Source organism: Myodes glareolus, chromosome 16 (genome assembly GCF_982192425.1).
Source record: "Myodes glareolus chromosome 16, mMyoGla1.1, whole genome shotgun sequence".
Lineage (NCBI taxonomy): Eukaryota > Metazoa > Chordata > Mammalia > Rodentia > Cricetidae > Myodes > Myodes glareolus.
The window spans coordinates 26,715,116-27,291,831 of NC_142041.1; the positions used below are offsets into that span (position 1 = coordinate 26,715,116).

The following is a 576,716-nucleotide window of genomic DNA, read 5'->3' on the forward strand; positions in this document are numbered from 1 at the left end:
AACCCTTCCCAGTGCTGGGAAGACAAACGTGCAGGGCATGGTCACGCACGGCTTTTCACATGGGTGCTGGAGATTCGAACTTGGGTCCTTGGGATTGTACAGCAAGTACTCTGCCCCCATCCTGAATTCAAAGCCAGCCTGATCTACAGAGTGAGTTCCAGTACAGCCAAGGCTACACAAAGAAAGAACAAGCAAAACTTAAAAAAAAAAAAAAGATAAGAAAGAATTTCAGCGGGCTTATGGGCCATCACAGTAGGGACATGGAAGACAGTGGTGCTGAGCATGGTTTGAACAGTGGGGGTCTGACTTAAGAGGTTTCAGAGGAGAATATTAGTATGTGGTCTGGAGATTGCTTTTGTGATATTTTGGTAAAGAATGTGGCGGCTCTCTGCCCTTGTCCAAAAAAAACTGTCTGAGGTTAAATTGAAGAGTTTTGTATTAATTGCATCAGCAGAGGAAATTTCAAAGCAGCCTAGTATTAACTCTGTAGTGATATATTTTTTTAATCTAACAAATTAAGCTTTCCTGAAGATCAGAGTGCAGAACTAAGCCGCTAGTTAGCCATAGAGCCCAGGCAGTGGTGGCGCACACCTTTAATCCCAGCACTCAGGAGGCAGAGGCAGACAGATCTCTGTGAGTTCAAGTCCACCCTGGGCTACAAGTGGATAATATATTAATAGATATACAAAATGCCTTAAATTCTGCTAATGGCAGAGGCTGAAGACAAAAACATTTAACACAGATATCATAATAGGCCACTATTAAACCTTAAAATTGTGAGGAGAAAAACCAAATCCATAAAGCAAACTTTATTTAATACTGGCTATGTCCATATCCTGGGTTCCCAGAGAATGGTGCCAAATTAAGTTAGCTGAGCGCTTGTAAGGGCAGAACAAACAGGGACAGAGTAATGTACCTCCCATCTTTGTCCAGCTGAGAGCAAGTGTACATCTTGATGTACTTCCTGTCTGCATATCTCCCGCCTATATGTGGTCAGCTACACCCTGTGCAGTTGGGGCAACCAACCTTGTTTGCAGAAGTGAGAACAGGCAACTTGTGACTTGTTATCCTCTAAGAACAACAACCCCCAGCATTCCAGGAAGTTAGCTGTCCTCGGGCAAGTGGGACTTATAGGTTAACTTTACACCTCACACCATCTGGGTCTCCTCTAAATACTAACGTCCAGCCCTTCCTGCTGTGTCAGTACTAGTATGTCAAGCAATATGCACAAATTACCTGACTTAATAAAACACTCTTACAAAATGGATTTTAGAAACTAAACACAGAGAATGTAACTTGCCCAAGTTCTTGGAGTTAGTAAATGGCTGGGACTTGAAGCTGAGCATCCAACTGCAAAGTAGAAACCGAAAAAAGTACAAACACCTGAATGGTCAAACACATGTAAGCTCCAAAGAGTTAAGGGCTGAGAGGCAACAAACCTGTAAGCAACTATCACGATGCCCACTAGGTGTCAGGCTTGAGTTGCAATGGCATTTCCTGGGACGCAGGGGAAGCCCAAACTCTTAACTGGAAACATTTGAAGTCTGGCTTTTTTCCTCGAAAATAAAAAAAGTATGGCAGTTCCTTTCGGTATAAAGCAGAGTGCTTTGTTTTCTCACTAAACTAACAAGAGTTAGTCACCGCTCTGCACTACATGCTCCAACCGATTCCCTCATTCAGGAAGAAAACCCAAGTCCCTGAGAAAGCCTAGAACCCCCAGCTCCCGGAACCTCAGTCTTCACTCACTCCAGCCGCCTGTCTTTGAGACGTTTGAAACTTTTCACAGAACCTTGCACGGTTGACACAGACCTACGACAGTGTAGCCACGGTGTCAACAAAAACCCTCCAGACACCATAAAGCAGATGTAGCCGGTCCTTTCTGCCCTAACACTCTACTCCTTTAACCTCTCGGTAACACTTGGAAATTCAGATACCCTTAGGTTACATTAGCTTCCTGTTGCCCTCTGGAATTGTTATCTGGAAAGTATTGTGTTGAGTGACAGGGTTATGGGTGTTTGTCCTGGTTTTCTTTCTGTTGCCAAGACAGCAACTCTCACCAAAAGAGACTGCAGAGTGGGAGCAGTGTTGGTGTCCCCTTACGCTTCCAGGTCACAGTCCCTCAACGACAAAGTCCAGACAGGAACTGCGGTGGGAACCTGAAGGCTACTGCAAGCAGCGTTTCCCAGCTGATCCAGGCAACCTCGGGACTGAAACTCTATTTTCAGGTTGAATTGGTAAAGCTAACTAGGCAGAACCCAACAGATAGATAGATAGATAGACAGACAGATAGATAGATGGATGGATGGATGGATGGATGAATAAATAAATAAATAAATAAATAATACTAACTTTAACTCAAGATACTTACATAAGAAACTAGAACTCAGAGGCATTTTTATTCGAAATATTTATACTAATAATATAAATATAAAGACATTGAATGCTGGGAAGTAGGGGACATCATCTGTGATAAACAATGCCCCATTGCACTTAACCCCAGCTGTGTGACCACGGGAGCCACCGCAGCCTACTGAGAAACACTGAACAGAAAGCGCGGGCAGCGTTCATTCACCTGAGCCCTACACTCACTCCAAACCCAGCCACCAGAAGAGTGGTGTTCCACCACAACTGGAGTGGTGTTCACTCCAGTTCCCCCACCAGAAGAGCCCCTAAACTGCAGTGCCTGGGGGAGCCTTTCGGTTCCCCTCCCTCCTCCTGAACCCGAGACCCATTTACTTTTCTTTTGTCCTCAGCGATAGTTGAGCACCGTACAGCCTTCTCCGCAGAGACATGGCATCGGAAGTGCCCCAGCTCTGGCTCCCTGATCCTCAGCTGATCCACACTGTTTTGCTGTATGTAAACTCAGTCATATGACGACGATCCGCGGTTTCCTTTTCCATTCTCCCCATGTCTGCACCCCATAGGACTCATTGCTTTTTTTATGTAATAATTATTAGCCCTTTTAGACAAAATTTTGGCAAGTCGGAAAAAATAATCTACTGATCACACTATGGCTACCATCAGTTGATAGAAGTGCATGGCAGGTTCCCGTGGACCCGAGTCATTTTCCAGGCCCTCCACCCTCCCTGCCTGGAGAGCAAAGCAAAGCCTAAGCAGAGTTGCACTGAAAATTATTTTTTAAACATTTCTTACAGTTTATTTAACTTTATTTTATGTGCATTGGTATGAAGGTGTCAGATTCCCTGGAACTGGATCTTCAGACAGTTGTGAGCTGCCATGTGGGTACTGGGAATTGAACCCAGGTCCTCTGGAAGAGCAGTCAGTGCTCTTAACCGCTGAGCCATCTCCCTAGCCCCTGAAAATTATTTTTTAAGATTGTGATATAAAGACATAATTTCCCCCTTCCCTTTCCTCCCTCGAAACCTTCCCAGGTTCCCCTCCTTGCTCGTTCGTGGCCTCTTTTTTCATGTTACTGTTGCATGCACATAATGAGGTAAGGTCTTCTAACGCACATTAGAAGTACAATGTGAGTTGGGGTTTTGACTTTTTACTTTTTAAATAATATTTTTGCCTGCACGTATATACATAGCTGCATTCCTAATGCCGAAGATTTCAAGAGGAGGGTGTCGGATTCCCTGAAACTGAATTTACAGGTGGTTGTGAGTCACTACAGCGGGTGCTAGAAACTGAACTCAGGCTCCCTGTAGGAGCAGCAAGCTGAGCCATTTCTCCACCCCGTGGTTTCATGTCTGTGTCTGAGTGAGCAGAGATGCGTGTGTGCCGCGGCATCCATGTGGTAGTCAGAAGGTGTTTCATCCGAATCTGTGCCTCCCTCTCCTGGTACGGTTTGTGCGCCTTTTGTACCTACCATGAGCTAGGGCGAAGGCCTGGGGATTGAACAGAGACATACATACAAAGAAACCTGGGTCATTCGTCAAGAGATAGCCAAATGCCAATTTTATTTAGCTTTCTGCAAGGTTAATACACTTTTGCCCCAGTAAAGGAGATCCCCTCCCAGCCAGATGGGGAAGCCAGGCCCGAAGAACCTGGCGCTGTGTGAGAAATTCCTCCCAGGCAGGGGGTGGTGGGTGAAGGGCAGTGACAGACAGTTGAGAGGGGATTAGGCGCCATGGGAACTCTTCTGGGCAGGTGGGAAATTACCATTCCAAACGTTTAACAAAGCCTACAGCTAGATCACCAGGCTAAAAACGGAGCTAGCACAGAAATTAGCAGGTAGCTTGGCTGGCTAACATAAACAGTCCTTGTATTTTGTGCCTCAAGGAGCAGGGGGGAAACCCAGGATCCTACAAGAGGGTACCAGCAGAGTTCTTGCCTTCCACCTTGTTGAGGCAGTGGGTCTCTGGTTTTGCTACTGCTGCTGCTGCTGTTGCTGCGACTGCTGCGGCTGCTGCATTGCACACTCCAGGCTACGGGGCCATGCTCCTGCCTCTGTCTCCCAGCTTCCCACAGGAGTGCTGTGGTTCCGGAGGCACACCAATACACCTGCCTTTGTGTGTAGGTCGTAAAGGTTGAAATTATCAGGCTATCAGGCTGGTGCGGTGTTTTTACCCAGCAATAGCTCCTGGCCGCAGATGACGGTTCTTTGTTTTGTTTTTAAATATGGGAGAGTAACCTTGGGTAATTTACCCTCAGAAACCAATTTTCCTGAACTACTGGTGGTTTCTTTATGTAAAAAAGATGAATTTCAAGTAGAGAATATTCTGATGCATTCTTCTCATGAATTTACAATCTGCGGTTTTATTTGGGTATTTCCTATTTAAGAAGATTTAGTCCTATGCTTTGACAATTGACAGGAGTATCAGTGTTCCCTTAAAACCCTTCCCTTTCACTTTGAACTAGAACCAGGAATATGCTAAGCCAATTCCATTAATTTATTTCTTCTCCTTATGGAAATGTTTCAGATAAATGTAGCTACTTCAAAAGGCGTTAACACAGAATAGCCACTCATTTCAGCGGATTTGATTTTTACCCTAAAACGGTGTATCTGTGCAACCACGGCTTGACAGCTGAAGGCTTGCTCGGATGAAAGGTCTGGCGGAGACCCTAACAAATGGTGAAAGGGCCCACAATATTATTAGGAACCTGGCTGTCTTACAATAGAACATAGTGGGCAAACCAGCCAGGAGTTGTACAAATGCATCTTAAATCCCTAATACATTCTGATGCATTATGCTGTGATTCAGATCCAAGGTGACAAGCACCAAAGGACCACGGCGAGACGAGACCCTTGTGCAACCAAGGCTGAACAGCTGCGCACCTGAGCAACCGGCCTTGGCCTGTGTAGCGGGTTACAGCAGTTTCTATTGCAGTCTCAATTAAACAAAGCCCTGCTTTAGCTGAAATTTTCAGGTGTCCAACAATACACACGAAAGGCATCCATGGTAAGAATCAGGAGTTGCTTTTCTTTGGAACACACAAGAAGCAAGCAGGACTCTGGCCTTGAACAAAGAATAGAATCGAGAGGCCCAGGGGATGTAACCCCACAAGACTGTTCTGCTTCTCAAGGACATGGGTGTACTGAAGGGAGGACAGCGCAGTCCTAAGAGACTTAGAACCAGGCAGCTGCGGTTCTAGATCTCCCAGCACTGTCGATGCTGATCTGGGGGGAGCAGCTGCAGTGCTGGGAGAGGCAGCTGCGGTGCTGGACGGGGCAGCTGGGTGCTAGGAGGGGCAGCTGAAATGTTGGGGGGGAGCAGCTGCAGTACTGGGCGGGGTAGCTGCGGTGCTGCGAGGGGCAGCTGCGGTGTTGGGAGGGGCAGCTGCGGTGTTGGGGGAGCAGCTGCGGTGTTGGGAGGGGCAGCTGCGGTGCTGGGGGAGCAGCTGCGGTGTTGCGAGGGGCAGCTGCGGTGTTGGGAGGGGCAGCTGTGGTGCTGCATCACCGACACAAAGGAATCACAAGGGTGACCCAAACCTGAGCAGGAAACTCCTTCACTGCGGACCTGGCAGTGGCACACCAAAGTGAAAGAACTGAGGATGAAAACATGATGATCCTTCCCCTTATTTGGATACCAAGGACTAAATTTTCTTGCTAGAGTTCAAAACCAGAAGCTATAGAAAATCTGTGCCAGAATAAAAATAAAAGGGAATAAAAGTGATTTCGTTCCATCCAAACACACAGTCAACATGGCTCTGAGCAATTGGCAGAACATGACCTTTAGCAGGTAAGAATCACAGTGAGGGGTTGGAGAGATGGCTCAGCAGTTACTTGTTCTGCAACTGTGAGGGCCAGAGTTCGAATCCCAGCACTCACAAAAGCAGTTCACCTGTAAAGGGCGAGCGGAGATAGGAATATCGCTGGAACCTGCTAGCTTCTGGCCCAGATGAGAAAGTGGGAACACTACCTTCAGGGAGAGACCCCGCCTCTAAAGAGCAGGTGACTGGAGGACAAATCAGGTGCCAGAGGACACCTGATGGCCTCTACTGACCGACACACATATAAGTGTGCATTCACACGCAGACATGAACAAGTAAATCTTTAATTTTAAAAAAAAAACTCACCATGACCAAAGCAACCCCTTTAATGTGTATGAAAGGCAAAGAATGAAGTCAAAATGGTTGTATTTTTATTTTGGCTTCTACTTTTCATTCATGAAAATTTGCTTTTGGGGAACGCGTCCACTCTCGGCAAGCTGAACGTCCAAGCACACTGATGTTCTGCATCAGCACTTTCTCTAACCTGCTCACCGGGGACACCCGGATCACCACGTGCAGGAGACAGGCTTGCACTTCCCCTGTCACCCCTAAAAAAGTTTCCACACCAGCTCCCCAACCCTGGCATCTGAGGCTGCTCTTCTCCTTTGTTGCATTATGAGACAGGTGGTAAGTCCTGCTAAGGGTTTGACTTGAGTAAATTATTTAAAGCCTGCTATGTGTGACTCTGCATCACAGATGAGTACATAATCTGGTGTTTACGGAAACGCTAAAAATAATGAATGCTGGCTAGAAAGCTCCTTATGTTAAATGAATATATGGATTTCTCAGCCCGTTATCTCTGCACCGATAAAACAGAGCGAAGGTACAATAAATTATGAATGTGGAATTTAGGAATTTCCTAGGCATGGAAAGGCGCTGACACATACTTATGGCATGGAGAAACGATACTGGTGACGATATGAAGCAGAGGATTATGATGAGCCTCCAGCAACATGAAGCACTCAGTGTTCTGGTGTCACACAAACCCTATCTCTAACTTCTCTATACTCCTCCTACTCTCGACTTACTTCCTCATTCTTCATTTGCATATTGCTGCTTCCATTCACCAATGGTTAAAAGATTTAGAACCACAACACTGGCCTCACACTTTGTACTCACAATCATTTGACATTCAAATATATTGTTGGGCACCCAACCTCCTTCTAAGCTATTATAAAACATGGTGTATTTTTTTTAATTATTCTTTCCAAGTTTTATTCAAGGCAGCTCATGCTTTAGTTTGCAATATAAAAAGATATCAAGATTCCTGGCAGTGGTGGGAGAGGCAGGCAGAGGCAGGCAGATCTCTGAGTTTAAGGCCAGCCTGGTCTACAGAGTGAGTTCCAGGACAGCCAGGGCTACACAGAGAAACCTGTCTCGAAACAAAACAAAACAAACAAAAAAAAGTAAGGTGAGAATTCAGGCCGAGTGAAAAGAAAATTATTCTGAACCATGTGTATGTATGTATATATAAAATCCAGGCTCACTCAACTTCACTCGCGATCCTCCTGTCTCAGCGTGGTCAGTGCTGGGCAGCAGACATATGTTCCCATGCCTGCATATTTCTAACTACTACACAATTATTCAAAATTAAACTGGATGTCAATAAAAAGTTTATCAAATATCCTACCATCTCTTCCATATCAAAAAACGATCCGAAGCATTCAGTGTGCCGGAAATGTGGAACTGGTGTGATTTTCTCTTGGTGGTGGGATGTACTTCCTGACTGCACAGACCTAGAGCTAAGTGGAACCTGATGTCCTCCAAAGTGGTTGCAAGGAACGCTCAAGGGCATTGTTTGGGACATGCTAACCTTAAAGGGTTCACTCTGGAAAATAGGAAGTATTGGAGGTCATGTCTATACCCACATCAGGGCACTTCACAACTGAGCCCCAGATTTCCGCCCCATGCTGTGCACACAGAACTTGCACTAGTCTACCCCACGTCCAAATCTAAAGGCAGTTCGGAGGAATATGTTAGGACCCCGTTAAAAGTCCAAGATTGGTTTCAGCCTTTCACGAAAAAGTGCCCATCCAAACATTTATTTTTCACTCTCCAAGCTATGAAAAGTCTTGCAAAGTACAACATCGGTTCCTGCCCAGTTTGGGCCCCAGTGCCTGGTACCGAGGGCTTCTTCATAGATGTACCTGTTAAGTCCTGTTAGAAGCAGCGGTGTGGTTCATGCTTCTCCACTGAATGTGTGTCTTGCTCTCACACACTCTGGGACAGCCCCTCAGATCCCGAGTCCTCCGAGAAGATCCAAAAGGCGCGGGGCCAGCAAGCCCTCCCCATTTCCATCATTGGAAGTAAATGACAAACGGCTGAGCGGCTCACCAGCAAGAAAGTTACGATGCCACAGCTAAATGCTCAAACCCCAAACCTCAATTGTTTTTATTCCCTCACAGAAGAGCTTCATGAGGTGTATGGCTACTGATCCACTAATGAATCTCCAGATGTGAACATCTGGATAGCACAATATGCTCATTAGCTACTCCCCTTTGAGACTGGACTTGTTAATCCTGACCCAAAGCTAAAGTTTGCTTGTGAATGATGAGCACAGATTTGCCCCTCCTGTGTTCCTGGATAACCAAGCATCTAAATGACCTGAGCCATGCAACTACGTTCTAATGAGCCAAGAACTGCCACAAAAAGGTGTGACACAAGGGGGAAAAAAGGCTATCGGAGTCATATATATTATCAGGGGAAATAGAATTATAAGTTCTATTATAAGAAAGCTGTGTATATAATGTCTTTATAATCTTTAGAACCTTAAAGGTAAGAAGTTTTTGTGCCATTTGCCTTTCTACTGTGCGTGACTGAAAATGACTACTCGATTCCAACTATGGCCACGTGACTTGAGATTGATGCTCACACTTCATTCCTCTCTACGAGGACGGCTTTAAATCCAATAGGAGTGATTCATCATCTACTCTCACCTGAGGTTTAAAAGTCACCTTCAAAGGCTCAGGAGGTGGGGGGTCCCCTCCTTCTTGGGGAATGTACCCTACCTTGGCCACCTCCTTTTCTGTCTCACTGAACTCATCAGGGTGGAACTCGTGGATGGGCCCCAGCGCCAGGCTACCTGCAATGATGTCCACACCCATCCCTCTGTCTCCCTCCTGGCTCTCCGCCTTGGGATCCTTTGGTTTCCTAAGGCTGCGTATCTTGAAAGCCTCCTTTGAGGGGGCAGCATTTGAAATTGATTTCTTAAATCTTTCTCCTGACTGTCTGAGCCGCTCCCCTGACTGTCTGAGCCGCTCCCCTGACTGCCGCAGCCTCTCTCTCCTCTCGGGTGTGACGATTCTAGTTCTAATTCCACTCACTTTCTTGTCAAAATTCTGCCGCGTCTTCTGCATGTTTTCTTTGGAAAATGCCTTCTTGATATGATCAATGTGCTCCTTGCCTGACTTTTTAAACCTGGCGGATCTGCTTTCTTCAACGTAATATTCTTCATCCGAGGAGAGATCTATCGGGGGATCAAAGACTTCCTCGTCCTCCTCCTGGTTCTCAGGCAGGCTTCTGTCTTTAACAACAGACAGGGATGAGGGGCACCGAATATTCTCCTGAAGGGCAGAAGAAGAAGAAATGTGTGATTCCTGCATGGCGGGCATCAGCTGTCACCTCTGACCACACCTTACGACCCTCCTCCATACTGTTTGACCCCAGGCTGCATTTCTCAGGGTCTCTTTCTGTTGGCTTTTGTCTCACTAATATTGTTCCTTTGCTTCCCCACTCCTGAGATGACAGTCTTCTCCATCAGCACAGGCATCTTTCAGTGAGAGGTGCAAACCTCAAGGCCACCCATCACCTCTCCACTTGAATTTCCTTCCCTTTCTCTCTCAGCACCAGTGACCACTTGGGTATCACACAAGGCAGGGACCTCAGAAACATCACCCCCAAATACTCCTCGCCCTCTTGTCCCATGGGCAACTAGTCACCACCAATAACACTGCAAAATAATGTCTGCTTCTCGCTTCTCCACCCACGTCTTAATTCAGCTCCTGGGAACCTCAGGTCTCACCTTGGGCATCAATCCCCTCCAGTCCCTCTCCTTCCAGACCATTATCTGAGAATTTTCCGAGAACTGTTTTTACCACACAGTCTGATTATAACCCATTGAAGACTTCTAAGAGTCCGTCAGTGCTCAAGTAGAGAACGTGAACCTTTGCAGGATGCTTAGAAAGTTCTGACCTGATCCTACTTTCTCTCTTCTCCAGCCCAGACACATGCTCCATTCTTGAGGGACTCAAACAGACAAGGTTTTGAACCCTCTGTAGAAGAGGAGTCCACCCTATGGCACCCTGGATGTAAATCCCAGGGTAAGTATGGATGTGGCCCAAATACATGTGCAGAGAGCAATGCTGTATCTCAGTATCAAATAGACACTTGCACCCTCCACCTTCGTATATGTGCCTGCTTCTGTCTCCAACACCCCTTTACCTTTTTTAGCTTCACAAATGACAGCTTTCCTCAAGAATCAATCCAACTTCCCCCCAAGTACAGAGTTAAGAAGGCCAGGTCAAGAGAGGCCCTGTTGGCCAATAGTAAGGGCAGGAATTACTATTCTGACAGGAAGACTTCTCAAGGTTTTGAGGACAGCAAAGACATGATTTGATCCATGCTAGATGTTGCACAGGGTCACCTTGCTGAAAGCAAGCCACAGGGTAAGACAAGCAAGAACAATGACAGGACAGTACTGAGCTTAAACAAAGGGAAGGTAGATCGGAGAGGGTGTGTGGGGGCAGGGAAAGGGGTGAGGTGTCTTCTGGCTGCAGAGGTGCTCTGAAGGTCAAACCCATAGGACCTGTTGCTAGATCACCATTAACTGAGACAGGCACAGAAGCCAGAGAAGGAACCAGGAAGGAAGGGTGGGACACTGTCTTTGGAATGGGCACTGAGTATGCAGACAGAGAGGCTGAGTAACTGGGACTCAGGAGGGAGAAAAAGGGTCAGAAACAGGCACTCAAGAACGATTAATACGGCCATGAAATGAAGAGTCATGGAACTCTTGCACTAGAGAGAGCTCAGTTGAAGTGTTTGCCACATGAGAGAACCTAAGTTCAGCCTCCAAAGCCCACATAAAAAAGCAAGGCAGAGGGGAAGTGTTTGGGCTCAGTAGGTAAAAAGTACATCAAGCAAACCTGACGGCCCGAGTTCAGATCCCTTGGAAGGAGAAAATCAGTTCCCAAAAGTTGTTCTCCAGATTCCATACACATGCCATAGAGCACACTTGTGCCCCCCGCCCCCCCCCACACACTCCAAAGTCAAATGATCAGAAGACAGAGTGGTGTTTCATTCAAAACTCCTCGGAGAAAAAGGGGTTTCTCAAAACTCAGAATTAAATTGACTTTGGGGAACTCCAATAGATAATATACTAGTCCCAGAATGGCTTCAGGACAAGACAAGGCTCCTGCCAAATGAGTCATTTTAAAAGTTTTATTTTGCTGCCATGGTGGTCCATAACTACATCCCCAGTTCTCAGGAGGCTGAAGCAGGATTACAAGTTCAATACCTGGACTATACAGTAAAATCCTGTTAGAAGAGAGAAATGAAGAAGGAAGGAAGGAAATGTTTAGGCTTTGATTTTAGAATGTTGGGGGATTTTGAACCTATACGTGAGTAAGGAAACAAAAAAGGGAACCACCAGCCAGTAAAGAAGACAGAACAGCAGGAGTGCAGGACCCCAGAGGCTGAGGACAAACTGGCTTAGGAGAAAAACCAAGTCTGCCAAGTGTGTCCGAAGAAAACTGGCTAAAGACAAGCCAGCACAGGGTACAGGTAAAAGAAGCCTGATATGCTATTTAGAGATTATTTCTAAACCATAACTGGCAAAACTTTGGGAAATGTGAGAGTTCTTAAAAACTGGACCATGAGTTGTAATTTCAAAAAACAAACAAAACAACAACCAAAAAAAATCAAAACAAAAAAAAAAAACGAACAAAAACAGCTAGCATTGAGATCCATGTTTATTCTATTCAACAGATTCAGTAAATACACAAAGGAAGATGTTTGCACACACCCTAAAATATAACCAGCCTGATAGTCAGGAAGGCATCCTTAGAATCTTTTTCCTTAATTTAAATTACATTTTTGGCTACAAGATTCAAGTGCCCATGAGCCTCCCTCTCCCCAATGAGAGAGGCAGAAGTGGGCGTCTCATAACTCCCTGATGAATCAGAGGCGGTGAAGTTATTCCTCTCCTTCCTGGCACCTGCTGTGGGGAGCAGCCCCAGCAACAGTGTGGGTTGGGCGAGCCTGAGAAGGTATAATTAGACAAGGAAAGAGTCAAAGGGTATCTCTTGGTAGGTAGACATCCTCACAATCCTGCAGGGAAGGCACCAGACATAGGGAAACGGGAATCACTAGCCCTTTTCTTCAAACGCACCGCAGACAGTACAAAATCAGGCTTACAAACAAAGGTGAACACAGAGAGGCAAGGCTAGAAAAAGACCTTGCCTGGAAATCTCTCCCAGTCCCTATGAATCCTTGCCACTGTGCGCTAAGGGTAAACACTCTGTACTGATAATGGAAGGTCGTAGGGGTGAATTAGAGTTGGCATATGAATACAGCCACATTTGGATACGAAAATCCAGGTAACTTCTTGTTTTTGAGACAGGGTCTCACATAGCTCAGACAGGCCTCAAATTCTGTGTATTTGAATTCCTAGTCCCCCTGCCTCCTCCTCACGAGTGCAGGGGCTGTAGGTGTGCACCAGCACACCTGATCTAAAGAATCATTTTTGCAACAGAATGAAAACTGTGGCTCAGAGTAAAGTGAAATTTATTAAAACGAATTAATAGAAAAGTAACACAGATAGACATTTTAGACACACAGAACTCTGGGACTTAGCATTTGAGGATGTTTCGAAACTTACTAGGTCACCACAGACTTGTGCTTTAAAAAAGTAACTGAAACTATGAGAAGATACGTTGTGTTTCATGCCGCGCATGAGAGAGGTCACCAGGGTGAACAAGTGTTCAAAGAGAAACGACTTGGGTATGAATGTCACACCATTTTCAATGCCAACATCCAGAATTTGGCAAAAGCTTAGCCATATACAACTGCAAAAGGTAGGATACCAATATTTTGTTTATCTGATATTGTTTTTATTATTATCCCTTGTTACCAAGTTTATCTTTGTCACCAATATAAAGGATTATCAACAAGGAAAATCTCAAATGAAAATGAAGATATACTTTAGCTGACCAGCTTGGTTTTGAAATAATTTTAGAAGGGAAAAAATCTTCAAAAACTATGGGAATTGATTAAAGCTAATTTTGACAGCTAAAAATAACCATGTAAATATCATACACACCTATATATATTCTAACATCTAACAAGCATATGAATCTGAGTCCTATGCCCATAATATGAGACTTCATATTTTCCCTGTACACATATAAAAGATAGCAACCGTTTTTTTCTAACAAATTCTTGTGTAATTTGAACAACTAAATTTCACAGATTCTTCAAGATATTCTACCTTAAAAGAAGAGGTTTGTCACTAACTAGTGCCGCTCAGTTCCTTCATGGAACTATAGGATCCAAAGACAGAGAAAATAGCAGTAAGTTACAGAGAGTAGAGACCAATAGAAAAACAGCTTTTAAACGGGAGTCAGAGAAAGAACTGCATCATTTGGATGGCTCCAACTGGAATTTTTGTTTCCTTGCTGGGGCTTCTGTCAATCCTGTGGGAAAACCTGGTCCACAGACCCAGGGACTACCAAGTGTACTTCCTGACATAACACATGCCAGCGAAGGGTAAAAACCCAGGCAGGGGCTAATGCCCCTGTTATGTGAGTGGGTTTATTCCGCAGTTCCATTCCCAGCTCACCACTGTCTGCTCTGATACTGGAATTGATACCTGAAGTATATGACATTTTTAAGCCCAGAGAAAGGCCTCCGGAGGCCTGGAAGGGTGACAGAAAAGGACACTGGCCCACTCTTCTACCTTTGAAATAAGCACCTCCTCTCTCCCCTCCCTATTATCCTCAATAACCTGTGAACTCTCAAAAACAGGTCCCAAATACCGCTCTCCCTTTCCAGTGTAACTCGACCACTCAGCAGCGCACTCTGGAGCCCTGACTAGGGCACAGAGAACGGGAAGGTTATGGGCCCTGTTCCCACCAACTGTGTCTGCACTTCATTTCATGTTTTACTATTCTAGGGGTCTATGCCACGGAATTCTGCTTTTAAAAGCATATCGCTGTGCACATGTACTGACGGACATTCCCACTAATGATTTTAATTAATGACTTAATGATTTCATGCTTAGAACCAACTCCCCGGCACGAAATTTGGGGGCCCGAAGACTTGGGAATTTGTAAAGTTCTTAACATACACTATCAAAACTGTCTTCTAGAATGTGGTGCCAGCTACTTCTCCCAATAGCGGGGCAGGGAAAGCCGTCCGTTCTAACGTTCACGCTCTGGATTTCGGTTCTGTGACGACCACTGTTTAGACGGCTGAGAAAGGAGCCCTGCTCTCTTCTACTCTGTAGACTAGAAACTCTTCTCTCATCATTATTCTTCCCTAACGAGGGGGAAAGAGTTTAACGCGTCCCTTTTCACTTACAAGAGCTCAAAAAATACTGCAGACATTGCATGTTGCCACAGGGACGCTCCATTTTTTTTAAAGTATTGAGCAGTGATAGGAACTTAGCAAAAAAAAAAAAAAATCCAACGATGCACACAATTACTCTACAAAATCAGCTAAGTAACAGCTTTTTGACTGAGTAAGGAATTGCCTATGGAACGTATATATCTGTGTTACTATAAGAATATAAAAAAATAAAACTTAAGACGGAGTGCTGGCTCACATCCATAATCCTAGCGCTTGGGAGGCTGAGGCAGGAGGATTGTCGTAGTTTGAGGTCAGCCTAGATTAATACATGGTGAGGATTAGATCAGCATGGGCTAGAGGCTGGACTGTCTCAAAAAACAAACAAACAAACAAAAAACAGTAAAAACTTTAAAAATAAATCATGGCTGTGTGAGTGTGGACTCCTAACTTGTTTTCTTTTAGGGGGATGTTGTATAGCAAACGCAAGCCTCAGTCGTGTGGGCGAGTTCTGCCAGTGACCTACATCCTCTGCCCTTCCCAGCTGCTTCTTTTAGGTAACAAAGATGGCTTTTTAACTTGAGATTTCTTAGGACCCTTTCAGCTCCAGCATTCTAAAGTCTACTGGGTCACTGTGTTTAATAGGACTCAAATGCTGAAAAAAAAAAAAAAAAAAACCCTAACAGAATTAGGTTTCAAAGGCAAGAAATAGCTTGAGTCGCAAGCCACAGTTCACATTACATGACCAGTAAGAAGCTCGGGCCACGGATGGCAGAGTGTCGGTTAGCAGGAATGGTTCTACCCTGAGGAGGCCACGCAGCGAGCTCCACTACATACCACAGACCGTGGCTGAGACGTGACACTAGAAACCTCTGTGACCGAGACTACAGTCATCAAGCTGAACACAAGCGAAAGCTTACCTGGAATATTACCACACGGAATTTGTTTTTCTTCATTATTTCTTCTTGCTTGGTTTCAACTTTGGTTACGTGAACCTGCTGCTTCTCCACCCTGGCCTTCACATCTCTGACGTGAGCGCTGACTTTCCGGGTCTTCTCAAACAGCTTGTTGACGATGTAGCCCGTGTTGCTGTGCGACTGTGAGAGCTTCAGCAGGTCGATCTGGACAGACTTTATAGCGTTCTCCATCTCCCGGTGCCTCTCTTCTATCCTCTTCTGGCTGGCCTGCACACTGTCCACAACAGTGGCCACCCTGTCCAGCACAGTCACAATCGTAAGAGCGGCGTCTTGGTCTTCGTCTTCAGTCACACTTGACAATCGATTCTGGTGGATTTTACCAGCATTGGAAGCGGACCCGTTGTGCTCCATTTTCCTTCTTCCTCAGCAGAAGATGTCCTATAGCAATCGATTCCTATACTCGAAGCCAAAAGTCGGCTCGGTAGCAGGCTAAACGAAGCTGCTTTAAGGGCTGAAAACCGCACCCTGGAGAGTGGTCAAGTATTTATAACTACAAATGCCCATCCGTGACCGTCCTGCAACACGAGCCCCTGCAAAGCACCGGGGCCAGTTCCAAACATGCTTGCCGACTGACTAAGGGCCTCAAATAAGACCGTGTGGGTGGAAAGGGAAAGCTGCCTGAAGTTCACTAAAGTCACTGTGTTACTCATAAGAAGCCTGCAAGCCAAGCAGCTTGGAACATTGAGCAAAGTTTTTCTCTTTGGATCATTTCAAGCAATAGTTTGTACAACTATTGTGGACTACAATCTTCCTTTCCTGTTAACTTCACCTATTACCAGTACTAATAGATCAATGCCAAAGAATACAAGAAATAAACACACAAAACAGACCATATAGTGAAAACATTATATTATAACATGCTTTTCCAAATCAAATTATTAAAATTATTATTTAAGTTTGAACATAGTCTTTAAATCCTACATGCATAATTTTGACTAGCCAAGCTACACATTAGACACCTTGACACATTCTACCCACATTTCAGACCCTTGAACACCAACAATCTATTAATAGAGCTACTACAGGACAAATTTGAATCAGAGGTCTTGGGTCATTTTGAAGCTCCCTTTCAGAGCACCAATCATTAACAATTATTTCTGCATTGTATTCACAAACACTGATACAATTTGTATATTTATATTAAAACAAATGCCATGTTTAAAAATGAATGTGGATTAAAGTAGTTTAACTGATAAGTAGGTTTTATGCCAATCTGCTCGTTAAACAGCCTATCTTGACAATATCTAAATCTATTTTCAATGAGCTGCTCCATCATTAATTCCCAGTTATCTTTTCAAATTATCAGAACTATATCTTCGAAGAGAGAAATCATCGACTCAGTTCGTACAGCTTATAAATATGTTACATCTAACACACACAGCTTTGCAGCTCATGCAATAGGGGCAGTGTCTTAAAAAAAGCAGGTACTAAATCTCAAAAACATTTAGATATCTATTTAAACACAGTGTCTTCTAGATTTTGTTTTTCCGTAAGAAAAGTGATCTGTAAACATCTTTACTTTCAGTTCATGCTTTGCCGTTTGCTGTGGTCCTTGGAGAAGTCTGACGTGACAGCCACTGTGAAGCGAGTTCGTCGTCTTTGCAAAAATATTACATTCCACGGGGAAAGAACAATTCTTAGTATTACCATGTGGTACAAATTCGTGAAACCCATTTCTGTATTTAAAAACATAAAACGGAGACTACTAAACAGTCCAAAACTGCTGTAGCTAAATAGTCTAAATACGAGCCAACAGTACTACACTAAAAATGTCCAAAAATAAGGCCTCTGAAATAAATATTTCCATTCTTTAAAAAAAGACGTAATAAATGCACATCACATGGTCAGTGTGCATATAAAAGTCAGCAGTTCACACCATTCGGGATGAAGTGTCTGAAGTAAAATGACCTAGGTTTTGCTTCTGTCGCCGTCCTCTATTGTTCTTGGGGCATTTCCTGTTGCACGAAAACACAGAAAGAAAAAAAAATTATTTAGCTAGGAATGTTTAAACTATGTCAAAGTAATACCCGGTTCACACACTGCGCCGAGTTAGGAAACAAAACAAGACACTGTTTATTTCAAGGCAAGATGAGGACAGACATAACGGCTGTTTGTTCTTTGCTAAATGGCTGGGCGTTGGGAGGGATCACACTGGTGAATTAGGAACGGTGCCCATGCTGCTGATACACGTTTCTGAGAAGGACGCCTGCCTCTCTGGCCTGGCAGCTGCTCGGTTCCGGTGATGAATCACTGTGACGGTAGAAAAGATGCTGACCTGGCCATTTTCCCTGAGCATTATCACGGCACCAAAATGGCATGAAATGCTTCGCTGGAGATGGAGTAGCATTGCGCTGAACATCTCTGACAGTGTGCGCTCAAGTCCTCTAATGCAAGAAAACAAGAGGAGCTGGTGTACACCCAGCTACAGCAGGCCACAACACTGCACTGGAAACAGGGACCCTCAGGTGAGAGATTCCAGAGAGATTTCAGGACAGGTCCTCTAGCTCAGTAAATGTGGCCCTAATGTAGAACAAATCTCAGGACAGGGAATGAGTTTGTTTCATGCTTTTATTCAATTTCAAAGAGGACTGCTTTGCCTTAACTTAAAAGGCTTAATGACAACGTTTATGATGGTTTCAAAGGATTTTCTCTCACTAATCCTTATAAAAATAGTCTGGTGGAGACAAGGCTGGGATCGCATCCATTTCATAATGAAGAAGCTGAACGACAGGCCAAGCAACCGGCTCTAACTGCCACTAAACCACCACGGACAGGAGGAGCTCCAAGTTCCAGGTACCAAGGTTTTCCCTTCTATACAGTAAAGAGTTTGGCTGAGACACATTCCAAGTCCTGCCAATCTGTCATTCTAGGAGTCTCAAAGCATAAAAGAATATTCCAAGCATAAAAGAAGAATCTACGACTCACAGATAAGTGGGCCAGTAGGAACATCCCTTTAAAGGAAGATTCCTCATAAGCAACAGCCATTGTGGATGAACAGCTGTCTCCTAATGGACTACATAGGAGAGGCGTGCCTTAAGAATTCAGTGGTGTGGCCCAAGAATGGAATCACAATATTCCACACAAGATAGCAGGCCATTCGGGAGCAGGGTGGGAAAAAGCTGTGCTCCTTTTATTACAGGAAATGTTGCCCTGATAGGGAACAAACGTCAGGGCAGGGTTACCCCTCTCCCTACCGCACTGTGCGTTCCTCTACTGACGCACTAAATGCTCTCCCCTTATTACCCATCTTCCCCAGGCCAATCAGTTCTGCACGTGGCCTTTACTATGGTTCAAACGCACAAAACCTCAACAAAGGCAAGTTTGGTTCCTGCCCCCATGCAGCGGTCATATCTGGTTGATCTATTCCCAGCAGGACTCACCAAGGTCCTGCCTTCTAGAGGGCTTCCGTTGAAAGATGAATGGCCCAAGAATCACCCGCACGGGCACACACAGCACACGCACGGAATCCAAACCCAATCACTTCCCTGTGCTAGCCCTTGAATGGCCACAGGCAAAGTAGTTAACCTCTGAGCCTGTATTAAATGGCCACAGCTGGCTAGGCTGTTAAATGTTTTTTCCCCATCTTCTTTTCCTGTTGTCATTGTTTGTTAGGCCATTATGTCCCCACTTTGATCTACTGCCCAATTTTATGCTCAGTAGTCTTGCCTAAAGGCAGATCATCTGTTCTGTGGAATAAAGCACGCCGACTTTGGTGCCTAAACTTCATGAAAAATATCAGCTACTCAGAGAACACTTTTCCATCACTTCTAGATTTATCATTTTGGCTCCAGGGTGCTGGGACTACTTGAAGATCTTTTTCCAGGCCTTGGATAGAAGGCCAATACATCCAACCAGCTTGTCAGTATCTACCGGATGTGCTATGGCTCCCTGTCCATTGTAAGTTCCAGTTTGGCCGGACACATTCCTACTCACTGGGAAAACACCCATTTACTGTTAACTGTGCTGCAGGGAAATCTTTTAACATAGAATAAATGCTTTTAATTTTTTACATTTAGTGTGTGTGTGTGTGTGTGTGTACATCAGAGGACAACTTTGAGAGGTTCTCTCCTACCATGTGGGTCCTAGAGATCAAACTCAGATTATCAGGGTTGGTGGCCAGAGCTTTAATCCACTACTAGCCCTCTCGCTGGCTCCTGTGCTTTATTTTTAACACATTTTTTTTTTTTTGAAACAGTGTTTCTTTGTAGCTTTGGAGCCTGTCCTAGAGCACAGTGTTTCAAAGCCTTTTACTTACCACTGTAATCCGGATATAGTTGAGAAGGTTATCTCTAAAGTTGATGGCTGATTTCTTTCTTCCTATACTTACTACAGGTAAAGTATATTCTCAGGCCATAAAACACAATTCTGCAAGACTTGAAGCATTGCTGCATGGCTCCTCTGTGGATGCATTCCAGAAACTCTGACTCAACCACTGTCCCTGAATTCAGCGCTCCTAGTCCACAGCTCTAAGCTCCCGAGCCTCCTTGACTTCATGGACTGTTCTCACACCTCCTCTGCCTAGAACCCACGTATGTCCCTAGCTCTGGAAATGAGTTCCTACACATATTCTAAAGAAGCAAGACAGAGAGAAGTTAGACCCACGGAGAAATCCTGTCCAGTGGACTAGACACCAGAACTGTGGCTGATGAATTGGCCAGCTTAAGGCTCCTTACATGGGGAATGGTTTCAGGGTTTGCTCTGATTTACAACTTTCAGGGCATCATTTGAAGTCACCACTCGACGGCCATTACCTACCTGGTTATGCACATGACAATCGCTACTATAATGGCGATCTGGACGGCTCCAATGATGGCTGCGATGAGGACGTGCGTGAGCTTCTGCCTACTTGGTACTACGTAGAGAATACTGAAGTCCGTCTTCTCACAGTGCTGACCAGTGTAGCCAGATTCGCATCTGCAAGGGGGGAAGTAATCCCTGTGAGAATTACATTTTCAATACAGCATTTATTATTCATTGAGAACGTCACACATGCATACGATGTGGTTGGATCAGGTTCATCTTCCGCAGTTAACTTCTAGATCTACCCCCACCCCGTCCCATCTTCATGTCCCTTTTTTCCCTCCTTTTTCTCTCTTTTATTAATAGAACACTGGGTTCAATCTGTGCCGCCCATGTACAAATGGGTGTGAGACATCACCAGAACATAACTGATTTGTCAGGGACCATACACCCCTAAAGAAAACTGACTCCCCTCTCCTGGCAGCCTCAATGTCAACAGTGCTCAGGTAGGGGTGGCGGTTCAGGTGTCCCTCCACTCTGCATGCTGGAATGCTGACGGGACTGATCTCGTACAGGTCTTGTGCAGATGACCACAGCTGCTGAGTTCACAAGTGTAGTGGACCTGCCATGTGTAGAAGACGCTGTTTCACCCCTAACCTGACTCTACGATCTGCCCACCCTCTCTTCCACAGCATTTCCTGAGCCTTGGGGAAAGCGGTGTGATGACGTACATGTCTCATTTATGGCTGAACACATCACAGACACAGGAGAATTTCTTTCTCTTTCTCTCTTTCTTTCTTTCTTTCTTTCTTTCTTTCTTTCTTTCTTTCTCTCTCTGTCTCTGTCTCTGTCTCTCTCTCTTTCTTTCTTGAGACCAGGTCTCAGGAAATGCCCTAAACTAACCTAGAACTCTATTTTCCTGCTTCCACATCCCAGGAGCAGGGATATTAGTGTGTACCGTCATCCCCAGAAGAAGTCACAAAATTTATTATTTTCCATGTAGTTATTCTTTAGGATAGACACCTGGGAATAAGATTACTGAATTAAGAGGAAGAACCATTCACAATTCTATGGACATAGATCAAATTATATTCAAGACGCTTCTCAGTGTGAACAGCATAAACACTTAACATGCAGGGGAGAGGAAAATAAGTTATTAAACAAACAGAGCAAAGCAGTCAAGTGGATGCTAATCTTAGAAACTTTCTAATTCTAATTAAAGGTAAATATAAAGGTGCCGTCACCAGCTGGTGATAATAATTTGATAGGGAAAGATGTAGGATACTTAACAGAAGATTCCTATTTTGAGCTGACAAGCAAACGTGTAAGTTTAGCAAGACTTCAACTGGAAGCCACGAATAAAGCACAGGGCATGGAGGGGCACCACTGTGAACTCACGGGGCATGAGTGGCATATTCACTGCTGTCCCACACTTTGTGACGAAAGGATGTGAAGCAGTATCGTGGTAAAATGCAAACAACAACAGAAAGGAAACCTGGGTGCTGGGCAACAGGGGAGCGGGTGTGATGTGGGCTTGCTCACTCTCCCTAGGTGGGCAGCCAGTGTGCTGTGACCCTGCTCACTCTAGGTGGGCAGCCAGTGTGGTGTGGGCTTGCTCACTCACTCTCTAGATGGGAAGCCAGTGTGGTGTGGGCTAGCTCACTCACTCTCTAGGTGGGTCTAGGAGGTAAAGAGAGGTAGCTGAAAGCAAGTCTGTGCGCAGTCTTCCCCTTGGCTTCTGCTCCAGTTCCTGCCTTAGCTCCGGCCTTGGTGTCCCTCAAGAAGGGACTGTGACATTTAGAGGCCGAAGAGGAGATAACCCTTTCCTCCCCGAGTTGCTTCTTGTGGTGCTACTTTTATCACAGCAAAGGAAGAGAAGAGGCCACAGGTCTGAATGTAGGAACTAAAGCTACAAAGCAAGTTCTTAGAAACACACGCACACAAGGTTTCATGATCCCAGATTGCAGATCGGGCGATAATCTTAGACATGACACGAAAACAGTAACTTCAGTATCAATGACAAACTGGGCTAAATCAAACCGAAGACCTTTACATTATCAAGAAAGAGCAAAGGCAGCCTACACAAAGGAAAATCACACCTGCAAATTATGTATTTGACAAGACAGTACACGGAACGTGTAGAAAGCAAACAAGCAGCTGAGGAGATGGTCACCAGCTGCAGCTCCACGGCCTGACGATCCAAGTTTGGTCCCTGGGAAAGTGTCACATCTATAACCTGTAATCCAGGGAGATGAGGAGACGGGCAGCTGACAGGTGCTGGAGACAGACGTCCTGAAGCTGGCCAGGAATACGCAGCACAGCAGCAGCAGGTGGACAGCAAGAACTGACTCCCTCCCACAAGTTGTCGTCCACAGGCGAGCAAATGTGCACGTGCACAACACAACACACACACATACACGCACTCGCATGTGTACACACAGACACACACACAATAACTGTTTTTAAAATAAAGAAAATATAATTTAAAACATACATTCTAAAAAAAATCCACTAATTAAGAAAGGGGCAAAGGATCTGAACTCCATTTTCTACAGAAGATATATAATTGGCCAAAAGGAGTCAAATATGAGTTCAAGGACTACCTGTGAAACCCAAGACTGTCTCAAAAACAAAACAAAACCCAGTAGACACAGTGGGCTAAACACCACACCCACAGTGCTGCCTGAATAGAAAGCAAGGAGACTACAAAAGCCAGCGGAGGTCTGGCACAGGACGGGAAATGGGCAAGATGCTTTCAAAACAGACTGGCCATCCTCGAAAAGTTAAACAGAGTCAGCATCTGACCAAGTAATCCCACTCTTAAGCATTTACCCAAGTAAATCAAAGTTTACGTCCACATAAAAACCCAAGTGCTCAGGGCAGCGTCACTCAAAACAGCCAAAATGTGTGTAACATCCAGCGCTCACCGGCTGGCAGCTGAGTTCAAACAGGTGATCCAATCCTCACAGCAGACCGTCCCTCAGCCACAGGACGGAACCTGGACACTGACTGGTGAGGCTTAGAAACAGCTTTCCCGGTTGTCAGGAGCCACGAGAGGCACAGCAGGTGGTAACTAGTGTTCAGATGTCAACCCACCAGAGGACTGGTTCTCTGATGGAGGGTAATCCTGTCCAGACAAGGCCTGCAGGACTGTCAACTGGAAACTGTGCTCACTTTTGCTAAAGCAGTTTGGTGTCTCCCCAATACCTGCATTGTAGTGTGTAATCTTATGTGATGTGTATATGTGATCTCATGATTGCATCTCCATCTTATGGGCACATGTATCTGTAGATGGTCAGGAAGATAACTTTTCAATTTATACATGCACATACACACACACAAAATTCTGATATATAAAATATATACTGGGACATGCTTCATAACTGGATCTATTTGTCCCACGAGGACTGTGGACATTTAACAGCCTGTCTTGTTCTTTTTGCCAGACTAACTGCACACAAAGGGCTCACAATTAGTTCACCTTAAAGCAAGTTCAAACTAGACTAAAAGGCCTCTTTGTAAATAGATCATAAGTTTGAAACCTTACAGTTATGCACAAGGTCAGAGTCACAGATGTCCAACCAAGGTTACTAAGAAAAGCATGCCAATTTTTCACTTGCCAGTCTACTAACAATGGATCTGTGTCTCAACTTTGTCATTGGGCACTGTGCCCCCCACCCCCACCCCCAGTCTCGCCACAGTCTTGTTCCTATGGCCTTGGGACCTTCTGTTGCCAGGGCTCAGCTCCCTAATCACTTATCCTAGGAACGTGCTCTTGACCAATGAGAAGGTAACTCTTGTAATTTCCTTATCGTTTCAAGGTTCCTTTAGGAGAAGAGTTTTTAGAATAGAAGCAGCAGCTAGGAGGAATTAGAAGTAGGGTAGGATTAATTAGAGTAGAAACAGAACAATAAAGAGAATGAAGGGGGAAGTACATAGTAGTGAATTCATTTTGCCCTCAGATCATTTTCTAATTCCCATGCTTGTTGAAAGCATTCTCTCTGAACCCTGAGAGATCTGAGGGGCTGGTACCCCAAAACCTCTACATGCGGTGAAACAAGTCAGGCATGGAAGACTATAGTTTACCATCCCAGTTCCATGAAATATGCAGAACAGGGCTGAGAATGTGGCTCAGTTGGTAGAGCACTTGGCTAACATCCATAAGGCCAAGTTTGATTCCTAGTACACCTATACCAGGCGCAGTGGAGTGCACCTATCTCCCCAGCACTCAGAAGGTAGAGGCGGGAAGATCAGAGGTTCAAGGCCAGCCTCTGCTACAGAGTGCCTTTAAGACCCGTCTGGGATACATAAGACCTTGACTCAAGAAAGAATGTCTAAAATAAATTACTTACAATGACAGAAAATAGATTTCTAGTTACCTAGTGCTTGGGTCATTAAGATTTGGGAACACAGGGTAAAGGGCATAGGATTTCAAAAATGTGTTAAAATTGATTGTGGTGGTGCTATATTAAAACCACTGGATTGGAAAGGAGGGCTGGGGAGAAAGAAGAAGCGAAGGGGACAGGGAAGGGAAGAGAAAGGAGAGGAGGAGAGAGGAGAGGAAGGGGGGAACAGAGAAGAGGGAAAGAGTACTGACACAAAAGCAATCTCCATAAAGCAAAATCAAACAAGTCATTTCAGAGGAGCAGTTGCTACCGCTATTAAACTCAAGGGAACTTCCCTTCACAGGTCCTCATGCAAAGAGGGTAGCTTCTAATATAGAGAGTATAGTTCTCAACAGCACAGCAGCAGTAAATCCAATACTATAATGAGGACCCATGGGACTTTTAAAACAATGTCCTTCATGGTAGGCTAATGGCTCAAAGTCAAAGCTCAGTAAAATCACAACAGCTCCGCAGAGAGCTATAACAATACCCTAGATGTGCGGCTCTCAGACAGTCCAGTTTAACTCAAATATGAAAATCAGAATATCAGAAAGGACCTTCAGCCCACACACCTCATTCACATCATCCCCCTGGATAATACTTTCCACAACTGACTTTTACACTCTCCAAACATCTAGAGTGTGAAGTTCTAAGTTGCCATTGCTTCTTCTGCTACTGAAGGTGGACCCAGGGATTCAGCCCCACTGGTAACCTCATTCCGTCCCTTGGCTTCACACACTGATTCATCTGCTCAGCCATTTAGCACATTTACTGAGTAACTGCCAGGTTTCAGGTACTACAGCTTTACATTCAGGGAAACACGGCCACAAAGGAGCAGAACCCCAGGTTACAGAGACAGGTCAAGGAATGAACCATTTCACTGCAAATGTGACAACCTGAGTTCAGATCCCCAGAACCACATAAAGCCAGATACAATAAGAACTATGTTTCTCAGAGATTCCATGGGACTGTGGGAGGCAGAGACAGGAAAAGCCCCAGAAGTTGCAGGCCAGCAAACCTGATCTACCTTGTCTCAAAGGAAATAAAAGTAGAGACTTGAGATGGTCCTCTGACTTCGACATGCGGGCCTGTACCTCCATACACATACATATGCATTTTTGAAAATAGTATTTTTTGAAAAAAAAGTTTATCCTCTAGTGGAAGTCCAAAGACATAATAAGTAAACTAAATGGTTATATAAAAAGTGTGTGTGTGTGTATGTGTGTGTGTGTGTGTGTGTGTGTGTACACACATATGCATAAGGGTCTGGTGCCTGGACTGAAAGGAACAGTGAAATTCTATTTAAGATATATTCTGAAACAGAATAGCTAAGAGTTCTTTCTACCCAGCCAATAAGACGGGGAACTTGAGAGGAAGAGACATCAAAGGTGTGTTTGTAGTAGTCTGTCTGAACAACTGAAGAGATAGAGTTGGCATCCACTAGGATGAAAGAACTTGCAGATGGATCCAGGGCGGTGGTGCGGGGGCAGGAGTACAGATCAGGGTTAGCTCAGCTGAGACAGAGCCAGATATCCACCGGAAATGTAAAGAAATCACAGATAAGAATCTCAGATTCAAGAGGAAGGACTGGCAGTTATGTAAATTAGATGACGTCTACAAAAGACCCAAAGACTGGATGCAATCATTTAGAAAGAGTACAAAACGGAATCAAGGTGCACTACAACATGGTGAGGTCAGGGGGCAAAGCGGAAACCAACCAAGAGTAGAATATCCACTGAGACAGGAGAAAAACAAGGGAGTTTCACCTTAGAAGCCAAGAGAATAACACACGACACACGGGAAATGCTGTCAACCACTTGAATGTGAATTTAACACCAGGACTTGACCACTGACTTCAGCCGTAAGAACAGGCTCTGTAGGATGCTGGAGACAAACGCTTACGGGAGTGAGTTCAAGAGAGACCAGAAATGACAACTGGAGACAGACCACAGACAACTCAAGTTCTTCTGTGAAAGAAAGGAGTGTGATGGGTTTCTTTGTGGAAGAAAAAAAAAGTACTCACAATCTATTTATAGACACATAAAATACATTTACACTGGGATATGAAGGAAAGAAAACTGCTTGGGCAACACTGACAGCCTGTGGAAGCCTGGACACAAGACCATCTGCTGCGGGCAAGTAGGAGAGACGTGTCAACAGTATTCTAAGTGACTGCAGCCATGCTTGGCCACGCAGTCCAGAGGAAACCGGAATGAACTAGACTGTTTTGAACTGAACAGTTTTGTCAATACAATAAAGCAAGAGAGGAACAGAGGTGATACAGGAGATCAACTACAGGAGATGGTAGATGCAGAAGGCCTATTGGGTAAAGGGAATATGCTAGAGACAGAATTATTCTTAAGCCTACATCTCCACTTGTCTTTCCCATGAGTTTTCAAATCAATTATCATAAGCCGTATAAATGGATACACCAGCATGTGAAACTAAATCCATCATTTCCCCCACACCTCAAGGCTCTGAAATCTTCCTCTTCAGTTTTGCCACAGCCAGAAGCCTAGAAGACTCTGTACCCTTCCTCCCTCTTCCTGCATCTATCTCTGTATTTGTTTTGTGGTCCCAAACTGTCCCAAGCACACGTACAGATTACAGCACTGTTTACTGAGTTTTGATTACTACACATCTTCTGAAGAAACCCCATCTTAAGCCATCAGGACCTGAGCTTCTCTGAAGATTTCTATGCCACTGTGGGACACACATAAAGAATTCATGTGTGCTTTACACCGTGTCGTCCGTTCTCTCTTATACAGCTGTTGTTTGGAAATGTTTGGGGCAGGGGGCATACAGAGAAGTCAGCTCCTTCAAAGACAACAAGAACGGTCAGTTGGGAAAAGACCAAGGGTTTTACCCAGAGCTGTTCAACCGTGGACAGTGAAAGCACTTGCTCTGCCTTTCATCTTTATGCAGGAGGAAAGGGGAAGGGAGCTAAAGAAGAGGGGCCCAGGGGGCCTCAGGACCAATAGCTTCCTATTACATCCAGGCAAGCAAAGAGTCACTAGCCTGTCCGATAAGACAAAGTAAAATGTAACAACCCCCATGTTTTGATGCTCTGTCTAAGAGACGCAGAAACTCCTAGGAGCATACATGAATAGACGAGACAGCAATGCTCCACCCCCTTGTCTATGGAAACCTGGCCCGCCTAATCAGACAGCGCACAATTCCTGACAGCGACAGGGACACACGCAGGGAGCAGCAAGCAGCACCGAAGTCCTGAGGCCGCGTGTCAGGGTGTCTGAGGTCTAGTTTTTTCTCAGCTCTGTTTCCAACTTCTGGTTTGGTGTAGGAGGGTCTTCTTTCTATGTGTTGCTTACAGTGGTCAAATAAAGAAACTGCCTTGGCATTTTGATAGGGCAGAATTTAGATAGGTGGAGTAGACTGAACAGAATGCTGGGAGAAAGAAGCAGAGTCAGACAGACGCCATGGCTCTCCTCTCCGAGATGGACACTAATTAGACTCATGCCGTTAAGCCACAGTCAAGTGGCGATACACATTAATGGAGATGGGCTAAACTAATATGTGTGAGTTAGCCAATAAGAGGCTAGATATAATGGGCCAGGCAGTGTTTAAATAAATACAATTTGTGTGTTGTTATTTTGGGGTATAAGCTAGCCAGATGGCCGGGAGCCAGGCAGCAGAAAGTGGCCCACCACTCCTTTTACAACAGCAGTTGACCTCAAACAGTTGAGGTCACATCTCTGGGATGCAGGAGCCGAACACTCACTCTCTTTCCACTTCCCGCTCACACTCACACCTGGCTCTTCAGCCCACTCCTTTATTTTTAGGAATCTATTTTAGTGCGTGTTTTATCTGAGTTATTTCTTCTCCATTCGGTATATATTCTTCAGTCGTTCAACCACCTTGCTAACAGATTGCTGAAAGATCAAAATCGTGTTGGGATGCGGCATATTAATATTAAAAAGCCATCAGAAAGACGTGAAAGCTCACACCCTCCAAAGCCTAATACAGTCTGTTCCTTATCTTTGCATATTTCTTGCCAGGGTTTTCATGATATATGGATGATTGCTTGGTTTATTTTAAACTCATCTATTGCAGATAACACTGCTTCTTTAGTGTTACTTAGTCTACAAGAAGCAGCAGCTGCTGACGGTGGGAAGCGGGAACTCTCCTTCCTGATCACGAGGGGCCAACTTACCTACAAGAAGCCTTCTGAGTAGAATAGATGAATTCACACTTCCCGTGGATGCAGTACCCATTGAGGTTTTCTGGACAAGGCATGTGGCTTCCAATATAAACATCTTCCCTTTGATCGCCAGCATCTTAAGAGAACACAAAATGGGTCACTGAATACTGAGAAGAAAAATGGAAAATACAGACCTTTCCAAAGGCTCAGAAACAGATTAATTCACCCTGTCAATCACCAGACTGGGCAATTTAGAAAGGAGGCTTATCAGTAAGGGTAAGCGAAATCTAAGGTCCCTTGCAACACACACTATGTACAAGCACAGCAAGCAAGCAGACAACTTAGATCGAAGGCACACAAAAACAGTTGCCGAGCATGATCACCATGAACTACTGCTATATTAAAAACAATCTGAAAAAGACAAGCATCTTTGTTAAACTGCAAGCGCCAGGTCTAGAAGGAAGCTCACCCTGGGACAGAGATGATGTACACCATATTGACTTTAAAGGGGTGAAGCTACTCGTTTACCCGGTGCATACGAGACTCCTATGAGAACAATGGTGTCGGCAGAGAACAAGTTAAGGGATTCCAAAATTTTAGGGCAAAAGATTTACTTTGAATGAAAACCATCGAGCACATGTATTTTCAAATGAGAACAGTTTTAGCCAGGCACAGTAGTCCACACCTGTAATCCCAGCACTCAAGGCTGATGCAGAATTAATCCTAATCCCTTTGAGGTCAGTCTGGGCTGCATGTTAATTCTTGATCTCCGAAACAAAAGAGGGAAGGAGAGAGGAAGGAACAACTGAGAGGGGAAGGGAGGGGAGGATACCTCTGCCGGCTTTTTCATATAGTATTTTTAAAGTCAATACTCACTGTAGAACACTTTAAGTAACAGAATGTAAGAGAAATGCCTTACAGATTCTGCATGTGTTAGCTGTGTGACCTTTACCACTCCTTCTACTCTCGAACCTCAGAATTCATAACTGTAAAATCGGGATAACAGCCTACACTTCATGCAGGTTTGAAGGAATTACATAAGGTAATTAATGCCTGACAACGCCAATAAAATAACCAGCAATCTATAAGACACATCATGTAACAGGAAGGGGCTTATCTCCACAAAGCACAATAAAATCTGAAGAATGCTAATGGAAACAGATTAGAAAGGATCAAAAGGGGGGGACTGTAGGAGCCGTCACCCCTATATTTTAGTGTCTTTGGATGTGGGAAAGTTCTCTACCAAAAGAGAAATGCAAACACCAACGCATCCACAAAGTCTTTGACCTACAATCTGTCCTGTCTGTAAAATATGATAGTGCAACGGTAGCACAGAAGCATGTGGGAGTAGCCACCAATGTCTGCTTTGACTTAGGCCCGTCCCATGAGAGGGAACCTGTATCCGACACTGTCAGAGTAACCAGGAGCCAGGAACTAGATGGTCCAGAGACTTAGGGCAAAACCAAACACTACTGGTCTCCAGAAAAAAAGAACGCATCAATAAAACGACTCTTAGTGATGCTATTCACTTATCCAGTCACCATCAGAGAAGTTTCCTCCAGCAGCAGGTGGGAGTAGATGCAGAGACCCCCAGCCTGACATTATGTGGAAAGAGTCTCAATGGGATGCCGCCTTCAAATCACCTCCCTCCCCGAGAACCCCATGACAGAAGAGGGGACAATAAATTTTGGGTGGGGGCTAGAGAGGATGGAGGACACCAGGGGAATAAGGCCCTCCAAATCAACTAAGCAAGGAGCCTAAGAGCTGACAGACTGAAACAAGAAGTGGAGCAGGCCTTCTGTGTATATATTACAGCTTTCAGTTTAGCTGTTTATGGAACTCCCGAGTCTCTGCTTCTTGTGCTTTGTTCTTGGGACTCTTTTTCCCTTGTTGGGTTGCTTTATCTTTTGTGTTTTATTTTGTCAGGTCATCAGTTCTGTTCCATGTGTAGAAGATCTAGCATTCTCTCTCACAGCATGCTGGGCACCAGCCCATTGATTATCCTGAAGCTCCTTGAATATACTTTCACAAATAAAGCTGAATAGCTGGGATGGAGGGGAGGGGGGAGGCAGGGGGCTATACATGTGTGGACAAAAAGATGAGGTTATACATGTGTGGACACTAGAAAACGGGGATTAGACATGTGTGAACACAGGAAGATGGGGGTTATACATGTGTGGACACTAGAAAACAGAGGGGGATTAGACATGTGTGAACACAGGAAGATAGAGGGGGAACTGCCGAGTGGGTAAACTAAGTTCAGAATATAGATTTTTGGGGAAGGGGAAAATTCTACATTATATTAATTTAATTCCTGCTAGAAATAAAAATGAACTGGAATCCAAGCCACAAATCCACAATCTTAAACTCATCTCTATTGCTTTGTGACCTTGGTCACACCGTTTAATTATCCAACAGACACACAATGAGACCCAGATACAACTTTCTATTTTCTATTGGCCATATTCTAAATTTTAAAAAAATCTTAATTATACAGTTTAATAAATATTAGCATTTCAATATATCAGTATGAAAATTGAAACACTCTACAGCTGTTTCCAAGAGATGAATTGTCCAGCCCAATTCAGTTAATAGCAGTCACATGAGGCTGGTAAGTGCCACACTGAACAGTCGAGAACTGATGACTAAACTTGATGAAATTCTCTACTGATCATCTTCCACTGGCCAAACATGATGCTACGTTTTGGAAACACAAAAAACAAGACATATCTCAACCGACAAGGGGTCCCAGGGCCTCCTTCAGCTCCCAGATGACAGTTCTGTTGTGGCAGAAGCAAGCATCTCTCTCAGGATGCTACACCTGAGCGCCCCTCCCCACTCTATCTGTGCCACAGAGTGGAACACCTGTTTGGATTTTAAAATCAGCCCGTAAGACTGAGCTCCTTGGGAATCTAGATATCCCTGCTGTTTGTCCCTGCAGGATTTCCGGTTCTAAGAAGCAGTCTGTACAACATGTAAGGACATCTCAGGCATTAGACTGTTTGGATCTGAATCTGGGGACAGCACTCCCTAACCGTGACCTAGAGGTCCAGCCTTTCACTTCTTCATCTGAGGAATGAAGACAATTACTGTGTCCAGTTTTCATAGGGTTGATCTGAGGGTTAAGTGAGGTCAGAGCTAACACGTCAATAGTAGGGGAATTTGTACAGCACTTTCAACTTTCTTTGGAGTCATTTATGAGTTTTTCGCATCATAAATCCACGTGCATCAAATGTGTACTCTGGTGCTGGCAGAGGAGGGCGCTGGGTCCCCTGGAACTGGAGCTCCTTGGATGACTGTGAGCCACGGACCCTGGGTCCTCTACAACAGCAACAAGTATTCCTAACCACTGAGCCGACGCTCCAGCCCCTTGTACAGAACTTAAAAAACAGTCCTTGGCAAACAGTAAGTGCTTAATAAATATTACCAGCTGCTAATCTACGCCTAACAAATGCCGCAGGAAGGAACGATAGCTTTCACTTGTTGACATGCGTAGTATGAACATCTGGCTTTGTGCGATGGGAGTGCACATCAGTAGCAGAGCCTCGGCCCACAGGCTTGACGTCCAAGGTTCAATTCCAGTGACAGGAAAAGAAAAATATTTATGGATTGAATCATCTTTGGTTTCCATCTAAAAACAAAACAAAACTATCCCAACAACAAAACAAAAGGTTTTCACTTTGAAATTCCCATTCAGAAAGAGGCTGCTTTTAGCAGCCCGGCCCTGGGTCTCACAACACAGGCTGGAACTTAATTAACAGACTGCTTGTTTACGAACACGTGTGATCAGAGCAGAAGGCATGCCTCAAGCAATCAGCACTGACTAGAAGTAGCTGTACAGAAACCAACTCAACCAAAACAAACGTGCTTGGCTTGCTTCAGGTTTAAGCCAAAAGTGCGGGTGGAAGGAACAAGGCAGGTGGACACTCCCCCGACTTCACCGTACTCCTCCCAACGTGGGACTCGACAGTGCGACATTATCAAAGCGGATAATCATGAGACCACGGAGCGAGACTGTGAGCCCAACTACCTAGTAAAATGCTGGAACATGTATAACAATAGGACTGAGTGACTGTGCAGAGGTCAGGTAGTGTCCTAACAGACCATAAGAAAGCTCTATAAGCAGCTGGAAATTAAGGCAGAAAAGCTAATGGACAAAGTGTGACACCAATAACGATTTATTAAATGAATTCATGAGAGAAAGTGGCCCTATGCTAACATGAAGTGACGCTGTAGAAAACAAGGCATATCTAACAAAGCTGAGAGTCTGGCTGGCAGCGTCCAAACTCAGCACTCCACTCAGGCCAAAGCATTCACTACACTACACTCCTATGCTATTCTGTACACAGGCTCTGCTACCTAGATGATGTAAAGGGAACTCTACACGGCCCTAGCCCAAGGGCTTATCATCGACTTAAGGAATAAGTATGAGCATGGAAAGATGACCAGCGGCACCCAGTATGGTGGCTTATGATTAAGAGGAAATTCACAACCAAAGCCACTGAGAAGGACCTACAAGTTGACTGGGCAGGACTGAACACAGGGCCTCAAGGTCTGGAGGACTGTGGGTGGCGGGTAAGGTAGACACAGGGGAAGGTGCCCTGTGCACAGCCTCTCCAGACTGGAGTCTAGAGCAAGGACTGCAGAAAAGTATAAATCAAAGCTGGGGAAAACGGCTGAAACCAGATTATGTAAGGTACGTTTCTTAATCACACACTGATGGGGAAAATGCCCAAGGCCTCTTAATTGGAGGGCAGCTCAATGGGTATAAATCAAAGCTGGGGTTTGTGTAAAATAAAATTCACCTGAGGGTGGTTGCCTAACGGCTAGTAGTGAGGAGGAATACCCAGTAACCAACTGCTAATGGGTGTGGTTTCCCTTAGGGCATTGATTCTCAACATGTGGGTCTCAATGCCTTTAAGGGTCAAACGGCCCTGTAACAGAGGCCATGTAAGACCACTGGGAAACACAGATATTTACGTTATGATTCATAACAGTAGCAAAATTACTGTATTAAAGAGTTGAAGCATGAGGAAGGTTGAGAACCAGCACCTTAGAGGGTAATGTAAATATTGTCAAGTTAGATTATGGAAATATTTGTGTAGCAGCATGAAAATTAAATTACTAAATTCTATGCCTCAAAGGGGTGAATTTAATGTTGTATGTGAATTATGTTTCAACAAAGCAATCTCAATAATTAGACAGCAACAAACAAGGGGCCAAAGAACTAGAAGACAAGCAACCACTTAGAACAGCGGTTCTCAATCTGTGGGTCGCAACCCCCTTTGGCAAACGTCTATCTCCCCAAATATTTACCTTACACATCATAACTGTAGAAAACTTACAGTAAAGAAGTAGCAATGAAAATAATTTTATGGTTGGGGGGGTTACCGCAACATGGGGAGCTATATTAGGGTCGCAGAGTTAGGAAGGTTGAGAACCACTGAGTTACAAGTTAGTAAAAGTGAGTTGTAATAAATGCCTGTAACTCAGCACCTATAAGATGAAGGCGGCATGGGTTACACTGCAAGACCCTGCAAGGTAAGTCACTGCTCTTACTTCACATACACAGGCCTTAGATTCAATCTCTAGCAACACACACACATACACACACACACACACACAGAGAGAGAGGGGGGGGGTAGTGCAGGAGGAATAAACAGTAGGACACACCCCATATGCATACTTACAAAAGCACGCTCAATTAAGTAAATAGTAAATAAATTTATCTTGAAGGTGTTCAGAACATATGAGCACAGACTCCCTGACCTGAAGAGTCCATGGAAGACATTTGGCTGGGTGCAGAGCCCTTTAGTTCAACCCCGAGAGTCTATTTCTAGGGCACACTTCCAGAGAAACACATCACGGTGCAGTAAGTTCCGATACTCTCGACTATTTCTCGTGCTGATGAAATCTCTAGTTCTCGACAAATGTCCTGGTGCCAGCTCACTCACTGCCTACTGCCTACCAGTATCTATTCTAAGGTCAAACTTTCCATCTCTATTTGAACACATCCAGTTTACAACTATCTTTAAGAGTCGTTTGTACCCAGGAGCTGGAGAGATGGCTCAGGGATTAGGAGCTCTTGCTGTTCTTACAGAGGCATTGAACCTGGGTTCAATTCCCAGCCTCCCATGCATGGCTCAGAACTGTCTAACTCCAATTCCAGGGGACTCTGTGCCCTCTTCTGAACTCCACAAGTACGGTACCCATGAGGCACATGACATACGTTCAGACACTATAAAATATGAATATTTTTTAAAAAATGTACCCAGTACATTTAGCAGAACAGAACCATCCTCTTTACTAAATGTGTTCTTAATAGTGTGTCATGTAAATGTCTCTAAATCGGAGCCCAATGATGGGGAGCCCAGCAGAGAGAGCTTAGTAAACTGAACTAAAACTTAGATCTATCTGAAAAGTACCATGTTCCGAGCACCACAGTCGATTCCTGGAGTTTGAGACAATGGCAGAATAAACAGAAAATAAGGACAAAGTCTCACTAAGCCACGGAGTGTGTGAAAGAGCTCTCAGAAAGAGCAGGCTGGACAGCAAGTTTCCCTGGGTCACAGCTGAGAGTAGAGCGAGGGCTCTGAGGGAGATTCAGGAGAGAGAGCAGCTGGATAGCACAGGGTCCTGAGCAGCCCTAGTGCAGGCACTCCACGTGAACCAAACACTCAGCTTCATCTCTATCATATGCAAAACGAGAACAGCATGGCTGTCGTGAGGACGCGGTGATAACTCAGAGGCACAGGAGCACACAGTACGACACTTGCTTTAAAACGGCGAAGTGGCTCCCGGCGCTCCTCATGAGCCCCAACACGGCTCAGTAAAGCAGGTGAGCTCACAGGCTGGGAACTTAAGCACAGAGAAACTGCAAACTGCCCTGACAACCACGCATCAACACTGACCCCGGGAATCCAGTGGTTGACTTTTCAGACTGACCCCAACGTCTGTCTCCCCGGATGTGATCACCGAGGCTCAGAGAAATCGGGTCTCACAAGTCTGACTGCGCAGCACAAGCTCTGGGCTATTAAACTACGACTTCAGCTCGTTCCCTGGGAGATGCGCAGGGGACGGACAAAAGCATCATGTGCACGCACCTGCTCTCTAGGACTAAATAAACGGGGCCGCTCCAAGAGGGGGCAGATAAAAAAGCTTTGAGGACACGATAAAGCATGCCTTCAGAAACCAAAGCAGAGAGGCAGCCTTGGCACAGAGAAGTGGACACAGAAGGGCCCTGTGTGAACAATGCCCTTAGGCAAGTGGTGACAGGCTCCAACAACCACAGTGACAACTGCTGGTGTCTGAACAATGCCTGAAGTGTGCGCAGCACACACAGTACATCTGGCCCCCCAGTGACTCGTTCCATACAGAGCCTTCAAAAACAAACCTGCCAGCAGCAGCCATATTTTCACACACAAAGAACAGTGCATTCGAAGTCATGATGTCATAAGAAACAGTACCCAGTGGCCTATCTACAGAGGACTTGTCCTACCAGTCATCCAGCCTGGTCCACAGTGGGCAACCCAGACAATGCATGAGGAACTGATCTTAGCAACTGAGGCAGGGACCTGCAGGGCAAGCTAGTGCGGCTACACCTCCACCTGCACTTCACCAGTAACTCTGAGTTCCCTCGCTCTACAGAGTTTAAAACTTTAAATACCAAGTGCTGCTTCCCAAACTGTGCCTCCCTACATCCCAGCCTTTACAACACTAACATATCCTTCCACGGACTTCCCTATCCCAGGCTTCTCCAGTTCCAAATTAAGGACGCTTGTCTACTTGTAAATGCATTCCCAACCTTCTCTCTGCAACCTCCCCCAAGGCTATAAATCCACTGCTCTCCAACCCATCCCTGACCCTCCCCTCCCAACTATGCCAGGGAAGCAACTCCTCTAATTACATAAACTCACCCACCTCCTCAGCTGATCCCTTGGGAAAACACCCTTCTGTCTTCCTACCATACCATACCCACTCTACCCAGATCCCCTTCCTGCCCTCTCCCCTCCTCCACTTTCCCTGACAGGCTGGTGACAGTTGCTTCCCAGTAGGGCTTCCACTCTAACCCCACAACAAACGGCCCCTTCTGGGAGTCCTTGAGCAGCCCCAGCAAGACTCTCCACCTGCTCAGGACACACACTCAGGCTCCTTTCAGGGAATCCAGCACCTGTATCGCTGTATCACCTGTTATCTTTTAAAGGACACATCAAAAGAAGCTAGATTGAAATACATAAACAGTCATCAGGCAAATGAGACTCATGGTCAAGGCATCTTTTTATCTCTGGTGCTCCTGGCCAGCACAATCAAGACTAATGCGGCTCAAGAACAAGTTCAAAGATGAGGTGAGGGAAGGGATGAGAAGAGTGGGTGGCTTTCTAATTAAAGTGCCACAGTTCAATTTCAGCTACATGAAGCTTTCTTTGGATAACAAGGTCTGTATCATGAGGGAACTTCCTGGGCAGCTGGAAATACTGCCCGTCACAGTAGGGTGTGATGTCGACGGGAGTATCCTCATTTCAGGTTGAAACTGTGTCTCAAAAACTGTAAAATTGGAATCATGCTGACACTGTGTACTGAAGGTAAACAGAATCAAGACGCCAATAAAAACAAAGTAGGGATGGCGTGATGGCTCGGGGGTTAAGAACAAGCACTTCCCTTGTAGAAGACCTGAATTTGGTTGCCAGCACCCACACTGGGGAGCTCACAACTGGAGTTCCGGTGGACATCTGCACTCAAGTGTACATACTCCCACACAAATATGTATACACATAAAGAAAGTTAAATCTTTTTTTAAAAAGAAAAAACTCCAAAGATTTGTATTAGGTATATGTGAGTTTGTTACATTACTCTCCTGACATTATCTTTGAATTTTTTTATATATATTTATTTTATTTATTATGTATACAATATTCTGTCTGCATGTATGCCTGAAGGCCAGAAGAGGGCACCAGACCTCATTACAGATGGTTGTGAGCCACCATGTGGTTGTTGGGTATTGAACTCAGAACTTTTGGAAGAGCAGGCAATGCTCTTAACCTCTGAGCCATCTCTCTAGCCCTATCTTTGAATTTTCTATAATAAAGTTTGTATCTATCACCCCATATTCCTCATACTCAATTGTTGTGGAATATTACTTTAACAGTATAAAGAAGTGTTACATTTGTTTATGCTACAATTGTTTAACTATGTAAAGATGTGTTGCTGTTTCACCTTGCCTGCCTAAGGCACCTGACTGGTCTAATAAAAAGCTGAATGGCCTATAGCTAGGCAGTAGAGGGATAGGCAGGGCTGGCAGGTGGAGAGACTAAGTAGGTGGAAGAGAGAATGAGGGAAAAAGAGACAGAGATGCCCAGGGTCAGCCAGCCAGCCAGCCAGCCAGCCAGCCAGAAATGGAAGCGGGAAAAGTATGACATGGGGGGGGGGGCTAAAAACATAGATGAAGAGAAGTATGTAAAATTAAGAGCTAACATAAGATAAGGTCAAGCATTCAAAACTAATATTAAGTCTCTGTGTCTTTATTTGGGAGCTGGTTGGTGGCCTAAAGAGAAAGCCTGTAACAATCATCAGACCAATTAAACTCATTGAGTTGTCCCCCTCCAAAAAAAAAAAAAAAACTTTCCACTGGGCATTTCCCTCTAAGCTCTATGCTCCTGCTTTCTATAGCACTCTGGAGAAGTACCTCCTACCTACACAGTCTTGGCTATGGACTGCAGACACAAGTATTTACCAAGGACTCCTATCAATGCACCTTTTAACATGTTTCCTTACTGTTAGAGTACTAAACTCTCAAAGCCTGGCTTCCATCTTAACTCTATAGAAACTGGTCCAATGACCTTACTCTCTTCAATTAGAGGTGGTTGAGTTCTCATCCTGGAATGTCTTTCTGTACTATGTTAAACTACTGGCGTTCTGTCCAGTTTATCAACTCTGAACCAGAGGTTTTTCTCTAGATTTATGCTGAAGGGTCTCCTGGATGAATTCTACATCACACCGAATTCCAAAATGCAGCTGATCACCTTCACCAACTCCTCCTTCACCATACTTCAAACACCTCCCTTCTTCCTCCCAGCATATCATTTGTATAAAAAGAACCAATCGTCTAAGTCTTTGTTCTTAAGTCTCGGTATTTTTAACTCTCAATGTCCCACATCTAAGCAGACATCTGTCCCTTTGAGGTGCCAAATTCACCTCTCTGCCTTTGCCTGTGTATACAATAAGCACGATGCCCCCGCAGATATCACTCATTCAAGTGGTTAATATTGGAGCCTTGTCTTTCATTTATATTATGCTGATGATCCCTGTCTTAGTTTTATTGCTATGAAGAGATGCCATGACCACAATTCTTATGTAAGATAGCATTTTATTGGGGCTGGCTTACAGTTTGAGTTTTAGAACATTTTCATCACGACAAAGAGCCTGGTAGCTTGCAGTCAGACATAAAGTTGGGAAAGCAGCCAAGAATTTAACATCTGGATCCACAGGCAGCAGGAAGAGAGACCCACTGGGTCTGGATTGGGTTTTTTGACCTCAAAGCCCACCCATAGTGACACACTTCCTCCGACAAGGCCACATCTCCTCCAACAGGTCACACTTCCTAATCCTTCTCAAGTAGTGCCACCCCTGATGACTAATCATCTAAATATTTGTGCCTATGGGAACCATTCTTATTCAAACTACCACATCCCTAAGGTTCAAAATGAAGTCTCAGTTCTCCAACTGGACAAATCTGGCCCCAAGCTACTTTTCCCACCAGCTCCCCCTCCTTCCTCTAAATCCCTCAGCACTCCCCAATACATCCTGCCACAACATTTGAGAGTCCACACCTCTTATGATAATCTTTTATTTAGCTTCCCTGACTATCCTCTAACTGCAGGTTCAAATTCTTTCTTCTCCACGCCTTTTCTCTCATCTTCATGGTTCCCACCAAAGAGCATTCTATCTTTTCTAAACATCACTAACACTTTCCACGTCTAGAATAATCATGACAATAGTTGATGCCTATACTGTCAGATACTGGCTTAGCACATGTCATACTATGGCTCACACCCTAAAGATACAACACTAAGCTTTTTACAGCACTGAACCCACTTGAGATAAAAATGCTGGCTCTTTCCTTTTTTCTTTTTCTTTCTTTTTTTTTTTTGTGTGTGTATGCTTTTGGAAGTTCATTGACTTTAAAAAAAATAAAATTTATATCAAGTAGGGGAAAAGTACTAAATTATCTTTCCTTCCACAAGTAATGTTGCTAAAAGGACTGACATAAATTAAACCTATAATAAATAATATCTTCTAATTTCATTTAAGTTATATGGTAATTCTTATGTGTACAGAATTTTTAGTACCTCCAAAGTGGAACAGAAAAGATTAACAATATGTAGTAATATTATTATGTGATTTTTATGAACATTACACAAGTGTTTGGGGTATACACAATTCCCCAAATTGTCTTCAAAATGAGTTGCTAACTACTGAAAAATGGGGGGCACATATCAGTATAGAGAATAAAACTAGAGCTGGTCTGCTACGCTCTGGCGGGAACACAGCTGAGTTCCTACTTTAAACACAACACTTTTTATCAGCAGAGAAAATGATTTTTCAGGGCCTCACGGCCTATAAGAAATTCAGGTTTAATACAATTCAAGTAAAGGAAGTAACATATTATTCAATTACATTAGTTGCTATTTACTGAGCACTTACAAAAATGTTAGATTTTGTTCTAAGCATTGATGAATAGTCTTATTCAACTTTGATGAAATTCTATGCAACAGGGATACTTTAAAAAATTAGACATATTACAAAGATCACATTATTTTTCCCCCTATGGTGGTTTGTAAATCCAGTCAGGTTCCAAGGCTGCCAGGTAAGTGAACTACTGCTAAGCTAATCTTCAGCCCTTGGTGTGTTGAGTCAGGGTCTCACTACATAGCTCAGGCTAGCCTTGAACTTGCTACACAGGCCAATTTGGACCTAACCTCATGATTCCCCTCCCTCAGTTTTCCAAATATCACACATCTTTACATTCATTTTGTTAGTATATTTTAGAATTTTATACATGAGTGCTGTGCTGTACCCCTCCGTTTGTCCCCTCCATCTCCTTCCAGGCTCCTCACTCCCTCTCAAATTCATGATCTTTCCTTCTTCAATTACAACTTAGTTGAAGATGTACTTATGATGGGGCAATAGCACACAAATGGTGACCTACAAGTCCAGTGATGCAACTCGTCTTTGGTTAACCAGATTAACATCACCAAGTTTCTCACCTGCCATTGGTTGAGTGCTCTTCATACTATTACGTGTAACAAACTATAAAAATGATCCCTGAAAATATGGTCTTTGTACTACTATTTGTAAGATTCAAATACAATAATATATGTGACCTGGAGGAGGAGGAGCGACCCATGTACCGCCGCCCGGCTAGCTTACATGTGAAATAACCACACAGAAATTGTATTAATTAAATTACTGTTTGGTCCATTATATCTAGTCAACTCTCTTAGTCAACTCTCTTAGTCCTCCTCTTAGACAACTCTCACATCCTGATCTAACCCATTTCTACCAATCTGTGTAACACCACGAGGTTGTGGCTTACCGTTAAAGATTCTAACCAGCGTCAGTCTCAGGCAGGAGCTCCATGGTATCTGCCACACTGCCTTTTGCCTTCTTCCTCCCAGAATTCAGTTCTCTTTTCCCCGCCTATCTAAGTTCTGCCCTATCAAAAGGCCAAGACAGTTTCTTTATTCAACCAATGAAAGCAACACATAAACAGAAGGGCCTCCTACACCCGTGACCATAAGACAGGAAAGCTCAAGCATCATGGATTCCAGTCTCTGCTTTGATCTTTAATCAACAAGACTTTGTGCAAATAAATCATATGGCTTCTTTGAGTCATACCCATTCTCTTGATGAGTATGGAGTAGCTGCTAATTTGCCAGACATTCTACTAGGGTTAGCAACATAAAGTAAAGATGGCTTATTTACAATCCACATAGAACTCAGGATCTGAGATACAGATGGAGGGGGCAGAATTACAATGGAGTGGTACAAGTGCTCAGACAGGGGAAGGTGTAAAGCCATCTGATCCAGATTTAGGGGCAAGGGGTGATTCCCACACTGAGACTGGAGAAGATGAACAGGGTTTAGTCAGACAAAGAAGTGGAGACTTCCAGATAGAAGGAATGAGGTTCAAAGACCAGGGCACAGAGGGAAAATGTTAATAGTAGATTCTAGAGAACTCCCACATTGTAAGGAAAAAGTTAAATCAATAAAAAGCATACATGGGAGCATTCTCTAGTGAGGAACCTTAGCAGTTTCAATAAATACCATTAATCAATTTTATCGAGTGTATTGCCACAGAGAGCCACGCTAAAAGCTGCCACGATGAAAGCAGAACCACTAGAGACAGCTAATGGCCATATTTCAAAATTCGATTCAAATCTACAAAATCATAATTCAGTACCTTTCACATCTGGTCGATATTGCAGCCCATCATCTTTCTTTCCCAATAAACTTGTATCATCTGTATCTGCAAGAAAAACGGTTGTCAAGTTAGCAAATCCATGGTGCTGAAGTCATACCACAGGACTCACAACTATCCCAGCTGCTCTGGTTCCTTTTTAACTGTATACCTACCCTGTTCATGCATACTATTTTTTTTTAAAACATTCTACTCTTCTACCTAGCAGGACTGCATTTATCATGTACAAGAATAATATTTTGACACCTGTAACACTGTGTGAAAGCCTCCGCCATTCCCATCTCAGTGGCCTTTTCTGTCTCAGATCTCAAATGAGCCCAGGTAGATCTCTGCATGATGAACAACTTTCATTTGGATCTCTGCTCAAATGTCACCGACTTTAAAAGCCATTCCTGAGTAATCTGAAATAACATACACCCCTTGGAGACTCTCTCTCTCTCTCCAGGGAACCACTGAGCTCAAGATTTATCTTTTCCTACCATGTTTATCTGAAAACATGAGATTAAAATCGATATGAGATCTCTGCTATATTGTCAAACGACATTAAGACCCTTTCCATGTGACCTGCATTGGACTTTGAGGACCAGAGGGGACCATAAACACCTGCTGAGAAACACAGACTTCCACCTCCAATACCCAGTGAGAGAGGCAATGGGGAGGCAAAATGAGGTGTGGGTAGAAAATTATTGAGAGGAATAAAATACAAGTTAAGACTCCACTATTCCAAAGTCGTATAAATTTCAGTTAAAGTTCTCTGGCTTGCCCATTGCTCTAAACCGGATATTCCAGGAAAGAATTCAAGCAGTCGAGCATCCTGTTTAAGCTCTAAATGTAATGCATGAAATGAACTAAACTGTGTTCCAAGACACAAGCCAAGAGGAATGGCTTCCTAAGGGAGCTCTCTGCCAGGAAACGGCTTTCTCCATCATGCCCATGCCTACCTGGAAACCCTGAGGACCTTCTTAGATCTGCAAGCTGCTCACAAGAGATATGGGAAGTGTTTCACAAACAATCCATTACTAAGATGTAATAAACTCACCTTTACAACCTTTTTGCATTGACTCAGATAAGAGCACATTTTATTAAATGTCCCATGACCTAGAACGAGGGTAAGGGGAACTGAACAGAGCAAAGCAGAAGGGCTATCACTCAAGTCCATGAGCATGGGCCTGGCCTGAGGTCATTACTAGAACTGATCCACTACCCCGCCCCATAGGGTATGAGGATAGAAGCCTCACTATCACTGCTTCTGTTAACATTCACAATAGAAGAAGAAAACTCATTCTTGTATGGTTTGTGTTTCCTAAACCATAATAAACAGGAAGAAGGCAAGTGGAATTGTTTACATTCTATAACTTTGCACTAAAACCATAAACTATATATAATGTGTGTGGAAAGAAACAAAGGAACTATGTGAAAATAAAGGTTTTGGGTTTTTTTTTTCCCCCTTTGGATTTTGGAGACAGGGTTTCTCTGTAGCTTTTGGAGCCTGTCCTGGAACTAGCTCTTACAGCCCAGGCTGGCCTTGAACTCATAGAGATTCTCCCGCCTCTGCCTCCTGAGTGCTGGGATTAAAGGCATGCGCCGCCACCACCCGGCCAGAAAGGTGGTTATTATGCTATGAAAAAAGGGAGAATATACACAGCCAATGTAAAGGTTACTGCCATTAAAATAGTCTAACTTCTAGTTCTAATTGAATTTGAGATCACCTTAGAACTATAAAAAACATCTCAACTAATTCAGATATACTCACATCAGGCAAGGGTAAGCTTAGTAACCCACCAAGACACACGGTTTATGTCTGGAGAGGGTAAAAACAAATGAGTATCTACACTATAACAGAAGGAGCTTTAAAATACATAGTAATGAAAAGACCAAGTTTGAAGAAGTACTCGTTTCATGAGGTTGAGACACTACCAAGCAAAAGTACCAAAGTGTGACATTGAGATTTTACCTGTGCAGTGGCCAAGATGCCTTATGTCGATCTGTTCTTGCTTTATACAAGATGCTTCTCGAACGAAACAGGGATTGTTATAGGAACTCCCATCGGAAGCGCACACAGGGTTAAAACTGTACCCACTGCAGTCTATGTTGCATACACACCTGTTGGGAAAGACAACAATCACCGGCATTGGACAAAGAAAGGATTCACAGTACGGCAAACAGCAAAAAGCAATTCCCGTCTTTCTCACCGCCTTCTGCAACACAAGGCAGATCGATGCTACATCATGGAAAATTCTTCAGTGACCTGGATGCTCCACTAAAAATGTCACTCAGGTATGGATCTGGAGATGTTTATGTTACCCCATTCAGGAGTCTTCTAGAATTTTCATGTTTAGATCAAATGTCAGCAACATTTGTTAAAAAAAAAAAAAGGAAGGAAGGAAGGAAGGAAGGAAGGAAGGAAGGAAGGAAGGAAGGAAGGAAGGAAACCGGCACCATGGAAAGCGTCCAGGAAAGTGTTCTAAACCAAAGGGCACAGGTTGTACCAGCATTGTCTCAAAGTCTTATTTTACCCACCTGTATAACAGATAATAATAGGCCTATACCAAACAGTTGGGATATGAACTATACAGAAAGTGCTTCCTAGCAACACATCTACCCGGGCAACTGAACGTTTACTGTACCCAGATCCCACAGCACAGGAGCATCAGGCCAAGGAATGCCCCCCCACAACAACAAAGAAGCCAACAGTGGGAATAATACAGGGTCTCCAGCAATACTCTGGTCCAGCAAACTCCACTGCCCTCACACAGAAAACAAACACTGGATAATGCACTTTAAAACTTCCTCTTGGGCCACACAGCGGTAGTGCACGCCTTTAATCCCAGTACTCTGGACACAAATCTCTGTGAGTTTGAGCCAAGCCTGGTCTACAGAGCAAGTTCCAGGACAGCCAGAGCTATACAGAGAAACCTTGTCTCAAAACAAACAAAAAATAAACAAACAAACACTTTCTCTTGGATATACCCCTAAGTGGGTAGGAAAGCCAGGAATGTTCAGAACACTGGTGACATGCAGACAGACAGAAGTCCTGCCTCTCTAAAGATGGTTTTTGCCTTAAAGGTGTTTGGCCAAATAGGCAGATCCAATTAACCAGCTCTGGGACCCTACGAATGGGAGACACATAATAATGACCCACCTCAGGGAGGGAATTCAGAGACCTCCATAAAGCTACAAATCTTGGCATGAGTTTCTACATGCCACAGGAAATGTTCTTCAAACAGGACTGCCTGAGTCGTGGCAGTGCACACTGGGAGAAAATAATGGAGTAAGGACTGGATGGGGCCCTGGGCAAGTAACAGAAGCAAACAGGATCTCCTCTAGAGAAGCCCAACTTCATCCTAGGTCTTTGTGATTCTCCACAGTGCAAAAGTGAGCAGAGAAGCACCCCTCCAAACACGTATGTGCCTGTAGCACGTGTGTGCACATGCACACAGAGAGAGAGAGAGAAAGAGAGAGAGTTTTTCAGAAGAACTAAACACAACTTCTATGAATAAACCATGTATTAGTAAAAACAAAAGCTCAATAGCCAGAGTTAACAGAGCACAAGCTAAAGGAGAAGAACTGGGGGAACACAGGACAGGACACCGCGCAGAACGCAGCAGTGGCTCATGTGAAAGCCAGGTTAAAGACACAGACAAGAGTCAAAAGAGCTCCTGGGAACTCAGGGCTCTAAAGAGTGGAAGTGAAGCATGGCGATATACCCAGAAACTTAGCTTTAAACTTTCTAAAACTAAAAACAGGAATTTATCTAAGTACCTACAAAATCCCAAACAGAATCTTAAAGTGGAAACTCTATACACTAAATAGTAAAACTTCGGTCACAAAGAAAAGACTACTACCAAAAAAAAAAAAATACTACAAATGAAAAAAGATTTTTGAAAAGTCAAGAATAAAAAGAATAATTGATTGAAGCCAAAAGAACATGAAATAGAACTTGCAATGTGTTGAAATTAAACAGAATTCCAGACAGAAATTATTTTTTTTAAAGGTAGCTGAGAATGGACTTAAACTCCTGATCCTCCTGCCTCCACCTCTAAAGTACTGATGTCACAGGCATGTGCCCCCACCCCCAGCTCATGCAGTGCTGGGAATCAATCCCAAGGACAGCTTCATGCATGCCAGGCAAACATGCCACAACCAGAGCTACATTGCCAGTGCCCAGAAAAATACATAAAAGAATAAAAGAAAACAGAAGTGCTTAAGAGGGGGCTGGGGAGATGGTTCAGGTTAAGGGCACTGGCTGCTCTTCCAAAGGTCCTGAGTTCAATTCCCAGCAACCACATAGTAGCTCACAACCCCAGAGAACATAGACAACAAAGACGATCCTAAGAGAAAAATACATAGATCCACCTAGGAAGGTTAAAAAGAAAAGATCTCCTGAGTAAATTGGAAGCAAGGGGAGGGGAGAGCACCGAGGGGAGGGGAGAGGAAAAATGTATAGCTCAATTAAAATCAATTATTAAAAGTACCTTAGAAAAAACGAACTCTCAAGTGTGTCTCTGTTGGCTACTGAAAGGATTCTAAATAAAGGAAAAAGGGTCCCAAAAGGAAGGTTGAGATGCAAATACAAATGAGGACCCAAGGTATAGACTTATGCAAGTAATAACAAAAGGCTGAAGGTGGAAGGTAACAGCAGTGTGTTCCAAAGCCACTTCAAAAAGAATTCAAAACAGGAACATGGCAGAAAGAAAGACCATACTAAAGTGAAGGCAATGGGGACATACACACACACACACACACACACACACACACACACACTTAGAGAAAATTCAAGAGGACTAAACTTTGCAATTAAATAGCAAAGACAGGCTGGATAAAATCACAAAAGCGAGCTATGCTGCCGACTTGCTAAGGGTCTGGAAAGCACGTGCTGCTCTTGCAGAGGATCCTGGTTCAGTTCCCAGCACCCACATCAGGAGGCTCTCAACTGCCGGTCACTCTGCAGGGGCCTGATGCCCTCTTCTGAACGCCACAGGCACCTGCGCTCACACAGCCACACAGCCACACCGACACCACATACACAGATGCGAAAAGTAAAACTGAAGGCTGAAACGGATAAACCTGACTCTGAAACAAAAAAAAGAGATAATTATAGCCCATATAACCAACAAAAAATTAGTATCCAGAACACAAATACAAAGGTAGATAAGACGCAATGACATGAAAATTGAGAAAAGAAAATGAACAGCAAAGGAGATACATATGGTGTGGGTAGAGTTGGCATCACATCTAAAAGACTTCAGGACAAAAAAAAAGGATCATAATACAGAAATTAAAAGGTTCCATTGTAATACTAAAACATTTTATTATCAGGAAGACTGTCTTAAGGGTTTAAAATAATCTCAAAATCTACAAAGCAAATATTGACAAGACTACTGTGAAGAATACATAACTCAGTAACTCATAATGCAAATATAAAATAACAGTGGAAATGAAATCTTTCTCTCTCTCTCTCTCTCTCTCTCTCTCTCTCTCTCTCTCTCTCTCTCCCTCTCATGCTAAGATTTGCTTAAATTAGCTCCCCAAAAAGCTGAGAAGAAAAGATGAAACAAACTTGGCCTTTTGAAGACCAGTGCGGGAATATGGAGAAGGTCCTCTTTAGTAGTTTTTCCTTTCCTGTGTGTGTGAAGACTCCTTTAATTCCTGATACTCTACAGACCAGTAAAACTAAAGCCTAAAAGACTTAAAAGATTAAAGGGGAAAAAAACACTGATAAATCTGACTTTGAAACAAAAAAAATTATAACCCATATAAACAACAAAAAATTAGTATCCAGAACACATAAATATAAACCAGCTTCTTAGAGTATATATAGTTGATGGGGAGAAAAAAAACAGAGGAAGAATGGAAGACACATATATACACAAGATTATAAAGTTGTGCAACCTAACAAGGTTTATTATTAATAATCATGAAAGTTGGGTAGTAAGACCACAATCACAGTATCAAAGTCATAAGTTAATAAAAATTGAAACAGTGTCACGCAGAGTAGCTGAGGATGAGGAGCAGGTACTGGTGTGAGTGCCTATGGGAGCTACTAATTTCCATGAACACCTAGACTTTCTTTGTTCAACAATGTCACTACTCAGTGGACTTCAAAGTCTCTTACAGGTGTGCACCAGGAGACATTAAGTACACAGTGTTCCTCATGAGAATGATCCAAATGGCTACCATCAATCAAATTCAATCCACAATGAAGATGAATGGACTCTAGCTATGGAGCGTGCCCTAAATGAATCTCAAAAGCACTACTATCACATACAAAAGGTCAAGAATATTTGTGGGTTTTTGGGTTTTTTTTTGTCAACTTGATACAAGTCTCTGGGTCATTTGAAAAGAAAGAGCATCAGTTGAGAAAATAGTTCCAGCAGACTGGCCGATAGGCAAGAGTGTGGAGCATTCTGTTGGCTAATGATTGATGTGGGAGGGCTCTGGGAAAGCTCAGCAGCCATAGCAAGTACCACCCATGAGCAGGTCTGGGGTGTATAAAAAAGCAAGCTAAGCAAACTACGAGGAGTAAGCCAGTAAGCAGCATTCCTCCATGGTCTCAGTTTCAGTTCATGCCTCAGCTTCCCTCAATGATACGCTGTGGTAAGGACATGTAAGCTAATTAAACCCTTTTTTCCCCAACGTACTTCTGGTCATGGTATTTATCACAGCAATGGAAAGCAATCTAGGACAGTGCACACCGTGTAATTCCATCATATAAAACCAAAGTTTAAAAAATTAAATCAAAGGGTGGGAAAGATGGCTCAAGGGCTAAGAGCACTGTCTGACTTTCCAGAGAACCTGGGTTCTATTCCCAGCACCTACATGGTAGCTCACAACCATCTGTAACTCCTGTCCCTGGGGATCTGATGCCCTCTTCTGCCCTCTGTAGACACTGCATGCACATGGAGCATAGACACACATGCTGGTAAAACATCAATACACATAAAATAAAAATTTAAAAAGTAAATAAATCAACGTCAAAATAACATATATTTTAAGAGATATATCACATAGAATAAAACTATAAAGAAATCAAGGAAATATTTACACAAAAAGAAGACTTTTAGGTAATGGGAGAGTTAAAGGGAACCCTGCAGTACTAGCAAATGCTATGGCTTGACTAGAAGGGCCCCCAAAGACTTGGGTTTAAAGCCTCGGTTCCCAGTACAGTGGAATTCAGAGGCAGGACTTTGGGGAATGACTAGATCAGATGGGCTGTTTTCATCAATGGATTCACCCACTGATGGATTCATAATCTGACAGCATTACATGGAGAGAGCACTAAAGATATATCTTGTCGGGCTGGAGAGATGGCTCAGTGGTTAAGAGCATTGCCTGCTCTTCCAAAGGTTCTGAGTTCAATTCCCGGCAACCACATGGTGGCTCACAACCATCTGTAATAAGGTCTGGCCTGTAGACATACACACAAACAGAATATTGTATACATAATAAATAAATTTTAAAAAAAAAGATATATCTTGTCCCTAGCCCTTCCTGTCTCTCTATTCTCACCCGCTGTAAGATGAACTTGCTCAGCTCTATTAGACCCTATCTGCCGGCACTCATGTTCCCATAGCAACAGGGCCAAGTGACCATGAACTCCAACCTCTGAAACAGAGACAAAACAAAGCTTTCTAAGGTTACTTTTCTCTGGTGTCTTATCAGCCGTGACAGCAACACTATAAAGCTCCACTCCTCGGCTGGGAGGGGAGATTCACAAGGGCTTGTTTTACTTTTGTGCTATTCCAAGTATACAAGCTTTCTTGAGAGAAAAGGGAAAAGAAACTAAACTCATAAGAACAATATTCATTAACAAGTAAAATAATAATAACAGTAATTGGTTTTTTATTCTTTCGGCTCTTTACTCTTTTAGAGGGCCACCCAGCTCCCAAATAAACCACACAAAGGTTTATTCTTTCTTATAAATTCCCGGCCTTAGTGTGGCTCGTTTCTAGCCACTTGTTCTTAAATTATCCCACTGATTTTTGGTCTCTATTTCTATATCTCTTTTCTCTTCTTTCCTTCTTACTCTGTGTCTTGCTGTGTAACTGGATGGCTGGCCCCACAAGCTGTCCTCTCCTTTTCCTTCTTGGGCTCCTAGATCCTCTCAAAGGTCTCCTCCCATTTATTCTCAATGCCTAGCAGCCCTGCCTACCCTTTCCTGCCAAGCTATTGGCCATTCAGCTCTTTATTAGACCAATCAGGTGTTTCAGACAGGCAAAGTAACAGCTTCACAGAGTTAAACAAATGGAGCATAAAAGAATGCAATGCATCTCTGCATCATTAAAACAAATGTTCCACAGCATGAATAAATGTGGCATATCTTAACAACAAATAACAGCATTGTGCCATTATGTAATTTCTAGAAGAGTTGGGAGAACAACCAGAGGCTGTGCCTACAAGGTTAGCTAATCAGAAAAGATTGAGTTGAGATGAGAAGAGACACAGAAAAACCCAGAGAACCACCACCAACTACAAGAGAGTGAAAATATTTGCACAGACATTTGGTTCTCTTTCTCCTCCCTCTACCCCTGCCCCCGCAATGGACAGTGTAGAATACCAGAGAAGCAAAGGGCTTTAGGTAGTCATCTCCTCCAAACCTTGCATCCAAGGCAGGGTTCCCCGAGTGAGATCCGATGTGCTCTCACAGCCTGCTAGCACACTGCAGTAGTGGTCATCTTGTATCCACCCAACATACATTTCACAATTGATGAGTTTCTCCCCCAGAATGGGCCCCAAACCTGCATCCCAATGTCTTCTACACCAGCTGATTCATGGGTATGGTTTGGTTATGAAGTATCCTCCACAGGCTCCTGTGTTAAATGCTTGATTCCCAGATGGTGGCACTATTTTAGATTTGGGGAATCGTTTTAACTTTGGGTGTGTGTGACCTTGCTGGAGGAAGTGGGACACTGGAGGCATGTATGTGATTACTATTCTCTCTCCCCCGTCTCTCACTCTCTCTCTCTCACCCCTTCCTGAATGCCATGAAGGGAATATGCTCCTCCTCCACACAACTCCTGACACCCAAGAACAGGAGGCTAAGCAACTGTGGGCTAAAATCTCCAGAACCGTAAGCGACGCCAGCCTTTCCTTCTCTAAACTCATCTCCGGTGCTTGTGTCACAGCTACACAAAAGCAATGGATGTGATGCTAAGTCTACATGTAATAATGTCAAAACATCTCCCGAGAACGCTCTTTACAAATTCAGAAATAAGCATCATACGTTCTCATTTCTAAAAACTGGATCTTAGGATGATTCGTCACACACAATTGTGATGGTTTTTAATTTGCAACACCTTTATGAAGCTTAAATTTTTTAAAAGATTGTTCAATGATCATTCATTATTGCAGTATCTAACATCCCATCCCCCTGCCCAGATTCAGTATCTTATATGAGGCCACAAATAAAGCATGCATACAGTATAGAAATCATTACCTTAATTATTCTAGATAATGCAAATAAATACAGAAAAGATGGAATCAATATTTCTTATGATTACCTCTAACTGTGATCCATATCAAGGTTCTTAAATGTATTCATTTCTACATGTAACTGTTATCTTCTGGAACCCAGGACTCCAAGGATCTCGATCAAATTTTAGGTTATCTCAAAATGCTAAAGTAGTTAGGGCTCTAATTCTACCATTAAATATCTTCTAGACTGACAGTCATAAAATAGGCAAGTATATTATATATTTCTACTAAGTCATCAAGAAAACACTGATAAAAATAGAACCACATAGCCTATCATCAGAAAACTACCTTTAGGACTTACAGAAAAACCAATCCACCACTGTGAGGTATGGATGTGGGTCAGTTACTAGAGTGCTTGCCTGACATCCGCAAAGCCCTTGGTTAGAGCCCCAGGACTGCCTCAGCTAGGGTAATGGCACACACCTGAAATCCCAGGAGGAAAAGGCAGCAGGAACTCAAGCTCAATGAATCCTCAGCTACACGGAAAGCTGGAGGTCAGCCTAAACTACGTGAGACCCTGCCTCAAAAAGAGGAGGAGTGGAGCGCTAGGACTGACCTACCATCAGCCTTTCTACTTGTGTGTTTCTCAGGCTGGCAAACACCTCCTGCTAAGATCTTTAGATACCGCGACTAAGGCTCCGCTCAGCCCTGGTACAGGAAATCTTACCGTACACCACCACCACCCGAGAAAAGAGAGAAAATGAGGTTAGCTTTAGCCTGACTTGTTCCTGGTAAGCCCATGCTGTTACTAGAAACCTCAATGTATGCTCGGAAACAAAGTTAATGAAACAGAGGACTTAAAAGAAATCCAATGCTAAGAGTCCTGGGGCTCAAAGATCATGACTTGACCAGAACCAAGCTTTTCCATTAAACAAATACTCAAAGACCTTTCCCAGAATTCGGACAAAACCTGGGGTAGTAAACTAATTGTGAAGCTATTTATCAAGAAAAAGGTCTTTGTTCTTGTCGCCTTCTCCTCCAGGCTTGGCATAAAGAGGAGGGTGGTGGGGAATATCTCATCAGATGCCTCGCTGTCAGCACAAATGCAGAGCCTGATCTGCTAACACTGCGTTCTACCGCAGCCCATGCTCCCTGCCATAGAAAGGACGTATTCTTCTATATGACAATAAGACAAGCTTTTTGTTTAAATACTCACTAAATTCAAAAACTCTTGTACATGTGTGTATCCTTCAAGGCCAAGTAACATTTGAGAATGACGATTCTGGGGCCAAGGGCGGTTGCTGCACATTGGCATGTAAAGGAGAGACCGGCAGAAGACAGGAGGCCAAGCCAACAAGAGAGCAGATGAAACTAATTTCAAAAAGCAATCTGGCAAAGTTAATGGACTTTCTGGTAGAGTCTTAGGAAAGGAAACTGAGTTAAAGGTAATAAAATGACTGATCCAAAAAAGGGGAACTCTCTCCCTTCAGTCTGCCCCAGGAATAAGAAAAATTACGGTAGAAACAAAGCAACAGAGGGAAGGGGTGAAGTGGGGTAGACGTGAAACAACAGAGGGAAGGGATAGAGTAGGCAGACGTGACAGCTCCACTAGGCAGACAGTTCTTCTACCTGTAGTCCAGATCAATGGAGAATAAGGACAGAAGACAGACAGTGACAGGGAAAAAAAGACAATGAAAACTAAGAGGGCTGGGGGCACACAGCAACAGCAGAAACTGATATACTAGTCACCATCACCTGCATCATACAGAAGAGTAGTCTTACAGGGCTGGGAGGGTAACTCAGTAGGTAGAGTTCTTGCCTAGCATGCACAAGGTCCTGGGTTAAATAGCCAATACCACAAAAAATGTGCATGCCCGTAATCCCACCACTAGGAGGTAGATTTTAAAAAGATCAGAAGTTCAAGGCTATCCGCAACTACGTAGGGAGTTCACGATCAGTTTGAACATATGAGAGTCTGTTGAAAGAAAGAAAGAAAGAAAGAAAGAAAGAAAGAAAGAAAGAAAGAAAGGAAGAAAGAAAGAAAGGTAGATGATAGATAGATAGATAGTTGATAGATAGATGATAGATAGTAGATAGATAGATAGTTGATAAATAGATGATAGATAGATAGATGATGGATAGATAGTTGATAGATAGATAGATAGATAAATGATAGATAGATAGATAGATAGATAGATAGATGATAGATAGATAGATAGATAGACAGACAGACAGACAGATCAAAACAAGAGTTGCCATACTACAGCAGCGCACACATGTGTTTTATGTGGGTGTCTATAGGAACCAGAATTGGGTCTCCCCTGCAGCTGGAGTTACAGGCAGTTGTGAGCCACCAGACATGGGTACTGGGAACCAGGCTCATCCTCGGGAAGAGCAGCAACCACTGAGCCATCTCTCCAGCCCCTAAGAAGGCTTTTAATATTTTTATTTGTAAAAGGGTAACGATAACAAACTACATGTACCCTGCAAAGCCTGAAGGATTTACCATCTAGCTCTTTGCAGAAAACGTATGCCCACCATTGGTTTACAAGACAAAAATAAGGCAAAACAGAAGTAGCAATAAAATAGAAACGACAGCAAGTAGAGAGCTGAAGACCTCTTCAGAACTGTGAAGAGGGTTGGCAAAAAACGACAAGCCACTGTGCTAATCCTGTCAGAAACCACTCATCTGAGAAGTGTCATTGTTTATGGTGGGCATGGGGATCAACCAGGAACCGCCCAGAACAAATGTCTGGCAGAGACAAGAACTCATCAGTGGGCTGGAACCACCACATCTACTTCCAAGAACTATGAACAAACCATTGCCCCTGATTTCTACAGCAGCTAAGAAATGAAATGAAATTAGCATCTGAGGCAGGGAGCAGGAGAGGAATGCCCAAAATTGCAAAGGCTACAGCCACAACCGGTTACAATAATTAGAGACGTTCCCAGAGTGCCAACAGTAGTGGAGAGGCACGGTGCCCACAGACTAGAAGGTGAGGGCATGAGAGACCACTGTGGGAGAAAACTCCACAGCATCTGTCAACCGTTGACTGTACTCACTGACTGTGCTGGTACATCAGTAGCTTCATTCCATCCTGACAAAAACAAACGTCAAAAGAAACCAAGAACAAGATGTGTGAAAGCCCAAGAAGAGCATGTGAGATGACCTTTTCCTGCTCATTGGTCACCTGAAGTGGATTTTAGAGCACGCACACTGTCACATGGTCACATTAGGAAATATCTTTCCACCAAACTGCCTCCTTTTTTCTCAGCTCACCAGGGGCACTCCTGCCTAGAGGCTTTCTCCCCTCCCAGGACGCTTAAATCCCCCTGCTCAGTTAGTCCCCAGCCCCTATGTCCTTTCCTAAGTCATGAAATGGCTGAAAAGGAAATTACAGTTATAAAAAAAAAATAAGTTGGGACTGAGGAGAGGGCCCAATGGATAAGAGCACTAGCTACACAAGGATGAGGGCCTGAGATCGGATATCCAGTATCCATAAGCTGGGATATCCTTGAACAGCTGTGACCCTACCATTGGCAGTAGGGGCATTACCAGGGCTTGCCAACCAGTCAACCCAAAACAGGGCAAACTGGGTACAGAGAAAGAGCCTGTCTCAAGAGAATTAAATGGAGACTTATAAAGGAAAACACCCTAATGTCATCCTCCAGCCTGCACATGTTGGTGATCACACTCACTCTCACACACAAAACACATGTACAAATGCACACAAATACCACACAAGCAAGGAAGGAAGGGAGGAAAAAACATAGGTCACCCAACAGAGCACAGGCCCTGCAGAGCCAAGGAATGCATATAGGTGCCCATGGGCAAGTCAGGTTCCAAACAGTTAGTAACAAGGTTCTGAAGGCCCACAATGAGAACCAGGCTCAGCACAGTGTGCCCCCACTGAAGTTTTGCAAGACGTTCAACCAGGAAATTCGCAGAATTCAGAGACTCTGACTAGCACAAGAATTCTGAAGGACAGCCCAGAGTCCAGTTGTGGCCAGTGTGGGGACAATCTTGCATAGATATCCTACTATCAGACAGGAAAGGAAGTGGCTGATCAGTGATCAAGAACTACGACTCCCAGCAGCCTGGCTTCACCTCAGAGACTGGACACTTCACAGCCATGGTATGGAAGAATACAAAAAAGATAGGTATGGGGAAGTCATCCCTAAGTAGCGGGTCCTCCTTTGCGGTGGCCAGATACTTTCTGGCAGGGAATGTCGTCAATCAGGGCTTCTTCAAAGAAAATGTCCCATCTCCAAGGAAGTAATTCACCAGATGTCATGAGAAACTGGAGACACACGTATAAAGTGCCTATAGACAAACAAAGAGCCAGCCGAGGGTCTGCCCCTGTGGGCGCACTGTACACACACAGGCAGCTGGCCATGAGCTCATCCCGGTTAATGGATGGACATCCAAAACGTTTATCCCGAAGGTTGCCTAGACCACAGTTACTTAGATTTGGGTGAGATCAATCCTGACATCTTTTTGCTGTTAGTTTTTAAGCAGACATTTTTTGCATCCTTCTTACCTCTAATATCCATCTTAGGACTCTGTGTATTCTGAATGTTTGCCAGGCTGAGAAGCGAGGTCATTTTATGTGATCATCCTGCACAGTAATCTCCTTTTGGTAGATTCTGAAGAGTATTAAACCTCCCTTTGAAATGTGAAGAGCGAGAGAAATAAAAATACGATGCCAGGAAAACAGTGAGCACTGGGTGCCTGGTACAAAGTGAGGCATGTGTATTTTCATTTCTCCAGATATGAGAAATAAAAGCAAAGTTACAACAGAAGAGATCAATACAGTCAAAAGTTGGTTCTCCGCAAAGACTCGAGTCAGGAAAACAGGCTGAATGGAGAACGAGCGACACAGGAAGACGGAAACGAAAGGGGAAAAGCTGAGGGCTGGAGAGAAGGCTCGGCCCTGAGGAAAGGTTACTGTTCTTCCTTAGGACCAGAGTTGGGTGCCCAGTACCCACATCACCCTTTTTATATCCTCACTGGCATACACACAGACACACATACATAAATAAAACATCCTTTTTAATCCATCAAAAGAGGCTGGAGCAGGGATGAGGACAGAGCACTTGCCGCTCTTACAGAGAGACCCAGGTTTGGTTCTTATCACCTGCATCGGGGCTCACAACTATCTAACTCCAGTTCCATGAGATCCAACATCCTTCTAGCCTTCACAGACACCTGGTACATCATTACACATACAAAAAATAAAAATAATAATAAATTTTTTAAAGGGTCTGAAGAGATGGCCCAGTGGTTAAGAGCACTTGCCGAAGAAAACCAGAGTTGGTTCCTAGCACGTACACAGAGGCTCACAATCACCTGAAACTCCAGCTTCGGGGGGGGGAGGTCCAAAACCCTCGTCAGGCCTCTGCAAGTACCTGTGCATACAGACATATAAATACATATACCTAAATGAAAAGAATCTTTAAAAGAAATCAAAAGAAAATATAGTGGGGCCAAAAAAATTATTAAATAGGTAAAAGTGCATGACGAAAAGCTTGAGAACCTGAGCTCAATCCCAGGGCTCACACAGTCAAAGTTGTCCACATCCGCCCAATGGGGTGTGTGTGTGTGTGTGTGTGTGTGTGTGAGAGAGAGAGAGAGAGAGAGAGAGAGAGAGAGAGAATGCTATCCATCCACACATTAGAATTCTGTCAGAGGGCCTAGAGAAGTGCTTAGCAGCAGTTAAGAGCAGGGTTTGCTCTTTAAGAGCATCCAGGTTTGGTTCCCATCACTTACATGGTGGCTCACAACTGTCTGTAACTCTAATCCCAGGGCATCTGATGCCCCTTTTTTCTGGCATGAGGCACACACACAGTACACATACATATATGAAGCAAACACTTATTACATGAAGTTAAATAAATTTTTAATAATTTATTTTCATGTTATGTACACTGCTTTTTCTGCCTGCATGAATGTCTGTATGAGGGCATCAGATTCCCTGGAACAGGAGTTAGAGAAAGGTGTGAGCTGCCATGTGCTGGGAATTGAACCCAGGTCCTCTGGAAGAGCAGTCAGTGCTCTTAACTGCTGAGTCATCTCTCCAACCCCAACAAATCTTTTTTTCAAATTGTTTTAAATTTGAATACTTTCAGACATCTCAGCTGAAGAGAGCTTTAACAATATACTCCACTTCCTTAATGTCATAAGAAGCAAAGTCATAAACTCCACAAAGCCAAAAACCAGGCTCTGATTCAGAGGCTCTCAGAGATTCTTGTTTTGCAAACTTTACAGGTAACACGACTGACCATTTATTCCCTGGTGATTGACATGACAACGCTGGCAACATTTTATTTTATACACAGGTACATAGGAGTTCCCTAAAGGGGCATGCTGTAGATATTACAATAACATTTTTGAGTGAAATACAGAATGCGCTATAGCACACTGCAATGACTTTATGAAAGAAAATGAATGTGTACGGATCTGCCCGCACACGCATAAAACACCCCTGGAAGATTAAACAAAAACCAATCACAATGATTGAAGACAACTGAGTGACTGGGAACACGAGAAGGGAAGAGATCTTATTCTGTGCAGCCCTTCAAAGCTTTTCAATTTTTAACACTATGAATTTCAAAGGCATAAATGCATGCATACATAAGTAAATAAATGACTAAATAAAATGACTTCTAGGATTTAGGGCTAAGATTTTGGCAAATTGCAGCTTCCAGTCTTTAAAATTGGAACAATACCTCCTTACACTGCTGACAGAATCAAATAAGATGTGAAGGGGGGACCCTCTGAAATATTTCAAATGGTATGCATGCTTGAAAGGCATCATTGTTACTATCACTCAAACACATCTAACCCTTTTCATTCTTCCTTCTAACTCTGCACAGAAAGTACCATTTCATCTCAATATAGTTTAGTTAGCAGTTAGGAAAACACTGACTTCAACTAGTTCAGGTGAGCTGATTTGGATTTAACAAACACCTAATCAATCCTGCCACAAGCTCAATACATTAAATCCTCACAGGCAGCTCTAAGTGAATAACCGCTCCAAACCACTAAGCACTGCTATCAACTTAACAAACAATGAAGGACCACCCTTAAGTTCCCAACCTGTGGTGCTGTGAATGAGAATGGCCCCCATGGGCTCATTTGTTTGAATGCTTGGTCCCTAGTTGGTGGAACTGTTTGGTAAGATTAGGAGGCGTGGCCTTGTCAGAGGAGGGGTGTCACTGGGGGGTAGGCAGATCTATCCAGAGAAACCTTCAATGGCAACTGTTAGGAGTTATTTCTAGAAAAGAACCTGTCCTTGTTAGCATCCGGATTACACTTTGCATAAACTGCCACCGAATAGTATCTGTTTCCTACTACCAGCAGAGAAAGAAGTTAAAATTATTGTTCTATTGTAATCTAAGGGATAACAGTACAAATTCAACTAACTGACATTTATTCTCTGACCATTTCATTCGCCTATACAATGCATTTATCATACCCGTCTCCTTGTCCTCTCTTATGCTCCCTCTCATTCCCTCTGGAGCCCTTCTTCCGAAGAAGAATCCACCCCACTTCGTGTCTTTTTCTTAATGACCCACTGAGTGTAGTCAGGGCTGCTTGCATTAGCACAGGTCTGGGGTCATTGCTGCATCATAGGCAACTTACCAAAGGCTACACCTCTGAAGAAAACTCACTTCTCCCTCTCCCCCCACAGCCATCAACTGCCAGACGCTGCTCAGCTACATTGGGGGCGGGGGTGGAGGCCTTGTGAATTCCCTTAAATTACTTTTAAGTCTACTATTCTGTATGTCCAGAATTAGGCAATGCCAAATGACAGTACTCACTGTCATTTCTTTGTGGAAAATCGAATAGAAAAGAAGAAAACTATGAAAAATACATAAAGCTTTCAAAAAGGAAGGAACTGCATAGCATCACTCTCTTTTAGCCCAGGGGAAGATTTCACTGTACCTGGAAGGGGAGCATTCACACTGTAACGTTGCCTCAAAATCCGCCACAACAGAAACTGACAGCACGCCAAGATGTCCAGCAGGTGGGTTAAGCTGCTATCTATCGATGCTGTCTGGCACGCCACACCTGGACAGTTCTCTACGCGGCTCTCAGATACTGATGTCACACAGGGGAAAGGAATCAGCAGCCCCAGAGCAGGCTGCATGAAACAGGCAGAAGAGCAGAGACCATTTCCATAAAGCGCAGCACACGAAGCTCAAAGAGAGCATGTGGGGACTTTTACAGCTCGCCTGTATTGGTTTCATGCATGGGGAGTCTATGAATGCCTCAGACCGTTCCTGGGCAGAGATTTGGGCCAGGCACATAAAGACACTGAAGGGAAGGAGTCCTATCGTTAGTAACCACACTGTTCAGAGAAACGGCCAGTAGCTGTCTTGCAGCAGTAACTGAAGCCTTGGACAAATTAGATAAGCCACCGAGGAAAGGGAGACGGGTGGGGAATAAAACTAAGAACACACAGTTTAGAAACAAGATGCTGCAACAAGCATGCTGACTGCAAACTTTAAGACTGAGGTGGCCGTCTAAGAAGTCCCCACACTTCACCGCTGTCTCACTGTGTACTAAACCTCACAAGGGAGCTGCTGTTCTTGGGACCTTACCCATAGACCTCCACATACAAATTCAAAAGTTAAGTGACGATGAACACAGCCACCAAAACCCAGGCAAAGCTCACTGCACCCCAGGAAAACCAGTCCGCCTCAGGAAGAGGGGAAAGGACCTCAAAAGTCATTTAATTTGGATAATTTTTATTTTTAAGTTACCCATACTTGTGTGTGTGCCTGTGTGGGGGTACGTGCAGATGAGGGCAGATTCCTACAGATGCCAGAAGAGGGAGTCGGATTTCCCTAGCACTGGAACTATAGGTGGTTGGGAAGGACCCAACCTGGGTGCCAGGAACGGTACTGGGGTGCCATGCAAGATCAGCAAGTGTTCTTAATTGCTGAGGCCGAGCCATCTCTTGCCCCAGTAACTTCAATTCTAAATGACCGAAAATAGCCAACAAGCAAGCAAGAAAGGGGGGGGGGCACCAAGAGAGATCACAAAGGCTGCTGGGAAGCAACAGCAGGAGCTCATTTGGCAGGAAGTTATTCCTACACTAGCTGCTGCTCACACGCGTGTTTTGTTTCCTGTCGGAGGGGGCAGCGATGCAAACATCAAACATCAGTGGAGTTTACCGACAAGACGCACCGGCGGTACCCAGAAGCAGCACTTAGCAACCCGACAGAAGAGAAAACTTTCTGCTTTGCTTTTTGGGTTGGTGTGGTTGGTTGGCTGTTTTGTTTGTAAGACAGAGTTTCATGTTACCCAGGCTGGCCTCAAATTCACTGTGTGACGGAGAAGGACCCTGAACTTCAGGTCCTTATGACTCCATTTCTTCTCGAGTGCTGGGAATGCAGACACGTTCCTCCAAACTCTGTTTATGAAATGCAGGGGACTGGAGGACTGAACCCTGGTTTAGGCAAGCACTCTACCAATTGAGCTACCCCCAGATCCAGGAATTCTGTGTGTGTGTGTGTGTGTGTGTGTGTTCATGTGTGAAGGTGCATCTGTTTACAGGTGCACAGACACATGTGTGCTTGTGCATGTGGAGGCCATAGTTCAACTTCAGGCGTTGTTCCTCAGGAACCATCCACCTTGTTGAGACAGTCTCTTCCTGGGAACTAGAGCTCACAGATAAATCTAGAATGGCTGACCAGTGAGGCCAGGGATCTATCTGCACATCTCCAAATCTGCAGGGAAGGATTACAAGTATGCACCACCATACCCATATTTTCAAGTGTTGGGATCGAACTCAGGATCACACACCAATACATCAAGTACTTTACCAACTGAGCTATCTCCCCATTTCCCTCCAAAAAAATTACTTTAGAAACAAAAGATAAGAACACAAAACACAGAGCAGAATGGCATTTCAAGTATAACAGTGAAACTGCCTACCAGAACCCTCTAAGAACACGCCGGTGTTACAGACACAGCACACAGGGTACGTTCTTTGTCACAGGCCTGTGCTCTGTTTCCGCTGCTTCTGGGCTCACCCTCCCCTGTAAAATCAGGAAACTACTTCCTTGACTTCCCACCAACTTCCAGAGAAGCTTGTGGGAAGATTAGGCAAGAAACTTCAAGAATGTGTAAAAATGTATATATTGTGCTCGAGAAAGCAAGGAAAGTCAGACATGGCAGTACGTGCCTGTAATCCTAACACTCGGGAGTTTGAAGTGGGAAGGAGGAGGCTGGGTCATGATTCAGTGGGTAAAGTGCTTGACAAGCAAGCATGAGGACCTGAGTTCTAATCCCCAAAACCTCAGAAAGACAAGCAGAGGACTGCAATCTCAGTATTCCATGAGATGAGAGGCAGAGACAGGGGAATTCTAGAAGTTCAAAGGCCAGGTAGCTGGCACATGCAGTCACAGAGAAACAACAGACCCACAGGAGCCCCTGTCCCAAACAAGGTGGAGGTGACACCCAGAGCTGTCCTCTCTCTGACCTCCACATGGGTCATGGCATGCAAACATCCAAACACGTATCTCACACAAACACAGACTTTAAAAGGAGCGGGGCGTGGCGGGAAAATGACGATGTGGTTAAGAGCGTTGCTGCTCTGTCACAGGACAAAACTACCCATATCAGGCAACATCCAACACCCTCGTGTCCTCAGAAGGTATCCACACATACACACATACATAAGCAAAAATAAAAAATGTAATTTTAAAGGAAGAAAATGAAAAGGGAGGGTGGTGCGGGAGAATTATCTGTATTCTATCAATCATATTTTAATAAAACGCTGATTGGCCAGGCAGGCAGTATAGGCAGAAAAGCCAGACAGGAAGTAGAGGTGGAGCAAAGAGACTCGGAGTATTCTAGGAAGCTCCCTCTGCCACTCCTGCGCAGACCACCAAAGAGGCAGGATGTAATTTGCCCAGCTGAGAAAGGTACTGAGCCGTGTGGCTAACGTAGATAAGGATAATGGGGTAACATAAGTTATAAGAACTAATAAGTAGCCTGACCTAATGAGCCAATCAGTTTATAATCTTATGGAGTCCTGTGTGTGATTTTCTTTGGGGTTTGCCGGCTGTGGGGTACCGGGCGGGACAGAAACCCCAACAAGCCGACCCCTCATGCTACAGGAGGGAGGAACCTATACAGTGTAATTAACTAAATATCCATTGAAGTAGCTGGTTAAAAACATAGATATTTCTCTTAAGAAACAGAAGAATAATTTCCATGGTACCACTATTCCTTCTTACCAGTCTTGTTTCTTGCTCTTAAAAAAAAAAAAAAAGTATCTATTAACAATAGAAAGAACCTTAAGTGTAAGAAACTAGATAGATTATGCAGCATTTCTTCTGGCAGGAAAGATATTAAATGAGAAAAGATAAAACATTTTAATGGATACCCATATCTAAAACTATGCAAGATCTCTTGCTATGATAGTTATGTTTGAGAACATTATCTTTCTAACCGCACGTCAGAGAAGCCCTGGATTATGAAGTCAGTTTGAGGACCACTACAGGATCGGTTACTTTGCCCACTGCTACGGCAAATGCCTGACAAAAGCATCTTAAGCAAGGAGGGTGTGGTGGTCTGAATGGAAATGGCTCCCATAGGCCATGTATTTGTATGCTTGGTCCCCAGTTTAGGGTTATTTAGGAAGAACTAGGAAGTGTGGCCTTGTTGGAGGGGGTGTGTCTCTGCGGGTGGGCTTTGAAAGCCAGGCCCAGTCTCTCTCCTCCACTCTCTCTGCCTCCTGCATGAGGACCAGGATGTAAGTAAACCTCCAGTTACTACTTAGTTGCTCCAGGGCCATACCCGACTGCCTGATGCTGTGCTCTCCACCACCCTCTGAACCCAGAAGAAAGCCCCCAGTTCAACGCTTTGGTCTATAAACTGCCTTCATCATGGAGTCCTTTCACAGCAACAGAACAGTAACTAAGACAGAGCGTTTCTTTGGATCACAGCTAAAGAGCAGACCACCGTGATGGGAAACTGGTCACACTGCATCCTAAGGCAGGAAGCAGGGCAACATGGCTGCTGGACATCTTACCCTATTCATCCAGCCCTGATAATGGTGTCACCACATCTAGGCCATCCCATCTCAGTTCACTCCGACTAGAAACACCTTCACAGGTGTGCTGGAGCTCTGGAGCACAGTAGGACCACTATCATCCCATAACCTGTTAGATATTTTATGAAAAGAAAAGCATAAAACCTAGGTTCTTAATACGAAGAAAAGACAAGGTGATGGAAATGCCAATCACCCTGGTTTAAAAGTGCACAGTGTACTAAAGCAGCATACTTTATACCCCTAAATATATGGAACTATGTGTAAACAATAATTTGTATGTAGATGGCATATATGTGTACATATGCATACCTGAGAAGCAAGAAGAGGATGTGGGGTGTTTTCTTTTTTTGGTTCTTTTTATTTGATTGATTGTTTTTAGCTTTTTTCCTGTTTGTTTGAGACAGGGTTTCACGGTGTAGACCTGGCTGGCCTGGAACTTGCTACATAGACCAGACTAGCCTCGAATTCACAAAGATATGATTGGCTCTGCCTCCCAGATGCTGGGATCAAAAGCATATGCCACCATATCTGAGGGTATTTTTATCTATCAATCTGCACCTTCTTCCCTTGAGATAGAGTTTCTCAGCGAGCCTGAAGCTCACTGTTTCTGGCTAAGGCTGCTAGCCAGGGAGATGCTGGGATCTGCCCTGTCTCCATCTGCCGTGCTGAGGTTACAGGAACATGCAGCCATGCCCAGGAGTTTACATGGGTGCTGGGGATTCAAACTCATGTCCTTGCGCTTGCAGAGCAAGCGATCTTACCCACTGAGCCTTTCCTACCTCCCAAGTAAATTAAGAGTGGTAAATAACAGAGGGAGAGGAGATGGCTTCTGCAGGAACCTGCTCTCATCACACCAACACAGACACACCCATATACACATAATTTAAAGGAATATATTTTTTAATGCAAAGCTATTAACTACTGTCATATTTCTGCATGTTGTAGTGTCCTGTACCAGAAGTTGTCTGTAGCTGCCCTGAAGGACCTATAAAACCTCCACAGATAGCTTTTTTAGAATCAAAGCCCATTTAAAAGAAAATTAGGAAAATTCCACCACATTGTTACACCCGCAATTGGTGGTAGTTTATAGATAAAAGACCAGCCTATAAATAAAATTCCCTTTTGTTGCATATCTATAGTAGCATCAAGTACTTTAGCTTCACCACCCATTTTCTAGACAGAGGTGCCAATCATTTCCTCGATGTTTCCCTATGGTCCCATCATTTCCTCGCCTGGTCTTGGCTATTCATCTCAGTCCATGTGCTCCTCTGCCTGCGGGTAAGCCTGTCCCTGATTGGTGCCCACTTCCCGTTACACAGAGCTGGTCTCTGCCAAAAAAAAACAGTGGCTACAAAACTTGCAGATAAAAAGACACACACAAAACTAATTCTCTCAAATGGGGAACGTGCTGCACCTTCGGGGGAGGCAGTCACACAAAGGTGGGTATTCAGATGTCTTATTTGGAGCCACTTTTGAGACTAAATGGAATCTGTTTCAGTTTCAAATCTTCTATCTCTTTCTATTTAAGCATGGAAAAAAAATGACAGCTGAGAAATGTATAAAACAGGGCTGAATAGAGAGGTATTGTTAAAGGAATAAAAACAGACCAATACACCAGCCAATCAATCATGGGAAGCTATGTAGTCTATGAACACTACTATAAAAATGTCATAAGGACAAGTGATGAAAGGAGTAATTACACATGCGCACATGCACACACGCGTGCACACACACACACATACACATGCACACACACTGCTGTGTCATCAGGCCTTATCATTAGTAACATCAGAGGAAAGACAGTGCATTATTTATAGTCTGGAAGTATATATCATCTCTCTCTTGTCCTATGGTTTACTGTCTGCTTTGAATTAAAATAAAAAAGGTTTTCCTATATCAAATCACTGTGATGGACACAGACACAGGCCACTCCTGTAAACAGTGTGCAAAAACATGACATTAGGATTTATGAAGTCGCTTTCCTCAATCTGCTTATCGTATACATATTAGGTAAACTATCAAGCATTTAATTTTACTAAATGCCACCCAAACAGCCAACAGTATGCCACAAACACTGAAAATGGAATGGTCTTGACTCATAAACTCACTCTGGGCATTAATGCTAATTAATACACTGTTCTGATGAAATACATTTCAGCACTGAATAAAACATAGGACCTGAAACCAAAAATGTGTACAAAAGAGATAATCTCTGTAAAAGTGGGTGTTGTTGGATACACACTGGAGCGCACAGAGGAAATGAAGAAGGTACACCTCGCTGTCGAGCCCTGCAGCCAACAGCAAAGCTCTGAAAATCTGATCTGCACAAATTAAGCACCATAGGAAAACCAAAGAGAGAGACTTCCCAGACATTGATGACAGGAACTCAAACTCCACCCTGATAAAAGCCAGTGTTATTACTAGTCTAGCCACGAACACTCCTTACAGGGAAGGGGAGGGAACTGGGTGAGTTTGTGAGCCACTAAACTCACCTTGGTGAGGGCTGAAAATGGATAAGAAAAACATGAACTGTAAAACTGAGATTTGTAAGAGTACGCTTCAATGATACAAAATAGTTAATAATACAACTAAATTTTTGCAATTTTTCTTATTCTCGATGCATTGAAACAGATGATTAAGTTTTTGCATAAAAACTGCAAGAGACCAAACAGAAGCTGTTCGGTACAGATACTAACGAGAGTGGGATGGGACGATTCAAAACAAGTTTTGATGACTGCATCGATATTAATATAAACAAAATTACTTTTAAAGAACACAAACAAAACTCAATAAAGTGTAAATGAATTCTCATTCCGATATGTAACTTATTTAAACAGTCACTGTATTACATCAACTTAAAAGAAAGAGTCAGACTCGCATTAACAGGCTGAAATGCAAGGACGCATGCGCGGAACCTCCAGACCGGCAGCATCACGCCAAGGAGTACTCTGAAAAGCACTTTGTCCCATTCGCTACGACTCACCCAACGTTTTCCGCATCCTCGTCACACTCAGCTTTGTACTTGCACGGTCCACACTTGGAATGTTTCCTGGGAGCCTCTGCTCCGGAGCCTTCTTCCTCTGTTTAAACAGAAAAGTTAAACTCTCAACCCAAAGTTGGGATGGATCCTTTGCAGATCGGCTTTAAGTTTTCAGGAGTCATTATCTTGTTCCGAAGAAAAACGCACCCAAGCTTCTGGAGAGGATCACTTCTAAAAAGTCCTTCAAGTGGGAGCCCCAAACTGCTGCTACTACTGAACGACATATTCCATGCCGCAGCGCTGTTTGTAAAATAACCTCTTGGGCTGTGTGTGCGGAACAATACAGGAGGTTTAATAAACTACATTTCTAAAGAATTACTATTTAACACTGAGTAGGAGAAAACAAAACAAGCAAAAATCCAGCTTGGGCTACCATTCCTAAAGAAGCCTGTATAAGCTGAGGTCCAGACATGCTGGACCACACTTAGAACTTAACAGTCACCTTTCCCTCACGTCCGCTCCATGCCCAATGTTCTAAACACGTAAAAACTAACTCCAGGGTTAACAGAAATATTTGTCTCCAACTTTGAACGAGAAAAGGGGCGCCCTTACGAAGCCCCTCCCCCCCATCTCTACTTGGCCCACCTGGCACAAATACTCAGGTGCAGAAATCTGTGAATCTCTTTCCCAGCAACAAAAGGAGCATATGTCGCTAACCCCCAATGGACTCACATCCCCCAAACAAGAGCATCCTGTACGTGTGGGCCTCAACTAGAGTGGATCTTTGCAGCTCTCTGATCAGGAGTCAGCAGTGAGGAAGGATTTCAGCCTCACGAGACTTGGAATGTAACAGAATTCTAAAGCAGGGCACCAGTCAGTGAAGAACTGATCAAAACCCAAGTCCACAGGTAACTCCTAATCTTCCCATGTATGCCATCTGCCTGCTCTCTGATTGGAAGCACACCTCAAACGTAAATGAATACCCAAACAGATTGCAATGATCACCATAGTTAATAACTTTAAGGCCTCAGAACCATCAAGACATTGGGAATGGCTGAGCAAACCACTAAGCCTTTCCTCACCGCTCCCTTGCGGGCTGAGAACCTCTGTTCTCAGCAAGACAGCCAGGACCGTAAGATATTAGTAAATCTTGGGAGCATCTGAGTTTCTTAATGGAACAATGACCACAGGGAGCAGGCCACATGATCTCTTAAAAATCCTTTCTCGCTCTCAGATCTAAAATTCATGAAGTTAGCTTTCACACATGATTACAAAGCTCCTGCTTAAACACATCCATTTAAATCAAATCCTATTGTTCGTTGCTTTTATCATTTTCTTTCTGGCTGCAACTCCCATCCTTGAATTCCTCCCCATAAATGTTCCATTCTCTACAGTCCTTCAAAGTTCCTTCCAACTCGGAAACTTTAGGATCCTATCAAAGACAGAGGAAGGAGGGGCCCAGCACAAGTTTCATAGGGTTAGGATCATAACCATGGTTTATATTTGGACTGAATTTTTCCAATGAGTGTTCTTTTAACATATCCTCAGGGTACCTCAAATATTACTTTGCACAGAATAGATAGTAATATTTACAGCCTCATTAAACAATGATGATGACGAGTCACCCTCAGTTCTGGGCCTTCAATGCTATTACCAAATATGACATTTTTAAACACCAGAGATTCTTTTATTTGAAATACAGAACGTTTTAAAGGTTTAAATTTAATTCTTAATTCCACCAGAGTTGTTCTGCAAGCTTTCCCTTACCAGGCACAACTTACTCTGCAATTTTTGACCCTGTTATTCTAAACACCACACACACACACACACACACACACACACACACACACATCCCTATGAATAACAATTGGAAGCAAAGAATAAAAAGATTTGAACAATGTTTCATGATAAAAACCACCTGTGTGGACAATTCTGTACAAACGTTAGCTTGTGTCACCTCAGTTTAACAGGAGCTACTAGTCTGACAACAATCCTTCAGTGGAAATTGCACAGAGCCAAGACTGTCTATGGTTAAGAGAGAGAGAGCCAAGGCAGGCATGGTGGCCAGGGAGCAGGGCTTCCTGCAAGGCTGTTGGTGGCAAAGAGTCCCTAACTCGACGCACACTAAAAGCCCTTGAGCTTCAAACCTCAAATGAGTGAGTCTTATATATGTGAATCGTATCTTAGAGTTAAGAAAAATCAAAGGAAAACAAAGACCGTTAAGAAGTATCTGCGCTGAGCTTAGAGGATCACACCCGGGGTGCTAGCACTTCAGAGGCCGAGACAGGAGGATCAGTGTGAGTTCAAGGTGAAACTTGCACTACAAAGTGATTTCCAAACCAGCCTGAGCTACAAAATGAAACCGTCTCCAATAGCAAAGCATGTGAAACTCACCTCCTTCTCCAGATCCAGAGCCGTTATCTGAAGGGGGGAAAAAAAACAGCAAATGTAAACATCTCTCCCAGAAATTTCATCTTTTCAGATAGTAACATTTCTTATCAAAAATAAAACCACAGCACTCATGATATTCCTTTTCTCAAATTTCTAAGAGTTAAGTTTATTTTCATGTCTACTTTAGGCTCTACCGAGTAGGTAACCTAGACACACAACCGTCAGTGTTCCTTATAGACTAAGTACATTTCTTCTATCTCTGAAGCCAGCACAGCCAGGAACTACTCAGATCCCAAGCACCATGGCTAACAAACACTAGGAACAACTAAAGAGAAATGACTAACACACTCATTTAAAAGGAAAGGGAGATTTTAATTTTGTTAGGGCTGGAGAGGAATACTGAACAAACTGCTTTTATTAGAAAGATAAAAGCTGAGCCTGGCTCCAAAAGTCTTCTTGAATCAAATTTGTGGATGCAGACAAGAGGCCAAAAGGCTTTAAAGAAAAATCCCTAAGGTTTAGCGAGGAGAACCTCAGGGTTGAATCTGCATAGGACTGATAAAATTAGCTTCCTCCAGGAAATCTATTCAGGATAAATCTCAGAGAGAAATCCATCTAAAATGTAATTAATGCACAAATTTAAATTATTTTTGTAGTGCTGGGTCTTGTACACACTAGGCAATCACTCTACCAATGAGTCATATTCCAAACCCTAAAATTTTACTTTATAGTGCTCAAAGAACTAATACATGACACATGGTGAAAATAGGGGGTTCGGTCATATCAGCATGGAGCTGTAAAGGTTAAAAATAAAACAGAGATGGCAGATGAAGATTTTGACACTTCAGCCAGAACTCTACAGGGGAAATGATGTCTTGACCCAGGGAATTAATTCTATTCTTCAAATGGCCTCTAGAAGCTGGAAGATAATATTGAATAACAGAACAGTATGGGTCCGTTCCCTCCAGACTCTGTCAAGCAGTAGACAAGCCCTAAGCTATACAGCAACGGAGGAACTAGAAAGCAACGGGGGAACTAGAAAGCACATGTCATAGTGCATAAATTCTGTGCATTTTGGAGAGTTTTCAAATGTGTTCAGTTTTGATCTAATCAATCATTTAAGGATGTCTCCTGAAAGGAAAGGGGGGAAAAGTGAGGGCACAGAAAAGGAGGAGGAAGATGAGAAGTGAATTTGTAAAAACTTACAACCATATTTCCTTAGGAAAACTGACCCATCTCCCTTGCATTTAATATATATTAAAAGGATACATGTTAAGTGCTGAGCACTGTGACGGGATTACAGAGATAAATAAGGCGCATGCCTAGTACACAAGACACTCACCCTAAACTGTTGTGCAAGCCATGGCCAATTTGAGAAAATATTAAGTCTCACAACTTGTGTGGCCATTAAGCATTCCTAGATACATTAAACACTATGACTACTCTGTTAACACAGTGGAGTTTTCCTTGTAGAATCTTATCAGTAGGAACACACAGTCATGAGTTCATCCCAGCCCTTAGATGGTATCAGGCTTCCCTGGACAGGACACATCACCTTCTGGTTAAGAAGCACTTGTGTGGCTGTAAGCTGTCAGAGAAATGAAATGTTGCATATTCCATGCATAAGTACATAGAAGGTATAACACACTTCCCAGAGATGTAATAGGAGAAAGACTTCAGAGGAGAAATCATAAAGCCGAAGAAAAGGTTTTTCTGAGGAATTAAAAGAGGAAATATTTCTAACTCACAGAAGAGGACACTTTCCAAGCCCAAATGACATGAAAACATGGCCCAGCCAGCAAACCACATCAACACGGCACCTCATGGCCTTGGTGTTCCCAAGCCTAACAAGCCCAGAAAACTAACACCCATGTAATGATGCAGGAAATGTAGTTAAGAGAGTCTAAGTGACCAGCACAAGGTTACACGGTAAATAAAGGCTGGGATATCTTTAAAGTGGGGCCTTCTCCTCCTGGCTCAGTGTTCTTTGCAACCTACCCTCTACCTCTTGTTTAACATTCACTGCCTATCAAATACGTGGCGTCTTAAGCACATGCTCCTCATAATTGATTAATATGGCATCAGGAAGATTCCCAAAAATGTCTAGAGCAAGCCTGTGAAGCGCAATGTACTTAGTGAAGTATATGAGGAGATCACATGACAGCCTAACAGCAACATCACATGACTGCCCAAGAACACAGTACTTTCTCTCAGCACCTAATTATTCTGTGTATAGTAAAAAATTTCTCCTTGTCCAAAGAAGTCTGATATTTGAGCTATGTCTCTGGGCAGTACTTTGTAGTACATCTGATAGGAGTGTCTGTTAGGAACAAGTTCTACATCAGAACTGAAGAGGGGGGCAAGTCATATCTCACAGTATGAGGGTCAGCTGCACTACCAAGATCAAGCCCGAGGATGTGAGTTTGGACTCCCAACATCTGCATTTAAAAAACCTGATGTGGCACCATGTTCCAGGAACACCAGTACTGGGGAGGCAGAGCTCTTGGGAGCCTCCTGGCCAGCCAGTCTAACTATACAACAGTGGTTTCCAATGCAGTGTGACCGTATCTCCAAGAAATAAGATGAAGGAGCTGGAAGAACACTCAACGGTCAAGAGCATTTACTGCCATTACAGAGGACCTGAGTTTACTTCCCAGGACCCTCAACCCTGGTTCTAAAAGCGTCAGCACCATCTTCTGACATTCTAGGGCCCTGCACGGACATGGTCCACTTACAGACAAGCAGGTGAAACGCTCATACCCATAAATAAAATAGAAACAAAGGAAGATAGCAGATGTCTCCCTCTGGTTTCCACACATCCACACATGGAGGAGTGTACCTGCACACGTATATGCATATATCACACACTGAGGAGTGTACCTGCACACATATGTGCATATATCACACACTCATGCACACAAAAGAAAGGAAAAGAAAAAGAAAGCTCAGCTGGGTAATTCAGAACGGGAGCTTTGGGTCGGACAGTGTTAGAGGGTGCAGAGCAGTGGTTCTCAGTCTTCCCCATGCTGTGTCCCCCTTTAATGAAGTCCCATTTTCATTTGCTTCGTAACTGCAGTTTTGCTACTGCTATAATTGTAATGCAAATATGTTTAGAGGCAGAGGTTTGCCAGAGGGGTCCCGACCCACAGGATGAGAAGCACTGATCTAGTGTCTAAGCTCAACAACACAAATAATCCACCAATTAACCCATTTATGGAATGAGGCCCCTATAAAACTCAGCACCAAACCTCAGCTTTCCCGGTAGACAGCACTCCATGAGGAAGTAAGGCTGTCCATGAATCCTGGATCTAACCCAGAATCTACTCTTTGGCCAATTTTAAGTATATCTTTTTCTGTGAAATAAATCATAACTATAATAATTTTTAGTGTGTGTTATGAGTCCTTCTAGAAAATTATACCAGAGGACAGATTGGGGAACTGCTTGAACATCACTGGTAACCTCAGTGAGAGCAGTGTTAGGGACTCTGCCTACTAAGTTACAGTTGGTCCTAAAGCCTTCACATTTACTAAAAGGGAGAACTTTAAACACTGTAGCATAATCGGAAAAGGAAGGAAATGGAGACAGGATCAGTCCCCATCTTTACCTCTGGCCTCTACACAGTACCTAACCTGCACCTCCACCTCCACCTCAAACACCAGAAAGCAATGCAAAGGAAGGCCTCCTGGAACCAACTACCACCAATTCAGAAAGGTGAAAGGAGGGAGTAATAAGGAGGATTGGTGTGCTGGGTGGAAAGGAGAAAATAATCTGGAAAGAAATACAATTTGAAATGCTCATAGAGGTTTTCTAGAGACAATCATCTCAAAAATATAAATAAATAAAAACAAAAACCTATCCCATGCCAGTTCCCAGCTTCAAATTACATTTGTTCAATGCCTGGGTTATCAAACAAAGAATATGTGACATCCTCATACAAAACAGGCATACAGTCAATATAAAAATCACCCCCCTTAAGCAGCAGTAACATAAAATATGAATAAAACTCCCTCAATTAGCATCAATCCCTGTGGCAATGTGAGCCAAACAATGCTGGCTAAAGTCTCCGCTTGGAAAATATGGTGGACCCCATTTCTAACAGTCTACATACCGGAGTAACAAGGTCCACGCGCCACCACTGTTATGTCTTTCTGGTGCTTACATGCAGCCCTCCTGAGAAAACATTCATTCTGGTAAGTATCCCCATTTGATCCACAGACAGGAATGTAATTTGTATGGCACTGCAAAAGAACAAAAAACAGAAACAGACTCTCAGAACTCGGCATAAATATTAATGGCACAGGTCACACTCATGAACACAGAAGCAGAGTTGTTGGCGTTCTTCTGCTATTAGCACAGGTTGCCCTGTATTTGATTTTTAACAGAGGACTTGCCTTTGTCTCACAGATTTCTCTCGTTCCTAATGAAAATAATTTCCAGGTACCCTTATGAAACTGGACATCCCTGAGCCATATACTTTATTTGTTTGCTAAGAAACCCACAGAAAAATTAAGAGGAAAGTCACAGTGAGAGTGTCCATAGAGAGCTGCCTGGGCGATCTCACCTCATCATTAAAATTCCTTTACTCAATACGTCTAGTAGTAGAGCCCCAGGGAAGGAACAGGAAGACACAGGAAATACACCGGCATCTCTGTTCTCAGGGATCCTATAATCTTGCTAGAATGGGGGGGGGGGGGATGCAAAGCTAAATCGTGTTTGGAATCACGTGATCTGGAATCAATAGATCAGACAGGAGGTACGGTGCCCCACCTCCAGAACTAAAAGCTAGGGTGTTTAAGGAAAACCTCCACAGAGAGTAGAATTCAAACTGAGCACGGAAGGATAAAGCAGGAATGAGGTGGCAGATGAGGATCAACGGTGATGAGATTTGGAAAAGGACACTGACTCTATTTGTCAATAACAGCACAAAAGGGAGGCCTGGAGAAATGGCTCAGTAGTTAAGAGCATGTTCTGCCCTTACAGAGAACCGGAGTTCAGCTCCCAGGGCCCACATGGGCAGCTGGCAACTCTAACTCCAGCTACAAGCAATCCAGTACCTTCTGGATTCCATGGACACTGCACATGCCCACTCAGAGACCCATATGCATACACATAGATTAAAAAAATTACTTTTGGTTTTTGAATACAGGATTTTTCTGTGTAATAGTCCTGGCCACCCTGGAACTTGCTTTGTAGACAAGGCTGGCCTCAAACTCAATGAGACCCGACTGCCTCTGCTTCCCAAGTGCTGGTATTAAAGGTGTGCTCCACCACTGCCCAGCTAAAAGTTATTTTAATATTTTTTAAATAGCATAAATGAATTTTTGAAATTTGGAGAAAGTATCACAAAATGATACAAGCTATCACTGTTACTTAAATAACAGTAGTGCAAATGTTCTTTTAAAATGAGCCAAAACATTTACAGAAAAATTATAAACAGCCAATTAATATATAAAAGTAATTGACATTCATTAGCAATCAGGGTTGTATACTGAAAACAAGAATTGGGAGATGGGGGTTCTTGAGACAGGGACTCATTACAGAGTCCCTTCTATTCAGAGATCACAGGCATGCGCCATCGTGTACAACTTGTCCTTTTTTTTTTTTTTTTTTTGAGACAGGGTTTCTCTGTAGCCTTGGAGCCTGTCCTGGAACTAGCTCTTGCAGACCAGGCTGGTCTCAAACTCACAGAGATCCGCCTACCTCTACCTCCCGAGTGCTGGGATTAAAGGTGTGCACCACCACTGCCCGGCACAACTTGTCCTTTTTAAAAAAGGATCCATGAAACTGAGTGAAAACTTTTAAAACAATGTAAAATAAATATAACAAGAAAATACATTATATTCAGCAAAATTTAGAAAAATATGCATAAATTCTAGAAGAAAATGTTGATAAGTTTTCATATTATGTCTTTTAATTTTCTGTATGTTTCAATTTTTTGCAAATAAACGAACTTACTAATTTTTAAGTGGTTGGTCTCAGTGTATAAAACACAAATATGGCATATTAGTACAATTCAGCAACTGCTAACTAACACAATATCTTATCACCAGTTGATTTTACTATATGTTCAATATCAGCAAAATCTTACATGAACTTTTATTAAAATTAAATTTTCATTTGGAGGGCTTTGTGTATGAAACTGCTTATGAATATTTTTAATTCAACTTCATTATAAGTAGACATAAGTGCCTGAGTACTATATTGTCTTCTAACATTCTAAAGCATGTAAATTATGAAATATTCATATCATAAATGACCTTTATTTTTCTTTTATATTAAAATTTTGCACTGTATTCATTTCTTTAATCATATGTTTATGTGGGTTACATTATGAATTTCATTTAAAGGTAATAAAGAAAGAGTTCTGAGTTTGATAGGACTGGAAACCTTAACATTTATAGAACAGTAACCCAGTAAGCACTGGACAGCTGCTTTAAACGTCCTACCAATGAAGCCCATGACGTCAGAGCCAGGGCTCTGAAGTCGCAAATCCTAGGCCCATGTGAAACCATACCACATTCCCCATCTGTCTGAAGGCAACACTATAGATCCTCTCAAATAATCTTATGGGGATTAAACAAGGGAAAGCTACCTGTGGCGTTTATATCCAGCAGGGTAAATTCTCAGTAACTATTAGCCGGGATTGTTGCTGTCATTGTCATTTTGAAGCCTTGAGTGTGTGCATAAAAGGACAGCTGATAAGTGGAAGAGTCACACCTGCCCCAGAGGGATCCAACATTAGACACAAACTACTCAGTCTCACCCAAGTCACTTGGTGATGATGGTGAACAAGGACCCTAGCATCCCTGCCACCAGTCTCAAGCACCTACCGTGAGTGACAGACGGGAAAGCACATGCTGCTCCTTCGTCATTCTTGGCTTCTAGGGTCTCTCTTGGGAACCCCCGCAGAAAACTTGGACAAATAAGGGATCCAGGCAATGTTACAACATTCAGACTGATCCTACTTCTGACCCCTAATCTGCCACCTTTGCTGAGGAAAGAAACTTCCTTATTAAGATGATGATGATGATATGCCAGCTTTTTGCAGCTGTCTGGAAGATAATGCACCAGTCGGCTCCGGAACTCCATCCTTTCAAGCATTTGTCGTATACCTACTGTGTTCCAGGGATTGTTTGGATCACAATAAAGTAAAGAAAATGTTGATGGCAGAGTTCACTTTGATCATCAACTCGACTGATGGATAGATGCTGTGAAGCTTAGCAAAGCCCGTGTCCTTAGGGAGAAAGGTCATCCCTGAATACTGTAGCACCACCCAACAGACTGGGAAGACTGGGACCTGGACAGAGAAGCCCACGAGCACTAATTCCTCCTCTCTATTTCCTGGACACCACGATGTGACCACCCACTCCACTCCGCCACACCACGATGGACTGAGCCTCTGACAATGTGCACCAAAACGAGCCTTTCCAAAAACTAACTAACTAAATAAGACTTTTTCCCATGTGGTTCTGCTTGAGTATTCTGTCACCGTGAGGAAAAGGACTAACAATGCTGTGGTGGTTAATTTCATGTGGCAATCTGACTAGGCCCTGGGGTGCCCGGATTTAAAGTTATTTCTGGATGTCTCTGTGAGGGCATTTACAAATGAAATTAGCACTGGCGTCAGTGAACCAAGTAGAGCAGGCTGTGCGCCTGCAGGTGATATGCATTATCCAATATGGTGAGAAGTCAAACAGAGCAACATGGTGGAGGGTAAACTTTTCCCTCTGGCTGAACTGGGGGATGGTCTTCAGTCTTCACACAGGGACTTATATCACTCCATTTCCCAGTCTTCAGCCCTTAACACTGTGGGATCTCAGCCTCTATATCAAATAAGCTAATTGCTCACGAGTTTCTTTCTCCAACTCCATAAAAATTCATGTGCATGTATCCTGCTGTTTCTATTTCTATGGAAAACTCCAACACAAAGGTCTAGCAAGAGAACATGGATGGTAGTAAAAACAGACACAGGTCGGGCGGTGGTGGCACACGCCTTTAATTCCAGCACTCAGGAGGCAGAAACAGGAGGATCTCTATGAGTTCAAGACCAGCCTGGTCTACAACAGCTAGTTCCAGGACAGCCAAGGCTGTGACACAGAGAAACACTATCTCAAAAAAGACAAAAAACAACAACAACCAAAAAAAAAAGCCCAGACACAAACACAGGATGGTAGCCGACAGAACTCTAATACAATGAGGAAGAAAGAAAACTAAGGGGAAACTAGAGACGCTAAGTTTTAAGGAAACGATGTACTATTAATAATTGTTCTATGCATATAATTAGTAGGTGGCTTTGTTTATAAGTAGCAAGATAATGGCTTTTATTAGTCAACTAACAAAATTCGCAGCTATGTACAATTCTACATTCTGTGAAAGGAACTTATTAAATCATGCCCCAGAAGCTTGCATTAGCACTGAAAGCATGCAGAACTATAAGCAATCTTTCAAACAATTTGATTAGCACTGTTAATATTTACAAAGCAGAGAGATATGCCTAACATACATGTCAAGCCATTGTTTTTAAGCTGCCTGTAATTTGGGTTTTATGAACAGATCAATAATCTTATAGAAAGATAGCAGAACAGAGCAAAGGAAGGATTCCTCAGCGGGAGGAAAAAAAAAAAATCATGCTTTAAGTCCTTAGGCGGTTTGCCCCTACAAGGCAAGAAAACTGTCTTTAAAACGTCTTTAGCATCCAGCCTAAAACACAGCATACAGCACGCCTGAAAAAGCATCTAGTGATCTCTCTTTCTCACTTATATTTCTCTTCCTGCTTTGCCACAGGTTAAGGACCAAAGGATTTAAGACAGATCATGGAAAGATAGGTTTTTAGCTGTTCAAGGACATTGAAAAGGCTACTTTTTTATATAATCTTAAAAAAAAAATCTCAAGGGCTTTCAGAAACTGAAGGAAAGCAGAATAAAAGACAAGCTCCATGGAACTGAAAGAGCCCCATGGAAAGGCAGGCACAGAAGGAACTGATGTCCCTAGCCAACGGGCAGCAAGGGTATGAAGCCAGCCAGAGCAGGCTAAGCAAGCTTGGAAGAAAGTGGTCATTGTGGGGCTGCCCACAGAAACATCACTCTGTGTCAGTGAATGAACAGTCTCTCTGACCCTGAGAACCAGACTGGGTAGTCAATAGCAGCAAACACAGCTACCAGCCTCGCTATGTCCATTCTCTACTCCTTTGAATGGACATACGCGCTGTGATGCTTTATAGCATTCAGAGACGTTTCAAACAAGTGCCCTTCCCTGTGTGTTCTTACCACATCTTGCAGGTGGGAAATGCGCCTTCTCTGTCCAGGTGGAATACTGCTGAGGGAAGGAGGCCATGCAGTTGCGGAGGTCACTGGGTTTACCAGAAACACTAATCTACTAGGCTCGATGCCTGCTTTCTGAAGGCCTTCCTCTCCTCAAAATTCAAAATGGCAGGCTTAGTTAGACCAAGACTGTAAGTGAAAACCAACCAAGCTCCTTCTATACCTTGTCTCCAATTCTGAATGGGGGTGGGGGGTCTCTGAGAAAACACCTACAGCTACATTATAATTTAATCAAAGAAAACCAGCAATCAGGAGCGATCAAGAGTCATACTCTCGGGACTGGAGAGATGGCTCAGTGGTTAAGAGCACTGGCTTTTCTTCCGGAAGACTTGAACCCAGGACCCACAAGGCAGCTCATAACTGTAACTCTAGTTCCAGAGGATCCAGACACACATGCAAGCAAAACACCAATGCACATGAAATAAAATAATAGTAATAATGATAGGAAGAAGGAGGAAGAGAAAGAAGAGAAGGGGAAGGGGGGAGGGAAGGGGAAGAGGAAGAAGAAGAAGGAGGAGGAGGAGGTGGAGGTCACTCTCCTCTTCTTTACTTTTCACACAGTAACAGCACAACTAAAATCCAGAAGGAAAAGCGAAGGCACCATACTCTTGGGTTATGGCTCCAATTTCTCCCATCTCTAACCCCGACTCTCCCCGAGGCTCTACTCCATCCTGGTTCTAAAGAGCCGCTACAGCAATGGGAGAGAAGGGGAGGGAAGCCAGGCTAACAGAAAGAGGAAACGGTGCGAACCTGTGCACTAAGAGGCGCTGCTGTGGTACCTGCTCTCTCCCTACTGTGGCAAAGCTCACACTTGGCTATGACAACGTCTTTCCTGTGTGTGTTCACATCTAGTACAGTCACCTGACCTCCTTCATTTCTGGAATAAAGCACAGAAAGCACAAATATCAGGACTTCACCTGGCAAGAAAGAACTAGTGGGCTGTGAGTCGAATTTCCTGTGGGGCTCAAGGTGATGTGTGCTTTTTATTTGAAGAACGCAGTATTATTATAAAATCGGGAGAAAAAAGTTAAAATAGCTGATTTCGGTTTTCTCACCTGAAACTGGCATGCACATTTCAAACCATCTCCATCTTCTTTGCAGACACCTCCATATTTACAGGATGACCCATCACACACCCTGATATCAGATTCTCTCACACTTAACTCTGCAAGAGAGGAAAACATTGTTTCAAGTATCTACAAACATACGTACACATACAACACACACACAACACGCATATACACACATAATGTATAATTATGTGTATTACACACATATTAATTAATTAATAAAAGAACAAATGTATTGAGTATCTCATTCACTGGTATAATAGCAAGACAATACTTTTAAAAAAATGTACGCCAGAGAGATGGCCCTGAAGTTAAGAGCACCTGCTACAGAACATGAGGACCCAAGTTCAGATCCCAGCACCGACACAATGAGCCAGGCACTTAACTACACCTGTAACCCCAGCACCAAGTGGGACACAGACACAGACAGGAGGATCTCTGGGGCTGGCTGGCCAGACTGTAAAGCCTAGGTTTAGGGAAAGACCTGCAGAGACAGGTAGAAAGGGCTGAGTCACCCCAAGTCCTCTTGCAGCTTCGGCATGAAGGCACAGACAAATATATATACGCTACACTACATTACACTACACACACATACACATACACACACACACAATACATATACATGCATATATATATATATATATATATATATAAATCCTTAAAAAATAAAAATGGAAAAGCAAGTTCTTCTAAGACTCAAAATGTTCAGTATATCCCTAAGACAATCTAAAAGGAACTCGCCCCCAAAAGGAACCTCAAAATGCTAGTTTTTAACATAATTTCCAAAGATAAATCTACAGAATTCTTCTATTTTGGTTTGCTAAACACAAAATAATTTTGCTATTGTCTTGATAGTTTAGATTCTTTGTCTGAATTATAAAATTAACTTGAACTTCATACAACATTTATGAACACAAAATTAAGGAAATCGAAAACTTCTCTCTCATTAAAACTTTTAAATGCCTGAGTTAATTTTACCATAGGAAGCTCAGTCAATCACTGAATTTGTTTCTGCTCCGAGATTGTCACCCTTGACTGGAAGCCGTGCTTAAAGGTCCTCAGAAACCCATGCGTGGCTTCCAGGTAAGTGCTGAGTCAAGTGGAGCTGGGTAAGAATCATCGGGATGCATTTCCCTACCTCCCCATTGGGAACCGGAGCCACAACGACAAATGTGCACAGACACACAGTAAATGACTGCCTTAAAAACCACCTCCGTACAGCCATGGTCATGTGCATGTAAGCCAGAGGAGCCAGAGACCAAAGCTAACTCCCGGCTGGCTGCAGCTGGGACTCCGGAAAAAGTACAAGAGGTCTCTTGCACTCTAAGTCATGATGAGGTAGGCCCCAGTAAACAGACCCCCTTCCCCAGCAACCCACTATCCCTGCATACTCTCTTTTCCTCGTTTTCAAAACAGGGCTTGTGGAGAGAGTGAAGGAGAGTCCGATGTCGAGGGACAGCTACACTAGTGACATCTCACTAGCCTCTTCTCACCATCTGTTTGGACCTCCCTGAAAGGGGACCGGCAGTGCGTTGCTCCTAAGGGAACTGAGTCACCAGTACGTACCTGAGCTGACACTCTGAAGCACCACGCACTGCACTGGTGTAGGAACCGTCTACACCCTTGTGGGTTGCAGCTACTTTCCCTTTTGCTTAAATAGGCTGCCAGGTCACAGAAACAGATTAAAGTTCAACATTTTTGCACTTAAAAGAAGACAACTGATACAACTGTTTGTTCTGGTCTACAAATTATTCCACATACAGAAGATGGGTTCTAAGTTCCTTCTACCTGGGGCTGTGAAAGCCTTGGGTTCTTGGCTCTCTTCTCACAATTTTTGCTTGCCCTTCCTTCCCTCTTTAATAACATATTTAGCTTTCAAGACTCCTTGATATGGGCTTTTTTTCCCTCTATATCTAGTCAATAAAAACTTACAGCAGGCCCAGTTCCAAATACTACCAAAGACACAGCTTCAGCCCAAAAGGTCCTGTTATCTATAGTTAAAGCTGCCGCCATCCACACATAAAGATGCAGAAAGAAAGATGGGTGACAAGAATCCTGAGGTCACTGTACCACAGCGGTCCACTCCTCTAGATTATTGTTGAAGGAAGTAAGCAAATGAATACATTAAAATAAAAACAAGCCCTCTTCTTAGAAGCTAAGTCACAGGTGAAAACCATTAAATATGATAGCAATAACAACAGTTACAGGCAAACTTAATTAAGACAAACATTTCTCAGCAAAAGCCTTACGTCTTTTTGCTTCCTCACACATTTATGAATGTGTCCAAAGCACCATTACTTCCTGGGGCTCTCCCCCCTAACCCGCATAAGCCTTAGCTCGAACTCAATACAGGACTCTCTGAGGGCCCTTGTTAGGCATTTACACAGTACCAGGGGAAGAGGGCACTCTGCTACTGTCAGTGATGACGATGATCACACACCTGCCTTCTTGAGCCCAAAACGGAAATTCAGCAAAATGGATGTGCTGTTATGAAGGCCGTCAAAACTCAGCTCTCCAAATAAAAATAGTTTGCACAAAAAAGCACTCAGAAGAGTGGCTCAGAACAAAACTACTTTGCCCTGGTTACCAATCTGCCCATCATCCACTTCTCAAAATGTAAAACCTGTCTCCAGTCTCATTAACGTTTCAAGGCTGGGAAACAATGCACAGGAGGGGCAGGAACCCTGCTTAGCAGGAGCAAGCGCTGCCAGATGCTCCTGTTGTTGGCACCACTCACTAGAGGTTCAGCACGCAGTTCAAAGCAGGGCCCCCGCAGGCCTTCGGGATGATATGGCTTTGTTACCACCTTTCAGGCACACAGGAAAAAAGTCTGCTTGGCTAACAGTCATAAAGAACCAAAAGGGAGTAAACTCAGTGTGACCACAGAGTTTCGGTCTTCTCAATCTGGGCTAGATAGCTGAGAAAAATTATTAAGAGTTACTGAGCTATCCTGAGCATTGGTGGAGTGTTGAGTGACATTTCTGGCCTCTACTTACGAGGTGCCAGGGGTCACTCCAGCTGTGACAAGTCAAATGCCTTCAGACTTTACCACACACGTCACCTGGGGAGACAAGATCACTCCCAACTGAAAAGTACTGTGAAAATGAAATCAAATGCACTTTGTTCTTCTCTAGCAAGGGTGCCCAGCCCTTTGGCACTGTGACATGATGTCTTCTATAGACCACACTAGGCCACCTTTGTAGCTATCCTGGGGATACATGCATCCCCTGCGTTGCAAGTAAGACATAACCTTCAACACCAATCACGATAAGCAGCAGCCTCCAAGATCTTAGCATATTACTAGAAACATTTGCCATTTCATAAAAGCGACCTACATATAACTCTAGAGCAAGCTAAGGTTCAAAGTAGAAGTCCCAGACGTAATAACACCTTAACTACAGCAAAAGTGGCTTCCTCGGCCACTCAGGAACTGGCCTTCCTCTCTCTTCCTATCAAAGCATTTTCTTCAAAGTCAACAAAATCTCACTCTAACAATATGGCAGCTTTTTTTCTTAAGTCTTCTATTTTTTTTAATTTATTTATTGGGGGTAGGGGTACCACAGTACACACGAGGAAGTCAGAGAACAACCACCACATGGGTTCCAGTGTCATAGGCTGGTCAGGAAGCACCATTACCTACTGGGCCATCTCAGTGACCCTCCAGCCCTTTTCTTGATCCTTCTCTAGCAGATGACACTATTTCCCTCCCATTCTAGCATAATCTTTATTGTCCTCCAGTTCTGGCCACTTCTTATTGGATCAGTCCTTTATCACAGACTGTCAAGCCCAGAGCAATGCATTCTTAACTACCCAGATTAATCAAAGTATGCATCCTTTAGAGTAGGTCTGCGGCACAAGGAATTCTCCAGGCTACAGACACGCTGCAGAATGCCAAGAACACGTTAACTCCCATCACGGGAGGATGTCTTTATGTTTCAGAGCCACCCAACCTAGTTAAGCCCACATGGACGTCATTATAATTATGTGCGCCAACATTTCACAGGAGTGAAAACCAATTGTTCCCATGAAAGGTAAACTAGGAGACGTGGAAAAGGTGAGCTGCTTCAAAAACAAATGGATTCCCATTTACAATTCTGCATCTAGAAATCTTATGAAAAATGGAATCTGTAATTAATTATGAATATGCTTTAGTCAAGGAGGAAGAAACTATTCTCAGGGGAAAATTCTATACCTGTTTTCAAAATTATCATCTAATAAACTATATATGTTCAAGTTACAATAAAATATTCCGTGCATTCATGAATCATTTTAAATTCATGAATCATTTACTTAAAGTAAATTTCTCAAAAAAACTAAATATCAGAGCCCTACTGGACCGTACGACAAGAGGGCTCTTACCACATCCAAACACTTTGTCTTCGGCCGTCGATCATGCCATCCTCTCTGGATTGCGCCCTGGCAGCGTTCTCCATCAACTAGCTTCAAACCCTGCTCAGCTTTCACAGCCTTATTAATGCCAAATTCACTCGTTTCATCTAGTTCGAGCTCCAGGCTGCACAACTAGGGAAAGCCCTTTCTGTGGCTGCTTCCTGGGGCCTCATTAACAACAAAAACGTCCCTTCCTCTCTGGTGGAGTCCCAGCTGATTCCTCACAAGGCATATTTGAAGATGTTATCTTGTCTTCAGAAACACACTTTCAACGGCTTTATAATCACTGTCTACATGTTCCTTGTATTTGGGGGAAAACAACCCCTTTTAGAAAAGCACAGCCACCCAAACAACAGCCCCTCATGGGTGGTTTTAGTCCCCAAATGATGTTCTGGAACATGTGTACACATGTGTACCCAGCTGCCAGTTAAGCAATCCCATGATGGCCCCTATGTAGGCTGAAAACTAAAAATACGGAAAGGTTAAACATTTACAAGATCCCCTGCCTGAAACAGTGTGGTACAGTCATGACTATTACATACCAATTTAAAGATTCATTTTATATAATCCACAAATATTTCATAATGACTATGTGAACGTTTAATTGAAAAAAGAACATAAAACTATACATATATGTCGTTATATTTTTATATCCCTACAGGAAAACCCAGTTGGGAAAAATAAAGAATGGTAACAGCAACTGTCTTCCCACCAGTTCTACAACGAGCAACTGCTCCCCTTTTCAGGCTTCTATATCAGTTACTATTTAATTGGGGGTGGGGGAGGACCTCAAGGTGATTTCAAGTCAAACCAGAAGCAGTTTGCTACACCACGGACAAACTAGGGATTATAGGGCTCAATGAGGGCCGAGTTCCCATGCTTGGCCTTTTTGATTCAATGACATAACGTGTTCAAAACATCAGTGTCTCGAATAAGTAGACCCAGTACACGGCAAAGATCTGCCCCCTCCCGAGATGTGACTTCAACTCCTAACCCATCGGAGAGGCCCCTCTAGTGACGGCAGCTGAAACTCTAAGTCAGGGCAAGTCAAGGAACATATGTAACTTGTTAACTTCAAGTTCCAGCAAATCGTTAAGAATTACAAATCAGGGCTGGAGAGATGACTCAGTGGTTAAGAGCATTGCCTGCTCTTCCAAAGGTCCTGAGTTCAATTCCCAGCAACCACATGGTGGCTCACAACCATCTGTAATGAGGTCTGGTGCCCTCTTCTGGCCTGCAGGCATACACACAGACAGAATATTGTATACATAATAAATAAATAAATATAAAAAAAAAGAATTACAAATCAAATTTTCTTTAACTTGTTGGCTAAATTAACATTATTATTACAGTCTCTATCTTCTCTCAGGACATGGTGGCAGAGAAAATGAACTTAGTATTCCATAATGCAAACGCGGTCTACAATGATATTAAAATGCATTAATGGCAGAGACAGACTACAACTTCTCTAAGCGACATGTGAATGAAAGAAACTGCACACGTGCCTGACGCACAACTACATCTCCAGTACCTTTCATGCGTTCTGCAGGCTCCTGCCAAAATACCTTGGCTAAACAACACTCCCATCCTACCAACCCTGCACCTCCACACACACACACATCTTTCCCTGCTGCCTCCTTCGGTTCTAAACGTGTGTGTCAGGATGTTCCAGGCAAGGTGACAGAGAGGACACGGCTGCAGGTTCAGATGGGAGAACAGACCTGAATGGCAAGCAGAGGAGTAAAAACACCCAGTCCTGACCAGAGATGCTGGACAGCAGTGCTCCCTCGCTCTCTCACACCCTCCCTCGCTCCCTCCCTCCTGGTTCTGATCTCCAGGATACTGACACTAGCTTGGCAACCCTGTGTGTTTTCCTATCACAGATGCATAAAGTGAATCTATTATGATGCTTATTAGAAATAATGATGACAAAATCTCTACAGTTCCTGACACAATACATTCAGCTTTTTTAAAGGCTTTTTTTAAACGGGCAAGGTGCAGACTAGAGACGCAGCTCAATGGTGGTGTGGTTACCGAGCAGGCACACAGCCCTGGGTTCAAGTTCCCAGGGCACAAAAAAAGTGCAATAACTAATTTTTTAAATCCAACCTTTTGTAATGCCTATAGAAGAATTTTCAGGGATGGGGAGATGGCTCCCTATGTAAAGGACCGGCCATGCAAGTGAGGACCTGAGTTGGACATCTTGAAAACTATAAAAACTAGACACATCGTGCAAGTCTCTATAATCCCAGCACTTGTACCCCGAGATAGGAGACGGAAACAGAACTGCAAGCTCACAGGCCAACTAACCTGGCACACATCGTGGAAGAAAAACAGCAAGGAGACCAGGTCTCCAAAGGGTGGCTGCGAGGGCTGACACTGAGGTCCTCTGATCTCTACAAAGGAACCACACCACACATGAATGAGTGTGCGCTCACACACCCATCTGTGAAGTACAGTTCTCTCCTGCAGAGATGTGCAGTTTCTTTATTAGTCTGTCTTTCTGAAATATTATTTTTAGCTTTATGATTATCTCATATTACCTTCCAAATCAAAAAGACTGTATGCTGCGGTATGACGAGCCTTGAAAAGACAGCGAGAGAAAGAAGCCAGGCACACAAAGGCCGTACAGTACAAGATTCTGCTCATATAAAATGCCCAGAATACAGAAAGTCACAGACACCAGTCCTCTGTAGCTGTGAGGGAGAGGCGAGGGTTAATGGGACTGGTGGTTCATACCTAACAGTCTGATTCAGCTCTCTCTCCCAAGTGATGGACATGCTCTTGGATAGGCGGGTAACGATGACATTAGGCATATGAAACCCACTGAACTGCAGGTTTTAAATGGCAAGAGAGATATCACCCCTTCTGTAAATCAGATTAAACCATCATGGTACTGAAATTGGGAATCTGACACAACCAAGGGACATGTACAATAATGCGGCATTTAAGGTATTGTCTGGCACAACCTCCAGCAGTCTCCTGGCTTTTCCACTTATCAGTCATGTGATCGTAGTAATTAACCACTCTGTAGAAGAAAGATAGGACCGCTCTTAAGATGCTAAAGATAGAGAAGCACCTTAGAGCAAGCAGCATGTAACATGCAAATGCCATGGTCTCTCTCCCCTACCCCCCATGTGTTTCTCCTCTGGGAACTCACTTAAACACCCTGTGGGAGTGGTCCTGACACCCCCCACCCAGGGAGGGGTCAGGACCTGGCATGCTGGGATTTGGAGTCCAGACCAATACAACTCCCAGGCCTGGGGACTGGGATGGATGCCAGGGATGAGGGGCTACGCTCCCAACTCAACAGTTATACTCTCGTTTTTTACTTTGCGCACACATTTGTTTACATACATGTTTCAGGATTTTCTAAGTGTAGTTAACAGACTGCCTCCATAGACCATTTTCCAAAAGTTAATAAATCTGAACATATAAATACTGGCTTCTGATTCTATCCCTAACCTCTGGCCCTTGGTGTCTGTAACTAAGTAGACTAGAAGGAGGCCAGAATCCAAGAACTCACCCACAGAGACAAAAAAAAATCTATATAAAAACAGACTGAAAATTGGCACTGGAGAACTGGGTATTAACTGCTTTAAAGGAGGGAGAAAACTTTTTTTTTGAAAGCTCTTACTACGCAGTTTTGACTAACCTGGAATTTTCTCTATTGACCAAGCTGTCCTCAAACTCAGAGGTCCGCCTGTCTCTGGGTCTCTGGGTGCTGGGATTAACCACTGCCCCTCCCCACAAAAATCTGAACAGATATAAGGTTTAACAATAAATTAAGTCGCCTAATAAACAAAATGTATAGACTGAAAAAAAGCTCACGACTTAAACATATAGTTCTAAAATACAAGAACTATGCCAAGTTCATAAACCCCTGATCTCTCTCTAGAGAGAAGCTAATAACAGAATTAATAGTAACGCATAAAAATAGTTCTGTTACATATTTAAAGATGCCTAAATGGGTTGAAGTCACCACCTCACCAAACTTAAAAAGAAATTTAATTTTTTTAATCCATTAAAGAATCTACGTATGTAGGAAAAACTTAACGAATATCAAATTAAATGAAGATGACTGGCTGTAAGAGAAAAAAGGGAAATGATGTTGAAGAAATGGAAGGTGGGTCCCACACCCATCACTGTATGCTAACACAACCCTACTGTCTGGTCACACACCCATCACTGTATGCTAACACAACCCTACCTTCCGGTCACACACCCATCACTGTATACTAACACAACCCTACCTTCTGGTCACACACCCATCACTGTATGCTGACACAACCCTACCTTCCAGTCACACACCCATCACTGTATGCTAACACAACCCTACTGTCTGGTCACACACCCATCACTGTATGCTAACACAACCCTACCTTCCGGTCACACACCCATCACTGTATGCTGACACAACCCTACATCTGGTCACACACCCATCACCACTATGCTTGACCCAACCCTACATCTGGTCCCACACCCATCACTGTATGCTGACACAACCCTACCTTCCGGTCACACACCCATCACTGTATGCTAATACAACCCTACTGTCTGGTCACACACCCATCACTGTATACTAATACAACACTACTGTCTGGTCACACACCCATCACTGTATGCTGACACAACCCTACCGTCTGGTTGCCTTTTCTATAAAACAGGAAAGTTCCCGCTGTGCCCCACAGCCATCCCCAGGTCACTGAACGTCTCTCTACATTCTCCAGCATCACCAAGCTAATTAATGGCACTGTGCCCATCATCTCCTCACTAGAACAGGGCTTTAGTCCTAAAATTCTAATAAAGAAAAAAGATAGCTCAGGATAGCGACACAACATCATGTTCCCAGGACCAGGGAGGTGAAATCGGTCCAGCCTTGGCTACATAGAGAGACCACACCTCATGAACGTAAGTCGGAATCAGAGCACCTTGCCTGCAGGGTGCTCCTTCCCATCAGCCCCACGAAAACACACGTGGTAAAGAGCAGAACACACATCATACGTGTGTCATTTGTGAATGGGCCTATGACAGCAGAAGGAGCCCCGTCCTACTGGGGGAAATCCCAACTCAGAAAAACTAAAAGGTAAATCCAGAGATGGCTGAATATGGTAGCCTGAGAAAAGGCTTTAAAATGCCCTGCAAGAAGGTCTAAGTTATACACAAAGGCAAAAAGTGCGACAAATTATGAGACAGTTTAATGTACATTTCCTAAACAAAATAACAAAAATCCCTGTAGAAAAACCTATGTCATATTTGGGGGTTTTAATATTTTATTAACAGATGACAAAATAAAAATTAAATTTTCAGGGAAGCTAGGGAGCTGTTCCAGTCAGTAAAACGTTAGGAAACTTAAAGACCTGGGTTCAGACCCACAACGCCCCTGTAATGGTCAGGTATGGAAGTGGGTATCTGTAATCCCGGCACTGGAGAGGCAGAGTGGGCGGATCCCTGGCTCTCACTGGCCTAGCCAGCATAGCCTCATCAGTGATCTCCAGGATCAGTGGAAGGGTCTGTCTCAAAAATTCAGCAGAAAGAGACTCAGAAGACACCTTACATCTACCTCTGGCCTCCACACAGACTATCCCTATGAACATGGACACATTCATATTATACACACACCAAAAAAAAAAATGTGCAGACTAATACAGAGAATGAAGTAGAAGCAAACGGCTCAGTGGTCAAGAGAACAGACTGTTCTTCCAGAAGACCGGGGTTCAGTTCTCAGCACCCACATCCAGAGGCTGGTGGCTGACTCTAATCCCAGCCCCAGGGGATATTCCGCCCTCTCCTGGCTTCTGTGGGCACCTGCATGCATGTGCACACATACACACAAAAATAAGATAGATCTTCAAACACTAAATTAAATCTTTCCCATTATGGGAAGCCAGTTTAGCAGAGGTAGGCTCATAAAGAAAAAAGAGACAGACAGACAGACAAATGGAGACTAAGTGAGAAAACAGCAGACCCATGAAGTGAGAACGACTGTGGAAAGACATTGTGAGACCTCAGCTAGACAACGTGGATACACTCCTGTGACTCACTCTTCCGAAACTGAGAATTTTTATAAGTTTAGTAAAGTAAGAATTAACATGGAAACTGAGAAAACAAGGAACTTCTTTTCCTAGAGTGTAAATCTCTCATAAAACTGATTCTCAAAACACAATGTCAATATTCACCCACTTTTAATCTAGAAGATCTATACAGCACATTCTCAGATCATCATACAAAACCATTAAGCAAACTAGCACACCTAAGTTCGCGTACTGTATAACCGCAAGTGGGGTGGAACCGTATTTTAAGAGTAGAATGTAACACATTCAGAAAGGGGAAAGAAAAGGCAAAGTGTAAAAAGAGGAAGTGCCGAGGCAAAAATGAAGAAAATTCAGGGAAAATAAATATGATAAAAAATATCATTAGGGAATTTTAAGAAAAATATTATAACCAGATAGTAGAGTAAGTTTCAAAGACAAAGAAGAGGTGGATTCAAGAATAGGATGAAGTCAGGAAGAAAAGCCATCCTGAGTGAAGCTACTACTTCCCTGAAAATCCTTTGGCCACTGATGACCAACCATGGAAGAGTGAGGAGAGGATGTTCGCGGGGGTAAAGGGAGCGGGGCACAGCACAGGGAAGGCCACACTCAGGCAGGAGGGTGTGCAGGCAGAGAATGTGCAGAACGGAGCTCCAGCCAACGTAGTGACGGTGAGGAGAAGGAAGGCCCGAGATCTCGCCTCCTCCGGGCCCTCCACCCCACACTATGCAGCACAAGCCTTTCGTAGGACGAGAGATCTGGGGGCGATGCAGAGGATACAGGAAGCAGGCTAGCTGCTGGAGGACCCAGGAGTAACGATGCCACGCCTGACTCCTCGCTGACCCACTGTGGCCATGGGAAAATGGGGGCCCAAAGTTGCCAGTATCCCCAAGCCTTGAAAAGTCTGAAACCCAGATTTTGAGTGAAGCCTTCAGATTTCATTGGTACAAAACCAATGCAACTCTTTGAAAACACCCCATAGGCTGAACAAGCGTCTCGATCTCTTTGGTCATCATACTGCCCGTTTTTTCCTGGCCAGTTCCAGGCTCTGCTTTCTAAAACCGCAAGGCCAGGTGAACTTTCTAGAGAGACTCCCTGTCTTCAGAACAAGTGCTGACCTTTCAGATGGGCCTTGAATGCCTGCAAAGAGAGGGTGGCAACCTGTGCGTACCTCCTACCTGCCCCACCACAGCCTAGGGCAGTGTATTAGTTCCTGTCCTTCCGTCCTTCTGGCTGCAGCAAAACCCCTGACAGAGCAGCTTAACCAAGAACTTATTCTGGCTGATAGCCTGAGGGTTCCGTCCATCCTGGGATGGACGTCCAGGCAGCAAAGGTTCAAGAGAGCTGCTCACAGGCGTCCAGTCAGGAGCTGGAGATCCATGACTACTGGTGCTCAGCTTCCTTCTCCTCTAGGAAATGGTGCCTCCGTCCTTCAGAACAGGGTCTTCCCACCTCAAGGACCCTAACCAAGAGAATCCCTCCCGGGTGCCCAGGAGCCTCCCTAACCCCTCACAGCTGCCCAGATGTGCCTCCCAAATTGGAGATACACAGGCAATACTCCTGAAATGCCACCTCCATCTTCCCAGCCCAGTGCCTTTTCTAAAGCCACACTGTCAACCTAGCGACACCCCTCCCAACTCTCTTCAGTTTTTGTGGTCACTCTGTAAATAAATCTGCAGTGGGCAGCTAAACTCTGCCGGGTGCCATTCTAGGGACAGTGCAATCTAAGTGAATAAAACAGGCAAAAATGCCTTGGTATGGAACTTATAAAGGAAGAACAGAAGCTCAATGGACAACAGGGTGGGAGAAGAGGGGTTCCACAGAAGGTGCTGAAAGCAGCCGTTTCGGGAGGCCAATACTTGAAGGAGGTGAGGGGCTACATGACTGGGGCCAGAAGGCTCCGGGGGAAGGTGACCTTCCACTACCCCCCAAGGTCTGACCCAAGTGCCCCTTACCCTAATTCCCACAAACCAGGACTGTTGATCCTCAGCTCCCTGTGCAAACCTTCCTCCAGGCATTCTGTGGGTGTGAACACAGGCAGGAGAGACTGGTGAGGAGCAACTGGGAGGTGGAGGGGGAAGAGGAACCATCATCAGAACATACTGTTTGAAAAAAATCTATCTTCAGTAAAAGGAAAAAGAATGGTAAAGTTGTTTACAAATGATACAGTTTTGTGTTGACCATTTTAAGTATATAAACACTTCCCAACATCTCGCCCAGACCTCCTCCTTTTCTCTGGGGAAAACAGCCCCCTGTTTTCTTAAATAGACCACACTAGCAATCCAGCGGCTTATGAAGTCTGTGCTCCTTTCAGAAAAGCAGAAGGTCTGGAAAATACTTGTAATGCTTTCTGCGGAATCCAAAACTGTTTCTGTTGTCTTGATCTCAAATCTAATTCAAAGGCAATTCTTTCCATCGCTTCCCTTTATCAAGCCTTTCTAAGCATTGCACAAAATAGCTTTTCCTATCTATACTTCTTAACCTGAGGAACATTCATTAAATTACACTCACAAGTACTGTTGGCATAAACAAGTCTGAGAACAAACAGACCTGATTCCTGGTAGGCAGGGAAAGTAAACGGCACCCAGGTAAAATGCAGCTAGGGAGGAGTTTTATTACCTGAATGTGTGCTGTGAACCATCCTGAGTACGGTGATTGGCTAACTAGAGATGTCAAAATTAAAACCAGGGGCTGGGTGGTGGTGGTGCCTTTAATCCTACCACTAGGGAGGCAGAGGCAGGCGGATCTCTGTGAATTTGAGGCCAGCCTGGTCTACAGAGATCATTCCAAGACAGGCTCCAAAGCTACACAGAGAAACCCTGTCTCAAAAAACCAAAGGAAAAAAAATTAAGGCCAGAAGAAGATTTAAGTAGATATTTCCATTCACCAAATAAGATTTACAAGTCACCAATAAGTACATAAGAATGTTTAACCTCATTAGGTCATTAGGAAAATGCAAATCAAAACCACACTCGCACACAATCCCACACCCGCCAGGATGGTTGTAATCAGAAAGAAACACAAATGCTAGGGAGCATGTGGAGAAACTGGAACCCTCACACGTTACCAGTGAGTGTAGAGAGCACAGAAACTTCAGAGCATAGTCTCACAGCTCCTCGATAAGTAAAAGGTATGAGTTACCACGTGAGCCGCCGACTCCGTTGAGTGTACAGCCAAGAGACAGAAACAGCAGGAGTGGATGCACAAATGTTACCACATCCACACAACAGAACAGCACTCGGCCCTAAGAGGGAATGTAGTGCTAATGCATGGGCGAATGTCAAAAATGCCATATTAAGTAAAAGAAGTCAGATACAGAGGATATCCTAAGGTGTGATTCCACGTCCCTGCATGTTCAGAGTAAGGGACTCCATGGACACCACACAGACTAGTCAGTGGCTCAGGAGAGGTGGCCGTCAACAATAGAAGGTCTGTTTTCAGGGTGAAGCAATGCTCAAGGATTGTGATATTTATTTAGTTACTGTACTATTCTTACTGTACTGGTTTTTTTTTTATTCTGATTAGTGTTAGTGGTTGATAAATGCTAATTAGGGGGAGAGGGAGATCCAGATGTGCCAGGCAGGAGTTTCCACTGTATATGCTTTGTAAGAGAATGAGCACCCCTACTCTGACTGGCATGTCTCCGAGGGCAGAGGTGGCCTCTCATATATTTCCCTTGATATCTGGTATGTTAGAGAAAACCACCCACACTCATTCAGAGTTCACTAATTAATTAATAACCATATTTTACATATCAGAAACCTCAAACAGTACACTAACTAGAAAACTCCTTGTTTATTCCCCAGAATTCCGAATGAGCACTGACAGGCTCTTTTCTTAACCTGATATTTATGTCATCTATCTGTAAGATTCTTACCATCACATAACATCTAGAGGACCCACTTCTAACCTTCCTGACATTTCCTAAACCCAGTTAACATTCTCTGTCATATGTCTATCACTGAATGCCACTGGCTGGTCTGTATTTTTCTACCTTTTAAACTACATTCCCTGTTCTAGAAATGTTTTATATATATATATATATATATATATATATATATATATATCATTAGCCTCATTTGTTCTTCCAAATACTTCTAAAGCCCCCAAGCCAAAAGGGACTCCTATTACAAGTGCGGGAAATGCCATCTCCAGCTATCTAGTCTCTTGAGCTTAAGTTTAAGTTCATCTTCACAAATGTCACATAATAGCCACATTTTTTTCCCTTTGGATAAACAGAGAGCTTCCTCATAAATTAGATTTTTAAAGCGTAACTGGAAATAAAAAGATGTAAAATCAAAGGAAAACAAAACAAAATACTGAAGCCTAAAGTCCAGAATGTACAGCGTACTGTGCAAAGAGATTAATAGAAAGAGCTCACACAGATGAGAGAAGAAATGGGCCTACTGCTTAGGGAAGATGCTGCTCCAGCCAGAGACGAAAGGGCGGCACAGGCTGCCTTAGAGAAGGAGCATGCTCTCCAAGCTGAGGCTAGGACTCTAAGTAAGGGGAGGACACCTGAACTAAGTGACATGCACCCTGAAGAGCCACAGAACATGGAGCCCACTCCAAAGGACATTTCCTGGGCAAACCAATTGTGCTCAGTGATACTGAGGAAAACTTTCAGAACATACTTAAAAAAACTACTGCTAAATAGTTACACTATATTGATAAGGAGCCAGTAGACCTCTGTTTTAAAAAGGGGGGAACACAGATAAAGAAAATCACAGAAATTAAATAACATGACCTCCATTTAAAAAAGAAAGGGGGGCACACAGATACAGAAAATCATCTATGGGTAAACTTGTGACCTAAATGTTGAAACTTTCTAGAATAGGTAAAAGTGTGTGTGTGTGTGTGTGTGTGTGTGTAAAGAGAGGAGAGAGAGAGGAAGCACCAGACTCCTTATGAAAGCAGGCTCTCTATATAGGGCATATGCTCTTCCACTAGAATGGAAAAAGGAGAAAGGCACGGTCTACCAAGATGCTCCGACCGTATCGTTTAAGGATAGTCTGGTGAATAAGATGGAAAGTGTCGAACACCAAAAGCTTGAAATCCACCAAACTCAACTAAGAAGATGCACTGCTCGAGCGTCAGGTTAACTACCACTCAACAAACTTCCAGTACAATGCTGCGGGATCCCACCCTTCCTATATAACTTCTGTTGATAAAAAAACCTAAGACTCATCTTCATACTTACAGATGCCAAAGCTCTGAGTAACCCAGCACCCACAGCCTGACAGGATCAGACTCCATTAAAGATTACAGAAGTCTGAAACAGCAGACCAAAGAATATACCAACAGCGAGTCAAAGCCAGTGTGCAGCTCCGAAAGCTCAATCACATCCTGGGTTCACTTCAGTTTACACGGCAACGCCGGGGTGTGCCATCCCAAGCGGTGTTCACACATGGATAGTGTGCCCATACTGGACTGTTACAGTACTCAAATTCATCAACTAAAATGTGCATTTCCCTTGTGAATCGTTTCTTCAACTGGAGAGTTGTAAGAAAAATCTGCCAATATGCACTGGAGAGATGGCCCAGCCACTGGGAGAACTTGCTGCTCTCACAGGGGACCTGACCAGCACCCAGCACCCACATGGTGGACAGCTCAGTTCGAGGGAAATCTTCTCCTGCCTTCTTCTGGCATCTGCAGGCTCTACATGCATGTAATGGACATACATGCCGGTAAAACACATAAAATAAAAATAAAATATTGGTTCATTTTAAAAAGTCTGCATTTACTATTTAGTTAAAACTATTTTAGATCTAGAATTATTATACTTCACCTCCAGAAAACATTTAAACGGTCTAATTTATTTGCATTTCTATCAGTGACAAATATTCCTAAAGGAAGGCTGAGATATTAAATCCAAGTCTGTTTTAATTGATGAAACTAGGAGAAATCAAGCAATCTGCCCCAAGGTAGAGCTATGCAGCAATGACCATGGCCTTCAGATGGATCCCTTCCTCCCACACCCTATGAGTCTCCTTTCTAAACACATATCCTATGCTCTAGCTCTAAAGAATCAGAGTACCCAAAAGCATCCATCAGCAAATACTATGCTTTGCTGAGGACAAATGACACACACACACACACGCGCGCGCACACACACACACACACACACACACCAATAACCATAACACACAAGAAAAATATTTTGACATAGTGTGATCACCTACAAATGATAACCTTTATCTGCCACCTCAAAAGAGCTACTGGGATATACAAACAGCTTACATTCTAAAAGACTGACTGCTTACTATAAAGCATTAGCTCATTCCAATCACTATTAGAAAAACAGAAGAGGTTTTAGGGGTGGAAATGCTTTTAATGGATATGCCATTGTTAACAGTCCTCAAACCCCTCCCCCCTCATAAAACATACCACGTGAAAATTACTAAAAAGGTATTCGGTGTTTGGGCTTAACCCCTCCCCCAACCCGCCCCCAGGTCAGCATAAACCTTCTTGTCCTTAAACCACTGCCCCATAAAGAAACCCCTTCAAGAAGCCCCAGGTACAAGGTTATCTGGCAGGCAGGCCAGCAGACTCATGGTGGCTCTCAGGTGCACCCTCCTCCCCTCTTCAACCCTAGTTAAAAGGACGAGTGCTGGGCTGGGGAGAGATAAAAAGCCCAAGTGAGCAAGGGCTGGCTTACTAGGTCTGCTGGGTCAGCTGCAGGAGGACCTCCCCTCCCCTCCCCCCAAAGAGAACCTGGAAGTCGCTCCTTGCCCCAGGGCCCGAAATCTCCTGGCTCCTAAGGGACTCCTTCCCGAAAGGCAGGGGCAACTTCACTGCCCGGCCCCCTCCTCCCCTGTGTCTTCCATTAAAACCCCAGCAAGCTCTTTGTTTCCAACAGCTGAGGGAGGGCAGGCAGCCTTAGAGAGAGGGGAGAGGTCACTCACTCCCTGGCTCCCCTGGCTGCCAATCTCCAGATCCTCCCCCAACACACACACACACACAGCACCAATTCCCTCTCTTTCTACAGTACTTTAATTAACCCGGGGTTACACTAGCTACACGGGGCACTCTCTGAGACCTAATTACCTTTCATTCCCAAATCCCACACAAGCTGACTCCCTTGCTCCCTCCCTCTGTCAAACTGGGTTCACTACTGGACTCTCTTCCTTCTAAATCCATACCCCAGAGCGGTTACCTGAGCCCCAAGCTTGGTACATACACAACATACAAAACACTTCCTGGGCTCTCCTGGGACTCCCTCCTGTCCTGATTGACAGACATGTGGACTATACAACCCCCGACACACACACTGCACCCCTGAACCCAAACAACAAACATTCCACTCTTTCCTTTTACCCACATGACCTCTCTGAGACTCTGGGTGCCCTACGGAAGAACCCCCACCCAACACACGGTCAGTCCTCAGGCCCTTATCCTCAGTCCCCCTGATCCTCACCATCACACACACACGCACACGCACACACACACTCCCCTTGAAGACTGGCCGTCCTCCCTCTCTTGAGGCTTCATAACACTTAGCACGCGCTTCCACGAGCACACCCACGATCGCTGCTCCGCCTGGCGGAGCCTCACCTGCTCACCACGCCGCAGGGCCGCCCTCGCCCGGCCACTCGACACCCACGGACTCACGCACGGCCACTCCCCATCCCCAACGCAGGGCAGGTCCCCAAGCTCGCACCACCAACTCGCGTCCTGCCCTCAGCCCGGCTCCCGGGACTCCCCAGCACGCAGGTCCACACCGGGTCCTCCCGCGGCGGCCCTGAGCGGCGGAAGGGAGGAGCCCCAGGGGCGGGCGCCCGCCGCTCTTACCTGAGCAGTTGATGCTCTTGCCTCTGCCTCCGGGACAGTCCCCGCTACCGCCCGTGGGTTGGTTGGACGCGCGGCTCCCCGGCAGGCAGAAGGCGAAGAGCAGAAGCACCGACGTGTAGCCGCAGACGGCGAGCGGGGGCGCGGCCGGCAGCCGGAGCGGCGCCTGGGCGCCCATGCTGTCGCGGCCGCACGGCGGGGAGCGCAGGGAGCGGCAGGCCGGGCGCACCGGCCCCGCGCCGCCTCCTAGCAGCCGCGCCGCCGCCCGGGGCAGCCCCGCAGCATCCCCGCCAGGCCCCGTCCCTCCGCGCTCCGGACGGCCTCGCTGAGGGACCCCGGCGCGGGCGAGGGGCGCGGGCGCGCGAGGGCAGGGAGCGCGCCGCGTGGGGGACACGGAGCTGGGGCGCGCGCGGGGGGCGCGGGGCGGGGACGGGCGCAGCCTCTCGCTCGCAGGCTAGCCTTCCCTTTGTGTCCGCGCGGCCGTCGCCGCCGCGTCACAAAGACCCCGGCCCGCCCGGTGAGGGGCGCGTGACGGAGCCGCGGGCGGGGAGGGAGCGGCGACCCCGCCCCGCGCACACCCCCGGCGCCGAGCTCCGCCCCTCCCGGGGAGCCATTGTTCCTGAGGCGGGCGGGGGCGCGGGCCGGGGTCGCTGATCCCTCCGGCTGGCCGGGCGGTGCCGAGGATGCCCGAGAGCGCTCCGGACCCGAGTCTCGGAAGCCCTTTGTGAGCCTTTCCCACGCGCCTTCTAACCCTACGCGAGCCCAGGTGGTCTTTCGCGTGTTTTCCAGGTGGAGGGAAAGGCAAAGGTGACTTGTCCAAGGTCAGTCGCAGCCCAAGAAATGGGCAGGATCTGGATTGGTACCGGAGTTCTCGCTCCAGCTGTGCACTTCTCCAGGGGGATGGCTTAATCCCCAAGACTCTCCGGACCACCGGGTTCCTGGATAACTATATCCCTCGGCTGAATCCTAAAAGTGCCTTACCCTTTCCACGCCTAATAGCAAAGATTTAGAGTGGATTTGCTATATCCGAGGCCTAGAGGAAGCTCTTAGCCTGCATTCTCTCCAGTTCTTTTTCACAGCCCTACAAAGGACTTTTCTTTCTGATGTTTCCCAAATGAGGAAGTTGGGACCAAGAGTCTCCCAGCGCTCTGACGCCCAGGCCCACTGCCTGTTCTGCAGACCTACCTCCCCTTGCTAGGTGGTAACTTTACTGGGACACAGGCAATACGATGACAGGTCGAGTTCTTGCAAGTTTTCTGCTTTTTTCAGTCTATTATGTTGCTCACTTCAGAAGGGATTTTAGAATCTCGTTGTAAAATTAAGAAACACGCAAAAAGCCACTCTAAGAAAGCTACAATCTAACTATAAGACAAATACTGACGATAAAAGTCAAAAAGAGAAAGCTGACCAAAAGGAAAAATGCAGGCAATGAAAATATGAGAAAGGTTTGAAGACAGCTGAGAGATGGCTCCGCATTGAGGGCATTGACGGCTCTTTCAGGGGCTCCAGGTTGGATTCCCAGAATCTACACAGCAGCTCACAACTATAGCTCCAGGGGATCCCTGGGCCCTCTTCTGGCCTCAAAGGGCAGTGTGTAGGCAGTTGGTGCAGGCATATGTGCAAGCAAAACACACATATACATTGCAAATAGGTTTACTTTTCAAAATAATTTAAAGCCCGCCATGGTGGCGCATGCCTTTAATCCCAGCACTCAGGAGGCAGAGGCAGGTGTGTCTCTGTGAGTTAGAGGTCAGCCTAGTCAGCGAGGGCTGTTACGCCGAGAAACCCTGTCTCAAAAAAACAAAAGATTTAAATCCACTACAAATAAAGGGAAAGAGTTAAGCCATAAAAAAATTCCCTTTGGATGAATATTAACAAGAGTTAAAAGGATTGACAAGCTTAACGTTATTCATTTATACATTTTGGAAGTAGGTCAACCATTTGGGGAAAAAACTTTCAGTGTGTTTTCCTAACGATACCAATATTGGAATCTATGCTTTAAAGATGGTTTGACAGGACACCACAATGAAGAAAGGAAGCTGCTCATCACAGCCTTGTGTAACAATAACACCAAGCCCCCGTGAGCATCTGTGAGGCCTGAAGAATGATTGTCTCTGTGGGTCTCTGTGTACAGTGCTTGATGGCTGGGTTAATGTTTGATGGTATAGAAAAGGGGATAGTAGTAAGTGTGCATAAGAAATCCCTGGGGACTGGAGACGTGGTTCAGAGGTTGAGTGCTTAGTGCTCTTGCAGGGGACCTGGGTTTGGTTCCCTGCACCCACATCAGGTGACTCCCAACTGTCTGTGACTCCAGTCGCAGGGAATCTGAAGCTCATAAACTCATGCAGGCACGCATTAATGGATAATCTTTAAAACAAAAACAAAAACCTTGTTTTTCTAAAACACGCATGTGTACCAGCCAGCCCAGAGGAAGGTCAAGACTGCTGCACTAGATTACATCACCACTGACTTTGGAAAAGAGGATTGTGGGTAATAGGTACTTGTCCTTCATGCTTTTCTGAATTTTTTTCAGTAAAAGAAACTTGGTTGTCATAGTTTTAAAAACTATTTGCTTTGGAGTTATACTTCTGTCGTGCTTTTTAGTTAAATAAATCTGCATTTCTATCGTTCTTCTATGGCTTGCCTAAAGCCTCTAACTGTTGCCTGGTACTTCCTAGTGTCCTGAATCAAGAGTGATCCCAGCCCTTCCTGCTCAGTCCAGCCAAGGCCTCCTTTTGAGTCTAGTCTCCCAGCAGCTTCTTTGCTAAGCTTGACTTCATGGATGCTTCTTCCACGAGCAGTGTCTTCATGCTCCCAACCCCCGTATTCTGCCTTAAATTTCCATTTGCCTGCTGATCATAGCCAAAAAAAAACAACCTTAGTTTAAATTGAAAGCAAAGCAAATAACCTTAGGTCATACTTCACTATCCCATCCAGATGAGGTAAGAAAAAATCAGCACGGATTTTTCCAAAGTGTTCACATTGAAAAAGATTCTGAGGACTCTACTCCGGGGACGAAGGATTTCTCTGACAGAAATCATACAGTATACCGAAAGGATTTCTCATTTTATTCTGTGGTCAAAGAAGGAAAAGGATCTTAGAGGTTTCATAGAAACTCCATCATACATGTGAGTATTTGTGATTCTCAAAGAACATATAACGAAAGGATGTGGGACCACTCTGGAAAAATCCACCCAGAGAGCTTAAAGGGGGTGTGGATTTCTGAAGAGCACTCCAGACCGTCTGAAGGAAGCTTTAGTATCTATTTCTCTAAAAATACTCAAATACCTCAGATGTTCTGCCAAGGTTAGAAACCCCTGACCTAACCTTGATCAATCAGCCATTACTCCTTAACAAACAACCATGTAATTTCAGCATCCTGAGACAAGAAGCTTTTCTCCTAAGTCTTAGATGGTTTGGACTAAGACTGGAGCAGCCCTGCTCCACTTCAACTGCAGATTTAGTAGGGCTTGAAGGGAGCAGCGGCTCAAGGAGGGCGTCTCAGGGCTGGGGCTGTGCAAACCGTTCTCTCCTGCCGCTTGTCCACATCTGACATCCCACCAGCTAAAGCCAATCTCGAACAGAAACCCAAAACCTAGGTGGCTCAGTAGGTAAAAAGTGCTCACCATATTAGCATGAGGTCCTGCATTCAGATACACACATACACGCACGCGCGTGCGCACACACACACACACACACACAGAGAGAGAGAGAGAGAGAAGCAGGGTGGCAGTGTGTCCTTGTACAGCCCCAGGGCTGGGGGTGGGTGCAGGCAGGAGGATTCCCAGGGCTTGCAGCCTAAAGGACAAGCTGTAGGTTCAGTGAACAACGACCCTGTCTGAAAAACTAAAGGGAAAGACTAGGAAGATGGCTCAGGGTGGAAGAGCTCCTGCAGCACAAGCAAGATGAGGACCGAAGTTCAGAACCCCAGCACCCGGGGAAAGCCAGGAGTAGTGACAGGTACCTCTAACACCAGCAGTAAGGGCAGAAACAGATGCATTTCTGTAAGCCCAGGCCAAGCCGACTTGCCATTTAGGGGTTCGGTGAGAGACCCTGTCTCTAGGAAATAAGACACAGGGTGATTAGAGCTGGACTTACATCCTCTACCCGCCATGGGTACATGCCTCAGGCATACACAAACACACACACACACACACACACACACACACGCGCGCGCACACACACGTACACAAAAAGAAAGAAGTACAGAAGTGAGTCCAGACAAATGTGGAGTGGATATTTTTGAACAAATACCTATTGTGGATCCTGTGCTTGAATACCATTTGTTTTGGTATTTTGAAAGAATGTTTTCACCCCCAACTAATAGAAAACTCTAACTTAAACAAAAAGATTGGGAGCAGGGGCTCAGGACTTTGTTGTTGTTGTTTAAGCCAGAGGCAGTGCCTTCTCCATGAGGTGTTTTTTGTCCTCAGTAATGAAGCTTGACTGGGGAGAACAGTCATTTCTTTAGGAACCCTTTGTGAGCAAGCACTCCTTGCGTGCTCGGCACCACGTCAGCCTCTGGGGGCAAAAGATAATCCTGTCCTTGCTGTGTGAGGGCGGGGAGAGGGCTGGAAATTAACAGTTACGGCACAATGTGATAAATACTAAATATAAACGTGGTTAGGGTGAGGACCGAGGAAATGACAAATCCTATTCCGGACTCCCAGCCCTGCCAAAATCCCGGCTTTGCAGGACCTCCTGCTGGCTGGTCTAGCTGTATAATGAAGTCCTGATAAACCTAATGAGACACCTTGGGGCTAACTAATTGGCCCTGGAAGGAGCCAGTCACAGTGCCTGAGCCAGAAACAGGGAGAGGGATAATTTATGGTGGAGCATGGGAACAGCCTGAGATTGGCATCTAACCCAATTTGGGAGTCTAGACCCCACTTCCTAGAGAAAGGCTGAGGGAATCGTTAAAAAGTGGACTGGGGAAAAATACTCATTTAGCAAATCAAGACTGAAAGTCTCCCAATCTCGGGGAATCCAGTGACCCTGTCCTGAGGAAATTTAGGGCCAAATATTGATAATATAGTTAACACAATATAAAGGAATAAAATTTCAGCATTGCTAACAAATGCTATGAAGAAAGGGGGGGGCAGACAAGAAATCACGAGGAGCGTCGAGGAGCCAGCTTAAGAGGAAAGTTCTAGAAAAGCAAAGGGCCTGTTAGGATGCCAGCCAGTGTTGAAAAGACCGGAGAGAGCAACTTGGCTGCCTCAACGGGTATCTCCTGAGAATTGACTACAGCTTAGGTGCTACTCAGGGCACAGAGAAACAGCAGTGAGAAAACAGCCACTGCTGTGGTGGGCCTTACAGTCAAGTGGGGAGACGCAGATTATAATAAAAACAGAAGGCGAAACTCTTGGGTGACGGAATGGTGATAACTCCCGTTCCACTGAGGACTCTACATCCCAGATCACATCAGGGCCAGTGTGTGTGTTGTCACCGAGCCTCCTACCAGCTTGTTAGTGCTATTTTCTTTTAATAGATAAGGAATAAAATCCTAATGAGGTTAAGTACCTGAGATCACCAACAATCAGAGTCATCTGGTTCTTCTAGCCCTAAAGTCCCACCGTACCACCAACTAGGAGGGGGAGCGCATCATTGTCTGGCAAGATGGAGTAAAGATTGGCACTATCAAAATGGCAGCCAGACTCCTAGCGATAACTAAGAGATGTGATTAGCTTTGGTGACCATCAGGTGAATGGTCTAAAGAAAACATATATATGTTCAAAACAAATGCGTGTTATTATCATGAAATTATGATAACAATATAGCCTTAAAAAACAAATGAAACACTTGCAACGAATAGTTGGAATTGGAGGACACATGGTGAGGGAAATAAGTCAGACACAGAAAAAGTGCCTCAGGTGCTCTCCCATATTTGGATGCTTAAACACATGAACTTCTAAGTAGAATAGTGATAATTAGAGATGGAGAAGGGAGCAAAGGTCAGGGGAGGGTAAAAAGGTTGGTGGGCTATGACTAATGCACTCTGTATGCTTGGAAATATTAAGCGGAGCGCCATTGATATGTACAATTAAAATCGCTTTTCTAAAATTAGACTACAGTGAGGAGCTGGATGTGTAGCTCTCTGTAGAACACATGCCTAACTTGGTCAAGGCCCTGACATGGAGCCCCAGAATCAATTGATTCTCAAAATTTTAAATGATAGCCACCAAAGGGTGTGCACAAACCCTCCTTGGCACACTGCAAATATGCTGGATAATTTTGTTCGGATTCTTTGATTGCACGATGCCGAGAATCTTCTGAATGCTCCAGTGGAAGGTGCTATTATTGTTACCCACATCTCTCTAATGATCCTCAATTATCTAAGTGGAGGACGGGAGCCAAGGAGGCTTTTGCAGACATCTAGTCTAGCTCTGCCTGAAGGAGATGAGCCTCCCTGCCGTAACTCTGCCAGTCTGAAAGCCTTGTCAACCAAATAGCCCCCCAAATAGTAGGTAGAGGGAGGAGCTGTCCCTCGACTCTCCACCAGGCCTACTTGTCGTTCATTGGTTCAGCACCTCTCTAAAGACAGAATTGAGGTTTGTTATTTCTAGATATTTCAGCAAACAGAACAATTTCAGATGTGATTCAAACATTTCTCTAGTGGTTTTAGCTTATGAAGGATTTTGCCAAAAAAAAAAAAAGGCCTCTTTAGAAAAGGCAAGCATACAGAAGGGGAAGTAGAAGTTCTAATGTGGCAATTAAGAGTGTACACTCTGGATCCACGCCATCTGGGGTTGTTCTGCTAGTTCTCTGACCCTGGAGAGGTTACTTAGCTGTTCTGAGTCAGTTCCACGGTCTACTCGGTTCTATGGCTGTCTGTTTCACAGGGTGGCGCTAAGGATAAGACGAGCTGCTATGTACAAAGTGCCTGGAATCACGCTTTGTGCGTCACATGTACTCAAAAGGTAACTGTCTTAAAGTAGAAGTGGTACAGCAACTGTGTGACGTACGTTGGTCACTCTCAGTGGCAGTTGTCATTAGCTGCTACAACCTAAGCTAAGAGCTTTGTGTGCGCTGTCTTATGTAGTACTACACAAGGCCCAAGCAAAGCCTGGTATCATCCATCATCTATTCCAAAGATGAGGAAACTGCTTGAGAAGAGGTGACTAGTTCGCCCAAGTTTACACAGCGTGAGGACCTGGTCTGTCTTACCCCATAGCCCATGCTCTGAATCAAACCCCAAAGAGTTAACAGTCCAGAGAGCTCTTCTGGGCTGCTCGCCTGCTAGAGAGGTATGGTGACCAGCAGAGGCAGCCAAGATTTAGGAAATAAAGTCGAGACAAGTAGCCAGGTGGGTCAGGGAGGAAGACAAGAGCTGAGCAGTATGGTACACACTTCTAAAGCCAGTGAGCGGGAGACGAAAGCTGGGGGACAGAGAGAGATCCAAGCCAGTCTGGGCTACTTGTTAAATTCAAGGTAAACTCAGGATACATAGCGAGAGAGAGAGAGAGAGAGAGAGAGAGAGAGAGAGAGAGAGAGAGAGGAAGAAAGGGAGAGGGAGAGGGAGAGAGAGAGAACACATGGGGGAGGGAGAGGGATAGGAGGGGAAGGAGACAGACAAACAGAGTTTAATGTCTGTCCAGAGTCTAGGAATAAATGGGAACAGCATCCATTGAGCTCAAAAATCCCGAAAGAGTCATCAAGGAGCTAGAAATTAGAATGTGTTTAAGCATGTCAGCTTGCCTCTGTATGTATACATATGTATTGAGCATATGTCATTTGCCTGTGTGCATACATATGTAAAGAAGCTTATCAGCCTGCTTCTGTACATCCGCATACGTGCCAAGCATATGCCATCTTACTCTGTATGTACATATGTAAGGAATGAGTGTATATAAGGTTGCCGCTGAGAAGAGGATGCACACATACTTGAGTGCTTCAACTGGGCTCCTTGCTTGTACATGTACACGTGCACTTATGCACACATAAACATATAAACCTCGTCTTGTATTGCACATGTGAGTGTAAATGTAATCAGAAGAACTAAAATTCCTCTTGGCGCCTAGTTGAAAATTACCACCTAAAATCTAATGACCTAGGGAGTTGGCAGCAAGGTCAACAGAGCTGGGCTTAACAGCCTGGGTTCCCAATTAAGAGAGACGCAAAGGTGAAAAAGCAAGACCACGTTCTGGACTGTTCCTCTCAGGACAGAAAAGCAGTGGTAGGGTATAGGGCAACTTCAGCAGTGGTGAATTCAGCAATGATGAGAGCAGGGTCAGGGCAGAGAGCCTGGTGACAGAAGCTGCATTCATCGTTAGAGTTGGCCCATTCTATGTCAGGCAGTTGTGTGAGGCTGGGAAGACACAGAGAGTGGGCAAGACAGACACAGTGCCTGTCCTGTAGCCCAGCAGAGAGACAGACACAGTGCCTGTCCTGTAGCCCAGCAGAGAGACAGACACAGTGCCTGTCCTGTAGCCCAGCAGAGAGACAGACACAGTGCCTGTCCTGTAGCCCAGCAGAGAGACGGACACAGTCCCTGTCCTGTAGCCCAGCAAAGACAGACACAGTGCCTGTCCTGTAACCCAGCAGAGAGATGGACACGGCCCCTGTCCTGTGGCCCAGCAGAGAGACGGACACAGTCCCTGTCCTGTAGCCCAGCAGAGACAGACACAGTGCCTGTCCTGTAGCCCAGCAGAGAGACAGACACGGCCCCTGTCCTGTGGCCCAGCAGGAGTCAAGCTTTAAATCATCACAAGTACAAAGAACAGAAAAACAAGTCATCCGACCCCTTAGGTACCAGAGTTAGAGGCATGATGGAAACCTTCCCCAAAGTGGCATTTCAACTGAGACTGTGAGACAGATGAAGAGTTAGAAAGAAGGAGAGAAGAAAAACTATCCTATGAAGAAAATTCAAATTGTGGAAATGAAGTCTAGACTGTGGCAAATTCAAGAGACAGAGGAAATCAAATGTATTAGCTCATGCATATGTGAAGTAAAAAATGTCGGGCTCATAGAAATAGCAAGGAGAATGGTAATTACAGAGACTAGAGTGACTCAAGGGTGGGGCATGTTGTCTAAGAATGTACAGGTATAGTCAGATAGGAAGAATAAACTCAAGAGATCTGATGCATACTATGGTCACTATAGTTAATGATTCTCTCTGTGTCTCTCTGTGTGTCTGTCCCCACCTCTCTGTCTCTTTGTCTCTGTGTGTGTCTGTGTGTGTGTGTGTGTGTGTGTGTGTGTGTGGTGTTGGGGATTGAACAATGGGCAATGCCTAAGGCATATCACTGTATTGTGTTCTTGAAATAAAAAATGCAAAGAATGCTAAATGTTCTTGTCCCCCAAATGGTAATCTTATGCTAGTACGTGTATTAACTACCTAGATCTGACTATTTTACAGCACGCGTTTTGTGAGACATGTAGTTTTCAGATAGCATATGCAATAAACTCATGACTTTACCTGAGCCTTTAAAAGAAGGAACAAAAGGCAGCTGCACCACAAAGTCTGGAGAGTGGATGGCACAGAATGAAGGCAGAGACTCCAAAAAGCAAGTGACAGACCCTACAGGCCTCCTAAGTCAATGTGAGCATTTAGGCTCGATTTTAAGATTCTAAGCAGGCATTGGGGATGACTTATGCCTGTTATTCCAGTATATGGGAGAATGAGACAGGATGATCATTGAGGCCATCCTAGACTATATAGTGATTAGAGTAGCTTGGATTACATAGCAAAGCTTTAACACACACACACACACACACACACACACACACACGCACACACACACGGGGAGAGAGAATCACCTGCTCACACTCATGTTTGGAAAAGACCACTTGGTTAAAGGCGTTAACCGTGAGTTGTGTGACTGTCAATGGATCTGAAAAGTAACACAGCAGCAGGTGCTTTCCTGCCACAGGTGAGGTCCGACATTCAAGGTTCAGCACCACCCAAACTTCCGGGACGCTGTGAAAGCCATCATTTGTTCTGCGGTGTGTGGAACAGATTAGGAAAGGAAACACATGCAGAAAAATCGTACGATGGCGACAGTAATGGCCCAGGGGTGACAATAGCTTGGAGTAGGGAAGACGGGACGAGTAAGTGAGCTAAACAGATGTGGCAGAGAGACACAATAGGATTTGGTGACAGACTATATGTAGGAGGAGGAGAGAGGGGAAGTGTCAAGCGATTGTTCAGTAGGATTTATGAAACAGCCAGCCCTGGAGGAGAAGCAGATTTGGAGAGGGGATAGTGGGCTTAATCCTAGGCGTACATTGAATGTGAGGGACCAATGATGCAGAACTCAAGTAGCCATTAGATGGATAGGTCTTCAGGCAAGTGAGATTTGCACTGGGCATGTACAAGTGAGTCGTGAACATGGATATGACAACTTCATACAAATTAAGAAGGTTTGTGCTACTACTGAGAGACTCAAGAAGAGGGGACCATACAGGAACTGTCAGAAACTTAAGAGAAGAATCAGAAAAGAACAGTGTTATGGTGACCACGGAGCCAATGTGTGTCAAGAAGTAGGAGGTAGCCAACTGGTCAAATTCTGCTGAGAGGTCAAGCAAATATGAATACTGAATAGTTCCCAACTGATGTGGTCACTTGAAGTCACCAGGGATCACAGCAAGAACCACTTGGTAAAGTTGTGTGGGCAGAATCTAGATGAGAGTTCAATGTCGCATGAATAGGAAGTGGGAGTAGGAAATGGAGACAGAACATTTAGACAGTTTGACCGTGGCAGGAGGAAATCCAAGCATGGGATGGCCGTAGGCAGGGGAAGAGCTGTGAAATATCCACCTGACGGTGATAGGGACTCACTGAGAGGAGGAGTGGCAGCTATGCAGCAAAGCAAAAGGGACCATCGATTGCGGGAGATGCTTAAGAGAAAAGTGGATTTCAAAGTGCATATGGGTGTAGGGCGCCAAGGCGCCACAACCCTGCCGTCATTTCCTGCCTCTCAAGCAGCTTCGGCCCCGCCCCGAGGCGCTTGGCTCGCCTTCCCGAATGGCGCGATCCAGCCGCCAATCGTGAGCTGACTCGTAAGATCAGGAGCGGCCAGAGCCATTCAGACATAGACACGTCTCAGGCTTTGTTCTGCACGTTTTATAAGCCGTGCCTGCCAGGGTCCAGGGGGTCCTTCGCCATCAACCTCAAGTTGTGCGTTCCCAATGAAAGTACGTTCTAAGAAGAATCCTGTTGTGGTCGTCTCTTCTGCTGGCGGACGCGGCGTGCCACATATGGGTACCTTCTTCTTTGTCATAAGTTGGAAGGTGGGTAGAATGGGGGCGCTGGTTCAGTCTGTCTTATAGACAGGGTGTTTAGATGCCAGGGACGTTTCGGGATTCGGACTTCTGTGCTTTCCCACGAGGAAAGGGAGTAGGGCAGAGTAGGGGTAAAGACTGCGGAGGAGAGGGGTAGTCACACGACTTGAACCCCACTGTGATCTCCATCCACCCTCAGCCTCCATCTCTCAGTCTTCATCAGTGCCTTTAGTGTGAGCAATCGAATTTCTCCATCTTATATGAACATGCTACTTTTAAAAACTGATCTATAATATGCATTTTATATAACCGCTAGCACTTCAAGACAAACATTCTGGCACCTCCCTCCCTGCCAGATTGCTCCCTACCCTACTCCTCTGCTACACGGAAATTCTGAGTCAGATTTGACAAGCAGAGACACAGTGCAGTGGTCATTGCTGGTAATGGGTGAGAAAGCATATAATATCCCAACAGCACTCAGGGACAATCAATGGCGTCCAGAGATGCAGTCTAGGGCGAGATGCTAAAGAGAAGGTAATTGGGAGTCGTCTTCTCTCAGGTGGGCATTTCTTAGCACAGTGTGGGGCAGAGGGACTCTACCCCTGTGCTCCTCACCTCCAGCAGAGACATGAAGCAAGCCAGCCATGGTGGCACATGCCTGGAATCCCAGCATTTGGTAGATAAAGGCAGGAAATCAGGAATTCAATTCATTTTCAGTTACATAGTGACTTTGAGTTCAGCGTGAGCCACATGAGCTTAAAAAAAAATAGGGGAGGGAGAGAGAGACTGAGGCAGGAAGATCTTTTGTTTTCTGTCTGAATAGTCAACGGTACTAGGTCCCTTAATTTAGAGTTTTATCAAATCTAGCACAACTCCATTCTACATGAATGCTGAAAAATGATCAGGGCTGACTGACTCAATGATCATGTTTTAATTCTCAGTGAAATACCTGATTTGGGTAAGATCTTCTCAAAACAGATTAAATTCCAGCATGGAGTGGGGAGGCAGGCACATGCCCCATCCCTAGCTAAGAAGCTATTTGATAGCTTCGGTGAGTGGGAGAGTCAGTTTTCTTGCAGTAAACCCCCATCCAGTAGGTCGCCCACATCCAGGGCAGGCCCCCCGCAGGAGTAGTTGGCCCACACACACAGAACTCAGTGGAAAGAGAAACGAAAAAGAAAACTCACAGCTGAGCAGATATGGGAGGAATGGGGGAAGGAGTCGATATGATAAAAATTCACTGCATGAAACTCGAAGAACTGATAAAATATTAACTCAAAAGAGAAACTTTCAAGAAGCTAAAAACCATTAGGCAAAAGGTTATGAGGAAAAAGAATATTCGGAGTCTTAAAGGATCATCCAACAGGTAACATTAACCACGAGCGAAGAAATAAAATTCTACAATTGGTCTGGCAGACACTGACTTCACTGAGTGATCAAATTAGCATTACCAATGGTGGGACCATCTGCCAATACACCTCTCCCGGAGATGCAGTGAGAAGGGCATGGCATTTATCTGTGTGGTCCTCTTGCCCAAGAATTTTGACCCAAATCTAATAAGGATGATGTAATCAAATAGACCCAGAATGTGGAGTGCTTTACAAAACCAGGGCTGGAAAAGAAAGCTTTGTCAGTGAAACCAAGAGAAAGAGGAAAGCTTGTTCCAGATTATATAAAACAAAGAGGGTGATGAGCAAAGCGCAATCAACCTTGATTGGACCTGAGAAAATAAACAACAGCAGGAAACATTAGGATAGCTGGAGGAATTTGGATGTAGGTTACATAGTAAGTGATTTGTCGATTTAATGTTAACTTTTCAAGGCGTGATAATAGGATTGCAGTCATGTGGGTTGGGATTGCCGTCATACGGAACGGGACTGTAGTCATGGGATAGCGTTCTTACGCTGAGTGCATACTGCTGAAGTACTGTTGGGTAGAGTGTCATAGTGTCTCAAACACTCCAGCTATAGAGAACAAAAAGAGGAGGAAGGGGAGGAACAATTACTATCCAAAGCAGGCTATTTCTTAATTATTCCACCAAAGATTTTCTTTTGGCTCTGACTTTGGATAGCTTTATGCTTATTAAGCATAAATCCCGCAGCTTAGTGTGCTAAATTAGATTGAAATCTCCTAAGGCATTGTGGCAAGACAGCTACTCTGCAGAGCTTTTTCGACCTAAAAGGTATTCTAATTTGTATAGGAGTACACGTAAAGCTTTGGTGAAGAGGAGTCAGGCGCACGCCTTTAATCCCAGCACTTGGGAGGCAGAGGCAGGCAGATCTCTGTGAGTTCAAGGCCGGCCTGGTCTACAAGAGCTTTTTCCAGGACAGGCTCCAAAGCTACAGTGAAATCCTGTCTTGGAAAAAACAAAAACAAACAAAAAAATAAAAACCAAAAATAAAAAAAAAACTTAAAAGAATGCTTCTTGAAATTGGAAAACTTTGAGGTCCAACACGTCAAGATTGGAGAGGTCCGCTTCCTCATCTGCCAAGTGCACAGAGGTTATAAAAAGCCCTTCTGAGCTGGAATTGTGCAGCCTGTGCAACACATGGAGTGACGGAGCCTGCACAGCATGGTCATGACCTGCTAGCGGCAGTTCTCAAACGTTACCACAACAACACGAAAGCTGGTTAAACTTCCTGATTCCAGTGTGGTCCTCAGAAGTCCTGATTCAGCAGACCTGGGATGGAGCACACATCTAGAGTCTTTGAAGCCTCTCAACCCCCAGGTTCTAGGGCCGTGCGAGTGGTCTGAAACCCACATGGAGAGGGAAGTTACGCTTGCCTAAGTCCGTGCTACTCAACACTTGCTCCATGGCCAGCATCATCACCCGGGAGTTTATTAGGAATGCAAAATCTGACTCGCTCAATCAAACATGCTTTTATAATAAGATGTCCAGGGGTTTCTCGTGCACATTAGTGGCGAACACAGATCTAAAGGCAAAGCTAATTGGCCACTTTTTTGACTTGGTCACTGTCCTCAGCTTGCCACCTTTGCTGCCGCTGACACTTTTCACCTCACTTGACTCTTTGCTCCTCTGTGCTTCTGACTCCTGTGTCATGGCAGATGTCTTAAATGCAGGTTAATAAACAGAGCTAAGCAGTTGTGTGGGTTTTTTCCCCTGAACCATACACACAGCACACAAAGCATTCTGGTTTGAGCTGTACTTTGAGTTGAGCTGTTTACTAGGTATGTGATTTTTTTTTCTTCTTTTCTTTTCTCTTTCTATTTTTTTTATTGTGTTGAAACATGACATTTGCCTTAAGTTTATAGTTCAATGACACAAACTATAGTTCATTCACACCCATCAGCACTACCCACCACCGGAGCTTTTGATACATGGTTTTGGACAAATCACTTGCTCTCTCCAAGCTTCATTTACTTACCTACAAAATATGGATGAAATTATGTATGCCTGCAGGTTATTTGAGGCAGGAAATGGAATCATATAGAACATGGCCATCACCTGCAAAAGGTGTTCCTTAAATGCTAACACTCTTCTTTCTTTCCTAGTTTTATAGAAAATGTCAGCTACCAAAGTCAACTAGTGGGAACTGTATGCGACTATGTGCTTGTGTTTGCATATGTAGCATGTGTATGTGTGTGTGTGTACGTGTATGGTGTATTCATTCATGTGTGTGCTTGTGTGTGTGGGTAGTATATGCATATGTGTGTATACACATATATCCTAGTCTGCTTTCTTTCGCTGTGATAAAACACAGTGACCAAAAGCACCTTGAGGAGGAAAGAGTTAATTTGGCTTACACATACCAACCATGATTCATCAGGAACAAAAGCTGATGCAGGAATCAAGGACAGGAAGAAACTGAGGTGGGGGGGGCTTAGGACGGATGCTGCTTACTGACTTGTTCTTCCTGGCTGCTGACTCTGATTTTCTATGCAACCCAAGACCACCTGCCTATCAATCATTAATGAAGAAAATGTCCCACAGGCTTGCCTACAGGCCAGCCTGGGAAGGGTATCTTCTCAGCTGAGAATTCCCCTTCCCAGATGACTCTAGCTTTTGTTAAGCTGACAAAAACTCGCCCAGCAAGTGGGAGATGGTACCCATGCCCACATAAGCGTTTATGGAGGCGATCCTGTGTGTCTTTCTCTACTGCATTCAGCTTTTTAAAATAGTGTGTGTATGCATGTATGTACATGTGTGTGTGTGTGTGTGTGTGTGTGTGTGTGAGAGAGAGAGAGAGAGAGAGAGAGAGAGAGAGAGAGAGAGAGAGAGGAGTAACTGAAACTGGCATGTTCAGGTCAGCTAGACTGCCAGTGAGCTCCAGGAACCGGCCTCCACCCCTTAAGTACTGGCAAAGTGGTTGAATGAGAAATGCACCTCCCCCCCCCATAGCTTTGGCCATTTGAATGCTTGGTCACTAGTTAGTGGTGCTGTTTGGGGAGACTTAGGGGTGTGACTTTATCGAAGGAAGCATGTCACAGAGGCAGCCTTTGAAAACTTAAAGACATGTTGCCATCTCTCTCTGCGTCCTGCCTGTGGTTCAAGATGTGAGACTTCAGTTTCCGCTCTAGCGACCACGCCCGCTGCTTGCTGCCTCCACTCTGCCACCGTGGGCTCTAACCCCCGGAACCACAAACCCAAATAAACTCTTCTATAAGCTGCCTTGTTTGTGGTGTTTTATCACAGCAATTAAAAAAGTAACTAACGGAAGTGGGGTTTCAGATGTGTGTGGCCACACCCAGCTTTTGTGTGGATTCTAGAAAGACACACTAAGGTCCTCATGCTTTTGTGTGCATTCTGGAGAGATACACTCACTTCTTCATGCTTTTGTGTGGGTTCTGGAGAGACATATTCGGTTCCTCGTGCTTTTACGTGGATTCTGGAGATTCACACTCAGTTCCTCATGCTTTTGTGTGGATTCTGGAGATTCACACTCAGTTCCTCATGCTTTTGTGCCGATTCTGGAGAGTCACACTTGGTTCCTCATGCTATTGTGCAGATTCTGGAGAGACACACTCAGTTCCTCATGCTTTTGTGTGGATTCTGGAGAGACACACTCAGTTCCTCGTGCTTTTGGGTGGATTCTGGAGAGACACACTCGGTTCCTCATGCTTTTCTGCGGATTCTGGAGATTCACACTCAGTTCCTCGTGCTTTTTGTCACAAACATGTTACCAGCCGAATCATCTCCTAGCCCTCAGGAATCTTTTTAGATATACAAAAATCTACAATTCTTGGCCTATCATTGCCTGAGAATAGAGTTTATAAATAGAAGAACTCTATAAAATCTAGAGTTAGGTCTTTAAAACAAAGAGTAATTATTCAGATTTCATTGAGAAAGTTACATTTGGGGAAGCAACAAGTCCTTTGATCCTATTACACAGAAATGTGCTATGTAGTTGAATATTTGTGTGACTGTGTAAAGATGTGTTGCGTTTACTTATGTTGCATTTGTTTAACCATGTAAAGGTGTGTGTTGCTGGTTCAGCTTTGTCTGTCTAAGGCACCTGACAGGCCTAACAAAAAGCTGAGTATCCAATAGACAGGCAGAGGAGGGATAGGCGGGACCGGAAGACAGAGAGGAAAGGGGAGCCAGTTGGTCAACTGGGAACTAGTCCTCCAGGGGCCAACCAGCTGGTGGCCAGCCAGTCAGACACAGAAACAGAATGAATAGTACATAGATGTGGTAAATGAACCTCGGGGCAGCATACAGATTAATAAAAATGGGTTAAGTTTTAAAAAACGGGTGAAAAACTCAGCTAAGGCTGAGCACTCATAATTAGTAATAACTCTGTCATGATTTGGGGACTGGCGGGCCAAGAAATGCTTATATTGAATATTTAGGTTGTGTTATAAACAGTTTAAGAACAATCATTATCCCAACATCGGAACATTAACAAATGATACTTTCAGTCTTGAGACTGAGTCGCCTGGATGCAATATTTAAATTCCATTTATGTGTACGCTGTCTTTTAAGGAGAACGCTAAAGTGAAAATGTGGGTTGCATGCATTAAATTGAAAAGATTCGTTAAACTTCAGAATTAAGCTAATCAGAGCACAGGACTGAGAGTCAGACATCCTCTTCTCGATACTCTCTATTTTACCAACAAGGACCTTGGTAAGAGGAAAGAGACACTTAGTCTCCCTCCTGCTCACAGTCACAAGATGAGCTGTCAGCGAAGGTGAGACAGGAGCCCAGGTTCCAGGAGGGGGTCCTGGTGTTCAGTTGACCTTGAAGAGCTGGCAACCTTTTAGCAGCACAGGTGATAGGGGGTGCAGGGAGGCTGGGAGCACTTTAGGGAGAGGGGTCACCAGGAGTGATGTCACCAAGCCCGGCTGTGAAACAGAATGATAATTATGTTCAGTGTGTGTCCCTGGGTGAGGAGGCTGGGAAGAATCAAGATGAGGTGTCACTGTGGGTGAGAACAGTCCTGTTGTCTCTTGAAACGCACACAATCAAAACTGTGGTGTAGGGTTTTGGTTTGTTTGTTTTTAGTTTTGATTTTATAGTCTGCAGGGCTGTTCCATTCAAGTGTCTTCTATACCGCTACTGCAATCATGAGTAGGAATTTATAGGTGATTACCGAATACCCAGGAGGTAAATGCTCTTTGGAAAGCTAAATATTTGAACTGAAGCACAAAGTAGGAATTCTGGGTATTAGGATTCTTAAAAGTGTGACGCCTAGACCCAGAACCCTTGGGTTCAAATCTTTGAATCTCCATGTAAAAACCATCCGCCTTGGGAAACATATACTTAAGTTTATAGTTTACTATGTGTCAGGTACCTTTTTAAATATACAGACAGTACAGGACAATACTTCAACTCCTTTTCTTCTAATTTTACTTTTAAAATGATACTGTGTGTATGCGTCTGTGGTTGGGTATGCGGATGGAAATCAACGTACCCGAGGAAGTCAGAAGAGGGTGGAGTTAGAGGGGGTGGTAAGCCACCATCAGGGTTGTGCTGAGAACTGATGTAGGCTCTCAGGACAAGGACACGCACTTAACCACTGAGCCATTTCTTCAGCCTCCAATTACGGTCGCTTTTACTTTGTGGTGCAAAGGCGGCTGTCACTCTACAGGAGCTATACTGCAGATCTCTTTCTAGGCCAGCAATGTTGAGCAGCAGCCCTGCGCCTGTGGCACTTTGAACTTGGGACAGCTTCTACTTTCCTTGAGTCCTTCTGAAAAGGATCCCACTATCAGCAAAGGGGTCTGTGTCGTACGTGAAATACACAGTATTGTTACAGTGTCAGTCCCTTTGCTCTAAAAAACCGAAAGACAGAGGAGAGAGGTGCTTCCATACAGGTGGGTGGGAAATGCAGTTTCCAACTAGATCTTCTGTTCCTTGGTTTATGACATAATCCCGACTGCTTGGCGTCTAGCTAGCACCCCTCCTCGTTGTAATACTATGATAGGTTGAACTATTGTTCAAAAATATTCATCTTCTTAGAGACGGAGACCCACATTGGAGCACTGGACTGAGCCCCCAAGGTCCAAATGAAGAGCAGAAGGAAGGAGAACATGAAAAAGGAAGTCAGGACCGCAAAGGGTGCATTCACCCACTGATACAAGGGGACTGATCGAATCGGAGAGCTCACCAAGGCCAGCTGGACTGGGACTGAATGAGCCTGTGATCAAACCGGATTCTCTGAATGTGGCTGACATGGGGGCTGACTGAGAAGCCATTGACAATGGCACTGGGTCTTGTTTCATCTGCATGGACTGGCTTTTTGGGATCCTGGCCTGTTTGGATGCTCACCTTCCTGGACCTGGAGGGAGGGGGGAGGAACTTGGATTTCCCACAGGGCAGGAAACCCTGACTGCTCTTGGGAATGGTGAGGGAGGAGGAGAGGGAGAGGGGGGAGCGGGAGGGTATTGGGAGGAGGGGAGGAAGTGGAAATTCTTTAAATAAATAAATAAGGAAAAAAATATTCATCTCCTCCCTTCACCTTCTGAGGAGGGATCTACTTCTCCCTCTTGGCTGTGGGCTCAGCCATGTCAACTGCACAGGCCACGGGCAGCAGAAGGTACAAACAGAACGTGGACTGTTGTGCAGTTGTGTGTGGCTTCTTGTACTTCTGCCCTGGAAAGAGCATCCCCTGGATAGCTACAAGCACTTCAGCCTGAGATCCGGGAGGCCACAGGACAGCAGACCCACATGTCCCTGTAGGGCTGGGATGTGGGTCGGCAGTAGAGTACTTGCCTAGCATGTGTGAGGCTCCAGGTTTGATCTCTGGTGCCACACAAACATTTCCCATCTAATGGCAGGAGACTACACTGTTAGGGTAATAACCAGATTGTAAGCCTGTAATTGTACTGAGTAATGGAGAGTCAACAGCTGTGTTCTTTAAAAGTATGCATAAATCACATTTCTATAAATTGACTCTCACTCTAAATGTACCAAAGGACTATTTAAAGAAATGCAATCTTGAAATTTTTTCATAAGAAAATAATCATGGGGCTGCGAATGTACCTCAGTTGGTAGAGTACTTGTCTGTGAGGTAAGAAGGCTTGAGTTTTCTTCTTAGTTCTGCCTAAGCGGGGCATGGCGGCACAAGTCTGGAACCCCAGCACTCTGGCTTCCACCATGAGGCAGCCCAGCCTCTCAACAGTAGAGCATCCATGACAACAGTAATGTCAAATGCTTGTCATCATTCTTTATTTCAAAAGTGCTTTACCAACACATACTAATCTTCACAACATCCAAGGGAGGTAGATAAGTATTACATCACTTTCACGGATGGAGAAACTGAGGCAGAGATTAGTAAACTCTGTTGAAGAGCATAATAATATGGCACAATTGGGAAAGCATTTGCTGCTGTCACAGGTTCCTGGTCACCTTTCCCATGACTTTTGAGTCCCACGAACACAAAGGTAGCAACTGCAGCATAGAAGCAAGTCACAGAAACATGGACCAAGACTCCCTCAGGTGCTGAACGAGCCATCCTCCAAGCATCCCAGGGACAAGCATCCTTATACCTTCCACCTGAAGCTTGGGAGAGTGGAAGCTGTGGTGGGGGCAGAAGGGGCTGGAGAACCGGGGTTGGGGAGGGGACAGGAGAAAATCCAAACAGATGAGGAAGCAAGGGCAGGGAGGAGTAGGAGGACCGCCTGGGAAGGAGCCCAGCAGGAAGGATGGCACGGCAGAGACGAAGTGCCATCCCTCTGAAAAGCTCAGGCGTCCAGAAATGCTACTAAAAGGGTAATTCTCAGCAATGACATTACAGAGCCACTCCTCATAGCTTCGCCAAATATAATTATCAGGTCCTTGTGACATTCCCAGGAGGCACAATCATTCCTTTCCTCTGGCCTAAACCAAGTGCTGATGTAATTGACCTGACACGGCAGAGACTGTTGACAACTCAAATGCACTCTCCTACTGTGTCATCTCTGCCTCCCAGTCTCTTCGGAAGAGAAACAAAAGAAAACGCACTTAAAGATTGTCCTGGCGAAACCCTTGAAACAGTCCTAAATAGTGGACCCACTGGGTAGGATGCCATCTTTGATTTTTTTTTTTTCAGAAAAGGGTTGTGGTATTAATACATGGAAGTCATCAACCCTTTTCCAGCCAGGATTTCTCTATTCGACATGGGACATAAACAAAACAAAACAAACAAACAAAACACCTCAAATTGGTGGGTGCCAAGTATCTAGAGAAAAACTGGAGGCCACCACAAAAAACAAACAGAAAACCCGCTGTAAGAGATATCAAATGAGGGGCCTCTAGTGGCAGTGGTGATATTGGTGACAAAGGCAGGGCCAAAAGAGTCAGGTGGCCAAGGACCAGGTGGAAAAAACAACAAGGTTAAGTAAAGAGGAGAAAAGTCATGGCAGAGATCTGACAGCCAAAGACCTGAGAACAAGTGCCAGTGTCTGTGCCTAGGCTCCTCTATGACAAGTCATATGTCCGAGAGGACATCCGCACCGTCCCTTCCTGTCACGCACCAGTCACCTCATGAGTCTAGCTCTGATCACCTACTCCTCTTTAACAAAAACAATCACCAAGTCTGCCTCGACCCTTCACACTGGTCTCCGTTTCCCTGCCTCCTCCTGGTCCTGACACCTCACCCAACCAAAGCCAAGCCCTCCTACTTGTAAGTCCCAGCTTCAGTCTCCTCTCCCCTCAGTTCCATCTTCTAATTCTCCTTGTGCACAGCTCTGATCCAATCTGAAAATTCCCCTCTACCTCACTCTTCTCTCTCCCATCTATGTGTTACTGAGTGATGTGCTATGCATTCCAAATCACCTGCCAAAATGTCAGCTCTAAAGCCTCGATTCAAATACCACCCTTCTATGACTCCTTTCCTCGCTTTCCTTGGTTTTCTATTATCTGAAAAAGCATTTGACGATGTGTACCAGTTAAGTCCACAGCCTGCCAGGTACCAGTCCTCCCTCCCACCTGGGCAACGTCCATGATGTTCAACCATGTCTTAATATTTTCTCATATGTATCTGTCCCACAATTCCTGTCTAGAAATGATTATTGCATTTCCACCTCAGGTAATAACAGGCTTAAAAGCAAAATGAATTGGGATGTGCTGTGTTTGCTCATGAATGAAGATGCTTCAGCAAGCACTCTGTAACATTATCCAAGTCTCGACATAAAGCAAATCCTTGATACAGCTGCGAGAGAAAGGGCAAAGACAGCAGGTGGGGCTGTGTGTTTCAGAATCAAAAGGTCCTGCCTGAAGTTCTCTTTCGCTATTTACGAGTTACAGGCCTGGTGCCTGATGGGTTCTTCTCTGGGCATCAATTCCTAACTTCATCATGGCTTTCTGGAATTAAGAATCAACAGAAATATACTCGTGAATTTTGCACAAAGTGGTTCTCAATCTCAACTATGCATCATAATCATCTATAAAGATTCCAAAACTACTGAATATCAGGCCCCACCCATTGTCAACTGACTCAGAACCTCTGGAAGGGAGACCAAGTGGGACTAATTATAAAATATTGTTTCTAACACATAGTCAAATATTGCAGACCACTGTTGCAAACTCATAAATACCATTAGCAGTACAGCAAGGGGCTTCAGGCTCTGGCTTAATTATCCTGTATTTGTTCAGTCAGGAATTAGTTCAGTGGTTTTATAGTCCAATTAAAATGCACTACGGTGTGGGGAAGGTTTTTGTTAATCTATGTTGCTTTTTGTGAGTTTAAGTCATAAATTCTTAGGAAAGCATAACCACCACATCACTGTATGCAAAAGATGCAAAATTTCCAGAGATCCCTTTAAGTCTGGTCATTCAGAGACATGTTGAGCAGACCATCAGATCAGGCATAACCTGGGACTTACACAAAACGCAGAAAGAATCTCACGCCTTAACTCTGGGATGTGCATCTTAATAAGATGTTTTGATAGATCAGTAGGTGAAGCAAAGGCAACCCTCTTCATCTTACATTTGTGTTTAGACCTTTCCATCCCTGTTCTGATCCTGAAGGGAGACACAGGGAGTCGATTTCTGTCCTCCACACACCATCTGAACTTGAGACTTTAAAACCCTTCTTTCTCTGAAGGATCCATTTAATCAAAACTAAGAACAAAAACCTCTCATGAAAGGACCCTACTTCTAGTCCCTCGTTTCAGGATATATCTAAAATAATGGACTAATTCCTCTAAAATATTTAAAATAGATTCAATGTACAAAATTGATACCTGCTTACGTTATATGCAGTGCACAAAATTGTGAATCTGTGAGAACCTCACAAAACTTTACAGGCCCCAGGACCTAAACTCCAAAGCTTGGCCACGTCTGGAGACAACCCTGTGTAGACCCACGCCCTCCAGGCTGCCATGATGTCAGCCATTGCCTACAGAGTGGCACAAACCACACCAGGGCTAAAGAGCTGAAACCGGCTCCACACACGATGTAGCTAAACTCCCTTGTTCTGTGGACAGGAAGCACCAGGTCAAGGTTTCAGGGAGTTGGCCGGAGCCACACAGCACCCTCACGCAGAGCCACACTTTGCACACCAGTCCTGACCGCTACCACCCCCACCCAACACAGAATCTCATCCCAAGAGAACGCTCTCCTGCCCGGGCACTGAAGCGTCACTCTGTGGCTTCCAGCTACCACTGCTCCAAACTCTAAAGGATCTTTCTGGCTTTGTTTTTTTTTTTTTTTTAAACATTAGGCTACTACAGCAGAAACCTCACAGCTCAATCAAAATACCATTTATCCATTCATATCTCCAAATGTGTCAGTAGCAGATCCTTACAAAGCCTAATCCTGGCTGATGTGCAACCCCAGCAACACAGCATTACCGTGAGCTAATGCCTTGATGAGCACAGTAAGAGCAGGGCCTTTCCTAAGGAGGCCAGAGACTGAAGTCAGGGCAACGGCTCCAGCACAACCATTCACTCAGTAGTAAAAAGTTGGGAGGGATCTGGGCTGGGATGGCAGCACCTTGAAAAACATACACAGTGTTACTGTAACATTTTAAGACGTTTTTAATAAAACAATAAAACAAACAGGATGTAGGAACCTAACTGAACATTAAACCCTCAAAGTTGTTATAGCCCTACTTCTACTAAAACCACCACTGTGGGAGACACTCCTCGGAAAGCCTCTTTGGGAAAAGCCTTCAAAGGCGGTTGTGAGCCCTGTTAGGAAATGCCCTTCCAAACGCTGGGCTTCCTGGACATCCTCACTCAGAGAATGACACCCAAAAGGTGGAGAAACAGCCACACAGGGCAGCTTCAACAGTGGGGTTGGGGGGGGGGATGCCCAGCAATCTGGCCGCAAAAGCTCCACTGTCAGCTGAAAAAAACAAACTAAAAAATAAAGTAAAAATCATCAGCCAAACTCCTTTTTCATCACACTTGCGTTTCGTTAAAAAAAAAAAAAAAAAGAAGAAGAAGAAAGAAAGAAAAGAGAAAATACAACACTCACACATGGTTCTTCTACGAATTCTAACTAAGAAACATGACGTTCAGTGAGTTCTAGCACGCATAGTGGTGATCTTCAGAGACTGGACCAGCTTCTTGGCCATGTGAGGGGTACATGGGACGCAGCTGTTTACCTGAATGATTTCTTAAATAAGTGACTACTACCACTCTAATTCTCCTAGGCATAGCTCCGTTACAGGCTACCGACCGCCAAAGTCCCATCCCAGACTTGCCTTGCCAACACACATTAACTACAAGGGAGCCATCCCCCAGTCTTAGGGTGAATTGGGAAAGGGCCGGTTAAATGAAGAAACAGGCCACTCCTTGGTAAAAGTTTGTAGTTTTCTTTCCCAGTACATCTTCTTCTTGTTGAGGACTTCCATCTTGATCCTGTGCTCCTCCTCCGCCATCTCACACTCGCGCTCTATCTGCTGGATTTTGGCCACGTGCACCTCGTTCATTTGGATCAGCTGCAGCTGTAGGATGGACATTTGCTGGTGGTGCTCCTCCTCATGCATCTTCTTTAAAGCACCTTCCTGAGTTGTTTTGCTCCTGTAGTTCTTATTGGCTGTTATTCTGACGGCTGAACACGAAGGTTCCGGTTGTGAGGTCCCCTCACACACTGGGAAATGGACGAACTCTTTCTCTTCGTCGCACAGTTCTCTATTTGAAGCAGCAAAGGATTCTGGAAACAACAACGGCAAAAAAACAGTAGCGGGAAACATGTTACAAGACTTTACAGACAGAATTAAAACGTCAGTCCAATTCCAGACAACCGCGGCCCTCACTGCAGGGTCTGCACTCGGCCCTCTGACCTCACCTGACTCACTTTGTCACTGGGGCATCTCCAGGGCATGGTCAGAGAACACGCCTATCAGGAGTCAGAGATCCTGCTTTCATCTGGATGTCAACCCCAGCCCTGTGGGGAGAAGGCAGTGTTCGGCTCCCTTACCTTCTCCTCAGCACCTGACAAACCTGAAAATCCCCTTCCTCCATTAGCTCTTGACTCATTACCCTCCCCTATGCACTTTTCCCAGCCACCTTCCTCCCTGATTGCTCCTCTCCAGTCTCCTTGGAGTACGGAAGCTCCTGTTCCACTCACCTGTCCCCCTTTCGGAATTCTGCTCCCCCCCCCAGGGTCCCCATCTCTGGCTCTATTGTCAATTTAACTTCATAATCTGGTCCCAGCCTTGTTTCTTCCTTGTTTCACTCTTCTGTGTGCACGTGGGTCCCACCCCAAACACTCACTCTCTGAAGTCAGGCTTCGGTGTCTCACTAGTCCCACAACTTGGCGTTAGACTCAGTACTTATCACTCCCACACACCAGTTTCTCTTTTTCAACCTCCTCTGCGATCCCTACTGGTTCAGGGCCAACACTGGTTGTTCTGAAGCCTCAGACCTCTCCTTCGTAAGTGTTCTCCTTAACAGCACTCAGCACACACTGTTCTATTTTGGCACCAGGCCTTGCTCATTTCATTTACCCGTGGATACTAATTACCTTCCTTGGTACCCAGTGGATGGCTAGTGATGCTTATTGGCCTGAATACACAAAGAAAAGAGCACATGAATATAAAAAGGTTCCTTTTGTAGATGCGGTGTGTACATTGATATTTTTATAGGGTTATAATATTAGTCTTAGAGAATGTCAATAAGAAAACCACTAACTCCAATAGCTCGTGGATCTTTTTGTTTGTTTGCTTGTTTGAGATAGGGCCTCCATTCCCGGCCGTGCACAGACTTGCCGTGCAGCTGAGGATGACCTTTAACTTTTCATCCTCCTGCCTCTACTCCCCACCCCATTGCCTGCGGCTGGGATTACAGGCATGCAAACCACCACATCTGGTTTCCTGTGAAGCTAGGGACTGCACCCAGGGCTTTCTCACAGTGGGCGAGCACTCTCTACACCGCCAGCATCCCCGCGGAGATTTCTAGCTGTGCCGCCAAGACTGCCTTGAGAAGCTCTACATTTTCAGTAATGAGAATCTTCTCCTTAGAGAAAATACTAATTTATTAACAAAATTGATTACATGATATGTCCAGTACATGATTCTGGAAGAGGGGATGCTGGGAATGTTAACAGCTGCTGGGGGAACCTAATTCGTAACATTCTGCTAATGGAAGGAGAATGGCTCCTGTCGGGATGACTCCACTCCGAAGGGCGAGGTAACAACTATAAGGAGTCTCTAACTGAGGCTAAAGAAAAATGCAGAAATCTGAAATACAGAAATTTTTGGTAAAGAAGGAAAAAACCTTTTTGAAAATAATTTATTTAACTATGTGTGATGGGTGTGAAGGTGCCAGATCCCCTGGAACTGGAGCTACAGATAGCTGTGAGCTGCCATGTGAGTGCTGGGAATTGAACTCAGGTCCCCTGGAAGCAGCCAATGTTCCCAAGCGCTTACGCGCTGAGCCATCTCTCCAGCCGGAAAAAAAACAAAACCAAAACCACTTTAGTACCATCTAGATAATGAGAATGTTTCCCTAGTACTCCTACCAAGTCCAACAGCTCTCACCGGGACTCAGTGTCCTTCCTGCAAATTCTCTGTCTTCCTGGCACTAGCTGAAGCTAGGTATTATACATGCCTGTCTCCTAGCACATTGAAGACTGAGGTAGGAGGTTCACCAGTGTAATGTCAGCTTGGACTACTATAGAGATATTTTATTTGTATTTTAACAAATAAAGCTTGCCTGAAGATCAGAGTGCGGAGCTAAGCCACTAGAGGCCAGGGAGTGGTGGCACACACCTTTAATCCCAGTACTTGGGAGACAGAGACAGAGGGATCTCTGTGAGTTCAAGGCCACCCTGGGTTACGTGAGACTGAATCTGTCTGAAAAGAGAACTAGAACCCACACAAAGGCGATCCCTGCACTCAGGAGTCAGAGGCCTTTAAGGCCAGCACTAGGGAGGCTGGGACAGGAGTGATACGGCTGGGCAGAGAGAGGTGTATAAGGCAGGAGAAGACAAGAGTTCACTGCAGTCTGAGGTTTGGTGGAGAGCACTGCAGTCTGCAAATACCTGTGGTTCCTCTGGAGCTCCCAGGTTTGATTCCCAGCACCCTGATTACAGGGGAATCTGGTGCCCTCCTCTGGCCTCTGTGGGCACTGCGTGCATATAGTACACGTGCAAGCAAAATGTGTATACACATAAATAAAAATAAATCTTTAAAAATAAATATAGCCCCCCCCCCAAAAAAAAACAAAGAAAAAGAAAGAAGAAAAAAGTCTCTGACCATTCCCTCCCCTCAGGTCTCCAGCTCTCTGGAGGGAGAAAAGGCCTCTCACTTCACTCTCGTGTGGAGAGAGCCCGGCGCAGAGCTTGGGACAGCAGGGAGCACTGGATAAATGCATGTGGACGGAGCTGGTGACAGTGGGGCACATCTCTCCCCACCTGACACAGGAGACAAATGGGAAGGGCGACACCGGGGCAGAAGCCCTTGGATGCGAGGCTCAACCACCTTACCTCCCGTTTCCTTTCCCATCTCAGATCTGAAAATGGTTTTGATTTTGAAGACTGAAAACAGACACTTCTACCCTCACAGCTCGAGTTCACACCGATGAGCCTTTAAAGTTCGTCCATTCACAGTGTAAAACTTCCTTCCAATTCTCAGATATTCCCCTTCACCTGAACAATTCTAGGCTTCAGGGACATGGTGGTGACAGTGTCTGCGGTGGCTGTCCCATGCATCACACAGCCACCGGTGCTCTACAATCTCTCAGTCAGTGTCTACAACCTCTACAGCCTCTGGGGACACGATGACTCCAGGAAACCAAATCTAGCATCCACAGCCATCTGGCAACATGAAAATCCAGGATTCTGATCCAGGCCCGCGTAACAACAAAATCATAGCATCGTAATGTCTGTAAGCAAAGAAATGAATCCTTTTAAGGTGTGTGCCGCTACACGCACTCCAAGGAAAACAGCCAGACCTCTTAGGAAGACTGGAGGAAGACAGGGCTTAACGCCAGACAGACCAGTAAAGCAATTTTCAAACAAATCGCAGCACCTATCCATAGATGCTGGTACTCAGGCTGAGCGATCCCTTCATGGGAAAAAGACTAGCCTGGGAATAGCAGCCTGCAGCAATGTATACCCTGCCATCTCTCTCCCAGGTGAAACAATGCCACCCGAAATAGAAAACAGCCCAATTCTATGCAAAAAGAGTGGGAAGACTTTCCTGGGACTGAGGACTCAGCCAAGAGGGTGTTCTATCACTTGGGTAATTTGAGTAAATTTAACATTCTCAGGCGAAGCCTACGACAGCAACGAACAGACGAGAAGAAAACTGTGCGGGACAGTCTCCGGTTAGCTCGTCAGAACGAAGGAAAGAGGCCTGAGAAAATGAGTGCGATGCAGTGGCTGTACGAACAGATCTTACATCTTAACTAAAATGAAAAGGCTGGGCTTACACACAACAACAGAACTGAGTCTTAAACATGCTCTTCCAGGTGAGGAAAGCGAAGAAAGACCCACTCTAGCACGGGTGTAACGTGTGGACTAATGAGTACAGGTGAGAGAATACTAAAGCATGGCAGAGCCATCAGGATGCAATACAAGAGAACCAAAGGGGAACACACACCGCTAACACACTAGAGGAGCTTTGCACAGACCGAGGATGCAAGTGTGCCGCGACTGGAAATCCATCGCAGTCCTCTGTACCTGAGCTCACACCCTAGAAGAGCACTGGGTTCAACAGCGAAAAGGGGACTCGGAAGGAAACGTTCACATGATTTAATGAAAGCTTCATAAAGAGATATAATGCAAAAATTTAACTTCTCAAAAACTGTGTGGCTGCTATTAAAAATGCCCAGGTCTCTTAAATGTATTCAAGGCACTGCTGAGCTACCTCAATGGGTAAAGGTGTTTGCTGCCAACTCTGATGGCCTGAGTTGGATCCCCAGGATCCATGTGGTAAATAAGAGAGCCCACTCCTCCAAGTTGTCCTCTGACCTCACACAATGCTGTGACATGCACAAACACAACTAAACAAACAAGTCATCTTAATGTATTCAAACTGTCGTCTTACCAACTAGGCCACCCTCTCCACACCTGTTCTTCTAAAAGGATAATTATCACAGATCGCAAAGTCTGCACACTGGAAACTGTGATAAGGAGCCAGTGCCTACAGGACAAACGCTGGTTTTCTTATGAATAAGTTCCTAAGTTTATTTCTTAAATGGTAAGGCCACTGTGTTCAAACACTGCTGAACATGTTAAGAAAGTCTTTGACGAAGCCATGAACATCCACGGGTTAGTGACACGGTTATGCCATCTCCCATATAAACATAGCTAGAGGGAGGCCTCTAGTGGAATCTGTTAAACTCCATCCTGCTTACCATTTTATAATAAACTCCAGCACATATCTGGAAACCGAGCACTGATCACCAGAGTAGACTATAAACTGCATGTGTAATTCTGAATTACACCCACATTACAAAAGCTACGCTGATTTTGTGATACATTTTATCCAGTGTTATCTAAAAACTTATTTAAACATGTAATTAACATAAAATTATTGATGAGATTCTTTTGTGATATTAAGGCTTCAAAATGTGGTGCGTGTGGTTACAGATCATCTCAGTTTTGTCTACTCATATTTCAACAGCTTATTAGCCTCCTGCCACATGGCTTTTGTATTAGATACTACAGTGTTACAGATACAAAAGCAACACACACAGAGTCATGTGTCAAAACCTTGATATTTATATTTTCTACCTTTTTCTGAACCAATTTGCAGAAACTATCATTAATAATGTTAGCCTTCCCTACCCTTCCCATTTTTGTTCATTTAACTTTATTACCATTTGTGTGTGTGAGAGAGAGAGAGAGGAAGGAGTGAGGGAAGGAGGAAGGGAGCTGGGGGATGTGATGTGGGATGCCGAGATGTCCCTCTGTATGCTGTGAATATGTTTTATTACCATTGGTTAATAAAGAAGTTGTTTTGGCCTATGGCAGGGCTGAGCCGGAAATCTAAGCAGAGATAGAGGGAGAAAGAAGGAAGAGTCAGGGGAGATGTCAGCAGCCACTGGGGAAGCAAGATGTGAGGTAACAAGCTACGAGCCTCATAGTACAATATAGACTAATAGAAATGGGTTAAATTGTAAGCACTAGTTAATAATAAGCCTAAGCTAATAGGTCAAACAGTTAATATTAAGCCTCTGAGTGGTTATTTTAAAAGCAGCTGTGGGACCTAGTGGGACGAGAAACCTCCAGCTACAGAGATGAGCATGTGCACATCTCCTCTAGGACAGAGGAAGACACCAGATGCCCTGCTCCATCACTCTGCCTCATACCCTTGGCACAGGGTGTCTCCCTGAACCTGAGCTGGATTTGTGACTCCAGAGGCCTCCTGTCCCCACTCCCTACAGAACTGGGATTACAGCTGGCCTGTTGTGGAGCTGTTGGACTCTGAACAGCAAGCACTGTACCCGCTGAGCCATCTCTGCAGGACCTTCTCCCTGACTTCTCCAAAGTAAATAGAAAATGGGTAAAAACCTCAAAGCCACTTTGAACTGCAGAAAGAGTTCCAGTGCCTCAACTATTAGTGTTAGCATCACTTTGGGCATGCCAAGGCTCGCTGCTCTCAGGTCTGTCATGGAAGCAGGAGCCTTGGTTGTGTTTTAACAAACACCAGCAAACAGGGACACCTCCAGTGTGACCTATGTACAAGTATCTAAGTTAAAATAACTTGCAGAGATGTCTCAGTAATAAGAATGCTCGCTGTTCTTGCAAAGCACCAGGGTTTGGTTCCCAGAACCAACATGAGGTAGCTCACAATTGTCTGTAACTCCAGTTCCAGGGGACACCCTCTGGCCTCCATAGGTACCCTAGAGGTGTGTGGTGCGTATATAAACATACATACACTGTCACACACATATGTGTAAAATCAAACAAATCTTAATAAATGTCTTACAAATGAGTCCCTAGCAAACGCCTCTACAGAAAGGGCATCAAGGATCCATATTTTGGCCAAGTGTAGTGGTGTATGCTTTTAGTTCCAGTAATTGGGAGGCAGAGGCAATTAGACCTCTATTAGCTCAATGCCAGCCTGGCCTATATAAAGAGTTCCAGACCATCCAGGGCTACATAATGAGACTAAATCTGAAATTCAAAAAAAGTCACAAGATGAAATCTCTAGATCCTACCTCAGATTTTAAAAGTGTGTGTGTGTGTGTGGGGGGGGTTGTTCCACAAATACAACCCTATAAGGGCTTATGAGATGGCTCATGGATAAAGCTACTTGCCACCAAGCCTGAGATCAGTCCCCAGGAGTCACATGATAGAAGGAGAACTAAAAACATAAAAAGAATAGCTACAAAACTGACACATAACAATCCAGAACACACATTTGCTAAAAAAGTGGAACTCACAGGAGCGTCTTCCTCAGCACAGCCCAGGACCCGGGGAAAGTCAGCCCTGCTAACCCACCTCTTCCATTCCCAGAGCCAGGACCCGGGGAAAGTCAGCCCTGCTAACCCATCTCCTCCATTCCCATAGCCAGGACCCGGGGAAAGTCAGCCCTGCTAACCCACCTCCTCCATTCCCAGAGCCAGGACCCGGGGAAAGTCAGCCCTGCTAACCCACCTCCACCGTTCCCAGAACCAGGACCTGGGGAAAGTCAGCCCTGCTAACCCATCTCCTCCATTCCCATAGCCAGCCCAGGACCCGGGGAAAGTCATCCCTGCTAACCCATCTCCTCCATTCCCATAGCCAGGACCTGGGGAAAGTCAGCACTGCTAGGACCTGGGGAAAGTCAGCCCGGTTAACCCACCACTTCCGTTCCCAGAGCCACGCCTTCAGACCACTGCACTGTCCGAATGCTCTGCAGCCAACAAGGCAGCAAAGTGATGGGAACCTCAAAGCCCAGCAAAGGAGGCACATGCCCAACAGAAGCAGCACAGAGGGAGAAGAGAGCCGGCGGTGCCCACATAAACTGTCTCTGCCAAGAGTTAGCTTGGTATGGGACCCCAAGAATCAAAACCCAGACATCAGTTTCCTATGTCATGAAATGATACATAAGGTTCATGACAACTGACCACTGTGGTCACCCAGCCCACTAGCCTGGACTTAATCAACTGATTAGCAAGCAAAGTTTGGGCTGTAATTTAGCTTCCTAGGATGATCCCACCCACAGGGGGAAAAGTGTTAATCAAAAGCACGTATTTGGCTCACATGGTAACTATCTTTCTCACTCTACACAGCATTCTTGGTTTCTAACAGTTTCTTACAACTTTTAATTAACAGGAGCCAGGCCCTCGGAGATCTGTCTACTCTGGGGACACTGAATTCAGTGTTCTGCAAGGTAAGACCCAGATTTCCCAGGCAAGTGCTTGCTGGGTCCTTGGAGCACCTCTGTGCAGCCCCGTAGCAAGCCCACCAACCTTCTTCTGCTCCGTGGCGTACCTTCTGCAAACTGCAATGACCTTTTATAGAAAGGTGCCACTTCCTGTCTTAAACGAGGTGAGAGTTGTTGACCGTTTATCTGTCTGCATATCCACCCTTTGCCTGCCTGCAGACAGGGGTACCCCTTCATGCCCACCTTCAGAAGCCATGGGTAACCAATCATACATCTTTGATTGCAGACAGTCTCTTCCTTCCCTGAGAATTAAATGTGGCATGTTTTGCTCTTTTCAAGAGGAGTATGTTAAAATTTAACTTTCGTTCCTAGAATTTCTCTAACTCCCCAGAACGACACAAATAAGAAAACTGGGTCACAGTACTCCAGGGAGTGAGAATACTGGGAGGCACTGGAGTGAATGCTGACACGGCATCTTGCTTATTTAGTCTCTGTACTTTGCATGCATTTTTTTTAAATTATATTTCTAGTCAGGCATGGTGGTGCACGTCTTTAATCCCAGCACTCTCGAGACACAGGCAGGTCTCTGTGAGTGAGGTCAGCCTGGTCTACAGAGTGAGTTTCAGGACAGCCAAGACTACACAGAAAAACCATGTGTATATATACTTAATATATATGTATATTAAAGAAATATGTGTCTATGTACACATGTTTATTTAATTCTTCTTTGTGTGTATATGACTGTATGTGGCCCTGCATATGAGCATGGGGATGCCTGCACAAACCAGAATACGGTATTGATTCCCAGGGGCTGGAGTTACCAGTAAGTGTCCACTGCCAAACATGGGTGCTGAGAACTGAACTCTGGTCCTCCGTAAGAGCAGCAAGTGCTCTGAATCACTGGGCCGTCTCTTGAGTTGCTAAATTGTGCTTCTGTTTCTAAATTGGAACTAGTTTACTCATTTAACACGGCCTTTTGCTTGACTTAAAGCAAGACCTACCACAGTAGCTTCTCAAAAACAGCTTTTTAAAAGACCGAGTGAACGCACAGAAATTTCCATCAAATTTCCTTTAATAAAACAGACATGGTTTGAGCTAAGCAATCAGAATACCTCATTAATGGGCTGGAGAGATGGCTCAGAGGTTAAGAGCACTGACTGCTCTTCCAGAGGTCCCGAGTTCAATTCCCAGCAACCACATGGTGACTCACAACTATGTGTAATGAGATCTGGTGCCCTCTTCTGGCCTGCAGGCATACATGCAGGCAGAATGTTGTGTACATAATAAATAAATAAATCTAAAAAAATAAATTTAAAAAAAACCTCTTTTAAAAAAAGAATACTACATTAATGAGCATGATACTGATGTGCTCCTTATGGTTGAGTTATGATCATCTCTGCATAAAAATAAAAATATCAGGACTTCTGAAGTCCTGTGTAACGACCCAGTCTGATACCAACATTTCTTACATATTTGAAGCATTTTACAGTTGCAGTGGTAAGGGGCTGGAGAGTTGGCTCAGCAGTTAAGAGCACTGTCTCCTCTTTGCTCTTCTAGAGGTCCTGAATTCATCCCAGCAACCTCATGGTGGCTCACAACCATCTATAGTGGGATCTGATGCCCTCTTCTGGTACGAGGCCGTACATGCAGATAGAGCACCCATATACATCTTTTTTTAAAAAAATCCAGTGTTAAGCTGTTCCAGCCAGGGGAGCCCCACTGCCCGGGGAGTACCTTGAACAGCTGCATCCTGGTGGTATTCGGGCTCCTCCTCAGGCGGACTCTGCAGGAAGTACAGCTGCTCGGGCAGCATGCTGCTGATCTTCTCCTTGCCCAGGACGTGGTTACTCAGCAGGGGGCTCCCGCTGCGCTTCACTTTCTCCCTTCTCTCGTGGGCCATAATTTTTTTGGTCCGAGCCTTGATGTTCTCCCAGCACTTCTTGAGCTGTTTGAAATCCCGCAGCGACACGCTGGGCTGGGAGTTGTACTCGTGGGCCAGCGCCTGCCAGGTGCGCTGCTTGAGGGCGATAGTTCGCGCATCGCTTTTCTTACACTCCAGCACATACTTGTACTTCTCTACTAAAGCAAGCAAGATGCTCTTCTCCAGCTCTGAGAAGTATTTGGCCGGTTTAATAATTTCGTTGTTTTGCATTTTCCGCTCTGTTTCTCCTGGTCGTCAGCTAGCCTGCAAAGGGGGGAAGTTTGAAGAAAGAATTACCAATTCTAGCGATAAAAACGGCACAAATCACCGAGGCTTATAGTCCCTAAATTGGTTCCCTTCTTTATAATGAGGCAAGTAACTCATTTTTCATTAATGGCGAAGCACAGGAAGATGTCCAGAACTTTCCTGAGAATGGGATCTCACATTCTCCAAGTCAACTTCCCAGGAGTCTTTGGACACCCACTTATCACTCTGTTCTCTAATTTAGCTCTGCTTAATGCAAGGAGTTGGTCCAAATGTTAGGCCGCTTGGGAAATAAACAGCCTACTCTTCTTTCTTTATGCATTTATTTATTTTGGCACAGATGGAGGTAGAGATCACTGTCTAATCAAACAGATTATATATATAATATATATAACATATATATATATATATTATATACGCACTACCAAGATTTCAGACTCATAAAGACATTGCTCCTGGATATCTGATATTTTTATTTTAATTATTGTTTAGATTTATTTTTGTGTACATTTTGCCTATATGTATGTCTATGTACCACTCACAAGCCTGGTGCCCAGGGAGGTCAGAAAAGGATGCTGGATCTCCTGGCACTGGAATGACAGACAACAGTGAGCTGCCACGTGGGTGCTGAGAATCAAACCCAGGTCCTTTGTAAGAACAAGTGTTCTTAACCATTGAGCCAGCTCTCCAGCCCTGGTATCTGCTGGTTTCAGTTTTGTATCCGTGACCTAGGTGATGAACTGGGGCAACCTCGGGTCCTTCTTCAAAACGAGAGGAGAAGCCCAGCACGGTAGCTTACACCTGTCACTCCACTACCACTCCAGGCAAGGGAGCATTGTGAGCTGGAGCCCACAGTGAGTTCTAGACCAGTCTAAGCTACAGTGTGAGGTTATGTCTCAAAAAGAAAAGAAATAAATTAAAAATGAGAGAAGTCTGTGACCCATTGGGTCTAAGCCACTATTTTTATTTATTCTATTTGGTGCTTTGGGACAGGGTTTCTCTGTGCAGTCCTGGATGATCTGGAACTCTCTATGCAGACCTGGCTGGCCTCCAAGTTAGAGATCCGCCTGTCCCTGCCTCCTGTGCACCACCACAGCCTGGCAACTGAAAGTCACTCTTAAGAGTCTACAGTCTTAAGCAAACAATTTCTGTAATTTCAGTACAGTGCTCCTCTCCACAACTGAGGGAGGCACGAGCCAGAAAGCTGAAGTGAACTGCCCGGGGCCCAAAGACAGCAGGGGAGTCTGAGATCTTGTCCCAGAAGCCTAGTGTTCCTGGTGTCAATCTATGATTATTCTTTGGACTTTGGGCAGTTTCAAATTATTCAACCAGGACTCCTTAAGTCATCCTGCCCTCCTCTACAGTGCTGAGCACTTTATAAATGCCTTACTGTGCTGATGTGTACGAAACACCCCCACCCCAATATCGCCGCCATCTTCTGCTCACAAGAGTTTTCCTGTGAGATGAATCCCTCACATGAGTGATGGCAAACACGGCAGAGGCACTGCTGCTGCAGAACAAAGTGAGCACTGGAACATTCCCTGCCGCAAAGGACCAACACAGCCCAGACCCTTTGATGTTCTCTAAGCCTCTGATCTTTCAGAGTAGTGGGCAAACATCAAGATACTGATGGTGGAATCCATTTAAAACTGACCACTTCTTAACAAAAGAATTGGGAACCACCTTGAAAGGAGTTGACTGATAGCTAAAAGTGAGGTCACCCAAACACCAAGAGTGACAGATATACCAAGTTCACTATGTTGTTTTCTCAATCATTTTGTGCATTTGAATTTTTCCGTTAAAAAAAAATAGGGGAAAAGGCTGTGGCTTTCTTTTCTTTTTTCCTTTTTTTTTTTTTTTTTGGATACAGGATCTCTTTGTAGCCTGTGACTTTAAGAAAAATATACCACCTTATGGGGGCTATGTAAGAGTGCCTGATGCTCTTCCAGAGGACCAGAGCTCAGTTACTGGGCAGCTCACAACCAACTACAGTTTGAGCTTTAGGTGATCCAGCACCTTCTTGTGCCCTCTACAGGTGCACGCGCACACACGCACTTATGTACACACATGTGTGCTCACACACAAATATATATATATATATATATATATATATATATATATATATATTAATCTTAAAACCACCCTATAAAAGCCAAACTATAAGCCAGCTACTCACACCCACAATACCTGCTGAGGGGGTATCCTGTTGTATCAGACTGAGGCTGGAGCAGACCAGACCAGCAGAAAGTCTTGAACCTGCCCTTAAGTGAGGGTGACAGAATCTGAGGAGGGCCTCCACAATGCTCTACACCTCATCTCGAGTCGGGGAGGGATAGCCCCCCTCCACAAGACTTCTCTCTTCGCAGTCACACTGGGCACATGGTATCAGCGTTACAAAGACAACTAAATATGTGTCAAAAGTAGGTTTGCCTCAGACCTTATGCAAAGTTAAATAAGGGGCCATTTTTCTTCAAGGCCATGACCCTGGTTCCTTTAAACTTTCAAACCCATGCTTTGTATTACTCCAGTAGTCCCACAGTGACACCCAATCAGGGCTCCTTTTCCTCCACAGGTCAAAATTAACTCTTTCCTTTCATCAATATGTCTACTCCCTATAATCCATTGTTCCCCAAACTAAAATTTTCGAACACAGGTCCTGCACAGCTGCCCTCTCCCGTATCATCTCTATCTTATGGCACACCCATGTCCAACTTTCTGTGGCTTTTACTACAGAGTCACTGGGCACAATGGGAGTTATCAAACATGAATAGTTCCCTGAGCCAATTCTGACTTGCCCACACCCACACCTCTGCCTCAGGAGACATGCTATGTCTACTGCCCCCGTGTGTTCCCTGTTCTTTTAAAAAGGGCTGCTCTAAGGACTCAGGTTTCTAATTCACAAATGAAAAGGGTTTCACTCTACTTTTCCTGTTAGGTATAAAGCTATTTTAAATATTTGTATATATTTGCATATGCTTACTTTCTAAATCAATATTCCTCTTACTTTGACTATTTTTTCAAAACCCATCTAGACAAGGAACTGTCACCTCAAAAGATGAAAGCATCCTAATTGTCTTTGTAAACCGTGTAGCTGACTACATCCCACTTACAGCACACAAGTCCATCTGTCTGTCTACTTCTCTGCTCTTGTCACAAACATTCTAATTCTACCCAACTGTGGAGGTGAAAAACGTCTTTTCATTGCTTAATGTTCTATGATCTTGGCTCTCAGGCAAACAAACCATACTCTGAGGTCCAGTCTCTGTGACACTTGGTAGAGCTGAGTTTGTCAAACAATTTAGGAAGACTTCCTGGCCATGTGTGCAGTACCCCTGGCTGTCATCAGGTGGTGATGGAAAGAAAGGTCAGGGTTGGGGGCAGGAGTGCTGAAATTTCAGAGTTCTCTCTGCCTTAAGGGTGGCCAGGCTGAGCCCCAATAAGAGCAGACAAGTTTTACTGGGCTCTTACTGTGAGTTAGGCTGTATACCGGATGCTTTAGGTGCAGGATCTCATTTCATCCTTCCCTAAATCGCTCTTGATAGCATCATCCATTACCCTTCAATTTTTCTGTTAAAGAAAAATCTAAGTACCAGAAGAAATTATACAACTGCTCTCAAAAGCAAATACCCAGAATTACCAACACCTGGGAACCATTAACAGCCTATTAACTAAACTGTTATTTAATCACTAGCTAAGTACAACCAGAGTTGCTAATTTACTTGGCTTAATTTCGTAGAACACCAGGCCTCTCTGGGCCATGTGGTTGTGTTCAACAGAAAGTTAAAAGGGATTGTGATGTAAGCCCAAGCTTTTGCACCCCATAGTTTCCTTGTGGATTCCCAAGAGTCTTCTGAGGGGAGCTGTTAACTCTACAAACTAATGATTATGTCTATTTCCAATATAAGGAACTGAGGCCCAGGAACCTGCCACACAGTCACAGAGACAGTGAGTGGCAGAACCAGGAGTCATAGCCAGCACATGTATGCAAAGCCTACACTCCTCTCCTCGGCCTGGTTCTCTCATTTCAGCTCTGGAGATGGTCTCTACTTCCTGCTAAAATGATGTCAATTACTGGGCAATCCAGTGATCTGCTGGCAAATGTCCAATGACAGGGCAGCCTAGGGAACGGTGTCTGCTCTGCCCATCCCCACTTGCTGGTTCTGTCTTCTTGCCTCTCCATCCCCTTACCTCCATTACCTCCTTGCTCTCTCTTAAACTGAGGGCCCATACATTCCCCCACGAAAACACCCCTCACTCAGTCTAATGGGAACTCTGAAATCATTTCCCCAGCCTGTCTGATAAAAACTGGAAGCAACTACAGAGTTTTAAAGCAGTGCTTTAAAGAGGGCCACACCCCAGGGGTAGGGTGGCATCCCACAGGACACCTGACTGACAGTTCTCGTCAAACAAACAACTTCCCAAGTAAGAGATCTCTCCAGCAAAGCGTGTCATTGGAAATACCAAGGCCAAAAAGCATAATCTAGCTTAAAACTAATCCACGATGTCCATAATAGGTTACAGATGGCAACACAGCAAGCCTTCCCGTTTGTGTGAGCTTTCACTAGCGTTGGCTGCCTTCTCCGCCCCCTACTCTGCTCAGCAGCAACTCCTTATGGGTGCTGTTCTGCTAGTATACTACCTGCGAGTATATTACCATGGTTGTAACCCAACAGCAGCCCAGTGACCCTCCCAAGTGGGTCCCAGTAGACAGTGAATACACATGTACATTTTATATAGGTATAAAACCACCAGCCACACACAGAATATCATATAAAACAAAGCTGTGTTAAAGTATACTAAAAAGCTGCATTAAAGTAAAAATGGTCAATAAAACAGCAAAATCCAAATGCAGTGAAAGTTCCCCTGGGGCTTGGCAAAGATCTGAAGACAGGTCTAAATAAAAGAGCACAGTAATTCTAATACCATAAAAGAACAAAGAGAAAGCGATTAGCACAATTCCCAAAACACTAACATTGATTAAACCACCAGAAGTTGATGACCAGGTACTAGTTTATTTAATATTCACCTTAAAAGGGAAAGCCAGCTGTTTTGTGAACTGAATGACTGTATGTTACCAACTCCCAATGCGAAATCATTAGTCTCCAGTGGGCTGCATTTGGGATTAATTTAGAGAAGTAATTAGGATTAAATGAGACCCTAAGTATGGGCCTTTGGTCCAACAGGAATAGTGCCCTAACAGAGACATCTGAGACCTTGCACACACCCCCTCCCACAATGGACAAAGGAGGGGGGCAGGTGAGCATACTACAAAGTGGCCACGACTGGCACACCAAGACGAGAGCCTCGCAATGAAGCCTTTCTTGCCAACACACTGATCTAGGACTTCTCAGGCACTGAAACCACAAGGGAAAAGTCTGTGTTGAAGCCACGCAATCTGCAGTATTTTGTCATGGCGAGCAAAGAAGACTGATATGACAATTTGTGGTGTTAAAAGTCCACCAAGGGTGAAAGCAAAGTCTTCGAGCAAAGTCTAGAGAAACAGCAAAAATTTTGTTTCTTTTATAGGAAAAAAAAAATCAGACTTGGAAGTTAATCCTGGTAACTGAAGAGCTGGGTTGGAGACCTTAGACGGGTCAGACAGTAATAAGCCGGGCTCCCATAGTGAGGTGAAATGAAGCAAGACACAGGGTACCAAGACCCGGCACTCAAATTCTGGCCAACATTTGAGCTGTGCATCTCTGGGCAGGTCAGTGCATCACCTGTGAGATGGATTAGTAAGCCTGACCCCGCACCAAGCCCAGCAGTGAGTAAGAAGCAAGATCAGCTCATCAGTGCACTGTGGTTCTTTCTGTTTAACCCCATTTCAAACTGCTTCCAAAGTATCGTGATCTGTATAATGTATACTCACACATATACTTACCAATCTTTTTTTTTTCAGACACATAAAATTTAACCAATATAGAATGTACTCCTTTAAAAGGCTAAGCACTGTTCTAAAATATATGGCGGACACAAAGGTAAGTGGAACTCCACATCTTGGGAAGAGCACACTCACAAGCTGATGCCTGAAAGGAATGGCATTCAGGAACAGACACCATAACAAAGGACCACGTGCCCTGGCTGCTCAGGGAAGGGAAGAGGGGGTCTGCCTTCTTGTGAACAAGAGACCACATGGGTTAGACTTCTAAGGATGTGACTAGAAAGAACCAAAGGAGATAATCCAGAGTTTTTTTTTTTTAAAGGGAGGGGGTGGGGTAAGAAAGGCTCTGCACCCAGAGTGAGGCAACGTTCATAGGGAGAAAGAAATGTGTTAAAGGACATCATGACCAGGATGTGTCTGTGCATACACAGGAAGATGGGAGGAAGAGAATGCAGAGGCACTGAGATGCACAGGGCCCGCAAGAGCAACAGTCCTGAGCTGGCATCAAAGAGAACGGTGCTCCCTAAGGTGGCGAGATTGCAGTCAGAACTGTAAATCAGCACAGAGATTTACAGCACTCTGTAGCACTGAGTGGCAATGTGGGCACAGCAGCAGAGATGTGCCCAGGACTTTATTCCAGGACAGAGCTGTTCCTAAGAATAAGAACCTTACTGCCCACTAGAAACAAATTAGCAGTGGAACAAAACAGGCTCACAGCCTGGGAGACATAAAGGAGTAACATATGACATATGGATGTCATGGGTGGGCTGAGGGACCTGTCAGCTACCTCCCATGGAGGCCCGCCAACAGGTTACAGTCTGTCCTAAGAAAGCAAAGGCTAGTTCCTACTTTCTGTTACCATTCTGTATCCTGATTCAACATCTTGAAATGATCATTCTTTGAAATAACCCAAATCCTAGCTTATTAAAACTTTAAAAAGAAAAAATAAAAGACCTCACCTAACCTCTCCTCCATCACAGATGAAAAATCTACAGCTTGGCACACATAAGGGCTTCCTGGGGACCTGGTAACGGAGGGGACAGCCTGCTCCTGAAGCTTCATGGTTTTATTTCCAAGCTCCGTCCTCACATCGTCCCGTTAAGGTGCCCTTTTCCGTGAGGTATTTTCAAGTCATCCCCCGCCATCCCATCTGCTGTGATTTGGATCATAAGGCCCCTTGTGTTAGAGCCGAGTGCCCAGCTTGACATTCTCGGGAAAAACTGGAACCGTCAGAGGTGGCTCTAGTGAGGTGACTTCAGGACACAGACTGAGCACCTGAAGGAGACAGCAGAACTCCAGCCCCTTCCTCATCTTCTCTTTGCTCCCTGGCCTAAGGTAAGGAATCTTTCTCTACCACGTACTCCCACCGTGCCACACTGCCCTGCCATAGACCCAAATCAACGGGGCCGACTGAAGACCTCAAGGAGTATGAGCCTCCACAGACGTCTGGCACACACCTTTAACCCCAGCTCTTGAAGCAGAGCAGACGAACCTTTAGTTCAAAGCTAGTTTCATCTAAATAGCGAGTCCCAGGTCACCCAAGGCTGCATAGGCCTTATCTCAAACAAACAAAAAGTATGGGCCCAAATAATCATCCAATCCCCAAATGCAGTGCAAGGGCTAAGCCAGGGCTTTGTGCATGCTGGGCAAGTGTGCACTACTCAGCTACACCCCCAACCCAGGCCTCTTCTTTTTATAAACTGATTAACTCAGAGTTCGGCACAGTGACAGGAAGCTGACTGACACGTCATCTGAAAACTTAAGGGCACTCTGTCACTTATTTTGTGACATGCAGCAAGCTCTCGCTCCTCCCTGCCAGTTCCTCATCTCTGCATTACAACCAAAGCAGGTGCTCTCTAAGTCCCGTCCAGGGCTGGCGGTCCATGTTCACAGTCACTTTTCCGCATTCCACCGCAAGACAGGGCTGGCATCTTCTGGTTATTCACAAAGCTAGTAGGGGTTTAGACCACTGAAATACAATACCGCCCAAAACGATGGAATGGTCCTGGAACTTCAAATGGTCTTCTGGCTTTAAGGCCGTAGACAGCTTTGATTTTTTATAAATGAAGCAATTTCAGGTAAAGCAGCCAAGGCCAGTGATCAGTTCTCCAGTGTCTCGAAGACTGTCCACCACGCAGCAGACACTTGACAAATACCTGCTGAATGCATGCTGTCACACACCTGCCTGCCATTTGTATGTTTTTATTAATTACAGTCACACGTTCTACTATCCAAAGTATCTATTTTGATAAAGGATTAATAGGGAAATTGTAGTTTTCTGGTTTCTTGAGAAAACCATGAAGATCGTGAAGGAAGTATAAATGGCAGTCTCTCGGAGTCTTGGGATAACTATGGTTGCCTCTTTCTATTTGCACGCTCAGACCTACCTGCCCAGGACAGCTGCTCACTTACGCCCTTTCCTCCCTCCCACCTCCTCCCATTTCTGAAGGCTTTGCATCAGCACTGACCCCTTTCTTCTAACGTGTTATCCCCTTACCCACTCTCTCCGAGCAGCCAGAGAACGTGGAAGTGTTTATCTTTGCCATCTGTATCCGAGTGGGACTCAGACTGGAACCAGCTTTGTGTTTAAGGCAAGCCCCCACTCCTCACCCTCTTCTTCTCTGTCCTCCAACTTACACAAACCCTTCTTTAAACTAGATGAGTGTTCTTAAAAGTCCTGACCCCTTCCTTCACCTCCTCCACAGCTTCATCCTAAATCAGCTCCCCGCCCCGGCACCTGAAATGCCTTTAGATTTATTATTAAAGCCTCCCTGGCAGGAAGTGCTTCTGACATGCCCTTCTGGGGGTTACACGCCATCCCGCCTCTTGTCTTAGCTGGTACACTCTCCTCCACTCCCACTTCAGAAGACTGGGTCCCAGGGCTCTAGCCCAGGGCTAGCGTGCTCAGCTCTTAGCACAGGTCTCTTACAGCCGTTTCTCCACACTGCTAACGTGCGCATCCTCCACACAGGAGATGCTCAGGGCTTGTTCAGACACACTGTCATCCCTCTACCAACCTCCTCTATCACTGTCCCATATGGACCAATCCTCCAGAGAGCTGAAGCCATACTAATGATTCCCCCACCATCTGTAACTCTCATGTCATCTGGTGACTTTAACCATACCCATGGGGCTTCCCCAAGCCAAACACCTCAGCGTGTTCTCCAACATGAGCGAGCAGTTACTAAAACGCATTCCGCGATTACCGCAGTATCTACTTCTGTCTCCCCTATTCTCACTGCTTGTCTCTTCTGTCAGACCTCGGTCTGCAACTGGTCTCCTAAATGCCTAATGCATCTTCCACACAGCCACAGGAGAGGTCACACTAAATACAGCCCTGCTGTACTCAGCCCTGTGACATCTTTTCCATTTCCTAAGTCATAAAACAAGTCCAAACTCCTCATAAGACACCCAGGGCGTTTCTAGATCCCACCAGAGTATCAGCACCTCCTCCATCTGCCCCTCCTCACGTATCTTTCAACCTAATCACACCAAACTCACCTTCAAGCCCTTTAATTTGCTATCTTCTCATGGCTCGGTTTATTTCAGACTTCCTCTGCCTGTAATCTTTGCTCCAAGGTCCATTCAGTACCCATTTCTATCCTAACAGACCCAGCTCTCATGGAATTGTTCTAAAACCTGCCTAAACTACAGCCCACACACCTGCTTCTGTGTAACAACTTTCCTCCCAAAGTGAGTTCACACAGTGTAACGTACATTATGTTGGTTAACTGTCCTCTGCTCTTACTTGGTGCGAGCTGGCTCTGGGAGGGGGGAGGTCCTGCACTGTCTCCTCCAAGACTCCCTCTCCTTGGAAAAGCGGGCTCCTGACTTCTGTAAGGAGGAAAGCAGCAAGCAACAGTGGGTATTAAGAACAACTTGTCCTTGAGAACAGATTAGGAGATCAACTATCTACAACCAACTTAGCTGAAGATGAAGCTGGAAGTTCACCCATGGAGAAGACAGAGGACACTCTTGCCTACAATTCTCTCGGTTGGGAACTCCAGCAGACTGTCTCAGTTTCCGCAGCTAGTCTCTGTTGGAGAGCTGTAAACGCCCTGTTTATTATGTTCTCAACCTGCTGCTGTTTGTTCTTTGACCTGAGAAGACGGTCCCACTCTACCTGGGGCTCTTGACTGGAAACTCCAGCTGACTACCCTAAGTCCTAGATTTGATCTAGTCTTGTGGTCGCTCTCTCATGCGATCTATACCCAGTCATCTCTGCTGGATGGTGCGGTTTGATGTTTTGCCATTCAGCTCTGTCTATCTGCTACTCACTATTTATTCTTTACTTTTGCTATCTTCCCATTCAATAATCCACCCATCCGACACTGAACGCAAGAGCATTGCAGAAGAGTCTCCGGACTCTACCAAACGAATAGCCTACATGCTATATGCACAATGCCACTGCCTTTTTAAGAGAGAGAATGTCACAGCTGAGACTCGATAGCATGAATCAGATAAAAGTTGGTGGTCATAGCACATTCAGAATCTCTGCCATAGGGCTCAAACTCATCTCATTGAAGCACACTGCCCCCGAGTCTCTAGCAAATGAGGTAACCCCCCTCTTCTACAAGCCCACTGTCAATCATAAATGTCAACCAGTAGCACATCCCACATTTTTTATAATTTGCCCTTTGGGCCCATCTCCCTCTCTGAAATGGGAAACTCCTAAGGAAATATATAATTTCTGACTCATCTCTGCACCTCAACATGTAGCATATGACTCAGCAAAGGACTGGTGCTCAGGAAACAAAGTTTTTTGAATGAATTTCCTAATGGCCAGGAAATATAGTGAATCACTGTTGAGTTTCCCGCCAACTACTTGAGAAAAGAAAACCATCTTCTCTGTGTGTGTGTGTCTTCTCTCTCTCTCTCTCTCTCTCTCTCTCTCTCTCTCTCTCTCTCTCTCTCACACACACACACACACACACACACACACACACACACACACCATAATCACAAAGGTAAGGGACAGCAGGGAAACAGATGAGCTCTCAAGTTGTCCCTCTCCCGAAGCACTTGCTCTTTCCGCAATGCATAGTATTTGTTGCCCGTACCATCACTGTGTACCCCCAAATCCCCTTTTGCGTCCTAGTTTAAAACAAAACACCTTTATCCAAGGAATCACTCATGGAAAAGGGTAAGAAATTGGGAGCGTGCAGAGTGCCTTGCTAGTGGCTTCCAGCCATACTGAAGTGGCCAGCTCCATGCCTCGCTGCTGGTCCAAGTACTGCAGCAGACCCTGGCAGCGTTCCTGGTTTGTTTTGTTTTGTTTTGTTTTTTCCTTATAGTGCCTTACTATTAGTGTCATTCCAAACTGACACTCTTAAGTTTCTTCAGTCAAACTGTCACTTAAGCAAGTGAAGACAGGTCCCAACGCCCCTTCTTCACATCAGTTAGGATTGATATTTTAAGCATCTTATCAACCTTGAGGGCTGTCCGGTATCTACTTCTCCCGAAACACGCTACCAGGAACACTGCATCCTAAGACGCGCACCGCTTGGCCAGGCCTGGTGTCAGTGCCCGCGTTTCATCTCAACACTTCCGCCCAGCCGCGGGAACAAGGAGAGACAACTTTGATCTCTCTTCGGGACTCCTCCCACTCCCCCTCAGGAAAGACCTGTCTCAAGATGCAGTCGTGGGGAGAGGAAATGGATGACCCCATCTTTCTCCGGGTTTCTGAATTCTTTTTCTCCATTCCTTATCGCCCTCTCTGGCCTCAAACTCTCATAGCTGTCCTCAGTCCTAACTCAGGAACTATTTTATTAACATGCAGCAATTTCCTGAGAAATCACACACTCGTGGTCTCTTCTGACATGCTAAACCTCCCCCCCCCACACACACATACACACAGCTCAGGCCCTAATACCCCAGCTCCAGTTTTAAATGTGTGAAAAGATCTGTCTTCACCCTAAAGCGATTCTCCTAAGTACCGCAAAACATTTAAACTGTTAAATGTTATTGAAGTGATAAAACATCCATTCTCTATCATCAGAATAGGGAGACTAAATTCTTGTTTCTTACTCCAACATAAAAATTCTCCCAGCAATTTACAGAACTACCTCAGTACTAGTGCGATGATTTAATAATTCATGCCAACTGTTTAGGACCCGGGGCCTGGGACATGAAGTACTTAAATTTAGCTATCAGCGGATACACATTATCTCCCACAATAGTACCTGGGGGTGGTTATTACATCACACCCTACTCCCCCATAATAGAAATATCAACCCAGCAGCCTCGGAGTAAAAGAGCTTCCCCAAGGTCAGTCGGGCCGGGACGTGAGGCGCTGTTTCCTCCTCAGATCCTCGGAGGGACCCAGCCCATTATCCATCAGGCTGGGACCCGAGGCAGGGGTCTCAATGGAGACAAGTACGGAAAAGCAGCGAGCGCAGTTCCCTGCACACAGTGGGGATGTGAGGACAGCGGCACCGCGGGCTCTGCTGGATTTTTCCTCCAGCGCCTCCGGTGCCCGGAGCTCGGAGCCCCCCCTCCTCCCGGGGGAGCTCCAGCGCGTCTGTGAGGCCCGCGCGCCGGCGCTTTGTACGCGGGCGGGCGGGCAGGCCGGGTTCCCGGGGCACCGCGGCGCGCGCGGGCGGCCGTCGGCCTGCGGGGAGGAGGGCGCGGCGGCTCGGCCCGAGAGCCCGCCAGACCCCCCGCCCCGCCTCGCGCTCCCGCTCCGCCCGCTTTCCCCGGCCGGCCGCGGCCCTCCCGGCCTCAGCCTCCTACCTGCAGCGGCGGCGCGGCGGCCGCGGGTCCCGGGGAGTTGCGCGGAGGCGCGAGCGCGGCGGCCTGGGCGGCTCTGGCGGGCTGGGCGGCCGGCAGGGCCGCGGGCTCCAGGCGCCGGGCGGCCGCGCGCCCCCGGCCGGCCAGGCCCCGCCGCGCGCGCCGCGGCCACAAAGCCCCGCTTTGCCGCCGCCCCCTCGCGGGCCGCCGCCGCCGCCTCCTACCGCTCCGGTGGGCGCCGCCGAGGGCGGGAGCGCGGCCCCGCGCAGTGCCCCCACCCCCGCCACTCCCGGAGCTGCGGTCCCACTGCGCTACCCACCTTGGCCCGGGAGCTGCGGAAGGGGACCGTCTCCGCCAACAACAAAAGAATGCATTTTCCTGCGCCGGGAATGTGGCAGTCACCCGCACGAGTTAGCGCGAGCCTCTTGACTGACGTGGGCCCTTTTCTTCGGAGACTCCGCGGGGCTAGGAATGGCACCCCCTTCTACTCTTGAGTTCATCGCCAACTTTTGTGTTTTTTTTTTAAAAAAAAATCGGCCGGATGTATCTCCTAAGAGAGTGTGCGCTCTCCCTCCCCCAAGGACCCCGGCTGTGCCCACCGACCTCAGGACCCGCCCTGTGTGCCGACCCAGTGGGACCCAGCGCACGCGGCTTAAACAACTGGGCGCCAAGGGGCCCTTCGTCGGACAAGGCCTTTGCCCCTCCCCCAAGGATGAAGACTCTTTCTTTTGCTCTGTACCGGTAAAAAAGATTCCAAGCCCAGGGAAGGGCAAAAGAGGGTGGTTAAACTTTTACTTTTTACTCGAGATGAAACTTAACATAGCATAAAAATAACCATTTAACAATTAACAATTCAGTGGCGTTTATTACACTTAGAGCAATCAGCAGTGATCACTTTACCTCCTAATTCTGAACGGTTTTATCAGAAGGAAACCCCCACACAAATCAAGTAGCCACTCCATTGCTTAGTCCCTGAAAACCATTAATCTGTTTTCTTTCTCTATAGATTTATCTTTTCTGCATATTTCATATAAATGGAGTTGAGTGCCTTTTTTGGTGGTGTGTGTGTGTGTGTGTGTGTGTATCCAAACTTCCCAAGTTGGCCTCGAACTCACTCTGGTCCGGGCAAGTCCTTGAACAACCTCCTGCCTAAGCCTCCCTAGTAGCTGAGATCACAGGCCTGCTCCACCAGGTGTTGTGTGGCTAGGTCAAAAGAATCCAGACAAGGTTCATCCAGGCTATAGCATGAATCATGCACTTCACTGCTTTTTAAAAAAAAAAACAAAACAAAAACAAAAAACAGAAAAACCCAACTTCCTGCTCATTGGTGTTTTACCTGTTTGTATGTCTGTGTGAGGATGCTGGGTCCCCTGGAACCAGAGTTACAGACAGTTGATAGTTTACAGATAGTTGGGTGCTGGGAATTGAACCCAGGTTCTCTGGAAGAGCATTCAATGATCTTAACCGCTGAGCCATCTCTCCAGCCCCACATTTTATGGTAATGTAGGATGGTATTGTATGTATATATAATCTACAGTTTGTAGGATGGTATTGTATGTATACATAACCTACAGTTTGCTTTTCTGTTCTTACATCTGTTGGTGGCTATGTGGGTTATTTCCACCTCTTGGCTAACGTGAACTGGATCTCTGAAAATACCTACACATTTGTCTAAATAACCTGTTTCTAGTTCTTTGGGAAACATACTTAGGAGTAGAAGTTCCAGGCCATATATGTTATTATAGTCATATGCATGACTTTTTTGTTTCGTTGCTTTTTGAAGCAGGGTCTCCTGTTAGCACAGGCTGGTCTCAAACTTGCTTTGTAGCAGAAGATGACCTCGAACTTCGGATCCTCCTGCCTCGACCTCTGGAATGCAGGTGTGAGTCACACATCCAGTCACCCACCATCTTTAAATAGGTGGTTTGGGTTTTTGACTGTAGAAAAAAATAGACACTCTCTGGTTGGGCACAGACATACCTATAGAATACTCTAGACTAAGAATTACAGCTGCTTTTTGTTCCTTAGTTTAACAATAACTTGTCTAATGTCCCAGGAGCTTTGAAATTGCCCCGAGAGCCAGGAAGCAGACTGGGGAAGGAGGGGATCCATTCTATTGGCAAACAAACTTTATGGCACGCCATTCCAGAAGCCAAAACGGTGCACCATTTGCACTTAAGCTTTCTACGTAGTGCCGTGCGAGAAGTCCTTAAAGACGGCATTCTTAAATGAGGCTCCAATCAAAGGAAAACTACTTGGCTGTGAAATTAGAAGACCAATTCAGATCAGAAATGTGAGTGATAGGTAGTGAAGCGTGGGAAAGCAGGAGATGTGTCAGGGGGCCTGGTCTACTTAATTCCACATGAAGTCTTTTATCTACCTTGAATCTGTTTTCTCATTGTTTAAGGGAGCATTAATGCTGCCTGCCTCGTAGGATAGGCAAAAGCTTCCAGCCTCGCTGGTCGCTGGTCGTGGTGACACACCTTTAATCCCAGCTCTCCGGAGGCGGAGGCAGGTGCATCTCTGTGAGTTTGAGCCCAGCCTAGTTTGCAAAGCAAGTTCCAGGACAGCCAGGACCACAGAGAAACCCTGTCTGAAAACAACAACAAAACAAAACAAAACCCTTCTAGTCTCAACCTCAATAAATGATCAGTGCTTTTGATCTAAAATGCTGAAGATTGGGATGGGCCACACGAAGACATACTTGACCATGTTTGACCATGCGTTTCCCCTCAAGTCAAGAAAGAAGGCTATCTTTAAAACTAACCAAGCCAGGCGAACAACTCAGATCCCTAACACAGTTTCTGTATCTCGTCTCACTGTTTCCTGGCTTAGGAAGGCAAATTACCCTGGTCAGGGTTTGTAATGTGGCTCAGTTTTATCTGTAAAGTAGAATAACACCTACTTAAGAGGATTTGACAAGGTGGTGCATACGGAGGACTTAGCACAAAGCTGGTAAATAGGAAGTACTATTATTACATGTATCGATAGCAAAGCTATTATAAATTCTCCAAGGAAAGTATTAGCAGGAGAGCAAGATCAGCAGAAAGGCGAGTAGATAGAGCGATAGGGGAAAAGCGGTCCCTTGGAATGACTTGTTCCTTCCTGAAGACAGCCCAGTCCACTCCCATAGTGGGTATGACCACTGCACTCAACTCCGACAGCTGGTTGAGAATAACTTTAAGCACAGGCTTTTTCTGCTCTGGCCCAGGCTTACCAAGCAGTCTTGATGTAGCAGCTGGCTTCCACAAAAGCTCTCCGAAGGAAAGAATATGAACTGTGCGTCTACCCTGAATGCTGCAGCGTTCTTTGCAAATTGACATTTCACGTATCTCTCTGCCTCTTGCTATTTTGAGTGGACAATGTCCCTGAAATCTAACTGGGAATGGCTATTAGATGCTATTTTAAGCTTTCCTAGCAAGTAACAGTCTCCTCCAAATTTTCCAAAGGAGGATATCTATTTAAACTGAGGAGAATTGGAACAACAAAACCAGCCTGAGCAGGACATGCAGTTATCTAAAAGCCACTAGGGACTGATCTCCATCTATTTAGTTTCAAGTTGCTAATCCTTCCTTCTCTCTAATTAAGCAAGATTTCTGAAACCCAAATATTCCTGGAAAATCTGATTGACTACAATGTATGATAGTATAAAGAAGAATACCTTCATCATGAAAATTAAATGATTTTTAAGTATGTAAATCAATGAAAAATTTCTACATACTGGGGCTGGAGAGATGACTCAGCAGTTACAAGCACTGGTTGCTCTTCCAGAGGTCCTGAGTTCACTTCCCAGCAACCACATGGGGTCTGATGCCCTTTTCTGGCAAACAGGCACATATACAGAAAGAACACTCACATAAAACACATACATAAATAAAAAATTTTAAAGAGTTTCTACATAAGCCAGGTGGTGGCGGTGCACACCTTTAATCCCAGCACTCGGGAGGCAGAGGCAGGCAGGTCTCTTTAAGTTCGAGGCCAGCCTAGTCTACAGAGTGAGTTCCAGGATAGGCTCCAAAGCTATACAGGGAAACCCTGTATCAAGAAAAAAGTTTCTATATAAATGTTAGCTATTATTAGACTGTGGAGGATGAGATAGTTGCTGATCTGCTGCAAGTACTTAAATCTGCTATACGTTTGCTACCCTGACTATAACCGGAGACTGTTCATTTGCTCGTTTCCCAGCCACCCAGCCCCCAAAAATTACAAAGAAACTATATTAATTACAATACTGTTTGACCAATAGCTCAGACTTCTTATTAAGCAGCTCTTACATCTTAAATCCATTTCTATTAATCTGTGTATCACCACTAAGCTGTGGCCTACCAGTAAGGTTCTGGCATGTCCTCCTTCAGTAGCTACATGACGTCTCTCTGACTCTGCCTACTCTCTCTATATATTTCTGTTCAGTTTTCCCACCTGGATATATTCTGCCCTGCCTTAGGCCAAAGTAACTTTATTTTTTTAAAGATTTATTTATTTATTATGTATACAACATTCCTTCCATGTATGCATGCATGCCTGAAGAGGGCACCAGGTCTCATTATAGATGGCCGTGAGCCACCATGCGGTTGCTGGGAATTGAACTCAGGACCTCTGGAAGAACAGTCGTTGCTCTTAACCTTTGAGTCATCTCTCCAGACCACCCAAAGTAACTTTATTCATCAACCAATAAAGCAGCACATATACAAAAGGACATCCCACATCATTTGACTGTATTCAAAGGCTGTGGAATGAATGGGAAAATCAAGAAGGTCCTATAGAATAGTGATTCTCAAGAGATGATGCTAGATCAGCTGTCTCCCCTCCCAGTTGTTGGAAACAAAGGTTAAACTCATGAATCTGTCCCAAACAGAACCTTGAAGGTTGGGCCCCACAAACCTTCTAGGTAGATCATTTTGCATACTAAATTTGAGAGCTAGTTGAATTAGGAATAACTGGTATATATCAACCAAAATACTAAAAGCATTTTTGTGGAGTTGGACTAGATGACTAATATTTGTTTAAAAAAAAAGATGATCAAGAATAGTGAAAAAATTTTTTCAAAAGACGATGGCATTTACCCTACCAGGCAGTAAAATACTCTATTATTTATAGAAATTCAGTCTACAAAATACAATAAAATAAGGCCTGCAATAGATTTCTGAACATGTTTGAACATTTAAACCATAAAGCAGTGGTTCTCAACTTTTCTAATGCAGCTCCTCGTGTTGCAATGACCCCCCACTATAAAATTATTTTCATTGCTACTTCCTAACTGTAATTTTGTTACTGTTATGAATCATCATGTAAATATCTGTTTCTGATGATCTTAGTGGACCCTGTGAAAGGGTCATTCAACACCCCCCAAAGGGGTCACGACTCACAGATTGAAAACCTCTGCAAAGGAAAGAATTGATAAATCTACAAATGGGATTAATTATCCATTAATAAAGAAATAACATTTCTGCTCTGTATCATGTAAAATAAATGACTCCATCTGGGTTTTAAAGTCACATGTAAAAGATATGCAAGTAATACAGAGCATGTTTACATGATCTAGAACAGCAGTGCTTTCTCATGTAAGATGTAGGAAGCAGGGCAATGGAAGTGTGGTGCAATGACAGAGCTCTCACCTAGCATGTGTGAACTTTTAAGTTCACAGCACTCCCCCCACACACACACACACACAAAGAAAGATAGATGAAGTAAAACCACATAGGACAAGATTGGAATTTTAACTATGTGAAAATTGACTTCACACAAATAACACCAATGTCTTCGTGTCTAATAAAAAAGGATCCACTGAAGAAATAGCTGCTTCTAGAACTGTGTAGGAAACAAGGACTAATTTATAGCATGAGAAAGTAAGCAATAACTAAAACGCATACCATAACGACAACCAAATATGATAATAAAGAAAGACAAGCAAACAAAGTGAGGTTCTAGTTAAGACATCGGGTTCAGCAAAACTTAAGCTGATTGGGAAAATGGGTTCCTTTACATTCTGGAGAAGCGTAAACTGGTCAGGCCATTCTGGGGGACTGTAGCTGTGGGAATTTTAGAATTCAGAGTCCTGTTTATTTACAGAAATGCTACTTGGACAGATGTTTTTAAAAGGAACACGAGAAGCTAGAAAGACGGCTCGTTGAGAAGCACGCATGCTCTGCAAACATAAGGACTTGACTTTGGAACTCTAGACCCATGGAAAAAGCTGTGCCTGGCTGTGCTTACTGTGAGACCGGAGTTTGGGGTACAGAAACAGGAGGGCCACAAAGAACTGGGTAGCTCATTAGCCTAGTCAGTGAGCTTCCTCTTCAGGAAGAGGCCCTGTTTCAAACTAATGAGGCAGATGGTGGCAGAGGAAGGTTCCCAACATCCAGCTCTTGCCTGTGCATGCATGCGCATAGGGATATCAAGTGCATACACTACACACACACACACACACACACACGCATGAAGTACAATAGAAAATTAAAATCCTCATCTCCAAATCAGACTCTCCTAAAGAGTGTATGGACTCAGAACCATCAGTCCCAGCTGCTAACCTCCATTCTGTGAGCTCTGATGCATACCCAGTAGTCAATGACAATGACATCTTTTCTGCAGCAGCAACTGTAGAAGGCATACCAATTTTCCAGGCTCTAAAGTGTGAATGAGAAAGTGTACCTTAGAATAATAAAGATCATATGTAGTGACTAAAGGAACCAAGGGCATTCACAGGCGCCACCACTGGATGCTTTCATTCCTATTGCTAAGAAAAAGCAACACTTTGTAAAAAAGCGAATGTGCAGTACTAGATTATTTAGGGAAAAGGCAAACAAACCTCGAGATTTCTATGGCAGACCCTGGAAACGCGGCCGCCGGTAGACTTGCAGCTTTCCTTACTGTGCCCTGTTACACTTTACACAGTGGACTGCCAGTTTTCCCAGGCTCTGTGCTGAGACACGATGTGATCAAGTTCTGGAGAGAGAACTGTAAGCAGACAGTCCCCTGGGTTTCCTTGCGTGAATGAGAACAGCTTGGCGAGCAGATGCTGTTTGGCCTTTCCTGTCCAGTACGTGGACACAGCAACTAGAGAGGCTGCAATCATCTCCAGATCAAACAAGGACAAGAGCTATCTGGGGTACAGGGTCAACTGAAAGAGCCTGGGATCCTGGTGACGTCACTGAGCCTCCTGGCTGAGCCTCTCTGTCTGCAGCAAGCCGCCTGTCTCTGGGTAAAATGTACTTCCGCGAACAGTTCCGTAGCCTGACACACAGCCACACTGTGAAGTAGCTATTATCACCATCCATTAGAACACTTCATCCTCCCAAACTCCGCTCCCATTAAATGCCAGCTCCGTGTTCCTGCCCCACCCCTCATCTCTGGCAACCATTCTTTCTGTCTTCATACATTGACAAGCTCAAGGAGCGCGGATAAGTAGAATCCTAAGTGCTTTGGTGCCCGGCTTTTTAAAAGTTTTATTCTATTATTTTTAAATAAGTGAGTCTGTGCGTCTACACAAGGGTTTGTGCACAAGAGTGTAGGTGCCTGCGGGAGCCAAAGGCGTTAGATTTCCCTGGAGCTGGGGCTGCAGGCAGTTGTAAACCATCTGATGGGTGAACTGGGAGCCACACTCGGGTGGGTCCTCTGGAAGTAGAGCAGGCATTCTTGAACACTGGTCCATCCCTCCAACCCATTTGCCTTTCAAGCTTTTCACTGCATACATTCATGGTACCCAGTACTCGTTACATAAGGGCATTTTCTCACAAGCATAGTTCCCCCCCCCATAACTCTACTCTATCCTTTGTCGATCTCCCCCACTAATAATCCCCTTTGCCTCAGCTTTCCTATCATACACACAAGTCTTTAGATATCTATATAAGATCTAAGAACTACAAATGAACGAGAACATAGCAGTTGTCTTTATGACAAGCTTAATATGATTATCTCCAGGTACGTCCATTTTCCTGCAAACCTTGTTCCTCAGTAATAAAAAAAATCCATTGCGTAAATGTGCTTGTTAGTTATTTGTTTTTGTCAACTTGACAAGCTAGAGCCATCTGGGAAGAGAGAAACTCGGTGGAAAAAAATGCCTCCATTAGACTGCCTGTGGACAAGTCTGTGGGGTATTTTCTTGATTAGTAATTAACCTGGGAGGGCCTAGTGTATTAGGAGCAATGCCACCCTGGGCCGGTGGTCCAGGATAGTATAAGAAAGCAAGCTGCTCAAGTCATGGGGAGCAAGCCACTATGGAGTGCTCACCAATTCCAGGTTCCAGGTTTCTGCCTTCAGTTCTTACCGACACCCATGCACAATGGACTATAAACTGTGAACAGAAATAAACCCTTTCCTCCCCAAGCTGTTTTAATCATGGTGTTTTAACACAGCAATAGAAAGCTAGGACATTACGCAATGCCACATTTTCACTATTCCTTCCTCCACTGTGAAGCATGTCCATTTGTCCCATAACTTAGCTATTGTGGACAGTACTATGATAAATATTAATGGGCAAGCGTCTCTGTGATATGATGACGTGAGTCCTTTGGTAACACTGCATAGCTGGGTCTTGTGGTAGATCTACGTGAGTCTTTTGAGAAACCTCCACCCCTCCTTTCCACAGTGTCTGGATTAGCTTGCACTCCCATCAGCAGTGAATAAAGGTTCCCTTTTGTTCATACCCCCCACAACATCCATTATTGTTCGTTTCCTTATGACTCCCATTCTCACTGGGCTAAGATCAAATGACTGGTGACTTTGGACAATTTTTATATGTTTATTAACCTTTTTTTAGTTCTTTGTATAATCAAGATATTAACTCTGTCAGGTGCAAAATATGTTTCTCCCGTTCTGTAGGCCGTGTCATTTCTTGTTTCCATTGCTACTTTGTAGTCGTATAAAATCCAGTTTGTCCTTTGTTCAGAAAGTCCTTGCCTAGATCTTGAAGCTTTCCCTGCTTTTGTCTCTACCAATTTCAGAGTCTCAGGTCTTACATTAAGGTCATTGACCCATCTGGGGTTAACTCTTGCGCAGGGTGAGAGGTAGGAATCTCGTTTCATCCTTCTACATGCGGATACCTGATTTTCGCAGCATCATTTATTAGAAATGCTGCATTTTCATCCATGTATTTTTTTTGTCATCTTTGTAAAAAAGTTGTGACGTGCTTCCTGACCAGCAGGAATGGACGATCACAAAATCAAGAATCCTTCTCAATCACAATTTATTAGAGCTCCTTGATTGAAAGGGGGAATAGGGAACAGGGATGAGAGAGAGAGAGCGAAAAATCCAAAGACAGCCGCTTTTCTAGGGTGAGAGGCTCGAATGCTGATTGGTTGATGCCATTCTACTAGGACCCAAGGCCACGGGACAGGTCAGGAGACCGAGTCTCTTGAAATGCAAAACAAGGCTCCGAGCATACCGGCCTAAGGCGGCAACATCAAAGGATATGTATACCTCCAGGCTGTAGGACTGCTGGCACTATCTGACCAAGGCCACATCCTGGCGGCTCCCTACAGCTCCTCCTTTTATTGTCTTTAAGAGCAATAAGACAAAACTATTTTCCAATCTGGTCCCCACCTCATGATGTGTGGACTGATTAAAGAAAAGAAAAGCAAGACACACCCTTCCCGTGCAATGGGACAACTACTTCCCTGGGAGTGCTAGGGCTGTGTCTGCACACCCTCCGCCTATGCATACCTTCCTCTGTGCCGTGGGACTATCTGGTCCCTAGAGGGTGCAAAGGCTATGCATGGCTAATTGCCTATGAGCTCTTTTGAGGCTGAGAGCCAAACCTGGGGTGAGGATACACATTCCAAGGCTGCCAAGGCCTGTGCCACAAGGACCTTGTCCCTCCTCACTTGGGCTAGCAGGTAGCACACCAATCAAAGACATACAGCACTTCCACCTAGACACAGCATGCCAAGAATATTTCTGCTCCCACCCATTCCCAAGGAAGGAAAAGGCAGAATAGAGTCAGTCAGAAAATTGTTAAGAGATAAGAGGTTGCACAGGGTGCTGCTCAAGGTGATAACGTGAGACAGTTGCTCTTGACACCGCCCAGGGTGTCATCTCTGCTGTCTCCGCACGAATCTTCCACAGCAGGACACTCAGCATCCACTGGATCATCTTTCTTCTTTATTTCTCTTGTCAGTCTCGCTGGCACCCAGATTGGATCTTCACGATTCTGAGGGAAAATGCAAATTGCTCCCCTGGATCTGGTAATTACCGGATCCGGTCCACACCATTTATTAATCAATACATCCTTCCACATGACCAAATCTCGCTCTGTAGAGCTTTCAAACAGGGCATGCCTGTCTGCTGCTGTTTTTCCAGCAATATTTTGAATTAAAAAATTAAGTGTAAAGAGTGCAAGAGAAATCCTTTCTCTAGGGGAAGCTGCTACAGCTATTCCCCCTTTTTGCTTTCGCAAAATTTTCTTTAAATTTCTATTTGCTCTTTCTACGATACCCTGGCTTTGAGGATTGTATGGTAGGCCAGTGGTATGTTCAACTTGTAATTGCTTACAAAAGGCTTTAAAGCCCTGTGAGGCATATGTCGGACCATTGTCGGTTTTTAAATGACTTGGCTTTCCCCAAGCTGCCCAGGCCTCTAAGCAATGCATTTTTACATGAGTTACCTTTTCCCCTGCCAGTGGGGTGGCATGAATTATTCCAGAGCATGTGTCCACTGACACATGAACATACTTTTGTCTGCCAAACTCCGAGATGTGAGTCACATCCATTTGCCAGAGTGAGTTTGGCTTTAACCCCCTGGGATTTACCCCAATATGTGGGGGATGTAACATGGTCACGCAAGAGGGACAGGCTTTTACTATCCTCCTGGCATTTTCCCTAGAGATCTTAAACTTTAAGCGAAGTGTATTCGCTGGAACATGATAGAGCTGATGGAAATCTCTAGCTAGCTGGAGTGAATCTGTAGCCACAAGGGCGAGTGCTCGAGTAGCACCATCAGCTTGAGCATTGGCCTCTGCCATAGGTCCTGGCAAGAGAGAATGGGCTCGAATATGAGCAACATAAAAGGGGTTTTCTCTTTTTAAAATATGTTTTTGTATTTGTAAAAGAATATTAGACACTGTATTTGAGCTGCGAATTGAGGCTGCAACCTCAAGAGAGGCCACAGCATTGACCACATATTGTGAATCTGAAATTAAATTAAATGGCTCAAGAAATCTCTGAAACACCTCCAAAACCACCAAGCACTCAGTGACTTGGGGGGAATCAGGCCGAAATTGAAAGACCACAGGTTTAGCATTTCCTGCCACCAGAGCCCCTTTTCCGGTCTTTGAGCCATCTGTATAGATAGTTAAGGCTCCTTCTAATGGGTGGGGCGAGGTAATCCTGGGAAAATACACCAAATTTTTCTCCACAAAATTTATTAAGGGGTGCCTTGGCACATGATTGTCAATAACATTAGGGAATGCACAAAGCAGGATAGCCCAGCCATCTACTGTGGCTGTCAAAACTTCTACCTGTTCCCTCGTATAGGGAATTATCAGCTTGTCAGGCATTCTCGCAAAGTGGGCTAAGCAAAGCTTTATTCCCATTAATGCTTGGCCAGCCACCAATTCTGGATAATATTGAACAGATCTTGCTCCTATGGAATTTCCATGCATCCACCAGAGGGGTCCATCTTGCCATAACACTCCAGTGGGATAATTCTTTGTTTTGAGAATGCATAGCAAAATTGGTAAGGATGGATTCAGTCGCTGTAATTGAGCTATAGTAATAGCAGATTCTACCCTCTTAAGGGCCTGCATTGCAGCCGGGGTCATGGCTCTAGGTGAACAGATATCAGGATTGCCTTCTAAGATGGAAAACAAAGGCAAGAGCTCAGATCGAGGTACATTTAAATATCCTCTAATACAATTTATATTTCCCAGCAACTGCTGGAAATCATTAAGAGTTTTAAGGTGATGGGTGCGAATAAGCACTTTCTGAGGCCTGATGCTTTTAGGGGTGATTATAGTCCCCAAAAATTTCACCATTGAAGATGTTTGTACTTTATTTGAGGCTATGTGGAGTCCTTGCTCCTCCAAAAGGGATGTAACCTTTTGGAAAACTTCCTTCAGGGTTTCCTGATGGGATTGGCCATTCCCTGAGGCAAAGTTTTCCATTGAAACCGAGCATTGGGTTGCTCATTGTTAACAGATGGAAGAGTAAATGCAAACCTTTCCCGGTCCTGAGGGCACACGGGAATTGAAAAGAAACAGTCCTTGATGTCCAAGGAAATTACAGGCCAATTCTTTGGTATTGCTGAAAGCAATGGGAGGCCCTGCTGGGCTGGGCCCATGACCTGCATCTGAGCATTGACTGCCCTAAGGTCATGCAGTAACCTCCAACCTCCAGAAGCCTTTTTAATCACAAAAATAGGCGTATTCCAACGCGATACAGAATGTTCTAAATGTCCTAGTTCTAACTGTTCTTGTACTAATTGTCTTGCAGCTTCCAGCTTTTCCAAGGAAAGGGGCCACTGAGGGACCCATACCGGCTTATCTACTAGCCAAGGGATGGGCATTGTCTTTTGTGTGGAAGCTACAGCTTCAGTGGCCCCTATGAAAAACCCAAGCCTTTTCTATCTAACTTGGAGACAGTCTCAATAGGATTTTGTCTACCTTGGAGACATTTGCCAAGTCCCTTATTGGGAACATAGCCCTGACGTGCCATCATTTGCTTACTGGTATCAGAATAATCATTTGTAAGTCTCAATCTCATTTGAGACTGCACATCCCTGCCCCATAGGTTGATGGGCAAATCAACCACAAAAGGCTGAAAAGTCCCTCTCTGATCTTCTGTTCTCCAGACTAACTCCTTAGCACTTATATGCGGTGTTTGTGCATACCCCAGCCCTTGAAGGGACTGGGAGGCCTGTTGTAAGGGCCAGCGTTTTGGCCATGCTTGGGATCTGATGATACTTTTATCTGCTCCAGTATCCATCAGGCCTGAAAAAATCTTTTCTTCTATTTCTAAATTTAAGATTGGTCGCTGATCAAGCTCCAAGGATAAACAAGCCAAATCTACTCCCATGGGAGCAAGGCTTTTGTCCTTTAAGACAAGCCCCTCAGCTGGAAGCTTATTACGCCCTGAAGGCAGAACTAAGAGTTGAGCTATTCTGTCTCCTGGGGTGATGGAAACTACCCCGTATGGAGAATGGCAAAGAATTTTAATGCAGCCTTCATAGGCAGGGTCTATGACTCCAGGATGGACTATCAGGCCTTTCATAATTGAGGATGAATGTCCCAAGACTATGCCAACAGTATCTTTTTCTAATGGCCCAGACATGTCTGTTTCTATGACCTGAACTCCCATATCCTGAGTTAATAGCAGTTCGGAGGTGGCACAGAGGTCCAGCCCTCCGGAGCCTTTGGCTGCCCTTCTTGTTGGGACGATGGAGTCATCTCGGGGACTGCCATCGTGTTCTGAATTGCCCCAAATATTTTTGGGCCCTGGGTGCATGGGCCCCTCAATCCGTTTTTTGACAATGACTGAACAGGCATAGGAATAAGTTGTCCATTTATATCCCTAACTGATCTGCACTCATTAGCCCAATGTTTCCCTTTCTTGCATCTGGGACAAATGTCTGGCTGCCTCTGCGATGTTGCAGCTGAGAGCCCTGAAGAATCTGAGGCATTATGACTATTGGAACATTGTTTTTTGAAATGCCCCAACTGTCCACATTTAAAGCATGCCTTTCCCTTATCTCCTCTGACATCTCTGGCAGCAGCAAGCACAGCAGCCGCCAGCCCTGCATTGGTTAGAGGCCCCCCAACTTCACGGCAGGCTTTGATCCAGGCTTCTAATCCCTTTCCCTTTACTGGACCTATTGCTCTCTGACATTCCTTGGTGCTCTGCTCAAATATTATTTGCTGGACAAAAGGCAATGAAATATCTAAATTCCCAAACATTCTTTCAGTTGCCTCTGTCATCCTAGCCACATAATCAGAGAATGGCTCTGCAGCACCTTGAATAATCTTGGTTAAGTTACCAGCTGTTTCACCTTTATTAGGGAGTGATTTCCATGCTCTATAATGAATCTCACTAACCTGCCTATAAACCTCCCAAGGATAATGATTCTGATTTCCAGCAAATGCCCCCTGTCCAAGAAGCATATCAGCCGTCCACTCTGGGTGGCCGCCTTGTATGTTAATGCGCTCTTGGGTCTGAGCCTTGTCCTGGACTATAGATTTAAAATCCAGGAACTGCCCTGCTGGAAGAGCTGCTCTTGCAATCTCCTGCCAGTCTGTAGGAGTCAGCGCTACTGTAACAATCCTTCTCAATAATGCGATTGTATAACTGGCATTTGCTCCATAATTTCTCGCAGCTTCAACCAAGTCCTTCAGCTGTCTGTATGGGATTGGTTCATACCATCTATTATAATTCTGTGGCTCCTCAAAAACAGGAAAGGCAGCAGCCAGTTGCGACCAAGTTTGCCTTCCTATGAAGCTGTGACCTTCTGTAGCTACCTGCTGGTACATGGGTGGAGGGGCGGATGGGGGAAGGACAGAAGGTATTGGCGCCTCGTCTCTTTTGCCCTTTGTAGTAAACACATCAACATCGCCCCGCCTTAGGCTACCTCGCTGCTCTTTCTCAGATTTAGCAGCCGCTCCCTCTAGTTTCTCTTCCTCCTCTGATAAATCTAAATCTACAAATTCTTTCACTACTAAAGCTATGGGGCTTCTCTTCCCCTTTTCTCCTTTTTCTATTTCCGGATCCTTATCTTTTAATTTTTCCTTTTTCTTTCTAGGCCTACACTCTTGTTCTTCCTTCTGATCTGATTCTGAAAAGCTGTCCTGATGTTTCTGTAATGCCTTGTGACCCTGTTTTAATATCTCTATATTACGTTCTTCCTTTAAGCAGTCCCGCACCATCCTCCAAAAAGGAAGTGTGCCTCTCCCAATATTTCTTTCTGCTTGTTCCAAATCCCTGCCTAGCTTATTTCAAGATGGTAAAGTTAGGTCACCTGAAGCTGCAAACCAAGGTGAGACATCAACAATGTCTTTTATGATGTTAGCGACAGTGCTAGAAGAGATCTTTAAATCATGCTGTCGCAAAAATGCCTGGATTGAGCGATAAATCTCCCTGGGGTTCGAGCTGGCTCCATAAGAATTGCCCATGATGTGCATTTACCCCCTGGGCTAAAGAAAAAGCCTCCTTTTTACTTACACGGAAGTCCTTTTAGAAAAATGCCGCTTGATCTATTGCGGACTTAGTTTTACTTTTGACTAGAGCTGCAGTCACAGCAGCAAAGGCACTCACCACCTGGTTAATCATAGCGCAACCCAAAGCAACAGAGAAGAAGGAATGCAAACATTACCATTCTGGACCAGCCTTAGCAATCAGCATACATCTGGAGGATTTCCTGACGTCAGTCATCGCTCTTTTGTGATGAGTTCTGAATTCTGCTCCCTCCTTGGCTTGTTCAAATCCGGCGTCCCGGGTTTCGGCACCAAAATGTGACGCGCTTCCTGACCAGCAGGAATGGACGATCACAAAATCAAGAATCCTTCTCAATCACAATTTATTAGAGCTCCTTGATTGAAAGGGGGAATGGGGAACAGGGATGAGAGAGAGAGAGCGAAAAATCCAAAGACAGCCGCTTTTCTAGGGTGAGAGGCTCGAATGCTGATTGGTTGATGCCATTCTACTAGGACCCAAGGCCACAGGACAGGTCAGGAGACCGAGTCTCTTGAAATGCAAAACAAGGCTCCGAGCATACCGGCCTAAGGCGGCAACATCAAAGGATATGTATACCTCCAGGCTGTAGGACTGCTGGCACTATCTGGCCAAGGCCACATCCTGGCGGCTCCCTACAAAAAGTCAAGTTACTGTAGCTGCGTGGGTTTCTACCTGAGTCCTATGCTCTGTTCGGTTGAACTACATGTCTGCTTTAAGGCTAGCGTAACACTGTTTTTTGCTACTATTCATCTGTAAAATAACTTGAAAGCAGGTATAGTGAGACTTCTTGTTTCATTCTTTTTTATCAGGGTTGCTTTGGCTATCCTGGGTCTTTTGTGTTTTGTTTCTAGCTTATTTAATTAGTATAATGTTGTCGCTGAGCATCCACAGTGTAATATAAATAATAATTTTACTATTTTAACAGCTGGATCAACTTTCACTGTCTGTATGTATATGTTGCATTTTACCATTGATGCAGGGGCATTTGAATTATTTCCTCTGGGCTTTTTTTTGAATGAGACTAATACACTGGCTTCCTTTATTTGGTTTTTGCTTCCTAATTAAACAGATTCCTAACTACTACAATGTATATGTGTAGAGTTGTAGGCATAAAAACATGGGGAAAGGCACTGGATAGTTATACAAGTGGGAGCAGGACAGGGAGGATACATTTAAAACCTGTCCATTTGGTGGGGAATCTTTGTCAACCAAATATCTTTAAGAAGTGGGACCCAGTTAAGGTGTGGCTTTCTGGGACCCAGAAAAAAGGGGTATGTGGCTCAAGTGCGCTCTCTCTGTGTGGTTCCCTTGCAGCACAGCTGAGCTTGGACTTCTTGTTCCTGTTTTGTGAGTTTGCCCCTTATAATAAATAAACATATAATTGTTTTATATTTTAGATAACCTGGTTATTTCTTGAATCGAGATAATTCAACAGTTGGCACCCAATGTGGAGCTCGAGGCTCCCGCACCTCTAGCCAGCCACCTTCAGGATCTGCATGGTGCATTTGAGTATAGGATCCCTGCGCAGCGGCCCTGAGTAGCCACTAGCCTTGGTAACTCTTAGAGCTGCTCCTGGTCCTCAGACAACTGCACCGTCAGCGATTGCACGGCTGGACTGTGGGTCCAGTTTTCCCAACAGACCGCATTAGCTCAGGCAGGACACAGGTTTCTGTCAGCATTGCTGCTTTGCTGTCCTTGTGAGGCTGCTGACCAGTCAGGGACCTCCACAGAGTGCACAGTCTGTGATTTACATGGAATAACTGTTTTTTATTTGAGCACATTTTTCAGTATTTAACACGAAACCAAGTTCAAGCTAGCTACGCTGCTAAAACTGCCCCGGGATACCTACTGGCCAATAACGGTTAGTGCACCTACCCCAACACATTACAGGTAAGATTTATAGCTTAAAATATAAATTATAAATTTATAATTTAAAAGGGTAAGAAGATGGGAAATTTAATAATACAAGAATTCAAAAGCTTTTTTACTTATACCATGTATAATATTATGCAAGGTTTATGTGATTTCCCTTCTACATCCCTCTATTTGATTCTGGAGATTAACTTTGTTCTTCATATTTTCTCCGTAAAAATATGGTTTGATAATAGGGCCAAGAATGGGGCACTTTTAGAATATGGTCTTTACAGAATGATAATGACCAACTAAAAGGGAAATTCAGCACTCTGGAGAAGGATATGACCAATATGACGAACAAAACCCAGTTAATTAAAGAGGGTACTGAAACATTGTCTGAGAGAATTTGTACTGTTGAATGTATTCATCGGAACCTGTCAAATGGAATCTGTTGAATGGTTATGAGAGATTGATAGATAGAATGTTTCTCCAAGAAGGTAATATGCATGCTATAAAAATTATATCCATGATTGAGACCTAATCTTCACTGCAGAGACTTCACACCTTGGAATCCTCAATGAGGGCATTATAAAAGAACACCAGACAGGAGATCCATACTTTACAAAAGGCAGTGGTAAAAAGATTTGAAAAGACTGAGGAATTTATTGAATTTGATGACCAGGGACAAAAGGTACAAAGATAGAATTTAGCCTCATTGTGGAGGGCTGGACCACATTCTCCATTGCTTCTAGGAACAAAGGTAGAGATTGACCTCTGTGACCCCAAGGTGTGGCGGCACACGCCTTTAATCTCAGCGCACGTGCTTTGTAACTCTCTACCGCTGCGTCCCTGCCTACTCCCGAGGTTTCACCTGGGACTGGGAGCAGTCAGCCAATCCGGGAATGACACGTCCAGGGCAGGGTCTGTTTCCTTTATAAGGGATGGGTTCCATCTTATCTGGGTCCCCACGGCCGTGTTGGCTTATGCTCTGCTCCCAAGAGACATAAAGCTATTCTGCAGAAGGATCCTAGTGTTCCGTGTGGTTCTTGCTGGCGAGACGGTAGCGCGGGACATCTGGTGCCGAAGCCCTCGGGACGCCGAGGAATCTTGACCACCGCACCGACGGGGATCTCTTGGATTCACTTTGGATTCAGGAAGGATTCAGAACTGCGGGGTCTGCATGTCAGAGAGGTAATGTCTGTTCCTGGATTTTTCGGTTTTGAGCTCGACTTGTCTCCGCATTGGGAAGGTTTCATACAGGCCTTGATGCTTATCTTAGCAATTCTCTTATTTTCCATCAAAAATTGCTTAAAAGATGAATCTTGCCAAGCGGTTGTTGCAAGGGCGGAGGAAATTCAGGACAGAATATCAGAAACTGAATGCAGTGGGAGGTTAGACGCGCGCGTGAGAGAAAAAAATTAAGGAAAAAGGACCCTCCAGGAATTCTAAGGAAGTAGAAATGGGGGAGAATATTGGCCCACAAGGCCAAAAGTTTTCTGCAGGAGAAGAGGAAGGAGAAATGGATACAGAGGAGGAAGTAGAATTAGCCAACGGCAGGGCCATGAGGTTATCCCAAACGGTCCATCCGCCTCATTATAGGCTACACCTTCCCTCAATTGCCCCTTCGGCGCCTCCTTATGAGGAAAGCCTTGGGCTAAAGACCTTTTCATTTATCCCTGATAAGGTCAAGAGAAAGCTACACTTGGCTTTCCCCGTTTATGAAGGGGAAAACGGGCGATTACATGCACCTGTGGAGTACAATCAAATCAAAGAGTTAGCAGAGTCAGTCAGAAAGTATGGAGTGACTGCTAATTTTACCTTAGCCCAGTTGGATAGATTGGCCTTGTCTGCCATGACTCCAGCGGACTGGGAAACAGTTGCAAAAGCATCGCTCATCAGCATGGGTCAATATTTGGAATGGAAAGCGCTGTGGCACGAGGCAGCCCAGGAACAGGCCAGAGCTAACGCTCAGGCCTTAATTCCAGAACAACAGCAATGGACATTTGACCTCCTGACTGGGCGAGGGCACTATGCCGCTGCTCAGACAAACTACCCTTACGGCGCCTACCGCCAGATAGCCGATACAGCTGATCCGCAGCGGCCCAAAGATTTGGTTAAGTGGAAAGATGTGCTTTCTAATGAATGGAAAGGCCCGGATCCCATCTTATTGAGATCCAGGGGAGCTGTTTGTGTTTTCCCACAGGATCAAGAAAGCCCATTCTGGCTGCCAGAGCGATTGACCCGAACAGTGAAGAGTGATCCACAACACACGGATTCGCCTGAGGACCTGGCTGCTGTTCCTCCTGCCATTTTGCGGATGGATGACAGAGCACCGATGGAGGACACTCTCAGCCTTCCTGAAGTTGTTACCAGTCAACCATAGGATGGCTGTGTCTCCCCGATTTTTTACAACCAATAAGACTCTGGGCCCCCTCCCTACTGTCCTAGAGATGATTTATAAGCTTGGCCGTAGGACTTCAGTCCTGGGCCGTGTCTCTCATTCCTCTACTTCAAAGAATGGGTGGGGGTGGAAATGTTTTGGAACAGTCCTATGCTATGGATTAGTGTTTTTCCTATGGATGGTCTGCTGACTCAAATCCTAAAATTGTAGGGACAAAGTGGTTATTGCACAAGCGCTGGCTGCCCTGAAACAGGGGGCCTCTACTGATGTGTGGTTATCTAAAGCAGTAGGGTTTAAGCCAACCAGCTCCTGCACCCCTAGGACTGTGGTCCATTGCACAGGGTGGAGTGCTTGGCTTAGCTAGCCCTGAAGGTTGTCGAGCTGAAGAGCATCGCACAGAGAATGGCCCTCTCTGAGAGATAAGTCGCTCTGCTTAAGGGTTTTCTGCTGTATATTCCCTTTCCCAGAAAAATGGCAGAGGGCAGGCCGGATAGATTCCAGGTGTCATGAGCCTAGGGACAGATTCCGTGTAAGCCCATTTTTATGTTTTCATTTTGGGAAGTGCGACCTCTATCTTTACCTTCCTAGGGAGTTGCCTTTCTGCAAAGAAGTAAAAAAAGGGGGATATGTGGAGGGCCGGACCACATTCTCCATTGCTTCTAGGAACAAAGGTAGAGATTGACCTCTGTGACCCCAAGGTGTGGCGGCACACGCCTTTAATCTCAGCGCACGTGCTTTGTAACTCTCTACCGCTGCGTCCCTGCCTACTCCCGAGGTTTCACCTGGGACTGGGAGCAGTCAGCCAATCCGGGAATGACACGTCCAGGGCAGGGTCTGTTTCCTTTATAAGGGATGGGTTCCATCTTATCTGGGTCCCCACGGCCGTGTTGGCTTATGCTCTGCTCCCAAGAGACATAAAGCTATTCTGCAGAAGGATCCTAGTGTTCCGTGTGGTTCTTGCTGGCGAGACGGTAGCGCGGGACACCTCATCAGTACGTACCAAACGCTGTGATGGCTTACCCAGAGTTCTATCTGCCTATCCAGTGATATCATCTTAAAGAGCATCTGGCACCAAATACTCTAAGGTAGTCAAAGATATACACAGGAGCCCACATGACTGATCTAAAGGAAATTAAACAAGCAATAGTTTCTAATGGAATACATTCATCCTTCATTAGGGAAATGGTCAAAACATGGTCTTCAAGCACTAACACAATGCCACAAGATTAGCTTCAGTTAATGTCAGCTGTTTTAGAAAATGGACCACAACTTCTTTGGAAGTGTTATTGGAGGGAAGAAGAAAAAAATTTTAGAACAACAGGGAAAAGCAAAAGGACTTTGGATTTCCCAAGATCAAATTCTGGGCAAGGACTTTATTCTGATCCTCAGGATCAATTCTTTACGATGAACACACCTTGTCTTTATGCCACAAAGCATCCTTAAATACTTGGGACAGGATTCAGAAACCAGGAAAGAGAAATGAATCATATATTAGAGTTAAACAAGGTCAGAGATAACCCTTTAGTGACTTTTTACAAAGATTAACTAAGGCTGTACAAATAGGAGTAACAGACCCAGAAGCTAGATGTGTGCTAATTGAATCTTTGGCTTTTGAGAATGCCAATTTAGAATGCAAAAAGATCCTTGGTCCTTTACAGATCAGATCAGCACCCATGGATGAATGGATCTTGCATACAATGAATTTTGAGACATTTGACTATAGTACTGAAGCTTGGGTAGGAGAAGCAATATCCAATGGTATGAAGAGACACCAAAATACCAAATGTTTTAATTGTGGTAGAATAGGACATCTGAGGAGGGATTGTAGACAAGGAATTCCTAGGAATAATATCTCGTCTGAGAATGGCAAAAATATAAGAAATCAGCCTTTAGGTGTATGTAGGAGGTGTGGCAAAGCCTGACAAAAGGCAACTTGATACCATCAGGAAACTCCTTGGGGGGCCTCTCACAGGCCCCCATGATGATTGTGGTCCAATCATTCCCAGTTACAGTGGAGAACATGCCTCACCAGGAAAATTTAAAAAAATCCAGTGCCTACTGTAAAAAGCATATGTAAAAAGCATACTAGTCTAAATGATGGAGTAGATGTGGAAGATGAATCAAAAATTCTAGTAGAATATAGGAAACATATATTCTGGAAGACTTCTATAAATGATCAAAGACCAAAGCTAAGAGTGTATATAAATGCCATTGTTATTGAAGGCTTGATAGACACAGGTGCAGATGTAAGTATCGTTATTCCAGAATCTTGGCATCTAAATTGGCCTCTTCAAGAGGCAGATATTCAGTTCCTAGGAATTGGAGCCCTATCTCAAGTGAAACAAAGCACAAGATGGGTTGATTGCATAGGGTCAGAAGGACAGAGAGAAAGGCTGAGGTCATATATAGCCAATATTGCAGTGAATTTGTGGGGTCATGACCTATTGTAGCAATGGAATACCCAGATTAACATTCTTGCAACCCCAAAAACTTATGTTTCTGGGGAAGATATTAGAAGATATTATAGTCAAAGGTCACTAGCCATTCAGGGTGTATAAGAACACAAAGCAATTGACAAACCTTCAAAGGTACTAATGGCCCTGTCTTTAAAATGGTTAATGGAGAAACCAACAGTGACCTTTAACAGAAGAAAAGCTGCAGGCTTTAGAACAGCTGGTACAAGAGCAACTAGATGCTCGCCATATTGAAGTATCTATCAGCCCTTGGAGTTCTCCTGTATTTGTTGTTAAAAAAAAAAAATTCTGGTAAATGGAGAATGGTGATAGATCTTAGAGCTATCAACAAGCTTTTTCAACCTATGGGCCCTCTACAATTGAAATTCCTCTGCCTTCTCTGTTACCAAAAGAATGGACTCTCATAGTTATTGATTTAAAGGATTGTTTCTTCACTATACCTTTATAAGAAAAGAATAGAAAAAAAATTTCCATCACAGTGCCTACTTATATTATTTCTCAGCCTATTAGGAGATATCAATGGACTATCCTCCCACAGGGAATGCCCCATAGAGCAACCCAATATTTTGTCAGTCAGTCATTTGGAAATAATATGTAAGCCATTTCCTAAATCTATAATCTACCATCACATGAATGACATTTTGTTATCTGACTCAAATGCAGATACTTTAGAAAAAATGTTTGAGGAAGTAAAGAAAGTTATGCCTAAATGGGAATTGCAAATTGCTCCTGAAAAAATTCAAAGACAAAATTCTGTTAATTACCTAGGTTACAGAATAGGCTTACAGAAAATTAGAACACAAAAGGCACAAATTAGGAGAGACCAGTTGCAGACTCTTAATGACTTTCAAATATTGTTAGGAGATATTTCCAGTCTATGACCAGATGTTGGGATAACACCTGATCTAATAATTCAGTTAAACAAAACCTTAGATGTTGACAAAGACTTGAATAGTCCCAGAGAATTAACAGCTGAAGTGGAAAATGAATTGATAATTGTTGAGGAGAAATTACAGGAGGCACATGTGGATAGGGTGAATCCAAATCTGAATTGTATTCCAGTCATATTGCCTTCCAGAATTTCTCCTACAGGAATTTTAATGCAGAGGGATTTTATTACCTTAGAGTGGATCCTTTTACCACATAAACCAAGTAAAAAATTAAAAACTTATGTGGAAAAAGTCTTTGAATTAATTATAAAAGGTATATTGCATTATATACTATTCTTACCTCTGATCAAGATACTTATACATTGTTTACATTTTGAGGTCATTGTACTCATTTGCTGCACATTTGTTTACAGATTATTTAATATTCTGATATGAAGTCTTAGTCTTTAAGTTATACAGGTATTAAGTATCATAGGTCAATAGTTATTCACATTTGTTATACATATGTCAGATTAATTAGGTTCTTAAGATACACAGAGATTGTATTCTACTTAGATAGGTAATCTTCAACCACTGTAGAACATGGCATTTAAATAGCTTATGGTTTTGTTTACATGAATGAGACTTGATTGCTCCTGACAGCGTCAATCTATTCCCAAGAGAATGTTGAGCACCGAAGACACTCCACTTGGAGTTTGTTTTCTTCTTTACACAATTGGCCTTTGGGCAAGGAACTGCCCATGCCTAAACCACTGACAAAGTACATGGTATCTGGACTGGATAAGCAGGACACAAGGAAAAGGACTGCCAAATTTTGCCAACACGGGGTAAGATGGTTCTGAAAATTTTCCTGCCTCTGAAAATGGTCTGTCAGTTACTCTAGGCCTTAGCCAAAGTTGGTTGCTTCAACATTGCAAATGAGACTTTGGGCGATTGATTGCTCAGGTGGCCAATGTCTCTGTCATCTACTGCATATTTTGGAAGCTGCTTGATTGCACTTCCTGCCTTCAAGTAATATTATCTCCTTTCTCAGGCCTTCAATGGGGTTGAAGATTAGATAGTCTTAGTTACCTTCCTCTTATGATTTAGCCAAGTCAATTTCTGATGCAAGACTTAGGGTCTTTAGAATAGAATGTTTATTAAAATATTTATCATGTGTTCATTGCTCAATATTATTTATGTTGGTTGTAATTTTATACTTGATATCTGTTCTTATTGTATATAGTTTTGTATTGGGTTTGGATCACTCTTATTTAGCCAAAACGGAAAGGTGATGGTGAATCTTTGTCAGCCAATTATTTTTAGGAGGTGGAAACAAGTTAAGGTGTGGCTTTCTGGGACCAGGAGAAAAAGAGTGCACGACCCAGGTGCACTCTGTCTGTGTGGTTCCCTCATGGCACTGCTGAGCTTGGACTTCTCGTTTCTGTTTTGTGAGTTTGCCCCTTATAATAAATACAATATAATTGTTTTATTTTTTAACTGGCTTGGTTATTTCTCAAATCGAGATAATTCAACATCCATTTAAAATCTGAGCATTTCTAGTTTCATTCTCTTCTAGCAAAGGAAGCTAAAGAGTAGTTAGATCTTTGTATAATAGTGCAAAAAAAGTGGCTAGCAAAATTTGTGTAGGCTTGTGTATATGAAATCTGGCTGATTCCACATATGTGCGTGTGTATTCCTGGTTGATAGCCAAAGCTAAGCATTTGCCTTTAGATATCAGCAAAAGTTTACTATTGACAGGCTGTGAGGAGCAGGGGGAACAAGGGACAGGAGAAACCAAGCTTTGCCCATTGATGCCAACACTGGGAATTCAGCATCAAAATCTTTATTTGTTTTGTCCAATGCTGGGACTCAAACTCAGGGTCTTGCACATGCTAGGCAAGTGCTCTACCGTGGAAATATATCCCCAGTGCCCCAAATAGACTCTAAACAAAGTATAAATGGAAAAGAGTTTTTTTTTGTGTGTGCTAGTATTGTAGATTATTACTATTCCCAATGTTTAGGGTGCAATTTAATTTCTAACCATCTGGCTAAACAACAAAAACAAGCTATTATGTGACCTAAAGGTGGCAAGAGTTGGTGGAACAATTGGCTGGGGAAACCCTAGAGCCCGTACCACATACAATGCTGACGCTGTCTTAAAACAGTATGATACAAGACTTAATAAATCGGGGTGGAGAGAGGAATCAAGCTGGAATTCTCGGAAGCCTCCAAGAGTGTAGAAAGCTGCACCCAGATGCCAAAGTCACATTTGGGTTTAGCTAGCACCCAGTAATGGAACTGGAGCATGGCAGGTGGGTTACACCTGCTTCGACATAGGCAGGTGTTGGCCTGGCACCGCTCTGTTTGAGTGAGTTCTCAGCTTTGAGTAGAAAAGGCTGCACATTGTTGGTAGCTGGCAGAAAGGTTGGGAGGAAAAGCTGGGTCAAGGGGTAAAAGAGGGAGCCAGCAGCTTTAGTATTCTCCGGGAAGTCTTGCATTACAGTTATAGAAGAGTAAAGCATCTAATAAATGCCAATCATTCTCCCTGTCAGACTTCTTAATGTGAAGAATGTTATCTAAAACTCTGAGTTTACTGACTATGTTACTGATAGCAGAAACAAATCTAAAACATTCATTGGTGGACTTAAATCTATTAGTATTGACTTTTTTTTAAGCAGGTAAAAAAATGTCATTGCTTTTAAGTCTAATTGCAATACATTTGAGAAGGAATGACTTTTCTTTATTTGTATCCAGCACACGTGAGATTTGTGTCTGTAATTTGCTGTAAGCTATCCTTACTTTATATCATGGGGTATGTGGTTGTAGGGCCAGAATGCAGACTTTTGTGCATGTTAAGCAAACATTCTACCAAGTGAACTACTTCCCCGTCTGAGTGTATTCATCTGCCTGTGAAGTGAGTAAATTGACCTGACTCTGTTAATAAAGGGTTTTCATAACAACCAACCCATATTTTTGGTGTCTTAATTGTAGATTGCGGGTGGTTTTCCTTAAAAGCATATGATGCTCTTAATTCTAGCTGCAGCACTCAGGCAAGCCTTATTCACTCATGAAGGGAGAGACCCTGTACAGTGCTTTTATAATCTGAAATGGACTAAGCTGAATTAAATGAGTTAAGTGTAGTTAGCAAAGACTCACAGCGTCTTCAGTTTGGCATCTTGAGTTGATGTAGATATGGAAATAGAATAAAGAAAATGTTTTCAGTAATATGAATCTTTGTGCCAGGAATTCTTGCCTGGACACTATGCTTATGCAATCACATTGTGATTCTGTAAGTTGGCATTATTAGAACATCCTGAATGTTGATGTTACATGTATGATGTATTCCAGCATTGTGTCTGTGTGCGTGTGTGTGTGTGTGTGTGTGTGTGTGTGTGTGTGTGTGTGTTATAGTCAGCAGGGAGAGATGGAAGAGTGGAATGAAGGCCATGACTGAGAAACCAAAATAGAAACAAGTCCCTACCAGGGACTTTCCACCGTATAAACCTGATTCCAGAAGCACTGATCCCAATAACACTGCAAAAGAAAACATTGCTTCTTTTCTGGCCAAGTGCAGCACTGGCCAACCAAATTAGCCACCATCAGAGTGGCACCTTGTACACCCACCTTCACCCAGAGTCACACAAAGACCAGTCAGGACTGCCCTCATTTCCATGGCAGTACCCCCACGGTAGAAACCCAAACTGGGAAGAGGTTAGCTCCCAAATATAGACCGGCAAGTTCTGTTCAGTTTTGCCTGTTGCTCTTTTGCAATATGCGCAGTAAACTTGTCTTTTTCCACTCAGATCAGTCTGGGGTGAGTTTTTTTCACCACCCACCAATCACCTACAACAAGGGCATAAAGTTTCTGATAAAGTTTCACATAACATGCCAAGCGTAGCGAGAGTTCCTATCCCAAGTTCTCACATGCGTCATGCTTTTAATTTAACAAAAATACCAACTCTAGACCCAATACGTCATCTAGCACATTCTAACATTCAGACTTGAATCTCATTTACTTTGCATGATCTCTAATAGCTGCTGGTTCCCAAGTGCTGTCAGTATAACAGCTGCATACAAAAGACCCTGACACATCACCTACTCCGAACAGCGAAATGATAGTGATCAAAATTGAACCTGGCTTTTCCAGCAAAGTGGAGCACATTACACTAACACTCTCATTTAACTGCTCCAGAGCCCTGTGAAATACAATTATTATCAATTCCATTTTATACAGGCAGAAGTGTGGACAGGTCATTTGTCCAAGACGTAGGCTCAGAACAAAAAGAACTTGAACCTGTCGCGCGCGGTAAAGCACGGGTTTCTAAGAACTAATCTTCACTGAAATAAAAAGTCAATGGACAGAACGTGAGCTGGGAAAGGCACGCGGCGTGGAAACTCGGGTGAGTTCCTCGTGGGATCTCTGGTCCCTCCCGACACCCAGAAAAGGTCCAGTCAAGAAAGAACCACCGGAAGACCACCTCAATCGCCTTTTGGAGCTTTTCTGTTATAATAGGACGCGAACTCCAGGAGGACCTCCCCTTCTCTAAACACAGGCCCCGCCTGCGCAAGCGCAGTAGGACCCGGAACTAACTCTAGAGAATCCCGCAGACCGCGCCGAGGCAGAGGGGCCCCGCCTACAGGACAGCGCGCGGTGGGCGGGGCCTTTGCGTGAGGCAAGAAACAAGAACTGGACCAAACTTTTCACGTGGTAGGTTTTCCAAGAAGTTTAATTACCGGGGGTAGTGGCACTTGTTACATCCCTTGAAAGTTCATCCTCAGCCGCAGCATCTCTACTTGAGATTGTAATGCAGCAGGAGGAAAACTCCGGCCTATACAAGGGTTCAAGTCTGCACTTAGCAGATGAATGGCGCCCATGCTTGTTGTGTTGGGAGGGACACTCCACCACTGAAATGAAATGAAGGAGACATTTCAACAAAAGAGGAAATAGCAAGGGATAATCCGGTCTGGAAAAGACAGACCACTACTGTGGTCTGTGGTTCCCATGAGAAACCAAAAGAGAGAGGGATAGTGATGTTTTTAAATATACAAATTAAGGCTGCCGACAGATCCTCTGCTGTTTCTCTGTCCCCACAGACCCAATCAATCCCCCAGTCTCATCGCCAGTGCTGCAACAGATCACCCATGGCACCTTTTCCTGCCCCTGCTCCCATCTCCTGTGGAGCCCACAGATATTCCCTTTTGAGTTTTCCTCCACCCACTTGTTGTTTGGTCCTTGCCCCCAACTCCACCAGGTACCCGCTGCTAACCCAGGGTCACTGATCCCAGAGCAGCTAGTAGGCTGAAGGAGGACGCACATCCCTCCTACTCTCCTGAGATCCAGCCCCCTTGTCTCATCCCCAACTTTGTAGCAGGAAACCTGCCATGGTCTCCCTTTCCTCTCTGACCCCATCCCTAAGGAATCACAATGGCCTTCTCTCCAACCTTCCTTCCCCCAACTCATCCCACTATCCCAGTCTCCAAGCACTAGCTGAGCAGGCCAGAAAAACAGGCAAAACACAGCCATCACATGCTCTGAAAATCCAGAGAGGAAACAGAAACCAAGGAGCAAAACACTAACCCAACAAAGACAAATCCAGAAATAAGCACCTAGAACTTTAATCATGCCAAACACAGATGCCGAGATGCTAGCAAAAAAACCACAATCAACAACAGCCAGGGCAATATGTCTCAATTAGAGCCCAGTAAATCCTACCACAGCAGGCCCTGAATATTCCAACATAGCTGAAGCACAAGAAAAACACCTTAAAACACTTTTTATGAATATGATAGAGGTCCTCAAAATGGGAATAAAGAAATCTCCTTAAGAAATCCAGGAAGGGCTGGAGCGATGGCTTAGTGGTTGAGGGCACTGGCTACTCATCCAGAGGTACTGAGTTCAATTCCCAGCAACCACATGGGGGCTCCCAACCATCTGTAATGAGATCTGGCGCCCTCTTCTGTCCTGCAGGCATACATGCAGACAGAACACTGTATACATAATAAACAAAATTTTAAAAGAAGAAAAAAAAGAAAAAGAAAAAAAATCCAGGTAAGCACAAATAGTGGAAGGAAATGAACGAGACTGTTCAAGTCCTGAAATTGGAAATACAGCCAATAAAGAAAACCCAAGCTGAGGGAATTCTGGAAATGGAAAAATTTAGGAATTCAAACAAGAGCTACAGAGGCAAGCTTCACCAACAGAATACAAGAGATGGAAGAATCTCAGGTGTTAAAGATACAATAAAAGAAATGGATACTTTGGTCAAAGAAAATGTTAAATCTATAAAACTTCCGACATAAAACATCCAGGGAATGTGGAACACTAGGAAAAGGCAACCTGAGAACAATAGGTATAGAGGAAGTAGAAGCAGAAACACAGCTCAAAGGCTCAGAAAATGTTTTCAACAAAATCATAGGAGAAAAGTTTTCTAACCTGAAATGCCTATTAAGGTACAAGAAGCTTATATATGTGCCCGGGGTCTGTGTTGATGTCCCTAGACCATGTTGCCACCAGGGATCACATGGATGTCCGGGGTCTGGGTCACAACCTATGATCCTGTTGGTGTCCAAGGGCTGTGCCACTATTGGGACCAGACCGATTTAGGTGGCCAGAACTGTCACCTGGGGCCATGGTATTGTCCAGACCTGGGATGCAATCGAGGGCCATGTCTGGGTCTGTGGCCATGTTGCAATCAGGGTCTGTGTTGATGTCTGTGGCCCCTGAGACTATTCAAAGACTGTACCAATGCCAGAGGTCTGGGCCACCACTTGAGGGCATGTTGGTGTCTGAGGGCCATGCCAGTCCAGATGGCCTGCACTGCCACCTAGGACCGTGGTGACATCTGAGCCCTGGACTGAAGCCTAGGACCATGTCTGGGTACATGGTCCTATCACAGATATGATCTGTATTGATGTTCATGGGCCATGTTGCCACCAAAGGCCACGTAGATGCCTGAGGTCTGGGACATGAGGATGTGGCTTGTGCTATCACCTGGGGCCATGGTGTCATCTGGGTCAGGGTAGCTGCCAAAGGCCATATCTGGGTGGCCCTGCAGTGACCCGAGTATGAGGTGGTGTCCATGGCTCCTGTTGCCACCAAGGGCTCTGTGGATTCCCGAGGACTAGTCAGTTACCTGAGACCATGTTGGTGTTTAGGGACCATGCTGTTGCTGAAGCTATGGTGGTGTCCCAGACAAAGCTACTGCCGAGGGCCATGACTAGGTCCATGGTTCTGTTGCAGATGGGGTCTGTGGTCATGTCCATGACCCCTGTCCATGGCTGTGCTGAGCAAGCCCCTCCTTTCACCGGCCCTAGGATGGCTGGCCATACCCCTCTCTAGATGCTGCAGCAGGAGAGCTGACCCTACCCCTCAGGGGAGAGTTGTCCCCCACCTCTGCACTAGGGAAAGATGGCGCCACCCCTCACCACAGGTTTGCACCTTCCTGGGCAGCACACTAGTGCTGACCCTGTTGTTGGGGACGCAGGTGAGTTGACCCTGACTCCACCCCGTCCCCTCATCTGCCCTGTGGTGGCATGGGTGAGAGTAAGAAGCCCTCCCCCCACCCACCCATTACCACCTGAAGCAGGCGAGAGCTGGCACTGACCCTCACGGGCTGCGGTGCACAAGAGAACAGGTTCTACTTCCTGTCTCGGCAGCAGAGTAGAGCTGACTCTGTTGTGGGGATGCAGGTTAGCCAGCCCTGAGGGTGGGAGAGCAACAGAGTCAACCCCATCTCACCCCCATCTGCCATGCGGTGGTATGGATGAGGGAAAGATGTCCTCCCAACTCCACCCCTTGCTACCTGTGGCAGGTGAAAGAACTGGCCCCAGGGTCATGAGAGTTGAGAGAACCAGCCCTGCCAGCCCTGTCAGCCCTGCCAGCCCTGCCAGCCCTGCCCCACACCAGCTGCAGCACACAGGAGAATGGGCCCTGTGCCCCACCTGAACAGCAGCACACTAGAATTGACTCTGTTGTTGGGGCACAAGTGAGCCAGCCCTGCGTGCGTGAGAGCAGGAGAGTTGCTCATATTCCCCCTACAACAATCAGGAGAGTGAGCCCTACACCCTGCCTGGACAAAACAGAAGAGCTGGCCCTGGTGATGTGAGTGTGGGGATCCGGATCTGAGGACCTGAGAACAGGCAGACTCTTCCATGAAGCAGGAACCCAGAAGGACTGTCTTACCTTTAGGCAAGTTCAGCAATCATTTTTGTGGGTCCTGCATGTCCAGATAATATAGTATACTTTCAAGCAGTCCAGGCAAGAGCAGCTTCTTGTCCAAATGGCTAGCAAACTTCAAAAGGAGACTCTCCAATACACATCTTCTTCTTGAAGTAATTGGTGCTGCCGGGAGCAGATATGTCTCACTGTTGAGAAATGTCTAGGTTCTTAAAACATTTTAAATGCCATATTCCGTAGGTCTTTGAAAGATTTGAAGAATACCTATCAATTTGAAATATGTCTCTGTATATCAAGAAAACCTAACTATCATGACTAGAAGTTTGACTGTTATAAATGACTACCTATTAATCTGCAATTTTTAATTATACATCACATGAATGAGCTATTTAAACATAATGCCTTAAATAAGAGCAGAAATACGTGTAACAAAGTTGACCTTAAATGTGTGTCAATAGACCAAGAGTCATACCAGTGCAAAGTATTCATCTCTATATCGTATCCCCCCAATTTTTTAGAAATTGACTGTGATCATTAATCACTTACAATCAACCCTTTTAAAATGAAAACAAACTTTTATAACAACCATTTTGGGAATTTGGGCATAGTTTTCTCCAAATTGCTTCCTGCTTTTTGTTGGGTGAAATATTTTTAGGATTCACAGAGATCTTTTAGGGGATCTTGTTCCATCAAACCACATTAGCCTGAAGGAATCCACAGGTTCTCATCTTCTGTAAAAACAAAAGCAGAACCTCTTTTCCATAGTAACATATTCTTAAACCCAAATTTTGAAGTCAAAATACCTTTATGTTGGTTTAACTTAGCAGCTCCCAGAATCAAATGTCTCTCTGTAGTCAAAAAATTCAAAGAAAATCTAATAATATACATAATCCAGAATCTCTGCGCATATTCCATATTTACATGGCTTATTTTTCTTTACTCCTTTAGTCTATGACTGTCTGTACTCTTATATTACTTTTACTGTCTTTTTAAAGACTCTTTTAGGGTTGGAGAGACGGCTCAGTTGTTAAGAGCATTGCCTGCTCTTCCAAAGGTCTTGAGTTCAATTCCTGGCAACCACATAGTAGCTCACAACCATCTGTAATGAGGTCCGGTGCCCTCCTCTGGCTTGCAGGCATACACACAGACAGAATATTGTATACATAATAAATAAATAAATATTTTTTAAAGACTTTTATTTTTTAAACCTATTTTTTACAACTCTCTATATTTTTTTCTTCTCTTTCCCAAGCCTACGCACATTTATCCAACACTGTGACCCGTTCAGAGGTCGTTTTCATCTGAGTCTATCATTTTCTGACAAGGAGCACTTTTTAAAATGACTAGGACTAAGGTTGCTTTGCCTTTTGACCTCACCCAGTCCAACATGGCAGAGGTAAGTTCACTGCCAGCTCCACAATCCATGCTCACAGCCCCAGCTCCCGGGATGCAGTGGATCTATGTCACCGTTAAGCAACTAGCAGCACACTGCTCACAAAATCCATTTAAGTGCAGGACCTCCCAAAGAGCCAGAGTTCATGTTGCCAGCATGAACCAGGAAGCCTTCCCTTAAAGAAGTTGAGCAGGTTTTGCCACTAAAGCTGAGTCAGGAAACCTCTTAAAGGAGCTGTGCCTTTGCTTGCTGCCAGCAAACAGAACCTATCTGAAAATATGCTGCTACCAAGAATCTGTGCTTAACTCTGTTCTTTCCTTCCCAAACTTTTCCAGGTTTTTTAAAAATTTTTTTATGGTTTATTTAACTTTATTTTATATGCATTGGTGTGAAGGTGTTAGATCACCTGGAACTGGATCTTCAGACAGTTGTGAGCTGCCATGTGGGTGCTGGGAATTGAACTCAGGACCTCTGGAAGAGCAGTCAGTGCTCTTAACCACTGAGCCATCTCTCTAGCCCCCTTTTCCAGGTTTTATGTGGACTTTGTTGCACGCCATTTTGTAGGCAGAAACCACTCTTTTGTTTCCCAGCTGCCCAGACCCGAAAACTCACACAAAAACTTTATTAACACTGTTCGGCCAATGATTCAGGCATATTTCTAGCTAGCTCTTACATCTTGAATTAACCCATTTCTATTAATCAATGTAGCAGCATGAGTCTGTGGCTTGCTGGTAAGGATCCCAGTATTTGTCTCCTTCGGCAGCTAAATGGTGTTGTACCTGCATCTTGAGACCCCCAACAAGACCACCAAGGAGCCAACTTTCCAATGCAAGAACAAAGGTTTCTATATTTGAGCCCAGGCAAGGACCTCATCCGTCACTCCAATACAATAAGTGAGGGATGAAGGTCCCAAGCCTCCAGTACAAAGGATTTTTATAGGAAAAAGCTGCAGGCAGGGAACTATATGTCTTAGCGCTTTGGGGTTGGGTGAGGGGATACAGAGTGTGGTAATTCTTTAAAGTCATTGGTCAAGCTATAGGCGCGAGGCTATTAATGACTGGCAGGATGTCTACAGAGAAAGGCAGGATGTCTGCAGAAGCCCACAGAGTGTTGATGGAATATAGAATATCTGTAGGAACATCTGGTCTTTGTTAAATCTTATAGCTCTGCCTCTTAGATTTATAGTTCTGTCTGTAGGATGACTGCATCTGGGATGTATGTTCTAAATTCTGCTGCCACATTTCAGAGCCTGAGTTTAGCCCCTGGTCACCAGATGTCTCAGGATTGGGGCTTATTCATAAGATAATGTCATTTTTGTTCCTTCATTGTCTCTTTGACTCTACTTGTGCGCTCTCTCTCTCTCTCTCTCTCTCTCTCTCTCTCTCTCTCTCTATCTATCTATCTCAGTTCTGATTTCCCACCTGGCTTTACTCTGATAAGCCATTAGCTGAAACAGCTTTTTTATTAACCAATGGTAATAAAGCATATTCATAGCATACAGAGGGGAAACTCACATCAGACTAGAGTGGTTAGCTTTGCACTCTGAATCTTCAGGCAAGCTTTATTTATTAAATCACAAATAAAATATCACTATACGCCACATAATAATCAACACAGTAACCATATAGGACAGAGAAAGAATATTAAAAGTTGCAAGGGAAGAAGAACAAGTAACATACAAAGACAGACCTATTCAAATTACACTTGACTGCTCAGTGGAGACTCTAAAAGTCAGAAGGGCCTGGACAGATGTTCTGCAGACTTTAGGAGAGCACAGATTCCAGCCCAGATTACTTTACTAGCAAAACTTTCAATCATCACAGATAGAAAAAATAAATTACTCCATAATAAAATAAAATTTAAAGACATATATGTACAAATCCAGTCCTACAGTAGAGATACTTTCAACAGTGCTGTCTGACACAGCACTTGTTACTTGGGGTTCCCCCGAGTGTCCACCCACTCCTTCACAAATGGTTCTTCTGTTTAACACCCTCAAAATACCCTCTGGAAGGACACCCTCTGTTTCCTCTAGGGAGGGAGCAGTAGAGACACTTCCCCAGGGAGTTTTCCCTGTAACTAAAATTTACATCATCACTGTCAAACATTGTCTTTATGGGTGACAATAAGGGACTACTGACGTCTTTGTGCTTACAACAAGAATGTTTTGGTCATTGAAACATTATGTTTTGAAAACAGAACACAAGGTATGGTAGATTTTATTTCAATTTTTTTGTTTGTTTGCTTTTTGTTTTTTTGAGACAGGGTTTCTCTGTAGCTTTGGAGCCTGTCCTGGAACCAGTTCTGTAGACAAGGTTGGCCTCGAACTCACAGAGATCCACCTACCTCTGCCTCCTGAGTGCTGGGATTAAAGGTGTGTGCCACCACCACCTGGCTCAATATTTTTTAAAACTCAAAACAGGTGTGCATGTGTTATAAAAGATCCAACAGATATGTTCTAAAACATTAAACATTTGGTTGTGACAGGGTTTTCTTTTGTAATTTTCTCCATTTTCCTACTTTTCTACAATAGTGTCACATTACTATTATGAATGATGCATAATGTTATTTTTAAATGTTTTTATTTAACCTAAAAATGGAAATTTAAAAATCGCTCATTAATTAAAGTACATTAAGACCATGAAAATATTTTTGCATTACTTGGTATGTGTGACAGTTAATCTGGATTGTCAGTGTCTCTGGCCCTGGAATCAGCTGAAAGGCAAGACCGTGAGCACTGTGTGAGAGAGTTACCTGCTCAGACTGTTTGAAGCAGGAGCACCCACACTAAATGTAGGTGTAACCGTCCAGTGACGACTCAGAGGAGGAGAGGAAAGAGGGAAGCAGGGCTGGCTGTTTGAATATTGGTTCCTGAGTTGGTGTAAGTGTTTGGGATGGACTAGGAGGTGTGGCCTTATTGAAGCAGGTACGTCACTGGAGGGTGGGCGTTGAGGTTTCAAAGCTCTCTCTGCCTCATGGTTATGGATCAAGATGTCAGCTCCCAGCTCCTGTTCCGGCGCCATGCCCGTCTCCTGCCATGCTTCCCGCAATCATGGTCATGGACTCTAATCCTCTGAAATGGTAAGCCCCAAATAAACTCTTTGGCACGTTGCCTGGGTCAGGGTGTCTTATCACAACAATAGAAAATTAACTAAGACGTTAAGCAAACTATAGAGAATACAAATCTGCCTTTTCTAGGTGATTCAGGAATATAATTACATTGTGTTTTAATAGAATAATGTTCTGAAGTCATTTAGTTCAATTCTATTATTTAACATACAAGGAAATCTGTACAATGAGTTCATCTCCAGGGAGGTTAAGTGACTTCTCTGACGTCATATGTGGCTAATTAGAGTTCTCCCTTCACCTTTTCTCTCTAAAGAGTTCCTCCAAGGTCTGCTTCCTTCTCTCTGGAGAAATACTTCTTCTCTGTATTTGCCATTACCCACAATTCACTTAATTCTATGATGATTTTTTTCTTTAAGTAATTAAGCCCATTTTTTATCTTTGTATGTCATATAACACACACCATACCACCACCATCCCTTACTCCTGGTTTTGGCTGTTTCAAGCCCAGAAGACGTCTTTGTCGGGGGGAAATAAATACCAGTGAGAGAAATGGTGAGAAGACTTTTAAGGAGCACACAGGGCTTGGTCCCCAGCACTCCCATTGGAACCCACAATCACCCACACCTCCAGCACCTGAAAATTCAATATCCTCTTCTGGTCTCCACGGGCAACTATACTCATATGTACAAGCCCCCAGACACAGATGGGTACCCATAATTAAAAGTTAAAATTCACTTTCTCATCAGATTTAAGGTCCACTCCACAAGACAGAAACCACATACGGCACTGTTATCAGATCCAGGGACTTGTGTCTAGACAGGTCATAGACTACTATTATTCTGCTAATGGATATAATATGAAATTGCCTCCTAGTAACAACACCAAACTCACAGAATTGTGCATCTCCTAATCATCATCATCAGACTATGATTGAAGTCAAATTCTCTCTTAATTTTTTAAAGTTTTTGTGAGCCTATAGTAACTACACAATAATGGTTTGCATTTTATTTTCACACATGTATGTAATGTATTTTAATGATATTCACCTCTACTACCATCTCTGTTGTTACTATCATTGCTATCATGCATATGATGTGTGTATAAGTGTGGCATGTGCACCGTGGTGAGTGTGGAGGGCAGAGGGCAGCGCTCAGGAATCCGTTCTCTCCTTCCACACTGGCAAAATGAACTCGGCTTGTTAAGCTTGTGTGGCAAACACTTTACCCACCGAGCCATCTCGCCAGTCCTCCCATTGTCACCTCTCCTCCCCCTCCTACTCTCCACCTATTCTGGGCTTCCACAGTCATGGTGGCTCATGGTGACTGACAGTCCTGGAGAGGGAAGGCTCAAGAAAGAGCAATGCTGTTTAGATTAGATCAGAGGACAGAAGTCTCAGCTCAGGAAGAAAGGAAATTCACCCTCCAACCTCTTCGTAGTGCTTGGCGGCTGTTGAATTGTGAGAAACTCACTTCTGTTGGCGAGGACGGGTCTTTACTCAATCCAGTGACAAAAATGATAAACTCCTCTTACAACGTTCTTGGAACGCACCCAGAAGCCATACTCCCCTATGGCCTGACATCTCTTATCCCAATCCAGTTGACACAGGAAACTGAACATCACAAATTATGTCCCCAAATCTCTTCTACTGAACTTTCCTTTCATAGCTACCTCTTACGGTTCCCCTCTAAGAACATGACTTGGTACTCCAGCTCTATAATTTCTTATTTTTTGTGGGAATGTACTATGAGTGGCATCATATAGTATCCGTTAGAGACTGCATCCAATCATTATTCCCTAGAGAGTCATCATTTTCTTCATGTGTCAATGTTACACTTTCTCTCTCTTGTTGAGTAGTATTCCACGACTTTAATGTGCCACAGTTTGTTTAACATTTTGGTTATTTTTTCCAGTTTAGGGCAACGATGAATAAAACTCTGATGATTATTATCCTTGTATAGTCTTTTGAATGTACATAAGATAACATTTCTCTGGGAATTATTTTTACTTACATTAAACTACTTTATAATCAGAGCAACGTAAGTATGAAGGCTACTAAAACTTTTTAGAGGTGTTTTAAGTTTTAAAAATTTGTTCCTCAAAACCCCTCGTAGCAATAATAAATAATAAATGTCTAGGAAAACATTTGCTGAGACCTCGAGCACCTCTCTCATGACCAATGCTCTGGTCAGATGCAGGCATTTGCTTTTCTGGATGTAGCCCAGTAGACAAAATTAGCAGGAGGGCTTTGGTGTGCACTGAATTCCTGCACTGAGCTAAACAGACCAAACAGAAATGGAGTTAAGTGTGCTGATATTTTATCCCACCTTCCAGTTACTAAACTGTTTATCTCACCTTCCAAGAAATCAGAAAAGAAAACATGAAAACAACTCTCCAGACAGAGCCAGTTCATCCAGCATGACGCCACCATTTCTGCTTTTACTGCTATATGAAAGATAACTTTGAAATGGCCATTCCACTTTTTGATTTCCATCACTGCTTTCTTTCCTCTGGGTGTTTGTGTCTAGAAAGTCTGCCCTCTCTCTACAACTCACTGAAGCCTATTTTGAGTCTATTTTGAGCGATCAAAGCATTGCCCAATCCTGAAATCATGAGAGCCACTTCAGATCCTTCGATGGTACTTTTTGTCTTTTCCCAGTTCTCGCAACCAACACAGGGACATGAATGACATTGCCTAGGACTTCCTTGGGGAAAGCAGGGAAGCGACCATTCCCTTTTGGAATCCCCAGCCTTCATCATAGGGCCTCCAGGTTTGTAAGTCCCTTGTATGAGTTTATTCCTAAATACTTTTATATTTCAATTAAGTGAAAAACACCGAAGCCAAAAGTGTGCCTCATGAATCTAAGGGGTCCAAACCTCAGCAGCGTTCAAGCTGTGGCTATGAAGCATCACGTGTTCCACCAGGTGGTCACATGGCTGCCTAGAAAAGATCCACCGTCTGTGTTTTAACCACGGCTTCTACAGATAATTATTGATCAATACTATTGTCAAGTTAAGAAGCAGTAAGCAAAATCACTATAGTTGGAGACCATATCATGATAGCAGTTAGGAACAGGCTGAAAACCAAGTGAACTGGGATGAAATTCTCACTCCCCTACTTAAAAATTATATAACTTTGGACAAATTATTTAACTGCTGTTTCCAAGCCCACGGAGTTATAGTAAGAGTAGTGTCCACAGTCTTTCTGAGAATCAAATAACTTGAGCTGGGTACAGTGGTGCTGGCCTATAATCCCAGGATCTGTGAGGTTGCGTCAGGAGAATTGTGAGTTAGAGGGTGGCCTGGGCCACGTAGGAGACCTTGTCTCAACAAAACAGCAAAATATTGATTTTATATAAAAAACTTAAATGGTGTTGGGGTGATTTGAATGAAAATGGCTCCCACAGGCTCATGTATTTGAAGGGTTGGCCCTGAGTTGGCATAACTATTGTGAAAGGATGAGGAGATGTGATTTTGTTGGAGAAGGTGTCCCTGGCTGTGAGCGTCAAGGTTTCAAAGCATGCCATTTCCTGTTAGAGGCCTTTTGTCTCTGTGTCTGTCTGTCTGTCTGTCTGTCCGTCCGTCCCCCGCCTCTGTGTGTGTGTTTGTGTAATGTGTTTCCCTGCCTCCACTAGTAGATCAGATGGAAGCTCCCAGCTACTGCTCCAGCACCATGTCCGCCTGCTGCAATGCTCTCTGCTCTGATGGCCATGGAGTAACCCTCTGGAACCATGAGCCTCCAAATTAAATGTTTTCTTTTATAAGTGGCCTTCTTCATGGTGTTTTGTCACAGCAATAGAACAATAACTAAGACAAGTGCCTAGTACCGATTAAGCGATGGGGGTGGTGGCTGGTGAGCTTTTCTGATTTTCATTTAAGGATCGCAAAGCAGTAGCCTTCATCAGTGTGGGTCCTGGTTTGCTTTCTGCCAGTGTGGTAAAACACTAGAGAAAAGCTACCTGGGGAGGAAAGGGCTTATTACATATTACAGATTAGGGTCCCTCATCAAGGGAAGTCAGGGCAGGAACTCAAGCAGAGACCACGGAGGAATGCTGCTTATTGGCTTGCTCCCTCTGGCTTGCTCAACTACCTTTCTTCTACAAGCCAGCATGGTAGGACCACCCCTACCATGGACTGGGCTCTCCTACTTCAACTAGCAATTAAGAAAAGGTCCCACACATATATCCACAGGCCATTCCAACTTCTAAGAGAATCAAGTATTTAATAAGGCTGGGGATTGACCTTGCTAACTGTGATTCATCATCTGGCTGGGGCTAAAATTCTGTTGCCAAATGTTCATCACCTTAGAGAAAGCAGCCAAGGAGCAAGATGTAATCAGGCAGAAAGACAAAATTAGATGCTGACTCTCTTAAAAATATTGATGAGAATAGGGACCTTGGAAACAGTTCAATTAATGAAGTACTTGCCTAGCATGAATGAAGCCTTGGGTTCAGTTCCCAATATCATATAAACCATATATCAAGAATCATGCCTGTAATCCCAGTAATGTATAGATATAGGCAGGAGGATAAGAAGCTTAAGGTCATTCCTGGTTACATAGCAAATTCAAGTCTAGCCTGAGATATAAAAGACCTACCTGATGTGGGATGTCCTTCTGTATATGTGTTGCTCTTATTGGTTAATGAATAAAATTGTTTTGACCTATGGCAGGGCATAGCCAGGCTAAAAGAGATATAGAAAGAGAGTAGGCGGAGTTGAAGAGACACCATGTAGCTGCCAAAGGAGAAAGATGCCCAGAATCTTTACCAGTAGGCCACAACCTCGTGACAATACACAGATTAGTAGGAATGGGTTAATTTAAGATATAAGCATTAGTCAGGAATATGCCTAAGCTATTGGCCAAGCAGTGTTGTAATTAATATAGTTTCTGTTAATAATTTGGGCCTGGGTGGCCAGGAATGAAAGAGCAGTCTCCATTTACAACTATCTCAAACACACACACACACACAGAGTAATTTAAAAATTAAAAAAGAAAAGTATTAATTAGAAAAAGAATTTATTGATGAATATTCTTTTCAATTTTGGAAAATTTTTTTAACCTTTTTTTAAAAAGATTTATCTATTAATTATGTATACAGCATTCTATTTGCATGTGTCCCTGCAGGCCAGAAGAGGGCACCAGATCTCATTACAGATGGTTATAAGCCACCATGTGGTTGCTGGGACTTGAACTCAGAACCTCTGGAAGAACAGTCAGTGCTCTTAACCTCTGAGCCATCTCTCAAGCCCTGGAAATTATTTTAAAGTGGTTTTAACTCACTAATTATGATGACCATTGGAATAAGAGCATTAAAATATTTGCCATGCAAGAATATCAGGTATTGTAAATATGCCACATATTCCTGCTTTGTGAAGATCAAAAGCGTATAAATTAAAGATAGATGGAGTCAGTCCATCTTGTACGTGTTTATTCAAAATGCAAGGGGACAATGTAAAATAGTGGGGACAATGTAAAACCACTATAAAGTAATCGGGTTAATGGAGATTCTAAGTGAAAAGCTCTATTGTGTGCTTCCCAAGAGAAACCAGAGGGAACCCAGGCTATTGGAATCTTAGAACGTGCTAATGTAGCTATTAACAGCCTACAGGAGACACTGTGAAATTATTGTCACGAATAGCCTACACTTAGCAGCGGTGCTTTTGTCAAGCTAGATTTTAAATTCCATTATGGTAAATATTTCATTATGCAAAAAAGGCAACACATACATTAGGGTACCCCAGATACCACCTCAGTGACACATCAGTTTCAAAGAAAGGCAACCATATTACTCATTAACACACTCACTACAAGAATCCTGTGAGGAAAGAGTTAAATAATTTTCAAATACAAGTAAACAGAACCACACACAATTGTGTGCGATGATGTATTGGTGCTTTTGGTCATCTTAATTATTTTATCATGTATATGGATATCAGAACACTGTGTTTGATATCTTTATACACAATTGATAGATCCCTTACGTATGATGTTTGAAAGAATTACTAGGTTATGATGTTAGGGAGGACTATGAATTCAGAAAACAAGAATAGCAAAAGTATAAGTGTATGATGTCTGTTTGAACTATTTCTGCCAGAATCACCATTTATTTTCCTATGATCCTTAATTTATTCAAAAAGGAGTACGGTGAGCTGGGTGTGGTGGAAAACAATAATTCTAGCATGTAGAAGGGGATTGTGAATTTGGAGTCTGGCTGAGCCCTGACTGATCTTCACTGTGTCTCAAGAATAAGAGGTGATGGTGGAGGATTATTTTCCTAATGGGGGTAGTCTGAATAGCCTCGTGGATTGCTGGAGTTTCTTACACAATCTATAAAGTTAGAGTAGCTACTAACATATTGCAAGATTGTTAAGTAAATGTCACCTGTAATCCCCAGACAATGAATAAATAAATGTTCCCACACCAAGAAAGCAAGGACTATAATAAAAATAGTTAAAAATTACTTAGGAGGGCTAGAGAGGTGGCTCAGTGGTTAAGAGCACTGACTACTCTTTCAGAGGACCAGGGTTCAATTCCCAATACGCACATGGCAGTTCACAACTATCTGTAACTCTGGTTCTAGGGGACCCAACACCCATGGCAAAACATCAATGTGCATAAAATAAAATTTAAAAAAAGAATTATATAGGAAACAATCATTGAAATTAGACACGCCCACAGAGGCTGACACAAAGTAAGCTCTTGGCCAAATGCCAATTTCCTCTGTCTTTTTGTTTTATGTGATATTTTATTGCTCTAATTAATTTATATAAATATACTTTTATGTGTATGAGTGTTCTACATGTACATATCAGTGTAACACGTGCATGCAGTGCCTTTGGAGGCCAGAGAGGGCATCAGATCCCCTGTAACTAGAGTTACAGATAGCTGTGAGCCCTCCCTCATGCGGGTACTGGGAATTGAACCTGGGTCCTCTGGAAAGCAGTGGATGCTGAGCCTGTCTCCAGTCATAAATGTGCTATATTTTTTGTGTAAGGAAGTAAATTTCAACTAGCATTGAGTGTGCATATGACGACCATCCAGCCCTCCCACACTTCTGAGGACCCAGCAGAAGAAATCCCAGTTTAGTTCTGGCAAAGAGTGAAGCTGGGAACTATTATGTGGTGGTTAAGGGAAGTTATTTAAACCCACCCTCAGGTAGCCTGCAGACGAAGTCCCAGGATTTAAGGCCTTTCTTCCCTGGTTTTAAGGTAGTTTTGTTACTTCATAAGAGTTGACTGTGGAGGCGTGGAGAGTAGGCACAGCTGAGATTTTCTTTCTGGATTGTACTGTTTGCACTGCTGACTGTGATCCTGAAGGATAGCGAACCCACAGTAGCAGGTAGCGCTCTGGAACCTACAGCTCGAACCTCCGTTCCTTCTTTTTCTTTCCTCTAATTCTCCTCCCTTGAGTAATTCACAAGGAAGCTTTCACTTCCCCAAATGATGTTGAAAAGAGTACCAATGAAGTTGAAAAGAGTACCAATTTAGAAGGGGCTTACGATCTAAATACATGCAACACAATGGAGAGCATCTTAATCCCTCTTAAGCGTGTGGTTCCGTGGTGATCACTTCTTGGAGAGATGTGCCTAGTCTCCAGGATGCTCCATTTTTCCGAACTGAAACTTCACACTTATTAAACAACTCTCCCATTTCCCAGCAACACCATTTGACTCTCTGTTTTGATGAGTTTGATTTCCCACCATGGGATCATATAGTAACTGTCTTTTTGTGACCGGTTTATTCATGTAGCATAATGTTTTCAAGGCTTATCCATGTTACAGCACGTATCTAAATTTCTTTCATTCTAAAGGCCGAGTAGCATTCTATTGTTTGTACAGACCACATTTTCTTTAACCTTTCATCCATCAACAGACATTTACATTGGTTACATCCTTTGGCTACAGTAAATGTTGTTGCTATGAGGAACTGGAGAGATGACTCAGTGGTTAAGAGCACTGCCGGCTCTTCCAGATGTCCTGAGTTCAATTCCTAGCAACTACATAGTGGCTCACAACCATCTGTAATGAGATCTGGTGTCCTCTTCTGGCCTGCAGGCATATATGCAGGTAGAACACTGGAGAGATAATAAATAAATCTTTAAAGAAGAGTATTGCTGCTTTGAACATCGGTGTGCGCGTAATTTTGTTTAAAACCCTGATTTCAATTCTTTGGGCTATATACCTAAAAAGGAAATTGTTGATGCATATGTTGATTTTATTTTTAATTTTTTGAGGGATTATCACGCTGTTTTCCATAGTGACCAAACCATTTTACCTGCCACCAACAGTGCACAAGTATTCGTTCACATTTCTCCAAATAATTGACAACTTTTACTGTTTTTAGATTTTGTTTTTATGGTAGCCATTTTTGGGGGGGGTTGGTTCCGGTTTGTTGTTTTTGTTTGTTTGTTTGTTTGATTGTTTGTATTTAAGATAGGGTTTCTCTGTGTAACAGCTCTGTCTGTCCTGACTCTTGCTCTGTAGATCAGATTGGCCTCAAACTCACAGAGATTCTCCTGCCTCTGCCTCCCAAGTGCTGGGGTTAAGTTTTACAAATACTGATGAAGAGCACCTTTTCATTTTACGTTTCAATAATCTAATACATGCTAGAACCTAGTGAGACAATGTATTTAAAGACTAGTGCAGAAAAGAAAATTATCCTTAATTCTACAAGGACACACAGACACCTCTAACTCTTTTTGTTAAATTTTTGTGCACTTTTCTATAGGCTCCAAAGAATGCACATGAACGTACACATACACTTCTTGTGTGTCTTGATCAGTTTGGGTTCTAACAAGTACCTCAGTGGCATGAAAATAACAGGGTTTTATGTCCTGGTGGCCAGAAGTCCAAGGTGAGGAACCAGACAGCACAGGCCGCAGACTGCAGACATCACCCTTTTGTTACATCATTCCCAGGCTCTCCTAACTCCTCTTCTCAGGGTGAGCGAGAGCCACAGAGCAAGGCTACACTTCCTAAGCATTCTGAAGTTTCTCAAAATTTGAAGACTTGGGACACAAGCCCTCAAATCAGAAGCCTTTCAAGGATCCATAGGTTGAAACCATACCAGCCTCATAGCATGGTCTAAATCATCAGGGCTCCTTTAAAGGTTAATTATCTGGACATTCAAATTCATCCATCCAAGCTTGACTTTGGGCATGCATTTTTCTATTCAGGTGTCATATTGCAGTAAATACTCCTGTGTAAATCTTGATGAGGCTCATGTGTATTTGGTTCTATCATTAAGAAACATACCCTCATTATAAAACCACACTACAGTCATAAGAAAAATTTAGTTACAATAAGAAGAAAGAAGGTTGGGACATAAAGATAATGCTTTATGATTGAAAAATTTAAATATTATAAACAGTTTCCTTCCTTCCTTCCTTCCTTCCTTCCTTCCTTCCTTCCTTCCTTCCTTCTTTCCTTCCTTCTTATTTGCATTGCTAGGGATTAAACCCAGGGCCTTTTGCGTCTTAGGCAAGCAAGCACTCTGCCACTGAATTACATCCCCAGTCCCAACAATTTATTTTTTTAATAGGTCTCCTTTTAACTCAAATCCACCTCTTAATTATGAAGTATGGCATTAGTTTATACTTTGTGCTTTAATTTACAAACTTATTTCTCAATAAAGTGTAATTTTTAATGAGCATTGTCCGCAAATATCACATACTGTCACTGCTGACATCTTGAAATCTATCATTCATATGCCTCCATAGATGTGGCTAATTCAAGGAAACACAAATAAAAACTAGAGCTTTATTAAAAATATGAGTAGAGAGGCACATAATGTAAAACTATATTATCCACGAACTATCTGAACTGCCCTTAGATGTGAGTCAAGGCACTCATGATGGACACCAGCAATTGTCATTGTGTGAGCTGAATCTCATGGGCAAACAGACAGCCGACTCGTGGCTTATCCGTTCTTTGACTCTGTGAAGAACTGTGCTGGAGCCAGGGTTGCTCTCTAACAATGACACTTTGCTGTTCCACATTATTATTATTAGTGACCGTCAGAGTAACCGTCAAAGTTAAGGACAAACCATCAATGCCTTAGCATTAAAAAGACTCAGAATAGATACCATCTGTACATGGGCTCAGCCACCCGCCTTTTGGAAGGGAGTTTAGGTACAATGTCTAAGGATCTACTTGAGAATAAGAAACCAGTTATGCAGCATCGTGGGACACACTAGGGTTTGAAGTCTGGTCACTTATGACAGTAAATCTTTCTTACTTCAGATGTCATTTATGATTCAGTCTCACGAATGGAAAAGAAGTGTGTTGGTTAGGGTTCACATTTGCTCGCACTTTAAACAATTTTGACATAACTTCAGTCTCATGACCAACAGAACTGTGAAATAACAAACGGTTATTATCCCTCAGTGTCTGTAGGAACTTGTCATACCAGCAGCATAGAAATAACCGATCTTTTGCTTTCTCCCAAATTGTGTACCAGCCACCACCAAAGAGCTTTCTGTGAAGGATGCTATAGTAACCCCAAAGTCTGTAGTACCATGCAATGCCACACTGAATGTTGAATACACTTCTTAAAAAAGTACATCAGGAGAAGGAGATAGAAGCATTGTGAATCCAATGCCAGCCTAGGCTATGTAACAAGTTGTAACCTAGACTACATAACAGAACTCTCAAAAACAAAAAAAAAAAAAGAAAGAAAAAGAAAAAAGCAAGGTGTGAAAGAAGAAAGAAGGAATAGAAAAAGAAATTATTATTTTCTGAAGGATCTTTGGATGGTTAGTCAGGAAGTCATCCAAGCAACTGCAAGAAAAAACCATGCTGTAATAGCATGGGATGGCACCTCAGGGGCGACCACGCACCGACAACGAACTTGGTCGTTCCCAGAGGAGCAGTGCTCAGAAAATGTTTCTGGAAAATGTTTCCCTTGCAGCTTAAAGCAGAAGCCAAGTGAGAGTAAACATAAAAATAGATAATGTCAACAAATTAGCTCAAATCAAACGCTCCATTTCCCCTCCACTCTGCATATTCATGGCTCATTTGGTAAAACCCTCTGCGTGTCTGGCAATACAGAAGCCATCAAATATAAACTTTTTAAAAACTATCTGAAAAAGCCACAGTGGTGGGGGGTAGAGGCCAGCACTTTGTCTGGAGGAAGCAATCACGGGCTGTTTCACATCTGAACAGGTCAGCCCCACCGGTGAAAGCTTATAGAACTCTTCATAAACAAAAAGGATGACTTTGGAGATACAAGCCAGATTACCCAAGTAATGGGCAGAGCCAGGTGTGGTGGCACAGGCCTTAATACCAGCTACTCAGGAAAATGGCAAGGTTAAAGCCAGCCTGAGCAATTGAGCCACATATTTATCCCGAAAGAGGTCTAGGAATGTTAGCTCAGGGGAGAATGTTTGTCTCACATGTGCAAAGGCCTAAGTTTGAGTCACAGTGTAGGAAAATCGTGGATAGAGAACATTTTCTGACATGGTTAAGTTACTTAACTGCTCCTAGCAATAAGCCATCAATTTCTGTATAACACCTAAACCATATGATCACTGTGAGAAGTTTGGAACTGTGTACAAACGTTGCAGTCAGAAAGTGCTTTTTCTTTTCTTTGCTTCCCAGACCCAAACAATCACACGGAAACTATGTTAATTACAGTACTGTTTGGCCTATTAGCTTCGTCTTCCTATTAACTAACTCTTAAATCTTAAATTAACCCATTTCTATTAATCTGTGTATTGACACAAGGCTGTGGACTATTGGTAAGGATCCGATGTCTGTCTCCTTTGGCAGTTAAATGGCATCTCTCTTACTCTGCCTACTTTTTCTTTCTATCTGTGTTCTGATTTTTTCTATCTGTGTTCTGATTTCCCACCTGGCTTTACTCTGCTAAGCCATTGGCCAAAATAGCTTTATTCATTAACCACTAAAAACATCACATATACAGAAGGACATTCCACGTCAAAACGTATGTATAATTTTTGGCACAAAGTCAATGATAAATATGTGTAAATAAAGCAACTATTTTCATAAAAGTGGTGAAACAGCTGCTTGTATCATAAAGACATAATTTTATTCCCCATTTTTCAGGACCGGGTTACTTTGTACAACAGTCCTGGATATCCTAGATCATGCTTTGTAGATCAGGCTGGCCTCAAACTCAGAAATTTACCTGCCTCTGCCTTCTAAGTGTTTACCACCACTGCCCAGTTAAGCCATAATTCTTGACTTTTAAAATCATGAGTCACAGAGATCCTAGAAAAATGGGCTTATGAATCTTGAAGAATGCGTGCCCTGGTGTAACCCACATCCTGGTCAGAGAACAGGTCGTTTCTGCTACCCTTGAAGGTTTCCTGGTGCCACTGGACACCACTGTTTCTCACCCCTTCACTCTCTACAGACTAGTTTTTCCAAGTTTTGAAATTCATATAAGTAGAATCATGTAACTTTATTTTTTATATTTATTTACTATATATACAATATTCTGTCTGCGTGTATGCCTTTAGGCCAGAAGAGGGCACCAGACCTCATTACAGATGACTGAGCGCCACCATGTGGTTACTGGGAATTGAACTCAGGACCTTTGGAAAAGCAGGCAATGCTCTTAACCACTCAGCCATCTCTCCAGTCCATGTAACTTTATTTACTTACTTTATGCATATGGATGTCTCACCTGCATGTATGTCTGTGCACCACATGTGTGCCTTTTGCCTACAGAGGCCAGAAGAGTGTTGGATTCTCAGGAACTGCAGTTAAGGACAGTAGTGAGTTCGCGGGGGAAGAACTGAACAAGTGTGTTGACGTGCTGAGATCTCTCTCCAGCCCCAGGAAAGTTGCATTTTGTTGTTGTTTTGTTTTTTGTTTTTGTTTTTGGAGACAGGGTTTCTATATACAGCAGGCCTGTCTGTCCTGGAACTCACTTTGTAAACCAGGCTGGCTTCAGACTCACGGAGATCCACCTGCCTCTGCCTCCTAGGTAATGGGATTAAAGGTGTGCACCGCCTTCACCGGGTGGAAAGTTGTATTTTCAAAAAATGTTTTTTTAGGGCCCACCAACCTCGACTAGTACACCTGGCAAATTTTCAGTCATAATTGAAGGAGAAAGAAAAACTTTCTATAATGAAAACAGGCTTAAAGAAATGTGTGACCACCTAGCAAGTTCTGCAGAGATTCTGAAAGGAATACTTCACACCAAAGAGATTGGTACGTACATCCAAGAGGGCACTAGGGTGTGTGAGGGGGGGGGGGACAAATGATGCTCGGGTGGTAGTTAGGCAAACAAGGAAAAGAAACACAAAATTGAGAGAACAGGAGTTAACATACAACTTTCTATAATAAGCCTGCATATTAGTGGTCTTAATGCCCTCATCAAAAGTCACAGACTAGTAGAATGGATTAGAAATCAGGGGCCTTCATCTTGCTGCCTCCAAGAAACACACCTCACCATCAAAGATAGACACTACCTTAGAATGACAGGGTAGAAGAAGTTATTCAAAGCAAATAAAACTAAGAAGCAAACAGATGTCCCTTAGTCTGGTAACTGACAAAGTATACTCTGAACCAAAACTAGTCAGAAGAAATAAAGATACTCCATACAGACTAAAGGCACAATTTGTCTCCAGGATGTAATATTCTAAACATGTGTATGCCCAAAACAGGTGGACCAATTTCATGAAACAAATAACTACCACAAGCAAAACCAAACTTTAACCCCCAACACATTAATTAACGGGTGCCTCCAATAGGCCACTCTCACCAACAGGCAGGCCATCTGAACAAAAGCGATCAGAGAAACATTGGGGTTAAATGGCGTCATGGACCAAATAGACAAGTCAGCTTGAACAGTCCTCTCACTATTTTGTTGATATCACTGTTTATTGATAATTTCAATAATTTGCTGTGACACGCGATTCATAACTTTTCTCCCTTTTAAAATTAAACATTACATTTAAGTTTTTTTCCAGGCCAGAGATCACATCCAGGGCCTCATACATTCTCTACCACTAAGCTACATACCCACCCTATTTAATTCTTTCTAATGTTGTGAAACATATCTGCTTTTTCTTTTTAAAATTGTTTTTATTGAGCTATATATATTTATCTTCGCTCTCTTCCCTTCTTCCTGCCTCCTCTTCTACCCTCTCCTATGATCCCTGATTCCTGTCTTAAAAAAAGAATCTCTCTAACCTCTTAAATTATGTAGAGTTGTGTAATTCTTCCCCAGTGCTTACTTGCTCTTATGCCATTGTTTAAATGTTTTTTCTCAATTGCTTATTTTAAGCTAGAGTATTTACATAGTTGGGGATTTTCAGGTATGTCTTCCCCGCGATTCCTCTATTTATTAAGTTGCTTTTAGCACTTCTGATTGTTTGATCTCAACTCTTCAAGGAAAGAAACGCAGACCATTATACACAATATTACACATCCAGGGAGTAACGGCAGAAGCAGCTGCTTAGAGGTACAGGGTCTTGACTCTCTCATCTCCCTTTCGCTGCCCTAACACCCTGAGAGGAGCCCAGTTCTCCTTGGTGGCATCCAGTGGCAAGGAAAACAGTCCCTGACGGAAAGTTATACAAATCCTAACGGGTCAAGCCACAAGCACCATGCTTCCTGGTCCTAGTATTTCTTTCCAGAATCTGTTGGCATTGATCAGAAGAGAGGTGTTTGGCCCTCGCTCACATTTATACTAACCGAGACTCTTTTATACCAGTCTGGCCATGTTAGTCACAGGGTGAACAGAATCATTGGGGTGCATATTCTTACCATTGCAGGGGTGACACAATCCATGACAGAATACTGAGGTGCCCGCATCTCCTATACATGTTGTTCTCATGCATGCTCATGCTTCAATCACTCAGCATACCTCAGTTTCCCCTTCAGAAAGCTTCTTCTTTTTTTTTTTGAAAAAGTTTATTATTTAAAAAAATGTTTTTATTGAGCTATATATTTTTCTCCACCCTCTTCCCTTCCTCTCCCCTCCTCTCCTGCCCTCTCCCATGGTCCCAATGCTTCCAATTTACTCAGGAGAGCTTGTCTTTTTCTACTTCCCATGTAGATTACATCCATGTACGTCTTTCTTAGGGTTCTCTTTGTTGTCTAGTTTCTCTGGGATTGTGAATTGTAGGCAGCTTTTTTTTTTTGCTTTATGTCTAAAAGCCACTTATGAGTGAGCACATATGATATTTGTCTTTCTGGGTCTGAGTTATCTCACGCAATATGATGTTTTCTAAAAACATCCATTTGCCCGCAAATTTCAAGATCTCATTATTTTTTTATGATGTATAGTACTCCATTGTGTAAATGTACCACATTTTCCTTATCCATTCTCTGGTCGAGGGGCATTTAGATTGTTTCCAGGTTCTGGATATGACAAACAATGCTACTATAAACATAGTTGAGCACATGTCCTTGGGGTATCCTTTGGGTTTATACCCAAAAGTGATATTGCTGGGTCTTGAAGTAGGTTGTTTCCTAATTTTCTGAGAAATTGCCATACTGATTTCCAAAGCAGCTGTACCAGCTTACATTCCCACCAGCAATGCAGAAGTGTTCCCTTTACCCCACATTCTCTCCAGCATAAGTTGTCATCAGTGATTTGATCTTAGTCATTCTTACAGGTGTAAGATTGAATCTCATAGTTGTTTTCATTTGTATTCTCTGATGGCTAAGGATGTTGAGCATTTCCTTAAGTGCCTTTCAGCCATTTTAGATTCCTCTGTTGAGAGTTCTCTGTTTGGTCCTCCCTCCATTTTTTAAATTGGATTATTTGTATAATTTGGATGATCAACTTCTTGAGTTCTTTGTTTATTTTGGAGATCAGCCTTCTGTCTGATGTGGGATTGGTGAAGATCTTTTCCCATTCTGTAGGCTGTCGCTTTGTCATGTTGACCGTGTCCTTTGCTTTACAGAAGCTTCTCCATTTCAGGACGTCTCATTTATCAATTGTTTCTCTCGGTGTCTGTGCTACTGGGGTTATATTTAGGAAGTGATCTCCTGTGCCAATGCGTTCAAGTGTACTTCCCACTTTCTCTTCTGTGAGGTTCATTGTGACTGGCTTTATATTGAGGCCTTTGATCCATTATATCTTGAGTTTTGTGCATGGTGATAAATATGGGTCTATTTTCATTCTTCTACATGTTGATATCCAGTTATATCATTTGCTGAATATGCTTTCTATTTTCCATTTTATATTTTTTGCTTCTTTGTCAAAACTCAAGTGTTCATAGGTGTCTGGATTGATATCTGGGTACTCGATTCATTTCCATTGGTCCTCCTGTCTGTTTTTATGCCCATACCAGGCTGTTTTCAGTACTGTAGCTCTGTATTAGAATTTGAATTCAGGAATGGTGATGCTTCCAGAAGTTCCTTTATTGTACTGGATTGTTTTGGCTATCCTGGGTTTTTTGTTTTTCTATATGAAGTTGAGTATTGTCCTTTCAAGGTTTGTGAAGAATTTTACTGGGATTTTGATGGACATTTCATAGAATTGGTAGGTTGCTTTTGGTAAGATTGTCATTTTTACTGTGTTAATTCTGCTTACCCAAGAACGTGCTGTTCTGCAGATGCAGGACTGTACGGAGTATGGTAATCAAAGACGGAAGAGAATTGTGTTCCTGGCTCTTTGCCCTGATCAGGAAGTGGTGTGGACCTTGAAGACCACCAGGGAGATGGTGGTAAATAACGGAAGTCAAAGTCGCAGGCTCTCCTCGTGGATTAGAAGCCAGATGTGGTAGGCGATAGAAGCCAGCATCAAACCATATAGGTTTTGGCATGGGTAGCTGGAAGAATGGGATTGCTATTTAAGGGAAGAGGCTGTATGAAAAGATTTCAGGAGCTGGCTTTTGAACCATGTTGACCTTGAGATAGATATATACTGTGAAGTTCAAGAACGTTCTGGATAAGCTGGCAGCATCCCCAAGTTCAGGGGACATGTCTAGATGGGAACAAGCCTTTCTGCTTTTTTCTGGTTTTATAGTTTTACATACCATATGATGTCAGTGACTCCCATGGCAGATCGTGGGCTTTTGGGATTTATTCTTTTCTAAATTTTCTTTATTTTTAAAGAAAATTGTATTTTTTTAAATACAGTTTATTTTTATGCTCAATGGTGTTTTGCCTGCATGTATGCATTGAGGGTGTTAGAAGTCCTGGAACTGGAGTTATAGTCGTGAGCTTGCTTGTGGGTGCTGAGAACTGAACCCCAGTCCTCCGGAAGAGCAGTCAGTGCTCTTAACCTCTAGGCCATCTCTCCAGGCCCTTGGCGTTTATTCTTTATCCATTATCACAGAGTAGGTATGGGCTTAATTTTGGACCTTGGGTCTCCTAAATTCAGCTATTATTGCTTTATCCCTACCTAGTAGACGCTCAATATAAGGTATAAGTTTTAGTAGGTCTTATCTATACGAAGCAGATAAGATCTACTTGAATAGAGACACTCTCTATCTGTATGTTTTTTCTTACACACGACTAAGTCAGTCTTTGGGGAGTCTTGTTTTCAAAGGTTCTTTCTCCATCTCTGTAGGCTTTTTAATGTCTCAAATTCTCTAAGTAAGTAGTCGTTAATTATTGCTGAAAATGTTGTACCAGGAAAAATTCTGTACTAAGGTTTCCAGGACTCCGCAGCTATGTATAGTTTGTAACCTTCTAAGCTTTTATCGGCTCTGCTTTAGCCCAGGTTACCCTTCCCAGAAACGCTATCTTGGCTGTCCGGAACCTTTCCTTCCTCAATTATGTTCAGTTTATACTTTTCTCTGGAAGTAGCTCCAGTTCTAAAGAACTGAAGCCAACATCTTCCAACCAGGGGGATGCTGAACTCACTTCCTGCGCAGTCCCTCTTCGAGGGGGCGTGGCGTGCTAACCTGGACCCGCCCTCCGGCTGCGCGCGGCTGCAGCCCGAGATCACGTGAGCGCGGCGAGGAAGGGGAAGGCTCTACTTCCGGGCGGCGGAAGGAGACGCGGCCGCGTGAGGACGAGGCGATTTGAAAACACGCTCTGGGAGTGAGCGAAAAGCCTGCGGCCGGCGGTGTGCGGCGTGGTCCCGTGGGGCTCGGTGCTCGCGCTCTTTCCGCCTTGTCTCCGCGGTCCGGCTCGGTCCGGGCTTTCAGGTCAGTGGCATCCGTCGGCCCTCCCGGCGCGGCCCAGGCGGTGGGGAGGACCGAGGCGGCGGGGCGGGTGGCCAGGGTCCTCTCTGTCCCCCACGACCGTGTGAGCCGGGCCAGAGGCTTCCGGAGCGCTTCGAGGGGCCGTGGGCCGGCTCGGGGCCCGGCAAGTGTTAGGCCTGAGTGTGGGTCTCGGGCGAGAGGCTCCATTCGACGTTCTCTGCGGTGCAGGAACCTTGGTTTCCTTTGAAGAAAAAAAATAAAAGAATAGAGACGGGGTTTTCATTTTTGGTGTGCAAGCTCGAAAGCTGGAGGGGGCGGATCTAATCGCTTCGCTCCTAATCGCTTCGCTCCTCTCCGCCACCATGTCGGGACCCTCGATTTCTGGCCCCTCGAATTGGAAGGAGCTCTTGAGACACAAGGGATTGGAGAGGAAAGAAACCATAGGCCAACTGCTGCATGCTTGCCTTCCCCTTGGGTTTTCCGACTTGATTTGGATGGCGGGAGGAGTTGGAAATGAGGAAAGGTAGTGAGGGGGCCGCAGGGCAAACTCCGTCGAGTTTGCACTCTTCCTCCGCCCAGGTTAGCTCCAAGACTGACCCACGGAAGTCAGTGCATGTATGTACTCGAGTTTCCAGGCAGTAGGGGCTCACTACAAAAGGTGATCCTGAAGAGCCCATGCACCGAGGCCGGAGTTGCTTCCTTGTACTCGCTGCAGTGAAAGTGTTCTAGCCTAGTGCTATTTGATTTCTTGTGCTATGAAAATCTTTCAATGAAAAGAATAGCTGCTCCTGCTGGAACTGTAAAAGTTCCTAGTAGAAAAAACTTTGCCTGTGTGGCTTTGTAAATATTTGTAGAGGTTTACAAGTCAGCGAAGAGCTGTTAGCCCTCATAATTTTCCTAGCAGATACACAAAAATCGAGTTTAAAGTGAGGGATAATGTGGCATAATTTGACATCTTTATTCAGAACGAGGCGTGACCTAGAGTGCTAGAGACACATCCCATGTGAAAGCGTGCCAGGTTTTTCTCTGCGTTGTGTACCATTTACTTTGCTCTCTGGAAATCCAGCTGATAAAATTGTAAGAAAAGCTTACAGCCTGTGCTTGCCTAATAGATAAAAGTCAGTTTTGTATTACAAGTGGCTAAATGAATGCTGGTACCTTCGCGGTTTGCGAGACTTGAATGCCGTGTGTGTTTTTTCTGAGACTAACACATGCAACACATGCATGTTGTGCTTGAACCGTATGTATTTTAACTGTCGTGATTACAACTCGGAGTGTGGTAAGCATAGACAAGGCATTTGCTTATTTAATGTGTTTGATAAGAACTGTATGTTGCCTTATAGACACAGTGGGACACACTAAGAAATGCCAGTTTGGGTAAGAATCATACTGATTCAAAAGTTGAGATGGGAATTTGCTGTTGTCCAGGCTCTTCGAGTTTCTATGTTTAAGCACTCTTCCTGCCTCAGTCTAAGGTGGCACAGGTGCATACATGCACTGTGCTCCCTTTCATATCAGCTCCTAACCTCTGTAGGCAACTTCTGCTTAATGGGCCTTAGAGTAGTGAAAGCCCACATCAGTGAATTTGAATAGGATATCATAGTTGAATTCATTCATTCCTTTTTTTTAAGCACTAAAAACTTTATTTTTACCTCTGTGTGTAGCATCGTGACTTTATGACATGAGGTAATTATGTTAGACCAAAAGTAGTTTTGTTTATTGCAGAGGTGCTCAAGTAGGTGCACAGTGGAAGACAGAATTAGTTATTTTTGAAGCATGTGAAAAGCTTCAAGAAGAGCTGAACTGGTTCCAGATGCAAGTAGTTATTATTTTTTTATTTGAAGTTCATTCATGGGGAAGATAAAGCCAAAGTAGGTTGTTGGAACCGTGTTAGTGCCTACCATGTCATGGTAAGAAGTGTACCATTTATCAAGAATAAGAACAATCGAAAGCTCCCTCTTGTCACATCTGTGTTTAGAAAGCTATCTGGTGACCATGGTCAGGGGGTCAAAGAGGAGGCACTAGAGATGAGCACTCACCAGTGAGGAAACTGTTGAGTAGTCTAGGGTAGAAATAAGGACTTTTAAAAGCTTAGGAATGGGTAGGAAGCGTGTAGATCAAAGAGCCGGTAAACAAGATTGGAATGGAAGTTGAAGGATTGGAGAGGAAGGAAAATGGTGCGAGGTGATCTGGTTATGCCTGAGTTACTACACCAGTGGCCCAGCTAGTCTTTTCCTTGTTCCTTTTACATGCATTTCCTTCTATAGTGTTGAAGGGTGGAGCAGAGGGTAGGTACTGTCTTTTGTTGATGACTAGCCTGAATTTTGCCTGATGTTCACAGTGCTTCTGTCCTCACCAGGCTTAGTCCCTGCCCCTTACCTTTCCTTGGCTTTCATTGCTCATGAGCTGCTCATTCTTCCTTCTTGCCAATCTGTTTTTTTGGTCATTTGTTTGTGTGTAGTATCCAGCTTTTGATTCATGAAACTTCCTAATTACTGCATTAAGTAATTTTTTTATCTGTTACCTAACAGATATATACTGTGTTGCATTCCAACAGAGAAACCGGTTTAGGTTTCTGTTCAGCACTCCGGCAATTTATACAGTTCAGTAAACCTTGCGAAAGTTCTTTAACAAGGTTCTTCTCTTTGGTTAATGACTCAGTTTTAACATTTCTATACCAAACCGATTTTTGCATGTTTTAGTGGTTTTGTCCTTTGTACATTTTGAATCTTTGGCATCTTTATTCATGGCCATGATTCATCGTGATGTTTGAGGTGTTAGAATGTTTTTATTCTTTTATTGCTTATCTTTGTTTAATCCCTTGTTTCCATTCTTCTGACAGCACTCAAGAATGACCAAAAAAAGGAAACGACAAGATGATTTTCAGAAAGTAAAGCTCAAAGTTGGTAAAAAGAAGCCTAAGCTAGAAAATGCCACACCTACAAACTTTAAGACAAAGGCGATACATTTGCCTGAGCAGCTCAAAGAGGACAGAACCCTTCCGACCAACAACAGGAAACTTAACATAAAGGTAACATGAAAATTGTTCTTTCACATCGTGTAGAATGTTGTTTGTTTGTTTTTTTTTTTTTGTAAAAAAAATTTTAATCTCTTAAAGTAAATCATTTGCCTTAGCTGTATGGTATACTGTTTGATGAGGTTTGGGTGGCCGATGTCTGACCTTGCTATTGTGTCTTTCCTACTACTTCAGAAAGTTTTGCTAAACTAAATCTGTAGTGATTGCTCCATGGTAAACTCTTTTTGTTTGGAAGTAGTTCTTACATTTAATTCATTTTTGTTAAGTTCTAATAGGATGGTTTTCCTATTCTTACAGCTGACCTTAAGGTAAGATCTTGTGGGTGGTTGTTTTTGAACTAATCGTAGCAGGTAGCTCATTCCCTAGTTTTTAATAAAGAATAAATGTCCCTTTTATGGAGTGCGTGGTACCAGAACACTGCTGTGCTTCAGATTTCATAAGATTTTGGAATTAATCTATATTTGTATTATGAACGATGTCTTGGGAGAATAAAATAACTAAGTATTATCCTCTGAATAAAACACACCCTGTTAAAGTGTGCAGGAAGATTTTGTTAAGTTTGGAAAGGATAAATAGAATGTTTGGAACCTGGTAGGTCGGCAGTAAATGTTGAGTGTTTCTGGTCTTAATAAAAGCTAATCAACATTTAAAAATACATATTGATACTTTGCACAGGGAATTCAGCTTAGCTAGTTTTCGTTGATGTGTTTCCATGAAAGCGGTGCCTAGTAATGTCCACCCCTAAAATCTGCCTTTTCTTCCTAGGATTTGCTGTCTCAGATGCATCACTATAATCCTGGTATTAAACAGAGTGCTCTTCTTGGACTCAAAGACCTTTTGTCTCAATACCCATTTATAATTGATGCACACCTTTCAAACATAGTCAGTGAAGTGACTGCTGTGTTTACAGATAGAGATGCTAATGTACGGTTAGCTGCAGTTCAGCTTCTTCAATTCCTGGCCCCCAAAATACGAACTGAACAAATTTCTCCATTTTTTCCTTTGGTAAGTGCCCATCTCTCTAGTGCCATGACTCACATTACTGAAGGAATTCAGGAGGACTCTTTAAAAGTTTTGGACATTCTGCTGGAACATTACCCAGCTCTCATTACTGGCCGTAGCAGTATATTGCTTAAGAATTTTGTAGAACTCATTTCTCATCAGCAGCTGTCCAAAGGACTGGTAAATAGAGACAGATCCCAGTCCTGGATACTTTCTGTAAATCCTAATCGGAGAGTCACTTCTCAGCAATGGAGGCTGAAAGTCTTAGTGAGACTCAGTAAATTCCTTCAGGCCTTGGCAGATGGATCCAGTAGGTTGAGAGAAAGTGAAGGACTTCAGGAACAAAAAGAAACTCCCCATGCCTCTAGCAACTCCATTTTTATCAACTGGAAGGATCATGCCAACGACCAGCAACAGATCCAGGTTTATGAAAATGGGGGTTCACAGCCAAATGTCAGTTCACAGTTCAGGCTACGGTAAGGATTTCAGTTATGTCCACACTCAGTTTTCCTATATTAAATTTTAACTACTGAACCATTAATAGCTAATGGTGGGAAGACATAATCCTTGTCTTTCATAATTTTCATGTATTCATGATGAGTTATTAGATGACTCCCAATGGCATGAGTCATTTAAAAGTATGTTTTCATTTGTAGCTAAAGCCTAATTAGAAGTAAAACTTAAAAATGGCTGATGGCTTTGCTGTTTTAGTATTTTGTTTTTCTTACCAGTTTGATCAATGTAATTGATAGTTAATGGTGCTTCATTTTACTGTATTTTATATTTAAATTAAGCAGTGGGCAACACATTATGAAATCTCTAACTTTTTCATTCTTAACCTTTCCCTTTTAGGTACATGGGAACTGTCGGTGCTATGGATGAAGACCTGTCATCCACTGAAAATCTGAAAGGATTCATTGAGATAATAGTCCCATTGTTAATTGAGTGCTGGGTTGAAGCTTCGCCTCCACGGCTAGCTGCTTCTGTTGGAAATGGTGTAGAACGAGAGCCTCTACAGGTTATGCAGCAAGTCCTGAATGTCATTTCCCTGCTGTGGAAACTCTCAAAGCAGCAGGATGAAACCCACACATTGGTGAGAACTAGTGGGTTCTTTATTATTTCATCTGTAATGCCTTTTATCATAGTTGAGATTAGAAATCAGCTTATTACAGATTGAATATGTGTTCTCCAAAGACTACCCACAGTTTAATTGTAAACTTGTTTCCTCTTTTTTTTTGCATAAAAGTACAAATTAAAATATTCTACAAAGTTCTTAACTAGATTTCAGTATTTTTCATTGAAGTGTATAACAAATTTTTTGAGGTTATTAGCTGGATATAATTAATTTTTTCAATGAAATGTGTAACAATTTTCTCATTTGTATTTGGTTTTATTAGAAATGATTTCACAGTAATATTAAAATGTGTTGCTCATAGACCAGATAGGGAGATAGGGGGAGGCAGACCTTTTGAGTTTGAGGTCTACATGGTGAGGTCCAGGCCCGCTGGGACTACATAGTGAGACTCTGTCTCTGAAAAAAATAAAAAACAAAACCAGTGTTGCTTATGGCAAATTAATTAACCTTTTCAAATATTTCTTATGGGATTGAAAAGTTGCTTAAGTGTTATTTAAGTGCTTTGATTGTGTTATCAAATGCAGCGGTGGAAGACTGCACTGAAGTAATGGTGATGGTAATGAGTGTGCTGGTGAGGGGGAACAGCGCTGTGAGATCAAGTTTGCTAAGTTACCATGCTAGCCCTCACAGGCACTGCTTTAAAGTATGAGGCATCTCTTCTACAGAAGAGCTCTTGCAAAGACTTGGCTAGACCCATATGAATGCCTTTTAAAGTTTTATATATATATATATATATATATATATATATATATATATATATATATATATATAAACACTGAGGAGGCATGTCTTTTGTTTTCATTTTAGTCTTTATTTTGAGCTAAAGATTAGGATGAGCCTTTCTGCTGTGTGAGGTAAAACTAAGGATAGAGTTTTTGAAAAGCATTATATATTTGTGCTAAAATGTGCTTAAAGGTCTTGTTCTGTTATTGCTAGTCCATCACTATCTGCAGGGAAGTTTTAAAATTGCTTTTACAACTAGGATAGCATCTTATTGATTATACTTGTCCTATGAACAAGTCAGTGTCCATGTTAGCAGCAAACTAATAGGTTAAGAATATAGTGTATGGGGAGGGGAGAGACAGGGAGGGGAGCAGAGAAAAATGATAGCTCAATAAAATAAGGTATAGTGTGTTACACTGGGAAAGCAGAGCTTGGTTATTATGGCAATTTGTGGTTTGGGCACACAGTAGTATATAGAGCTTAGAAAAGTCTGTATTTGTAATTTTAATGGATCTATAGCAATTCTTGATTTAAAGTGATATGACTTGAAATTGTCTTAATTTAGAATGGTATTAAAACTTATTTTCATAGTGATATTTTCACATTTATGCTGTTGAATACATTCTGTGAGGCATTACTTCACTGAAGACAGCTTTTGTTAAACCATAGGGTAATGATATAAGTGTACTGCATATATTTAAGATAGACTAGGCCAAGTTTTGATACTTGCTTAATTAGTTTTATTAAAATGCATTTCAATTTAAGGTATTTTCTACTTAAAATGGGTTTATTAGGATGAAACTCACCAAGTCATGGTTTTTATCTGAAAGACTGAGAAAAATAGAAATTATGATATTTAATATGGGCTAGTATTTTTTTTACTTTAAATACTTTTGTAAATTCACTAATTGTGCTAGTTTCCAGTCTTGAAATTTAATGGACATTTAAAATAATATGCTTTATATAGCTTTTATCATTACAGGACTGTCTAGTAGCATTTCATTTATATGGGAATCTTTAAGTTTTTAAGTCTATAGAGTGTTGAAGATCAGAGTACTAAGTTGAGATATTGTCTAAAACTGATATGAATAGAGTCAGAGATGCTTCCGTGGTTAAACATGATTATTGCTCTTTGCTTCCTCTCTAATGTTTGTTTTTATTTTATGTGTATAAGTGTTTGCCTGATACCTGCAACTGAAGTTCCAGGTGGTTGTGAGCTCGCATGTGGGTGCTGGGAATTAAATTCGGGTTCTTAACTACTGAACCATCTCTCTAACTCTTAGAGTATATAGTACTGAGGCCATTAGTTTGGTTCCTTTTGCTTATGTTGTGTGGGTCTCAGTTCCTCTCCAGATACCTGTAACTCTAACTTTAGGAAATTTAACACCTTTGGCCTCATGGGCACCTGCACTTGTATATAGATTCACACTCAGACACCCACACATACAAGTAATTAAAGCAAAAATTAAGGAGGGGAGTGAATTTATATTTGAATAATGTGTACATTAATATGCATAGTAACATATAAAAACACCTTGCTATGTTATCTGCATAGTAACATCAAAAGGAATTTAAATGTGTTTTACCATTCCCACTATTCCTCCCCTTCTTATTTCACTGGTAGAATAATAGAATGTTAGGTGACCTGAATCATGGTTTAATCTTTAGGGAAAAGGAAATGACAAGATACAAGATTTTCACATTTATGCTATACAAGGTTTCAAGATACATTACATCATAGTGTAGTGATTGAGGATGTGAGTCCTTACTGGGGTTGCTCATTTCTCATGTGTATGTCTTTAATGTATACCTAGTTCTAAGAATGCAAATGAGAACATAATTTAACACTACATTTTTCCTTAGTGTCAGGAACTGTTATAATCACTATAAGTGTTTTATATCTTAGATTTATATCTTAATGCTTGATTTAATTCTATTTTGTTTTATCATTGTTATTCCATGAAAATTAGAATTTGCAACCATCCATATATGTACTTGCTTAAGTTCATTACAATTTAAATTCAAGCCAGGTATGGTGGAATATGCTTGTAGTCCCAGTGTCTGAGGGTGTTTATTGTTCTGATAAAATACAGCCATCGAAAGCAACTTAGGGAAAAGGGGCTTATTGTGCTTACAGTTCTAACTGCTCATTGGAAGAATTCAGGATAGGAACTCAAACAGGATAGAGACTTTGTTGCATGAGGAGGGGTCCTTTTATCCTGGCTGCCCGACTAGCTTATACCCGTAATAATCACACAGAAACTGTATTCATTTAAACACTGCCTAACCCATTAGCTCTAACTTCTTATTGGCTAACTCTTACATATTAGTTTAACCCGTCTCCATTAATGTGTATCGCCACGTGACTGTGGCTTACTGACAAGAATTTTAACCAGCATCCATCTCAGGCAGGAGAACCATGGTGTCTGCCACTCTGCCCTTCTTTCCAGCATTTAGTTCTGTCTACTCAGCCTACCTAAGTTCTGCCCTATCAAAAGGCCAAGGCAGTTTCTTTATTCAGCCAATGAAAATAGCACATAAATAGAAGGACCTCTTATACCAAGACTTAGAGGTTAGAGGCAGGAGCTGATGTAGAAGTCATGGAGAAGCACTGCTTCCTGGCTTGCTTCTTATGTCTTGCTTAGCCTGCTTTCTTATAGACCCCAATCACGTGCTCAAGGGTGGCACCATCCACAATGGGCTGGACCCTCCCATATCAATTAGTAGTTAAAGTGTCCTACAAGCTTACCTATAGCCTGACCTTATAGAGGCATTTTTTAAATTGAGGTTTCTTAGATGACTACAGCTTGTGTTGACTTAAAAATTAGCCATCTAAACCAGCATTCAAGAGATGAAGGCAGGAAGATTTCAAATTCTAGACCAACCTGGGTTATGTAGTAAAAACGGTCTTGAAAATAATTCCAGAACTGGAGAAAGAGCTCAGTGGATAAAGTGCCTGCCTGCTGCTCAGGTATAGTGATCTGAGTTTTATATTCGTGCCCATGTAAATGCTGGACATTGTGACACATGCACTTAGAATCCCATTGCTGGGGCAGTAAATATCGATGGATTTTTTGGTTTGCCAGCCAGGCACCCTAGCCTATTTGGTGAGCTCCAGGCCAATGAGATACCTGTTTAAAAAACAAAAATAGCTCCTGAGGAACAACACTTGAGATAGCCCTCTGGCCTACATAAGCATGCACGCTCTATAGAGCACACATTCCTCAGTTATATTGGCTCTAAAAGTACCTGATAGCTCAATGAGAGAGATGACTGCTGTGTTAGCTAGCATACATAAGGAATAATTCTACCATTTCAGAAGTCTTGAGTACTACCCTGCTGTTCTGAAATTGGAAGACAAAGGTGTAAGCATTATTGATAAGGTGCTTGTTAATGGTACATACCTTCTGGTGGCATTGATGGTAAACCGTAATGAATTACTGGGAATAAAGGCGGTGAAGGAGGATGTTAAAAACATAGGAAACAAGTGGCGGGGAGCACAGAGTTCAGGAAGTATTCTGAAGGTAATAAGGTATTTGAAAATGTAACTTAATGAAAGAGTAGAAACAATTTCTGGGGAAATGGTCTCTTAAATATCATTTAATTGTGAATAAAAAGTGAATGCTCTGATGTAAAATTTTATTTATGTACTACAGCATTAGCAGACGTAGTCTCACAATGGGACTTTAATAGATATTGAAATTGTCAATTTCTGCCTAAGTTTTAGTTTTTATTTTGTCTTGTGTATTTTCTAACCTTAACATTTATTTCAATAGGAATCATGGCTTCGAAAGAATTATCTTACTGATTTCAAACATCATTTTATGAGCCGTTTTCCATATGCCTTAAAAGAAATAACCAAGCAACGAAAGAAAGAGACAAATAAAAGGTATTGCAATTGTTTTCTACTCTGTGGGCTTAAAATGCTTTATATCCCAAAATTATTGAAGGATAACCATAACTTGCAACTTTAAATACTGTGAGGCTTCTGTATCAGAATCTTTAGGAAAATGAAAACTAGCAAAGGGAGGCTTATCTTGAACAAATCACTTTAAGCTTTAGAACTAGCAATCTGCCCTGTTTTTATAAGTCTGTATAGATTTTGCCATAGGCATGTCAGGTTTCATAAATAGGAATTGAATAAAAATTGCTGAGACAGATAGCTTATTAAAGTCCATCTATTTGTTCTCATATGTACATCAGGACACTGATAATGAAATATTGTAAGTCACACATTGGTGACGTCTGTTAGGTCCAACCTTGACAGGTTCATACGTTCCAGGGTCTGGGCATGTAGATTAGAAATGTTAGGTAGGATAGACAGAGATAACAAAAGAGATACAGAGATATAGGATAGTACTAGGAGGGCAACCCAGTGAATACTGAATCCGCGTGCGTTTATTTTCCATACACTTATATACCCCAATACAAAAAGGGGGAAAGAAGGCAAAGACTGCTTTAACATGACACAAAGGACAACCAGAACAGTTATTGCTTCAATACTTGAGACATCAAGTTACTATTTCCTGAGTTAAGCATTCTGATGTTTTGGACAGGAATACATACCCTAGACCAAGTGTCCTGTAGGCAGCCACTCCCATAAAATGAAGGAGCATGAATAGGTTTGAATTCTCTGACTTTTGGTCAGGGTGGAGTGGCTCCATCTCTATGGGCCATCTTAATGTTCAAAACAACAAGTAACCACACCCTAGGTCAGGATCTCTTGTTTGTAGCCACACCTGTAATCAACAACTTTGAAAGAATAAGAATAAGCTCAAACTCTCTGTCCTTTAGTTAATGTGGAACAGGCTCATATCTCTGGGCCCCCACAATGAAACTTGTATTAGTCTATAGAAAATCAGAAAGGGTGGAGTTTAAAAATAATTAAGACTAGAAAATATTTAAAAGTCTCTACTTCATATGAGAACAGATGTATGTGAAAATAGGTTATGTAATAAAACTTGACAAATTAGTACAAGCTGGAATAGTAAAATTGTAATTGCCTCAAATGAGCAAACACTTGAAAGGGAACTTAAGATCTGTCCAAACATTCTTTAATATACCAAAGGCAGAAGAGGGGTGGAGAAACACTGAGGCTATTTGAGCAGGGTTTAAGGACTTTGCTCAGAATTTATCAGGTTATTGATTGTGTTAGTTTTTCATGGATTCACCAAATATTTGCCTCTTACTATAAATGGGGTATTGTAGTAGAGAAAAAATATTTTAGGGTATATTCTTTGCTTTCTTAATGATGTGATTGTAAATCCTAAGCAAGTATGTCAGGGTCTAGCTGGAGCTGATTCCATGAGGTTTTAAGTTCAGTGAAAGATCCTGCCCCAAAAAGAAAGGTATAGGGACCAGACAGAGATGGCTCAGTGGGAAAAGGCACTTGCCTGGCTGCCTGAGTTAGATACCTAGGACCTAACTGGTAGGTGAGACTAGAGTCCTCCAGGTTGTCCCCTGACCTTCACCAGTGTGGCATCTATATGCCCACACACATCTACACTATAATCAAATAAAAAACAAACAAACAAAAAAACGCAAAACATACTAGAGGACCATCAAGCAAAGACACTTGATGTTGACCTTGGGCCTCCATGTGCACATATGTATAGGTACCTGTAGACATGCTCACACCACATACATACATAACTCCTCACACATAGCTCTTCCACATCATCTGAAACAGCGTAAGAGGCTACTTATTAAATATATATTACATGTTCAATAGTCCTGCTTGCCTGTAGTCCATTCATTATTTCTATTAAGTGCAGTTGGAAATATTAAATGGAGAGTTTCAGAAAGAAACAAACTTTATAATAACCCTTTAAAGGGTTTATTTTATTTTATGCATATGACTATTTTGCTTACGTGTAAGTAGTGTGTGCGTGTGTATCCATGTGTGTGTCATGACCCATGGTGATCAGCAGAGGGTGTCAGATTCCTGGGAACTGGTTCAGAGGGTTGTGAGCAACCATGTACTGGAGACCAACTCTGGTGTTCACTGCTAGAACAGCAAGTGTTCTTAACCACTGAACATCTTTCCAGCCCTCAATTCATGGGTTTTAAAGTGCTTGCTTTCCTGTGTGATGTCATCCTGTGTGGTCTTGCCTGGAATGATACTTCTTTTATAGTTTATTATTTTAGCCTTTTTATAAAGTAAGCTTTATAAAAGTGAAAAACAATAATGTAGGATTCTGTGTTCATGGTCTTTTATACGTAAGATCTTGGAATATGTTCAAGGCTATATTTAGACTTATATTTGGCAGATAATTTCATAAAGATGAACCTACGAATTTGAAGAGAACAAAGGACATTAATTGCTAATGATTAAATTTGTGCTTTCAATTAAAAATTGGCATTTTTGGGTATCTTCCAAATTTGAAGCTTAAGTTTTCTAGCTTTTTTTTGTTTTTAAAGTTTCTGTCAATATATCTGGGATCATTTAGAATAATTTATGTATTTTCATGTGAATGGGTGTTTTGCCTGCACATTTATCTATGAACCATGTACATTCAGTGCCCACACAGGGCAGGAGAGGGTGTTATGTACCCTGGGGCTGGAGTTAGAGGTTGTTGTGAACCGCCATGTGGGTGCTGAGAATTGAACCCAGGTTCTCTGGAAGAGCAACCTGTGCTCTTAATCTCTAAGTCCTCTCTCTCTCTCTCTCTCTCTCTCTCTCACACACACACACACACTCTCATTCTCCCTTCTCTCCCCCCCTTTTCATTTAAATAAAAGTGCCATTTTGAGGTTGTGTGTGGGTGCTATATCTACATACTTGTGTGTGTAGGTGTGTGATCTTGAGGTGTGGTGCTATATCTACATACTTGTGTGTGTAGGTGTGTGATCTTGAGGCAGTTCAAGAGGTCATGCTCTACCTTACTTATTTTCTACCATATTCTCAAATTCATGGGTTCACTTAGTTCATTTTTATGATATTGTCTATCAAATCCAAGTCTAACTCTAGCTGTGAACATATTAAAAGATCTTAAGCAGATACTTAAGGCCATGGTAGGGTCTCTAAACAAATGTGGAGGTAGATGGTGGTCAAGCCCCAGTGGTCTTGACTCTTCTTAATCACAATACTGGGATTACAGGCAGTTGTTACATTATATACTTAAATTTATATATGGGTTCTTGCCCAGCAAATATTTTACCTTCTGAACCATTTCTCCATTTTTGAAGAATGGTTTCAGCAGATTGTATGATTCTAGGTTTCTTAATGTGTGTACACTGTAACACTTAATGGTCTTCTGGTTTCATTGCTGTGTTAGGAAGTCATCTGTGAGTTTACTCAGAATTTAAATATTACTTTTGTTTGTTTTGTTTCTCTTTGAGACATGGTCTTATGTAGCCAAGGCTGGACTCTATGTAGCTAAAAATAGCCTTGAACTACTGATTCTCCTGCTGTCCTAGATAGGTTTACTATTGCTATGAATAAACACCATGACCAAAAACAAGTTAGGGAGAAAAGTTTTTTGTTTTTGTTTTTGTTTTTTTTTCTTCTACTTAACATTATAGTCTATCCCCAAAGGACAGGAACTCAAACCAGGCCAGAACTTGGAGGTGAGATCTGACACAGAGGCTATGGATGGGTGTTGCTTACCTGCTTTGCTCCTCTATGACAGAACCCAGGGCTATCGACCCAGGGATGACCCCACCCTTAATGGTCTGGGCTCTTCCTCATCAATCACTAGTTTAGAAAATACCTTAACAGGTTTGCATACAGTCCAGTCTTAGGGAGGCATTTCTCAGTTGAGGTTCCCTCTGCTCCCTGTAACTCTTAGCTTCTGTCAAATTGACATAAAACCAGACAGTACACCTGCTTTTGTCTTCGGATTGCTTCTTTTCCCAACACTCTTGCAATCTTTCTTTTTCTATTTATTTATTTCTTTATTTATTTTGTGGTTTTATACTGATATTTCAATAGGTGTGGGGTTTATTTTTTACTTATTCTCCCAGGGACAGTGGACTTAATGAGTAAGAGCTCTTGAGTCTGTTGTTTTTGGTTGTTATTTTTTCTGTTTTTGAGACAGGTTCTTACTATGTAGCTTTGGCTGATCTGGAATTGTATGTAGACTGCGTTGGCCTCAAACTCAAGAGATCTACTTGCCTCTGCCTTTCTAGTTCTGTGATTAAAGACATGTGTCACCATGTCTAGCTGATTGTGAATCTTGAAATGCCATTAATCAGTTTTGAACAATTGTAATAATTTAAAAACATTGTTACAGTATCTTTTCCTTTTTCAAAATGATCTGGAATTAAAGGTGTACACCCACCATGCCTAGCTTTCATGCCACTTTAAAGTTAAAGCAAGATTTGACTCTTAACTACTTAAGCTACCTTTATTGAAAACCGAAGTTTTACTAGAGATTTGGCTTCATTATAGGATTGATGGTTTGTGTATTTAGGTTTTTTTCCCTCTTCTGGCTTTTCAAGAAAGGGTTTCTCTCTCACTGTCCTGGAACTCGCTCTATAGGCAGGATTTAAAATCAGAGATCCTCCTGCCCCTGCCTTCCAAATGTTAGATTGAAGGTGTGCACCACTGTGCTTAGCTCTTGTAGATTTAGTTTTAAGACATTGTGTGTAAATAGCTGGAGAAACAAAATGAACATTTCTAAATTGCAGGTATCCATTAAGACCTTCAAGGTCAGTGGTTTAAGACCACCCTCCCCACTAAGGGTTGAATGATCCTTTCATAGGGGTCACCTAAGACCATTGGAAAACACAGATTAACAATAGCAAAATTATAGTTAAGAAGTAGCAACAAAAATAATTTTATGGTTTTGGGGAGGAGATCACCATAACATGACGAATTGTGTTAAAAGGTCTCAGTATTAGGAAGGTTAAGAACCATTGTTCTAGATAGTTAATTAGGCCATGAGAGAAAAACTTACACATAGAAAGTGTTCAAGGTCTCATTCCCTCCTAGTAGTGAAATTTCATGTTTTTAGTAGAGAATTGACTGTATAAGGTAAAAACGAGTTTTTCTCAGCTTCCTTGGGAGTATTTAAATGGGTACTTTTTGAACTCTCTGAAACTTGATTTAGTGTCAGACCTGTGTTTTGAATTGTCCAGTGACCATTTCTGGGCTTATGACATACTTCATTTCAACAAGACCTTAGTCCGAGTCTTCCTTTTTTCTTCTGTTAAGTCACCAGTGCTTAAATTCATGACTCTTCCACAGTCTCCAAGCTCATATACATACATATAAACAAATTTCAAATTCAGATACTTTTTATTTTTTATAAATGCCTTCCTAGTCCATTCTAACATCTATTCTTGTCATTCCTGGCATTGTTCAAGTATCAACGCTCCCCCTCCCCCCCAGGCAGGGTTTCTCTGTGTAGTTTTGGTGCCTGTCTTGGAACTAGCTCTGTTGGCCTCATATTCACAGAGATCTGCCTGTTTATGCCTCCCACGTGCTAGGTTTAAAGGCGCGCGCCATCACTGCCCAGTGGCAACCTTTTCTTTGATAATAGCCTGTAACGCTCAGTTTTCCTTTTGTAGCCTGTAACGCTCAGTTTTCCTTTTGTAACCATGTAGTCTAAAAGAAGCAAGTAGCTATATTTTTTTATTTGCCTGCAGACTTTGTTTTGATGTCTTTAACCACTGACTCATCATTTAGTACCATTTTCCCCTTTCAGGTTTGTCATTTCCAGCCTTGCATTTGATGCTCAGTAGTACCAGGCCTAATTTCTATACTTGTGTGTGTATGGTAATTCTCTACATGTCCGTGCTTAAGCTTGACCTAGGGCTGTCCTTTCCTTTATTTATTTGGATTATTTTGAGATAGTTATGATTATGGCTAATGCTTTTCTAAACAGAATAGCCTCTAATATTATATAATCTGAGATGAATATATTCTAAGTTGCAACTTATTTTTATTAAAATACTCTGTTTAGAGGTATATTGTAATTTCTTTGAAACTTTGGCAGGTATGAGTTTACTTGGGTAAAAGAAATGAAACTTTTAATATTTTTATATGAATTATAAAATTGGATGATTGTTTACCTGGATGAATTTTCTTTGTAAAATTTTTAATGTTTGTTTATTTTGGAGACAGAATCTCACTATTTAGCCGTGCCTGGTCCAGAACCTACTATGTAGACCACGCTGCCCTTGTGGTTCTTCTAAAACAGATGGTTAGTTTGAAGTTAAGTAAAAATCACTATTACTATACTGTTCCACCAAATACAGCACTTGCTTTAAAAATTCAGGTTTTATCAAGCCTTGTAGAAAGTCTAAGATTCCAGTATAGCGCTAGGTATCATCATTTGTCCTTCTTGTAATAGTGACTCAATAATATAGATGCTGTGATTTTTTTTTTAATATAACCTTGATTCCCAAGGATAGTTTTATTTACAGAATTATGTCCTAAAGTTTCCTGGTACTCCGTCTTCTTGGAAATTGTAAATTCTACAAGGAAACCCTTTTATCCCCTGTTAGGACTATTGAAGTGTCCGCAAGCAGGTGTGGTTTATAGATCTGTATGTATGTTTTTTGTTTTAGCATCAAGCATTGCACGGTTCTCTCCAATAATGTAGATCATCTTTTACTGAATTTAACGCTGTCTGATATTATGGTCTCGCTGGCAAATGCCTCAACTTTGCAGAATGATTCCAGTTGGATAGAAACAATAAGGAAATTTGTGACGGAGACCCTTAAAGGTGGTGCTAGGCTGAACAGTAAACAGCTAAACAGATTGCTTGGCGTCTCATGGAGGCTAATACAGATGCAGCCAGACAGAGGTAGGTGTGGAGGAGAGGAGCTCCATAAATTGCCATCACCCCCTGTAGTTATGCTGCTTACGTTTAAGCCATTAGAAGTCTAAGTAGTGTGTGGCTGGAAGTGCTTTCTTGGGTGGGGCCGTTCTGAAGCAGTTTGATAAAGATGTCTGCCTTCTTGGATGTGCTTACTTCTTTTCTGTCTAGCTTGAAATTAAGTTAGGTTTTTGAAGTGAGTTACTAATTTTTTTTTCCCATTCATTTCAGAGCTTTCCTGTTTGGTTTTCATTGCATTTACTTTTCCAATATCTTGTTTTTTTGTGATCCTACGTTCGTTCCTAAGAAAAGTGAGAATGTAGTCTCTGGTTGCTTTGACTTTTGTATGTCACACTGTTGCTATATATGATAATCACCAGTTTTTGCCTAGGAACAAAGTAGAAGAACTGTGTGTAAGGAATGTCTGTTCATATGCAGTTTTCTTTCTGTTCTCAGAGGCTACAGAGGTTCTCATTAAGGCAGTGTATGCACTGTATCAACAGAGGGGCCTGCTTCTTCCAGTTAGGACTTTGCTAATCAAATTTTTCAGTAAAATCTATCAGAAAGAAGAACTGAGGTCTTTCAGATTGAGGTAAAGATTTGTTATTTTCCCCTATTCTTTGCTGAATTGTTTTGTAGTCTGTGTATGATTAAGTCTTTAAGGACTATTTGTTGTATTCAAGAAACAATATAAAATTTTATCAGCAAGAACTCTTCATAGTGCTAGAAACATGTACCCATATCTAAACAGACTTAAGATAATGCAAGGCCGATGTTCTTTTGTATGGTGGCAACATACTAAATGCATCTGTTTGTCTCATATATTGTATGGCAGCTAACACAGGATAAATAACTCACATAGACCTCACTGGTACCCCTTTTCACTTAGAAGTTATATAATTTCTTGATATAGTAGGTAAACTGCCACTGCTACAAAAGGGACACAGGCGTTCTATTTGCTTTCAAATGCTGAAATAAGAAGATATGTTACTTGGATGTCACTACTTTTGTTATATTTAAATAGAAAAAAGATTGGTTTTGGGTTAAGTAATATCTCTCATGTTTGTCAGTTAATATTTTGTCCTGTTCTTCCTTGGCCTTCCTAAGATACCGAAGCAGAGTGCTATCCCGTTGGCTGGCCGGCCTGCCGTTGCAGCTTTCTCACCTTGGTTCCCGAAACCCTGAGCTGTCCACACAACTGATAGATATCATTTATACTGCAGCAACACAGGCAAATAAGGACTTACTGAAAAGCTTACAGGCTGCTGCTCTACGAATTTATGGTGAGTGAGTGTTTTGTGGTGGTCAGCCTTGATTTATTCCAACAAGGAATGTTCAAAGGGAGTTCTTTAGATTGGCCTTTTTTTTTGGTTCATGTTGGGTTAAATTGTTCAAACAGAATGTTAAACAGTAAGTTTATTTTATGTATATTAGAATAATTTCTGCCTTTTGTATTCTCCCTACTTGTTTTTGTTGTTTTGGAAGATGTGTTTGGGACAGGGTCTCACAGTGAAGTTCAAGTCCCTCAAGCTTGAGATCTTCCTGTCTGCTTACTGTTCATGTCTATTCATTCTTAAGTTATCTTTAAAACTATTCATAAATTTAATTAATAAGGTACTTTGAAAATTCTTTTGATGCTTTGATGGTATGGTAGTTCTTGTCTTATTTAATCATGAGTATCTTTGATGACTCCAATATTAATACTCTTTTTAATCTCTATAACTGACTACTTAGTATTTTGAGGAAAAATACTAATAAAATCCTATTGGCATATATATTTATAGAGTATATATAACTTACATTTATTGAGTCATAAATCATATGCTGTAAGTTTTATCACTTTATAATGTATAATTCAGAGATTCCTAAGTATATTTCTAAGGTGGTACCATTATTACTACTACATAATTTGAGAATGTTTTCATTTGTCATCTCTTAGTCTTTCTTTACTCAACTCCTGACAACTGTTAATTTATATTCCATCTGTAGATTTGCCTATCAGGACTTTTTTTTTTAAAGATTTTTTTTTAAATTATTTTAAAGTTGTATCTTTGTGGGTTTATGGATGTGAGTACAGTGCTCTTGGAGACTGGAGGCATCAGATCTCCCTGTGGCTGGAGTTAGCAGTTGTGAGCCACCTGGTTGGTCCTCTGGAAGAGCAATAACATTTTCTGAGCCCTCACTCTAGCCCGTTTCTATCACCACCAACATATAACTTTGGTGTATAATTGTTAATTGAAGTTTAACATAACTTGTCAGCCTTGAGCACATTGAAAGTCATCAGCTGCTTTAATAATTTAATCTGTGGTTTCTGTGTCTTTTATAGTTAAATTTCATGTTTATCTACCCCACTAGATCCACAAGAAGGCGCTGTGGTGGTTCTTCCTGCAGAGTCTCAACAGCGTTTGGTTCAGCTTTTGTATTTTCTACCTACTCTGCCTGCTGATTTGCTTTCTCGGTTAAGTCGGTGCTGCATTATGGGAAGACTTGGTTCAAGTTTGTCTGCCACACTTATTGGGATACTGTACATGAGGTATCACTGTGAAGTGAGCTATATATTAAGTGTATCATCTTTCCCTCTCTTCTGTTTTATGGAATGGAAATGCAAAAAGCTTCTTTGTTGAGATTAGGATCTTTCTACATAGTCCTTGCTGTCCTGGAACTCATCTGTCTCTGCCTCCCAAGTGCTGGGATTAAAGGTTTGCACCACCACCGCCCAATCCTTCATTTACTTTTAATGGGGCAGTTAGAACTTTGGTAATATTATTTGCTACAGTTTGTTGATGCAAGACTGATGGAAGGAAGTTCCTTGTTCTGTGATAACATATCCATAGTTTGGAATAGAGCTTGTAGTCAAGTGGCTAAAAGCATGTTGGTAAGAGTCCTGTACTTAAAATCACAAGTGGTTATGTGTTGTGATGTGGACCGGTTTTGTCAGACTAAGGATGTGTGAATGTATAGTGTATGTGTGTAATCTGTGGGGTGTATGTGTGCTGTAATTGCATTGAAGGGATATCTGATGGCGTGTGAGGTCTGGAAGTTGGTGTTGGGAACCAACTTCAATTGCTTTTCCACCTTTTTTATTGAGGCAGGGTTTCAGTTAAATTCAGAACTAGATTCCTCTGGGGATCCCCTGCCTGTGCTGGAATTACAGGTGGATGGATCACTATGCCCATTTAATAGTTATGTTTATTCTAGAGCATTCACCCTGTTCTTTCTTCCTTTTACTGCATGACAACCTCTTTTTTTTTTTTTTTGCCTTTATTATTTTGGGCTATTCTAGATGTCTGTCTTCATGAGATCATTTTTCCTTTTTTGTCTGGCTTATTTCACTTTGTCCTCAAGGTTTATCATATTATAACATGTATGAGAATTTTGTCCCTGTACTGAGACCACATGATGTATGCTGCTTTTATTTTTCAGTTTATCTGTTGATGAGCATCTGGATTGTCTCTGCCATTTGGCCACTGTGAATAATGCTTTATGAATATTAGTGTTTAAGTATCTTTTTGAGGTACTGCTTTCAATTTTTTTGACTATCTCCCTAAATATGGAATGGGTAGATTATGTGATGGGATTGTCTTTAATTCATTTTTATGCACATGCTAGGCAAGTGCTCTTCTACCTAGTAGCACTTCTTTAGCTCAGGTGTTTACTGTTTGGAAGAACTGGATACCTTGCCCTCCATAGTGACTTTGAAGTTTTACTTTGGGAGTTTTTTTTTTTTTCTTTCCTGGAGACAGTGTCTCTCTACATAGCTCTGATATCCTGGAACTTACTATATAGACCAGTCTGACCTTGAAGCCACATACATTCTCCTGCTTTTGTTTCCTAGCACTGTGATTAAAGGCCTATATGAGTTACCACATCTGACTTTAAAAGAAAAAAAAAGTCATATTGCCAGTGTTGAAAATTCCCTCTGGAATTTTCTATGTAAATCATCAGATGATTCTTCTTTTTGTTTTGTTTTGTTTGTTTGTTTGGTTTTGGACAGGTAGGGTTTTTCTGTAGCCCTGACTGTCTTGGAATTCTCTGTAGATCAGGCTAGCCTCAAACTCAGAGACCCTCCTGTCTCTGCTTCCTAAGTGCTGGGAGTAAGGGCATGTGCCACCACACACAGCTATCAGTTACTTCTTTAAATAAGCTTATATTTGGCTATTGTTAGCTGCAGTGTGGTTCATAACAGTCTGTCTGCCTCACTTTTCTAGCAGGAGCTATTCACAGTGTTGTTTTTGAAAATTCAAAGTTTACTTATGTGTGTTTGTGTGTTAGAATGGTAATATTTTTAGGAATTTGAACCACTGACTAGTTTTCTATGCTTTTCTTCCTTAGACATAGAAAAAAAATTTGAACTTTGGTGTAAGCCTTTATTTAATGTTTGAAATATTTTTTCTTTTTAATGCTACTGTTTTATCTGTAACCAGAAGGTTTTTTTTTTTTTTTAAATTTACTGGTTTCCATTGGAGGGCATTGTGTTCTTAGCAACAGTGTCTAAGATTCAGTTAAGACTAGGAAACTACATTTAATGTTAATGAATATCAGTTATGGTTCTCTAAAGTTTATTAGTGTTTGTCAACAGTCTTGCTTTATTTAACTTACTTCCCTATGGAGATTTGTAGTGACAGTTAGAAAATTGGGTTAATCTGCAATTCTGATAATGGGAGTTCCTAATCAGTAAGAGCACATTGAGAGACTGGGGATGGAGCTCAGGGGTAGAGTGCAGGCTTGGGTCCTGGGCTCCATCCTGCTTCACTTTTAGTCTGTTTGGTGTTTCCTCAGACACGTTTTTAAGTACTTCAGGTTGTTGTTTTTTTTTTTTTCTTCTTCAACATCTCTCCTCTCTGTTAGTCCATGATTATATACCAACCAACTCTTTTTTATTCTGTCCTATACTAGAATAAAAGTCTTGCTTGTTAATCCCATATGTGCTGGGATTAATTTCCCAGAGATATTTCTTTGATCTTTGACAAATTTTATTTTGTTGCATGAACTGGGGCTTAGAGATTAAATTCAGCTTTTGTAGTTTTGATGTCCGGCTGTTTTTGTTAGAATTAGGTTATTCTCTGTGTGAAAACTCTATCACCTAGACATTGTTTGTGTTCAGTTTCCTCAGCTTTTAATGGGGGGTACTTAGAATTTCTGCCTGCATTTTTTTTTTGCCACCGTTTATAGTTTCTTAGGATTTGACAGCCACCGCCTACCAGTACCATTCTAGAATATAAAACAGTGGTTAGAAAAAAACTCAATCCTGAGCAGGTGTGCCATGTAGCAAATTCTTGTAAGAATATTTGGGACAATTGATAAGCAGTATGTTATGCTATCTTTAAAACTAAAGTGATGCTGTGTTTACTGTCAAGTTCTAATGTTATGACCTATGGCCTTTCTCACTTGCGTTTCTGCCCATGATTTTTATTGCTAGACTGGGCAATATAATTATGGATAATTTTTTCAAAAAATATGAATAAGGAAATTTTTCTATAGCATTGAACAGAGAGAAATTGGACTAAAAAACTTTGTCTTAGGTTTTCATGAAGGTCCAGGTACATATTTCCAGGGCCACATTTGGTTTACCTCTTTCCCTTGCCTGGCTAGCAATGCTGCTCCTCTAGTAGTGCTCTGGCTTGGGTGAAGCTGAGTATGTGCAGCTTGTCATTTGTTCCAAGTCAAACTTGAAGTGGACTTCCTACTTCTGGCCACTGGGTGGCACAATTGCTTCCTGTATTTACTGGGTGTAAACTCTTTTGTCCCTCCTTCTGTCCTATCTGAGTTCCTGTGATATACATCCATAGATGTCTGCATGTTTATTGGAATGACACACATGAATGCTTGGTTATTTAGTGCCCCTCCTCCTCTTTAATAAATTTGCTAAATAAAGTAGGGGTTTTTGTTTGTTTGTTTTTATACTGTCGTGGTCCCCCCACCTTCCCCGGGCTGGCATTTAAGGTGTATACTACCACACCTGGTGAAATGCAGTTATAGTCATTAAAAAACAAATAAGGGCATAATAGGCATATAGATAAGTTAGAAAAGCCTAATTCTGCCTGGCGGTTACTCATTTGTGTGATAAAATGTGTAATCTCAGCTTATTCTGTCTGATCATTGAGTCTTTTTTTTTTTTTTTAATCTCTACTTGGCAGTCATACTTTTCCTAAAGAAACCTTGCTTTCAGGGGTTTTCAGAGAATAGCTAGTAATTTGTCCTCAGTAGGAACCACATATTTCTCATTTAAAGCTGCCTTCTAGTTAGCTTTTGTCTCTTTATGTTTGATCTTTTGAGATAGGGCCTCGTAACCCAGACTGGTCTCAAACTCAGTGTGTAGCTGAGAGTGATCTTGAACTCCTGGTTTCCTGCCTTTGTCTCAGAAGTACTGGATTTACAGGTTTGTGCCACCATGTGCAGCCTTTAGACTTTCTTTGGAGTCCTCTGCCTTACTGTGCTTTTGTGAGGATACACCAGAATAGAGCATATCTTGACTTTAATGATAAACTTTTTAAAGGCCAATTATGATCCTTTTTGTTTTCTGTTTGAAGCTGAGATTTCATTAAACTTACTTGGTAAGCCTTTTTATTAAAAACAAAACAAACAAAAAAAACCAACTAGGTACATTGTGGTAGAACCTACCACTATTCAAATAAAAATCTTCCTTGACCCTTAGGGTCTAATTTTGAAATGTGCCGGAGTTTTGCCACATCATATATATAGGCCAGTTATACTTTTTAGTATAACTATAAATATTTGTACTTCTTAACTTTTCATAATTGCAGTATTAGGGTTCTTATAAATGAAGTTAAAATGGCATATACTATGGGTTTTACCCCACTTGCAACTGGATTTGTTTTTTAAAATTTTATTTATTTAAGGTGTGTGTGTGTGTGTTTGCGTTTGCGTGCATGTGGAGGGCAGAAGACAATCTGTAGAAGTCATATGGGTCTCAGGGATTGAACTCAGATCATATGTTTGGTGGCAGGTGCTTTTACACTGAATAATCTTGCCAGCCTAGATTTGTTTTCAATAAAGGAAAATGCAGAACTGGGATTATGGCTTAGTGTTAGGCTCAGTGTTAGAGGTCCTAGGTTTAGTCTCTGGAATCCCCTCACTTTTCTTTGATGGTTTACTTATTTATAAACTTATGTATTTATTTTTAATTTTATTTGTATTGTTGTTTTGCCTGCATGTATAGCTGTATGAGAGTGTTGGATCCCCAGGAAATGAAATTACAGATAGCTGTGAGCTGCCATGTGGGAATTGAACCCAGGTCTTATGGAAGAATAGCCAGTGCTTTTAACTGCTGAGCTATCTCTCTAGCCTTCTCCCCATTCCCCCACTCTTTAAGAAAAAATAAAGACAGACTGGTAATGGTTCTTTTGTTTCTTATAGATCGTCCTTTTCTGGATGGAGCCACTCGGTTAATGACCACTTAATGACTGATGTGGACTATCTCAGCTTCTTATTTTCCACACTCACAGGTAGCCATATTAACAAACATACCAAGTTCAAAAAGAACACATTGCTGTGTGGACTGTCACAGTAGCCTCCTTAGCCCATGCTCATGGAAGTATGGTGGTCTGAACATGAAAGCAGTTAGCTTGTTGAGCAGTGTCTGTGGCAGTCTGATCGTTCTGAGAGCTATTGGTCAGAAGGTCATTGGCAGGTTTTCTGTGTAGGTTGGACAAAGTATAGGGCCAAAAGGACATCAGAATTATGTCAGGTAAAGTAATACATGTTCGGAGTTTGGGGATGACTCCACCTCTCCATTCCATTCTTTTCTCCTCAGATAAAAGACTTATCTAGTAAGTAATTGAAGGCCATTTGAAGGGCTATTGTATTAGAACATACAATGTTTAATGTATTTGGAACAGAGCATATTATTGCTCCTTCCTATTTGTTCATTTGCTTCTTATCATTGAGACAGGACCTCCCTAGGACTCTGTTTTGCCTTGAACTCAGAGATCCCCTTTTACCTCCAGAGTGCTAGGATTAAAGGCGTTGTGACACCGTGCTTCACTCATTTTCCAGGATGATGTGCCTGCCCCCCTCCTTTTAAATTCAAGAGTACTAAAGCTCCCAACACACACACACACACACACACACACACACACACACACACACACACACACACTTCTCTTGGGACCTTTAGTACTCTTGAATTTAACACCTTTTTTTCTGTGTTGTACATTGGGTCAGGTCACATCCTTTGTATGTGCAGTTAATGTGAATTTTATGATTTCTGTTTCTAGGATTTATTTCCTTAAGACACTGTAAGATGCAGAAATACAAGAGTAACAAAGAAGAGCTGTTGTGAGTTGTGTATTATGCTCTGTGATTTATTTTTCAGCTGACTCTGTTTGTCACCTACATTAGGATTTTCAAAAGAGGAGTTGGCCTGGCTTCAAAACCTTCGCGGAGTTCCTCATGTCATTCAGACATCGCTTTCCCCTGTGCTTCTCTACCTTACAGACTTGGACCAGTTTTTACACCATTGGGATATAACAGAGGTAATAGTGCATGAGTTACCGGTGCTTGTTGTGTACTGGGTGCCGTGTGTGATATGCTACTACACATAGCATGGTAGAGAGCGGTCCTCCTGCTGGAGAGGACAGCTGTGTTTGTGGGGTGATTCCATGTGTTTTAAAGAGGGAGAATATAGAGCTTCATGGTAGGGGATGAACTTGAGCTAGTAAAGAGAGAGATCACTTACACAGGGTTGGCGTCTTTGAAAGAGAGTTTTTAAACCAAAAAACCGCTCATTAGTTTCTTTGATTTTTAAGAATTTATGTGATTAATTTTTCCTTAAGAATTACATTTAAGAAAGACCCTGATTCTTCCTTAGGTTTCGAGGCCAGTATACAGCATACAGATCTTGTTTACAGTTTTTTAAAGATTTATTTATTTATTATGCTTAAAAGATTTATTTATTTATTATGCTTATAATATTCTGTCTGCTTGTATGACTACAGGTAGGAAGAGGTCACCAGATCTCATTACAGATGGTTGTGAGCCACCATGTGGTTGCTGGGAATTGAACTCAGGTCCTCTGGAAGAGCAACTAGTGTTCTTAACCTCTGAGCCATCCCTCCAGGCCCCATTGTTTACAGTTCTTGAAAGGAGAATCTGGTTTATATTTTGTACCTTTGATAAACTACTTAAAAACATAAATGGTTTAAACAATTTAAATAACTTTATTATGTTCAGTATTTGTTAAGGAAACCTTCAAAAATACTAAATTGTATACATATCTAATAAATTCACAAAAGTAGTAAATCTTACTAGCATGTTTTAGTATTAGTGAAACTGCACATTGAAACCTTAAGTTTAAACTAAATTTTAACATGGAATTATAAGGGCCATCTGTAGTGATCTTTTGTTTATGTTTTAACAAATAAAGCTGCCTGAAGATCAGAGTGCAGAGCTAAACCACTAGAGGTCAGGTAGTGGTGGCTCACACCTTTAATCTCAGGACTGGGGAGACAAAGGGACTCAGGACAAAGGGATCTATGTTAGTTCAAGACCACCCTAGGCTCTACAAGATTGAGTCTGTCTAAAAGACAGACAGAACTCACACAAAGGTGATCGCTCCTGGGATCTCACATCTTTAATGCCAGCACTAGGGAGGTGGAGACAGGAGTGATATGGGTGGGTGGAGAGAGGAATATTATTAGGTGGAAGGAGACAGGAGCCCAGTGCAGTCTCTGAGGTTTGGTGGAGTGTAGGGCCCTATTACAGAGGTCCATATTTCTACATTGTATGGTGGCCACAATTTCAGGCCACACTTTGCACCTGCCACACAGGAGGTGGTCACTTAGCCTTTTGAGACAAACTGACACCATCCTAGACAGAGGGTCAGGATATGCTAATGTCGCTCTGCTCCTTCTTTGTAATTTGGGAGATCACTTGGGAAAGAGGTGCTAATTCAGTCTACGTGACAGAGCAAGCATAGATAGGGAAACATGACAAGGGGTATGGAAAGGTATGGACTTGACCACAGTCAATCTCCTGGCTACCTAGGCAACAGAATGCTAATGAATTTCCCCCTCCCTTTACGTTTTGGTATAAAAGCTGTTTGGAGAATAAATGCGGGTGATTTTTAGGATGTGAACTGAGGATTTCATGAGGGATTCCCGAAAACTCCCTCCCGATAAAGCCATATGAGTTGTGTCTTTATTCCCATACCTCCCCTCTGGTCCTTGAGATAATTTGTTTGTGTCAGGGCTGGACTTCGATAGTGGAGACAGAGTCTGGATATTGAGGTCAGGATTGCCCCTTTGGTCTGAGCCTTGGTAGAACTCTCTATTAGCCGGTTGCTCTGCTTCTCTGATCTTCAGCATTAACCCCTATATCTCACTCTAGATTTTTATTATTAAAACCAGCTAGAATTCGTGCTATAGTCGTCTTTTATACAGAAAGGCAAATAGAACAACTTCCCAAAGTCACAAATACTGGTGCTAAGCACTTGAGTTGTGTATGTGTCTTACTCTGTTTTTTTAAAGATATACTCTAGCCCATGCTGGCCTTAACCTCAAATCCCTATCTTCTGAGGTTGGGATCATAGGCATAGGTCACTCTTCATTTCTAAATTAGCATCTTTTTCTGTGTTTTAGAATGCTGGGCTCTCTGCTGGCTGATAACTAATGATTGAAGAGGTGTTTGGCTGGGACACTCACCTTTTTGTTTTCTGTAACATCCAATGTTTAGGTCATAAGTGTTCTGCTTTGATCTATCAACATTCTTTACTAAGGCCATTTTTTAAGTTCAAATTACAAGCCAACTCTTCTGTTTAGTTTTAATACCTTCTGACTTTATTAAACTGATGTTTTCACTTCATTCTAACCTGAATTCTCTATAAAGTGTTAGAGCTATGCTTTTTGTAGATATTTAAACGACTTCTGTCTTGACCTTAGTTGACCCTGGTCAGAAGGCTGAGGTCATAGGTCACATGGGTGACAGCCTCTGCGACTCACAGTGCCTCGTATTATGTTTTATTTTGAATTCTGCATAATTACTGGGTTCTAAAAAGTGAAGAGGAATAATGAAATAGTGAACAGGAATATGGTAGCTAATCAGATGTTCAACTGTTGAGATTTACCTCATAAGAAATGGATGACAAGCTAAGAAACCTCTCTTGGGTTATGGTTTATAAGGCCTAAAACCTATACTTAAGAACTGGGTTTGCTCACAGTTTTTAGTGGTAATTGTCATTTTCAAGATGATTCTGATGCATCTAAATTATTTGACATTTCAGAAAAGTATTTTACAGAGATTAGTAGGCTAGGGTTCCAGGCATAGGTTTGGCAGTGTCTAGTTTGGTGAGTTAGACAGTTCAACCTTTTTGACTTTATTTTCAGGAGGCTTTGAATTAAATGATTTTTCATGAACATCCCTGGTCTCGGTGTCTCAGTGTCTCTCTCTCTCTCTCTCTCTCTCTCTATCTCTCTCTCTCTCTCTCTCTCTCTCTGTATGTGTGTGTGTGTGTGTAGTGCATATGTATATTAAAGCATACCATCTTTGTAAAGCCACAGTGCCGCTGCCATGAAAGTGCGATCAACTGTTTCTGAGATGAACATTTGGCATGGCCATGGACTAAGGTTTAAGGTGGCTGTCTTTGAAATTTAGAGTTATGATTTTTGTTTTTGAGCAAAGACCCTTAATTTCCTGTTCAATAAACTTGGTTGTATTTTAACTCCATATGAATGTATTTGAAGTACATATAGTTTTGGTACCTTTTGATTGTTGTTTGTTTTGTATTTCAAGACAGGGTTTCTCTATAGCTTTGGAACCTGTCTTGTAGACCAGGCTGGCCTCGAACTCACTGAGATCCCCCTGCCTCTGTGTCCCGAGTGCTGGGATTAAAGATGTGCACCTCCACCGACTGGCAATAATTTTGGTGTTTTAAGTATACAAATTTTATTTTTCTAAATCATGCGAGTAAGTTAGCAGTAGATTAGGGCTCCTTAGCTGGTTTGGGTTAGTGTTATCTGCCAGGTAGAAATGAGGTTTTCCCTGAATCTGTTTGGGAATAGTATTTGTCTGTTTGGGAGTAGTGTTCAGAAGATAAAATTCAGAAGGACAGATGGTGATAGGGAAGTCTTCATCCTTCCTCAGCCAACTATATATGCGCCGTGCCACCCCCCCTCCTGGCATGCATGCCTTTTGGTTTTCTCCTTTTATAAAAATAACACTGTATACATTGGTCTGGATCTTGTAGTTTTCACTTAGTGTCTTTCTGTCCAGTTTTCCTGACCTGTAAAAAGTAGTGCTTTGTTGCAGTAATTAACAGAAAGTTCCCAAAGGGAAGAGACATCTGGACAGAAACAGCTTTCTCAATGGAGAGTCCAGTAAACGGTTTGAACATTAGTGTTCGGATTTGTCAGCTTTAAGATAGTAGTGCGAGGTTGGCTGCAGCCCAGGCTCTTCAGCTTGCTAGGCACACTGTATCATTGAGCCTCATTGGACCCAGCCTCCAAAGAATGTATTTATTTTTTCATGAATAAACACTGAAGATGATGATACAACATACTTAAGTGTAACAGTTCCAGAATTTTTTTTTTTAAAGATTTATTTATTATGTATACAGTGTTCTGTCTGCATGTATGCCACCAGACCAGAAAAGGGCACTAGATCTCATTATAGAGCCACCATGTGGTTGCTGGGAATCGAACTCAGGACCTCTGGAAGAGCAGGCAGCGCTCCTAACCTCTGAGCCATCTCTCCAGCCCCCAGTTCCAGAATTTTTATACATTTATGTATCTTTTTTATGGTAGCATATCATAAACTTACCATATTCTTGTTAAGTTTTTTTTGGTGGGGGGGGGTGACAGGGTTTCTCTGTGTAACAGTCGTGGCTGTCCTGGAACTCGCTCTGTAGACCAGGCTGGCCTTGAACTCACGGAGATCTGCCTGCTGCTGTATTGGGATTAAAGGTGTAAACCACCACCGCCTGGCTGTTTATAGTTTTACAATAATTAAGTATGTCTCCCAACTATTGTTTAGTTTTATATGTTGTTGCTTCTGTAGCTCCTGCTTCCTTTCTGCCTGGCCTTTGTGTGTGTACATATATACATGGACACCACACTTAGTATCCAGCGGCAACTCTGAAGAGCTTGGTTTGAAAACCTAGTTCCCTAGCTCTCTAAGAGTCCTGTTTTTGTTACTCTGTAAGGGAGCTGTACTGTGCTTGAGTACTTCTCCCTACTCTCAATCCATGAAGTACCTTCAGCAAACCAAGACTGTCTTCATTTTTTCCCCTTCAAATATCAGTTTTTTGTACATTGCCTAATATTTGAAGACATTCATTTTTTATATTGTTTAGCTTTTCTAATTATGCTTGCGAGTCTATACATTGTTAGTCTGTTGTTGGAAGTGACAGTGTCATATTGTGATAAATAGTGGTGACTGCTTGTGTCTGCAAACACACAGTAACTTGGTTTACCCATTTGGTCATGTGCTAGTTAGATGACAGTTTCAACATCTCATTGATGAAGGAAATCAGAACCTCTGACAACTCCCTCCCCACCCCCCCTGGGCCACCATGGTTTTATCTATTTGCTGTTTATTTGCTGTCGCTCTTTCTCTTAAACTCCTTTCAGGTGTCAGTTTGTATGGATGAGAGCTGGTTCCCCTGTCAAAGCTACTGTAGTTAACTCCTTTTCATTCTTAAGGAGAGACATAGAGTTTTCTGTACAGGTCAGTCCAACATTGAGTTCATGTTCATATCCACATCTGATCCTTAGGATCTCAGAGCTTCTCTGAGTGCTGACTCAGTTCTTCAGACACAATACCTGTATCTTGTTAACTTTGTTGTTGCCAAAGCTTAGTACTTAATGAAAGATGGAGCCACTGGTTTAGCATTGTTTAATGTGATTCTGTTGAACTTTTTAGAACAGAAAGGCTCCTGGGTTTGAACAAGGAATTGACATACCAAATTGCTTTTTTCTTTCCTTCATTTTTTTAAAATTTATTTATTTATTTATTAAAAATTTCCATCTCCTCCCTGCCTCCCCCTCCCTCTCTAGCCCTAAGAGCAGTCAAGGTTCCCTGCCCCGTGGGAAGTCCAAGGTCCTCCCCCCTCCATCCAGGTCTATAAAGGTGAGCATCCAAACAAATCAGGCTCCCACAAAGTCAGTCCATGCAGTAGAATCAAAACCGAGTGCCATTGTCCTTGGCTTCTCAGTCAGCCCTCATTGACAGCCACATTTAGAGAGTCCGGTTTGATCACATGCTCCAATACTCCCAGTCCAGCTGACCTTGGTGAGCTCCCATTAGATCAGTCCCACTGTCTCAGTGGGTGGACGCACTTGCTCATGTTCTCCCTTCTTCTGCTCCTCATTTGGACCTTGGGAGCTAAGTCCAGTGCTCCAATGTGGGTCTCTGTATCTCCATCCATCGCCAGATGGTTCTATGGTGATATGCAAGATACTCTAACATATTTCATTAGCAGCAGCCAGCAAAACTTCTTACCACATCATGCCATTGAGAGGCCAGGTGACTAAATGAACTTAAAATTTTAATTTTAATGTTGGCTTCCAGGTATTAGAAAATCATCTTCCTTCTGTGGAGCAACATTGATTGCCTCCAGTGAAACATACATATGGGGGGGGGATCCCCAAATTCTTAAAACAAAAACATAGACAGAAAACTTCAAAGTCTGTTTTTATTTTAATATTTAACTTTTAACATAACTGGGTACATCTTTATGGCTATACTTACCTGCTTTAATCTTGGTCCCCTTGTCTTCAAATTTTAAGCCCAATTTAGGCCATCAGCCTGCCTTTATTGCTCAATACAGAATTGTAAGTTTTCAGGGAAGCTCAGATGGCCATGGCTCTGGTAGCTTTGCAACTCTTTGGGTCAGATTCTTGGAAGAGGTCTGTTTTCCTTTTCTCTAAGGTTAGAAATCAGTGGAGAACAGAAGCACGTGGGTGGTGTCTCATACTGTTGGATTTCTGTTGTAAGCAGGCAGACTCCAGTACAGCGCCACAGGGTTAGTGCTAGTGCTCCTGCTGCTTCCTCTTTCTCCTGCCTTTACCGACAGTCAGACACTTGGCTCGTTTATATAGAATTCACATATTTACTTGATTGTTCCTTTTGTCTGCCTACCTTGTTTGGACTCTGCCTATGGGAGCAGGCAGTCTGTCCATATTCACGACTGACGTGACCCGGCTTACACCATTTTTCCTGCCAGAACTTACACAGAGAGGCCCTACTTTTAGTGGCTTAAAAAAAAAAAAATTGGAAGAGAAGAGTTGAAGTGAAGTTCTTGGTTATTGTAGAATGTTTTTCAGAATGAGAGTTAACCTTTTGTTAATAGCAAGATACCACCCACTTAAAGTAGAAGTAGGGAGATGACACTGAAAATACGAGGGCTTTTCCTGTCAGCCTGTAAGAAATTTTATAGGGAACTATTGATTTTGATTTTTTTCTAATCTCAAAAGTTTATAAATAATACCAGTGAGGTTCTAGGCTCCAGTCTCTGCATAAAGAAACAAAATACACTTATAAACCAAAACCCAGAAATATCTTTTCTCTCAGTTCCCACCCCATCTTGATTGACAGCTTTATGAATTTAGCTTAACCAGTCTCTCCCTAGAGAACCCTTCTACTACCAGTTGTGCCCCCCCGTGTTGTTTTATACATATTTCATAGCTGGTAATGTACCCAGTCAGATTTTGCAGTTTGTCTAGAGACCAGTGTCTATGAAGGACTTGATTTCCTCTTTTCTTTAGAACTTAGAGCATTAGGGATTTAATTTTCCATTAGATTTCTTTTCCTTTTCCTTTTGTGGAATGACAGGCCACTGTTAGGATTGAAGTGATCAGGATGCCATCACTATCACTAATTCACAAGTAGAAATCCAAAATGCTCAGAAATTTGTAAATAAATCCCAATAAGCATTCTCAGCAAGTTTGGGGTTTTAGAGTACTGAAGATTTCAGACTTTGGGATTGTGGGTGTGTAACTGGTAAAGTTTATGGCAGTCTAAAGTTCAGAAAATCCTAATGTTAAAAACACTGCTTCCAGCATTTTGGAGAAAGGATATTCAATCTGTATTGGTATTTTCTGGATTGTAAGTAGTTTTCTGTGGTGTATAGAAGGTTTTTGTCAACCCTTAGACCATGTCCCTTGTACCTTTCTGTTGTAGCAATTAGTAGATATTAGCAGTGTCCATTCTGCCGAGCTATTTGAGAGGTGTGGAGTCTCTGTAGGTGTTAGTGCTTGGAGAGTGAACCTATGTGCGAGGCCTCATTGTTTGATCCTTGACATTTGTATCTTCAAAGTCAAGTTTTTGTTACCTGTTTGCTAGTAATATGTAAAATTGGTTTAAAAAATTGGGTTGAACTTTTTGTTTTAAATTCTTAAATGTCATAATGCAGTTACTGTTTTTTGCCTTTTCTCACAGGCGGTTTGCCACAGTTTATTGGTTATTCCTGCCCGAAGCCAGAGCTTTGACATCATGCAAAGTGCCATCAGTAAGCATTTGGTAAATATCCTTAGTTTTGTGTGTGTGTGTATTTGTGTTTTAAGTAAAACACAGTTTACCTGGCCTCTCAATGGCATGATGTGGTAAGAACTTTTGCTGACTGTTGCTAATGAAATATGTTTCTGGATGTGACACTGGGGAGTGAGTGAAGGATGGGATGCATTGTTTTCCTAAGACCTTGTTTCTGTATTTGTGAAATGAGGGACCTTGAAGTTAAGCTCCCATTTACTTCTGACTTACTGTCAGTGAGTGTGTTTGGGATCCAATAGATAGATGGCTTGTCAGAGTAGGGACATCACAAGACTCAGTCATTGGAAGCAGTGGGCTCACTTTGAGACTGACTTGTCCTCTCACCATCGGCATTATAGTTACATTATTGTGCCTTCACTGGGGCTTTGAACTTCCTCTAACATTTACATTTTGACTTTGGGATTTTTAGAAGATGTTTTACTTGCAAGGAAGAAGGAAGGCCTCTTAAAATGTGTTTTTCAGAGGATTCGCTTCTTTGGTTAATCTTATAGTCATGTCCATAGCCTTTTTGCTCCTTTAGAATGATGTTCCTTGAATCAGAAGAGAAGGTACGATATTAACTCTGAGTGCCCTTCTTTCATGCTGTCGGATTCCCAGCTCTTGTTTTCTTGCTGTCCAAGATAACCCCCCACCCGTTTCTTTTTCCTTTCTCTCAGTTCCAGAGATTTTTGTTTTCCTATGTCCACATTTGTTGTTGTGGGAAAGGGTAAACATCCCAAGCCAGTCTTGGTTTTCATTTTCAGATTGCCCTTTGGAGGGGGTTCCTAATGTGTTACTCAGCAGTTTCCTGACCTCTGTACAGCTCACAGCTTGTTATTCAGCCTTACTGAGAATGCGCCTCTGAGGTCTAGATGAATGAGAATGCCGTAATAACCATGTCTGGCCTCCAGGTTTCTTCCCAGTGAGCAGTTGAATATTAATATTAATAATATTAGTATTATCTCTTACTGATTCCTATAGAGATGCATTTTCCTTATCTGTGCCTAAATGGCTAAATAAAGTTCTGAAGAAGGCTAAATCTAAAAAGGACACTGCACTAATTACATAGAGTAGAAGATGGGAACCAATGAACAGTCTTCTTGTTGGAATGGTCTTAAAAAATAACTGTGTGATTGTTATTATCGAGATATTCTTTGGATGAGCATTCCTTTAATGTTATTTCTGAATAGTGATAGGAGTTGTAATGTTTGAAATTTGTAGATGCTTCCTTCATGTAAGGGAGGTAGTGCATGGATTTTATCAGTGATATTTCTCAGGCTGTGACTCTAGAATGCCTGCTTGCATGTGTGAATTCCTGAGCCCTGGTTTCACTTCTCAGCACCATATACATGAAAGTTAATTCTTCATGGAATTAATAAGTCATCTTATTTGGGAATTAAATTCTCAGAGGAAAATTGGGGCTTAAAGTTATGCAAGTAGTTGGGTTATATACTGATCTGAAGTAGTACTGTCCACCCCTCCAGCCCAGTAAACAGACTTTATTTTATTTTGGGGAAGGGGCTTTCATGAAGAGGTAATCTTTCTTTTTCCACTCAGGTTGAGTTGACCGTAATTCCCGACAGTACAGCTGGTTGTATATTTGGAGTGATGTGTAAGCTCCTGGATCATACGTGTGTAGTTAGTGAATCTCTCCTGCCATTCCTGGCTTCTTGTTGCTACAGCCTTCTTTATTTTCTGCTTACTCTGGAGAAGGGGGAAGCAGAACATCTGAAGAAGAGGTAATGTTGATTTGACTTTTAATTTTAATCTTTTCCTTCTGTTTCTCTTGTTCCTAAATAAGGTGAAGGAGAATTAGATTTTAGAACTAATTAAATTCACTTCTGAATTTAATTTAATTCTGAATTTAATTTAAAATTCTGAATTTGGCAGCTTTTTCCTTTGTTCTTTCATGAATTTTCTTTAGTGTTGTAGCAAGTATTCTAGGATCTTCTAATTTTTCATTAAGCTACGAATTTGAAAAGTCAGATGATATTACAAAGTTTTTCACAATCTTTCTTTATAAACAGTATTAAACATCTACCAAAGGAAAAAAAATTCTACTATGAAGACAGTGAACTGTTAGTACAAACATTGGTGGTTTGTTTTTTTTTTGTTTGTTTGTTTGTTTTGTTTTGTTTTTTTCGGTAAGGCTTCATTAGAGCTAGCCAAGAGTAGAATTTTGAATTTTTGGATTTAAGAAGTGTTCTAAAATGCTAATGATTTGTTTAGTATTTTTTTACTCCTATTTGATATTTAAACGAGAACTTACAGGTAGTTTGGAAGATTCTACTATAGATTTAAAAGTGTTTTCATGCTTTAATTTTATTGGTATACCTGTTGAATCTAGTAAAAAAATTGACAGGTAAGCAAATAGGGAAAAAAATCAAAATTATGTTCTTTTACTTGCTGTTGATATTTTGATATGTACATTTTCAGTCTTTATTTGAACTTTATAGTTTGCTTTTTTTTTAAATTTGAGGCAAGCTTGCTGCATTTTCAGGACATTTAAAAGCTCAAAAAAAAGGCACAGAGCCCTCTTTTTGGTGCATCCCTATAGTGCTAGTACCATGGAACTTGCTCAAGATTATAAGCTTGGGGCCAGTAAGATGGTCCATGTAATGAATTCCTAGGTCTGTATGGGCCCACACCACCAGCCATAACACACACTGAATTTCTTATTCTCATTATATCTCAGTTACTGTAGAGTTGACATTCTGGCTTTTTAAGTAGAATATTTGTCAACAGTATTATTTCTGTTCTTCATTTGTGAGCTTGGTAAGAATTATCTCGTTCATTTTTGTTGTTGTTGCTTTGGGTGTCAGTATTATCTGTGATACATTTGTGTTAATTCATTTAGTTGTATTTACTCACTTACATTTCTCTGTACCAAGGTAAGGGCCAGTAAAGTTCTTTAATGGGTTAGATAGGAAACAACTCAGGTTTTCAGGACCATAAGCTCTCTGCCATAGGTACTCAACACTGCTGTATAGTGTGAAAGCAGCAGTAGAAAATACACAAATAAATGAATGTAACTGTTTCCAATAGAAAATGGTTTACAAATATAGGCTGTGATTTCAGGTTGGCGTGCTGTGCAGTTACTTCGATCCATTAGTATTATGGTCTATGAATATGCCAGAGCGTGTCAATTATAGTACTTGTACTTTAGAGTTTTTTTTCGGTAAGGACAGAGTTACTTTTTTAAAATGAGTGGCTGTAATATAAAACTATTTCATTGTGAATATAGAGGTGATGTTATTTAAGGTTTTATAACATTTACACTTCGGACTTTATACTGCTGTTTGTTATTTCTGTCACTTGAAATAAGCCCTTTTATTAAACAATCTGAAGTTTCAAAGATCTTTGGAGCTTTTAAATAAAAGGGACATCTTTGACTTTATGTGACTAGACTGGATAAAGAGTGTAATGCATATATTACCCTTTAAAAAGCACCTCTTTGTTTTGCAGTCTCTCTTTGTGCTGTTTGGCCTGAAACCGGCTATATAGATCGGGCTGGCCTTAAACTCATGGAGATCTTTGATTTAGAGATGTTAGTTGAAAAGTCAGGCTTGACCAGGTCCAGCTCACAATGTGCCTTTGAGCCCTGAAGATGCTGTTCTTTTGTTTCCTTGGTTACTGACGAAAATCTGCTGACCTAATCACTCAGTTTGTAGCTAGAAGTCTCAGTCTTTATTTTCTCTTTAAAGAACTGTAGTGTTGTAAATCAGGATGTCTTCTATCATAACATAGGTTTGGTTTCTGTTTGGAGACTCGGGAGTTTTTTTTTTTTTTAAATATTTACTTATTATGTATACAATATCTTGTCTGCTTGTATGTCTGCAGGCCAGAAGAGGGCACCAGACCTTATTGCAGATGGTTGTGAGCCACCATGTGGTTGCTGGGAATTGAACTCAGGACCTTTTGGAAGAGCAGGCAATGCTCTTAACCACTGAGCCATCTCTCCAGCCCCGGAGTTTTCCCCTTAGTTCTGGGAACTCCTTATTGTATTGCTTTCTCCCATTGTTATTTCCTTTTAGTTTTTCGTGAAATTCCATTTTAAGACTAGGGAGCTGTTTATTCACCTTTGTCTCTTAATAGCTTTCTGTCTAATTCTTTTGAATTTGTGGTTGCTGGTATTACTTAAAAGTTCCTGTTAATTCCTTAATTATCTTTTCTTCTGGGGCTGAAATTTTTCTTTTACATAGAGAGGAAAGGACTCTGAAAATTGACTTTTACAAGTCTGAGCAAATTCCATGTCTTGGGCTGAACACCTTTTTTCTTAGTGTGTATTTTTCAGGAGTTTATGAAGACCTCCCGATAGGGTAGTTTCCTATTTTCCTTTTTCTTGTGTCTCATCTTATATATTGAGTCCAGTTCGGAGTCCTTGTCTCCCACGCCTAGTGTTTGGAAGTATTTGTTCTAACATTGTTTAAAAGTTATTTGAAATTCCCTTAAACTAACAAGTGTAAGCAGTCACGTACTGCCAGGGCTTCAGCCGGTGAGGACTGTTAGAGAAGAGTGTAATGGAGCTGAGGTCCGTAGTGGCGCTGTAGTGACTGCAGTATTGTACACGTTAAACTCCCGTGTTTTTGGTGGTGCTGGTGCAGACAGGCCTGCTGTGCTGCTAGTTGGTCGGAAGTACAGCATAAGCCAGGTATTGTAACTAATCCCAGCACTGTTAGCTGAGGCAGGATTGCTACAAGATGTTTAATTATGTAGAATACCTAATACTTCATATTTTTGCTTACTGCATCTCTTGATGTGTACTATAGAATTCACATGATGTAATCATCCAACAATACCTTTTTTGCAATTCAGCCACACTGTCAAATGACCCAAGGACTAGTATTAAAAGTCTTGTCAAGAACCAAAGCAGAACTCTTTTTCATCTGAATTTTTATAGTCTTTATGCCTTTGACTAATTAAGCTATTTTTCCCCTTGTACATGACTGCCTAAGTCTGTTTCTGTGTAACTTGGACTAGTTAAAGACCTTGACCTTGTTGGTTTAACTTGGATTCCTTGTGAATCTCACATGCATGTTGGTTAGGTGAAGTCCACGGTGTAGATCATGGTCAAAGAGCTAAGAAGGCCTTTAGCAGTTCCTGCTGCACAGCTCTGGGGCAGTGAGGGACTGAAGGATAATGGGCACATGTAAAGAAGCTGGGATCCGGTACTTCAGATTCTCATATGGAGAAGCTGCACCCCCTGGAAGCTTGCCATGTCTGCTATATACAGTTAAACAGGCTAGGCGGGAGTTTGCACACAGTTGAATAAAGAGGGGTTTAGTACAATTAGTAAAATTGTAGGGGATGAGTCTTCAGGCCATGAACATTTTTGAGAGAAGGGAACGGGAGGAGCTATGGTGGACATTTTCTGTGTACACTGTCAGCATTTGTACTCTGTACCCAAGGGGAGCTGTGGCAGTCCCATGAAGCACAGGCATTGTGGTTTTTGATACATATGGCAGGCCCAAACAGTACACATTCATTCACTTGGGACTACACTCAGTCTCCAGAGTCTCCATACTCACCATCCAGATGAAGATTGTGTTATTTAATTACACTCATAGATTGTATTTATCCTAAACCTTTCTTAGTTCCTGTTCTATGAATATACTGGGAGAATAATGTTTAATTACATAGACATGACCATGTCTCACATTTTGTGACCCAGTGTTAGATAATGTTCCCATTATAGGTTATTTTCTGAAGTACATACTTTCTAGCAGCTAACTCTTGGTTGCTTTTTTTTTTTTTTTTTTTTTTAGTTCTGATGGAAACTAGTTCTTACTAGTTATGGTTTACGGCATTTAATTTGAAGCTTGTATTTTGTTTATTGAGATAGGATCTCTTAGTTCAGGCTACCCTTGAACTCATCATAAAGTTTAGGCTGGGCTCAAATTCAGTGGCATTTCTGCTCAGCTCCAAAAAGCTGGAATTACAGGCATTGAGCTATCACATCAGACAGAGAATATTGTGTTTTCTTGAAAGACCATTTTGTTTTGGGTAATGTGGAAAGGATATTTTCTCTTGTGTATTGGCTCACAGACTAATTTTTCTTTGTATTATTATAGGGACAAGCTGTGGGGTGTTTGTGTCTCCATCCTGGCTCTCCTGCCTCGAGTCCTCAGGTTGATGCTGCAGAGTCTGCGGGTGAACAGAGCTTCTCCCGAGGAGCTGCCTGTTGTGGGCCAGCTGCTCCGCCTGCTGCTTCAGCACGCTCCCCTTAGGACGCACATGCTCACCAATGCCATCCTAGTGCAGCAGATCATCAAGAATATCACGGTAGGCAGCACGGAACCTAGTGCTCGTCCTCAGTAGGGGAGTAGGCTTTGTGTGTGGTGGGGTAGGAGGTGCTTTTGAGAGTGAGGTTCCTGTGTCCCACTGACTGTTTACCAGCACCTTCCTTGTCTCTGATTTAGAGCCAGTCTTTTAAAAATATAGAAAGTACTCAAGAAGAAGGGAGTGTGAGAAGTTCGGTTTTTTAGGCATTGGGAGCATAGCTACTGGGATTGTGAGACACTATTGAGTGACTATGATGGCAGTTCTTCCCATTTTTCTGTAGTTGGACTTGGTCATCTATCTGTTAAGGTTTGGGTGACTCAAATGAGAATATTCAAGTAGTCTGTTTAGTGTATTTGACATTTATTAGGTGCTACCCAAATGTTTCGTATCGTTAATGAAGTGTTTTGTTTTTGTTTTTTGAAATAGGTTTTTTCTTTGTAACACACCTGTCTGTCCTAGAATTCACTTTTTAGACCGGGCTGGCCTTGCTGGGAATAAAGGTGTGTGCCACCACACACTCAGCCAGTTTTTAAGCTCTCAGGGACAATTTCATTAAAAGTTTGAGGAGAAAACAACTGCAGGCATAAGCTGTAAATCTTGGCAGCTCTGTGAAAGAAGGGAAGAATGTCCTGCCCTTTAGTTAAGAGTCTGAGGAAGCTGACAGATTAAGCCTTGAGGCACACATTGCAAGGGTGGCGGGGGAGAGGGGTAGTAAGCTGTGATACAGCTTCAGAGAGTGAGGGAGAAGGCCCAGTGTGTCATGGGGTGCACACCCAGGCTTTGGCCAGTACCAGAGAAAGGGGCAGTGATAGAAGGAAAAGGAGAATGAAGGCTTTACCACAGCCTCTACACCTGACTGTCAGGGTAGCTTTGTCCTAGAGGACTCCTTTAGGTGTATAGGTGATTTAGGGTTTATTCATTGAAGTGCACTTCAGTGTCATAGAGCTTTTATGAGCGTGTTAATAGGTATTTGCTTTGACTTTTCTAAGTCTTCGTAGAAGCAGTGGACAATGTGCAGTGGGATAATTTAGAAGGCAAGAAGAGTCAGTAACTTGGATTAGAGAGTCAGCCTACCTCCATAAAAGAGAAAGAAAAAGATTGTTAGTTGGCCCTGTAGGAATAATCTATTGACATTAGTGAGAAAATCATGAAATCTAATGCCTGGGTAAGGGATGAGGGTAGAGCTGGTTGGCTGTAAAAACTTGTATTAGTCTCCAGCATGTCCAGGAGGGAGCAGATTCAGTCAAAACTCATTACACTTAGGCCGGGCAGTGGTGGCACACACCTTTAATCCCAGCACTCGGGAGGCAAAGGCAGGCGGATCTCTGTGAGTTCTAGGCTAGCCTGATCTGCAAGAGCTAGTTCCCAGACAGGTTCCAAGCTCTACAGTGAAACACTGTCTCAAAAAAATAAAATAATAATAATAAAAAAAACCCAAACTCATTACACTTATGGACACATACTGTTTTTCTTGTCACACTGACCATATAACAGACTCAATTTAAAATAAAAGACTTTGACAGTTTAAGAAGGTATAGTCTATTATCATGAAGCACTGTGGCTGGGGTGAGTCTCTGGTGATGGGAGTTTGCTGGGAGGCATTTACATCTCAGTGTGTCAGGAAGTAGAGAGCTTGGGCCAGAAGTAGGCACAGAGTAACTCAAGTTCTTAACTTCCAAGATGGCAACATTATGTGGTGACCTATTAGTCAAACACCTTAGCCATTTCATAATTTCATAACTGTATAGAATCCAATAGTTGATTGTTTTGTATTTTAAGATGACTTCCTCTGGTTTATTTATAGACAGGGAGGATCCATGAAAAATTTGTTCAGGTAATACAGTTATCATTTTAAATGGCCTTTTGTTTTCTTTGCAGACTTTGAAGAGTGGTACTGTTCAGGAGCAGTGGCTTACAGACTTACATTACTGCTTTAGCATGTACATCAGTGGCCATACGCAGGGACCTACTATATTGAACACATTGTATTGAAGAAGCACCATGGTACCTCCTGTTTGAAATTGTTCATGCACATCCATTTTATTTTGGAAAAGTCTGATGTAATGTTTGACATTAAAGCTAAACTTTACAAGAAGTTGTTCATGAACTCCCTTTGTACCGAAGTGGGGAAATCAGGCCTAAGAGTTGTTAGTGCACTCCCATTGTCTATCTGGAGTGCACAATTTGCATTTCCTGAAAGCTGCATGTTTACAGGACATGATGATTTATGGTGTGGTGCCTTCCTTCACTTATCAGCAAATTAGCTGAATCTTTGTGATCCCATCTAGGTAAACCTATTTCCATAATTTTGAATATAATCTACTAAACCAAAAGCCAAGGTCATTAAATAAGGTAAACCCTTGCTTCTTGTGCATTAGTGTTAACACAGGAGTGGCCTGAGTCATTTGCGCCTCTGAAAGCCCATAATCACTTAGACTTTAAGCCAAGTATTTTTAGAGAGCTAGAATGTGGGTTACTTTTCTAAAAGAAATTAGTTGGGGAAGACTGCTTACTTCAGCAAGTTGTCAGAAGATGCAAAGCAGATGAGAGACCTACTTTGGCTCACTCTGCTCTGAACCTGCCCTACTGCGATATTATTGGTGCTACTCAGCAGTGAAGTGTTGGAGGAGGCTGCTTGTTGGTTCCCGCCACCTGGCTAGCTTAGACCCACACAGAATAATCACACAGAAACTGTATTATTTAAATCACTGCTTGGCCCATTAGCTCTAGCTTCTTACTGGCTAACTCTTACATATGAATTTGACCCATTTCCATTAATCTGTATCTCCATGTGGGCTAAAGTTCAGGCATCTGTCTCTGGTGCGGGGCTCCATTGCCTCTCTCTGACTCCTCCCTTCTTTCTCCCAGCATACAGCCTAACTTTCCCCGCCTAGTTCTGTTCTTCCCTGCCATAGGCTCAAAGCAGTTCTTGCCAATAAAAGCAACACACAGACAGAAAGACCTCCCACACCATTTCCCTGTTAAATGTAAACAAACATAGACAATATTTGGGAAAGAGTGAGCACATGGCTGCAGCTTGTACCCTTCCAGGGCCAATTTGGAAACTGACAACTGTAAGGAATTAACAGAGTGTATTTTCAGCCTTCTGGGCAGTTTCTAAACGCAAACACTAGACCATGATTTTGATTTAAAATTTAAAATGTATAAGGTGCCGGCTGTGGCACAGGTTTCCCATCTGAGAGGTTCTCCAGAGTGTGTTTTCACTCTAGAGAGAACCGGGCCTGTGCCTAGCTGTCAGAAATCCCAACCAGCAGCGGCTTAGTGCAGGTGTTGGTTATGCTGGTGATTGCCATCAGTTCTTTCTAGCCACCTGGAGGTGAGGCGCACGGCGAGGCACTCCATACGAGTAGAGTCTGCTCTGGTCTTTCCGTGTACGCCAGGAGGAAACATTTGTCTTTGGAGTTGCTATCTCGTATGCCGGATAATAAGGCTTTAGGTATGGACAATGAAGTGTTCTCAGAGAAACACAGTTGATAGAGCAGAACTCCACACTGGTTCTGCTTTCTCCCGGGGTCAAAGCTTTGGCTTGTTCTTTGACTGGCTGGCTGGTTGCAGATTATAAGAAAACTTCTTTGATCTTCCAACGTCAAGATGTATAGATTGCAAACTGTTGACTGTTAAAAGCAAATGGATATTTATATTATTGATCTTAATAAAGAGAGAAGTTCTTTGTGCTGAGGAAAAAGGATTTGGAGTGGGGTTATCCCTGGACCCAAGGAAGGTGGTGAGCCTAGACGCAGATGACTGGTTCTTCCTCACCTCACTGGGTGTCTCTTCAAAACAGGGACCTGGGTTGTAAGTGAAAACTAGGTCTGGAGTGGGCAGGACATACTAGTATGCTTATCTTGTATGCCGTTCACATGGCAAACGTCATTTATACATATCTTTGAATTCCTGTGCCACATACTTTTGTAAGTCTAACAGAAAAAAATAGGTTTGTTTGAAGGGATGGCAGCAGGAATCTCAGGCTTCCCCTCCCCCAACTCTTTAGAGGCTCTCAGTATGTGGCCTAGGCTAGCTTTGAACTCATAACCTTCCCGCCTCAATCTCCTGATAGTTGGAATTACAGGATTATACCTGGCTGTCAACATCGGTTTCTTGAGCCTTAGACCTTGGAATTAGCATTATTAGGATGCAACAAAAACATTAGATTTACATACTATAACAAATGACAGCCACAAAAATGGTAGGTGGGAAAACCTTGCTGAAGATGTTGTGTCTTACTCATAACTTCATGCAAAAGATAAAAGTATGAAATGTGGGCAGTTTGGGGGAAGGAACACAGGTTAATTTTCCTGAGTTTAAATTACTGCTTTTAGAACGTGGGCACTGGAAACTGGTATCTTGAAGTAAGTTGTCATCTACATTCCGCTCCAAAGGTGGAGGAATATATTGGGTTCCAATAGAGGTCTATTACCAATAACCACACGAGCCTTGGTCATTGCTCTTGCTAGTTGGAACCCAATAAAGAGATGGGCACAGGTAACTGCAGCCGTGCAGAACTAGGTTGAAACTCAGTGAGTGATGGTGTATGTGCAGAAGATTGCTGAGAGCAGATTGCTTATTTGGGTTTCGTGCATGCCCAGCTATAGTCCAGGGAGCCTGCATCTTGGGATTTCCATCACTCTCTGCCTTTCTATGTGTGAAGCCTTAGAAGGGCACTTCCTGAATAGGAACAACAACATGTACATTGCAAAGCAATTTTTTAAAAAAAAAATTGACTAGCCCACCGAGCAAAATTTAAAAAACCTTAGCACCACTGAATTCTTAAAGCAAAAAGCAAACTAACAATTCAGTAGAGTTAATGCTTTTCTTTATGGTTCAACCACTGGATTCCATGTTTGAGGGCCTTCTACGTAAGTTCAATTCACTGAAATGATTGATGGACACATTTTCTGTTAAACATGAGTAGACCGGTTAAACCTTAGCACCTATCTGACATGCTTTACTACTAAGCGCTTTGTGCTTAATGTGGGTGTGCTTGGGTCTAACAGCCGTGGGGCTAAACAGATTGTGTTTTGTTTGACTTCAGGCAAGTCAGAAATTTGCAAGACAAACACACTGTTATATGAAGTTATTAAAAAGTATAAAGTATTTCTTTGCATTTTACTCAGTCTTTAAGCACCTCTAGGCTGCCAAACATCTTCATTTGTAAGGGCCAGTGGTAAATCTGGATTTGAGGGAGAATAATCTGATTGCCTACTTTGTATTTAATTATATCTAAATGCCATATATCTGGTAGTTTCATATGACAGTTCTTATTTTGAAATATTTCCAGTCCAGTATAAGGATAGCCAGGCCCCACACAACTGTGGCCCTTGATTCCTTTGAAAGTTTCCAGCTACCCCACCTGCAACTCTCTGATCAGCCTGCCTTATGTTACATGAATTAGCCAACTCTTATTAAAAATTACTCTGCTTTTCCCCACCAAAAACTAAATGAATGCTAAAGTTCATGCTGACAGTCATTGTTCACCTTCCAGATACTCTCTGTTTCTGCAGGATGGCCCTGTAGATTAGGGAGGGTGGGGGAGCGTGTTGCCATAGCCACCTGTGAAGATAGGCCAGACCTGACATTAGCTGCTGACAGCCCTGAACTTATCACCCACTCTTAATGCTGGCCCGAAGGAAGAGGCCCTGAGTAAAACTCCCATGTCTGGTGAGGGAAAGGAAGCTCCTATGCTGCTGCTGTAGGTGCAAGTGTGCTATTGAGCCCCACAGGATGCGCTTTAATGTGCGTGTGGCCTTCCATCTATGGGGAGGGAGGTATAGAAAACACAGATTCTAACGCACTCCTTTGAGGCAAGTATGTGAAGAATGCAATAAAAGATAGCTACCATTAATAGTTCCTATTGGAGGTCCTATTATTTGGTTTTTAGTTGTGAAAATCATTTGCCTCTTAAAGATGTTTATTGCAGTAATCCATGAAAGGTGGGAAAACTCACCCAGTTCTTTCCCCATATGCTCTGCTGGTGTAGTGGCTGCCTTACCTGAACTGAGGTGCGGCACAGGAGGGCCTTTGGAAGGCTTGGTGGTATGCTGTACTTTCCCTTCTTGAGAGCAACCTGCAATCAACCAGCAAGTCACCTATGTGATTAATGATCCCTGTGACCTAACCAAGTTCTGAGTTCTCACTGAGGCGAGGGCTTGCAGGTGCCTGCCCAGATAGTTAGGCATGTGTGGAAATATGGTTGAATATCCTTTATAAGTTTGGCACTAGAAATGCTTCAGATTTTGGAGGATTTGTTGCTACTTTGGGGGTTGGTTGTTTGGCTATTTGCATGATCCTTTCTGGCTGAGTATGATCACAGACATTGTAGACTGGGAACAGACAAGTCGAAACTGCAAGGGATGTTCCTAAAGGTTCCTGGGCTCTGTTTCTCTATTGAGCAGCTATCCAAAGTGCAAGGATCACTGAACTGATTTATTCTGAGGGCCTTTTGTAGAGCTGGTAATATTTCAGGTTACAGCCACTTACCTGTTCAGTACTGTAGTGATTGGGTTGTGGGCCTTTGCATAGATGAGCAACACTGCTACCTCAGCCTAGAATGGCCAAAGGGACACAGGGTCTGAGGGCCAGGTGGGTTGATGTGAGGGGAGGGCCCAAGCAGACAACTGAGGTCTGAGTGGTGAGGCTTTTAGACTGGGAACTAAGAGGAGGGGCTCTGGCAGGAAGTAGGGCATTAAACTGACTAATGAAAATTCTCCTGGTGATTGAAAATAAGGCTTTTTTAAAAATCTGGATGGAGATTTGTCCAATTAAGTCTAACTGCAGACTGGTGTGACACTAGGGATCCTGAGGTTGCAGAGTACCCAGAATACTTACCGTAGATCTGCCTGAGCACGGAGTGCCTTGCAGACTTTGTGGCTGACATGCCTTTGGATGGACTTTTGGGCGTTCTGCTTATTGTGACGGACTTTGGGAACCTGTGCTCCACTTCTGTCCTCCAGACCTGAAGGAGCAGGGTTGTACACACTCGGGTACATCTGAGCATGTCTCCGGCTCTGAACTGCTTCCCGTGCAGAAGACGAGGCAGGTGTTTCCTGAGCTGGTAGCTGGTGGGGTCACAGAGGACAGGGTGTAAGACCCTGCAGTGCTGACGCTGTGAGTGGAACAAGCTCCCACCCCGGCTTCAGCACGCATGTCAGATATTGCGAGACTTGGAGTAGGAAAGCTGTCCCCGTGAGGTGAAACAGCACCCACAGAGTGAGGTGTCGCACATGAGCCTGGAGCTGAGTGTTTGGGAGGCGCTCCATGGCTGCTGTTATTCCCAGGGTGTAAAGGGGGAGTAGATGCTTACTAGGCAGAGAAAGGCACTCTAGACAGCAGAATTGGTACAAGCAGAAATGGGCCATCTGTGCCCAAAACGTGGTCAAAGCACCATGAGCTTGGTTAGGGGAAGGATCTAAGGCTGAGCCACCGTGTAAGGAACCAACAGTGTTGATCATGGTATATTCCAGGCACCATCCTACGGCTTGAGTCCTGGGGAGGCACATTTGAGGACATTTGTAATGAATGACTAAGCATCTTAGGAAGGTGATGCCAAACCCAGGATTTTGTGGCCTTGCATTGCTAACAGGTCCGCCCCACTCATGATGGGGCACACATGGAGGGGTTTTAAGGGAGTGGCAAGTTTACTTTGATGACCCCGCTGGGAAGTGAAGCCTGTGGCAGGAACAATGGCAGAGTTTACATTTAGTGTGCTTGGTGGTTTCCAGCCACGTGGACTCCCAAGTTTAAGAAACACTTGAACCCTTTAAAGGAGAGCTTCCTAACATTCATTATCTGTACTATATTAACTATGACTGATGAGCGTACATAGGACCAGACAGCCCCATGCCTGTGTTGACAATAGACCAAAGACAGTAACTTCCCTGAGTCTGCTGAAAACCTCCCTACTGCTCTTGGGGTAGTCCCTGCTTCCTCAAAAGCTGACTTCAGCCAGCCTCCCTCACTCTTCCCAGTAAGTAATAAACCATAGCAGCTCTTGAGTAGAGTGGGGCCACAGCTCTAACCACGCAGTCTCTTCTGGTGGAGATGCCAGCCTTCTTCCCCGTCCTCTGCTCTGTAGGCAGAGCTCCCCAGGAAGCCCTGGCGTTGGCTGGTGCTGTGGAGCTCAGGGTTTTAGTCTGCATGTGTGAGGAAGCTTGTAGACAGGCTTCATGTGGGGAGCAGCTTGGTCCTCGGGCAGGGGAGCAAGTCTCCACCTCCGATTTTCAAGAACACACCCCTGCGTGGGGTTAACTTTGTTGTATTCAATAGTGCCATTCAACCACAGGCTGTAGGTTCTTCCTACTGTCTAGCCAGTTGCTTATTCATATCAGTAATGTGCTGGAGAAATGCTAGTAAGAGTTAGCACTGTGCGCCACTGAAAATCAAGTGTTTACATAGCTGCTTTCCAGCTTAGCTTGCTCACTGTGCAGTTTTAATGTTTAAAATAGTGGGCTAGGGAGGGCAGGGAGATGGTTCAGCAGGCAAAGCACTTGCTGCAGAAGCATGAGGACTGCAGTTCGGATCCCAGCACCATGTGAATGCCAGCAGGTCTAATCTTGGCTCCAGGGGGCGAGATGGCCATTTCCAGGGCAAGCTAGCTAGCTCCAGGTGCAGTTAGGTCCTGCAGTGAGTAAGGTGGAAAATGATGGAGGAAGGGCTACCTCTTCCCACATGTACATAAACACCCTAGACGTAGTCAAGTCTTAATTGTTAATAAAAGTTACAATTTTAAGACTCATTTTGGGGGTAGTGGCTAAGGTCACATCTTCTCGCTCCATCCCTGACTTCTAGCTCTTTCCTGGACACGTTCCCTACAAAGACAGCCAGCATTTCATAAACAAGAGTGTCAAGTCCTGTCCCCTTTTCCCCTTCATTGTTCTTTGGGCTTGGTGCCAGACACTGTCCAAGGGCAGGCAGTACTTTGGGTTTCTGTAGATAAGCGGAGAACAGCTGAAACAGAATCACTCAGTGTGCTTTCCCACGGGCCCTTCGAGCACTGATGTCCCATCTCAGGCTGGCACAGTGGTGGAGCCCAAGCAAACCTGCATAATCCCCTGCTCAGGTGGGCGTGCTCTGTGAGTCCCCGTTCCTGGGGAAATGACTGGGCTCATTGACTCTGGACTAAGTGTAGTGACAGAATCTGTCAACCTCGGACTCTTCAAAGGGACCCAAGCAGACAGTCTGAGGAGAGACCTTTCAGCTAGGGAACAGCTGTGGCCAGAAAGGGTAAGCCTTGCTGTTTTCAGTAAAGATGCTCAAAGTTTCCTTGGCTGGTAGCCAGTGCATGTGCTGGCATGACCCCCGAGTAGAGAAACTGTGGCTATTCTCTCCTCTGACCTGGCATGGGGGTGACCATCTTAAAGTCGGTACTCGTGCCTTCTAGCTCTGGAATGTTGGTCTCCTTGTGCCTCAGTTTCCTGATTTGTGGGATGAGGTGAGGACAGACCTACCTCACAGTGGTCTGAGGATTTGGCCCAGTAAATACTGGTTGCTACTGGCAATGGCAGCAATAGCAGCAGCTAATGTAGAACTGCTCCCTGGCGTGTGAGTACCACCCAGGCTCCCTTCTCTAACTTCAAAGAGGAGCACAGGGCACTTGTAATGGCAGCAAACACACTAGTGATAAAGGGCCTAGGATGTGGGCCAGTCACAGTCAAGTGCTACTCTAGGCACAAGTCATTGTCCTGAGCATTTGTGTCTAAGAACACAGGACTCCTGTCCTTGTCTGGATGGCCTCCTTGGGGTGCCTGGAGCCACAGGAGCGTGGACAGACGGGAACAGACATAAGGGCGCATTATTCAGAGCCTAGATGAGCATAAAGGAGATGGCCTGGCTCTCCTTTATGTCGGCTTTGGCAGGGTGTTCCCAGAGGCCTTTCTCTCTGGTGGTTGCTGTGCTCCCTGCTAGTACTGTTTTTTTCTGGGCCCCCTTTTCTTCTGATGGGCTGTGACTTACCACATATGCAGTTCCCAGTGACTTGCTGTTTTGTTACCGTCTCCCCAGGATTAGAGGCCACATAACTCCTGTGTTGTCACCAAGAATGGTTTCACTTGGATAGAGTGGAGGGAGACTCAGTGTGAAGGAGACTGATGAGGAAAATCTGCCCCTACCCTAGAGGTAATCAGGCTCCGCACAACTGAGTCCTGTGACATAGCCTCCACCCCAGATTTTAGTCCCAACTCTGTGTGTGATGGTGGTTCAAATAGGTTCATAGACCAGCGTAATGATCTTGTATATCTAAGCATGGTTTAGTTATCTGGAGTATGACAATACCTTGTGATATGACGGGACAGGTAAAGGCACCTGTCACCAAGCCCAATGTCCTTCCTGGGTTTGATTCCTGGGACCCACATGATAGGAGAGAACCAGTTCCTGAAAGTTGATCTACACACACACACGATAAATATTAAAATATTCTTAAAAAAAAAAAAAGATCCTGGGGCTGAAGAGATGGCTCAGTGGTTAAGAGCACTGACTGCTCTTCCAAATGACATGGGTTCAATGCACACACATGGCTCACACCTGTCTGTAACTCCAGTTCCAGGGAAACCAACGCCCTCACACAGACATACATGTAGGCAAAACACCAATGCACATAAAACAAAAATAAATTTTAAAAAATAAAAAAGATCCTATATATGATGCACCAGAGTTTACAAAGCATGCAGCAGTCTCAGGTACAAGAGTTGATAAATCCCACTTTACAAACAGGAAAACTGAGGGTCAAGGGAGGCCCAGGGATTTACTTAAAGTTAGGTCGCTGTCAGAACTGCAGCGGAAAACTGAGCTTGTTCGGTACTGCCCTGTCCTCAGCATGTTCCTGTACAGAAAAATCTTCCATTTTACTTAAACCATGTGAAGTGCTGGGAGGGAAGAAGGCTCCATCCAGTTGCCTTTATCCTGAACACAGCTCACCAGAACACAAAAGACAGCATAGGACGGAACAGCAGCAGGCCGGCGGCGGACTGCAGCCCTGGCCCTCTTACCTTCGCCAAGCTCGCTGGATGACTGTTGCTGCCTTGTTCTTTCTGCGGAATAGCTCTTTCCTACTCCGCTCCCTCTGGATTATCTGCAGGCGCTGCTCTACAGGGAGAAGGTGGATATTCACACTCTGTCCAGGAGGGGGGCCATGGACCACATCTCTCTCTGGAGATGCCCGGGCATCCTCACACAGCTTCTTGCATCCTGACCTCAACTCTTCTGTATGGAGTGGCAAATCTGAGGAGACCCCTCCTACAAGCTTGTCCTGGGCCACCTTGTTCCTTGGTGTGCGATGATGGAGAGGGCTCTGTTCAGTACAGGCAACGTCCCTCCTGGCACTGCCAGGTCGGCTGGACCCAGCTGGGGAGCACCTGTCTCTGAGCTGGTGGGTGCGCCTTTTCTGGGAAGCACCTCTGGGCCTGGGTGCCCTGTCCTGCCTCCTGCTTGCCTTCCTGGGGCTGTCCTGCTGGGACGCACTTGCAGGGCTGGAGTCCTCTCCTTTCTCAGCAGGCTGGGCTGACCCAAAGGACAAGGGCTGCCTGGCCCTGCGTGGTCCCTCCTCGCATTGGTGCTCGCCATTGGTCTCACCTCTGCACTTCTCCACAGAGGATGCTCCCTGATGCCTGGCGCCATCACCACCTTCACGGGATCTGAGGTGCACACAGGCAGAGGGGCCTCTGCAGTGTTCCCTGGCTGTTCCTTGGGTAGACAAGGAAAAAGGAGAATAACAATCAGTGTCTAAGACGTTCAGGTGAGGGCTGTTCTGTTCATCTGTTCACAAGAGAGATGCAAACACTTCAGGTAGCATCACAGTAACCATGGCAATGTAACAGTAACACAATAACACAGAACAAAACTCAATTTTTCCCCCAGCAATCTGATGAGTTAGGCAGCCAGAAAGCATCCTGTTTCTCTCTAGAAATGTCTATTAAAATAGCAGGAACATCCTTTTAAACGTACCTTCTTGCTTTCCAAAAAATAAAGGGACTCTGGATGCAGAAAAGAAAATTTGAAAGGCAGAGTGACAAGGTCGTGAACTGAATCCACCCCTGTCCGTTGTCCAGCACTGGGGCAGGTCAGGGATGGCCTTATTAGACACTTGACTGTGTCGAAACAAAGCCTTGCAGGTAAAATGTGAACTGGAGTGGAGATCCTGCAAGCAGCCAGAGGCTCCCAAAAGACTCTACCTTTGGGAAGTGTCTCTATCTAGACTCCGGATGGGTGGAGTCTCCCTTGTGTACTTGAACCCAGTTTTGTATTCTATGTGGGTTTGTGTGTATTTCTTAACCTTAGGACACATTAATCTACAAACTGGTCTCAGGGTGAAGTCTCCAAGGATGGCCCACAAAAAGCATAGGCAATATTGCTTTTGTGTGTCATGTTCTAGCGCGGGGGGGGGGGGAGGTGTGTCTTCTGAAGGTGATTGTCATGGTCCAAAATTATAAAATGCACAAGGGTAGAGTCTGCCTTGAACGATAGTTAATGTACAACATGGAGGGATTAGGTCTCCCAGAAGTTTGGTAAACATATATGAGATTAAAAATATGCAAAAAGATATGTCTGAAAAAATTGAATGTAATACAAAACGAAAAACCCAATTTCAATGAAGACAGCACCAGGGTAAACATCAGGCAGGAACTTGCATTTCTGGAGAGGCACAGTTGACACATGCCTCCACTGAGGATAGTGGAGATGCAGAACAAAACGATACCATCCACAGGACGTGCTGAGGAGCCAGCAAGGCAGAAACAGGAAGAACTGAGACTCGGTGGTTCTGGTGAGGAAGGCCTGTACAGATCCCAAGGGCTGACGGTCACTCTTTCAGCCTAGAACCTGCTACGAGGTGTTCTTTGGGGCTGGGATCCTGAACAGCACAAGGAGACAAGGTGAACTGGCAGCAGCTTAACAGCTGCCACATCTTAGCTCTGGGGCGGGATCATAGGATCTTGAATTGCTAATTCTCCCACTGTCAGCCTTTACTGTTACCCTAGGTTTCAAGTTGTCATATCAGTGTTCCGTTCTCAGCTAGAAATGTACAGGCTCATGAGCTAAGTCAGCAGAGCAATAGCAAGTGAGAAAAAATATGAGACTACATGTTATAAACATTATGTATCATATGTGTGAGAATAGCTATTGTGCTTTGAATCAGAATGTCCCCCATAGATCCATATATTTGAGCAGTTGGTCCCCAGTTTGGGAGAGGTTAGGAGGTGTGGCCATTTTGGAGAAGGTATGCCACTGAGAGAGCTCTGAGGTTTCGAAAGACCACAGTAATCCCAGTTAGCTCTCTCTTTCTCCTCTAGCACCATGAATGTCTGCCCCACCGCTGTCATGCTCTCCGTCATGATGGCCATGGACTTGTCCTCTGAAACTGTAAGCTCCAATAAACTCTATACATTGCCTTGGTCATGCTGTGTATTCACAGCAACAGGAAAGTAACTAAGACATATATTCAGATAAATGTTTCCAGAAATGGGCTTTAAAATAAGTGTAATTTAAAAAATTATTACACTTAGTGTGTGTGTGTGTGTGTGTGTGTGTGTGTGTGTATAAAAGTTGCGGAACTCCATTTTCTCCTTCTACCATGTGAGTTCTGGAGCTTGAACTCAGGCTTGACAGCAAGCAGTTTAACACAGTGATCCAGCTCACCAGCCACACTATTGTTAAGTGTAAAAGAATATGCCACTTGTTATATAAGGCTTTATGTAAGTGTGTGTGTGCACGTACATGCATGCATGTTTCTCCTACATCTATTCAATTGTGCAAAGTAAGCACAGAAACTAATCCAGAATAAAAGCACATTTTCCCACGGGGTGAGGTGGGAAGGTGGGAAATGGCTCCCAGTGGATGGGTACTGCTGCTTACCCGTTAGCACTGTGAGGAACATGGGCAACTGCAGAGCCGGTGGGACAGCTCCTGCCACTCACTGCTGGAGAGGGAAACGGCACAGCCACTTGAAAGGCAGTGTGGCAGTTTCTCACAAAGCTAGCATGTGTCCCCCATGGCTGCTTGCTAGCTGTCTCACCTCTGCCCTCTCCACAGACCACGCTCCCTGACACCATCCATCAACAGTGCCTTCACGGGCCTGACGCACTCAGGTGAAGAGACACTCCTACCAGATTCCCAGAGGAAGAGAAAGCATTTGGTATTTACCCCAACAAGAACTCAATCCACCTCCCCTAGGCAATTCTACTCTTGTGGATTCTCCAATCTCCAAGCTGCCACCACTGCCTGCGTGGTCCTTACTGCTTCCATCCCCACAGCCTACATAAGCACAGTGCTACATAAGCACATGGGCTACAACATGATGTTCACTGCTCTACAGAAGGCATTATCTTCCCTTGTTATTTTAAATTTAATTTACAATTTTTAAATTTGAGACAGGCTGGCCTTGAATTTTTGGTGATCCCTTCTGCCTCAGTTTATAAATGCTGGGATTATGGAGGTGAATACTGCATTCTACTCCTGTCTCATTAGGACCCTGAGGCTTGAAGACGTCACTAGCCTCATGCTACACAGCCAGCGAGTGGTGGGGTCTGTCCTGGAAGGTTTTTGTTGTTGTTGTTAACTTGACACAAGCTAGAGCTTCTTGGGAAGAGGAACCTCAAAAATGCCGTCATCAGAGTGCCTGCAGACTAATCTGTAGGGCATTTTCTTGATTGCTAATTGATGGAGAAGGCCCCAGCCAACTGGAAGCAGGTGGTATAAGAAAGCAGGATGAGAAGCCGGGCATTGGTGGTGCATACCTTTAATCTCAGCACTTGGGAGGCGGAGACATGTGCATCTCTGAGTTCGAGGCCAGCCTGATCTACAGAGAGACCCTGTGTCAAAAAACAAAAAGCCAAAGGGAAAGGGAAGGAAGGAAGCAGATGAGCAAGCCAAACACTGTTCCTCCACGCTGTTTGCTTTCATTCCTGTCTCCTAGTTCCTGCACTGAGTTCTGTCTCACATGTATAGAACTTGATGCCCATCCGAGATGGGCTGAAAGGTATAAGCTGAAATAGACCCTTCCTTCCCTATGTTGCTTTTAGACATGTGTTTAAAACAGCAAGAGAAACCTCCTAAGACAGAGTTCACATGTAGCCCAGATCCATTCAGCCAGCGCGTTCTGCACACATTACACACCACAGCAAGAACTGATTCAGAATGAAGAAAGAAATCACCCGCTAAGACATGCTAGGGCTTATTCTTCTTCAATACTCAGCTTCTTGGTCCTTTTTGTGTTTTTTTAAAAAAAATTATTTCTAATTATTCGTATGCGGGGAAGGTGAGAGTGGGGGAGTGGTGCAGTGCACATGCGTGCAGTGCCCAAGGAGGCCAGGAAAAGGCTCAGGTACCCGGAGTTGTGAGCCCCCTTCAATGTGGGTGCTGGGAACCTGAATTCTGACTCTTTGCGAGGACCTTCCAGTCCCATGCAGCCATCTCTCTGACCCCGAGTGGCAGCCGGTGCTTCCCACTTGCTGGGTGCTCCCATCTCAAGCTGTGTGCTTTCTGCTCCCGTTACATAAGTCCAGCCCTTCTCACTGTGACCCGACAATGTGAGCTGTAGTGTCTTCTGTCCAGTGATGCTGGGCTTCCAGAGAACCACACGGAGATAGCATCTACCTTCCCCCATTTGTATTGTGGCCTCTTGGGCAGGTGAATAGGGTCAAAGTTGTGAAATGGGAGCTCCATTTCCTTCCAGCACAATCGGCGTCATCAGCCTCCCGTCCTTCAGCTCTGGGGGGAGGCAGAGACCCTATCTGCATATCTGAATCTAGTTCTTCAGAAAAGTGCCATAGTAGGGGTGTCACTTCCTGTTTTCAAATGAGCAAGAATTCCCTTATCTCAGACTTGTTCCAGAACAGTAACTTTCAGACTTGTTTGACAATGGTTTATACCAAGAAATAACTGTGACCTAATGTACATCCCTTATGTACATGCATTCATGACTGTCCAGACATAACTAAAGCATGGTGTTTTATAACAGGCAATGTTCTTTTAGCTACATTTTTATTTGTGTGTGTGTGTGTGTGTGTGTGTGTATGTGAGAGAGAGAGAGAGAGAGAGAGAGAGAGAATATGCAGCAGTGTATGCTAAGGCAAAGGTGTGGAAGTCAGATGATCACTTGAAGGAGTCAAGTCTCTCCTACCCTCTGGGTCCCAAGCAGGTTGTTAGACTTGGAGGCAAGCACCTTCACCTTTGAGCCATTAAAGTTGAGGCAACCCTCCTACTCGAGCTTCCTGAGTGCCAAGGTAATAGGTTTATGCCTCTGGGTCCAGCCTGTGTGCAATGTTTTATGCATATATACATATACACACACATGCACGCACACACACACACGCACTCTTCTATTGCAGGCTGTACTCCATATATCACATAATAGAAGGAATATATTACAACAGCAAATACCATAATCTGGTCCAAACCATGCATGGCTTGAAAACCACAGCCCTGTGTCCCCTGGAGAAGTCCAGCTAGACGCAGTGTGACTAAAGGACGGAAGAAATGCTGATCGGAAGCTGAAGAAGTGCGTAGTGTTCGAGGTCTGAGGCCACCTCTCATGACCCTGTCCATTCACAGCTCAGCTGCTAGCTCGGCAGCACCACCATGCCAGAGTGTTCTAGAATGAGCTGATGTGCACGGCCCTGCCCATGCCCTCACACTGTCTGGAGAGCAGCACAGCAGCACAGCACTGTCTACCTGAGGCTCCAGGGTCAGTCAGAGCTCACGTTCCTGGGTAACCAGTGCTGTGCTCACTGCTGGAGGAGAGAATATGGTGACGTGGTTCTCAGCTTTGCCTGCTAATTCAGCACTGCTGGGGTACAGTGTGGGCTCCAAAGCTTCTCTGCTAAATGAATGCTTGCATGACTCAGTGAACTGAGCAGAGAAATGGGTTTCTTTTACAGCACATGCCCAGTAAAGACTATGGCCGGATGTGCCTCCTACTCCACCTGAACAAGACCATCAGATGTGGCTATTCTGTTCTCACACTGCGGCTGGGATTCAGACATGTGGGAACATGGAGAATACATCTTTATTTGTATATATTTATAAATAAACACATTTATTTATATGTTTGATTTGGAAGAGTCCCACTCTGGGAACCTTCAACACATCTGGACTTCAAGCCTGATATGATCGTTGGGATAAGATTTGGGGTCTGAGAGAGGAGTAAGACCACTTCTTATATCAGAAACATGTGAACAAGCTGTGCCCCAAGTGGAGATGTGACAGACTACTCAACAGTTCCTCTCATCATTGAATCTGAGATGGTCCCATAACTCTCACTGATCCACAAGCATGGTGTGTGCATTCTACAGCCTGTTTCTAAAGAGGCTTTGGAGTGTTGGCTTTGTTTCCTAGGACACTGTGCAGGGTGCCAGTCTAGCTTGCTGGAAGACGGGAAGGACAAGTGACAGGGTCACGGAATCCCAAGTGAACACGTGAGGCATGCCTAAGGCAATGCAATTCAGTCTGCTCTCTGTCTGAGGGAAGCCATAAGGACAAGGCCTTTGGAAACCTGCAAAGGAACTGGTAAGTCATAGAATTCTGGGAAACGGTGTGGCGTGTCATATAGCGGTAGACGACAGCAGTGATCCCGTATTTACAGATCTTGCAGTCTGGTGGGAAAAGCAGACAAAGTCGCCAGGAATAACAGTGACACTGATGTATAGGAGAGGCTAGGAGAGGGGTGGGAGCACAGAACATGGAAGTGTGGCCTTGTTCAGAGGGATGATATGGTTGGATCAGAGAAGAAGTACTTTTCATTCATACAGAAACAGAGAAAATGTCACCTGACAGGGTCCTAAGAAAGAACACAAAGAATTTAACATGGCTGCCACATCCTGGCAGCTCATCAGTGCCCACGATGTGGGCACTGTACTGGAGGCTTACGGGGTTGACACATGGACACTGAATGGAATCCCAGAAATGTTTAGTCCTTTACGTATGGTGAGATTAACAGTTTGGCTTAATACCAGAACCAGTTAGTAAAGATTTATAGGTCACGAGCTAGAATAAATCCTATGGAATGTTTTCTTTCTATCCATAACTTCCATTTTATAGCTAAGGAAATTGAGATCCAGAGAGACAGACTGGATTGCCCAAACAAGTGACTAAGTGACAGCGAGACCTCAGAGAACTTTTCATAATAATTTATACTAAGATATTTGCTTTTTATCAGCATTAGTCTGTAACTTTTGGGAGGCTCTCATTAATTTCTAGCTTAGGAGAGCAGTTCAAATGGCTTCGATTGGTTTGTGCAAACACTGTGGTCCACGACAAATACCTACTTTCCCGGGAGTCTAGAATTATGTATACTCTAAGCTGAGGTGCCTCTGTAAAATCATGACCTCCTAGGCTCAAGGGAGTTTTCTGGAAGAAAAAAGGTTGTGAAACTGGTCATTACAATTTGCTGCTGAAGTAAAACTAAAACTGTGTGTGTGTGTGTGTGTGTGTGTGTGTGTGTGTGTAACTTTCCCAGAGCCTTTGCATGGAGAAGTTTTTCCTTTGCTGGTTTTGCTGTGGGTATTGTAACGTATGTCACAACTCTAAGGACACTCCACTCCCGAATCCTGTATATTTCTCCCAGCAACTGACCACATCAAAGAGTCTTGGGGACTCTTGGCACCAGATGAACTACAACACAGAAACCCATGGTGAGATAAACTTTTGAGAACTAAGGATACTGAAAGCATCTTGAAAACAGAGGAACGGCACACTACCCAGGAATGTTCCCAAGGAAGACCAATGTGCATTTTCTCAGCTCAAACCAAGGAACCCAGAAGGAAGTGACACAATATGACAAGAGAACCGCCAAGCATGGAGTCTAGGTGTGACTCCTTGAGAAGGTGATAACAAACTTAAAACAAGGGAAATGCCATGACTGTGCTTGTGGTAGACCTTACAGACAGAGAGCTCTTCAACCACAAAGAGAATGATAGGAGTAGGAATCTTAGAGCATCACGAAGGGATAACAACAGAAGGACAGAAATATGTGTATCTAAATTAGCTTTCTTCATGACTTTTATAAATTATATTAGATGACTGAAATAAAAATTATAACATCAGATCTTTGACAATGGTATTTATTTAAAGGTTTATTTTATTTTTAAAATTAAGTATGTATATACTTAATATATTACTAATATATTTATTCCATATTATTATACTTAATATATACTTTACATATATATACATGCATGCACATATACACATGTGCATATATGTAAGTGTGTGTCAGTGGGTGGGGATATGTAAATGTGAATGCAAGCGCCCATGAAGCACAGAAGACAGAGTCAGATCTTCTGGAGCTGGAATGTCAGGGGATTCTAAGCAACCTGATGTGGGTAGCCCCAGCAATGATACTATAAGTGGGACGGCTACCTAGTGAAAGAGTAATCTGAATGTTTCACTCAGTGGTAACATGTTGCTGTTAGCAGACTGAAGAAAGTTACAAATGCAATACGCAGAGCCATAGTGCCAAAACTAGATCAAAGAAATATACTCAAAACCCCCACAGATTAGTTTGAATCCCAAAGTGTTCCAGTAAACGACAGCAAGGCAAGAAGAGAGAGAAGACTGAGAACCAGAAGAAACCAACACCACAGACCACACTGCAGCAGGTCTCAGACCTGCCGTACTAACTGCCTGGCCAAGCCTGCTCTATGGGCTGGCGATGGACAGCACAGGGCACACTTACCATCTGGCTTTCTGGAGGCTGTTCCCTGAAGGTCTGAGGGAGAATCCTTGTGGGCAGTTCTGCCTGGACATTGACCTGCAGACCTGCTGTGCTCTGGGTCAGCGCCCTGGACTGTGTGGCCAGCAGGTGGCTGTTTGCTAGGGGTCGCACTCTGCTTGCTGGCCTTGCTCTGGGGGCTGGGTGGACAGGGGAGGATGTGGGGCTGGGGGTCCGTGCTTTGCAGCTCTCTTTGTTGCTCTGCTTCTTTCCTCTTGTTTTCCTCCTCCCGTTTTCTGGAAACAAAGCCAAAGAAGAAAAAGTCAAAAGAGCCTCAACTGCTTGAGAGTCTTCAAGATGAAGTGAAATGTTGGGAGGAGCTGTTACACAGGATGGTTATGGGGATAAACACTTCCTATGGTGGGCCTCTCCTCTAAGTGTAGTAACAACCACCTCCTTGAGCCAGGCCTTACAGAATGCAGCCTGAAACCATCAGGCAGATCACTCTGCGCTGCTGAGACATACACAGCCAAACTAGGTTACCAGAATGTGTAATTTACCAACCACGTGGCCCTGGAACTAACCAAAACTCCACTCCTTTCTCTCCTGCTCCAGAAAGCACAGCAGAATGCCACCGAGACCACAGGGACTGCCTTGACTCAGCTCTGCTTGTAAAGAAAGACCGTCACAAATGGAAATGACATGAAGAGTTACTTACAGGCAATCTCAAAGCTCTAGCCAAGAAGCCAAGCAAAATCCTTCACAAGTTGGGCCCCTGTGGTGATCTTCAAAAGCCAGACATGAGCAGTGCACTGGGGGGGCTCAGCTCAGCCTTTGAGCAGCAGTATAAAAGAAGCCTGGAGCAGAGGCCAGGCCCAGAGACCAGCAGCAAGGAAAGGCAAGCCAGTTCACAGTCTCCCAGAGAGCTGGCTCAGGTCAGAAATGGGGAGGGGCTAAGAACAGGACCTATCTGACCAGTGCCACTAATTGAAGGGATTCTAGGGAAAGAGGAAGGAAGATCCTAAATTTCCTGAGTCTCTCTCTCTTTTTTTAAGATTTATTTTTTTATTATGTATACAGCATTATACTTGCATGTGTCCCTGCAGGCCAGAAGAGGGCGCCAGATCTTATTACAGATGGTTGTGAGCCATCATGTGGTTGCTGGGAATTGAACTCAGAACCTCTGGAAGAACAGTCGGTGCTCTTAACCTCTGAGCCATCTCTCCAGGCCCCCTCCCTTTTTTTCTGAGTATCTTTTCTATTGGGCACTGAGGACACAGAATGAAGACTGCAGACCTCAGGTCTACGCTGGGGAATCTTCTACTCAGAAAGGGGCAACTAAGAAAAGATAACCCTAGCCTACTATAGAAGAAATACTACAGTAGTGTGCATGCATAAAAGTGGTGAATTCTGTGTGGAGGAACCTGTGCTCCAAGCTTCTAGTGCTCAGGTGTGCAGGTGTCTGGTGGGCAGAGATGGAAGGGCGGAGCCTGGCTTGGCCTGCTGTGCTGACCCCAGAGTGTATCAGTTTCCAGATGACACTACTCCTTAGGGAGAGAATCTGGTCACTACTACAGAGTCCACTAAAAGCAGACTGATGAGGGAGTGGTCTAGAGAAGCCATGCTGGGAAGTTTGGAAGATGTCTATGCCTACTCTGCAGCTGGCCAGCAAATGGGCACAGCTGAGCCGCTCTCCTGTCAGACACCATGCGCCAGACCATGTCTAGCCCTGTGCTAGAGCTCAGAACCTCGGACCTGACGCAGCAGTGCTCTGAGACGGGGTATTTACAGTCTTGGAGGTTTACTTATTGAGATGGAAAGCTGGTATATCACAATAGCTGAGGTCAGAATCTTCAGAGGAAGCTTGAAGGCAGGACTGAGGGCTGGTAGAGAAACCTAGATGGTGGCTAGTTCTGGGGCTGCCTGCTGAGGCAGATCTGCTAGCATCACCTCAGGGGGAAGGAGGAGCTGAAGTAACACAAGAGGAGGGGGGAGGGGAGAGAAAGGTCCAAGAAGCTATGCAGAGGAAGGGGCAGCTCCCCATGGAGAAGCACAGAAAAGGACTTAGGTCCTTGCTCCTCACAAGTTAACTGGCCAAATCACCTGGGATCTTGTGAATTACCCATTTTGATTAATCTGGATTCTATGCTCTGCATTTCTTACAAGTGCTCGGGTAACAACTCTAGTTGCTTCTCTGGTCTGTCCTGCAGCAACTAGGTTTAAGGAAGAGGGGGAGCCTCGTGGGCATGGTAGACTATGGGAATGAAAGGTGCCTCTCTGTGATGTCACCACCGCAGGGTTTGCCACACTAGTGCAGGCTCTTTCACAAGCATCCTGGCAGTCCATGGGGCCAGGACACCAAACATCAAGGCCAGAGTAGAGGTCCTGAGCTCCCAAGCAGAGTTCAGACTGGGCTGACTGGTTTGAAGTGAAGCTTATTTAGATTTCAAGGGACAGGAAAGACCCAGCTGACGGATGATTTTAAACCGTGTCAACCCGCTACATTCCCCTGGCTAGCGCCCGTCTGTGTGGAAAAGCCTCTATTTGGGAGCCCACTGAGTCTCATGACAAAGAGCATGGCCAGGTAGTTTGAGATAAGTCCTGTATTACTGGCTCTGGTTTTGCTACTCTTCTGCCAACTCTGACACTGGACTGTGCTGTACTTGCTGCTGTAGAATAGCAGGGCAGCTGCCATAATTGAGGACTGGCATCCACATAGATGCTAGTAAATGCCACTCAAGGTGATAGACAGGTGCTATCAAGCGTTGAGACATGGGTAACATCTCAGGAGAAGGAAGAAACATCTGGTGAGTTCTGCTAAATGACCTAGGCAGGGAGAAGCAGCCCCCTCTTCATAGAATGCAGATGAACAGAGAAGTGCTGGCCCTTTCCATAGACACATGGGTGAGGCTGTCTGGGTTGGCACTGCCAATGGATCTCCATGACAGTAACAGGGGCTTGCAGGTGATAAATGAGACTTTATGTTTTGAGCAGTCATTTCTCTTTTAAGAAACCAAACATCTTTACTTAACTCAAGAAGCCTCTATGCAGCAGGGGACAAATGATGTCACCGTAGACTTTCCCGGCCTCCAATGAGGTCAGTCACTTAACAACTGGCAGGCAGCCTGACAAAGTGATCAGAATGTATAAACATCAAGCAGGCTGTTTTCTGGGGACTTCTTTGGAGAAGTCTTTTATTTTTATTTTTGTAGAACTAAATATCCAGAAGTAGAAGAAATTACTGAAGTGGCATTTCAACTGTATTTAATAAATAAAGACTGCCTGAAGATCTGAGAGTAAAACAGTCCCACTGGTCAGCCTTAGAGACCAGGTTACAGTAACACACACCTTTAATCTCAGTAGCCATAATGACATGCACCTTTAATCCCAGGAGCCACACTAGTTGCCTTAGATTAGGCGGTGCTTGCCTTTAATCCCAGCCCTAGAGAGGATTTGCCCTATAAAACGGGGCAAAACAGCTCTCAGATACAGTCTCATTCTGAGATTCCAGGAGGCAGGATTGCCATTTTGGACGGAGGTTGAGGTAAGAGCCAGTGGCTGGCTGTTTTGCTTTTCAGATATTCAGGTTGAATCCCAATTTCTGACCCTGAGTTGTTATTAATCATGATTCAAATGACATACCCATGAGGGTATGTAACCCAGCTTTGGGTGTAAAAATATGAAGTTTTTAGGAAATGATACATTTTTTTAAATTAAATCTTCCAGGTGTCACAGATAAGAAAGGTATTGAATCCTGTTCTCCCCAGTCAGTCCCCTTAGATCTGACAGGGATAAGACTTATCAGCATCTTGGCTCTAAAAGGGGAAGAAATCACAATCCCATCTTCTGGCACATCACAGAGCCAAGTCTTGGTGCTCTTTAAACCTGTCAGGGCCTGAGCTGCAACTGATCAACATGCAGGGCCCGGAGAACCAGATACCTAAATACGTAAGTGCCCCAGCCCACTGTGAAGATAAGCGGCCTGTAAATGCATGCGCTGCCTTGAGTAGGACATGCAAGTCCTACTTGGTGGTACACTTGCTGAGACTCACAGACCGGAATGGAAACCGCCAAAGACTGTCTGCTCTGTGGTGGTTCATCTGGACGGTCAACTTGGCCAGATTAAATATAACCAACACCAGTAAAGCATGCCTCTGAGCATTCTGTGATGGTGGTTTTGAGAGACAGTTAGATCCTGAGGTCTCTGGTCTAATGAATGATCATTCTCTTGATGATCTTATTGCAGTGAGCTGTAAGGTAGAGGTGGGGCCGAGCTGAAGGAAGCAGGTAACTAGAAGTGGGCATTGGAAGCTATATTTGCTCCCCCCTTTTCTGTTCTTTCTCCCTACTTCTTGGCTGCTATAATGTGGGCTGCTATGCACCATCACACCCTACCCACCAGCAAGGATGGGTTGCACTGAAACCATGAGCCAAAACTGTATTTCCTTTAAGCTGTTTCTGTCGGTCATTTTGGTCACAGCAGCACAGAAGTAACCAATACACTGCCCAGTGATTCCTTCTGACAAAGGGGGAAACTAAGGCATAGAAGGCATGTGCAACGTGTAGCCACTGGGCTGCACTTCAGGATAGCTACGAATGTGGTCAAACACAATTGTGTATAACAATGTCATGCCACAATCTCAAAAGGTTAGGACCGGGGAGATGGCTCAGTGGATAGAGTGCTTGCTATGCAAGCCTGAGAACCAGAGTTCAATCCCAGGGACCCACATGATGGCAGAAGGAGAAGACTGACCCTTCAAAGTTATCAGCTGACCCCCATATATGCACTAAGGAGTACATATCTACACACACATACCACGGACACACATGAGATGGGGGAAAAGACTATACAGCTCTCTAGAGAATGCCAAATGAGACATTTCGGAACCACTGCAAGGGCAGTTACAGAATATTTATTTATTACATTCTTGCCGTATGCCACATGTTGTAAGGCACCAAAGATATGAAGACAAAACACACAATCCCTGCTCTTAAGGAACTGATGGTCGAGTGGGGGAAGCAGATCCGCATCCTCCTGCAGACGGAGGGGTCTGGGGGGACGATGGCTACAACCGAGGTGTCTGCACAGAGATAAGGAGGTGCAGGAGGTGGACGCTAATTAGACAGAGGCAGGGAAAGACTTCTCATGAAGAATGTCAGAAGAGGGAAGAGTGGAAAGAGGTTATTCTGGTCCAAGGGAAGAACATGAGCAAGACTTGCAGCCCTGCTCTCACCCAGGCTTTGACTGAGAAGACATCTCTAGTTCTTGCTGTGATTTCAAATTTCCCTTCTACAGTACCCTGAGAGATGACAACTGAGCTCCCGCTGGAGCATTCCAGTGAGCAGACCTGACTACAGCATGAGACAGAGGTTTGGCTGTAACCTTTCCGGCTGCTATTGCTCAGTGTCTGGGGTCTGTCAGCCTCAATCCCTTCACTCTCTCTGAATAACAGGTGGAGTAATATTTGGTCTTTAACGTCCTCTCCAGGGAGTAAGAAAATGTTGCGTGTCTGGGACCTTTGGCTTATTGAACGTTAGAGCTGGAAGGACCTCAGACATTCAGTCCAGGTAAAAAAATCTCTCATGACTCACCAGTCACTTTGATAATGAGAGTAAAAAATCTGTAACTCTTCTTTCACCAAAATGAATATATATTCTTGACATATGAAATGCTGTCTATGCTCCGAGGGCATTCCTAAAACCTTGCAGCCCACCTGATTAAAGAAACTTCTGAGGCTCTGAGGCGCTGGGTTGCACGAAGGAGACCACAGAAGTAACTCCTCATGGAATAGATGACTGTGTGAGCAAAAGGGCAGGACACAAAGCCCAGCCCTGAAGAGAGGCTGATGTCCTGGGGGGTGCAGGGGAGCAGGCTGCAAAGCCCAGCCCTGAAGAGGATCTGATGAACTGGGGGGTACAGGGGAGCAGGCTGCAAAGCCCAGCCCTGAAGAGGATCTGATGAACTGGGGGGTACAGGGGAGCAGGCTGCAACAAGATCTTCTGTCAAACCAAAGGACAGGGATGGGAGTGTCATAAGCATTCTTCAGAGTGTGTGAGAAAACATTTAGAATTTTCCCTTTGGCTTTAAGGGGTAGCTTCAAGGGAAAAAACACCCTCAGGGGGCTGGAGCGATGGTCAACAGTTAAAAGCATATACTGCTCTTGCAGATAATATGAGTTTGATTCTGAACACCCAATCAGGAAGTTCACAACCCCCTATAACTCCAAACCCAGGGGATCCTATGCCTCTCTGGTCTCAGAGGGCCCTTGTACTCATAAGCACAAACTCAGACACAGGCACATATACATACATATAACCAACAGAATTTAACAAGAAAGAAATGAAGTGTCAGACACAAACCTCATTGATGGAATGTACTGTCTTGGGAGAGACAACATTCCCTATTATTTCATATTTTTGGAGGACACAGAACTCCTTGTACAAAGAATTTAAGCATCCCAAGAACTTGCCTAGGTGGTCAGACAGGACTTATCTGTGTAACTCTATAAGGTGATCTCATACACTAGACAGAAGGAAGCTCAGGTCTCTCAGTAGGGTCAGTGAGAAAGAACAGAAAGTTTGAAATGCCCAAACATCAAACCCAAAGGTTGTGGGGTTGTAATGGAGAGAAAAGCGACTTGGAGACAACACAGGTACTCAAGAACGACAGCTAGTACAAAGTGGTGTGCCGGTGACCTGATGTGTTGTCAGGCAACCAAGCATGGCAAAGTGGAAATGCCCAGTGGATCAGAGTTATAGGGGACAATGGTGTGAGGCTGATTAAGGGTTTTCTAGAGTGGTGATCTAATTAAAAATATTTTTTTGGGATATCTATGTTGCCTACATAGGTCTTGAAGTCCTGGATTCATATGACCCTTCTGCACCAGCCTCTGGAGTAGCTGGAACTACTAGTCTGACTCTAAATTAATTTCTAATAATGGGCACATTTTTTTTTAGTGGAATGCAGTATAGCATGTGCAGAAGTCAGAAGAGTAGGGTTGAGCTCAGTCTGGAGATGGTACAATTCAAAAGATGGAGGAGGGAAGAATGAGGGCAATGAGAGTGAACTAAAACCCTATAAAAAGGAGGCTTCAAGGAAGATGGGTGATTGACATAACAAGGCTCCACCTAAGTCTGATTTCCACTGTATTCTCTGGCAGGGAAATTATAGTATGTTTATTTTGGCAGCAACATAGTGCCCTATGAGTTATGAAGTGCTTTTAAATTAGTATGGGTATTTCTTAAATAGGATTTTCTAAAGTACCTCTTAGAAAGTATATCTGTAATCTTCGTCTCTCCCAACTTCTCCACCATGATTTAGAGATCACTTTCCTGCATGTTTAATGAGTCCCTTTCACCTGCTCACTTTGCAAACGTGATTCCAAACATGTCCAAACATGTAAATAAGAAATGGACACTGAGATAATGGCATGTGTCTGACACATCTTCATTAAAGATTCAGCAGCAGAATTCTGGGTTTTATTTCTGAAATCAAAATCTCTCAAAATCTCAAAGGCAAATCAAGCAACAACTCAGAACTTAAGAAATACCTGTTGAGAGTTAAAATGAAAATGAGAGCAGTCTCCAAGACCTTCTCCTGGGGGTCTACACAGTGCTGAGTGCAGGGGGTGGAGTCTACACAGTCTGAGTGTAGGAGTGGGGTCTACACAGTCTGAGTGCAGGGGGTGGGTGTGTTAGTTAGGGTTTCTACTGCTGTAAAGAGACACTATGACCACCACAAATCTTATAAAGGAAAACATTTCATTGGGGCTGGCTTACAGTTCAGAGGTTTAGTCCATTATCATCATGGTGGGAAGCAGGTCAGCAGGCAGGCAGACATGGTGCTGGAGAGGTAGCTGAGAGTTCTACATCTGGATCAGTAGGCAGAAGGAAGAGAGAGAGAGACACACACACAGAGAAAGACACTGGGCTTGACTTGAGCACATAAAACTTCAAAGACCCACCCCCATTGACAAGTCCTCCAACAAGGTCATACCTACTAATAGTGCTGCTCCCTATGGGCCTGTGGAGGTCATTTTTACTGAAACCACTACAATGGGAGTCTACATAAAAATGAGTGTGGAAGGTAGTGGGTCCACACAAGGATGAGTGGGGAGGTGGGGTTCACACATGGATGAGTGGGGAGGTGGGGTTCACACATGGATGAGTGGGGAGGTGGGGTTCACACATAGATGAGTGGGGAGGTGGGGTGAGTGGGGAGGTGGGGTTCACACATGGATGAGTGGGGAGGTGGGGTGAGTGGGGAGGTGGAGTCACACAAGGATGAGTTGAATGCTATGAACTCAGCTTCTAACACTGACACCAATGAAGGAGTGTCTGTAAATGAGGAACAGTAGAAGACACTGTAGCTTTCCCAGTTTGTTAAGCTGTAGCATGATCACAAGCAAGCCTAGCGACCATTCAAAAGAGTCCCCGAATGTTAACTTCAGAAGCTAAAAATTAAAAACAAAAATTTCTTCCATGGTAGAGGACCTCATTGGAATGACAATGAGAGAGAGAGGTGGTCTGGCATTTTCTAAAATTTCCTTTCTGTTTCAGGCCTCTGGACTAGGATACTGAAGTACATGTTAGGAAAAGAAAAAATTGAGAAGTACAATGCTTGTTTAAGGATGCCAGTGCTATAAAATGTATTCTCTATACAGGAGATTGCACAGTGCTGAGTCCCTAGCTCTGCACTGACTTAACAGTATGTCCATCCTCACTTGGGGTCCCTCTGGGAGAGGAAGAAGAGGCTCTAGTGAAAACCTGGGAGTCTCCTCAGACCCGAAGAATGCCCCAAATCATGTAGTCTACCTTCTCACTTATCACCGATGAAGAAGTTGCGGACCGGAGAGAAACGCTGTCTTGATCAGGTTGGGCTTGCATCCTGCTGTCCCCTACACTACCACCCTCTTACTGGCTGGGAAGGGAGTATGGGTTGGAGTGAAGACAACCCGTTTTGAGGACATACAGCCTCAGCCACGCAGCCTTTGCAGAGCTGCACTTCATATTCAGGTGTGTAAGACTGAAATCTGCAGCCAAATGCTCTACCACTGAGTGCTCCCCCTTTTTATAACTTATTTTTATTTCATGTTCATTAGTGTGCATGAATGTCTGTGTGACGGTGTCAGAAGCCCTGGAACTGGAGTTACAGACAGTTGTGAGCTGTCATGTGGGTGCTGGAATCGAACCCGGGTCCTCTGGAAGTACAGCCAGTACTCTTAACTGCTGAGCCATCTCTCCAGCCCCATGACTGAGTTCTGGAGGAAGAGTCTTACATACTAAACTGGAATTTATGGGACCATCAGCAGGAGGAAATGCAGTAGTTTCTATAGTTTTTTTTCCCTTAGTTTTTGCTTCCTACTGTGAGCCGGGGACTAAAACTCTAGAACAGTGAGAAAACTCAAGAGACAACCATCTCCCAAGTTTTAGATCTGAGCCACCTGGGCGACCTTGAGTCTGAGGATCACTGCCACAGTGCTTGTTTAAGTACTTATGCTCACTGATGCCTCTGAAGCACAGGGGCAGAAATGCTAAAAGTTCAGCTTTGCCACAGAGGGCTTTTGTTAAGTAAAAGGTTTAAAAACATATTTTGGGAGAGAAAGAAACCAGATTCTGGTAGCTTTCCTTATGCTCTATTGTTGGGTGGTTCTATTGTATTACTGTTTTAATCCCTTATTGAGTCTAACACATAAGAAACTCTTTCTCATGGTCATAAACAAACAAGGAAAAGCAGCATGTCCTGACACTACTCAGCTCATAACAGAGTCACATTCTGGACACATCATGCTAACATCAAATATCCTAAGACAACCAGTGAACACTAGAGTTAGTGACGTGGGGCGCCATACAGCTTTAGAAGGCTGTGGGAGTGGAAACTCAGTGCTCAATGATATGAGAGTCTCGTACTAGGAAGATATCAAATGCCATGGTATTGTTTCTGAATCCTGAATTCATCACTTTCACATCTTAGGTCCAAAGCTACAAGTTGAACTACCATAGTCTGTGCTGTAGGATAATGCTTTTGTACACTGTAAAGATTTGTTGCTTGTATTGGTTTTAATAAAATGCTGACTGGCCAGTAGCTGGGCAAGAAGTATAGGTGAGGCAACCAGACTAAAGAATTCTGGGAAAAGGAAAGGCCAGATGCAGTTGCCACCCCAACACAGAGGAAGCAAGATGAGAATGCTGTACCAAGCCATGTGGTTAAACACAGACAAGAATTATGGGTTAATTTAAGTTGTAAGAGCTAGCTAGGAATATGCCTGCACTATTGGCCAAACAGTACTGTAATTAATATAGTCTCTGTGTGATTATTTGGGTCTGGGTGGCCAGGAAACAAAAGCACAACCTCTGTTTACAAATGGCGCCTCTATTTCTTTGGGACTGAATGGCTGCGGAGCCAGGTGGGACAGAAACTTCCCTCTACAGGGAGGTGCACAGGTGGTCGTGCACACTTTTATTCCCAGCACTCAGGAGGCAGAGGCAGGCAGTTTTCTGTGAGTTCCAGGCTCATCTGATCTAGATAGGAGACCCTTTCTCAAAAACAAACAAACAAATAGACAAACAAAAAAAGAAATGTTGCATATGGTACATGACATACCTGTAATTCATTGCTGGGGAGGTGACACAGGCAGATCCTGGGGAACAACTAACCAGCCAGTCAGGCTAATCTACTTAGCAAGCTTCAGGTACTTTTAAGACTCTCTAAAAAGCACATGGATGGCACCTAAAGCAAGACACTTGAGGTTGTTCCCTGGCTTTTACAAGCATGAACATATGTGCACCTGTACACACACACACACACATACACACACACACACACACACACACACACACACACACACACACACACACGCGCGCGCGCGCGCGCGCGCATGCTGGATTGCCAGGAGAGGCAAGAAGCTAAGTTCTTTCTTGGTAGCTTGCTCGAGGTGGCAATCTCACCCTAACTTCCTGTCAAGGCTGCAGTGACTAGAACAACAGGGATGGATCTAGCAGGAGTAATGGATGGAGGTTGGGCTTTCTTCCTTCCACCAGTCCTTGGACGACAGAGGGGAAGGCAGAGCAAGAAGGTGACAGAGGAACTGATCCACCTAGAGAGTTCCGGCCCCTCCCACCTTTTGCCTGGCTTCCCTTCTCAGCTGAGAGTGACCTGTGTGGCTCACACTTACTTAGCTGCAGCATCTTTTCTCAGCTGCTCATGCTTCATGAGGAGGTTCTTCCGGTCTCGAAAGGCTTTTCTGACCTTGTATCCTTTGTAGACAGCTTGAATTTTGAAGGCAGCAATGTCTTGTATAGCTGCAATGGACAGGGCACCATGTTCCAGCATGAACTGGATCACCTCATGGCGCTCACCAAGCAATGCATAGTCAAGGGGTGTGTACCTGAAGCAAGAGGAAGACTGGTTTTGAACGGACTGTGATTCAAGGCACAGGAAAACTCTACTAGCATCTAGTAGAAAGATGCTCGTTCTACCACCGGCTATTTCCCAACCTCCCTGCTCTCCTTTTTTCTCTATGGAGAAACAAAACAACACAAGAGGCTGCAGGCTCATTTTTGTGTAGCTGGGCTCTGGGAGCTGGCTCACCAACTAGAGCAGTGGTTCTCAACCTTCCTAATGCTGTGAACCTTTAATACAGTTCCTTATGTTGTAGTGACCCCCAACCATACAATTATTTCACTGCTACTTCCTAACTGTAATTTTGCTACTGTTATGAATTGTAATGTAAATATCTGATATGCAGGATACTTGATATATGACCCCCAAAGGGGTTGTGACTCACAGGTTGAGAACTGCTGAGCGAGAGGCTACGAGAATACATGACTCCTTCTCTTTCTCCCAAGTGTCAACTGATTCCCTACACCTGTTTTAAAAGGGTCTCTGAATTATTTTTCTGTAATTACTGATAATTGGTGCTTATGAGAAGAGGCCTATTTCCAGACAGGGGAGACTGATTCCATGATACAGACGGTCTCTGCAAGTCACTGCAGGTGATCTGGATTGTTTTTGAGATAGGGTTTCTCCACACAGTCATTAAAGGTATATGTGACCATGCCAATCTAAAGAGAGACTTGTATATTGCTTCATACACCAGAATAGTGTAGATGGAGCAAGGGTCTACACATCAGAAACCAAGCAGGCACTGGAAGATCCATGAAAGACTGAAGGAGACTCTAACAGTAAACAGGAAGTCCTTTCTAAAATAGTGATATGAAATTTAAAAATCATAACAGACTAGTAAATGTGACTAAATAATAAAAAATTACAGGGAAACCATCATTTAAAAGAGATTAATGAGTATGTTATTTAAATGATACATTGTATTGGTTGCTTTTACTCTTTGGGGGGACTGCCACCCAGCTCCCAAATAAATATACAGAGACTTATTTACGAATGTCTTAGCTTGACTTATTTCTAGCCAGTTTTTCTTAACTTAAATCATCCCATCTACCTTTTGCCTCAGGGCCTTTACCTTTCTCTAGTTTCTATGTCTTTCTTTCCTCCTTACTCTGTGGCTGGTTGTCTGGCCGAGTGGCTGGCCCCTGGCATCCTCCTCTCCCTCTCCTTTTCTTGCTCCTCCTTTTCCTCTCTCCTTTCTTTTGTTCTCCACCTGCCGGTCCTGCCTGTTTCTCTCTCCTGACTAGTCACTGGCCATTCAGCAAAGTAACACAGCTTTACAGAGTTAAACAAATGCAACATAAAAGAATGCAACACATCTTTGCATCAAATATTCCACAGCATAAGCAAACATAACGCATCTGTAGCTAACATTCCACAACAGTGCATATTTGAAGACTTGAGATGGAGTAAAAGAACAATGACTGAAGTAAAATAATCTCCCGCTGATGGCAGTAATGTCACTTCTAACATCTAAAGATCTAAAGATTTGATCTTTTGGGGTCTTAGCTGTCCTCATCTGCTAAAGAAATGCCTGGGGAAAGTGGATGGTGACTGGAAAGGGGCTTGACCTGTGTCCAGCATGAAGAAGGAGTCCCTGCATGCCAGCTGCTGCTCAGGACCCACACTGCAGCAGGGTTTATGATGCTGCATTAGCCTGCCATGAACACTTCCATAGAGCCCACGCTCAGAGTTACCCAGTGACAACTACACACTGAGGTCGAGCCCACAGGGCGACTGAGGTAGTCGGTGCAGTCATAAACCATGAGCGGCTTAAGTGGGAAAGGAGATGGTTATAGGGATGGAAGATTAGACTCAGAAAATCACATCAGGACGACTGAAAAAAAAATCTCTCTTCAAAACTTACTTAATAGTTACAGTACAGCATAAAAGGAAAAGGTTTTCAGAAAAAAGGGTGGTCTGGTTGCTTCAGGAAGAAAACTGAATTCAGAGGCTATGTTGGGTGGGTCAGAGATTCAAGTATGGTTTCTTTACTACAGTTCCAACAGCTAAAAAAAAACCCGGTCATTTCAGAATGCCTCAATTTGCCACTAGTGCTTGGGGAACAGAGGGTCATAAATAAGCAGCCTCAAATGACATTTATGAGTAGATGTTGTTCTGTAAATTCAGGAGAACTAATTTTCTCTTCTGACTGTACATCCACTAATGAAGAGATTATCAGAGTCACTGAACACAGGATAGTAATGTGGCATGACCTTTACAAGTCACTAAATGCAATATCTTCATTTCATAAATAGAGACCCAGGAAAGTTAAGCAACTTGCTGACAATTATGCAAACAGTCTGTACGAAATATAGGTTACACCTAATAGCAAATAGCTCCCAGTGTAGTAAAACCTTTTCTTCTATCAACTATTGAATACATTCCAGTAGAACAGAATTGCTTGTGCAATCAACTTGCACACAACATGTATATTCAGTAAGCCTAACAATCTTTGAAATTGTATTGAAATGTAGTGTTTATCACAAAAAATCTGGACTGGGAATGAGGAACCTGTGTGACCCTGCGTAATCAATGACCTTCTCTGTCTGGATTTGTTTCCTCATCCATAAAACAGAGGGGAAAAGACAGGGGAGACTCAGATCTCTAGGGCTGTCTCTGTATTAAAACTTAACATCTTAAATATTTTTATTATGAAAAAATTATATTTTCATTGTGAGATATTTCAAGTATAAAATATTGAAAAATAATAATTCTCCATATTTTCGAAACCCAAACTTAAGAACCAGAAATGATTTTTTTTGTCCATGTTTACTTCTTTCAATTTCTTCCTTTTAATTTTTGTTTAAGTATTTTAAGGTAAACTGTGGAGTCCTGTCTATGTGTCTCAGTATTCGTCTGTACATAAGACAGGCATAGCCACACGGATCATTATGTTAACAAAATTAGCAGGAATTTCTTAGTAAAATATAACACAATTCCTCTGTCTCAACCATGTTTTCTTTTAATCACTGATTTATTCAAATTAGAATTTTTAATCAAATCAATCTTAGCTTCAGAGAGACACAGTCTAAATATCTAGCCAGGTTTCAAGACTGAAGTTCAGTGTTTAAGCAACTCACCATGGTGCTGTTATTACCATTCTATCCCAAGTTCCATTTAGCAACATCCAAGCACTGTGAATATTCCCATTGACATGAGAGAGTGGCTGTCAGGTGGTTATTGACCGAGAGACAGCAGAGGTTGGCAGAAATGATGTCTATTTGGGGAACATCACTTGGTTAGTGCCTATGCACAAGAAGTAGAAATTAGCACTACACTGATGGTAACCAGCCAAGAAACAATGTAGACACTGAGAAGAGATAACACACAATTGGACCTGCCACGCGGGAATGGGCTGACAAGTTCAGCAGAATGCCCAAACCAGAATGTCAGTAAACATAAGCTGCAGGGCCAGCTTCTGACATGTATCTATCGAAGTGCATGGCTGGGGAAACAGGGCACAGGCTCGGGTACAGCCACTCTCTCCAGTACGTTCTCATTGTTTCTTTACAAAGACAGCAAATAAACATTGTTAGAGTAAATTATTCTTTTTAATCACTTCTAAACTCCATAGGCACTAATAGATTTGTGATTGGCTTTAGGAAATAAGCAACTTCTTTTTAATTAATTGACTGCTGCTGCTGCATGGATGCATGTGTGTGAAGGTGGGGAGCGTGTGCCATGGCACAATGGACGTCAGAGAACAACTTTCAGGAGTTGGCTTTCTCTCCACACTAAACTCAGGACATTAGACTTGTGCAGTCGGTGCTTTTACCTGCTGAGACATCTTTCTGGCCAAGACGTTCCTTAAAGAAATCCCTAATTTGGGAGATTCTTCTCTTTCCCTTCTGTTTTTCCTTTGGAATTTAAAGAGAGGCACCTTCAGTTTTCTTTCTAACAAATAAAGACTCTGGAAGATGTTCAGAAGCCTGGTCATAAACTTAGTCACTACCTCAATTTACTAGAATCTTACTGGAGCCAAGATCCGGAGTCTCTCCTGCTTAGGCTTCCCTTTGTATCTGGTCCTTTTCCCACCCACACTGGGGATGGAATCCAGAGCTGAGCACACAGAAGGCAGGCATTTGAAACTGAGCTACACCCCCACCATGTCTGAACCATTTTTATTGGGCCAGAGTCTTTGAGTGGCAACCCTAGCATATCTCTGTGAACCATATTTTTCAAAAAGGGAGTATTTATTGATGTTCAGCTTCCATCTCAGCTTCTCCATGTTTTCAGACACATGACAGCAGCCTTTTGTCCACAAACGAATTATATCTTCACCACTAATAGAAAAAATTTGAATATGTAACTCATTCTTGTAGCCTAGATGAATTCCTAGGCCTGGTCCATCAGGACCATATGTTAGGTACAAGCTTGAAGAAGGTCCTTTTCCCAATCTGCAAATGTGAACCTGCTATATGTAGTACCCAAAGTTTTGAGCAAGTGCAAAACTCCCATGGTTCTAAGTGAACACTGCATGGAGATGTGGCTCTTTCCTCTGGCTCAGGACTGCCTGGCACAACATTTCCTTATGAGTATACTTCCTATTTCTGAACCAATATCTCAACTTGAGGTTTTTTTTTCCTCACTGGAAAGGAAGGATGTAAGATGAACAACACTATACCCACTCTCCTTCTAATCCATGGCTTACCTCTCTTCGTTGTTCTCCATCTGATTAGGGAAAGCAGCAAAATCTAGCAGTAATTTAATTGCATCAAGGTAGCCATTATTACAGGACCAGTGCAAAGCTGTTCGCCCCTGCAAGTATGAACAAATCAATTGTAGGAGTAAGCGATTCCAGACACAGAATACTCAGAGGAGACAACTTCCCCTCAGACTGATCACTAATAAACAAGGGATGCTATGAATTACATAACAAAACAGATATTTCTTAGTCAAAGTCACCACAATTAACACGTCCTGAGGAGGAGTTGAAATTGATCAGAGAATATTCCAACCAAGAACGCAAACTCTGACTTTCACTACAAGAGAACAGGCGGCACACCCAGATTGAATCAAATTCAGAAAAAATAAATGGTATGATGGTTATTCTTGGTTATCACTTCGACTACATCTGGACTGGAATTAACTTAAACACAAGTGGACAGGTACACCTGTGAAGGGTTCTTCTTAATTAAACCATTTGAAATGGAAAGACCCACCCTAAATCCAGATCTTTTGAAGTGGGACAATCCACCTTAAGCCTGGGCCACAACCTCTGCTGGCAGCCTATATAAAGGACATGGAAGAAGAAGGCTTACTCTCTTTGTCTGTTTTCCCTCCTCTTACTGGCAAGTTCATCCCATCACTGGGATTAGAGCCTACTTCTTCAGGATTCTGGTGTGTACTGAAGACCAACTAAGATACCAGGGTTGTGGAACAAACAACTATCAGATTCTGAGACTTTCTGTTGGTAGATAACACTGTTGGACTAGCTTGACCATAGCCTGTAAGTCACTCTAATAAATCCCATATATATGTATACATACATACATACATACATTTCAGTTATGTTCCCCTAAAGAACCCTGACTAGTACAAATGGCATGTACTGAAGAACGGATAAAGAAAATGTGGTACATTTACACAGTGAAGTATTACTCAGGAAATATGAAGGCAAATGGATGGAACTAGAAAAGATCACCCTGAGTGAGGTAACCCAGACCAGAAAGACAAAATGGTATGTACTCATTTACAGGTGGGCATTAGTAATAAAGGATAAGCATGCTACAATCCACAGACCCAAAGAAGCTAAGTAACAGGGAGGATACATGAATCTCACTGTAAGGGGAACAGAATAGACATCATAGGTGGATGGGGAAGGGGCCTGTATGGGGGGGCATGGGAACAGGAGGAATCAGATCGGGGGAGGATGGAAAGAGTACCAGGAAAGACAACTGTAATTAGGGGCATCTCTGGGATGAGATAACCTAGTGAAATGAAACTCCCAGGAATCTATGAGGGTGACCTAGCTAAGACTCCTAGCACCGGGAGATATGGAGCCTGAACCAGCTATCTCCCGTAACCAGGCAAGACTTCCAGTGGAGGGGTTGTAACACCAATCCAGCCACTTAACCTTCAACCTACAATTTGTTCTGCCTACAAGATATGCTGAGGTAAAGGTGGCACAGAAATTATGGACGTGGTCAACTAATGACCGATCCAGCTTGAGACCCATACCAAGAGAGGGAGCCAACCACTGACAATACCTAGAGGGCCAGAACCCAGAGGTGGAATAGCTCAGAGACTTAAGATAGAACCAAATAAGACTAATAAAAAAAGTAGTCAATGAAATGATTTTTAATGATGTTCTGTTATACTCATCGATTTTTGCCTAGCCCAACTGTCATCAGAGAGGCTTCACCTAGCAACTGATGGAAACAGATGCAGAGATCCACAGTCAAACATTAGGTGGACCTCAGAAAATCCTGTGAAAGAAGGAGAGGAAGGATTATGGGAGTGAAAGACCTCCAGAGCAGGGAGACTCTCACTCAAGTCTTCGGATAACATGAGCCCCCAGGAACTCATGAGAGACTGTCCTTGCTGCAATCACACTAGGTTTATTGACAGGACATGAACCAGTGCACTGGGGCCGAAACTCATTTCCCACGCAGAGGTAGAGGAGTTCGACGACCAAGTAGCTGGGAGAAGGGGTATTTAAGGGAAGAAACCATAACCCAATAATCCGAAGGGGGTAGGGAGGGTGTCATTGGAAAATTCTGAAAATACCAGTCCTGATGAGACTTAGCCAAACACATCACTGTATGACGGTGACAGTGGGACTTAGCCAAAGGCATGCAGGGCAGTTAAAGCAGGGATTGGGATTGAGAACTGATGATGCAGCTGACACACAAACATCAGACAATAGTACCGAAAAAATGAAGAACTGAAATTTTCATCTGAAGAATCTAACATCCCAGCACTCAGGAAGTCAAGCCAAAAAGATCTCGAGTTGGAGGTCAGCCTGATGTAAACAAGTTCCAGGTGGGCTACAAGGTGGGATTCTGTCTTTAAAAGAAAATAATTTTTCAAAGGGAGCACCTATAATCCTAGCACTGGGGACTCAGGAGGTGAGGATGGGAGGAACAAGAGTTCAACAGAGAGGTGGCTATACAGCAAGCTCAAGGCCAGGCTTCGGTTCAGAAGACCTTGTCTTAACACCAGTACTTGCCCACCAAACCAAGAGTAAATCAAACCTGAGGGAAAGAGGAGGCAGAAAAAAAAAAAAGATGAGAGCAAACACCACTCAAAAAGCAAATAGGCTTAAAATGCTGAAAATCAGCAAAGACAGATGTCCTTGGAAGGGTTGAAAAAGACAGGTGGAAAGTTTAAAGAAAAAAAGGAGAGAGAAAATACATATTACCAATGTATACACTTAATGGGGAAATAGCTATAAGTCCTAAAACATAATATAGATAAGTGCAGATACAATCATCTTTTTATAAATACAACTGAAATTTTAAATAAAATGGATAAAAAATTCCCAACAAAGTGCACTTACCAAAGTTGAAAAAAAATTATTAGGAAACAGAATAGTCTAACAGCCACTAACAAGCTGGACTGGTCATTAACAAATTATGCATTAAGAAAATTTCCATGACCAGTGGACTTCAACAACAAAATTATTCCATACACTTAAGGAAGACGTAGTATCTGTCTCATGCAAATTCCTGAAGAGGGAATACTTTCTAGTCTTTTCTATAAGGTCAGAAACTCTTCCCTACACAAACACAAGAAATAAGAAAGGGAGATTATGAATATAAGATACAAAGCCTTAAAAGATTAGCAAGTAAATTCCCCCCACATATAATAGTAATACTATACTGTAAGTGAGGTTTACTCTGTAAGTGTAAGGTAGGTTTAACATCAGAACAAGATTCAGTTGACACGACCCACTTTATCAACAGAAGAGAGATGAAAAAGATGGGACCACGTTAGTAGTTGTATAAAGTATTTCATATAAATCTAACTATGATTGTTTTTGCTTTAAAATCTTTCCAACTTTAATTCTTTTTATTTATTTTTATTTTTTAAGATGTAGGATTTTTTAAAAATCGATTTTATTGAGCCCTACATTTTTCTCTACTCCCCTCCCTTACTTTGCCCTCCCCTTCTACTCTCTCCCATGGTCCCCATGCTCCCAATTTACTCAGGAGATCTTGCCTTTTTCTACTTCTCATGTAGATTAGATCCATGTACGTCTCTCTTAGGGTCCTCATTGTTGTCTAGGTTCTCTGGGATTATGAATTGTAAGCTGGTTTTCTTTGCTTTATGTCTAAAAGCCACTTATGAGTGAGTACATATGATATTTGTCTTTCTGGGTCTGGGTTACCTCACTTAATATGATGTTTTCTGCTCCATCCATTTGCCTGCAAATCGCAAGATGTCATTATTTTTTCTGCTGTGTAGTACTCCACTGTGTAAATGTTCCACATTTCCGTTATCCATTCTTTGGCTAAGGAGCATTTAGATTGTTTCCAGGTTCTGCTATGACAAACAATGCTGCTATGAACATAGTTGAGCACATGGCCTTGAGGTACGATTGATCATCCTTTGGGTATATACTGAAAAGTGGTATTGCTGGTTTTTCAAGGCAGGGTTTCTCTGTGTAACAGTCCTGGCTGTGCTGGAACTCATTTTGTACGCTAGGCTGGCCCTGAACTCACAGAGATCCGCCTGCCTCTGCCTCCCGAGTGCTGGGATTAAAGGTGTGCACCACCACTGCCTGGCTCTAACTATGATTTTTAAAAGTTCTTAACAACCAGAAATACAGTGGTTCATCATACAATGGTGAAGTATTGGAAGCCGGATCTCTGAGAAGTCAGAATAAGTTCAAGAGTGTTAGCATCACCAATTCTATTCAGAACCATCTGAGAGATCCTACATAGTTCTAAACAAATGATTGCAAAATGCTACATATAAAACTGAATAGAACTAGAAGGTTGCTATAAAGTATGTAAGAAACTGCCCACTTGGCAAAACACAAAAGATATGCTAAATTATAAACAATACATTCCTACTAATATAGGGACAAGGACCATAGTTTACATACTTTACCTTATGCTACTTTTAATTTTGAGAAGCATTTATTGCATTTATATATCTATTTAGTTAGCATATGTGCACATCTGTTCCATCCTGCAGACAGCTTCAGGAGTCGGTTGTCTCTTCCCCCTCCTCAGCTATCTTGCCAGCTACTCATATTATTTTTACATAAAATAACAACCTTGGGAGAAAATTTCTGAAGATAATGGAGAATCTATTTTCTGACTTGGAAAACATGACTTATGCTAGCATTTAGAGTTAGGCCAGCCCTCTAGGTAAACTGAGAGAGACTGTACTTACTGCACAGCGAAGGAAATATGAATTTAACTATCTTAGGATTCTGATAGAACACACACACACACACACACAACTGATCACACTGTATAGCACTTGTTTCTTTGATTCTGTAATCTATTCAGAGGGATTGATTATTCTAAGGGAGCAATCCAAAAGAAGAAAGATAAATTCAAGATGATTCTGGAAACAGTAGAGAAGTGTCCTGTTTCGGGAGCTAATTACTAAACTCTTGAGTTTGGGTTAAAGGCTCCCTGTTCTCAACTGGTATCACCACAGGGTAATTACTGAAGTTCTAGTGTCCTCAGCTGGGAAGTGGGGTAGGACAGTAACTACTTTATAGGATCGCTGTGAGGGCTGAATGAACTAGTGCTGAATATAAAGCTCTTGGCATTTTAGGGTATCAAGCAGTTATGATTATGAGAAAGATTATATATCAGCTGAGAAAATGCCGGTGCTAATTTTAAGCAAACAAAAGGTAGTTTGTAAGGTCGTGTGTGTGTGTGTGTGTGTATGCATATATTTTATAAACATTTTAAAAATTATTCCTAGTGTTGCACATGTTAAACAGCATACAGATATTGATGCGCCCTGGAAGAGAACACTGACAAATGAAGGCCGTCTCTCTCCAAGCGATAAACTGTTCTACCCAATTCATAGCGAAGGAGAAAGCTCTGCACAGGGAGCTGGCGGCACAGAAACCCTGAGTTTCTACCTCTTTGTCTTGGATGTTGGGGTCTGCGCTGTTTTCCATGAGCACAGCCATGCAGTTGATGTACCCTCCGTATGCAGCACACTGCAGAGGCGTTCTTCCTGCATAATCCTGCACGTTTGGGTTGATCTTGTTTTCAATCAGTATCTGGCAGACATCGGCATTTCCCCCCAGCGCTGCCCAGTGGAGAAGTGAGTGTCCATCTTGGTCAACCAGATCTACCCTTGCTCCGCCTAGCAAAGCAAAACTGCAGTGAAAATGTCGAACATAGACAGCATTCATCAGAAGGAACAGAAGATTAAAGACCCAACAATGCCCTCTATGTATTCTACACTGTCTGGCAGAGCTTTAGAGTATCCCTTAAGTTCTGGAGAGGTGGGGAGTCACTCTCTTTCAGCAAATGAAACTGGGGGTGTGGGAGCAAAGTGATTATTCTGAAATCAAATGTTCACCAACAGGTGAGCTACAAGTATAGGCAGAGTTTTCTGTTGCACATGGGCACTCTTCCTCAACTGTCTGCTCCGAGGCTCTGTGTGTGAATTAAACATGTTTCACATAAAGCGTGCTAGAATGCCTACCTTTTGTGTGAGTCCTAATAGAAGTTCTTGTATCAACCAACCTTTAATAAGTGTCTGAATCACATCTTTGTGTCCCATCTCACAGGCTCGGAAGAGTGGAGTATGTTTCATGACGTCAGTAGCATCTACTTGAGCATCATTGTCCAACAATAACTTCACAGTGCGGACATGGCCAGACAAGGCAGCAGCATGTAAAGCTAAAAAAACAAAAGAGGCCAAAGTAACTAATAAAATTTCAAAACGACTTTTCCTTTTAACTTTAAGTATGTTTTTCTTTCTTCCACTTAGGATTTCCACCTGATTGTGGCTAAATGCGATCCAAACCTCCCTTTCTCTGGACGTATACGTGCTGCTGTGGGTGTGTGCGTGGATGCTGAGGCCTGGCATACTCAGTGTTGTGCTGGTGATTTTCTTTTCCTTCTGACTTGCAATTGGGATTTCAGACAAAAGAGAGACTTCATGTTCACCTGGATGCTAAAATCCACACCTCTTTGCAACTAACACATAGTGACCGGGCCCTTTTAATAAAAAAATCTAAAGCAAGAGTCTGGTGAGAAACTGATGGGAGGCTGCAGAGCAGTGAAGGTTCTAGAGCTACAGGACGTTCTCTTAGATGGAGGACATCAGTATGGAGACATGCTACTCAAGCTTGAGAAAAATGAGACTTGAGCCGGTGGTGGTGGTGGCGGCGGCGTACGCCTTTAAGCCCAGCACTTGGGAAGCAGAGGTAGGCGGATCTCTGTGAGTTCGAGGCCAGACTGGTCTACAAGAGCTAGTTAAGGACAGGGTCCAAATTTATAGAGAAACCCTGTCTCGAAAAACCAAAAAACCGAAGAGAGACACACACATACACATACATTTGAGAATACATCTAGAGATGTGCATCCCCTTAGAAACACAATTTGAAATGGTAGAAGCTACTAAATATGCAGTTTTTTTGTATATGTATGTGTTCAGGTATACACACATGTGTGTGCACACATGTGCTGAGGATCAAAGTTGACTTTGCTGTCTTTCTTGATTGTGTTCTACTTGCATACTGAGGCAGGGTCTCTCACTAACTCTGGAGGTCACATTTTTGGCTAGTCCGGCTAGCCAGTTTGCTCTGTTGTTTCCTTGTCTCCACATCCCACGCAGAGGGATTACTGGTGAGCCTCCCAGCTCACTCACTTTTTCTGGTCCTCACACTTGCATAACGAGGGCTTTACCCACTGAGTTATCTCTCCAACCCCAACTATGCACAATTCCACATTTCCATAGTTTTTATATGGAAGTCAGTGAAGAGACAAGTTTCTATCTTGTGTTTAATGTGCAGCCAAAGCTATAAACCAGATGCTAAGATTCACCTGGTAGATATACTAATTTTAGCCACAATAATTAGAAGAAATAAAGCCTTTGGAGTAAGATCCTGGCAATCTCAAGCTTAACAAGTGAAAAGCTAAGTCAAACAATATTATCTTAGGAACAATGATCTCAAGTTATGTCTTATAAATCTGATAGCACCTTTGGCATCTGAAGCAGGCTGAGTCCATGTGCCAGTCCCCACCTGTGCCTCCGTACTTGTCTGCCATGTTAATGTCGATGTCAGAGTTTAGACTCAGCATAGTTCTGAGAACGTCATCACTGCCTTTCCCTGCTGCCCACATGAAGGACGTTCTTCCCTCCAGGTCAGGGTCGTCTTTCACTGAAGGATGCTTTAAAAACACTTTCACTGTTTCCTGTAAGAAAACCTCATCTGAAACACCGCAGCAGTGGGTACATTCTCCACAGCAATAAAGCATCTGCTAGAGGTGATTCCATAAAGAAGCCAAGGATTTCTGCTGTTGTCTTTTTATGTGTAATAAAACCTCTGTTTCCATAGAAAATTATGATCTTCTTTCCTTATATATTACTTTTAGTTTCTATAACACCTCAGAAACATTATTTAATTTTCTCATTCAACCTCTGTAAATTTGAGAATGGTGACCCCGCCCCCTCCCCCTGGGAACGCTGGCGAAGTGGAGGTAAAAAGATTATAAGAGCCATAGGTTGGTGAGGGCTGCTGCCCAACAGTGTCTTCCGGACATGACTAAGGCTGACGTATGCGTAACTTCCCAGCAGTGGTTGCCAGCACAGGACTGGGCCCGTCAACATTTATCATGAAGGGAGCAGGGCTTGTGAGGCTCCACCCCTCCGAGGGACCACCGGCTGGGGGAGCAAGTGTCACTCTCCTTATTAATGTAGCCAGTGGTAAGCTGCCCATGTTCTCGTAACCAACTTCTCATTCATGCAGGACGCCCAGTTTAAACTCAGTGTGTTGCACACAGACAACATGGCCATAGAGAGGGAACTTACTAGGAAGAAGGACTTGAGCAAGAAAAGGTGGGATGAGTGAAACTATCAAAGAACATGAAATAATTTTAAAAGATCAAGACAGGAGAAGAATAAAACAATTGAGAAGGAGTTTCTTTAAGCTTTAGAGATTTTAAGGGCACTGACAGAAATGAAAATCAGAAGACTTAAAAGTGTCTGGCACCAAGACCAACACTAAGCTACACCTTTTCTTGTATACTGTCCTATAACACCCAGATACTTAAGCATGCCTCTAGAGAAGGCAAACAGTTTGTCTCACTGTGTATTACATTATTAAAAATCTTGAGATGGTTACTACATTTGTTGATTATTGATCAAAAGTTACTGTGAAATGCAGCATTCAACTCATTTAAATAAATTTACTTAGCTATTCCTATTTTCAAGGTCCTGCATCTGGAATAATGGAAAAATGGGGACCCTGGGCAGTCAGGCCTAATAATGCCCGGCAGTTTGGTTACTGTTGTCTTCTGGGCGGTGATCAAATCCAGGGCCTTGCTATGCTGCTCCCTAAGCTAAGTGCTGTGTAGCTGAGCATCTTAGCGTCTGGTACCTAGTTAGTTTTTCTGCACTGGAAATAATCTCTTCTAAAGCTCAGTTTTCTAGGAAGATCAGAAAACTATTGCTTGAATGAATCCAAAGGGTTTCAGAGAGAAATTTCTGCAGCTGAGTCTTAATACTTCACAGAAAGCACAGGGGCTAGAGAGGTAACTCAGCAGTCGAGAGCAGTAGCTGCCGGGCTCAGTTCCCAGCACCTGCACCGAGACTCGGAGCCATCAGGAAGTCCACTCCTAGATAATCGAGTGTCCTACTCTGCCCTGCAAGGGCACCAGCAGCCACCTGGTACAGACAAACCTGCAGAGGGAACACCCACACCATACAACAATAAGAAAAAGAATAAATTTAAAGTCTCATCTAATTTAGTCCTTGTTTTACCCTGGAAGTAGCATAGGTTTGCAACCACATAAATACTGGAGACAGGTACAGGAACAGAAGTAAAACAGGAAATCCCAGCAGTCTGCCCAAGGCATGATATGGCTTCCTAATTTTAAAACTATTTCCTAATTCTGCTTGTTTATTTTTGGTATTTTTCAAAAAGAAAATAGCAACCTTATATGGAGTTAACAGAAGTCAAAGTAATCAATGGGCTTGAAATAGAGCATAGAAAATGTACATAATTATTAAAAATCAACTCTGGACTTTAGATGGCAGACCATCTAAAGCAAACACCTGCAATGTGCCACCATTCTCTTTTGCTCCCATTGAAAGTATTTAATTACTGGTTCTGCATTAAAGCTGGGGTCTGAAATCTGGTTCACGATCATGGGACCCGTGTGAAATGCCATGACCCCCCCCAGGATGTACTGAGCTGTGTACTGAGTGTTCATTTCCATAGACCACCAGCTTGGCCATGTGACTTCCTCTCCGTGATGAGAAAGAACTACTTCTCTGAGAAAATAAAAGATAATGGTTTGCCAAACTCTAGGTGGTGCACTGAGTAATGTTTTAGGGAGGCCAAGAAGGAAAGACTGTGAGTACACAGACAGCCTGTGCCCATCCCGAGAGCAGACACACAGTGTACTCATCACAGAGAAAGGACACCCAGCAGTTTCTGACCTATTTAAAAGAAAGAAAATAAAATCACTAGCAGATAAGACAGGATCAAACTGACTTCTTCAGAGAGTGAGAAGGGAATGAAAATGAGACATTTAGCAGAACACTGAGGTCAAAAAGTGGGAATTAGGCTCTGCCCAGGTCAGAACGATTGTGAGTTTCCCTGGACATCCATGAGGAAGGCAGGAAGCCAGCAGTGGCCTCTTCTGTGTCAGTCGGCACCATCACGCTGCTGAGCGAACCCAGCACATAACGGACAAGAATAAACTGTGATCCATGAAGGACTATCAGGTAAGAACTTTTGATAATTCTCATGATTTCTAGAAACAATAATTCACACTGTGGCCTTCTCAGATGTACACAATTCATAATCATTACTATGAATCATAAGAATGTAGTCTGTGTTTGAACACCTGCTCTCATAAGAACATAATCCATAGAAACAGGGTCTGTGTGGACACCAGCTCTACGCCAGGTGCAGTAGACACTTGCCATGGATTTGCGCTAATCTTTCCAGCAGTTCCGAAGGAAGACATATAGGTATCCTTATACTATCTATGAAGAAGCTTATACTCAGAGAGGCTAAGAAAGTTGTGTGAGGTCACACAGCTAGCAATCTGCACAGTTGGGATTCCAGTAGTTGGTTTTTCCAGCTCCAAAGCCTTGCTGCACAGCTTGCAGGACAATTATAGGGTTTCTGAATACTAAATGTCCCTAGTTCTATAAAAGTCACAGAATAATAATGCAGTACATTCACCATAAAGCAAAAAGTTATACCAAGTGTTTAAGTAAAGCTGCATAAGCTTGCAAGTGACTTAACAACCTTCCAAACACACAGACCATCGCCCGCACACGGCACTGACAGACTGACAATGGTTCACAGCAATCACTCCATCGACACAGGTACACGTGTGCCCATCAGAATGCTGCAGCTTCAATTAGCTCAGTGTCAACCTCTTGTCATACTGCACTCCATCTCTTGTTAGTAAAGGCTGATGGAAGGGGGCAAGGGATCATGGCATAGTATTTCTTATAACTGCATATGAATGTACAATTATATCAAAATAAAACATTTTATTAAGAGAAAAGGGAACCACAACTTACAGCAAAGTTACTCTGAGCTGCATAGTGCAAGGGTGTGGCTCCTTGGCTGTCGGAAGGGATAGTTCCAGACTTGTTTCTTTCTAAAAGGAGATGGACAATCTGCGCATGGCCTGAGAACAGACACAAGTTAGTTATCTCGCACAAAGGGGTAAGTCCATTTTTAACCCATTTTAAGAAAAAGAAAGAAAAATTACTAGTACTCAGTAGCATTTAAAATGGTTTCAAACAGCTCCCAGTGCAGCCCCTTCCACTGTCTCCCCTGCACACTATGATGGGGTAGAAAGAAGGGAAAGCTGAGACACTGAAATCAAGGGGCTTCATTAGGGAGGAAAAGCACAGTGGTGATAAGTGCCGGGCTTAGGCACTGCCTCTTGGGCTTCTTGGCTTCACTGTCTACCAGGCTAAGGTTCTGCTGCTGAGGCCTCCGAACCATCCTACCATGACTCTCCCTTAGTCTTTTACTATCAAAGCACTGATTTCAAACTCCACAGTAGGAGGGAGCAGGTACTGTGAAGCGGCATGGGCTAGCAGTCTATAGTCTGAAAAAACTGGTTCTATGAAGGTGGAGCTCTACAAGCGGCCAAAGAATTATGTGCCTGTAAACCCTCACTTCAAGGCTCAGGCAAGAGGACTGAAAAACTGAGACCAGCCTGGGCTCCTGGGCAAGTGCTAGGATATCCTCTGGTAATCCTGTCTCAAAAACCACAACGGCACAGCACAGCACAGCACAACACAACACAACAAAGAGGGCTAGTAAACCTAGGAAGACCTTTTTTACTCTCTAACAGAGCATGTGCGGCACCAGGCAAGGAAGGAGATGCCATGGTGGAGGAGCCCTCTGAGCAAGGCTGCGCTGGGTGGAAGCAGGAAAAGGGACCTGTCTGGGGGTTGTGCTCATCGACTCGCCCCACACATGGGGTTTAAGGAGTCTTCCTAATCTAAATACAGGCCGGTGCCAATCCATGCAAAGAGCATCAATCTAAACACATCTCATTTTGTCTAAGGAGCAAAGAGGAAAATTCAGTAAAGACTCGAGGATAACACACTACAGGCAGGGAAGAAGGATGAAGAGCATACCTCAGGAGTGGTCTCAAGAAGGCCCAGAGCAAAGTCGAGAAATTGTTAGGCGTCTTCAAGTTAGTGCAGAAAGAGATGGCGTCTATGAAATGAGAGGGAGAAAGAACCCTAAGAAGGAAACAGGCTGCATGAAAACGTGATAGAAAGAATAAAAGGAAATAAAATGAAGTTAAAAGGAAAAATGGGAGGCAGATGAGAATGAAAATACTGTTGAAATGAGAACCTATGTAGCAGGAATAATAAAATCAGAATTTATAGAACAAAGCAAATTTAGTGAGGTGGAGGCAAATTTGTGAAGTGCATTCACATTCTAGAGGAAAAGGGTGAGATGAAAACACACTTTGAAAGGAACCCTAAATAACAATTATAAATATGACATAAAAGCTGCATGCAAGTATGAAATCACTTTAAAACAGATTGTGTGCAACTTAAGACCAAGATGCTAACAATAGTCAACCCTGACTGTGAGCACACACCAAAGGAGTAATGAGTTGGAAGGGCACAACTCACATCATATGCGGAAGGAACAGGAGAGGTCTTGTTCTTGACTCTTATGGATAAACATGACTTTGATGAGTTGAAAAGCCGTCACAACTGAACCCACACTGTCACCTTAACACCAGGCGAGAGCCGAAGCTCGAGCCGAAGCTGAGTGACATCATCACAAGGGGAAACAAAGCGGGCAGGAAAATATGAAGAAAAAAACACTCTGAAAATACTAGTAATATCTAAATAATAGAAAAATAATACTTTTTAATAAAATAATGACTATAAGTTATTAAACTACTTCATAAAAGAGAAAAAGTCCCAGGTTGTAATCCTTCAAATAATCTGACACAACCATACATACAAGACACATACCTACTCTCTCATCAAAAAAAGTGATCCCTGAAAGGTTACAAGACAGGTATAAAGAAAGAAAATCAAGTTCAAGGGCTGAATACAGTGTCAAATGAATGCCCTCCTTTGCCCACATAACTGTCATGAGTGTGAAGACAGGTTACATTATATTCATATCTTGTCAATGAATTTTCATTCCTTTGTAATAAAAGTAAAAACTTAAGATATAATGTTGAATTAAAAACCAGTATTTAATAGAGAATTAGTTTATGTTACCACATCTAAAGCATGCAACAGCAGGAGCCAGGTTATGAAATAATTGAGCATATCAATTAGGGAGGAGGGAGCCCACAGGAGATGTGGAGGCACAGGACTTTCCACTGATCTTCTGACTTAGAGCAGAACATACCTAGTAAGGCTGCCCAGTGGAGTGGGGTTCGAAATAAGTTATCATAGGATGTTATGTTGCAGCTTTCATAGGAGGTCAAGACATCCACCACCGTCAGGTTTCCATCGGCGACCGCGAAGTGAAGAGGTGTGCGGCCTTCGTAGTCTTGCCAGTTCAATAGAGACTCTGTTGGGGCAGCATCCTATTTTAAAGAGCCAGAGATTTCAGACACATGTGGAATCCTCAATAAATAATATGTGGCATGTACATTAACTATTTCTTAAAACCTCCACATTTTCTACAGGCACAAATAAAACTGTGCATTGAGTGTATGGGCTAAATCTTTAACAATTAACTTTCCTGTTTATTAATAATATGGACCCACCATGCCTGCATTATAAAGGTACAACACTTTGCTTAATGTGCTTTTGTATCTGTTGTGAATCAGGCTAAAGTTGTGTGTGTGTTTTTTTTTTTTACTTATATACACATGTAGTCATCCATAAACAACATACATTTTATACATGTGCTTTGGATATTTACATTGTGGAAGCACATGCAATCTCTTTGGCAACTTTTTCTTACACTATACTTGTGGGCATATTTGTTGATTCTAGTTCATTTGTTTTTTTGTTTGTTTGTTTTTCGAGACAGGGTTTCATCTGTAGTTTTTTTAGCCTGTCCTAGAACTAGCTCTTGTAGATCAGGCTGGCCTCGAACTCTCAGAGTTCCGCCTGCCTCTGCCTCCCAAGTGCTGGGATTAAAGGCGTGCACCACCAACACCCGGCTGTAGTTCATTTGTTAAACTGGGATTTAGTTGTCCATTTTTCTCCTGAGAAATAGTTATGCTATTTCCATTTTTTTTCACAATTACGGATAATGTTGCAAAGACATTTCCTTCACATATTTCTTCTTGCAGCACAATGTGTGAGATTTTTCTCTTTGCTACACATGGAAAGAGGCATTGCTGGCTGAAGGATTTTTGCACTTTCCACTGCAGACTGTCAAGCTGCTCTCCAAATGCTTGGACCAATGAACACACCCGTGACAATATGTGTTTATTTCCCACATGCTGGCACAGATTAATCATTGGTATTGTCAAGCTTCCTACATGTTATTTCTATAATGAGGCTGATAGACATTTCCCTGATGTTTAATTTGAAGCGTTTTTATGAATGAGGCTGAAAAATTTACTCCTCTGTTTATGGTATTCTGTTTTATTTCTCTGTGAGTCAACAGTTCACCACACTCACCCTTTTGCCGGATCTTCAGAGCAGACATTACAGTCATAGCACCCTGAACGCACCTGATTTCATCTGTAAGCTTCTAAAGTCTCTCTTTGACATTAAAAGCCTAATTTCCAAGCCGCCAAGGACACTACCAACGCAGGACTCTTTTATTTCTGCTTCCTGGAACAGCTTCAGCTAAGGAGTTTCCTCACCCAGTATTTCTTCTGAGGTTAGGTCATACCTAGAGCCAAGTCCTGGTGCTTCAATTTGACTCTCTGAAGGGCCATCCCAGGCTTGCAGCATCCTATGCAGTCAGCTCATTTTACCAACTAAGGGCCCAAGGTGAGTCCAACCTGGGGCCAAGAGCAACATATGTCCTAGGACTGCTGCAAATGCAGCCAGCCCCTCCCAAAATAAAATGTATGTTTATTTAAAATATTATGAGATTTGTTTATTTATTTGTTTATATATGTATGTATGCATTGCAACTCAATTATAAGGTTCTTGATCATTAACCTTTAGATGACAGTGACGTCAAGGTTGGACGTGCCTAGGTTCTCAAAGTAAGGCATGTTTACATGAGGTCATGATCTATGAAATTGGTAAGTCAATAAAATGTGCTGGAAAGTGAGCAGGAATAAAAACCATCAGAATGACCAGGATGGTCTGGGCACTGGATGACTTGAGCATGTGTAGAGCACCACTACTAAGATGAAATGTTCCATGGGCAGACAACTGACTGGCCTCAGCTGAAGAGAGACTGAGTGAACTGAGATGGGACTATAAAAGCAAATTAGGAGACATGATGTATAAAATGAAAAAGGCCCAAATACTTATATATGACTGGAGACACAAAAGGCAAGAGCAGAGAAGGCAAACAGGTAACAGCTATTAGTTTTCTAAGAGTAAGATTCAATAATCAGAATATAAAGCAAACGGAATTTTTATCATCTTTTTACATTCATTGTGCGGGTGCATGTGTATAGGAATTTACACATATATGTATGTAGTGTGTGCCATGGTGCATGTATGGAGATCAGAGGACAACCTGTGTTCTCTTCTACACATATGTGAGTTCTCACGATCTAACTCAGGTCTTCGGGCTTGGGGACAAGCTGCCTTTACCCACTGAGCCACCTTTCTGGCCCTAATATCATTCTGAGATAGCTCCAAAAAGGGTCTATTTGTTTATTTACTTTTATTGAGACAGGGTTTTATACAGCTCAGGTGGCCTTAAATTACAAACTCCTGATCTTCCTGCCTGCAACCCATGTGCTGGGATCGCAGGCCTGTGCTCCTTGCCCAGAAAACAGGATTCTTTCTCTAATTCTGGAAGAACTCAGAAGAGCACACTAGACACACCGCAATGGAGCTGTAGAATAAAATACAGAGAACTATGAACAGCCTGAATACAAAGGCAGATCACCTTACAAAGGATTGACCATTAAGTCAGCACAGACTTGACTTACAAGAACAATGGAAAAGGCAGAAAGCTGTAAAACAGTGTGAAACAAACAACAGAAAAATAAATATCTAGGACTGTGCACAAAGAAAGCTAGTTTTCAAGAGCAAGAGAGCAACAAAGAAAGAAATCAAGGTTATAAGTTTGAGAAAGCAGGAGATGGGGGACGTACAGGAAGCACTGGAGGAGCAAAGGGGAGAGGCGTGATGTAGCTACAGAAGAAAAGTTATAAAGAACTGCATTCTTAACAACTAAAAGACATTCTGAACTGGAGGTGAGGCTCAGCTGGCAGGGTGCTTGCCTAGTGTGTGCAACACCCTGCATGTGATGCCCAGCACCACATAAATTAGGTATTGGTGGCACGAGCTATAATTCCAGGACTTGGGAGGTAGAGGCCGGAGGGTCAGAAGTTCAAGGTGATCCTCAGCTACATAACGAGTTTGATGCCAACCTTAGCTACATGAGACTCTGTCATAGAACAAAAAGAAAACAACAGTTCATCATCAGTATGTCTATAGAAATGAAAGTTCTAAGAACTATACATTAGGATTGAAGAAGAATGATAAGAAAAATCGGAGACTCAAGGAGGGGGATGAAGCTGGAAGGTGGCTCAGTGAGCAATGTGCTCTCCACCCGTGGGACCAGCCTGAGAGACAAGTGTGCACTCAACAATGCTGCAAGGAGGTGAAGAGCTATCGGCACTTTCCCATCAGAAATGGAGACGCAGAGTCTGGAGTTTGCCCTGTTGGTTTTTGGTTTTGCTTTGGCCCACTATTTCCTCACCATGACCTCTTTCCACCCAGTAATGCATAATCTGTGCCACTGTATGTGGTAAGCATGTGATCTGACTTTTTATTATGATTTTACAGGGGGTTAATAGTCAAGAGGGTCCCACTGAGTCTCCGAAGAGACTATGGACTTTTAAACAGTGTTGAGACTGTCACAGACTGTAGGGACTTGTGAAGTTGGACTGAATTCATTATTTGCATTATGATGTAGCTACAAGCCTAAGCCAGGGAGTGGAATGTGGTGGTTTGAATAGGAATGGTTTCCATAGGTTTGAATGCTTGGTAACCAGGGAGTGGCATTATTAGTAGGTGTGGCCTTGTTGGAGGAAGTATGTCACTGGAGGTGCCTCTGAGGTTTCAAAATGCTTAAGCCAGGCAGGCCCAGTGACTCTCTCTGCTTGCTGCCTGCAGATCTGGATGCAGAACGCTCAGCTGCTCTCCAGGACCATGTCTACCTGCATGCCACCATGCTCCAGGCCATGCTTCCCACCATGCTGATAACGGACTAAACCTCTGAAACTATAAGCGACCCCCCAATTAAATGATTTCCTCTATAAGAATTGTCATGGTCATGGTGTCTCTTTACAGCAATAGAACTAAGACATCAGTCAAACAAGAGAACCCTGAGTGTTGAGTTTGGATCCCCAGAATCCACAAGAAAGCTGGGTATGCTTGTTGGTTCCTGGCTGCTCAGCTCCGAAAATAATCACACAGAAACTATATTATTTAAATCACTGTTTGGCCCATTAGCTCTAGCTTCTTATTGGCTAACTCTTACATCCTTTTTTTTTTTTTTGAGACAAGGTTTCTCTGTAGCTTTGTTGTGTGTCCTGCAACTAGCTTTTGTAGACCAGGCTGGCCTCGAATTCACAGAGATTCGCCTGCCTCTGCCTCCCAAGGGCTGGGATTAAAGGCATGTGCCACCATGGCCTGGCAACTCTTACATCTTAATTTAACCCATCTCCATTAATCTGTGCATCACCACAAGGTCGTGGCCTACCAGCAAAGTTTCAGTGTGTCTGTCTCTGGCAGCAGCTCCATGGCTTCCCTCTGACTCCACCTCTTTTCTCCCAGCATTCAGCTTAGTTTTCCCCACTTACCTCTATTCCCTGTGCAAGTCCAAGATGGTTTTCTTTATTAATTAACCAATCGTATTCACAACATACAGAGGGGAATCCCACATCAATGTGTGGTAGCCTGCCTTTAATCCCAGAGCATGGGAGGAGAGATCAAATCCCTGCAGCACACTAGCTAGCTGGATTAGCCCAAACTATGAGCTGGGGCTTCCACAAGAGACCTGGCCTCAGACAGTAGAGTGGAAAACAATGGGGAAAGACACCTGACATCAATCCCTGACCTCCATACATAAACGGACATGAACATGTACTCTCACACCCATGCCAACACACTTATCAATACATGCATGCATAGCAATACACACATATACAAAAGAGAAAAAAGTAGAGAGAGAAATTAGTGAATGTGTACAGCAAGCATTGTATACACAAGATAAGACTACTTCTTAGAGTCTAGTTTGTATATTAAGAGTCAGCAGGGGGCTGGGGACGTGTTTTGGTTGATAAAGGACCCAAGGTCAACTCCCAGAACCCTTGTAAAAGGTCAGTATTGGCTGCGAGTGCTTCTAACCCCAGCACTGGAGAATAGACACTTAGATCCTGAGAGCTTGCTGGACAGCCAGCTTAGTGAAGCAGCGAGTTTCAGGTTCAGTAAGAAACCCTGGGTGCTACAGGAAAATCCCAATGTCTGGTTTGGGCCTTGCTATAGACACCCATTGGTGTGTACACCTGAAGACTAATGCACACTCAGCACACATGTAAACACCCTCCACTTCATACAACACACACACACACACACACAACATCCATATACATATTCACATGTACACATATATGCACACACAGCCCACTTTACATAACACATACATACAACCTCCCCATATTCACACGCACACACCCTCACTTCATATAACACATACACACAACCCACACATATACACATTCACGTGCATGATATAGATATGAATAATTTGCATTGGTATGGAATTTAAGGTCAATTTTGTTATATGTATATGTATTTCTGATCTTGATTAAGGTACTATGATTGTGTAGTTCATTTAAAAATGTAATGTATAATTAGGAAATATAGGTTGTTAATGGATAATCATCGATAATAGTCAAGCTTGTAGTCATGTTAATTAGATTTTCTCGATATATAGAGATATATTTCAGTTAGATAGGCATTCTTCATATCTTTCAAAGACTACAGAATATGGCATTTAATGTTTTAATAACTAGGGTTTTCATGACAATGAGACACATCTGCTCCTGGCAGCACCAATCTACTTCAAGAGGAAGATGGGCATTGAAGAGGCTCCTTATGGAGCTTGATAGCCATTTGGGCAAGAAACTGCTCTTACCTGGACTGATGCATAAACTGGACACAAAGAACCCACAGAGAGAGGACTGCTAAACTTTGCCTAAAGGTGAGATGGTCTTTTGGGGTTCCTGATTTATGAAAGAGTCTGCAAAACATTCTGCAGGACACAGCAGATAGTGACTGAACTGTCTTTGGGATTTCCTGCTTCATGGAAATGTCTGCTGGATACTATGGGTCTGAAGACCGAAGATGGATGCCCCAACGGTACAAAGGAACTTTGGGTGACTGTAGAGGCATCGAGATGTCTCTGTCATTTCTAGAGTTTTGGAAGTTGCTTACTTCTTGTTTACTTAGGTAATATATCCTTCTGGAGTCTTTGATGGAGTTGAAGAATGGTTAGTTATAGTTATAGTTTCCATTATTATGATAAAGATAAAATAGATATAAATATTGTAACTGTAATTCTTGCTTTAGAACTGTTTTGCTATATGTAATTTTACTATGTTAAAATGAAAGTCTTTCTTTTTTGTTTAAACAGAAAAAGGGGAAATGATGTAGGAGAGTCTTATGTATTTCTGTTGCTTTCATTGGCTAATTAATAAAGAAACTGCTTGGTCTGATAGGTCAGAACATAGGTGGGAGTAGACAGAACAGAATGCTGGGAAGAAGGGAAGTGAGGCAGTCGCCATGACTCTCCTCTCTGAGACAGCCGCAGGTTAGAATCCTCCCGGTAATCCACCACCTCGTGGTGCTACACAGATTATTAGAAATGGGTTAACCAAGATGTGAGAGTTAGCCAATAAGAGGCTGAAACTAATGGGCCAAGCAGTGTTTAAAAGAATACAGTTTCCATGTAATTATTTCAGATAAAGCTAGTCGGGAGCCAGGTGGTGGGACACAGCCCGCTGCTCCTTTTAGAGAATAGAGCTCCAACATGGTAACTAAATTCACTTAAAAAACTGAGAGAGATTAAAAATAAGGGAAAGAGAATTTAACACAGATTTTGCTGTTTGCTAGGACGTGCTGTAGAGATATTTCCTGTTTCAGCATTAGCGGCAGAAAAAAAGCTGCACCATTTTAAACCATGGCTTCCTGGGCCCTGCCACCAGTGCAAACTCCCGCTATGGAGCATTTCTGGGCCCAGATGATTGTGTTCCCACTTCGGCTGGGGATCAGGAGGAAAATACTCTGGGACCATGCCTGCTCTCCCCACCTGGGCAGACTGTGGGACCAGGCTTAGGCAGACGGGAGAGCATGGAGGATTTCTGCCGCCATCCAGAGAGACGTTTCCAGGCTGTGCAGTGCTCTGCGCATCAGATTTGGCTGTTACTTGGATGAGAAGAGTTTCTGTGCTGCATGCTCAGTCTCAGAATTAAACTGTTGAGTGCAGCTCCAATGTGGACCTGCTGCTACCAAGAAACCATGCGCAATGCTGTCATTTATGTTGGGCGCCATCTGTAACATGAGGGCCAGCTGTGGGGATTTCTGTCTCCCCCAGTACCCCACAGCTGGCAAGTCCCAAAGAAAATCACACACAGGACTCCTTAAATTATAAAGCTGATTGCCCCATTAGGTCAGGCTACTTATTAGTTCTTATGACTTATCTTAACCCATTATTCTGATCTATGTTAGCCATATGGCTTGGTATCTTTTTCAGCTGTCAGCTCACATGTTGTTTCTTAAGTGGTCTGGGCAGGAATGGCGGAGCGAGCTTCCTGCTTCCCAGAATATTCCTGTTCTCATCGCCCCACCTCTACTTCCTGTCTGGTTGGCCCACCTATACTTCCTGCCTGGCCAATCTCTGTGTGATTGATTTTCTCTGGGACTTGCTGGCTGTGGGGTACCGAGTGGGAACAGATACCCCAACAAGCTGGCCCTCATGTTACAGATGGCACCCAGATGTGGATAACTGAATCTACAGAAAGCCTGAGAAAGCTTGGGAAAGAATAGAGTAAAGCACGTTTTCTTGGTGGCAGCAATTTCTTGGGTCTGCTCTGCTTGCTAGAGGCAAGCAAGCACTCTCATCTAAGAGAGGCTTCCTGACTCAGCTTTAGCTGCAAAACCCTGCAGTCTTTTAAGAGGTCCTGCCATGAAACACTTAAACAGTGTTGATGAAAAGCTGAAGGCATGCTTTTCGGTTTTCAGCCGTAGCAGGAAAAAAAAAACTGCGCTGTTTTAAAATGCGGCTTTCTGGCTGTCCTTCCAGGGCAATCTCTGACTCTTTCAGGCAAACAGTTTGACTGAGAGTGGTCTGTGAGCAGAATGCTGAAGCTTGCTTGCTGGCAGGGACCTTGAAATGCCATAGAGTGGTGGCAGTGAACACAGCTCTGGCTGGTGTCTCAGCCATGAGGCTGGAAAGCTAAGGAATGGGCTGGATCTAACTGTCAAAGCCATGCCTTTAGTCCTACCCATTATAGACTCCTGTGGTCAGAAAAAGAGATATACAGTAAAGAGAGATTCAAAGACAAAGAAAACCTCTAAATGGTTTACAGTGTGTTAAAAATATATGCAGGAAAAGTTAAAGTTCTTAAAGTAAAAAGAAAGAGAGTAGTTGGGTGTGGTGGTACACACCTTTAATCCCAATGCCTGGGAGGCAGAGACAGACAGATCTCTGTGAGTTCAAGGTATGGTAGCAAACACATTTAATCCCAGCAATGGGGAGGCAGAGACAGAGGGATCTCTGTGAGTTCAAGGACAGCCTGGTTTACAGAGTTATTCCAGGACAAAGATATATACAGAGAACCTGTCTCAAAAAGCCAAAAGTTAAAAGTAAAAATAAAAGAAATAGAGGTTGAAATAAAGCTGCACAAAGATGGAAAATAATCAGATAATCTTGATACTGTATGCTATTATTCTCTCTTTGAATTGTTTGATTGCTGAGGAAGGAGCAACAGCTGCTAAAAGACTTTTGTTTATAAATGCTGCTAAATTAATCCAAGATAGGTATTTTAAAAATACTTTGACTTCAAAGTTGAAGTCAAAAGGTATGCTACTTTGGAGAAGAGATTTTGCTTTTGTTTCCACAGAAAATGAGAGGCTGTGGATTCATTCTATGTTAAGAAAAATCAGGTTCGATAAAGTAAGACCACCTGAGAAATCTCCGGTAGGAACAGATGGCCCAGATGACAGAGTTCTTCATCCAGAACAGGTTCAAGATTGATGCCTGAGATGATCAAGACTCACAGGATACTCCAGTCAGAACTTGATTATAACTTTAAATTTTCTTTAAGTCCCCATAAGATCATCAGCGCCCCCAACCAGCAGGAAGTAGCCTGGAATACTACGCCCACATTCCCAAAAAAGGGACTATGGATATTTTCCTTTGTTTTTTTTTTTTAAAAGAAGGGGAAGTGGTGCGGAAGAATTATCTGTATTCTGTAAATTATGTATTTTAATAAAATGCTGATTGGCCAGGCAGGAAGTATAGGTGGGCCAACCAGACAGGAAGTAGAGGCGGGGTGATGAGAACAGGAATATTCTGGGAAGCAGGAAGCTCGCTCTGCCATTCCTGCCCAGATCACTGAAGAAGCAACATGTGAGCTGACAGCTGAAAAAGGTACCAAGCCATATGGCTAACATAGATCAGAATAATGGGTTAAGATAAGTCATAAGAACTAATAAGTAGCCTGACCTAAAGGGCCAATCAGTTTTATAACTTATGGAGTCCTGTGTGTGATTTTCTTTGGGACTTGCCAGCTGTGGGGTACTGGGGGAGACAGAAATTCCCACAGCTGGCTCTCATGTTACACGTGCATACATACTCATATACAAAATGAAAAATCAAAGGATTAAATATAAGTAGAAGGCAAACAGGGAATGAGAAATACGCCCTCTGGGACCAGTTGGTGGTGGAGCAGTTGGTCATAGGAAATCTCAGTGTGGAGTAGCAGTCATTGTGATGCTCTTTTTGGAGTATGAGTCCACATGTTGATATTTTTGCTTCATAATCGCCTGTCTCTCATATTTATGCTTTTGTATCTATTATATTATTTTTTTCTGAAAAGGGCTTTTGGGGTCTAGCACAGCATCCTACTTACCAGAATGCATCTCACTGTGTGCACAGCACTCGGGTCTTTATGGTTGGCTGCCCAGTGGAGTGGGATCTTGCCTTCGATGTCAGGAATCCCAATGTTGGAGTCATGCTTGATGAGCAGCTTCGCATGCTCTGGGTTGTTGTAGTATGCGCTCCAGTGCAAAGCTGTTTGCTGCAAGGTAGAGAAGTGCTCAAAAAGGCAACCTCAGCATCCCGCTCTTCTAGAACATCTCCTATAAGACAGGCATGGTGTAAGAGTCACCAGGACACTCTCTCAGAACCTGTCCAGCCTACCACCAATAGACCCCTCTCCTCATCACTATATCCTGGACCACAACTCTGGCAGAAGCCCCCAGCTTTACCAGTGTCACATTGGCACCCGAAATCTCAGGAAAGACTCCCACCTACAGACCACCAACATTCCCAAAGAGCCCACCCAGTTTATCCCTAATAGCCTCCTCTCCTCATTAGCATATCCACAACTCCAGAGGAAGCACCCTGCTCTACCAGATACCAGAACTCCATCCCCCAACTTGGTTAGAGACCCTTTACTCAACCACAAGCCATTCAAGCCAGAAGATCAGAGAGGAAACAGAAACCAATGGGGGAAAAGTAGCCATTCGACAAAGACAAACTCAGAAGTTGGTACCTAAACCTATACCCCAAACCCAGATGCCTAGACACCAGTGTAAAAACACAATCAACAACAGCCAGGGCACTATGTCACCACCTGAGTCCAGCCATCCTACTACAAGCTGCCCTGAATATTCCAACACATCTGAAACACAAGAAAACAACCTTAAAACAAACTTTATAAAGATTATAAAGGTCCTTAATGAAAAACTCCCTTAAATAAATCAAGGAAAAGACAATCAAAATATTGGAGGAAAAGAATAAACCATTTAAAGAAAGCCAAGAAAAAACAAACAGTTGAAGGAAATGAATAAATGTGTTCAAGACTAAAAACAAAATAGAAGGAATAAGGAAAACACAAACTGAAGGAATTCTGGAGATGGAAAACCTCGGTAAGCAAATAGAAACTACAGACACAAGCAGCACAAAACACAAGATATGGAAGACAGAATCTTAGGCACTGAAAATACAGTAGAAGAAATAGATACATTGGTCAAAGAAAATGTTAAAACTAAAAATTTCCTGACACAAAACATTAAGAAAATCTGGGACACTATGAGAAAACCAAACCCAAGAATGAAAACAGAGGAAATAAATAACTATCCCAGCCAAAACAAAGAAGGGAAGAACACACACACACACACACCCCACCACCACCACCACCACCACCACCACCACCACAACCACCACCACCACCAACAACAAAATAACAGAAATTAACAATCAATGGCCATTAATATCTATCCATATCAATGGACTCAATTCTCCAATAAAAAGACACAGGCTAACAGAATAGATGCAAAAACTGGATCCATCCTGCTGCATAAGAGACACACTTCAACATCAAAGACAGACACTACCTCATTGAAAAGAATCGGAAAAAATATTTTTCAAGCAAATGAACCCAAGAAGCAAGCTGGTGTAACCATTCTAATATCTAACAAAATAGACTTCAAATCAAAATTAATCAAAAGAGATGGGGAAGGACAATTCATACTCTTCAAAGGCAAGACCCACCAAGATATCTTTCAATTCTGAACATCTATGCCCCAAACAAAGGACACCCACATTTGTACAGGAAACACTATAAAGCTTAAATCACACATTGACCCCTCCCACAGTGATACTGGGAGACTTCAGTACTCAACTCTCAATGGACAGGTTATCCAAACAAAAACTAAACAGAGAAATACTGGAGCTAACAGACATTATGAACCAAATTGACCTAACAGATATCTACAGAACATTTCACCCAAACACAAAAGAACACACTTTATTCTCAGCACCTCATGGAACCTTCTCCAAAACTGACCACATACTTGGTCACAAAGCAAATCTCAACAGACACAATAAAATTGAAATAACCCCCTGCATCCTATCAGACCATCACGAATTGAAATTGGATTTCAACAAAGAACACCTATAATAAACTCATGGAAACTGAATGACTGCTGGGATAGGGGAGAAGTAGAGAAATAAATCAGAGACTTCTGAGGACTCAATGAGAATGAATACACAACATACCCAAACTTATTGGACACAATGAAAATGGCTCTGGGAGGAAAGTTCATAGCACTAAGTGCTACACAAAGAAATTGGAGAGTTCTCATATTAGTAACTTAGCAGCACATCTGAAATCCCTAGAACAAAAAGAAGCAAGCTCACCCAAGAGAAGTAGACGGCAGGAAATAATCAAATTCAGGGCTGAAATCAATACAAGAGAAGCAAGAGAACAATACAAAGAATCAATGAGACAAAGAGTTGGTTCTTCTAGTAAATCAACAAGATAGATAAACTCTCATCCAAGCTAACTAAAATATGGAGAGAGAATATTCAAACTAACAAAATCAGAAACAAAAAAGGGGGTATAACAACAGAAAGTGAGGAAATCCAAAGAATCATTAGGTCATACATTTAAAAAATTGGAAAATCTAAAGGAAATGGATAATTTTCTCAACAGATACCACTTACCAAAAAGTTAAATCAACATTAGCTAAACAATTTAAGAAACCTATAGCCCCCAGTGAAATAGAACCAGTCATTAAAACTCTCCCACATAAAAAAGTATAAAATAAAAAAAATAAAAAAATAAAAAAGCCCATGGTCAGACAGTTTTGTTGTTTATTAGAGAGTCTGCCACAGGCAACCCATAGATCTGGAATCCTTCACCATATCAAATTTAAATTTAAAAATAATTTTACATACTCATAACTAAATGTAGCTACTGATACTTTTAAAACTATATATGCATTTTCTTTATTTGAAATAAAAGTTTAAAGTGGTAATTCTGAATGCAGTGAAGTTGCTTGGAAACCACATTTGCCACTGCCATTAGCATGCCTGCTATGGGGAGAGCCACCAGGGAAAACAGATGAATACTGACATCAATGGTAATCATCCAAAGTGCACTTATAGGCCTTTATTATATTATGAAGTCATTATTAATACATTATTGTCTAAAAGATACATTTTATGTTTATTTACTCTGTGAGGTTGGTGAGCTCCATTAGGTCAGAGTGGAGTGCTGGGTCCCTTGGAGCTGCCTGGTATGGGTGCTCGGAACACAACTCTGACCCTCTGTAAGAGTATCGAGTGCCTTATCTGCTGAGCCATCTCTGCAGTCTCAACTCATTGTTATTTTTAGTAATGACTGAAGATCATACTTAATAGCAATCATTGATTATAACACCTTTTCAATAAACACAGATGGCATCTGTAATTCCTTCCTTTTCCTAGGTTATGATTATTCAGGTTATATGTTCTCAAATATAAGCCTTTAGCCCAAGAGTAAATGGTCTCTACTTATATTTTGTACATCTTTTTTATTTTTCTATTTATTTTGCTGTAGTACAATAACTATAAAATTAAATTGATCATTTATCAAAATGCTATCACTCAGATGTTCTGAAGTGGAAACGCATGGTAGCAAAGTAAAAGTTGATCTTCCAACTGACACTAAAGAAAAACTGAAAATTCATAGAGAACAGTATGAGAGCGAAAGAGAACAGAGCAGGGGTAGAGGCATGGTCAGCGGTTAGAAGGTCCCCTTGCAGAGGACCGGCTGCAGCTCCCAGCACCCTCATCAGGTGAGTCACAACCACCTGTTATCTGGGTCCAAAGGCACCTTATTACATGGTATACAAAAACTCTCCTCTCCTCTCTCTCTCTCTCTCTCTCTCTCTCTCTCTCTCTCTCTTTCTCTCTCTCTCTCTCTCTCTCTCTCTCTCTCTCACACACACACACACACACGTTTAGAAAATCCTTAAAAACCAAGAGCAGGAAGGATAATTATAACGATTTTAACTCCACAGGGTCATTGGTGCTAACAAGATTATGGCCCAGCTCGGAGCGGAAAGAAAGCCTGTGTCTAACAAATGACCACAATTGTTTTTCCCATGAAGAAGGAGCAGCAAAGCTATGAGGAGTGTAGTAATCTTTTAAATTTAAGAGCAAGGAAGGTTAAAAAAATATTCCTAGCAAGAAGTGAGAGGGCAGATGTCAGAACTGAGATGCTATTAGTAATTGTTTTATGGTAAGCATTAATGAGGAGTGTATCCTGCATGAGGTACTGTGATAAGCACTTTGTCTGAATTACTTCATTTTACCTTTAGTTATTTTTTCATGTGTTCTAAAATTATGACACAAATGAATTAAGTAATTTACCCAAGAACATAGAATAAATAAGTGGTGACTTTTGGATTAGAGTCCAAGGAGGCTGCTGTTGGCAGCCTAGTCATTAAAGCCATTGCATGCTTAGTGCATTGCATGGGCAAATGGCCACCATGAGTCCAGATGTTCTACATTCAGTGCACTGCGTCAGCAGTCAGCCACTGTGGGCCCAGGCGCCCACATGCTTACTGCACTGCATCAGCAGACAGCCACTGTGAGTCCAGGTGCCCACACGCTTAGTCCACTGCATGGACAGATGGTCAATCTGAGTTCAGACACCCACAGGGACTGTCACGAACTTCTGACGAATGTTAGAAACTCTTCTACAGTTAAACAGGCCTGGGTTTGAACTCCAGTTCTGTCACTTGGATTTTGGGCAAACTTACCCCTCTTGAGGTTGAGATTTCCCACCCTTCAAAGGAGATACAATCTACCCTGTGGTGGCTAGCAGGATAATGGCAGACTTCTAGGAGATACCGGGATGTCTGGACATGTGGAGTTGCCCTTCCACAGAGATGGTGGCAATGCACACCTTCTTTCCTGATGCCTCACATCATAAGATGAAGCGCCTCCTTTCTTTTTTCATTTGTCTTCAGACCTTGACTGTCTATTACCTTATTTTTGTCCTGTGTATCCACCTCCCCAGGGGCCATAAACTTCAGCAGAAGGGCTAGACACTTGGGGCTCCTATGCCGGGTAGTCAGGTGCAAGGGTGTCATCTCTTCTAGATCCTTCTGCATCCAGTTTGCTCTGCGTGTAAGCAAGAGTTTCATAAAGCGGTAATTTCCCTAGATGAAAACAAGAAAGAAGAGATTAAAAAGAATTTACTTTGTGGCCAGTTTGTAAATACCTTTGAAATGTTCTCAGTAATTTTAACTACCTTCATACAGTATACCATGCAGAAAAGTTAGTAAAAGGGGAAAAATATCACTACACTAGACAGTGATTGCTTTGTGTTTTCCTGCTTCTCTTGATCACTTTTGAACAACCATACAACTTATATAGTGGCTATCCGACACTTACTGGGGGTGTAACAGGTTTTATTAGCCAGACTGTTATTGCTAGGTGTTTAGAATGTTAGTCTGCTGTTGCTGGGCATGTAGACACTAAGGCATTAAACTGTAAGTATCTGTTATAGAAAATACTTTAACACATTGTTTTGTACTTAGTTTTCTCCTTTATCACGAAAGTAGATTACCAAGAGCCAAATTTGGGGTTAAGTTTGTATACTGTATAGTTTGTGGGTATTTTCCAAGTTACTATCTAGTAGCACCGATATGTACAGCATTGACTGATTGCCCCAATAGGGTGTTATGTATAACACATACTCTCTATATGATCTTTTCAATGCCATCTCCCTCACAGACTGTAAGCTTCAGGAGGCAAGGCTGTGTTTCATTGGCTACTGTACCCAGTATAATCCCTGGTACAAACTAAGTATTTGATAAGATAGATGATGGACTGAGCATAAAGAGATAACTCCTGTATTTTTGCTTTCACTTAAAAATTATAGCTGCTATGTGAGATAATATGAGTAAAAAGTCTTAATTCTCAAATAACCTGCCCTAGCTTCTTTAGGCTTCATTGATCCAGCTTTGTTAGCAGAGCACAAGACTAGCCTGGCTTCGATTTTACTCTATCAGCTCTGAGAAGGAAGACATGAAAAGTTCCTCAAGAGGGCGCCCTACTCTAAGCTTCCTCAAGAGGACGCCGTGCTCTAAGCGCCGTCAAGAGGGCGCCCTACTCTAAATTTCCTGCCATCTTTCCTTTAAGAATAAAAAATTGCTCAGAAAAAAAAAATCGGCATGACACTATATACCAAAAAAAAAAAAAAAAGTTTGACCTTTCTGAGCATAATGTTTCAAATATTACAGAATAATTCAGTATAACCTTTTAGAGATGTTCAACCAGACATTTTGGTTGTGGAATCAGTAAATAGGAGGTAGAAGGAAAGTCACACAGTTAACAGCAGTGACCAGTAGGCACATACAAGGTTCCTGGCATAGTTATGTTTCCTGTTATTCTTGGGACTCAAGTTTCACTAGCCACATGGTATATACCAGTAATAGCTGCTCCTTTATTCATGCAACAAACATTTGTTAAGCCTTGTTATGAAGCAGGCAATTAGGACAGAGTTTTTGACACAAATCTCTTGGTTGTGCCACACTAACTTGGGGTGGAAAATGTCTACAGATTAAAGTACCCTGCATCTCATGTGTGAACCAGAGGCAACAACAGTGCACAGAATTGTTCCACATGTGAAATGAGGCAAATAGTATGTGAAGAGTACTCAAAACACTGCGCTAGGATTATGCATGGCTTTCCAAAGACTGGGTTTCTCATCAAACCTGGATCTTATCAAGACTAGTGTGGCCAGCAAGACAAATGCAGATGGTGAGGGGAGTGAAGAACGGCTGGTGATAAAGGGCTGGTGATAATGGCAGAAAGGTCTGATCATCAATATTTATAGTGCAGCTGGTGATTAAGGAGAGCGCCAAAAGCAAAGACAGCTGGGGGGTAGAAATAATGGCTTCTCTGTTTTTCTCACGCTAAGGAACAGGTCCGCTAGTGCTCTACCTGCTGGGAACAGCCACTCCTCTCACTCTTCCCATTTCAGACCCCGCCCCTCAGAAATCCTGCCAAGGGTCAGCTCCTCCCCCCAGAGCGGCTCAAAATCATGCCTGTAGGGTGTTTAAGACCTGATTGCCAGACCTGCCTCGTGATTCCTCTCCTGGTTTTCTGAGAGTCACCTGAGAGTTGCTTTGCTGTTTATCGAGGGCGGATTTATTAATCTGGTCTGATTTGGCTTATTGCATCAGCAGAGGGACCCAATAACCGGGAATCCAACACTTGTCACAGCCCACAGATTACACCACAGGGCCGAGAGGAATCTGACTAGTGCTCTGGGGAGGACTCAGCTCTGTGAACAGACGCTCTAGTTCTGGGAGACAGAGTCCGGTCAGGTATTCTATATGACAGCTGGGGCCAGATACAATATAATTCACTTGGGCCGATGTCAAGCTCCTGGGTCTCATTAGCAAGCATTTATTAAATGTCAATTATATGCAGACTCGATCTCTGCAAATAAGCAGAGGACCACAGAACTTTCAGAACTAAGATGAGAAGGGTTGGGTACGTGGTTCAGTGTTGAAGTGCATACAGAAGAACTCGGGTCTAATTCCCAGTAGGGAAGAGAACAGTCAATTTCTTTTTAAACTTTTCATTTTGTGTGTGTGCATGTGCTATATGTGTGGGTATGGATTTGTGTACATGTACACATGTATTTTTGGTGCCTAAGCATGTGTACATGTATGTGTGTGTTTATGTGAAAAACACTGCTGTTTTATAAGCATGCATATAGTTATTTAATCTGAGTAATAATGATATAAGGATTTTGAGTAAATCACTTTGATATTTTGCATTTACATTTTTACTTTAAGAAAACGTAACAGGGATTGGGAATATGAATCAGGTGCTAAAGTGCCCTGCAAGCAAGAGAACCTGAGTTTGATTCCCAGCACCCGCTACCCTCCACAAACTGAATATGGAGGCTTGCTTCTGCAATCCCTGGGGAGGTGGAAACAGGAGGATCCCTGGGGCTTACTGGCTGGCCATCTAGATGAATTAACCAACTGAGTTCCTGGTTTAGTGTGAGACTCTGTCTCAAAATTTGGGTGGGAAGTGATTAAGAAAGACACCTGATATTGACCTCTGGCTTCAACATGCATGTACACACATGGGCATGCACACCTGTGTACACCTATGCATACCACAAATATGTACATACATGTACACCTCCATACACATACAGAATAAGATATAACAATTATAGGCAATGGTCTTTTGTGTGTTCAACTCCTTTTCTCCCTCTTTGGAGAGTGCCATACTGACCTGGGTGTTTCTCGATTAATTTTTTACATTTTATTTCATAGAAAAATGTAATTTCATAATCTGTAAGGTGCTATCTTTATAGAATAGTTCTATCTGAGTCACTGTCCAACTCTGACTCAGAGAAATAAAGGTTTCTCCAGGTTGCTCTGGTCCACGGATCTGCACTGGAGAAGCATCTTGCTCTAGGAATGGCATTCATTCCCTCTAAAGGAAGACTCAGCGCACTCTTCACTTTCCCAGTCACTGCTATGATGAATTGCTTTGTGCAGATCTCCTGGTGAGTGTACAAGAACTTCTGGGCTCTCTTGAAGAGCAGCTCCAATTTGCATTCCTAACAGAAACACGAGAATTCTTGTTTTTTGACAACTTTTTCCCACTTGGTTTTGTCAAAGTACTGACTTTGGCCAATCCAATTGGTACACAGTGCTGTTTTGACCATAAATTTAATCTGCACTTCCTTAGCTGAGGTGGACTATTTTGTTGGCTATTAGTTTCTTCTTTTGTTGGTATCATTTTGTGTTGTTTGCTAATTTGGAAGCTCAGCTATTTGTCTTTCTTACTGGGATATTTTTACATACTTTGGACATCAATCTTTTTGCTTTCCTTAGGTTCTTTGACTAAGAATGAGTTAATATGCAGAATTATATTAGCTCCCTTGCCCTTTATCTTTTATTTATTCCTCTTTATTTGTTCAATTTGTTCTTTGATAATCTCATACACATATTTAGTACATCACTCTTACTTTCTTTCCTCTCTTCTTTTACCTCTCTGTCAACACTCACCCCTCCCTACAGGTCTTCTTCCCATTCATTCCTTTTTGTTTTGCTTTGTTTTGTGACTCAGTGATTTTACCAGGATCATCTGGTAATGTGATCCACTGGTTTAGAAATATCATGGTACCAACCTGAACCCTAAATATTAATGTGTATACCTATAGGTAACAATACTCTTCACCTTTTTTTTAAATTTATTTATTTATTTATTATGTATACAATATTCTGTCTGTGTGTATGTCTCCAGGCCAGAAGAGGGCACCAGACGTCATTACAGATGGCTGTGAGCCACCATGTGGTTGCTGGGAATTGAACTCAGGACCTTGGGAAGAGCAGGCAATGCTCTTAACCACTGCGCCATCTCTCCAGCCCCAATACTCTTCACCTTAATCACAGAAGTTTTTCCTTGCAGTGAACTCTGAATACTGCAGAGACTCATGAACATTCAAGATGTTTAGAATAAATGATGGTTGAATGCCTGGCCCTGGACATCTATATATCTTCTCTAAGGCTGAGAGAATATTAGAGAAGAGAGTGCAGAAAGAATGTACGAACCAGAAGATAGGAAGTAGAGCTGGGAAGTGCTGTTTTCGGGCATGACATAGCTATTACAAAGAATTTCATAGTGGCTGTGGTAGACTGCAGTGAGCCTGCCAACAGCCAATCATGGATCAGGGAGGGGCTCCTGGCCCTGGTCCTCTCTACTGAACTACTGGCATCTGACGGATTGAGGAACAGTCCTTGCTTTCAGTTGTGAACCAAATGGTATTGACTTTTCTTTAACATTCAGTTTCTTCATATAGTTTGCTTTTATTTACAAGTAGATTAATAATAATATTATTATTACTATTTTTTAATCAGTACTATTACTATTGAGATAGAGTCTTTGCAATATAGTCCTGGTGGACCTGAAACTCACTATGTAGACCAGATTGGACTCAAATGCATGGTTATCCATGTACAATTCCTAGTTTTCAAGTGGATTTGAAAAAAGCTTCTTTGTTACTGGTTTTCATTGCTTGTATTTTTTTCTACTCACCCTTTGGTTGGATTCCACATAGCTCTAGTCTAGTCTAAGAAACCACCCAATGGCATTCTCTCTTGGAGTATTGACTTCTATGTTGCTAGGGATAATAAAGTGACAGTCATTCAACTAATGGGCAGCTTTCTGGTCCTGAGTTTGGTCTTTGTCCTGTTCTTCCCAGCTCTTCAAGCACCATTCTCTAGAGCTGTAGACCAATCTTAGAGAATCCTGAACTTCTAAGTGTATTCCTTGCTTCAGTAAAAATACAGAGGCTTTTCAATCACTCAAGAGGAAATTCCAGAGCAAGACGAGGCTAAAAATCGTATTTTTTATGACTTCCGTCTGGTAGTAGTTAAGAGTGTTATCATAAACTTCTTAAAACACTTGGGACCCTCATTCCACAAGTCCTCTCACAAGGCTACCATGTTCTCTTTATTGGGCCATTGCACACCTTGGCCATTTGCCTTCTCCTCAGTTGAAGCACTGACACTTCAATGCCTTTGGTTTTGCCACATTTAGAGATACTGAAAAGGTAGATGATTTCCCAAAAACATACTTTGGGACCTACACATTTCCTCCCATTGACCTCTGAATTCTTGCTCCCTCTGCATGGCACCAGCACTCCTATTTACCACTGAACTTGAGGAGAAAATGTCTGTTCACGGACAAACACAAATGATCATATTTTGGTCCATTTATAAGTTAGTATATAATTTTGTCCTGGAAATATATAACTATATTTATAATAGCAAATATAAATGTAGAGAAGGCATTCTGTCACATTTCATTCTAAATGTTAACAACATTAGATTAAAATGCATTATTTTATATGGAAATGGAAATAGAAACATTTGTTATTAATTATAATGATATCCTTATAATTACATATTTATAAAAATTCAAGGCATTTGCCATATTAAGTTTGAAAAAGAAACTACCCCTAGGAAGTATATAGGTCACAATTTTCAGTCATCAGTGAAACACTTCTATAATGGTTGAAATGCAAATGAGCTTTGGAAGTACCACAGTCGTATCAGGAGCGGTGTAAACCCTGATCCTGGGTAAAAAGCTTTCACCCTGCTTCACTGGGATCACTTCTCAAGTTAATCTTGAAGTGAACAGTCTTAAAAATGAGATAATATCACCACTGGGACTTTGCTTTATGCTTTGGACACTTGCTTTACGCTTACTAAAAGTTGCCGAGTTTCAAAGTGCAGTATTCCTGAGATATCTTGCAAACTCCACTACGGGCTGTTCACTTGTGTAATCTGCATCACATCTATAGCATTTGAAAACAAGGGAAGTCAATGCAAACAAGCACGTGTGCATGCTGCTTGCTATGCCATTAATGGAAAAGCTTTTGATCTCTTAGGGAGTCTTGTGTATTCTGACGGTATCCCCAGTCAACGTTACCTTCAAGAACGGTAAAAATAAAGCCCAGAACAGACGAGAGTAAAAGGGTTTAAAATGCTGATGTAGCTTTCTTGAAAAACAGGAACGGACCCTGCACTGTCCTCCTCAGGAGGGGGAATGGGACGTCTCCCTGACATTATGTCCAAGTAGCGAGTAAAGGGGTGTAAAGGACTCCTGTTAATGAATCTGAAAGGTGAGAAACAGGATTGAGAGAAGATGCCCAAACAGGGCTTTGTGCTTCTCTCCTTCCTCCCTGGGCAGGAGAAGGAGAGGTAAGAACCATGACACTGCAGTGGGATGAGAGGCGCATGCTTGTCGCTGTGAAGCCAGAGTCTCCAAAGCAGGAGGAAGTGGTGAGAGGAATGAGGAGCTTTCAGGTTCACACAGAATTTTAGATGGCGGCACTGGGTGTTTATATGGTTGAGACACATGTGAGCAGCTGCTTGAAAGTATTATCCAGCAGCACCCAGCCTACTGGACTGGGAACACAAACCCCGTGGTAGCCTGCCTTGTCTAATGTGAAGACAAATACTGCACATAGCTGCTGGCCATTGTCTGAGGCAAAGCTCTTGGCTTCATGGTGCTTTTGTTCACAAAATTTCCCCTAAAGGCTATGGCCTATTTTAATGATGGTTTGGTTTAGTCAAAGCCTGATGCTATCCATTGAGAGAGGCAGCAATTGCAGAACTACAAGGAAAACTCTGGAAAGCTAACTGACTAGAAAGGCTATTCAGGCCAGTAGGCTAAGATGAAAATCATTGCTCCTACTTCAGGCAATAAGGACTGGTCATACTTAGAGCAGTTCTTGGCCTGTTGTCAATGCTATAGTGATAAGGTCTGCCATGTGGGAGACTATAGATGCTGGATTAAATACACTCTCCTCTGGTGCTGCAAATCATGGGAACACATTCTTGCTGATAATCAGACAGCCTTATAGTTTGTGTTGATGCATACAATAAGGGCCTGTTCTCTAAGAGGAGCAACTGGAATCAACATGACAAACAAGTTAGATCACTAAAGTCATTAGTCTTTCAGTATTTGGATCCATCATTGCACTAGATATGGGGATGAATCCATCATTATAGACTGGGCATAAAGTAAAATGTATGTATGTTTGTGATGTGGAAGACATCACTGTATATGGGACACGTGTCTGTTTCTTGTCAAGTTAGATTGTTTTTCTCATGGTGAAGAAGGCCAAGTTAATAGAACATTGCATCTGCCTACTCTTGGGAAAGACTTCTGAAATATGCTCTTGGACCCATCATCCATCTTACCACTGTAGACACATCTCAGATCATAATGATACTGTTTCATCAACTTGTCTTACTTTAACTACAAGAAGTCCTTGATTTGGCTTCATGTTTTGGGTTTTGAAACCATCTGTGGTCTGCCTATAGTATACCATTTTTCAGGAAGGCCATACAGCAATGAACCAACAGTTAGAGGACATTTGATTGATACTTTTCTTTTTCCCCCACCATCATCAGCTATCTGGGATTATTGAGAGCTGTGATACTTGAAAATCAATTAATAAATACCTCTAGTATTATTTCTTGTTTGCTCCTGGCCTATAACCCAAACATGACTACTGAATGCGCCCTCCCCTAGAGATTTCCTTTCCTGTGGGAGATGATAAAAACAAACGTGGTTGGGGATTATATATAACTATTTTTAAAAAACTGTCATTCTATCCTATTCTTTGTCAATTAAGTTGTTTTTTTCTTCCTAAAAGCCATTTCAGGTTGGTTTTGATGGACATATCCTTTAGTGACCAAAAAGATTAAAGATTCAAAATGTATTCTGGATTATTAATCTGGATTAATTTGTTCAAGTAATATGATTCCGGATTAAAAATACACAATGTCCACAGGAATGAGTGTCCTGCACATTGATCCCATAGCATTGCAAATTATCATTGTAAATGTGTTCCATATACACACATCCTTCTAGATGGACGGTACATGTGGAGGTGGTTAGAAAGAAGGTGAAGTTATATCTATTAATGTGGGACTTACGGGCTGATGAGATGGCTCAGTGTGCTAATGGCACTTGCTTTCAACCCCACTGACTTGAATTCAATCCCTGGAACTCACATGATGGGAGAAGAAAATCAACTTCCAAGCTAGCTTCTGACCTGCCCCAGCACAGGTGTGAAGGTCAAGGGACAATTTGTGAGAGTTGGCTGTGCTGGGGCACTTATCCATAAGTGGACAACATTTTTAGAAAAAGACAGGACTCACTAATTTTGTTACTAAAGGGAAAGGCAACTTCAGGACTTGGGAAGGACCTCTGTGGACAGAGACTGCTGTTCTGCCCTGTACCATGGTTGTTCAGTCCCAAAGAAACACAGAAGTCTACATTAATTATAAACGGGTTAGCCTATTAGTTTAGGTTGCTTATTAACTAATTCTTACATCTTAAATTAACCCATAATTCTTGTCTGTGTTAGCTACATGGCTTGGTACCTTTTATCAGCGAGGCATTCTCATTGTGTCCTTTGTATCTGGGGATGACTGCAGACTCAGCCTTTCCTCTTCTCAAAATTCTCCTATACTTCCTGCCTGGTCACCCGACCTATACTTCCTGCCTGGCCACTGGCCAATCAGCGTTTTATTAAACCAATACAAGTGATAAATCTTTACAGGGTACAAGACCATTGTCCCACAGCAGACCTCAAATTGTGAAGGTTCAGGGACAGGAGATCAACTAGTACTCTAACTTTTGGATCTAGTGCTGGATTCTAACAAAATGAAGAAGGCTTGCACATTAAACAAACTTATAGAAGTAAGTGGAGGCTAGTCCGACCTACTGGGGAGTTTGCCACCCCCGCCCATGTACAAATAAATATTCCTATCAATGTTGGTAGTTCCTATTCTTTTGCTATGATTGATGTCATCAGTGGGAGGTCCTCAGCAATACCCAACAACATGGATCTGTTCAATGCATAGATCCATTTACATGCAAAGGGATGGGCACACCCCTTTTTAATCTAATGAACACAAATCAATATGCTCTCCCTGATGCATGAGAAGCCTTAGTGCAAGTCGTATGTGCTAACTGAAGCTGCAGTGCCTGTGATACTGACTTGCAACTCTTACGTGTTTGCATACAGAACAGAGTAGAGTAGGCCAGGACAGATTCCTTTGGCGGGGGGGAGGTGGCTGTGATGCCAAAATTCACCATTAAATTCCCTTCCCTGGGCGATGACAAATGATAAACTGGCTTTGGTTTATATTCTGGATGTCTGAAGTAAGTTATACTACCTCTTATGGTACTTATTCACAGTTGACTTAGTCAGACATAGGAGTGTGGATCACTTTTTACCTGGGCAACTTTCCAGGATGAGGTCATGCCTTCATACTGGTTAAAATGAAATGGAGGACCCCTAAAGTTCAGTGTTGCTCAGCTGCAATGGAAGCTCAGTGTGCATAGCATCCATCTGGCTCTCCAACTCTTTCAGGTTTCTTAGGGGCAAAGTAAACCATTGTAAACACAGAAGCTCAGGCTTTCTGCTGTGTTATGAATAATAAACTCCTTGGTCTAAGCTCTGGAGTCTAATGTTTACTTTATATGTCCATATAACCATAAGAGACCAACCTGCTAGCTTGCATATGGGGCAAAATCAAATCTGAGACCCTCTTTACAATTCAATATTATTCTTACAGGGTAAGAAGATACAGATATGACTAAATAGGTAGACAGTCTACAATGATATAAGGAGCATAAAACCAATTTATCTAGTATTTAAAGTATTCAATTATTATTTTTGAAATGAAAGTACATAAACTGGAAATATGACCCATTACATCCTACTTGGATGAAAACATAATTTCAGTGTATACATAAATAGTTCTGTAAAATGAAAGCCAATATGTTTTTAACCTAAACCAGGAGATTACCACCAGCATACAAAGCAGAGACTATAAACGCTTCTTTCTGTCCTTGGACAATCTTTCTGTCTCAGCTGATTTAAGTGTCTGCTTGTATTTTGGTTTCTTGGCCTTTAGAGTGAATTTTTATAGGACAGGAAGGCAAATAGTTATAAAAATCAAGTTACTGAGAGATATGAGTTCACTGAGCTCTGGAAATGAGATTGAATCTGCATTGTTTTTCCCAGTGGCAGTCATGGTCTCTCCTTTAAACTTCTGATGGTCAAGTTCAAAAACTGTGCTTTATGAAAGAGATTTCTAATTGTTCATGATGGTAAGTGTACCACTAGCGTGCCATCTTGAGCAAATCTTTGGAAACATTTAAAAAGTTATTTGACAATCCTAAGCAAAGGCTAAGAAGGATGCTTCAGAGGCAGACTCTGAGCCTTATTTGCTATTTTCCAAGTTTAAGATGCTCATCCATCTGGCAGAGCAGCTAGACCATACATCAGCCAAGAACATCTCTCCGGAAAGAGGATTTGACTGAAGGAAAAGCAACATCTTTGATTGCTCTATGGATGAACTCTTCTAATATTTCTCCCTACTGCCTCCTCCAAGCCTTGGCTCCATCTACTAACTGGGTTTCCATAGGAATAGACAGTGCTATCAAGTGTCACATAGTCAAACAGCACAAGAGAAAAAATGTTACTGTACTATATATATATATATATATATGTATATGTATACATATTTATATATATATATCTCAAGCCTCCACTTATATTTCCTTTGAGAACTGTCTATTCACACATACACACACACACACACATGCTTGTCTTCTCTATGAAAGAAAATTATGGAAAGATTCCTTTATTCTGAGATTTCTCACCCAATGCCAGGCTTTTTCATGTGTTTTTTTCTGAACGATGACAGTGGTTTTATTTAGATTATTAGTCTCCTCAGCAGACATAATTTTATCTATAGAAAACTAACAAAAATAAATACTAAAAAAGTACACAAGACTGTGATGATTGTTTTCAGGAAGGCAGTTCTATTGTGCTTGTGGTGCTCCCTCATTTATTCAGAGTGACACTTTAAAATGGCACAGCCTTTAAAATTAGTTTCATAGCTAGCTTATCATGACATTTTCATACCTATGTATCATTTTACTTTGATCTCATTCCTTCTCCTTCCCAGGTCCTTGGCTCTCCTCTCCCTCCTTCTCCAGCTAGATGCCTGTCTTTCTTCATATAGCTCTGGCTTCTGTTTTCTTATTACATGTATTCTATTGCCCTCTGCACTTCCCGCCTTCCTTGAGATTGCTTCTTCTCCTCTCATGATCCCCTTTCTCATTTCCTAAAATTCTCTCTCTCTCTCCCTCCCAGTTTTAAATCAAGGTTTTATAAACGAGAGAAAACACGTGGTATTTGTCTTCCTGAATTTTGGCTTGTTTTAATTAGTGATTTCAAGTTGTATCCATTTTCCTACAAATGCCACAATTTCATTTTTTTATAGCTGAATACAATTTCATTGTGTGTACGGAACATATCATCTCTATCCATTCATCTGCTCAAAGACATCTAGGCTGAATCTACTTCCTGGCTACTGTGAATAATCAGGAACAAATATCAACATACAATTATTCCTATAAACAGTTAACCAGAGTCATTTGGATACATCCCCAAGTAGAGTTGGGTGATATGGTATTTCTATATTTAGTTTTTTTTAAAAAAAGAGTTATTTTATTATTTATGAGTATGTGGGTGTTTGACACATATGTACATGTGCCCGTGGAATCTGGTCTAAGAAGTCATTGGATCCCTTAAAGATAGAGTTACAAAATCCCTTAAAGATAGAGTTACAGATAGTTGTGAGCCATCTGACATGGAGGTTAGGAATTGACCTGTGGTCCTCTGGAAAAGCATCAACCATTCTTTAATGACTGAGCCATTTCTATAGCTCCCATTTTCAGTTTTTTTGAGAGACTTTCATACAGATTTCATTATATAATGGATTCATTTTCACCAATGAATAAAAAAGGCTGCCCGCCCCTACTACCTTACTAGCATTGTGCTGTTGCTGGCTTGATTTGTTTTTGATGACAGCCATTCTGACTAAGGAGAGATGAAATTATAAAGCAGTTTTAATTTGCATTTTCCTAATGGATAAAGGTGTTAAGCATTTTCAAATATTTATTGGCCACTATATTATTTTATTTTTAAGTCTGTGTATGCACATGTGTCTTGTGTGTGGTTGTATGTATGTGAGTGCAGCTGCCAACAGAGGCCAGAAGAGAGCACATTGGATCCCTGCAGCTACAGGCGGTTTTGAGTTTATATGTGCTGGGAACCAAACTCCCATCTTCTATGAGAGCTGCTTGAGCTCTTACCCACTGAACCAATTCTCAAGCCTCCACTTGTATTTCTTCTGAGAGCTGTCTATTCACTTGATTAGTCCATTTACTACTGACTGGATGGCTGGGCTTTTCTATGTTGGCTTCAGAACATCAACAGGGTAGGCACATTACAGCTCTTGTTATGTGCTTACCACATGTACCTTTCACATTGGCACAGGAGATAAGGTTTGTCCATATGTAAATGTTATTCTTTACTATAGTACAATGGCATCAGTCCTCTGACAGCAATAACTCTTTGGAGGGCTCCTGTGCATCACTGAGGCGTCAGCAAAGCTTCTTAGGGAAAGCAATGCCTGAGCTGCATCCTAAGCCATGTAAAATAAAAAGAAAGATGGATATGGAACGACACTGTGAATAGGGACAGGGAGTCATTAGAAGGAAAGCTTTAAGTAGTTAGTGTGTACGCTGACTGAATTATCTTTATGAAATAGCATCTCTAGATCACCCTAAGGTTGGACATCAGTATGCTGGGATGAATTATAGATACACCAGGAAAAGAAATACAGACTAGAAACTATGCTCTCGGGGTAAGGGAAAATAATATTGAGTGATTGTTAAGGAAGTGAAACTATAAACACTAAGGGTTTTGTTTTGTTTGTATGTGTGTATGTTGTAAGCATAAGAGTGTGCAGGTACATGAGCCCACACATAGGCATGTGGAAGACAGAGGAAGACATTAGGCTTATTTTCAAATTGCTCTCTGCCTTATTCCCTTCAAACAGGGTCTCTCACAGAACCTGAAATTTGTAGTTTTGACTAGGCTGGCTCCTACCCACCAAATGCTGGGGTTTCAGGCACATCCACCCACATGCGTGCCAGGCCTTTTTTGAAAAGAAAAACAAACAACAACAGCAAAACGTGGGTTCTGGGGATTCAACCTTGAGTCCGTGCGTTTGTGCAGACAGTACCTTTACTCCATGAGCAATCTCCCAAGCCACCACACATACTGAATTTTAAAGAAGCTGGAAAGCATGGATCTTCTGCCTCTTAGAACCATTCAAACTGCCAAAGCAAAGGAAGCTGGGTGAGCTTTACATGATAATCAACCCTCATCTGTCATGTGCAGAATGAACTCAGAGAAACCTAGGTGGTACCTTTGAGTGTGAGGGTGACCTGGCTGAGACTCACTCTAATGTCACTTTCTCCCTTAAATTCTTCAATACTGCTAGAGAAGACTCAGAGAAAAAGTCTAAACTTGGAGCCCAGCATTCCTGCTGCTTACCATCAATGCCTGCTTACTTTTCTTGCCATCAGTTTCCTGGGTCCCTTGTCATGAGGAAAGCAGCCTGGCTAACTGCAGATCCTCATCTCTCCCTTAGCTCCTCCAACCCCAACTGCACAGTCTCTTCCCCAGGTCTTCAGCAGACCCTGCTGCAGCTCCCCTCTCCCCATTCATCCTGTTATCCCAGCTCCCACATACAGCAGGTTTTCTCTGGGAAACTGCCAGCCAAGCATGACAGAGAAGTAAGCAGGCCAGCTAAGTAGGTGGGTGAGTTTCAGATCTCACCCTTCCTCCTCTCCTCCATATTCAACCCTTCGGTCTCACCTCCAGCTCTGTAGACTACCTGTTGTGGCCTCTCCTCACATTCCCAGGGGACTAAACAGATCCTTCTGGAACAGCCTGCTTTCCTACCTCCTGTGAATTTCCTCAACGACCCCCCACCACAACCAGCCCATCCCCATTTGTAAGTGGCAGCTCCCAACACCTAGGAACATGTTTTTACCGGGGAGTTCTTGAACCCAGAAGAATTTCCTACAAGGCAACACACAGCCACCACATTCTCCTAAGAACCAGAGAGGGTAACAGAAACCAAGTGGGTGGAGAGGAAACACCCAACAAAGACAAGACCAGTTATCAGCACCTAGAATTACAATCTTCCTAAACTCAGATGCTTCTATGCCAGCATAAATATGTCTCCACTAGAGCCTAGCAATTCTCCTAGAGTATACCCTGAGAAATCCAACATAGCTGAAGCACAAGACAAAGATCATAAAACAGCCTTTATGAATATGATATGAGGTCTTAAAGAAGAAAGGAATAAATTCCTTAAAGAAATCTATGAAAACAGAACCAGTGAAAGGAAATTAATAAGACATTTTAAGACCTGAAAGTAGACATAGAATCAATAAAGAAAACCCAAACCGAGAGAAATTTGGAAATGAAAAATTTAGGAACTTTAACAGAAACCTCAGAGGCAAGTTTTACCAGCAGAATACAAGAAATGGAAGTGAGAATCTCAGGCATGGAAGACATGAAAAAAGAAATGGATACCTCAGTCAAATAAAATGTTGATTCTAAAAAAAATCATGGCACAAAACATTCAGAAAATCTGGGACACTATGAAAAGTCTAAATCTAAGAATAACAGAAATAGCAGAAGGAGAAGAATCCCAGATCAAAGGCACAGAAAATATTTTTAACAAAATCATGGGAGAAAATTCTCCTAACCTAAAGGAGATGCCTATCAAGGTACAAGGTACAAGAACACCAAATAGACTAGTTCAGAAAACAAGTCCCCTTGGCAGATAATAATCAAAATACCGAAGCACAAAAACCAAGAAAAAAAATACTATAAGCTGCAAGGAGAAAAGAACAGGCAACATGTAAAGGCAGACATGTTAGAATAACATCTGAGTTCTCAATGGAGACTCTAAAAGACAGAAGGGCCTGGACAATTGTTCTACAGACTCTAAGAGACCACAGATGCCAGCCCAGACTACTATTCCCAGCAAAACTCTCAATTACAATAGATGGAGAAAATATGACATTCTGGGCTGGAGATATAGTTCAGGAGTTAAGAGCACTGGCTGTTCTTCCAGAGGACCTGAGTTCAACTCCCAGTACCCACATGGCAGCTCACAACTATCTATAACTCCTGTTTCGGGGGATCCAACATTCTCATAGGCATACATGCAGGCAAATACCAATGTACATAAAATAAAATAAATTATTTAAAAAATATGACATTCCATAATAAGACTAAATTTAAGCAGTATCTATCGACCAGTACAGAAGGAAAACTCCAACCTAAAGATGTTAAGCAAAGCCAAGGAAAGACAAGAAATAAACAATTTCAGGTCAACTGAATGAGGGAAAGGACACACATACTACCACAACAAAATAACAGAAATTGATAAATACTGCTTATAGACACCTCTCAATATCACTGGTCTCAAATACCCCAATAAAAAGACATAGACTAACAGGATGAACAAAAACAAACAAGCAAACAAAACAGGATCCATCCTTCTGCTGCATCCAAGAAGTACACCTTAACACACCAAGGATAGACATCACTTCAGGGCAAAAGGATGGAAAAAGATATTCTAAGCAAATGGGCCTATGAAGCAAGAAGATGGTATAGTCATTTTAATATCTGACTAGATTTCAAACCAAAACTAATCAGAAGAGATAGGAAAGGACAATACATATTCATCAAAGGAAAATCCCACCAAGAGAGCATTGCAATTCCTAACATCACTGCACCAAACACAAGGGCACCAAAGTTCATAAAAGAAATCCAGCAACAGCCTAAACCACAGATTGACCCGCACACACAACAGACAGGTCATCCAGACAAAAACTGAATAAAGAAATGCTGGAGCTAACAGAAGTTATAAACAAAATGGATTTAACAGATATTTACAGAACAGTTTACCCAAACACAAAAGAATATATTTTCTTCTCAGAAACTTATAGAACTTTCCTAGAAATCGACAACATGCTCAGACACAATGCAAGTCTCAACAGATACAAGAAAATGGAAATAACACCCTGCATTCTATCTGACCACCACGGATTAAAACTGGATATCAACAACAACAGAGACAACAGAAAGCTTACAAACTCTTAGAAACTGAACAACTCACTACTGAGTGAAAAAAGGGTCAAGACAGAAATTAAGAAAGAAATCAAAGACTCTCTTGAATCGAATGAAAATGAATACACAATACACTCAAACTTATAGGACACATAGAAGGTGATTCTAAGGCGCAAGTTCATAGCATTGTCTACATGAGAGAGAGAAACACACACACACACACACACACACACACACACACACACACAGAGAGAGAGAGAGAGAGAGAGAGAGAGAGAGAGAGAGAGAGAACTCTCCTTCTAGTAACTTAACAGCACACCTGGAAGCTCTAGAGCAAAAAGAAGAAATCACAGGCTGGAAAGACGGCTCACAGGTTAAGAGCACTGGCTGCTCTTCCAGAGGTCCTAAGTTCAGTTCTCAGCAGATATAATGATATCTGCTGCCCTCTTCTGGCATTAAGGCATATATGTAGGCAGAACACTGTATATATAATAAATAGATAAAATCTTAAAAATATCAGACCCAAAAGAAGATGACAAGAAAAAAATCAATCTTATTGCTGTGATCGATAGAATAAAACCCAAAAGAACAATACAAAGACTCAAAGAAGAGTGACAAGCCCTTATCCAAATTAACTAAAAGACAAAGAGAAAATATATAAATTAACAAGGTTAAAAAATGAAAAGGAGGACATAACATATCCAAGGAAATCCAGACATAAGGACAAATCATAAGGACATACTTTAAAAACTGGTACTCACTAAATTGGAAACTCAAAAGGAAATGTATAATTTTCTTGATAGGTATCAGTTACCAAAGTTAAATCAAGATCAGATAAGCAATTTACACAGACCTATAACCTCAGTGAAATAGCAGTCATTGAAAGTCTCACACCAACTCCCCTCAAAAGCCCAGAATTCTTCCAGACTTTTGAAGACTTAACGCCAACAGTCCTCTAATTAGTCCACAAGACAGAAAGAAAATGAATATTGCCAAATTTGTTTTATGAGGCCATAGTTACCTTGACACCCAAACCACATAAAGACCCCAAAAGAAAAAGAATTACTGAAGAATTACTGCTCAGTTTTCCTTATGAACATAAATGCAAAAATAGCCAATAAAATGCTTGCAAACAAAATCCAAGAACATATCAAAAAGTACTGCTACCATAATCAAGTAGGCTTCATCCCAGAGATGCAGGGATGCTGCAACAGATGTAAATCAATAAATATTACCTACCATATAAACAAACTAAAAGACATAAACCACACGATCATCTCATTAGATATAGAAAAAGCCTTCGACAAAATCAAATACCCCTTCATGATAAGTCCCAACGAGATTAGGGATACAAGGGACATACCTCAACATGATAAAGGTAGTTTATGAAAGGTTTTCAGTTTTGTGAGGTCCCATTTATTAATTGTCAATCTTAGTGCCTGTGTTACAGGTGTTCTGTTCAGGAAGTTGTCTCCTGTGCTCATGTGTTCAAGGCTATTTCCCACTTTCTCTTCTATCAGGTTCAGTGTGACTGGATTAATGTTGAGGTCTTTGATCCACTTGAACTTGAGTTTTGTACAGGGTGACAGATATGCATCTATTTGTATTTTTCTACATGCTGACATCCAGTTATTCCAGCAACATTTGTTGAAGATGCTTTCATTTTTGGGCATATGCCCAAAGGATGCTCAATCATACCACAAGGACAATTGCTCAAATATGTTCATAGCAGCTTTATTCATAATAGCCAGAACCTGGAAGCAACCTAGATGCCCCTCAACAGAAGAATAAATACAGTGTGGTACATTTACACAATGGAATATTATTCAGATGTTAAAAACAAATGATTGGCTTAGGAAATCTGAAGGCAAATTGATAGAACTGGAAAAAAAAAACTATCCTGAGTGAGGTAACTCAGATTCAGAAAGACAAACATGGTATATACTCACACAAAGCATAACCATGCTATAATCTACAAACCCAGTGAGGTTAGGTGTTGTGGAATATCAGTTTAATATGAGTTACATTCATCTATGCTGTGAAATATTTGTTTAATGATGCAAAGATGTGTTGGATGCTTTTATGTTACATTTGTTTAATTCTGTGAAGCTGTGTTACTTTGCCTGTCTAAAACAACTGATTGGTCTATTAAAGAGCTAAATGGCCAATAGTTAGACAGAAGAGTGAGATAGGTGGGGCTGTCAGGCAGAGAGGATAAATAGGAGGAAAAATCTAGAGAGAAGAGGGAGGAACAAGAAAAGGAGGAGAGGAGGAAGTCAAGGGCCAGCCACACAGCCACACAGCTAGCCAAAGAGTAAGAAGTAAAGAAAGATATATAGACTAAGAAAGGTAAAAAGCTCAGAGGCAAAATACAGTTAAAGAGAAATGGGATAATTTAAGTTAGAAAATCAGGCTAAAAACAAGCCCAGCTAAGGCTGGGCATTCATAAGTAAGAATAAGTTTCCGTGTATTTATTTGGGAACTGGGTGGTGGGCCCCCAAAGAATAAAACAAAACAAAACAAAAACCAAACAAACAACAAAAAAACCCAACTACAGCTAGGTAACAAGGCAGGCCCAAGAGGGCACACATGGATCTCCCTGGAAATAGAAGAGATCTAGTTGGTGGACTGGGAGCAGGTGAAGATGGAAACAGGAGGGACTGGGTCGGGGAAGAGTACTGAAAGAGATGACTGGAAGGGGGTGCATTTCAGGACTCCTACATGCAAGGGAAACTCCTACAAATATACAAGGATAACCCAGCTAAGACTCCTAGCAATAGTGGCTATCTCCTATGATCAGATTGCTGTCTACCCCAATTGTCATCAGCAAGCCCTCATCCAACAACTGATGGAAACAGATGCAGAGCCCCACAGACTAACATAAGGCTAAACTTGGGGAATCTTGATGAAGAGATGGAGGAAGGATTGTAGGAGCCAGAGGGGACAAGGATATCACATGAAAATCCACTATTATTCTAAAAGGAAAAAATGTAGCAAGAAAATGACTCGTAATGACATTCGGTTATCTGTATTCATAGACCAATACCCTGCACAGCCATCATCAGAGAAGCTTCCTCTTGGAGCAAATGGGCAAGAAATACGGAGACCCACAGCTAGATATTATGCAAAGAGTGAAAGACCTTAAAACACTTAGCCCTAAACTGGATGTTTCCATCAAATCCCTCCCCTCAGGACTCAGGGAACCTTACAGAAGAGAAAGCAGAAAACAAGACCCTTTAAATCAACATGATCAATGCACATATGACCTCACAAAAACTGAGGCAGCATGCACAGGGCCTACATGGGTCTGCACCTGTTATGATTCTAGAGCTAAAAGGAAAGTGGACATATGTCCTACCCAGAGGCTATCTCCAACTGTTAACCACTTGCAAAGGAAACTCTAGCTTCCTCCAAGGGAATCTCACTGGGGAAACAAACTATTCTTAAGGGTTGGGCTGCATATCCAGCAGCAGATGGTCAACAGAAAATGAACTCAATTATTAGAATATTATTTTCAGATGGGTTACTTTTGTTCATGCTGTGTTTGATTAACTGCAAAGCTGTGATTCTTTGTCTAAAACACTTGATTGATGGGGAAGCCTTGTTAACCAATTGTCTTTAAGAGGTGGGACCAAGTTAGGATGTGGCTTTCTGGGATCTGGAGAAAAACCCAGGTGCTCTCTCTGTGGTTCCCTCACCGCACAGTTGAGCTTGGACTTCTTGTTCCTGTTTTGTGAGTTTTTCCCATTATAATAAATAATATAATTGTTTATCTTTTAGCTAGCCTGGTTATTTCCCGAATGGAGTTAACTTCTATGATGGTCTTAATAAGGAGATGAATGGCCAATAGTGAGGAGCAAGGATAGGCGGCGCTGGCAGGCAGAGAGTTAAATAAAGAGGAGCAAGGGAACAAGGAGAGGAGGACATCAGAGGTCTGCCTCCCTGACAGTCACGGAGTAAGAGGGAAAGAAAAATATACAGAAGTAAGAAAGATAAAAGCCCAGAGGGAAAAGGAAGTTGGGATAACATAAGATAAGAAAAGTTGGCTAGAAACAAGTCAAGCTAAGGCCGGGCATTCATAACTAAGACTAAGCCTCTGTGTGAGATTTATTTGGGAGCTGGGTGGTGGGCCCCTCAAAAAGCCGAAAGAGTAAAACATCACACAACACCCAATGGTATTTTTGGAGGTACCCTGTCTGTCTCATAATGCCATGTCAGGGCTCTTTTTCTTTTTAATTTTTTCTTCTTATTTCTATTTTATCTATATAATTTTTTCTTCTTTTTACCTTAAAGGTACTTTGTGTATATATTATGGCTTCCAGTTTAGTGTTTTTATGGGATTCCTAAATATGCAAAACAGTAGGTCTCTGTTTCTTGAGTCTCTTCTTGGACCTCATTTCCTTCTGTGTGTTCTGTCCAGTTCCAATGTGTTTGTTTTTGGATTTTCTTATTTATTGTATTTTATTAGTCCAAGGAGGCTTGTTTGCTTTCTGGTGGGAGACAGAGGGAGTGTGGGTGGGAGTGGAGGTAGGGAGGACCTGGGAAGAGTGGAGGAAAGGGAAACCATGATGGGCATATATTATGTGAGAAAGAATCTATTTTTGACACAATGGAAAATGTGTCACCACGTCCCTCTATCTACAAAACCCTCTGAATTCCGTACTGTCCCTCATATGTCAACTACCACACCCAGCCTTTTCTCTCTGACACTGAGAGAGAGGCAACATAACTGGAAAGAATAATGGTGCAGTTTAGTGGTTGGAGTGGGAAGAAATCTTTTCAGATCAGATACTATTTTAGATGTTCCGATCTGTAATTATCCCAGGGTAGGAGTCTTGCTGGCTGCAACTCTAATCTAGCAGCTCTGAGTGAGAGGGCACCATAGTTCTATGTCCTGTCTCTCTCAAACCCTTTATGAGCCAAATGGCAATAGACAGGCATTTCAGATATCCATTCACAAATCTTAATAACTGGAAAATCATTTCAAATTGTAAAAATATGGGGAAAAATCACCTATAATTCCAATACACAGAACCTAGTACAAACTGTTAGCATTTTAGTGCCCTTACCTCCATTTCTTTTTAGATGTTTCCTTAAAATGAGAGATGTTTTTCAGCTTTTAATAAAACTATTTATTATACTATATACCTGGAACAAGCATTTTTTTATTTTATTTTATATTAGTTTTTGTGGTGTTAGGGATCAAATCCAGAGACTTGTGTGTGCTAGGCAACTATTCTACCTCAAGCTAAATTCAACCTTTAGTAGTGATTTAAAATACCTTCTTCCACGTGTCAACTGTACAATAATGGATTCAGGTGGGATGGTCAAAGGATGCTAACATCAGTGACAATATAAAAAGGATCAGATATTTACATACGTTTGAATTTGTTAAGATAGTGGCATTACAGTGTGCAGCAGATGCCATTTGTTGCCAAGTGTTCAAAATGAACATCTCCAATACAGGGAGAAGGTATTCCCCCCTTCTTGTTAATAAACTCCTGAGAAGAACACAACATGACACTGGAGAGAAAGCTCATGGTTGAGAGCACTTGCTGCTCTTACAGGCAGCTTGGATTTGTTCCCAGTACCCAATCGGTGGCTCATGACTGTCTGTAACTCCAGCTTTATGGGATTCAAAGCTCTCCTCTGGCCTCTGCAGGAACTAGGCACATATATAACGTACAGAAATACATACAGGCAAATATACATAGACAAAATTTTCACTCTATGCCAGGCGTAGTGGCACACACCTTTAATTCCAGCACCTGAGAGGCAGAGGCAGGTAAATCTCTGTGAGTTTGAGGCAAGCCTGATCTACAGAGCAAGTTACAGGACAACCAGGGCTACCCGAGAAACCCTATCTCAAAAAAAAAAACCTAAAACAAAAGAAAGCAAAATAAAAGGCACACCTAATATCCTTCCTATAAATGTATAGCCTTAATCATTTATGAGGAAACAGTAGACAAAATAAAATGAAAGACAGTCTATGATTTAAGTGGCCTATGATATGAGATAATTTATGTTATGTAAGTATGCATCCACCAAAGGCCAAGTATTTTAGTTGTGAGCCTTACCATTTATCGGCTAAGTCATTCTCTCTAGTCCGCCAAGTAACAACTGTAGATTAATAAAGAAGGACGTGACTTCACAGACTCCAGCACCTGATCCTGAGTCTTTCTTTGTATAGATGACATTATTGAGACAGCTGGGGAAATCTAAACAAGATTTTGTCATAGACAATAGTAATTATGCTAATAGCATGATTTTGAGATTCCAAGTGTGCTTACGTAAGAGGATGTGAATGTTCTAGGGAAATATGCAGTGCATATTTGAGGCAAAGCACAACTACCCATGCATTTTACTCACATGGTCCAGAAAAGACAATGTTCTTATCCTCACATTCATGGGGGGGGGGATAAAGATGAGGCACACATGATAAGATGTGCACACTGGAGGAACCAAGTGAAGGAAATTTACAATTCTTAACAGTTTTTACAGCTTTTCAATAAATCTAAAATTATGTCAAAATATAAAGTTAAAATAAAAATTACTTTTTTTATCATAAAATTAGACTCATTAAAAAATTTGAAACATAAAGAAACATACTAAAAGGGAAACAGTGGCCAGCCTGGGTCTCATTAATCCAAGAAGCCAAGGCTTCCCCTCTGGAGCTTTCCCTCCTGGCTTTGGAAAAACTGGTTTCTTTCCAGACTGTATGTAAATTTCAAAATGCTTCATACTCATGCTTTAGTTAATATTCTCAGTATTCCTTTTATGAGAGACAGAATCTTCATAAATTCATAAAGATTTAACTATGGACTCACTTGAAAAGATATCATGTAAGGGTGTGGTGGGACTCTGAGTAGCTGGTTGCCCATGTCTTAAAAACTGCAATTTAGTTTCTTGTTAAAAGAGAAGCTTGGGGTAGGTGATTTCTAGGCTCTCTTCCAACATTAAAATGCTACAACTGTACCATAATCTATCCTCTCATTAATCTCTCTCTCTCTCTCTCTCTCTCTCTCTCTCTCTCTCTCTCTCCACACACACACACACACACACACACACATATATATGAAATCTGTAGTGTGTAGCATAGTGTACCATACAGAGCTGGAGCAAGGTACATAAGTTAGAATGAACAGAGTTACAAACTGATCAGTTATGCTATAGAGGGAGGTTAACTATTACATATAAGGAGTTTATAAAGTATAGTTTATAATTAGAGTTAGATGTTACTGGTGATTTGGGATATAAAATAACATAAAACTAATTGGTCATTATGATAAAATAGATTACAGCCAAAAGTCAATAGATGTCACCCTTTCATAGGAATCTAAGATATTTACTACAAATTTTATTTCTATATTATACTTTCTTCAAGTATAATTCACTTTAGTCTCATCAATAACCAATTTAACCGGCTGTTTACAGACAGATGGAGAGACAAATGACAAATTAGTACTACTCAGGTTTGTGGCATGGACATAAAAAGTGAATTTATTTTCCAAATACCTTTTATAGCTATAGTCTTGCAAGTAGAAGACATCTTATCTGGTTTGCTATTGATCCAAATGACAAGGCTGAGCATCAGATTAAGGGTATGTCAGAAACCTGAGAGAAGGCTACCAACAGACACAGCAGGACGGTAGCTTCTTTCAGAATGATCTATTAAGGCTCCTGTGTTTACAAAGGCAGTTGGAAAAACACAGAACAATATACTGGGTTGTATCAGGCAGTAAGCAGTGTGTCCATAAAGGCGCAGGTCGGCGATGTGATTCCCCACACACCCATCGTGATGCGTGTTTGTTTTCAGCAGTACTGTGCAGACTTTTGAAGATAAACACAAGATACAGGGTCCCTGCCCAAGTCCACACCCTGTTTCTATTGTCCCCATGTCTTTGTGGACAAATGATAGCATTTCTAAGAGAAAGAGTCTGCTGTAAGTCAGTGGGTGACATTATCTAATTTAAGCTCCCTGCCAGCTTGAAAGGTCGAGTGCAATTCAAGAATTTCATCCCAAGATCTTTTCTGGTGATGCCAAAATATAATTTAGCTTAGTATGGTAATGATTTTTTAAAATGCCAAAATAGAGTCCTTTAAAATTCCCAGCTGCTCCTTATATACAGTACATCATTTGATGAAAAAGGAAGGTTTTAAGGCCAAATACACTAGAAAACAAACAAACAAAAAATAGCAGAACCAAGAGAAACCTGCATAGAGTTGGGGAGCCTTTTTTGTGGTTACCTTGGGATTAGCACATAGGATCTACTGCTTTCCAAACTAGAATGAATTGAAGAATTTCACAAGAATCATGACAATAGAAAAGAAGCTTCAGAAAATCCCCTTCCAATGCCGGCAGACAGACTTGGGTTGTTCTTTTAAAACCAAAGGTACTCTCAAAAAAATACCAACATTTGACACTGTTACAGACAAACAACCCAAAACATTGTAGTTTAAAACATAAGTTAAACTTTTGGCTTTACTTTGCCTTTTGTTGTTGTTGTTGTTTTAAATAGGTACAAAATATGCCTTCACCTACCATCAGATTTTAGTGGTCAACAGGAGTGTAACTGCATTGTCATTAAATGTTGCGGGTATAATTATGTTTAGAGAGATGGTCTTGGATCCTGGACCCAACTCCATAATAAACATGGATATATGATTCAATTGCCAAGTAGCTATAAGTACCTACTTTCTGGAAGGCACTGGCTTTAGAAGTGATAAGCAAGACAAATTTGGGGTTCAGCTCCTTCAATTATGAAATGATGTAGTCTAATTAAAATACAGAAACTAGTATTTACCAAGTGGTCTGCAGAACACCAGAGCCTAGACACTATTAGTTTGTGCTGGAAAAAAAAAGCTATTCAGATTAACGGATTATGAGAAATTATGGATTAGAAAAAAATAAATAGGTTTCTTTAGTGTGAAGTTTCTCAAGAGCCTCTACATGCCCTATGAATTACCTAGGTTAAATAGGCAGTATTACCTACGATTATTTGACCACAGGGTTTGTTTTTCACACATTTCACAGAAATATGATCTTCCATGTGTGCTTGCACACACGCATGTGTTTGTGTGTGTGAATTCAAGCGTGTGAATGCTCTGGTGTGGTGTGGAGGTCAGAGGGCAGCTTTGGGTGGCAGTCTCTGCTTTACATTTTGTGTAAGACTGGGTCTCTGTTGTTTTCCATTGTGTGCACAAGCTAACTGGCCTAGATGCTGCTGGGAATTCTGCTTTCATCTCCCATGTCCCAGCAGGACTGCTGGAATCATAGATATGCACTCCCATCTGGCTTTCACCGGATCTGGGGGTTAGAACTCTGATCCCTCATGCTTGTGTGGTAAGAGCTTTACCCACTGAGCCATCTTCCCAGGCTGGGAATGTCATGTTAAGGAGAAGTGATGGGGAATGCTGCACTAAATAATGGCTGAGGTCCTTTTAAATTTCATTTCTCCATTTTACTAGGAAACACACTTCTGAATCCTAAGCCTCATTAACTCGGATAAAATAAATTTGAGAAAATACGTTTGAGAAAAAGCTTTGAAGAAAAATCCAACGTAAAAGTTATTTAAGGCTATACACAGTTACTAACAAAAAATGAAACTCACCAAGAAAGTCTGCCAGCAAATGTCCCAGGAAGACAAGATGACAGGAATACCTGAAGTGGACAGTCTTTCAAATGATGTCTCCTTCTGACGTACTTTACCAAAATTAGAAACATGTTTTTGTAATGGTTTACCATATGCTATTGATGCTAAACACCAAATGTATGTTAGACTGTATGCTTTGTTCTGTAGATGTGATTGGCCTACAGCCACTGAGACGCACCTGTCTTCCAGACTCCATGCCTTGCCCCCATCTTCTACAAGCCCATGACATTACTTTCTTCTTCCCACCTACTCAAATTCCCCATCACACCCTTCACTCTCCTCTGCCACGGAGAAGAGCTATTGCTCTGGTTAGAATCAGCTGGCAGTAAACAGGGCTGTAAAGCTCAGAGCTTCCATGTGCAGTCAGGCACATCTGGGAGGATTTCTGATAGCTCACAATAAAATCCAGTTAGTCCAAGGAGACTAAATTTATGAATGATTCTGCTTAGTAATAGAGCCAAGTTCACGAGTGACTCTGCTGACTATTCTCTGTGGAATATTCAATGGGAGGAACTAAGCTTTGAAAGTGCAGAAAATTTAATTCTGAACACCACCAGTACATGTAGTTTCTATGGAGTACTGTGGGACATTGGTAGGTTTAATGTATAGATAGACAGACAGTGAGATGTGGAAAGAGAAAGCAAAAAGCAGGAGGACATTAAAAATTAGCAACACTTGGGAAGGAAATAGATACAACAGGAACTCCAATTTATAATTGTTTTCTGTGATCAATGTCCTCAGGGTTTCTAAAAGATACCAGCCCATTTTCACCTTTTAAATTTCATTTATTCTAGTTCCTATGCTTTACACCCAGCTCCCCATTCACAGTCCTTCTCAATTGAAGCAGTTTTGAAATGTCAGTTCCTTCATCCACTAGGCATGTTCAAATAGGAAAGAGGAGTCCTGTGTCTTGGGCAGGAAAAGCCTTCTTGCAGAAATTGTGTGCCTGTGAAACTAGGAGCGACCCCATGTCAATGGGAAGGTGTGCAGCTATAGCCCAACTCACATCCATAGCTGCATTGTGTCAAAACACAAAATACGAGATTTGTTGTAGTAGAAGCAGGAGTGTTTCATACAAACATCCCCTGGTGATTACACCCATCATCTTTTGTTTGTTTGCTGTGAGACAGGATCTTGCTATGTTGATCTGGTTCGCCTGATACTCAATATATAGACCAGGCTGACCTTGAACTCAAAGATCTGCCGGTGTCTGCCTCTAGAGTGCTTGATAAAGGCATGTACCACCACACTGACCTTACATACAAAACATCTGAACCCAAGATGGACCTGTTTGTAAAAGACACTCAGCAAGCTAACACTGGCCTGTAATTTATACTCTATTCATTATGCACCCACCCTCCTTACATGGAGTGCAAGTAAGTCCTTATAAGTCTTCCTCTAAACAATCCTAACTTGAATCTTTGGATAACATACCTAGGGATGGTTAATATAATTAAGACCATCTCTAGGAACATGATAGGCAAATGCTGAAAACCCACTAGAAAGAAAGCATCAAAGAACACAACACCATTGCATGTAAGGGCAGTCAGAAAAGGTGATCTTTCCCCTTGGTGTGCTCTTGCTTCTGATACAGGGTGTGGTCCACAGGAGACTGACCCTGTGATGCTCATGCCCAGCAGTTTCACTACTACCCTGGTGGGATGCCTCCTGCTTCCTAGTCCCTGATTTCTGGCTCTGGTCTTTTGTATCTCCACCATCCACATCCAGCAAGGTCTGATCTGGGCTTTGTGGGGAGGGAGATCCTCTTCCATGTTTGTCTCTCCCTTAGAAATTATCACTGGGTATAAAAGTTTCTATTTCAGTTGAGTTTTGTTTATTTGTTTTGTTTTTCTCAAATACTTCGTTTCATTGTCTCTGTTCCTATTGATGTTATCAAAATTATATTCATGCCATGTTGCTATTTTTTACATTTCTGCCTATGTGCTTTCCAACTCTAGAACTTAGATTAATTCTTTATCCCCCTCCCTCATCGTGTGTGTGTGTGTGTGTGTGTGTGTGTGTGTGTGTGTGTGTGTTTGAGACAGACAGACAGAGAGAGGGAGAGAGAGAGAGAGATGCATTCAGGTATGTGTGCAGACCACAGGACAACCTGTTCATTCCTCAGGTGTCATTCCTTAGACACTATCCATTTCTGCTTTTAAGACAAGGTCTTAGTGGCCTGAAAATCACCAACTAGGTTAGGCTGATTGACTAGAGAGTTACAAGAAATCTGCTATATTTTCTCTGCCTGAATTGCAATTCTGACCATCTTTCTTGTTGCGTCTTTGAGCATTTTCATTGTGTAGCCCCTTGTAATATTGCTAACATTCAGATCATATATTCATTTGTAATAATTGTTTTTACTCTAACTTTGAGTCTTATTTTTGTTTCTTTTCATGTATAATTTTGATTATGGACCCATAATTGTGGATGATACCTTGTTAGAGACTCTTGATTTTGTTACCTTCTTTTGGAGAGTATTGGCTATTGGATTAATCTCTTGAACCTGGTTCATATTTCTAATCCATGGCCTATATTTCAATGCATAGTTATAAGATTTCCATGGAAACCTGAGGTGTGTACCAAGCCCTCCAACTATATGGAACTCAGGTTTCTATGTATATGTCTTGATTTCCATGGAAACCCTGAGATGTGTACTAAGCCCTCTGAGTATATGGAATTCAAGTTTCTATACCTATATCTTCATCTCCGTGGAAGCCTGAGGTGCACCAACCTTGCCAACTATATGGAACTCAGTAGTTTTATAACTATGTCTTTGATTTCTGTGGAAGCCTATGTTGTGCACCAAGCCCTCCAACTATGTGGAACTCAAATCTCTATACCTATGTCATGGACAGTGGCTGAAATCACTAATCATATTTTTAAATTCAGGTGTTTGAAGTTTTCTTGGAGTTTCTATATTTTCAGTTCAAGTATTAGTGAGGATTTTGGTGAAATTTCTTTGCATACAGGTCTCTCTCTCTCTCTCTCTCTCTCTCTCTCTCTCTGTCTCTTTGATTCTTTTGAGGGGTCTTACCCCTATGTCTACCTATTGTCTTAACCCCATCTACCATATCCATGAACTAATCAAATGACGTAGCCCAGTAGTCTTCTTGATTCAAGCCTTTCTTCTCTTTAAACTATTCTTCACAGTGATGCCAGATATTATTCACTGGCAATCTTTTAACAGATAACTGGTGAATACCATCTTAAAAGATAGTACTGCAATCAAACTGCTGCAGCTACTATATTGGCTTGTAACATAGATTCAGCTTTAGGGAGACCACAAATACAAAATAGCTTAAATGTTTGTTTCTCCCTTAGAAATTCTCACTACACCTGAGAGGTAGCAGTGCTCCTCCCAAGGTTTGCTGTCCTTCCTGAAAGACGACTTTGTACTCATTGTCAAAATAGTAAACGCTTTTCTTCTAAGGTCATAAACAAGGCAAGGGATGCCCACTTTAGCTATTTCTATTTGAACTAAGAACAGAAGTTTTATCTGTTAGTTCTTAGCCTAGAAAAGACAGAAGGCAGGCTTAAAGACTAGAAAATGAGTTCATTTGTATTTGGGCATGGCATGATTATTCACAAAAAGGCACAAGGAATCTATAAATAACATAAAATCAAATTAGCAAGTTTTTAGGACCACAGATGATACAAAACATGATGAAGATACATGACAAGCACACAGAGGAAGGCGCACCATCACAGTCTGTACAGAGGGCGGAATTAAAATCACTGCACACCAAAGTGGAATAACGGCTTGATTTAAAATGACTAAGATGAAAAGGACTATGAGGATACAGGGGTCTAGAACTCTTCATTCACTATGGTTGGAAGGTGAAAGTGTGCAGTCACTTTGGGAAATAGACAGGCAGTTTCTTAAAAGTTAAATGCTTGACATAAGATTCAGCCGTTCCACTCCTAAGTATTTACCAGAGAGAAATGAGTGCAAACACTGATTGATGTATGAATGCCCATGTCATTTCTATAACAGTCTTCAACTGAAAACAACTCAAATGTCCATCAACAGACAAATGGGAAATAATGGGTAAGTTACTGACCAAGTATTACTAACAGGAAAGAATTTCAAATTAATTATAGAAAGTGAAAGGAACTGGACAAAACAAAACAAAACAGTTCAGCATGATTCCATTTGCACAGCATTTCAGAAAATACAATTCTGGAGGGAAAGAAAGATCAGTAGTTGCCTAGAGAAGGCTCTTTGGTGGGAGAGGAGAATGAAAATAGTCATGAGGAACCTTTGGAAGATGATGAATAAGCTCAGTATTTTTATTTCAATGATGGTTGAAAGAATGTTAAAGTCTGTCAAATTTTACATGGCAATTAATTGCATATCAATTATAACTTAAACCATTAAATATCACAAAGAATAGTGAAGCTAGTTTGTGAAACATTATGAATGTACTCAAACCACTACAATTTGGCCTTATAATGGTTAAAATGGTAAATTTTATGTTATGCATATTTTGGTACAATATTATTTTTGCAATGCTGAAGACCAAACTGAGGCCTTGTACATGCTACAGGCATTATTTTTTTTTTTGGTGGGGGTTAGGATCTCATGTAGTCCATGCTGGCCTCTAACTTGCTACACACACACACACACACACACACACACACACACACACACACAGCTGAGTTTACCCTTGAACTGCTAAACTCCCTGCACCTAAAAAATTTCGAGATCATAGGCAAATGCTACCACACCTAATAATGGGCACAATAAAAACAACAACAACACTTCTCACCATAAAAGATACATCACTAGGCCAGGGAATAGACTCAGCGATGTGTAAGACCCTGAGTTCTAACCCCTGCACTACAAAAGAAAACTGCTTACACAGACAGTGTGATTTGAAGTCTTATTTTGGAACTGTTTTAGTGTCCCCCTGCAACAGCATAAAAAAGAATATTGGGGTGCCAGGCATGGTGGTGAACACTTTAATTTCAGCACCCAGGAAGCAGAGGCAGGTGGACCTCTTTAACTTCAAGGCCAGCCTGGTCTACATAGTAAATTCTAGGCCAGGCAGCAGTATATAGTAAGACCGCCTCAAAAACAACATCAACAAAAACAAAACAAAAAAATCAACAAAATACTTGAAGAATTAGAAAATGTTACAAACAGACAAAGTCACAAAATAAGACTAATGGTTATCAACACATGAACAGCATTTTATTACACAGAAACAGATCAAAACAAAAGAAATGTTAAATCTCAAAATCTGACAAAATCAAATACTACTGAAGATAGAGAACACCTGGGTTGCACACAGATTGCTGATCAAACTGGAAAGTGCTACTAATATTTTAGAACACTGTCAGGAAGTGTCCACTAAAGCTAAACAACCCCACCACAGGACAGTTACACTCCTAGGCTGATCCTACGGACAAAATAACCCTCGTGCTTACAATGTCTTCACTCGCCCACATAAATGCTGTTGAGGAACCTTGGTTTAGCCCTGCTAGAGTTATTCCCTATATGAGCACTTTCAACATACACATATTAAAATTACCTAGAAATATTTTAAAGTATAAATATCTGCTTTCTACCTCAGACCAAGTGGATCAAAATTTTTGGAGGCCATGTGCTGGCTAGATTTATGTCAGCTTGACACTATCTGGAGTCATTTTAGAAAAGAGAGCTTCAATTAAGAAAATGCCCCCACCCTACTGGCCTGTAGACAAGTCTATGCTCACTGTGAGCAGTGCCACCCCTGGGATGGAGTTGCTGGGTGCTACCAGAAACCAGGCTGCACCAGCAATGAGGAGTAACCCAGTAAGCAGCATTCCTCTATAGCCTCTGCATCAGTTCCTGCCTTGAGTTCTTGCTCTGATTTCTCTGGATGATAGACTGCAAGGTGAAACAGACACTTTCCTTCCTAAGTTGTTTTAGTCATGATATTTCATCTCAGCAATAAACAGGTCAGATTTAGTTGATTTTTTAAAAGAACTGATTTTAAACTTCTCTACTCAATTTTTTATTTTAGTTTTTTCATTAAAACTTCTTTTTCTTGTGACAGGGTCTATGGATTTTGTTTGTTTGTTTTCAGGTTGCCATGGAATTCACAGTGGCGCACTGGCTAGCCTGGAACTCCTGGCAATCTTTGTGCTTCTACCTTCCCAGTGGGACTATAAGCATAAATTATCATACGTGGCAGATTTTTAAAATCTACACTTCTTCCTATTGTTATTTCAGTATGTGTTCCAAGGACAACAGCTTATAGGCTTCCCTTTACAAAGTCTACTTAGTATTATATAGCCACATTTGTTTCCATTATAGACATAAATATGCATTAAATTTATATCCTATAAACCTCATACTACAATCATTTTTGTTTTAAAACCACATGCATTTAAAAGAAATTAGGAGAAAAAAAAATCCATCCGTCCGTCCGTCTGTCTGTCTGTCTACCTACCTACCAACTACTTTCCTACCCACCTACCTACCTGCCACCTATTATAATCTATATTTCCTTGTGTGTTTATCCCACATTTTTATCTGGTATCAATTCCTCTAAAGAACTCCCTTACTATTTTTTATAATACACATTGTTTGAATGAAGTTCTCTTATTTTTGTTTTGCTCATTCCACTTTTACTATGGTTAGTTTTATTATAGATAGACTTTTAAGTAATGTGTCCTTTTAACTTTTAAAGTTATTTTACCTTTAAATTAGCACATAAAATAATGGGTTTCATAAACCAAATGGACCTAACAGATATTTACAGAACACTTCACCCAAACACAAAAAAAAGTAAGTCATGGTATATGGAACTTTCTCCAAAATTGACCACATCTTTGGACACAGAGCAAGTCTCAACAGATACAAGAAAACTGAAATCTTAAGATCCCTGTATCTTATCAGATCACCATGGGTTAAAGCAACACAAACCATAGAAAGCCTACAAACTCATGGAAACTGAATAACTCTCTTCTGAAAGATCTAGCAACTTAATTACTAGCAACTTAATAGCACACCTGAAACTTCCAAAACAAAGAGAAGTAATCACACCCAGAGGAATAGATGACAAGAAATAATCAAACTGAGGGCTGAAATAAATATAATAGAAACAGAGGACAATACAATGTAGCAACAAAACAAAGAGTTGGTTCTTTGACAAAAGCAACAAGATAGACAAACCCTTATCCAAACTAACTAAAAGGTCTGAGAGAGACTATCCAAGTTAACAAAATCAGAAAAAAAAAGAGGGACACAACAACAGATACTGAGAAAATCCAAAGAATCATAAGCACATACTTCAAAAATCTATATGGTGTGGGAAGTCCTTCTGTCTATGTGTTGCTTTTACTGGTTAATGAATAAATCTTTTTGGCCAGTGGCTTAGCAGAATAGGGCAAGGCAGGAGTTCCAAGCAGATAGAGGAGAGAGTAGGCGGAGTCAGAGAGAAGTCATGTAGCCACCTCCTGGGACACTTCTGCAGGAGCAGGCTGAAACTTTGCCAGCAGGCCACGATCTAGTGGTGATGCACAGGTTAATGGAGATAGATGGTTTAGCTTAGGATGTAAGTTAGCCAGAAAGACGCTTAAGCTATTGGCCAAACACTATTGCAAATAATACAGTTTGTGTGTTTATTACAGGACCAAGCAAGACAGAAACCTCCAACAACATCTATACTCCACTAAATTGAAAAATCTAAAGGATATGGATAATTTTATTGATAGGTGTCAGTTATCAAAGTTAAATCAACATCCCATAAACAGTTTAAAGTGACCTATAATCCCTAGTAAAATAGAAGCTGTAATTAAAATCCCCCAACCTAAAAAAGCCCAGGATTAGATTGGTTTAGCCCAGAATTCTACTGGACTTTCAAAGAATTAATGCCAATTCTCCTCAAATTATTCCAAAAAATAGGAACAGAAGGAACATTGCTGAGTTTGTTTTTATGAAGCCACAGTGACCCTGATCCCCACACCACATAAAGACTTAACAAAGAAAGAATTACAGATCAATCTCCCTTATGAACATAGATACAAAAATACTCAATAAAGTACCTGAAAACTAAGAACACATAAAAAAAAATCATCCTGGGGGAGGGGAGGATGAGAGCAGAAAAGGGAGGGGAAACTGCAGTCAGGATGTAAAGTAAATAATTAAATAATTTTTAAAAAAGGATCATCCACCATGATCAAGTAGGCTTCATCCTAGAGACGCAAGGATGGTTCAGCAGGTGTAAACCCATAAATGCTATCCACCATATAAACAAACTGAAAGAAAAAGGAAAACCTACCCGATCCAACTCATTAGATGTAGAAAAAGCCTTTGACAAAATCAAACACTCCTTCATGATAAAAGTCCTGGAGAGATTAGAGATACAAGGGGGCATACATCAACATAATAAAGGCAGTTTACAGCAAGTCCATTGCCAACATCAACTTAAATGGACATAAATTCTAAGCAATTTCAGTAAAATTAAAAGCAAAACAAGGTTGATCACTCTCTCCATATCTATTCAACATAATACTTGAAGTATTTTCTATTTTTATTTATTTTACATTCCAACCAGCTCTTCCTCCTATCCCTCCTCCTACTCCTCCCCCACAGTTAACCCCCTTCATCCCCTCATCCCAAGGGGTAAGGGCTCCCATGGGGAGTCAACAAAGTCACATTAAGTTAGGGCAGGACCAAGTCCCTCTTCCCTGCATTAAGACTGAGCATGGTACACCATCATATGGAATGGGCTCCAACAAACTAGCTCATGCACCAGGGATAGATCCTAGTCCTACTGCCAGGGGACCCCCAGAGAGTCCAAGTTTCATTACTGTCTCTGGCATATGGAGGACCTAGTTCAGTCCCATGGAGGTTCCATAGGTGTCAGTCTAGAGTTCATGAGCTTCTACAAGCTTGGTTCAGCTGTCTCTGTAGAGACAGCCCCCTCCCGAAGTTCCTTTATTGTACAATATTGTTTTAGTTATTTTGGATTTTTGTTTTGTTTTTCCAAATAAAGTTCAATATTGTTCTTTCAAGGTCTGTGAAGAATTGTGTTGGGATTTTGACGGTAATTGCACTGAATCTGTAGATAGCTTTTAGTAAGACTCCCATTTTTATTATGTTGATCCTACCTATCCAAGAGCATAGGAGATCTTTCCATTTTCTGATATTTTCTTCAATTTATTCCTTTAGAAACCTTAAGTTGTCATACAGGTCTTTCATTTGTTTTTTGGAGTTACCCCAAGATATTCTATATTTGTGGTTATTGTAAAGGGTGATGTTTCTCTGATTTCTTTCTTGGCCCATTTACTACTAGGGTTACTGACTTTTTCAGTTAATCTTGTATCCTACCACAGTACTAAAGGTGTTTATCAGCTGCAGGAGTTCCTGAGTAGAATTTTTGGGGTCACTTATGTATACTATCATATCATCTGTGAGTAACAAAACTTTGACTTCTTCCTTTCCAATTTGAATCCCATTGATCTCCCTTTGTTGTCTTATTGCTCTAGTTAGAACTTCAAGTACTATATTAAATAGATATGGACAGAGTGGACTGCCTGGTTTTGTTTCTGATTGTAGTGGAAACTCACTTTGAGTTTCTTGCCATTTAATTTGATGTTGGCTGTCGGTTTTCTGCAAACTGCTTTTATTATGTTTAGATATGTTCCTTGTATCCCTCATCTCTCCAAGACCTTTATCATGAAGGGGTGTTGGATTTTTGGCAAAGGTTTTTTTCAGCATCTAATGAGATGATTATGCAGTTTTATTCTTTCAGTTTATTTATATGGTGGATTACATTGATAGATTTTTGTATGTTGAACCAACCCTGCATCTCTGGGATGAAGTCTACTTGGTCATGGCGAATGATTTTTTTTTTTCATGTGTTCTTGGATTCAGTTTGCCAGTATTTTATTGAGTATTTTTGCATCAAGGCTCATGAGGGAGATCAGTCTATATTTCTCTTCTTTTGTTGCATCTTTGTGTGGTTTGGGTCACAGGGTACCTTTAATCTTTCAAAAGGAGTTTGTCAATGTTCCTTCTGTTTCTTTTCTGTGAAACAATTTGAGGAGTATTGGAATTAGCTCTTATTTGAAGTTCTGGTAGAATTCTGCACTTGAAGCCACCTGGTCCTGGGATTTTTTTGGCTGGGAAACTTTTAATGACTGCTTCTATTTCCTTGGGGATTATAGGTTATTTAAATTGTTTATCTGGTCTTGATTTAATTTTGCTATATGGAACCTATCCAGAAGACTATCCATTTCTTTTAAATTTAGTACTTAAGTCTTAACTAGAACAGTAAAACAACTGAAGAAGATCACAGGGATACAAATTAGAAAGGAAGAAGTCAAAGTATGTTTATTTGTAAATAATACAATTTGTAAATAATATATGTGATCTAAAAATTCATCTGGGAGACTCCTACAGCTCATAAACACTTCCAGAAAAGTACCTGAATACAAAATATACTCACAAAAACCAGTAGTCCTCCTACATATAATTGATAAACAGACTGAGAAGAAATCAGGGAGACAACACCTTTGACAATGGCTCCAAATAACACAAAATATCTTGGGGCAATTCTAACCAACCAAGTGAAAGACTTGTATGATTAAAACTTCAAGTCTTTGAAGAATGAAACTGAATATGGTATCAGAAGACAGAAAGATCTCCCATGTTCAAGAATTGGTAGAATTAATATCATTAAAATGGCCATCCTACCAAAAGCAATCTACAGATTTAATGCATCCCCATCAAAATTTCAACACAGGTCTTCACAGATCTTAAATGAATAAGTTCAAGCTTCATATGGTGCTGTGGGACAATGGTCTTTTATTCTGTCACTTGTATTATTTTAATAAAATGCTGATTGGCCAGTAGCTAGGCAGGAAGTATAGGCGGGGCGACAAGAACAGGAGAATTCTGGAAAGAAAAAAGCTCAATCTGCCGTTGTGACCCAGCTGCAGAGGAAGCAAGATGAGAATGCCTCACTGATGAAAGGTTTCAAGCCGCATGGCTAACACAGACAAGAGTTATGGGCTAATATGTTATAAGAAGCTTAAGCTAAAAGGCCAAGCAGTTTATAATTAATGTAGACCTCTGTGTATTTCTTTGGGACTGAACGGCCATAGGACCAGGCAGGACAGAAACCCCAGTCAACAATATGGAAACAACAACAACAACAAAACCAAGATAGCTGAAACAATCCTGGACAATAAAAGAATGCCAAATATATCACCCCCCAATTATAAGTTGTACTACAGAGCTATAGTAATAAAACTGTATGATACTGGCACAAAAGCAGACATGTTAATCAATGGGATTGAGTTGACGACCCAGCCACGGACACCTAAGTTTTGATAAAGAAGCTAGACATATACACTGGAAAAAAAATCATATAACAAATGGTGCTGGTCAAGCGGAGTGTCTGTACGTAGAATGCCAATAGATCCACACTTATCACCCTGGACAAAACTCAAGTCCAAGCAAATCAACATAGGGTCAGGTACACTGAACCTGAAAGAAGAGGAAGGGGGAACAGCCTTGAACTTTGTCACAGGAAAACACTTTCTGAACATGTACAGGCAATAAGATCATCAATTAGTAAACGGGACCTCATGAACTGAAAAGCTTCTGTATGTCAAAAAAAAAAAAAAAGCCTGTCATTCAGACAAAGTAAAAGCCTACAGAATTGGATTTTTTTTTTTACCAACTCCACATCCAACAAAGAACTAATATCCAAAATATATAAAGAATTAAAAAAACTAGAAATCAAAAGATCAAATAATCCAGTTTTAAAAATGGAGTACAGAGATAAACAGAGAATTTTCTAAAGACAAAAGTCAAATGGTTGCCGAGGACAACACCTAGACAACCCATTGAAAACAGAGAAGTCACGCTGGTGCCTACATGGAGCCTTCATCCCTATGTTCTAGTTACTTCGGGGAGGGCTATAAACAGCTGAGGAGAAAAACCCAGACCCTGACTTCCAAAGAGCCACTGGGTACTAAATGCTAAGAGTCTGAGTCTCGGAAGTTCAAAGCTGTAATGCTTGATGCTCATTTCTGGGTTGGTGACAAGAGGAGCAACCACCTAATAAGTTCAGTACAGGGTCATAAGTCCCTAATTTAAAAGTCTGGAACTATTAAGTCCTTAGTTCTCAATGCCCAAGGCTATTCATTCCGGCACTAGCTTCCAAAGAAACTTCAGAGAACTAAGTCTATGATGTCAAGTATTTAGGATCATAAGTCTGTGGCTCTAGATGTCCAAATTTATACTCTCTGATTCTCAAGGCCTAGAGCTCTAACTCTGAGCTTAGAGCTTGAAACCCAGGAAGACTTGAAGTTCATGGCTTCCAAGGGAGTTCTTCCTTTCAGATTGATGATTTGTATCAAAGCAGAACAGAAGGATGCTCAGTCATTTGTAAATGTTATTCTGCAGTGTTTTTCTTCCTACAAAGATACTTTCCAAAAGCTTTCCCTAACCTCTCTCTTATATTCCAGAAAGGAATGAAAGTGTCTAAGTATGCTGGGCCTATTTTGTTTTAGAATATATCTGGTGCTTTTTTCTATGAAATATATTTTCTTTAAGATATTATTGTTTTGTTTTTGGATGTTTTCTATATCAAAGTGATTGAAGCCCATCATTAAAAAATATGTTTCATCATACCATATATAAGACTGACTATCTATCTATCTATCTATCTATCTATCTATCTATCTATCTATCTATATCTAGCTATCCATCCACCCCCATTCTGCATTCATGTCACACATATCCCTTTACCTTCTCCTGTTTCATCCTCTTCCTCCCTTTAGATTGCTCTCTTGTCTATATCTTAGTCTACTTCCTACTTTTATCTCTCTCTCTACATAAATACATACTAATTTCTGCCTAGAACACATGCAGGACTTATCTTTTGAAGTCACCATACTTCCAGGTCTCCCTCTCTCGGTGTCTAGCTTTTGTTTGAAGACATGAGCTCCTAGTTTCCTGTTCCTGCTGTCAGGCTTCCACACCATGATGGACTCTTATTCCTCTAGAACTGTATTCCCAAATAAACTCTTCAAGTTTGCTGGGTCATGGTGTTTTTTTTTTATTATTGATTTTTATTGATCTCTACATTTTTCTCTGCTCCTCTCCTGCCTCTCCCCTCATGGGGACCCTCTCTCAAGGTCCCCATGCTCCCATTTACTTAGGACATATTGTCTTTTTCTACTACCCATGTAGATTAGATCTATATATGTCTCTCTTAGGGTCCTTATTGTTGTCTAGGTTCTCTGGGATTGTGATTTGTGGGCTGGTTTTCTTTGTTTTATGTACTAAAGCTACTTATGAGTGAGAACATGCGATAATTGTTTTTCCGTGTCTGGGCACCTCACTCAAAATGGTATTTTTTTAGCTCCATCCATTTGCCTGCAAAATTCAAAATGTCGTTATTTTTTTCTTTTGCGTAGTATTCCATTGTGTGTACCACATTTTCCTTATCCATTCTTCGGTCAAAGAGCGTTTAGGTTGTTTCCTAACTAAGCTATGAATATAGTTGAGCACATGTTCTTGTGGCACAATTGAGCATCCTTTGGATATATACCCAAAAGTGGTATTGCTGGGTCTTGAGGAAAGTTGTGTCCTAATTTTCTGAGAAATCGCTACACTGACATCCAAATCGCCACTGTGCCAGCTTGCACTCCCACCAGCAATGCAGGAGTGTTCCCTTTACCCCACATCCTCTCCAGCATAAATTGTCATCAGTGCTTTTGATCTTGGCCATTCTCACAGGTGTGAGATGGAATCTCAGAGTTGTTTTGATTTGCATTTCTCTGATGACTAAGGATGTTGAGCATTTCCTTAAGTATATTTTGGAGATCAGACCTCTGTCTGATGTGGAGCTGGTGAAGATCTTTTCCCATTCTGCAGGTTGTCGTCTTATCTTGTTGACCATGTCCTTTGCTTTACAGAAGCTTTTAAGTTTCAGGAAGTCCATTTATTAATTGTTTCTCTCAGTGTCTGTGCTATTGGGGTTGTATTTAGTAAGTGGTCTCCTGTGCCAATGCATTCAAGTGTACTTCCCACTTTCTCTTCTATGAGGTTCAGTGTGGCTGGTTTTATGTTGAGATCTTTGATCCATTTGGACTTCAGTTTTGTGCATGGTGATAGATATGGATCTATTTTCATTCTTCTACATGTTGATATCCAGTTATGCCAGTCCATGGTGTTTTATTTTCACAAAAAATTAATAACTAAGACAAAAGTCTTTATATTATAGCTAGTAATTTCCTTTTGGATGTATAGACGGCAATGACTTTATTCTTTTTCACCAGTGTCTTAACATGTTTATTGATTCCTTAGCTGTGATATTTTTAACTTCATGAATGATCACCTGTCAAGTTTTGTTAATTTTTATGCTATTGTTGTCCTTTACAGAAAGTAGTTTCCTATGCCTCTTTGTTGAAGCTTTTCCCTATGCTTTCCTTAGATTCAGAAACTCAGGCCTTACATTAAAGTTTTGATTAATTTTTAGTTGATTTTTGCAGAGCAAGTGATACTGGTCTCTTTCCACTCTTCTACATGTGGCTATTCACTTTTCTGATCACTGTTGAAAAGGCTGTCTTGTTTCCAATTACGTTTTTAAATGCTTTCTCACTAATAAGGTGGCTATAGTTGCATCTCTTCACCCCAGTGGTCTGATTCTTCCGTTTCTGTGTCAGCACTGTGTGTTTGTTTCTGCTGGCTCTGTAGTATAATTTGAAACCACATATCGCAACACTTCCTGCATTGTTATTATTGCTCAAGATTAACTTGGCTCTTTGATACTTTTATATGAAACTTATTTTTTTTTTTTTGAAACAGGGCTTCTCTGTAGCTTTGGAGCCTGTCCTGGAACTCACTCTGTAGAGCAGGCTGGCCTAGAACTCACAGAGATCCACCTGTCTCTGCCTCCTGAGTGCTCCTGAGGGATTAAAGGAGTGTGCCACCACTGCCCGGCTTTGCAACTTAAATTTTTTCTATTTCTATGTCTTTGAGATACTGATGGGTAATGCACTGAACTTATAGACTGCATTCGGAGTGGAATTATTGCTGAGAAGCAATATGCAGCCATTTGCATTCACGGCTTACTATATGGATTATGCCTTCCTGCTCCTCTTGAATTGTTACTTTGTCTTACATTTACCCACACTGGATTACAGAATTTAGAGGTACACTTTTCTTTTTTATTTTATTCTATTGTTTTTATTGAACTATATTTTTCATCACTTCCCTCCCTTCTTATCCCCTCCCTTTCTGCCTTCTCCCATGATCCCCATGCTCTCAATTTACTCAGGAAACCTTGACTTTTTCTACATCCCATGTAGTTTGATCCATATATGTCTCTCTTAGGGTCCTCATTATTGTCTAGTTTCTCTGGGGTTGTGTACTATAGACTGGATTTTATTTGCTTTATGTCTAAAAGCCACTTATAAGTGAGAACATATGATATTTGTCTTTCTGGGTCTGGGTTACCTCACCCAATATGATGTTTTCTAGATAGATTCATCCATTTGCCTGTAAATTTCAAAATGGTGTTATTTTTTATGCTGTGTAGTACTCCATTGTGTAAATGTACCACATTTTCCTTATCCATTCTTTGGTCATTTAGGTTGTTTCCAGGTTCTGGCTATGACAAATGATGTTGCTATGAACATAGTTGAGCACATGCCCTTATGGTAAGATTGAGCATTCTTTGGATATATACCCAAAGTGGTATTGCTGGAATATCTTGAGGAAGGTTGTTTCCTAATTTTCTGAGAAATCACCACACTGATATCCAAAGGGGCTATACCAGTTTGCACTCCCATAGAAGTGAACTTTTTATTGTATTTGTTTTTATTGAAATTCAATGAACTTTTTGTAATTTAAAATTCATGTCTTTTACTAAGTTTGGGCATTTTGTTATAATTTTCTTTTTCTTAAAGCAGTATGTATTTTTATTAGCAAAACCAAACATTTTAACACTGTTTACAGTAAATGTGTCTACCTTCACCCACTTACTCATATTTGTATAATATTTTTTAAATTTTTTTTGTCTCAAAATCACCAGCCTTGGATTTCAACTTCAAATAAAGTAGATCTTTCAACATTGCCTCACAAATTACAGAGACTTACATTTTTCTCTCACTTCATTCCTCTTTTACTTTCAGAATGAGTAATTTCCATTGATTTATTTATGTTTTAATTTCCCTTAGGCTGGATTTATCTTTAAGTTTAATAACTCCTTTCTTATCTCAGATCTGCTTGTAAGCCTTCCAATGAGACTTTAATTCTAATATTATGATTTTACTTATAGGATTTCCATTTACTTCTTTATATGTCCTATGACATATATGCACATTTTTCTTTGTATCTTTAGACAAAGTTAAATGAATCATTTTAAAGGTGTTTTCTTTCTTTCTTCCTCTCTCTCTCTCTCTCTTTCTTTCTTTCTCTCTCTCTCTCTTTCTCTCTCTCTCTCTCTCTCTTTCTTTCTTTCTTTTTTTTTTTTTTGAGACAGGATTTCTCTGTTTAGCTCTGGTTATCCTGGAACTCACTGTGTAAACCAGGCCGGCCTCAAACTCAGAGATCCATTTGCCTCTGCCTCTCAAGTGCTGGCATTAAAGGTGTGAGCCATCACCACTTGGTTTTAAAGTATTTATTAATAAAGCATCTGGGACAACACTGATTTTTTCTCTATTGTTGCATTTTCTCTTAAATAGGGACCAACTTTTTCTATTTGTCTCTCTAAATAATTAGTTTAAAAAAGACTTTGGACATCAAAATAATATTGCAGAGAAACTAGACTCTGTTATGCTACATGGTAGAGTAGTGTCTTTGTTTTAAGAGACAGATAAATTAGTTATTATCCAAACTCTTGTTTTTCTTGCACATGCAGGTAGCAGCTAACGTCTCTGATGAGGGCTGGGGAAATGGCTGCACAGCTAAGGCTATATACTGCTACCCCAGAAGACCTTAGTTTGGAGATAGAAATCAGGTTTTCATGTTTAGAAGGTTAAGTACTTTACCAGTCAAATATATCTCCAGTTTAAACGAGTGATATTTAAAAATACATCTACAAAGTTGAAAATTAGGAAAATAGATGAAAGAATATTAGATATCAAACTGAACCCAGAGCTAATTCTGATAACACTGACAACAAGAATTCATTGCTTCAGTCCTCACAAATATTTATTTTGCACCTATTTTGAGAAAGGTATTTTGGGAGACACAGATATAAATACAATGGGGTTCTATATATGAAGAGCTCATAGAACAACAGGAGTAGATCTGTTCATGAGTGGTAATATAGGGAAAAGTAGGTCAGACTCATGAGTAAGAGTCAAGTAGTATTCCTAGAGTTGCTACCTGCATGTTGTGCTCAACATTTCCTAATTTTACCTTCAAGGTGGTCAATTCCGTCTTCTTGAATATACCTATATACACTCAAAGGTCATTTAATTTTGTAAACAAAGTCAAGGCTCTTTAAATTACATGTCTCCTAACAGAATCAAAGTTTATATAAAGCCATTTCAAATCCATTAATTTATTTTAATCCCCATAGGACCTAAGTATAATCACAAATTTGAAGAATAAGTAATAGAAACCTAGAGTGTTTAAAATTTTAAACCTGTCTAAGGTACTCAGTAAGAAGCAGAGCCTTAGTATGCAAACAGGTATCTTACATGTTTTTAATTGTATAAATTAAGGGGTTTTGTTATGACATTTCCACATAAGCATATAATGTACTTTGATCACAATGACCACCTATTATCCTTTCTTATTTCACCTCTTCCTCCCCCTTTCCCTTCTACATCCCAATACTCCATCTACTTCCAGTCTCTCCAAGCACCCAATAACTGATAACTGTCTATGTGAAAATTTCATTCTTCATTCCTCAAAACCTGTATATGTATTTGTGTGTGTGTGTGTGTGTGTGTGTGTGTGTGTGTGTGTGTGTATCACATTTTGTTTAGCCATCATCCACTGATGGGAACCTAGGTTGAGTTTATGATCTTTATGATCTGGCTATTGTGAGTAGTACACAAATAAGCTTGGCTTTGTAGTGTGAAGACTATTGCTATAGTTAGATGACACTGTACATGTAAGTGTCTGATCTCGTGTTCCAATCTTTTACTATTGCTTTAGATGGTAAACATTAAGGAAAGAAGATTTATGGCGACAGTTATGTAAGATCAAATGTGCCAGTGAAGTTCAGGAGTATAAGGCCTTAGGGAAGGTATTTGAGTTGGGTGAGCAGAAGGGTGGTGGCGAGTTATGGCAAATACTCTTCCTTAAGCTCTATATAACCAGTGTTGAAATTTTAAGTCTAATCCTTCAATAACATTTTCAAAACACTCATTGTTCTCCACATAGGGTCATTTATTGTCTGATCCCACTTTCCTTGTCCAATATCCCTATGTTTTCTGCTTATTATTCAACAATCTATAGATATTAAACTATATATTCTTTTCCCCCTTGAGTATGTAGTGTATAAAAGAGCTTGAATTTCATATAATAGTAATGTTATGCTAATTCCAGTACTGTTACTCTGTTCTATTTTTACTAAAGTAGGGGAGAAAAATCTGGTGTTCCTTTGAAGAAGCAATTTAGCCCATGCATGAGTCCCCATTCTTTAGGATGTCTCATGGAAGGCTTTGCTTCATGAGATTCCACATTTCTAGATAAAAATAACTTCAAACATCCATGTTTTATTACTAACTCGTTTAGCCTTTTAATGTCTCATTTACTTTCCTAATATTAATAGAAAAATGCCCATTATTTGTTAACTCTGGCCATCGGAGAACCATGTATAAAGTCTCAATTTTAATCTCCACTTAAGTGGTTTACATTCTAACATTGTTCAAAACAAAAGGATCCAACCTAGTTTCGTACAGTGGTGTATGCATGTTGTTATGCATCCAGGTTTAAAATATCATTTGACTTTATAGAGATTTATCATCCAAAGAGATATCTAATTAAATAAAAAGAGAGGATATGTTAGCTGAGTCAACTTCAGTATCTATTCCTTTGTATAAAGGGCTTTTACATGCCTTCCTCCCCAATTCTGAGAGCATACTGTTCCTTATTCCTTTCACCATGAATAGGGCTGACATTTGACAGCTTCACAAGGCTGACAGGGTTACCCAACAGCCCGCCCTCCCTATTCTCAATCCAATTAGACCTCTAATCCTCCAGATGAAAGGCCCCACTGCTCACGCTCCTCATGACAACGACAGCTATTGATTATTTGTCACGGCGGCTAACACCTTCCCTGTCGAGGCTGCTCTGACAGAAGCAAACCTACCAAATTAGACAGCATTTTATCTGCCCTGGAGGCCAAATGGCACAACAAGTAAAGGCTAATAAATGGTATAAAAATGAACAAATCATAACATTATGACAGGCTGATCGTTGCCAGCAGACTCCCAGCTCAAGCTTGATGCTCTGTTAGACTGACTCCTTCCCTTTCCCCTCTGCTCTAGCTCTGACTTTGACTGAATTAAAGGCCAGAACAATTAAGGCATTTGACCAGCAAAGATAAGCCAATTGAAGTATCACCAAGGGACATAAATGTCAATAACTGACTGCCATTTGTCAATACAAACATTCTGGAGATGCAAATGTTCAGGCCTCTGCTCGCCACTAGGCTGCACTGATTCACTTTCCAATGAGAGGTAGCACAAAGGGACAGTCAGTCTGTGGCTATTTAACCAGAAAGGGGAAGAAGGCACAAAGCAAAGAAAAAGAAATCTGTGGTCTCAAGAGAGGAAGTATTCTATGAAGAACAATCAAGAATCACTGGGATGGGGATGGAGGTTTGTATGAGAAAAATCCAGATAGGAAGGCAAAGACAGTATTTCTGTAGAAAATATTTTGTTATTAGACAACTAGAATATCATATTTTTCATGGAAAATATGCACATAATGTAAACATGCATTGGGAAAATAACTAAATCTGTAACTGTATTTATTCATTCAACAAATATTTTTGAGTATCAACCATGCACTTGTTCTAGGCAAAGGGGTAAAGTATTGAGTGAAACAGTTTCTCTAGCTGCAGGGACACTTACTACCTCCTAACAGAAGGAACAGAGCACAGGCATGCTAAGTAAGTAAAAGCAATATTATTTTAGGTAGTGTTCAGTACTTCTGAAAAACCCGAGTTGGGTGAAAAACAATGTTTTGAGGTAAAGAGGACTATGAGACAGGATATGGGTTTCCTGGCATTTGGACCTCTGTAGAGAACTGACAAAGTTGAAGGAGTTCAACATGGAGATTCCTACGGAACTAGCACAGAAAGCAGACACAGAGCAAATGCTAGAACAGTCCTTGAATCTTAGAGGAAACACCGAAGGCATAGTAGCCTAAGGAGAGAACAGGGAAGAATAGAAACAGGTCATGAAGACAACAGAATTCACATCATGTAAGGATTTAGAGGCTACAAGAAATACAGTTGTCCCTTGATGTCTATGGATTGACTCCAGGACACCAGCAGATACTGAAATTTGTAGACATTCAAGTCTTTTATATAAAATTCTATAGTATTTGTATCTAAACCATATACTTTAAATCATCTCTAGGTTATTTATAATAGCGGACACAATTTAAATGTTATCAGTTATCATACTGCATTTTTTAAAGAGAATTTGGGATAAGAAAAATTCTTTACATTTTCATGCAATTTTTTCCTAAGTACTTTCTATTGATGGTTGGTTGCATCTGAAGAGTCACAACCCACAGATATAGACAAACAGTGTACACTTTTGATCTGAGATGGGAGTCCCTCATAGGGTAAGGAGCAGAGGAATGGCCTGACTTAGGTTATAAAGGATTGATAACATGATAATACATCTGGATGATGTATTGGTCACAGAATGAAGGAGCTGGAGAAGAAATCAAGAGACCAGTTAAGAGTTTATCTTAATCATGGAAACAGATGCAGAGATCCACAAGCAGGCATTAGGTAGAGCTCAGGGAATATTGCAGAAGAGGGGGAGGAGGGATTATAGAAGCAAGAGGGGTCAAAGACACCACAAGAAAACTCACAGAATCAGCTAAGCTGGGCTCATAGGGGCTCACAGAGACTAGATCAACAACCAGGCAGCCTGCACGGGACTGACCTAGGCCCTTTGCATAGATGTTACAGCTGTGTAGCTTGGTCTTCTTGTGGGACTCCTAACAATGAGAGCAGGGCTGTCTCTGAAACTTTTTTCTTGCTTTTGGGATCCTATTCCCCACATTGGTTGCCTTGCTCAGCCTTAATATGACGGAGGTGCCAAGTAATATTGCAACTTTATGTACCATGCTTTGTTGATATACATGGGAGGTCTGCTCTTTTCTGAATAAAAAAGGAGGAGGGGTGGATGTGGGGCAGGGAAGGGGAGTTGCAGGGGAGGAGCTGGGAGGAGAGGAAGGAGGGGAAACTGTGGTCAGAATATAAATAACAACAACAATAATAATAAAATCATTTTTAAAAGAAGGAAGTAATAATAGTTTTATTACTATTAACAAAACTGTGCAGTAAGCTAACATGAAATGAAGTTACTTCTTGTAATTTAGTTTTTCCTGAGTACTAAGTGTAATCCTACAGCCACCTCTTGAGTTGGTACATTATCCTTATGAGGAAATTCAGACTCAGGGAAGCTTAGTAACTTTTATAAAGTCACAGAGCTATAATATAATTGTAGTGCTTTGAATGAAAAATGTCCTCCAGACCGTGGACTTCCCACTGGGCAGGGAACCCTGACTGCTCTTAGGACTGGAGAGAGAGGGGGAGGGAGAGTGGAGGTAGTGGGAGGGAAATGGGAGGTGGGGAGGAGGTGGAAATTTTTAATAAATAAATTACAAAAAGGAAAAATGTCCTCCATAGATTCAGGTATTTTGAATACTTGATCCCCTTGAAACTGCTGTTGAGTGAGCGTACAGAGCTTGTAGGAGATGGAGACTTACTAGAGGACCTGCACCATTGGGGGTGGGGTTTGAGAGTTCACAGCCTCATTCTACTTCCTGTTCTCTTTCTCTATGCTTCCTGTGTGCAGATGGAATGTCATCTCTCTGCTTCCTGACTGAAGGCTGACTTCAGGCTCCTGCTTCCATGCCTTCCCTGCCATTCTAGACTCTGTTCCTCTGAAACAGTAAACCAAAATAAATCCTTTCTTTTCCCTCCCTCTCTCCTTCTCCTCCTCCTCCTCCTCCTCCTTCTTCTTCTTCTTCTTCTTCTTCTCTCTCTCTCTCTCTCTCTCTCTCTCTCTCTCTCTCTCTCTCTCACACACACACACACACACACACACACACACACACAACTTATCAAAATCAGCTTAAAAAGAAAACTATAGACACCAGCCTTCTAGCACAATACGATAGATAGAATGAAAATGATGGAGATGCTATGCTGGAAAAAAAAGGGGCTGAATTTTATGTTAAACTAGAATGTAACACTAACGAGTTTTATTGGTGAACTTCTGTCTCACACAAGCAAGCAGAAAACGGGAACTTAATACTCCTAAGCTGAACTCCCCTGCTGGTAGTTCTGTTAAAAATGCTTAAACCTCCCTCCTCATTGTTCCTCATTTTGCTCTTGGTTGTCACCTAGAATTTTGTGGTAAGATCCTATTATTGTGGAATATTTGTTTAACTATGTAAAGATATGCCGCATTTGTTTATGCTGTGTTTAACTATGTAAAGCTGTGTTACTTTTCTTCATGCTGCATTTGTTTAACTAGGTAAAGATGTGTTGCTGTTTAACCTTGACTGCCTAAGGTAGGTAGATTGGCCTAATAAAAAGCTAAATGGCCAATAGTTAGACAGAGAAGGGATAGGTGGGACTGGCGGACTGAGATAAAAGGGGAGACAGCCAGCCCACTGGGGGCCAGCCAACAGTGGCTCAGCCAGCCAGTGAGTAGCCTGAGCCAGTTGCCAGACACAGAAAAAGTAGGAAAGTAGGACATACAGAATGAAAGAAAGGTAAAAAGCCCCAAGGCAAGTCATAGATGAAGAGAAACTGGTTATATTAAGTTATAAGAGCTAGTGGGACAAGTATAAGATAAAGCTGAGCATTCATAACTAATATTAAAGTCTCAATGGCATGATTTGGGGGCTGGCAGTCCAAGAAACTGCTACACCCTATGGGTGAAGATACCACACACTTTGTTCTGGGACGTGGGGAAATCAAGCTGGTACTGAGCAGGAAACATCTTTCCTGCTGGCTAGCTATCATAGTAATGGAGTGTGCAATGTAGGCTGCTGGGAAGAAAAGTCATCAACGGTCTTAGCCAGCGACATAGTATCCAGTGTGGTAAGATATGCCAATGGATACAATAGTGACAGGCGAGCTGTAGACCAATTGCTTTCTGACTGAATTAAAAGCACATACCATAAGAGGAAATACATGCCTAGTATTGTGAATCAGGTTAAGAATCGATGGTTGGAGAGCTCATAGCCCCAGGGGATGAACCTACTATTATTATTTTGCTAAATGTTCATAGTATCAAACTTTCCTCTAAACTTGTATTTCTATACCCATTAATTTGTGCAACTCTCAGGCCTTATCAGGGCAGTTTCTTTGTGGAGTGAATGGTGGTTGGTGTGAAAACTCATAACTGGCCAAAGTACAAAGAATGGAACATACGTGGAGGGGTCAGCCATAAAAGGGACACCTATATCACACCCCTACCCCCGAAGGCCCAGGGACTAGTTGTTGACAGAGGTTTCTGTCCCTCCTGGTCCCACAGCCATTCAGTTCCAAAGAAACACACAGAGCTTACATTAATTATAAACTGGTTGGTTTATTAGCTCAGGCTTCTTATTGACCCTTATAACTTATATTAGCCCATAATTCTTGTCTATGTTAGCCACATGGCTTGGTACCTTTTAGCAGCGAGGCAGTCTTTCTCTTCCCAGAATTCTCCTGTTTTGGTCACTCTGCCTATAATTTCTGCCTGGTCACCCGCCTATACTTCTGGCCTGGCTATGGTCAATCAGCGTTTCATTAAAATAATACAAATGACAGGATAACAGGACCATTATCCCACAGCAACTAGTGAAAGAGAGAGGACCAAAAGGCTGTAAAAGCCTGAGATTTGGGGGATGGGGCCTAAAGTGTCTTTGGAAATGACAGGATTGTTCCACTCATGAAGTCATAGCAGCTGTGATTGCCTGCATAAGACCTGCTCCCGATCAAGTCAGTCTACATGCTGGAATGTAGACTGGAGTAGCCAATAAAAACTTATATTAAGGTGACTGGGTATTCTGCCTGTGTGCATGTGTGTGCATGGTTTCCAAAGAGGTCAGAAGAGGGTATCAGATCCCTTGGGACTAGAATTAATGTGGTTGTGAGTTGCCATGTGGGTGTTGTGACTGAACCTGGATCCTCTGGAAGAACAGCCCCAGTTTTCTTAGCCCTAGAACCATTTCTTCAACTCACAATTATATTTTTTAAAAATAATTTTCTTTTAGGAAAAAATGTATACATTAGCACATATTTCCTATAATTACCCTTTAGTAACCTGACTCTAGTGTAGAGGAAAAGTAGAACCCTTAACTAGCACATGAGCCTTACTGACTTCCCATACACAACTTTACTATACAGGGCTAACGGCTTCCTTGCGGTCTCTCCTTAGTAAATACCAACCACGCTTTCATCTCAGGGCCTCATGCCTGGCATTCTCCATCCCTGCAGGATTTGTTCTCTTATCACCTTTCAGTCTTTTCCTATTACTTTCTTAACTATGACTTATCTTAAACACTATATTTATATTTGTAAGCTTCAAGGCTTCCTGGCTCTCCCAGGTGCCCCACTTTTCCTATAATATGTATCCCCGTTTGACACGACATGATACTCATATTATTTCATAATACTTGCTTGTTTATTGATTGCTTTCTCTCCAACAACAAAATAAATGATGCTTTAAATCTGGGATTTTTTTTGTGGAGCTTATCTTTATTAAATTAAACAAACAATCTAAATTAAACAAGTTGATAAGAAAATAGTATAATGACCCTGAGCTCCTGGGGCTCCACTGTTCTTTCAAATTTATTTATCCAATAGATACTGATTAATCATTAGGTAATATTCTGCATCTTTGAGATGTCCACATTTGCTGAATGCTAGGAAAGATTCCAAGAAAGAACAAAGATTAAGTCACCTCAGTTTTAAGAAGAGTCTACTTCGTTGGCTTTCTTATAGCTGATAGCTGAAGAGCCATGCTACAGGAGGCTGAGTACTCTCTGACACAGAATGGTTTTGATTGATATATGCAGCCAGGGAGAGGTAATTGTCCTTTAATGGAATTGGATTTGAGCTGGGAATGAAAGGGACAGACAAGAGTCTGACAGAGGTTTTCCTTTATCGGAGGTAAGGTAAGGCCTAGTTGTAGTGTTTATGGCTACGGTGGGTCACTGGGTTGACAAACTTTGCTATTATTTTTTTTAAATTTCAGATCACTCGATGTCTAAAGTAACAGATGTCCTTATTCTACCATTTTTATATCACTTGCTAAAAATTCTGAACAATGTACTAGTCACAATGGACCCAAATGGCTATAAAGCCACTCAAGCACATATGACAAGGAAATCAGGAAGAGGAAACAAGAAAATATACACTTTGAAACACAGGCAAAATACCCAGAAAACAACAAAGCAGGCTGCCTATATGCAATAAGGAAATTGGGAGAGATGACGATGGGAGTAAGACTGTCTAAACTCACCTTTCACTGAAGTTTGACTTTTGAAAGAATTAAACTAGCAAAATTGGAGGAGGAAACATAAAAACAAAACAAATTGCAGCAAACAACATTCCATTTACAGTTTGTACCACAAGCAGAGGAGGAAAAGTTTTCCTAAAGTAACTAGTGAACATAAAACTTGACTACCTGCGGACAGTTCCTTTCAGTCACGGTGGAAGAGCTATAACCAAAGTTGGTAGTATTTTTACTCAGCTGGTATTTTTGTAATGTGATGCATGAAGCAATTCTGAGACTGTTCTGAAACTATTTCAGGAGTGAATAAATGTGTTGATGATGTTGGGAGACATCTCACTGTGGGGAGGAAAAGGATGTGCAAATGTGGATGGAGGAAGGAAAGAAAGGAAACTGTGGAATGAACTCAAGTTGAGAAAACTGGTATAAACTCTTAAGTCCTAAAATACGTGTGTACCTATACATAAAAGCAGGGCTCAGAGCACCTGATGGTATCATTTAACATGTTCTAATATTCCAAGATGGATAGAATTGGAGGGTTAACAGAATATATTCACCTTGTTTAGACAAGAATACATCAGATGTGTTTAATGTGGTTCACCCTGCCCATCACCCCTGACATACGACAGCTACCCTCTCTTTGCTTTTGTGATGTTAAGAATCTCCAGTAAGTTTAGATGTTATCCTCTTAGTGAGTCATAACATTCTCCATCAGTCTTTCTTCCTAGTAATTTTTACTTTCATTGATGGCCACTGCTCAGAATTGTTATTCCAAGGGTAATTCAAAGTGGTAAAACTATACATTTATTATTTCTCTATGCTTATTTTCTGGAAATCATTTAAAACTTTAACACATTAATTATTAATTGCCCAGAAACATAGCTTGTGCAACCAGTTTGTACAAAAAAGCCTAATCAAATGCTTGCTCTTAAAAATCCCTTAAAGTGACTTTTCTTTAATATTATTTTGAGCACACGGATCTTAACAAGCTGCATGTGTGTCTTCTACCCAGTGCAATTGCCATATTTTTGCTGGCCAGGTTGTCCAAATTTGGAAACTCCTTTATGTTGGCTTTTGTCCCCCTCTGGTATGATCCCAGTGGACACTGCTGTATCCTTGCCATTCAGTTTGACAAAAAATCCATACATTGCCATCTGTACACATGTCTCCATATCTCCATGGAGTTCTGGTTCTTCTTAGTAGTACTGAGAGATCACAGATTGTGTGATCATCAATACTGTGTTATCACTTCAAGGTTATTCATGTACAGTTATGAAATTCAAGCATGAATTTTAAATAGAAAAATATATCATCACTTAACATTTCTATGTCTTTGTATATCTCATACAGAAAACATGTACTAATGAAATTAACACAAATTCCTACTTGCTTCATCCTACACTAACATTTTGGTCCATTTATTTGTGTTGGTGTTTCAAAATAATAAAAGTATTATTACAAATAGTACATTTACTGAATATGGGTTATAGTTTTTCATAGTTTTCTTTTTGGTCTTCAGTGTTTATTTTTCTAGGATTGCAGAATTCAAATTATTGTTTTAAATTTACTTGTATATAAATATGTATAGTTAAGCTACCAACTTAATACACAGTTATGTTTGTTTTATTTTTATCAATTTTAAGGACTGTCCTTAGCAAAATGTGGTTTTCAAGTAATTATAGAAATCAAAAGTAAAATCACAGAACAAGATAGACTGGGAGAAGTTGATCTTCCGTACCTGCCCCACATGCTACATCTTTTTCCAATAGGGATGATTTTCTATTCACTTCTCATCTATTCTATATTTAGGGAATATTCTCTTTCCTGAAAAGAAAGTTCACATATCTTCTTTAGAAATTTGTTTTATTCTTTCTAACAATAATTCTAGAGTTCAGTTCTCTGCTAAAAATATTTAATTATTGTACACAATGATTTGTAATTTTTCCATGCCAGATCATTTTATAACATTACATAAAAATTTTTGTTCCTTTTTTAATAGGCATATGGCATTATGTTATGTGGTTTATTCAACCAGCACTCAGAAAGTGCATTTGCTTACAGGCTTTCACCATTATCAAGCTGCATTGAAGAGATGGTTCAGTGGCTAAGCATTTGTATTGTTCTTGCAGGGAACCTGAGTTTAGTTTTGATTATCCATGTCTGTCAGCTCACAAATCGCTCGTAACTCTAACTTCAAGTGATCTGAGGCCTCTGACATCTTGGTACCTGCACAAACCTCCATATAAATACACAGAACTAAAAATAATCAAAATCTTTGTCAGACATGGTAGTGCGTGTCTTTAATTGCAGCACTTGGGAGGCAGAGATAAGTAGATCTCTAATAGTTTGAGGTTAACCTGGTCTACATAGTGACTTCCAGGCTTGCCAGAGCTATATAGTTAAAGCCTGTCTCAAAAAACAAAACAAAAATTAAAACCAAAGTTAACTGCAACCTTGTTCTTTCATTTTTCTCATTCATTCATTCATTCATTCATTCATTCATTCATTCATTCATCTTTTTGCACTACTGCTAATCAAACCTAGGTCCTTATGCATCCTAGCAAAGACTCTACCAATGACTGCCATCTCCAGCCATTCATCATTTCTTTGCTTATCATATCTTCTTGCAAATTAAATGTCTTTCTTGTCACTCTGTAACCATATTTATTAATGTCTTTTCTCTTTGTTGTATTTCCAAAAGGTTTTCCCTAGTCTGTCTCAGTAGTTAAGAGCACTTGCACCCACATGGTAGCTCATAACTGCTTGTAATTTCAGTTCTAGAGGATCTGAGACCCTTTTCTGGCCTCCTCAGACACCAGGCACATACATTGTGCATATATACCTACATTCATGCAACACTCAAACACATAAAATAAAAATTAAAAATATGGAGAAAAGAGTTTTTCTTACTTCCAGCTTATTCACTGTAAGTCTTCTTGATATTATTAACATTTTATAACATATAATTTATATATTTATTATATATTTATAATACATATAATTATATGTAACATATAAGTTAGATATCAGTTTAAGGCATGTCTGTGTATACAGGCTCACACAGATGCACAAAGGCTGAGTACTGGCTTAGAATCTCTACAAGACAGTGGTGACCGGTTTTACATATCTGGTTAGCAGTTTCCAGTCATTATTTCAAAATACAGTCTAACATTTTAGTTCAAGTTCCTAAGAACTTACTAAGAAGTAATCTGCAGTCTCAGCCTAATAAGTGACAAAGAAATAGAAGAGATTTGAGGACCAGTGAAGACTGCTCAAGGAATAAACATGCTTGAGCCAAAAGCCCAGCCTGATGAACTGAATTAGATCCTGGGATCCACATAGTAGAAGGAAAAAACTCACACCTGCAAGTGCTACTCTGACATCCACACACATACCCGTGTACACATACATGTACTTGTATATTACACATACACAGACATGCACACACACACTACAATAAATAAATGTAATAAAAGTATTTGAATAGAAAATGTCAGAGGGGACTGGAGAGGTGACTCGGAGTTTAAGAGCACTAGCTTCTCTTCCAAAGGTCCTGAGTTCAATTCCAAACCACATGGCAACTCACAACCATCTATAATGAGATTTGGTGCCGTTCTGGCATGTAGGCATACATGCAGATAGAACACTGTATACATAATAAATAAATTAATTAAAAAAATAAAATGTCAGAGAATACAAGCATGTCTTCTAAGATCTGGAACTACTTGGAATAAACTAGTACTTTTTCTGAAAATACAGTAGTTTTATTGGTGAAATGTTAAACATGACTGCAAACTCTGAAAGTCCTTATTTAGGTACAGGGTGAATTTAAAATACATAGATACAGTCAGGTGGTGGTGGCACACGCTTTTAATCCCAGCACTTGGGAGGCAGCAGAGGCAGGCGGATCTCGGTGAGTGTGAAGCCAGCGTGGTCTACAGAGAACAAATTCCAGGACAGGCTCCAAAGCTAAAAAGAAACCTTGTCTTGAGAAAATAAACAAACAGAAATACATAGATACATAGCACAATGCCCAATACAATAAATACTTCTGAACAAATGAAATACATAATCATCAAAATCAGAGTGACAATGGGTTCTCATAGATTATACATAAATTCCGAGAGATTTAGATAATGGTGCTGGCATGGTTTGAACAGTACGAGGAAAGAATAAAACAATGTCTTCAGTTAGACAAGCTGGCAGGCTGGATTAGCCCAGTGGTAGGGTACCTGATTAGTACCTGCTAGGCCCTAGTTGATTTCAGTACTAGTGGTTAAGTTTTTTCTATACTTATGATATATTTTGACATCAAAGATTAGGATGAGAATGTTGGTGACCCATGGGCTGGGGAGATAACTGCACTGAACCAAGTAGATCTTGGTAGGCTGCATAATGGATCCAAATCGACTCACCAACCATTGATTGTTAAATATTAGGCACTAGAAGTAAAAAAAAAAAATGAGAGCCACTCTTCCATATTAAGATGCCCACTATCTGTAGGACAATCACATGTGTAGAAAACAATTTCTTTTTTGTGAGATAGCTGATAAATGACTGAAGGAAGGACACAAAGACAAAGGAGGGAGTAGCTAACTCCACCTCCTATGTAACTCTGGCAAAGTTTAAAACATTGGTATAATGAGATACTGCATTTGGGTCCAAATCTTAAATAATATGGATACAGGATGTAGTTTAATCAGTAGTAAATAGGAAGCAGATTTAGAGACAGTATTTGAAAAACTTCTCGCATGAATCAATGGTGATTGCCAGTCAACAGGATAGTCATGTTAAGCTCTGGGCTCATCAGACTGGAAGGCCAGTCTGTTGTAGATAGCCTATCTTCAAGAGACCTTAAAACAAATGGATGCTATCTGGTGAAAGACTGATGATGGACAGCAGACATGGAAGTGTATTTATTATATAAAGCACGGATAAGGAGAATGCATGGAAACTGGGAGGAAACTCCTCTGATTAAGACAGATGAAAGATTCTGCCAGCCTTTCCTCAGAAGTTCCCACTGCGTACTTGTATTTGTGACGATGACCTACAAAGCCTTATAGGATTCAGTCACCACTTCTTTACCTTTCTAGCTTCCTCTTGTCTTTCCCTCATTAAGTCCTTCGATGGCCAATCCACAGGAGCTTCTTGCTCTTCTTTAACACCCCAGGCATGCTCCCTGTATAAGACTTTGTCCCACTGTCCCTTCTCCGGTAACAATGTTCTTACTTTGGTCCTCACCAGTCTAGCTCCAAAGGTTTGCCTCAGATACTATGTTTAATTTTTTTCTTTATTTTTATATTTTATTTATTTATTTATTATATTTTTTGAGACATGGTTTCTCTGTGTAGCTTTGGTTGTCCTGAAACTCACTCTGTAGACTAGTTGGCCTCTACTCTGCCTCCTGAGTGCAGAGATTAAAGGTATGTGCCACCACCTTCCACCTTCAGATATTATCTTACTTAATATTATTTTGATTGTTTTATTTACAAATACAACCTGGACTGGTGTAGCTCAGTGACAAAGTGGTTCCAAGCATGGAAGAAACACTGGATTAAATTCCCAGCACTGTACTCATTCATTCATTCAATCACCCATAAAATCACAACCTGCATTTTTTTGCTCACACTCTCGTTTAGTCTCTTGATTCCCCCTAACTTTGATATTTTGGTTACCTGTTATTATATTTTAAGCGACCGTTTGGGTCTTGTAGAAACTTAGAAACAGAAGGAGGTGCAAAGAACCTAAGATTGGCCATAAGAGAAAATGTTGTGGACAGGGATGGACAATATGCATACTATAGGAATAATAACCTCTCCTGGTTTTTCTTTACCTCTTCAAACAGCAAAATATGAGCAGTATAAAAACAAGAAGAAAAGTTATATGAACAATTATAGTCCTATGACATATACAGATAATTAGAAAATTAATGCTCATGGTATTTTTTTGAATTGATGTTACATTCAAAATTAATTTTTAAAAGGTTAAATGAAAGTAAATGGATCTGAAGTTCCTTTTTATCAGCCATAAAAATATTCATTGGCCCGGTGCCCAGAGTCTAAAGGAAACCAGCATGAGTCTAATGAAAAACAAGCTGTAGGTCTCAGGGAAATTCAATATATTTTCTTTCCTTTCCTTTTAGTTTTTGATTGGTTTCCATGGGAATCTGGGCTTGTGGGGAATCACTGAACCTATTCATGGACAGCAGTTGCTTTATTTTCATGGCTTCATAAAAGTAGGGGTCAGTGAAGAGATAAAGATGATTAGGCAATGAATATGGCTGTGGGAAACAAGATTATGTTTAAAACAAAATTCTATAAGCTATACAGATTTTAAAAAACGCAATCTTCAAGTCTGTTCTACCCTGTCTGAGAAGTATGATAACAGAGAGTAAAAACAAATGTCAGAGTTAAGGGAAAGAGCTTTGGATCATGCTGTGAACCTGGTCAACAAGAAACAAACACTCAAGTACTGCCTTGGACGTGAGATGGGAAAACTGGAATTGGGGCACTTTCTTGGACAGAAGAACCAGAAGTTGAGGAAAGATGATGTGAAGACCAGAAAGAATGCTGAGGGAAATCTGAATGTTTCCTTTTAATGTGGCTTATCAGGAGCACTAAGATGTGAGTCAGATAACAAAACAAACCAAGTAATGGCCAAGCTAATTCTGACAACAGGGACAAAGGCTTTAAATAACTTGACCTAATTATACCCCAGTTTACATACAGAGAAACAGACAACACAAGATGAATCTGATGCAACTACAGAGTGACTACTATAGAGCTAAGCAAAGGTTTTTTTCACATTAGAATCATGCCAAAAAATTTCAAAATGATGACCTCAGTGTGATCCACATGACTAATAACAACATGCAAGTAGATGTACATGGACAAAAGCTCAACTACTAAGTAAATATGCTTGTATGAAATAACTTTAATACACAAATCCATAGATACAGAAAGCTTATCAGTGGCTGTTAAGACTGGAGGAAAGAAGCAACAGGAAGAAGCTGGTCAACAAGTAAGAAACCGTGCTTTATAGTGACAGAAATGCTTTGGAACTAGATAGAGGGAGCGACTACACATCATCAATGTACTAATGCTACCAACTTGCTCATTTTAAAATAACCAAGTTTGTTATGAGTTTTACTGAGACAAATTAAGTTTTAGGACTTATTTTTATTTATTTATTTTGTTTTTCGAGACAGGGTTTCTCTGTAGCTTTGGGGCCTGTCCTGGAAACGAGCTCTTGTAGATCAGGCTAGCCTCCAACTCATGGAAATCCACCTGTCTCTGCCTCCCAAGTGCTGGGATTAAAGGCGTGCACCACCACTGCCCGGTGAGTTTTAGAACTTACTTTTATGTGTATGTGTGAGTGCCTCCGTATACATATGTGCACCATATGTATACCTGGTACCTGTTTAGGTCATTAGGTGTTGAATCCCTTGGGACTAGAGTTATAGAAGGTTGTGAATCGCCATGTGGCTATCAGGAACCAAACCTGGGTCTGATGTAAGGGCAGTTAGTGCTTTTAGCTGTTGAGCTATGTCTAGTTAAAGCCAGTGTACTAGTCAAGCATGGTGGCATATACCAGTAATCCCAGCACCCAGGAGACAGAGGCAAGAGGATCACAGGCTTGATGTCAATCTAAGATATACAATGAATTACAGGCAGCCTGGGTTATAAGACACTCTATTCAAAGAAAATCAATGGGCAGGTTTTATATAGATAGACGACAAGGGCTTATTTCAGATGTGTTGAAACTGACATTTTTGGAAAGATAAACAGTTAGAGATTTTTAGACAATAGCTGAAAAATCAGGTCTGGAACTAGGGAGATGGATTAGTTCTAAAGACAAAGATGTGAGTGAAAACAACCGGAGGTTCTGGGGGTGAAAGAACAGTACAAAGGAAACAGGGGTCACTGTGGGATCACGGGAGTCAACAGTGAAAGGTAAGAGGAGCAAATGGTCAAGCACAAATGTCAGAGAAACAAGGAAGAATAAGGATGCCAAAAAGAGTAAGTCCACACAAATTAGGTCGTATTGTCAAAACAAGAACTACAAACACATCAAGTTCTATACCCTAGAAGTTTCATATAAAATAGAGAAGTACAAAGTATGACTAGTCTGAAGTCAATCTGACGCACAAACTAGAGTTACCTGAAAGGAGGGAACCTCGACTGAGAAGATGCCTCCATAAGTTCCTCTGTAAGGCTATTTCTTTGTTAGTGATTGATGGGGGGAGGATGGAGCCCATTCTGAGTGTTTCCATCCTGGGATGGTGGTCCTGGATATAAGAAGGCAGGCTGATGGGGGCTGGAGAGATGGTTCAGAGGTTAACAGCATTGCCTGCTCTTCCAAAGGTCTTGAGTTCAATTCCCAGCAACCACATGGTGGCTCACAACCATCTGTAATGAGGCCTGGTGCCTCTTCTGGACTGAAGAAAGAATAGTGTATACATAATAAGCAAATATACATAATAAGCAAGTCAGGAAGTACCACTCCTCCATGGCCTCCACATCAGTTTCTGCCTCCAGGATCCTGCCCTTTTGAGTTTCTGTCCAAATATCCTTCAATGATGAACACTGATGTGGGAGTATAAGTTGAATAAACCCTTTCCTCTCCAACTTGTTTTTTGGTTATGGTGCTTTGTTATAGCCATAGGGAACCCTAACTTAGACAGGCTATAAAAGATATCTCTCACATAGACAACAAAGAGGACCCTAAGAGAGACATACATGAATCTACCTAGGAAGGAAAAAAAAAAAGACAAAATCTACTGAGTAAACTGGGAGCATGAGGGGCAGGGAGAAGGGCTGAAGGGGAAAGGGGAGGAAGGGGAGTAGGGGAAAATGTAGAACTCAATAAAACAATAAAAAGGCATCTCTCCCTATATATTTTTAACTTGATTTTGTTTGAAGAATTTTATAAAAAATAATTTGAAAATGAAAGTCAAAGACATTAAGATTTGATTAGTTTCTTTATCCAAGAATAAATTTTTCATGTCTTTTGATATAGACACACAGCTTGGTTCAGGCAAATGATAGATCAGACAGGTAAGGGGCACGAGAACGAGGCAAATGATTGGTTAGAAGGTAAGAGTCATGAGAATGAGACAAATGATTGGTCAGAAGGTAAGAGTCATGAGAATGAGACAAATGATTGGTCAGAAGGTAAGAGCCATGGGATGGGGACATATGACATTTCTAAAATTTACAACTTATTTTTTGAGTCAAAGAAAAAAGTTACTTTGAAGATTAGATGTTTAAATAATATAATTTTTCTAGTAAGGTTGAAATCAGTAAATATGTCAGGGTCACTATTTCTCCTAATTAAAATTCCTTATAAAGTATAAAAGGTATAAAGTTACTTATACATTTAATACATTATTATATGTAGTTCTCAGTCTTTTTCTTTTTTTCCTGGTGCGGGAGAATTGTCTGTATTCTGTCAATCATGTTTTAAATAAACGCTGATTGGCCAGGCAGGAAGTATAGACGGGAAAACCAGACAGGAAGTAGAAATTCTGCAATGAGAACAGGAGAATTCTGGGAAGGAGGAAGTTGATTCCTCCCACTCCTGCCCAGATCACTGAAGCAGCAGGATGTGATCTGCCCCACTGAAAAAGGTACTGAGCCACATGGCTAACATAGATCAGAAAATGGGTTAATCAAGATGTGAGAGTTAGCCAGTGAGAGGCTAGAGCTAATGGGCCAATCAGCTTATAATTTATGGAGACCTATGTGTGATTTTCTTTGGGGCTAAACAGTTGTGGGTATTGGGTGGGACAGAAAACCCAAACAAGCAGGCCCTAATCATGTTACATTCTCCAAGATAGGGTTTCTCCGTGCAGTTTTGGAGCCTGTCCTGGAACTCACTTTGTAGACCAGACTGGCTTCAGCATCACATCATTCACCTGCCTCTGCCTCCCAAGTGCTGGGATTAAAGGCATGTACCACTACAACCTAACAAGTCTTAGTCTTTTTAAAGTTTGAAATCATTAAGAAAAAAATTCACTGACAATATGTTTATATTTAATGGGAACCACTACAACCTAACAAGTTCTTAGTCTTTTTAAAGTTTGAAATCATCAAGAAAAAAAAATCCACTGACAATATGTTTACATTTAATATTTATTGGATGATGGAAAATATAAGAATTGAATTAAAAGACAATTGAAAATGAAATATTTTATTAGGCACATCAATTTCTAAATGCATTGAAAGAGTACTATAACTAGAAGAGCAATTACTTATATGGTCTTCAGATAATGTTCAAGTCTGTGTGTTAAACATGCACAAGTTAGCTGCCTTCCGTGGTCTCTGGCACAGATGTTAATACTGATATTTTATTTCTTAAATATTTACAATTCTATGAAGTAGGTAAGGTAGTAATATAAACCATATTTTACAAAGCCTTTGAGACTTAAACCACCTGTGTCAGGTCAGAAGCCTAGTGAGTGATGTTCTGTGGTACCAGATGTCTTTGAATTATGAATGGAATATAAATCTCGAAACGTCAGATCTAATTTCTTTTTCATTATGCCATATTTACTCAAAAGAGAGCTGGAAATCAGTAGGTCCTTGTCATCCAATGAAGCACAAAGTTATCAGTTCACATTAGCTACCTCTGCCCTGCACCTAATCCAAGCATGAGCGTTTTATGGAATCAGTGTTGTGTTTGGGAGATGGGAAGCTATGGCCCTTCAAAGCCCTAAGCCTCCACTCATCCTTGTCAGAGATTGCTTCAACAGGACATGAACTTTCTTATCTAGTTTACTCAGCTTTAGGGCCAAAACATCTCACGCTAGGCCTGCAAATTACTTTCCCATTTGTATAAAGAGAATAGTTTCCCAGGGATATTTTGATTTATAAATAGTTGTCAGCAATATTCAGATGTGTTGTAAACTCATGCCATGCTCACTAAACAAACAAACCACTTGTCCAAGTCCAGACTCCCTCACTATACTTTGGAATGTTTTGCTCTTACTCTCCAAGAGACTTCGACTCAAAAATCATCCATTTTCCCCCTAAATTTGTGTTTGCATACGTGTATATGTATGTGGATATGTGTGTACATGTTAACATAGAGGCCAGAGGTGAACCTTGGGTTCTTCCTTAGAAACTGTCCTTGATTTTGTTTGAATCAAGGTTTATAAAAGCCTAAAACTTGCTAATTATGCTGGGTTCACAACACTACTCTCATTTAGTTCTTCTCATTCTTTGTCTCCTTTGTAAGGTTATTTCCCCAGAGTAACCTTCAATACTAGTATTTCCTATTTCTAATTCTGTTTTCCTCTAAATGTTTCCCTCTGTTTCACCTAGGCGCTGCAACTCCTATGGCTTTTTTCGCACTGGCCACTCTAGTTCAGATTTCACTTCGTAGATCCAAACACAGCAAAGTTCATGGCACCTGTCAACTACTAAGGTATTCCACGGGGCCTAACATTGAGCTTTTACTCTGACTCCTTGATTAGTATATATTATCTTTGTGAATAAAGCCACCCAATTAATTTAAGAAGTTAGTATCTAGACAAGGCCAATGGCATTGAAAATGGGAAGTATACATAAAAGCAAATGATATAGGCAAAGCGGAGCAGCAGTTCTCAAAGGGTTTTGTCAGCACCACTGTCTTTTCCTTGGAACTTGTCAAAGAAGTACACTCTCTGGTTTCATGCTGCCTCAACTGAATTAAAAATGGTCAAGCGGGTCCAGCATCTGCGTTTTCATTGGCAGTCCAGGTGATCCAGACATGTCTAGTTCTAAAAACTCAAGGATCAGCTCATGGGTATAGGGCTTTCATACTGCTCTACAAATTCAGGGAAATACAACCTTAGGGCTTACATGCTCAGGCCAGGAACCATCATTGGTTCCATCCTACCTGATCCTATGTACAAGTAATGGTTACAAATTTCTAGATGGGGGCTGGAGAGGTGGCTCAGAGGTTAAAAGAACTGGCTGCTGTTCTAGAGGTCCTGAGTTCAATTCCCAGGAACTACATGGTGGCTCACAAAGTTAGACATTTTACATTCAGTAAATAATACTTCACGTGGACTAATTCACACAGAGCAGAAGGACAAAATCTTAAGAAGACTGACACATTTTCATGGAGCTACCACATACTAAGACACAGAACATTTCTAGCACCCTGGAAAGCTCCTTCATTTTTCTCTTAGTCACTGCCTATTTTGTAGGTGAGCACGTATCTGATTTCAGTCACCAGAGATCAGTTTTGCCTGTTCCTGAAATCCCTTTACATAACATGAACACTAAAAAATAATCTACTTCATTCAATACGATGTCTATAGAATTTATGAATGTACCAACACTTAGATTTTTCCAAATTGTGTAACAGGAACAATTTTCCTGTTGACAGGTATGTAGGTTATCTGAGCTATTATTAAGACACTGGGACAGGTGAATAGTTCATTGATATAACACTGATGTAGTTTGTGAAGAATCATAAGTTCTATTCCCAGTCATGCAAAAATAGAAAATATTTTTTTGCTTTTATGAATAGAGTTTTTTCAAACACTTTTTATAGTAAGGCTTAAATTTGCAACTGCGTGTCCAGTGGGTAGGTATCTTCTACTGTTTTCTAGGGTGCGTGTACCAATTTATATTTTCATAAAAATGCTGAGTTTCAGTTCTTCCACACTGCCACCACCAACTGGGGTATCACATATCTCCCATTTTTATTTTAGATATTCAAGTGGCTCAGAAGTGATATCTTACCATGGTGTTTTCATTTTCCTTATTACTGATGATGATGTATACCTTTTCAGGTGTCTTTTGGGTATTTTTATATAATCTTTAGTAAACCAGGGCTACACATTCCAATATAAGTAAATCTCAAGATATAATGGTCAATTAAAAAATAAGTTGCAGAAATTAGTATGCATGCCCAGCCTGTCCAGGATAGAGGATGTAACTCTGCCCAACAAATGTTCCCTTCTCTCTCGTGCCTTGATTGCTGCCATGATTGAAAAGAGCAAGAAAAGGAACTGAGTGAATAGACTGTGTTGTAAATGATGTGAAATTTCTTCAGAAAGTTCTTGAGATTGGGTTTGAGATTCTTGGTATGGGGGCGGGGAACTTAAGTCTCAGCTTGAAGGAAGCCAGGTAAACCAATTGGACTTCATTTCACTTGGGCAGTAATGTAAGGAGAATTGAAAACAATGCCTCAGAGAACTTAAGGCTGACAATCACACAAATAAGAGACTGTATTTTCTCTATTTATGATAAATTTTATATTCGCTCTTGACTATCATGTTTGTGAAATATACCACAATCACAAGGGGTCTTAAGGAATTTTTGTTGTTGTTATGATATTATTTATAATTGCAAAATAGAGAAACATTTTCTTAAGGGAAAAAAGTTGCAGAATGATGAATATCACATCATACCATTCATTTAAAAATTTAAGCACATAAAATAATGTTGCTTATGTGATTGAGTACATGTTAGAAAAATATTCAAGGAATTGAAACTACCAAACTCAATCCAACTTAGGAGAAAGAGAAATAGGGGAACAGAATTTTGGATGGTAAATTGACTTTAAGTACATCTATTCTATTTAGCTTCATTTAAAAGATCTTATATAAAATATGAATAATAGTTTTATTTCTTAAAAGTGTTAGGTACTCAAATGTCTTTCACATTACTTTCACATTACTTCCTATTCTACCCATATGCTTATAATGCTTCATTAACATAAAAATGAAACAAGGAAGAGCCCGCACATATGCAAAGGAAACAAGAACAGTGAATTAAATTTTTAAAGGAAGAGAACTAGAGCTGAGGATGTAGCAATTGCCCAATATGCATGAAGCCCCAACTTCAATCTTCAGCATTGGAGAGAGAGAGACAAAGATAGACCAGGTTTCCTTATCTAATGGCAAACTAAACAAGATCCAGAGATCTGTGTCCTTCATCTTCTGAGTCCTATGTGGTAATTCACTGTTTATACCTATGTTGCTGCATGCCTAGCAGCAACAATGCTGATACCATATCCTTAGAGAACATACCTCTCCAAGAAACTAAATGTTGTAAATCTAAGGACTTATAACTCATATAGAGAAGACAGACAGTATTAGCCCACCTTATCCATCCTAAAGATAAGGAAATTGGGGGCATAAAAGTGTTACTTCTAAGTAAACAAAATACACAGACGTAGTGACATTTTGTTTATGTTTTAACAAATAAAGCTTGCCTGCCTGAAGATCAGAATGCAGAGCTAATCCACTAAAGCCAGGGAAAGATGGCACACAGAAGCAGAGGAATCTCTGTTAGTTCAAGGTCACCATGGGCCACACAAGATTGAATCTGTCTTAAAGAGAAACAGAACTCACTCACTCAAAGGCAATCCAGCACTTGGGATCCCACGCCTTTAATCCCAGCACTAGGAAGATGGAGACAAGAGTGATATGGCTGAGTGGAGAGAGGAAAATAAGGTGGAAGGAGATAGGAGAGCAGTGCAGTCTGAAGTTTGGTGGAGACAGATGGAGTCTGGAGATGCAGTCTGAGGACAGGACTACCTCTTCAGTCTGAGCACTGGTAGAGGTAAAAGGTCTCTCTAGTGGCTGGCCTCTCTGCTTCTCTGATCCTCAGCGTTAACCCCTATATCTAACTCTGGCATTATTATTATTAATATTATTATTATTATTAAGACTAACTAGGATTTGAGTTATATACAGAGTTTTATAAAACCTGTTTATAAAATTGTAAAGGGAGGTCATGGAAAATAGGAAGAAAATAAATACATCATTTATTTAAACTTTTAACAGCTTTGAAGCCCATACCTTTCATGATAAATTAATCACTGATTCATTCTTGTTTATTAAATAAGTACTGTCTATTAAGTGGCAAACTGTGCTAGAACTATAGCAATAAACTCAGGTAAGATACGGCTTCTGTCCTCAGCTTAAATGGGAGGGAGGTAAAATTCATTTAAAGAGATATGTCAGATGGACTATGTCTAGAGATACTCAAAAATAAATGTATTTCAAGTTTGCTTTTTGCCTTTTCTTTTTTTTGCAAAAAAAAAGAGACATGACTGAGTTGAGGCCAGCCTGGTCTACAAAGTGAGTTCCAGGACAGCCAGAACTGTTACACAGAAAAACCTTGTCTCAAAACAACCCCCAGAAAACCAAAACAACAACAACAACAAAAATGAGACATGACAAATGACAGTTACATTGTAAAATAATGAGGCACTAACAGATATAAACAATGTACTATAGGAATATATTTCCACCACTAATAAGCCTAAGTTAATAAAACCCTTAAAACTCCAGTATAGTTTTATATTTTAAAAAATATATAATAGCATGACACTTACTGTTTCTATGCTTTGACTGTTGCTATATGTTAAATGCATTCATTGTAAGTTACATGGGACACCTGTATGAAATTTGTCTATCTTGTATTTCAACACAGTACCAGTTATGTAGTACTTTTAATTTATGTTTGTAATTGAATCACGGTTGTATTCATGAAAATTGAATTACATAAATAGCGAATCCATGTGTGTGCACGTGGATTGTCACCCTGAGGTGTTATTCATCAGGTGTCATCCACCTTGTTTTAGACAGGGTTTCTCACTGGCCTGGAGCTCAACTACTAGTGTAGGTTGGCCGGATCTACCTGTCTCTGTATCCCAGCAGTAAGATTATAAGCATGAGTCATCATTCCAGCGCTTTGTTTGTTTGTTTGTTGAAACAGGTCTCTCTACATAGCCCTGGCTGTCCTGGAATTCACTACATAGATCAGGCTGTTCTTGAACTCACAGAGATCTTCCTGCCTCTGCCTCCTGAGTGCTGGGATTAATGACATGCACCACCATGCTCAGCTCCATACCAGCTTTATTACACGGATTCTAGGACTCAAACTCAGGTCCTCAGACTTACATGGCAGGTACCTCATCTACTGAACTATCTTCTCAGACCAAACAGCACACTTCTAAGACCACACATACCAGATTTAAATGAAATAAACAATACTGGAAAAGTTCACTGTGATGAAAGGAAAGGAAGTTTAATGGAGGCTGTACCAAGCCTCAACCTATAGCAGATATGTGCGATTTACTTTTCCTATCCTGACAATTTACATAATCATGACTACCTTGGAAATGTCTGGCAACCACTTGTTGAGTCAACACTTCCATGGTGTATCTCTTAGAGTCAACTCCACTCCATTGGCTCAACTATAATACCTCACTATGCACCTACACTTTCTTCCCCTTCAAAGAGATTTGGCTGCCATGTTAACCTCCTTACATACTTCAATCATGTAACTTTTCATATTTCCTAAATGGCTTCATTGTAGATAGAATTTTTCATTAGAAAACAAAACAAAACACAGGTATTGCATTGTGCAAAAGCCTTATACCAGTACAAATTGATATTTTATGGCTGAAAATTAATGAGCTTGAGTTAGCAAAATTAATTATCTATATGTTTTAAAGTAAGAATGAATCCCCATACAAAAAATCAATTTATTAGGGACTAAAAGACTTAACTGTGAAAGAAAATGTAAGATAATTTTAAAATAATCAATGTTCAGCTGCTCCACTTCCCAGCCACTGTTTACTCTGCTGTTTACTCTAGCTGAGCCCCACACTGCACAAGCACAGTTTAACCTTGACTAGACAGAACGTGTAGCAGGACTTTTGGGTTCCTCCTCCACTGTTCTCTCCATTCTAGCAACACCATCTATACCTTGGTTTCTTCAACCTCATAAGATTGTGAGGGCTATACTTATTTGCATTAAAAAATTAGAAAATACTTTTAAAGGAAAAAGCCAGGATGACTGTGGTACTCTTAGTATAGGCTTTCTTTCCCTAAATGATTATATTTTCTTAGAGTATGTCCATGCTGATTAATCTCAGTGCTTTTAAACACTGGGTATATATTTTTTTTCCAATTATACGAGGTATATGCACATATGTCTGGCAGAGTGCCACCTGAAAAATCAGCAGGCATGGTCAAAAAGAATGCTTTGTCACAGAAGTCTTTTCTTGGGTTCTCCTTTTCCTGGTTTGTCTCTTTACCTTTAAATAACCATTGGTGGTATATACTGTCTTCAATTTCTCCAATACTGCTACGTTTCATAGACTAAATAGGTTGTTTCTGTTGACTTATGTTCATGGTAGACTACTTCCTTCTTTGTTTGGCTGTCTTTCATTGGTAGATCATATTTGGTTTATTTTAATATGGGGGACTCCTGGAAATTTAATGCAAAGATGTTCTTTAAAGTGTGTATGTGTATGTGTGTGTGTGTGTGTGTGTGTGTGTGTGTTCTCAGAAATAGGACATCTTAACAGACTTATTCTTAAAAAATATTTCTTGATCATTCAACATATTTCTGCTTTTATGTGTGTTCATTTTTGATTTCTTAAAAATGATACTTTATTGGAAACACAAAGTCAAACATAACACCCAGGTCTGACTGGGAAGAGCAATACACTAAAGAATTATTCCCATTCTTGCTCTGGAGAGTCTAGTAGTATAACTTACAGACACATCCCTGCTCTTGTCAAGCATGTGAAAAAAGCAACAGCAAAGGGGGGTTGTAACTATCAGATACCTGAAAAAGCATGAAACTTGTAATGTATGTAATCAACTATATAAGTTATAGCAGATAGGTCTTAATTCTATTTATTTTTTGATACTATAAAAAGCCATAATCAAAAAAATCAAGGCCATCAAAAAAATCAAGGCCAACAAGATGGTGGATGTGGTAGTTTGAATGAGACTATACCCCATGGACTCAGATTTTGGAGTACTTGGTTCCATGACGGCCATCTGGTGAGGCTTAGGAGGTGTGATCTTGCTGAAGGAGGTATGTTACAAGGGGTGGTCTTTGAGATTTCAAAGTCTTATGCCTCTCCCAGTTTGCTCTTTCTGCTTCCTGTTTGTGGTTCAAGATCTGAGTTCTCAGTTGCTGTACAGAAAGCATGCCTTAGCTTTGTCATCACAAACTCTAACCCTCTGGATTAACCAGCTCAAACAAACCCTTCTATAAGTTGCCTTAATCATGGTGTTTTACTGCAGCAGTAGAAAATTAACTAATACAGTGGACAAAGGCATTTGTGGCACAAATCTAAGTTCAATCTCAAAACACAGGTAAAAGTAGAAAGAGAGGACAGACACTGACCTCCACGTATGCTCATACACCATGTATACACAACATGCATAAGAGTTTTAAAATTTAAAAATATCAAAATAGGAAGCCTGGTGTGGTGGCTTACACCTCTAGTTCCAACACTAGGTGAGCTGAGGTGGGTAAACTGCCACAAGTTTGAAGCCTGCCTATGTCACTCTGTCTCAAAACAATATACACACAGACACATACATAGAGACACACATACACACACAACCACCACCACAACAAAAGAAAACAAAATAAAAAAAACCACAAAATAAGGAAGCAAACAAACAAAAAACAAGCCCAAATTATTACTTAAACAAAAAGTAACAGGGAATAATGTGTTGCATCTGACAAAGCTAACTAGGCTGAGGAGTCAAGCCCCTCTGTCAACCACGCTGGTCACACTAACTCTCACAGTATTAGATCATCAGCTTAAATCCTTATCCCCAGTCCCCAATGATCTACATGATGTGAGGGTTTTCCAACCTATATTTTTAAAAGTTGAATTTCATACCTATGTGGCTCACAATAAGAAGTCTAAAGGGTACCAAATTCTTAATATTAGGACCATTCTTATTTTTTTATGGTAACAAGCTAAATGTAGTTAACCCTTCCAAAGTGAATAATTTAGTTATCTGATAAGCCTAGGTGAAAAGTTGTAATACTTGATTAGCAGGTAAAACTGAGGATACGAATAGTAGGGTTTTTTTTTTTTTTGGTTTTGGGTTTTTTTTTTTTTAAGTAGAAATTACTATAATGAAAATCAATTCAGGAGAAGTAACTGGGGGCAAACTGACAGACTCAATGATGAGTACATATAGCAGCACAGTGAGCCGAGCTCTTAATGTCAGTATTGTTTTATGCGTTCAGCTCATAGAAAGGCATTTTTATAACCCTTCAATTCATCAACTCTGTCTGGTCATATTTTTTAAATCAAAAATACCACTAATAGTTTATGCTAGACCTAACTCATGTTCACTGTTTTTTATTAGAAAAATATGAAGTCTAACGCAACAAAAGGAAAATACCACAGGCCAGAAGTGTGTCTTATAAACCAAAACTTTATGGAGGTAAAATGGTTTTTAGGTAAGTCTTTGAATTAATTTAGAAGCATCTTGTTTTATCTTCTTACTGTGTATATCTTAAAAATCTGAAGTCTGAACCTGGTATGGTGGCCCATGCCTTTAATCTCAGTACCTGGGAGGCAGAGGCAGGCAGATCTCTGTGATATTGAGGCCAGCATAGTCTACAGAGTGAATTCTAGGACAGCTAGAGCTACACAGTAAAACTGTATCTCAAAAAACAAGAAAAAAAATCTGAACTCAGTTACAATTACTTTAAAACTTGAAACCACTGATATTGCCAATATAATTTTATATTTTTTAAATGCTGAAATTACACTAAAAAGCTGGAAATAAATTTCTTTATGGCCCTAATGCCACAGATTTCTAAAGAGAATGAAACTTCTAATTATAAAAGTAATATTCATGAGGGAAAAAATAAACCATGCAAAGCACAAAGATTCACGTTCATTTCCAACACTAAGTCCGACCACGGGGAATGCGGTTGTGTTCTGTTTTGTCTTTATCTTTTCTCTACACATGGGTTTCATGTGCATGTGCAGGGTGCTTGCACCTGTGTGTTTGTATGTGTAGACGCTGCAGAGCAGCCCTGGTGGTTGTTTCTCAGGTGCCTTGTGTTTTGTGGATGCAGGGGCTCTTTATTGGCCTGGAACTCAGTGCTTATGTTAGGCTGGCTATTCAGTAAGCCTGTCTCTAGCTCTCCAGTTTTTAAACTTAAGTTCTGATTTGTGCTTGTAGGCAAGCACTTCATCAACCAAGCCAGTTCTTCACCAACAGTCCCAGTTACCCTGTTTTATAGAGTGTGTTATTATACCCACAGTTTACAGAGTATTTGAGGAAACACAGAAACCTAGTATTCTGCCTTTGCCATTTATTTGTTCACTGCACATTTCTACCAGTCAAGAAACAAACAGCCGGTCTCCTCTTCATAGTAATCTGGCTTCTCACCTTTTGAGCTGCAAGGTGAAGGGCTGTTCTCCGGCTATGGTCAGTCTTATTGACATCTGCTCCTGCTTTCAGAAGAGCATCTGCACAATCCAGTCTGTCTGCCAACACACAGTACATGAGTGGTGTTCTTCCAAATTGGTCTTCTTTGTCTTTAAGAGCAGGGTTTCCTGTAAGTATAAGAAAGAGTGATATTTAATAATTGTACTTATTACTAATATAAGTAGGAGACACATTAGCTAAATCCTTATTATTGAGTACTGTACTAAATCCATTGCCTATTACTTCAATTTAATTAAGCATCTCTACATTATCAGAGAAATTTATTAACCTATATACATGCATACTGAGAGTATATGGCAGAGCTAGAATACCAACTGGCTGATGACTTTAATGGTCATATCTGTATTATATTACTTTTAATACACATCTTGAGATTTGGAGTTATTCCTGTTTCTCCATTACTTTTTTCTTTTGTCAACAAATACTTATTTGGTACTACTCTTAGAGTGTGTATTGTAAATGCTTTTTTTTTTCTGTCACTCAAAAGAAGATGAGGACCAATACCCAAGGCTGTTTCCTGACCTCCACATGCATTTGCTATGGCACACACACACACACACACACACACACACACACACCTGCACTTTTACATGCTCATACAAACACAAATGCACATGCAGAATTTTTAAAAATATAAAATAAAAACAAGGTTTAAGAAATAATGACTAGAAGTGACCCAAATGTGTTAAAAGATAAAGATCTACAGATGTAAGAAGTTGAGAAAAGATCAAACAAAAGAAACATAAAGCAATCTATGTTGAGTCACTCAAACCAAACTGATGAAAGCTGATGACAAAGCTTGAAAGCAGCAGACACCCAACACTCACCTGTGAGGAGCAGCTATTTGAAAGACAGAATGCTCCTCATTTGAAGCAAAAGAGGCCAGGAGACAGGGGCACATTTTCAAGTATTGGGCAAAAACAAAACTGTCAATTCACAATTCCATAGTTAAAATACCTTTCACTAATAAAGGTCAAATAAAGAAAAACTAAAAAAATTTAAAGTCATCGGACAGTTCTCATTAAATTAATGTAGAAAGTTCTTCAAAGAGAAAGAAGGTGATAAAAAAAACTTAGACTATAAGGAATGAAGACAGACAACTCAACAGTGACTGGAATACTCTAGATTAGTCACTTCACTTTGAAAAAAAAAAGAGCATATATACTAGTATTATACAGGCCCCAGTTGTGATTCCCAGAATTCATGCTGGGTTGCTAACAGCAGCCTGGAACTCAAGCTTACAAGGATGCAACCCTCTGGCTTCCACGGGCACTGCATTCACATGTACGTGTATGCATGATATGGCACACATGTGGAGATCAGAGCACAGCTTCTGAGTGTCAGTTCTGTCCTTCCACCATGTAGGTTCAGAGCATCAAACTCAGGTCATCTGGTTTGGTAGCAAATGCCATTATTCAACTGAGCCATTTCACTAGCGCTGTAGAGGTAACTATTTTTAACACAGTAGAATACTGATCATAAGCATATTATACAACAAATATTAATGTGAATCAGGAGAAATAAAAACCTACACTAACTATTAGAAAGAACATAAAATGGTATCACCACTTTGAAAGACAATTTTTCAAGATATTAAATCCAGAGTTACAACTTGATGAAGGAAGTCCACTACCAAATATATACCCAAGAGAAATGAAGTATGGCCATGCAAAAACATGTTCAAAAATGTCCATAATAGTACTATATTCATCATAGCTCCAAAATGAAATCACAAATAACCTGCTGACGAATGGACAAACAAAATGCTGTATGTCTACAAACTGAAAATTATATTCAACAAAAGGAACAAAATCCAATATATTACAACATGGGAAGACCCTGAAAACATGATAAGTGAAAGAAGTTGGTCCAAATACTATATGCTGTATGACTTTTTTATTGATAAGAAATGTCTTGTACAAATACATCTATTCAAAAGAGAGAGGACATTAGCAGTTGCCTTCAACTTTGAGGAATCTATTGGATTTGAGCTAATATAAGATTTCTTAGCAGGGGATGGTAATAAAATTGTTTTAGTATCAAGTATGTGACTAAATAAAACCATTAAATTGTATAATTTTGATTGGTAAACTGTATATGAATTTTATCTTAATAAGAGCACTTAGGAAAGTTGACTACATGTAAGTTGAAATGGAATAGTAAAACTATTCAATGAATGAAAAGGAAGACAATGAGGAGGAAGCAAAGAGATTAGAAACAGAAGGAGCATACAATAAATTGAAAATCTTAAATCCTAACACTTGCAATGGCATTAAGTGTAAATAATATATAAGCACATTGCTAAAAAGACATGAGACAGAAAAAAGATCCATATACACTCTAGTTATTAAAAATCATTTACTATATAATAACAAATGATTAAAAGTAAAATCAGAGCAAAGACCTAACATGCAAACATTGATTAATACAGTTGAAGTAAGTTAATATCTGAGTAGACAACAGTAAAGTTGTAAACTATGACGAATTCTTTAAGTATGAAAGGGTCGAGTCAACAAAAGTATAGTAATGCTAAATATATATGTATTAAAACATAGTCTTGAATTATATAACAAAATGATAAATTAGAAATCTCTGAAAGATTCAAACTTGTACTTAGTAATTTTAACATTCCTCTTTCAAAAGTACCAACAAGTTCTAAAATCAAGACCTGCAAGGATAAAGCAGACATCACTACAAAAGCAGCAAGGTCCAACAAATATTTTAATATTATGCAGTGACAGCCAGATACGATGTTTTAGAACACTCATACAGCATTCTCCAAATAGACCAAGAAAGCTGCTATAAACGTTAAAACCACACTAAGAAAAACTGCCAGTGTGAACTTGGAAAGAGAATTCTGAATACTGGTTTACTGAACCAAGAATAAAAGACCTGAAGGACTGAAAACCTACCAAGTATGTTCTCTGATAGTAATATAATTAAGCAAATAATAAATAATAGAGTTGTAAAGGAAAATCATTAAATACTTGAGAGTTAAACAACATACTTTAAGGTAAGCCATGGGTTAAAGATAAAATTTCAAGAGAAAATTTAAAACAATTAATTATTAAATGAAAAAAATTAAAATACCGCTCTATACATATGGGAATCTCCAAAAGAAATACAGAGCACTGAAAATTTACATAAGAATAAAACTGTTTCAGATTGATAAACTATGCTTCCTCTTTAGTATACTAAGGCAAGCAAATTTAACTCAAAAGGAGGAAGAATATAATAAAAGTAATAGAGATCAGTGAAATTAAAATGTGAAAAATAGAAAAATTAATGAAGCTAAAAGCTCTTGGAAAATAAAAAAATCTACAATTAGACTTATCATTAAAAACAGATTATATTAGATGGGACACTGTTGTATTCGATAGTAGAACATTTGCCTTACATATATGAGACCCTAGGGTCAATCACCAACATTGTAAAAATAAACAAAATAATAACAAAAGCCAGTGAAAACAGATTTTTAATATGATGAATGAAAAAAATTATCAATGTAGACTTCAGACCATTAGAAATTTGAAAACAAGGGAATATCATAAATAATTTTATGCCCATAAACATTTAATCTAAGAGAAATGGTAGCAGGTTCACTTCCTAGAATACATGCCCTGTACGATACTCTGTTTAGCTGAGGGGAGTCTATGGATGCGGTAGGGTATCATTCCCATGATTATCTTCTATTTTGTGGTAAATATGTTGAGGTTTGCAGCATATTAACCACTGAACTTAAGTTAATTATGAAAGATTAACTTGAGTAGCTTTTTATTGATTGGTTGATGATTGATTGATTGCGGTGCTGGGGATCAAATTCAGGCTTGGTGCATGCTTTTCAAACACATCACCACCAAGTTACACCCTCAACCACTTGGTTTGTTTTTTAAAATAATTTACAGGTAAGGCAGCAAGGGGGTTGAAGAGATCTTAAATAGCCAGGACACTTAAACCTGCTGGCCTAAGAGCAGCAAGCTGCCAGAAATGTTAAAACCACACAAAGCTAAATTCTGCCAGTGTGAACTAGGAAGAGAATTCTGAACCTTAGATGAGATCCACCCTTGCTAACAGTCTGTTACCCTAGCCAAGCCATGTCTGGAAGCCTGACCCAGAGAAACTGGAAGATAATAAATATTTGTTGTTGTAAACTGTTCATGTTGATTCTTAGGCCACACTAGAAAACTCTTATGTAGGCCATCTGTGAAAGAAATCAACCTTAAAGTTATTCCTTCCTATAAAGCACTACCAAGATAATGTACTAAAAATTCTCACAAGCAATTTTTGAGAGATGTGTTTTATTATGGAAAGGCAAAAACGTAAAGATGGAAAGTTATTTCAGGACCAGGGATGTACTTGTTCAGTACTTGCCTACTATGTCAGGCCCTGGATTCCATCTACAGCAATGAGGAGAAGACTAAATTTGGAGCACTTTGCATTGTATGGTTTGAAGACACAGAGCTGCACTAATGAAGATGGTGTGGGAATAGCAAGGATTGCTACAGATCGATATAGTATATGGATCAATACAGCAGATCTGAGAGTATCGGAAACACACGTGCATGTACATGATTCACCAATTTTTTACAAAACTGCAAAGGCAAACCACAGAGCAGATTTTTAAAGATGTGTAGCTGGAAAAATCTGGAATTCTTAGGCAAACCAGCAAAACAAAACAAAACAAAACCAATCAAAATTTTTCTACCTTTACTTTGCAGTGTGGCCTTACCAGGTGCAGACAAACCACAGGAACTTAATTTTCGTTATTATGGGCATGGAAACCTAAGATCAAGGTGCCAGCAGGGTTGGGATCTGGTGAGGGCCCTTTTTATGGGTGGCAGACTGTAGACTTTTGAATTTTTAAACAATAATCAAAAAAGCTAGACAGCTCTCTAATCTCATTTGTGAGAGTTCACTCTCAAAACCTGAATTACTTTCCAATAGCCTCACCTCTGACGACTACACCAGGGTTAGGATTTCAATCTATGAATTCTGGGAGGACATAAACATTAGTTCATAGATAGCACAAAAGATAAAAATTACTTCTAATTGCATCATAGATTTAAATGTACAACTATAACTATATAAAACTTTTCGAAGCAAACAAAGGTGAATATCTTTGTTACCTGTGTTAAGGATTTCTTAGATATGATCCCCAAATAATCCATACACAAGTTAATTTTTTTTTATTTACAAATGTAAAGCTTTATTAGCATTGCCATCATTGTCTAGGGTTACTTCTTCTTTTTTTTTATTAAATTATAAAAGTTTCCATTTCAGCCCCTCCTCCCAACACCCTCCCACTCCCCCCACTCCCTCTCCTCCTCCCTCTCCATCCCCTAGAGCAGTCAGGGTTTCCTGCCCTGTGGGAAGTTCAAGTTCCTCCCCCCTCCCTCCAGGTCCAGGGAAGGTGAGAGTCCAAACAGACTGGATCGCCAAAATCCAGTATATGCAGAGGAAGCAAGTCCCAGTGTCATTGTCAATGGCTTTTCAGAAAGGCTCCGGGCCAGCCACATTCAGAGAATCTGGTTGGATCACGTCTTCGTTCAGTCCCAGTCCAACAGGCCTTGGTGAACTCTCATTATATCAGTTCCCTTGTATCAGTGGGTGCTCGCATCCCTCGCAGTCCTGATTACTTTTTTTATTTTCTTCATCCTTCTGCTCCTCATTTGGACCGTGGAGGGCTCAGTTCGGTGTTCCAATATGGGTCTCCGTCTGTATCGCCATCCAATGTCGGATGAAGGTTTCCACTGCCCTTGCCTTTTTTGCTCACGTTTTCTTTCCTTCTGGCTCTCATTTGGACCTAGGAAGCTAGGTCCAGTGTTCCAACGTGGGTCTCCGCCTCCATCTCCATCCATCGCCAGATGAGGGTTCTATGGTGACATGCAAAATATTCATCAGTATGGTTGTGGGCCAAGGCCGGTTCAGGCACCCTCTCCTCTGTCCAGAGAACCATCTGGGGATCTCTCCTTGGACCTGGGATCCCCTTTATAATCAAGTATCTTGTAAACCCTAAAATGATTCCCTTAGTTGAGGTATATACTTGCCTGATCCCATATCCATCTTTCCTCCCTCCCCCCCATCCCAGTCCCCTGATCTTTCCCCATTCCTCCCCTACTCCCTTCTCTCTATCCCTCTCCCCTTCCAACAACCTCCCCCCCCCCCCATGCACCCGAGGTTACCTGGGACTCTTGTCTATTTCCTACCTCCTGGCGGATAGCTAAATAATCTTCATCAGGTTCATCTTCTTATTTAGCTTCTCTAGGATCACGAATAATAGGCTCAAAGACCTTTAATTATGGTTAGAATCCACTTATGAGTGAATACATACCGTGTTCCTCTTTTTGGGTCTGGCTTACCTCACTCAGTAAAACGTTTTCAATTTCCATCCATTTGCATGCAAAATTCAAGATGTCATTGTTTTTTACCGCTGAGTAAAACTCTAATGTGTATATGTTCCACACCTTTTTTAACCATTCTTCTATTGAGGGGCACCTAGGCTGTTTCCAGGTTCTGGCTATTACAAATAGTGCTGCTATGAACATAGTAGAATAAATGCTTTTGTAGTATGTTAGGAAATCTCTAGGGTATATTCCCAAGAGTGGAATTGCTGGGTCCTGAGGGAGGTTGACTCCCAGTTTCCTGAGAAACCGCCACACTGATTTCCACAGTGGCTGCACAAGTTTGCATTCCCACCAACAATGGATGAGTGTTCCCCTCATTCCACATCCTCTCCAGCATAGGCTATCATTGCTGTTTTGAGTTTGGCTATTCTGACAGGTGTAAGATGATATCTCAAAGTTGTTTTGATTTGCATTTCCCTGATCGCTAAGGAGGTTGAGCATGACCTTAAGTGCTTTTTAGCCATTCGAAGTTCATCTGTTGTGAATTCTCTGTTCAGTTCAGTACCCCATTTTTTAATTGGGTTAATTAGAGTTTTAGTGTCTAGTTTCTTGAGTTCTTTGTATATTTTGGAGATCAGACCTTTGTCTGTTGAAGGGTTTGTGAAGATCTTTTCCCAGTCAGAAGGTAGCCTTCTTGTCTTACTGACAGTGTCCTTTGCTTTACAGAAGCTTCTCAGTTTCAGTAGGTCCCATTTATTTATTGTTTCTCTTATTGTCTGCGCTCCTGGGGTTCTGCTTAGGAAGTGGTCTCCTGTGCCTATATCTTGTAGACTACTTCCCACTTTCTCTTCTATCAGGTTCAAAGTGGTCGGATTAATGTTGAGGTCTTTAACCCATTTGGACCTGAGTTTTGTGCATGGTGATAGATATGGATCTATTTTCATTCTTCTACAGGTTGACATCCAGGTATGCCAGCACCATTTGTTAAAGATGCTATCCTTCTTCCATTGTATAGCTTTAGCTCCCTTGTCAAAAATCAGGTGTTCATAAGTTTGTGGGTTAATATCCGGGTCTTCTATTCGATTCCATAGGTCGACTTCTCTGTTGTTATGCCAATACCAAGCTGTTTTCAATACTGTTGCTCTGTAATAGAGTTTGAAGTCAGGGATGGTAATGCCTCCAGAAGTTCCTTTATTGTATAAGATTGTTTTGGCTATCCTGGGTTTTTTGTTTTGCCATATAAACTTGATTATTGTTCTCTCAAGGTCTGTGAAGAAGTTTGATGGGATTTTGATGGGAATTGCATTGAATCTATAGATTGCTTTTGGTAGAATTGCCATTTTTACTATGTTGATTCTCCCAATCCAAGAGCAGGGAAGGTCTTTCCATTTTCTGGTATCCTCCTCAATGTCTTTCTTCAAAGACTTAAAGTTCTTGTCAAATAGGTCTTTCACTTCCTTGGTTAGAGTTACCCCAAGATATTTTATGCTATTTGTGCCTATCATGAAAGGTGATGTTTCTCTGATTTCCCTCTCTGCTTATTTATCCTTTGTGTATAAAAGGGCTACCGATTTTTTGGAGTTGATCTTGTATCCTGCCACATTACTAAAGGTGTATATCAACTGTAGGAGTTCTTTGGTAGAGTTTTTGGGGTCGCTTATGTACACTATCATATCGTCTGCAAATAACGAAAGTTTAACTTCATCTTTTCCAATTCGAATCCCCTTGGTCCCCTTATGTTGTCTTATTGCTATTGCTAGAACTTCAAGCACCATATTGAAGAGGAATGGTGAGAGTGGACAGCCTTGTCGTGTTCCTGATTTTAGTGGAAAGGCTTTGAGTTTCTCTCCATTCAATTTGATGTTAGCTGACGGCTTGCTGTATATTGCTTTTATTATATTTAGGTATGATCCTTGTATCCCCAGTCTCTCCAACACCTTTATCATAAATGGGTGTTGAATTTTGTCAAATGCTTTTTCAGCATCCAATGAAATGATCACATGGTTTTTTATCTTTCAGTTTATTTATATGATGAATTACATTGATAGATTTGCGTATGTTGAACCAACCCTGCATCTCTGGGATGAAGCCCACTGGATCATAATGGATAATTTTTCTAATGTATTCTTGGATTCGGTTTGCCAGTATTTTATTGAGTATTTTTGCATCAATGTTCATGAGTGATATTGGTCTGTAATTCTCTTTCCTGGTTGTGTCTTTGTGTGGTTTTGGTATCAGGGTAACTGTAGCTTCATAAAAAGAGTTTGGCAATGATTCTTCTGTTTCTATATTGTGAAATACATTAAGGAGTATAGGTATTAGCTCTTCCTGGAAGTTCCGGTAGAATTCTGCATTGAAACCATCTGGTCCTGGGGTTTTTTTTGGTAGGGAGATTTTTAATAACAGCTTCTAATTCTTCACGTCTGACAGGTCTATTTAGATTGTTCACCTGGTCTTGGTTCAACTTTGGTATATGGTACTTATCTAAAAAAATGTCCATTTCTTTTACATTTTCCAACTTTGTGGCATATAAATTTTCGTAGTAAGATCTAATGATTCTCTGAATTTCCTCTGTGTCTGTGGTTATGTCCCCCTTTTCATTTCTGATCTTATTAATTTGCATGTTCTCTCTCTGCCGTTTGATTAATTTGCATAGGGGCTTGTCGATCTTGTTGATTTTCTCCAAGAACCAGCTTTTTGATTCATTGATTCTTTGGATTGTTTTCTGTGTTTATATTTTGTTGATTTCAGCCTTCAGTTTGATTATTTCCAGTCTTCTACTCCTCCTGGGTGAATCAGCTTCTTTTTTTTCGAGAGCTTTCAAGTGTGCTGTTAAGTCTCCAATGTGTGCTTTCTCCGTTTTCTTTAATTGGGCACTTAGTGCTATGAACTTTCCTCTTAGCACTGCTTTCATAGTGTCCCATAGGTTTGAGTATGTTGTGTCTTTATTTTCATTAAATTCAAGGAAGACTTTAATTTCTTTCTTTATTTCTTCCTTGACCCAGGGGTGATTCAGTAGTTGACTGTTCAACTTCCATGAATTTGTTGGCTTCCTGGGGGTAGCACTGTTGTTGAATTCTAACTTTAATCCATGGTGGTCTGATAAGACACAGGTGGTTACTAATATTTTTTTGTATCTGTGGAAGTTTGCTTTGTTACCCAGTATGTGGTCAATTTTCGAGAAGGTTCCATGAGCTGCAGAGAAGAAGGTATATTCTTTCCTATTTGGGTGGAATGTTCTATAGATGTCTGTTAAGTCCATTTGATTCAATACCTCCAATAATTCTCTTATTTCTCTGTTAGGTTTCTGTCTGATTGACCTGTCCATTGGTGAGAGAGGAGTGTTGAAGTCTCCTACTATTAGTGTGTGTGGTTTGATGACTGCCTTGAGTTCTAGAAGTGTTTCTTTTACATAAGTAGGAGGCTTTATATTAGGGGCGTAGATATTCAGGATTGAGACTTCCTCCTGATGAATTGTTCCTGTTATGAGTATAAAATGTCCGTCTCCATCTCTTCTGATTGATTTTAGTTTGAAGTCAATTTTGTTGGAGATTAGAATGGCCACACCTGCTTGTTTCTTAGGTCCGTTTGCTTGAAAAACCTTTTCCCAACCCTTTACTCTTAGTAGATGTCTGTCTTTGTGGTTGAGGTATGTTTCTTGCAAACAGCAGAATGTTGGATCCTGTTTTCGTATCCAGTCTCTTAGTCTGTGCCTTTTTATAGGTGAATTGAGTCCATTAATATTAAGTGATATTAATGACCAGTGGTTGTTGACTCCGGTTATTATTATTTTTTGTTTGTTTGATTAATAGAGTTTGTATGTGTCCCTTCTTTGAGTTAAGCTCGTGAAGGGTCGCTAGATGTCTGAGTTATTGTAAGCAGTGCTGGCAATGTTAGACTCCTTGGGTTGCGATTTTCCTTCTATTACTTTCTGTAAGGCTGGGTTTGTGGCTGGGAATTGTTTAAATTTGTTCTTATCCTGGAATATTTTGTTTTCTCCATTGATAGTGAATGATAGCTTGGCTGGGTATAGTAGTCTGGGTTTGCATCCATGGTCTCTTAGTTTCTGCAGTACCTCTATCCAGGACCTTCTGGCTTTCATGGTTTCCATAGAGAAGTCCGGTGTAAGTCTGATAGGTTTACCTTTATAAGTTACTTGCCCTTTTTCCTTTGCAGCCCTTAATATTCTTTCTTTAATCTGTATGTTTTGTGTTTTGATTATTATATGGCGAGGGGATTTTTTTTTTTGATCAAGCCTATTCGGTGTTCTGTATGCTTCTTGAACCTTCATAGGAATATCATTCTTTAGATTGGAAAAGTTTTCTTCTATAATTTTGTTGAATATATTTTCTGGTCCTTTGATCTGTAGTTCTTCTCCTTCTTCAATCCCTATTATTCTTAGATTTGGTTTTTTTATTGTGTCCCAGATTTCCTGAATGTTTTGTGAAGAGAATTTGTTGGGTTTGCCGTTTTCTTTTACCAGAGCATTTATTTTCTCTATGGTATCTTCATAATCTGAGATTCGTTATTCTATCTCTTGTATTCTATTAGTTATGCTTGATTCTGTAGTCTCTGTTCATTTACCTAGATTTTCCATATCCAGCCGGCCCTCGTTTTATGTTTTCTTCATTACCTCCATTTCAGTTTTCAATTCTTGATCTGTTTCCATTACCTGTTTGATTGTTTTTTCTTGGTTTCCCAGTGTATCATTCATGGATTTACTCATTTCTTTGATCTTTTTGTTATATTTTTCATCCATTTCTTTACTCAGTTCTTCAATCTTTTTGTCATACTTCTCATCCAGTTCTTTAAGGGAGTTATTCATATCCTGTTTAAGGGACTCTATTGCTTTCATAATGGCATTTTTTCCTGCTTCTTCTGAATTAAGAGGTTCAAGTCCTTCTATTGTAGGGTCATTGGGTTCTGGTGTTTTCATGTTGTTTTTTAGATTGCTGGAGGAGTTCTTGCCTTGGTATCTGCCCATCTCTTCCTTCAAATGCTCTCTTCTGGATCTTCTAGTACCAGGTCAGGTTCCCTTGTTGGGCAGGGACTTCACTGACAGAAGGCCTACCTTTCCTCAGGCAGTCTATTTAAACACAGGCACTCCCTACTACCGGGTTGCACTCACAACCCAGGCCCAGCGAGCAAGGGAGCTGCTCTGGGGAGATCTTGTGGCCCCAGAGGGAAGGGGAGAAGAGAGGAAGGTGTACCTGGATAAAGGCTGGGAAGGGATTTGGGAGAGCTCCGCAGGGAGGAGTCACCTCTGCCCGGTGACCAGATTGTCGAGGGGGGCGGGGAAAGACTGAATTCCTCCTAGCCGAAGCCCTCGGGCCAGGAGAAAACTCACCCCTCCTCCAATGGAAGTCTGCTAGAAGTTCACTCTCTCTTGCTGGCCAGGAATGTGATTGAGCTGAGACAGGACTTGCCTGTCCTCAGGCAGGCTCTCAAAGCACCGGAACTGCCCCTGCCGGACTGAGCCCACAGCCCAGGCCCAGCGAGCAAGGGAGCAGCTCTGGGGAGATCTTGTGGCTCCAGGGGGCGGGGGAAGAGAAGAAGGTGTACCTGGATAAAGGCTGGGACGGGATTCGGGAGAGCTCCGCAGGGAGTAGTCGCCTCTGCCTGGTGACCAGATTGTCGAGGGGGGTAAGGGGGGCAGGGAAAGACTGAATTCCTCCTAGCCAAAGCCCTCGGGCCAGGAGAAAACTCACCCCTCCTCCAATGGAAGTCTGCTAGAAGTTTACTCTCTCTTGCTGGCCAGGAATGTGATTGAGCTGAGACAGGGCTTGCCTGTCCTCAGGCAGGCTCTCAAAGCACCGGAACTGCCCCTGCCGGACTGAGCCCACAGTCCAGGCCCAGCGAGCAAGGGAGCAGCTCTGGGGAGATCTTGTGGCTCCAGAGGGGAGGGGGGGAAGAGAGCTACACAAGTTAACTTTCACACTAATTTACAACCTTTGTGTTTGAAAAACATTGTTAGAGGATGAAAAGACAAACATAAACAGGGAGGAAACATTTGCAAAACGCGTATCTGATAATGCCTTCTTTCCAGAGTGAAGAACTTGCTACAACTGAGTACTAAAAAGGCAGATTTTGAAATCAAAATCGTCCAGGATATGTGAACAGACATTTCACCTAATATACATATGAGAAAGCAGGCAACATCATTAATACACGGGAATATAAATCAACCCACAATGTGGCACCACTGCACTCCCATGTGGACAGCTACAGTGAGAACAAAACCCAAACAACAGCAAATGGGGAGGAGAAGGGAAAATGGCTAGATACTTGTATTTGTAAGGAATACAAAATTTTACAGCAGAGACTCAGCTGAAAATGGTCTGTTCCTTATTTTCTAAAATAAACAGTTACCACAAGGCCTAATAATCCCCTCACCTACACTAAGGAGAAAGGAAAGCACAAAAGCCAGTGTTCACAGAAAAACCTGTCTGTGGTTGTTTATGGTAGTCTATTTCATGACTGTACAGAGTAGAAATATTCCACTTATTCTCCAGATAGTGAACAAAGTGCTTGCTCAGCAAGAAAAAGAAACAACCAAAGGCTCACCCAACATGAGGGAACTCTCAAATGCTTCGAGTCAAGTGAAAGAAATCAGTCACGCAGAATGATACACTTACATGGCATTTTGGAAAAAGGAAAATTGTAGGGACAGAAAACACCAGTGGTTACCAAAGGCTGGGATGTGGGGAGGGACACAGGGCGGGGGGGGGCACATGTGACCTTGAAGGTATGTGTAACTTCTCTATATTGTCAATGTTATTACGTGTGGTTGTGATTAGTCACTTATACTTGTCAAAAATTAAAATAATTGTATACAAGAAGGAAATCTTACTGTATTATGTGTCAGTAAACTTAAAACGGGAAACAATAAAAGAACCATAGCTTCCAGCATGCACTTTCAGTGAAAATTTTTGCTGCTTTGGCCAAAGCACTTCTTTACTGCCAAGAGTAACGGCACATACACTGTGTATGAGGGAAGGCAATTGCTTGTGCAGTGACTTTGTCTGAACTCTGCTGTCAAGAGAGGCACTTACTGACCAAGTACAATGTTTTATTTGAGGAAACAGTAAAGCGAGATAAAGAGAGCACATGGTACTTCTGCCTGGACTGTTTTGTGCCTGAATTTAAGCTAATGTGTTAGGTTTTAAAAAACATAACTTCTAAAATTTGTTTGAGATTATAATGCAATTACATTTTCCCCTTTCCTTTTCTCTCTTCAAACCCTCTTATGTACCCTATCCCTTGCTCTCTCTCAAATTCACGGCCTCTATGAAGAAAAGTCTGTTGTGCTTGTGTGACTGTGTGTGGCATATGCTTCCTAAATATATAAATGTAACGTGCTTGGTTCATATAATGTTACTTTTATGTATATGTTTTTAGGGCTGATCATTTTTTATTGGCTGACCAACTGGTGTGGGTGTTCCCCAGAAGAAATAGTTCTCGCCCCTTCAGCATTCTTTAGTTGCCTGTAGCTCTTTGTCTAGGGCTGAGGCCTTGTGAGCTTCTAACAATACTGTGTCAATTTTTAAAGACTACTTCAGCACAAATTCTAAGCCTGGGTTCCTGAGATCCAGAAAGACTAACAGCTTCTCTGACGATTTACCGTTTTTGTGTATATTGGTAACAAAGCAAAGGCCACTGCTTGAAATTCAAATATACAAATATAGTCAGGCTGTGCATAACTCCTAAAGAAGGCAGGTGGTTTTCTTTATAACCTTGGTTTTGAAGACGAAAGCAGTTTTATATTTGAGTCAACATGTCTGACAACAGAAGTACGCAAAAGGCGTGCCAGTGCTGCAAGTGGTTATTTTCTCTCTAAGTGTCTTCAGTATCGAATCCAGAAGAACCCACAGAACTACCGCTTCATTTATAGGTAAAGTCTCATTTAAGGCCAGACTCACTACAGATATAAAATATAATGTAAGGAAGCATGACTATTTTATTGGTCTGAGTCCCCAGCCCTCAAGGTAACACTTACAAGGAACACGCTGTAGTAAGGCTAGTTTTGAGCTGCCTTTCATGTAAAAGGGGCACTCTGCAGGTTTAAAATTTGCTAGTGTTCCATAAAGACAGTAGTAGCCAGACGATAATGTTTATAATATTATAAAACCTTGCAAAATGTGATTCCTCCTTGGAAGCTCACGAAAGCAAACTGAACTAGATCTGAGGTGACAAGAATAAATGAAGAAAATAGAGGGATCACCATGCCCTGGCATAATCATAACTGATTAGGCTCCTCAGAGTCAAAGCGATGCCAGAGCCCTGGGGCTACCGTGTTACTCTGCTACGTACAAGAGAGCACTTTAGGCTCATAGCTGCCTCCTCTTTTGTCTCCTGTGATACAGGGAAAATATGCACTTGACTTCAATCCCTGACAGACTTTGCTTTTGTTTAACTAGTGGTTATATTTCCCAGAAGGAAAGTTTTAATTGGGTTATGTCTCCACCATTCAGTATGTTGTGCCTTTGAGGCAAAAGTTGCCTATTTGAGGAAATTGAAAGTATATACCCCTTATTCATTATTACAAAAAAGCCATCTTGTGGGTCCTGCTTGTGTCACTTGGGGGTGGGGTAGGATACCAGACACATAATGACTTTCAGGCTACTCTCTAAGTAATGAGAGTACTGTGGGGTTTAGGGGTTTTGGGTCCAAACAAAGTACCTGAGGGAGGGCTATATCTAATTATCCTAATCTCTTTGTATTTTCTTCAATTAAAACATCAACTAATACATATCAGGTCCATACAAAAACAATATTTTGGAGACAAAGCATTATGGTACCTGGAAATTTTAAGTAACATCAACATGTTGTTACAGAGGTAAGACTTATGAGAGAAACTGACTTTCTCAGGGACAGTTAACAGAAGCAGCTGGCTAGTCTGTCTTGTGGCTTTAATTATTCTATCAATTGTGGAGTTGGCTTCTCTTCCATGACCAATTGGGGCTTGTTAGAGCTGGCATTCGCTGTGTGTGAGCACAGCTCTGAAGGCTGAGTGAAACTGTCGGAAAGACACTGCTCCATCTCAGTCACTGCAACGTTAGCTGAAGCAGCAGAACCCTAGAGGCCAATGGGCTGGTTGGTGAGAGAGTCTGAGCTCCAGCTCTAATTCAAAGGAAGGGCATCACCAGCAGTGACAGCTGCGCCAATCCCCAACCACTGGATCACCACAGTGGCCCACAACCATGTCTGATGGAGATGGCAGAAGTCATAAAGCCAGCATGGTGGTTTGACAAAGTTCCAGCAAAGCTGAGCCACACGATGGCCGCCATGCCACCTTTGCTCTTCATCTCCACCCGTCGCATATTTGAGAGATTTTTAATATCTGTACAATTTGGGAATACTGGACTTATGGGAAATTTCTTATGAATCATTTATGCATTCTCCCAGGAATGCTATTTCCAATCTTCCCCAAGACAGTCCTGAACAAACTATCCCCCTCCCCCGCTTTAAGGAGATATCCTTATCTACTTGAAGGTCTTCCTTACACCTTGGAGGCTGTGGCACACATAAAGAAACCAGAGGTCTCTTTATAAGGCTATGAGACATTTTTGAAACATCTGTCCCTGTACTTATTCAGGAACAAGATAACCAAAGCAAAGTAAACTTAAAAAGGTCAACAAGATTCGGTGGGCTGGAGGAGCAGGTCACAGTTCAGATCACAAGCCTCTTCCCACTGCACACCCAGGTGATTACAGGGCATAGACAGCAACAAAGACTAGCTGAAGCTACCTCTGTCCTACACAGAGACTTACACTGATGGGCAAAATATGATGTGGAAAGATGATAAAAGTATTCCATAAAGATACAAAATATAATTATATTATGCCAAAATTTGAATAGTAAATACAGCAGTTTGGGCATGAGGACATTTCTTGGGCACTCTGACAATTAAGGGTTAATAATACACTGCTTGGGACGTGGCACCATGCCGGGGATGGCTTGAAGATTGTTTTGGTCTAATGTCCTTATAGTCAAAAAGGTGACATATGCCTTTGATATACAACTTGTCATATGCCTCCAGATTCCTAAAAATTGGGTTATGGGGTTAATAAGTAAAACTGATAACTCTGTTTATCAATGATGTCAAAACTTGAGGGAAAATGATTGGAAATGATAACTCTATTCTGTCATAGTTTATTAGTGATGACTAAAAGATGAGCAGAAGGAAGTGAAACACAGTCCAAAACCAAAAATGTTATGGTCTATGTTTTGAAACAACATGAATGTATCCCTGCTTACTAAATTCTGTATAAATTAAGAAGCGCTCTGGCTGCTGATCAGTCAGGCTGCAAGATTCTCCCAACCATCATGGCCTGGTTCACTTCCTTCCCTCACCAACTCCTTACATCTGAGACCTCTCCACCGCAGGGGACGGCTCCAGACAGGATTCTCCACTGATATCCTGCAGGCTGTTTGACATGTTATCTTCACCTGACATTATGGGTGTATTATTTCATTTGTCTTCACTTATTTCCCCACACTTTTCATACTGTCACAGAATTGGGAAGACGTTGAGGGTGTTCCAGAGTTTACAAAATGTTCAAAAGTATTTTTTTTATTATAATCATTACACACATCTGCAAAGATCACCTGCACCCAGGACTACTGAGAATTACCATGTCGGGGAGACCTGTCATTAGATTTCACTGTTGAATATGTTCCAAAATTTATGCTATTGGTGTGCTGTAATATTAAAATATGTAATAACTATACATCAATCTATTGACTTTCTTTTGGAATCCTGTAGATTTTATTTCAGATTTAACTTTTTTTTTTTATGAGGATAGGCCTACAGGCTTTATCACATTCTTAAGAGTCTATAGTCTGTGCACTCTGTTGTGTGTGAGCACACAGGCATGCCTACCTCAAACCCTTCCCCAAACACAATGCTAAGACAAATTCATTCTAGGTAATCATTCAGTTTATCAACTAAGGCCCAAAGTTATTCAGTTTTTTCTTTCTTCTTCTCTACATGTAAGTATGAAAGAGCATGTTTGTACAGAAACATGTACCCATACAGTGAAGTCCCACAGATTATTAGTTAGAAGTGTGGATTCTAGAATAAAACTACCTGGACGCAGTCTCAATTTTGCTACAAATAGGAAAAATTACTTAACATTTCCTTACCTAGAAAATAACTAATAAGAGTATCCAAAACTCTTTGAATGTATTGTTAAATTAGCTAACAAGGTGCACAACACATAACCTAGTGACTAATATATAAAACATGACTTTATGATGGTTAGCTAATTTTATCACTAATACTAGCAAGTATAATCATGTACACAGTCTTCTCTTGGTGTCCAGGGACAAGTAGATTTCCAATTACCAATATCTGTAGATGTTCAAGCCCTTTATAAACATATAGTACTGACATATAAACCACATCTTCTTCCATATATCTTATATAGTCTCTAGATTACTTATACTACCTAATAAAATGTAAATGTTATAGTTATTTTAGAATACTGTCTAGAGAAAAGAGACAAAAAAAGTCTGTACATTGTCCAGTACAAAACGAGTTCCCCTCCCCCAAATATCATCACTCTTCAATTAGTTGTAACTCCCAACATAGACGACCAACTGTACTTTAATAATGACATTTATAAAATATAAATTATTAAATATTTTGTAAGTTATAACCATTTTACCTTTTTGTTTGTTTTTCAAAACAGAGTTTCTCTGTGTAAACACCTTGGCTATCATGGAACTGTAGACCAAGCTGGCCTTAAACTCACAGAGATCCACTTGCTTCTGCCTCCCTCCTACCGAGTGCTGGGATTAAAGGCATGCACCATCACTGCCTGGCAACTATTCTACATTTTATAGAATATTCAATTTAATTTTTTTGGTTTCAGTTTAATATTTAAGGTAAAGTTTGAAGTAAAAGAAATGCTAGAAATAGTACCAGAAATAGTACCTGGATTTTGCAACTTAACAAGGCTCATTACTATATCTAACTTCTTCAGAGTGGGGAAATGATTCTGAGAAATGCTGGCTCAGGAGGTGGCCTCTGTAGTAAAAGCTATAGCTGGGTCGGCAGGTAATCTAGGAAGTAGAAAACGCAAGGCATCCATATCAGCATTGTGTCAGGTGCAACAGCAAGGACCGTGACTAAAAAGATGTTTCACTCAGAGAAGGCCTCTTCAGTTCTGCTCCAGGACAATGGATAGCTCAGAAACTGTTCGATTTAATTAGTTGTGTAAGTAAAAAGAGACAGTCAGCCGTTTCCATGGAGTCAAATGCATCCCTGGCATACTTCTCCATGGAAACAGAGATGGGAGAACAGAAAATACTAAAGTGAATGAAGTCGCTGAGCAGTTGGTGAACAAAGATCCAAGAAAAATAATTAATTTATCAGTAGTACTATGACGCTAGTTTAGGAAAGAGAAATAGCACATATGTAGCGATCATCAAACATGTGGCATGTAAAAAGATGTTTAAAATAGACTGAAATTTAAGATCAAACAGAACAGATATTTTAGCATGAAGATACACTACTTGGGAAAAGCCACAGAATAAACGTGTGGCTGTACGCACAGAAAACACAATGGCACAATGCCTAAAAGGCAGCAGTGTCCCTCAACAGCAATGACTCTGGAGTTCCTTGAACAAAGTGATGGAAAACCCAGGGATCAATCAATAAATTTATTATCTCTATACTTGTTATATGTTATGCTTTTTAAATCTTAAGAATTTTTTTTAGGGTATGTTAAATTATAGGAAAGTTTCAAGTTTTACAATGAAATGTTTCAGTTAGTTTCTATGAATGAACTAGTGTGCTTTTACTTTACAGCATACCACAGTGTGTTTTCTTTGGAAGATTGTAATTTCCATTAAAATAATGAAGAAGTCATTTTATATATTTCTTTTTTTCTTGAGGAACTCTGATTCAAATTTTTTCCCTCCTCAGGGAACTTTGTCTCAATCTGTTTCTCAATTCAATTTAATTCAACTCAATTCACTTTTAGTGCTGGGCCTCAAGGTATTCATAGACTACTGGGAAGGAAAGATAATTAACTAAGAGCTATAATATTTACTCATTTCTTCAACAATAGTTCTCCCATGCCTACTACGTGTCAAGTACTGTGCTGGATATGGTAACGAACAACTCAGTCTGCTCTCGGAGAAGTCAGACAGACATTAAAACAGCCACACGAACACAGTTACACAGCCTCTGTGAAGGAAGCCTACAGAGGGCCACAGGAGGGCACAATGAGGAGATGGACTGAGACTGGCTGCTGGAGCAGTTCTCTTTGAAGAAGCAGCCCTATGGTACTGAGCTTGGAGGGAACTAAGAGCGATTCAGACAGACAATAGCAGGTGAAAGCCCTGAATTGGAAAAGGACTTGGCAGGCAGGAGAATCTGAAAGGAAGCAAGTTTCCCTCGGAAACAAGTTGTGCAAGGTGAGGCTGGAGGGGAAGGAGGTGCAAGAGGCCTTTGAAATGCTGTTCCAAGTATGATGACAAGAAATGAAAGTGTTTATAAGTCAGGAAAGACTGTAAGTGTATAGAGTTTTTTTTTTCCAGGTCACATTGAGCTGAAACATTCAGTGAACATTCAAAATGGGTAAAAACAGTATGATTATATTATAAAGTCAAGATGGGTGTAGGGGTATAACATGTACAGAATCCTGGACTTCACTATCAAAAAAGGAAAAGAAAGAAGGGAAAAAAGGCAGAAAGAGGTACTGAAGGACAGGCCGTAGGAATCCCAGCCTGTAGGAAGAGGTTCAGGAGTTCAATGTCATCCTCAGCTACAATGGAAGTTTAAGGTCAGCCTGGGCTAAATGAAACGCTGTCTCAAATAAACACAGGCAAGAAAGTCAGTGTCTGTTGGGGTATTGACAATGTATTGTTCTTTAACTTAGTTGGAGGTTAATGGATATTTGCTTTGTATTTGTTTAAGTTGTACATGTAAGTTATATGTGCTTCTTTCTACATATGTCTCAAAATAAGAGGTATATACATCTTCTGTGTCTTGTAAACATGAAAGAATGGATTAAGGTGAGAGAAGTGGGGTTAACGGGTGCAGCTGTCTCAAGAAGCTCAGCTTTGGTGATGGAGAGATAACTGCTCCATTCATTCTTTTACTTTGCTTCTCTTCAACTGTGTACTCTGGGTTTTCATAAGGCACAGCATTATCCAGGGAAAGACTGGTTCTTCAGCCTTCTTTGTCCTAGGGTGTGGTTCTGTCCTTAATTTTAGTCTGCTTCCTTAGTGACAAATTACTTTCCTCTGACAAGTGGGCTTTGACTACAAAGACAGTATCTGTCTTCTATTCACAAAGCAAACCACATAAATGCTGGGTTCTGTGGTGCCAAGCTCTGCCAGCATCTCTGGTTGATGCTGTGGAGATTTCTACCCACCCCAGGCACCCGTGTACCTTTGCACCATTATGATCAGACAGAAGTCTGACTTCTTCAGGTCATTGTTGTGGCATTTAGCTGTGCATCCACGTAGACGGGAGGGAAAGTCGAGAGAGCTGTAGGGACGGGCACATTAAAGGACAAGGAGGATGTTTCTAAATACAAACAACAGCAGAGCATGTTTAAATGTTCTTGGGAAATTTGTCTAATAGAAAAATGGAGAAAAAGTTGAGATGTCATCAGAGGTTTAAACAAAATGGAGTAAATTCCCAGAGAAGGATGGACAGAACACAGAGTTTGTCAGAAAACCCTGAACTCCGACAGGAAACTGGATCTTCTGTATTTTGTCAGAAAAAAAAATACAGGGTGATTTGTAGGTATTATTTTAGAAGATGAGGGAATTCGTATTTAATGTCTCCATTTTCTTTAGACATCATACAGTATTATCTGAGGAAAGACTGGGAGGAGAAACTGGGAGCTGAGCTTTCAACACACAAGGAAGGCACTACGCATTTACAATGGAAAACTGTGGTATGATACAGTTAATTATTGATTATTTGAAGCAGGGATCAAGAATAGACATATTATAACTCTTCAAGCTATGTCTGATCATTCTGGGGTTGTCAGGAATACAGAAGTTAGGTCCATCCAGAGTTGGAGGTATGACAGCCAGGTGAAGCAGAACGTGAGTGAGAAAGTAAATTTTTCCAAGAGAAAGTTGTAATAGACCATGAAATCAAGGCTGAAGAGGGAAAGAGACAGAGAGAAACTGGTGGCTAAGAAGTGGGGAGGGTGTTGTGTAGGAAGGCTCGGGGAAGAGGAGAAACCACTGTTTCTAGTTAGCAAGTGAGCTGGAAGTGTTTCAGTTCAATGAAACTGCTTTAGACCTATATCAGGGCAGAACTTAGGTAGGCAGGGAAAACTAAAATGAATGCTGGGAGGAAGAAGGGTGGAGTCAGAGAGAAGCCACATAGCCCCTGCCAGAGACAGAAAGATGGCAGATGGAACTTTAGCTGGTAAGCCACAGTCATGTGGTGATACACAGATTAATGGAGATGGATTAAATTAATATGTAAGAGTTAGCCAATAAGAAGCTATAGCTAATGGGCCAGGCAGTGATTTAATTAATACAGTTACAGTTTCTGTGTGATTATTTCGAGGATAAGTGGCAGGGAACTAACTAGCAGCTTCCTTCAACAAAGCAATTTATTTTATTCTTAAAGAAGAGTTTGTTTAGTAGAGAACAAAGCAAAATGGTAGAAGGGCAAAAGCCAGGGAGCAGAAAGAGTAAAGTATCAAAGACTAGAAAGACCCTTGTGGCTTACAAAGATGAGAGTCCATAGGTAGGAGGAGTTCATGGAAAAAGTGGGAATGTAAGACCAAATTCTAAAGGAACAAGTATGAAAGTTCAAGGGGTTTTGAACTTATTGCCCAACCAATCATGAATTATAAAACACTGAAATGTATAAACATTATGAATAATGTTTATTTTTATTTTATTTGTTCTCCTTGGAGAATTGTGACTATGTGGGTTGGGGGTTTCAACAATTCTGGAAAGTTTTTTTTTTTTTTTTAGTCATTTTGGCCTTAATTCTATTTATTGTTTATTTTGTTCTAACTAGAAATTCCACGTTGGACTTCTAAACCATAAATATATGTAAATGACAGAGAAGCATCTGAATGATCTTAAATCCATCAAAAGTTATTTATAAACTTAATACTTTGAGTTAGTAAAGTATTAAGCTTATATTTAATACTTTACATTGTATAGTACATTTCTGAAGTAATTTTCACCTAATCCTAATCCATATTCTGAACTTTCAGGGCTTATGATCTTTCTGGTACAAGAACTAGAATAAAATATAACCACTAATATATTTTCACTAAAATTTTGTTTTTTATTTTTTGAGACAGGGTTTCTCTGGGTAGCTGAAGCCCTGTCTTTCCTGGAACTCACTCCGTAGACCAGGCTGGCCTCAAACACAGAGACCTGCCTGCCTCTGCCTCCTGAGTGCTACGATCAAAGGCGAATGTCACCCACCGCCCAGTTCATTAAAATGTTTTAAGCACATTGCAAATTTACGTGATCAACAAACTCCCTTCGGGGTTTTATCAGTCTGCTTTTCTTTGGTATTTGTGTATGTAACCATGTGTGTGTAGATGTCAGAAATCAGCAGTGACAGGATGTCATCTTCAGCTGGTCTTACCTTTTTCCTTGGAAAAAAATATTTATGTATTCATTCTGAGTGCATGTGTATATATATGTATGTGTATGGGTGTGCATGTCGTGATGTCCACGTGGCAGTCAGCAGAAAACCTGCACGAGTTGGTTCTCTCTTTTCCCCAGGTGGGTCTCAGGGATCTAACTCAGGTTGTCAGGCTTGGCAGCAAGTGCCTTTACTTGCTGAGCTATGTCTCAAGGCACTGAACCTTGAGCTCTTCAGTTCAGCCATGCTGAGCAGTCAGTGAGCTCTAAGGATGCTCCTGGCTGCCTCACATCAGCACTGGGGTTACAGATGCACCACACTGGCTTTTGCATGGGATCTCAACTCAGGTCCTCATGCTTGTGTGGCAGATACTTGACTGAATGAACCATCTCCCCCATCTATTACAGCGTCGATGTTTACAGGGGACTGCTTACCAACAATGAGTCTCTGAAGGGCACCCTTATCTCCGTTAACTGCAGCCGCATGAACCTGCAATGCTAATGAGGATCCAGCAGAGAGCACGTTCTCTGAAATGTTCATAGCTTTCTCCACGAGTAACCTGAAACAGCGATTGAGACAATGAGTACAAGCAGAAAACACTTCTACCACCCGCCTTATCAGTGCCAAGTAGGTCGCTCGTAAACATGATTGATTATAGATATTTAAATAGGACCTAACTACTTAACTCCTACTTCTACAGCTGCGATGACAAGGCAAATTAGGACCCTTGTACTATTTGCTTAACTGTAGAATGAGAGGATTTTCTCAAGAAATGAGAAGACATTTACATTAGGGGCAGAGCTTCCAAGTCGTACTCACTTCTAAGATTAATATAGGCAAGGTGAGTCCACACAGTTCTTATTGAGATCAGACTGTGCCCTGCTTAAAGTTACTCCATATTGGGTACAATAATGGTCTTTCTGCCTGTGCTTTGGCCCGAGAGGCTCCACTTTAGTAAACGCTTTTTAAGTCTGTTTTGAGGATAAAAGATGACTGTGCTCCCAGGTAAAGTAAACATCAGCTCCTGCCAGCACCACCCATCCAGCACAGAGTGGTAAATGACTGTGCAGAGTCATGAGGGATCAGTCATGAGGGTGCCATCCTATAAACTTTCCAAGGTGAATTGAGACCATGGAAGCATATGTGCATATAAAAATAATACTAAGGAGACCAGCCTCAAGGACTTATTAGACAAGCCAAACCAAGGATGTGTTGTAACTTCCTCATCTGGACCGTACAAAGTGGAAGAGTAGCGAATGCAATGGCAATGACCCCCACCAACCTATCTTCTGAGACCTACTGTGTGCATCAAGGACTGACAGGCAGAGTTCTCAACTCTCCTTGAGGCTTCAGCTGATGACGTAGCCTACTTGACTTCAATCTGCCCATCCACCTGCTGGCCCGTCTGGACCCGAACCCACTGTTCTTGTTCTAATTTGGTTTTGCTCTCTTGTCCCTGCAGCTGACAATATTTTTGCCCTCCACCCTGACTATCTTGTGGCCTGAAGCAAAGAGCAGCAGCTTGCTCTCCGCGGCTGGTTCGTGGTTGTTACTTATCAAGACAGACTCTACTCGAATCTTTTATCAGCTTACTTCTGAAAGCTCTTACACGCTACAATAGCTAAAGTTGTATTCATCCTGTAAATCATATATATGCATATTTACGGTGTGCTGTTTAATACGAGTGTTAATATTAGTAACTGAGATTGGAATAAAGTAATCTGCAGTTGCTTTGGCCAGATTACCAAAGCAGGTGGGATTGCCTGGCAAAGGGCTACCATTGAAACTTTTCTATCTTGTGAATCCATTGTCAGTCCCTAAAAACCTGACACTAGAAAGACACAAACATGCTTGTCTATGTTTCTGGCATAGCAGTTTCACAACTGACAAGGATCATTGAATTGTTTTAAGTTAAAAAATATTTAAATTTTGGTAAAGGTTAGCTTTTCCCTTCTTTAATTTGCTGACACCGTGAGTTAACACACTGGCAGAAAATAAGGAGGAAAATGCTGTGAGACCCTTCTGTGTTGTCTGAGCATTTCTGTCAGGTTAGAACAAAGAGTGCCATATGCAGGACTGTATCAAAGTCACGTGAGAGAAGCTACAAAACAGGGACTGAGGTAAAACATAGTAGGAAGCTACATTTAAGTGCCTGGTCCAGCTGTGTTAACGATCAGTCGTGTGTCTTCAGGCTGCCTCGGCTCTACATATTTCAGTAAATATGAGAGATGAAAAGGGCTGACTATGTTCCTCCATTTAACAAGCGAGGTGCCAAGTATTCCAGGCATCATTCTGAATTCTGAAACATCATTTTGGATTGAAAGTGAACAGAGTTTTAGGTGTGCCAGACCACACACGCGCGCACACACACACACACACACATACACACACAAAACTTATTTGAATACTTTCAAAAGTGTCAAAATAGTGATATCTATCTCTATAAATAGTTATATGGGCTTACCCATAATTCTGGCAGTTGGCACAGTAATAATTAGGTATACAGTTGGTGCTAAGTGAATGTTTTGAATCAAGTGTCATAGGGTGAGTACTAAGTTCAAAGGGTAAGTCAGAGCAATTTTAACTTTACAGAGTAATGACATTTTCTTTTCCTTGTTTTTTTTTTTTTGACACTCTTTTTTTACTGTTTCAAATAGGGTCTCAAAATTTAGAGACCAGGTTGGCTGGGAACTTATTATGTAGCCTATGCTTGCTTTAAACTCCCGATCTTTCTGCCTCAGCCTCCCAAGTTCTGGGTATGCAGGCATCTACCACCATAACCAATCCTACTGTTTATGAGTTCCTCATTTATCTAAAGTTGGGTTCTGTAAGAGAGTAGATGAGTGGTACATTGCTAAGACTACTACATTAGCAAGTAGTGGATTTAGAGTCTTGGCTCCACTACACTTTAATTTTGAAATCCTGGTAAAAGCCATTCCTCTAGGGTTCTTTTTAACAGAAAGGTTATTTTCCTTGCTGCTTCCCCTCCAATAAATAATTTTTATAGATAGAAATCAAAGCCACTTTGTTAGCGTTATAAAATGTAAATGCATCATCATCATTAAATCATTACGAAATAAGCCTGTGCACTAAATACTCTAATTATTATCTAATTATGCAAAAATAGTGGTGCTGAGCTCATACACAAAGAAAAGGCAATTCTGGTTAGGATGAAAGGGTTGGTGACTGTGACAGACATCAGTGGTGTCAAATGTCTGACATGGTGAGACTTGAGACGGGACTCCAGAAAGAGAAAAGGTAAGGCCATCTCAGGCAGCAGGGAAGCTGAAGCAAAGACTGGGCGTAGGGAGAACCACAAATGCAGAGTGCCTTCTGACTGCCAGGTAGTGATGATGTGGCTCGTTTCCCACGCACACAGACCCGGCTAGGTGTTCACAGAAGATTCTAGAAAGCTACCAGACACAAGGTTAAAATCCTCTGCTACTTGGTTAATTTGTAAACATACTGTAAGAAGTGGTCACCGGTAGGCACTGCGCTTTACAGTTTACAACAGGCTTTTCCCGCCCCGTCTCTCTTCCTTTCACAGACCCTCAGAAGTCACCCTGGAGAAGTCATTGACTGAAGCCCCAGGGAATGGCCCTCCTTATATAACGGAGGAAGTATGGCAGAAAGAAGAGGTAGCAGCTTCGAGGCCAGGGATAGAGGCTCAGGCCACACCTCAGACCAGGCGGGCCAAGAATCTGAAGCAGCGGTCGGGGCGGTGCTCGCCAGCCAGCCCGAGCCGCTCGTGCCAGACCGCTTCCTACTCACCCCTGCCTCTAGGACTGGCGCCCCGGGATGGCACCGGGAGGCACGACCCGCACAGGGCCGCCCCTCCCGCCAAGTCAGGTCACTGCACCCGCAGGGACAGACCCCAGAACACCAGAGCCCGGGAGCTCTGAAAAATCAGCCCAAGGCGCTCAGCCGCAGAGCCCTCTGGGAATTGTAGTTCCGGTTCCCCGAGGCTCAGAAGTACGCGGGCCCCTTCCAATCCCGAAGAGCCCCGCGCGCAGATGGCTTGGCCGTCCCGGGCTAAGGGTCTACTGGGAAGGAGAGTTCCAGCTCTCAGATGACGTGGTCAATGAGAGCAGTAGGGGACTACATTTCCCGAAGTGCTCAGAGGTGGGCAGGACCCGGAAGTGAGGGCGTGAGAGGCCTCTCTGGAAGTTGTCCCGGGTGTTCGCCGCTGGAGCTCCGGGTCGAGAGGACGAGGTGCCGCTGCCGCCGGCCCCCGGAGCCCAGCCCTTTCTTAGTCCGGTCCAGTCCCAGCCGCCACCTCCTGACCCACCGCGGACCCCACCGATACCATGAATCCTGCAGTCTTCCTGTCTTTACCCGACCTCAGATGCTCCTTGCTGCTTCTGGTGAGTGTATGCAGGGATGACAAACCTTCCGACTGCGTCCCTGACCGCCTCCCGCCCTCCGCGAGGGGGAACGGTGCTGCCCCTGCTAGCCTCGACCCTCCTCCGCTGGCGAGGCATGCACCCCCTGGAGCTGCCTTCACTTTGGCCCGTTCTTTTGACTTCTTGGGCCCTCGGTCCACGAGGCCTGCGGAACCTCAGTCAGGGATTGGGACCTCCAAATGGGAGAATTCGCCTTAAGGGAGTGATACGTGGGAGGTCACAGCCGAGCCCCCCTGGAGTACGTTTCCGTTTTGTGGATAGTGAGGACCTGCTTGGGGCACCAGAATCCTAAGGGACCGAGGGGACATCTAATGTTTTCTCCCACACTGGGAAGGGTGTGAACCAGACAGGTGCTGGGGTCGTGTGATTCTCTGGATCCTCAAAACAGGCTGGCAAAGCTCTCTGTTGTGGCTTCTTGTGATTGGTTGGAAACCCGGAACTGGAGACTGGTTTGGTGTGTACTGGGAGAATAGGAATTTGAAAAGATGGAGGGTGTGATTATCTGACAGGTTCTTCTAGGGCCTCCCATAAGCCCTGTTGCAGCCTATCTCCCCTCCCCGACTGCAGCATGTCTTTGACAGTGCTCTCGACTTGAGAATAACCAGCTGTCCTGCATGCATTTGTGATTAGTACTTCCCAGCCTGACGGGCATCATCCCATCTTCAAAAAGAATCTTTCCCCAGTTTCACTTCCTACGAAGTATATCTTGAGAGTGCTACTGAAGTGGCCAAATTGAGACAGAAGTGGAAGTCTAACTCCGTATGGGAAAGCGAGAGGAGTGTGTTTAGGCTGTTATGACTCAGTATTTGAAAATACTTGAATTGTGGTAGATTCTTAGAAAGCTAAATTTAAGGTGAACACCATTGAATATAAATTACTTTCTTCACAGTTTAGGAATAATAATTCACTTGCAAGAAGCTATATAGTTGGTTACTGGCAAGGCTGAATCTTGAAATAGATCTCTTAATTTGTAGTGTGTATTCCACCGTATCACATAAGAAGTTTAACGCTTGTGCTTGAAATACTTTTTATTTTCATGATGACTCGAAAGCCATTTTTAAAAGCTATATACAATAGCTTCTTTTCAAAATAAAATAGTGTAAGCTAAATGAAATAAAGATACTTCTGAAGAATATAAAGTTTTGTATAAACAAGGCAATATTAAATGATAGAATGCCTTGTTAGCACTTTAGTATAGAGCAGTAAATTCTTTATAGAAAAACATTTTCTTCTCTTTCTCCCTCTCCCTCCCTTTCTCTCCTTCCTTCCCCCTTCCTTTTTCCATCCCTCCCTCCCTCCATTTGTGTGTGTGTGTGTGTGTGTGTGTGTGTGTGTGTGTAGCTTTATTATGCATTGTGGCACTTTCTAGAACTGTCACGATGATGCTATTAGAGGCCATATACTTCTTAAGGACCCTAATTACTAATCTTTTTCTTATCATAAAGAGTTGTTTGTTAGAAATTATTTTTAGGTGACTGAAAAGTTCAACAGTCAAAAATCTAAAGACATTGAAAAGTTGAAACATTGAGTAGGAAAATGATGTCAATCAAACCAATTTTAAGAATGAGAACATTTATTTTGAAATAACTCATGCCTTTTTTCTAGAGAATCTATCAATCCCGTTAAATATCTAAACGATGGTTTTGTCTCAAATAAAGCCTATATTTCACTAAACAGTTATAAATACATTGTGTATTTATCTTCCTAAGCAAAGGTAGAAGAGAGGGCTGGAAACATAGAGAACTCCTGTAAAGATTAATGGGTTGGAAAACAACGCCTCTGAAAAGTTTTCATAAACCAGAAGTACAAGTCAAACTAGATTCAACTTGAACACAATGTTTGCTTACTTCGTTCTAATAATCTAATACTAGTTTAGCAGATATTCATAAAACATATGTCTAATCTCAGCAGTGAGAAGTAGCCTGTCTGACTGCTAATTCAGACATAATGATGAAACCTGCTTACTCAGTATCCTACCTGTCTAATGAATAATTCTCTGATGGCTCGTACAGACAGACATAGAAAACTCTTAGCTGAGATCATCATTTTTCCCTTACGTGCTTGGACATCCATATATTCTTTTACTACAATAAGAGGAACTCTGGATCTCACTCTTGAAGAGTAGCTACTAATACCTACTTAAATTTGTAGCGATTGTACAATAGTAGCTGAAATGTTAACACTGAGTTTCAGTAGACAAGTGACTCTCTTTTCCCTAATCACAGAAGTATTCTAGAATACATTACTCCATGCAATAAGAGGTGGGTCACTAACCACCAACACTCGGTGTGATAACTCTTCCTTTATGTGCTTAATGACCTTTTCTGCTCTGTGTCTGAGATAGGTTGATTGAGAATTAACATAGGTTCTTTTCTGCTTAACTGTTTCTTAGCCGTGTTCCCTGCACTGATTTGTGCAAGTTTTTAAAATGTGAGATAAGAGAGAGATGGCCAAATCAGAATTAATTTGTGTCAGATAGCCTAAGTAAGCTCTGTGCTTTAGAGATTTTTAACCCTTTTTTCCAGTTGTTTTACTGAAGGTGTCTTCTCACTAATCTCTTAATCATTATGTTCAGATATCTAGTCCTTACTAGCTTTGATAGTCCTGTGCTTGTATAAGGTAATACTTCTGCTGTTGTTGCTCTTGGTTTGTTTACTTTCTGTAAGTATAGGAAGCCAAGAAAATATTACCTAGTTTAGGAAGCTATATAATCAGAGTGCTAAGTAAGCACTTTTATATATCTGCTGAATGTATTTTTAAGATTTTTTAAATTGTTTTTATTGAGTTATACATTTTCTTTACTCCCCTCCCTTCAGTCATTATGTCATTAATGCCAACAATAAAGAAAATGTTTAATCTTCAAAAAAAAAAGTACTACTGGAAGCATGTAATTATTTCTGCAATGGTGGGTTACTTACTCTTTTTACATAGCTTGTCCTGTATCCATGGCTTACCCTGCGGTGCTACTCTTTACAACAACCTGGCGCAGTGTTAATAACCTGCAGTTCGGTGGTGTGCTGGGTTCCGTTCCCAGCCACACAGCAAGCAGACAAATAAACAAAAACACGGTTCCCTGGGCCATACAGGACACAGACATTAATTTAATTCCCCCCAACACTATTATTATACCTATAAATTTATTCATATATTACTTGATGTTTGAATATTCTTTATTGTGTCTGTTTTTAAAAGCTGATTGATCAAATCGGAGCCGTATAAATTCCATGCATGCTAGTTGGTTTGTCTCCTATAACTTTTAGGTGTCTGGAATTGAACCCAGAACCTTGAGCGCTGTAAGCACACACTGTATTACTGAGCAGCTACCAGCCCAAGGTGTATAAAGTCTGTAACTTAGTTGTCCATCTCATTTTTTTCTTTCTTGGTAAATTCTTTAGGAGCTGTGCTGTAGAACATCTCAACCTCCTGTTATCATTGGTTGTAGCCTCTTGGTATTTACTAGTAGAAATCTGTAATTCAAATTTTGTGGTTTTTCAACCACCAGCTCAATATCCATTGCGAACTTTGCTTATTTATCTTTCAAGTTAAGTTTTTGAAAGCTTATTATTTACTTCATAATGTATGAAATTTATGATCTTTTTGGTTTTTCAAGACAGGGTTTCTCTGTAGCTTTGAAGCCTGTCCTGGAACTAACTCTGTAGACCAGGATGGCCTCGAACTCACAGAGATCCGCCTGCCTCTGCTTCCCGAGTGCTGGGATTAAAGGCATGTGCAACCACCACCCAACCAGAAAATTATGAATTTTTTTTAAAGCAAATCATATTGTGTTAAGATAATTCTAATTTCTCCATCTGTTTCTTCTGCTCTTACCAACCTCCTAATATAAGAAGACTTAGTATTGTTTTTACTTTTATGGTCATTTCTTTTTTAAAATCAGTGAAGTTACTGACTTTGTCTGTATGTTTTTTAGTTTGATTAAATTATATTTATTGTTCATAGTTTTTCACCTTAAAATTATAAAAGATACCTTTAAAGTTTTATATTAAAGGTGTTGAGATGGAACTATTCCACATTTGTGTGTTCGTGTGTGTGTGTGTGTGTGTGTGAGAGAGAGAGAGAGAGAGACAGACAGACAGACAGACAGACAGAGTGCATGTGTGTGTGCAATCAGAAGACCAGAAAATGACTTCACACGTTGTCCTTATATGATGTCTACCTTGATTTTTGAGACAGGACCTCTCATTTGTTGGAACTCCTTTAAACTCGAGTTTAAAGAATTTCAACTAAAGGATTCAGTTAATCCTTTGATAGTTTCATATATGTGTATAGTGTGTTCTAGTCATTTCCACACGTGATCCACTTTCATCTCCTGGCCCTTTTCTGCTGAAACCCGTCTTCCCAAGAAGTTTCCTTTCAACCCTCGTGCCAGAGAGAGAGAGAGAGAGAGAGAATATGCATGTGTGTGAGTGTATGACTCACTGAGTTTACTTAGAGTTGCTTTCGTGAGCATGCGTGGGAAGGTTATTTACTGGGGCATAGGCTACTTTTACATGGTACACCACTGATAAAAATGATACCCCCTTCTCCAGCAGTCATTAACTGCCAGTGGTCCCTCATGTAGCAGTGTGGTCTCATGTGCCTCTCTCCCATCCATGAAGAAATGCTGAGAAACCCTGTCTTGTGCAGGTCACCACAACTGCAGTTAGTTCATGAGGGTGACAACCGTGTTATGTCCATCAGACATCTTTTTATGGCGTACCACCTTACTCTTCAGCTCCTACATCTTCCCACCCGTCTTCCACAGTGTTCCTCGAACTTCGGAGGGAACAATGTAGACATCACATTTAGACATTTAGGACTGACTAGTCCACTATCATCTGGGGTGGCACTTTGACTAACTAGTTATGAGCTTCAGCATTAACTGCTACCCTCAGCTTTAAGATTTTTTTTTGAGGAGGACTGGGAGTAGCATAAAGCTGTGGATATAAACTTCAGCAGACAGTCTGACATGGCTTTTTTATTTTTGGAACTTGCTCATTAGGCTAGGCAGGTTTATCTTGCCAACACCTTATTTTTTTATGGTGGTTCTGGGGATTGAACTTTGGTCCTCAGCTCTTGTGTTCTGCTCTGCAGTGTTGTCAGTTTACTGTTTCCATTTTCTCCCTGCTGTTACAAACAGTTCTGCAAACATTAGCTAATGCATATACAGTATTGATAGTGTACCTTTAAGATAGATTCCTGTAAGTGAAGTGAAGTTGCCAGCGGTCAAAAGGAAATAGATAGTACTTGGAACTTTGTACATGGAACTAGTACTGTGGGATTTTGCCATTTTGTGGTCTTGCCAACAATGTAAGAAGATTTCTCTATAGTCTTCCCAGAGTAGAATTGGGTATTTCCCATTGTAGTATCTCATTTAATTTGTTTCTTTTAATATGTGCTTGAAGTTTTTCTCATTGTGTACAGATGATTTGTGTATCTTTCTGTGTGACTTCCTGATTGTACAGGCACACATACAAACATGCATGCACGCACACATACATACACACACACAAACATGCTCATACACATGCACGTGAGTGCATGTGCACACAGACTCAACTCTTAAATCCTTATTTGAGTATGTGGTGTACTTAGGGATAAAAGGTATTGACACACTTCTGAAAAAAATCATTCTTAATTCAGTAGTATATCTGATGGGCTAACATTTGTAAAAGCCCAGAGGAGATGTTCATTGCCACAGTTATAGAAAACTTTAAAGTATATGACAAGATATTGAGTATTTTTCTAGTACCTAGGTCTTTAGATGCGCTATGATTTATTTACTTCATCTTTTGCCAAGATACTTAGGTTATTGGCTATTTTGATTTACAGAGTTTTAAAATATATAAAAGATAATATATTGAAAGATATTCGTTACAAATGTCTAAATTTATTTCATAGCTATATTTCATGGGTCATATAAATATGTCATCTTAATAGAGAAAAAAATCTCATTTGAATGCATAATTCTTTGGTTATAAACCAAGTTGAGTCTTTTACATAAACACACACACACACACACTTCCATGTTTTATGCTAGAGGATAACCTCAGTTGTCATTTCTCAGTCATCTACTTCTCTCTCTCTCTTTTTTTTTTTAACCGGGTATTCTTGCTTGTCTGAAACTTGCCAAGTATGCTAGGCCGTCCTGCCAGGGAACACAGGATCTTTTGTCTCCACCCTCCCAGCACTGGGATTGCTGTCATGGACCATTTCTTTGTGGTCTGGGATTCACTCAGGCTCTCACATGTCACCTTTTAGATATGTTCCTATCCCTGAAGCTTTTCATAGTTGTTGAACATTTCTATTTCTCTCTGTTTCTTCATGTTAAATATCCTTTTTTCAAACACTTGATAACTCTTTTAGTGATTCAGAATAAATGTTCTTGCCTGCTGTGAAGAATAGTTGAAGGTGTTGGTTAATTTTTTGTTTGTTTATTGGTGTCTATTCAAGAGTTTGAAGACTGGATGTCAGGCCATTTACAAGTCCCAATTCTTCATTTACTGAACACTGTAACCTTGGTAAATAATTTAAATAAAAATTTAAGTCTATAAGATAAACAGATTGGATTTCATAATTCTATAACTTTCTATGTTGAATCTTGCTTTCATAAAGGATAGCCTTCTAACTTCCCCAAACTCTAAACCTTTGGTTTATACTTTCTTAAAAATTTTGCTAACTTTATAGCAAGTTGTAGGACTGTAGCACTCACCCCATTCTCTTGTAAAGAAAAACATGCATGGCCACAGCTTTTCCAACATGGACTCTCTCCCTGCAGTTTCATCTTACTAAGGAAGTGATTGAAAACAGTTTAACTTTCCCCAGCATCTATTCTTGTTAGTCTGCCTTTGATTCTGGAGAGGAAAGCTGTCTTCATCCCAGGCTGAAGGGACGTTGTCTACAACATTAGCCTTGTTTATCTCCTCTGTCACTTGGGTGCCTGTTTGCCATTTGCTATGAAAGAGGTAAAAATGATTAAGATACATCCCGTGCTTCAAGAAACCTGCACTTCAAGAAGCTGTATATAAATAATTAGAATCCCAGAAGCAAAGAGAGGTGCCTAAGGTGATTTGGTAGACAGGTCAAAGACCTTGCTGCTCAGAAGGATGTTGAGAGTCGAGTGGTCTCACAGGACTACTGAACCAGAGTCTGCACTGTAAGAGTGTGCGCGAGTTGCTTAAACGTATGTTGAAGTTTGAGGGACACAACTATAGACATCAGGAAGAAATTATTTTTCAGTGAAAAATCTCCAGCTCACTGGAGGAAGATGAATTTGAGTATTAACTTGAAGAGGGAAATGCATAAGGTAATTTTTAGTCTTGAGAGGAATGAGGAAAACGGGTTGTGACTTTTAATAGCATAATGAATCTATTGATTGATTGAGTTGAATACCTGTGTGTGTTATATTGTTGTTTTTGAATTCTCACTTTTTTTGTTGACATGGCTGAATGTCAGAATTGATCCAAAAGAAACTAGCAAACCCTTTGGCCAGCTTCCATTAACAATTCACTATTATTTTGGAAAAAAATGTTAAAAATCATGGTCTTCAGTGGATTCTAATGAGCATTCAGGTGGCTTCATTCAAGAAGGAATAGGAGGGCTGGAGAGGTAGCTCAGTGGTTAAGAGCATTGCCTGCTCTTCTAAAGGTCCTGAGTTCAATTCCCGGCAACCACATGGTGGCTCACAACCATCTGTAATGAGGTCTGGTGCCCTCTTCTGGCCTGCAGACATACACACAGAATATTGTATACATAATAAATAAATAAATAAATATTTTTTTTAAAAAAAAGAAGGACTAGGAAAGAGTGCTACCTTGGAGTCTTGTGTAACGTCCTGGATCTTAGTCTTAGATTTCCTTGTAAGGTCTGAGAAAAATTCTAACTGCTTTGCAACTCCTGTTTATATTCTAGCAGAGAGCTCTACAGTTTTTCTAGCCAGTGATTTTATCATGTAGAATTAATTGCACATTATACTGACTGTCAGTTCTAAATGTTTAAGATAAGACTATAATAGAGAAGAACATTAAAAAAGACCCAGGAAGCTTCCTAAGAAAACCATTTTAGTAGTATTTGAACTTACTAAACTGTACTTCATGGTAGAGTGCCAATGACGGTTCCATTTCTTCTTAAGATGATCCTATTGTGGAACAATACTTTTGATAATTGAATTTAACTGATTTTAGGAAAATGTCTTTAGAAATTCCAAGGGTTTTTACCATGTGACTCTAGCATTAGTGACTTACTTCACCTGATAGGAAGTCGTAACTGCAAGTGGGCCATGTGCAGGGGAGTGGCTGAAGTTATAGTTCTCAACTTGTGCTGTACATAAACATTCACTAAAATTAAGTAAGACATGTACTCCACAGTCATAGTAGCTACATTTAAGACAAATGGCTATTATACTGAACAGTGCATGTTCTGGAACGTTCCCTTAACACATGGACTCCCGACTACATGATATGAATATATTGTTCTTGAGCCAGACTGAAAGGTAAGGAATGATGAAAATGACTCAAACAGTATCCCTAATGGGTGTGGAAATTATCAAGGCTTCTCTTTTCAAGGTACAGCGATAAACTGCAAAAATAATAGTAATCTTATCAGCATAGGTTTGGATTTTGTTTGCTAAGAACCTAGGGTGTTGCCAAAAATAAAAGCATTTGAAAATGAGAATTTGAGTTCTAATATTAGCTCTTCTCATAGTTATAAAGTCATTTAGTCACTGTCCTTAAGGCCTTGTCATAGTAATGAATAGGATTGAATAGGCTGTGAAATTCACTCTGTAGATCAGACTGGCCTCAAACCCAGAGAGATCCGTTTGCCTCTGCCTCCAGAGTGCTGGAATTAAAGGCATATGCCACCATACCTAGCTAGGAGTTAATCTTCTAATTTGACAAATCTCAATAAATGTATTTATTTTCCTGCTTACTTAAAATGGCTGGAAATTTTATGAGGTCACTAAGGTAAACTAGTGCGTTTTACAAAGCAACCTTCTAATTAAAGCAAAGCAAACTGCTGCAAAGGGTCAATAAAATACGAAGTAGTGATGCAGTATAGATCATAAATGTGTCTGTAAATAACCGATTTCATGTTTCAGCCTGTTTAGCTGTTTTGCTGTATTTTAAATTTTAAGGAAAATGGGACCTCTAAAAACAAATCACTAATACAACATTGAAATCTTGTCTCTTTGCCTAAAGAACAGATTAAAGTGCAACATAAGTATTGTGATTTACCCCCAAGAGAAGAGATTGGACATTTTTAGATCCTCTGAGTTTTATTACTGGAGTTCTGAGCTGAGTATAGCAAGATGTAAACCAACTGGTGACAGATTCATGCCCCTGTCATGACTCTCATGCATTTTCAGAACTGAGAATAAAGAAATACTTACTATTATTAAAGTGATTTCTTTGAAAAAAAAAAAAAGGTGCTCAGATTGACTAATATTTTAACCTTTCTAGGTAACATGAATATTTATTCTATTATCGTTTATCTGTGTGGATGATTATGTGTGTACATTTGCATGTGAGCACATATGATCATGTGTGTGCATTTTTGTGTATGTAGGTCAGAGGTCAATGTTGAGTATCTTCCTCAATCAGTTCTCTTTATTTTTAGAAAGGGTCTTTCACTGAATCCTGAGCCTATTGATTGGCTAGACTAGCTGGACAGCAAGCCTAGAGATGCTGCTGTTTTCTTCCTCAGCCCTGTGTAAGCACCCAGCTTTTATAGGACAGGGCATCTCAGGTCTTCTTATTTGTGCATGATACTTTACTGACCGCGCTATGTCAGAATGGCCCATTTTCCCATAGGGAGGGTTTTGACCTGCTTACAATGAGCAGAAGTATAACAGTATTGTGAAAGAGCTTTCATAGACTCATTTTCTTTAGACCTGTAGACTACAACATTTATAATGTGTTACTCCCATCCAGGATATTCATTTGTGCTTGCAGTTTGGTTTTAGGATACCTTCCAGAAGCAATTTGAAATATTTTTCTCTAAATGACAGCTTAAAAGTTTACTTCTGTGAACTTAAAGATACTGATTTTTGATATGATTTTTGGTATGCTATTTGAGAATAGCATATACTTCAGGAGTCAGAGAATCAATCTCATATCTTTTCCTTTGTCTTTTTTTCTTTCTCCTTTATAGACAGTGTCTTATATAACCTCAATCTTAGGATCTACCTAAGATTCTGTGCTGGCCTAATGGGCATGTGCTACCTCACGTGGCACTGGGACCATAACATGACTCACAGCTTAACTACTTGTGTTTCCTGTATACTCCTCTATTTTCCTATTAACTGTTGAGGAGTAATATAGTTTCTGACCCATAGGAGGTGGTGTGTTATGTTTCTATTATAATTTCATGAAACAAAGTAACCACTTTGTTGACCTATTTTTATTCCTCATCTTTATTTTAAGTACAATATCTTATTACAGATTGACTTAGATACTTTTCTATGGCTGTGATAAAATGCCATAACCAAGGCAATTTATAGAAGAGTTTATTGGGAACTTGTGGTTTTAGAGAGTTAAAGTACATGGCATTATTGCAGGGAGCAGGCAAGCATGGCTCTTGAGTGCTGCTAGAGCTCAGTCTTGATCTACACACCTCCTAATCCTTCCCAAACAGTTCCACCAACTGAGACCAGGCAATCATTTCTATGAGCCTCTGGGGGCCATCTCATTCAAACCATCATAAATAAAGTGTTCTCGAATACTCAAAGAATGGCAGGAATAGAAAAGATAGAGATCCCAGGCAGGGGTCAAGAATGTATTGGGGGCTTCTGAGTGTGAAATAATTGGGAAGGTACTCAGTTGTTTGAATTTCTTTCTGGGAGTCTCTTTGTAGTCTAGAACCTTAACCAGTGCTCATGCCTTTCATGTGGGAGTGTCCCAGGAACATTCAGGGAACACCTAGGCAGCCCTGTTGTCAAACAATGACTGTCAGGTATCAGGTGTTAGATTATATATATATTATATATATATTTAAAAAAAGCATTTGGCAAATGTTTGCTTACTGTGTGTGTTTGCAGTGTTTTCCATTCTGTGCTGACCTGACTCCGTTAAAACTTCCTAACTGGGTTGTTGGTAATATTTATTTCCTCAACTTGCTTCTGCTGGGCGTAGAATTCCCAGTCAAATAGTAGTGACCTGGTATTCTCAATTAAAACTATTCTGTGGGTATAACAGGAAACTGTCAGCTTGAAATATGAAAACATGGTGGTAGTAATTGAAGATGTTGAATAAAAGACTTTCTGATGTTGTAACTTGTGATAGCAGTTCACTTTCATAGCACAGAGCAGCATAGTCAAGAGAAAGAAAGCCTTCACCACCCACTGTGCACATTTTTGACTACCCCTTTCCAGTTGTTTTGTGTGTATTTGAATGTAGTTTAAATAATTATTTTCCTTTTTGGAAAAATCAAAAGCTGGATTCCTTTTTAGTCCTGATATAAAGAGGTAGATTACTGAAATATAGAAAGAAAAGTGTTGCATGATTCTATTCCCAAGGAAATGTGAACAAATTTCTACTTTCCCAAGATAAGGAACCAATTAGAGATGAAAATAAGGACACCATTAACGTCCATCTTGGTGAACTAATGAGTTTTAGTGTCTAAGTAAGGAGTTACAGGAGCAGAAATAAGTTGAAGACCCCATCAGCACAGAAGTCCAGCCTGGCATTAGTGGCATTCACCAGAGCTAGTCTTTCTGCTGGTGGGGTCTCTAGGCAGCTGTCTGCTCTGAGAGCGGCTCTCCGCAGAGCTTACTACTTCTAAAACTTGAGGGAGAGTGGGTTATAGGAACATCTGAAGCTTTGGAGTTAGTTGTTTGTTGACTGAGTTTTAAGGAGCTTCCCTGAAAGGTGGCTTGTCATCTTGCTTTAGAATATCCTGAGTCAGGCAGGTGGTGGTGGTGCACACCTTTAATCCTAGCACCTGGGAGGCAGAAGCAGGTGGAGCTCTATGATTTCAAGACCAGCCTAGTATACAAGAACTAATTTTAGGACAGGCTCCAAAGCTACAGAGAAATGCTGTCTCGAAAAACCAAATAAATAAATAAATAAAATAAAGTAAAGAAAAAAAAACATCCTGAGTCATAGGAAGCTTTGCACCAAGATGGAATGTTTTATCTCTGAGGATCTGAGGAAATTGCTATAGGACAAAAAGATACCTATGTGCATATAGATAATTTTCCCCTACTCTTTGGAAAGGGCTGCTAACTTACCTACCTAGTTCAGTTGTTGATTATTTCCGAGCCTCCAATTTCTCAGCTGATAGAAGGGGGCAGGAACTCATCTGTAAAATCCTAGTACACAGTGAGATGTGAATGTGCCTGTAACTGTGCTGGGAACTCTTCTAACTTCTGCCACACAGTAGGTACTCAGTAAATACTGTTAAGATGAGGGAATCAGGAAGTAAATGTCTAGTTTCATTAAAATTATATGCACTGAATTAATAAGCTCCCAGGACTAGTTTTCAGTGCCTGTGGTCTTCTGATCATAGTCACTGTACTAACAAAAGGCTAACTCTGTCATTACACCACCTTTTGTCATTGTGTTAACAAAAGATAACTTAGAAATGTGGTCTTCAGTATGTACATCTGCCAAGCTCTATCTTTCAGTTTTATCTAATTAGTATTGTATTTAAATTTGTTGTATATTTATGAAAATAGTATATAAAGATAGGTGTGGTTTATTTTTTGAAGAGTCCACTGGTTTTAGAATTATTAGAAATATAGGGTATTTTTATCCATGTTCTATTATAAATTTAGACAAATTATGTAGCTTATTTGAGTCTTGAATAAAAGCATTCAGTAATATTTTTATTTTTTAATATATGCTAGACACTACTAAACTGTATTTTCTCCTTTATAAAACAGTCATAATATGATCCCTGCTTCAGCTTCAGTGTTATTGTAATGAAGTAAAGAGATACTATATATGCTGTAAACTGTAAAAGTAAGTTACCGGGGCCCATGAGATAACTTGGCAGGTATAATAAGCCCTTAGCATGCAAGTGTGACTACCTGAATCTGATCCCTGAAACCTAGGTAAAGGAAGAAGGAGAGACCAATCTACACAGCTGTCTTCTGACCTCTACATGTATCCTGGTCTCACCCCCCTCTTTTCTTTCTTGTTTCTCATGTACACATTCTAGCTTTCTCTCTTTAATAATAATAAATCACACTTAGAAGTTATCATTACAGTAAAACATTTGTACATGCTTCAGATATGTTTCATTCCTTGTAGTCGGAGACTATACTCGTTTGTTTCCCAGCTGCCCATACTCAAATAATCACAAGAAACTATATTAATCACAGCACTGTTTGATCAGTGACTCAGTTGTATTCTTAGCTAGCTCTTACATCTTAAATTAACCCATTTCTGTTCATCTGTGTATCACTATGAGACTGTGACCTACTGGTAAAGTTCTGGCGTCTGTCTCCAGCCTACTTTCTTTCTTTATCTCTGTTGGGATTTCCCACCTGGCTTTGCTCTGCTATGCCATTGGCTGAAACAGCTTTATTCATTAACCAATAAAAGCAACACATATACAGAAAGACATCGCACAACAATTTCTGGCTTCTTTACCTGAATGCTTACTGTGTCAAGAACCTGTATTTGATGGAGAGTTGATGAATTGCAGTAGTTCTAGGGTCTGGATGCCCACAGTGACTGATAATACCAGGAGTTGCAGTGACACTAGAAGTTGGAAGACCCACTTCTCTTCTGACTCTCTCCTTAGCTGTGTGGTAGATACCATGTCATTTTCCTTCTCCTGAGCCTTGGTTTTCTAATTTAAAATTGGGTATAATTATTTTGCAAGACTATGAGGTCATCATATTATATAAAGTTCTTTGTATACTATCTACGTATGAGAGGTGTTTTCTTTTTAAGGTAAAGGGTAGGGAGGGGAAGCTTGTCAAACCCATGGAGCCATTGTGAAACCCAGAAATCCTCTTGGAGTGGCTGGTTCTTGTGCTGATCAACCCTCTGTGGGTCTGCATCCTTTGACCCTCTGAAATAGATGAATGGATGAGTCATTTTTTTAAAGTCTGATTCTAAATTGTAGTAGTTTCTTTCATAAAGCACTTATCAACTTGTCTCTTTCTTCTGGTTCTTAGGACATAGTCTTATCAAAATAGTGAAAATGTAATTATAATTGATAGAACAGAAAATATAACTTGATATACAGTTCTTTTAATACAAAAGCAGGTAAATTCCTGTAAGTGGTGCAAATGAAAGTGGGGAGACACTTTACTCTCTTTATGTATGTGAAAGGTATCATTAACTGCACATAGGATAACTTCGTCTGTTACTTGAGCATTTGGAATCTTTCAGAGGTCTTTCTGCTGTAGTTGACATAAGGTGTGTGGAAATGATAATGCTTTAGAAACCTGTCATCTCTAGTTGAATTTGGTAAAGGAAGAGAAGATTATTACTTCTGACTTGTCACCGAAAAGATGGAAAAAACTATTTGAGTGTGGAAGATTCTAAATGGCTGCTTTACATTTTCATTTGCTCTTGTGAGATTGACTTACAGACATACTTGTTACCCTTAAGTATTGCTTCTGGTGGGCTATCAACTTATTTATTCAGAAGTATGTACTTTACTGCTTTTAGTAAAATTTGGCCATTAAGCAAATTTGTTTATAGGTTCAATGAAAACTGGTATAAAACTGAATGTGGTGGTCTTTGTTTATAATCCCATCAGAAAGGATTTTGATGCAGGAAGATGCAATGTTCAAGGTTAGCCTTGAACTATAAACAAACAACAAAGAAAAATCCTGTTACGTAGTGGTGCATTCTAAAATTCCTACTAGTTAGGGAAAAAGAAAGGACCCACATTTAGGAGCTGGATGAAAGACATAAGGAGATCATGTGGACACTGCCTTGAAACTTTGTGCATATAACCAATGCTTCACAGATTAGAATAACTGATTTTTTCTTTATTGGTTCTTTGTGGATTTTTTTTTGGTACTTTTATCTTGTGTATGAAAGACAGTCAAACACAATTTCCTGACTTTCCTTGTTAGCTGGTAGAAAGCCTTTCACCTTCAGTCAGCTGCAGAAGGAGTCTTAGTTTCTGTCAGCTGGTTTCCCATTGACTGTGGCAAGGCACACACTAGTGAAATTGAAGTAGGCTGGTGACTGCACAGTACTCCACTGCCCTAAAATACTCATGTTCCCCTTTGAGCTCTGGTCACTTAAATTTGAAACATTTTTCTGACTCATTGTAGGAGGCAGAAATCCTATCAAGGTTTCAAGTATTTACTTACTACTTTCAGTCTCTAGTATTTTTTTTTTTGCCTTAACAATACATTGTAGCAATTTTTCCAGGGTTACATTGAGAACTACTTATCTATTTATTTATGAAATTCTTGAGCTAGGACAGTGGTTCTCAACCTGTCGGTCGTGACTCCTTTGGAGTCACGTGACCCTTTCACAGAGTCACATGTCAGATACCCTGTATATCAGATCTTTGCATTATGATTCATAACAGCAAAATTATAGTTATGAAATAGTAACAAAATAATTTTATGGTTGAGGTCACCATACCATGAGGGACTGTAGTAAAGGGTCACAACATTAGGAATGTTGAGAACCACTGAGCTAGAGGCTCACTCTGTCACCCAGGATATCATGGAACTATTTGGCGCAAACAGTCGTCTTGTTTCAGCTTCCTAATGTGTTAGTCACAGGTGTGAGTCTTCACACACAGCATCGTTTTTATTATAATAATTCACATCATACATAAATCATAATCTGCCCGCACATTAATGAGTGCTTGTTTCCCTAGCTATGAAGTTGGTATATCGTTTTGCCATTGGTGTATCCTTTTATATTCTTTGGCACTTCTAAAACTGTTTTGTTGTTTGCCTTTGTTTCCCACATTTCTTAACATTGGTTGAATTTATTTGTAGATGTTTCCCTCCTTTTTTGTCCATTTCAAGTAGAAAAGTCCCTTTCCTTTGTAAGGTAAAGGGCAGGGAAGGAAAGCTTGTCAAACTGTGGAGCCATTGTGAAACCCAGAAATCCCCTTGGGGTACCTGGTTCTTAGGCTCATCAGCCCTTTGTGAGTCTGCATCCTTTTACCCTCTGAAATAGGTGGATGGATGAGGCCTTTCATTTTTAAAAGTCTGATTCTAAAATATAGTTTTATTAATATTGTTTTTAATATGTTCTTAACTTTGTATACTAAATTTATACTGCAATACCTTACATATTTTCTATTTGTAGTTTGATTTTTTTTTAGTTTGACTATAAATTTTGCCATTTTCAATGAGTAGCAAGTTTACTTCGTTTCCCATATTTAAACCTGTAATTATTTCCTTTGTTTCATTGTCTACTGATTCTACAGTTGCTGAATGAATATTAAATAATGGCAAGGAAAACCACCACAACATAAAACACAAGGATGAAGAGGAAGAAGTCAGGCAAGAGGGACCATGCATGTTTTAAGTCCCTGACTCATTCACAAACTTAACTGAAAACGTGAATCCTTCTGATTTTTATTTCATGTGTTGATTACATAAGGGAGTACATGAAGTGCTTAATAATGTTTGAACTTCATTCTGATATCTCAGAACTGCCCATTGAATAAATATCCTGTTTGGGACTTCCATATAGCAGGGGACAAGCATTCCAAATATCAAGTGGTGATTAAGATCTGGTAACAGTTTAGTTTCAGCCAAGAAACAGTGGATTGAAGAATAAATTCTGTGTAACAAAGTCAAAACTTTGCTAAGAGAGTATGTGTTAAATTACACAATTTAGAAAATTTATATTCAGTAATCAAATGTTTTTAAAAATAATCCATACTTAAATTACAAAAATGGATACTAAATTATTGTTCATTCCTGAGTATGAATTTTCATAAGAATCTTAATTGCATTTATAATTGTTTTATACAATTAGTTGAGGTTATGATTAAACCACAGTTTAGCCATCTGGTGATTTGATGCAGTCTTTGAGTGGCACGCCAGGAGGCAGGAGTTTTTGCTGTTGGCTCTGGCTCTCACCATGTAACCATTGGACATGCACTTCTTTGTCTTTTCTTTGTCCACAGATATCTATGGCTGCTTTGCACTTTAATATTCTGAGATTTATTGGAGTTGCTGAGATACCCATCTCAGTGGAATTTGTTTCCCAAGAAACATTAAGATCATGGTTATCCCTAGACTAAATGCTACTTCACAAAGAATCATTTTCACATATTGGAAAATATGCAAGCATCAGCAGTTATATCCTGGCCCAGGTGAGGGAAAATTTGGAAAATATAGAAAGTTTGCCTGTGAAAATTTAGTATTGAAATTTGAGTTGCCATTTCACAAGAGAGTTATTTGATTTTTTTTTTAAGGTGATTTAGAATAAGAAAAACACTTTAGAGGAACTGGAGCGATAGATAGCTCAGCAGTTAAGGACACTGACTGCTCTTGCAGAGAACCCAGTTGATTCCAGCATCCATACAGTGGCTCACAGCTGCCTGTACCTCCTATTCCAGGGGATTTGTGACCTCTTCTGATCTCCACAGGGTCCTGGCACACATGTGGAGAACAGACATACATGTGGGTAGCATATTCATACAATAAAAATTAAAAAGAAAGAAAGAAAAACACTTTACACAGCAATCTGATATATAAACACAACTAAAAGTTTCTCAAAAATACTTTAACGTTACTATGTTCTCTGGCAGTGATATTTCCTTTTTGTTACTTTTGAGTGTACATTAATGTGTTCACATGTTAATTTAAAAAGTAGTTCTAAAAAGAGCATTATCCACTTTGTTTTAGTTAAGATTTTCATTGCCATGACAAAGCACCATGAATATAAACAGCCTGGGGAGGAAAGAGTTTTTCTCTGTTTACCACTCTAAGGTCACACTCCTTCACTGAGTGAAGTCAGGAAAGGAACTTGAGGCAGGAGCAAAGGCTGTGGAGAGAAGTACTACTTACTAGCCTGCTCCCTGTGGCTTGCTCAGTCTGTTTTCTTATAGAATGCAAACCATCAGCACAGGGATGATACCACACAGTGAGCTGGACTCTTCCACATCAATATCAACTAAGAAAATGCAGCACAGGACTGTCTGGTGAGGGCATTTCTCAGTTGAGGGTCTCTCTTCTCAAATGGCTCTAGTTTGTATCAGCCAGCATATACTTCTGTTAGGAGTGTTTATCGAGAGCTACTGTGGGCCAAAATGCAATTACAGCTTATGGCAATTGATAATCCAGATGTCAACCCACCAGATAAATTATTCTCAGATGGAGGAACCCTGCTAGGCAGGGCCTTCAGAGCTTGCAGGGCCACTGACTCTGAAAACTATTGCTTTCATCTGTAATTTCACTTGTGCAATAATAGCTATGTCATCTCCCCATTACCAGGCATCTTCATGTAATATGTATATGTAATCTCATGGTTACATTTCAGTTTTATGGGCACATATATCTGTGTGTAGTCAGGAAGATGACTTTTCATTAATTTTTTTATAATTTTGATATATAAAAATATACTAGGACATGCTTCATACCTAGATTAATTTGTCCCATGATGACTGTACACACTTAAAAGCTTGTTTTGTTTCTTTTGACCACTAACTGCACACAATTAGCTCATTTTCCCCTCAAAACAAGTTCAAACTAGACTAAAAACTTTTTGTGAATAAATCATAAGTTTAAACCCTTACAGATATGCACAAGGTCAGGTGTCCAAACCAAGGTTGCTACACAAAGCACCCTAAGAAAAACATGCCATATGTGTATCTAATGTATATGGGAAGTAGAAAAAGAAAAGATCTCCTGAGTAAATTGGAAACATGGGGACCAGGAAAAGGGTAGAAGGGGAGGGGAGAGGAAGAAAGGAAAGCAGAGAAAAATATATAGCTCAATAAAAACAATTTTAAAAAAAAAGAGAAAAGCATGCCAATCATTTACATGCCAGTCTGCTGACTATGTTCAAAGCCATTGGAAACTGGCTGGTCACAATCTTACTCCTGTAGTCATGTGTTGCCATGGCAATGGCTAAGCTCCTTATCATTTGTCCTAGGAATGTGCTCTTGACCAATGAGAGATAACTTTTGTAATTTTTTTTTCACTTCAAGGCTCCTGTTAGAAGAAGCAACAGCTAGAAGGAATTAGAAGTAGGACAGAAGAATTAGAATAGAAGCAGAACAATAAAGAGACTGATTCAGAAAAGTGCAGAGTGAGAGAGGTGGTTCATTTGCCCTCAGATACCCTAAGAATAAAGTGTTTTTTGTTTGCTCAAGTGGTGCAGGAGAATTATCTGTATTCTGTCAATCATGTATTTTAATAAAACACTGATTGACCAGGCAGGAAGTATAGGTGGGTCAACCAGACAGGAAGTAGAGGCGGGGCGGTGAGAACAGGAATATTCTGGGAAGCAGGAAGCTCCCTCAGCCATTCCTGCCCAGACCACCGAAGAGACAGGATGTAACCTGCCCAGCTGAAAAAGGTACTGAGCCATGTGGCTAACGTTGATAAGGATAATGGGGTAACATAAGTTATAAGAGCTAATAAGTAGCCTGACCTAATGGACCAATCAGTTTATAACCTAATGTAGACTCCGTGTGATTTTCCTTGGGACTTGCCAGCTTGTTGGGGTACTGGGCGGAACAGAAACCCCAACAAGCCAGCCGTCATGTTATACTCAAGCATCCAATCTGAATCCTGAAGAGTCTTGGGGCTGGACCCCAAAGGCTCTCATTATGCTTACAAGCAGTACTAATAAAAATTTTTTGAAGAGAATCTCATTTGTAAGATCTTAAGTTATAAGATCCATGATTCCATCATGCCTTTAAGACATCTTCTATCATTAAAAAAGCCAAGACTTTTGTGAATTAATCTTGCCCAAATGGCTAGCCTTGTTACATTGAAGGCAAATTTCATAATGAGTTTCTTCAACATCCATCAACCTCTGTGAAGTAATTGGTGCTTCCAGAAGCAGACATGTCTCACTGTCGAGAAAAGTCTTAAGTTCTTAAAGCATTTTAAATGCCATATTCTATGGGTCTTTGAAGTGTTGAAGATTATCTATCTAACATATCTCTGTATATCTAGCAAACCTAGCTAATGTAATTAGATGACTACCTATTAATCTGTGTTTCATCAATGAGACTGTGGCTGGAAAAGAAGGCACTTTGTGAACATTGTGTTGGACGCTTAGAACTCAGGTGAAAGATGACAGCGCTAGAGATCTCTTCCAGAACTGTGTAAGGAAAACACTTAGCTTCATTGTAGAAACTAACAAGTACAAAGTAATGACTTAGTTTATAGCTAGATTAAGAGAATAATTTTTTTAAAAAATGCTGTACCTACTAGTAAATTCTATTTCTACAAGGAGCGAAAGGCAAGTCCCACTATTGTAGAGGAGAGCATTATTCTATTTGTAAGTGAGAGAAATGACTGCAGCAGTTTCGTTTGTAGACATTGAAACAACAGTTTTAGATAGTCTTTGTCGGCTAGACAGTTTCTAGATGGAACTGTCTCAGAGATCAAGTGATCAATATAAAAGTCACAAAGATGTATTTTGTCATTTATAGTTCTCTGTGTCATGGAATGTAAAGACAGCACTGAAATAGAATAGATTCCAAAGATTAGTCAGTTATAAATTATCTTGCTGCTTAACTTCCTTTCATATTTCTTATCAGTTCTTCAGTTCTCACCAGCCTCTATAAGTCAAAATATTAGTTATTCAAAATTACAAATTTCAAGGGAATATCAAAGTTGGAAGTATTCTTTTCCTTCTTCTACCACCATTTACCCTCTGGTTGCTGTGTCCGAAAGCTTACAAGGGAAATTTAATCCATTGGAAGTTTTGTCTTACAAAACTGAACATACCTTTCTCTTCTATATGTTAATTGCGAACCTGTCATGGGCACCTTAGTAAGAATGTATCTACCCACCCTTAACTCAAGTACATGGCTATCGATGAAGGGGAACCCACAGGCATAGAAGCATTAAGACAAGCAGGGCTTGCTGGATAATCACATTCTGCCTCCCAAGAGTTTTCTACTTATGTAGGGAGATTTTCATCAACCCAGGAATCCATCACTTTGTAGGTTAAGAGGACAGAGTATTTTCTGTGCTGAAGTGAGTAGCAAAGCTAGGCTGCGAAGTTCAAAAACAGCATCATTGGAAAATGAAGAATAGTGGGGGCCATAATATGATGGATTCTATACTTCATCCTCCAGTGAACTTCCTTAGAAATGGAAGTGTACGGAGCTACATGATGCATCATTTGCTAAGGATGAGTATGAAAGCAGTATGCAGAACATGTGTGGAGGAGCATAAGATTTAGTTAACATGATCATTATTCTACGAAAAGTAAGTTTTCCTGTATCAAACTAACTTTCTAAAAAAAATAAAAGCCACCTAGTTTGTGTTGGAAAGTTCAGCAGCTATTGGCTGACGGAGCGGAAAGTCATTTTAAAAAAAAAACAATAGAAGTTAAAAATGGCAGAAATAAAACTAAGTGTATCTACTGTGTCAGTGGCCATAACAGGTTTAACTGATCTATTACAACTTTTTATGTTAAAGCACAAAGTATAACCTAGCTATTCTTTTCTGAAAAGCATACATACCTATAAAAAGAATGTGTTCCCAAAATATTGGAAGTAAAAAGCAAATATAAGCAATAAAAAAACCCAGGGCCCCCATCCTACTTAGTAACAAGGTAGAGTGCAAGGCAAAGGTCATTTAACAGTGCAGAAAGAACATCTCAGAAAGCTAAGGACACAGTTTTACAGTGTAAAATTTACTGTGTGGTTATGAAAACACAGATTCTAAAACTAGTGGATTAGTACTGTAGGTCTGTGTGATAATAGAGTCGTGGGATCTGGTAACGAACATGATTTTATCCTGCTTAAGAATAAGCAATTAGAAAGTCCAAGAATCATTCTAGAACCGAGTGTAGATAACAAGTAGCCAGGCACTTCAGTAAAAATCTGTTCTTCACTCACGGCTATGCGTTCCAAAATACGTGCTTAATAGTGAAATAAAGGCATTCTTTGGCATGTGTTCACATTTTGCAGTGTAGAAATATATGCACTAACAGTAAAAGCTGGCAAGTAGGATTAAAGGATTTGCTATATAATTAGGAGAAAACAGGGTCTATTTAGTATAAACCTTGAGGTTTTTTTTTTAAAGCTAAGTAAAAATATGGTATTTCCAAAGTTTAGTATTCAAAAACATTGATGCATTCTATCTCACCCACTATAAAATGTTGGCTGTCTTCCCTTCCTGGTACTACTTCTTCAACCCTCCTTTATCTTTCAAATATTGACTCCCTGTTTCAGCATCCATTTGCTATGGAAATCCAAACGAAGTTAGCCTGCCATTTTTTTTTCATTAAAATTCTATTTTCTAGTACTAGCTACTTGCTCGTTTTTTTCATGGTGTCCTTTTACGTTTCCCTATATTCAGTGTTTCCTGTACACCTGTGGGCTTGCATAGATAGAGTCAAATCCTATTTTTTTGTTGTTAATCACTTCACAGATGACTGTTTCCCATCGTACCTTATGAGCTCATCATGACAGCTGAAAAACAAAAGGCACGTTACAGGGCCAGTACCTACCCTACTACCTCCTTGACCTAACTGCTCTCCGTCATGCCTTCATGTGACATTCTCCCAGCTCTCAGTGAAGTCACAGTCTGGCTAGCAAATCTTCATGGCCTTTGGGGACCTTTTTAGAACTAAGCTGTAACACTCCTAAGGGATCTTTCTTTCATCAGGCATGGTGGGAAGAAAATACAGCGTGGCCCAAAGAACAGTTGGAATTTTCTCTTGGCACATATTTGCAAATATTTTCCTAGCATATAACTTGAAGGACCAGTGCTGCATACTATGGAGACCACTTTAAAACACTGCACATTGTCTCCTCACTGCCACCACCCTCATCCCCAGGTTCCAGGGTGTATACAGGAAAAGAATATAGTTGTGATCTTGACTCTTCTCCAAATTTCTCTTTGTTAGTTGCTCAAAATTTGGGTTCTAGAAGAACAAAGCATGATATTTTTTTTCCAGAAAATAATTTTTTCTACACATTAAGACTCTCATCCCTGGCTATGAAAGTCATTTTATACTAAGAGCATTCCCTCTGAAGGTCAGAGAACTGCACTGTCTTGTATTCCAGTTAATTTAGTTTACCCCGTATTTAGATATAGTGAAGACAATCAGCAGCTGGTATCAGTTTTTATTGGAAATCCATGTGCGTTCAAATAGTAGCAAAATGTATAAATTGCAGCAACTTTTATTTATTTGTATTTGCCTGTGGCTGTTTTATTGACTTAGTTTGAGATTGGAGATTATATTACTGATATCTGAATTTGGATGTGTTAGAAAAGGGTAGGTAAAAAATTGCCTTTCCTAATATCTGCATGTGTTTTCAGTTAATGGAGACTGCTTTTTATTGTTGTGATGCTTGTTCATAAATGCAGATTGCTTCTGATGGTGCCAAAATAGGTTTCTTTGATACTGGAAGAAGACTGTACCACTGAGCAAGCTAAGCGTTAAAAAATAGCTTCCGAGTCTTAGATACTTTGTTCTGTTTTTCCTTTCTCTTTGGACTTCTAGTTCATTATATTGCTCTTGAGAATACTAGCAGTATGAGATGTGCCTTGATTGATAGCCAGCTTCAAGGCCCTTAGTTCCTGTCAGCCTCAGCTTCATTTCTCCAGGGGCCTTTCAACTCCTGCTCCTTACAGCCAACTGCAAACCTTTTATGTTTTTGTTGTCCACCAGCTTAATGCAAAACTGAGAGTCGGAGTACACTGGCATTACGGTCGGGAAAGTGGCCTCCAGGGACAAGCAGCCGCCTGTGCTCTATGGCATTAGGACTTGAGGTGGTAGACTGACTGTCAATATGGATTAGAAATGCGAGAGAGCTATTGCTTGATACATCACTTATTTCTTGCTATAGGAGAGACTCAACAAGCACCTTGTAAAGGATCTTGAGGATCTTATACAACTGAAGGCTAGCAAATGTCCACTAAGCTGTTGCTACAGAATGTCTGATGGACATAATGCCCATTGGCGGCAGCAATGCCACAGGGAGAAAACATCCTCTATTCAAGATGTTATTCCAATAATTTGATGAGGAAATATCCTTTCAGATTATTATTAAGGATAAGGCAATATAGTTTACAAAAATAACATGTAAATTTCTAATAAAATTGCAGATTTTCCATATTTCTGAAGTCAAGCATTCTTCATGTGACTATAGAGTTATCACAAATTCGTTGATTGTGTTTATATTTGAGGACTACAAATTTTGTACAGAGTTTTAAATGGATATATATGCTTGTCACTAGAGTAAAAAGTTTTTGTTTTCTAAAACAGTGCATCAAAAACTTTAGTGTGCATAGAAATCACCTGGAGATTGTATCAAAATGAAAGTTTGTATTTATTGGGCCTGAGCTGGGACCTCCTAAATTCTCAGGTAATACCAATGCTGTAGGGTCAAAGGCCACACTAAACAGTGAGGTTTTAAGATACTGGTCTTTAAACAAACAAATGTATCAGAAATACATTATTAGATAGAAAACACCATAAATAAGAATCTCATTAACAGAATGGATATTTGATAACTACGTGTGCCTATTATTTTATCAGCCCTGGGCCCTAAAACTGCCATGCCATTTTCCCTTCCCTTGCAGATGATGCAGTACAGTTGTTGGGTTTCTACTGACTAGTGTGATGTAGCTGTTCTCTTTTTAGTAGTGATTTTCTGATGAGTCTGTTAATTTCCAGCAAGTAAGGATTATGTGTATGTACAGTTTACATTGTAATGTTTTGATGTATGTATACTTTATGAAATTATTCAATCAAACTAATTTCCATATCCATCACCTTACATACCATTTTTTTGTGATCTGAGCATTTGTGATCTAATTGCTCATCAGTTTTTAAGTGCATTGTTATTAACTCTAGTCACCATGCTGTATAGTAAGTCTTAGTGGATGGCTGTGTGTTGGAATATCTGGAACCATGCCAAAGTGTGAAGGGACCTGAAAGGAGGTCTTACTGGGGTTTCAGGGCAGCTGTGGAGCAGAGATTTTTGAGGGACTCCTGTGATGGGCAGGGTAGGTCGCTTCTGATATTTGTTCTAGGTCTCCAAATTTTCACCAAACATTGTGTTTTCTCTGTCAAATAATTAAATCCAAATTGTCACATTCCTTGTTTTAACCTTACTCTTCTCAAACTTGCTAAGAATATTTGTTGACTATTCTCCTTTACCTCTTTCTCCCATTTCTCATCTAAGAATAATATGTTGATGTTCTGTAGAAAGTGCTGTAGGTGTCAACATGAGAGAAATGAATCATGTCATCCGGGGCCATGAAGAAAGTCTTTGTAGAAAGGTAGCCTTTGACTTGGATACTAAAAACTAGGTAGCCTTTTCTGTCTGTTCCAACAGTGATCGTGCATGGCATGAGCAAAAAATGGAGGAATTGCAGGCACTGTCAACTTTTTACATTTCTGAATTTATAACTTAAAGGATCTGGACTACTGAATGACCTTTGGATAGGTCATACAGCAGTTCTGAGTTGCTGGTTTTATTATCTTGAGCAGAGCTTAGTGTTGCCAGTACATAGAGAGACTAGTGACTGGCTCAGCATTCACATCCTTACTCCTCGGTTCACTCTTACTCCGTTCTCATCTTCACATGTCAGGTGAGGATGTAATGCTTCATGATTTAGGATTGGTAAAGAGTTCTATACAGTTCCTTTCAGTTACTAAGAGTCTGCTATGGTGACTTTTACTTTTTGCCTAGAAAACTACCGATAGACAGATCTCAGTGAGTTTGAGGCTAACCTGGTCTACAAAGTGAGCTCCAAGACATCCAGTACTATAACACAAAGAAACCCTGTCTCGAAAAACCAACCAACAAACAAAACAAAGCAAAAACACCCTGCTTATAGAGGGAAGGGGTTGGTATTAACTTTATAAAACTCCAAGACAACGGACTTAATCCGGGGCCTCATAAAAAAGCTAGAGTTTATTTATTGGTGTCTGATGTGTGTGTATGGAGAATGATTATACACTTATTACTTGAGACAGGGTCTCACTGTATAGCCTAGGCTGTCCTAAAGCTTGTGATCCTCCTGTTGGAGCCTCCAGGGTGTAACAGTTACAAACATGCGCTACTTGGTCCGCTTAGAATGTGTAACTGTAGTTCATTTTAGTTGGAGCATAGGGTATCAGTGGAAAGCAGTAACTCCAGAAGGAAGGTGCAGCTGTTGGTGAGTGGTACTAGCTGCTTGGTAGTGGAGTTAGACTTCTGTGCTGTGGACAGAAAGCCTTTGGAGGTTTGTTGTCAGAGGAATTGCTGCACACGAAGCCCTGTCTAGAAATATTAGTTTGGCCTCCATGTGGGATACTCAGTTTAGAGACTTCATAATAGTTCCCATTAAGAATATATTTGGATGGAAATTGTTTTTATTTCTTAAATTATGTACAATTGATGTAAAATTATTTAGACTAATTCACCTTCAGTATTACTGTTGATTCATTCTTTTTTTTAATTCAAGATTTATTCTTAATCTAAAGGAGGACCTGATGGATTAGTGCCTCTTTCAAAAAGAGAGACAACACTGAGGCTTAACACTGGGTGCCAGAATGCACACATGTTGCAGCAGTGAGGACCGATATGTATTAGTATTACAGCAATTAAAACTTGATTTAATAGTGAGTGGTTAATAAAACATTTTCCAAATTTATTCCTGAAATACTTCACTTTAGCATGTAATCAGCATTTCAATGTGATAGCTAATCTAAAGAGCAGTTTAGTTTCTCAGTAGTTCCTATTGACTTCGACTACTTTTTCAGATCTTTTTATATTCCTACACCATTCAGCATACAGGGCTATTGAGAAAGGAAAGCCAGTTTTCTATGAAGAAAAACACCTTAAAGGATGATTGTGTGGTACTTTAGAAGGGGTGCCCAATAGAGTAGGCTTTGTGTAGATAGAGAAGCAAAAAGTAGAGCATGCTTGGGACAAGATCTAGGTGTTTGGATTTTGTTGTTTTGTTATTGTTGTTGTTGTTGTTGTTTGTTTGTGTGTGTGTGTGTGTGTGTGTGTGTGTGTGTGTGTGTGTGTTTTCCCAAGACAGGGTTTCTCTGTGAAAGAGTCCTAGTTGTCCTGGAACTTACTGTTGTAGACCAGACTGGCCTTGAACTCACAGAGATCCACCTGCCTCTCCCTCCCTAGAGCTGGGATTAAAGGCATGCACCACCACCGCATAGTTCTAGTTTTTTCAAGTACTGGCTTCACTAGCCAGGCAGGTAGCCCGGAAGGAAGGGAGGGAGGGTAACAAAAGGAAGGATTTTGTGGTTTTCACAAGAACCTCAGTTTTAAAAACCCTCTAGGTAATGCTGAAGAAGCTCCTACTATTGGAAGATTTTAAACATACTGTTTGTCCCTCCCTCCCCCCTTCTTTTCCACATGAGTGCCATGCCACATGGTGTGGATGTCAGAGAACATCTTGTGAGTTTACTCTTCCTACTATGTTAGTTCTAGAGACTGAACTGAGACCATCAAGCTTGTGGCAAGCCTCGTCACCACTGAGCCGTCTCACTAGCCCCACTGAAAGATTTTTAAGTACTGAGTTTTTTATTTTATTTAAATACTCGAATGCCCTTCTTTTTGTAAGATCACAATACTAGACGTCTCAGACTGACTTGTAAGTAGTTGGTATACTTAATGTGTGTTCCACAATTATCTAATGAATTGTGGAACATGGTTAGAGACCTCTCTCTCCACTGTTGTAGTGACAAAAATGATATAAAGAATTGGGGAGAACAACTTAAGTTGTAAAATACTTTTGAGTTTATGTCCATCTTTATATATATTGCCTGTGACATTTATAATATTTTACATTAGAGGCTGTGTTCTCCATGACTGTTAAGATCTACTATTTAAAATTCTCCCCTTCCCCTTCTGTGTGTATGTGCATGTGTGTATTTCTAGTTTATTTTTTTTTAATTGAAACATTTACTTAGTCTAGTGAGTTCTTGCTTCCTTTCTTATCTGTGCCCACTTATTTTTATTTCATGTGAATGCTATAGCAACTGATGCATAAAGGTGTTTTCCCAAGAGCCTTTATTTATCCCAGGGCTGATATAAAGAGAAGCAATCTGTCAGTCTGGTGGAGCTTGGTAACGATTCAAATAAACTTTCCATATTGTGCATTAATAGAAATGGTAATGGCAACAGAAAACCCCCTTTACTCCCTAGAGGGAGGAGAGATCATCGAGTCAGAAGCACTTCTCTTGCTTTGGGTCCATGCAACAAATTCATCTCCTAGCTATGCGGTCTCCTCAATTGCATATGTCCCAGTACAGTGTTTTTAAGTAGTGGTTGCCTATTTACTACATTTTCTTTATTACCTATTATATAAATATATTGTCATGTAACTATTTCAAAATAAAAAACAATTAAATTCAGAATTTAAATGTTTTACTTTCTGTAAGCATTTGTTTTTTCTTTTTGAGATAGGGTCTTACTCTGTAGCCATGGCTGACCTGGAACAAAGAGTTCCTTCTGTTCATCTGCCTATGATTCCCAAGTGCTGAGATTAAAGGCATTTGCCATAAGGTCCAGTGAAAGTGTATATTTTAATAGGTAACTTCTGAAAAAGAGGCTTCCTTGGATTACGCAGAGATCATATCTTCTTTTCGTTAAAGTTTGTTTTCTTTTTATTAAAAATAAAAATTTTTCATATGGTATATTCTGATCATGCTTTCCCCTCCTCCAACTCCTCCCATGTTTTATCTTTAGCCTTAGCATTTAACACATTTTGCCATTCTCTTTACTTTTAGTTTGAGAGCTTATGAGGCAAGTTATATCATACCATAGACATTTGTGCCCTTGTTACCTAATAGATACTTGGTAAATTCTGTTATTTAATGACTTGACTTTGATAGTAATCAGCATTATTGCTCTGTGATTTTTTGTTTGTTTGTTTGTTTCTATAGGTTTTTTCCACCACACAATTGTAAACCTTACTGTTGTAATATAATTAAGTTCCACAGTTATGTTAGATTGGACATAAATGTATATGGGAACACTTCTTTAAAAATTTATTTATTTATTTATTTATTAAAAATTTTCACCTCCTCCCCACCTCCCTTTTCCCTCCCCCTCCCCACCTCTCCCTTTCTCTCTTGTCCTAAGAGCAGTCAGGGTTCCCTGCCCCGTGGGAAGTCCAAGGTCCTCCCCCCTCCATCCAGGTCTGTAAAGGTGAGCATCCAAACAAACCAGGCTCCCACAAAGTCAGTTCATGCAGTAGAGTAAAAACCCAGTGCCATTGTCCTTGGCTTCTCAGTCAGCCCTCATTGTCAGCCACATTCAGAGTGTCCATTTTGATCACATGCTCGATCACTCCCAGTCCAGCTGGCCTTGGTGAGCTCCCATTAGATCAGTCCCAGTGTCTCAGTGGGTGGACGCACCCCTCGTGATCCTGACTTCCTTGCTCATGTTCTCCCTCCTTCTGCTCCTCATTTGGACCTTGGGAGCTCAGTCCAGTGCTCCAGTGTGAGTCTCTGTCTCTATCTCCATCCATCGCCAGATGAAGGTTCTATGGTGATATGCAAGATATTCATCAGTGTGGCTATGGGACAAGGCCAGTTCAGGCACCCTCTCCTCTGCTGCCCAAGGAACAATCTGGGGACCTCTCCTTGGACCTGGGAACCCCTCTAGAGACAAGTCTCTTGCAAACCCTAAAATGGCTCCCTTAATTAAGATATTTACTTCCCTGCTCTACGGGAACACTCTTTTGGTGTTTATGTATAGGAGAAGATTTCTAAGTTTTAAGACCTCTGTAACAAAAGACCGAGACAGGCTTATTTAATACACAGTCTAAAGAAAGAAGCAGGGAAACATTATATTCTCACTTTACAGAGTTCTGTAGAAAGAAGTGGGTATGTCCCAAGTGGACTCCAACAAGGCCTGAGTTCAGATTTCTTGGAATTTCCATTTTCAGAAGTGGGGATCCATTTTTTTTCCCCCAGGCCTAGGATATTCTCAACCTTTCTGAGGCTGTGACTACTAACTACAGTTTCCCATGTGACAGTGACCCCCAAGCCATATACTTATTTTGTTGCTGCTTCATAAGTATAAGTTTGCTACTGTTATGGATTGTAATGTAAATATCTGAGATGCAGGCTATCTGATGTACAAACCCCAAAAGGGTCACAATACGCAAGTTGAGAACCGCTGCTCAAGCTAATGTGGGTCATACAGCCTTCTTTAGGTCAGAGAATTTTTTTTTTTTAAGGCTGGTTTGGGAGAAGGAAGAAGGGCAGAGAAACTTTCTGCATCTGTTTTCTCAAATGCCAGATAGAACCTAGTGTGCCTTGAGCTACATCAGTAATAAGTGGTCACAGGAAGGAACCTACTCTTCCCAACTAACTTTGAAACATTTCTAAAATCAAATTATTTAGATACTTCCAATCACTTAAGCTTGCTTTTAAGAGAGAATGATTTATCTATTACTGGCGGTTGTAGTCAAGTTATTGGTTATAAATATCATGGTGACTTGGAGGCAAGCTTGGTGGTAGCCTTAGCCTTGTTTTAAGATGAGTGAGTAAACCTATAGTAGTGCTAGCATCAGCATGCCCGTATATCGTTGAGTTATTGACGAATTACTAGTTTGAACTGTCACGTTGTGAGAGCTGTGTCCGCGGTAGCATCCAGAGGAGGGCCTGACTGTTATTTGACTAGCACCTGACAATAGTTTTCACTCTCTGTGCTGCAGTGACTCAGTGAATGAATTCTCATACACGAACTCTGCTCTGACAAAGGATCCTCTGAGAATAATTAATACTCTCAAAAATAAGTGAAACTTTGCTACTTTGGTTTAAAATTTCATCGTTTCTCTGTGTTGCAGATGTTAGGCTGATTTTCTTTGACAAGCTAGAACTTGGATTCCACACTAAAGTGAAAGTGGAAACATCCTTTCTCTGACACTTACCCTGGTGTCTTTATCACAGAAGGGGAAGCAGTGCAAGGCTCTACTACCATCAGGTCTTCCTCCAGCCTTCCCCAGTCTCTCTCTTAGATGCATGCAGGCGCGAATCAGTGAACTTAGTTCTATAGTACTACTTTCTAAACAGCTGGATAAATTCCTATTTTTCTTAGTTATTTACAAGCTATTTGGAGGTGTTGGAATTCTTTGATCAATTTCTAGGCTCAGGAAGTTAAATATTTCCAATTTTATTGACCTAATGAAGGTTAGGATAGCTAATAATCAATCAATTAGTAGAACATATTCTAAAAACAAATAGAGTCAACTTTATTAATTTGTTTTAGACTGCTTTGCTTTTTATGGAAATGTTTTTAATTTTACATATTTAAATTTTTCAGGTAACTTCGATTTTTACACCTATTACAGCTGAAATAACAAGTCTTGATTCAGAGAATATAGATGAAATTTTAAGTAAGTATCTTGATTTTTTTAAAGTATATTTTCTTCTCTATAAATTTATAAATAAAATTTATTTATTTAAAATTTATTAATTATCTACAATAATTAACAAACTGGCATTCTGGGTCCTTTCACTGAGTTTACAAAAGCACTTTAGGTTTTGATTATTAGTAAAATTTTTTAAAATGTGTGCCCTCTTTTCTGGGTTGGAAGATTTTTAACTTTTTTGTTTATTTGTCCTGGTGTGGATACAATGCCTGACAATACATTAGGCGGTCTGCTAGGGCCCTAGAGTTTTGACTATACTCTGCTAAATATTGAGAGCCCATTTTAATTAAATGACTTATTCTCCGATCTCTTTTATAACATTGATCCAGTTAAGTTCATTTTAATGAATGTTTTGTTTATTGACTGTATGATTATACATAGAATTAACTTGGGATATTCTGATTTTTGCAGATCCTAAAGGAAAGGTGAGTGCATGGTTGATATGATAGGTGTTTGCAGGACAGGAGATTTAAAAATGTATGCAGTGCCTGTAATTCTTTCTTCCTTAAAAATCAAAACACCATGTCACTGGTTTGCGTATGATCAAAACCGAAAGTGGATTAGAGATAAGAGGAATTAAAAGGCATTAATTGAAAACATAGTTTTTTTTTCTGTTCATGAAGCTTTAAATATCAAAAGAATCTATTCCCACCTCATGAGCTCTCAATAGAATATCTATATACCAGGTATTGGAAAGACACTGAGGGCTTATTAATATTTGTGCTGTTTGGCCAGCTTCCTGGCAGAAGCTGCTAGGCTGCACCTAATTTGCATTTCTGTAAGTTCCTGGGTGATGTTGTAGCATCTGGTCCAGAAACCAGCTCGTGAATCACAGCTTGAATGAACAGGCAAGTGGACCAAATGTGCAAAGTAAAGGGAGGAACCTGAAGTGTACACTGTTCTCCTCCCTCTTACCTTCCAAATTCTGGCACATCATTGTGTATTAGTTTCACGAGTGCTGGAAGAGTTTTAGTTTCTCTGTGTTGGGTTTATTCAAAAGAAGCAGTAATGTGTCTTTTTGATTCGACATATCCTAAGATATGAATCTCAGTAGTGAGTTTTTTGTGTGACAGTATTAAGTGGGAAGGGACTGGGCAAGTAGATTTTATAATGCTACAAGGTAGACTTCTTTGCTGTTGTGAGGAGGAGCGCGGGCTGCCTCCCACCTCCCGGCTAGCTTAATACCTGAAATAACCACACAGAAATTGCATTAATTAAATCACTGCCTGGCCCATTATTTCTAGCCTCTTACTGGCTAACTCTCACGTATTAGTTTAACCCATCTTCATTAACGTGTATCGCTTGACTGTGACTTACCGGCATGAGTCTCAGGCAGGAGAACCATGGCATCTACCACACTGCCCTTCTTTCTCCCAGCATTCAGTTCTCTTTTCCACATCTACCTAAGCTCTTCCCTATCAAGAGGCCAAGGCAGTTTCTTTATTCAACCAATGAAAGCAGCACAAATACAGAATGACCTCCTACAGCACTTTGGGGTTTTTTTGTTTGTTTTTGAGTGCAGAGTTTATTAGGAGAAGGGTAAGGACGAAGACCTGCTTGCCTCTTCAGAACAGCAGGAAGAGACTACAAGGTAGACGTAGAGTGAGAAATGGTTAACTGTTCTGCTCTCTTCAGCTGAAGACAGTTCTACTTGCAGAACTGGTTTCCAGTTACTGTGTGTATGGATATTTAAAAACGAATTATTAAGCTGCAGACCATCCCACTTTATGAGAATGGATTGCTTGGAAGTTGACATGCCCAATCAGAATTTGATTTCTTTTTTGACTTATACTCATTTGAGACACAGTGAAAGTTTTTTTTTTCTTATCTATGGAGGGTAGAGAGAAAGTGTTAAGTTATATATAAACCAACCCTACCCTTATGTGTGGCCATCTTGGTGAGAGGTTATTATTACTGTGGATCTTTATTTGTCCCTTTATTAACAGGAAAAGATCATGAGGAGAATTGTATATTTAAATATGTCACATAGACATGTTTAAACAAGTAACTTTGGTTTGTTTTTCAATTTCAGATAATGCTGATGTTGCTTTAGTAAATTTTTATGCTGACTGGTAAGTAATCTTGTTTTTAGTTTTAGATTTGGTCGTCCCCCTATCCAACCCCCTACCTCTTTTCTCCTATCCTTTCTTCCTTTTCTATTTTCCCTGTCCATGAGAAGGGGGCCTAGGTTGGAAGTCAGAATTTAGGTGTGACAAGTTTATAAAAATAATGTTGATATTTTCAACTTATACACTTTTCTCCAGGAGACAGTAGCTCTTGCTCTGAATCAGATCCTGTCTTCTGTGTTTACATGATACTCTGGGACCATTTTCTTGTCACTTCAGGTTGATTATCCCCTATCTGAAGTGCCTTGTCTCAGAAGGGATTTAGTGTTTGGAATATGTAATAGACTTTTAGCAGTTGAGTACCTCTAAAGTCTGAACTGTTCCAAAATCTGAAACTGTTTATCATTTGTAATTTCAGACTTTCAGACTAGAGATGCTCAACTTAGATACTGTTTTTAAATCTGTTTGTGTCCTACCAAATAGACTTCATAGTATTCCCAGAATCTAGAGTATGATGTTTAAGTATGCTAAAGAATGTGTGGTGCAGATAGGAATGACGGAGTATTAATTGAAACACTGGCATTGTTGTTTTTAACCACTCCCTAAAAGGCTTATTGCCTGCCTGCTGCCCCACCCTGCTTTGGGCTAGCTATGGTCCTGCAGTTTCCTTAGTTCCCTGAAACCGTCTCCTCCCTGGGTTTTCTATGCCTCTAGTTTTACATATGTCCACAGTATTCTCTGCAGTGTAAGTCAGAGTTTATTATGTATTTATATATTTTATATTATGTATTTCCACAATACTCTCTGTAATATAAAGCTGATTTCTTCCCTACACTGCAAATTATTTGAGTTTATACTCTTATCTTAAACCTTCTGAATCTTTGGGTTAAAATTTAAGCCCCTTGCCTTGACCTAGAAGGCACCTCATGATTTGCTCGCTTGCATCTCTTGCTTCTTTCTGCCCCCGTATTCTGTTTGTCACACCAGACTTCTTTCAATTCTGTGAAAGTGTGTTCTCTTATGCCACTCTCCTGCCATCTTCCCAACCTGGGTGGCTCACTTCTTGTTTGCAAATACTTCTTTATTTGTTAATCATCTTTCAAATAGTAGATTAGAGTGCTGCTTTCTTCCAGACATCTTCATGTATCAGTGTTTCTACCCTTCTGTCGCTCAGTGTGCAACAGTTCAGCGTGTAACTCTCATGTAAAAATTATATGCATTCCATAGAAACTGAACTTTAAATTGTGACCTGTGTCTGGGCTAGTAGCAAGCAGTATATATTCCCTCTGTGGTGGGCTGTGGTGGCAAGGTCTAGCTCCCAGCCAAACAGGTGTTCATGAGGCAGAGAAACTGATAATCTGCACTGTGCATGTTTCTGAGCTGTGCTGTTCGAAGGGTAGGCATAGTTAATGCATTTTTGCCTTAAGATATTTTCAGTTCCCATTAGATTCCTTAACTTGGCCCATTTATAAGTCAAGGAGATTCTGCAGTTCTCGAAGCTCCAGTCTTACCCAGCTGTAGCCGTCCACATGCTACAATCTAGTTGGTGATTCCCAAATAATCATATTTGTTCTGTGGAGATAGTTACCATAACTGTTTTAAAATGTCATATCCAACACTTTGCAAAATATGTGACTCTTAAGTACATAACAATGTCTCTTGAATGAGTGTATGGATGCATGATATGGTATTTTAAAAACTTTAATAATAAAAGGTTGAAGATACACAGGAAAATACCACGTATGTAAATGCTTAGTGGAGGTAGCATTTCTCAAGGCAAATTAGGATTTAGTCATAAATTTTAGTTGAGATTATCTAGTCCAATGTACTTCACAAGTAAGGAAACTCAGATTCAGAGGAGCAAAGTACTTGCCCTGTGACCTGACCAGATGGTAGCACAGGGCAAACTAGAATGCAGTGCTCTTGGGTGAGGAGTTCTGGTTGGCATGAGAAAGCAGAGTAGTACATGCACATCTGAGTTGGAAATGTGGACTAGCAGCGGCTCTTTGAGAAAACATATACCTAAAGAATGTCTTTTACTGTTAATGATGAATTGCACTCTTTTTTTTAACTGAGGAAATTTGGGTAATTTGCTGATAAGTTTCCTGCATTTGCTTTCAAAGGCTAGACTCTATTCTCTCTGGAAGTTAGTTCTCTTATGTAGCTAGCTACCTAGAAGCACTATAATGCCACAGAGAATAATAAACCCGAGTAGGTGGTTAGTAATGCTCTGTATATTGTTATAAGGCTCAGGGTTGTCTCGCAGCTAGGTATTGTAATTTCCATTTTAGATTAGGGAAGCTGAGGTTCAGAAAGGCCATCTGGCTAGTAAGTGGTGAATCTGGCACTTTAAACTCAGGTGTGTCTAAATCTAATGTTTATTTCTCTCCCACTAGGTCATAATAGTAAATGGCACCAAAGTGTCTGTTTGTTACCTCTGTGGTTGATTGGTTAAGGATTCCTTAAGCCCCCAATTGAAGATTGGGTCAGAAGACCATGAAAGCTTTTTAATGGCTCTGTTTCTTTTGTGGTGTTACCTGTGTGAATGTAGTGTTTACCTGCATACAAAGCTGCAGTAATGATACACACTTCCCCCTTTAAACTACTCAAATAGATACTATTTTAAATATGAATCTGCTTTAAAACTTTATTGGACAGCCCAGAGAGGAGCTCTCGATGTGAGACTTCCTTTGCTCCAGAGCCAGAAGCCTTAGATCTGTTTTCAAGTAGTCCCCAGCTAAAATTCTCAGAACCACAAACCAAACCATCTCTGCCTTCCCCTGCCCTCTGCCTAGTCTATTTTCAGAAAATTTTAAGTACTCGCAGACCTTGGATTCTGACTGCTCTAGTTTTTTAATGTATCAGCTAGCTCATTTAACAGAGTCTATTGAACGCTTGTTAGAATATGTAGTTAAATAAGACATGGTCCATGATGTCCACAGACCCTTCGTATCCCAGATGGGAGATTTAAGATGCTAAAGAGGAAAGAACCATTTGAAAGCTGAGTCTGAAGATACAGATTGTGTCTCCTTTGTAGATTCTAGGACATCTCCTTAGGAAGTCAGGTGAGTAGGCTAGAAAGAGAAACAGGAAGAAATAGGGAGGAGGTGTAATGCTGCGTCCTTTCACATATTCTTCACTGGGTTATTGTTAATATGTGTAACTCACATGGATTAGAAGTTACGGGTTTCTTCAAGAAAATGTCTTGGTATATAAGGGCTCTAAAAGCAATAGTAGCAATTACAGTGTTTTACATATCTTCCTCAATGTATCTTTCCCCATGAAATGTCCATCTTCCTCATGTGGTTGTATGTATATACTATTTCTCCACCCCCTCTCACACCCCAGTTAGGTTCCTTTAATCACACACAGTATGGATTTCTGAAGTTATTGGCCAAATGAGGGGCAGAGAGGATTAGAAGTAACAATTTACTGGAATATTGTGGATATTTTGCCCCACTTTTATAACTAGATGGGAGAGGGGAAAATGTCAGGGAGTCTTTAGAAATTAGAACTTTTTGCTACTGGACATAGTATGTTTATCTGTTTGTAGAGATAAAGGCCTATTTTAATGTGTGACTATATTTTGAAGGGAAAATACTCACTATCTACTATATAGTCTTTTGAAAGAACTGTTTTTATTTAGTCTGTTAACTTGTGTCTGAAATTGATGGAATAGTAGGGTTGGTTGACCTAGCATTTGCAATAAACTCAGAGTTTGTACAGTAATATGGAAGGATGTTTATTGTTCAGTTAAAGCTGATTTCTTTTGTAAACACTCAGATCTTAGCAGTTACAGCCTAAGCAATGTAGGGAAGACGGTATGTTGCAGGCTTACATCATGACTTCTGTGAGAGAGCTGTAGCTACGTTCACCAAAACATTGGCAAAACAACGAATCAACTTGATAGTTTATGAAATATTGCATTAGAGAGTGTGATCTCTTAATTCAAGTCGGTTTCCTCTCATTCATTGACAGACATCAGAAGCATGGTTAAATTGAATGTGTGATTGTCTCACAAGTTGTTTACTGTACATATACTAAACATCAATGAATGATAACTGAAGTAAGATCCTGTACCTTCTGCGTTTTCCTGCTAATTGGTGTGCTTGTCTGTGTGTAGGTGTCGTTTCAGCCAGATGTTGCATCCAATTTTTGAGGAAGCATCTGATGTCATTAAGGAAGAATATCCAGATAAAAATCAAGTAGTGTTTGCCAGAGTTGATTGTGATCAGCACTGTAAGTAACTAAGTAGGAAGTCTGGAAGAAATGTCGTATTCCCTCCTGCACATGCAAAACCCCCCTCCTTTTTTCCCCAAATGCCCTGCTTTAAATGAAGACAAAATCTAAGAGTCTGAAACCTAGAATAAATTTCTAGTATCTTATCTTTTATGTCTTTTCAACAAAACTCCATTTTGCCTCTGTAAAAGATATTTATGCTTTTTTTGAATTAAAATGTAGCAGATCAAGTATATAGGTAGCAGCTAACTATATTTTCTACCAAAGCAAATACTAAAATCAATAAATACAATTGAACTATAGTTCTGGAAGACAGATAGGGATTTTTATTACTCTTAGAAGCATGGGAAATTTTTAATGAATAAATTAATTAAAAAAAGAAGCATGTAAAAATATAATAATCAATTTAAATAAGACTATAAAATTATACAAAAATATGATATTCATTTCAAATAAGACAGTATCAGATTTTTGTGTTTCTGTTTATTTTAAGGATTCTGCTAAGACTGGCTTTGTGTTTAAACTGTAATTAGCTGCAGTTACTATCATAATATTTGAACTATTATAAAAACTTTGGTTAGTCTCTCTAAAAATCTATTTTCTTGTGTTTTGTTTGTCTCTGTGAAATGCACTCTGAAAAATCTCCGTGGTTTTTAATATAAATAGCAGTGTTTTCTAAATTGAACAGGTGAGCTAGCAGTTAGTGCTTCCTCCCAAGTACCCTGCTCACTGTCCTCCAGCCTTCCCTTCTCGGAGTGCCAAGTGAGTTGAACTTGGTAGGTCTTGTGTTGGGGTCTTAGCTGCTTCATCAGCTGCACTGGAAGTTTTTCAAGTCAGCACTTTATTTCTTTTTCTTGATGCTCTCGGTTGTAGAGACTTAACAGCTACTGATCTCTATATGTCGTGCATTTGACAGTTTCTAGAAGACAGACTGCTCACTAAAAGCTTGTTTGCATTGAGTTCTTGGTAAGTTACTGTGTGTAAAGCTTTCTTCTATTCTGCAAATTTCCTGTCCTTATATTTGACCTGCTGATTACAGTTATTCTGCTCCTGAACACCTATTCTCTCTGTGTGTATCTCTGTCCGTCGGTCTCCCCTCTTTCCCTCACTCTTTCTTTCTCTCTCCCTCTGTCTCTCTTTATTTTTCTGGGTAAAGAAACAGAATAAAGCGACGTAACCAGTGCTGCACAGCTTAGTGTACATTAAGCTGGAATTAGAACCCTGAACTGACCAATGCCTGCACAGAGCAGTTTTGTTCTTTCGTGTTTCATTCAGAGAACATTTTGAGGATTTACTAGCACTGCTCAATGCCTGGAAGAATAGATTTTCTAATGGCATATCATTTCAAACTATTATAAGCCATTTCCCATATTTCTGTTTGTTAATTCACAGATGAATTGAATAAAGACGACAATAAAAATTGCAGGTACAGGCAGAGATGATGTCTGCACTGCTTTCTGGGGTACTTCTTCCTGCCCTTTCACTGATAGAGAGCTTGGCATGCTTGGTGTGGGGTCAACGTTCAGATCCTTATATTTTTTCTATATTTAATTAGATGCTACAATGAAAATGCGAGTTTCTGAGTTCCTATTGGCTCTAAATTTGAACCACTATACTTTCACACATGCAGTCATGGGGAGAGAATTAGTTATTTCTATCATTGGATCAATTATGTGCATCATTTATGGCATCTTTTAAACAAATTAATTTATACAATAAATAAATCTCACTATTATAAGTTTGTTTGTTTATTTTGTTTTTAGCCTGGTTATTTTGAGATTACTCCGTGTTGTGTGGTTATAAATATTTTTAAGAGTTTTTGCTGTCTCACCGTGGACCCCCGGCTAGCCTTGAAGTGCTGGGATGGAAGGCATGCACCATTATGCCTGGTTGATTTGTTTATAGTATTTAGTGACATTCTGTTGTAGGGTGATAGTACTGAGCTTGAGAATATTTTCATGCGCTCATACGACAGTGTATATCATTGATAAAATATCTATTCAAATTATATACATTTTGTTGGATTATTTTCCTGCTGCATTATGAGTTTTATGAGCATTAGTACTATTTACAGATATTTTCTCCCATTCTGCTAAGTGCCTTTTATTTTTAAAAAAAATTGGATAAAATACCTATAAATACAGTTGCCACCTGGACTGTGCTTCTGTGCAGCTCCAGGAGTGTTGTATTTGTTTGCATTGTTTTTACCCAGTTTCTAGATCTTTCATTATCCTATGAAACTAAAATGCTATAGCTATGAAACAGCGACATCTCATCTCTCCTAACCCTCAACCCTTGAAAACTACCATTCTTATTTCTATTTCTAGAATTTGACCATTCTAGATACCTATTTGTTTATTTCACTTAGCATAATATCCTCAAGACTGGTTTCCTGTCAAGGCATGTACTATAATTTCCCTTTTTAGGAGGAATATCCCAGTTTTTATTATAAGTATATAACATTTATATAATAATAAAAGTTACATGAATCTAGCTTTGCAATATATCTTATTGTACTAAAGCTTAAAGGAAATTCTTTTTGTTGGCTTATTCAAATTGCTAGAATTGCTGCTTAGCATACAGTCATTATTAAGGAGGAAAGGACTTGAACATAAGCCCTATGGTGCTATAATTGACCTGATAACTGCTGAGTGACCAATGGGCAGGCATTGTATGTATGCAGTGTGAGTGTGTTGGCTAAGGGAGACCTAATATACCAGTAGGAGGCCGTAAGACATGAGATTTCATCATGCCACTTAGAATGTGTTCAGTTTAATAGTTCAGTTTATTTCTGGAATTTTTTATATAGTATTTTTGGCTGCAGTTGACTATGAATGTGAAACTATTATATATCCCATTTTGTTTATTCATCATTTAATAGTACATAAGTGTTTCAGTTTGTCCATATCCTTGTTAATGGTATATATTATATACAAAGCTTTATGTGTACTTAATATTTGAAAACATCAATCATCTCATAGATGATATGGTTGATTTGTATTGCCTAAAGTGTAGTGATGTTGAGTATCTAAATATTCTTGTTAGTTATTGGAAAAACTGTTCTCCTTTTCTTAAAAATCAGTTTTTGTCATCTTTCTGTTACTGAATGGCTAGAGCTCTATATACTCTAAGTATTCTTCCTTTATCACACACATGACTTTCAAATATTTCTCTCATTTTGTAGGTTGTCTTTTTACTTTGTTGGTGTGTCTTAATGCATGGGTTTTTTTTAAATCTTGTAGTACAATTAATCTGTTTTTATATTTGTCACCCATGTTTTAGGTGTTATAACTAAGAAATCATAGTGAATCCAATGTCAGTAAACTCTCCTTTATTTTAATAGCTTTCCAGTCTTAGGTCTTACTTGGTCTTTTGTACTTTTTAACTTAATTTGTATGTATTGATTAAGGTAAGAGTCTAACTTTATTTTTATATGTGTAAAATATCCAGGCTATTTGTAACCATTTGTTGAAGAGACTGTTCCCCCAATTAGATGGTATTGACATCCTTATAGAACAGCAGGTGATGGTGTTTGTGATTGTTTATTTCCAAGTTCTCTATTCTGTTAGATAGTTTTATGATGGCTCTGTGATAGTATTTGAATTATGGAAGTGGGAGATTTCAGCTTTGTGCAGGGTTGTCTCTTGTTGTTATTTTCAGTTTTGTATTACAGTTACTCGTTTTTGTTTTTTTTTTTTAATTGTACATGCCATAGCATGCATGTTGAGGTCAGAGAACAACTTGAGACAGTCAGTTCTCTCCTTCTACTGTGTGAGACCTGCGGATCAAACTCAAGTTCTCAGGCTTGGTTACAATGACCTTTATCTTGCTACCCCCTCCCTTTACATGTTTTTAAAAGTAAAATGTAATTACTTCAGTCCCCCCTTCCCTCTCTACCCTCTAGTCCCTCTCATGCACCACCACTGCTTCTTCATGACCTTTAAAAAATTATTATTATTACCTATGTATATGCATAAATATATAGATACAACCTGCTGAATCTGTTTAGTGTTCCTTGTATGTATATGACTACAGAATTGATCATTTGGTGTTGGATAACCAATTAGGAGACTCATCTCTGAGGAAGACTGATTTTCTTTCTCTTTCATCAATTGCCTATAGTTCTTTGCCTAAGGGACTGGTCTTTTGAATATTCTCTTTCCTTTTAGAACCTATTGGTGTTGTATTAGGTCTTGTTTAGGCATCCACTGAGGAATCAGATATGGCTTCCTTGTTGTTTCTAAGAGACCTGCTCTCAGAGCAGGCTTCCTGGTCCTTTGGCTCTTACCATCTTTCTGCCCTCTCTTCCACAGTGTCCCCTGAGCTTTGGGTACAAGGGTTATGTTGCAACTGTATCCATTGCCCTTTGGTTTTTTGTTTTGTTTTGTTTTGCTTTTGTTTGCTTGCTTGCTTACTTGCTTGCTTGTTTGAGAGAGGTCTCACTAAGTAGTACCTTGGGGCTTAATATTTAGCCGAAGCTAAACTGAAGCTTGTAATCATTTTACTGCAATCTCCAAAGTGCTGGAATTTCAGAACTGTGGCACCACACCCACCTTAAATGTCTTAAGTATCTTTTTCTGATATATTTTATGTGTATGAATGTTTAGCTTGCCTGTATGTATGGTATGTATGTATGAATGTATGTATGTATGTACAACATGCGTGTGCACAGTCCCTGCAGAGTTCAGAAGAGGGAGTCAGATCTCTTGGAACTGCAGTTAGGGCTGTCTGTAGGCCACCATATAACTACTCAAGTCCTTTGCAAGAGGAATAGGTACTCTTAACCACTGAACCACCTTTCTGGTTCCTTGTTTTTAATTTTGATAAAGTTCTTACAAATTTTTAATGCATCATAGTTTGGATTTTTTATTTATGCAGATGTTGCAAAATTACTTTGCCTTGTTTTCTTCTCTAAAGTTCATAGCATGAAGGTTTCCATTAATGCCCATTGTTCATTTATAATTATTACTTGTAGAACAATACATGAGTTAAAGTGGGTGAGTGATTTGTTGTATGTGGTTGTCAAACAGATATGTAATTATTTGTTGGTGAAAAACCTTTCCCTTTTTTCTCTGACTGCCTTTGCATCTTTTTTGAAATAGAGCCATAGGCCCTGTACTTATGACTCTGTTTCTGCTCTTTTTTTTAATTGTTGATCTAGTTGGTGTTCATTGCATAGTTTGTGGATTTTTGTAGCTTATAGAGGCTCTTGTAAACAAGTAGTGTAAATCTTCCAACTTTGTGCTTTTTTCTCAGAGCGCCTTTGTCTGTTTTAGTGGTGTTGTATTTCCGTGGGTGCCTAGCCAGGGCTCTAATTGGAGCTCACTTCACTGGGGCCAGTTTGGGGAGAATTATTATTTTAGTAATCTTAAATCTTTTGATCTGTAAACATTCTTAATTTTACCATGTATTTAGATGTTTCCAGTTTCAGCAATATTTTCTCATTTTCAGTCTCCATATATTATTTTTCTGATACTGTTATGAACTCTATTAGTATATTTTATTTTGAGATTGAGTGCATCTGTGTGTGTTTTCCTTAGCTACCATCAACATTTTACATTACTTTACTGTCAGACCTTGGGGCTAATACTGGACTCCCCTCAATGCACTCTGATTGTATTTACCAGTTCTTCCACGTCTTTTTTCTCATCCAGTCTGTCGCATTTACTTGTCAGATCTTGGGTCTTTCTGATCATCTTTTTATCTTTATTTTCAGAACCTAGGCCATTCTAAGTAATATTGGTCACATAATTTGTAGAATATTTTTTATTTTTTAATGTACAGAGTTATTTATAGAAATTTTGAAACTATACATTGAAAACATGTAAGATATTGAAGTGTCTTATAAATGGCATTAAAGTGTCTTTAATAAAGGTTCATTTATAAATACTAACTATGTCTGTGGTCATTGTTCTAAGTGCACTTATTCTGTTTTTAATAATAATTTCCCCAAGACAGAGCATCACAGACGACACAGTGGCGCTGCATCCCATGGGTTTACATCCCTCACTGAGTTTTCACCACCTGGAGCTGTAGTATATTTGTCAGTTTTGGTTTGTCTAGGTTTCCCCAACCCCCGGGCTTCGTATTCTTAACTATGTCTTACTTTTTGTAATTGTTAAAAATGGCTTTGGCTTTTAAATTTTAATTTGTGTTTATTGTAGAAAATGAAATTAACATTTGTGTATTGCTGTGTGTTGGATTTTAATTCCAGCAGTTTTACATATACAGTTTATATTGTATGACTTTCTAGTGAAAGTGATTGTGCTCTGCACAAATAAAGTCAGTTTCTTCCCGGGTAGGTGTTCCTTTACTATAGTCTGTGCAGACAGGTGCATGTGCTTGTTGCTTCCGGATTAACTTTGTTGCGGTCAGAGGATCCGTTTCCTGTAAAGGATAAAAGGTTGCTTGAAAATCAAGATACCTTCCTGACTCCCAGTCTTGTTCTATTAGTCACCTGTTAGGTGTTGTGACTCTGGCTGTCTACTGACTCAACTGCTTCACTCCGACCTCTCATCCAGAGTCTCATGGTTTGGGTTAGAGCAGTTCCTGTGAAAACTTTCTAATTAAATTAATTGGTGAGTGTATTCATTGAGTACTTATGTGGATCTCAGCTTATTCTTACATAAATTACCTCACCTATGGCTATCACAGTCTTTTGAATTAGCTAATAGTATTTATTCAACAAAAACGTACAGACCTCTTCTCTGTAATGACATGTGATAGGTCCTAGAGATATGACAGCAAACTGAACATAGAGCTGAACACACAATAACTTCTCTGAAGAGGAAGCATTAAATATTGCAATACGTTATATTAATAAGTATACCTTACCATGGTGGGATGGGGCTTCTCTGGGGATATGACACAGATATGAAGAAAGAGTAGTACTTTTTCGTTGAAGCTCACACTGTGGTGTGACATGCATGCATAAGGGTGAGATCTCTCTGAGCCACAGTCTTACATCGTCCCCTGGGGAGAAAGTTCTGTAAGTGCTGTTACAGGTTTTCATCAGTCCTCTTGAAGAGCTGGTGGTGGTGATACTGTCCAGTCGAGAAACAGCAGAATTCAGTACAATATAAACGTAATGGCACTTTAAAAGTAAAGCATCAGTGAGCACTTTAAAGAAGTCCCTTTGGGAGGGACAGCACCTCCTTTTTTCTCAAAATAGGTTGGGAAGTCTTCTCTTAATACCGTTTGGTTGGTTTTCTGGAGTCTGCATCTCAGTGCCCGTTTCTAGGAGCTGCTTACTTGGTTTGCTGCCTGTATTTCCTCCCGTCTCCTCTCCCATCCCCTGGCAACTCAGGCAGCTCTGCTCTGCCCTTCTGAGTACGGAGCTTGTGTGGAAGGTTCACTCCAGTGCTGAGAACTTAGGGTGGAGTAGGAAAGAAACCAGTTCCACCCAGTCAGTACTTGTGTTTCAGGGTGTGAACTGCACATAGCCTTGTTCATCGCCCCTCTGTTTTCCTCCTGTCCAGCTGAGAGGTAGAGTAGATGAAGCTGGAATATCATCAGTACGTTCACTCTTTACGTTTTATTGAAATCCCAAGTACAGCTCTCATTTCACCTCTAGTTCCTAAAATTCTCCATTTGCTATACTCATTATGGGGAATGGATGGACTATCAGAGAACAGGGAAAGAAAAGGGAAGTCATGGCTGCAGAAAAAGAGACAGAAATTGACCTCGGTCCCAGCTGTTTCTGTGCCCATGCTGACAGAAGCGCAGGTGTCCTCACTGGTCCTGCAGAAGAGCAGCATGTCAGGTTGTGTTTTTGCCATCGTTCTGGCAGTTACCTTCTCAGTCCGTAGGACTTGGGAAAACTACTTCTTTGATCAGGGTATATGCTTTTTTTTTTTTTTTTTTTTTTTTTTGGACCTTGAGACAGGGTGGCAAGAATCTTAGCTTCTTAAGTTGTACCAAGTGACTACAAACTGGAATATGTGTATGCTATGTGTTAGGGATGTTAAGGTTCTTCTAAGAGTCCCGTGGAAACAGAAGTAGTATTGGAAGTAGTCACATCAGTAATGGTGATAACAATGACAATAATAAAATATAAAGCCAGGTGTGGTGGCATTTACATTGAACCTCAGCATTTGGGAGGCAAAGGCAGGTGAATCTCTGTGGGTTCAAGGCTAGTTTGGTCTACATCAAGAATTCTAGGCCAGCCTAGAATGTATAGTGAGACATTCTCTCAGTCAGTCAGTAAATGAAATCAAATGTGAGCCCTGTAAGAGGATGAACCTTATCTCTGTAGTGGCCTTTCCCAGCACTGATACCTCGTAGGTATAGTTGTTCACTGTAGTTATTGAAGAATGAGCAGATAATTGACTCCCTACCAGTAGCTGCTGTCTAACAGGTACACTGTTGAATACTTTACATTAGTTCAGTTCTCCCAAATGCATAGGAGTATTTTCTTCTGTATTTCTCCAACTCTAAGTCATCATTGATTATAAAGAACAATATTATCTTCACATGCAGAAATTAGTTATGTGTTTTATAAGAAGGAAGATCCATTCAGAATCTCTTGTGCCTCATTTGTCAGCAGAGTTGGGCTTTACGTTTCCATGCAGTGACTGACTACACATTAAGAGTATTGCTGGTCCTCTTGATCAAGGAATTTTCATTCTGCTCTTTCTGCAAGTTTCTGCAAGGTGCTGCAACTCAGTCTAGAAGTGTTAGGTCAGCATTTTCCTATTTGACCAACCTAAGAATTTGCTTTGTTCTCAATTGAAATATGTCACTACTAGTTAAATAGATTTTATTCAGAGGCAGCAAGATAGAATTCAAAATATCAATGGTGATTTTTCTATAGAGGCTAGTAATGGTTAGTAGTGGTGGCTGGATTGCAAGTGAGTCTGTTTTCTTTAGTTTGTTTTCCAAAAGTTTTTGTCATTCGTGCATACTTTATACATGCATATGTGTACATGTATGCACATGCTTCAAATATATCCTTGCCTCCACCGTGGAGTATGATCACACCACCTAGAGTCTTCTCATTTGAGAGTGTGGGAATAGAATTCATTATTCTAATGGAAATGCTGCCTTTAATCTGGAAGGTCAGTCTGCCCCTGGTAGGACCAGGTTCTCTGCTGACCTCCAGTGGCTAGAGTCTGTATGGCATTATATGTGTGTTGATCAGTGCAGAACCATCCAACCTCCTGTTAGCATTTCTTGGAAAGTTCTTGAATTAGACAATATGCTACCATATACCTGAGTTACTCCTACTGGTCCATCTTCCAATGCTACTCAAACCTTCCTTATTTGAAATCAAGAAAACTTTTATTAGAGGTGAACATAAATCCTGCATAAAGAGCACAAAAATATAAATGGCTCATGTGAATAGGACAGAGTTTTGTTGGAAAATAAGCAACTGTAAAGAAAGCCATCACTTAGAACCCATGCACCACTGTCAGTGGTTCTTAGCCGCCACAGAGGATGACCTGGAAATAGTTTGGGTCTTGCTAGCTTTCTGCATTACTCGGGAGCCTGAGCTCTGAGTAAGCTTCAAGAGTCAAGGTCATTTTTAATGTCTTCTGTTTAGGGTTTTATTTTAATGGTGTGGCTTGGGGGAGAATGTCTGTTTTAAGGGAGCATGGTTTAAGAATAGTAATAAGAGGTATGGAAACAGCAGCAGTCCTCCTGGGCTTTGAACAGTGATGACTTCCTGTTGAAACCATCTGCCTTCTTGGACTGACTCTGTGGATGATAATAATAGTGGGCCATGGATGAGACAAGAGCATGACACAGTTTCTCCATTTGTAACCCTATTGGGTGTTTGTGAAGCGGGAAGCAAAGTTAGTGACCATCGAAGCACAGTACATGTTAATTTTCCAGTCAGGACGCTGTTAACCTCCTGAAATTTCCAATTCCTCTGACATCCATTTTAACATTTGATCTATCCAGGTAATTTTTAAAAACCATTTATTATATCCCTTAAGTCATTCTTTCTTACATTGTCAAAATGTCATGCTATAATTATCTTAAAATCACTTTTGGCCAAAGCTTATAAAAAGTTACCTTTATGTCTGAAATTTTCAATCAGTGTAATTTTAAAGGTTTTGTTTCTTAATAATTAAAAGTTATCTCATTGTTCAGCATATCTGCTCTCATGATGTTGTTTGAATTTGTTGACCAGTCTCCTAATAGTCTTCAGATATTAGCTTTTCTCTTCAAAACCAGATAGTTAAGGCAGTCCAACAGTTCTAATGACTGAGTATGGAAATGGGCGCTTGCCGCCTGTACCAGTCCTGCAGTACTTCTTACTGGTGGTGAGTGTTTCGAGAGTCCAACTCCATAGCTCTCTGGCCAATTATCACAAACAGGATAGCTAGCATTCAAATTCTGTTATCAGAGCTTCAGACCCTTGAGAATCTCTCTGACCTTCCTATTCTCTACTGTGTACAAATTCTTTTGTAGTATATTAAGTTTTCATTCCATTCATTTTAAAAGGAGAAAGGAAGCTAGACCATGCATGCACATGAAGTTTGTTTGTAGGGGTAGGCAGAATCCAGGAGTTAGGGGAGGGGATGAAAATAATCAAAATATATGACATGTTCAAAGAATTAATTAAAATATTATTTTTAAATACTTGAAAGCATTATATTGTCTCTATCATTGTCTTTGCTGTCCATTTTCAAACTGATCCTGAGATTGCAAATAATAAATGCTTTTTATTAGATTAGTCATTTCATCTTAGACCTGTCACATGTCCTTTTTGCCACATCCTTTGTGGGGAATGAAAAAAGAGGAAAGATAAGTTGACACCTTCCTGGAACTTTAGACACTCACCTGATTTATCCTTATTAACATTGCATATATGCTTAAGCTGTACATGATAAGATATTTGTAGGGCTTGATATTTTGAGTTTAAATTATGAGGGGTCTTATTTGTTTGCTTGCTTGCTTTTTGCCAATGTGGTGGATAAAATTTCTTTCTGTAGTTTAATCAATAACTTCATGATTACAACTGAGTATGCTTTTATATTTATTGACTCATTTTTGTTTCATAAATTGAACAATACCTTTAGTTCACGTCTCTCAATTTTATTTGGTTGTTTATTTATTTTTGGTTTTTCAAAGCAAGGCTTCTCTGTGTAGTCTTGGCTATCTTGGAACTCTCTCGGTAAACCAGGCTAGCCTCAAACTCACAGAGATTCTCCTGCCTCTACTTCCCTAGTGCTGTGATTAAAGGCATGCGCCACCACCACCCAGCTAGTTTACTTATGTTTGAATGCATTCTTCTATTTTATAAGTGCTATCATTTGCATCTTGTGTATGTTACAAGTATCTTTTAGTTTGTTATGAAAACTCATGGTTTGGGTAGGTATAATGAGCAGGATCTTAAGTTCAAGGCTAACCTGGGCTACATAGCAAATTTGAAGAAAGCCTGAGACTCTGTTGTAGGTGGACTTTTTTGTCAGGATCACTGGTCAGACTGAGTGTCCAGTGATAACTCCCAAATAACTGCATAGAGACTTACTATTAAGTATAAATGTTTGGCCAATAGGTTAGGTTTGTTACTAACTAGCTCTTACAACTTAAATTAACTCATTTCTGTGTATGTTCTACCACATAACTCATACCTTATCTCAGTACAGGATGTTCATCTCTTGCTTTGACTCTATCCTTGCTCCTCCCAGAATCTTCTCTCCCCCAAAATCCTGCCTAGCTATTGTCCATCAACTCTTTATTAACAATGAAAGCAACATGTCTTCACAGTGTACAAAAAGGATTATTCTACAACATTTCCCTTTTTGTCCAACTAAAAAGGAAGGTTTTAACTTTAATGTAGTAAAATTATATTCAACAAAAGCAGTTATTAAGTAAAAATTACAGTTACAATATCCAGTCCATTTGTAATTGGTAAATTTAGAGAAAACACTTTATTATCTGTCTTATCTTTGTGAGTCTAAAATTTTATACCTAATTTATCTTTTATCATAACTTTATCTTTAACTCCATCAAAGACCTCAGAAGGCTGTAATATTACCTAATGACAGGGACAGCTTACTGCCTGGACAGTCAACCAGAGCTCTTCTGCAACATTGAGATATCTAGCTTCGGCCTATAGGCCTAGTGTATCTAAATGACATTTTTTAGAAGCAGGAAATTTTGAAGGACGGTTCTACTTTGTCTTGGCAACATGTAGCAGTCACTTTCTTTTGCATCCTGCTGGTCTAGTTTTGACAGTACACTGTCAGCAATTGAGGCAAGGGCAGTCTTTTGCCCAACTGGCTAGATTGTACCATAAAGAAAACAAAATCCTTAAGGAGGTTCTTCGATGCCCATTATCTTTTTTTGAAGTAAATTGGTGCTATCAGGAGCAGACGTTAAAAAAAGCCGTAAGTTATTAAACATCTTTAAATGCCATATTCTGTAGGTCTTTGAAGTGTTTGAAGACCATCTATCTATCTAAATATATCTGCTTAACCTTGAAAACATACCTATGATGACTACAAGTTTGATTATAAATGACTATTAACCTGTAGTTCTTAACTATACATTACATTAAGAGAGCTGCATAAGCACAATACCCCAAATAAGAGTAGAAACATATATAGTATAGTAAAAATAACTTAATATTTATATCAGTGAACTAGAATCTATACCAATGTAAAATATTTTGAGATTAATAGTTGTTAACAACTTGTAACCAACCCCTTTAATTAATAGCAAACATTCATAATCAATCTTTTGGAAATGTGGGTGTTGTTTTCTCTAAACTAATTCCTATTGTTTGGAGGTGCTGGTATCTTTGGGGGAATCTTGAGAAAATTTAGGCTAATGGTTAAGTCTACACTGGAATAGTCCGTGAGATTGAACCATCTCAGCTAGCATCCTTGAAACTATTCTGGATGCAGGATTAAGAAAACTGTAACAGAAGTGAGATACTGGATCACCTGGACCATTTGTTTTCAGCAGCATTTGGTTCCCTTGCTCTGAAAATACACAAACTTTTAAAAGTAACATAAATATATATCTGCATTAATAGAATACAGACTGTGTGTTGTACACAAGTTAGCCAAAGATAATTTTTTGTTTTATGTTTGAGCAGGTAAAATATACATCATATATTTTGTAGTTTTTGTAGGTGTATTTTTTTATGTCTGTAGCCAGGATTTTCAGGGGGTTTTCTTAGTTCACAGCTGATTCATATCAACCTGGAATGAATCTACAGTCTCTGATTTCCTGTGGAAATAAAAGCATATTCTCTTCCCCAACATAATACATTTTTTTGACTTAAATTTTGAGTAAGACATTTTTTAAATATATAGGTTGGTTTAATCCAGCAACCCCCACAATCCAATATGTTTTAGCAGCTGTTGCTCATTCATCAGTAATCAAAACATTAAGACAACACAATGACAGGATCCAGACTCCCTGTTTCTTTTCCATCTCTATGTGATTTATTTTTTTATTTTTTATTTAATTTTTCTCTTTAAAGATTTCATTATTTTTAAACTTGTTTTTTCTATGACTATTACCTTTCTCTTTTCTCTCCCAAGCCTTTGTATATTTTTAAACACACTGTAACTTGTTTGGAGGTCTTTTCTGTCTAGATCTGTCTTTACTGAGCATCTGTATTGTTCTCTGATCACATGAGATGAGTCTTAAACTGCTGTGTCAGCTATTAGTGCAGCTTGGCTGGTGGCTGACTCCTTCTGCCTAGGTTCCCTGAGAACTTAGCCTTATGGCAGAGGTACCAGGGAGCCACATTTACCGCTTCAACTCTGGGAAGTTTTGGGATCCATGCTCTGCACCACTCGCTGCTCATAAACCCCATTTAAGTGTTTGATGGCAGGGCCTTTGTTTGTTGCTAGCACTGAGCCTACCTGAGAGAAGGCAGTTACCAGGAAGTTGCATTTGACTCTGTTTTTGTGTTTTTGGAACTTTATGTTAAGCTTTCTCATGTTTTCCATGGATGTAGATACAGAGACATCTTGCTGCCTAAACAGTCTCCCAAAGTTCCATTGTAACTTCAGGCCATCGATCTTGAGCCTATAGGCCCATAATATTTGGCAGACTTTTCAGTGAAGCAGAAAATTTGAAGATCTGTTTTACCTTGTAATGACAAAGTTTATCTGTTGCTTTCTTCTGTGTCCTGTAGAATGTCTGGAAGTTTCTTTCATGAAACAGGAACCCTAAAGGACTATCCCACCTTGTTTTGGCAAGTTCTGTGGGTCTTGTATGTCCAGTCTATATAGCATACCATCAAACAGTCCAGGCAGGAGCAGTTTGTTGCCCAGATTTGCCTTGTCACATTGAAGGCAGATTCTATAACAAGTTTCTTTGATGCCCATCAACCTCTCTGAAGTATTGGTGCTGCCAGAAGCAGACATGTCTCACTGTTGAGAAAAGTCTAAGTTCTTAAAGCATTTTAAATGCCATAGTCTGTAGGTCTTTGAAGTGTTGAAGATTATCTAACTGAAATATTTCTCTATATATCTGGGGAACCTAACTAACATGACTAAAAGTTTGACTATGATAAATGACTGTTAATCTGTAATTTTTAATTGTACATTGCATTTTTAAATGAGCTGTATAAACACAATACCTTAAACAATAATAGAAATATATAAGAAAATTGACCTTAAATTTATATTTATAGACCAAAGTCCATACCAATGTAAAGTATTCATCTCTATATTTCATATCCGCCCCCCCTAAAGAGATTGACTGTGACCATTAACGATTTATGCCAAACCCCTTTTAATGAAAACAAACATGTATAAATGATTGCATTTTGAGAATTTGGGCATCGTTTTCTCCAAACTACTTCCTGCTGTTTGTTGGGCAAAGTATTTTTAGGGTTCACAGAGACCTTTTGGAGGGGTCTTGTTCCATCAAACCACATTAGTCTGGAAGGAATCCATAGGTTCTCATCTTCTGTGGAAACAAAAGCAGAACCTCTTTTCCAAAGCAATATTTCCTTAGATCCAAATTTTGAAGTCAAGATGCCTTTATGTTGGTTTCACTTCACAGCCCCCAGAAATAAATGTCTTTCTGCACTCAAAAAGTTCAAAGAAAATACAATAATATACATAGTCCAGACTCTCTGTGTATATTCCATCTTTATGTGGCTTGTTTTTCTTTACTCCTATAATCTTTGATTGTCTGTACTTTTATATTACTTTTACTGTCTCCTTAAAGACTTTATTTTTAAAACTGTTTCTTTTTATAACTGTCTATAATCTTTTTCTTCTCTCTCCCAAGTCTATGTACATTTACCCAAGACGGTGACCCACTCAGAGGTCTTTTCCATATGAATCTGTGTTGCATAGCTGTAATCATTTTCTGACCAGAAGCACCTGCTCTTTTCTTTTTAATGCTAAACTAGCATGGCTAGGACCAGTTCCATGGCCCTGTCTCTTTGCCCCACCCAGTTCAGCATGGCCCTGTGAGAGGAGCAGCCCACTGTCCCAGCTTCAGTGACACAGCTGGTCTTTGTTACCATTAAGCAATTTGTAACATGCTGCTCACAGACCTCATTTAAGTGCAGGACCTCTCAAAAGAGCCAGAGTTCATGTTGCCAGCACAAACCAGGAATCCCTCCCTGTCTTAAAGAAACTGTACCTCTGCTCACAATCAAAAAACAGAGCAAATCTGAAAAAAAAAAACACAGATACCAAGAAGTTGTGTTTAACCTTGTTCTTTTATGTCTAGAATCCCTTCTCAAGCTCTCTTGTTTTATGTTGATGTAGTTGTCCCATGTTGATGCACCATTTTGTAAGCAGAGACTGCTTGTTCGTTTCCAGGCTGCCCAGACCCGAATAATCACACAGAAACAATATTAATTACAACACTGTTTGACCAATAGCTCAGGCTCTTCTCATTAACAAACTCTTCCTGTCAGGGGCCAGCCCGGACATAAACCATTTCTTGTACCAGAATGGAGGCATGAGAATAAATGAGGCACAGTTCACGTGACAATATTGGGAGGGAGTTTCGGGCTTCATTCAAATCCTGAAAATCACATCCTGAAATTACCTGTGTTTATTTCCCAAACAGCTTTTATATCAAGGTAAAGGGAGGGGACAGGTAACACAAACTTCCTTAGTATTGTTTCCTAAGTGTGGAGAGGGAATGACTTTGGTCACATCTATATCTATTGTCATGTCTATGCCTCGTTTGTCACTTAGACTGAAAAACACCTCTTTCCCAGGTTATCTCTTAATTTACAATAGAAGGAGCAGAAGACATTAGCTTATCCTGACCACTTGTTAGGTTGATGTCAGGTTGTTTTACTATTAAAAAGCCAGGTGACCACCTTCTGTGTGACAGGTGCAAATTGCACCTTGTAAGTAGCTCAGAATTCTCTGACCGCCAGACAATGTAGGAATGAATATGGGCCTGCATATTTCATCTTTCATCTTAAATTAATCCATTTCTGTTCATCTGTGTATTGCCACAAGGCTGTGACCTACCAGTAAGGTTCCAGCATGTCTTCCTTCGGCAGCTACATGGTGTCTCCTTAACTCTGCCTACTCTCTCTATATATCTCTGTTCAGATTTCCTGCCTGGTTTTACTCTGCTAAGCCATTGGCCAAAACAGCTTTATTCATTAACCAGTAAAAGCAACACATATACAGCAGGACATCCTACATCAGTCTAGCAACCTCTTTCCCTCCCTCCCTCCCTCCCTCCCTCCCTCCCTCCCTCCCTTCCTCCCTCCCTCCCTCCCTCCCTCCCTTCCTCTCTCCCTTCCTCCCTCCCTCCCTTCCTCTCTCCCTTCTTTCCTCTTTCTCCCCCTTTCATTCATCAGTGATTGTCATAGGCGTTTAGGTGGTTCTCTATTTTTGAATGTTGTAACCAGTGCTTTTGCAAACATGAGAGTGTGATCCTTTGTCAACATTCTGACTGTACCTTTGGATATATACCCCAGCATATATATATATTCTCTTTTGAATTTTCTGAGGAACTTCTACACTGTTGTCCATAATGACTCTTTCAGCTCTTTTACATTCTTTCCTAAAGTAATGCAAATGTTCCACTGTTCCACCTCCTCACCAACATTTACTATCTTTTGTCGTTTTAAGAGCTAGTCTAATTGGAGTGGGTGATGTCTGTGTACTTTCCTGTGTTGCTGGAGCCATGCTAGACTAGACAGGTACTCTACCACAGTGCTGTGTCTCAGCCTCTCCTTGTGGTTTTGAGTTAAATTTCCCTGACGGGTGATGATGTTGACTTTTCTTTCCACACACCTTCAAATATCTGCTTTTGTGAACTATCTATTCAGATCTTTTACCCATTTTTAAATTGAGTAATTTTTAGTTTTGCAGTGTACTAGTTTGAATTTTGTATAAATGTTAAGTGCTGACTCTGTTTAGTGTTACTGTATATATTATTTTCCAGTTAATAGATTGTCTCTGTACTCTAAAGACTATTTCCTTTGCTGTATAAAGCTTTTTAGTTCTAGATAATCCTATTTGTCTAGTTTTGCTTTTATTGCCTATACTTTTGAAGTCTTATCCAACAAAACTCTTGTTCAGGCCAATAGCGTGAAGTGTTTGTCAGTTTTATACTTTACTCTCTTAGGCTGAAACTCTTGATTCTTAGTGACCTTACTGATATCAAATGCTTTATCAAAATTTTTTTAAATTTCAAAGCAACAGTACTGGCATTAATGTTTAAAACATTTTATATTCATGTTAAATATTTGCATCATTTCAAAGTCAGAAGTGTAAAATCAAAGTGTAAAAATAAAATCTAAATTTCTTCCAAAGGGTCTCTCATTTTCTCCCACTGGTGATCTCTTCTTTTTTCTCCTTTGGAGGTTAAAGTGGGACAGATGCATAAGCAGGGGCATGTCTGTGTGTTTATACACACATCCACGTTTATATTTCTCCCCCACATCCCTTATGCTTTCACATCTGGCTGTTTTTTCCACTTTACATGCATCCCGAGTATTTCACTTTAGAAATATACAATTTTTTTTTATTCCTTTATGTAACTTCCTGATACTTCATATTATGGTCACCGATCCTTCAGATCAGTCTTTGGGAGATGCTTGGGAAAATTATAAATTTAAAAAAGGTATTTTCATTTCTCTAGACCAACTTCATTGCTCAGAGGAACTGTTTGATACAGTTTTTAAAGCGCCATTGTATTTATATATCACTGCAAAAGTTCATTTTTCATAAATTATGTGTAATGTACTGGAGAAGTATTTGTTTTTAATAGGAAGATCATTTTTCTTATTACTAAACCACATTTTCTGTTCTTTACCTTATTACAAATGCCTCTGTCTCTAAAACTTGTCCTTGTCGTGGTGCCGTCCTTATTCCAGTGTAATAGGTCTCCAAAACATACCTTCTAATTGTAGTTTGCCACTGGAGAAGAGCTTGTAGCTAATGTACTTTCTGGTTCTGCTTTGAAGTGAGCAGCTCCTAAACTAGGCAGGTTATTGGCTTTATTAAATATGTATACATTGTGTTAATAATTCAGATGTAAAGAGTTTTGATAATGAATTGTGATTTCCTATTTATAAATCCTCCATGGTTTTACCCAGGTATTATGTGATCTAAATTATATACATATAGGCTTTTATCCACCATCTCTTTTGAGAACCCATGCTCCAACCTTAACCTCTACTAATTCTTTAGTATTCTGTAAATGCTTGTCCTGTAGAGAATACAAGGCAGCCTTAGCTTAGCAAATATTGTAAGTACTGCTGCTTCTTCCTGAGCACTTCAAAAGCCTTGGGATATATAATTCGATTTACTTCCTACTTATCACCCTCCTCCTAGCTTATATGCTATGAAGGCATAATTGTTATTGTTAATTTTTAATTCAATATCCATCTGCCATACTTACTATCAATGTGTTTGCATTGTCTCACTTGATTCATATAACAACTTTATAGGAATAGAAATTATCCTTACTGTAACAGATGCAAAGTGAGGGCATCACAGTTTATGAACTTTTAAGGTTCATGCACACCATAAGCAGTAGATTCAAAATTTAAAATCAGCCAGTGAGTCCAGAGCTTGTGTGATAACCAGTATAAAGTAATGACTGAGTGTTTTCTATTTCATTAATAAAGTTGTCACTAAATAACTGTAATGTTTCTGATCGTTAGACTAATATGCTCACCTTGACTGAGTGGTAACTAACTTCCTTTCATGCATTCTTTCATTCTTTTAGCTGATATAGCCCAGAGGTACAGGATAAACAAATACCCAACGCTCAAATTATTTCGCAATGGAATGATGATGAAGAGAGAATACAGGGGCCAGCGATCAGTGAAAGCGCTCGCAGACTACATCAGGCAACAGAAAAGTAATCCAGTTCACGAGATTCAAAGTATAGATGAAGTTACCACTCTTGATGTAAGTTAACTGACGGTGGATGAATGTGCATTGCCTGTGTAATAACACAAACAGACCATAATATGAACCCAGACTCTGCATGTTCTCTTACAGTTTACTGCAGTACATTTGACAGTTTGCATACTGGAAAGAGTTTGCCTGGGACTAATTCTCAAGGGAAATGCTAATGGTTGCTGAACTTCCAGATAAATGTGTAACATACTGTAAAGCTTCACTAATTGAATTAATGTAGTACAAAGAGATGCCTGAATTATGAACAGTTTAAGTCAAGTGTACACACCACAGTTTGCCTCTTTCCCGTGGTTGACACCTGTAAAACATCTACTTCAATCTCTCTTCAGCTTTGTTATGACTTAGCGTCCTTTAAGATAGTCCCTTTTGATAAACTTCGCAAACTTCTGTCTTTTTAAAATAAACACACCATGCACACACATACACACACACAAACACCAAGAGCAAAATACTATTGTGTAGTTTTTATTCCAGTCACTATCAGGTGACATGTTAATAAATTGGCTAGCTACCATTTTGTGGTTGTTGTCAGAGGAATATGACTCCTGGACCAGAGATGAAGTACGTTATTACTCACATCACAGCAGGCCTGTGAGCTGTGAGCCTTTCTTGTTATTGCTGTCTCCCAGCCCCTGTGTCTTGTGAGAACATGCGAAGGGCCATGATGGATGCTTATACAGGCAGTGTGATGTGGTACAGGAAGGGATGACTGTGCTTGGGGAGCTTGCCATTTTAGATCAAACATCAAATTCTTTTTTGTCTCGAACAAAACAATCTACTATACCTTAATGTAGCACAATTAATAAAAACCCAGAGACAGAAATTGGGGTTCAGCCTGAAGGTCAGAAAAGCAAAAGATCCAGCCTGGCTCTTACCTCTACCTCAGTCTGAAATGGCGATCCTGCTTCCAGGAATCTCAGAACGAGACTGAGTGAGAGCCATCTCCTCCCATCTAATATTCCTCTCTAGTGCTGGGATTAAAGGCTTGCACTACCACCCAGCTTCTATGGAGAACTAGTGTGGTTACTGGGATTAAAGGTGTGTGTCACCACTGCCTGGTCTGTAAGGCTGATCAGTGCGGCTGTTTTACTCTCTCAGCGTCAGTCATGCTTTATTTATTAAAATACAAATGAAATATCACCACACCTTAATGTTTTGGCTGCAAACACGCAGCCCTGAGAACTGGCCAGTATAGAGAGTGGACAGAGTCTTATGCAGTTAGCATATACAGTACTATGTGGAGGCATATTAGGGACCCGTGGAGGAGTCTGAATTGATGCAGTTTTAATAAATTTATAGTTACATTTTATTGTAGTAAATACTTTTTTCAAGCCAACATAATTGTCGATAGTTTTGGAATAGGCATTAAATGTTCCCACTTCATTCATAGTTTTCTTCAGTTGCAGAAAACTGAATTACAATCAGAGCTAAGTTCCAGAATAAAGTATAAATGAAGTAGCATGCTCCTAGAACCATGTATGTCAGAAAATAATTAGATACTTTATTTTACAGCGCAGTAAGAGAAATATCATTGGATACTTTGAGCAGAAGGATTCAGATAATTACAGAGTTTTTGAAAGAGTAGCAAGTATTTTGCATGATGACTGTGCCTTCCTTTCTGCTTTTGGGTAAGTATATTGACCAGCAGCCTGCTAGGAGGTGAGCTTGGCTGTCACATTCAGTTCTTGTTCTATTTGATTATGTTCTAAAGATGACCTCAATCCTTTTAAAGTCACTGACCAGTGATACATATGGCCAATCCTCTAAGGGCCTTAAAAGTTTTTTTTGTTGTGTTGTGTTTTGTCCTATGTTTCAAAATGTAGGTAAAAACATAAGAGTGGCCTAGTTAACAACGAGCTCTTTCGTGTTCTGATTTCAATTCACTGACCCTTAAGCCAGATATACTGCTAACCCATGATTGCTCACCTGACCGAGCATGTTTTCTTTCTAGTTAAGAAGCGGAGGTTTTGTTATCTTCCTTTATCTCCATATCTTTACCACCGTCCTTTATTTCTTGTCTGAAAATAGCACCCCTACCTCCTACACACTTCCCTCTGCAGGGGATCAGAAACCAGGGCCTGCACATGCTAAGCATGTGTGTTCTGTCTGTCGCCCCAGCCCTGCAGTCCACCTTTCTAAGACTGATCTCTTCACTCTTGTAAACTGTCCTTATAGCTTCTCCCTGGGACTCTGGTCCTTCAGTTCTCCCTGCTTTTTCATGGTTTCACTCTGATCCCTTAGAGAAACTGACTTCTTTTTCCAAAATCATGTTCCTCTTTTCTGACTCACTGCTGTCATCTCTTTGCTATAATGCCATCTCTCTTTCATTTCTGCTTCTGTAAAGGTTAGTTTATGCTTTGTTACCTTGACTTTCTCGAGGTCTTCCTAATAAAAACCCTTAGCTTCTTGGAAGCTGGCTTACAGCTCCATCCTTCTAATGAAGCTCGTTCCTGATTTGTTACAGAATGACTCCTTGATTGGCTAACCCAGTGGATTTTCTTCAGTTTAATCGCCTCAAATTCTCTGAAGACTGAGACATTACTCCCCACCCCCTTTTTCTTGTCAACACTTGACATTAAATCCCCCTGGTTTGCCCCTCAGAGTTCCTTTTTCTCCTTTTTGTTCTTTTTCCGTCTCTGAAATGTAATTATTAGAAGTTCTGTCCTTGACCCTCTCTCTTCTTGGTTCTCTCAGCCACCTTTGGTGTTTGTGCAGTGTGACCTCTTTTATTCGGGGCTCTTAACAGCTGTGCTAGTCTGGCTGCAGTAGCTGCTGCGGTGCCTTCTCCAGTTGATGACCTCTGCTCTGGTCCTTGCTTCCATGCTTTTGTGGGTTTATTGGTGTTTCGTTGTGAACATGATCAGTGTTTCTGAAGAACACTGTACAGCATGGGCAAGGGACACCTCCAGCTGGGGCTTTCACATCACTGCTGTCTGGCCGCGTAGCCCACCTCCAGACACTCTGAACTAGGTTAGCTTCAGCCTCCAAACTTTTGCACTTGCTGCTCTTGTGTCTGGAAGTAGTTTTAGAATTTTAGTTTCCAGAATGACTGCACTAATTTGCATCCCCACCAACAGTGAATGAGGGTTCCTCTTTTTCCAAAACCATGCCAACATTTGTTATCAGTTGTTTTGTTTATCGTAGACGTTTTGAGTGGGATGCGATGCAATCTTCGAGCTGTTTTAATTTGCAGTGCCCTCATTGCTAAGGATGATAAACACTTTTCGAGTATTTCTTAGCTATTTTTATTTCTTCTGTTGAAAACTCTCTCTAGAAACCTAATCCATATTTTAAATTGGGTCATTTGTTTCCTTGACTTTTTGTTCTTTGAGGTTTTTTTATATGCTGGCTAATAATTTTCTTTGAGATGTGTAACTGGCAAAGATGCTCATTCTGTAGGTTTCTTTTTCACTCAATTGTTTCCTTAGGTATACAGAAGTTTTTTTCATTTTACAAGGTTTCAGTTATCAACTGTTAGTCTTAAATCCTTGATTAATAGTGTTCTGTCTAGAAAGCCCTTTTCCAGGGTTGGAGAGATGGCTCGGCAGTTAAGAGCATTGGCTGCTCTCCCAGAGGTCCTGAGATCAATTCTCAGCAAAATAGTGGCTCACAGTCATCCCTAGTGGGATCTGATGCCCACTTCTGGCATAAAGTTGTACATTCAGATAGAGCATTCCTACATAAAATGAAGAAATCAGTCTTAGAAAGTCCTTTCCTTTACCCATATCTCGTGGAGCACAGCCTATATTTTCTTCTAGCAGTTTCAGTGTTTCAGGTTTTAAATACATTTGGATCTAATGTCTGCAGGGTTATAGGTATGGGTCTAATTCTTCTGAATGTGGACACTGAGTTTTCACAGAACCATTTGTTGAAGATGTTATCTCTTTGTCAAATATCAGATGGTTGTAGATATTTGGGTCTTCTGTTTTGTTCCATTGACTTCATGTCTCTTTCATGCTAATACCATACTGTTCTTTTAGTCTTCTTATGGCTCTAGAATACATCTTCAGATCTGGAGTAGCAAACCCTCCCAGATTTTGTTCGTTTATTTCTTTGTTTTGCTCAGGATAGTTTTGGCTATCCAGAATATTTTCTGATTCCATGTGCATTTAAGATTTTTTTTTTCTATTTCTGTGAAGAATGTTGTGGATATTTTGACTGGGGCTGCATTGCATTGAATCTGTACATTCCATTTGGTAGGATGGCCATTTTCATGATACTAATTCTACCAATCCACAAACAAGATGTATTTTCTCAATCTCTTTCTTCGGGGACTGGAAGTTTTCATTGTACAGATATTTTACCTCCTTGCTTGGGTTTATTCTAAGATATTTTATCTTCAATGCTGCTGTAAATTGAAAGTGTGCCCATGAGCTCTAACGAGAGCTCGGTGTTTGTTGATAGTGTGTAGAAAAGCTACTGATTACAAAAAGAAAAGCTACTGATTTTTGAACCTGCCACTTTTTAAAAAATTATTGATTGTTTCTAGAAGATTTTTGGTGGAAGCTTTGGGATCTCTTATGGACAATATTATACCATCCTCCTCTTTTTTTTAAAGATTTATTTATCATGTAGACAGTGTTCTATATGCCTGAAGGCCAGAAGAGGGCACCAGATCTCATCTTGGATGGTTGTGAGCCACCATGTGATTGCTGGGATTGAACTCAGGGCCTTTGGAAGAGCAGCCAGTGCTCTTAACCTCTGAGCCATCTCTCCAGCCCCCTACCATGCTCCTTTTTTTTTTTTTTTTTTTTTTTTTTTTTTGGTAACTTTCCCTTTAACTTTTATTTTTTTCTTCCCCAGTTTTTCAAGGCAGGGTTTCTCTATGTAACTTTTTGGAGCCTGATCTGGAACTCATTCTGTAGATAGACCAGGCTGGCCCTGAACTAACAGAGATTCCCCTACCTCTGCCTTTCTTGTGCTGGGATTAAAGACGTGTGCCACCACCACCCGGCTTAATTTACTTTTTCGTGTCCAATTGCTCCAGCTACTCTTTACAGCACTGTGATGCAAAGGAATAGGTGGGATAGTGGGCAGCTCTGTCTTACTCCTAATTTTGGAGTAAAACCGAGTTTTTCTTCATTTAGGCTGATATTGGCTGTAGGTTTGTCAAATATAGCTTTTATTATGTCAAGGTATGTTCCCTACAGTCCTGTTCTTTCTAGGACCTTTATCAAGGAAACATGTATTCTGTCAAAGATTTTTTTCCTGTATCTATTAAGGTGCTCATGTGATTTTGTCTTTAAGTCCATTTATATGATTTATTATGCTTATTATTACAGATATTGAACCAACTCTGCATTTCCAGAATAAAGACATTTTAATTATGGTGGATAAGCTTCTTGATATGTATTTGTATTCAATTATTCAATTATTCCTCAATAAATACTTGTTAGTATTTATTGAGGATTTTATATCTCTGTTCATCAGGGATAACAGTCTAATTTTGTTTTGTTTCCTGTATCTTTACCTAGTTTGGGTATTAGATTAATAGTGGTTCTAAAAACAGATTTTGTAGTTCTTCTGTTTCTATTTTCTTTGCAGAATTTAGGGACGGGTTGGATGTAGTTCTCCTTTAAAAGCCTGATAGATGTTTGTTGCAAATCCATCGGGACCTGGACTTTATAGCTGGAAAGTTTTTTTTATATATATATTACAGTTTCAATTAACTCGTTTGTTGTAGATCTGTTTAGGTTCTTGACCTCTTCTTGATTTAGCTTTAGTATTTTGGGTGAATAAAGAAATTCATCTATTTCTTTCATATTTTCCAACTTAATGAAGTTTTTTTAAAGCGTTCCCTTATAGTATTTGTATTTCTTTGATATGTATTATAATGCTCCCTCTTCCTTTTCTCCTTCTTTCTCAGTATTGCCCTCTCTCCCCTTCTCCCAGTAAAATGCCACATTTTCCTCTTCAAAACTCCTGGGTCTCAGCCCCCACCAGAGCTCCCTCATTACATTTGTACTGTCGTCCGTCTAGGTTAGCATCTTTCCTTCTTTTTCTGGACTGTGTAGTCAGAAACTGAAGATGTACTGATGTCTGTTTAATCCACAAATTATGTAGGGGAAGAAAAAGGTACTTTTCTTTTTTCTCAGAGGCTTTTCTGTAGAATTCTCTTACCAAATATTTATTGTCTTGGGTAAAAATTGTCATACAAGACCTAGTATTTGTATGCCAAATACTCTAGTAGGCCCAGGAAATGACAACGTCCAAGTACACAAACATGATGCTTTCTAAAACTGTGTTTTTATGATATTGGTTAGTTGATTCATTATTTTTTTTTAGAATTGTCAAATATAAAAAGTAAGAATTAGAAAATTAATGTATTTTTATTAATCTCTGAACAAATTAATGTCTTTATCTATGGGTGGAAATCAGTTTAGAATTAATATGGCTATCATCCTGATCTTGTCAATCCAGACTTGTAAAATCCTAATACCAAAGGAGCTGACTGTAATGTTGTTTTAGGAGTCTGCCTCAAAGCGGGTGATGGTGGTGTTTGCCTTTAATCCCAGCACTCTGGAGGCAGAGGCAGGCATATCTCTGTGAGTTCAAGGCCAGTTTGGTTTACAAGAGCTAGTTCCAGGACAGGCTCTAAAACTATAGCAAAACCCAGTCTCGAAAAACAAAACAAAAACAAAAGTCTGCCAAATATTAGTTTGCCTTTAATGTATGTTTGTCTTGGTGTTACATAGTCTAGTGAGTGGGGCAGGTAATGAACAAGTCTTTATCATATGGTTTTATAACTCATACATTGTAATGATTAGTGAATTCTGTTTTATTAAAGTATACTGTTTCAAACATTATTTTTTTTTCCTCCTATCAGAGATGTTTCAAAACCAGAAAGGTACAGTGGAGACAATTTAATCTACAAACCACCAGGGGTAAGTTGCTCTTTCATGTGTGCTCAAGACACCACAGGTAATACGTGTATAGCATAAACAATAGCTTTGTTTTAAGTGCTAGTAGAATCATAGATTGATTTTTTTTTCACGTTTTAAGTTCTAGGCATTGAGCCCAAGGCACGTGTATTATGTGCTACAGCCTGGCCCTTTTTATTTTTGAGACAGGTTCTCACTAAGGTGCCTGGGCTTGACTTGAACTTGAGACCCTCAACTTCCAGATAGTAGGAATTAAAAGCACAGTGCCATGTCTAAGTGATGTGACTTTGAAGTGTTATGGTCTAGTAACCCTTGTTTCAGAGTGAAAGTTGGCCCACAGAGGCCTGGAGTCACAGACCTGCAGTGACATTGGAATCCCCTGGCTCCAGTTCTTTTCTCCCTCTCTCTCTCTGTTGATTTCTTTCTGGGAGCCAAATATTAAAGATGCTGAGCAACCCATGTTTGTCACTCATTTGCACTGCACCTGCCAAACTTCAGACCTGCTGGAAAATAGATTAGCTTTTTAGTAATAAAGCATTTAGGTTGTTTTAAACTTTGCCGAGTTGTTTTCCTTTTCTTCTTTTTTTAAAAAACAAAAAGTGTGTGTGTGTGTGTGTGTGTGTGTGTGTGTGTGTGTGTGTTTTGAGATAGGGTCTCTCTGGTATGTAGCTCTGGCTGTCCTAGAACTTACTATATAGACCAGGCTGGCCTCAAACTGACAGCGATTCCCCCTGCTTCAGCCTCCAAGTTCTGATATTAAAAAAAAAAAAAAACCATGTGTCATCACACGTGGCCAAGGTCACAGTTTTTATTTTAATGTGTTTATAATGTTGATACTAGAATTTTTATGTAGAGAAATAATTTATCATTACTTTTGTAGCTCGTTTTCAATTCTTAATTCAGATAGTGTTTTAATCCATTTTCTATTGTTATAACATGGTGTCTGAGGTGTGGGTGCTTGAGAAGAAAAGAGGCTGCTTTTGCTCATACTTACGAAGGTCAAAGTCCAAGACTTGGTGGTTCCTCTGTTTGGTATCCTTAAGATTCCCTTTAACTGTCAAAGCATGTTGAAGGTGTAGAAAGAAGAAAACCTACAAATTGGACTTCGTGGTGAGATAGGAAACCAAGATCAGCCAAGACCAAATTTGCTCTTTTTATGACCAGTTAATCCCGCAAACCTACATTAATCCCTGTGGAGGAGATACCTTGATAACCTAATTGCTCGCCACCTCCACCATTTTGTTAAAAGTTCTACTACTTCTTGAATTACCCACATGGACCAAGTTTCCAGCCTGTGAACTTTTAGAGGGCACACAGCAGCTGTGTGCACAGCTGGACGGATGGGCCTGCCTGTGCTTTCTTAGGTTTGTTTCTCTACTCGTAGTCACTCGATGTCACCATCTTTAACTCATCAGAGCTCAGTTAGTGTAATGTGGACATTAGGTGAACTTGGCCTCTGGCCTTATGTTGTGCCTTCTGGCTGTACTGTGCTGGGAGTGTTTCTTAGCTTCTGAGTGCTTTGAATTTTGTCATTAATAAAAGTAAGTGGTGGAGGTGATAGAACATGCCATGTGAGAAGCTTGAAGAAGAAAGTGGCTCATCACCAAGTACCTGCAACAGTGCTGGACACAGTAAGCTTACTGAACTAAATGTTAGTTTTTAAATCATTTTATGTACTTTCTGTGCTCTGATTTTGAGTCAAAAAAGTCACAGGTAATTCCTACTAGAGATGTACTTGCCTTATATTCTCACCATTTCTTTTTCAAAGTGTGTTTGCCTGTTCAGAGTTTCTAACAACATTTTCAATTAAAGGAATTAAAGCTTCATTAATTCATTTGGGTAATTCTCTTTATAAAGCTGCCTGACTTTGGTGAAACTGATGATAAGTAATTGTCTTAAATCTTTTATATCACAAGTTAGATTACTAAGTTCCTAATTACCACAGATTTGTCCTTTTTTAAAATTATTTTCTTTCTTAGAAATTCATATTTGATGTTTCTGGGTTAGTAGATGGATTTTAAAAATGTGTTTTTGCCTGCAAAGATTATAGTAATCTAATTTTTATTTCTGTTTTTATAACAGCGTTCTGCGCCAGACATGGTGTACTTAGGATCTATGACAAATTTTGATGTAACTTACAACTGGATTCAAGACAAATGTGTCCCTCTTGTTCGAGAAATAACATTTGAAAATGGAGAGGTATGAACTCAGTGGGGGTGATTTAATTCCGTTGTGGAAAGAACTCACTGCCTCTGTACCAAGCTGTTTAGCAGTTTCCCTCTGTAAGAATCAAACATTGGGCACAGCTGTCTTCACAGCATTTTCACTGGCTCGCACCTCGCTATTCTAGAATCCTTGCATTTCTAGTCATAGCATAATCTTGAAAATGGATGCCCACAGTTAGGTAAAGATGTCTAAGTGGGTGTCCTTTAGAAGGACACACCTTAGTTACTGTGGGCAGTCCTTTACCATTAAAGGTTTTTCTAGTTCCTGTCTGTTCTAAAAGAATGCAAAAACCAATTGAATGGTGATTCTGAAATCTTTTTCGCTTTGTTCCTGTTCTAAAGTTGAGAAAGAGGGCAGAGTAGACTGCAGTAGTCCACCTGGTGGATGGATGTCTGGTTGTTTCTTGGTTCTCTAGACCTGTGTATGGTCAGTGTGCTTACCTTTCTTTATTGCCTTAGCTCAAAGGATTGAGCTGGGTTTGTGCACAGAGCTAAGGTGTCCAATGAGCTGATGATGGAATCTGTTGTACTAGGGGAAGGTACAAGCTAGGGCAGAAAAGTACAGAGAGAGAGGCATGGGGAGGAGGGTCAGTAAGTGAGGGTTAACAAAAGATGTAATCCAAGAGAATTGAAGAAAAATGGAATTACCAAAAGATGAATATAATGCCAGGAAATGGGAGTGTGGGAAGATGGAGAGTGAGAGTCTGTAAGGTATAAGGTTATTAGAGCGACGAGTGTGTTCTGGGGGGAGTGATGAATTTTTGCAGAACCTTGTGACTCTAACAGCGGATTGTCCACTTAAAATGGTAGATTTTTGTGGACGAAAGTGACCTCTTAATTCAAAGAAGAGATAATATGATAAGCTTGATTGTTTATCCATATATAATACTGAAACAAGTTTAAATGTGAGATAGGAATCAAAAGGAAGCCTTTTGTATCATGTGATAGGACTCAGGGATTTAAAAAGTCATTATGAAAGGAAAATGCTATGTGTGCTTCATGCTGAGGTGCTTTCTAAATGTGACCCTCAAAAGGACAGCTAATGGAGATGACTACATGAGGGGGACATTTCTTGACTTTTTTATGAAAATAGGAAGATTGCCTATTTGTTTAGATTAGAGGACTCAAATCTACTGTCTCATGTTTCTTATGCTCTCAAATAACAGGAATATAAGTTTTAATCACACTTTGTCATTTTCAAGGTGCATTGTATGTGTGCGTATTCAAGGATACATGTAGGGTAGCTGTTTGTTAATAATGTTGCTAAAACCGTCTGTTGGCTGCACATGACTGTAATGTGGAGCTTTATCTTCTGTCCTTAAAGCACTTGTCACCTAGGTCTCACATAGTGGAATGTTTTCATAATACACTTCAGAATAAGCATGGATTTATGATTCAGATTTATTTATTGCTGGCACACTTGTGTTTTCAGTGTGAAAACTGGCAGTTCTAATTAATGTTCATCTCACTCCTGGATTAAGAACTGATTATAGTTCTTTCTTTGCTCACCCTAACTTACCTCAAGAGGCTGCCCTGGTAGTCATATACGCAGTACTGGTTAACCCAGTGGTTCTCAGCCTTCCAGATGCTGTGGCCCTTTAATGTAGTTCCTTGTGCGGTGGTGACCCCAACCATAAAATTATTTCATTGCTACTTCAAAACTATAATTTTGCTGCTATTATAAATCATAATATAAATATCTGATAGATGACCCCTGTGGGCGCTGCTATCCACAGGTTGAGAACCACTGGACTAACAGATTGACCAAGGACCTTCCAGGTTAATCCATGTCTGTAACAGCAGGGCATGTGTGTATCCTTAGTGCTCATGCTTAAGATACAAATGGTTGATTTTGTTCTTTGTTAAGTCTCATTGTTTTTCACACCATTAGACCCTTTTTCCTGATTACTTGTAACTGTTAGTTACACAGATTGAGTCCACACTTGTTCCACTTTGGAAAGAGCTAAACTGAATAGAGAGGCCACTGATTTTCATCAAAAGCTTCTTTCCACAGGAATTGACAGAAGAAGGACTGCCTTTTCTCATACTCTTCCACATGAAAGACGATACAGAAAGTTTAGAAATATTCCAGAATGAAGTAGCTCGGCAATTAATAAGTGAAAAAGGTAGACTGATTAAGGTGTTTATTTTCATCTTTTTCTCACTATCTTTCTCTTCCTGTGCCTGGTACATATTTGGCCTAAACACACTTATGCAATGGGATAATGCTCTTGTACCCTGTAAAAATTTATCACTTGTATTGGTTTAATAAAACAATGTAGCCAGGCAGGAAATATAGGCAGGGCAACCAGACTAGGAGAATTCTGGGAAGAGGAAAGGCTCAGTCTACAGTCACCACCCAGATGCAGAGGAAGAAAAATGAGAATACCTCACTGATAAAAGGTACCAAGCCATGTGGCTAAACATAGATAAGAATTATGGGTTAATTTAAGTTGTAAGAGCTAGTTAGTAATAAGCCTAAGCTAATAGGTCAATTAGTTTATAATTAATATAAGACTCTGTGTTTCCTTGGGACTGAACAGCTGTGGGACCAGGAAGGACAGAAACTTCCATCTACACACTTAGGCTAAAAGTTTAACAAGTTACTTTAACATGTAGGTTTAGCTATAAGGGCAAGAAAGCAGTGAAGTTATGATGTGAAGCTGTTTCCTGTGTGTATTTGCTTCTGTTTTCTGTACCTTGGCTGTTTTATAGAGGGAAAAAAACCAAGTGACATTAAAAGTGGGTCCTAAGTAAGCAGTGTTGTTTGGGAACCTTTTCCAGTACCTTAGTGTTTCTCTGATACATTTCCAGAGACATTGCTAAGAGACAGTATACTGTGATCCTCATTAATTTCTGTATGAAAGTTGAGCCGTTGTCTGCATTTCTCCACGATATTTTAGTAGAATTTGGGATTATTAAACAGCTTCTTCTCTGTACTGAGGAAAAAGATCGAACAATGTAACTGATAGCATGCTAAAGATTTGCCTGCTTTAGTCATTTACTAAATATTCTAGATTTGAATTAAATTAAAAAAAAATAGCCAGTTAGGCCACAAGGAGCATGAAGATGGTCCCAAGGGAACCTGTGTGTTAGACTCAGGGACTTGCCGTCAGAATCTAGGGAACCTGCACAACTGCCAATTGAAGAAATAAAAAAGTCACAATAGCATTCAAATTTGAGTTTTCTTATAATTTTTAAGAAGATTATGCTCTGCCCTGAGAACTAAAAAAAATTCTGCTTCTTTTAAATATTCTGTTTAGGTTTTAGTTTCCTGGTCTATATTAATTTCAAGAATGTTGATATTGTTATTATGCTGTTTTAAGAGTTCATAATCAGAGAATACAGTTAAAATTCTAATGTAGTTCTCAAAATTCTGTTTTTCTTTCAAAGGTACAATAAATTTCTTACATGCAGATTGTGACAAATTTAGACATCCTCTTCTGCATATCCAGAAAACTCCAGCAGATTGCCCTGTCATAGCTATTGACAGTTTCAGACATATGTATGTTTTTGGAGACTTTAAAGATGTATTGTAAGTATCTCCTTTTATTCTTTTTAAAATTACTGATACATCCCACAAAGTTGAATATGAAACAATTGCTTGATTATTTTACATAACTGTATATTGTGAAAGTAATACTCAGGGTGGATGTAAATAGTTGGAGTGCTTCATTGTGGGTGTGGCACCAATGACTAGAGAATTACAGATATTAGGGACTGGGAGCTAATCTCTGAAAGAAAGATTGTGTACTGGAGAAATTAGCTTTACTCTGAGGTCGGTCTTTGGCATCAAGGTCCAGATCAGGCTGAGGCGCTGCTGGTAATGTTTGTTTGCTCATGATTGCGTGTTGTAAGAACATTAAGATTATGTTTGTACAACTCAGAATTTTTCTACAACCAGGAATTCCTTTTTTAATTTTTTTTTTATTTTTTTACATGCCAATCCCAGTTTCCCTCTCTCCTCTCCTTCCGCTTCCCCCTACCTTTACCACCACCCCACCTCCCATCCGCTCCTCAGAGAGGTTAGGCCTCTCCTGGGAAATCAACTAATATTGTCCCGGCCCCTTGTTAAGGCAGGACCAAGGTCCTTCTCTCCAACCCCCCACCCATGAACCTAGGCCAAGCAAGCTATCTCTCCATAGAGAATGTGCTCTTCAAAAGTCAGTTCATGCATTAGATTTAGATCCTGGTACCACTGCCAGTGGTGTGGCCCCTTATATTGCCCAAGCCACACCATTGTCACCTGTACTTAGGGGGCCTAGTTCAGTCCTATGCAGGTTCCCCATTTGTCAGTCAGGAGTCAGTGATCTTCCACTGGTTCAGGTCAACTGATTCTGTGGACTTCCCCATCATGGTCTTGACTCCTTTGTTCATATTATCACTTGTCCCTCTCTTTGCCAAAAGCTCGGCCCAGTGGTTAGCTGTGAATCTCTGCATCTACTTTATCTGTTTCTGGAAAAGGATTCTAGCTTCTCTGGGGTTGTGGACTGTAGGCTGACAACCAGGAGTCTCTAATGGCATGTAACAAGAACCTTTCCAAAGACAGGTACTGATAAACATGAAAGCATTATGACTGCTGCAGAGACAGAACTCTTACTAGCTTCCAGGGATGGGAAGTACACTGATGAAAAGTTTGAAGTATTAATATATGAAAATTTTAAGCAGTGCAGTTTAAGTAATTCACACTTAAATATTTCTTGGACAATTCATTTACATTTTCTAAATTTCAAAATACTATTCTGCTGAGAGGATGAATTGGAGTTTTACTACCAAATAAATAATCTCACATAATTCTGAATATTTCAATAGAGATGGGAGTTTCCAGAAGAATCTCAGTTCTGAAACCTGTGTAATGTTGAGTTCTTTCTTGAGCTGATCACTGAACTTCTGTTTCTTCTTCATGCATAAAGTAGGGTTGATCGTTGCCTAATGAGACCTTAGTGCAAATCAGTGAGAGGTGATGTATGTGTTATAAGCCATAAAGTTGTCACAAATACTAGTAGATGGTTGTATTATAAATAATAAAGTATGTCAATGGCCAGTTTTAATTTTACTTACACTCAAAGACTATCATTTAACCTATTAATTCGACTAGTGATTTTCTAAGTCTTCTAAATATAGTCATTATGCCAGATGTCAAGTGTGTAAAATCTACTGTGATTGAGTCTTCTGGAGCCTGAAGCTGGCCCAGTGCTGGGCAGGTAGTGGGACTTCCACCTGTTAGGGATGGTCTAGAGTTTAGATCTGTGGATGCTGGCCTGTTGCCTGAACCCAGTGGACTGGTTTGGAACCTGCAGTCTTGACTGGAGGCTGAGGAGTATGCAGATGTTGGCTGGATCTTAGGCTTACAGAGTAGCCTGAACCCAAAGTTAGTGGAGGAAATAATAAAAACCAGAGCAGAGAAGCTGGAGAGATGACTCTGCCGTCGTCTCTGAGGACCTATGTTTGATTCTCAACATCCATATGGTGGCTTCCAACCATCTGTAAATCCAGTGGAGTCTAATGTTTGCTTCTGGCTTTCAGTGATACACAGGCACAAATGCAGGAAAAACACTTAAAGACATAAATTAAGAAAATAATCAGAGCTGAAACAAATGAAATGGATTCTAAAAACAACAGAAAGCCAATGAAACAAATTTTTTAAAAGATAAATTAAAAAGCTTTTAGCCAGTCTGCAAAAGAAAGACTCAGGTAAATAAAATGAGAAATAGAGGTGTCATTATAAATTATGTCACAGAGATAAAATGGATAAGAGTATCAAATAAAATGAAAAAATGTATGAACATGTTGGAAAAGGGAGCTTGTTGGTTCCCAGCCAACTTAGACCCGAAATAATCACACAGAAAGTGTATTAATTAAATCACTGCTTGGCCCATTAGCTCTAGCTTCTTATTGGCTAACTCTTATATTAATTTAACCCATCTCCATTAATCTGTCTATTGCCACGTGGCAGTGGCTTACTGACAAAGTTTCAGCATATCTGACTCTGGCTGCAGCTCCATGGCATCTCTCTTTCTGCCTTCCTTCTCCCAGCATTCAGTCCAGTTTTCCCCACCTCCCTAAGTTCTGCCTTATCAACAGGACAAGGCAGTTTCTTTATTCATTAACCAATAAAAGCAACACACCACGAACAAATTGATAATCTTAAAAAATGAACAAATTTATAAGATGAATCATGAATAAATAGAATTTGTGTTCTGTTAATGATGAACTATGACCTGAAGTATAAGCTAAAATAAACTTTTCTTCTCGAAGTTATTTATGGTCATAGTGTTTTATCAAAGCAACATAAAGCAAACTTGAAAAAGATCCAAAATAAATTAAATCAGTATGTCAGCGTGATATATTCACTCCCATAATTCATTGCAGCATGTGGATGTAGAATCAGCATCTATATCTACGTCAGCTGAAAAATGGGTAAAGAAATTATCACCAGGAGTACTATTCTCCTGTCAAAGGAGGAGGGAGATCCTGTTATTTGTGATAACATAGAAAACTAGGGGAGATATTAAGTGATATAATGCAGGCACAAAAAGTTAAATTGCATGATCTCACTTTATGAGTTAGTTGATTGCATGATCTTACTTTATGAGAGTGAAATGGTGTTGAACTCAAAGAAATGAGAGTAGAATAGTGGTTGCCCAAAGTCAGAAAAGAATTGAGACAGGAACATGTACGGAAGACTGGGGAAGACTAATCAGACTGCATTAGTTAGCATTCTTACCTTTGTGACAAAATATTTGATAGAAACTACAGAAAAAGAATATTTTAGCTTATAGCTTCAAAGAACTCATAGGGCTCATCCATGGCCAATAGATCTTGTGTGCTTGGGGAAGCTGTCATGACAGTAGGAATGGATAACAGACAGTGCTGACCTCCTATCAGACAAGAAGCAGAAAAAAGGAACAGACTGGGGTTCTGGTCTGCTTCAAGGGTGCAATCCCTGTACTTCTCTACCTAGACCCCATGTCTCAAAATATTGACACGTTGCAAAACAATGTCATCACCTGGGACCTAAGCATTCAAAACCTGAGCCTATTGGGAACATTTCATACTCAGACCTAACAGGGGGCAGGAGAAAACAAGGAACACTTGATGATCTTGATAGTCAAGTAGGGAGAAGTGCAAGCAAAAGGGAGTACTTAACCACAGGATAAAGGTGAAGAAGACAGAAAAGACTGCCCAAATAACTACAAGGTAGAGATGAAACATCTGTTAGATTTGATAGTGTATATTGCAGCAAATTGAAAGTAAAAAAAATTAGAAGTTGTTGTAAGAAACTGGCCTATGAAAAGAATAAGTGAGAGGGGTGGCAATAGTTCCAGAGAGACATGGCTTAAGTAATTTTAGCTCTCTTGGATGGAGAACCTAGACGTGATTAAGTGCTTATGAGGCAGAGTCAAGGGGAGTAAAGAGTAATTGAAATGGGGAAGATGCTCCTCCATGATGCAAAGCAGAGGTCATAAAGGAGATGAGAAAGAAAGGAAAGGGATAAACAGTAGCCTTCTAACTCTGAGAGGAGGGTGTTGCAGAGTTTCTTTGTGGGTGTTTTGTGTCCTGGTGGACTGCAGCAAAAGACTGTTGAAGTTCTTGTTTTTAACTGGCAAGTAAGATCACCTACTGAGAGGGAGGAACTCAGACAGTTGAGAGAGCAAGACTGTATTGGATTTAAAACCTGAGCAGCTTACCTGTGATCCATTTCTCTCAAATCCAGACATATTGAAAGCAAAATCCATATCACATAGAGGGCCCTCAGTTGTGTGAGCATTTTCTATTGGGTGAGATCTGGCCACCCTACCTAGTTGGGAGTCTTGTTTTGCCCTTCCCAAAAAACTGCATGCTCAGGCTGAAAGGATCTTTCAAAGAGAGAGAGACCACTAATGGCTGGGCTTTCTGGGAACTCATAGGCATTGTCTTGACAGTGTTCTATTGCTGTGAAGAGACACCATGACCATGGCAACTCTTATAAAAGAAAAGAAAGCATTTCATTGGAGCTTGGTTATAGTTTCAGAGCTTTAGTCCATTGTCATCATGGTGGGAGTGCAGGGGACGGCAGCATGTAGCAAGCAGTCAGTACTGGAGAAGTAGACCAGAGTTCTATATCTGGATCAACAGGCAGGAGGAAGAGAATGAGCCACTCCAACAAGGCCATACCTCCTAATCCTTTATAGTAGTGCCACTCCTGATGACAAAGCATTCAAATATATGAGTCTGTGGAGGCCATTCTTATTCAAACACCACAGGTAACTGTAAGTAACTGTACTTAGCATTGAAATGCTCCATGACTAATGTGTCATATTTATGAAGTTCACCAGCGCACCTCTCAGCTTCTAGTTGTGAATAGATCTGAGTGTGTGTGTGTGTGTGTGTATACTTTTGATCTCTTTTTAATGAGATCACAGTCCTAATTATAAAGTCTTAAATTGTTCTTGGAAATGAAGAGGATGCTAACCTTGGTTAGGCCTGCAAGCACCATGCTCAGCTTTTTTTCTTTTTCTTTCTTTCTTTAAATTCCTGGGAATATTTGTTAACACATTGTGGGTACCCTCTGCGGGACTCCAGCTTGCTTAAGTCCTGTCCTGCATTTCTGAAGTCAGATTAACACTGGCATTTGGAATCTCATTTTGGAGTCTGAGTCTTGGAGAACCCAAATAAGCACTATCAATCATATTCCTTTAAAAATAATAAATTATTTATTTTGTTTTTATTTATGTGTGCCTTTGTGTGTAATGTATGTGAGAGTTAGTTACACGTGGTTCTAAGCCATGGGTCCTGGGAATCAAACTGAAGTCTACTCTGGAAGAGCAGGAAGAACTCCTAACTATTGAGCTGTCTCTCCAGCCCTGGGATCATAGTCTTTATCACCTCTGCCTGGTTTAATAAGTAGAGCTAATCTGCCAGCTAGTGGCATGTGATGCCTTGGGGAAAGAAAAAAGAAAGTAAATCTGAGCCGATAGGAATCTTCAAAGAAATCTAGCAATGAGAAATGAAATTTTCTATACTGCAAGTGGTGCATGCCTTTAATCCCAGTACTCGGGAGGCAGAGGCAGGTCTGCAGAGCTAGTTCCAGGACAACCAGGGCTACACAAAGAAACCCTGTTCCAAAAAAATAATACTGCATTTGAAGCTCTTTAAAATAATTCACTTCTTTAATGTCTCCTTTAGGTGTCCAATTTCCCCTTCCTGCTAACAGTTTTTTAATTGGGAGGTGGTACATGCTGTGAGAGCTAAGTGCTGTGCTATATGATGCTAGTGTTAAAATCCAATAGAGCATGCAGCAAGGTGAATCTGACACATTTAATGGCTTGTATAATTGTTATTGTGCCTCCTGGTAATTAGGGCTAAAATGATAAGCGCTTTCCATAAATTACTGTCATTATTATTACTTAATAACTTAGCATTTCTGGAGTCATTTGGTGAAAATGTGACTGTAGTAACAGAAGAGGAATCTACACCTGCCAGAGGTGGCATTAGGAGGTGGAGACTGCCAATAAAATACTTAGTTCTTTTCAGAGAACCTGAGTCTCCTTGAAGTAAAATGATTTGAAGACCACACAGATAACCAGTGGCAAAACTAGGATTTGTATCAAATCTGTTAGCCATGGAGTCCCAGCTCACAGTGCTGCATGCAGACAGTGGCATTCCTGTAACTGTAAGAAGCAGTGGACATGCTAGTGTTTAAAGAGCTAGTACTTCCAAATGGCAAAAATTAGATCCCAGCTCTGTGGGTCTTGGGCTCCTGTGTACTGGGCAAATGCTCACCAGTAAGCTGTTCCTTTAGCCCCTTTCTCCTTTTCTAATCTTGAGGGAGGGTTCTCTTGTCCAGCGTTGGCTAGAATTTGTGGTTCTCCTGCCCCAGGTTATTATTAGCTAGGAGTTCAAGCATTTGCACCATGCCCAGCCTGATAGAACTTCTTAAAAGGCACATTTTGTTTATCCTCTACTGTTTTTATTTTATCCCTTCTTACTAAGTTGACTGGTATCTTAGTCAGTGTTCTATTGCTGTGAAGGCAACTCTTATAAGGGAAAACATTTCATTGGGGTGGCTCCTTTCAGCTTAGAGATTTAGTCCATTGTCATCATGGCAGTGTGCAGAGAGAAGGAGCTGAGAGCTCCATATTCTGGTTCATAGGTAGCAAAGGAACTGTGACACTGGGTGTAGCTTGAGCATAGGAGACCCCAAAGCCAACCCCCACAACAGCTCTGTGAGTTTAAAGATCAGCCCAGCTACCTGCTGAGGCTGTCTCAAAAACAACAAAACAAGTTACAGGACTTAAGTTTAAAAAAAAAAGAATTATCTACTATGCATCAGTCTTTGAAAATAATAAAGCTAGTTTCTACTTTGTACGCTTGTCAGAGAGTAGTCATCATATACTTTTGTGTGTGTGTGTGTGTGTGTGTGTGTTTCACTGGTCTAAAAGTAAGGCATTGTAAACCAGAGGTTTAGAGGGTAGGAGAGGCTTAGCACTCCGCTCTTAGTATCCAATTAAGACTGAAATGAAAATAGGATTATTTCTTGTGCCAGTCTTCTCGCTTGTTTCCACGCTGACTACTCTAACAATTTATTGCTCATTCACTGGTTGTCCCTTCCTAATACTGACAGATCCTTTTTGAGTATGTGCTAGCTAAGAGTTCTTCCCTAATCCATCTCCTTCCTGGCCTCTGTCTTATGCTCACAGTTCTTTCTTTCCTCTTGTCATGACAAGAGGATAATTCTGAAGGCCAGGGAGAAACCTGTCTTGAGTGTTTGTCACATTTGGGATTTACTCCTTCATAAGGTAGTCCTTGACTAGAAGTAGTTCCAATGGTCTTAGGAACTTATAAAGAAGCCAGCAGCATTATCTCAGGTGTGGTAGAACATTCGGAATCTGTGGCTTGAATTTTATACTTCATCATTTTGCTGTAGGGTGACAGAAGATGATGTCAGAAGCAATGTAAATTGATCTACTTTCAGTGTTTACCTCTGGTGTACATGCAATTACTTTTGCACCAGAGAACCTTTGCAAGGCATTCTGTCAATACAGCTACCTGACAGTCATTTGTATTTGTAAACTGTGCATTTGGCACCTGCTGGTCTCTACTGCATTGGAGCTAGTGGGGAGCCAGCATGGTGTACAATGAAATTATTGGTTGGTACAGCTCAGTGGGAGTTATTGAAGGGGGCGAAAAACAACCAACCAAAACAGCACTTCCAGGACCTCAGGGTAGAATTTAAAAAGAAAAAATAGAAACTGGTAATCTTAACTGGTAATGTTTGCTATGCAAACAAAACAAAAATATTAAAAAGTCAGTCTGCTGTACCCAAGGAACTAAAGTATGTATGGTAGTGCATTTTAATTTTTGTGATAGATATAAAAAACAATAGGTTTCTATTTGAAGCATATAATGAATGTTCCAAAGCACAAAAATCTCCATAAAAGGCAGGCAGTTCATTTGCACATAAGTATAAATTAAGCAATGACAGGAAAACATTCAACTTCTCAAGAAATGTAAATTAAAATTCTGCTATCTGTTACTTATCAAATTAACAAATCAACTTCGGTTTTAAAAAATTGTGTTGGCGAAGGCTTTAGAATGGAAATCAATGGGTAGCAAAAATTGATTGGCCTTATAGGTATCATTTGTTCCTATGTTATTGGATACAAGTCAAGGAAATAATTTTATAGAAGGTCTGCTTTGTAAGTCTGCTTTGCTCAGCATAGTATGGACCACCTCAAAAGAGGGTTGTATTTCAGGGCTGATCCACAGGCTCATGCTGGGTTCAAATTCTGTGAGATGTTGGATGGTGCTCTGGTTATAAAACTGAATACTTTTACATAATTGTCCTCTAATTATATTTTTTCCCTTTGAATTCCAACATTTTTAGTGTGGATTTGGAGAATATAAGTTTTTTGTTTGTTTTATGAGTGTGTGTGTGTATGCTGCTAAAAGTATATACATTCACAGATACACACACACGCACACACGCACATACACACACACACGCGCGCGCGTGTGCACACATCAGATAATTATCTGAAGGATGATAAACACATCTGGGATACAGCATTTTCATAGCATCACCTTTGTTAATGGTAAGGATAGAAAAATGTCTATGAAACAAGTACAATGATTAGAACGTAGGGGATGAGGAAGTAGTTCAGCAGTTGAGAGCCCTGGCTGCTCTTGCAGAGGACCCAGTTGGTTTTCAGCACCTACCTGATTGCTTCCAACCATCTATAGGGGATCTGATACCTCTTCTAGCTTCTGCAGACATGAGGCACTAATGTTGGTACATACATGTAGGCACTCACACATATACATAAAATAAAAACTAAAAAATTAGAACCCCAAACTAGTATCTAGCTGACTGTAGTAGTTGTGGTAGAATTGGTGGATAGAGTCATATATTTCTTTAGAGCACTGTGAAGTTGATAAACTAGAGGTCAACTGGTTTGGACAGTTGAAGCTAAATAATTATTTGCCTTTGTTTTTAGAATTCCTGGAAAACTGAAACAGTTTGTAATTGACCTACATTCTGGCAAACTGCACAGAGAATTCCACCATGGACCTGACCCAACTGACACAGCCCCAGGAGAGGTAGGACTTATGTGTTTGCCAGGGGGAATCTTTTCTGAGATAGCCTCAGAGGGGCCTGAGCTAGAGTTTCAGCTCCTGTTACCTCTGTAGAAATCCTGAACTGAATATGTTATAACATATTCAAGTTATGCTTCTTTGAAGTTACTTTTTAAAATGTTGGCCTCTAGAAAAGTTGCAGAGTGTTGTCTCTAATTTCTCCATCATGTGAACTTGGGTAGTCTATGATTTCTGGGGCACAGTGTTAAAGACTGTTAGCTTCAACTAGAAGTAAGAAGTAGGACTTGGGAGCAAATGAACACACAATCAGTGGGTTCCAGTGGTTGTTCCTGCTTGCTCTTGAGTGGACATGTACCCTTCTGTAAGGAAGTGACGGTTGGTTGTTTCCCTCATCCATCCTAAGAACCTTCACAGGTGCAGTATTGATAACACTCAATATTAGTACTCAGTGCAGCTTTCCTGTTTGATATTTGAATGCTTAATAACTATTCATCGACATTTTATATTAGCTTTTATTCACATATAATTCTTAATTGAAGTGTTACTATATTGACTGGTGAATAGGTAGATAAACTGTCAGAATGGATGAATGCCTGAGAATTTTATTATTTCTACTTTGTAACCTTTATTACAAGTAATTTCCATGTTCCTCCTTTTTGAAAGAATCCTAAATGTGCATGTTGATGTGTTATTGTTTATAGTAAGTCTGTGACATGAAACTAAGAGAGAGATGATGTACATTAAACCCCCTGTTCTATATGCCAGGACTTAAGTCTGCTGCTTGTCCAAAGAACTTGTATTTATCAAAGAAAAAGAAAAACTAAAATTTTCCCTATCTTATATGGGAGTCAGATTAGGTCCAAAGTCAGGAGTTCTCTTGGGAAACTGATACTATGATTCATTTGAGAAATGAGGACAAATTTTTCCTTGATCATTAAGCTACTATTAAAGGGGGGAATTCTGCTAGTGACAGTTATCCGAAGGTCATTATTTTCTTCGGCCCACAAAGTTTGCTCGTTACTCTATACCAGTGTTCTCAACCTTCCTAATGCTACAGCCCCTTAATATAGTTCCCTCATGTTGTGTTGTGGTGACCTTGACCATAAAATTATTTCATTGTTACTTCACAACTGTAATTTTGCTACTGTTATGAATCATAATGTAAATATCCTATATGCAGAAAGGTCTTAGGTGACCCCTGTGAAAGAGTCATCCGACCCCTAAGATGCTGTGACCCACAGGTTGAGAATGACTGCTCAAGAAAAACATCTAGTTTACCATATTGTATTATCCTGATTTATTTCACTTTCTCCTTTAAACAATGTTTTATTTATCTATGTATTTTATTCATATTTTTGTGCTAAAACCAACTGGGTACAAGATACTGTATGTGTTTATAGTAATTTCAGCTTGTATGTATTTCAGCAGAAAATACTTTTGAGGAGGTGCAATCTGGCAAAGTCAAATAGGTGGAGGCATCTCCCACTTTCTGTTGTCATGCACATGCTGATCTATTACAGAATGTCCGGGGTGTGTCACATGCCGTCCGCCGCAAGGACTGTCCCGTGGTGAAGCTGTAGCTCTTGGGATGCTGGCAGAGTGAAAGTGGCGTGCCGACTGTGCTGCTTTTCTTCACAGTGTGTGGAGTCACTTGATAGTTCCCGGGCTTTGTCTCCTTTTGGCACACGCGTATTACAGAGGTCCATTATAGTATTGAGTCTTTTTCTTCATCACAACCAAGTTTTACTGATTTCTGGCATTGAGATAGTTGATAGCTTTATTTTTTATTTTATTTATTTATTTATTTATTTATTTATTTATTTATTTATTTATTTATTTTTTGTTTTTCGAGACAGGGTTTCTCTGTAGCTTTGAAGCCTGCCCTGGAACTAGCTCTTGTAGACCAGGCTGGCCTCAAATTACTGCCTGCCTCTGCCTCCCAAGTGCTGGGATTAAAGGCTTGCACCACCACCGCCTGGCTTGTAGCGGCTTTATTGGCAGAGTAGGGATTGTTTGTGTCAAGGTCATCCCTCTTAGCAGTGTGTAGAAGAGAAAGGTTAGGGCCAAACTGGTTCTCTAGGAAGCACTGGGTGTTGGTATTTTGTCAGTGACCTTGTGGCAGCCATGCCCTGCACAGAGTAGGGGCATTTGTGTGAGGAAACAGGATCACAAACTTAATGCTTTGGGATATTCTTTTTGTCTTATTTGTTAATAACCTAGTAATTACAAGGCCACTGCCAATCATGTAATAGTAAAGTATGATAACTCCATAAAACATTTTGGTATGAAGATTCTTTTCTTTCTTTTGTAGCAAGACCAGGATGTTGCAAGCAGTCCTCCAGAGAGCTCCTTCCAGAAGCTGGCGCCCAGCGAGTATAGGTACACTTTACTGAGGGACCGGGATGAGCTGTAGAACTCCAGCCCCGCAGGCCTTTCGACAGCAGCGTTGGCTGATGTGGTGGAAATAGTAAACCTATATTTTCATAATTCTATGTGTATTTTTATTTTGAATAAACTGAAAGAAGTTTTGGGTTTTTAATTTTTTTTCCTCCCCCTGACTCAAATGCATTGTCATTTAATACAGCCTCTTTTTAAAAAATCTGCTAGGGTTTAAAAAAATAAAATAAAAACCAGAGGCCTATCTCCACTTTAAATCTGTCCTGTACAGTTTTTATAATGTAAGCGGAAGGTGGCATTGCCAGAAGCATACCGTTAACTCACACTAGCACTGCAGAGGCCAGGGACTAGGCCTGCTTCCTGTGTGCTGTATGATTTCCTTTCTGCTCTTCTTCTCACATGATCAGGTCTACTGGTGTTTTCTTATCGCAGTTCTGAAAGCTAGGGGGATATATACTCTAGAGACCAGGGAGGGGAATAAATTAACATTTTCACACTGTGTACTGTGTTGTACTGATTGGCCGAGCATTACTTATGAAAATTCCATAGTGGTTCTTCTTGGATTCCTAATGTGCAACTTAAACATACTCTGAAGAGGAGGAGAGCCATAAGCCAGAGCATTTGGCAGAAATGGTCCTTATGAATTAAGAAAGAAGAAATGGAAGTATTATTAAATTGCTATGTGTTTTTCTGAGAAATCGGCATATGGCTGGCATTTAAAACTTTGAACGAATTAACCCTGAAATCGAGAAAGTAGAGACACCAGCGGAGCAGGTTATTACTGTGGAACTAGCAACTTTTAAGGCTCTTCCTGTCTAGAAATTTCCATTTTCAAAAAGAAACTGTATTTCAATTATTGTAAGCCTCTTTCTGTCTTTTGTAGTTTTGTTATAGTTATGTAGATCAAAGTGATGAGGAACACAATGTTTTAAATTCTTCTCCCATTTTCAACTATTGTGAATTGTTAGAGGGCCTCCCCTCTAGCTTTCCTGATTTCCCACGCAATGAGACGGTCCCTGCTAGGCCTCAGTTCTGTTAGGAATCCCAGTGCCAGAGGTCCGCCAGGCTCAAAATCTGCTTTCCTCGGGGCCTGGGTGTGGTGCTATAGGCCAAGGGTCATTCGTCCTTGGGAGATCAGTCAGTCCCAGTTTGGGGAGATCATTATTTTTAAGCTCTAAAGGTTGACATGTGCCATTATATGTAGTATGTGATATATGTAACGTCTTTCAAACCTTTTAAAATAAAATGAATATTTATAATGGATATTTAATAACTGTTATTTTTAAAAATAAGCTTCCAGTTCTTAATTATGCATGATTTTGTCCATAGTTTCTGCAGTTTTATTCGGAATAATAAATATTAATGAGGTTATAAGGGGCATGTTTAGAATATTTTGCCAGATTGTGGCTGGAAAACTAGACAGAGCTTTCTTGAAACTAGCCTTTATTCTGTCACTTTATTGCTGTTAGTCAGTGTCTTGAGTATGATCATAGTTGTTGTTTTCAGCAATGAGACTGACCAAATCTGAGGGGTTCAGAATGAACACTCACAGGTATACTACAAGGCTTCCATACAAGCTCAAAACAACACAGAAAGAATGAGCTGTAACAAATTGTGATCCTGTGATTGGGTTTGAAAAATAATAAAAGATATCACTCAAATACTGGACTTCAGACAGCTAGCTGAGAATAGTTATTAGAAAAAAGACCGTAAGGAACACATCTTCAGTGTGGCCTAAAATGATGGGGGAGGGCTGTTTAAAGTGGAAGACTCCGTGTGTTGTATAGCATTCATACATATCAGAACTTGGGCTGTAACCCTTCGCTGGATGGTGAAGCCATTAAGGACAGTGGCTCTGCACATTGTGTCTGCAGCTATCAGTTTGGACACTTAAGTTGTCGTCTATAAATGTTTATTGAAATGATAAGAAACAAAGTGGCCTCGAGTAGTTTTGATACCATGGAAAGTGCTCGGCACTCAAGAGGACTTAATGGCAATTTATAAAAAGTTCTTTACAAGTTCAGGTGCATTCCATGAAGATAATGTAGAGTAATAAAATGTTTTAAGACATAACTTTTGAGACTGTTTTTAGTCAGGTAGTGGTGGTGCACACCTATCCCAACACTCAGGAGACAAGGGCAGGGAGATGTCTGAGTTAGAGGCTCATCTGGTCTACAGAGCGAATTCCAGGACAGCCAGGGGCTATCAAAAAAAACAAAGACTTTTTCTTAGAATAAACATGGGTGAGAGCAGTCTAGATATTTGAAGGGTTGGCATTGTCTGTCTGGATCCCAGGGGTTGAATTAGGGTTGGAGGAATTCACAGAGGAGCAGTTATCAGTTGACAGTTACTCAGAGTAAGCTTTTAGATGCTGCAACTTTTTACTTAAGTTTATCAGACCATATGAATTATCACTGTAGCAAGCAATTTCAGATTAAACATAGGAAATGGAGGGAATGTGCCTGGCATAGAAGCCCTGAGTTACAAACATTCCATTGAGGAGATTATGCTGGGATTTTAAAAGCTGACTACCTGAAAAGAGGTAGGATCTGTCGTGGCTATGAGAACGTGAGACAGCATGATGTTCTAGGAACAAGTACTCCGAGGAAGGCTAACTCCCTGGAGGCTGGCTAACGTGAGCACGTGGCTTAGGACACTATACTGCAGGTCCTGGGGATCCTTATTTGAAAATGGATACTACAGAGGCAGGTCTTAGACTTTACAATTCCGCCTGAACAATGTCAGTGCTGCAGAAGTTGCCTCAATGTACTCAGTCTACTGAGCCTTAGACTTCTCAGCTGAGCTAGGAAGAATGCCAGACTGCACTGGAGGCTGGCTGAATAAGAACCGGAAGCCAGACTTCCTGCTCCTCTGCCAGGATGATGAAACAGACATTCACTGGCCTCTGGCCTCCGTGTCCATGTGTATGCTGTACACACACAGGTATGACAGGCATGCAAATGAATGTATAAGGTAGAGAATGATCATCTCAAGTGTCTTGTGGGAAACTTACTGATGAAGTCAGTTTGTCAGAGGTCGTGTGCAAAAAGAAGGCGAACTGGCGTGATTAAAGCTATCAAGGGGCATATGTTTGAAATGGGAAGGCTCGGAATGAGCTCAAAAGAAAGTGTTAATGTTGCCCAAAACCTTTGAAGAAAAAAATGCATTAAGGCCAAAAAGAATGGGTAATGGATTGATAATCGGGAATACCATAACAGCTCAATTTTTGTCTTCAACAGATATAGTCTGCTTGATCAAAAGTAAAATGACATAAAACTTAAATGTGTGCACACACACAAACAAACAAGAAACTTGTTCTGTTAAATTATTATACCTTAAGGCTCTTGGCCTATACCTTGTATCACCCAGCAGTACTCTCTATTAACAACTATTGGGACAGTCTGAGCAACCAGGATACACGGTTAACTGGGCACAGTACTTCAGTTTTCAGAATGATTGTAGTTTGCGGCATTAGGCTGTTGTACTGGATAAAGTCGTATGAACAAAGTGAAATGCCAGTTGTCTGTTGGGGAAGCTTTAGGTAGTTCTCAGAGCTGGTGAGAGCTGAGCAGAAGCTCCTCCAGGACCACTCACTGCTGGCCGTATTGGTTTATGTATTCATTAAAATAGTTTGTAGGACCTCTGCTTAGCAACTTTTTTAGCTGTGTGTGAAATTTTGTATGTATTTCCAAATAATAAAACTATATTTGTAAAATACTTCTATATTTGAGACTTTTTACTATTTCATAAGTACTGTGTTACGAATGTTTTACTTGGCATCTAGATGACCAGAGTTGGAAAAGATGACTTTTCGAGGTTCGATGTTATTTTCCAGTTCATGTCCAGTGCCTGATTTGATTCGGAATGGGGACTTGTGAGTTCCAGTGTAGTTAACGCAAGCCCAGCTTCAGTTGATGTGTCCGGGTATTCTTAAGAACAATGGGAAAGGTAGAACTGGCCTTAGACAAGAGAGGACCCTGGGAAAGTGCTGTTTCAAACTGTGTCTCTAACATCTCACTATCCCCTACATAGGCACACCCTTGTCTAGTAAATCCGCATAGTAAGTGTGTAGGGCAAGTGTCATCTCCTGGTTAGTCTTTTTACACAAGTCTAGGAAGAGGAACTTCAGTTGAGAAAATGCCTCTATCAGATTGGTCCGTAGGCAAGCCTGTGGAGCACCTGTGGAGCTTTCTTGATTCATGATTGGTTTGGGAGGGCCCAGCCCACTGTGGATGGTGCCTCCCTTGGGCAAGTAGGTGGTTCCTGGGCTGTATAAGAAAGCCAGTAAGCACCACTCATTCATTGCTTTTGATTCAGTTCCTGACTTGGTTTCTGCCTCAGGTTCCATTCATAATAGACTAAAAACTATAAGCTAAAATACGTAAACTCTTTCCTCCCCCAGTTGGTTTTGGTCATGGTATTTTGTCACAACAATAGAATTCAGTCTATACACATCTCCTATATCCTTGTAGTCTTTTGTGTATCCTTAGTTACGTGGTTAGGAGTATGTGTGTTCCCCTTATTTCCATGTGCATACAGGTGATAAGGAAAGGAGGAGAGCCATTTCTATTCCAGCCCCTTGATACTTAGAATTCAGCAGGTCTCTGATGGGAAACAGAAAAGCTAAAGTACAGAGCAAGCAAGCAAACAAAGGCGTCAAGGACAAGAAATTGTCCCTATAGTTGGAATGGATTCTGATAGCAGATCTCTGTATCTCCATTATCTTATTTAGTCAATTACAAATATCCTACAAATGAATCTGTCACCTTCAGTCCTACCTGCTAAGTCAGCTACAAACTCCAAAGACTGCCAAAAAATAAAGGTTCACAGTGCCCACCTAGCTAGAGATATGTAACTGTCAGAATGGTTGCTGTCTTGGCAACACAATGTTGAGTACTGAAATTTTTCTCCTACCTCCACATTTTCTATAAGTTAGATCTGACCCCAATTTAGTCAGCCACTTTTAGGCAATGAGTTAGTTGACAAAACTGCTGTGGTAAGCCATAAGTTTATCAGTCAGTAAGCATAAACTACCATCTCCAGGCTAAAGATTCAGCATTTAATAAACTGCCCCAACCTGGACAAATTGACCTCCATAACAAAAGCTCCAAAATTCTCAAGGCCAGGCATGTGGGTGCAGGTCTTTAATCACAGTATTGGAAGGCAGAGGAGTACATCTGTTCTACGCAGCATTTTCCAACTAGACTACTCCTAGGTATGCAGCCGAAGGACCATGAAGTGTATGTACTTGAGAGAAGCGAACCGTGTAGTGTATGTACATCAGAGACATTTGCTTCTCCATGTTGGTTCCTGCTTTGTTCACTGGGGCAAGGAAATGGAATCAGCTTAGATAAGCATCAACACATGAATGGGTAATTAAAATGGGGCTCATATACCCGATGGAATTTTATTCAGCTGTAAAGAAAAATGAAATTCTGTATTTTGCAGGAAAACAGGATTTTTTTATTAAGTGAGGTAACCCAGGTTTGGAAGGACAAACATATTCTCTCACATGAAGATCTTAGCTTCTAATTTTTATATATGTATATTTATGAGAATGAGTATGGGTAGATGCCAGGAAACTGGGAAGGGGCCCATGAGAGAGGTGGGTAAAGAAGTCTTAAGGGAGAGGAGTGGAGAAGGGTAATGCTAGGAGTGAAGGGTTTCCACTGGCATGCGGGCAGGGACATGGGAGACAGGAGGGTGTGTGGGAATGTCAACCAAAACCAAGTGTGTGTGGGAATGCCATAATGAAACCTGCTACTTTGCATGCTAAAATAAAAAATTTTAAGTATGCATAGCCTGTTACCACCATTTGTCTAGAGGAGAGGGTATATCCACTTACTCTTAAAATCCAACTATTTTCTCGTCTCTGTTCATTTTAGTGTCACCCAATACTGCTTTCACTATTCTTATAGATAAACAACACGTTTATATTAATGCACATGGTTTTTATTGCTGCGAAGAGACATCAGGACCACGACAATTCTTATAAAGGAAAACATTTAATTGAGGCTGGCTCACAGTTCAAAGGTTCAGTCTATGACTCTCGTGGCAGGAAGAATGGCGGGATGCGAGTAAACATGGTGCTGGAGGGGTAGCTGAGAGTTCTATGTGCGGATCAGAGGACAGAAAGGGGAGAGAGAGAGAGAGAGAGAGAGAGAGAGAGAGAGAGAGAGAGAGAGAGAGACTGGGACTGGCTTGACCTTCTGAAACCTCAAAGCCTACCCTCATCCCTATGAGTCTTTGGTGGTTATTCTCAATCAAACCACCACACTGGAGAAAATTATAGTAAATGCTGTAACTGTAGTCACTAATAGTTATAGTTAGTCTTAACCAACCACCATTCTGGGCATAACATACACATCATTTTAAACACTTAAGGTCACTCTGTGTTATAGGCAAGGAGGTATCAAAGGAATGGTCTGTAAAAATGTAAAAAGAAAAAAAAAAGCTGTTGACCCAACCCTACCCTTTTGTGAATAAGACTCACAGAGACAAGGGAACTATAGCGTCACCATCAGGTTCTGTCAAGAGAGGCTGTTTGGTGGAGTTTATGAACTTTAGCATCAGAAACCTGGATTCAGCTCCTGTCGAAGTGTGTCCCTCTTAGCTTCAGCCTTGCTGTTGCCTAATTCCATTCTCTGCTTGCCCAACAAATCCTTTACTCTCCTTCAGCTACATCCTATTTCAATACTAGTCTGTATTGTAAATCTCTTAGGCCCTGTGATGATTAATACTGCCAAGCTGATAAGATCTAGTATCACCAGACACCCAAACACGCCTCTGACCATGTCTGCAAGGGAGTTTCTAAATTAGGTTAATCTGGGCTGTACCATTTCATGGTTTGGGGTCCCGGAGTACATGGAAGATGCTAAGTGCCAGCATTCATGACTTTTCCAGCTCCAGATGCAATGCCAATAGCTGCTGCCTCAAACTCCTGGGACTGGGGCAAAATAAACCCTTGTTTCCTTAAGTGCTTTTGTTATTTGTCTCAGCAACAAGAAAAGCAACTAATGTAGACCCCTAGTAATCCTACAATCCAACTGTAAAACAGTAGATTGAAAAAAAATTCCATGGCACTTTTGCTGTGATGGAGATCCGAGATCTTTCTTCCTGATCAGGACTTTTAATCTGACAGAGAAATGTCTTCACCTCCAAATTCAGGAATCTTCCTGACATTCCAGTGCTTGATGTATTTCCCAGATTACTTCTCTTGACTCTTGTATCCCTCTTAATGGCAAAAGTGAGCAACCATGTCCTAGCTATCGCATATATGTTACACACCTCCAAAGTTAGGACTCAAATACTATGGCTGCATTTCATGTGTTCATGCTATTCATGCTAAAAAGAAAAAAGAAAAATATTCAAAGATAGAAACAAATGTATGGTCACATCCCAAATGAAGCTTCCAGTCTAATCAGAGAGGGCCTACTACCACTAAAGAGAAAAGTTCAACTTTGAAGAATTCAACTCTGAAAAAACCCACAGGTGAAAGTGGAGAAATGGGAGCTAGTGAACAGCATCTGTCAGGAAACATGAGCATGGCAAACTAGCCTGGAAGGGCCTGGGCACTAAAAGGTAAGTTCCATGGCTTTTCTCCACGGGTTTCCAATAAGTGTTTATGGAAGGAATAATCACCACAAAGTAAGCATTCAGTGTTAAACAGGGGAATCTCACAAATGAGAGGTGAGAAAGGAAGGCGACTACACTAAATACACCAAAAGCTCTGGCCACTATAAGGAACATTTCTGGCAACAAGGGGACCCTTTCACAGCAGTTACCTGAGACTGTCAGAAAATTCAGATATTTACATTATGATTCATAACAGTAGCAAAATTAGTTACTACATAGCAATGAAAATAATTTTATGGTTGGAGGTCCCATTAGGAAGGCTGAGAAGCACTAATCTGGAGTAAACAAAGAATTACTATATTTTAGATATATATTGCCACTCTCCTGTGTCCCCCTCGCCAGCTTCATTGTTAAGTCATCCATTCAATTCCCTGCTTTCTTGTTATTAACTCTTTGATTGTTCCCGTGTCATTTTACATTTCATGGATTCCCACTCACTTGAAACTTAAAGCCCCTCTTCCATCAGGCATATTCTTTCTTACGTACTGCTCAAACACTGAGCTCTGCAAAGCCTTCCCATTTGTTTCCAGTTATCCCTTCACTGAGGCCTCTAATACTATGTCCATCTTCTTCCTGGTGCTTAGCATGTTTTGGTGTGACATACCCACTCCAGGTAACTTCAGGGCTATGATAGCATCTACAGATCTTTCTTTCTGTATATGACACTATCATTCAACACACAACAGGAAGCCAGTTTAATGTTTGTTAAGTGGGTGAATTTTTATTGCATATTTCCTTATTCAAGCACCATTCAGCAATGTAATAAACGACAAACCAATTCAGGAAGAACTTAATTTTGCAGAGATTCTTGCCATTTAGCCTTCCCTTGTCCTTACCTTGCCAACATGTTAAAGAGGACTCCTGTGCGTTGGCTGCAGAGACACAAGTGCTGAGACTGACACTGCGTGGAAGGCTAAGAAATCGCAACTGTTTTCCTCTAAGAGCGCGTCTTTCCATTTTGCCTGATTTGGACCACTGAAGTGCAGAGAATCTCCAGCAGGCAACTTGACATGGCATAATGAAACCTAATAAAAAACACATGGAGGATCTCCCCACACTCCCATATCATTCTCTTAGATCTTACACAAAGTAGCTTTGTGGTCTTGGGCAAATCAATGGCCAATGTTTTCACTGTAATATATTTGTTTTGGTTAATATTGCCCAGGAGCATTTTTGTCATAAACTGGTTTCTTTGATGGGAGCAATGTAGATACATAACTCTTACTATTGGTTATCGACAACACTCAAGACTTTGTGAAAAGGTGTCAAACTGATGAACCCAGATAGAACCATTTGCTAGAAACACAGGTGTTAACAACAGTTATAAAACAGAGTCAGATGCTTATAACCCCAGAATTTGGGAGATGGCAGCAGGAGGATCACAAATTCAAAGTCGGCCTGGCTACCAGTAAATCCCTATTTCAGAAAAACAAAAACAAAAGCAACCCCCCGCCACACACACAGAATCTGAATGTGTCTTAAGAGTGGGTTAGAGAAGCACACTTGCCTTGCTAGACCTCCACCTACTTGGGAATGTCATCAGATCCTGTAAGCACCTGAGAACCGCGGCCACATTCTAATCTATGTTGAGAAGGCATTGCATGTACAGCAGGCCCTTGCCCCAGGCTTTCCCTCCTCTATCCTGAGTCCATGTGCTTTCAGTGAAGGGCTTAAGGGACTCTTCTGAAAAATGCCTTTGCTTACTAACTAGTCAAAGGATGGTTTGACTTCTGGGCTTTTACTGGAAGGAAATACTGTGTGCTAGATATTTGCAGTTTGGTTTCAAAACTTCTTGTGAACAGTAGGTGTTATCAGCATCCCATTCTCACGCTGCAGTAAACAGCATGGAAGGGAGACAGGCAGAAGGACATTTGTGGCCATGCAGGAGTTTCGGGGTAACCCCAGTCCCTGCTCCAGATGTACGGCCAGGTCTAGGCAGCTTCAGCATGCTCACTTTCTAGGCATATTAGGTGTCTGGCTTCTGTGTGTGAGGTAGGATAGTAAGCCACCAAGACACAAAACTGAGTTGGGGAGAGAGCAGGGTCGCAAAGGCATGGGAAAACAGCCTGTGTCTTTTCTTATGTGATGTACAATTCTTTGGCGGCAAATCCAGATGTTCCAGATGTTGTGGCAGATGTTCAGAAATAGCCTAAGTGTTGTTACCAGCACCCTACCATGTGTGCATGGCTTCCCAGGGGCATCATTTAAAGAATAATGATTAATTGATTCTAAAAGCTATGAGATTTATTTTTAAAAGTACTGTTTATTTTTAATTATATAAGACACTTTAAACAATGATCATAACCTATGATATAAACCAATGTGTAGAAGGTGGGGCAGGAGAGTGGCACTCTTCATTCTATACTTGAGTATAAAACAGAACACAGTGCAGTGCTGTGTTCTGCCATGGCCACAATGAAGAGCAGGCTTTGGACACCTGGTGAGGCACAAAAGACAAAAAAGCAAATGAACAGCAAGGGTTGTTCACAGTTGGCCTTACAGTCGCCAGGCTTCCGGTGAGGCAGTGCAGCATAGCCGAGAGCCCGAGCACCAACAAATCCAGTTCCATCCCAGTTTCCTCCTTTGGAACTGAAGGACTGCATAGTACTTAATTCCTCTGAGGCCCAGTTACCCTCTCCATAAATGCCTGCTAAAGCGCCTGGCTAACTGCTTAGGAAACACCAGTTCTTCTGTAGGGAGGTTTTCTGAAAACTGAGGGTGCCAATTGATTTGTAGACTGAGATTGGTTTAGTGGACTTAGATTTGTAGACTTAGATTGGGTTGAAATCAATATGTTGAAAAACAAAACATCAAAATGTATTCCACATAATGAGAAACATTTTTCATGTATATATGTTCAATTTTAATACTTTTTTTTTACTATGGGTTACACCAAAATTTCAGAGAAATTCTCAGATTATAACATCAAAAAGAGTATTTAGGAGTGCTACTGTTACTGAAATGAGTAATTTTATGTAAAATCTACAAATTTTACAACCTTAATTAAAGTGGTGCTTTTTAACTGGTTGAAATAAAAATAAGACATAAATCATAGAGAAGATAAATTTAACTTGACACTTCTGTGTCATATTGACTAATTTATACTTTTAAGTACTTTATATAATTTATAGTTGATTAAAAACTTCTAAGCAATTTCCACAAAAAGTTATTGTAGGGAAATGAGGTATAATTTCTAAGTAATTCTAAAATATAAAATTTTAAAGAAGACTGTAAGTTCCTTAAGCATTTAGACGGCTAGAGTCGAAAGCCTAATACTGACCGTTGATGATCATGTCAACAGTTCCCACACTGGCTCAGTGAAAACGCAAAATCCAGAAGATGCGGGTTTTAAACGCAAGCCTCACCCTGGTTCTTCGTGCTGTGGCTATTATGGCACACGGACTGAGTGGCCCTTTGGGGACTGGCAGAATAAGTACTAAGCAATGAGGAAGATGATGTAGAACACGGGAGACTAGACAATGAGACAACATTGCTTATTCTGAGAATTCCAGCTAAGCAGGCTGGACTGGCTGTATCAGAATTACCGGTGATGGAGGTTCAAGAATCTTGTTACAGTCAGGTGGTGTGGTGATGGCACTTGCCTTTAATCCCAGCACTCCAACTCAGAAACAAGTGCATCTCTAGTTCAAGGCCAACCTGGTTTACAGAGTGATTTCCAAGACAGCCAGGGATACACAGGATACACATCTTGAAAAACAAAACAAAATTTAAAAAGAATCTTTTTTTAAATCAAATTGGGATGTGTTCTGCCTCCTGCTCAGATTTGACATGTCCAACTTAAAGGAGCAGCAAGAAACAGAGAAAAAAAGATGAAGTTAAAAATAATTACTCCAAATACTTAATTCCCAGTGTCAGGCAATGAACACAATCCAACACTCATTCAAAATACTTCCTCTTTTTGATATTAAAGTCTTAAGTCAGCAGATAACAAATACTTGCTACTTCCCGATAGCTTAATACAATGTAGTGCTTTGTTTCATAGGAATATGCATCAGCAAGACTCAAAAGCATGAAAGGGAAGGATCTTAGGGTAGAGAGGGAAAGGTAGCAATCAACAGAGGCCAAACATCAACACAGCTCTTTTTTTGTTTTTGTTTTTGTTTTGTTTTGTTTTGGAGACAGTGTTTCTCTGTGTAACAGCCTAGCTGTCCTTGTAGACCAGGATGGCCTCGAATTCACAGCAATCTACCAACCTCTGCCTCAGAAGTGCTGGGATTAAAGGAGTGAGCCACTACCACATGGTGTCAACACAGTTTTTAAAAGAAGCTAAATGGTAAACAAACCCTTTGGTGCTTGAACCCATGCTCCTGGCTGACCATGCTTTCTCCTCAGGAGAGATTAAAAAATGAGGCAACCAGTGGCTCCCTCCTCCTATCTCAAATGAGTTGGGACACAGGATGAGGCTGCCTACAGTCTTAAATTCCTTTTCTCTAAATTTCAAAACTTTTTGTTTGAGACAGACATGGAACTGGACTGGACCATGTCTGCTGTCCATGTTAGCACCACAGAGCTTGTATCGGGTCTGAATCTTGGTTTTGGCCATCTAGAGCAGGAGAGAAGTGTGAACACTGGGAGGAAGAGCAGCCGTAAAAACTGCAGGATAGGAATGACCTGGGAAAGGGCAACGGCAACAGAAGTGAGGTAGAAAGCTCCTTCTCAACCCAGCCAGAGGACTGAGAGGCCCAGACCCCTTGAGACAGGTATGTCAGCCCCTTGAAGTCCTACAGTGCCCAGGATGTGATCTTGTACTTCCTTCTGCCCAAAAATGCTGGAAATATTTAAATTTGCTCTTTTCAATTTAAGAGATTACAGGAAGGGGTAACTAGAGATGGAAAATGATATGAAAAAAAACAGTAATTATGAGAAAAATCCTCATTACATAGATAGAATTCACCCTAGAAGCAGAGAGCCTTCAGAATTACCAGCTACAAGTGGGTGTGGTGGCTGGGTTAGTAGATCCAGCTATGAGATTCTGTGCTCTTATCTGGAGAGGCAGGGAAGGCTTCAGAAAAGACACCCATGTCACAATGAAAAGTCTGCAAAGAGAACATGGGCTTCTCTTTCCATTTTATAGTATTAATTTCCTTCACCAGAAAATATAAATGGATCCATGTACAATCAGTTCCCAAGTCCAGAAATAGTTTGCCTGCACCCCTTGTTAGGCGGCAACATCCCTGACAGAAAGACTCCTGAACTCACATTCTGTTTCTCCCTACAGGAGGAAATAATCTACAAACACATTGACCCTCGTGTGCCTGATACATTTCTACACATCTTAGATCCTTAGATTTATAGGTTCAATCTTCACATTTCCAGGCAGAACATTTGCTCTTTGGCAGTCTTTAAACTGGACCTGACAGCCATCCCACACCCTCGGCCCAGGCTCCTCCACTCCTAACATCTCCATTAACAGCCAGCAAACAAATACATCCAGTGATGGAGGTTCTACAGCACACGGCCATGGAGAACCGCTTGCTGATACTGTCCAGCAGCTGAGCACTCAGCAGCAGCAAGGAGCTCCTTAGGGTGGACGCACTGGCGCCTGGTGGAAGCCTGAGCTTTAGCTGCATTTTTTGTCGCTTTGGCTAGGGAGGTCTGGACAGCTGGAAGTGAGCTTCTCCATCATTTTCTGTTTCCTTCTTTGTATCAATTTTCCACCTGTGAAGCCCAACACCCCACCACCAAGTGCAGCTGCAATTCCTGCCACTTTGAAGCCTGCGAGGAGGCCGATGGGACCCCCCACCACTCCTCCGATGAGTGCACCTGCCACAGGCAGAGCTGCCAGCTTGTATTTTGCAGCCTGTAAAAGAAAAAAAAATTCAATTTAGAAATTGAGTTGAGAAAATCTGCCTGTGGTGATGTGCGCTTTCCTCTCATTACTCCTGGCAATGCCTCTTTAACAGTGGGCTCATAATTAACCTCAGAGATTATTCTTGTTGGGTGTGTGTGTGTGTGTGTGTGTGTGTGTGTGTGTGTGTGTGAAAGTATTCCACAGGTACTGCCATTGCTCCAGACCACAGAACTGAGGGAGGTTGCTCCGGAGTGGACAGCTACAAATTGATTTTACTTGCAAAACAATCAATCCACTATCTGGCTGGCTTATTTAAACAGTGTCAGCAGCCACTGGCCCCACCACAGCTTTGATTCGGCACAGGGGTTATTCCACATTAGGCACCTGTGCTGAAAACCACATCGTATGGATAATAGATGGTCACACTCCTCCAGGGCTGCTGCAGTCTCACTTTGGCTCTGCCTGGATTAATGGACCGCTCTCTCTTCTCCCTAGGCCTCTGCATATATTCCTTCATAACAACTAAATGCCTCAGAGTGAGACCACAGTTCATTCTCTCTGAGAAAAAAAAAAATCTCTGATGATAGAATGAATCTGGGAGTAGAATATTACAGCCATTGATTTCTTACACTACCTATGTGTCATTTCTTCCTTATTTCCTTAATTGCTGGTTCCCTCAACACTGAAGAGAGCAGATCAATTGGGTTAATACTAGAGATTCCTGGGAGCCAGAGTACCATTGATTTGTCAGCAGGAGCAGGATCTTACCTTCCCCAAGTTTTTGGTTCCCTCTTCAACATTCACAGCAGCACTGTTGACATGGTCTGCAATGCTGTCAATCTTCTCCTGCTGAGACTAGATGCAAAGGAATTATGAGTGAGCGGTCCTGCTGGGGAGCAGTGGGAAGCCAACACACACTATTTTAATTCCTGTAATCAGGCCCCGGGTGCTGCAGCCTTGCAGTCTTAATAGCGGTTCATTAATAGCATCTGATAAACCATGTAGAAAGTACAAATTCACTTTCACGGAAAAAGAGGGGGACTTAATGATTGGGTAATAAAAGGGTGGTACCTTCATAGCAAAAAGCACCTCACACTGGAATTCATTCAAACATACAAACATATTATTCTCCAAATGAACCGACTTTGTAGGAGGAAAAAAATCCAAATAAGCATTTACATGTCATGTTGGGTTTGATAGTAAAAAAAGGAAAACATTCAAACAAAGTCCATAACTTACCTTCTTTGGAGATTCTGTTTAAATCAAATTTACTTTAGGAGTAAAATGCCTTTGACCCAACAGATACAAATTGTTCTTTTGTAAGAATGACACTACAACGTGGTATAATCCAGCATGAGATCTTTGCACTTTGATATGCAATAGGGAGTAATGAAAGAATTTGTGGTCTTGAGTTGTACACCTTTTTACTAAATAAAATATAGTTCAAGTTAACATAGTTCAGATCAATAATATGATACAGCAGTCTACCTAAAACAGTAACACCTGTTCTGATGCAGCAACGACCATGACTCCTGGGACCCCTGATGGATGAATGGTGCAGCTGGGGACTGCCATTTCTTCTCTAATGTGTGAACCACCTCAGTGCCACTCATGAATGGCTACCGAGCTCTGCTCTGACTGACACGTCAGGCACAAGCACTCTGTTCTCACCCTGGAACCAGGATCTCATCAAGATCAACTTTATTTTAATAGGTATATATGTGTATATATGGACACTCATATAAGTGTATATATATATGTGTATATATATATATATATAGTTAGTTAGTTAGTTAGTTAACTAGTTATATACCATAATATGCACCCATATTGATGGTGAAGTGCATTAGGTCTTAACCGATGTAGAAAGGCATGTGATCACTACATCAGGACACAGGTAATTCCTTTCACTTCTTTGCAGAAAAACATAGGAGACCCTCTCTTCAGCTCCACATAATGCTCCTTATACAGTGATTCAACTGCCTTTTATGTTAAACCTATTTAGATTGAGGCACACAAAACTAAGGCTTCCTATCCCACTCAGCATTTCACAAGAGAAGGTAAGCACAATACAGCTCACAAGCCCCCAGCTGTTTCCTATTAGCATTATTGACATTCCTTCCCTGCCAACATGTACCTTCTCTCTGCCAGGCCTTTTGTGGTGGCCCTTCATCCCAGGATTCTCCACGACCATCTCGACATCCCTAACAATTCTTAAAATAGGACGTGTTCCAATTTCTTTTGAATCTGTCACACAAGGATAGCCAAGGCTCTCAAACTTGAGTACACACTAGATCACCTGCAAAGTTTCTGGAAACACATTGCTGGACCCTGCCACAAGCTTTTGATGTGGCAGTCTTGAAATACAGTCTGAGAATGTGTGTGTGTGTGTGTGTGTGTGTGTGTGTGTGTGTGTGTGTGTGAGAGAGAGAGAGAGAGAGAGAGTGAGAGAGAGAGAGAATGCACACATGCACAATACAGAAGAGGGTATTAGATCTCTTAAAGCTGTAATTACAGGAAGTTGTAAGCAGCCTGTGTGGGTGCTGGGAACCAAATTTAGGTCCTCAGCAAGAGCAGTACATGCTCTTAACTGCTGAGCCATCTTTTCAGCCTCCCATTTCACATACTTTGAACATCACTATCTTCCATGATTAAGACTGGCACAAAATATAGGATATTCTGTGGCCCTGGTATGTTCTTGGGCCAAGTATTCTCATCTGCTACATGAGGACTATGGTATTTCTCCTTCCGTGTGGTAAAAGGGGGATACAATGAGACGTCTGCAGAGCACAATGGGAAAACAGAAACACCATCCTGGTTTCACCAAGGACGTGCTAACTCTCATCTTTCCAGCAAAATAGTTTAGCAAGCTTGCTCCTGATGGTGTTCTCAGATAACAGGCCTCCCTTAGTGTTCACTGGATTTTCATTTTTACAACAGCAAAGCTCCTTTCAGTCAGCTTTCTAGCCACAGAAACAAGTGCCAGCACCAACAATATCCAACTTGTCTGTATTCCTGACCGCTGCAGGACTTGTGTCTGCCTTCCACTTTTGCCTGAAGCAATCTATGCTAGCAGGTGAGCCACTGCAGTAAAACCCTATCACCAACTTTTACATCTTTATGGCTAAAGCAGAGGATGAAGAGCTGAGGGAGGAGTCTGCTAGGGCTATTGCTAAGTCCACACTCCAAGTAATCACAGACCTCAGGAAGATTTATTTCTGTGCCCCTTCCTAAAACTTTGGATACTGCAACATTATGGCTGTCGTAGTCACTGCTTTGCTGCTGTGAGAAGACAACATTAACAGAGAAACTCTTATGTAGGAAAGCATTTACTGGGGACTTGCTTAGTTTCAGGGGCATAGTCCATCGTCATCATGGCAGCGAGCACAGTAACAGCGAGCACAGTGACAGGGAGCACAGTGACAGGGAGCACAGTGACAGGGAGCACAGTGGTACAAATGGGTAATGGAGAAGCAACTAAGAGCTGCATCCTAATCAGTAGGTCAAGGGACAGAAAATGAGCCTGGCATGGGCCTTTGACACATTACAGCCCATGCCAGTGACAAACTTCCTCCAAGAAGGCCATACCTCCTAATCCTTCTAATTCTTTCAAAGAGTTCTACTCTCTGGTAATTAAACATTCAAATAAATGAGCTTATTGGGGCCACTCTCATTCAAATCATCACAGTGATTTGTTAAGTTTAAAGTAGAATTTTAAGATAACTAATTTTTCCCTACAAAAATCCTTTGGGAAAATTAGAGAAAAGACTACCAGGAAAATGCCCAACCTATGAATACTCATTATTTCAACTGTAATGCATTCATTAGTGCAACTACCAGTCCAAGATGAGTCTATCTGTCCTGGGGTAGCCCATATCTGTTAGTACTACAGACCTTAGGAAGCTTGCTGGGACGTGGGGATAGGAGAAGCCGGAGGGCAGAAAGCCCTACCCTAGTCAACAGACATCCCTCAATTATACAAACCTAGCTGCTACTTCCTGTTAGTTTGGCTTCAGTCTTCCAACTGTCTGTATCTTTAGATTCTACTTCATGTATAAGAAGGACTTGGTGATCTCCACAATGATTGTAGTTAGCTTTCAATCACCATCAGGAGAATGCGAAACTATACTGCATTTAAAGCTAAGACCTTAGCTCTTTACACTGGGCCAAACTGCACAAAAACAACATTACCAGTCTATGAGATCAGGCTGATGGAGGAGGGTTATCTGTCTATTGTGTTATTTTCATTGGTCAATAAAGAGACTGCCTTGGCCCCTTGATAGGACAGAAAATTAGGTAGGCGGAGTAAACAGAATAGAATGCTGGGAAGAGGGCTATGAGGCAGAAGCCATGGAGCCAGCCATCAGGTCAGACATGCTGAATCTTTTCCGGTAAGCCACACCTCGTGGTGCTATACAGATGATTAGAAATGGGTTAATATCAAGATATGAGAGTTAGTCAGTAACTAACTCTCTAGAGATAATGGGCCAGGCAGTGCTTAAATGAATACAATTTGTATGTTGTTATTTCTGGGACTAAGCTAGCCGTGCGGGAGCCGGGTGAGGCGAAAAGCAGGTCTGCCCGCAGCCCCTCACTACATCAGGCTTCTCCCAGCAGTGGTGACTCAGGGCCTCTGCCCTTATCTACCCACTTTGCCTCTTTGCTTCTGATTTAAGTTTGTCTTCGTCTACCTAGACTTCTCAAACTAAACAGTTTTCATCCCCCAATACCCAGTCTGGCATTTTACTCTTTGGCACTTAGAAGTGTTCTCAGCATCCTTTTATCAATGGACTAAGTCACTTGTAAGGCACATTTTAAGGAATATTCAATTAGTTGCCCTATTGGCCTGAAAGTAGCCAAATCTGTATAAGCAGTGATAGGGGCAAATCGGTTTCAGGAGAACTCAGAAAGAACTCGAAATGTGACACACAGGTAGACAATGGTTATCTTGGCCTAGTAAAGGCAATAAGCAGGGTAGAGAAGGAACATTGCATTGGGAGGGGACTTAAGGATGTTGGTGGCAAAGGTAAGACCCAAAACAAGGTTGCAGAATAGCTGAGGTAGATGGGGATGAGAGGAGGAAAGATACTGTCTGAGGGAGTCTTTTCATCTGGTTTGCAAAACCTGCTGTCAAATAACATGCTAAAGTTCATAGAGACTATACATGGAAAAATCTAACCGAATCCACTGCAGTCCTATTCTAATGCAGTCAGAACAAAATTGGATTTCAAAAGCCACAGAGAAAAAGATGGAAGTCAAAATAGACCCAGCAGTAAGGGTAGCATGTTGTCCAACTTCTGGCCCAGAGTTCTTTAAATTCTCCTTGACGGGAAGGAAATGGGCTGGTCATAAGAAAGGGGCACTTGCACAAGCAGAACAGAGGCCTGTAGATATGAATCCACCCAGAGTTACTGGGCCACACTGTAGCCTCTCATTATCTTCGTGAGTCCTATTACAGCAAACTATGTACATCTTGATATTCTAATGACTTGCAAGCGTACAACTCTTGCATTGTATTTCATTCACAATACAGAGGCATCGGCAGCATTACCCTACAGGGCCTTTTGATCCTCCTGAGTTCAGCACAGCTGTGCACCCAGAGAAAGTTCTTTAACTATATTGTTGTCCAGATACACTCATGTGACAACAACAGAGGATGTGGTCACTCCTGTGTTCCTGCTTATTCTCTACCTAAATGGAACTTCTGTGACTTCTTGGCCATATGTCACAAGAACTCAATCATTCCGGGAATAACAATCATAGCTCTCCTTTGAGCTTCTGCCAAACAACACTGCATCTCGTGTCCTTGCAGAGACGATTATAACTAGGACATTTGTATGGAGCTGTGGCTGTGGTCGGAACCTTCCCGGGTCAGTCCATAGACTGGGTTGTGACCTGCTTACTATATAACATAACTGAACACACAATTGCTAATTCTCCACCAGCTCTATCCCTTTCTTTCATATGCCTACCCACCAGAAGAGAAAATGCATTTGTTTGGATAAGAGCTAAGTCTACCTTAGTGATGTATAATTTACATACACCGAAACACATTTCAGTGTGCAGACTGATGGCTTTGGCAAGTGCCTATATTTATGTGACCAAGCATACACAGACTTTATGAACTGCATTAGAGTGAGAGATTATTAATTACAATAATTGGATAGATCTTGATTGTAAACAACACATGTGTTGGGGGACTCCTGTATCATTCCCCGCCATCTGCAAAATAATAACAGGCCATAGAGACAGCTAGTCTGGAGACTACTAACATTTTTTTCTTTTGACTTAGAAGCATCAGAAATAATTCAAACAATTTATTGCTTTCAATTTCAGTCATTACTGTCCAGGAAAATAGCCATAAGATAGACCATAAGAAGAAAAGGCTAGCATTAGACAGTCTAGAACACAAGTCTAGAACTCATTGGTACAGGAGAGCCACAGAAAGAGAGCATTTCTAAGAAATGAAAATGTGTCTGGGTAGGTCAAAGAAACAAGAACATTTATCTCAAAACCGTGAAAACCTCTTATACTGAAAGAAAACAAACTCTTCCGTATGTGGCTCTAGAGAACAAAAGTGCCCAAGAAAAATTCTATGACAGAATTTACACAGGAAGAGCTTCCACCCCTCCTACAGCCTTCAGAAGAATAGCTAAGCACCAGTGTCACATCCGTGACTTTTAGAAAGACAGAAGTCAGTGGTCTGAGAAACTGGGGCAGAGCACTGGGCTAGATTAGCAAGATCTGGAGTCCTTCCCCATTCCAGCCCTGAGGAGCTGTGCTCTAGGAGCCTCCACCTCAAAACCAGGCCTTAGGGAAGCCTCGATGCAGAGAATCTGGGTTGCAATTCATGGCCTGAACAACAACAGGAAACCAGCCTAGCCAGAGCACAAGCGGAAATTACTTTGCACCTGTGCAAACAGGTGTTCACACACCAAACCTTCCTATAATTCCCAGGGGAAAACAAACAAACAAAATACAGTTTAAAAAATAATGATAAAAAATTTACATTTCCTACCAAAACTATAATATGCTCCCTAATCTATGACAGCAGATTCATTCAGGCCTTAAAGGTTCCTGTCTTTGACTTCACCTTCCTCCAGGTTGATCCTCAAAAAGATCCTCAAAGGATTCTGAGCATCCTTTACACTCTATAGGTAAGTGTTACTACTTTACCTACAGGTTAAATTCTTATAACTGGTTTCCAGCTAGCCACCGTGCCCATGACCTCCTCTTCATTATAAGAGTCTTCCTAAGGCACAAACTGGATCGCAGGACATCTGTACCAGCTCCTTCAGACCCACAAAGCAGCCCAAATTCAGTAGCAGCACTAGCTGACCTTCATCAATCCCTGTGTGTCCCTTGTAGTTTGGATAATAGGTACACTAAGAACTTTTTGACAGTCCACAGAACTCACCATGTCTTGTCCTATTTCACCTATTTGAAAGAACATCCCTTGTGGCCCTCTGGGAGCATTTACTCATTCTTCAAGGCTCACGTTAATACCAGCCTGTGATTGTAGCTTTAATGCTGCTGTATCATAAACCACGCCTCCCTCCCTGGAATACATGTTTCTTCTTGGAGCTGATGGGGCCTTTCACTTTATTTTGCATTTAGTTATCATGCTTGAAAACTAAGTGTGAGAGTCACAGCCCACCTCTTCCTCCCATGGAATCCCCAAAGCAGAAAGTAGACTTGATTTTTGTTTGTGTGCAACTTGGTCAAACTTCCAACACTGAGAATCCAGCAAAGTACTTTTTACATAATATTTATTAAACTGATCTAGAATTCTGGGACCATATTCATAGTTCAATACCATTTTTAAATTATAATCTAGGCTCATAGGTTAAGAGCACTTGCTACTCTTGCATTGGACCCAAGTTTGAATCCTAGCACCCATATCACAACTCAAAAACATCTGTAACTCCAGTTTCAGGGCATTCAAAACCCTCCTCTGACGTGTGGGCATCAAATACACAGGTGTTACACATTCATACATGCAGGCAAAACATTTGTACACATAAAATAAAGGCAAATGTTTTAAAAATATGTGACCTCTATTAAAATTTTAATCAAAAGGACAGTGACTGATTAGTTCTGAGCCTTACTCAGTTCAATACTTACATTCACTAGGAGGGAGAAATCAGTGACCAGGTGGCTAAGTTCGATTAAGTCCTTTAAGAAGAGAGAGAGGGAGGAAATTACTTACTTTTACATCACACAGTTACCAAAAAGAAAATGCGCTTAGCATACCGCTTCTAAGTTATCCCAGGATTCAGCAGCATTTTGGTCTCGAGGGATTTCAGGCAAGGCATATATCTGAGTCAGACTCTGAGCAGCAGCTTCGGCCTCCGCAGTGTGGAGCGCTCCTGGATGGACACAGGCCTGGTTAGAGCTTGCTTCTCAGGAAGGACAGAACACAAACTGGCTCCAAAGACAACTAGCACAGAGAATACTTATAATTCCATTCAGGCTAAAAGTAAATGGATCAATCTACGAAAACAGCATTGTGTACCTTTGGGCAGCCTGTTCTCTGAGTTAACGCAAAGGCACCAAGCAAGACCTTGTAACTGAATGATGAGGGTCAGAGGTGGAAGAGGTGGCAATGGCAACTACTACACTTGGCCAGCGCTCTACAGCAGCAGTATAACACGTTCTGCTGCTAAATGCATAGGCTTGGACTTAGCTATTTAAGTGATAAGGATCAGATATAGCAGGTGTCAAAAGCAGGACAGTGGGGCCGGTGACTCACTGACTCAGCAGGTAACACATTTGCTGCCAACCTGACAATTCGAGTTCAGTCCCCCACATAGAGATGAAGGAGATAACAGATCCCACAAAGTTGTTCTCTGACCTACACACACACACACACACACTCACACACACACATACCTCACATTATGTACACACACAGTAAAAATCAACGTATAATTTTAAAGTAGGAAAGTGGGCTGGGGTTTAGCTCTATGGAGGACACTTTGGTTTACTAGTACAGAAGGAAAGTGAAGTAGTTATGTGTTTGTAGCAATTAACATCAGTCTCTATTGGTGACAATCTCATCAGCAATGAGCACATTTGCCATAGGAATGTTTTTGGACACGTAACTCTGCTTAGAGTCATTCTTCTTCCACATACTTTATGGTTTTTTCTACTTCTTTTTTTAGTTTTAAAAATCTCTCAGCCCACAAAAACTATTTACTAAACAATACTGTAATAACAAAGTAATAAACACTACAAACATCAACCTTCAAGTCTTCCTGGGTCTCTCCTTCATGAAGCAGACACTGTGGCACTCCTAACAGACACAACAGAAGGCTACAAGACCAACCCTGAAGTGGTCTGCTCAGAAAGCCCGGTGTTAAGAGTCCCGGGAGCTTGCTGTTCCTGTTGGTAAAGGAAGCTGCTATCTATTTTGCATAGAACCTGGCCCTGCTGCTGCCACTGCTACTGCTGCTATCATGGACAGAGCTTCCATGGAACCTGTGGTACAGAAACGCCACAGTCAAGTTCAGTCAGTATTATGTGACAAGACTATGCCGCCTGTGAGTATGAGGTACGTAAGTATAAGCCTGGCCTTTAGTCCTGGCTTGTGGAGAGAGAGTAGTCATCAGGGGCTCTGGGGCCTGAGGATGAGAGAAAATAAGGCAGACGGAGAGGGGTGAGAGTGTAGGAAGATGCCCGAAGTGTCTAACCAAGGAGAACAATGTGTGCATAGGCCTGACACTGGAAGACGTTCAGACTAGCTGAGGCACAGACTGGAATGAAGGACAAAGCAAAGCTCAAGGCTGACAGCCTAAAGTGAGACTACTCGGGGGCATCGGGAAGCTTTACAAAGAGCTGTTTCTTCTCACATAATCACTACCAAACTATTAGAACTGGAGATGGCTGTGAAGCTGGAAGCTGCCAAATCAGACCTGAGCCAGAATGTAAAGAATACATTAAGGACAAAGTTGACAGGTGAGAGTGAAAACCCAGGCAGGGGGCTTTGCTACATCCAGTGCAAATGATGATCTCTAGTTCTAAGGCAGCGGCAGTGAAGGTAGAGAGGACACCAGAGCTGTCCTTACTCCACTTTAAACCCAGAACACCTACAGTAACATCTTTTTAAAATTACATTTTATTTATCTATTGTGTGCACACACATGTGTTTGTGCTATGATGCACATGTAGAGGTCAGAGGACAACTTGACAGACCTTTAGCTGCTAAGCCGTCTCACTGGCCCAGCTTTAACATTATGTGTTGTCGTTAGTATCAAGGATGAAAAAAATGAGTAATACAGAGTACCACCCTCAAAGAGCGTACATTCTAGAAGAATTAGACACACAAAGGGGTGGTCATAAAAAAGGGGGAGACTGCACTGGAGATAATAGAGACAGAATTTGGAGGGAGTTCTAATCTAGCCTGATGTGGCAGGTAGTTTAGACATTACTAGGCAAAGAAGAGGAATATGAATGCTAGATGGAGAAGCCAGCATGAGCAAAGACCTCAAGAGAGAATACAGCTAAGATACCATCGGAAGCTGGCATTATCAAAGCATGAAGGGCAAGACAGAGGTGCAAGTGTGAAAGGCGTTGTAGGAGCCAGGTAAAGACTGCGGCAGACAACAGAGGACTGCTGAAGGCTGTCTATAAAGCCAGGTAAAGACTGCGGCAGACAACGGAGGATGCTGAAGGCTGTCTATAAAGCCTATCAGGAAACGGCATGATGACTTCTGATCTGACCTGAGCCAGTCATCAAGAAGCTATATTAATTCCTATTTCCTTTCCATTCCTTTTTTTCAGCCAAGCCTAGAAACAAATGATACTTTATAAAACCATGTGATTAGTTTTATCTTCAAAGTTAATAAACACTTTATTCTTAAGATAAAAGCTTGTTTGAACTGATCAAGACGGGCATAATCAGCTGAACAAAAGATGGCAAGACAGACATAAAGATTCATAGTGGTTATTTTTCAATTATAAATGTGATCTCTCTCTCTCTCTCCTTCTTGATTTATGAGTATCAGATTGCCCATATAGACTCAGTTTTTTCTTAATATGCTTTTTAAAAGAATGTTTTTATTTATTTTTTGTCAACAATACATCTTGATTATGCCCAATAAGGCCCCTTTCTACCCTGCCTGGAACCTCCAATATTCACCCTTCCCATTTTCCTGTTCTCTCTTTTTTTTAAATATTAAGCCTAATTAGTGCCATCTGTATTGTCTATGGTTTTATCTTGAAGAACAAACTCATTAGGCACAGAGTACATTTCATAACATTATAGTAAAGAGCCAATCTTGAAAGCTTTCAATGATTTTTTTTCAAATGCTAAAATTTTTAAATTTTCCCTTCAATCAAGATAAACGAAACAACCTATGGCCTCTTTTTCATTTCACACTCTGGGTAACCTCTTGATCAGTATCAGACAGAACAGTGGCAGAACTCTGTAACTGGGCACACTTTAAAGATCTTAAGCCATAACCTATATACTATTAGAGAAGATTCGAGGGAAACAGGCAGGGTCTATAAAACAAGAAAAGATTATCATACATAATAAAGTACTTTAAAAAAAATAGGGATGGGAATTATCTGACATTTTAGACAAATATAAAAGATTTCTGTCAGGACAAAAAGGAAATGATTAGGTCATTCCCATCTCACTTGAAACCAAACTACGTATGTGTCTTAGTTACAACAAAGACGTCCTTTCTTTTCCACGGAAAACCTTGCTGGTAATTTACAACTCTGAACATCACAAATCAGCTCAAGGCATGACTGTCAAGAAAGAACTCTTTTAATTCCTAGAACCTCTGCAATTCACTGCTTCAGCTTGTCCCTTAGTGCTCCTCCTTTGACTATGAACTCTTACAGACTTGTAAAGGGATATGTGTGGTGTATGGAGTGTGTGAGTGTGTGTGGTGTGTGTGAGTATGTGTGTGTGTGTTTCTGACATTACAATTCGATGTAAAGCCTTATTACTGCTTATTCATTCAAATAAACCTTAAGACCATTAACTCCCTCTGGCTGAAGTGATAGTAAATAAGCTATCTAACAATGTACTGCCCTCTCTTTTCCTCTGCACTTTATGAACTGCAAAGAGTCTCGACCAGGAAGTACAGTCCAATACACGAGAAATCTCCACTAACCTTCATGACATTAGTAGTGTTTCTCTACAAAACTAAATAAATTCAAAGGCATTCCTTAAACTTTGCAAGTTCTGACACCTTAAAAATGAAATTCATTTACTGATCATCATTGAACATAAACCTATCTATCAAAATAAAGTGACTTCTAAGTCACAGCTTGATGCAGAAGAGGACTTTTAGATTAAAATCAACGGGAGATGGATCTTCTACATACCATCCAACAAAACAGCTCTGTGTTCTGCAGAACCATTCTGTGCACACGTATGCCAGAGGTAAAAATCTAGCATTGCTTCAAATTCTAGATGCTGGTCTGAAGTTACCTGCAGTTTTATGACTGAGATATTTTCTTTTGTGTGTATTTGCTGAAAATGGACTAAAATTCCCTTCCTGCTGTGCTGCTGATGGGGATGTTCTGGATGCAGGAATGGGGGAGACAGACAGGAACTGCAGAGAGGCACTGCTTCACCCCAGATGGCATGGACCTCCATGCTGAATGCAAATCAGACGGATGGGCTCATCATCCCTCTTGATGGGGAGCCATGAGAAGGAAATGAAAGTCACCACACAGTGAGACTCAGGGAGATTCTCACGTCAAGCAGGACTGGCAGAGACTGGCTTTTGGAACTCCCCCAATCTGCAGAAACAGCACTCACAGCTTCCCCTACACCCCCTTGGTTTTCTAGAGAACATAAGATGCCCTCTTCTTCTCATTGTTTCTAATTGTAAATGGAAGCTAGTTTTGTATTTTTTATCTCACCCATAGAAATGTGGCAAGATTGCTCCTGAATCTATTTCCAACCAAAGTATTTAGACTCAGATTTATAAAGAAGAAAGAATTTTAAGTCATTTAACTTCCATGCAAACAGCACAAGTTTCTCTGTATAGGCTGTCACTACTATAACAGGTATGTGAAGCAAAGGTAAGAAACCAGAGCGCACAAGACAAAAGCACGAGGAGTGACAGACAGTCCACAGCTAGCAGGCAGCCGCAGTATACCGCATCCTACTCAACCTCAGAGGCCTGTGGAAGTTTGCTCCTTGTGTTCTTCTCATTACTCTCCTTTGTCAGTAGTATTTCTGCAGATAAGGCAGCCGAGTGCAGGCTTACTCTGTGACTGTGGACGTTGGTCAGACCCCACTTTCCATGGACAGTGGACTTGGGGTGAAAGAACGAGCAGTCAGAATCTGAACTCTACTCTGTTAGCTATGACTTAGGTATGTGGTTTTACAAACAGAATTTGAGTGCCCTAATCATATTAGCACTGTGTTCTCCAGTGGCAATCATTAGAAATTAGAAATTAGATTATCTGATATTCCATGAATTGAGAGGCTTGAAAATCAATATAGTTGAAAATTAATTTCACATGCTGTTTCTTCCCCCTCATACTCTGTCTCCATCCTAATTTTTAATTTCTTTAATACACATGTTTCCTCAGATTCTGCCAAATCTCAGGTTTCACACTAGTCTTCTGTTTATACTGAAGAGTAATTGGCATGGAGTGGGTAACCAGGTAAATACCCAGTGATATATGCTCAACTGTGCTGCCCACAAATAGTTCAGCTTGGATAAATGCATACAATGCAACAATAAAATGCAAATTAAAGAAATTATTATTTTACTATTGTGCAAAAAATCCTGAATGAATTAAAGTATTTTGCTTCAGATAAAAACACTAGCAATGGGCTTGAAGCTAAAGAGTAGGAGACCGACACCAACTACTCTTTCCAGAAAACCCTATTATCTCCGCTGTTATTACTGCATCATTGTCAAAATGTCTAACTATAGTAGGCACTAACACTTGGAAGGAGAAAGCCCAGTCTCTACCTGTGCACAAAAAGCATCAGTTCGTACTGTGGCAGGAGCAGTCTTCCTCTGCACCATATGGTGGTGGTAACCATAGAACTGTGAAAACAGTAACGGCAAACTACCAAGAAGCACGACCCCCAAATGTCTTTGAAGAGATGAGCACTAACACTTTAGCAGTGGCTGTGCAGAAAAGTGACTGGAGCACTTTTGTTTGTTTGACTGGTTGGCTTATTTTATAGCGAAAGGCTTGCTTGTGTGCCCAGGATGACCCTAAACTCTCAATAGCTCACCCTAGTCCAATTTCCCAAGTGTTGAGATTACACGTATGTAGCACTGTGCCAGCTCTATTGCAGCATATCTCAAATGACAATGTCCCTAATATATATTTGTTTATTTGTTTTTATTTAAAATACATCTTTGAACAGTTCAATACATGTAAAGCACTGTGTAAGGTAAAAAGGCTACAAAAAAAGGTTACACAGAAATGCTAGGCAACCTAAATGTTTGGGCATTTCCTTGCAAAGTGCTGAATCATTAGCAATGAATAAATACACATTTTAAATAATATAGAGATAAGGAGTGGAAATAATACAAGATTAAAAAATGGAATTCTGCCCAGGTGCAGTATTCCTAAGTTTCCACTTTCTAATTGATTTGTAGTTCATATTTTTCATAAGGATTAAAAGTCTCTTAAGAGATATAAAATGGAAGGAAATGGAATAAATTAAAAGTAAATGATAAACAATTACAACAGAAAAGGAAAGGAAAGAAGGTCAAGAGTTGCAAAATAAAGTCAACATACTTTACAAATTTAATTTTTGGTGAGTAAAAAAATTGGCTTTAAGCTTTCTAGGAGAAAACTCAATTACAGAAACCTTACTAGTTATTCTACTCACTACTTAGGAGATTTAAATCCAAACCACCCAACTAAACAAAAAACAATTGCTTTGAAGTATTATGACATATTAAGCCATTTTTTTCTGCATAAAGTTATCAGCATAGTGTTACCAAGGATTATCAAATACATCCCTAGAAATGATAATAACACTGTTTTCATAAGGCTGTTTCTTAGAATATCAGCTCACAAAGCTGACATCATGAGCCCACCACAGATTTTTCACTTGTTAGTTAAATTCAGAGAATGGACAGTGGAGAGACCTAACGGTATGTGAAGCCAGAACAGCTAATAAGAACAGCTCCCAAACAAGTTGAAGAATATAGTAAAGATGTGTTACATTTGTTTATGCTGTGGAACATTTATTTAATGATATAAAGATGGTTTGGTTGCATTCTTTTATGTGCTTTTGTTTAACTCTGTAAAGCTGTGTTACTTTGCCTGCCTAAAATACCTAATTGGTCTAATAAAGATCTGAACAGCCAATAGTGAAGCAGGAGAAAGGATAGGTGGGGCTGCCAGGCAGAGAGAATAAGTAGAAAAGCAAGGCATGAGAGAAGGAGGAGAGGAGGATGTGAGAGGCCAGCTACCAGCCAGTCACAGAATAGGAAGGAAAGAAAGAAATACAGAAATAGAGAGAGGTAAAAGTCCAGAGGCAAAAGGTAGATGGATAATTTAAGCTATAAAAAGCTGGCTAGAAACAAGTCAGACTAAAGTTGGAAATTTATAAGTAAGACTAAGTCTCTGTGTATTTATTTGGGAGCAGGTGGTGGGCCCCTCAAAGAGCAAAGAGTAAAAACAACCAAATCCACAAACAGCATGTCCCACACTGGAGAGGAGAGAGGCACACACCACACACAAGGACAACATTATTTTTCGTAGTAACTTTAGATTTCCATTTCAACACATGGGCAAGCAGGTACTTAAAGTTCCAATCTACACAATTTTATCTTGCAAAATTTCCAGGTACACATATCAGGTCTGTTTAGGGACTTACAAGGCCTCTCTGTGTCCCTTCTACCCAAGGAGAGGGGCATTAGCTAACGGCACCACTAGGATCAAGAGTAAGACATGTTACCACCAACAGTCGTGGATCTGGTCAGAGAAGGCTGTAATAAAGCTTCTTCCTCATTAAATTGTTTCTTGAGTTCCTCAACAGACTCCAAGTGGAGCTGGAGAAACTCTGCCGTGGCTGCTGCTGCTGCTTCCTTAACAGGGTCGATCATTCTCTTCAGAAGAACCAGGTCATCCTTATGGACTTTCAAGCAAAGCTTTTCCATTTCTCGGATATTGGAGCGGAGTTGCTATGAATGAAAAAGAGAAACATTATTAGCACCATCTCTCAAGGTAAGACCTATTTCTTCTCAGAATAATTTGCTAAAGTGCTTTTGAATGCAAATTAGTACATATTGTCTACCACAGATACAATTTTTCAATTTCCCTCACCTCTCTCTGCTAGCCAAATCCAACATATTTAGAATCCATGCCCTCAAACTTTGACTTTATTTAGTCATTTTTCCTTTATTATATGTGACTACTACACTATAAATGCTGTACAACTAGCATTGTGGGACACATACGGAACTAAAATATTCTAAGGACCCATATGATCTCTATGGTTAGGTCACAAAATAATTTCTGATAAAAGAAAACAATTTCAAAATGAGTAAAGTAAAAATAAAATGAAAAAAGAACCAACAAAGCAGAAGATAAAAGCATGTAATAGAGGCTAAAAAGATGGTTCAGAAGTTAAGAGCAGTAGCTGCTTCTTCTAGAGGATCCAGGTTCAATTCCCAGCATTCACATGGCAGCTCACAACCCTATCAAACTCCAGTTCCAGAGTACCTGGTGACTTCTACCGGGTTCCATGTGCACAGCATGCACGTGGTGTACAGACATACACTCTACACATAAAATAAAAATAAAATATTAAAAAAGAAATCACATGAAGAACAGATGATATAATCAATAATTATATCAAATATAAAATTAAATATTTTTATAAAATAAAGATTATTTTAAGATTGGATAAACAAATAAAAGAGATCATTTAAACATAAAAGCAAAATGATTCAAACTAAAAGAATAAAAAACAAGTCAGATAAACCCTAGCATCCCTCTCCCAAGAATGACTACAGCAACACTACTGTCAGATAAACAGACTTTACAGCTAACACATTACCAGACATAGAGAACCACTGTACAATAAGATTCTCTTCAGAAATATATAACAACACAGATGGAATACATATCATAAAAAGCTGAAAGAACTACAAATTGCTTCCTTTCTATACGTATATGTGTGAGTATTCATGTTTGGATGTGTGTGGGTGCATGTGGTAATGAAACACATGCATGTGGAGGGCAAAAATTTGATAGCAAGTGTCTTTCTTTGTAGTTCTTCTGTATTTTCTGGGGCAGGGTCTCTGTACCTGGAGTACACTAATTCCGCTAGTCTAGCCAGACAGCTTGTTCTAGGCATTCCCTGTCTCTGCCGCCCAAGTACAGTGGTGACAGGTGGCCACCCTGCCTGCCTGTCTTCGGTCCTTATGCTTAGGTGGAAAACGTTTTATCCACTGAGCCATCTCCCCAGTCCAAAGATTTTAATTAAATTCACAGTCATAAAGAAAGGTCTTAAAAACCATAGTAATTAATAAAACAAATGGCAAGGGTATATTAGGTATAAAGTGTTTGAACAAGAAAGTTAACACAGCTTGATGTAAGTTACTTAGAACATTAACCCATATACTAGAAATATAAACATTAAAAAAATGTTAAAGCAACTTTCACAAATTTCAAAAACATTGACAGCATGTACTCTGAGCATAATTAAGTTAAATTTGAATCATTGATGAAAATATATCTATTGTATGTATAGAAGGAAGAAAGATATTTCTAAATCGTCTGCAAGTAAAGAAAGAAGTCACAGTGGAAATTAAAATCCTATGGCCTGAATGCAAAGAAAAGTAATACATGTTAAAAGTTGTAGTGCTCCGTGAAAGAGTTAGGAGTATACTTCTCCAAAGATAGATATATATTAGGGCTAGGCTATCCCTAGAGGCTGCCAAGATATTCAGATGGGTAGGCCCCTGTAGTGTTTGAATAAGAATTGTCCCCATAGGCTCATATACATGATTGCTTAGTCATCCAGGGGTGGCCCTACTTGAGAAGAATTAGAAGGTGTGGCCTAGTTGGAAAAAGTGTGTCACTTGGGGTAGGCTTTAAGGCCCAGTGGCTCTCTTTCTCTTGCTCCTGCAAATCAGCCTTTCCAGAACCATGTCTGCCTGCGTTCACCATGCTCCCTACATCATGACGGTAGACTAACACCCGATTCAATTCTTTCTCTTACAAAAGTTGCCTTGGTCATAGAGTTTCTTCACAGCAGCAGAACACTGACTAAGACAGTTCCCTTTCCTCTTTCTTCTCTTCTGTCTTTTCATTTCAGGTGCTTGACAGAGCCTACACATGCTTTTAAATTTCCTAACAGTTTGGGTTCCCTTACCCATGAGCAACCATCCTCTTCCCTAAGCCTCCCCTCCATGCAGTTGACATATACAGCTTTCTCTGGGCTTTTTTTTATTTGAAAAACAAAAAAAAAAGAATGGATACAAATTATCAAGTTAGATATCCATCTCAAGACCCCACAAGAAAATACAAAAGCAAGGCAAATGTAAAAAGGCGAGAAGGACACAGATGTGAGTAAACTTAGACGAAGAAACCGGCACACAGATTAACAAAACAGAACTGCTCTGGGGAAGAGTTAAAACCCATAAGCTTCACAAAAGTTGTTTTAAAAACAGACATGAATTACCAAAATCATAAACAAGAGCGCATCACTACAGGTCTAAAAGAACTAAAACGATAATAAGAAATTATGAATAAGCCAGATGTAGTGATGCACACCTTTAATCCCAGCACTCAGAAGGCAGAGGCAGAAGCAGATGGGTCTCTAAATTCAAGGCCAGTCTGATCTACAGAGAATTCTAGGAGTCAGGGCTACACACAGAGAGACCTTGTCTTGAAAACAAAAATAAAAGGAATTATGAATAACTTATGTCAATAAGTTAGAAAAGTTAGATAAAATGGAGAAATTGCTACAAAACTATAATTTATCAAACTGATAAATTATAAATGGTCACATAAAAATTAATTTTGTTTTTCTTGTTTTTTGGGATAGGGTCTCATCTAGTCCATGATCGCCTCAATTCTGCTATGGAGCTGAGGCTGGCCTTGACCAGGCTCCTTGATTCTCCTGTTTCTACCTCCTTCTACCTTCTAGAGATTGTAGGCACCTAGATACTATTAAATAAATTAAATGTATTTTTTAAAATTCTCCTGCCTGTTCCTTCCCTATGTTAAACAACAATCAACCAAATTGTTTTTAAACAACAAAACGAAAACCAGCAGAAACTGTGTCACTGGTTTGTCAGTTTTGCCAAATATTTATAAGAAATTACACAAATTCCTCATGGGAAAGAGTCAAAGACTTGATACCAAAAATCAACAAGAAAAAGAAGCTACCCCCAGCAAACTCATACAGTCTCACATAGTGAGTGGATAGGCCTACTTCAAAAGATGGATTAGAAGATACTGTATCAGGCAACAACAGCAAACTGCAAGCCGGTCCCAAAGACTCGCTCTGCTTGATTCAGTCTTTATAATGTTCTGAAACAAGCTGAATCAAACTGCTGTCTGAAGGGGTCATTTGGTGGCAAATTTAAACAGAGAAGATGGGAAGTATCTGCCATAAAAGTCAGGATGGTGATGCCTCTGGTGCAAGGTGGTGGTAACTGAGATGAGGCCACAGGGCCTTCTAGAATGCTCACAGCTCTCCATTTTGGTACATAAGTGTATCAAATGTACTAAGTGTAATTACTTAGGAGTATATTTATGATATAAGTATTCTACAGTACATTTGATATGGTTCAGAGTTTAATGTTTTTCGAAAAGAAATTTATATTTATCTAAGTGATAACCAACCTAAGGTTGGTTATAGATATGGTTATATATTGGTTGAAAACATGATGCAATGGAAATCTAACTGTGGAGGTATGTGAGTTATTAGCCTATGAATCTTTTTTCTTTCATTGGGTGGAAGAAGTAATGAAAGAGATACTTCTTTGGGTTGAATTCTGACCTACCAACATAAACCCATGCTGTAGGGAGAAGTTCTGTGAGAAGGCACATGTTAGCATGGAGTGACTGATAGTCAACAAAAGTAGTACTGCAGTTTGTGAGTCTCAGGAAAAGTTGATTTTATCAGCTTCAAAGAAAAAAAGCTGTATGATACCACAAGCATAAATTATTGTGATAAGATCTAAAAAGAAAGAGAGAAAGGGGTTCATCTTCTAAAAAGTGAACTTAAGACACTATAAGGGCAAATAAATCCCACGTAAGAAAAGAAAGTGACATCTAAGGAATCAGCTATGACTGCAGTTTAGGGTGGGAAATTCAGAATCTTGAGATACTTACCAGAAGGGGGCAAGGAGGGAGGAAAGTCAAGTGAACCCAAGAGTGGTGTGAAACAAGGAGAATCATGCAAGTAAGAGCCCAGAATGAGCGGGGGCTGGTGGAAAAGTTAAGAACAATAAGAGGATATAAAAATACATGTACAGCAAGAACAAGAGAGAAGGCTCGGGCCCACTGCTTTGGGGCAGATGGTGTAATGCTAACAGATGATGTGGAGAGCAGAACCACTTAGCTCCTGTTTTGCTTTTGGTTCTGTATTGAGGAAAATTTCAAAATTGCAAAGGGGTAAGAAACATGCCCAAAGGAAATCTGTGTCACTACAGAGATGTGGACAGGCTTCACAAAGGAGTGGCTTGGTGTTGTCTCTGAAAAACCGTCGTAGGGAAGCAGGACATACCAAACACAAAGCCCTATTGGTCTTCACTTCAGCAGCAGCAGGACACCTCATTGTTTCCATATTTAACAGCACTGGGCCAAACTAGCTTATACACTGGGCGAAAGCATGGGGCCAAGTGAGGTAGCAGCATCTGTCCTTCCTAGAGGGAGACAGCATGATGCCTTAGATGTCATTTGCCCCATCCTACCCTATGCCAATTAGGACAGAGGTCAAAGATAGAGTTCAGATTAATCTCATAAATATTTTAAAGAAAAAAAATCAAGTTAAATTTCTCTGAACTCACAATAACCTAAAGTAACTTCCTTTCTTCACACCAATTAGGAAGCTGCTTCTTACCTGCCATTTGCTTCCTCCCCTGCTCTCCCTGTTGATTCCTTCACTCTGAACTGTTGCCTGTTTGCCTCATTTTCACCCTTTTCTATTGCTTCTCCCCCTACCCAAACATCCCTTTTGGAAATAAAAAAGTAGAGCCAGTGTTCCCCTGCCTCCTAGTAAGATCATGAAAGGCAAACTTTACATTTACCGAGTCCTTGACTGGTTTTACTTTTGTGCATCTATGTAGCTTACAGAACCAGGCAGACTTCCTACAGGCAGTATCCTCCCAAATGAGCTCTGAAATCTTCGGACTAGTCTGCTCCCAACAAGTTCCATGTCTGTGGAGAAGAGGGGCTGAGGACATTTCTATAAAGGCCATGCTGGTTCTCCAGTGACTTACACAGTTTCCAGCACCTACACTTCCTTGTAAAAATTAGCCACAAAAATCTTTCTTAATGCTAATATTCCTTACTCCGGAGAAGAACCGTATTAAGCCTGCTCTACTTGCAGTTTCAAAACCTTAGTGACTGGTTGGCTTATCCTGTTTTCCAAAGACAGCAGAGTCCTGAGACTAGAGCGCTGGGGAGGAAAGAAACACTGTATCCCTGGAGATGCCCAGGAGCTACTGTTAAAGCAGTGCTGTGGGAAAAGATGTGAGGAATCCATACAAGGCTGGAGAAAGACTCATCTGAAGAGGTTAAAAGAAATAGTGCACAGCACTCCACAAGGCAGGAGGCAGTGCTCATCTTCACCAGGGACACTGAAAACCTTTCATCCTCAGGGCCCTGAGGGGCACTCAGAAGTCTGAGTGTGGAAAGGAGGAATAACTGAGCAGACTGAGCACTGAAGCAACTAGCCTCCAGTCAACAAATCATTAAAGTGGAACCTAGCTTACCACACTGCTGTGGAAGTCCTTCAGACAATAGCCTTTTAGATACCAGCCCACTTTGGGCATGCTCTCAGGTACTATAAGTGCAGATGAAAATCATGTGCAGACCCTTTTTTCTGTTTCCAGTTCCCAGTGCACACAGAGGACTGTGGATCACTACCTTTACTGTGAGTTTATCCCCAAATAAATAGATCTTTGTTATACTTCTTTCCGGGCTATTGTGGAACTCTTTCCACCATCTTTGTTTTACTCCCAACTCCAGGCTATTGTAGAACTCTTTAGTACGGCTACAATTTGATGCCCAACATGGGGCGGCATCTAAAAGGCTATTGGCTGAAGGAGTTCCCACAACACCACATTGGTTCTAAGTAACTAGCGACCTAATGACAAGCCAGAACAAAACTCAAGAAATATTATAGTAACATAAAAACATACAACCATTAACTAGATCAAACATCATCATACAGAAACAGAAGAACAGGAACCATAATGAGGTTCACAGACCCAGAATAGACCTGATTGACAGAGATGCTAAAGCAGTAGAAAGGGAAATTAAGTTATTATAACCGCATTACACAAGTTTGAAAAATTAAGTACCAATAAGGAAGATAATTAAAGAAATCCAAGTCAAAACTCTCTAGAGATAAAAATTTCAATGTGTGTAAGTTGACAATATATTAAAGGAACTAATGACAGATGACACACTACCGCCAGAGACAGTAAACAAAGGCAGAGCATTGGTTGTCACTCAAAATGAAAACAGAAAAGGAAACACTTTTTTAACAGCACCAGTCAGCTGTGTGGTGACAGTCAAGCAAAGGCACACATATCTGGAGTTCTTGGAGGAGACAGGAAAGGGGACAGAAGAGCATACTAAGAAGGAAATAAAGGCAGAATTCTCAAAATCAATGCAGCAGTAAACTGAGAGGTCAAAGGTGCTCAACAAACTGAAAGAACATGACAGAGAAGAAAATGCACCATGTCCAGTGAAAGTCCCTAAAGCTGTTATGAAAGGAGAGTGGCAAAGGCAATGGGAGGAAAGGGACACCTTATAGAGGCACAAAGATGGGCTGAGGAAGATTCCACAAAACAATAAACAATCCAAATGTCCACTAACAGCTAAACAGGAAAACTATGCTATATTCACATAATGCAATGCTATTCATTAATAAAAAGAAATTAAATATGGATGCATAGAACGAGAGGGACAAATCTTGGAATATTCACAGAGTGAAAGAAACTGGATTTTATGTTGTATATTATGTTTTTAATATTCTGTATAGATTATATAAAATTTTAAGAATCTCCTACCTAGGGCACAGCAGCAGAGAGACAGCTAGTGGTATGAGGGTCGGGGAAGGTATGAGCAGAAGGACATGGCAGGGGGAGGCCAAGAGGGTGCAGGGCCACAGAAGTGTAGGAAGAAGTGGTCCAAGTGATCAAATCTGTGTGACAGTGATTATGGGATACCTTTATCAAGAGACACAGGTCAAACATATCTTAAAGATTAGATACTTTAAATACGTATACCCTATGGTATGGCAGTTAAGAACACACGAAAATTATTTGAGGAAGAGGAGGGGAAATATGTAGCAATAAATTACTTATATACAGTCATACTTAAGTCAGGCAAAGATTTCATTCAGATGAAGTGGGAGAATGGGAAGTAGGGTGGAGGACGGATGCACACTGGACTTTGCTAGAACTGGCAGCTTCCTTGAAAGAGAAAAGGAACCGTGACAACTATGAGGATCTGACATAAATAAACGGTAAATGCAAGGTATTTATTATGTTATCTTACATGTTAAGATTTATTATGTTATCTTAAATGTTTCTGTGTCTAAAATATGCACATGTACAATTTTTTAAAATGTGCTTAATATTAGAGTTGCCATCTGGCAGTTTCCTGTTCTATTAGTCTTGGGGTAGGAATTCTCTAGTTACAAAGACGACAGGTAAAAATTTAGCCTATCAGGTCACGTGGGGTGAGGTGGGGTAAGAGTATGGTGTGTACTTTCACTAATGTTGTACAGCAAATTAAAATATTCTTTCCTAGAAAGGGACTTGTTAACAGGAAGTTAACAGAATTTAAAAGTTCAGAAAGTGAACAACTCACAAGTCTGAGGAAGTTCTTAAAACTCAGGAGAGTCATAGCATCTCCTGCAAGTGTACATTGCTGGGTAGAAGGGGCTCTCTCACTGGCCAAGCTGCCTGAAAGCCAGAGAGCTCCAGGGAAGCAGCTTTTGTGAGTTGTCATCCCAGCTACAGTGGATTTTCAGGGATGCAGCTGCCTTCAATTCATCCACACTTCTCTAAGTGACCCTTAGTAAGCCCACTGATCCTCCAAGCTAGACTTTGGTGGAACTGTTTCTCTGATCTATTGTTGATTCCCTGTATGGGATGAGTACACAACTGCTCACCTCTTCCCAGCAGGCACACAAAAAACGTGTCTAATGAGTAGTACCCTGATGGTCACCGTAGCCACCTTCCTCATCTGCTTGTTCCTATCCTTGTCCCTTCAAGACTACCTTTATTTTAATGGGAAAGAGATATCTTCAGGTTGTCTTAGGTCACTAAATACTCAAGACCTTCCGGAGCTTTCCTCCCCACTCTGAGTTGCTGCTTCCTGCAGGTCCTCTCATGGCCTGACCCAGCTGGAGTCTGACGTCATCTCCCACACTCCTCCTTCACTAGTCACCCGGTGGGCATGCCAAACATCCTCCCACCACAGCCTCCCTCCAGACTGTCCCCATGCTTGGAGAACCTTGTTGCTCATTTTATGCCTTCAGTTTCCTCAGGGATTTCCTAAAACGTTATCCAGAACCTTCCACAACTACTGCTTATATAAGAGTTCATTACTAGATTTTTGATCCCTGGCTTTACTTTTCTTCATGCCAAGTGTAACCATCAGTTATATTAGGTATTTATTTACTTGAAAAACTATTTTAAAAATAATTTAGAGAAAGGGGAACTCTTGGATACTTGGTGTGGAAATCTAAATTATGAAAAATGGCACAGAGGTTCCCACACAAAAATAATTACCCTGTGACCCAGCATCCCACTTGAAGGTGTATATGTAAAGGAAATATATCAGTTTGTCAAAGTGGTGTCTGTACTTCCATGCTACCCACAGCACTGTCTGCAAAGCCAACATACAAAGTCAACTTAAGGGTTAGTCAATGGTGAGTAGGCAATGAAAACCTGGTGGCAGATATACAGACAACTGGGAACTATAACACCTCCCCCCCCAAAAAAAAGTAATAAAAGCCTTTGGTTTGCAGTGTGGATGAGTCTGGAGGACCCTATGCCAGGCACAAAAGGAGCAGTGCCAAATGATCACATTGACATCAGAATCTAAAACAGCTGCTCTCATAGAAGCTGAGTGTAGAATAATGGTCACCAGAAGCTGGGGGAGAGGATGAGGAAAGGGTAGAGAGGTTGTTCAACTGGCACAAAACTACAGTGCTCGTAGTCCTGGTGCTCCTGTCCAGCAGGGAACTAACTTACCACACTTTCTGGTGTGTGTCCGGACAGCTGGAGGACTGTGTGCTGTCACCACAGCAAAATGACAACAGTTTCAGGTGACAACTGCCTGGCTGCATCACCGCATCAACACCCACTTAAAACACCCTACTCGGGGCTGAAGAAATGGCTTAGGGAGTGAGAGCACTGGATGCCCTTGCAGAGAACAGAGGACCCAGGTTCACTTCCCAGCTCCCACGTGGCTGCTCACAACTCCAGTCCCAGGGATCCAATGCTCTCTTCTGGCCTCTGTGGTTACAGAATGTATATGGTGCACAGACATACATGCAGACAAAACACCCATACTTATAAAAAATAAATTCATTGAAAAAATCACACTGCACAAATATGGACAGTTACAGGTTGTTAAATATAAACACTTTGCGCTGAGGATACAGCTTTGTAGTAGAGTACTTGCTTGGCATGTATAGTAAGGTCCTGGGTTCAGTCTCCAGAACCAGAAAAAAAAGAATAAAATTTAAAATAAAAATAAAATCTCTTGATTCTTTCCCCCTGCCACTCCCCCAAATACAAGATATATAGGAGGAGGACTTTCCTTTCTTTTGCTTCTGTTTCCAGTGTCTACAATCACACTGCAAAAATGGTGGATAAAGTATTTCTGTTCTTCTAATAGGAAGACCAGAAGGCAGGAATGCTAAACCCTGAAATGACAGAAAGGGTTCACACACATGAACCTAGTTCAATACCATCACGGCATAAACCAGTGTGGTGAGTGTTCCTATAATCCAGTACTCAGAGATGGAGGCAAAGGATCGGGAATTCACAATCATTCTCATCCACATAGAAGTTCCAGGTCAGCCTGTGCAGGAGACCCCATCTTGTAATAATAATAATAATAATAATAATAATAATAATAATAATAATAATAAATCTGCAGAAATATGCACAAATTAGAGCAATGAGGCCATAAGGGTAGCAAGCTTTTTTAAAAAGGTAAGTTTATCAATTCAGTATTTAACAAGCTTTGCAGTATACAAATATAAACTATAAACAATGCCCAAACTTTAAAACAAAAACATATCCCACCTGTTCAGATTAATAACCAAATTTAATAACTAGCTCTCTTCTCCCACTTTATTCAGAAATATCTCCAAATTCCAAATTCCTGTCTAAAGCTTGAGTTACAGTCAAACATATATTTCTCTATATGGATAATAATTGTAAAAAGCAATTATTCTAAGTTAATTGAGAATTCTGAAAAAATGGCTAATTATGTATTTGATGATTAAAAGATGAGTGGCTATGCATATATCTGCCTTCATTAAATATTGATTTAGGATTCCTAATGTGTTTTTATAACATGCAATTTTGAGAGCAAATTGTGTACAGCAGAAAACACTTGGTATCATAATAATTAATCAGATTTCTTTACAAACACGAGCACAAGTCCCGTGGTAAACATTTAAATACCACAGCAAACATACTCTAGACATAGTATAATTTACTGCTAAGGGCTCCAGAGCCATAACTATTTAATTAAAATAAATCTGGACTATTCTTTATTTGCACTGTTTACCTCATAAAGGTTATTGATAGTAGTATGATATTACACACGTTTTAGTATCAACCAGTACCAAAAATTACATATATGTAATATATATAAACTAAAAACCAAGTATTAAGAGATTGAAAATCACAGCTAGGCGGAGATCAGTGGAAGAGCACTTGCCTAGCTTGCATGGCACGCTAGCTTCAATTTCTAGCATGGGGGTGGAGGGAGCAGGCAAGGAGACTAAAACGTCAAAGGGAAAAAAGGACTTAATTCATTTATTCAAGTATTTAATGAACATCTACTATTATGTGTTGAGGGTCATACTTTAGTGCCTATCTAGTTGAGTTAACAGTAAAGAGATCATAAAGAAAATATGACTAAACATGGGAATTGGTTCTCACTGTGGCAGTGGTTCTCAATCTTCCTAAAGCTGCAACCTCTTAATACAATTCCTCATGTTATGGTTACCCCAATCATAAATTTATTTTCAATGCTACTTTATAACTGTAATTTTGCTATTTTTATGAACCTTAATGTAAACAGCTGATATGTAAATGGCCTTAGGCGACCCTGTGACAGGGCCATGACCCACAGACACCACTGTGCAATGGTGTCTAACTAAGCCTCTAGAGCACTGAGACCTGGACTCCCACACTGTCACTTACTGCTATCCAGAATCCAGACAGCTAATTTTTATAACACACCCACAGCTACTCATATACTGACTCATTCGCTCTTCCTGAAGCGCTACATCTCTACACAGATACTGACACCCAGCTGGGACCCCTCAAGACAGAAGCTCAGAGATACTTTTCATGACCTCTGCTATCAATCAGTGCTCCCACTGTGTGTTAAGATATAGAGGAGAGAGAAAAGACGTTTTTTCAAAATATTTAGTTTAGGACTGGGGAGATGGCTCAGTTGGCAATGTGCTTCTTATGCAAGCATAGAGAGATGAGTTCAGATCCCCAGCAGACACACGAAAAAGTCAGGCACAGAGCATGTGCCAGGGAGCCAGCACTGGGGAGGCAGAGACAGAACGATCCCTGTAGCTCACTGGCCAGAGAGTCTAGTCAAACAGGCAGGCTCCAGGTTCAGTGAGAGACTCAGTCTCAAAATATAAGGTGACTGGGTAAGACACCAGACACTGACCTCTGGCCTGCACACACATCCACATCCAAAATATTCATTTTATGCTTTTATATGACAGGTCAGAAAACTGGGTAAAAGTAATGTGATTACATAATCTATCTAAAACTAACACAGATTATCTGCTGCTATTACATAGGCTGTGTAGGACCTTAGCACATATGACTGACACTCTTACAATCATCCCCAGAGTTAGGGACCATTATGCTAATTTGATGGCTGAGAAAACTTAAGTTCAGAAATTGTATGTAACTTTCTTTTTTTTTCTTTTTTCTTTTTCATTATTTATTTATTTAAAGAATTTCCACTTCCTCCCCTCCTCCCAATACCCTCCCGCTCCCCCCACTCCCTCTCCTCCTCCCTCACCATTCCCAAGAGCAGTCAGGGTTTCCTGCCCTGTGGGAAATCCAAGTTCCTCCTCCCTCCCTCCAGGTCCAGGAAGGTGAGCATCCAAACAGGCCAGGATCCCAAAAAGCCAGTCCATGCAGACGAAACACGACCCAGTGCCATTGTCAATGGCTTCTCAGTCAGCCCCCATGTCAGCCACATTCAGAGAATCCGGTTTGAACACATGCTCGTTCAGTCCCAGTCCAGCAGGGAAGTTTATATCTCAACTAAGGGAGCCATTTTAGGGTTTGCAAGAGACTTGATTCTGGAGGGGTTCCCAGGCCCAAGAAGAGGTCCCCAGATTGTTCCCTGGGCAGCAGAGGAGAGGGTGCCTGAACTGGCCTTGGCCCATAACCATACTGATGAATATTTTGCATGTCACCACAGAACCTTCATATGGCGAAGGATGGAGATAGAGACAGAGACACATATTGGAACACTGGACTTAACTCCCTAGGTCCAAATGAGAAGCAGAGGGAGGGAGATCGTGAGCAAGGAAAGCAGAACCAGAGGGAGCCTTCATCCGACGATGGATGGAGATAGAGACAGAGACCCACATTGGAGCACTGGACTGAGCCCCCAAGGTCCAAATGAAGAGTAGAAGGAAGGAGAACATGAAAAAGTTAGTCAGGACCACGAAGGGTGCATTCACCCACTGATACAAGGGGACTGATCGAATGAGAGCTCACCAAGGCCAGCTGGACTGGGACTGAACGAGCATGTGTATGTAACTTTCTTAAAGCAAACAATTTCAAACATGATATTGGTGTGGGAGAATTATCTGTATTCTGTCAATCACGTATTTTAATAAAACGCTGATTGGCCAAGCATGAAGTATAGGTGGGTCAACCAGACAGGAAGTAGAGGCGGGGCGATGAGAACAGGAATATTCTGGGAAGCAGGAAGCTCCCTCCACCACTCCTGTGCAGACCACCGAATCGGCAGGATGTAACCTGCCCAGCTAAGAAAGGTACTGAGCCAGTGTGGCTAACGTAGATAAGGATAATGGGGTAACACAAGTTATAAGAGCTAATAAGTGGCCTGACCTAATGGGCCAATCAGTTTATAACGTAAGGAAGACTCTGTGATTTTCTTTGGGACTTGCTGGCTGTCGGATACTGGCTGGAACAGATACCCCAACAAGCAGGCCCTCATGCTACATGATATGATCTATTAGAAATGAATAATTTGAAAAATAGAAGTAAAACAGAAGGGAAGTGTACACAAGGTCCCACCCTTAACCAAGAAGCTATTTGCAATTGATACTTGCTGGCAAAGGGAAAATCAGTTTCCTACAAGAAAGCATCACTGGGTGTATCAACCACAGCCCAGGGCAGGCCCCATGCCCTAAAGTCGCTGGCTAACACAAAATTGACTCCATGTTTTGTTTTGTTTTTTTTGTGTGTGTGTGTGTGTGTCTTTTACTTAGTTTCATTTTCTTGGTTTTTCTCTTACTGGAATTTTTTGAGAGACAAAATATAAAGTCTAGTGGGTAGAGAAAGAGCTGAGAAAGAGTTGAGGAAAGGGAAGCAATATGGTCAAAATATACTATATGAAAAAAATTAAATAAAAGATTTCTTTTACAGGAGTTCTATTTTATATAGCATTTAAATTATTTTTATAATTTTAAGTGTGTGTGTGTGTGTGTGTGTGTGTGTGTATGAGTGCATGCGCACATATGTAGTCAGAGAACAACCACTTCTGGCAGCTGGTTCTCTCCTTCAGCCATAAAGGTTACAAGTATCACTATGGTCATCAGGCTTGGCAGCAAACGCTTTTGCTCACTGAGCCATCTCTCTGGCATTAAGATGCAATTTTAAAAAGATATATTTAAACAAGATTTTTTGTTTTTTTCTTTTGGTGTTTTTCTTTTTTGTTTTGTTTTTATTCTTTTCAAGATAGGGTTTTCCTGTAGCTTTGGAGCCTGTTTTGGAACTCACTTTGTAGACAAGGCTGGCTTCGAACTCAAGAGATTCGCCTGCCTCTGCCTCCCAAGTGCTAGGATTAAAGGCATGAGTCCCCCTCACCCTCGCCCTCTGACTCTTGACTTTTTCAAGTCAGGTTTCTCTGTGAGGCCCTGGATATCCTGAAACTTGTTCTGTAGATCAAGTTGGCCTCGAACTCAGAGATCTACCTGCCTGTGCTACCTCAAGTGATGGGAGTAAAGTTGTGTGCCGCCACCACCACCTGACTGAACAAGCTTATTTTTAAGCAACTCTTTCTTCAAGTGGTAAGTCAGATTTAAAAAAAAAATTCAAGTAATCAAAATAAAATAGGAATCTGAAAATATGGTTATACTATAAGAGAAGAAAAATGAGTCTCAAAAAGTTAAACCAGGAAAGAAAATCCAAAGGGATTACAAAAAAATCATTAGGAATAATAAGACTTTAAAAGTAATTGACTATAAAAATATATTTTGAAAACTAACTATATTTGTACATTAACCAAAAATTTAGAAAGCCTAATTAAAAGAAAGTCAACACACACACACACACACACACACACACACACACACACACACTAGGGCTCAGGAGACAGACTAGGATGGTTAAGAGTTTGGGGCCATCCTCAATTCTATAGTTGGTTTATGGCCAACCTGAGCTACATAACATTTTGTCTCAAAAACAAAATTAATAAAGTAGTTTGAAACAAAATCTTGTTTGAGTATGAGGAAAATTACTTGTACATGATACCAAAAGCATAAAACATAAAAGAAAATGTTGAAAAATTAGATCACATGAGAAGTCCTTTGTCTTAAAAGACAAGTCAAGTTGAGAAGGTGGGTTTTACAGAAGCCTAATTCAGATAAACCTGGAAAACCTATAACTTGTTTCTAAAAAAAAAAAAATCTTTTTTTTAAATCACAAACTAGCCATTAACAAGCCTATACACTAAGTCCAGAGCAGAGATGAATACAGTAAGCAAACACCAGAATCTAACAAGTTTGATCTCATTACTTCAACAACACACATAAATCTCTTATACCAGATGGAGGCCAATAATGTCAACATGATTTTAAAATTCAGTACACAAATTATCTGATACAGTCAATATCTCAATCAAATCATGCGATTGTTAGTAAAACATTAAACAGTCAAGATGGTAAGAAACACTAGTCATAATAATCACATTAACATTAACGTGCTCAGGACCACTGCACCTACACTAAATCTTGATGGCATGTGGGATCTGGGAAGTGTCGAGAGCCACCTCTTCCTTAGGCCTGTAATCTAGTTACCATCTAGTACAACATAGAGACAAGTTGTGTTTCCATCTCAATCTCAAACCAATCTGCTTTTCTCCATCTTATTTGAAGCTACTGTCTATTCCTTGCATTTCTGGAATCTTTTCTAGGGACATCTTGCATTCACTCCATATAATCTCAACGTTCACTATATTGCAGCTATATTAATTTAAATATATGCTTATATATATTTCCATTTGTGCCTATGTGTTGGTCTGATGTGTGTCAAATGTGCTTGAGTGTGAGGTAAAGAACAACCTCTGGTGTTGGTTTTTGCCTTTCATTATTTTGCAAGGTCTCTCTTGTTTACTGATACACTGAGTTATTCTGACTAGTGAGCCCAAAATCTTCTAGAGGATTTGCCTGACTTTGCTTTCCATTTTGCTGTAGGAATGCTGGAACCATGGGCATGTACTATGGTGTCTAGCTTTTTATATAGGTTCTGGGAACTGAACCCAGGTTCCCAAGCTCATTTTTAACCACTGCGCCATGCAATCTGACTTCCCACATTCAGCGAAACAGAGACTGGAATCCTTTTTGTAAGGCCAGGTAGTGCACAACTTAGACTCTGCGGTGATATAGTCTCTGTTGCAACTATTCAGCTCTGCATTTGAAATGTAAAAATAGTCAACAAACAAACAGATAGCTGTCAGGCCAGCTGCAGCCTGGGAGTCAGTTTGCTGACCCTTACAATAAATAGAGTGTGTACACATTTGTACATGTTGAGTATGTGTGACCCTTTGTGTGGAGCAGAGGTCAGTATCTGTTGGATGCCTTCCTCTCTTCCTCTCTACCTTATTTTTTGAGACAGGGTGCCAAGCTCACTGAGTGTCTAAAGTGGCTAGACAGCAGATTCCAAGGATCTGCCTGTCTTCACTAGGGTTAAGATGCATGCGACACCTGACTGACTTTTTACACATTTTATATGTACTGGGGATCTGAACTCAGGTTTCCATACTAGCCCAGTGGTCACTTTACCTACTGAGGCATCTCCTCAGGTCCCACAACAATATATATTCAAATATGACAGAGAGAGAGAGAGAGAGAGAGAGAGAGAGAGAGAGAGAGAGAGAGGCTATGAGAATGAATTAAGGCTAGGCGTGGTAGTTCATGCCTACATCCCCTGCACTTGGGGGCTGTCAAGAAGATGCCATAAGTTTGAGGACACCTGTGCCCAAGTGAGATCCTGTCTCAAAGTACAAATAAAGAAGCAAATAAATAAATAAAATTTCACAAAACTAATGAAAATTAATTTTGAGATGAAAATGATAAGATACAGCACAAAACACATTCAAAGTTCAGAGTATTAGGGATAAAAGGAGCAAAAAAGGCCCCAAGGAGGAAAAAAGCCCATTGCAAAGACTGGGGAATCAGGTGATTCAGATTTTGAAAGAATTACACAAAGAGCTGGAAAGCATTCATGCTTGAAAGTCAGTTCCAAAGGGAATTCTACACCTGGTGTAACTACAGTGAGGGCTTTAGACACACAGCTACTTAACCCTTTACCTCTGGGTGCTAACCAACAAAACAGTGGAGGAAACAAAACTGGAGGAAAACTAAATATCCATGAAAACTCAGAGTTCCTGCATAGACACATACCAGGGAAGGTTCAGGGCAGCAGTTATGCATCAGACAGAGTCCACACTGGAACTGAGTAATGAAGGGCTTAGAGAGAGAACTTCTAAAATAAAGAATGGGACAGATATATCTAAACACATGAAAATATCATTGACAGCAATAAGATAAGACATGTGGAACATCTTTTTTTAAAATTTTTTTTAATGTGGAACATCTTAACAGAACTCAAAAATACACAGACAGAAAGCCAGGTAATTAAAAATAAGGTTGTTATTAACTTCAAAAAAAAGTAAAGGTCTGGACTGTATTTCACTATTTGATTTGGCAGAAAATAATGTCCTTATAATCAAAATAATGAGGTGCTGAGTACTAACTTTACCAGGACTGCACATGTGCAATTACAAAGGAGAAGGGAGGCAGGAGAACAAAGTGGAAAGCTGGAGCTCCACCCACACGGCAGGGGTGAAGGGATGGCGTCAAAACCACACAGCTTCATGGGCTCCTCAGTAATAATGAGGAAAGATGGGAAGGGAGCCAAAGGCCTCGCAGTGGATTCTGATAGAGAACCGTAGGACTCTGCCTCTATTGTACCGCCTTAAAAAACTGTGGACTTATCTAGTGTGGGTGTGTGGGGTGTGCCTGAGTGCCAGAGCACACATGTGCAGGTCAGACAACAACCAGCTGGGGTCAGCTCTCTCCTTCCACCCTGGGTCCTGGAGATGGAGCCAGTGCCTCTACCTGAGGAACCATCTCACAGACCCTGAATAAAACACTATTTTAAAAGCTAGTTTAAAATAATTAAAACTTATTTTTTAAAGTAAATAACTAAATATGGATAATATATTTCATAGATAGAATTCTGTAACTCTCAAGTTATAGCTGCTGGTGTCTTACAAGCACAGCTGCATAACCTACATGAAGAACACTAAGAAATGTTGGCTCAAGAGATATTTAAAAAACTTTTACCCTTCAAAGCAATTTTTTGAAAAAAGTTTAAAACTGTAAATAGCATTATGTTAACCAACCAATTAAATAATACAAACTTGGGAAATACTGTGAATTTTGTAAGGATTTTGGAAAATGCATTGATTGTGAAAATATAATTTCACAATTTACTGATTGGTAAAACAGTAACAAATAGACAAAAATGGGTCAGCTAGGAAGGAGTAAGCTCAACATCCCTACCTCAAAACCCACAAGTCCTAAACATTCTGAAACCTGTCACTTTCCAGCCAGTGTGATGCCACAGCTGACTTCAAGAGATGGAACCAAACATGGGTACACTTAAAATCCGGCCATGGCCTCAGGAGTGTGTGAAACAGAAACAGACTTTGTTTACGCTTGTCTCATCTCAGACATCTTGAAATGTGCATTTTAGATAAAGGTTAATTTCCCCAAGATTGTCTTTTTTATATATATATAGATTTGCCCATACACAGCAGCCTTACCTGAACAGTGCGCCCTGCATTGATGTGTTCTTCATGCAATTTGTCCCAAATTCTGCACCGCTGATACTATTGAACAAAAACCAAAAAATAGGGAAAGTGAGTGCTGAGTTTTACATCACGAGACCATGTCCAGTTACCACAAAGCCCTTACTCATCTACTCAAACATAAGAGGAAGGAAAAACCATGATTTTTGTAATGATAATTATCTTTCTGAAGGCTTTCAATGTTACATTTTTAAAATTTAGAACTAATAGCGAACAATAACACAAAATACTATCAGACCAAATTACTTTTAAAAAAGACAAAATAAAGGTTTTGTCTATGGACAGATTCTCTGGGGAAGGGAAATACAGAGAATGATATAGAAGAAGCTGGAAGATGGACAGGACTCCTCCTCATGATCCTTAATATGTATGAAGAATTTTAGGTATTTGTTAGTAGAGTGATGTTGACTACTTAAAACTAAGATAAAAAATTTAAAAAGCAGGCAGAAAGAAAAAGATGCTTGAAATGCAGAGGAACAAAGACAAGAGTGACAGAAGTCCCTGATGAACAAGACAAGTCAGGAGACAATGGAACAACATGTTGGCCACAGGGAAGAGACTCAGCTCAACAGCCACCACCCAGGGAAGTGAAGGAGAAGCGTAGACACATATGCAGCAGCTGACCCCATCACAAGTGCACAGACACTATGAGAAATGTTGATGGTACCTGACAGAACTCATTCTCCACAAAGCAATGAGGAGTATAGACAAATGGTAAAACACAGATAAATATCAACTTTTTAATTATTTCTGAACTCTTAGGCTAGCAAGATGGTTCAGCAAATGGGTGCTAAGTCTAACTACCTGAGTTCCATTTCCAGGACCAACTCCTGCAGGTTGTCCTCTGACTTTCACATGGCACATGTGCCTGCATACACACATACACACACACACACACACACACACACACACACACACACACACACACACACTATAAGTATGTATATTGTGAATCATGAGGCAGGTGCTAAAAAGTAATCCACAAAGATTACATCATACTTAGTGGAGAAGGACCCTTCTCTAAGACTGGAAAGAAGATGAAAATACGATCTTATCAGTGGCAGTTAGTAAGACACTGGAAACTCTAGTCAGCACTATAGGGCACAACAAAGACAAAGGAAGGAATGAAGGGAGGGAGAGAAAAAGACAGGAAGAGATGCAGAGGAAGGGATGGAGAGGGGGACAGATGGAGGGAAATCAGAAAGGAAGCTCCCTTCATAGGTGCCATGACTAACTACAGAGAAAATATTAACAATCTACAGAAAAGCTAGCAGATGGACCAGTGGTTAAGGGTCATAAAGTGAGTATTACTTACGTATTGAAGATAATATCTACTCCAAAGTACCGATAAGAGTAACTGCCTCACCTTGACTACCAAATATTAAAAATACAAAACAGGAACCAACATGAAGAGCGACAGGAATGTTCTAAGTCTAATATATTAGAAATTACTGACAGGCAGTTCACTAATTACATACTCCACTTTTGAGTAAACACCTTGTGCATATATTTTTTCCATATATTTGTATGTGAGCTGTGCATATGTGCTTACCTTTGTATGACTGTTCATGTCAGGAGGTGTGAATGTGTGTGCACGAGTGTGTAGAGGCAAGATAGTAACATCAGTTATTGTGGTGGTTTGTCTACCTCAGTTATTCTCCACTGTATTTACTAAGTCAGGGTCTTGAGCTTAACCTGGAGCTTGTTGACTTAACTAGTCTAACTAGTCAGCTTGCCCTGATGTGCTGGCTAGTTCTTATGTCAATGTGACACAGCTGGAGTCATCTGACAGGAGGGGATAGCAAATGAAAAAAAAATCCCTTCATTTGATCATAAGATCAGACTAGAGGCAAGACTATAGAACATTTCCATAATTAGTGATTGATGTAGGAGAGCCAGCCAAATGTGGGTGATGCTCGCTCAGGGCTAGTGGTCCTGAGCATCATAAGAAAGCAGGTAAGTCAGCTAGTAAGCAGCATTCTTCCATGGCCTCTGCTTCAGTTTCTGTCCTGCTTGAGTTCCTGCCCTGACTTCCTCAGTGATGGACTGTGACCCACAAGCGCGGGCTAAAGTAAGCCCTTTCCTCCTGCTTGCTTTTGGTCATGATCTTTATCACAGCAACAGAAACCCCAACTAAAACTCCTGGAAATCCCATCTCTGCCTCAAGTTTTTAGATTACAAGCAGGCCACCATACCTGCTTAACTTTTATGTGGGTGCTGGAGACCTAAATTCTGGTCCTCATACTTGTTTGGCAAGCACTTTATTTATTGAGCGATCTCTCCAGTCTCATCATATAATATCTTACTCCTTATACTGATCTTATGCAATTATAATTTCACCATCATAACTGGAAAAGCTTTGTTCCAAATAGTAAAGCATGGAAGCTAAGTCTGTAAAGGTTAGGTCTACTGCATAGTGCTGTGTTAAGATGCAGTGTTTATATCTGAGGCAATGGTATCCATCAGAGCACCCGCCATAGGAGGTACCTGAGCTAGGAGCTGAACAAAATACAAAGCTTGAATGGCAGCAGATGGTAAAATGCATGCTTGCAATCTCAGCTAGTGAGATGGCTGAGCAGACAAAGGTGCTTGTCCCTAAGCCCAAGACCTGAGTTTAATTTCTAGGAGCCAAAACATAGAAGGAAGAGAACTGACTTCAAAGGTTGTCCTCTGACCTCCACATCTACAGTGCAGAGGCATGTCCACACACATACACATAAATAAATAAATGTGAAAAAAATCTAAAAACAAAACAAACAACACTTGACCAGTAAAGCTACTATAAAACTAAGTGCTATGACAAGAAAATTTGTAACAGAACTCTCAATAAAGGAAAACAGCAGCCTTTTCTACTGCTGTCTTTATTTGCCTACTCATCAAAGAGACTATATAGAAGGGATTACTGTCTCAATGCATTATCTCTTATTATAGTGAGTTATAAGAAAATAAAGAATAAAATAATTCAGTTTGCTACTGCTTACTATTCAATTTTATGTGAAATTAGAATATACTGTGAAAGCTATTATCCCAAATATTTGGTGAGTGGGGGAGCAGAGTGATATACTAATATATGTGAAAACCCCTATAGAGGCAACCTTTAAACTTGCAGTTAAGTTTGGGCTGCTGGCTAGCATCTCTAAGTGGCTGGTTTTATGCAAGATGGTCTTTGTCTGACCGTACAGCAGGACAGGCAAGTGAATTAAGGAAGAACCTCGGCATTATGCTTTGGGTTACTAAATACAAAAACACAAACTTAAGTGGCTCCAACAAGAAACAGACTCCCTACGCCACACAGAAAGCAGCCAGGAGTGTGGCAATCATCCCAGGGTAGTTCAATACAGGCACTAACAAGGTCATCAAGTTCCAGGTTCCACCTTCTGCACTTTCAAAAAAGCCCTCAGATTTGTCTCCCAATGCAGTAAGGCTGGCTATACTTCCAATACAGCATGAAGACATAACCAGACGACTAGAAGAGAGGAGACTGTTTCCTTACATGTGTATCTTTTTAAAGTAGAAAAATATTTCTGGAGGTTTCCAAATTCCTACCAAGCTTCTGGTCAAGACTTACTGGCCAGAACTGCAAGATGTGCCTATAGCTCCCTGATAACCAAACATAGGCAAGAGCTGAATTATCACATTCATCACACCTAGTACTATTCACCATCGCCTGAGTTTGGCAAAGGAAACAGTCACAGGATGGAGAGGGGGGTTATACTGTAATTACAAACAAATAAATATGAACAAATACATAAATACTAAGTCAGTCGTCTTCTTTCATTTGGTACTGCTGGGTTCATGCCGTCCATTTCACACTATTCATAAGCTACCTTTCATCATTCTTGGATTATTTTTCTATTTTTCCTTAACTGAACTGCAAGCTTCCTGAGGATTGAAAATCTATTTCTGCATATTATTCAAGGCTAGAAATCTAAGAAACAGCCAATACTAAACACCCATAAATACTTAAGGAAAGCTAATATTTATTTCCTGTAATAAATAATCTCGTTTCTCATTAAACCTGGCAGATTGAATACAAATATTCACGTCTGCTCTTTTCCAAAATCCTATGAAAGGACAATAAAGAATGTTAAGAGGTGAAAATTCACAAGAGCAATAAGAAGACAACAATAGACAAAAGCTTCCAGGCAAACTTCAGAAGCCGGGAAGAATACAGACTGTAGCGGACACAGCAGAGCAGAGAGAGCAGCCGTCTAGACTGCAGAGACGGCTGGAGGGGAGAGAAACACGGAGGCCACAGGCGACTGTCCTCCAGGAAGGCTGGACATCCAGACATACTAGGTGCAGGTGACCAGTTAAAAAGTGTGGTAGAGAGAAAAGCAGGTTTAGTGGCAGGGTTACATAAGCCCCTCACAGTTACCACGTCACTGCCCTGTCCCATAATCACAGAAGGTAACCCTCTCTTAAGGGGCCAACTAGAGAACCTGGAGCCTGGACTCCAAGCCTAACAAGGGCAAAGAGAGGATACTGTACTCAAGCAGCCTGAAGTGGTGGTGAGCCTGTCATCTTCTTTGCTCACTTTCCCTCTCTTAGGTCAGATGGATGGTCACATAATGTACAGTATACTTACCCCTTTTAGCTCCCCCAAACCCCACTTCATCCCTGCAACAGCATCACCTCTAATAAAATAACTCCATCAGATAGACTGGGGTTAAAACAAAGATGTTAACTTTGTAAATGTTAAGGTCTACTTCACAGGGTTGTGTCAAGATAATGTGTTTAAATATAAGGTGATGACATCAATCAGCACACTTCACAGGAAGTTCCAGAGCTGGGATCTGAACAAAGAACAAAGCTCGAATGAAGGTAAATGATGGGGTGCATGTCATTAACAGATGTAAGACAGAAAGCAAAATTACTCAGGGCCATACTTTCTCTACCTTCTTTACTGAGGAATTCACCTTCAAAATAGAAAGAGGCTAATAAGATCATTAGGAGGAAAATGAAGCTGGGTAGGATGGAGCATGCCTGCAGGTAATGGATGACTTCCATTACCATGAGAGATGAGATGGAGGCAAACCTAAGGCAAACAAACTTCACCCTATCTGATAAGCCATTTGGAAGTTTTCAGTCCTGTGTGTACATTCCTCACAGTAAGTTTCTTCTTAGATCCCAACAATATGAAACAAAGAAAACTGTGTTTCAAGTTGGCTATCTCGTATCTATTTACTGTGCTATACCTAAGATGCATTAGCTAGGAAAGCTGAATGCTAAGGCTTCAGACTCCAGGATCACATGCTAATAACACTTATCATGTGTAACAGTGTGCTGCTCAAGGGCCTGTGGAGCATGGCCCAGGTGTCCACAGCACACTGCTCTCATTGTTTTCATTGCTGCAGAATCACTCTGCTACAGGCTTGCCTTCAATTTCCCTCCAGTCTGGCTTTTTTCTCTTAAATTCATATTGGATGACTGATGGCCAGAATAATAAATATTTTATCTTTCTACACCTTTTCCTCAAGAAGAATATGCCTTTTGAAAGTGAGGCACCGTAAGACACCTGGAGCCTAAATTTAGTTAACTGTCCTGTTCAGAGTGAGCACTACAGTTTTTAAATATGTTTACATGTCATAGCCTATCCATCAAAATATGCTATTCAATCCTATATAGAGAAAGAGGTATTTTCATAATTAAACTAGAAACCCTACAGTGAAATGTTCAAATATATTTGAGTTTGCCTTCTTAGCTTTAGATATTATCATCTGTCTATCCATTATAATTATCTGAATGTTTGAAGGTTTCATAATAAGTAAAAATGCTAAAAGAAAAATGTTCAGGCAGAGCAGAATCAATGGTACTGACTCCAAGATAATTCTCTTGTGACACCTGGTACAACTAATTCAATCAGTAGTGGACCTATTCCTTTCACACCACCTTGCTGCAGGGTTCTCACTTTCCATTGGTAGGACTGCACACACATGTAGTGAGAATTGAAGGGTAATGCCAGCAGGCATTTTCATACAAGATAAGAAAGATGTGTTAAATCTCAAAGGTAAAGTAGGACAATAAAGGGACATGGCTTTAGTGGCTCACAGACCTCTTGTTTCTACCTTTTAGAATCAATTCATCTACCTAATGCTTACCATCTTTGTAATGGAGACATTGATATGGCTCAGGACTTTAAAACAGACCTTACCAAATCTTTTACACATTTAGTAACACTGTAACAATATAGAAACAGAACTGCTTATTTTGGATCGCTCAACTCTAGGTAGAAGATTTGATATGTTTCTCTATCTCATGAAGCAAACATGGAATCCCTACACGTTTCCATTTCAAGAATAAACAGTTTACCAGACAGTTCCTTCTGTATCCTTAAGAGCTATAACTATCACCCATGCCTTATATGTAAAGAAGAAAGGAATTAGGGATGAAAAAAATATTAATACTGAATTCTAAAAAAAAAATCCTCAGAGAAATTTCCATTGCAGACATCTTAGAAATTAGTTTCTTAGAAATTAGTTTTTTAAAAAGCACTTAAATACTAGAAAAATTGATAGGGAAAAACATTTGGTATTTGTAATGAATAAAGCTTATACTGAAAAGTTTAATGACCACATTGTTCACCCTAATCCTAAAATTAAAAAAGAGAAGTAGAGGAGAATACAGCTCAGTGTTTAAAGCAGCAGACACCCCACCTTCCCAAGCTAGGGCTCACGTCTCAGGAAACCCGAGGCTGCTGTACCTGTAAGCCCACCACAGCCTATCCAGGGCAGGGGGTACGCTGGTCTCTGAGCGATTTGTCTGCCCTCTGCCTATGTCCCCAGCCCACCTCGGCGGTACTGCTCAAAGAAAAGCAGCAGAGAAAGGAAATTCCCTCACATCACACAATTATCTCCATCTTTACACGGAGAGGAGAGTTACTGATAGGCACGGGTTCAAAACACTTGCCATGGGGTGAAGGGAATGAAGGCAGCTGCATGAGCCACGGCTCCTGTCTTCACATCATGAGCACTAGCAAACAGTTTACTTAATTACTAACTACCTAAAGCCCCCACGTGCAAATTTTTTAATCACACGTGAAGGTAGGAGTAGAGTAGGAACAAATTCTACTCCTAGCTCCCTTCTTCGACATAATAAAGGAATATATAAGAATTACATTTGTAGACCATGAAGACCAGCTTGTAGACCATGAAGACCAGCATCAGCAGGTTGGAAGTCTCAGGTTCTCTATTCAGCTGAAATCCTGAGACAGCAAGTAAGAATCCAGGCAGGTACCTGATTCTGCAGTGGAAACAAATGCTCACCTTCTCAATGTTTATCTGGTGTTTTCTTAACCTCTCCAGGTCCGTTGGGATCACTATCTTAGTGAATTTCTGGATAGCTGGCTCAAGTCGGCGTAACTTCACCTTTTCTTCATCTTCAGACATCCTAAAGCCTGTTGAGCCACGTCCACTTGTAGCGGCTCTATTCTCTCACGCAGAAACACCTAAAGAGAAAGATTTAAGAATGCTTTTACAACAGGTTCCATTGTTTTAGAAATAAACAAATGCAGGGCTGGAGAGACAGCTCATCGGTTAGAAGAACTGGCTGCTTTTCCAGAGGACCCAAGTTTGGTTCCCAGCACACACATGCTGGCGCACAACCACCTGGAACTCCAGTTCCAGTCCTGACACCATTTTCTGCCCCCTCTGGCACTGCACACATGGTGTACAGACATACACGCAGGCAAACACTCATACATGCAAAAATTTTTAAAAACAAAAAATCAACAAATATGCAATTACTCTTTACTCTAAATGCATATCAAACCCAAAACTGAACTTGAATGGCTTGGTTTTTTTCTATCAAATGATGTATATTAAAATATTCTCTTCATTAAAGTAGTATCTAGTCTTTTAAAGGACTCTTCAAACTGTTTCATTTTCATAGCACAGGTAGGACAGGAACTATGTAACTGTAGGCTGGCCTGGAAACCGTGATCCTCCCCACCTCCCTAGCTTCTCTAGATGTTCATAAAATATGAATAAGTGCAGGCCCATGAGATGGCTCAGTGGGTCAAAGAGCTTACCTCCGAGCCTGAAGATCTGAGTTCAATACCTGGAACCCACAGAGTAGAGGGAAAGAGGTGACTTCTCTAACTAATGCAGTACCTGTGTCCCACACGGGCACACGTGCATGCACACACATACTCTTTAAATAAATAAAAAGGCAATCAAAAAGTTTAAAGAAAGTGCAAAAATGAACAGAATAAAACTATCAATGATCTCTTTAACCTTAAGAACATACTCTCTACATTCTGATGGCTGTCTTCTGAAGTCTTTTGCAGTATCAAGTATGTAGGTCAACACCACTAAAAACAAGGACTTCCTGATATGCTTTGGACACTGAATAGCTATCTTTTAAAAGAATTGCCAAATAGCAGAACTGCAAGGAAAATTTTCACTTGATATTTTTGCTTATATGAAACTTCACTTCCAATGTCATAATAATGTAATTGTGTAATTATATACTTCAAGTACACTGCAGAATACAGAGCTCCTTTCACTGAAGGCCCTCATCTCCTCCTTATTAAACAAGGTGATTAGCAATGTCTACTAAATGAACAGCAATAGAACTCCAATATGAAGCATATTTATAAGGCCAGGGCATGGCTCAGTGGGTAAGGGCACTTGCTACCAAGACACAGCTTAAGTGTGATCCCCAGGTCCTTCATGGGAGAGACCTGACTTCCTCTGACTTCTGCATGCACACCGTAGCATGTGAATGACAAACACATAAATAAAAGTACCTGAATTTTTTTTAAAGAACCGGATTCTTGCAGATATATGGAGATTTTTTTCCCCTGTTTTATCAGGATTCTATAGCAATATAAAAAGTCCTAGCATACGCTTTTGGGGACAGGAAAGGAGAGGTAAGAGCTAAAAGTAAGCATGCTCCAGAACCCTACATTGGCTTAACTAGACAAATTTTACTTACATCAATTTTATAAATTTGAGCTTGTAACAGATTTTACATAAACGATGTACTCTCCTATTTAGCTAAGCTTGAATACCACCAAAGTTTATCATGCCTTGATGCCACCTCTTCAGCCCATAGCCCAAGAATAACAAAGTTGAACATATACTCCTGTTGGGTTACGGCTTCTCAATCCAGGCCTCAGCGATACACATTCATGTACTGAGTCTGTGAGACCCTGAATTTTTAAGATTCATTGTTTCCAGATTCTCAAAGAGATCTAATGCCCCCAACATTAAGAACTGCTTTAACTACATTCTGGTTTTCTCCTTTCTTCCACAGTTGAAAATCTTGAAGCAACAGCTATAAAAACGCCTTCCATTACCCTTGACTAAGAACTTGGTTCTTATGCTTAATACAAGCTCCCAAGGAAAATAAATGTTCAGGTACCACGAGCAGAATTAAAACAGAACCCCAGGGCAGACTGGAACTAGAGACATATGGAGAAGTACAGTGTGAGAAGAAATTTACTCAAGAAAAAACGAACAAACAGAAAATAGCAAAGGGCCTAGAGTTGAGAAAGTGACCAAAAAGAGAAATACTGTCAAGTCTGTTCCTAAACAGACAGAGACATACATGAAGAAGCAGACTTTTCAAAAGGACATAAAAGAAGGATTGCGTTTCTTTTTAAAAAGTAGTACGTTACAAAAGAGTGAAGTGGTAAACAGCTGGAGAGAAGACTACTGAACAGACGCTCTCAGAACTCAGAGGATAAAGAATATGAGGAGACAAAGGACATAAACTCACAACCTCAGGAACCAACAGAAAAGAAAACAGAAAACATACAAAGAAAATATTCTGAGAATTAAGGCAGAAGATCTCAAGTTGAAAAAGCACATAGCCCAGCTAGTATAAATAAAAACAAACTTGCATAAGCACATGATGGGAAACTGCAGAGCATCAAGGACAAAGAAAAAAATCTTAAAAAACAAACCAGAGCTAAGAGATAAATGAAAACAACAAAGCAGCCGACTTTTCATCAAAGCAATGTATCAAAGATAGGAACGTCTTCAAAGTACCAGGGAGCTGCTACATACCCAGGCAAATTATCATTTATGGTGAATCAAAATAATTATTTTCAGACATGCAAGACTGAGTTTAACAAACTCCTCATTAAAAGAAACTACTAAAAGGAGAGGGAGGGAGGAAAGCAGGGAAGAAGGGAGGAAGAGACACAGAAAGAAACTGTGTGTGTGTGAGAGTGTATGTGTGTATATGTGCATGCACGCACACGTGCACACATGCTTGCTCTCATGTATGTTCACAAACATTTCTTCTTGGTGCACGTCAGGATCCCTAGAGTCTGTTAAGATATCTGGTAGGTAATGTGGTCAATAAACATTAAATTCACCCTTCTGCCCTTCAAAACACTACAAAGGAATATAAAAAACATACTTGAACAATAAAGAAAATAAAAAGATAGAATGAACACAATACCCTATTACTGGACTGAATGGATGAATGAATGCTGGATTTATTTTGAATAACATGATCAAGGATATGGGAAATGTTACCATGTAGATATTTTATTATGTACTTTTAGTAGCATAGGATTACAATGTGAATGTTCCATAATCTAATCATTCACTGTGTGCTATTTAAGATGATCCCAATTTTCCACTATTATAAACAAATTGTGATTACTTTCCTCATACATTAATCCATACTACCACCAATGATTACTTAATATAGATAGCTAAAAATAGAAATATTAAGCAGACACACTTTAAGTTTAAAAATATACACATTGTCAAATATGCCATAAAAGGTTCTTCCAATTTACATTCCACCAGAAGCACTTCTACATATTCTAACCAATTAAGTATGATTAGTGGGCGAAAATGGTACCTCAAGAGACTTTTCTAGTTCAGTCTCTATCTAACAAAAAATTGAAAATACTTTCCTCTATCATTTTCTATTTTTACAAAATTATAATATATAGTCATATAGTATATCTGAGAGCATGACATTCCAATGTTATGCAGAATGTTACCGTAACAAATATTGTCTAGCATGGCATCACACCACGAAATAGTTAACATTCATTGTCAGAATGTGTGTGGAAGTGTGTTTAAATACTGACTGAAAGTACTTTTCAGCACTTTTTATTTTTTTACTCATAAAGTTGCAACATGTTATATGATTAAAACACTAAACTAAAAAATATAAAAGATCCCACACCTGTAAAAAGTCCAAAAATAAAATGCCTAAGTTCCCAAACTTCTATAAAGTTGTTATATTATTTTAATAGTTTAAAAAAGTATAAAATATTTGTGATAGAATTTATTCTGTCATGGTGAGGTGATATACAGCTATCTGCACTTGTCAAAACCCATGGGGCTGTATGCATTAAAGAGGAAATGTACTGCATAAAAATTTAAAAACACCAAGATATGGGAGAAATATAAAATGAAAAATAAGATATCAAAATAAGACTGAGTTACCATAGAACTAAGCGGAGGGTGTGAGGGGTGGGTGAGGGAGCAATCAAAGCCCAGAATATGGTCGTTTTGCTGAACCTTGAAAGGCTAAAGATTAAAACAGTTGTACTGTGTGCTTCTCTCTGTTGCAGAATATTTGTTTAACTATGGAAAGGTGTGTTGCATTTGTTTGATTATATAACGATGTGTTGCTATTTTGCCTTGCCTGCTTAGGACACCTAAGTGGTTTAATAAAAAGCTGAATGGCCAATAGCAAGGGAGGAGGTATAGGCAGGATTTCTGGGTAGGGAGAATAAGTAGGAGGAGAAATTTAGGCTGGAGGAAGAAAGAAAAAGAGGCCACCAGGGGCCAGAGAGACAGACACGAAGGAAGCAGGAAAGTAGGACATACAGAATGTAAGAACGATAAAAAGCCCCATGGCAAGCATAGATGAATAGAAACTGGTTAAACTAAGTTAAAAGAGCTAGTGGGACTAGGCTAAGACTGAGCATTCACAAGTAATAAGTCTCCATGTCTTTATCTGGGAGCTAGTTGGCAGTCCAAAGAAAATTCCAACTACATCTCTCAGTAGTATATTTTAGATATCCTGGAGTTACTGTCTGCCCATACCAGGACTGAACAAATAAGGAAACATTTCCCAGAAAATGAGTCAGTTGTCACTGTTAGACAACAAGCAGGAGCAAATACCAGGGTGAACCTGGTGGTGTGAAAAGACAGATACCGCTCTGCTCTTTTTTTAAAAAAAAAAAAAACCTATTCACAAATAAATACATAAATAAACATTGATCTTGCATGCATGGGTGTGTATATATGCATAGACTGCGGTCCTCTGTAAGACTCTGAAAGCAATGACACCCTAGTAGTAGCCATAAGCACACCCAGACCACAGGGATTGGGATCTAATACCATTCTGAAAGACAGGACCAACAAGAGAGAGAAGGAAACCAGGAGCCCTTGGAGAAGTGGCTGATTCCAGGACTGGGGCAGGCAAAACATAGGGGTACAGAAAACAAGCACAATAAAACCTCCCAATGGTCAAAGTGAGAACAATCTGATATAGTAAGTGCATAATAACAGAAAAAAAACATATGTAGTTTTGTTTTGGATTTTCTAAGACAAAGTTTCTCTGGCTGCCCTGGAACTCAGCTCTGTAGCCTGCCAAGTGCTGGGGTTAAAGGTGTGCACCACTACCACCCAGCAATCATAGGAGTTTATGTTGACACAAAGAATTGAATACAGAAAAAGAAATAGGAAGAACGGACAGCTCCTTTTTAGACAACAATTTCAGCAAAAGAAGGAGAGTAACTGAACGGTACCACAGCACCAAAGTAATGGTACTTGGAGAATCACCGGAGTAGTAATTGCTGTGGAGAATTCCCCAGACACCAAGTTTAATTAAGTGATCAAGGTTGACACCACAGGCAGCAGATCCCACGTGAAGGCTCCATGGTGGCATAAACTGAAAAGAGCCCTAGTGCCTTGTGGTATTCCTAGCAAAAAATTCCAAACAATCTCTTCACAACAAACAAGAGCCAACTTCCTACTTGAAAGGCACTACCAACTCCTGACTCTTCAAACGCACAGAAGCCACCACACGTAGCAGACTGGAAAAGGTGATAGTGTTATGAGGATAAAGAGTGAGGTTGGGTCTTAGGTCCCATTGAACACAGAATGTACTCTAATAAAGAGTGGACTCACAAGAGACCCAGTTAACTCTAATATTAATCTCTTGCTCTCAGTGACTGTACTTTGTATGGTATGTAAAATGCTAACACAAGGAAAGCTATCGTTTTCTGTATTACTTGTGTGATCTGTTTCTTGTTTTGTTTTTCGAGTCAGGGTTTCTCCTGTATCCCTGGCTGTCCTGGAACTTGCTCTGTAGACCAGGCTGGCCTTGAATTCCCAGAGATCGTCCTGCCTTTGCCTCCCAAGTGCTGGGATTAAATGCTTGGCCACCACCCCCCAGCTACTTGTGTGAACTATCAATAACTGTAAATTACTCCACAGTTTTTGTGTTTGTGTATGTATAAGAATTGCTGTTTCGTGAACGAAAAAACATTTAGAAGCCAGGACTGTAATCATTTTCCTGGCATACACACTTGCAGTGAGACGTGTCAAGTGCTTTACAAACTTGATCTCCTGGAACTCGCAACTATGATGAGATGGGTACCATTTTACTCAGGGTCCCAAAGAAGAAAAAGTACTCAAATGTGAAGTAAATGATCCCAGAGTTATTTATAAGTGAAAAAGCCCCTTTCCTAGATAGTGTCCCAAATAGTTGACAACACCACCCCTCAAAGTAACGCGTCTCCGTGGGCTTGTGGGTGGAGCACAGGGTGTTGACTTTAGGGTGCAGGCCCGGACCCCACAGCTGCGGCCTCTAGGCGTCCTGCCTGGGCACCGCGTCGCGTCGTCCCCCTTGGCGTCACCAGGGCGCACCCGGGCCACACCGACGCCCACAGCGGCGCGGCTAGGCGGGTGACCCGACGACCCAGGGCCGGGAACGTCTCTCCACAGCGATCCCGGAGGCCTTGGCACCGCGGGGTCCCGTCCTCCCCACGCCCGCTGGTGACAGCTGCTCCAAAACTGAAACCTGGGAGGCTCGGTCACTTCTAGACGCGGCCCGGCGTTCGCACCAACCCGAAGCCGGGCCGGCTGCCTGGCGCCTCTCACGGGCGTCCACACCCCGGCCCGCGGTGCCACATCGCAGCCCGGTGCCCCCGAGGAGGCCGCCCGTCAGCCCCTTACCTCCCGCCTAGGCGCTCGAGGCCGTCGACACTCACTGCGCAGGCGCGAGAGGGGCGGGGCGTCTCCGGGGGGCGGGGTCGAGCGGTCCCGCCCCCTCTCATCCCAGCGGGAGGAGAGGCAGGATGGACTGTCCCAGCCTCTGGAGGAATGGTTCCACGCGTGCTTTGGAGGTCGTCCTGTGTCCTGTGTCCACGACGATTTACATTTTGATAACCCCCTACCTGCTACAGTTTTCCTGCACATTTTCTTGTGCTCGCTGAATTTTGTTGGCGAGGACGACCACGTGTCTTTAACTCTTTAGGTGTGTGGAAACTGAAGCTCAGAGAGGTGTGCCATTCCTCTTGGCCTGCCCTTCAAAGCACCTGAGTGAAAGGCTGGAGGGGTCTTAATGGCCAAGGGCACAGATAGAAGCAGAAACAAGTTATGGTTTTGTTCAGAGCGTGCTGCAGTGTTTTGGGCGTCTGTTCTTATTAAAACGATAGTTGGTGACTTTGAGGCGCAGCACAAATTTGAAGTGACTCATTCCAGTTCAGCCTGTTTGTGACAAAGCAGAACTCCCAGCTGATTTTCCTAATTTTCTTCTCAAGTCGTTCCTGTTGGACCGGGTGCGGCAAGAACAAGCTTTGAAGTGTGTGCAGGTTACTGGCCCTCCTCTCTGAATGGTCATTCCTTCGGATCCAGTCAGCCAATGGTGTGCGTGTGTGTGCGCGCGCACGTGTGTGTATGTGTGTGCATGCAAGGATGTGCATGTGTGTATATATATATATATCAGATCGTTGCTTAGAATGGATCCCTTCATGATGTAGTTTTCAACAATCTTAAGGATGTTCATATCAACTCTAAGCAAACTCAGTTCTTTTTTGCTTATCTGTTTTATTTTTTGTTTTTCGTAACAGGGTTTCCCTGTAACATTGAGTCTGTCGTGGAACTAGCTCTTGTAGATCAGGCTGGCCTCAAACTCACAGAGATCCACCTGCCTTTGCCTCCTGAGTGCTGGGATTAAAGGAGTGCACCACCACCGCCCAGAGTAAACTCTGTTCTTAATGTCTGCAGGTGGAATGGAAGTGGAGGGAGAATTTTGGCCCTCAGATTAGGGGTTTAAGAAAGTATTGGAAGCAATTTCTAAAATAAAATAAATGACATACTAAAAGATTTAGATTTTCTTTGGGGGTATACTGGGTGCTATTGTTTATGGTACGCTTAGTTCAAAGAATGGGGTATCAATCAAATTTTCATCCTAAGGAGAAAAAAATAAAGACATTAGGCAATACCAAAGTAAACACTTTTTTTTTTATTGTTAGAGTCAGTTAAACAAGAAAGCTAGTATAGGGTTTAACTGGGGAAAAAAGCCTGCTGTGCAAGATTGAAGACCTGCGTTCGGGCACCTAGGACCCACATAAAATGCCAAGCTCTGTGGCATGTGTTTGTAATCCTAACACTTCGGAGACAGACAGGAGGACCCATGAGCTGGCTGGCCATCTGGTCTTGCTGCGTCGGTGAGTTCCAGGTTCACTGAGACCCTATGCTGTCACACACACCAAGAATCAGTTAAACAAGATCTTTTGAATGAAAGATAATTGGAATTGAGTTCTGAAAAGGAGACCTCCAGTGCAATAGGGAGCCATGACACCCAAGGATTGACTTTGGCCTTCTTGGTGGTTATATGATGTTTGCTCTAACTTAGGTGTGTCATGTAGAAAGATAAAACCACTTAATCTAACAGTTTGGCTAGCAGGTATAATCTTTCAATATGTACACATAAGCCATATGTCCTTTTTTGTGCTCTTTCCCTAAGCCATGAAGGTATTAGGGTCAGGTCTACTGCTACAAGACAAAGTTTTCCTGAGTTCCTAACTGGACCCAGGAGATTCAAATGAAACAAAACTGAAAGTAGTATACATTTTTGGAAAGAAACTAAAAAGAAATTACTGTCTGGTAGCATGCTTGTTTTCAAGTAGAGCCAGTGGGAAGGCTAATTTGCCACAATAATTTGTATATGATTGACTATCTTTCCAGACCACTCCTTCCCTGGGAAATGCTCTACCCCTCCAGATCTAAATGCTAAAACTTACAGGCCTATGGCGAGCACTTTATATGAACATGAACTTGGGCACCTGATCAGGAAATATGCCTGACTCAAACTAGAAAAATAAAATATATCCTGGAAATTTGAAATTGAAAGATTAGAAGTAAAATTTAAGTTTCAGTTTATGCGGTGTATTGGATAGTTTTATGTCAACTTGACACAGGCAGAAGTCATCTGGGGGGAGGGAACCTCAGATGAGAAGATGCCTCCATAAGACCTGGCTGTAAGCAAGACTGCAGGACATTTTCTTAATTAGTGATTAATTAATCAGACCATCGTGGGTGGTACCATCCCTGGGCTGGTGGCCCTGGGTTCTATAAGAAAGCAGGCTGAGCAAGCCATGAGAAGCAATCCAGTAAGCAGTACTCCTCTATGGCCTCTGCATTAGTTCCTGCTTCCAGGTTCCTGCCCTGCATGAGTTCCTACCCTGACTTCCTTTGATGATGAACTGTTATATGGAAGTATGAACAGAAAAAAAAAAAACCCTTTCCTCCCTAAGTTGCTTTTGATCGTGGTGCTCCGTCACAGTAATAGTAGCCCTACCTAAGACAGGCAGGATCTTTTTCTTAGAGAAAATATTTTATTTTATTTTTTGATAAAATATAAGATAAAAACAAAACTCATCACATTGAAGTTGGACAAGGCAACCCAAGAGAAGAAAAAGGGCCCCAAGAGAAGTCACAAGAATCAGAGACCCATTCATTCACACGTTCAGGAATCCCATAAAAACACTAAACTGAAAGCTGTAATATATACACAAAGGATCTGGTACAGACCCACGTACGTCCTGTGTTGCTGCTTCAGTCTCTGAGTTCAGATGAGCTTTGCTCGGTTGATTTAGGAGGCTTTGTTCACCTGGTATACCCCATCCCCTCTGACTCTTACACTTTCTCTGCCTACTCTTCTGCCGGGTTCCCTTTCCTTTAACTGTTCTAACAACCTCAGGGGAAATTCAAACAACTCTCAATCAATACACAATTGCAGACATGCAATTCTGGTATTTCTGTCGCCCTTGAATTGAATGTTTCCACTAATCAGCTTCTTTGTTCCCTGATACTTGTCTCTTGGCACCAGACAGACACACAGACACAGGCATGTCCATACACCATTGCCACCATCACCAAGCAATCTGCTCATCTTTATGAAGAGTCTAGAACTTTTTTAAAAAAAAATTACATTGCCAGTAGTACACACTGTAAGTAAATAGGGACACACAGATTTTTTTGTTTGTATTCTGTTCACCATGTGTGGTGGTTTGAATAGGTATGGCCACCATAGACTCATGTGTTCAAATGCTTGACCCATAGGAAGTGGCACTGTTGGAGGTGTGGCTTTGTTGAAGTGGGTGTGGCCTTGTTGGAGTAGGTGTGGCCTTCTTGAAGGAAGTATGTCATAGCAGGAGTGGACTTTGAGGTCTTATAAGCTCAAGTCTGGCCAGTGTGGCACACAGTCACCTTCTGCTGCCTGCGGATCTAGATGTAGAACTCTCAGCTCCTTCTCTATCACCATGTTTGCCTGCATGCTACCATGCTTCCCACCATGATGATAATAGACTAATCCGAAACTGTAAGCCAGATCCAATTAAGAGTTTTCCTTTATAAGAGTTGCCATGGTCATGGTGTCTCTTCACAGCAACAGAGCCCTAAAATACCATGCAGGCATTTGATTGCCATGTTACATGCAGAATATCTTACAGCCTCAGGTCTTCCTGTAAAACCCCTTGCCTCAGCTGCTTTTCAGACATTAGTTTACTCAGATTAGCTGTCCTCAAAATATAGGTGTCTAAGAATTTTCACATAAGGTCGTGTGCATAAAACCACACTACATGAGTTTTATGAGCAATTTCAATATCTTTCTAGGGTAATTTTGATTTTGATGATGTCAGAATTAATGTCATTGAATAAAGCAAACTTTATCATCCCAGCTCAACTTCAGCTTTTCACTCCGTTTTCCATTAGAACATAACAAACATGCTTCTTCTTGTTATTGTTGTTTTAAGACAGAGCTTCTCTGTATAACAGCTCTGGCTGTCCTGGAATTCACTTTGTAGACCACGTTAGCTTCAAACTCACAGTTTGAGCCTCTGCCTCTTGAGCGTTGGAATTAAAGGCGTGTGTCACCACCATCCAGGACAAAATGCTTATTATTAAAGTTATAATAAAAGTTGTTTAATTAGACAATTCTAATGCTTCTTGAGTAATATGGTATCTTAGTTATTTTCGTGGTCAGTTAATGTTACATGAAAGATGCACAGACATATAAATGAAGAGAAATTCCTCAAGGACCCCATCTACCTTCTAGTTTTAAATTCATTGCTCTCAATTCTATGGAAATTGAAATTCTCAATGTTTTCTGTATATCAGTCCTTTCTGCAATATGGATTATACCTTCTTCCTGGAATACTCTACCAACTGTAGCTCCCTCTCTGTATGTCTAGATCCTACTCACAAGCCCTAGGCTATTTCTTTGCTAGTATTCCTAAAGTTTCTAAATATGGCTTCTTCTTCCACCTTAAAATGTGATCTTCATTGGACAATTACTTTCTGCTTTGTAATACACCAATCAGTATGTCTTGTTGTCCCTGAAAATCTTTCAGTTTTGTGCTCCAAGTAATAATGGTAACAATGATTGTACAATTATAGTCTTTGGAGAAGCATATAACATAATACATGAAACATGCAGTATTTCAAGGGTGAGGAGAAATTCTCAATTATAAGGTATATTCAAAAAGAGATGGATCAGCTGTTGAGAGCACTGATTTCTCTTTCAGAGGACCTGGGTTTGATTCCCAGCACCCATGTGGTAGCTCACAACCATCTGCAACCTCAATTCCAGGGGATCTGAGGTCCTTTTTTGACCTCCATGGGCCCCAGATACACATGTGATGCACAAATAAACACACAGGCAAAATGCCCATACATATAAAATTTTAAAAATAAAAAGAATAAAAAGAGTAAAAAGAAAAAAGGTATCTTTGCTATGGTAATATGTTATTTGGAAGTGGAGTTAGATTAATTGCAATATATATTTATACACACATATATTATGTATATATATGTACATATATTATACTCTAGGGAAACCACAAAATAATTTTTAAAAAATATAATTGATGTGTCAGAAAAGACAGAAAGGAGAAGGAGTGTAAAGAAATAAAGAAAAAGCACAAAGAACAGAAAAATTTATGGACACGGTAGATGTTAAATGGCTTGTTTATATGTGAATTGTAATAATATACCACCTTTTGTAGGTATAACACCAAATAAACAATCTAACTCAACTACGCATTGTTACAAGAAGCTCACTTTATGTATAAAGACAGATATGTCAAAAGTAACGGGGATAGAAAAAGAAATGCCACATTATTCTAGTTTCCTAGGGCTGCCATGGCAAAGTACCACAGTCTGGGTGGCTTAATAACACAATTTTACTTTCTCAGACTCTCAAGTCTGGATGCCTGAGATCCAGGTGCTCCGGGACTGTTTATTCCCACATGCTGGGAGGAAGAAATTTGTGCCAAGCCTTCTCCCTGGTGGTTAGCTTCTCACAAAACCTTCATATTCCTTCTCTCTTCATGTCTGTCCAAATTTCCCCTTCTTCTAAGCACATCATTCACAATCAGTTAGGACTTGCCCTGGTGAGGTCATTTTAATTTAATTGCCCCTCTAAAGACCCTATTTCCAATGCAGTCATAGTCTAGAGAGCTGGGAGTTAGCACTTGACAAATGAATATTTAGAGAGACCAGATTCATCTCACCAGCGTTACCATGAAAAGAGAGATGGAGAAGCTACGTGAAAGTCAGAGAAAGCAGCCCCAGACAATGAACAATGGAAGTCATCAAGGTAGGGGGCATGGTACCAAATAATATAGGGCTCAGTCCTCCAAGATAACAGTCTTTAATGTGGGTGCAGCTAACAATTGGAGGTCCCAGTGCCAGAAGCAAAAACTAAGAAATGCAACAAGACACACACACACACACACACACACACACACACACACACACACACACAGAGAGAGAGAGAGAGAGAGAGAGAGAGAGAGAGAGAAACAGAGAGAGAGGAAGAGAGAGAGACAGAGAGACAGAGAGACAGACACAGAGACAGGAAAAAGAAAGAGATAGAGACAGAGAGAGGAACAGAGAGAGAGGAACAGAGAGAGAGACAGAGAGACAGAGAGGCAGACACAGAGATGGGGAAAAAGAAAGAGATAGGGACAGAGAGGAAGAGAGAGAGAGAGAGCGAGAGCGAGAGCGAGAGAGAGAGAGAGAGAGAGAGAGAGAAAGGGTCATTTAAACAGTGTGAAAATTAAGCCCCCGAAGCCTGCCATTTCTTCTTAGGCAGCTGTATTGTTATCAAAGATCCAAGTGAGTATAACAAAGGACAAAATTACTTTCGAGACACCAAGTATTTCGACATTTCAGTTGGAGAACTCTCTTTCACAGGATTATCGAATCCCTCCTCAGTCTTTTGACAACTGACACTCTCCCCAGTAAACCTTTTAATCCCCCAACTAGTGGAATACATTTAAGGAATTGGAAATCAACAAAATCCGCAAAGAGCCCCACCTCCCCTCTCTCTCACAGCCCAGCAAGTTCTAAATCCCATTGTCCTACCCGTTAGGGGGATGTTTCTCCTCACATGTAGGAGTACTTTCTTCAGTACTTTGCAAAAGGTTTTTGAGTGATGTTTATATTTGCTATAGCCAAAGATACAGTAATATTTCTTGGCAGATCATTATTAAAGGAAGAGAAGTCTGTACTTGTTCCTTGGAAATAAATTGATAGGTCATTTTGCTAATGTAGGTGAACGTTTGAGAAAAGCAACGCTCTGAACCCCAGTAAATGGCTTTAAATGTGGCGGTATTTCTTAAGCCCCCGTGCTTAACATCCATTAAAAGGCACAATTTTTAGCTGGAGCTTTCTAGACATCTGGTAAATGCTTCCTTCATCCTTTCAGGCGGTTTGACTCTACTGGTCTGCCAGCCACTGGAACTGTAAAATAATGACTGAGAGTTAACAAAGACCCTGTTGCTACCTCCAGGAGCTCCGGGTCTGAATAAATCAGTAGACAATGTTCACAAACCGCACAATTAGCAAGGTGAAGCACTGTGTTATGCTTGTGTTATGTTAAGCATAACATAATATGCTTATGTTATTCTGGGTTCTAGGGCCATGCACGTGTGGACAAACCCTCAGGCAGCAGTGCCTAAACGCCCCGTGGTCCTCGCGTGACCCACGAGCATACGTGGTGGCATCATCCACATATGACTCCTCAGCTAAGCCCTTGCACGCACGCTTCTGCTTCTGTTTATGACGTAGCCACGTCAACCCCCTGTGCGCATGGGCTATGCAGCTTCTAAAAGCTGGGTGCGCCATCTCTCTCTTTCTCTGCATACTGACTTCTCCAGATCTGTACACGCACCCGCTAACAAACTCCTAAGCAGGTTTGTTGTGTGCTCCGTGTTTCCTTCTCACTACTGCCAGGTAATTTCAACTGATCTCTACAGAAGTACTCCAAAACCAGCGACTTGGACATTTAGTCACCATGTCGGGCTTACCAAAGCATTCAGAGTAGAAAAGAGGCATAGTGGGAGGCTGTCTCAAAAGACGCAAAAACATCCGTGTGGTTTGTCCCCTCTAAAAACTCATGTTGAAATTTAAATCCTACTGTGAGGCATTAAGAGGTTGGGAACTTATCCTGTCTGTAGTGTTTGGAGATAAGACCTTCGGAAGTGATTAGACTCACATAAGGTCATTAGGGGGGACCCTCTGTGATTGAATCCTTGTGGCTTCCTAAGATGAGGGAGAGACCAAAAAGCCTGCACACATATGCATGCACACATATACATACTCCATTCACCAAGGCACACCTATTCCCTGTCTCTTGCTTTGTGATGCTCTCTGCTTCCTTGGGATTCTGCTGGCATGAAGTATTATTGGTCAAAATAAACCTCTTTGCTTTATAAATTAGTCTGCAGTGCTACTGGCAACAGAAAACAGATTAAGACTAATGTCCCTTATGATGCTTATTGCATAGAAGAGGAAAGCAGAATCAGACCCCATGCACAAAACCTTATGTTATAGAACATCAAAGGCTCATGACACATCGTGTGTTCCATGTGAGCAGTGCCTTCTCCTGGAACTGTATAATGCTCCCTGTCAGAATAGGGGGCTGCTGGTCCTGAGATTGGGAAAGATCCTAGTGGTGGCCTCCACCTCAATTCTATTCCTCAGCCCCACTCTGAGCCAAGGTGAGAAAAGCACAGCCTCCCCACTGAGCGATTTCTGCTAAATTCTTGTCATCAGAAACCCCATAATGAGGAGCTCTTGTCACCAGATCCTGGTTCACCCAGTGGTTTCCTGCCAGACTTGGTCCTTACATCAGCCACAAAAGAGACCACAAAATCTGAAGAAATGATTTTTTTTTTCCCAGAGAAATCTTTGGTATAGGGAACCTGAATTTCAGAAAGAAAGTCAGTTCATTTGTAGATTAACTGATCTTTGGTCATTTGCCATTAATAAAAGTGTTTATAAAGAAAGAAAATACTATTTGATTTTAGATTATTACTGTGTGTGTGTGTGTGTGTGTGTTGTGAAATTTAAAGGAACCAAGGGGTAAAATAAAGCCACATCAGCTACAAAAGATCTCCTAGCACTACTAGAAAGAATGGCCCTTAACAATGGCAGTCTTTATTGTTCTTGAGAGATGATGTGATGTCAGTGGAATGATCTATTGAGGGGCTCTTGCACATATATTTAGAGAACATGGTGATGTCACAAGACAACCAAAGTAAGGAAAGAAATTTTTTCCTCCCAGTGAAATTGTAGTGAGAATGAAAAAATAAGACTTTAGCACAAGAAAGTGTGTTATATTATATAAAATTTATGACATTATTTTTATCGACAGAAGAGATACACAAAGTGAATATCGGGGAGAGGGGTTGAGTGAGAGAAAGAGGCCACATCCCATTTAGAAAACAGGAAACAGTATGTCCCACTGGGACAGTTCCTTGCTGCTGTGACAGAAGATTTAACAGAAGCGACCCAGAGAAGCTGATCTGGGCTCACAGTCCCAGAGGGACCAGCTGCCCATCATGGTTAAGAGGGCATGGTATCAGGAGCAGCTCCATCCCTGGCAGCAGGAGCTTTTGTGGAGTACCTGGCTCACATCCTGGCTACTAACTAGACAGTGGATCTTGGAATCAGAAGAATAACTGGACTAAAACTCTCAAAGGCTCATTCCAGGTGGCCCACCTCTGCCAGCCAGGTTCCACCTCCATAAACAGATCTACCAGCTGGGAAACATTCAAACACATTGCCTAGTGGTGACATTCTGAATTCAAATCATGGGGCTGGTGAGATGGCTCAGTGGTTAAGACCACTTCCTGCTCTTCCTAAGGACCAGTGTTGGATTCCCAACATCCACACGGTTGTTCATGGCTGTCTGTAACTCCAGTTCTGAGCATCTGATGCCTTCTTCTGGCCACTGTGAGCATATGGTACATAGACATATCTGTGGGCATACACATAAAATAAAAGAATTAGAATAAAAGAATTTTAGAAAATTAAGCCATAACATTGCATTTAATCACGGTATGGTCTGAATAAAGTTTGGTTTCTGCACTGAAGAACAGGGACTATGATCCTTGTCCTGACCGCAAAGAATGAATTGTAAGAAATGACGAAGTCTTGTGCTCTTGTACTTGGTGCACTTATAGAACACAAACAAACAAACAAAACAAACAACTAAATAAACAAAAACAAAAAGTGCTGCTTTGACAGCTATGGCTGGCAAATACTATATTAGTCTTGTTGCAATTAACTTTAAATACATTGGTGTTCAATAGTACTCCTGGCAGGGGAAGGCCTTCTAGAGAGAGATGACAATTCGGGAGGTTTTAGTCAACTTTATAGAATGACTGAGAGCCTTTCTGAAGGAAGTACATCACTAGGGTGGGTTTTGAGTATTGCACAGCTTGGCTTCACTTCCTGTTCTGTCTGCTTTCTGACAGCCAGGCAGGCCTCCTGTTCCTGCCGCCTTCCTTCCCTGTCATGATGGACTGCATGGCCTCTGCAAGTGTGGGACAAAATAAAACCTTTCTCCTTCAAGCTGCCTTTTGTCGGTGTTGTTCCGCCATAGCGACAGAAAAGCAACCTAGTAACAGCTGATCTTTCCACCTCCATGAACGTAAGCCAGTCCTCCAGGAACGTAAGCCAGTCCTCCAGGAACGTAAGCTAGTCCTCCAGGAACGTAAGCCAGTCCTCCACGAACGTAAGCCAGTCTTCCACTAACGTAAGCCAGTCCTCTATCCTCCGCAAGCGTAAACCGGTCCTCCAGAAGCGTAAGCCTGTCCTCCAGGAGGGTAAGCCAGTCCTCCACGATAAGACTTTTAAGACTTGAATATGAATTCTCTCCTCAGTTTATTTATTTATTTCTCCTTGCTTCTTATGAAATCTTGTTGTATTATAAGTAGTTTAGTAAATCATTTTCAATCCATTCTGGAATGAGGTAGATTACTAATAGAAACAAACTCCTATATTTATTTCTTATTTAATTAACTTTCTGTGAAGATGAGTTGAACCATCCCTAGGGGGAACTGACACAGACGGACTGTGTTGAGAAAGTCACATTACAACCAGTACTTTTTGATGCTAACACTGTCCCCCAGCTTTGAAATTTTGGTCAAAGTAATGTATAATGGGATACTTGAATATAACAAATCTATTGACAACTAAGTATTTTTGCATTCAAAGTTTGAATTTTGTTTTCAAAAGAGTTTAAGATGAAAAGTTAAAATCTTTAAATTTTTTTATGTGTGCTGGAAAAATTCTGTTTATCAGTATCATTCCTAACTACTTTCTAAATACTTACTGCTTAGACCCACAGATGTGGCTCCCACATCTCATCCAAAAGCTTTGTTTGTTTAGAAACAGGGTCTGGCTATGTAGCCCTGGCTGTCATGAACTTGCTCTGGAGACCAGGCTGCCCTCCAAAGAAGCTTCTTTTTGCAGCAGAAGAGACAATCACAGAAAGCCACCACTAGTGCCCGGCCCCAACAGACAAACCGACAGTAAAACCTGTCCTCAAGTCAGGAAGCATTTCAGAAAAGGCGCCAGGAAAGTTGTAAAAGCCAAAGGGTCGGGAAATCTGCTTCAAGATGGTGTCCTCTAGACATTCAGAGAAGTTACACCATGAAATCTAAACAATACAGCTGCTTAGACCAGACCTGAATGAGGACAATACCAGCTGACTAACAACATAGAGGGGGGAAATCTCACTGAACCCAACCTTAGATGAAGAGCTACGGGCAACCAATGATTACTGAGAGACGGAGAATTAGTCTTCACCAGAGATGAGCCCCCTAAATGGTTACCTAATCCAAGCGGTCAGTCCTAAAGACATAAACACACAAGCCGCACTGAATGGACTCAGCAGGTTGCACTTACATATTTGTTTGCATGCTTTTATGCAACAGTAAGAATTGCAGAAAATGAAGCCATGAATTTGAGAGGGGTGTGTGGACAATGATGACTTGGGAGGGGATAAAAGGATGAGGGAGAAATGGAGAAATTATATGATTATATTCTTAATAAAAATCTGCTTAACTTTAAATAAAATAGCTAATATTTATAGTTGATGAGGACATTAGAAGATGAAATCTGCTACCTTGATTTTTAAAAACAAACACGTGAAAATGCTTGTGAAATAAATGTAACTGGTCCTGCTACTAAACTATTCATATTGTTTAGATTATAAAGTAAGATAGAAGAAAAGAAGGCATAGAAAAGCTTGTTTGTGTTTCTACATCCAATCTTTTCTATCATTTAAATTTACAACATGAACATTGGGACAAAAAAGTTTTTAAGAACTTGAAGATATCAAAGATATTTTATTCAATTAAAAAAAAAACCCTTAAGAGATCACTTTCACGGCTAATTTACAAGACCCACAATGAAATCGGTCCTTTAGTTTATGCTTAATCTTTGCTTTCCTATCACATAGTTGATCAAAGTTCATTGTTGTGGAATATTATTTTAATTAGGTAAAGATGTGTTACATTTGTTTATTCTATGCTTGTTTCATTATGTAAAGACAGGCTGCCATTTCGCCTTGCCTGCCTGAGGAACTTGATTGCTCTAATAAAAAGCTGAATGGCCAGTATCTAGGCAGAAGAGGGATAGGCAGGGCTGTCTGGCAGAGAGAAGAAATAGGAGGAGAAATCTAGGCTCAGGAAGAATGGAAGGGAGGGATGGAGAAAGGAAGAAAGAGAGGAAGGGACAAGAGAAGGAGATGCCCAGGGCCAGCCAGGCAGCTGCTAGTCAGCAGTCACAGAGTAGGACATACAGAATGAAAGGTAAAACGCTCTAAGGTGAAAGGTAGATAAATAGAAACGGGTTAATTTAAGTTAAAGAACTAGCCAAAAAACAAGCCCAAGCTAGGCCGAGCGTGCAAAACAAATAATAAGCCTCCATGTCACGATTTGAGAGCTGGTTGGTGACCCAAAAGAAAAAGCCTGGTACTGTTCATTCATCTTGTTTTTCTTGTGTATTTTTAAAAGAGATTTTGTTTTTGAAAAACAAAACAAAAATCCATTCAGTCTCCAAATGGACAGTGACTTTCTGGCTGTGAAAAAATAAAACACAAGTTTTAGAAAGGAAATCGGAAGTTAGGTGTGGTGGTATGCACCTGTAATCCTGGTACTTAAAAGGCGAGGCAGGAGATTGGGAGTTTCAAACCAGCTTCAACTAGGAGAGTTCCGGTCAGCCTGGGCTACCTGATGTCTTGTTTTAGAAAAACAAATAAAGAGGGGAGGGGTGGGGTTTAAATCAAGGTAGTCTCCGGGAACTGAAAAGATACCTTCTAATCCCAGAAGAGACTACAAGAACTGAGGGTGGAATTTGCTGGACAAAGTTTATTGCTATTTAGAATCTATTTGGAACACAGTAGCCGAGTGTGGTCAGGCACAGGACAGAAAGTACGCGGTAGCCGAGTGTGGCCAGGCACCGGATAGGAAGTACACAGCAGCCGCGCGTGGCAAGGCATGGAAGCAAGCCCAGGAACTGCACACTCAGTGAACTTTGGAGATTTACCTCAGATTCATTTCCCTGTCCTTCCAGATTCATTTCCCTGTGTGGACATCAGAATGTTTGTATGTTTCTAGGGCTTAAGCCCCTCTTCTTCTATGGTGACATCGTTAGCATCTCAGGGATGACTGGCTGCTTATTGAATACTGCCGAAGCAATTCCTCTGGACTTAGGGACTTTTGAAGTCATGTAAAGTAGTTAAGGGCACTTAATTCCTTCTCCTCTTGTCTTGAGACAGAGTTCTCTGTGCTTGTGTCTCTTTTGAATTCCTATTTCACCTCCATTTTCTCCAGAAGAAAATGGAAATCAAGTTGAAATTGAGTATAAAATATCAGAACTAGAAAACCCCATTAAATCAAGCCTAGATAAAGAAGCAAAAGAGGGCTTTAATTTTGTTCCTTATGGAGACAAGTACATTGGACTGCATCGGAGACAAAGCTTTTAGACATTTGAATTATGTGCTGCCTCTCTTGTTCTGAGTTATGCTTCTCTGCAGCAAACTTCTGATAATAATTGGCTTTCTGTGTAGTTCTATCTGGAGATGAAATTTTTCTTTATCAGAGGATCCAAGTGACAGTTACACGTACAGCAGGTGAGCTTCTTGTTTTGTGTATCAGGGCTTGCTAGTGTGTGTCACAATGCTCTGTGTGTGTGTGTGTGTGTGTGTGTTCCTATGTTATTAAGTCAGGTTCCTGAAGTATAGGCTCTGATGGTCATGTTAGATTCCCTTTCAGGCCTGTTTGGAGACTCAAAACCCTTCTCCGTGGCTCTTCTGACTATATCTTGGGGCTAGGTATCCATAAACGTCTGCTTGATGAAGACCATCCAGCTCTTGGTTTGTAAGGCCAGGCATGAGCAGCTACCCTCTGAGAGGCAGTAGTTACTGGCCACGGCAGATTGTCTCTTTCTAAAAGCAAATCCCGGAATCGTCTTACCTGCTGACACCTGCGAATCTTCTGAAATACGGCACGGAACAAAGACTGTTGTTTCTGCTTTAAGTGTATGACATGAAAATCCATTTTTACAGTCGCCCAGTGAAGTAGGTGGCTGTGCAGATAGCTTCGGGAATGAAGAGAGAGTACAATAGACTCCTCGCCAACCCTTTTAGGGATTCTTCAAATGATGGCGTCTAATTTGAGAGTTTGATACATGTTCCAAAGCCTGAATCCTAGACCTTTTTAAAACAACGAGGAAAAAGGATCGAAAACACCTAAATGCTTCTATACCCATTTTTAAAGATGCCTGCAAAATATAATTATTGGAAAATACTATTTGGAGCCATGTCATGATTAAGGATGAACCTGAAAATGAAGTGGCTTGACAATTTTGAGTTATTCACCAACTTTAAAAAAATCCATTTGACGGACTTTAAAATGATTTTGTATTTAGAACGTATGCATCTCTATCCAGGTTGACAGCTTAAGTACCAGGCTCTGTCCAGATAAAATCTGAAGTGAACTAAGGCAGAGCTTCTCAAAATAAGAGCAAATTGGACCTGCCATTCTAATCACCGCCGTGTCTGCAGGCAAGGTTCCATTAGCATTTGCGTTCCCACCTGACCTGGGAGTCCCCTCAGACTCACAGACAAACACCGTGAACCGGTGAACTGTTCAACAAGAGCAGGGTAAAATCAGCGACGGTTCCTAGCACTCTGCCCTTCCGCTAGCCTGGGTAGGATGGAGACTCGTGTAGGATTTATAAGTTCAAGTCTTGGATGCATTGGAAGACAAGACAGTGTGGTGGCTTCTCTGTCTGGACGCCGGCTCAGAATACCCCGCCCGCCACCCCTCCCCCCAGCGCGGACTTGCCCTCCTGGGCCATTGGCACCTCACGCTTTGCTTTCTTACCTGTTCTTGAGTCACATCTCTTCCTCCGTTGCTTCCACCTGAGTTTGTTTGTGCTCCTGGTTCTGTGGAATCAGTGTTTGAACTTGATTGCTATTTCTTCAGATCTTAGATCTTAAGATTCCACTTTGGTTTACGCTGCTCTTTCTGAACCTAGCTACCTCGGTCCTTGCTCTTGTGAAACTGGTTTTTGACCGAGTACATTGAGCTGCTTGGCTTTTTCTCTGTGTCTACAAGAGTGTAAGGGGTACGACAGGGTGGAGGGGAGTTCCAGGTGTATACATACGACAGGATGGAGGGGAGTTCCAGGTGTATACATACGACAGGGTGGAGGGGAGTTCCAGGTGTATACTTAGCTTGGAAAAGTCATCACTAGAATGAGGTGGGGCAAGAGAGACAGAATGAGAGCCAGAGAGTATGGGGAAGAGAGATGAGGTGGGGATTGGGGTGGAGAGAGAACAATAGCTAATAAGCATAATCAAGACAGTAAGGAAGTGAGAGAGAGAGAGAGATAGAGAGAGAGAGATAGAGAAAGTAACAAATTTTAGTTCCCTTTTGACCATCCTGAAGGCTAAAGAAGATTTCTCTTAGGTGTTGATTTCCCTTACCTTAGGGGTTGACTTCCCTGCCAAGAATTTTATCTCAGCCCTTAGATTTTGCTGTCCCCTGGTGCTAGAATGTTCCAGAAGGTGATGGCTAAATAGTTTCACAAACTCCAGAAGAAGCAGCATAAATGAAGATGATGGATACTTATTATATAAATAAAATATTAAAATGTCTAAAAAAACTAGCTTAATAGAATAAACCATGAATATGGTAAGTCCATCACAACAAATTTATAACAGGTATTAATGCAAATCATCATGTAATTTTGAGATATAAAGCATTTCTGGGGGAGTCCGATCCATACTGGCCCCATTTGAGCCCACACTGACAAGTCCTGCAGAATGCTCCATGTTTATACACATTTACAACAAATATTTTGTCCCAGTCAATGGTTTACACTTCCCACTTCAGTGGGAAAAATTGATTATCTCTTTGTTCTAACTGGAACTGGTTATATATACATAAACTCCTTTTCTTTTGTGGACTGTATTGGTTTCCTTCTTTTTCCAGTCTCCATGCTGCCTCCACTGCTCCTGGCTCCTCCTCTAAGCAATATCTACTTCCATTGTTTCTCGGTTTTCCAACATGATATCTTTTTTCCTCTTCTTCCTCTTCTTCCTCCTCTTTTTCCTCCTCCTCCTCCTCCTTCTCCTCCTCCTCCTCCTCCTCCTCCTCCTCCTCCTCCTCCTCCTCTTCTTCTTCTTCTTCTCTTGGTTTTTTGAGACAGTGTTTTTCTGTGTAACAGTCCTGGGTGTCCTAGAACTTGTACTGTAGATCAGGCAGGCCTCAAACTCAGAGATCGGCCTGCCTCTGTCTCCCTAGGATTAAAGGTAGGTACTACCACTGCCTGGCCCAACTTAACTTTCAAAGAAATGCTATGCTATTGGGCTCCCAAACAGAGCAGGACTTCTATGACTTGGCATTTGTTTTAGCTGTAGAGGGACATGAAAAGAATTTCCCAAGGTCCAGATAAGAGAGAGGTTCGGCTGTAATAGCATTCATCTGAGGCAAAGTGAATTTTCCACAGATGACCCAAAGGATCATCCTCACCACCCCGGCTCTTCTTACAATGTGACTGACTCCCTTCCACGGAAAAGTAGAATCTGTGTTCTGCTTCATGATGTCTGGATGGGCCTTGATTTTAGAGGATGTTACATGACTCTCAAGGCCAGATGAAACGCGATAACTGTTCTGCTTGGCTGTTATGAAATACTTTCAGAGCATGGCCATGAAGCAGCTACAAAGGAACTCAAATTAGCTCATGCAGGGACATCTTATCAAGAGGTCACTTGTCCTTTTTCCAGCCAACAGCCCGACTGAGGTCCCCAACAAAACCAGTATCAACCATGGGTACCTGTTCCAGCTGATGTGATGATCCAAGCCACGGAGTCCCCCCAAACCAGCCCCCAGCCCCCATGCCTTCACAGCTGAGGCTTGGTCATCAGAGAGCAGACACGAGCCATCCCTGCCATGAGGTCAAAAACTTCTGGGACACAGACTGTGAAGATAGCAAAGTTTTGGTTTATGCCACTGAGGTTCTAGCGTGACTTTTAGGTGGGCATAGCTATGGACTTTGTCTTCTCAGTGAGTTACAGATTGTGGGGAAGCGAGGTGGCTCAAATTACAACCCCTCTGATCCTGGGAGGTGAATTCCTGCCACGAGAAGAATCTCCTTCAAACGGTTGGAGTCCTTTTTCCTTGCTCACTTATTGAGAGTCTGGCTTCTGACCAGAAACCTCCCCACAACTCTGTATTTCTTTCAGGAGATCTGGGACTTATTTCCTTGAAAATATTTCTGCTTTTCATTTCCAGCCCATTTCTCATTATTTAATATTGGCCATTCATTTGGGACAAGTGACATTGGAAATTTTACTTCTTCAGAAGACATTCCAGCTGACCTACAAAAGTATGACCTCCCCTTCAGGTTCCAACAAGGCTATTAAATGCTGGATGACCCAGTGTCAGTATTTTCTAGATTATTCATTTTTACTGCCAAGGTAATGGATCTGAGATCTATTGAGATACTACGGGTTGTGCTAAACTCCCTCCATGGCCCTTTGCTAATTTGCCTAAGGTGGCATTGCCTAAGGTTGAGTATCATCGAGGTCTGACATAGCATCCTTGTCTTAGTCTTATGGTCCATGTGTTGAGCATTAAGTATCCAGTAATCAATGAGTCAGTGAGTTTGATCCTTTTGTAAACTATACCAGGGAACAGTGGGTGTTTCTTTTAAGGCCCTCCTGCCTTTCTCTTCCTCACACCTTCCCATGTGTGCACACAAGGGCACTTATGTCTCCACAAGACCAGAGTAACTCTAAGTGTAAGCCTCTAGTTCAGTTCTTCTGTACAGAGAAAGCAAATATTTCTCCAAAGATGCAAGAGCCTGTGGCCTCGTTACTCTGGCTGCCAAAATCTTTCCAGGACGATATACCTCACAGCACGTTTGCTTCACTTTCACTTATTTATTTCTTTATAAGGCTGAGGCATCAGCCCTTTGGTTACCTCGGGAATAGGTGAATGCTGGTTCTGAGTAAAGGGCGGATTGCTCCAGACCTCTCTCTACCTACAACAAAGAATAATCTGTTTCCACATATCTTCTTGTAGGGCAGAAACCACTTGTTGCTTCTCTGTAACAGTGCATAGCATTGTTCCATCGGCCAGAGCCACTGGGGTGCATAGCAGGCTCCCTGGGGCAGTCAGAACTCTCACTCCAAGCCTACTAGTGCTGCTGTAGCCAACGCTACTTCTACTTCCTTGTAGAAGTCTACCAACCAATCCTTCTACATGTGTATAGGAAGAGAATATTTTTGCTGAAAATCTCTAAGGGGTTAATGAAAGAATGTTTCTATGACAAAATCATATTTCAAATCTTAATAAAAATCCATTTAAATATATCTTCTCTTTCTCCCATTTTCTGTTGTGGGCAGCAGGCTTCCTCTGCAGAAACTTCTCTCTCCCTCTACAACTGTCCTCCAGACTCCTGTGTCTCTGCAGCCTCATTCCACATCTGCCCATCACTCCACATCTGCCCATCTCTCCACATCTGCCCATCACTCCACATCTGCCCATCTCTCCACATCTGCCCATCTCTCCACATCTGCCCATCTCTCCACATCTGCCCATCTCTTCACATCTGCCCATCTCTCTACCCTCCAGTTCTCAGATCCACCCATAACAGAAGTATTTCCTTTAGAAGCGGGAAGACCATGTATATAGCAAATATAGTTTTTCTAGTAACAAATACATTTTGAAACAAATAACTGGATGGGAAAACTTCTGAACATCAATGTTTAAAATGGTGAACTAAGCCTTATACACAGAGCAACAGTTTACTTTTTACATTTATTTATTTACTTGTTTTGTGTGTATATGTGTGTGTGTGAGCACACATGTGTCATGGCACATGTGTGAATGTCAGAGACCAACTTGAGAGAGACTTTTCTGTCCCTCTGTCTTGTGGATTTCCGAGAATCTATCTCAGGTTGTCAGGGTTGGTGGTGAGGGATTTTCCCTCTGGACCATCTTGCTGATTATATATATATAATGCATATATACATGCGTGCATACACGTATACATACATATGTGTATGTATATATATATATATATATATGCATGTGTGTATGTATACTAAAAGAATAAAATACTGATTCACAAAACCCATGTCTGGCTTAGTGAACTCATCTTGGTTAGGCTGGGAATGGGGATTTCTCAGTTGTGATCTGGACTCAGGGTCATTGTTGGCCTCAGAGGGGAGTGTGCACAAGCACACAGTGGTTATACCCTGAAGGCATCACTGTCTGGATGAGTTAGGCAGAGGTCCTAAGTGTTAGATTTCAAACCTGGCACAAAAGGCAAACCCAGGAGCCTACTTAACATATCAAAGACATTGGCCTCCAGGTTCTCCCAGCAGCCCTCAGTTCCTACCTGTTACATGGCCTTCCTGGCTGGCATACCTCACCCCCTACCCTAAACTTCTCTAGCCCAGAGACTGGGCTACCCTTCCCTCAGCTGCCTTTTCCTATATAATCCAACCATTTTGGTTAACTGAACTTTTTTTTCTTTTTTTCTTTTGTTAAGGGTGTTATTGTTTATTAGAACATCAAGAAGTTTTGATTCCTGGTTAAAATTACAGCTTTTCTTTTCTTTTTTTATTAATTAATTTTTAAAATTGATCTTATTGAGCTATACATTTTTCTCTGCTCCCCTCCATTCTTCTCTCCTCCCCTTCTACCTTCTCTCTGATTCCCACAGTCCCAATTTACTCAGGAGATCTTGTCTTTTCCTATTCCCCATGTAGAGTAGATCCATATATGTCTCTGCTAGGGTCCTCTTTGTTATCTAAGTTCTCTGGGGTTGTGAATTGTAGGCTTGTTTTCTTTGCTTTATGTCACAAAACTACTTATGAGACAGCATATATGATATTTGTTTTTCTGGATCTAGGTTACCTCACTCAATATGATGTTTTCTAGGTCCATCCATTTGCCCACAAATTTCAAGATGTCATTATTTTTTCCCGCTGTGTAGTACTCCACTGTGTACCACATTTTCTTTATCCATTCTTCAGTCGATGGGCTTTTAGGTTGTTTTCAGGTTCTGGCTATGACAAACAAAGCTGCTATGAACATAGTTGAGCACATGTCCTTGTGGTATGATTGAGCATCCCTTGGGTATATACCCAAAAGTGATATTGCTGGGTCTTGAGGAAGGCTGTTTCCTAATTTTCTGAGAAATCACCATACTGATATCCAAGGGGCTGTACCAGTTTGCACTCACACCAGCAATGCAGAAGTGTTCCCTTTACCCCACATCCTCTCCAGCATAAGCTGTCATCAGTTTAACTGACCTTTTCGTCTGCTCTCTTTGGGCATCCTGGCTACTGCACTTGGTCCCCGCCCCTTCACATGGCACAGCTCAGTCTGGTCATGTTCACTCTGGACTCTCCCAGATGTCCCTGCCTCTGGCTATGCTTTCCCATGTATCTATAATAAACTTTCTCTTCCACCATACCTAGGAGCAGTCATATCTTTTCCTTTCTTTCTTTTTTCTTTCTCTTTTTTCTTTTTCATTCATCTGGTGCCCAAACCTAGGCCCAGTCATTTTCTTTCCTTTTATTTCTTTTTTTTTAATCCACTCATCACAGTCCTGCTTGTCCTTCCTCTCCTTGCTTCTGCCAGTCACACTTCTTATTGAGTGCCTACTCTACTGCAGCCCCAGGGGGTTCTTTGCTGAAGCAAAAGCAATGTTTTCTCTGATAAGGACTGGTAGGGCGAAAGCCTTTTCCTCAATGCCTGCTAGTAAAGTTCACAAAAAGCAGGCGTTCAGGTCAACACAATCTAGTGGTTCTCAGAATATCTGGTTAGAGCTGTGACTAACAGGTCACATATATGTGGAGTGTATGCACACAAGAGTTTGGAACAAAATTGTGTCATCCTTTCCAAATTACTATTCTTCAGGAAACAACCTATGGCTTGCTCCTGGGCCCCAATAGAGACTAACTGCTTATCTATGGAACACGGAGCTATCACGTGACCTGAGCTGCCCATCAAAGTATTTCATGATTGACCCACTAAGCTATACTGTTGAGTGCATAGAAACACTTCACCATCAAGCACAATGCATGGAATCGATCTCAGATAGACCTGAAGACACAAAGAAATTGCATTACAAGCGGCTCAGATCTCCAGGAGCCCTGCTTCTGTTATATTGTCTCTCTTTTCTTAATCTGTGCTCATGGTCTCACAGGGTATTCCTCACGGCCAGTTGATAGAGAAAGAAAGCAATAGGGATAAACTTACAGACGTCTTTTAAGAATGTTGGAAGAAGCTGGTGTTAGATGCTTGTAGTGCTATAACTGCACTGAGATACAGCCGGGAAAGATGGTGTTGAAATGAGTATCTCAGGGCAGCATCCTTGGTTAGTCAATTTGTCTGGTTTTGTCAGCTTGAGACAAGCTACAATCATCAGAGAGGAAATCTCAGCTAAGAAAATGCACTATCAGATTGGCCCGTAGGCAGGCCTATGGGGGATTTTCTTAATTGATGATGGATGTGGAAGGACCCAGACTATTGTGGGCAATGTCATTCATGGGCACTTAGTCCTGGGGTGTATAAGAAAGCAAACTGGGTGGCAGGAGAAAAATAAAGCAAACTGAACAGGCCAGGAGGAGCAAGCAATTAAGCAGCCCTTCTCCATAGTCTCTGCGTCAGTTCCTTCCTTCAGGTTTCTGCCTTGATTGCTTTCCCTGCCTTCCCTGAGTGTAACCCAAGAACTTAAGCTGAAATAAAACCTCCCCTTCCCCAACTTGCTTTTGGTCATGGCTTTCAATCACAGCAATAGAAACACTAACGGTCACGGTTACAGTGTGCCCATGTATCCATTTATGAACACTTTGGTTGACTGACTGTTCAGGAAGTGAGAAGAAAGCTGATTAGGAAATTGGAGATCGTGGTGTCTAGAGAGGTGTTGTAAAGACAGACTTTCCTAAATGAACACAGCCTTTGTGCCCCAGGTGAGTAATCTCACCAGAAGATAACCTTACCCGGTAGACAAGATAACTTTGTTTCTGGCTGTCAGTCTTTTTTCCTATTTACCCCTCTTCTTGCTCAGTATACCTATAAGGTAGCCATGGCTTCAAGGTGGAGGGTCTCTATCACCGTGGGCTTTCTTTCACTAAAGCCAGTTTGGTTTCTTCCACGGTTATGTCCAGCAGCCAACAGAAAACACCAGCAAAACTGGTACCACTTTTCAGGCCAGTTAGTTGAGGATGCTAATAGTGGGTCGTCTCTACCACAGAAAGAGAAGCTCATTGCTCTTACAGAATGCCTCGTTTGCTAGGGCCCCACATGTTTCCCACAAAGCCTGGTCGCGGGACTGAGAAATTCATTTTTACAGAGAATGAGCAGACTAGTCTTGCCAAGAAAGGAGTAGACCCGATAGCCTTTAGGAACAGTATTTAAAGGCTCAGTCCAGAGTCAGATGAGTGGCAAAGCTCACTAGCTGAATCCTGTTCTATGGCAGTGTGATCTTGATTTGTGCTTATTTGGGAATTAAATATAAACCGAAGAAGTGACTATGTTAATATCAAGTTGACAAGGATGGACTGTTCTAGATTGTTCTGTGCCAACGTGGATATCCTGAGAAATACGTTTTCTCAAATCCCACTTCTTAATGGGAATTTTAGGACTGTCAAAGAGCCTGAGCTAGACCTGAAAGGCAGAGATGGATTCGCTTTCCTTGCTTCTTGGAGGTTGCTGGGTTCTGAAATGGAGATTCATAGCTACAGAGGTGTCCAGAGGTGCCAATGTTGTCACACATTAGCATGCAGCATGCCTTTCTTATCTTTAAAGCCTCTGCTTGGCTCCGTGCTCTTCGATATTCTCCCATTCTTCTTTCAGGCTGGCTGTGCTCATATTCACCCTTCATCCTGGTTTTCTGTTCCTGCCTCTGCAACCTCCTTCTCTCTGAAGCCCCCTGGACCGTTCCCTGCTGTATTCATTCACGATGTATCTATCCAGATGTTTCCTCTGAGTTTCAGATTTGCATATTTGGCGGCACATTCAGGGTGTCTACATGGGTGCAGGTAGGCTCAGTGCAGTCTGCTTTTAACTCATTTCGTCGTATCTCCCCTCAAAGAGGCAAGTCCTCCATTTGTCAGAGAATCACACTGCCATCCAACCTCGTGTCCGAACCAGGACCAAGCCCGAGAGCTTCTCCATGTCTCCCTCTCCTTGGCTAGGCTGCCTTTACCTCTTGTGTGGAAGAACGGAATAGGCGTTCTGAATCCAGGAAGCTGTAATTATATGATACATTTAGAAGGCACCATGCAAACCTTATTGTTTGTCTTTGGACAGACACATCTTAACCCCAGGAGGGTGGGGAGGAAATCAATTTCATAGCCATTCATGAGCTAAGATGTGCAGAAGGAAGATGCCTCTGTGTGGCAGTAGACCTGGTGGCAATGCTGTGCTGCATCCACACATATTTATCAAGTTCCTCTCGTGCAGAAGAACTGTGTGCCTGTAGGAGAGGCATCCAAAGCAGTGCTTCACTATGCTCTGAGCACAGCGCTGCGTAATACACAGAGATGGCAAAGATGAAAAATTCACGGTCTCTATTCCTGAAGTGCGCTTGACATCTTTTGCTTGTGGCTCCCGTTCAATGGTGTCTCAGATGGTCCCACCTAATGTGAGCTCCTCCCCTTAGGCAGTGTGGTAGTGAAGTTGCTCCCAAGACCTACTATTTCAGAGAATAAATTAAATGGAGAGGAGGAGGAGAAAGGTCCCATTTCAAAGTCAATCTAGAGACAGATGTGGGCTGTTGTCTAGATGCAAGGATTCTTTCCTAGTGACACATAGGACCCACCTCCTGAAGACCTGAATTAAATTGCGAGCAATCTCAGTAATGAATTCAGCCTTGTGTTCAGCCCATTCCCAGAACCTCTGGCTTAATTATGAGAAGAAAACCTATTTATTCTGGGACATCACTACTTTGGGATAAATTCCTGGAAGCCATCAGAAAAGCATAGGGAAGATCTTTCTCAGAGTAGCTTCTTTGGATTTCTGAGAAAGGAATATTTCATGTTTGGCCTGTCAAGTTGCTTTTAGTTTCGACTTGTGGATTCACCCTTTATTTAATTCTCTTTGAACTTAGGTCTCCCTGTTCATAGAGAGGCCTCCTTTAAGAGAACCAAGTCTTGTCTTTCCATGACACATGTTTATGTTAGTGGTTGTAACAAAATAATAGTATTTTTTATAGTACCTCATATCTTACAAAACTCCTTTCAAATATTTTGGTTCACTGCATCCTAACAGTAACCCAGAGAGGCAGAGCTAAGAGGCAATAAAGACTTTGTTCAAGATCACAAAGCTGTAAGGTGACAGATTTCACAAAAGACCTGGGTATTCCAATTCCTGTCCAGGTCTCACCTTTTCTTCCTATAGCCATCCTGTGACCAAAGTTGTTTCTAGCCACCATCCATTTTGAAATGGCTCTGAAATCTGAATAAAACTTGTTGACATTAGGAACCAAGGAACACCGCTGTTTCTCTTCGCAACTAACTTGGTTGTGGGAACAAGAGGAGTCCCTGTGTAAGTCTGAGCCAGGGAACTTTCCAAGGGCAAAGAGATGCAAGAGGGCCTCATGAAGCTGTGGTTCCCCCACTGATAAAACCTGGGAACCTCAGAAAGGATGCTGAATCTTGCTTACAGTCTCAGAGATTCTGCCCTTAGTCACTCAGATATTTAAGCTCCCTGGACGATACTGATATGCACCAGAGCCTGAAAAACGTTACCTAACGGCTTTTGCCACTCACCTGCACCTTGTAGGACCTGTGGGCTCATTATGTCTTTGCTAAATGTTTATTATACCAATCATAAATGACCACAGAGCAAAATCTAGAAAGTATAGATTGCTCATTACTAGTGTTCATAATTATTCCACAGAAGAAAGATTATGTTACCAATTAGGTGTGTATTGTCCTATGTATACACACACAACCCTAAACCCATTAATAAAGAAGACTATTCATAATGTGGTATAGGTCCTTTTTTGGTCATTTTCATTAATTTAATTTTATTAAGTTCAAATAAATACCATTGTCAAGGGCTTTATAGTAATCCATGGCTGTATTTCATTTAGTCTTCAATAGCTGGAGATTTATCTATATCCACTAAATTTTGTCTCTCTCTCCTCCCCTTTCCTTCTTCTCTCCTTCTCTCCCTTCCTCCTTTCCTCCCTTTCTTTCTACTTCTCTCTCTCTTCCCCTTCCTGTGGGTTTTATGTGTGTGCATGATGAATGGCGTGTATAGCCCATAATAGCAATGGATTCTTCATGTAGCAGAGAATAACCTACTATTTCCAATCCTCCTGCCTCTTCCTCTCAAGTGTTGGGATTATAGGTGTGGACCACCATGCCTGGCCATTTTCACTTCTGTATGAAGAGACACTCGAAGCATCATTAATAGAATCTAGTAGAGAGGATCAGATTTGGTCCATCCTCTTGCTCTCTGAGCTAAAATTTTAATATAATATTTTTACTTATTCTTTGCGATTTCATACATGCAAATGCTGTTTTCAGTCATGTTAACTCCCTGCTCTCCTCTCCAACTCCTCCTTCTCCTCCTCCTCCTCCTCCTTCTTCTTCTTCCTCTCTCTCTCTCTCTCTCTCTCTCTCTCTCTCTCCCTTTTATAACTCACTGAATCCAGTTTGTGTTGCCCATGTATTCATGAAGGTAAGGTCCCCCACTGGATCATGGCCAATCCACCATGGACCAGTTCCCAGTGAAAACTGACTCTCCTTCCCTTAGCAACCCCAGTTGCTAATAGTCCCTCAGTTGGGGCTGGCACATGACCCTCTCCCCAGAACCTTGGGCTTGATCTTGTGCAGGTGACCACAGCTTCTGTGACTTCACAAGGGCAACGGTCTGGTCATGCCCAGAAAATACTGTTTCATCGTGTGTCTCCCTGGCCTCTAGCTCTTAGAATCTGTCCACCATTCCTCCATAATATTCCCTGAGCTTCGGGTGGAAGGTACAATAGAGATATTTATGGCTGAGAATTCCACAAAAATACTTATTCTCAGCAGTTTGGCCACTGTGAGCCTCTGTAGGAATTGCTGTCCCCTGCACAAAGAAGCTACTCTGATGAGGACTGGGGGCTGAGCTAATGTGGATGCCCTTCCTTCTCTATGGTGGACCAGGAGTCTCCACACTCCTGGTCTGGGCTCTATGTAGTACTGATTTCTCCAGGCTTGTTTTTCTGTTATGGGCTTCAGCCACATTCAGAGAGTCCAGTTTGACCACATGCTCATTCAGTCCCAGTCCAGTTGGCCTTGGTGAGCTCCCATTAGATCAGTCACACTGTCTTAGTGGGTGGACACACCTGTAGCAGTCCTGACTTCCTTGCTCATCTTCTCCCTCCTTCTGCTCTTCATCTGGACCTTGGGAGCTCAGTCCAGTGCTCCAGTGTAGGTCTCTGTCTCTGTCTCTGTCTCCATCCATCGCCGGATGAAGGTTCTATGGTGATTTTTCAAGATATTCATCAGTGTGACTATGGGACAAGGCCAGTTCAGGCATCCTCTCCTTTGTTGCCCAAGGACCTAGCTGGAATATGGTATGTACTCGCTCATTAGTGGATTCTAGCCATAAACAAAGGACACTGAGCCCATAGTTCATGATCCTAGAGAAGCTAAATAATAAGGCGAACCCAAAGAAAAACATATTTATCCTCCTGGAAATTGGAAGTAGACAAGATTGCCTCCCAAGCAGCTTCTAAGTCGCCCTCTTATCCAGAAGTCCCGAGATAATTTTAATTTACCCAGAATAATCACAGGTAGTAAAATAATATAATAATTTGGGAAAAGGCCTTTACTGGGAAGTGTCAAGTTTATTAATACCCCAACCCCAGTCATTTTAAAGAGCAAAAGAAACTCTAGGTTTTGCAACACTCAACGTTTCATCACGTCTTCAGTTACTTGAAATTTTTTCGGACTTACAATTTCTGCATAACCTGGGTAAGCTTACCAAGGAAGGGGAATGGCTTCATGCCAGCAGCGATAGCCACTAAAACTGAGGGCAGAGCACATGCTCCACCTCCGGTACCCAAACAAGCAACCACGTAACAATTACCATTTACAGATCACTTAAGAGTGGATAATTCTTAAGCTAAATGCAAACTAATATAATTTATTAAGTAGCCCTATTGAGAATCGATGTGCCAGGCACTGAATTAGGTCTCTAATCTAGTCCTCTGCGATGACTCATAAAGTTGGTACACAGCGGCGTTATTATCCCCCTCCTCTAGGTGAGACAGACAAGGCCCAGGGACAGCTGGTTGCAGACACAGATTGTATCAAAGTCCCACCCAGCGCTGTGTTTGAGAGCCTACTCGGTGCTCTGCATTGTATCTAGCAGAAGGGAGGGTTTCGATGTGCCGCAGGTGGATGAGAGATCACCTGGCTCACGTGCTCTGCCATTCTTCTTACTGGTTTGATTTCTGGACCTTCATTCTCTGTCAGTGACCACGTATGTGACAGTGACTTGGCAGCGCTCGCGTCGGCTTTGTTTCCTAAGGCAAATCATTCTCAGAATGGGACTGCTGGCTCAATAGCATCGGCCGCGCCTGTAAATTTGTTAGAAACGCAAATTCGCGGACCCCTCCTCGGTCCGCCGAATCAGAATCTCTGGACATGAGTACCAAGAAACTATCTTTCGATAAGCTTCCTAGAGGTTCTCTATGATTATAAGGATGCGCATTGCTGTTTAAGAACCACATGCTACAGATGAGCATGTGTCTTTTGGTCCTGAGGCTCACAATGGCGAGCTTGCATTGGGTGGACGGAAGAGAGCCATTTGTAGTGAGTGGGAAGACGGAAACAGATGTGAGTTTGGAGACAGAGAGTAGATTTGGGTCTAGGGTGCCAGACCACCCTTGAAATAGACAGATGAAGCTATCGGGAAGTATGTGATGCTCCACTCCCAGACCTGGAGTTCCCTATTGGAGGTATAGGTTTCAAAGCAATGGCTGACACCACAGAGAAGATGGTCCAAGAGAGTGGGAAGCGTTAGCAGCGAGGCGGTCCGCTGACCGCCTTCAGCAGCAGTGAGGCGGGTCGCTGATAGCCTTCGGCAGCAGTGAGGTGGGCCATTCACTGCCTTCAGCAGCAGAGAGTCAGGCCACTGACATACCTTCAGAAGCAGGGAGGTGGGCCATTCACTGCCTCCAGCGGCGGTGAGGTGGGCCGCTGATGTCCTTCAGCAACAGTGAGGTGGGCCGCTGATGTACCTTCAGCGGCAGTGTTGACTCAGGAGAGATGGGGAGGACTGTGCAGAGAAAGCACTGGAAGATAGCCATTCTACCTTCTGAGTGACCTGCATTGAAATATTTGCCTCAGCTTCCCCTCTGGATTGTAAGCTCCTTCAAGACAGGGACTGTGTAAACTTCAAAAAGTCCCTCAAACAAAAGTACATTGCTGCACTGCCTGTGAATAATCAGTGAATTCCCACCGGGATTCTTCTTTTGCAGAAATTCAATGTGATCAGAGCCACCAGTAAGACACAGCCTCCAAATCACTTATATGATTTCCCAAAGGACATCACGGCAGAATAAAAACAAGTGAACAAATAAGGGGCATCCCATGTAATCCGCCGATATCCATGCTAATCACATTAATCAGAGTGAATTAATTACACCTGAAAACAGATGCGAAGTTACAGTCCTTAGGAAATCAATTCCTTAAACTCGGATTGGAATGCACAGTCAACAGCCCCCGTGTTTCAAAACTATCAGGCTGATTTGTGGCAACTTCTGATTTACTAACGAAACTGCTTAAAACATTTTTAAAGGCAATTACAATTACTGTCTGGCATCTGACAGAAAGAAATCTCGTCAGCATTGTCCCCGTGTGTCAACTGTCACAATTTTCTAAAAATTTTGAGGCGAAAAATAGGCAGGCTCTACTATTTGCTAGCCTCGATTAGGGTTAATTCAATGTGTGTCTGCAAATAATAGTGTTTAATGTAATCTCTCTAATTACAGATAAAACGCATTTTCAGTCATGCTCATCACCGACAGTATTTTGCAATAAGTTAAACTGACAGCTGCTTTCTAAAGGGAAGGCAAAAACAAACCTTCCTCGGGGTTGTGTTGATTTTCTCTCTCTTGCTAGCTTGCTCTTTGGCAATGAAGTTCAGAAAAAGATGAAACTAGACACTTTGGCTCTGGACACCAACTTTGAGAATCACGCCATGTCCTTCTCTTCCTTGGGAAATGTTCACATTCTTCCACTTCCAATGCCCATCAGGGAATGTCTAGTCTGAATTGACTCAAGAAGAATTTTCTAAAAAAAATTTCCACCTAATCCAGGTGTTGTGTTTGTTACTGGAGAGGAAAAAATGACCCCACTGAACCCGTGACTGCTCATACCCACCCATAGCGTGCACAATATTCATCAGGGTCTCCAGCCTCTCCGGGGTGCAACTGCCCAGATCTAGATGATATTTTGGATTGGGAAGATGGAGCAGTAGGTAAGTGCTTGCTGCAAGCATGAGGACCTGAAAATTTGGGTCACCAGAACTGCTAGAAAAAGTTGGGCGTCGTGGCGTGATCTCCAGGGCTAGAGACCCAGAAGTAGGCAGATCCCTAGGACGGGTTGGCTAGTCAGCCTAGATGATTTGGTAAGCTCTGGGTTCAATGAGAGACCCTGTCTCAAAAAATAAGGTGGAATAGTAAGTAGGGAAGATATCTGACATTGACCTCTGGCCTCCATCCGAATGCACATGCCCACACATACATGATCTCTCTCTCTCTCTCTTTCTCTCTCTCTCTCTCCCACACACACACACACACACATTTTCTAAAGGGTCAATGCATGTCCCTCTTCAACCACAACTGACTGAACCAGTTACTAAGGGAACCTATTACTGAATGTCCAGCATCTGCAATGCAGACAGTTAAACATGGAAAGTTAAGCTAGAAGAATCAGGTTTTTTTTTTTTCTCTCAGAAATTGAGAAATGCCAAATGGGATAGCTAGAGATAAATAAAAACATAAGAGAAAAACCATGAAACAGAAGAAAATGTTGAGGACACATCACCAGGTCTACAAGTTATGAAGAAGGAGAAACGTAAGGCCACACTCAACATTGAATGAATAAAGAAGAAATCCACGTGATCTTAGACAGTGTCCTCGGTGACTTCAGCTCTCCACTTGATACAGCCCAGACTCACCTGAGAGAGCCTCTATCAAAGAACTCTGGTCGGCGGGCTTGCTGTGGCAGACTATCTTGATTGTTGACTCAGACCGGAGGGCTCAATCTACTGTGAGTGGTGGCCTATAGGAAAGCTAGCTGAGCATGAGCCAGTGAATGAGCCTGAGAGTGAACCAGCAAGGAGCAGTCCCCCACGGTTCTTGCCTCCAGGTTTCTGCCTCTGACTTCCTTCAATAGACCTGAAGGATAGACCATCTAAATCCTTCCCAAATTCTTTTGGTCAGGGTTTTATGACAGCATCAGAAAGCACACTAGAACAGACATTTTGGTAGTTTATTTTTAGTATCTTCAAAACATGAGTGACTCATATGAGTCATTGTCCTTAACACTCCTGAATCTTTTCCACCTGTCTTTCACACAAGCATTTTTCTTGCGTCTGATGTGTTCTGTTTGGGATATAATTTGACTCCAGTAACCATGGTTCAACTCAGAGTCCCTTTCCTCTCTTGGGAAATCTATTGATAAGTTATCCAGGGCTGACAGGGTAGCCCTACTTCATAGAGTCGTCAAGAACTCAACCCCTTCCATCTCACTTCTCTGTGGTCTGCAGAAGGTACTTTTGTCTCCAGGGTCTAAGGTAGCATCCAGGACCCCGATGGAAGGATGGATAGAAGGATGGAGAAGAAAAGGCAGAAAGCACCAACTGCCACTCTGTCACTTAAGATGGGTTCCTAGACTTTGATAAAGTCTTATCGCTAATGTGTGAGTGAAGACTATGAGAAAGGCCTAAGTCCTTCTAGAGCTGCACACGAAACAGATGCAGCACCAGGAAAAGAGCAAGAAGAGGCGCGAGTAGAGCTGATGGAACAGAAGCGGGAGCCTGAAGCCAGAGCTGGTACAGAAACCGGCAGAATCTGTAGCTATCTTAGGAGGTCTTTGGACCTTCCTATTTGTGGAACCGAGTTTAAAATAATCTCTTCTCGATCCCAGGGAGAAAAGGCCTTAGCTAACATATGGGTTACAATACAAATCAGATGGATTCCAATACCAGTCTTCCATTTATTTATAAACCATCCCAAGATACCGCCTATCATGAGAGTGTCCTTGACTCTCCTCCAAGCTGATATTCCCTCACACAGAGCCATCTCTGGGCCAAGCGACAGTTGTACTGTCTCAAATGCCATCTAGAAGATGCCAGGGCATGTGAATATAGTGAAGAAATTTCTGGTCTTCAAGATGGCAGAAAGTACACCCTCTTGGAAATGGGAAGTAGAAAAAAAAATAGAAAATGGGGGACTGGTTAGCTGGGTCTGCAAGGTAAGGGGCTAGCATTGCTTTGATCGGATTAAGTTTACTCTCTAAAAAGAGTAGATATAAGACACCATATTATGTTATTTTGTAACCAC

General features: G+C 41.5%; 7 protein-coding genes and 1 pseudogene across 13 annotated transcripts; 3 read left to right on the forward strand and 5 right to left on the reverse strand.

The window, feature by feature from the left end:
- Positions 1 to 6,484: 6,484 nt before the first annotated feature.
- On the reverse strand, positions 6,485 to 16,410 carry Cavin4 (caveolae associated protein 4). The gene is made up of 2 exons (XM_048419973.3): positions 15,654 to 16,410; positions 6,485 to 9,737 (listed from the first exon to the last, which is right to left on the reverse strand). Exons 1-2 carry the CDS (start codon positions 16,059 to 16,061, stop codon positions 9,060 to 9,062), a joined length of 1,086 nt encoding a protein of 361 aa, XP_048275930.1. The 5' UTR covers positions 16,062 to 16,410; the 3' UTR covers positions 6,485 to 9,059.
- A 134-nt stretch (positions 16,411 to 16,544) lies between these two features.
- Positions 16,545 to 98,120, reverse strand: Tmeff1 (transmembrane protein with EGF like and two follistatin like domains 1). The gene is made up of 10 exons (XM_048419765.3): positions 97,931 to 98,120; positions 79,704 to 79,813; positions 73,437 to 73,566; positions 69,331 to 69,357; positions 66,940 to 67,036; positions 44,426 to 44,574; positions 42,454 to 42,519; positions 29,007 to 29,130; positions 20,466 to 20,624; positions 16,545 to 17,665 (listed from the first exon to the last, which is right to left on the reverse strand). The coding sequence occupies exons 1-10, from the start codon at positions 98,103 to 98,105 to the stop codon at positions 17,581 to 17,583; spliced, it is 1,122 nt and encodes a 373-aa protein (XP_048275722.2). The 5' UTR covers positions 98,106 to 98,120; the 3' UTR covers positions 16,545 to 17,580.
- LOC125390821 (Golgi-associated plant pathogenesis-related protein 1 pseudogene) lies at positions 55,713 to 56,165 on the forward strand (annotated as a pseudogene).
- A 19,638-nt stretch (positions 98,121 to 117,758) lies between the features above and the next one.
- On the reverse strand, positions 117,759 to 145,557 carry Msantd3 (Myb/SANT DNA binding domain containing 3). 2 transcript variants are annotated; one of them, XM_048419972.3, is made up of 3 exons: positions 145,418 to 145,557; positions 132,038 to 132,488; positions 117,759 to 122,694 (listed from the first exon to the last, which is right to left on the reverse strand). In XM_048419972.3, exons 2-3 carry the CDS (start codon positions 132,453 to 132,455, stop codon positions 122,285 to 122,287), a joined length of 828 nt encoding a protein of 275 aa, XP_048275929.1. In that variant the 5' UTR covers positions 132,456 to 132,488; positions 145,418 to 145,557; the 3' UTR covers positions 117,759 to 122,284. The 2 variants fall into 2 exon arrangements, with proteins under 2 accessions (XP_048275929.1, XP_085533296.1); XM_085677170.2 differs by lacking the exon at positions 145,418 to 145,557 and adding an exon at positions 145,102 to 145,235.
- A 52,834-nt stretch (positions 145,558 to 198,391) lies between these two features.
- On the forward strand, positions 198,392 to 240,084 carry Tex10 (testis expressed 10). Of its 3 annotated transcripts, XM_048419884.3 has the most exons (15): positions 198,394 to 198,565; positions 201,405 to 201,593; positions 202,365 to 203,077; positions 203,454 to 203,694; positions 208,236 to 208,348; positions 214,975 to 215,213; positions 215,682 to 215,817; positions 216,333 to 216,508; positions 217,581 to 217,758; positions 222,603 to 222,691; positions 223,587 to 223,720; positions 231,618 to 231,698; positions 233,265 to 233,446; positions 237,779 to 237,989; positions 239,868 to 240,084. In XM_048419884.3, exons 2-15 carry the CDS (start codon positions 201,414 to 201,416, stop codon positions 239,979 to 239,981), a joined length of 2,787 nt encoding a protein of 928 aa, XP_048275841.1. In that variant the 5' UTR covers positions 198,394 to 198,565; positions 201,405 to 201,413; the 3' UTR covers positions 239,982 to 240,084. The 3 variants fall into 3 exon arrangements, 2 of the variants coding, with proteins under 2 accessions (XP_048275841.1, XP_085533297.1); XR_014997296.2 differs by lacking the exon at positions 233,265 to 233,446 and having other exon boundaries at positions 198,392 to 198,565; XM_085677171.2 differs by lacking the exons at positions 198,394 to 198,565; positions 201,405 to 201,593 and having other exon boundaries at positions 202,467 to 202,604.
- Positions 240,004 to 400,995, reverse strand: Invs (inversin). 3 transcript variants are annotated; one of them, XM_087897129.1, is made up of 18 exons: positions 400,747 to 400,991; positions 397,410 to 397,534; positions 373,978 to 374,144; positions 301,874 to 302,047; positions 296,962 to 297,129; positions 287,070 to 287,250; positions 284,744 to 284,853; positions 281,223 to 281,394; positions 279,718 to 279,873; positions 279,102 to 279,331; positions 273,699 to 273,805; positions 268,818 to 269,030; positions 257,668 to 257,939; positions 249,573 to 249,683; positions 248,990 to 249,086; positions 244,836 to 245,065; positions 244,000 to 244,074; positions 240,004 to 241,624 (listed from the first exon to the last, which is right to left on the reverse strand). In XM_087897129.1, the coding sequence occupies exons 2-18, from the start codon at positions 397,513 to 397,515 to the stop codon at positions 241,524 to 241,526; spliced, it is 2,670 nt and encodes an 889-aa protein (XP_087753255.1). In that variant the 5' UTR covers positions 397,516 to 397,534; positions 400,747 to 400,991; the 3' UTR covers positions 240,004 to 241,523. The 3 variants fall into 3 exon arrangements, with proteins under 3 accessions (XP_087753255.1, XP_087753253.1, XP_087753254.1); XM_087897127.1 differs by having other exon boundaries at positions 248,990 to 249,683; positions 400,747 to 400,995; XM_087897128.1 differs by lacking the exons at positions 397,410 to 397,534; positions 400,747 to 400,991 and adding an exon at positions 328,080 to 328,171 and having other exon boundaries at positions 248,990 to 249,683; positions 373,978 to 374,102.
- A 132-nt stretch (positions 400,996 to 401,127) lies between these two features.
- Positions 401,128 to 482,845, forward strand: Erp44 (endoplasmic reticulum protein 44). The gene is made up of 12 exons (XM_048420602.3): positions 401,128 to 401,339; positions 432,753 to 432,825; positions 434,894 to 434,933; positions 439,051 to 439,166; positions 458,310 to 458,494; positions 460,019 to 460,134; positions 465,333 to 465,390; positions 467,470 to 467,586; positions 469,627 to 469,738; positions 471,006 to 471,147; positions 480,092 to 480,194; positions 482,503 to 482,845. Exons 1-12 carry the CDS (start codon positions 401,283 to 401,285, stop codon positions 482,602 to 482,604), a joined length of 1,221 nt encoding a protein of 406 aa, XP_048276559.1. The 5' UTR covers positions 401,128 to 401,282; the 3' UTR covers positions 482,605 to 482,845.
- A 9,621-nt stretch (positions 482,846 to 492,466) lies between these two features.
- Positions 492,467 to 545,070, reverse strand: Stx17 (syntaxin 17). 2 transcript variants are annotated; one of them, XM_085677175.2, is made up of 8 exons: positions 544,986 to 545,070; positions 538,086 to 538,267; positions 530,776 to 530,841; positions 511,946 to 512,168; positions 504,289 to 504,404; positions 504,160 to 504,210; positions 496,804 to 496,890; positions 492,467 to 496,044 (listed from the first exon to the last, which is right to left on the reverse strand). In XM_085677175.2, exons 2-8 carry the CDS (start codon positions 538,206 to 538,208, stop codon positions 495,805 to 495,807), a joined length of 906 nt encoding a protein of 301 aa, XP_085533301.1. In that variant the 5' UTR covers positions 538,209 to 538,267; positions 544,986 to 545,070; the 3' UTR covers positions 492,467 to 495,804. The 2 variants fall into 2 exon arrangements, with proteins under 2 accessions (XP_085533301.1, XP_048275835.1); XM_048419878.3 differs by having other exon boundaries at positions 511,943 to 512,168; positions 544,986 to 545,069.
- Between the last annotated feature and the right edge of the window lie 31,646 nt (positions 545,071 to 576,716).

What these genes read in the sequence shown, in the direction of transcription:
- Tex10 (XM_048419884.3), top strand. Translation starts at nt 201,414, where the DNA reads ATGACCAAAAAAAGGAAACGACAAGATGATTTTCAGAAAGTAAAGCTC. An exon ending in AAGAAAGAGACAAATAAAAG is followed by an intron (nt 208,349 to 214,974) that starts GTATTGCAATTG and finishes TTTTTGTTTTAG; the next exon opens with CATCAAGCATTGCACGGTTC. An exon ending in AGATCATCAAGAATATCACG is followed by an intron (nt 237,990 to 239,867) that starts GTAGGCAGCACG and finishes TTTTCTTTGCAG; the next exon opens with ACTTTGAAGAGTGGTACTGT.
- Stx17 (XM_048419878.3), bottom strand. Translation starts at nt 538,208, where the DNA reads ATGTCTGAAGATGAAGAAAAGGTGAAGTTACGCCGACTTGAGCCAGCT. An exon ending in ACCAGATAAACATTGAGAAG is followed by an intron (nt 530,842 to 538,085) that starts GTGAGCATTTGT and finishes TTTGTTCAATAG; the next exon opens with TATCAGCGGTGCAGAATTTG. An exon ending in GAACCAAAAACTTGGGGAAG is followed by an intron (nt 496,045 to 496,803) that starts GTAAGATCCTGC and finishes TTTCTTTTACAG; the next exon opens with GCTGCAAAATACAAGCTGGC.
- Invs (XM_087897127.1), bottom strand. Translation starts at nt 397,515, where the DNA reads ATGAACATTTCAGAGAACGTGCTCTCTGCTGGATCCTCATTAGCATTG. An exon ending in CCACTGGGCAGCCTTACTAG is followed by an intron (nt 284,854 to 287,069) that starts GTATGTTCTGCT and finishes GTCTGTTCTCAG; the next exon opens with GCCATGCGCAGATTGTCCAT. An exon ending in CCAACATCCAAGACAAAGAG is followed by an intron (nt 273,806 to 279,101) that starts GTAGAAACTCAG and finishes TCATACTTGCAG; the next exon opens with GGGCGAACAGCTTTGCACTG.
- Msantd3 (XM_048419972.3), bottom strand. Translation starts at nt 132,455, where the DNA reads ATGCAAAACAACGAAATTATTAAACCGGCCAAATACTTCTCAGAGCTG. An exon ending in CCAGGATGCAGCTGTTCAAG is followed by an intron (nt 122,695 to 132,037) that starts GTACTCCCCGGG and finishes TGTTGTTTCCAG; the next exon opens with AATCCTTTGCTGCTTCAAAT.
- Cavin4 (XM_048419973.3), bottom strand. Translation starts at nt 16,061, where the DNA reads ATGGAGCACAACGGGTCCGCTTCCAATGCTGGTAAAATCCACCAGAAT. An exon ending in TCCGTGTGGTAATATTCCAG is followed by an intron (nt 9,738 to 15,653) that starts GTAAGCTTTCGC and finishes TCTGCCCTTCAG; the next exon opens with GAGAATATTCGGTGCCCCTC.
- Tmeff1 (XM_048419765.3), bottom strand. Translation starts at nt 98,105, where the DNA reads ATGGGCGCCCAGGCGCCGCTCCGGCTGCCGGCCGCGCCCCCGCTCGCC. An exon ending in CAAGAGCATCAACTGCTCAG is followed by an intron (nt 79,814 to 97,930) that starts GTAAGAGCGGCG and finishes CCTCTCTTGCAG; the next exon opens with AGTTAAGTGTGAGAGAATCT. An exon ending in CTCTGGATCTGGAGAAGGAG is followed by an intron (nt 67,037 to 69,330) that starts GTGAGTTTCACA and finishes CTGTTTAAACAG; the next exon opens with AGGAAGAAGGCTCCGGAGCA.
- Erp44 (XM_048420602.3), top strand. Translation starts at nt 401,283, where the DNA reads ATGAATCCTGCAGTCTTCCTGTCTTTACCCGACCTCAGATGCTCCTTG. An exon ending in TAATCTACAAACCACCAGGG is followed by an intron (nt 465,391 to 467,469) that starts GTAAGTTGCTCT and finishes TTTTTATAACAG; the next exon opens with CGTTCTGCGCCAGACATGGT. An exon ending in CTGACACAGCCCCAGGAGAG is followed by an intron (nt 480,195 to 482,502) that starts GTAGGACTTATG and finishes TTTCTTTTGTAG; the next exon opens with CAAGACCAGGATGTTGCAAG.